The 576,716-nt window shown below is 44.1% G+C and overlaps 1 protein-coding gene and 2 long non-coding RNA genes across 3 annotated transcripts; 1 reads left to right on the plus strand and 2 right to left on the minus strand.

The window, feature by feature from the left end:
* Positions 1 to 77,247: 77,247 nt before the first annotated feature.
* CNBD1 (cyclic nucleotide binding domain containing 1) lies at positions 77,248 to 373,016 on the minus strand. The gene is made up of 9 exons (XM_059723910.1): positions 372,959 to 373,016; positions 264,693 to 264,841; positions 225,626 to 225,760; positions 213,261 to 213,393; positions 168,771 to 168,880; positions 138,346 to 138,496; positions 106,972 to 107,039; positions 79,737 to 79,796; positions 77,248 to 77,619 (listed from the first exon to the last, which is right to left on the minus strand). The coding sequence occupies exons 2-9, from the start codon at positions 264,768 to 264,770 to the stop codon at positions 77,497 to 77,499; spliced, it is 858 nt and encodes a 285-aa protein (XP_059579893.1). The 5' UTR covers positions 264,771 to 264,841; positions 372,959 to 373,016; the 3' UTR covers positions 77,248 to 77,496.
* Positions 145,671 to 153,475, plus strand: LOC109282980 (uncharacterized). The gene is made up of 3 exons (XR_009460683.1): positions 145,671 to 145,797; positions 147,929 to 148,009; positions 153,273 to 153,475. It is a non-coding gene; the product is annotated as an uncharacterized LOC109282980 (long non-coding RNA).
* A 92,921-nt stretch (positions 373,017 to 465,937) lies between the features above and the next one.
* On the minus strand, positions 465,938 to 475,279 carry LOC109282923 (uncharacterized). The gene is made up of 3 exons (XR_002089958.1): positions 475,183 to 475,279; positions 470,222 to 470,297; positions 465,938 to 466,411 (listed from the first exon to the last, which is right to left on the minus strand). It is a non-coding gene; the product is annotated as an uncharacterized LOC109282923 (long non-coding RNA).
* Between the last annotated feature and the right edge of the window lie 101,437 nt (positions 475,280 to 576,716).

Consider the following 576,716-nt stretch of genomic DNA (forward strand, 5'->3'; position numbering starts at 1 on the left):
AGCACTGCCAGGCACAAACTGTAATGGCAACACTACTGCACAGTAGCAACTAAAAATAGCTGTGAGGTGATGGGGCTGCACACTAACACTGGCTTACTTGCTTAAGCAAGTACTAAATGATGGCGCAGGAACAACTGCTGCATGTGTAGGCTTGCCCTCTAGGCTGGTACCTGTATATTTAATTATTGTGCATACTTTCTTTTCAAATGTCCTGATATTTTTCTCTCTGAACAAAATATTTCCTTATGACTTTGGTGCAGCCTGATTAGCTTCATAACTGTTGCCCACAAATGGTCAATAAGGACTTGAGAGTCAAAGGGAAAAAAAAAAAAGACTATCTTTTTTTGTCAGTTCAAACTTCCATCTCCACTTCTACCACAGTGGCACTTCTGTAGTCTGAACTAGTGAAACAAGTTTAAAACACATGAAGAATCTCTCTCAAAAAATATCACATTCAATATTTTATCTTCATCATTATCATCATAAAGATCTCTGTAAACTCAATACATTATAAAATGCAAATAGATTATAACTCAACCTGTATGCTTACACAGGAGAGTAAGAGATGTAATGTATATATTTACTCCAGTAAGAGGAAAGGTCATACCATGATGAAGCATCTACTACCCCATCCTCTGGTTGGACAATTAAGAGCAAAGAATGGGTGAAGCATTGGTTGCATTTCTTCCTCTTAAAATGTGATGGCATACTATATGACATTCATTACACCAAGCAGAGGACTGGCTTAGTTTATATCCCTAACAGTATAAGATGAAACCAGAAGACAGTGTGGAACAGTGTAGTGACATGCTGCACATATGGTATTTGCAAAGAAGCCTCAAACTTAGTTAATAAAAGTTGCAAACAAAAATACTGCATGTGCTGATTAATCCAGGAGAGTGAACAGAGAAGACTATATTGGAGATCCCTAGTCCCAACTGACCCATATGTAACAATATGAGATGTACCTGAAATAGTCTTATACATTCATCCAAAAAATCTTGTAGAGACAGTCTGGTATAATCCCCTAGAGCAGGGGTATCAAACTCACCCTGCACTCCAGGCCACTCAGATGTGGACTGCAGGGCTCCTTGTATGCCAGATCCAGATTGGGGCACAGAGCATTAGCTACCACAGTGGCAGCAGGGCAAGTGTCTGTAGGCCAGCTGAGCACTTGCTGTAGTGAAGTTGTGCAAGTGGCAGCTGGTCAAGCAGCCACTGGGCAACCAAGGGCTCTGGCACACAGCCCTTTCTTGGCCGCCAACACTGATAGCCATGTCTGCCAGGGCCCCATGGTCCTGGATTCTACAGCAGGCCATGCCCAACACTAGCCTTACACTCAAATTTCCTGGGCTACCTGCTTTGCAGACTGGATCTAGCCAGTGGGCTGTGTTTGACACCCACCAAGTCACTAAATCCCACCAGAACTAACTGCATTGTTTCTTTCTTCTTCAGATTATTCTGTAGGATAGATTGCTGATTATTTTTGCTATGATGGCTAATTTTGAGACAGCAGGGCTAGGGACAGAAGTTACACATAAACTGGTTTAAGTGATGAGAAATAGGTTTAAACCTGTAACAGAACAGATGCTCATTGCACATAAACCAGTTTCAAAATGGCTGAAATTGGATGAAGCTGAATGGCTGAAACTGATAAACCTGGTTGAATCAGGTATCAGACTTAACTGATTCGGGTCAAATTGGTTTACTTCCTGGTTCAAGTTAAATCAGTCTTCCAACATCCCAGCATGTTTCCCAGCCCTGGGCTGGGCTGGGCTGGGCTGGACTGTGCTGTCTGCTCCAGAGAGCAAGGCTAGCTCTACCCCTCTGCTCACTAGCTGGAGCAGTGAGGGTTGGCTGACAAGGGGGAAGAGGACAAGCCCAGCTGGGGATACAGCCCAGTCTAGGGGTGGGGGAAGGGGGAACATGACTGCCCCTGCCCCTCTCAGGCAAACTCTGGCTGGGGTCTGGGGCCAGGAATGGGGGTTAAACACCCTTTCCCCCACTCAAACTTACTGCTGGCTGCATCTGTGGACTACAAATCCCAGAGGCATTTCAAAGAAGGAACAGGAAGTAATGAGCAACCCTGCAGGAGTCCTGCTGCTATAATTCTGGACTGCAAATCCCAGAGACCTCAGGGGCAGCAGGAAGTGGAGGTAAACACATAGCTAGAAAGCTGTGCTCTAGGGCCTGGCTTTTGGGTTGAGTCACTGCAGGCATATGGCTGCAATTCCTGAATCAAAGGTAAATGTCTATTCAATTCTGTTTCAATTTAATCTGTGCAGTTTAGACTAACTTGCAAAGATTGAATTGATTCAGCCTTGGGCTTTTTGACTGTCTGTACTTAGAGCAGGTGTTTGTACAAGTATATCTCACAGCAGGAATATTTTCCACTCTCTTGTGATCTGAACTTCCTTTAGGATTCTCAAGCATAAAGCAGGGCAGGGGGCACTTTAGAGAGTAACTTTTTTAGAAAGACTTCTCAGTGCAATTCCAATCAGTGAGAAGTCTACGAATAAGGACTCCATGCAAGAACCGAGTCTCTTAGTACAACTGGTGGGTTAAGGGCAAAATCCAAGTTCCCCAGAATTTACTTTAAATTTTTACTGCAAAGGCACCTCCTGAGGGAATAAATTAAGTCTGGAACTTCTGCACACTTAACTCATCCCAATCCCCATGTGGCTGGGAAAACAGCTCCCCCTGCATCGGGGCTCAGCCAAGCAGCAGCAGACCTCCTGCTGCCTGAGAGCAAATCACTCCCATTCAGTATCTACATGAGCACTACAGTGCATTATCTAATGTACCATTTATCTAGTACCTATATGTGCTGGTATTAGCAAACAGTGTATTAGACTGATTTAATACACAGTAAGTCCTGTGCACATGTAGACAAAGGAGAATTAGATGAGTCTAATGCACAGTAAAGCATTTTGTGTAGACAAGCCCACAGTCAGAGAGGGCACGCAGCCATGGGAGGGAGGGGGATCATAACCACATCTTAAATGTTGCTTTCTGCATGTTATCTCCAGAAGCCAATATTTTCTTCCTCACTTGGTAACCAAGACCCCTTTTCAAACCTCTATTTGTCATTTTGACTGCTGTCAGTTCCTCCTTTCTGGCTACCTTAATAGCTATATCACCACAACTCCTCACAAGCCATGTAAAATGCAACTATGCATCTTACTTGTGGATCCAGCCCACATTAATCCCCACTATTGATTCTACTTCTTTGCCACATCAAGTTCAACCTATTATTTGTCTTTCCTTTAAAGGACCTGGTCAGCCCTAGTCTCCTACCTCTTTGCTTTGGCAGGGGCATAGGGTCTCAAAATCCCATCTGTCTGTGGATTACTAAATGAAGAGAAGGAAACGGTGTTTTCAGGGTGGATGTTGTTTAAAGAAATCCCATGAATGTTTGGTTTTAAAATCAAGAAGACACTTCCTCCAGAAATGGTATTTCACAATCTGTTTGATTTCAACATTCTTGTTTGCCATAAAAGCAATAATTCATTCACATAAATTACCTAACTTTCACTTGTCATGAATAGTAAAATAATACTGCATTGAAGAATGTGCTGTATATCAAAGGAATTACTCCCGTGTACAACTACAATGCTCTCAGGCCTACTGAGTGGCTACTAAAATCTTGAGCTGAAAAGAGGAGATGTATTTTGCTCATGTTGATGTGCTCTGTAAAAAGATATTATTCTTAACTATGCTTGCAAAATTCAGGACTCCAATTTTCCAAACAGACACAGCATGAATCAATGTTTCAGCCTTAAACACTTTGTGAAAATCTTTTACAAATGCCATTATTGTCTTAAGATCTCACGCAGTAACCTAATAGTGAGACACTACACTACTTCTGCTCATTCGTTTGAACCAATATTAAAAGGCTCTACTAAACAAATTTACGTTGAATACAAGGCAGTCCATTTGTGTACCTACAACATGCAGATGCCAGCTTCCTAACCAAACTACCGGTAAATTTGGGGTTGATTTTTAATCTAATTTTTCTCACTGAAGAACTGAAATCTTTTTAAAATAATGGCTTCAGATTCTAAACAGAATAGGAGAGGGATGTACATTTACTTTGAAGAATGTATGCCTTTATGAAAGGTGTTACAGGGACTATCACTTGTACTTGAACATTTGAATGAATTATGTTTATGATTTTGTACATTCTGGAAAACAGTGATAATATAAAATTATCAGCCAGAGAGATATCAGAGTAATGACGCATGAGCCAGCTTCTTTTTATTTCAAACCAGTTTTATGGTATTTGTTCATAATGAACACCATAGATCCATATACTATGAAATGATCAAACAAAGCAGACATTTTTATTTGTAATATAAAATAATATCTGGACTGGAGTTTTTGTTATCTGAGAGTCTTCTGTTAAATGGAGAAATATGCTTCTGTCAAATTATATATAAATTCCTCCAAAGCTTGGCAAACTGATTATGAAAGCAAGACTGAGTAAATTGTGCTTGATATGCATCCTCTCCAGACATCATACTATGCACAGAGCTGTCTTGGAAATCCAGAGGCTGTGTGGTTGCAAACTGATGGAAGGATCAAACACTACTGTTACAGCACAGTTTTGTCAAGATTAAGCCAACCTTTTACCTTTCTACGCAAAACAGGACAACAAATGCTGGTCTAGATTTTCAGATATTTAGCCATAGCTCAAATGAAGACATAGTACAGAATTACTCCACTCCCTGGGGGGTGGGAAGGGGCTGAAGATACTCTGCCGCATGGACAATTGAAGGAATATAAATACAAATTCAAGTTCAAACAACATTCATGATCCTTTATACGATTATCTAAGAGCCATGAGCATGCATGATGCATCACAAAACTATAAAATATATGTCCTGCAAAGTGTTTTCAACTTAAATGTCCACATTTTGCTGGAATTCTGCAGTATTCTCTTTTGTAGTCAGACCCACTAAAAGCAACCTGCATTGTTTTTGACATCTTTGACATATTAGACACAAATATATATTTTATATCAAACTGTACATTTTCATGAACATAATGGGCAAAGATTTAAAAAGGAATAGTACGACTCTCACCCACACAGTATGCTGGGCCAGATTTTGCTAGCCTGACTGTGTAAGTAATCCCATTAATTTCAGTTGGGCTAATCGTGGAGCAAGGATCTGGAGAATATGATCCTTGATGACTCTTCCATCTAGCAAAGCTCAGGCAGGTGATACAGTGCTCTATTCTCCAAGTTGTATGCCCCATATTTTCTTTCATGAAGTCTCCTACACCTGCCATTCTTTCAACTTTTCCTCTAAATAATCCTTTCTTGAAAATTATAAATACTATGTTACAAACAAATCAGAAATCTTCAAATATACTTCTATTCTTAACCGATGCAACCAATACAATTTGAGATGGGTAAGACTGGCAACATTTGATCATTATGTTTACCATTACTCACATTAGTTTAGTGCTCCTCCCCTCCCTGCTGCTCAGCCGTGCTGATAGGTGGGTGGTTCCCAGCTGCAACTCTTTCCTGCACATGGCAGAGGCCCTGCTACACTAACCCCTCCCTTGAACCAGCATGGGGTGGGGGGCACGCAGGGACTTCCGCTTCCTCCCCTCCTGCTGCCTGGCCCCTCTGACAGTCAGGCAGCTTCCCCATGCAGCTCTTCCCTGCAATGATCAGTGGAACCAGGCAGTGGTGGAGCAGGGAGAGGAGAATCAGAGGTCCCCACTGCATAAGCCAGGTCCTGACCCAGCCCCAGGCCAGCACAGTTGGGGGATGGCTGCCCCCCTACCTGGATGCCACTGACAACCAGCCACTGGTGGTGTGTGGGACCAGGCAGGGAGAGAGGTCATCCTGGCCAGGCAGCATAGCCCTGGCTATTGGGAGGCATGTAAAAATGCCCCACCCCCCAGTGCAGGCAACCTGTGTGCCCCTCCCTCCCCACAAGGACGAATATGTATACTGTTCACTCCCAACCTAATCTAGGATGCTTTGAGTAAAGCGTGAAACATTCTGCCTTGGGCTTTTTGTATGTCTATTCTTATCCTATGCATTCAGCATGCAGTGGCAGCCATCATCAGAGGTGCACATTAAAAAAAATACAACTGAGAATGGTATCTAGATTCAGATTCATGACTTGATGTTTTTTAATTGCATTTTTATAAGGTTGTGGACCACCAAATACATTGAAATAGGTCTAGTGATTATTATAATACCTCATTCAGATAATCTGCATATTATATTATGCAAAAGGATCATATGACTTCTCCCTCCCCACCCTCCACACACATACACACACACAATGCAGCATGTAGAGGATAGTGGTAAGATAAATAAATTCAGTGCTAAAAGCTGTTAATCCACTCTGTAAATATCTTATTATAATCAAAGATTTGCAGAAGGTCCTAAAAATGTGAGATGCCCAGCTCCCATTGATTCAAAGAGATTTAGGGGTCATACTGGATTTAGGTGACTGCAAATCCATGTGTGTGTCTCATAAGGTCAGTTTCTACATATTTCATAGTGATATTTAAATTTGAACCCCCAAATCATAAGCAAATCTAACATGTTGATTGTCTTGAATTCAAAATCTACTGAATCCAGGGTTTCACACTAAGTATCACCACAACTGAATCAGATGAGGTCTACACAATTTTCACTATACATGGCCCAATTTTGGATGGGTTGGAAACCTGAAAGCCAGTATGTTTTTTCCTAGATCTACCATGAAGGGTTAGCCCTGGTTACAGCAATGTGACCTACATGCACAGGAAGGCAAGCAACTGGATGGGGAGCTTTTCAAATTTAAATTTTCTTCCTTCACTAAATACCAAAATGCAGACCGAGATTCTTCATTCAATTCTTATATACAAATCTACAAGCAGCTAAAGGCAAATGAGAATATTTACACTATGAGTAAATGGGAGAAGTTACTTTTAAAGCAGTTGAGCTTTAGGAGGTTTTGAGGATTGAGTTTACTCCACATTGGGCACTTCTACAAGTGCATATTAATGCACAACAATAAACTCCAATGCATATTGCACTTCAGTTTATTGCTCCCAGGTGCCACATTTACATGTGCACCTGGGACTGTAGCATGTTGAGCTGAGTCAGCAGCCCTGGCTGGCAGGGGGGAAGGAGGGGAAGGTCAGGAGGGTCAGCCTGGGGCTACTCCAATCTGCTGTGGAGGGGCTGGCTGGGGCACAAAGGTGCTCCACTGTGGGGCTAGCCAGCAGATAGCCCCTGCACTGAGGCACCTTCATGCTGTTAGTGTCTACATGTGCATTGCTGAATGTGAAAAAACTCCATAGCATGATAATACTTGTATTTACAAGTACTAACCTTCTGTGGGGTTTATTAGTTCCCTGTGGCTTAATAAGGCTACATGTGTAGACATCAAGACGTGTACTTTAGAGTTAATTAGGCAATTCCACAGTAAACAACTCATGTAGGTGCACTTATTGAATGCAAACTTCAGAAAGATCAGTTTATTCATCCTTAGTTTATAGTACCGTTCTCTTACATTTTGTTTTGGTTCCACTCCTTCCCCAGCCCCCATGAACAATCTGTCTTCTCAGCAGATGTTAATGCAAATCAGTTTTATTTTATAACAGATCTAATTTTTTTCTGTTAACTTGCAGGGTTACTTGGGACAATGGTTCATCCCTCTCCCCCCCCCCTTTTTTTAATCTATTAAAAATATTAAAGATTCTATTAAAATATGATTTGGTATCAATTATATTTTAATTATGTACATATATTTCTTTAGAACCCATTGCCTCCACAGAATCCAAGTGCTTTATGGTTTTGAATTATATTTACTACTACATGTGTTCAGGGGTGAATCCAGGATTTCCCAAAGGGGGGTGTAGAAGCAGCAACTCACCCACCCCCTGCTCCCAGCCTCTTTGACCCCCACTAATGTGTGAAGACTATGCCATGGGAGTATGTGAGGACTTAACAAGGACACTCAACAAGGAGTTGAGTCCCTAAAGCAGATGAAAATCCCACATCCCTTCCCCAACCTGCTCAGAGCCACTTCCCCACCTCTTCTTTTCTCAACCCTCCCCTATTCCCCGGCCTGCAGCTGCTGCTTTGTCCCCTGATTTGGGGCAGAAAAGCTCTAGAGCCAGCTGGACTGAGCCAGGACCAAGCTCAGCTGGGAAGGGGGCAGCAACAACGGGGTGGTGAAAAAGTAGTTCCCCTCACCCTGCCCAGTCCTGGAGCAGGTATGGGGAAGAGTAACACCAGTCCATCCCTGTTGCCATTGTCTTCATATGGGTAGGCAGAAACAGCTCTGGTGTTTCCCCGCCCTCCCAAGAACAGGAGGAAAAGGCAGGTCTGGGAGGGAGGTGAAGGGTTGAGGAGGAGGCATGCCTTTGGGCTGGGAGGGTAAGGGAAAAATGATTTTCATCTGTTCTAGGGACTTTAAAAAGTCCCTGGAGGCTCTTGTGGTGTAGCCCTGTCCAAAAGGGAGGTGCAGCTACACTACACTTCCTCTGGATCTTCCCCTGCATGTGTGTTGAGTGTCTGTTTGCAAGCTGTAAAGGTGATTGGCTGTAGAATACTGAATTTGTGCATGGAAATCTGGAGTTCTAAATAAACTTCAAGTGACATATTTCCCTTAATATATCTTAACATTACAACTTTGTGGAAGAAACTTTACCAGCCAAGGACACATCAACCATATTTTATCCATTTTCATATTTAAGTGCTTGCGATAGCTTAAATTTGAAAAAGTAATCTAAATTAAGTAATATATTCATCTTATTTGTAATAGCTATATTAAGTGTGTAATTGAATGAAGACAGACAAGGTTCTTTGGGTAAATATGATATCTTTTATTAGACCAGCTAAATAGTTGGAAAAATTGTTCTTTGCAAGCTTTCAGGTACAAACACCCTTTTTCAGGCATAGGGAGAGTCTGCTGTTGTTTTATGTTCTCCTGGATGGAATAGAAGCCAACATGCAAAATGTAGGTCTGTGAAAATGAAAATGGGTGGCAGTGAGTCTCTGGGAGATAATAAGTGTGAGACAGGTGGGTGAGGGGGGAGGGGGGGAAATGTTGATCTGGTGATAGAATGTAGCTGGTAAAATGTAGAGAGGTTACCTGGGGTTACTGGATGGCAGGCAGGTTATAATATACCATAAATTCAATGTCTATATTGAATCCATGATTTTTGGTATCCAGTAGATTTATGAAGTAAAGTTCATAAGCTCATGTAAGTTCCCTTTGAGTATTAGAACTGAGAGATTGGAGAGAGAATGGTTGTCTTGTGAGAAGTGTGCACGCACAAATAATTGGGTATTTTTGTCTTTGATAGATTTTCAGTGTTCATTCATTCTGGTATGCAGTTGTTGTTTGGTTTCTCCTATATATTTTCCATCAGGCATTTAGTGCACTGGATGAGATACATTACATTTCTGGAGATGCAGCTATAAGATCCAGGAATGGTGATGGTTCTGTTGTGGGGTGTAGTTATTGTGGGAGTGGTGGAGATACATTGGCAGGTTTTACACCTCTTGTCCCAGCGTGGTCTGGATCCATTCGGTGTGCTTTGAGCCATAAGAAGCTTGCTTCTGGTAATGAGATTGGTGAGGTTTATTGTTTGTTTAAAACCTAGGATGAGTGGTTCTGGGAAGATCTCTTTAAGATTTGGGTCTTATTCTAGTATGGGTTGCAATTGTTTGAGGATTTTCCTTATAGGTTCCTGGGAAGGAACCTATAACTAATGGTATGCAATTCATCAGGATTTTATTTTTGTAGTATAGTAGTTCTTCATGTGGTATCCAGGTGGCTCTTTCAAATGTACAATCTCTCTCTCTGGAGGAGTGTCCTTGTTGAGTGAAAGCTCCTTTGAGATTTACAAGGTGACAATCACAGGGGTTCTCCTCAGTGCAAATTTGGTAGTATCGAGGGCTTGTCTTTTTTGGGTACTTCTATATGTTAACGGACAACATATGTTACCAGTTTCAGGATGTGTGATAATTTAGAAAATTCATTTGTAGGTCAGTCATGCTTTGGACTGTCCCACCCACTTTGTGTCTCCTCCATGACTAGTTCTAAAATTCTAAGCCTTGATGTAGTTTCACACCCCAAAAGCTGTGAATGTTTCACACACAGTTTGAAAACAAATCTGATCTGCTAGAAAAACATTGTTCCTCTATTCTGTAAATGGTACCCCACATTGTATTTCAGAGCTTCAGAACAAGAGAAATTTAATTTTGGCCATTCATCAGGCCTTTGAACCTACAAGTTAGCAAAACTAGAACTGTTCAGTTTGGTATAAAGTTTTATTAAAAGCTAATTTGGAATGATGCAAGTAGAACTGGATATGAAATCAGTCCTTAGAATCAGTTATTTAGAGAAGTAACAGCAACATGAGATGTAATATCTTCACTGCATGCTCTCAATAAAATCTTCACTACATGTTCTTTTCCCCTCTCTCAGTGGGTATGAACATATATAAATAACCTGCTTTGATGGCCTGCAATATAGAGCAGCAACCAACTCTACAGGAGTGGGTGCACCCCCTGCTCCCAGCTCAGGTTCAAACATGTTAACCGGTGTTCTGTGGTAGGGGTTCAGTGTCTTCTACTTTCCATTAAATATTCATTGGAAGAGAGACTGGAATGTCTCCTTCCCTCCTACAGGTGTGGAATCAAATGTCTAAGGCTTGGGATAGAAGTTATACATAAACCAGTTTAAGTGATCAGAAACCGGTTATAATCTGTAACAGACCAGAAGCTTAGTGCACTTAAACCACTTTCAAAGTGACTGAAACTGGTTTAAGATAAACCTTATTGAATGTAGTATCAGACTTAACTGATTTAGGTCAAACCAGTTATAGAACATCTGTCTCAAAACTCTCCCCAGTTCAAGATAGTGAACAGTCCTCCAGCATCCCAGGATGTTTTTCAGCCCTGGGTTGGGCTATGCTGTCTGCTCCAGCAGAGCAGGGTTGGCCGCGTCTCTCTGCTCCCTAGCCAGAGTGGCTGGCTGAGAAGTGGGTGGGGGTGAGAGCGCCCAAGTCTTGATGCCAGTCTGGGTCTGTGTGGTGGGGAAGGAGCCTTACAAGCTTTCCCCACCTTGCTCCCCACTCAAGCGGCTCAAGCAGGGGGGAGAGGGGATGGGTAGGGCATGGCCAGGCACAATTGGGACCAGCAGGCTGAGGCATGGTGGGAGGGGGGTTTAAACCCCTTCCCTGGCTGCACAGGACCCCAGCTGTGATCTGCCTGGGGGGGGGAAGCCTGTCATGCTTCTGCCCCCCCCCACAAGGAGGGGAAGAGGGCAGCCCCTGCCAGGGTTTTCTCCCTCATTCCTCAGTGAAGTGGAGAGTGGAGGGTGTGGCCACGCTCTAGCCCAGGGCTCACATGCTGGCCACATGGGACTGCAAACCAGGTCTGCCTGGGGAGGGAGCAGGCCTTGCCAGGCTTCTGACCCCATTCTTCTTACTAAAGGGTGGGGAGAGCAGCTCCTGCCATGGTTTTGCCCCCCACTTTTCACTGGAGGGGCAGCATGGCTATGCATACTGAGACAGGAGAGGGGGATTTAAAACCCTTCCCTGGCCTGCATAGGACCCCAGCCTGGGTCTTTGGTGAGGGGTGGGGGCAGTAGCCTGGCAGTGGCTGCCCCCTCCCCCCCCAGCAGGGAACAGGGAGACAAAAGCCTGGCAGAGGCTGCCTCACCTCCCCAACAGGTAAACCCCAGCTGGGGTCCCCTGAGAGCCAGAGATGGGTTTTAAACCGCACCCCTCCAGCACATTGGCTTGGTCTGGGAGTGGGGGATAATCCTGGCAGGGGTGCCCCCCCATCTAGTCACCCCAGGTTGGGGTCCCATGCAATCCAGGGAGAGGATTTTAAAGCCCCCCTCCCCTTGGCCTCAGCCTGCTGGCTGCAGGCTGAGGCCTGGCCATGAGCTCTCCACTCGAGTAGGGAGCAGGGGAAAGCCTTGGAGGGCTTCTTTCCTAGGTTCTGTCTCTTCCCTTTGGCAGTGGCTACCTGGTACCTGGTAACTAGCCTGGCAGTGGCTAGCTTCTGGCCTGAGCCACACTGCAGACATGGGGCTACATTTCTGGAATCAAAAGTGAATGTCTGTTCACTTGCTTCTCAGTTCAATCTATGCATTTATACTAACCTGAAGAGATTTAATCAACCCAGCCTCTGGGTTTTTGACTATCTGTACTTAGCATAAGAGAAAGGGATGTGACACATTTTAACTTCTCCCCCTCTCTGGCTCAATTGATATTTATATAAAAGTCCCATCATAAACCACCTCTTAGCTTGGAAATAATTTAGTCACATGGGAGGACAGGTTCAAGTCCTCTCTGGCAGAAAACTGATTTGAATCTGGGACTTGCACACCCCCAGATGAATGCTCTTACCAATAAATCTATTGAGTCAATATGCGATACCTGCTCTGGTGCTTTGAGAGAGGCCCAATTTAGTGGGCAAGCTATTAAAATGCCTAGAAGATGAGATAGGTAGGAGCTTATGAATCCTGCCAGGGATTAGGTGTGACCAAGGCACCTAACTTCTTCAGCATTATCAAGACTTAGGCAGGTCTTCACATGCCCAAAAGCAGAAATTTAGGCGCCTTAATGAACTTCACCGGTAAAGACTTAGGCAGATAGCCCATAATGTGGTTGGGTAACAGCTGGTACATAAATTCATTTGTAAATTTAAGCCAGGATCACAGAAGTCTTCTTCCAACACTCACAGTGGCTGAATAGCCAACTGGCAGCTACTCCAGGATGGTCCAATTTCTAATTAAAAGGAGTCAAGGAGGTTGAACCAATGAGAGATGGGGAAGGAGAAGTAATGTATAATGCATTACTAAGGGAATTTTCAAAGTAAATAGTTTGCTACGTAAATAGTTTGTATAGTTATTTATCTATTTGCAAACCTTGAACCCAGTTAAAATTTAAACAATTTTAGAAGGCTTAATTACTAAAATGGTTGAAGCCTGAACAGCAGTATCGTACATTAAACTTAACGGGTTCTTATTCAATAGTATAATCATATTAGTAAACTCATTAAAAAAAACAAAGCGCATATTCTGGAGTTTAAACTCATAGACTGCATACACACATACAGGCATGTGAGGTATGTGATGCCACAGACTGAATGCATTGCCCGCACAGAGTGGCTAATTTGCAGCACAGGGGCAAAACATTTGTTACCGCGATTTCCTGGTAGCCAAAAAAACCCACAAAAGCCTGAGCAAAAAAGCAGTGCAAAGCATGCAAATATAGCATGCGCCAGGAAAAGCATGGAAACAGGAAAGCAGGCTCCCCTATCTCTGCATGCTGCAGAGCCCATGCTGAGGCACACTGCATCTCAGGCAGTGCCCTCCCACAGCACATGGAGCTTGGCCAGGAGCTGGGAGGAGCTGGGCACGGGCCGTTTGCCCACAGCAGGACAATGCTGCAACAAAGCACATATGCAGGTGTATGCACTGTGACACAAAGTAGCAGCACAAATTTGTGCCACTACTCTTTGTGCCGTTGCAAGTGCAAGCCCCTGCTCATCTGGATGCAGCCATAATGGCTGAAGTTTCATATTCATAAAGGATAGTCATTTTACATATAAAACAATAATTCCTCAAAATTGAGTTTATCAAAAAATTGACAGAACATTCATCAATTATAAAAAGCTGTTTCTTCCAAAGTTCAAATACGCTCCCCCTCCCCCCGCCCCCACACACAATATGAAAATTATTACTATTGAGATGCAAAAATGAGATTTGAAATATTTCAACTTTATCAAAGTGGTTTGACTAACCTGAAATTTTGCAACAATTCTATTGTGCAAAAAAATTAAAGTTCAATGTGTAAATGTCAATAAATTCACAAATTTCACAGTTTCACCACACAGCTCTACTCAAACTGGGACTAGAATTGATATGTAGTCTGTTTCCTCAAAGTAGATATTGGTAGTTCTTAGTCACCAAATGTCATCCATTTTTTTTAGACTTAGAAAACCATACAGCTAGGAAACAGGGGCAAGTTTTGAAACAGGGACAAGTTCTGGTCTTTTGACTGGTAATCCTGGAGACTGTTTTCAAAGGAAATAAAATATTAGATTAAATATACAAAAATTAAGATAACAGTTTTATAGACAACAGACTACATTTCTAAGCATTTCATGATCACAATATACATTTAAGTTTCAGCACAGAACATCGTAACAGGCTCTAGCAATCCACTCTGTGACTGATGCCTCCTGGGAGTCAGACCAGCCTGCTCACACTCCCCCAGTCCCCTTTTCACCTCCTATCACTTGCCTGCCATGATTTTATCTTTATGTTTTTTTAAATTGGAGAAGCTGTACTCAGACACTGGGGTAGCTTTTTCCTCAGTGTCTTTTCTTGGATGCAATCATTTGGACTTCTCTGCCCCAATCTCTATGGGGTGGTCTTCTCCTTTAAGAAACCATAATTGAGCCTTAGGGGCAATAATCGTGACCTCCAGCTGCCCCCATAGTCATACCCAGGCCTTGCAGACGTTCACTATTATTGTCCTCAGGAGGCACCTTGCCTCAATACGCAGTCTGGTATTACAAACCCTTATCGGGGTTTTGGTCCTTCTCAGGCTTCCACCCCTCTTTCCAGTTAGGTTCCTTTCAGCTGAGGCTCCCAACACTGGGTCCTGGCTTATGAGAATCAACCCTCTCAGCTTCGGGGTCTCTGACCCTCGTTTTGCCCCTCTGGATTTATGGCCCCTGGCCCTCTCAGCCCTGACAGGATGCTAAGCTTAGGTGCACCCCACAGGTGCCACTATGCCCTCTGCAATCTCCTTTTACAGCCGTACCCAGTCCACTGGTAACAAAGCTTAAACAAACAAACCAAAAAACGCCCAAAGCACTGCAACTAAAGACCATCCCCACCCTGGATCATACTTCCTTGAAAAGCTACAAGTCCTTTCACTTGCAGTTCCTAGGACAGCTCCAGCAACAGTCAATCCCTCTCCAGCAGCCATTCAGCTCAGGAGCTCTTTTCCCTTCTTCCTTCACGGCCAGACTACACTCCAGCTTTAGGGCAAGCCTATTATCCTGAGTCCGGACCCTTCTGGCCTGTCTGGCCTAAGCACAGGGGCCACTCATTAGGCCTTGCCTGGCCAGTTACCTTACTCTGAGCCACAAAAGTCCTTTCCATAAAGGGTCATTGCTGGTTCTGCAGGCCTCTCCCAGTAACAGGGTGACAGTTCCCTGTTATAAATAAACGTGATTTTAGAAAGTATCAATATATGCTTCTTTTTTTTTTTTAAACTCTGTGTCCTAAGTAGAAATGAGACTGGGATTTTTTTTCTCTGCTTTGAGAATGTAGAGAAACTACAACAACATTTTGGTTAAAGGTTATCAAATACTCTCTCTCTCCCTATAGATTTCTTGGATGGTTTTGGTAAATGCAGCTCAGATGTTTAGTATTTTAAATAGATTTAGAAGTTATACTAAGTAGACATGAAAGAAAACTTAGAAGAGTAGCATTTTCAGTGGCAAGAAACTGTAAAATGAGACACTGAACAAAAGACACTATCTACAACGTCAGGTTAGATTAAGGGAACAAGTACATGTATTCCACTGGAATGTGTGGCATAACATAGAGGTCATCGACATATGATCAAAAACAGCCAGCACCCAAGTTTAAATTTTCATTGGATATGTTTATTTTTAAATGTTTTATAAACTTACGATCCTTATTCTTTTTTACATGCTATTATCATCATCATCATTAATAGCAAAAACAGCAGTGGACCAACAAGAATAATGATAATATAGCACTTAGAAGCCCTAAATCATGGATGTGGACTGAAGAAGGCTGAATACGTAGGACCAGCCATTTTCAAAATACTGTTGTCACATTCTTTGCCCAAGTTATTTTGCTTACCTGATTATTTGGACATCACTTGTGTTTTCAACTAACAGAATTGATATGTGTGGGTAAACACCAATTTGTATTCAGAAGTGATCATGTATAACATAATGCTCCAAATATTGTCCCCTCCATTTACTATCCCAATGGCATTCAACCTAGAGGATACTTTGAAACTTGCCTGTGACCAAAGGTTGGTGGATTACCTAAAAAGCAGGCCAAGTAGGCATGATGACTCAAGGCTAGGCTACACTTAAACTGCACCAATGCACTATGGATAACCAGTTTTGCCTTTATTGATTACTTACAAAATGCCTGCTGAAGGTGTCATTTACACTAGCAACAAGCACAGGGTAACTCATATTGATTCAGCAATCGGAATACACTATTACTGGTAAAAGCACCATGGCACCTGTATAAATGTACCTAAACTAATCTTTTTGCTGGAATAGAAATGTCATCATTTAAAAACATATTGCTTCTACAAGATTCTTAGTTAGACAAATGTTTGTGAATGTAACCTAGCTTTAGACACAACTGAATTACAGTTCAGCTCCCATCTCTTCCCTGGATCCTGGGGCTAGGAATTTGCTGCAGGTAAAACCTACATATTGTTGATAGTTCATCCATACTGCCAAATGACCAGGAGAGTGGAGCCCTCCTCTCCCTGCACAGTCAAGATGTGCATGGTGTTGTTATAGGCAAAATTAAGTTGGTCTACTTATTCTAAATTCATGTGGATCCAAAGTATGGACAGCCCTAGCAAGGATCTGGAGGGGATTTTTGGTTTCTGTTCCTTTTCCTTTTACTGAGGTATGTCACAGGGCATAGCTTTAGACTAATCAAGGCAAAATTATGCTCCAAACTGTAGAATGAAGTACACTGCTATTAGACATCAATCCACACCCTATCTATTAGTTGAGTCAGGACTACTCATGCTTAAAATTCATCATGTGTGTTTCCAAAATGCCTACTTTGTCATGTACTTAAGGCAGAAGATTAGCAAGTGCTAAATGAAGAATGACATCCACTTTGGAAAAGCTAAAAGGAGGTAGAAAGCATTCCTCTCCCAGAGGGTTCAGTAAGGAAAACAGTTGATTTTGAGCATTGAGTGCCATTTACGAAAACCAAAACCAGACTAGTCAGGATTTGTAAAACAAAACAAAAATAAACCCAACAGCTGTGTTAAGCTGCTCAATACTGAAAAAAGACTCAACTTAAAAGCTTCTAGATGAGCCTCATTCAGCACTGAAGACATTTATAGAATGAAACACAGATCTCAATTGGCCTATTTCTGCCTATACTGCTGCTTCCTCAGTACATCCTTGGCTTGTATATGGTCTTTGGTGAGGTGGTGCAGTAAGAAAATATTTTCCCTCCTCCTTCTAAATAGAAATCTATTTTCTAAATATAAGTTCTTTATATCTGCTACATGTATTTCAGAATTTCCATGTCTTCTCTCATCTTCTTAGGTCTTACTCTGTATCCCTTTCCTTGATTATTATATTGATAGCTGAGCTAATAAAATTGCACATTCTGTTTCCCAATTGTGAAGCTCCATATCATCAGGTAAAAATGGCCCTATTGCTATTCCAGTGAAGCACCTGACTATATCCAGGCAGTTAAATTTAAGGGGTCTTCTGGCCTGAGCTGCCTCCCTGGAAATTTCCAAATGGATATTTCCTGGATGGAATACACTTACCATATTTACTTAAATATAAGATGACCCCTCAATAATTAGATTCTGTCCCTGGAAAATTTATAAAGTTGTCATAATCTTCCAGGAATAGAATCTAATTATTGGAGGTTTGTCTTGAATTTGTCCCCCTCCTATAGTTACAGCAGGGAAAGGTGGGGGTCAGGTAGACCCCTTGAACTTTGCCCCTGCCCATTTTTTTCCCTCTGGAGTCCCGCCCCCACCACCTTACTGTCAGACACTACTCTCTCTGAACACATGGAAGTGAGGGGCAAATTTGAAAACAGTGACTCTGAAATAAACATGCCTAAGCAATTTGTATATAGACAAATTACTATGGGCATCCAAAAATTCAGTTCATCCAGAATTGATGCATTTTTATCTTTTTTGAAACTGTTACAAGGTTTAGCACAGGTACACTATAAACATGTATACTGTCATGGGTAACTTTTGAGCAGGTGACAGCCAGCTGTGTCTGGTCTTGCCAGCAGAGCTGACCACTTTTACTTCTGCTGCTGGCTTTGGCTAAGAATCCCCTGTTCCAGGCCCTTGCCTCTGTTGTAGCAGAGCTAGTAGATAATACCATGAGGCCACCCTGGGCTTGTAAGATATGCAAAATAAGCAAACAAAGTTAAACAAATAAACTGCCACTTAGCTGTTTGCTGGCTTCAGTGCAGCTCTTCCTAGGTTTTACCTCCTGGTTGTCTCTTATCTTTCAAAGGCTTTGAAGAAAGCCTGTGGGGCTTGTGACCCCTGCTGGTCCATGTGGCCAGCTCTTCCTCATTCACCACACCTGGGTTAGCTCCCATGCTGGGAGGCTTACCCCCAGACCTGCATCCTCACCCCCAGACCTGCATCCTCAGCCTCTGGTGAGTCCTTCCAGGTCTGGGGTGGGTGTACGGAAGTGTTCCCAGGGTGTGCAACTGTTTAGGCTCCCCGACACCAATAACAACAGAGCCTGGCCCTGTTACAAAACATACTTTTAAGCAACACTTCTATATATATATATATATATATATATATATACATATATATATATACACACACATACGAGAGAGAGAGAGAGAGAGAGAGAGAGCGAGAGCATAAAAAATGTTCATGTTCCAAGCCAAATTAACTAAATTCCAAATCCATGAGTCATTCAAGAACCATATGTGGCCCTACTACCAGCAAACATCCTTCAATCCCACCTGGGGCTTCAGATGCTTCCAAATCATTTGGCAGGCATCCTACATGCAGGCCCAAGCCTGGAGGCTTGTGGTTCAGATGCCTCCGAGTTTTGCTTGCCCTCAGCTGTCTGGCCACAGGAGTCATCTCCCATTTTCATAAAGTGGGCAGAAAACCAAGATCTTCCCACTAGAAATGAAAAAGTGGGAAGTTACCTACACATTACCTTGGTCAAGGTACTACCCCCGCCAAGAAAGTGGTTTTCCCCTGCAAGTAGGAAAACCACCTTAATGGTCATATTTCCCCTGCCAAGAAGCAACACCTTTGACACCTGTGGCAAAGTGGGAACTCCCTGACCAGCCAAAGTGCTAGTCTCCCACCTGCCTCTGGGCACATCCCCCACCTCTCTCTCCTGCCATGCCTTGCTGCTAAATGATGAGGGTCTTAATTAGGTGGGAGGCTGCCCTTTGTATGCCCTCTCTCCTGGGCTTATGTATGCAGCTCCAACCACCTCTGTACTGTATCCCAAGCCTCGCAGATGTTTCTAACAGCTGTGTTCTGCTCTGGCCTGAGGCCAGCCCCAACTCAGCACAGTGTTAGGCCTCTTGTGTTCTGCGCTATTACGGGCCACACTCATACTACCTCCTCCTCACTGAGGCCTCTTTCACTCCACTGCCTCTCACATGGTGTCTCTCATACTGCCCCTTGCGGGGCGGCCACACTCATACCGTCCCTCCTTTTCCCCAGGGTCACACTCGCCCAAGAGGCTGCACACTTGCTGGCCAGGGATTGCAGGGAAACAAGCCAGAAGACCTTCTGGGTGAGGGTAGGGTATCTCCCACTGTCCTCATCTGAGTGAGCGCTGGGTGGTTTGCCAAACACTGGCCTGACTCTACGTCTGGTCTCTCACCAGACCACTCACCCAGCTGCTCTCAATCAAGGGGCTCCTGACTTGTCCCCTTGTTTCCCTGTGGCTCCTCCTCTGCCACCCCTCCCAATTGGCCTCAGGCCCACCTGCAGCCTCAGGCACCCAAAGGCTTATCTGGACCTAACTCGGCCCCTATGCTAGCAGCACCTACTCTCAAGCCCCCTGCTCACTGGGGACCCACTTCACACCCCTGCCTCACAGGGCCTCATCTCAGGCCCCCATGTTCACAGAGCCTCACTACTCCCACTCTCGACTCACCCCTCTCTCCAGGGCCTCACAACTGCCACTCTGGTGCAGGCCATTAGGTGCCCCTCTATACCCCGCTGTGCACCTCCACCTCCACTGAGGCACATACTCTGCCCCCTATGCTGGGGCCTGGGGTCAAACACCCCCTTCACCCCACAGGTTCAGATGCTATTCATCAGCATGCCTGGACCACCATTCTTGCTCTCCAGGGTTTTGTACCCCACACATGCTCAGGTGTCCCCACAGGCATGCCTGGCCCCACTATCCACTCTCCAGGGTCTTGCACCCCACACAGGCTCAGGTGCCACACTGGGGCATACCTAGCCCTCTACTGCCTCTGGTGATAAATAACCAACCGAAAGGTGGGGACTGGGGTTAAGACACCCCTCTTTGCCTTTCATTGGGGAGGTAACTGGCCTGGCATTTCCTGGGGGCTTTCATGCCCTAGGAGCCCTATCAGGCCACCCTTCCCCAGCAGGGTGCAATTACAAGTCATGCCCAGGACCAGGAACCTCCACGCCATCCCCATAAGCTGTTGCCCTTCTAGTTGTTGCCAGAGCAGCAGCTGCACTGGGAGATGTTCCTTCCATGGCATCAGGCAGAAAACTGCTGCCTACAGTTCTGCTGGCCTGGATCTAAAATGGTCACTCATCAGAGCTGGGGCAGCACCTGTCACCAGCTCTCAAAGTGGCAGACACCAGATGTAAAGGGGGAAGGTGGGTGGCAGAGCACAATGGTTCCTGGGAGACACTTTTCCCTGCTGCTCTGCAAGCAAGCCACCACAGAGCTTGTAATAGCCCCAGAGTGGAAAGCACCTCACTGGTGCTCTACCACACACCTTCCCTCTTATAAAAAATGGCTCTTCCCTAGCCAGCTGCAGTCCAAGTCACATAGGGAGCACCCCAACTGTAATGTGCCACACACCTACAAACTAGGCATGATATATAATATTTTTTTTAAGGAAATTTTTTTGTGTTTCAAGCCAGATCACCCAAATCAATTCCAAAACCATGAGCCATTCAAGAACCAGATGTGGCCCTACTACCTACAAACATCCACCACCGCCGCCCAGTGGTTCCATTGTTTCCAAATCATTTGGTAGGTATCCTACATGCAGGCCCAAGCCCGGAGGCTTGGGATTCAGATGTCCCGAGTTTTGCTTGCTCTCAGCCATATGACCACAGAAGGAAGGCAGGAAGAAGTCTCCCAGTTCCCTAAAGTGGGTGTAAAGCAAAGATCTTCCTATGCACGATATTAGTCCAAAGCCAAAAGGTTCATGATTTACCACATACTTGATTGACTGGGTGTCACCAAAGTCAACAACATTTCAGCTGTGGTGACCCCACAGCTCAGCACTGCTCAGTATGTGTATGGACTTCAGATACCCCCCACAAAGCATCCATGTGCTATTTAACCTCCCACTTATAAATGGAACTGGGGGTTCTTCTCACAAGTCCTGGGATCCTCCAAAAAATGTATATGCAGATAAGGCAAAGAGCAATGTGGCCCATCTCCACATCATGGAGGGAGGAGCCACCCTGATCTTCTGACAGGCTGACAGGGGGAACAACAGAAAGATTCTGGGTGTATTGTTTGGGCCTGATTTGGTGATTTTTGCCAGACATTTAAGGTTGGTGAAGAAACACAAATCACTGGAACGGTGAAAGAAAGGCACAGTTCAGCTGTGGGACTAAAGACAAAGTTGAAATGTATTCAGTGTAGTAGCTCACAATGACTTGAAAGAGTTGGCACTAAAGAGGACTGAGGGCAATAGGTAATACCATATATCTTATTCAGATGGGCTGCACTAAACTGTTGACCAATATTTCATAGAAATTAGGGCTGGAAGGGACCTCGGAAGATCATCAAGTCCAGCCCCCCACCCCAGGGGCAGGAAATCAGCTGGGGTCATAGGATCCAAGCAAGATAAGCATACAGTTTTCTCCTGAAGGTGTTCAAAGTAGGTGCTTGAACTACCTCTGATGGCAAGCTATTCCAGACCTTAGGGGCTCGGGCAGTAAAGAAATTCGTCCTTACGTCCAGCCTGAAACGGTTTTGCAGGAGTTTATAACCGTTTGACCTTGTTGTCCCTTGGGGTGCTCTGGTGAACAAATGTTCCCCCAGATCCTGGTGGACACCCCTTATAAACTTATAGGTGGCCATCAGATCTCCCCTGAGCCTGCACTTTTCCAGGCTGAAGAGTCCCATAGCTCTCAGCCTGTCATCACAAGGTCTGTTTTCCTGACGTCTGATCATGCACGTGGCTCTTCTCTGGACTCTCTCAAGCTTCTACACATCCTTTCTGAATTGTGGAGCCCAAAACTGGATGCAGTACTCCAGCTGCAGCCTCACCAAGGCCGAGTATACCAGGTGAATGACATCTTGGGAATTGCTTGAGAAGCATCTATGGATACAAACCAGTGTTTTGCTCACTTTACTAGCCACAGCATCACATTGAAGGCTCATGTTCATCTTGTGGTCAATCATGACCCCCAAGTCCCTTTCATGTGTAGTGCTAGCCAGCGTAGCATTGCCGAGCCTATAAAGATGCTGCAGGTTTTTCCTCCCAAGGTGGAGAACTTTGCATTTTTCAGTGTTAAACACCATCAGGTTCTCATCCGCCTATTTCCTGAGCCTGTTGAGGTCAACCTGGATTGCCCTCCTGTCTTCAGGTGCGGATGCTTTACCCCAGAGTTTGGTATCATCGGTGAACTTGGCCAGTCTGTTTCTGACTCCAACATCCACATCGTTAATGAAGATGTTGAACAATACAGGTCCAAGGACAGGGCCTTGGGGGACCCCACTGGTCACAGGGTACAATGACAATTGACTTCTGTCAACCACCACCCTCTGGGTCCGACCAAGGAGCCAATTCCCCAGCCAACAGATCATGGTGGACCCAAGGCCGCAGTTGGCCAGTTTTGCCAAGAGGTGATCATAGGATACCAGATTGCAGGCTTTTTTAAAGTCAAGATATACAACATCAATCTCATCTCCCTTGTCCAGGTGATAGGTCACCTGGTCATAAAAGGAAATAAGATTGGTCAAGCAAGTCCTACCCACAACAAACCCGTGCTGGCTATCCCTCAGGATGTTGCCATCAGCCAGTCCATTAAGAACGGCTTCTTTGATAATCTTTTCTAAGACCTTCCCCGGGATAGAGGTCAAGCTGATGGGCCTGTAGTTTGCCAGATCCACTTTCTTCCCTTTCTTGAAGATAGGCACCACATTGGCCTTCTTCTAATCTTCGGGCACTTCACCAGAGTGCCAGGAGTTCTCGAAGATCTGTGCCAGGGACTGAGCTATGATGCTAGCCAGCTCCTTGAGTACCTTGGGGTGCAGATTGTCCGGGCCAGCTGACTTGAAGGTGTCCAGCCTCTCAAGGTGTTCCTTCACAAGGTCAGCATTGATGGAGGGCAAGGAATCTCCCTCACTCAGGCCTCCCTGTCCCATGATGGGCCATCTGTTCTAGTCATGCTCATTGTTTGCTGCATTTAATCAGCATCATAGTTGGTTTCCATTGCTGAGCACACGCTACTTTTGGCAGCAGTTTAATGATAGACAAAGTATTTAATGAGGCTTCATTGTATGCAGATGTAAGACAAGAAGCATTTTTCCCCATGTTAATTAGGGGAGGAAGAACCTTGTCTTATATTTGAGTAAATATGATAATTATGGAATTTCCCCTGAAAGAAACATTAGACCCATATGAATTTGGGTAAACATTTCTGCACAATATGTTCAGAAAATTAGACATGATCAAGGCATTTCAAGGCAAACAAAGGATAGGAGAATATTAAAGTTGACAAGAATGTTTGATACTCAGTACTCATTTCTAAGGAATAGTGTAGTCTGAGGATTTTGATCAAAATGCAAATCCATATACCAAAACTGAATAAAGAAATCCATTTATTCCCCCATAATTTTACAAGGTGCTGTAGAATGCCAAGACATTCTTGAAACTTTACAGCACCACTCTGCCTTTCTCTGACTCACAGCTGTTCAAGTGAGCCATAGGGCCCTTTATCTCAGGTTTGCAGGTGGACTCTTAGGTGCTAGTCTGACCCTGTGAAAAGTAACTGCAGAAACCAGAAAAAGTGCTGCAGAATAATTTTAGCAAGCTATGAAGGAGCAAGATTTTAATAATTCATGAGATTTTAATTATATCTTTATCAGTTTTTCATTTAAACTTTCAATATAGCAGAACAGGAAGAGTAAGCTAAGATTTTATGCTCCAGTGTGCTATGGACTAAGTATTTGGAAATATATTTCATGCTTTGTTTGCCAAAATGACTTTGAGATTTTAGTTATAAACTGTATAAAGCTGTACCTATATTTAGACTTAAACACACACAATTTTTTTTTTTGGCTTTTCCAAAAAAAAAAAAAAAGGAAGAAAAGGGGGAAAAAAAAAAAGTAGTTCTTATCAAAATGTTTACTGTTCATAGATTATCCATCTAGTGAATAAAATTAAAAGCTGGTGAACTGCTTGGTTGCTATCATAAAACAGTTTAACAAAATCCATGCAAGTCCTAGATTTATTAATAAACAGCTGCAGAACCTAGGATATCTGTATGGATCCAGAGGGCCAGGCAGAGCATGAGGCCAGGAGGCTGGCTGGATCAGGAATCCAGGAGGTCAGGCTAGAGCCAGGTTGGGTATTCGGAGAGGTTAGGCAGAATGCGAGGTCAGGTATCCAAAAAATCTGTCAGTCAGTAGCAGTACAGTCGAAAGGTGCATCTGCTTAGGTACAAAGTTGTGCCTTGTTGCCCAGACACTTCCTCTTCCAGATGAGGGATTTATATGGGCAGGAGTTAGAGGTCTGCTAACCTTGGCTGGCCACTCGAGTGGCAGAAATTGACATGTGTCTTGGCCTAGATGGACTGTCCTGGCCACCTGTGTATGCTCCAGGGCTCCACTGGGCAGATGGCAGACTGGGATGAGTCACTGGGCTAGGCAGACCAAGGCATTGGGTTCAAGATCATAGCCTGATATTACTTCACTCCTTAATGACTCTTTTAGGGTAAACCAGTCCAGGATTTCCCAGGTAGTTCTTCTGCTAGTTGCATAACAATTTGGGGGCATGTATGTTTTTTACAGGTTCCTGTGTGTTCCTCTGGCCTGCATCCCTCCCAATCTGCTAGGTACTGTAGTTTTCCTTGCTGCCATCTTGAATCCATTGTCTCCTTTTGAATAGGTACATGTGACAGTGGATGGATTTTAAGTTTTAGAGGGGTAGAGGGAGTTGCAAGTCAAAGGTGATCAGAATTATTTGTCAGGTGACATGGAAGGGGCTGATGTACCTAAGATCCAATTTCTGTGAGAGCCAATGGGTTCAGAGGTGCTCTGTTAACAGCTCTATTCTCTGCCCTATCAAGTAAGCCAGTTTCTGCTGCTGACGTTGGTCCACATGTTGTTTATATGCTTCCTTTGCCTTTTCCAGATGGATTTTTAGTTCCATTGGGACTTCATGCATATTGTGCCAAGTCTGTAGCTGCAAGGTTATTGGAGGTTGCTGGAAGATGGGATGTAGCCTGGGGTAGAATCCATAATTGGCAAAGAAGGACATTTGCCCAGTCAAGGTATGAGGGGAATTGCTATAGGCAAATGTGGTGGGTGTTAGCAAGGGAGCCCAGTTGTCTATCTTAAAATTGAGGTACCACTGGATATACTGAACTAGGACCTGGTTAGTTCTCTCTGTTTGGCCATTTTTGTGGGTTGTATGCATATGAGACCTAGATGTGAATTCCCAGCAAACAAGGGACCTCACATCAGAATCAGGAAACAAACTGGGGCCTACAGTTGGAACTTATGTGGTCTAGGAGACATTGAAGTCAAACTACATGGTCCAAACATAATTGGCCTGTATCTTTAGCTGAGGGCAGACCTGTGCATGGGATAAAGTAGGACATTTTGGTCAAGTAGTATGTCACTGTCAAGATTCTGAAATATCCATTGGATTCAGGCATTTCTCCAATGAAGTCTAGGGAAATGGTGAACCAGGGTTGGGGGGGAAACGAGAAAAGGCTGGAAGAGCCCACACATTTTCTGTGTTGGTCTTTTAATGTGGGCACAAGGATCATAGGAATAAACAAAGACTGAGATTATTTCATGTAGGCAAGGCCACCAGAAGTATTGGGCAATCAATTGATAGGTCTTTTCTGTTCCCGAGTGGCCTGCTAACAGCAACTCACAGCTCTACATATGAAGTAAAGTCAGCCTGGCCAAACCCAGAGGTACATAAGTCCTATCTTGAGTGAATATGGCCCCCTTCCATACCTGACGGGACTGTCAAAAGAGAATCACCTGATCCTCAGGGGGTGATTTCTTTTAGTGTGGCAGCTTGAAGCAGGGTCAGTTTTATGTTTATGTATATTATAACTTAAAATTGTATATACTTAAGAACTTTGGGCTTGGGCTAACTCTATAGAGGAAAGAGGGATCTGCTTGAAATTCTGGCATCCCTCTCACAGCAACCCCTCCTGCCTAACCATCCTATTCAATTGAGAATAGGACACACCCTTGGGTGTACCTAGGTTGCATGTGTTTGAACACTCACTGGTCCTCCTTGCACCAGTAGAACTGGACATCTTTCATAATAGTGTAGCGATGGGACTTACTACCTGGGCAAAGTTTGCAATGAGTCTACAGTTTCATAGTTTGTAGAGTCGGAAGGGACCTGGGCAGATCATCAAGTCCGACCCCCTGCCAGGCAGGAAAGAGTACTGGGGTCAAACGACCCCAGCAAGGTGGTCATCTAGCCTCCTCTTAAAGAACCCCAGGGTAGGAGCCAGCACCACTTCGCTTGGAAGTTGGTTCCAGATCCTACCCGCCCTGACTGTGAAGTAGCGCCTGATGCCTAGTCTGAATCTACCCTCTGCCAGCTTGTGACCGTTATTTCTTGTCACTCCTGGGAGTGCTCAGGGGAACAGGGACTCTCCCAATACCTGCTGGTCCCCTCTGACTAGTTTGTAAATGGCCACTAGATCCCCCCTCAGCCTTCTCTTGTGGAGGCTGAAAAGGTTCAGGTCCCTTAGCCTCTCCTCGTAGGGCCTGCCCTGCTGCCCCCTGATCATGTGAGTGGCCCTCCTCTGGACCCTCTCCATGTTGTCCACATCCCTCCTGAAGTGCAGCACCTAGAACTGGACACAGTACTCCAACTGTGGCCTGACCAGTGTCGCATAGAGGGGGAGGATCACCTCCTTGGACCTGCTTGAGATGCATCTGTGGATGCATGACAAGGTGAGGTTGGCCTTCCTGACTGCATCCCCACACTGTTGGCCCATGTTCATTTTTGCATCATGTTACGCCTCAGCTCTGTATTCTTGGGCAACCCTGGCACAGGATGCAGTCTGTCTGACTCACAAAGGACTCCCCCCCCCCCTCCCCTCCTCTACCTAAACGAAACTGATTAAGATGCAGTGAGAGACGCACCTAAAACTCTCCAGATAAGGGTGATAAGAGTGAAACAACTGCCCTAGGTCTCATTTACATCCGAGATGGAACCAGATGACCATTCATTTACATGAGAGATGGAAAACAGAAAGCCTGAAGCAGAGACTGCAGTGAATTCTGGGACCAGAAAAGCAGGAGAGCGCTGCATGATGGGGGATCTGTGCTTCCAATGTTAATCAACCCATGTTCACACACACCCAGCTCAGCATTTATCAGACCAGTTCTAATCTGGATTTGCTAAGGACTTTTCTCCCCCCAGACACACACACACAGCTCTAAGTTTAATAGGCATCTCGGGCCGTACATTCCCCGGTCCCACTATGGGAGGCCTATTTAAACTTGATTGACTAAAACTCGGTTGCAGGGTTAGGGAATGCTGAGGCAAGAGACCGAGTCAGAGGGGGTATGGGCAACATTTGAACAATGGTTAAGGGTTCATCACAGCATCCAGCCTGCTGGAGCCCTAATCCCAGGTGCTGTCGTATCTTTCCCAAGACAACTGGTGGGAGTCCTCTCCACAAAAGGTTATGAGCACCCCAATAATTGCTTTAAGTCTGTTAAAAGACTATAGTAAAATCTGGAAAAGTCATGCTAAGCTGAGGCTTGTGCACAACAAGTAAAAATCCAAAATCCTGATACTGCAAGCTATCTATTGTTCCTGAAGAAACCATGAGATATCCCATCAGGATATCTGCCATCCATAGGAATCTCAAGCTGGCTCCCAAGTATTTGGGTTACTCCCTAATCTTAAGTGTTTCAGTTTCCTGAGATGGTCCAAACCAAATAACCCCTTGTCAATAGAAAAGACAATGATTTACACTACTGAGGGTGCTTCAAAGCAACTGAACTGAGGGTATAAAAATCTGTAAGTGTGTGCGCTTAAAAAAGGAGAAAAAAGAAAGAAGAAGAAGAAGCAGGAGGAAAGAGGGAGAAAGAAAGAAGAAGAAAACTCCTGTGCTGACACCATCCCCTGTTGTTCTTGGGACGCTGGAAGAACAGATCGTCTCTCTCTCTTCAAGGATTGTGCTACGGACTGTGCCTGTCAGCTTTGCAGCCTGGGTACCGTGGACTCGGTGAGATTCCCAGCGTTCTCTTTTCTTTCTAGGCATAAACTTCTGAACCTGAACTGTATCAGTTAAGCTTGAGCTAAGTTTCCGCAAATACTTAGTGAAACCAGGGTAGTATTGTCATTGTTTGTGTTTGTTTTTCTTTTGCATGTCTATTACTACTAGTACTATTATATATTTCATATGCTTAGCAATAAATAACTTTTATAGGCAAACTGGTAGTAATTGAGTATATTTTTCTTTCTCTGCTTCTTTTTCCTCCTGTGCTCTGCAGCAACGCTTCTTTTACCTATGCTAAAGATTCCGGTGAAGCCTAAATTATTGTGGGGTCTGCTCATCAAGAGGCCAAAGATTGGGACGTGCTGAGTTTGAAACACATAAGGGGATCAGCTTGTACAGGCTGATTGACCCAGTTTGACTCAGACGTGCCCTTATGAACTGAATGCTGGCCCATGAGGGTGTCAGCTGGACACCCAGCCGGATTCAGAGGGATTCTGTTTACCTGTGTGCTTGTGTCTGACTGCATTTTATTGTTGCTCTTATGAACTGATTCTTGGCATATGAGGGTGTCAGCCTGTCCATGCTGATCAGCCCGGCCAGGTCAGGCGTGTCACGTTAATTTGTGTGTATGACTGATTTGGTGACTGGAGGAACCCAGTCCCATTGAGATTGAGTCCTGCAAGATAGCTCCACTGGGGGTGAGGGCTTGCAGAAGGGAGAAATACAGCTCCATATAGTAACACAAGCAGCACATTGACAGAATCACCAAGACCCTAGAAACTATCCCTAATAAATGAGCACACCCCAAAGTAATGGGCAAATTTGGTAACAATCAGTAATGACTCCAAGATCCTCTTCTGTCTCAACACTGGCAAGAAGGGAGTTCCCCAGCCTGTAGGTGTGCTGCTGGTTCTTCCTCCCCAGCTGCAGTACCTTGCACTTGTCAGTGTTGAAACTCATCCTGTTCTCATCCGCCCACCCCTGTAATCTGTCTAGGTCTGATTGCAGCCTATTCCTCCCTTCTAGTGTGCCCACTTCCTCCCAACATCTTAGTGTCATCTGTGAATTTGAACAGGGTGCTTTTTACCCCCTCGTCCAAGTCGCTGATGAAGATGTTGAATAGCGCAGGCCCAAGGACCGAGCCCTGTGGAACCCCACTGCCCACATCCCTCCAGGTCAAAAAATGACCCATCCACCAACACTCTCTGTGTGCGGCCTTCCAGCCAGTTAGTGACCAATTTGACGGTGTAGGTGTCGACACCACAGTCCCCTAAATTTTTAATGAGAATGGGTTGAGAGACAGTGTCGAAGGCCTTCCTAAAGTCTAGAAAGACTATGTCCACTGCTACCCTTGCATCTAAGTATTTTATGACCTGGTCATAGAAGGCCACCAGGTTGGTCTGACAGTAAAGTTTGCAAACCCTAAGAATCTCTGGAGCTCTGACATTCCAGGGAGTCTTCCACTCACAGATGGCTTGACCCTTCCTGAGGTCCATTTTCAACCCTTCAGAAGACAGAACAAATCCAAGGAACTGTTACCGGTCAGCTCGGTGTTAATGAGGGAGCCCTGGCACCCAGCTTGCTGGACTTACAAAGGACCTTTTCTATCCTATCCCACACACACATCTAATCTAACCAGAACTGAGCAGAAGAAAAGTTTAATAGGCATCTCGGACAATACATTCCCTGGTCCCAATATGGGAAACCTATTTAAACTTGATTGGGTTAGGGGATGCTGAGGCAGGAGACCAAGTCAGAGGGAGTATGGGCAACATTTGAACAATGGTTAAGGGTTCATCACAACATCCAGCCTGTTGGAACCCTGACCACTATGCCTATGTGAGTAGGCAGCCATATGATCCAGCTTCAGATCTGGCTGTTTCGGATGACAGTGATTTGATCTGGAGCTCTGGACTGGGTTCCCACTTTGATCCAACCAAAGCAGCTCTGAAGCTTCAGAGCTGCCTTGGAGATCTGGCCATAGGGTATAATGGGGAATCAATGAAACATCTATAACTTTGTTGTTTTTTGTCTGATTTGGATTAAACTTGTAGGGGTGGTAGCCTCTGCTGAGAGCATGAAGCCTGCTAAGTTTCAAGATCAGGGCAGGGGTTCAGGGGGAACTGCACCCCAAATTCTTGAAAGCAAAACTCATGTCACGTGTATGTGTTACACCACGGGGGGTGGGGGGTGAAAACTGCAGGGGTAGTAGCCCCAGTAAGGCCACAAAGCCTGCCAAGTTTCAAAATAGGTGCAGGGGTTTGAGGGGGAACTGCACCTCAAGCTGCTGACAGGCAAAATTTGTGACAAATATGACCCTGTGTGTGTTAAGGCAGAGTGGGCAGAAAACTGCAGGGATTGTGGCCCCTGCTCAGGCCACAAAGCCTGCCAAGTTTCAAGGAGATAGGTGCAAGGCTTTGGGGGGGAACTGCACCTCAAGCTGCAGACAAGCAAAACTCGTGACATAGGTGACCCTGCGTGTTAAGGCGCACCAGGGTGAAAGGTGCAGGGGTAGTAGCCCCTGCTGTGGCCACGACACCTGCCAGCTGTTGAGGAGATCAGTACAGGGGTTCTGGGGCCCTGCAACTCTAGCTACTGACAGGCAAAACTCATGACATGGGTGCTTGTGCAACTGCCTCTGTCTTGGGTGGGGTGGGAGGGAGATGCTACTGCAGGCCTGGCTGCTAAGCTACTGTGTTACCAGTTACCAATCAATCATGATTCACTCAGGGACCAGCTCAAGACACAGTAGCTGGCTAATGTAGCCAGTTAATTAGCAATGATTAACACCTAAAAAACCACAGACTAAGGAGAGGAAATAATCAATACAGACAATCAACTGCCCCAAGACAGACACAGTCATTTGTACAAGCATCCATGTCATGAGTTTTGCCTGACAACTTGAAACTTGGCAGGCTTTGTGGCCTCACCAGGGGCTACCACCCCTGCATTCCCTCCCTCCCCCCGTAGTGTAAGACATACACGACATGAGTTTTGCTTTCAAGAATTTGGGGTACAGTTCCCCCTGAACCTGTGCACCAATCTTCTCAAAACTTGGCTGGCTTCATGCTCTCAGCAGAGGCTACCACCCTTTCATCCAAATCAGACAAAAAACAACAACGTTATAGATATTTCATTGATTCTGCATTATACCCTATGGCCCAATCTCTGAGTCAGCTCCAAAGCAGTGCTTCAGAGCTTCCAAACTTCAGAAAGCCTAACAAAGCTAGTGCTTTGATCTGGACATGCTGTTTTGGATGCCAAAGCATGGTCTGAAGCCTTGCACAGCTCTACTGACCACAAATGCTGTCATACTTTTCCCGGGATGACTGGTGGAAGTCCTCCCCACAAAGTTTACGAACACTCCAAGTAATCAATCCCCTTAAGTATGTTAAAAGACTACAGTGAGATCTGAACGTCATGCTAAGCTGAGGCTTATTCACAACAGGTAAAATACAAAATACTGATGCTGACTTCACATAGCTAGGCCATCTGAGAAGAAACAATGTGGTATCCCTTTCAGTATATCTTCTATATTCATAATAATTTCAAGCTGGCTCCTAGGTGTCTTGTTACTCCTTAAAACTTTGTTTTTCCTGGTTGTTAATCAGTTTTTTGAGATGTTCCAAACCAGATAACCCCTTGTCACTGAAAAAGGTAATTAAATTAAATTGAAACAGTTTATATAACAGGATTTTCCCTGTCAGTTACAGCTTGGGACCCTCTTGATTTACACAATTAAAAGAATGTTCTGAAGAGGCTGGACTAAGGGTATAAGAAAGCTGTAAAGCAACAAACAGTGTGCTTCAAGAGGGAGAAATCTCTCTGACACCATCCACTGTTGTTCTTGAGAAGCTAGGATAAACAGATTGTCTCTTTCCATTGCCTGTTTAACCTTCAACAATCGTGCTAGTAACTTTGCCTGTGAACAAAACACCCGAGTGCCTTGGAATAGAGAGTGAGAGCTAGAATCTCACCTTCTCCCTCTTTCTCTCTCCTTCTTTCTTTTTCTCTCTAGGGATAACTTTCTGAACTTGAATTTTATTAGTTAAGCTTGAGCTAGGTTTTCCCAAATACTCAATTAAACCAGGGTAATATTGTAATTGTTTTTGTTTGTTTTCCCTTGCATGTCTATTACTACTAGTATCACCATAAATTTCATATACTTGGCAATAAATAACTTTTATAATCAAACTGGTGGTAACCAGGTGAATTTTTCCTTCTCTACTTCCCCTTCCCCACTTGCTCTGCAGCAATGCTTCTTTTACCTAAGACAAAGATCCCTGTAAAGCACCAAAATACTGTGGGGTCCACTCATCAAGAAGCTACCACTCCTAGGACAGTTAGGGTGAAAGATTGGGATGTGCTGAGTTTGAGATACATAAGGGGATCAGTTTGTACAGGCTGATTGACCCAGTTTGGCTCAGACACACCCTAATGAACTGAATGCTGGCCCATGAGGGTGTCAGCTGGACACCCAGCCTGATTCAGAGGTATCCTGTTCACCTGTGTGCTTGTGTCTGACTGCATTTTATTGTTGCCCTGATGAACTGATTCTTGGCATATGAGGGTGTCAGCCCATACATGCTGATCAACCCAGCTGGGTCAGGAGTGTCACATTAATGTGTGAGTGCGTGTGTGCATGCATGTATTTGACTGATTTGGTGGCTGGAGGAACCCAGCCCCATTGAAGCTGAGTCCTGCAAGATAGCTCTGTTGGGGGTGAGGATTTGCAGAAGGGGGAGATACAGCTCCATATAGAAACACAAGTAACACAAGCAGCACATTGATAGAATTAAAAAGACTCTACAAACATATCCCTAATAAATGAGCACACCCCAAAGTGATAGGCAAATCTGATAACAGAACTCAGTTTTCATTGGTCACATGTGCATTTCTCTAATTTGTATACAGGACCTCCCCTAATGCAAGAGGTATATGATCCCACTAGGGGAAATGCCTTGCTGGACTTGATGTTAGCTACAGGGGATGACCTGGTGGGGAATCTGCAGGTACAAGGTAACCTAGTGGATAGTGCCCATCAATTAATTGAATTCACTATCCGGTGAAGGGTGCGTAAACTAACCAGGAGGGCTGAAATGCTAGACTTCAGAAAGGTTAACTTCAATGTGCTCAGCAGATTAGTTAGTGAGGCATTAAAGCTCAAGAGCATTGGCAAAATGAGGGTCCAGGAAGGGTGGTCATTCCTCAAGGGAGCCATCCTATGGGAGCAGAAGGAGACAATCCCATTAAGTGTAAAAGGGGGCAAAGGGGCCAGGAAGCCCTCTTGGCTGAACAGGGAAGTCCAGGAAAGCCTAAGGGCAAAGAAAGGTATACCGGCTGTGGAAATGGGGTAGCTACCAAGGAGGAGTATACCTCCCTGGCTCGCACTTGCAGAGAATCAGTTAGGAAGGCCAAAGGAGAATTAGAACTTAGGCTGGTGACAAAAATTAAGGACAACAAAAAGTCCTTCTTCAGGTACCTAGGGAGCAAAAGGAAGGCGCAGAGTAGCATAAGACCCCTACTGGACAAAGTAGCGCAATTGGTGACAGAGAGTGGGGACGAAGCTGAGCTCTTCAATGAGTTCTTTGCATCTGCATTCCTACACACAGACCAAGACAAATCTCCCAATTGGATTGTAGACAGACACAGGAGGGGCACTAGCCCACCAACTGTTAGCGCGGGCTTAGTGAAGGAGCAATTGGAGGGGCTGAATGTGTTCAGATCAGCAGGCCTGGATGAACTTTATCCAAGGGTGCTGAAAGAATTGGCCAGTGTCATAGCAGAGTCACTGGCATGGCTGTTTGAGCACTCATGGTGCTCCGGTCAGGTCCCATAGGACTGGAAAAGAGCCAATGAGGTCCCTATTTTCAGGAAGGGGAGGAGGGAGGAACCAGGAAACTATAGGCCAGTTATTCTCATCTCTATCCTTGGGAACTCTGGAAAAAATCATTAAGGATCACATTTGCGGGAGCCCAGCAAGGGAAATAATGCTGAAAGGAAATCAGCACGGAATTCATTGCAGGTAGATCCTGCCCGACTAACCTTGTTTCTTTTTATGACTAGGTCACAAAATGCTTAGATGCAAGAGTTGAGGTAGATGTCATCTACCAAGACTTTAAGAAGGCCTTTGATACAGTATCTCATTCCATTCTCATAAATAAATTAAAGATGTGGGCAATGGAGTCCCGCAAGGCTCAGTCCTCGGACTGGTGCTATTCAGTGTCTTCATCAGTGACTTGAACGAGGGAACGAAGAGCACCCTGTCTAAGTTTGCAGATGATACCAAACTATGGGGCAAAGTTAACACACCAGAGAGTAGGAAACAGATCCAGGTGGATCTGGATAGATTGGAAAAATGGGCAGAACAAAATAGGATGCAGTTCAACAAAGACAAGTGCAAAGTGCTGCACGTGGGGAAAAAGAACCACCAACACACTTACAGGCTGGAGGATGACCTTCTCAGCAGCACAGCAGCAGAAAGGGATCTTGGAGTCACAGTTGACTCCAAGATGAACATGAGTCATCACTGTGATGAAGTGATCAAAAAGGCTAACAGCACTTTATCCTGCATTAGCAGATGCATGACAAACTGGTCCAGGGAGGTGATGCTTCCCCTCTATGCAGCACTGGTTAGGCCGCAGTTGGAGTATTATGTCCAGTTTTGGGCACCACACTTTAAGAGAGATGCAGAGATTCTTGAAAGGGTTCAGAGAAGGGCCACTCATTTGGTCAGAGACCTGCAGGCAAGGGCCTACGAGGAGAGACTGAGGGAACCTAGATCTCTTCTGCCTTTGCAAGAGAAGGCTGAGAGGTGATCTTGTGGCTGCCTATAAAATTCATCAGGGGAAGGCAGCAAGGAATAGGAGATGCTCTATTTACTAGGGCACCCCCTGGTGTAACTAGGAACAATGGCCACAAATTGACAGAAAGCATATTTAGTTTGGACATTAGAAGAACTTCACAGTAAGGGTTGCCAGAATCTGGGCTGGGCTTCCAAGGGAGGTGGTGCAGCCAGTTTTATGTTATTTATATATGGTGATTTCATCATGGGGAAAATGTGGCTTTGTACCTAAACAAAGGTGATCCTTTTCAGCCATCTACTCTACATAATTGCAAGTCTTGGGCACATGTCCAGGAAGAACAAGTGGTCACTTTTCAGGTACTATCCCAAACTCAACAGTAATATCTGAACATGGAGATATTAAGGGCCCTGGCAGATGTTACACTAGCAATTTGATCAACTTCTTAATTGGGCCATCAATTGCAACATGCCATGTATTCAGTCTATTTTTGATCCAATAAAATGGCAAACCAGCCATAAAGATATTCTATAATTAATAAAATGCATCTGTCTTGGTGTGGTTTTAAATATGGCTGACAGATAATAGGCTCCTCCTGTGCAGAAGCCTTTAAAGCCTTGCAGTATAGCCTGTTGCCAGGTCCACAGTGCAGGCAGCTGAGGACCTGGGAGCTCCCCTATATCCAGATATATGCACCCCAGCATGCAAGCTTCTGTACCATGACGTGTGTAGCTGGGCATCAGATAGCTCCCCAGCCCTAGCAGCACAGGCATTCCAGGGTAGAAGTGGTGCATGCAGCAGGGGACTGGGGACTTCATGATTAGAGTCTGATTAATATTACTGTGGATCTCAAAAAACAGTGCATCTTTCCATTTCACGTCTGGCTTGGCAAGACATGCAACCCTGAGGATCCATAAAGTTCAGACCCAGTCATACCACTAAATTAACATCTGCTGGGGGCCTAAGGAATTAGGAAAATAGATAAAGCACAATCTTAAAAAAAAATATTCTAAAGATACATTTAGAAGGGTGTCATAGTGCAGGTTCCCGAAAATGACCATGATGGCCCTAGGGATTTGTGACAGTGCCAGCTCCACTCTGTGGGCACCTTCTAATCTTGTCTGCCACATCTTGTTGGTAAAAATCATAAAGAGGGAGACTTCTCACAAGTTTATGTACAGCCACATTCCTGTTGTACCCCACTAAACCCTGCAGGTTCTTGGATCCCTGGCCAGGTCCTGCTCCAAGTTGGTGCCTCATGGGACACCTTAAGCCTTATGGGCTAGATGCATGGCTCCAAAGCCTCCCCTTTACCACACTCCTTGACTCGTGGGTGGTATATGAATACTGTTCCCTCTGTTGGGGTCTCAGCCTTCTCGGCTCTGCCCCTGTTATGCAGCTAGGCCTTGTAGCCTAGACCCATTGTGTTAGGCCTGGCTTTAAGCCACTAGCTTTAATCAATCTCTTGTCACTGGGCTATCCAGCCCCTGTAGCTGAGCCCCTCTGGCACTGGGGCTGTATGCAATTGTGTGCTATGACACTGGCCAATTCTTTCAGCACCCTTGGATAAAGTTCATCCAGGCCTGCTGATTTGAACACATTCAGCCCTTCCAAGTGCCCCTTCACTAAGTCTGTGCTAACAGTTGGTGGGCTGGTGTCCCTCCTGTGTCTATCTACGATCCAATTGGGAAATTTGTCTTGGTCTGTGTCTAGGAATGCAGATGCAAAGAACTCATTGAAGAGCTCAGCTTTGCCCCCCACCCCTGTCACCAATTGCCCTAGTTTGTCCTGTAGGGGTCTTATGCTACGCTGACACCTTCCTTTTGCTCCCTATATATCTGAAGAAGGACTTTTTGTCTTCTTTAATTTTTGTCACCAGCCTAAGTTCTAATCCTGCTTTGGCCTTCCTAACGGATTCCCTGCAAGTGCAAAATGCCTCTCCCAACTCTGGACACTAATGAGGTCTCCACTTCACATTATAGCCACATCCCAAAACCACCAGTGAAACAACAACATAAATATAAGCCCCTGGGCTATAAAATAACAATAACAATGGCCCTTTAAGGGGTCCCTAAAGGCCCCCCAACAATAACAATAGTCCCTTTAAGAAGACAAATTTCTCCCCTAGTATTATATGCCTTCTAGCCCTGGGTACCTTATGAGCTCCTAGATCCTCATTAGTCTTGCAAGCAGCAGATCAGACAACCAAACATCTCTGGGTAGCTCTTTTGTGCAGGAGCTCCTCCTCCCTTCCCCCAGCAGCTGCCAGACAATGAATTCCTACCAACCCCAGCCCTGGGGCTTATATGTGCCCAGGGTCCTGCCTCTTTCTGGTCAGCTGACCATGTTCAGGTGCCAGCTAATTCCCTCATTAGCCTGCTGCCCAGGCAACCTGCAGCTGTGGAGCTCTGCCTATCTTGCAGAGCTCAATGGCTAGGCTGCTTCTGCCCTTAAAGGAGCAGGTATGCCTTAATGCCCTGCAACAAAGGGACAAGAAGTAGGTAAAGGCCTGTCTGCCTTGTTCTCTTATGTAGAAATATGTCTAATTTTTAGCTTATGAGTTGAAAGTCGCTTCCAAACAAAAGCAATTCAATTGTGGCATATTTTACCAGCTGTTTGGTTGCTGACAGAAGCAACAGGAGTTATTATCACTGCATCCTTAAAAACCTCTTTTCTTCTTTTAGAGTTGTCTCACTCCTGTTTCAGATGGTTCAGTCATCCAGCTGCAAGCTGTTGCAGTTCTGATGACTGCCCACACGTTAGCCAGAAACACAGCTTCTCTATTCCCACTTCTTCCTCGAAATGACATGCTAAGGAAAACATTGCAGACAATCAGGCACAATTTTTTTTGCAAGAATGGGAATTTTTATGATGTTTCCATTATCTTGTGGTTTTGGCTGGTACAAAAATACGACGCAATGAAAAGTGTCTCTCCCATGGTTTTTTAGCCAATGCAAGAGAGCAGCTAGCTGGAAACAAAAAAACAAATGAGTTTAACCAAACTTTTTCTAAGGCTGAAGTAAAAGTTTAAAAGCCTGGGCAAAGGATTGAGTTAGGTTTTTACTTTACTGCAATCATCTCACCTGTTCCTAATTTGTAATTTTCTAAAAGGTGAATTCAGGATCTCAAGTTAGATGGACAGGGGAAGATAGGGTTTGTTTCCAATATTTTAGTTAAAATGTATGTCTACACATTTGGTTCCTGATGTTAGATATTAATTAATGTGCATATGTGCATGTTTGTGATTCTATGTATTTACTTTATCAGTCATATCCAGGGGCCACCCTCTAAACAGTGAGCTCATTTTGAAATTGATCCTACTGTGACCACTCTTAATATTTTCAGTTGTTTGAAACAAAAGATTGGGGGAGGGCGGTGCTTCCACTCTGACCTTAAATGGGCTAATTTTCTTCCTGTAATGTTTTGAGGGCAATAAGCAACACAAGGGGAAACTATATGTATGTCTTGACCAAGTTCATTCCCTTTTAAGCCATTACCTTGAAAGCAACTCTTTATGAAATGCCCTTATGACATTTCATAAAGACAATTGAGAAGAATGTGTATTTTGTTGTAAAGATCACTGTCTGAGTTTTTTGAAATTGTGGTTTCTAAATTCACTCAACAAGAAAACATTAGTTCAGTTATAATACAAATTGGAACTTCACATTAATAATGGCCACCAGTGTTTATTTTGTCTAGTTTGTTGAAAGTCTGTATCTAATTAAGCCAACTTTAATTAATGTAACCTTTCAACTGAATGTATGAAGTATGAGACACCATTTTGTATTGCTTACAAATCAAGACCTTTCTAAAACAAATTAATATACTTATTTGTATATAGTCACTAAATTAAAAAGCCTTATTAAACAAAGAATTCATCTAGGCCTTTAAATGCCCAAGCTCATATAAAAACTGTTTGAGTGGAGTTTATACTAAGAAAGATTTGGATTGTTGCTTTGTTTTAATTTAGGTGGAATTTCACTTTCAATTTACAGCCCTGAAGTTTAAAAATCTGCTTTCACCATTTGATTCAGCATTACTAATTCTCACAATTTATGTTATTTTTCTTGAAGTCCCAACTTCTGCTATCTCATTAAGTGAGACTCATCTTACTTTTCTATTTATTATTACTTTGTAAAGTTTCTAGCTTTTCTGGTTTTGGAAAACAGCCTAAAATGTGATGCACACCTTAATGTCTTCAAGAAGCAAGGAAAGTAAAAGTTATTAGTTCATTTTTTAAAAACTTTCATGATTAAGAGTCAATCTCATGATTTCGGGGTCCGACTCAAGATTTTTGAATGTTCAGGACTGGCGACATCTTTGATGTCAGTGCTCAGCAGCCATCAAAAAGGCAAACAAAATGTTAGGGATTATTGAAAAAGGAATTGTAAACAAAATGGAAAGTATTATTATGCCCCTTTACAAATCCATGGTGCATCTCTGCTACATTAGGGGAGTATACCAAAGTCTTGGTGAACAACTGTTCACCAGAGCACCCTTGGGGAAAACCATGAGTAATGGCCACAAAGTCCTGGAAGACTGTTTCAGACTCAGCATTAGGAAAAACTTCTTCACAGTCAGGTTGTACAGACTGTGGAATAAGCTCCCTCCAGAGATCTTCTCTACCCTGGAGATCTTCAAGAGAAGGCTAGACAGTCATCCTGCTGGGGTCACCTGACCCTAGTTGTCTTTCCTGCTTGGTGCAGGGGGCTGGACCCAATCATCTTCTGAGCAGGGGTGATATGTAAGGGGTGCATGTGGGTGTATGTGCACCCCCTGGGTGTGGCAGTGCACCCCCTGCAAAAAGGCACCACCCACACTGTCAGTGGCACCTGCGGGTGGTTGCTGCTCACCACCACCGTCTGTGGGTGGTCCCTGATTGCCCCTGGCTGCTGCCCCTAATGCCGGCTGCACCTGTGGGTGGTCACCAACCCATGGTCGGCACTCGCCAACCCTGCCCCCCTACCTACTGCTGGCAGTGCCGATGGCATCTGCAGGAGGTCTCTGCTCACCACCGCCAGGCTGGTGCTGCCACTGGCACAACCATGCCCCCCCAGCCACTGGGGGCATGCACTGTTCATACTCCTGAGGTCCCTTCCAGCCCCTTACAATCTATGGATGCACACCTTGAATACTGTCCCCAGTCTGGTCCCCACACCTCAAGGGATATAGAAGAACTAGAAAAGGTGTGGGGTAAAGGCAACAAGGACAGTTAGCCGTATGAAGAAGCTTCCACATGAAGAGAGACTAAAGAGGCTAGGCCTATTCAGTTTAGAAAAGAGGTGCTTGAGGGAGACATGATAAGGGATTACAAAACATTAAATGGTAAAGAGAAAGCAAATTGAGATGTATTATTTCCTTTCAAAATACACCAAGTAAGGGTAACAAAATGAAACTAGAAGGTAGTAAGTTTAAAACTAACAAAAGGAAGTTATTTTTGACAGTGTGTAATTAAAGTGTGGCACTCATTGGCACCAGTTCTTGTGGAAGCCAGTTTTACCAGATTCAAAAATGAATTGGATACATTCTTGCAAAAAAGGAGCAACAGTAGCTATTGAGCATGGGAATTAGGGCATAGACCAGGGGCAGGCAATTATTTCAGATGGAGGGCCACTTACTGAGTTTTGGCAAGTCATTGAAGGCAGCATGATAGGCAGCCAGGAGCACATAAATATTAGTTTTCTAAATTTTTTAGGAGCCCCGCAGGCCAGATAGAATGGTCTGGTGGGCTGCATCTGGCCTGTGGGCCACATTTTGCCCACCCCTGGCATAGAGTAAGGTACCTACTCATCCCTGATTAAGCAGGACAGTCCCAGAATGGGAACATCAAGTCCCAGTCCCAGGCTACATAACTCTGGGACAGCATTTGTCCTGGATTTGCAGTATCATGCAGGAATCAAAAAATAGCTGGTTTCCCCTTACAGGCTGGCAGCAGGATACAGAGGGTGCCACATGCATGTGCATGCCCACACATACATGTGGCTGAGAATGCAGCTGCGCAGCATGGAGAGCAGTTTTCTGCAGGTAAGACAATGTGGGGGAAGGAAATGTAGGGGGCAGATTGAGGTCCCCCCATAGTGAAGGAGAAAGTGAGGCGGAGCGGGGGTGGGGAGTGCTGCCCAGCCAGGGCAATGCATGGGACCCAGGTCCAAGGCGGGGAGTGGGAGGGAGCCATGGGTGGCTCATCCAGGGGATATGGGGGGCAGCTCCCCACTGCTGCATGCACCCCCCAGGGAGGCATGTGGGGGCATGTGACCCCCCTAGATTTGTATGTGGCGGGGGGTAGATGCAGGCTGCCCACTGTGGGCTTGGGGCTCCCCACCCTACTGCCTTTTCCTTGGGAACCCCACACCAGCTGCACACCCCCTGCCCATCTGACAGCAGGAGTGGCGGTGGCATTCAGTTGTGCCTCCCATTGCTACCAGAAGGGCAGGGGTTGCATGGCCAGCGTGGGGCTCCCAAGGGAAAGGCAGCAGGGCAGGGAGCCCCAAGCCCACAGTGGGCAGCCCGCATCTCCCCCTGTTCCACTCAGCTCTGCTCTGTTCCAGCTGTGCCACTGGCTGGGGGAGGGCAGGGAGGAAAATAAGTGGGTATGTGTCTCACCTTTCCATTTTGAAAAGGTGGTCACCCTAGCAGAGCCTTTGAATCAGAACCTCCTAAACCTTAACTGCTGGAGGCTGCAAGTGAGAAGAACAGTTGAAAAAAACCCTGGTCATACCCAGTTCACTCTCCCTTTCAGCATCCACTCATTGCCACTATGTGGCACAGGACACTGGGCAGAATGGACCTATAGTCTAACCCACTAAATGGCATCTTTTTATGTAGAAGAAAAAATCCCACAGCCTTATTAATACATTAAATTGGGAAAATCATCCATCAGCCACTCAACATTTCTGATCCAGTGGATAAGAATTTTGTATAAGAAAAAAAATCCCCGTCATTTAATATTTGAAGCATGTGAGTTTAAGCTAAAAGTAAATGAAATGAAGATTAAGAAGAAATTATCAGTCAGGAAAGTACATGATGTTAAAAACCCAATGAAATTGCAATTTAGTATGAGTCACTAAGTTCCATTCCTGATCTGGATCCAAATCCAGATTTCCCCAGAGTACAGTAGGGTCATCAGATCTAAGTTCTAGTCTGGGCTCCTTCTCTCATATACTGGTAATGTAGTTCGACCAACTGCAGTGGACAGTGGGAGAATGAGGAAAGAATAAATAGGATTTATAAAAAAACCCTCTTAACAGAAATGACAAAGATAATTAAGAGACCCTTCTCCTCCACTGCCTTGGGCTTTCAAAAAAAACTGAAGGCACTAAAAATTAAACAATCATTTATAGTCAGGAAAAGGAACTGGATGACTCATTATTTTTTCTCCAGGTTCTATGATACTATAAAGAAAATAATAACTTTAGGACTGATTTTTTTGTAAATAAAACACCCACAAAGATTGCAGTTTGTTGTTTTATGAGTATTAAATGTAAAATTTAGATCAAGTGTTAAAGTTAAAAGAAACTTATGATCACATCCTCTCACAATCACTATCTCCAGCCATCTGCAGCAGACCACTAACAGCAACTCTGCATTACTGCAGTAACTGGAAATAGGTCAATTTAGCTATTATTAATAAAAAATAAATAAAACCATGCCAACTGTACTCTTGAACCCCTGGGTGAATCACCAGAACATGTAGGAGAATTAGAACGAAAATCTGGATGGCCCTTTTCAGTAAGTGAATTTTAAGATGGAGTGTCTAGCCTGAATTTAGGAGATCTAGAAGATAGCTCCATTTCTGGTGGCACAGCACTGGCCTCACCACCACCCTATCCCTCCTCCATCCCCTTTGTCATGACAGTGTTCCATCTCTATTGTCATTCTTGATGGGGTAACTTTCTAATAAACAGGAAGAGATGCTCAGACATTGTCAAATCCTGACAAAATCCACTATGCTGGACAAACTCCACAACATCCCTGTTAAGTTTCATTCATGTGAAACTCTTATTTTGAACTCTTCCGTAGGTAGTCCTAGTATTTGGAATAACGTGTCTACTGAAAAGATTAATAAGAGGTAACAGTGCATGGTTTTCATGGGATAAGAAAACATTTTGTGTGTTCCTTCAAAGAAATGTTGACCCCTGCCTTCTCAACTCATCTCCAGATCATGAAATGTGTCAAATTATTTTAGGAATTATATCTAAAAGTTACTTATAGCTTTTGCTGACTTCATAGGATGAAGAAGTAAGTGAAGGTGCTGCCAAAACCTGCCACTGAGTTCTTTTAAACATAACCAAAGTTCATCTCTCCCTTTTATATTCTTGCTGATGAGACATTTGTTTTTCTGAATTTCCCATTTTGGCTTACTCAGATGCCATATTCCTTGATTCCACTTCAGTCCTAGATTGTCACTTCAAATTTAGTCTTTCCTTTTTAAATATTTGTTCGTATTATTATTATTAATTTATACTTCCGGAGCAGCTAGAGAAGCACGTTTCATTGTACTGTCACAGAAGAAATAGCTCCTGCTTCACAGACCTAGATATTAAGATGGGAGATAACAAGAAAATTTAACCAATGTAGAAAGTAGGAGATTATTATTTTTCCTCCTTCCTTGAATCTTTCCATTGGTTTTTATTCTTTTACATGCAGCTTAAGCTTTTCCTTACTTTGAAGCCACAATTGTAACACTACCTCTCCTCCTTCCCTCTTTCAAAGAAAACATCCCCTCCCACACATAATTTATAGACTTAGCTTTGGCATTTTTTGCTTGATCTTTCCCTTTGTCTCATTCACATTTTTCAGTGGGGCTCTCATGCTGTATCATGCATGTATAGCTTTGGCTTTTAAAAACTTTTCAATAAGGTATTACAAAGAGTTTAACATAAGAGCTAAAATATGTAAATCCTAAATGGAGGTGTTAATGAAAGCTTGCAGTCAGTGTCAAATCATCAGTAAACAAGCCCAAATATTTGATATGCCCTCAAACAGCCAGTAGCCTTTAGATAAAAATTGTTTAAACAGTAAACATCTTTGTGTTCTGTATCCACACTTACCTATTTTTGCTGCTGTTACATTTATTTAGTGCAATAGTTCTCCATGTTGTACCCCTGGACAGAGGCATTATCCCACTGATTTTACAAAAATTATTTCTCAGTCCCTCAAAATGTCTGTTGGTCTCTGCATATCCCTTGGATTTCCCCACACCCCCAGTTTGGAGCAGAGTGAGAACCATTCTTCTGTCTAAAATTTCAACAACAGACGAGGGATTCTCAGATCCAACAGCAACTACAGTCCCAAAGCCATTAATCAACTGTCTTTTGGGTTTTCAGGAGGGCTGGGAATAAGAAATTTGTAACCAACTGGTACAGGTATTGGAAGAATCCTTACACCAAACACTTTCTGCATTTCCATTCACTGAGTCCACACAACTCTTTTCAACTCCCATATTTATGCCTTTTCTACCTTAAACCTCAGGGCTCAGCACTCTGATGGTAGGCATGTGAAAGCTGCAAGACTACTTGTCCTCAATGGAAAGCCGATACAGCTTCAGAACCAGCTATTGGACATGCTTATTACGTCCCACACCTTATTCCTGGGCTTTTCTGAGATCCTTAAACCAAATTTAATCTGCTCTACTTTTTGCATATGTGCACAGGCAGGGACAGAATTCATCCTAATTCCACATCTCCTCTTCAGTGTTTCTGTCCCTTTTTTATCTTAAGACAAATGCTGCAATATAAACACGAGTTACATAAAAACAGTATGTTTCCTACTAATAGGAAGCACAGCTTTCTTGCAGGTCTGTCCAACTTCTCTGAAACTTGAATCTTTCACAAGCCCCACTAACAAAGCACATTGTTGAAAGGGAGTCATGTGTACTGATTGGCCAACTCATACTTTTTGTTTTTTGCCCAGGGTTCAATCAGTGAGGTTGAAGCAAAAGCAGGATTTTTTATATCATTATGCAAATGTCAAAAAGGAGCCCTACTTTCAGCCAGGATTTCTAGAACCAGTAATATGACAAATAGTTTTATAATCTGGGGACCACATTATAGTTGATGGAGACTAGGTGTGCTACCAAATCTAGCAACTGCTTCATACTATCCATCATCTGTATTGTTTCAACTTTTATTTGAGTTGTACAGCAATATACATAGTCTTCTGTGCAACAATAGAATATAATCTGCCCCAAAATGGCAAGCTCCTTAAGTCACATAAACAAAGTTCCATTCCATCAATTCAGTCTACGGACACTTTGAAAGCCCTTTTGAAAAGAGAGCCCAGAACTATCTATTTAAAGATCTTTGGCCAGCTTCTCTGATGTGGCATCTGCTGCCCCATTGACTAATTCTGGCAGTTGATTTGGCTTATTGGGTCAAGTATAAGGACATCCTTATGCCATGCCCCTTGACATTTCTAACATGGTTGGAATGAAAAGTTATGGTACCTGAACTTCTCTAAAGTTACAGTGAGGGACCAGTCTCATAGTCTGTAGTCCTAGGATCTGGGGAGTGCAGAGGTATTTTTTGCATGCTCCTCCAAGGTATACATGAAAATGTTCATATCCCAAGAACCTGTGTGTGGCAGGACTGAGCCCCAGGGGCAGCCATGACACCCCCAGTAGCTGTGTGGCTTCTGCCTGGCTTGGTCTCTAATGTAGCTGTCCCTTGATTGCTCTCCTGCCATGCCTTGTTCTTACTGAAGATTAGATAAGAGTGGCTGCCCATGGCCCTTAAAGTGAGCCTTAGTTTGTGTAAGTCGCCACTGGGTCCCACCTGGACTCCACAAGTCTCAATTCAGCACTCGAGCTCAATAGGCCCTTATGGCCTGTCAATGCCTCTGCAGGGCACCTGTAGCCTTAAGGGCTCATTGAGTGGCTCCATCCACCTCTACATCATGCTCCATGCCTCACAGGTGTTATTGTATCGTCATTCGCCTTGTGGGGTCTCGGCCTTATTGGCTTCCTTCCCCAATTCTCTCACTGGGCCTTTTAGCCCCAGCTCACGGTACCAGACCTGGCTTCTAGGCTCTGCCTCCCTGCCTGTCAGTCTCTAACCCTATCAGTCTATGGCAGTGGCCCCTCTTGGACCCTTGGCTCCTCCTGGGTCCTGGCCCCACTTCTGAGCCAGTCAAGATCTCCAGACTCCACAGCTCTGGCTGTCCCCACCTCTGTGGCCCCTCCTGCACCTTTGTGGGCCCTGGCCCTATCCTGGGGCAATTGGGATCACCAGGCTCCCTGGCCTTGGCAGTCTCTGGTTATGGCCCCTCTTCTGGGCTCATGGTCCCTCAGGCCTCACACTCAGCAGAATTCATCCTAATTCCACATCTCCTGCCCCAGCAGAGCTCAAAGCTAAAACACCAGGACAGTTTAATAAAAAGCACTTTTCCTCTCTCGCAGACACCCAAACTGTCTCTGGGTTTAACATAAAATGAAAGCCACCTGCCTACATAAACAAGCCTTTCACTCTTCCCAGGTAACTTTCGCCTGTTCCCAGGCCTTAGGAACCAAAGGAGAGTCACTTAGGAACCAAAGGAGCTCTGCTGCTCCTTTTTCCATGGCGCTCAGTGCTGGACTGCCTGACTGGCTCAGACACCAGGCTTATATGGCTCAAGTCCAGCCCTCTTCTGGTCAAGTGAATCCCTAATCAGCCTCCCTTGCCACCTGTGAGCTGCCTCTCAGGTTCCTTGTCCTCTTAAGAGGACAGGTGCACCAGTTGCTCTGTTACTCACACTATGGTTCTATGATCAACTGATGTCATTGGCTGAACACACATTTGAATCTGTGAAAGAGTCCTACAGAAAATATTGTTTAGAACAGTGATTCTCAAGCAGGGTGCCGAGGCACAGCCAGATCCTCTGAAGGGTCCTCAAGGTGTGAGGAGATAAACAAATAAACTAAGCACATAAACACAGGCTCAGGCTTGTCCCTGCCTGAACAATCCCCTTCTCCACCACCCAGCCCTTCTGCAAGGAGATAAGCACTGTAATATATACATTAGTTTTTCAAATGGATGCCACTCAATTCACACAAGTTATGGAGGGATGCCTCGAGTCCACAAAGGTTGAGAACCACTGGTTTAGAACCATCCTATATAATCTAATATAGACATAACTCCTTTATACAAATCTAAAGCATAGTATAACATCTGAGATTATATATATATAGATTATATATAATTCTATCATTTCTACTATATTCTGTAGGTTCAGAGTAATTTCTTATTTCAGTCCTATTAATTAAATCCCAAAGGTGATTTCCATAAAGCCTGTGTGGAGGGGAAGGAGTCATTTCCAAATGGAAAGAAAAATAAGCATAGGCACTGAACCATCTTCAGCAAGCACATCTGAAAGTATTTATTAGGAGGAAATGAGAAGTAAGTGAAAGTGTATCATTTGATGCAATTCACTAAGCTAGTTCTATAGGATTGTCCTTCTCTAGCAATTTGATGTCGGAAAGCACATAATCACTAAAAGGTTATGGCAGTAGTAGCAGCACATCTGTTCTACATGTGTTTCAATTGCACTATTGGAGGGAAAACAAAAAGCTTAGTCCCAGTTTAAATCATAGCTTTTGAAAGTCAATTCTATTGTGGATAGGCATAATAACTTAGAGTTGAACTATCCCTCAGGATAATGTGGCTCAAAAGGGTAAGATCACTGTGGGAACATGTTCTGCAAAGATTTGAATCTATGTATCACCTTTTTGGGTGTTTTGCTTCTCTACATCACAATCCCCCACCCCTATCCAATAAAAGAGCATTCTGTTTCATCTCATATACTTAGTCCCTGCCCTAAAATCTTAAAATCTGTACTTTTTTGTTCTGGAATGAAATGGTCAATTTTTCCAAGTGTCCATTATTTCTTAGCATATTTCTTAGCCTTTTACGGAAAATATTTCCTTTTCCTGGATCATCTCTGTGTATTTATATGAATGCTGACTAGCATGCATGCTAGGACTTGTAAGCACTGTTGTGATACATGAGTTATGATTCTGCCCCATATATTAATTATTTCATTTTACACAACAAAATGGTTGTTACCCAGCCATGCGGCTCCCAATTTTTGCACTTGTGCACATTTTGCAATTCTATTTCATGGGCATGGTGGATGTGTAGAGAGCTACTAAGCGTGTGCAATACGCTGAGCTCTGGCCAGATGTGTATGCAGCTCCTGTACATGTATTACCCTGTGTGAGCATAAGTCATGAAACTGCATATAGCACATCATGTCTAGCTGGTGGTAAATGCCAGAGAAGGAAGAAGACAACCTGGCTATGGCTTAGCACATTAACTTTTTGATTAGGTCCAGGGTTTTCAACCTTCTTTAACAAGCGTGCCCTTTCTGTCCCAAAGTTGCACCTCATGTACCCCTTTATATTTTTTCTTGTTTTTAAGTGGGGGTGACATAGATTGAGACTCTGTTGTCAGGGAGAAAGTGGGGCAGGGCAGGGAGAGGTGCTGCTCAGCCAGGGTGGAGTGTGGTGTTGGATGAAGCCATGACCAGCTCATCCAGGGGACACAGGAAGGGGCTGGTAGCTCCCACCACTGCCTGCACACTGGGAGGAAATGGGGAGTTGCCCCCAGATCTATGCACAGGGTGAAGGCAGGTAGTTGCTGTGGTGGGGAGAGGCAGATTGAGGCCCCATCAGTGAGGAAGGGAGTGGGGCTGGGCAGGCCCAGCCAGAGTGGGGTGCAGGACTGAGGCATGTGGTAGGGAGCAGCTCCCACCACTGTGTGCACCCTGGGAGGACATTTGCACCCCAGGAGGTATGTGCCCCGAGATCTGCATGCAGAGGGGGCAAGCTGCCACTGCAGGCTGGGGCACTGGACTCTTCCCAGCGGAGGCTGGGCCAGACTGCACTTGGGGTGGGTGGCAGTGGCGATGGGAGGTGTGTTGGGGGAGCTACGGTGAATTTTGGGGTGGCTTCAGCCTCCCCTGCCATAGTCCCACTCCCATGGGCCCCTGCAGTGAGGGAGGGCTGGGGCTGGAGCAGGGGCAGGCACTGCCTTGCCTGGGCGGAGCATCAGACAGATCCGCATGCAGCTCATCCGGGGGATGTTGGGGGGGTGGTGGCTCCCACCACTGCACGCACCCCAGGAGGGCATGGGCAGCACATGCCTCTGTATCTGCGTGAGGCAGGGTGGGCTAGGGATGGGGCTGTGCTGGGCTCTTACTGGCAGGGGCTGGGCCAGGCTGCACTTGGGGTGGGTGGCAGTGGTGCTGGGAGGGGGCTATAGCAGGGGCTGCAACCACCCTAGAATTCACCGTAGCCCCCGCACTAGACCTCCTTCCAGCTCAGCCCAGCCCAGCCCCCACTGGGAACACCCTGGCACTGCCCTGGTCCCAGCTCACATCCTGCCCCACCACGGGCACAGATCCAGGGTCATGCACCCTCCATGCCCTTCTGAAGCTGCCCCCCCTTTACCCTCCCCCAATGAGCTGCTTGCAGCTGTGTCCTGTGCTTTGCTATGGCTGGGCAACACCTGGCCCTGTTCCATCCCAGGCCCCAGCCCCACTCCCTTCCTCATAGCAGGGATCTACAGGAGCAAGGCTATGAGAAGGGCCTGCAGCAATCCCAACATTTGTCCCCACAACCCCCCTTCCAGCACCACTGCTGCCCACCCAGATCACAGCCTGGCCCAGCCCTCAGCAGGAAAAGCCTGGTGTGGCCCCAGCAGCAGCCCACCCCATGTGCAGAAACAGGGGTACATTCCCCCCATGCCCTCCCAGGGTGTGCGTAGTTGCAAGAGCCACCCCCATGTGCACCTCAGTCCCACACCCTGCCCCAGGCCCAGCCCCACTTTCTCCCCACACAACAAACTTACCTGTTGGACCTGTCTATTCTCCATATGGCCATGCTGTGCTCTTGGATGCCCACGTGCTGCACTGCAGCTGCATGCACACAGAGGCCTATGTACCCTCTATGACCCTTTTAAGTATCCCTAGGGGTACGCATACCCCCGGTTGACAACCACTGGGTTAGGTCATTTCCCAAAGAAGCAGGAAATTAAGGTTCTAGGACCACCCCCCTACCCACCCCCCCCCACAAGTGGATTGAATCTACGTGTCTGACCAACACGTCAATCATGTCTGAAAGAAGTGTTTGAAGCAGACGTGGACAATTGAAGCTGCCATCTTTGGCAAAACAAAATCAGGTCTGTTAGTAGCCAATAAGCTTAGTTGATCTAGTGTACATAAAGGAGCAACATGGTGAAGTAACTTAAAGACAAGCTAGTGCATCTGATGTGATAGAAGAAAGGGAGACCATGAATAAATGCAAAAATGGGCAAAAATATGATCAGGAAGATTATCCTAGCAGTAATCTTCTCAGTCTCTCAAATGAGTTAAAGATGTCTCTGGTCTCATGGCTAGAGGAAAGGAATTGACTGTAAATGAAGCATGGCATACTAAGGATCAGAATGAGAGGCTAAGCAATGCAGAAAACATTGACTTATGTAACTAGATATAGCAAGCCTTGTAATCTACCCTTCATGTATAGGTTGAGAATGATGGCAGAATGAAAGATGATAGCATCAAAGGTGGCAAAATCAGGTAAGGGGCTGGATTGGATGACCTCTGAAGGTCCCTTCCAGCCCTACTTCTCTATGATTCTATGACATTTATAAATATGTTTAAGGGACCTAGAAAGATGACAGTGTTATCTGTTGTCACCAGCTTAGTTTTAGCCATGTGGACCTTATGTCAGAAAACTGAAAATAGTAGCTTTGTAATTCTGAAGAGTTATGTACAATAGCATAATGGTAAAAATAGATTAACCTGTTTTAGAAAACCCAAGATCAAAATTCAAACAGGATATCTCAGATGTCCATAGTTAGACAGGGCAGACTTGACAAACCACCAATCCTTCTCATCAAAACAGACATGAATAATGCTGAGGCTTTTGTCCCACTCAGAAGTGATTCACGGAGAAGTTTTAAAATAATGCTTCTTGATTTTGTCTAATATGTAAACTACTACTCTTGAACACAAAAAAGAAACAGAAAGTACATGGTGCATACTATAAAAGACAGTGGTGTAGCAAAACACTTTCCAAAATAAAAGCATATGTAATAGCATGGCTTAACATGCATTAATTTAACTGAGAATTGAATTATTACATAAACTGAATTATTTTCCCTTCTTTCCATAGTTTTGTATTTACTATGACAAATAATGAAGTCAACTTTTAAAATGCAAGTTGAAACAAAGAAAGCTTTCCTTAATAATCATTCTGATCTCTAAGATATATTACAGAAGAGAGATCAGACAAGATATCATGACCAGTTTATTAGAACACAAATATTGGGTTATTGAGATTGCACAGAATGAAAAGAAAAGAAAAACAGTACTGAAGCAAAGAGACAAGACAGCTATGGAAGGCTGATGTAGGCATTAGTTAGGGGCTGGGGGGGGGTTGTTTTGTTGTTTGCTCTGAGTTTTTTTTAATGTATTAAGAGATTTCTGATGTATTTACTCCACTATGTCCCATGCAATCAGTTATAATAAAAGGTACTTTAGACCTCTGTGATCTGTTTCTGAGAAAGTGGAGATGCGGTCACTGCAAAGTAGCCTTTTTCTGCTCTACAGATAGTTCTATATGTCTGTCTAACAGTATTGATAAGAGTCTGTTCACAGAGAAGAAAGAAATATCACAAAGATGAATAGGCTTTTATTATCTAAGTATGTCCCCCACAGAGTTCCAGGAAATTACGAATGGTTATTTTTTTTCATCCAGAGATAATATGTACTTTCACTCACTATAACTTTTATTTTAGATTAAAGAGAAAAACAAAAACAAAATAGAACAACTTGTGCTCCATGTGACCCTCTCACTGAGTAATAGCCTCCATCTTAAGTAACCTCCTAGCATCTTCATTTCCATCAAATTGAAAATCTACTCATAGCCCCTGTCTAAGGCACAATTGGTGGTTAAGCACCTAACTCTTACTGAAAAAAAGGCTTTATCCCCATACAGTTGCATAGTCCTTATGAACATATAATAATGGCAGCAGAAAATGAAGGACGTTATTTTGTGTCCTGACACTTACAGAGAAGGTATAGGAACAAAATAATAGTATAGGAACAAACACGAATGATAACAGTGTACTCTAGGTCTGAAGAGATTAGTACAGTTATTACTAGCTCGGCCAGAGAAGTGATAGCCTATTTTTGCTTCACCTGGTAGAGCTGCTGACAATAATCCACAAGAGACTGGGTTCAGACCTCAGGTGAGGTTATGCGCAGAACACTCAAGGAATTTAATGGAAGCCTTTGCAATGTGAAAGATAAGCACATGGTTGCTTATGAGTTTCTCTGGGTCAGACCCTGCAGAGGCAGGCTAGAAGAAGCCAGCACAAGAAGGAGGAGGACTCTATTATAAACTGAACAGGTATCTGCTTGAGTTTCTGGCTCATAACTTTGTCATGCCTTTGCCACCACCTCAGGCAAGAAAATAATAGCTTTTCCCAGCATACATGCAAAAATATCCTGGCAAGTTCCTCACTCCACACACCCTGTTTTGCAAGATGTCATAATTAAATCCAATTATTACTTGTGCAGTTAACACCACCAGACTAATTGATGACCATTTATGGCAAAGAAGATTAATTTAGAGCCTATTTACTCTTCTTCATTTAAATGGTTGTGGTAAATAATTGCCCACTGAAGGCATAATTAAAACATCACAGGAAACCAACAGCATTTTGAAATACAGAGCTTTACCATAACCTTATCATAGTGGTGAAAAATATGTTTTTCTTTTCAGTATTTCCTTTTCCCTTTCTTGTTCCTTATAAAATATTTGCACTAAATTGGATTTTTTCCCCCCAAGAACCAAACTTCCTCCCCTTTTCTGGCTCATTCATCAAAGTCACGCTCCAATGCTTACTACATAATTCCTTCTACACTGATGTATTCAGACTTATTGCTAATTTTTCCGCCAGTTAAAAATGGCTTAGATACCTTTTTTTAAAGCACTGCAGTTTTGTTTAACTCTATGACTTTAACGCTACTAAAAGTCAGACCACTAAGCCTTCAGACAATTATTTGAAATCCTAGTTGTCTTTGACTGGCATTTTTAGTTCAAGGCAAAGAGGTTTTAACATAATGGACAAGGCATGGAGATATCTCAATAGCTGGCAGGGTACTATTTACTGAATTTGATGGTATTATAAGGTCCCAAAGGTTCCTAGCTGAAAAACACACCAGAAAGGAAATAGGTCATTATTACTACCTGGTCGTGTGTATTAGGAGTGTGCGAAATAGGCTGTATTCAATTTGCATTTGATTGGCCCGAATCGGGGACAGTGATTCTATTTGTTGATTCGGTTCACTGTCCCAATTTGATTCGGCCGAATCTGAATCTGAAGATTCAATGCTGAATCAACGCTGATTCTGGCCTGGGGCTGTTCCTGCCTCCCTACACTGAGGGAAATACAGATAAGGAGGAGGGGGGGAGGGAGGCAAAGGAGGACCGTGGTTGATTGCCCCAGTCCTCAGGGCCAGCCAGGATGGCTCCTGTGGTCCCGGTGCTGTAGCCAGGAACCATGTGGTGCTGGCAGGTGGGTGCAGGGGAGCAGGGAAATGGCTGTGCCAGGCAGGGGAAGGGTCAGTGAGTGGGTATGCCAAGTGCAGCAACAGTGGGGTGGGAATGCAGGGCCTGCATGGGTGCACTGGGACCAGTGCTGGCAGGGCCCAAAGTGGGGCAGCAGGAGTATGGGGCCAGGCTGGCAGGGGTTCTATGGAGCAGGGCTGGGTTCCTCCTCTCCCTGCTTAAGCAGCACAGCTCAGACCCCATGTTCCTGCCACCTCACTCTGGTCCCTGCTAGCGGTGGTCCTGGAGCACCCATGCAGGCCCCATGCTCCTGCCCAGATGCTGCTGTGCTCCACATGCCCTCTTACTACCCCTTCCCCCTGACTGCCACAGCTGTTTCCCCACTTGCCGCCCGCCCACTGCACTCCAGTATCACATAGATGATTCATCGATGTTAGGGTCAGAAGGGACCTCAATACATCATCAAGTCCGACCCCCTGCATAGGCAGGAAAGAGTGCTGGGTCTAGATGACCCCAGCTAGGTGCATATCCAACCTCCTCTTGAAGACCCCCAGGGTAGGGGAGAGCACCACCTCCTTTGGGAGCCCGTTCCAGACCCTGGCCACTCTAACTGTGAAGAAGTTCTTCCTAATGTCCAATCTAAATCTGCTCTCTGCTAGCTTGTGGCCATTATTTCTTGTAACCCCCGGGGGCGCCTTGGTGAATAAAACCTCACCAATTCCCTTCTGTGCCCCCATGATGAACTTATAGGCAGCCACAAGGTCGCCTCTCAACCTTCTCTTGCGGAGGCTGAAAAGGTCCAGGTTCTCTAGTCTCTCCTCGTAGGGCTTGGTTTGCAAGCCCTTAGCCATACGAATGGCCCTTCTCTGGACCCTCTCCAGGTTATCCGCATCCCTCTTGAAGTGCGGTGCCCAGAATTGCACGCAGTACTCCAACTGCGGTCTGACCAGCGCCCGATAGAGGGGAAGTATCACCTCTTTGGATCTATTCGTCATGCATCTGCTGATGCATGATAAAGTGCCATTAGCTTTTCTGATGGCTTCGTCACACTGCTGACTCATGTTCATCTTGGAGTCCACTAGGACTCCAAGGTCCCTTTCCACTTCCGTGCCACCCAGCACATCATTTCCTAGGCAGTAGGTGTGCTGGACATTTTTCCTCCCTAGGTGCAGCACTTTACATTTCTCCTTGTTGAACTGCACTCTGTTGTTTTCTGCCCACTTGTCCAACCTGTCCAGGTCTGCTTGCAGCTGTTCTCTGACCTCCGCCGTGTCCACTTCTCCCCATAGCTTTGTGTCATCCACAAACTTGGACAGAGTACACTTCACTCCCCCGTCCAAGTCGCTGATGAAGACATTAAAGAGTATCGGTCCAAGGTCTGAGCCCTGCGGGACCCCACTGCCCACACCCTTCACCACACACGTGGTTTCCAGCTGCAGCACTGGGACCACAGAAGCAGCTGAGACATGGTGCCAGAGCACTGTGGGGGGGGGGGGTTGGTGGGCAGGGAAGTGGCAGGAGAAGGGCAGCAGTGGCAGACGAGGGGCAAGTGGCAGCAAGCGGGAGCATGGGGCCTGTGCCAGTGCCCCAGGGCCAGGAGTGGCAGGAATGCAGAGCCCATGCTTGCAGGAGCACTGGCGGGGGCTCTGCCTGCCATGGGGAGGGGGGAGGGACAGGTTCTGGGTGAACTCTCCCCGTTCATGCAAGCCATAACCCTCCCCAGCTGCCCTTGCCCCACACATTCACAGCCCCCGACAAAACCCATATCCACCCACATCCACCCACCCCACACACACACCCCACACCTATCCACCCCCCACAAATCTTATGCACACACACCCTCCCCTACAACCCTCATATCCACAAACATATCCACCTTCCACCCACACTCCCCACAACATACAAGAGTAAAATTTCATTTTGAGCTATTATACTATCACCTCTACATACACTACACAAACACATGTAAATCAGGACAAAACTATTTTTTAAATAAAATTAATGAATGTTGTAGTACATTTGATTTTTAGACTATAATTTGGTACTTTTCTGGTTCAGAGATGGTGAAACCCCTTGCTGAAAGGAGTTATTCTGGGGGGCAAGGGGAGGAACTTCTGGTAACAAAGGTCAGGGGTCAGGGGGAGGAAATTCCAGTCCCAATATGGTGAACAGGGGGTGGAGCACCTGTCAAGGGGTGGGGCTATGCACATGGCCATCAATGGCTTGCCAAAACTCAGTAAGCAGCCCTCCACCCAAAATAACTGCCTGCCCCTGGTCGAAAGACATAGGTAGGCCAGGTTCTCTGGGTAAATGTGATATCTTTTATTAGACCAACTGAGTAGTTGGAAAAAAGTTCTTTGCAAGCTTTCAGGCACAATTACCCTTCCTTCAGGCATAGGGAGTAGGGTTCTGTGAAACGGGTCATATTCGATTCAGATTTGGTTTTGGCTCACACCAGGGGGCAGTGATTCAATTAGTTGATTCGGATCACTGTCCCGATTCGATTCAGCTGAATTCGAATCTGAGCGCTGAGATGCTGGGGTGGATGGAGCGTCCCACAGGAGCATAGGGCCCCCTCACCCCCGCATGCTTGGTGGTGGACCTGGATGTGGACTGGAAGTACTTCCTGTGCATTTCTGGGCATGCACCCCCCAACCTTGTTAATTGGCTGCAGGGGGACCCGGGTCCCCCCCCAGACCCAGAAGGCACTAGTTGCCAAGCCAGGGGGCCTGTAACATCATTAAGTCCAGTCCCCTACCATGGTCAGGAGGTTATTGGACTCAAATGAGCTTAACAAGGTGCTTGTCCAGCCTCCTCTTGAACACCTCCAAGGGTGGCAACTGCACCACCTCTGCTGGGAGTGTATTCCAGATTCTAGATGCCTTATGGAAAAGAAGTTTTTCTTTATGTCCAGCCTAATTTTTTCCTCAATTAGCTTGTGCCTATTGGTCCTTGTCCTGCCAAGGGGTGCCCTTCTGAAGAGTTGCTCACTCAGACCTTGGTGTTCATCCCTGACATATTTGTAGGTGGCTATCAAGTCACCTCTCAGTATTCCCTTGCTCAGGCTGAACAAATGCAATTCCTGCAGTCTCTCCTCTTAGGGCCTATCCTCCAGGGCCCTAATCGTATGGGTGGCCCTCCTCTGTACCCATTTGATTTTGTCCACATCCTTCTATGTGGTGTCTAAAACTGGACACAGTACTCTAGCTGTGGCCTCACCAATGCCAAATAGAGGGGGAGGAGAATCTCTCTGGATCTGTTTGCAATACGTCGGCTGATGCATGCCAGAGTTCTATTTACTCTGCTGGCGACTTCATCACATTGTTGGCTCATATTCGTCTTCTGCTCAATTGTCACCCTCAGTTCCCTTTCAGATGAAGTGTCAGGCAGTGAACTACCACCCACAGTATAGAAAGTTCTTCATATATATGTATATGTACATGTATATGTATAATGTCAATGTATAATGGGATCCTCTCAAAATACCTTCACAAATTTCAACTGCATGGATAAGTACTCAGTAGATACTCCCTATGCCTGAAGAAGTGTGATTGTGCCCAAAAGCTTGCAAAGAACTTTTTTCCAACTACTCAGCTGGTCATAACAGTAGGAGTATCCCAGTACTACTGTATATGAATAACCACCTTTTTGGGTCATTGAGGACAAACTTGAACTTCCATGTCTTACTATAAACATTAGTATTAAAATGGAGCATTCAAGAAGATCTGTACTTGCAAGGGGGAATTAAGTTACAATGCAGTTGAGATTAGTGAAGGTATTTTGATAGAATGCCATTATAATATAGTTTAATCCAAAATATGCACTGACAACATGACAAAGTTACTTCATGTGAACCACTGTTGAAGTCAATTACAGTTGATTCCACTATACAAAAGCAGAGAAAGGGAAAGAGGACCACCACTGCCTAAACTGGTTATCTTTGTTGTAGTACAAGCTCCCAACAACAAAGATCACACCACCTAACGGAACCTTTATACCTAGTGAGAGTGTATGATCCTCCCTTTGGCCTTTGGTATTCTGGGAAATGTAGTTCAGAAGTCATGCAGCTGTATAACATTCATTTGTAATTGCATAGATATAGTGTACTTTAAGAATTGCTTTTGTTCATTTAAGTAGGTAGAAGAATTACTCATATGTGTTGCAACCCAACAAGTATATGTTTTGTTTTGAGGATAAATTAATTATTTTTGTTTTCATTAAGGAGAAACTCAGAAGGATTTTGCACAGAAAATGATCAAACATATAAGTTAATTAATAAAATTAATATAATATAAGCCAAGTTGGGGAAAATACTGCAAAAGCCTGGTCATGGTTGTTTTCTTTGGGTTCTAACATTTATGCTTATTTATGATTCAGCTGATACATTGGTAACATGTAGGGAGTGCACATGAGTGCATGTGCATCCCCTGAGATTCACCTTGCACCCCCTGAGAGAAGCACCACTGATGCTTTGCTACTTGCCACCCCCCTCACCACCAACACTGCTGCGGCCACCTGCGGGCGATCACCAATCACTGATGGCCACCACTGACACTGCTGGCAGTGTCTGTGGGTGGTTGCCAACTGCTTGTCAGTGCTTGCCACGCCCCCCCGCTGCCAAGACCTCTGTAGCCACCTGCAGGAACTCCCTGCTTGCCATTGCCATGCCCCTGTTGATGACGCCACTGCCACTGCCACTGCCAGCCTCCGGGGGCAGACGTCATTCATCAGCTGATACAAAATTAATTAACTTGATGTGTGGTAATTTGTTCTATCATCAAATTTGCCTACATCTCCTTTTAAATCATCTTGAATAAGAAGACATTATTTACACAAGTCTTCAATGGTTATTCAATAACATAGTCTCTTAATGTTGATTATTACACACAGGCACACACACACGTATTTAACAGCTGGAATAAATCAAATTTACCTATACATTATACTCTTCCCTTCCTTCCTGCATCCTACATAAATAAAATCAAACAACAGACAACAAAATGTGGATATTCTGTTGGAAAAGCTGAACTCCATCACAAACTCTATAACGATATGGCTACTGAGTTTTTGTACCATTGACTTCTACTGACTGAAATCAGACAGAACTGATTAATACTGTTTACAGCTAATGGATATTTCTTTTCTTCAGTTCAAATGGTATGAGTTTAGAATAGGTCATGATAGTAGATGATTATCACTCAGCCTAATAGAGTTGCATTTGTAGAACACTTTCCTAATTTTTTAACCATAATTAAATAACAGAAATTCTATAAGTATATATACAATTTACTTCCCTATTGCACTGTTTTCTACAATTAGTATCGAACAAGAGAAATTTTCTTAAAACAAAATTCATCCTCAGTAATTTGACTATTAGCTGAAAATTCACTACTCGCTGAAAGCAGTATTTGCAATCTTTCTTGGCTACATAAAGGCTTTTATCTAAAAAGTTTTAAAACAATTAATTTTGTGGAGGAAACATGGGGTAGTTTTCCTGGACAATCCAAAATGTCACCTCAGTCAATCATTAAACATTTCCTGGAGATTCTGTGGAAATATTGTCTAGTGCCACTGTAAACTCTGTGCCACTGCAAATATCAACACATTATATTATAATATTAAATATTATAATATTTTATTATATTAATTATGAACACGTATTAGTATGATATGACTACATTGATTTCAAAATTAATTATTCAAGCCATGCCATTTGTTATAACAAGGGTGCAAAATCTAAAAATAAACTTTTAACTCAATGCTGTTCTGTTTCATTGATTTGGGATGCAATGGTGAAATATTGATGTAAAGGTCAAGTAGGCTGCAGGGACATGAGAAAGAGGAGGGCCAGAGAGGAAGAGCATGAAGTCATCAAAGTGAATGATAACCAAAGCTTGAATATCCAGTTCACTTGAAGGAACAGTGAAAGGAGCTTTTTTATGCTGTAAAGAAAGAAGCATTTGAGGTTAGCCTGGCAGAGAAAAGAGGGGGGAATTAAAAAATGACCCAAATAGTGAAGATGATTGTATCACTGTCATCAACAGAACAAGATAGAGTTTGATTAAAACGAAGAAGTAGGGGGATGTAGGAATAGGTACTGGAAATTCAGAAAGCGATGTGAATCTATGCAAGAAATGGACATGTCAATGGTGGAAAGGGAGACTGGAGATTTATCAACAACATGCATGTGCATACATCAGAAAGTGTTCTTACAACCCCCAGAACTACCATTATTTCCATCAAAGACTCCTTGTAAGGGAAGATTACCAAATGGGTTTTCATAAGAGAAACTGATTTCTTGCATTAGCTATCTGAATAAAAGAGAGAGATGTGAGAGAGTGGAGAAATAAACTATTTATACCTTCAAAGGGATCTGTCAGTCTTATATACCAGGACATGCCACTTAGACTGCTTAAAAGAGCTAATTGCAGTGCAGCAATTCAGTTCCATTAGAAAAAATCCTCAAGGTAAATTCTTCACTTTGGTACAGGCTAGAAGCTCGTTAAGTTGATGTATGACTAAACTTGGATCCAGTACCCTGTAAAATGTTTAAGTATACCTTTCATCAGAGGCTGCTCCTGCTGCTGTGGAATGCCCAGGGGAGTTATGGTGGAATTAAGGCAAGAGCTCACCTTGATAGTTAAATATTTGCAACAGATTACTTGGTGATCTTTTAAACAGAAGCAATTCCTATGTGTGGGGATCATACCCCTTCACACACAACCAGCCTTAGGATTTAGAAGTAAACCAATGACACCCTCTAGGGGGTCCTTTTCATTTAACTGTTTATTCTGCACAACGCTAAGGTTGAAGAAGGCTAACTCCAAGCAAGAATCACACCTTTGTTGCATCAGAAATGGAGCTCAGTTCATGATGGATAACTCCAGCTTTTTATATGCTTTGCAAGGGATAGTCTAGAAAGTATCTACCCATTTGCATATTTGTATGACTTCAGCTTACAATTCTCCTTCTTTACTTTTATGCAGAATGATTAGTGAAATGTGAAAGACTGCCAAGGAGATTCATAGGGAAGGCATCTACATCAGCACATGATGGAGCGAATCACAGAAAAACTTATCACAGCAAGCTCTGTACTGCACAGACTGTTTTATGTCCCTAATGCATAGGCCAGACAGTCTTGACTTATCACAGTATCCTTTCTATTCAGCCCCAGTTCAAAAGAAGAACAGTTATGGCCATATGCCCACTGACCTGCAACTCCCTGGTTAAAGCCTGAAGACAGAAAAGCAACAGAGGCAGTCTAGAGCTGGGAATATTAGGGCCAGAGCCTATGAAAACTAGGGTCAGGGGGCCCACAGCCCAAGAGGGGTGGGACTGAGACCAGGGGCCCACAACCATAGAGGGGCAAAGCCAGGGCCAGGGGTACATAGCCTGAGAGGGGAAAGACAGAAGCTGGAGCACGGAAACCAGGTCCGGTGCAGTGGACCTAAACTTAGAGGGGGCCCGGCGAGATAAAAGATGCAGAGGCCAGGAAGGCAGGAGCCTCAGCAAGGGTATGGAGGCATGAAGTGATAATTGATAATAGCTGTGAAGCTTGGGTATGGCTGTAGAGGTAGAAGGAGGCCAACAAATAGACCTTAGGGCTAGGGACAGACATTCAAAAAGCCTGAGCCTGAATTGATTCAATCTTTGCAAGTTATTCTAACCTGACTAGGCTAAACTGGTTTGAAAGTGGACAGACATTCTCTCTAGACTGAGGAAATTCAGGCACATGCCTGCAGTGGCTCAGGCTCAATGCCAGGCGGCACTAGAGCAGCCCTCTCTTTCCTTCTGCGGGAGCTGAGTTGAGGGGGGTGTGGCCAGTTCCTGCCAGGACTCTTTTATTAGGGATGTCTGCCTTCACAGTCCCAGGCTTTTCCCCGCTAGCTGCTCAAGGGGTGGGAGTATTGCCAGCCACCAGCCCCCGGCTAGCACTCTGAGGCAAAGGGGGTTTGCAGTGGATGCATCTGTTGATAATACAGACCTTTTCAGTCTCCTTCCCTGCTTCATCATACTGTCTGCAGCAACTGATGAGCGAGCAAGCCAGTGCATGTGTGTGTGTGGGGGGGGGGGTGGGGGGGTGATAACAGTCTTTATCACCTGATTAGCAAAACAATAGCCTCTCTACACATTATTTCAAACTTCTTAAACAGTTTATGGGCTGACCTGCTGATCAGCTCCAAAAGCCCTGAGGTCACTTTTCTGTCTGCCTATCCCAGTGAAATTGGAGAGAAACACACAAACAGACACTTCTCGGCATTAGCTAGCATACCACATGCTGGGTACGGTCCATGCTGTGGCAGGGAGGAGGAAGAGATCTCTGCTTAAGCACCACTTGGGAGAGGGGCATAGGGAAGCCAGCAGATCCTGCTGTGCTTACAAGTCTGTGCCGAGCTCCAGCCAGGGAACAGAGGGGAGGGGCCAGCTCTGTTGTGGAGAGAGCATGCCGGGATACTGGGGGCATCTGGTTTAATTTAAACCAGCAAGGGATCTGGGACAAACACTGCATAAAATAGTTTGAGCCAAATCAGTTAAGTCTGATACTACCTTCAACCAGGTTTATCTCAAACTAGTTTCAACCATTTTGAAACCAGTTTATGTGCACTGCACATCTGTTCTGTTACAGGTTTAAACCACTTTCTGATCACTTAAACCGGTTTATGTGTAATGTCTGTTCTTAGCCATAGACACTGCTCAGTGTCTAAATACTGTGCTGCAGGGAGTTGCTTAATGGTATGTCTTACCTGAATGAGAACTCCAGCCTTGCAGCACCAAAGCGATTGCTCACTAACCATTTGTAATGCTACCTGCAGTGTACCACAGCACAACTGCCAGCTGCATAAAGCAGCTCTCATTTTGATGTGGCAGTGATGGAGGAGTGCGGTAAGTTCATTCAACTTCAAACACTTCATTTTTTACATCTGAAAGTTCTGCAGCCACCACACTTCTCTCCTTTCACCTGCTATTTATTTCATATGTCCAGAAATAATGCTCCGCTATGTGAAGCTGGTCATTGAGTGCCTGCAGCACCTACTAATTTTAATTAACTGATCACTTCACATATTGCTGTGGTAGTTCCTCAGCCTCTAGAGCTAGAAAAGAATCAGTTGCCATGACTTCAAAACAGGCAGGTGAATTCTTCTGACTGACTTAACATTCACATTTCTGCTGATAAGAAGTCTTGGATTGACAGAAGTTAAGAGAAAGGACACATTAGGATGTAATGAAGTATCTGTGGAAATTAAATTAAAGCAATATGAAAAGAGAAAATTAAAACAGAATGGTGGGAACTTGATCTTCTGCAGTTTCCTAAAAGAAGTGCTAGTATCCTACATCTATCCTAGTAGGTTGTGCTAGAGATGCTGTCACTAGACAGTTTGGGATACCTATGAATAGTGTATTATATCTCTGGCCAATATAACCTGTAGCTGTGAGGTTGAAAGATGCCAGCAAAGTCATTCATGTGAACATATACTCTAGCAAAACTGCAATGCTGGAACTGTGTACTGACAAAAATGCTACCAGTAAAACTTTTAGCATAGGTATTGTCTCAGTGCTTTAAAGAAAATGTAGGTTCCATTTCCAAATTTAGAACTAAAATCCATTTGTAAGCACTTACACATTTTAACTAATCTAACAGAAGTGAAGAGGACAACACTTCCATGCAGCTGAGACAGGATATGCTTACAAGAACAGTCAATATAAAAACATAATAAATCAGTAATACAGCAGGGTCACAGTTGGATGCACTTGATTTAATAGAACAGAATTTTGTCAACCACTCATTTTGAATTTAGAGATGTTATTACTTTGTGTTAATATTGAGTCAGCTTTCCCCATATGCTGTCTTCCTGTCCAAAAGGCATTGAGGGAAATAAACTAGATGAAAAAAACCCCCCAAAGCCACAAAGTCTATTTATTCTACCCTACCCAGTTTGTGGAAAATGAAGAACAGAAATCTATCAGTATCTGGGCTTCCAAACATGTGACAGACACACTCTGTTTGAATCTTCCTCTCCAGCCCCAAAACCAGGACAGAATACCACTACCAAGATTCTCCTTTTCACCCCTGGGAACCTCAGAATTCAGTGGACTTACAGGGTATGGTTCCCTGGTAAACTGGAACTGGTAGCAATGAAGAAACGATATTCCCTCACAAAGGTTGGGAGTGGGCTTGAGTTTATAATGGCTAGCACAAGAAGGAAATAACCCTTTTTTCCTCCACCTTTTAAACCTCATCATGCAAGAGTAGAAGGGTTCCAGGAAGGGTATTAGGAACACATTAATGGGATAGAATTCTAATAGTAGCCCTTCACCCGGTACAAAGGAACAGTAACCTGCACTGGGCTGGATATTTTCCAATTGTGTTATTTAATAAAGATGTGGCTGAGTTAAACCACATTCCTGGTGTCTTGTCTTTCTTTCTGCAGTGTTTGGGACAATAGCCAAGTGACTGTGACCGCCAACCTATTCCTGCCCTTCTGAATTAGAACTTCTACACTGTGGGGTACTTTTTAGAGGGAAGTCATGGTAACTTCATTGTCTGGGTTACTTAAAATTAATCAAGATAAGATAGACAAGAATACAGGTCAGTCGCAGCCATCCCCACCACCACCCCACGCTGCACCACTGCCGCCGGCCACACAGCTCTAAGCACAGCTCCGTGGTGGCAGCGGGAGGTTTTAGAGGCAGAGGCAGTCACAGCTGGCATGGTAATTTTGACTATACCTTTCGCCTTACGCGCTGACTTTAGGACCTAACCCCCGCGTAAGATGCGACTCCACTGTATATAGTAGGATCCAATCCTTGACTGACTTAGGGTTTCTCAAGAAAATGTTTAATTACGGGAAAATAAGTTAAGGTCAAGAACTGTCTTCCTTGGGAATCTGAACTATATTTCTACCAGTTTATACCTCCTCCTATACAGGTTTATGGACATACTAGGATCCCACTAATAATATTTTCAGCGAATTCTTTGCTAATCAAAAAGGAAATGCACTCTCCCATAAAGCTGTTGCAGCACCTATTTGTTTAAAAGATCATATGATCTGTTTGTGTTTGTACTATGAAAAAGGATGGGACAATTTTTTCAAAACTGAGAATGAAGAAAAAAGACTTGTTCATTCCATCTTCCAGCTAGGCATAATATTCAAATGACTGCATGGAATGTCCCATATATTATATGATTATTACATTTTTCCTTTGAAAATAGGCCATTTGAATACAAACAAAAGAAGCAAAGCCATTGGATAAAGAGTTATAGATGAATCACTTGGGTGGATAACAATGCAGTTATCTACATTCTCAGAAAACCTGAAACAGAACTTTGTGGAAAAAATTGGTAATAAAATTGGGTTTCAATTTTGATCAAAAATAAGCACCTGGACCCTAAAAAACCCCACAAAAAGCAAACAAAAAAATCAATCAATGGGCATGTCTCGTCACCTTGCCTATGTAGTATTGGGGCTACTCATCCTCCATGGCTTGCTGTTCAATGGAGTTTACCTTTGGAGGTGATGTTCAATAGTTCGCCTGTGGCCTCAGGCGACTCTGCTGGTGCATCTTCTGTGGGGCTCCTCCTCCTCTACGCCCCACCCTTTTCCACTCTGGTGTTTTGGATCAGCCTGGATGATGCTTCTGATGTGGTGATGGGGTTCTCCCCTCTTGCACTGATGCCTGGGACCAGGGACAGCTTCAGGAGGCCTAGCTGTGACCCTGTAGACTTGTGAAAACTATAACAAAATAAGAATTCAACCCCAACTAGCTTGGGTGTGGCAGCGGGCAGGGCAACAATGCCTCCTCACCAAGTGCTTTCTTTCAGTGTCTGGGGCTGGGTGGCGCACCATGCAATCATCTCCCACAGACTCCCCACTCAAGAATGCCTCTCTTCTTGGCCTGCTTCTGGGACTGTGTTCTGCCTGACCAGGTGTTAGTGTTGCAGGGTGATCCCTCTGTGCTTGCAATCTGTTATGGTTCTGCAAGTCCCCTGCTGGGGCACTCTAGTTCTGTGCATAGTCGATGGGGTATGAGCAGCCAGTAGGGTCCTGTGCCAGCTCCTTTTTCAGAGGCTTCAGTTATGACCACTGTGGCACCCTCTCCCAGCCCCAACTGACCTGCATGCTCCTGTGATGATTCTCATGGGTACCGTGCAGCATTATGGGGTCATAGCCACACAACCCACCAGCTGCCACAATCCAGCTGGCATCAATGTCTGTGTCCGAGTGTGCCTGGGCGATCTGGGCTTCATCCCCTTCTCCGGAGATTTTGGCCCCAGGAAGAGTTACCAGCTCCCTGCTGGCAGAGGGATCTGCCTCTGGGTGCTCCCTTGGCATCCCGCTGGTACCTTGAGCCTGGACCATTCATCCCAGCTTGCTAGACTAGGATGGTTGCACAAGGTCACTTCAGGCTTCTTTTAAGCCCAGAGCCTATTGGCACTGGGCCAACCAGTAGAGTACTTTCTGGCCACGTGGTGCTGGCCGGCTCACCCCTAGCCTGGCCATGAGGATGTCCATGTTGAGGTAAATGGGACAGGGACCTGCCACAATGTTGTTAATGCATTAACCTGTGAACCACATATCAAGGACCTTATGTCTCGCCATGTAGTTTATAAACCCTGTTTCTCTGGGAGAAGGTGGTTAACTCTAACAAGTATTTCAGTTTTCTAATAATATCAGTTAATAATTCATCACAAGAACTTTCCTTCTAAAGTAACGGTTACCTCAAATTAAATTCCAAACACTATGACATCCCATTGTACCATCTCCTGTTGTTTCTTAACAAATAAAATAAATGAGATATCAGAGATATTAGCTGCCCACACCCTGTGAAAATTTTTTACCACTGGCCTGCAGTTATCTCTGTTTTTCAAGAAACAGATCATTTTTTCCTTCAGTGACGATGTTTAACCTTTTTTTCTCCCTCAGCAATAGGTTTTAAAATAAGCAATTAGAAAACACAATGTTTTCTTCAGGTTGATGTATTATATACTAAGGCACAACTGACCTTCAAGGCATCAGAGATCAAGGAACAGCCATTGTTTTTAAAATTGTTCTTCCTAAAGCCTTGGAATAAATTGAAGTGCCATAAAGGACATATGACTAGCTACCTTGGCATACTAAGATGATGATGATCCTAAGTGGGTGTATTAACTGCAAGTAGATATTTTATGTTATCTTCATAATTAATTTGGATTTCAGGGCCAATATAGGTACTTAATTTGACACATTTTATTAAGCTACCTTGTTCATATGGTTTATAAAGTATGTGAATATAAGGAATGGTTTTCCTTTTCACCACCCTCTTGAAGTGTGGCCACTTTAAAAAATGAAGAAAATACATAGATGTTAGGAGTAATAGATTTTATATATTTCATAAACATTAGGGCTGGAAGGGACCTCAGAAGATCATCGAGTCCAGCCCCCTACCCAAAGGGCAGGAAGTCAGCTGGGGTCATAGGACCCCAGCAAGATAAGCATCCAAATTTCCTTTGAAGGTGTTCAACGTGGGTGCTTGAACCACCTCCGATGGCAGGCTATTCCAGACCTTGGGGGCTCGGACAGTAAAGAAATTCTTCCTTATGTCCAGCTTGAAATGGTTTTGCTGGAGTTTATAACTGTTGGACCTTGTCATCCCTTGGAGTGCTCTGGTGAACAATCATTCCCCCAGATCCTGGTGAACACCCCTGATAAACTTATAGGTGGCCATCAGATTGCCCCTAAGCTTGCACTTTTCCAGGCTAAAGAGCCCCATAGCTCTCAGCCTGTCATCATAAGGTCTGTTTTCCTGACTTCTGATCATTCACGTGGCTCTTCTCTGGACTCTCTCAAGCTTCTCCACATCCTTTTTGAATTGTCGAGCCCAAAACTGGATGCAATACTCCAGCTGCGCCCTCACCAAGGCCAAGTACAATGGAAGAATGACGTTTCGGGATTTACTTGAGAAGCATCTATGGATGCAAGCCAGCATTTTGCTCACTTTACTAGCTGCAGCATTACATTGAAGGCTTATGTTCATCTTGTGGTCAATGATGACCCCCAAGTCCTTTTCATACGTAGTGCTAGCCAGCATGGCACTGCCAAGCCTATAAGGATGCTGCAGGTTTTTCCTCCCAAGGTGGAGAACCTTGCATTTTTTGGTATTAAACACCATTGGGTTCTCATTCACTCATTTCATGAGCCTGCCAAGGTCAGCCTGGATCACCCTCCTGTCCTCAGGTATGGATGCTTTACCCCAGAGTTTTGTATCATCAGCGAACTTGGCCAGTCTGTTTCTGACTCCAATGTCCACATCATTAATGAAGATGTTGAACAATACAGGTCGAAGGGCAGAGCCTTGGGGGACCCCACTGGTCACAGGACACCATGACAATTGACTTCCGTCAACCACCACCCTGTGGGTTTGACCATGGAGCCAATTCCCCAGCCAGTGGATTGTGGTGGACCCAAGGCTGCAGTTGGCCGGTTTTGCCAAGAAGTGATCATGGGATAACTTTAAAAAAGACTTCAATCTGGTAAAATATATGACATCAATCTCTTCCCACTTGTCCAGGTGATAGGTCACCTGGTCGTAAAAGGAAATGAGATTTGTCAAGCAAGATCTACCCACAAGAAACCCATGTTGGGTATCCCTCAGGATGTTGCTATCAGCTAGTCTGTTAAGGATGGCCTCCTTGATAATCTTTTCCAAGACCTTGCCCAGGATAGAGGTCAGGCTGATGGGTCTGTAGTTTGCCGGATCAACTTTCCTCCCTTTCTTAAAGATAGGCACCACATTGGCCTTCTTCCAATCTTCAGGCACTTCACCGGAGCGCCAGGAGTTCTTGAAGATCCATGCCAGGGGCTGAGCTATGATTCTAGCCAGCTCTCTGAGTACACTGGGGTGTAGATTGTCAGGGCCGGCTGACTTGAAGGTGTCCAGCCTCTCAAGGTGTTCCTTCACAAGGTCAGTATTAATGGAGGGCAGGGAATCTCCCTTACCTGGGCCTCCCTGTCCCGTAATGGGCATGGGTGTCCCATGGGACTGATGAAAGACTGATGCAAAGTACCCATTTAATAGGTTGGCTTTTTCCTGGGTGTCAGTTGTCAGTTGTCCCATCTGGTTTAGCAGGGGTCCAATGTTGCCCTTGCTTTTCCTCCAGCTCCCCACATATCTGAAAAAGGACTTTTTTATTGTCCTTGGTACTTGTAGCTAGCTGGAGTTCCATTGCAGCCTTGGCTTTCCTGGTTTGCTCCCTGCAGGACTGGACCAGTGCGGAATATTCCTCCTTGGAGGTGGATCCCATCCTCCATCCTTTGTAGGCCTTTCTTTTTAGCTGCACAAAGTCTGCTAGTTCCCTGAAGAGCCAAGGGGGCTGCTGTGCCCTTTTGCTGTCTTTCCTCTGAGACGGAATAGCCTGAGCTTCTGCATTGAGGATTGCTCCCTTGGAGGTTATGAGAAAAAAATATAAAAAACTGTTGGATAACTATGCTCAAACATACTCATCATAAACCAAAATTCAATAGATAACATAACTATAGGATATGTAATACAGCTTTGAATCTGGGAATATAAAATCAGGAAATCTGACACAAACTCCTACACCTGCAGCTCAAGTCAATGCTACTTTGCTTACAGTGTTACAAGCAATCTGAAGAACAGTTGCAACATTTCAATGCTCTGGTTTTAGTGTCTACCCAACTCATTGCCTGATAGTCCCAAGTCACTGGGAATGTGATAGCAGTTGTTTAGTCTTCCATGCTTTAAGCCATGTTTCAAGGAATCTGTGCAGAGAGAGACAATATATCTTATTTTCTCTTATGCTCCAATTTGGGCACATATATGGCCTTGATAGTTTAATGTTAAGGTTCACAAGCCCTCCAGCCTGGTTATCCTGTAAGTTATGACCTTAAAAGGAAGTAAAACTAAATATTTGTCCTAGCTGCATTCTATATTAAGAACAAGGGTTCATTGGTCTTCTATTTTTTCTGTTAGAAACTGATTTCCCTCCCCACAGGCCATGAGTCAACCTTGCTTCCCCAGCATGAGAGAAGCAGAAAAGATTAGTCAGAGGTATCACACCTATATTTTCTGATATTAAAGGAGTTTCCCCCCTTCAAACTAATTTCTGCAACCTGGTTTTCTTACAGGTAAATATGTAATTCATTGACCTCTTCTGGAAGGCCATAAAGAACAATACATGGACTTCTCCACATTTACCAATTTGGAATCATCTGGTATTTATAAAAATGTACAATAAAACTCATCCTGGGAGGAAGAACTTTGTAGGAAGTGGGCATTAGTGCCAACTATTGACATACTTTCTACAAAATGGAACTCCTGCCGTGTCTGATTACTTTAGAAGTTGCACTGTGTTCATTTCAGAAAAATGTGATATAAACTATTTAAGAAAATGTATTTCAAACCATTTCAGTTGTTTATAATGATGTTTAAACCAAACAATTGTATTTGTGCCATTGTGACCATGAAGCAATTAGGATGTCTTATGCAGCATTATTAAGTCATGAAAATTTTCTGATCTAAAATTTTGAGTTAGATTGTATTTTACTTCTGTGAGCTTGCAAATCCCCAGGGAAACTATCTTATACCTTTTGAAGATAAGGTAGGAACTGAAACATCTGCAGCCTAAATTAATGATCATGACACATTATCTTTTTTATGGATTTCTTTTTCTGAAAGCAGATATATTTTGCAAAACATTTTCTCCCCTCTAATCAATAGCTAACAGAAAAGATCTGTTCTCAAGCCTACTGCTATATTTATATAACCTACTGCTATGGATCAGCTGGCATCTGGATAAGATCAGGGATAAAATTCAAAGCTACACTGCAAACTGAGAAACACACTGAGACTGAGGCTCTGTTTTTAATGCATTTAATAAAAATAATAATAAGTGGTGTGTAAAGGATCTAATGAAGACCATATTTTATGACCAAGACCTAAAATTAAGGGCACAAAAAACTAGCCATTCAATAGATACCATGAAATTCGTCCCTTTAATGTGACTCTTTTGATATCACCATTTCATGATATCCCTGTTTTACATGTAAATCATTTTTTATAATAAAAGTAAGGAGTCATCAAATGTGGTAAAGTGCAAATAACTTACTGATTGATATGACTGATGTCCTTTGAGTTAATAGAAAAGATAGTGATGTAAAATCCATCATTTTGCAAACAAGACTACATGCCATCAGTAATTACATATTATAAAAGACTGTTTACCAAATACCTATGATGTATTTTTTCTTCCTTTATTTCAGAGTGGGAAGTTAATTTTTTAATCAGCGTAGATTAGGTTTTAATCTGCATAGATTTTAGACATGTCATTTATGTTTAGATTACTATTTGATAGAACAACATTGCTTTATTTCTAGAGCTTTTGCTTTTTTAACTGTAGTCCAGACACATCAGTTTGTGTGATGTGTCTGTTACATGTTGCAATAAGTAAGACTGCTATAATATTTTATATGATATTTTTAAGGAAAATATATTTTTGACTTTTGGGAGGAATCATAAAATATTTTTCTGTTTTAAATAAATTCTGTTTATTGAATTTATTATTCAGAGTAGGCATAAAACAAGCTGTTGACTTGAAACCAGAAGCTATAGAGTTAAAGTTTCAACAGGCTCCAGAATGATATCACATTTGATCATTTTCTTCATGAGGTAAAGCTGTGAAGGTGGAAATTGTGCATTCAAAATCAAAATGCTGTGCTTATATCAGAAACAGTGTTGTCACTTTAAGAGACGAGTTTTTAAATGATTTTTGCATAGATTTGCATGTGTTCACACAGATAATAGAGTGCATAAAACCTGCATTTTTGAGCCAAAGATGAATAATACTGTGCAAAGCCTGAAGCTCTTATTCAGGCAGAACTTCCATTACTTAAATGGAATAAATGTCCATACAAAGCCTTATTTTGAGAAGTTGCTTTCAGTTGTGTCTACAGTTTTGCAGCTGCATTTAATTATGGACTCAGTTCCTAGAATTGGGATATTTAATAATCTTTTTTTTTTTCCAGGAGAAATGAGATAGATATCTAAGCAGCATGAACTGCACTTTCGATTAAGTTCAAGTGTAAATTTGCAAGCAGGAGACAGTTTACAAGCAGAGGACTAATTGGGAGAATCTTTTAAAATTGGAACCACTGATAAAAACCTAAAATACTAACCAATTCTTTACCCAAGCAAAATGCTTTCAGGTAATGTAACCACCTGCTGCCATTGATTCCAAACAAAGTCTCTGGGGGCCAAGCCCACGTTAAATTTTTTCCCAAAACAATCTGAATCAGGCAAAGCGCCATGCTTAATATGTTTATCCTAGATTGCCTCATATACCATCTTACTTTTTCAACTAAAAGCTAATTTTAAAGGCCTAAGAATACTCGCTTACTGTAAATAATGCTGAATGGTCAACTAAAAATACCATTCAGCCTATAACGTAACTCACTATGAGTTAGATTCTTATACAGATACACAAGACAGTGATGCCATTCACTCTGGCCTCCACTGTACAGGGACTTATTATAACCCCACTGAGAACTGCAGCCTAGGCAGGTAACTACAAGAGTCCCCTTCTCCAAGGATTTCAGATCTACAAGTCTAGTCCACAGACCCTCACAGCCACTGGAAGAATCCTGGCCAACTCAACCAGAATTCCTTCTGGGGGCCACAGCAGTAATATTGCCTTTCTATATTAGTCTACATATTAGGTTTCATTCACTCTTGTGAGTATACACCAAGTGACAATTGTTTAGGAGAAGGTATATTATTGCACCATTTCTGGTAGTATTTAAGAGTCATACACTAATTGTGATAGTCCAGACATTATGTGAGAGACAAGGATTTCTTAGGGTGATATATGTAATTGAACCAACTATGTAGTTGGGATAAAGATAGACAAGCTTTCGAATGCAAGACATTGTTTGTCAGCTATCTGATCACAGGAAGCCAGGCACAGCTGTAGTCATAGATGCCAGACAAGAGGCACTTACCTGTCTAGCATCCCAATGCTCTCAGCATACTGAAATACTACAGAGGCAGAAATGTTAACTTTAAATTACTAATAAGGATAATAGAGATTCAAATACACAGGAAGTAATCAAATTCCAGTTTTTGATTGCAGCTATAATATAAAACCATGGAGAATGTTCACTAATACTGCAGGATCTTCATGCTCTGCTCAATACTGTACATATTTTTTTTTTGGCATAAAAAAATCCACACGACTTTATTATTTATACAGTCATGAGAAAAGGGTTATGAAATGGCCTATTTTTGAGAGAAACAGAAGGATAAAAATTAACATTTTGGAGGACTACACGGTGCATAGGCACTGACTTTTCTTTTTGCTGGGGGGGGCCTAAGATGATTCAAAGATTGTTAGGGACTGGAAGGGACCTCGTAGATCATCAGGTCCAGTCCCCCTGCACTAGGCAGGAAGAGACAACTTGGGTCAACTGACCCCAGCAAGGTGACTGTCCAGTCTCCTTTTGAAGATTTCCAGAGTAGGTGATTGCACCACCACTGGAGGAAGTTCATTCCATAGTCTGGACACCCTGACTATGAAGGAGTTTTTCCCGGAATTAAGTCTGAAGCCACCTTCCAGGAGTTTGCTCCTGGGCTTCCCCAAGAGTGCCCTGGCGAACAGCTGTTCACCGAGTTCCTGATGTACTCCCCTGATATAGCGGTAAGACACTACCAAGTCCCCTCTCAGCCTTCTCTTCTTGAGGCTGAAGAGGCCCAAGTCTCTCAGCCTCTCTTCATATGGCTTGTCTTGCAAGTCCCTGATCATACAGGTGGCTTTTCTCTGGACCCTCTCTAGTTTTTCCATGTCCTTGTTGAAGTGTGGCACCCAGAACTGGATACAGTACTCCAGCTGCATTCTCACCAGTGTGGAGTACAGTGGGAGTATCGCTTTCCTAGTTTTTCATGAGATGCAACACTTAATGCATGCCAGCATGTTGTTTGCCCTGCTGGCCACAGCATCACACTGACATCTCATGTTCATGCAATGGTCAATCACTACCCCTAGGTCCCTTTCAGCTGTGGTGCAAGCCAAATTGTTGCCACCGAGCCTGTAGGTATGTTGGGAATTGTTTGCCCCCAGATGGACCATCTTACACTTCTAAGTGTTGAACTTCATCTGGTTCCGATCTGCCCAACTCTCCAGCCTGTCCAGGTCTGCCTGTATCTGCACCCTATCTTCTGGCATGACCACGCTCCCCCATAATTTGGTGTTGTCCACAAACTCAGCCAGCAATCTTTTCTCCCCCACATCCAAATCATTGATAAAGATGTTGAAAAACACCAGTCCAAGCATGGGCCCCTGAGGGACACCACTGGCCACTTCTCGCCAGAATGACACAGATCCATTCATGAAAACGATTTGGGTCCTACCATGCAACCAGTTTTCCACACACTGAACTGTTGAACAGTTAAGCTCACAATCTTCCAATTTTTCCACAGGGATATCATGGGATACTAGTTCAAAAGCCTTTTGGAAGTCCAGGTATATAATGTCAACCTTCTCTCCCGTGTCCAGGTGGCAAGAGACCTGTTCATAGAAGGAGATGAGATTGGTAAGACAAGACCTACCCATGACAAAGACATGCTGGCTGTCATTCAGAATCTTACCCTCAATCAGAGTACCTCATATAGATTCTTTAATGAGTTTTTCCAGGATTTTTCCTGGGATGGAGATTAGGCTGAATGGCCTATAATTGCCTGGGTCCTTCCTCTTGCCCTTCTTGAAGATGGGCATAATGTTGGCCCTCTTCCAATCCTTAGGAATCTTTCCACATGATGGACATGTGGAAAGTTTTCCGCGTTTCAGGTAACATCACTCTTCCCAAGGGGGGCCAGGGCCCTTGGGCCCCCATGTACTCAGCACCTCTGACAGTGGAATTCTATTACTCTATGTAAGTTTCAATTCTATTACTATGTAGGTTTCAATTCTATTACCTTGAACCGTGGATGCTTAACATGAGCATGTAGACTGAGCATGCTTGGTTGTTTATGCACTGGTTGGGCATGTACCCAGCCCCCCCCCCCACCCAATTTTGGATACATAAGTGTGTATAAGTTATGAAAACAAAGCTGGACAAAAATCTATGACTGGGGGGGGGGGGCGGGGGGAGAAGGGGAAGGAGGAGGATGCCAGCTTCAAAACGAACATTAGAGAGGGAAGCTCCTCTTCCACTTTTCCAGGTTTTATGGGTGTACATGCCCAGCCAATGCATAGCTTACTGAGCATGCTCAACTTATGTATTCATGTGCTTATGGGTCTTAGTTCCAAGAATATCACTTATGTGTCTGAAAAGCTGTCATTTATGTACACAAAGTGAAATAGCATTCCACCCCACACATGGGGGGTGTCTATTGGTATTTGCAGGGCTGGCAAAAGGCTAAGTTGAGTCTCAGCTAAATGCTTCATACTTCACTTCTCCTCCATCAACTATGTTGAAGGTTATAGCTCTCATTTTCCTACTTTGGAGAAAGTCAGCATACCTCAATGGACTTCACACTAGGGTAAGAAGTTTCTTTTTAAATCACTGCCTGTGCATCAGTACTATGAAGTGACATATTCATCTTCAGATACTGAATGCACACACTGCATTCTGGGTTACTCCTCCTAGGATGTATGTTCCAGTATGTGACTGAATGCACGGGTCTACTATCAGGAGGGTCAAAAGAATGGGACATGGAAATCTAAAAAGGGCAGAAGAATAGGAGGCAGAAGAACGCCAGAGGAGACTTGTGGATGTTCAAGAATTTTATACCTCAGATGGTATGCAAGAATGTGTGACACCCAGGCCCCTGACAGACATTGCACTAAAGGTACAACTGGATCTGATGCAGGATCCCAACAACTGCACTTCCTGCCATGCTACACATTCGTGGCCAGAGGCATGGTTGTGGGATCCTGGATCAGGTCCCATTGTGCCATATTGTTTGTGCAATAGGGATGCTGGGATTGTCCTTCACCAGCAAGTAGCAAGCCTGGCTCCCAGAGTTATGTGAAGAAACAAAACCACTTCCACCTGTGCTGCCTGCAAAAGAAACTGAACATCAAGTGATAGGACAAGATTCCAGACACTGAGGTGCTCGGAAGATCAGCTCTCCCCAGTATTCACACCCTACTGAAACTGGTGCAGCTAAGATGGGCTGGCCATCTTTTAAGAATGCCTGACACTCACCTACCAAAGAAAATCTTCTACAGTGAACTGTCAAATGGAGTACACTTTCACAGCACACCAAAGAAGTGGTACAAGGAAAACCTAAAGATGTCCCTAAAGAGTTTTGGCATTGACCTGGAGTCATGAAAGTAAATCACTCGTGACCATCCATCCTGGAGGTCATCAGTCCAGAGCAAAGCATTGGCCTTCGAGCAATGGCATGCAGCAGAGGCAGAGAAGAAGCGTGTGGCTAGGAAAACGAGGACCTCTCATGTCCAGTCCTCATTGCTCTCCTGCTCCTGTTGCAGCAGATTGTTCAGGGCAAAGATTGGGCTTATATTTCACCTGCATAACCAAGTGACCTAGCCTCCTCCCCCTCCTCTCTCTTCTTTCTCCCTCTTTTTTTCTTTCCTCCTTTCTCCCCCCTCCCCACTGGATGCAGCCATCTTTGCTTGAAAAGGATGAACAACAGTTAAAAACTTGGACCCTTGGGCCTTTGGACCCCCTTGGTCCCTTAAAAAGTCCCTTCCTGGACTCTCAGGCCCCTGGTCTTATACACTGCCCTTTCTCTGGGCTCCTGGTCCTACACATCACCCATTCTCTGTGCTCCTGGGCCCCTGGTCCTACTTGCAGCTCTTCTCTGGCTCAGGGACCCTCTGGTCTAACTGAGCCCTTCCCTGGGCACCAGGACCCTCTGTGGGCTCAAAATAAAACAAAAAGCCACTTGCCTGTAAAACTCAGTCCTTCTATGCCCAGGGGCCTTGCCTCTGCTTCCAGGCCTGCAGAGTTGTTTATATAAGTTCCTCTCACATCAAGAGCCCTGTTGACTAGAACTCCACACCTTGTGGCCACCAGGAAGACACTACCTGATTGGCTCAGGCTCTGGGCTTGTAATGCTTCAGCCTGAGCCTCCTTCTAGTCAGGTGTGCCTTTCATTAGCCCCCTGTACCACACCTGCAAGCAGCCTCATAGGCTGCTAGCTCCCTTAAAGCAGCAGGCACACCCCAGTGCCCTGCTAAAGTGGGCAGGTCACTACTTAACATTAATCAATTGATGACATCTTAAGTGTAATATCTGTCAGGGGTCTCAGGCTCCAAACACCACAATTCTGTACTGCTACATGCAAATAAGATTTATTATACAGAGAACCTATCCTTCTTCTATACTAGTGTTTAAGAAAGTAAAACTCAGTTAATTAAAACACTTTACAAGGAAGCCAGAAACCTATTATTCCTGGAGTTTTTAATAATATGTTAAAATTAACTAAATGCCAAGAAAAAAATACACTTATTCATGTTTGTTTTTATTTCTTCCATCAAAAATGGGTCATAGCACAGGAAACAGGAGGGATAAGGGGAGGAAAGTTTGCCAAGTAGAAATAATTAACAGATGTATGTTGGTCTACAGGAAGAAATTGAGTAGGCGAGAGACTTAACCTGGGAGGGCTGTTGTGACAGCAAAGAGAAACAAAAGTAATGAAATGATTGTTGGCTTGCACTGAAGTCCCAAGCCTCTTACAGACCGACGTCACTTAACAGCATTTGTTCTGTCTCTTCCCACACCCTGCCTTAGCTGGATGACTCAATTCATGTGTCCATTTCCCCAAACCAGGAACAATTCCATTGTGAAACAATATATCTTGCACCACCATGTTCTGAAAAGAGAAAGAAAAACTTAAAGAAAATGAAAATATTACTGTGCTCAAGCTTTAACAAAGGAAAGGCCATTTAATATATAGCCTAAACAGAGCGACACATGACCTGCATTATGCTCATTTTATTCCACTAGTTTCAATGAATCAGAAGACAGAAGTACATTTATTTATACTAGCATGATGGAAGTACATTTATTTACACTAGTGTGAAGTGAGAGAAAGCCCACTGAATGGATGGGAATGAGATATAGTTATATACAACCAGTGCACTGAAGCAGAGAATCACTGTATGAATGCAGGGAGAATTTACCCCTAAAACTTTAAGTCTGTATTAGAGATAGGATCAAAACACAAAGACTGGGAAGGTTTATCCTGAAGGCTTTCATTTTGCCAGATGTGGAGCCAATGGCTAGTGCTGAAATTCAGGTTTGAAATTAACCTTACAAATCTGGAGAATTTGGAACTTGTTTTTTGGTTTTTTCCTGTTTATGAAAAATTATCAAACAGATTGTTTCTATTTAACAAACACGCACTAAGTTATTTCCATGTGGGACAGAGGCAAGGATATATTTTGCTAAACATATTGAAGTTAATTTTCTGTTACAGTACCTGTGTTTAATCAGAATGTTAAATAATTCATCTGGCACTGCAAGCTCATTCTTCGTAGAAGTGAAACTCTGGAATTTGATGCATAACAGACTGTGCCACATTTTTTTCTGAATTTTATGGCAGGCCACACATTTTCTGCCAGTGCAATAGTTCTATCTATATATACATCTACCAATCATCTGTATTTCTACAGCACCAATTACAACCAGCACTATTTAACATGTGTCACAGGGAAGGCTTTGTAGAATTGATTGATAACATGAAGATAAGAGCTAGTACAGTTTTTTTTAGCACAAAAATATATAATTTCAATATCTCAGAAAAAATCCTTACAAATACCAGCAGGACATCTATTAAATTCTAACACAGTCTTGATAACATAGGGACATCTGGTCACTTAAGAACCGAGCAGTGATAACACCTGCTAACAGATTAAACACATTAGGTAGTTGGTGCATTTTTGGTAAAATTTTGCACGCTATTGAAAATGCATTTATGTTCTCTCATGTAGCTACAGCTTCTATCAAAAACCACAAAGTTTTATGAATAGTTCTGTGTGGGGGGGAAGGGGGGAGCATGGTGGTGATATGAATAGGTTTGACCCTTATGTGCAAAGAGGAGAACAGTAAGACATAGGCACTATGCTGTTTGAAAGACTGCATTTTGGCAGCCATAGACCACAACAGGAAATCAGCACCTATGTAAATTCCAGTGACTAAGATTATCATATAAACAAAATGGAAACTTCTATACAACTTGGGCATCTATACACGTGCTCCGAGGAGGGATGGGTGGGGGGCTTTAATTTGAGTGGCTCTCAGAGCCACTCTAATTAAAATTCCTGCAGCTTCATGTGTATTCAGCATCCCATAATTCAAAATGGCAGCAGGGGTGCTTTAACTAAAGCTCATTCAATGAGCTTTAGTTAAAGCGCCCCCACCACCATTTTGAAATGTGGGGACACTGAATACACATGATGTGAAGGCTGTTGAAGCACACTAATTAGCAGGCTCCAGCAGACTTGAAGAAAACTCATTTAATTGTTTTGGCTCCAACACATGCTAATTAGCACATGGAGCAGAAATCCAGCATATGTTTAGGTACCCCTTATTTCCACAGCTACTTAAACCATCTTTGCACATTCATACTTATTTATACGAACAATGGGTTTGAATACTTTCAACAATGGGTACTTTGTATTGTACCGATTGTTTGGGTTTTCAGTTACTATGAGTGTTTTTTAATGCAAATGGGTTTCTTGATTTCTTTTAATCTGAAGGATATTGTCATCAAATTATGTTCAACATAGCTCAATTTTTGGTTTAAACCTCCTTGGTTTGATAGAAATTATGAAAACATATCTTTTTGCCTCTAGACTTGAAATTCCCCATTAAAAAACCTAATATTTTATTCACTCAAAGCTTTATTAAACTCCTTTTTACACAGGGTTTTTCACAAACATGGTAAGATGTTATGTAAGTGCTCCCTATTATTATATACAGTCATACCTTGACAACCTGCCATTCTTTGTGTCTTTCTTTGTTTATATATTCAAAGTTGATCTCATCCTAAATGGAAACAGAATAATTCTGATTATTTTTTTTCATTTTTTTTAGAGTCTTTGTGGCCTAATTTCAGTAACTGCCACATTTTATAATCCCATTAAGACTATATTATTAATTTTATGAGAGTCAAGTGTTTTTTGTGATATTTTTTATAGGAACACCTGGATAGTCAGGAGAGAAGTTTGACAAGCTTATGGACACAAAACTTTAATTTGTGTATTAATTAATTAATTAATTAATTAATTAATTCTTACATCTACAGCATTCTTACATCATACATCACTGCAAACAACAGGCAATGCAATATCAGTTAGAGATATGTTACTGTTGAGTAACTGTTCTCTAATAAGAATGCTTCTCTCACAGGGAGGTCACATTCAAAGCCAGACAAATGTTGATCCTATAACTTCACTTCATTAAAAAATAATTGTAAATGCTATTGACAATACACAGAATCAAGTCCAAATAACTATATTTCCACTTCTAATACAGCAAAATCTACTGGGACTAGAACCATAAAATCTCCTTTGCACACATCAACATAAAAATAATCTATTATGTCTACAGTTAAGCCAAATGTGAGCCTGACAGACTTTGGGCAACTCAGACAAAATCTGTACGTGAACACATGCATGTGTATATGCATGCATGCATATAAGCACACACATCCTGTAAAGGTGGCTTTGGTCCAAAGTCTTGAAAGATACAAATAATGAGTCTGATTGGAATGAACATAAACTGGCAACATCATTATTTGTTGGTTCACCAAAAATTTGACCAAGAACCTCAAGTCTATGTACATGATTTAATGGGATGGGATTAATGGGCTAAACTGATGGAGTCGTATGGCCTGCAAGTTTTTATGGAGGGGTCAGGATAGTAACATCATAATAGGACAGACCTAGAAATGATTTCTGCTGCACATACTGTTCACATAAATGATTGTCAGTGGATGCATTTATACATGCACTTTACTGAGGAGTTTACTACTTAGCTCTGCTGTAAATTGTCACCATCTACACATGCAACAGTATTAGGCCACAGTAAATTATTTAATTCCACTGCAGGAAATTACTGTTGGGGACAATACTACCTTATAGCGGAGTACTTAACTCTACCAAAATTCATGTGTAGATGATGACAGGGGCTGGCTGGGGCATGAGGGTCCTAAAGTGCATGGGCAGCCTACTGCCTAGCCCCACACTTTAGCACTCTCATGCCCCAGCCAGCCTCTCCACCAGCCGACAATGCTACCCAGAGCCCAGGGTTGATCCTGCAGACCCTCTGCCAGCCCAGGGTTGCTCTGCTCTGGCTCAAATTGCTGCATTCCTGGGCGCATGTGTAGATGCTGCACCCAAGAGCTGCTTACTCCAGCACAAACTGCACAGGAATTTATCACTTTGCCTTTATAGCATGTGTAGATGCACCCAGTGTCATTAATCCAGGTGGCTGGTGGTTTATTTGAGTAGCTGGTCCCATGATGTGGACAAAAATAGAGACAAAAATGTTTTTTTAAAGCTGTCAGGGCCTGAAAAGTGAGACACGTCTGGCCTGTAGGCAGACATTTGGTTATGTTTATTAATAAAAGCTGCGATCTTGCTATTCATGCCTACAAACAGAAAGTAGCCCATGATTATGCCAGTGAGAGCCAATGCTGGAAAGAGGAGTGAAATAAACCCCCTGGTGGGTCCGGTCTTACAGATAATTAAATGTTTTGCTACCCTGGCAAAAATTGCTGAAAACAACCTGCTCCACACTACAGAACCTCGAATGTATGAACAGTTCTATACAGAAAAACAAAGCTCATGCTTGAAACTTTGGTCTCAAGGAAATTGACAATCTTCACAGGACAAATCAGGCAGAAGGCAAGGCAGAGTTGTATCCTATAGCCTAACTAATTCAGAGGTATATACACTTTTGTAAGCAACAGCTTAGTTTGGCAGATACTATCAAAATTAGTCTATAAAAGGTGCAACTCTGCCCTGCCTTCTGACTTCAGACTAAGACAACTACAGAATGAGTACCCTGGAGTTCTTGGAACGACCCATTTTCTCTTCTAGATTTATTCTTTTGTAATACATTGTTGTGTGTAAATATTCAGAAGTAATTTGCATGAAGGATTTTGCTGAAAAGTGTTGGGCTCTGAAATGATAATAGAACCCTGACACTGAGCTTAGCCATCTATTCACACTCGCCATTCATGAAGGTCTTCAACAAGAATCTACTCGAGTTGATGAAATGGCTTTAGATTACACCTTAAGTTTACATTTCAAGATTTTAAAAACCTATTTGGGATGCAGTTCTAACCTTTATTAAAATGGAAATTATAGTCCTTAGTATAAAATTATCATCAGTGCCTGCTAATCACAAGGTACAGAAAGACAGTGTTTCTGCCCTTGAATTCCCAAGATCCACAGGGGCAGATCTGACTGTGGGTGAGATTAAGTTTTCCATGTATGTTGCTACCTAAATGAAAACAGTCCATGATTAATCACTGCTACTTTTCCTCTGGCATTAATTAAAAATATAATGGGGAGAAATTTGAGGGAAATATTCATAAAGGAAAAATATTAATTTCAGGTAAAAATCCTGTTAAGCAAAAAGGGAAAGAGTACTTGGATCAATTAAATATCTCAAATAGTAAATCACCAAAGCTCCTAAGGGGTCAGCCAGAGAAAATTAAAGTGCCACCAGCAGTCATTTTAAACAATTTATGAAAAGCAGGTAAGGTGTCTGCAGATAGGAAAGAAGTTAGTATAGAGTCAGTCATTAAGATGCATGCAAGGGTTGACTCAGATAATTCCAAAGTGTTTATGGCAGTGTAAGAATGACGTTGTAGCCAAATGCACCAAGTGCCCTCATGGCAACTATAAGTATAGTAGTCAACCACCGATCCTCTGGATCATGGTGTATGCATAATAGGTCTAGTCAGGTGCTTGATATATTTGTTTGTACAGAGTCTCAAGACTGTCACACCAAGACATTTGATGCATACACCTAGGCAAGAGTATGGAGTGCAGCTTACGCAAGACCTACCATTCCCCCTTTAGACCACTGAGATCAAATCCAAAGGCTAAACTGAGTCCAGATGTTCATTGCCTCAATGGCTTTAGCTTCTGCTGGACAGCAACAGGTAAGAACTGCTGCTGACTGTCTAATACCTCAGCAAGGGCACATTTCTGTCAGGGTGATATCCTTAAGCCTTTCTCCAACCAAGGAGTACCCAGAAGTCAGTGACAGCTAGGGTTTTTAGTTGCCCTATACTCATTTTACTCTGGAGGTTGCAACATTATGGTATTTTATAGAAGCTACCTTGCCATGAGTAGGCCCACAATGTTGCCATATTAGGACATATGATAATTTCAGTTTCATAGATGTCAGGGGCTGGAAGGGACCTTACAGATCACCCCATCCATCCCCCCTGCACTTGGGAAGGAAAGACTGCTAGGGTCAGATGAGCCCAGCAAGGTGGGTGTCAAGATGCTTTCTGAAGGTAACCAGGGTGGGTGACTGTACCACCTCTGGGAGGGTGGGACCACTAGAATTTGCACTGAAAGTGCACTGCACAGTGGCTCCTTTAATCTTGCAGTTTTCCCTGTGCACCACCCCCATCACTGATCAGCAGAGGGGCCCCAGCAGTCCCGCTGCTTGCTGTCTGGGATCATGGTGCGTGTCAGAAATCATAGCTTGGAAGTGAAAACTGCTATTTTAAATATGCCACAGTTTTTGCTTCCTGTCCAGGCAGCAGCAAGCAATGGGGCCACCACCAATCAGCAACAGAAGGCAAAAATCATGCAATACTTAAAATCATGGTTTTTGACTCTCTGCCAATCAGGGGCAGGAGGGGGGCAGATGGGGGAAACTGCAAGATTAAAGGAGCCACCATGAAGCACACTTCCAGTGCAAACTCCAGCGGTCCTTACATATAAAACTTCATGAAAGACCAACCAATTTCATGAGATAGATCCCTAAACCCAAAAGTGTATGATCTAAGAATTTGATATGCAAGTATGGACTGTGATACTTGTACAGGAGTCTGGAATCCACCTGTTGGCTGGAACAATGCATACACTGACAGCACAAAGACAAGAAATTGTGAAGGGGTGTCACATGTTTTGTTTATCATCAGATATTCCTTACTTTGATCCCCTATTGTTCTTATAGTTAATAGCCTATGCCTATCTTAGCTTATACACTATATTTCATTCCATTCCATTCCATGATCCCTCACATTCTTCCCTTGCTCATCAACTGTTTTAACCCTTGTTTATATTCAGTCACTACTTCACCCGTTTTTCTTCCTCCCAGTTGCCTTGGTCTGTCTTATTACCCTGCAACCCCCAACTACTGACACGTTATATCCACTGTCCCAAGACTCCCTACTTCCCTCCCTTCTATTGTAGCTTTGCCCGTGACCTAAACAGAAGCAGCACTAGGCTCCTCATTCCCATGTAGATCTTTCATCTTTTCCTTCTCCTGTTTGCTTCAATTTTAGATGAGGTTTCCTGACTTTTTACCTATAGGGAGTAGGATAATATAAATCATGTTACTAATTATGAATTGTATCACCTAGGAAATTATCAATGTTTTGCTGAACTTGTGTTATGAGAAAAAGTGAATGCCAAATGACATTATTTCATTTGAAAAACCAGCAACAAGATTTCCATAATCTTTATATTCAATAAATCATGCCAGATTAACCAGAGACCTAATTTTTTTAAAATCAGTGAATGCAGTTTACGGTTCATCATTAGACTAAAATACCAGGATAAGGATCTTTAGATTTAACGCTCTTTGGGGAAAGGAATTTATTTACACTGTATTTTTAGTTTTGCTGCAAGGAACCACGTCTCTCCACATATCTATCAAATCATAAAGGTTTATTCTTCAGATAAATCTACTCATAGACAGAAGGATGACTGACTGCAGGTTGAGAACTTATCCTCCAATTAACAATCAAGGGTTAACAAAATTTTTTATAGTTATTTGGTCCAAGGCAACTGCAGACAGTTCCACTATTTCTTTCCTTCCTTATATCTATTTGAAAAAGTTAAGTGACACAAAGCCCTATCCTGGCTCTCTTACCACCTTTTGTTACATCTTTTTTCAATTTGACAATGCTCTTTGTGTCTCTATGCTTATACATTATGTAGTGTAACATCGATTTAATCCTAACTAGAGCTCATAGGTGCTACTGTAATCATAACAACAATAACAATAATAAAAACAAGAAAAGAAAGAAATTCAAGAAGTTTAAAATACAGTTCTCCTGTCAGATGATCACTTTCAACTCCCATTAATTTAATTAGGGAGTTGAAACTGAGCTTCCCAGATTGGAATTAGTCCATTAAATTTTAGTCAGATATTCCTAAACATAAATGACATCAACGTTAATATGATCTACATTTTCCTAGAAAACCTTTCAGCCCAACACATACATTTCCAAGGCGTATCAAAAGAAAACCTATTATATTTTATCTTAGCCTAATTGTGTCAGCCTGGATCCGTTAATATATTTAACCAAGTCAAACTATTTCATGATGTTCACTTATGCCACATTCTTGATAATCAATGTCCAGTCTCCAGAGTGAAAATAAAATGATTTACATTGCACAGATCCCTAATCAGAGAGATCCCTGTTGGCTCCACATATGCATATTATAGCTTTCAAAGTCAATTGTAATGTTTATATGCTGAACTGGGTCCAAGTCTAAGGGAGGGTAACATACAAAGATTTCAGTGTTTTACTAAATTGGTCCACCTCTTTAAGAAGATCCACAATCAAAACTATGGAAAACAGATCAGAAAATCCATGCATTTGAGAGAATGGTGGAATTCCAAAAGTTTGTAATATATCTGAGGATGCTGCTGCCAGCCCATCAATCTCTTATCATAAAATTTGGAAACACAATATGAATCTGAGGGTAATTTAGCCCTATGAATGTTAACAGTTGACATTTTTCTTTTCCCTTTATGTGATGTTGAGGAAAAGATATTTCTACTCTGTGGTGCAAACAAAAGCATGACCACTGAGAAATAAATAAATAGGTAAGTAAGTATTCATGAGATGTTCAGCTTAATAAAATTGACCCCATAGGATGGTGAAATGTGAAGATTTATGCCATGTTTCTCAACTCATCATACCATACTCCACTTTTAGGGAGAATGTTCCATACTGTCATTAGGAAAGACCAACACCACCATACAGCTAACACTCGCTTAAAAAATCTAACAGGTTCATTCCTGTTACGTTAGTATAATAACAACAACAACAACACTTAAGCATGCTCTAAGCTCAGTGGCACTATGTCCTGACTGACTCAGGAGCCACCTAAACCAGAAAAACAACATACATCACCAACCTGTGTGAACTATGACAGAACACACTCCATTTCAATGTAAAGAACCCCCCAGAGTACATTAGTTGACATTGGCAGTTTGTGTTCCAGCTGTTGCAATATTCATGACTGCAGGAAAGACATAGCCAATATATGCAGTCAAAGAAAAAAAAATAAAAACCTTTGCTAATATTTTACACAAGAAACACAGGTAATGATTTGAAGAGTCACTTGAAGCTCAGAAGCCATGATCTGAGTATCGCAGTTCTAGCTCCATCTAGTTAAATTACAATGGAATTAAAATCTCCACGTACAGCATTCTTCACTCTATGAAATTCGTACTATACTTATGTTTGCAGAAGAGGACAACAGTCTATAAACCCATTGCTTACATCTTCATATTATTTAAAAGAACAGTTTCTAATGTTCAATTATTATATAGCAGCAACCACAACATGAATACAATAAAACAATTCAGTACTCTTATAAAACACAACCTTTGGTCCATAGAGGTATTCAACACAAAAGCCTTGCATGGCTTAATTTGCTATGGTACAACTTTGGGCAGTAAACAAACTTCAATGTGGAGTATGTTGATCAAGAAAATAAGTAACATAGATATTCTTTTCTGGCTTCTGTGCAAAGGATAGCTTTCTGTATATGTTCATATAATAAATTACACTTACAAGGCCCATTCCATTTCCCATTCTCTTTCAGTAAAAACTGATTTTTAAAAACATTTCAACATGCTGTTGTATAAAATGTATTTATACTCTGTGAGAGTCAAAATTTGTCTTGCACATTTTCTTGTACCTTTCTGAAGAGGACAAATACTTGACTGACTTGGTGCGTCTACTTCCAATGGTTTGTGGGATATAACTGGACTGCTGCATTTAGAGTTTGCTTTATAGATCTATAAGCAACTTTACAACAAATGATATCCAAGGCTTTTCTTCTAGGCCAGCAGTTTGGAAACAGTCTTTCAAATTCAATTAAAATGTTTTATTTCCCTACTGGCCTGAGGATAATAAAGGGAAGAACATCTGTACTTAATATTTCTCCCCTTTAGAAATCCTTCAGATTACATGCAAGCAAACTGAGGTCTATTGTCAGTGACTAATTACTTCAGATTTCATTTACAATTGAAGGTTGTTGACAGGAATATGATTATTGTTTTGAAAGTAAACAGGGAGGCTAAGAATAATTCAGGTCATCCACAGAAATAGTAAATATAAAAACACAGCAGCTTTTAGATGCTGCTGCTTCAAAAGTCAGTGATACAATACTTTTGTTATTAAGAATCAGGCAAGCAAATTTGCTAAGATGTGTGTTACAACTATTTTGATAAGCACAGAGTACAGTAGAAGCCCTGTTATCAGGCACGAGGGGGAAATGGGGGGTGCTGGGTATCAAAAAATTCTGGTTACCTGAGGCTGGCTGTTTTCGGTTGGGGGGTGGGGGCAGTGGCTAGACAGAGAGTGGTGGCAGTGCAGGATGGCCGTTTCAGCCTGATGCAGTGCGGTGGCAGTGCAGGGTGGTGGGTGGCAGTGGCGCTCCCCTGCATCCTGCTGGCCAGCCAGAATTCCGGTTAGTAGAGTATTCCAGTTAGTAAAATGTCAGATAACAGGGCTTTTACTGTACTTGGTTAAAGCCTGTTGAAATCAGTGAAAAGCGTTCATTGATTTCCTTGGTCTTTGGCTTGCTGTCCTGGTTGCCGCCCTCAGTTATGCTCCTGCAGTAAATTCTTGACCACCAGTGCAGCCTTGATTTGTCTTGAATCAAACTACAATGAGTTTCATGAACAAAGTAAGCTAATCTGAGCTGGAGCTTAAAAGAACAATAAGAGAAGTGTCCCAATTCTGACCTCACACAAACTGGATTTACACGTATATTCATTGACTTATATTAATGATGAGCCGTATCTGATTTGTACAAGTCAAATTATTGCCTTTCATGGTCCATCCTGGAAGAACGGTGATGAAATATTGCAATTCTCTTGTGGAGGTCTCTACACAAGCCACTGGGCACCAGTCTTAGTCAGTTTTGCAACTCAGCCACCAGGCATTATTTTGGCTGCAGCTTAATCCAAGGCCCCTGATACAGGTCTAGAAGACCCTATAACAAAATCTATCAGAAATCAACAACAGTTGCATTAAATAAAGTGCCATTTACTATAGTGAGGTTACATGCCCAGACAAGAAAATTAAAGAAAAAAACAAAACAGTTGTCTTATTAAAGTAGCTTTGGGAAAAAACCTGTTTCAAACTAGGCTTAGTTTAATATTAAAATGCAGCTCTCAAAATTTTCTTCATGGTATGCCAGGGTCTTTCAGTACACGAGGAATTTATCTATACTGCCCTTTCACTGGCATCTCCCTCTGGAAAGTATTTGGTGAGGAAACAGACAGAAAGCATGAAGCAAAACCAAACAGAGGCCTCCATGGGTTATGGAGCTTGACATATCCTGGCTATTTTTGTATAATACATGAGGATTTGTACTCTTCAAATCAAAGATAGTGAATAACTTGCTTTCTCATGTCTCCAGTAAAACTTCCTCAGCAGCAGTTATGTATCACTGTCAATCACAGCTTCCTTATAAAGCTCATTTTGATCCATAGCTGAACAAAAAAAAATGCTTTCTTCAAGGTAACATCAATTGATGGCAACTGTTTTGAAGGATCTTAGTATTCTTTCTACACTACTGCTGTATAGTTCTTAGGAACAGCTTTCCCTATACACAAAAGCAAACCCACATTTCTGCTGCATGGGCTATGACTATTTAGGGACTCTGTCTCTGCATAACTTATGAATTCTTGTTAATGTTATCAAGTAATTATGAGATTGTTTTATTTTTAATTAATTTATGTGAATATGTATCAAACATTGAAGACAAGGGCTGTATTATATCCCTCCAGACTACAGCCAATAGTCAGCTATTAAATTTTAATAGTTCTACATTCAGATGGAATACCTTGGGAACAAGGGTTAACTGAAGCCCAGAAGCACCAGTTTCTCTTACTTATCTGCAGGGAGTTAGGAGAAGAAAGGGCAGCTAGAAAGCTGAAAATTACCAAAGTAAAACAAAGAAACCAAAGATGAGTGAGCGGATATATCTATAGACTCACAGAGCATATGCAGACACACAAGAACTTGGAGAAGGGAGGCGTCGTCTTTGGACAGAAGGGAAAACATGGACAAGGTTTTGTAAATGGGGTTGGCAAGGTTGGTGGCAGGATCAGCCAAAGTCAGGAAAGTAATTTGAGCAGAAAAATTCAATGGTTCAGAAAATAAACCATCAGCTGACAGAGGAGAACTCTAGTTAATCGTTAAATGACACTGAAAGGCCCAAAGAACTCTTCTGAAAGTAGTAAGGAAACTGAGGGAAATGCATGTAGGATTTATTATTTTTACTTATAGCTGTGCATTTCTCAGATAACTGAGTGAAGAGCAATATTGTTTCAAAGTCTTTTGCAAAGTTTGATTGTTTGTTATGGATAAAACCTACCACATACCCCTGAAGGGTTCAATTGTACAGTGGAATTCAAGTACATGAGCAAGGGCTGTGGGAAGCTGGAAGGGGACTGCAGTAGTTCAATAGCCAAACTGTGCGTCAAACACTAGGGACCAGATTCTATTCCACCTGTTAGGTATTTGAGTAGACTTCAGTGGCTTGTTGCAAAACAATTCCATTGTTTGAGTCCCTAAAATTAATGCTTTTGTAACACACTGCCTTTTTAATTTTAAGATGAAGTAATGATTAAAAAATAGTGAGGAAGACTCATTCACTCATCTTTTGCATTAACAGTTTTTCAGGGAATCAGAAAGGGTGAAATAGGATCACTCTTGGGCACCTAAGTCTCCTGAGGTGCCAAATAGGTAGAAAAGGATCTGAACATGCAGGGCATGCCTCAAGGCCCAAGGTCAGAAATTCTGCTTACCTCTGTCTCCCTAGCAAGCAAAAAGAACACATGGGATCCAGTGTTTAAACTGAATCACAGGAATCTGGAGGGGCCAACATGGGGCAACTGAACAAATCAGTGACAGGGCAACTTCACAGTTTTACTTCATACACACATGCTGTTCAGTGCATCACACAATTACTGCAAGGTAAGTTGGGGTGCAAACTTACAGTATATTACCTACTTCAAAGTAACTGCTTGTGTGCATGCTTTTATCTTGCAGTAGATATAAAATAGCTTCTCAATGAAAATGGGGTAAGTTACCTCATATACTATAGGGAGAGAACATGCTTATGGGTAGGGACCTACCTAAATCAAGGTGAGACAAAGGGTTTTTCATGGCCCGCCAGCAGTGCAGAGCTAATTTTACAGGCATTTGCAGCAGCTGCACCCCTCAGTGCTGATTGGCAGAGAGGTCCCACCCTAAGTGCTGATTTGTGGAGCGATCAAGTGGGGAGAAGGGGCATGTGTTCAGCCACCATCTTGAAGGCTGGCTGCCCTTTGTGCCACCCCACTCCTTGGGACTGATTGGTGGAGAGGCCCTGGCAGGGGGAGGTGTGATGAAGGGACAGCTGCCATCTTGTCTGCTGCCCTTTGTGCTGTCCTGCCAGCTGGCACCTTCCCTTTCCAGCAGTGAGGACCACAGGGCAGCCAGCTTTTTATTTTTATTAAGCATTTTGTTGATTTTGCAGAAAATCCTAGATTTCAAAGTTTCTGCAAGATCCGTGAAACTGTAAATTAAGTAGGTCCCTATTCATGAGCTGTTACTGCAGAGCAGCCAATGGTGTCAGTATATATTCTAGCTTCCCTTGTGATGATGACTTCTTTACATGACCATAACTTTAGTTGAAACTGGCTTAAAAGAAAAGGGTTATTCTGTGAAGGTGAGAAAGAAACTTGTCTACTAATTCATTGTAAGCTTACAGTAGTAAACAGATCCTTCCAGGAATGGGAGTCATACTGTTACAATACAGATCTCCACAAGTATATTACCACTGCCAAGAGTCATTAATGCAGTAAGTCATCCAGGTTGTAGCCGTATTGGTGTAGAAGAAAAAGCACTCAGAGCTCATGATAGAGGTGATATCTTTTATTAGACCAACTAGATTTTTGCAAAAAAAAAAAAAAAAAAAAAAAAAAAAAAAAAAAAAAATCAGTGCAATAAAGGCAACTAAACACAGAGACCGATTTCCACAAGCAGGTTACCATGCAGTGCTTAAGATATGAGTTCTGTACACCGAAAACACTAGCGGTAAGCATATTCAGTCAGAGTCAATACATCAAAATTAATATTTATTCAATGGAGTGTACAAATATCCATATGGCAAAGCAATTAATATGAATAAGTTGAGGTAAGTTACAATTATCTTCTTTAGGACGGTGACTTAATATTCCTGGTTTCTTAAATCAAAACTGGCTAAGGCAGAAATTCAAAAGAATGCCACAAAAAAAATCACTATTAACCACATTTGACCATTATGACTAGGTACAGATACTAGGTACTGTGTTTAAGTGTGCAGAAAGAACTTTAAAGGTGCCAAAAATGGTGGATCCCACTCTAAGTTAACCCTGGATAGATATGGTATCAGACTAAAGTGCTTTATGTTAAAGCACGTAAATGAATGTCTGTACGGCATTCCATCCTGAGTTAAGGTAGATCACATTCCCCCGGCATCCCAGGGGCCCCTCACCAGGTGATTTTCTAGCCTCAGCCAGTGCTCACTTGCTCCAGGTGATAACTGGCCCAGCCCCACCCCTGGGCTGTCACAGGGAGGAGACAGAAAAGACTCTGTCTCCTCCCTGCCTGGCTGGATGGGGGGCATGCCCCCCACCCCTGCTATGAGGGCCCCCTGAAGCTTGATGGCTAAGGTCAAGGAGTGGAGAGACCATGTCTGTGGAGTAGGAGGGCTCCATTCACCCCTTGCTGTAGTTCCCGGTACAGCAAAAGCTGGAGGGGCAGCCCCCTGCTGCAGCTTCTGGCTTCAGTTGCCAGGAGGCTGCGGCAAGGTGGAGAGGGGAGGTGGGTGAATGGAAATTGCCTGCCACATGGACCCAACCCAGCCTCACTCCAGCCAAGCCAGCAAGCTGTGGTGGGGCTCTTGCAGCATAGTGGGGTTCCATTCATCCACCCCCACTGCCCCAGCCTCCTTCCAGAAGCTACAGCATGGGGCTGCCCAGTTTGACTTTTAGCTGTCGGGTACTGTGGCCAGGGGTGAATGGGGCCCTCCCTGCCTCGCAACCTGGCTCAGCCCTCCCACCTCCAAACCAGTAAGCTTGGGGGGGTTCCATTCACCTGCCTCAACTGCAGCTGACAGCTGGTGGGGGAGGGGGACAGGGATGAAGAGAGGGGATGGTTCAGCAGCCTCCTGGGAGGAATGTAGGAATGCCCCCCACCTGCTGGCCTTTGCCAGTGCAGGCCACTTCTGTGCCCCCTCCAAAGGGTGAATGTCTGTTATGTTCACTCCTGCACTCATTTAGAGTGCTTTGAGTAAAACACTGTACTTAGAATGCTTCTGCCTCAGGTTTTTTGAATGTCTGTACTTAGCCTAATGATTAGGAAACGGTACAAGTACCTTAGAACTAGCAGTCTTACTGTAGGGAAGTGTTTCCCAAAGTGTGGTGCATGCCTTGCTGGCAGGGGGCAAAATGTTGTTAGCAGTGGCATGGGCAAATCACGGAAGAATTTGGTGGTACTCTCCTACTTCAGCTGATGCTACTGCCCATTCACACAGCATCAACTGCCCTCAGCAAGGAGAATCAGCGGCAAATGGCAGCAAGGGGAATCAGCAGCTGTGGCTGAAGCAGAGGCATGTGACAACTGCTGATTTTACTACAGGGAGGCATAAATTCACAAGGTTTGGGAAATCTGTAATGGTCATATTTTAGTGAAATCATTAGGACTACTCGCAGAGTAAGATACTGCTCAACATAATACTGGCATGATTTAGACGTATAAATAAATCCAAAGGAAAAAAATGGCTGTAATACTCTTACACATGTTGAGCAGTACCTTACTCTTACTCACAGAACAGTATTTAATTAAATTAATGAGAAGACTTTTAGAACAAGGAGCTATAGGTATTAGAAACTGGCTTGAAATAAAATGTTACATGGATATAGCAAACTGTTATATGGGTACAGCAACATTTTCTTAACGTCAAAGGTAAAACACCACTCAGGCAACCCAAATAATTATTTATCATTTGCTGTTGTACAATTGAACATGAAAAGCTCCTGAGAATATGAACTATAGTATCTGTCTACTCTACAGATTTCATATGCATTTCAGTTGGTAGTTGAGACCAAGAAAATAATGCTACAAGCTCATGAAAATAACTTAAAGATGTATGAAAAAAATTAGAAATTATTCTTTGCTTTAAATTTGTGACTGAAAATACAGTGTGAATGACTTGGCCATTTTTCACAATTGGTTCCCAGCTGTGCAACTGCCTTAGATTTATAAATTAGACCATTTTTGGCAGATCAATGGCCATTTACATTTGGAAAACAGTAGTCTCCATCAAAACAGGCCAGGTTGTGGGAAAGTAATTATTCTTAATGTGGAAGGGAACAAGAAATGGAATCACTAAAAGAAAGGAGCATTAATGAATTCATTTTCCACAGTTTCACAGATGAAGGGGAAAAAATAACTTGGCTTAGCATAGGACCATAATAACCAGTTGTATATATCGTGAGACAGATTTGATCTTAGTCCCTCTGAGTTGAAATTACTACATTGTCCTTATTGAAAGGAAAAAAAGGAAGGGTGGGGGGAGAGGTCAGGAGGGAGTTCAGCCCCTAATCCCTGGAAATAATATAATATTCGTACCACTGTTGCCTCAAGAGTTTTGAAAGATTTGCTTTGAAATCACTGTCATATGGGAACAGTAAATGTTTACTAATTTCCTGCTAAAGTAGTACTTTATATTTCTTCCAAGTCCTTTTCACTGAAAAGTTGAATCCTACTTAGCACTAAGTGCTTTTATTTTTCTCCCAAAATTAACATTAGAGGACTGCAAAATCTTGCTTCTAGTAGCTATGAAAATTAACAGGGTACATTTGAAACTAATAACATTTATTTTATAGCTGTACAAAAGCTATGTTGAAAAATATTCATGTTTCCACATAAAATAGTAAAAGTACCAGATCAAATTATACAACTGCAACTTTGTTTAATTGATAACCAAAAAACTAAAAGTTGTGTGTCAAATATCTAAGGCTTTTTAATAATTGATGCCAAAATACCAACACAGTGATATTTGTCCTCATTTTTAAAGCTGAGGTGCCAATTTTTGGAGTTGAGGGGATGCTTTAATGGAGCTTAGCTCTGAACACAGGCCAGTTCCAACCCACTGGAGTTTCAGTCACTGCTTCCCTGCCACAGTGCCATTTCTGTGGTTCCTCTCTGCCTCCTGGGCACTATGTGCTTGAAACCTCCAGCTGCTGAAACATCACAGAAGCCTACTTCTGCCAAAACACTGCAGAAACCCTAGATCCGCCAGCTGGATAAAATGGCTGTGTGGGGCAGATCTGGCCTGTGCGCCATAGGCCACTGACCCCTTTAATGGAAATGGATTTATAAGGGCAAACTCCTACAACCATATGGAGTCCCACTAACTTTAATGGGACACTTTGTAGGAGTAAGCTCTGCCCATGCTGATTTATTGCCAGGTTAGTTAGGTGCTGGAAAGTAACTTTCATTTTCTTGGACAAAACAGTGCAAGGCTGATCACAGGCTTTTCTATAGACTTTACCTAGTCTAAAAAGGGAATGGAAGATGAAAACCAAGATGGAAAATATAGGATCTTTGCTGCATCACTCTCTGTGTAGATCTTAGAGAACCTTTGGCAGTCATTGAATAGTAAAACCTGATAAATTCCAGAATAAATGGGGGGAGGGGGTGTGACTGGAAAAAGTCTGAGTTAACCAAAAAGTCCTCAAACTACATTTTTACTACAAAATATAAAGTTAAATCAAAACAACAGATAAATGTCAGATCTCATAAAGCAAGTCTGGTTTAAAGAGCTTTTTTTCCCCCTTTTATCTGAATGTTGTAATGATTTACTACAGCCCCCCAAAACAAACAAACAAACAAACAAACAAACAAACAACAATCCAATGCACGTTACTGATTAGAAACACAGACAGGACTATTTTACACTCCATTTAAATGGGGGCTTTATGAGAGATTCTCCCATAAAACTTTTAAGATGTCCACCTCTGCAGACCACTAAATCCTAATTTTATTGAGCAGCATTTGTAAAGAAGAGATGCACTGGCTATATTTTCAGGTCAACATTGTCACAGCATTTTAGTGTACCAACGCTCAGTGATCATCACATAAATACAGTAAATTAAAAGTTATTAATGTGTTGATGTATTAATAACATTGTATTAATGTTATTAAAATGTATTCATTAATGTACTTTGAGATATGAAGGAAAGCCAGTTTGCTACCTTTGGAGGGTAAATATATATAGCAGAGAAGGGTCTAGCTGGTGCTGGATTTCAGAAGGTGGCTCAGTGGAATTAGGGAGCTAAAAAGATGTGTTCTCATTCTTGTGAGCCAGCATATGTTTTCATATCATATCCAGCTGCAGTTGTTTAAAATGGAAAACAATCACTTTCAGTTAGCACAGCCTGAAGCAAGATGGCAACATTATTACCATTACCACTGTAGTATGTGTGTAGGAGTATGAATGTTTGTGAACCACTCATCCCTCCTTTTTTCAGTTTGTTTTTATTCAGCTAATAGAGAGAAATTGTCCCTTCAAGTAAAAAAGTGTTTCCTACTGGGCAAAAATCCTCCTGGCCCTATTTTTGAAAGCAGGAAAAAGAACTGACATAGAATCATCATTGCCAGTCTACACCTGTTATGTACCCCTTCCCTGCCCCCGATTATGGGTGTATTCTGAAGGGTGCAATCACATCACTTTTATGCCAACAGAATGATAGAAAGGAGATGCTTTACAAGACAGTGTTGGCTTATCTCCAAATTAATGCATAGATAATTATAGATTATATTATTCAAATACTTTTTACATATAGGTGTATGCATTGTTTAAATAATTTTAGTAATAGTTAAAAAAAATTAGTATGTTTTAAATAATTTGAAAACAATGTTTCTACAAGTTTCAGACCAGAGAAGAGCTGAAACATCTGCATGCATGCATTTTGGTGTATATTTACATTTGTCATAAGATTTCCATCCCTGAAATCTTTTTTGCATTTTCATTTAAGTAGAGTATAACACAATAATGTGGAAAAGAATTCACCCAACTGTACAGATCAGTCAATCAAGCTGTCAATCAAGTATCTTTCATGAGGTCTGAATTCACACATGTAAAAGAAAGTTCTCCTGACAGGAAGCCAAAGAAAATAATCTTTAGCTAGAGCCTATCTATAGTTGTGAGAAGCTTTCATACCTTCTATTACTATTAGGGAAGAGTTATATTATTTCCATTTCAAAACATCTAAACTTTGAAGCCACATTCTTCCCTGCAGCATGTACAGTATTTCTCAGGCAGCCTTGTACGTCACAACAAAATCAAGTCGTCAAACTCATATTTTACAGCATCTTATGAATATTGAATAGTATTATGGCATATAGGATAATAAGAAGGATTTTCACATGCCAAATAGTATAGTTTATTGTTATGCATTCTCAAAACATATTACTTCCCTCAAGAGCAATTAGCACTGCTTATACGTACTCCTGAATATCTTTTTATCTGATAAAATATTGAAGTAATGCAAGGCTAAGTATTTATTATCTTCCAGAAGGTTGTTGTTGGAAAAAAAAAAGCCAAGTTTCATTAAGGCTAGGGACAGACATTACCCATAAACCGGTTTAAGTGATCAGAAACTGGTTTAAAACTGTAATAGAACAGATGTTCAGTGCACATAAACCAGTTTGAAAATGGCTGAAACTGGTTTGAGATAAACCTGGTTGAATGTAGTATCAGACTGAACTGATTTGGCTCAAACCAGTTTATGCAATGTCTGTCCCAGATCCCTTGCTGGTTTAAGATGGATCAGATTCCCCCACCATCCCAGCATGCTCTCTGGGCTGGGCAGGGCTCTCTGCTCCACAGCAGGACTGGCCGCTCCCCTCTGCTCCCTGACTGGAGCCTGGCACAGACTTGCAGGCACAGAGAATCTGCCTGGCTTCTCCATGCTAAGCCGGGATTATTCCCCCCCTCCCCTCTGCTTTACACAGACACCTCAGCATTAGCTAGCAGACCATGTGCTGGCTACAGTCTGTGCTGTGGAAGAAGACATAGATAGACAGGTTTTTTGGAACTAACCAACAGGAAGTTTAATGTCCTTCCTTGGAAGAGCGGTTTAAGAAGAGCTCCATTAGTTAAAGGAGAAAGGCTCTGTTTTCTTAAGCTGATAAACACCGAGTTAAGGGTGATAAACATTCCCTGCTGGGCTGCTTGCAGGGGGGGGGGGGGGGCATATTAAGAGCATCCTGCCAGGGCCTGGCTACACCCCCCTCAGCTCTGACCTGTGGAAGCAAAGGGAGGGCTGTTCTAGCACCCCTGCAACTTCTAGCCTGAGCCACTCCAGGCATGTGCTGACATTTCTGGGATGTCTGTCTTGGTTACAAACTGACTTAGCCTAGCCAGGTTAGACTAACCTGCAAAGACTGAATCAATACAGGCTCAGGCTTTTTGAATGTCTGTCCCTAGGCTAAGAAAAGATGAAAGAAAAAATCTGAAATCTTGGATTGTAAGATCTATATTATTCTAAGCACCAAATGATTTACTACGTGGTACTTTCACTGAAAAAACATTGACGTATGTTGCAAGAAGTATGCTGCTTTGGAGACCCAAGGTTGGACTGTACCATTGCTCTAGCCCAGTGATTCTCAGCTAGGATGCCAGGGAACCCGTGGGTGCTGTGAAATCCTTTGAAGGGTGCCACAAACATGAGGAGATAAGCAATTAAGCACAAGTTTAGTCTTAGTCCCCATCTGGCTGTTCCCTGTCTCCACTGCCCAGCCCTTCTGCAAGAAGGTAAGCACTGTAATAAATTTCTTTTTTTTTTTTTTAAATGAATTGCTGTTCAATTTACAAAAGTTTTGGAAAGGTGCCTTGAAACTATTGAAGGATCCTTTGAGTCTAAAAAGGTTGGAGATCACTGCTCTAGCCTGAGATGGTATTATTTAAACAAAAGAATTTCTTTGAACAATGTAATAGAATTGGCTTAATTAGGGCACACCCTAATAAAAGTTTGTGATTAAAATAGCAACTTGGTTAAGAGGCTTTGTTTTTCAAAAAACAAAACTTAACTGAAACTCTTGTTGACACTTGCTCTTTGCACATTTCCAACCTGCACTGCAGATATAGAGCAGAACAATTATGCATAGGAAAAAGGGAATTAAAAGGTAAATGGGGCAGAACAAGGAAGAAGCAAAGCTCAGAGAAAAGGTCCATCAAAGAGCAAGTCCTCATCAAGATGCTACTTGGATCATTTATCTCGACCATCAGGCAGTTTCAACAAGTCTAAGTATTGTTAATAGACAGAATTTGGGTGCCATCTGTATTTGGAAAATCAAATTGCCTCATAAGGATTTATTTTTAAAGCAGAAATCCTACTCCTCATCCAGCATCAGGTACCTTGTGTACTCTGCCAATCTTACTCATGCTTCATAGTACCATACTGTACAAGCAGTCCCAGCAATTTCAGCAAGGCTATTCACAGAGAAACATTCATGCAGTGAGTGATAGTGTGTTGGCAGTAATAAATAAGTATTGCTTATTCAACCAAAGGAATCCACAGAAAGCAAAATTTCCACCTAAATTTAAATGGGGTCACTCCTGGGAAGCATTCAAATTAATCAGATAACCAAATTATGTATGTCCCAATTAAAAGGAGAGTACTTCATTTTTTTAGCTGAAAACTGTAGATTTATTTGTTCCCATCAAGACATTATATATGTAATAGTAATTATCATCCACCATCCTTGGTCAAAGTATCATCTAAGTATAGATAAGCTGACAGTATAGGGGGACAACTTGTTTTTTGCCCAGTGGAAAGCTAGTATTCCTGTTTATCAAAGTAAAACCCATCCTTCCTCTTCCTTAGCATGTCATACAGTATATATCAACCTATGTGCCTCCACATATACAACGATTGAGTATTCTCAATAAAAACTTCACCCTGCATTTCAAAAATAAAGCCAAATGCCTAAATGCCTCGACTAAAACATGAGAGAGAGTGAGAAAGATTAGTATGGAAAAATATATGGGCCTACTTCAGCTGCAGTCTAGCTTAATTGATTCCAGAGAAGAACATGGCATACATTTCTCTTTGATCAGTTTGAATTATGGATTTTTTGCTTAATATTGTTTATACAGAGGTAGGGCTGATGATATTTTATTCCTTTATCTTCACAGAAGCAACAGGGCAATGGTTTTGGTTTTGTAAAACCTGGTGAATCATTGTGGTAGAAATGTGTTCAGAAATGAGAATGCAAGTAGTAGGTTTACCTGGGGTCATTTGCTGTTTGGGTTAAGTGTTAATAAAGTTTTTTTTTTTAAGTCTGTTGCATAAGTGTCTTATTTTTACTCTTTCCAATGGTTTAAAATTTACCATTTATGCCTTCTGTGCATGCATACAGACAAGTATACAACATATGCCAATATCTTCTACCCTCCTACCCTATGGTTTAAATATAAACTGTTTTAAATGCATTTTGACACAATTAACTATTTGTTCTTAACAATATATGCAGGAGGGAGTGAGGGTAGCATTATCATTATCCTTTACAAAGGAGAAAACTGAGGCAGAAATAGAGTGACTTTCTCAAGGCCCCACAGAATTCAGACTATAGCCTAGATCTTTCTACTTTCAAGAGCTTTGTCCAATAATCCACACTCCCTTCTTTCCCTTTCTACTCTCTGCAGATTATCTTCAACTCTGTTATAATCCCCACCATTTTCTTAATAATTTGAAAAAAAATGTTTCTACAGGTTTCTGACCAGGGAAGAACTGAAATATCTGGATTAAGAACAACAGTATTGTTCAGTGTTGGCAATGCAGTCATCAAAATATTATCAAATAGACTGCTGTAATAATTCCAGGCTTTTAAATGAAAAACAAAGATGTGTTATTCTTTTCCCACAGTGAGTTTGCATCATCTACAGTAATATGAAACATCAGGGAAAATGTGGGCCAGATGGCAGGATTGCACTTACAGTTCATAGGATAGTCTGATTTTAATACAAATCATCTAATGTTACATATTGAAGGTTCAGGTTTTGCTAAGAAATTATATTTTTCAGAGACAACAGTATTGGAAAGCATTGCTACAGTGTAAAGAAGACACACTCAAGTAACTCTGGCCAAGAAGGTCTTGAGATGGTCTTCTCCAAAGCCCATCACTTATTAAAGAGTGCTGTTTGAATCATCGAAGTGATGCTTTTTCCTCTCCTCCCTTGCCACCTCAGCACTTTGGGCCCCAGCTTTGGGGAGAGAAAGAGTGGAAAACACTCCCTTCCTGTGGGAGCTGACTTCTCAGCACTCCTAGCCCTGCTGCTCAGAGACAGCCAAGTTCTACAAGTCTTATTTATGTTGCATAGTACCTGACTTTATGAGAGGTCTCAATTAAGTAAATGGGCTACTTGTGGAGTAAAGCATTATTCAGTTTTAGAAAGATTTCCAGAATCTGGCCTGAAGTGATTAAAAAGTGAAAAATACATACTACCAGCCTGACCACCTGTGGCAAGTGGGGGTCCCTGACCAGCCAGAGTGCTAGTTTCCCCACCTGCCTCTGGGCACACTGCCCACCTGTCTTTCCTGCCACACCTTGTTGGTACTTAATTGAGGTGTTAATTAAGGCAGGAGGCTGCCCATTCTTGCTCTGATGCCAGGGGCGCTATCTGCAGCTCCGTTCCTCTCCTACGTTGTGGCCCAAGCCTCGCAGATAGCATCCAGATGACACAATGCTCCCGGGCTACAGCTGGACCAAGCTTAGGCCTCATTGTCAGGCCTCAGATGCACACACATTCATACCGCCCTCCTCTCACTAGGGCCTCACATACTCCACCCCCTCTCACTGGGTCTCTTTCATGCCTCGACAACTTGTACTGCCTTGCTCCCTCTTGGAGCGGGCTCCTTAGGCCATAGGCTTTAGCTAGCTCATACCTTGGGTGGCAGACAAACCATCTTTTGGGCCTCTCCCACAACCCTCATTGGGGTAGTGGTCAGCCAATTACCTGACTGGGTCTAAGCTTGCCCTGGCCCCTTCCCGGGGCAACTTTGTACACTCAGAAAATACTGGGCTCCCAGCCCGCTGGTTTTCCCCCTCACTGGGGCTCCTCATGTCTGCCCCCCTCACTGGGGCCACAGGGCTTCCCTCCCCAATGGGCTCAAGTGGCTATAGCCATGCCTGGCCCCAACTACCTCTCCTCATGGTCTTCTACCCCAATGGGCTCAGGTGGCCACAGCCATGCCTGGCTCTAACTACCTCCAATATTAGATGACCCATCCGAAGGGGAGAGCTGGGGTTAAGGCACCCCTACCCACCTTCCACCGGGGTAGTAACTGGCCTGGCATTTCCTGGGGTCTCCCACACCACAGAGCCCTACCAGGCCACCCTTTCCCATCAGGGTGCAATTTTAGGTCATGCTCAGGACCAGGAGCCTCCAAACCATCCCCTACAGCTCCTGCCCTTACCTCCAGGATGCTGCATGCAGCCTTGCATCCAGGTAATCTTTCTACCTGCCTCAGCAGTGAATTGCTCTGTTTATATAGGTGGCCAGAGATCTAAAATGGCTGCCACAATCAAGCACCTGCTGGTTGCTCCTCCAAAGCAGGCTCCCCTCAGAGCCTGTGAAAGCCCTCAGGTGGCAAGCACCCCCAAAGGTGCTCCGCCACACCACCTTTTACTGACATTTGGTGAGAACCTATTCAAAGGAATAGTCCCAGTGAAGTCAACTAGAATAGTGATGTGAGGAATGCCGTGTTTATATGGCATCCCTCCTACCCCCAGGTCCATGGCCAATGAATAAGCCCTGCCCACTCACTCCTCCTGTACACATGAAAGACTGACAATTAGACAGAGGGGAAGGCTGCAGAGTGGATCCAGCTGTATTGAAGCAGATCTGAGCACCCCCAGCACTGTTCTCAACCTCTCCCAAAATAGAGAGTCTGAGAATAACTCTGGGGACATACTGTGATGCCTACTTGATCTAATTGTGGGTCTCTGAGGTAACAAGTAGCAGCAAATGTATGAGCCTTATCTTGTCAGTGTTGGACCCCCAAGCCTGATGGGAACCATGTTGACATACCTTAAATGCTCACCAATATAAAGATTGAATAATGCAAGACCTTTGTTGCATCATCAGTTTCACCCATGGATTTAAAGCCTTTTGTAAAGAAAAATATGCAGACTGAGTTTTTTAGGCTAAGTCTTAACTATGGTGAGGGACATTACTGCATTGCTCCAGTATAAGCACTCATACAGACTTTGTAACTGACTCTCAATTCCTTTTCTGTTTCCTTTTTGCTTATATTACAAATGCCTCATATTATAACATTTGTGTAATTACCATTAAATTTATTATAAACATTTTTTTATCTAAACAATGACTATTTTGGGGCGTCATTTTAGATATATTTTTTTTAAATATAAGACCTGAGCAAGGGCACTTGATGCCAAAAGCTTATCCAACTATATAGCCAGTCCAATAAGACAAAAATGCTTACATCTTATACGCTTCCTGGACCATCCCAGCTACAACAACACTCTGATCCTCTTAAAATGTGTATTCATTTTCCTCTAATGTTGTTTACTATCTCTATGGGAAATGGGAATTTCAGAGCAATGAGGGAAAAGGTCTTCAAGTTCATTGCCTAAGTGTATTTACGTTTTATGACTATTGGTCCAGAAAAGTAATTAGGCATGTGCTTTACTTTAGAAACCACTCCAGTGCCCAAAGTTAAGCACATGCTGAAGGGCTTTGCTGAATCTGGATGCAAGTCAATACTTCTGATGCCAGTTGCATATGTGACAACAAGAAAAACAGAACCTGTTTCATGGGAACTCATTCTCCCTCTGTACGCTCAGAGATAACTTAAAACTATTGTATTTCTTATGTTTATAGAAGAAAGATTTGTTGCTATGCATACTAATGGGTAACCAGTCTGAGCTTCCAATCGTTTTTCCGGTTAATCATCTGTTGACTCTTCAGCTAAATGTTTTCTCACCCTCACCTTTTCATTTGACCTGCTGCCTTAGCTCAGCGTTTCTAATTATTGACAGACTCTTTCACTTGGCTTGCTCTTCATCTATCCCTGCTTTTTCTCTTGATCTGTTACACTGAATTCACCCTCTGACTATCCCTTGGGTTCTCTAAGCATCACCCATCAGCTCTTCATGCTCTATCACAAATCTTTTACTGAGTTCCAGTCCACTCCTACCCTCTCTTTACTTTCACTAATATGGAAGAAACAGTTGTTCATTCTCTCTATGCTTCCTTCTCTTCCACTTTGCACTTTTCTGCACCTCTCCCCATTAACAGTCTGCTCTGCCAACCTCCAGCCCTGGCCTACACCCAAAATCTACTTCCCCTTTTCCTGCTCTCACACAAGTAGCTGATTTTTTTACTGTAAACAATAAAAGGACTTATTATGCAGGAGAAAAGAATTAGTCAAGAAAAACTAACAATCAGTTTGGAGACAGGAAAAAACTACAAATAACTTACCCTCTCATATGACTTCCACGTAGTCCTTCAGAGACCTGCCAGTATTTTCAGAGATCAGCCTGCCTGCTGATCCTGCCAGCCCTGGCTGCTGGAAACCTGGACTTTTCCCCAGCCTGGGATAATCCAAAGATGCTGGCCACCTCACAGATATCCCTTAAAATACCTCTAAGCCATTCCCCCACCCATCTTACCCTTCATCAACATTGTTCTGATAACTCACCAGTCGCAGAATCCTCCATAAATGTCTTGCTTTCTGGTTAATGGGCCATTTCTTTCAGATGCCTTTGCTATTTTGTGTTTGTTTTTCCCATTACCAGCAGACAATAACTTGGGCACCTATTCCACTAGTGGCTCCTAGTTTGTGTTTGGGAGTGACAATTATCCTTGCCCTAGAACACAGTGGCAAGTGATACTTGGTAGTTTCACTTAGTACCTTTTCCTTAAGTATACATCCCTCTGCTCCTTTGACTAAACCACGTCCAAAATCCTAATGATATATACAAACCGCATAACATAACCCATACAGTAATAAAAGGACACAGCATAACATGGGCTTTTTCAATGAGACCATACACACCATTTCAATACAATACAAGAAAATCTGCATGAAACCCCCTTCCCTCCATAATATTTGGTGGGGCTCATGACACCTTCTTTCCTTTTGCTTCCACTTTTATTTGTACATAGGATGACACTTATTTCTTCCAAGATAAAATGGATAAAATACAGCATGACCTTCTTCCTCCCATGGGCTAGCTACATTTTCCCTTTCCTTCAGTCACCAGCACATGTGTTTCCTGTCCTCCAATAACACTCCTCTCATTGCAGTGGCCCCACACCATCTTCTCATTTTCCTCACACTTACTCTCATCCACATTCCTACTCTTCTCTCAATACAAATATGCTACACTCTCCTAAAAACATAAATATGCTATATTCTATCCCATCTAAAAAATCTAAAAAACCTTAACTCCACTTGCCTCTGTAAGTACAATCCTATCTTGCTTTTCCCTTTCTCTTCTAAGCTCTTTGGACTTGCTCGGTATGAGCATATCTACACATCTCCATATTGTGACATTGCTACAGTGCCATGCTTTAGTACTTTCTTTTGGAAGTACTTCCTTTTGGAAGTCCTAAAGCATGGCACAGTATGGGTGGGCACAGCATTCTGTTTTCAATTTTGTTTCGATTCAAAACAGCCGTTCCATTCTGTTGAAACAGTTTCGCCATTTCGACCCTGTTTCAACATTTCGCCCATAGGATATAACGGGGAAGGACAAAACAGGTTATAACTTTGTCTTTTCAGGCCTGATGTGGATGAAACACACAGAATGGTAGCCACTTCTGAGGGCATGAAGCCTGCCAAGTTTCAAGGAGATAGGTGCAGGGGTTCAGGGAAACTGCACCCCAAAATCTTGAAAGCAAAACTCATGTCACGTGTACATGTTAAGCCACAGTACAGTCACAACTGCAGGCATGCTAGCCCCTGTAGAGACCACAAAGCCTGCCAGGTTTCAAGAAGATAGGTGCAGGAGTTTGGCAGAAACTGTACCTCAAGCTGCAGAAAAGCAAAACTCATGACATGGGTGACACTGTATGTGTTAAGGCATAGCAGGGTGAAAGCTGCAGGCTTGCTAGCCCCTGCTGAGGCCACAAAGCCTGCCAGCTGTCAAGGAGATAGGTGCAGGGGGAGTCTGGGTTCTGGGGCCCTGCACCTCTAGCTGCTGACAGGTAAAACTCGTGTCATGGGTGCTTGTCGGACTGTGTCTATCCTGAGGCAGAGGGGGGTGAAAACTGCAGGCCTGCTAGGCCCTGCTGTGGCCACAAAGCCTGCCAGCTGTTAAGGAGGTAGGTGCAGGGGGGTTCTGGGGCCCTGCACCCCTAGCTGCTGACAGATAAACTCGTGACATGGGTGCTTGTGCAACCACTGTAGCTTAACACATACACGTGACATGAGTTTTGCTTTCAAGACTTTGGGGTGCAGGTTCCCCGAACCCCCTGCACCTATCTCCTTGAAACTTGGCAGGCTTCATTCCCTTAGAAGGGGATACCATTCCTGCAAGTTTCATCCAAATCAGACCAGAAATTACAATGTTATAGGCTGTTCTAACCTTCCCCATTATAGTCTACGGGCGAAACGTCAAAACAGCATCAAAACGGTGAAATGTTTTGACTTGCCTCATTTTGTTTCAAGGTTGTTTTGATGATATCTGTTTTGTTTCAATTTTGCTGTTTCAACCTTGAAATGAGCTGAAACCATGTCGAAACAAAACTGGTGGCAAAATTTCGCACAGCCCTAATTGCTACATCACCATAAGGTGCCGTACAGCAACATAGCACATCACTTTGTCCCCATAGGGCATATGTAGATGTGCCCCATAACTGCTACGTGGAGGGCCTCTCCTCCACGTCCATCTTAGTCTACAACTAGGTCAAATTTTTCAGATTAATTCATCTTCAAAATACGGTATCAGGTTGACCCAAACTGAAAGGCACAAATGAGACTTGAACCCACCTTTAATCTTGTTCTCCAGGCAATGTCTCCATTGTCATAATTAGTGAGAGGTGGAACAGGTAATGAACTCCCTTATATGCAACTTGTGTAGCCCCATATGATAAAGCTGGAGAAAATGGACTGTATATTGCTTGATTGACTCAGAATAATATGTTTTAAAAGGATTCAGTGAAGCTTTTAAAACAGGCCTCATCTGACAATGTTTACGCATCACAGAAGAAGTGAAATTGAGTATCTTTGTTGTGACTGGTATGTGACAGCTTTGAGAATTTATTGTAAATTCTTGTGCTGTCACAATATATAGCTGCAAGCAATTCCAACATATATTAGTAGGTGGAGGAATTGGCACAGTAGCTTTAACTCACTTTCTGCTTCAGTTTGTGCTATTTTTTCCAGACAAATGTAAGAATATTGATTTCTATAGTCATTTTTATAATATTATTGTACTTTGTATTCCTAGTTAACTGTTGTTATGCCATGAGACATGGAGAAAAATAACAATTTCTGTCATCACAACCTTGTTCAGGTCTCATTTCCTTTTGAACAGCTAAAAGCAGACCCTCTGTTGGTATAAACTGTCAGAGCTCCATTGAGTGCAGGTGGGGATTCATCCATTGATTTCTAAATCCATTCACCCTGGGCTTTTACTTACTTGAGTTATGCTACCAAATGTTGGCTCAGCTGTCTGAAGGAAAAGCATTTGAGTCACCGTATCTAAACCTAAAAAACAAACAAACAAAAAATGTAAAATTACTCAAAATTGTAAAAAATATTAAGGATAACAAACTACAAATAATAGTGAAAAGCAATCAGACTGACCTAATTACTTATTTAGATACAGCAAGAAAGTTTAACCCAGTATGCAGAGACAATGTTTTCTCTCCAAATCTTTCCCATTTTTTGTTCAGCAATGCCACGAACATTTGTGAAGGAGTAACTTTGCACTCATGTAAACATTGATACATGTTAAAGAATCAAAGCAATGATTTATTGAAAGAAAGACCAGTTAATTCATGTTGTACATTTGAACAGACCCATTAATTATTTACCAGTCAGTTAAAGTAGTCCATCTAAAATAAGTCACCAGCAAAGATTGCTTCATTATTTGGCAGCTGGAGCCATTCAGCCTAAATATAATCCCAGGCTTTATGTTTACTGGGGAGTATGCTATAAGTATCTCCTGTTCCTGCCCATACCAACTGTATCTCAGGGGATGTTCTACATACAAATATTTTGTAGTACAAACCCATGTTCACCACCAAATGCCATCAAATCTGACCATATTTACTCATAACTTGGATATGACACCATCCTATGATACCTTAAAGTAAATACCCAAGAGAAAATTATTATAAGGGCACAATATTTTACTATGCATAGGTATCATGCTATTATAGCAGATATTATATAGCAGAATATTATAGATACTCAAGGTTGGGAGCTTGTTTGTATTCAGCAATGACTATGTTAGGTGCTCTAAAATCTATGGGCTAGACTCAGATTGTTTTGAAATTTGCTGTTGCTTTTTTGAGTACCATGCCAATAAAAAATACTATGTTTTGCTTACAGTTACATAATACATTGAATTTTCAAAACACTTTAAAACATAGAATATATTTTAATGACAGTAGGGGCTAAGTTATACCTTTAAGGACAAAGCAAATTTGTCAAGGGGGTATATTACTTCCATATCTCAGAGGCACTGTTATGCAAGGGAAGAAGGCATTGTGACTTAAATCCTGTAGAAGAAGTGTAACATGATGAAAAGTCTTTGCTCTCCCCAGTGTGAGATGTATGTGTATGCAGTCTAGACAACAAGCCAGTACTATGTCTGTTTCAGTCTGGAAGAAAAACTGAAAGAAATAAACTTTTTCTCTTTGATTATTTAGAATAATGCTTGTTTTTGAACTGTTGAAAATATTGATTATGTCATTACATGCATAAAAGCGCATGCATACACCCACCCACGGACACAAACACAGAAGAAAAGTCAAGTAATGAGATAAAAAGGCATGAGGAAGACAAGAGGCCAAGTTACGTCCTCAGATGCAATGCTACTGAAAGTTGGAGCTGGCCTAAGGTCACTTCCTCATGATATCTCACTCTAAATCATGCTAATAGCTCTAAGTGAATTTAAAAATGATGTGTACCTAGTACTTTCTACTGACCCATTGAATAAATACAATGTCAGTGATGATCTTTGGCAAAGCTACTTACACACCTGGACAATCATTTCTGCCATTGTCAACAAATGTCACTATGAAGACTAGGATACACTGTCTGGTTTGCACTTCTGACATGCAGAAAAAACAGTGATCGTGACAAAAGTTGGCCAGTTTATGATACATAAATTGAGAAATAAGTCCAGTACATGCTCAGTGTTTCTCTTTAGGGTGTCTGCCTATGGACCTCAGTGGTGGTTTGATAACCAGGTATATACCATAATCAATCTTATTTCTCTGAGGGAGGGACTTTAAAGTATAGCTAGCTCAAGAAAGTAGAAGTCACATGGTCTTTCACCCTTTGTTCTTGCATACAAGTTTTTCCCTGTAACTTACTGTTTCATTCTACGTGTATCAACTTGAGATCAATAGGATTGACAGTCTTTTCTGAAGCTCTAACACTGCTCTAAAGCAGTCATTAAGAAGTGCTTGAGCTTGCACAGCAGACTGGCAATTTTGAAGCAAATGCTATATCTGGAGAATCAGAGAAAACTGGTTAACCTTACAGGGCTCCCTTCACTTCATGGTATATCATTTTCTTATCTAGGGTTCTTCCTCTGTTTAAAAAATGGAGCCTGAACATATTCTCTCCTTTAGCTATAGCTTTTGACAGGATGGCTTGTTTTCCTCACTAAATGATGAATGAAAATTATTAGCAAGTACTTTGTTTTCCCCTCCTGATCCCTGACACATGGAACAGCAGTCCTATGAGTTAGAATTCTACTTGCTGGCTAGAGATAATATGAAGATGTGTTAAAAAAAGGACTACTAAGGTACTGCAGCTAAGGCTTATGTCAAGAGTGGACTGACCTGAGTTATATTTACTAATTTTAAAGCAAAAGCTTGTGTGTGCAGTTGACTGAGCCCTTAGACCAGTGGTTTTGAACCTTTTTAGCCTCAAGGCACCTTTCCATAACTTTTCAACTTAGGGGAGCTAGCACATGGTCTGCCAGGGGGATGGGGAGGAAGGCAGCAGTGGCAGTGTCAGTCTCCAGAGGAGCAGCTGCAGGTACCACTGAGCCGCTGGGACAAGTGCAGGGTCTGTACTATGGGAGGAGAGTTTTTACCTCTTCTCACAGGGGCTGATTGGTGCAGCACCCTTGTGGCACCTCAGGGTGCTGTAGCACCCCAGTTGCGAATCACTGCCATAGAATGGGAAAAAATCCAGGAGGAACTAGGAACAACTTCAAACTTCAACTTCTCTTCAAACTGCCTGATGCACTCTGTCAAATTGGATTACACAAATTAAAGAACAGCACAATAATCAGAAACTAAACGTTAATTTCAACATCCACATATAATTTCCCATCTGGGAAAAAGAAAGGACAAAAGAGTTATGTCAGGCAGATGTTAGCCACAGTGATAACCGCAAAAATGTAAGGTCCTTAGACATGACAGAGCTAAGACAGTAAAATGTATTTTTTATTTTGTTTTGTTCCTTTTTTTTTTCTCTACCAATCACTAAAGATAGCTAAAAATCCCAAGAAAAAATGGGTAGAATGTGTATACTTTTATTTTCTCCATCTATGTATTCGTTTTTCAATGGAAATCTAGGACTGAAAACAGAATTTTCTTAAGTTTTCAAAGGCCAGCACCTAACAAATTTTATAAAACCTAAACAGAAAAAACAAACAAGCAAAAGAAAAGCTTGTAGTTCTTTTTTTTTTTTTCAAGAATCTTTAACAATTTGATCTATAGGAACATTTAAAAATAACTTTTGGTTTGAAACCATTTTTTTTTTAACACTGAATAGGTGTTTTGAACAAAAAACCCCAAAACAATTCTACTCATTAACGATTTCAATAGAACTCTGGCTCAGTGGAAGCACAGGTCCTATTATTGGTCCCTTTATATTCAATAGGAAAAACACAAAATAAAATAAAAAATTAGGGAAAACAAAATTGGGAGAGGATTATTATTCTGTATTGATAACTGGATATATAGATATGATATTCAAACACAGTTTGGTGTACTGACGAGACTGCATATTATCCTAAAAAGGGGAAAACAGTTCATGAGAATGGAATGGATCCACTCAAAACTATCTGCAAATAATTAGAATTTATTGCAGATATTCTACAGCGAGAAGAGTAAGAATAAGGAGTTACTGAGAGCATAAATAAGATCAACAGCAGCTATTGCTTTATAAAAGAACGTATAAAGTACTTCACATGATCACTTGATATAATGCATCTATTTTGGCATCTAAGACAAAGTTGCTTGATTTTCAAAGACAGAAGTAAATCAAGCTGTTTCAAAATATATGGAACTATTCCCCAACATACTTCCAAGCACATTTCATTACATTCCTGTGTACTGATCCTATAATTCAAGGGTGTACAACATATTGCCTGTGGGCTGGACCATGTCAGTTGGCACATACACTGATAAAAGGACCAGGAATTCAGAGGTGGGGCAAGAGGGGGTGAGGCCTGTCAGCAAAATTGAGGGCATGGAGCCCTGATCACTGTGTGTCAGTGGTGGGGAGAAAATAATGGCTGTGGTAAACCCTGCCACCAATGCTTGCCCTGCTGCTTCTGGTCATCCCGCTGACTGCCCCACCAGTGCTGCACTTTGGCCCACTGCTTGCCCTGCACTGCATCCATATCCAGCCAACAAGGAGTCCTGCAGTCTAAATCCAGCCTGGGAGACAGGTGGAGTTTGACACCCCTGCTGTAGTTGTATCTATTGACTTTACTATATTCTTTAAGGTTGGTGATGTTATTATTCACATTTCTGTACAATCAATTTATCACGTGGATACAACCACTGAACATTTGATATACATACCATGATAAATTGCACATCTATGAGATAAGTGAATTCATTATGAACATCTTACTTTCTCACTTCCTCTTTGCTGACTGATCCATCACTAAGAGGTTATTAGAGCTTTATACCAGAGGGAATGGAACTACATCACCTTCCCACAGCACTCTTAAGCCTTGGGGTCCAGTGGTACAGACCATTACTTTTGTGAGTAGCCTGACTCACTAAAAATAGTTACATGCAAGGACTACTTGTGTAAGGATTAACCACAAAAGGCATTGCAGATATAGTCCTATCACTTATTTTGTAGATGGTGTTTTATAGAACAAGGATACAAAGGAAGGAAAAAAGGGGAAAAGGAAAAACATTTGTTTTACTCTAGCAAAAACAGAAAAGATCAAAAACAAATGAAATTTTTCCATTAAAATTTTCATTTTATGAAGATAAATGTCTTCATGTATATTTTAGGAGACAATGCATTTTTAATCAATAAAATTTTAAAAAAATAGAAGAAAAGGTAATTTTCCACAGAATTTTCAACAAAAAAATGTTATCTACCCCTAATATTATTAGGTTAATTGACAAATAATCCATACCAAGCATGTCCAACTGGTGGCCTGTGATCTGCACATGGTCTGCAAGTGATTAATCTGTGGCCTCCAGATGTTGCTCCCTCTATCATTCTGGCTGCAAGAACAGACAGGGGCTCCAGAATCCCCCTCTAAGTCAGTGCAGCACACAATTCAATAAACAGAGGGTTAGCCTGGGGCCACGTGGGTGCATAGTGCAGTGGCAGTGGAGGATGCCCACAGAGATGTATGGCGGGAGCCCCTTTCAAGGTTGTCAAAACAAGAATTTTTTTACTGACAGTCTGCAAACTCTTTACTGACAAACTTCTTTTTTACTGGCATGTTTTACTGACATTTTATATAATGTACCCTGCAATGTAAATGTAACCCTTCTGCAAGGTCCTATGGCTTCTTACCCTAGCCTGCATTTAGCACTTGTCAATTTCCTTGTTAATGCAAATGCATTCTTTTAAATTTGCTATCTATAGTCTGCTAAAACATACACATTCTGCCTACTTTTGATTCACCTGCACTTGTAAAATGATCACTATTCTTTTCTCAGCTGCCATTTCTAATACATGACACTGACATGAGTGATGATGAGTTGACAAATAAAATCTTATTTTACTTTTAAATGATGTTACATCATGCTGCTCCCACACCAAGGACTTCCCACTCACCCCCACATCCTGATACCTGATATTACACCCTGCATTCAGCTGCTCCCACCCCAGGATACTTGCCAACCTTCCCCTTACCTGCTTCACTTCTCCCCATGGAGCCCACCTGTCCCCACTTCTCCTTTCCAGTTCCTCAGCTCTGTTGCTCCATCTGAGACACAGTGCCCCTCTCTCTATCCCATATGGTGACACACATTGCCCAGGGCTGTATGACCCTGCCTACCCTCAAAGCAAGCAGCCATTATAAGCAGGCAATTGCCAACAGGATGCAGCAGCAGTGCATAGCTTGGAGATGAGGGGATTATGGAAGATCTCATGCAGGGTGCCAAGCTGTGCTCCCAATCAGAAACAAGGTGCCTCTGCTCTGCTGTGCTCTATCTATCAACACTTGCATACAGGCTAATTCCAGAGCCTGTCAAGTTCTTGACAGATTGTCAGTCAAGTTCACAGTTTCCTAGTTTTTTTTTATAGAAAATTCTTATTTTTACAGACTTTACAGATAAGCAGGATAGCAGTTTTAGCCTTTTTTATTTACAGACTGTCCATAAATACAAATAGTTGGCAACCTGGGGCCATGGCTTGCCCCAGTGCATAGAATCATAGAAGTAGGGTCAGAAGGGACCTTGTAGATCTTCAAGTCTGACCCCCTGCCTGGGCAGGAGGAAAACTGGGCTCAAGTGACCCCAGCCAGGTAGGCATCGAGCCGCTTCTTAAAGACCCCCAGGGTAGGAGCCAGCACCACTTCCCTTGGAAGTTGGTTCCAGATCCTAGCCGCCCTAGCTGTGAAGTAGTTCCTACAGATGTCTAATCTAAATCTACTCTCCAGCAACTTGTGGCCGTTATTCCTTGTTATCCCAGGGGGCGCTAGGGGAAACAAGGTCTCCCCCAACCCCTTCTGGTGAGTTTATAGACAGTCACCAGGTCTCCCCTCAGCCTTCTCTTGTAAAGGCTGAACAGGTTCAGGTCCCGTAGCCTCTCATTGTAGGGTCTGCTTTGCTGTCCCTGGATCATGTGGGTGGCCCTCCTCTGGACCCTCTCAATGTTGTCCACATCCCTCTTGAAGTGGGGTGCCCAGAACTGGACACAGTACTCCAGCTGTGGCCTGACCAGGTGTCGCGTAGAGGGGGAGGATCACCTCCTTGGCCTTACTCGAGATGCACCTGTGGATACACGATAGGGTCCAGTTAGCCCTGCCGACCGTGACCTCGCATTGTCGGCCCATGTTCATCTTGGAGTCGATGATGACTCCAAGATCCCTTTCTGCCTCCGTGCTCTCAAGAAGGGAGTTTCCCATCTTATAAGTGTGCTGCTGGTTACTACTGCCCAAGTGCAGCACCCTGCACTTGTCCATATTGAAACGCATCCTGTTTTTGTTAGCCCACCCTTGCAACCTATCCAGGTCTTTCTGCAGTCTTTCCTCCCTACTAGCATGCCCACCTCACCCCAAATTTTGGTATCATCAGCAAATTTGAACAGGTTGCTTTTCACCTCATCGTCCAAATCGCTGATAAAGAAATTGAACGGGGCGGACCCAAGGACCGAGCCCTGGGGGACTCCGCTGCCTATTTCCCCCCAGGTCGAATATGACCTGTCCTCCACCACCCTCTGAGTGCGACCCTTCAACCAATTAGCAATCCATCTGACCGTGTAGGCATCGATGCCACAGTCGCGTAGTTTTTTAATGAGGATGGGGTGGGAGACAGTGTCAAAGGCCTTGCTGAAATCCAGAAAGACTACATCCATGGTGACACCTGCATCCAATGCATTCCATATGGTATGTGGGCCTCACTGGTGTTGCCCACCAGGTGTGCAGCCCCTTATCCATTTGGAAGTTGGACAGCCCTGTTCTATAACAATATTGAGACAGTGGATGAAACTCTGTCCCTATCAAGGTTAACAAAAAAAAATGTCATTAACTTTAGATAATATAAGATTTCATCTACCTATTGTCATTTGAAAGTACAACAGGCTAGAGGAAAATTTTGCTTTGGATCTTTGGATTTTCAAGTTTTGAGATTGTGCGCCATTCTGTACTAATTTTTGCAGAGTGAAAAAATTGCTGTAAACATTCACATCATTTTTTAAAGCATTTCACAGGCCTCATTCTGTGAAGGCAAAAATTCCTGTTCAGAATACTTCTGAATTACACAGAAGTTTTACAATCTTGAATATATTTGCTAGTATTTCTAGTTTTAATTTAGACTCACATGCAATGTACTTTCCATAAAGCTGCAGCAAACACAATATAGTAATTTTTAAAATTTTATACAGAAAATTACAGGAAAACTCAACTCAGAAGAAAAAGTAAACTTGGAGAAAGTTTAAAACTCTGTAAGTACACATAGCTCAATTCATTTATAATTTTGATATTGAAGTGGTACCTCCATTTAATAGTCCCAGTTCATTTTCTAGTAGATGATACTGTATGAACATATAACCCAATAGATGCAAAGAATGAACAGACAACAGCAAGTGAATTATTCCTTTCAGAAAAGTCAGTCCTTGTGAGCTATTTTGAACAGATTTACTGATAACCTTGTCTATAAATGCTTCTAGGTCACTTTCTATTAACTCTTGTTGGACATTTATCAGACACAGTTCACTGAAGCTAATTTCTATTATTGATTTGCCCTGCTATGCTTTTAATCTTTTCATTGTACTAAACTCCCCTCATCTCTATGTATGCTAACCAGCATATCCAACTCCATTTCAATGACTTTCCTGACAGTGAAGTAAATCTACCATAGATAGAAAGTACATTGTGAAAGCATGTCAGAAGAATGTGACAATCTTACTTCTACTGAGTTGCCCAATATTTTCTCTCACTCCTGTCTGTATAGCATCTTAAGTATGAAACTGAAATGGAGTTAATTAGCAAAATGTTTTTCCAGTTTTATCTGCTGCAAACACATGCTGAATTCTTTATTAAAATACTTTATTTTTAAGGAAAACCTAATAATATTAATGGATTTTTACCAAGACACACAGATAGACATATAGTAGGTTGACTTAAAAGTTCATTCCATTCTAGAGTTGTTGCCAGTTCTTGAGTTATTGTCCATTTTAAAAAAAATAGGGGACACAATTGAAAATGGGAATGCACTTTTGAAGTTGACTGACTAGATTTCCAGTGGATCACAGATTCAATGAGCCAGAAATTTGAGGCAGTTGTGAAAAAGCAAATGCAATGTTCAATTGCATTAAACAGGAGTATTGGCATGGGAGATAACAGTGGCACTCTGCTCAGTGTTAGTTAGGCCTCATCTACAGTAGGGTGCGCAGTTCTGAGCTCCACATTTGAAGAAAGATGTTGCAGAGTTAGAGATGGTCCAGAGATGGTCCAAAAATATAAAGGGGCTGAAAGGCAAGACATATGAGGAAAGGATGAAAGAACTAGGTATGCTTAGTTTTTAGAAGGGGTAACTAAGTCTGGGAGGCAAGGAGGGACATAATAGCAGTCTTCAAATATCTGAAAGGTTGCCATAAAGAAGTGGTAGAACAACTTTTCTCCCTTGCTACACAAGACAGGACTCAAAGCCAAGACTTCAAATTGCAGCAGTGTAGATTTATATTAGAAAATCATCCTTAATATTGGAATAGGGAAGCTGTACAATCTACTTCACTGGAGGTTTTCAAGAATCATAGAAAGTTAGGGTAGGAAGGGACCTCAGGAGGTCTAGTCCAACTACCTGCTCAAAGCAGAACCATCCCCAATTAGATCATCCCAGCCAAAGCTTTGTCTAGCCAGGTTTGAAAGCCTCCAAAGATGGAGCTTCGACCACCCCTCTGGGTAACCTGTTCCAGTATTTTACTACCTTCCTAGTGAGAAAATTCTTCCCAATACCTAACCTAAACTTCCCTTGCTGCAACTTCAGACCATTGCTCCTTGTTCTGTCATCTGCCGCTATTGAGAACAGTCTAGCTCCATCCTCTTTTGAACCCTGCTTCAGGTAGTTGACAGCTCCTATTAAATCCCCTATCAGTCTTCTCTTCTTTAGAATGAATAAGCCCAGTTTCCTCAGTCTCTCCTCATAAGACAGTGGGGCTTTGGCTTCTTCAGCCATGGGATGTTGTTCGTTCCAAGAAGAAGGATTGCTGGGAAGAGATAGGATCCACCTGACGAAGAGAGGGAAGGGTGTCTTTGTGGGCAGGCTTGCCAACCTAATGATGAGGGCTTTAAACTTGGTTCACCGGGGGATGGAGATCAAAACCCTGAGGTAAGTGGGGAAGTGGGAGAACTGGAAGAACAGCAAGCAGGAGGGGGCAGCAGGGGAGCTGCTCTCATGCTTCCTGAGAAATCAGGGCAATCACAAGCCCTGGTTCTCATGGGGATTTCAATGTCTCTGACATCTGCTGGGAGGACAACACAGCAGTGCTCAGGCAATCCAGGAAATTTTTGGAGAGTGTTGGGGACAACTTCCTGGTGCAAGTGCTGGGGCAGCCAACTAGGAGCCATGCTCTTATTGACTTGCTGCTCACAAACAGGGAAGAACTCCTGGGGAATGTAGTAGTGGATGTTAACTTGGGCAGCAGTGACCATGAGATGATAAGAGTTCAGGATCCTGAGGAAAGGAAGGATGAAGAGCAGCAGAGTAAGGACCCTGGGTTTCAGAAAAGCAAACATTCACACACTTAAGGAACTCATGGGCAGGATCCCCAGAAAGCCAGTCCTAGAGGGAAAGGAGATCTGGCTGTATTTCTAAGAAGCCTTACTGAGAGTGTGAGGCCAAATGCTCCCCATGTTCAGGAAGACTAGCAAGAATGGCAGAAGACCAACTTGGCTTAGCAGGGAACTCTTCAGTAAAATAAATCACAAAAAGGAAGCCTATAAGAAGTGGAAACTTGAACTAATAACTAGGGAAGAATATAAGAGCATTGTCTGGCCATGCAAGGATGAAGGCAGGAAGGCCAAAGCACAATTGGACTTGCAGCTAGCACAGGATGTGAAAGGGAACAAGAATGGTTTCTACAAGTACGTCGGTAGCAAGAGGATCAGGGAAAGTGTGGGTCCCTGACTGAATGGGGGAGGCACCCTTGTGACAGAGGATGCAGAAAAGGCTGAAGTGCCCAATGGCTATTTCACCTCAGTCTTCACAGGCAAGTTCAGCTCCCAGACTACTGCACCAGGCAGCACAGTCTGGGGAGGAGGTAAGTGGCCCTCAGCGGTGAAAGAACAGGTTAGGAACTACTTAAAAAATCTGTGTGTGTGCAAGTCCATGGGGCCAGATGGGATGCACCAGAGGGTGCTGAGGGAGTTGGCTGTTGTTATTGCAGAGCCACTGACTATCATCTTTGAAAACTCATGCAGATTGGCAGAGTTCCTGGGTGATTGGAAAAGGGCAAACATAGTGCCCATTTTTCAGAAAGGGAAAAAGAAGGAGCCAGGGAACTACAGAACAGCCAGACTCACCTCAGTCCCTGGAAAAATCATGGAGCAGATCCTCACAGAATCCATTTTGAAGCACTTGGAGAAGAAAAAGGTGATTACGAACAGTCAGCATGGATTCACCAGGGGCAAGTCATGCCTGACCAACCTGATATCCTTTTATAACAAGGGGACTGGCTCTATGGGTGTGGGAAGACCACTGTATGTGGTGTACCTTGATTTTAGCAAGTCTTTTGATACGGTCTCCCACAGCATTCTCACAGGCAAGCTAATGATGAATGGACTGTAAGGTGGATTGAAAACTGGGCTCAGAGAGTAGTAATCAATGGCTTGATGTCTAGTTTGTAGCCAGTACCAAGTGGAGCGCCCCAGAGGTCAGTCCTGGGGCCAGTTTTGTTCAATGTCTTCATCAATGACCTGGAAGATGGCACAGAGTGCACTCTCAGTAAGTTGCAGGGGTTTAGGTTGTAGCCGTGTTGGTCTAAGGACATAGGCAGACAAGGTTCCTTGGGTGAATTTGATATCTTTTATTAGACCAACCCAAATAGTTGGAGAATAGTTATTAAGCAAGCTTTTGGGTTCAAAAACCCTTCGTCAGGCTAAGGAAGTTTCAGCAGTTGGTGTGTGCTCTTCCTGGATGGAATGAAAAGTAAGTTTGCAGACGACAACAAGCTGGGGGGAGTAGTAGATATGCTGGAGAGCAGAGCTAGGATTCAGAGTGACTAGACAAATTGGAGGATTGGGCCAAAAGAAATCTTATGAGATTCAACAAAGACAAGTGAAACGTCCTGCATTTAGGACAGAACAATCCCATGTACCAGTACAGGCTGGAGGCTGACTGGCTGGGCAGCAGCTCTGTAGAAAGGGACCTTGGAGTTACAGTGGACAATAAGCTGAATATGAGCCAGCAGTGTGCCCTTGTTGCTAAGAAGGCTAACAACATACTGGGCTGCATTGGTAGGTGTGTTGCCAGTAGGTGTGTCCCCTCCATTCAGCACCGGTGAGGCTACATGTGCATTACTGTGTTCAGTTCTGGGGCCCCCACTACGGAAAGAATGTGGACAAATTGTAGAGAGTCCAGCAGAGGACAACAAATATGGTGAGAGGGCTGGAGGACATGACATATGAGGAAAGCCTGAGGGAACTAGGCTTATTCATTTTAAAGAAGAGAAGACTGATAGGGGATTTAATAGCAGCTGTCAACTACCTGAAGCAGTGTTCAAAAGAGGATGGAGCTAGACTGTTCTCAATAGCGGCAGATGACAGAACAAGGAGCAATGGTCTCAAGTTGCAGCAAGGGAAGTTTAGGTTAGATACTGGGAAGAATTTTCTCACTAGGAAGGTAGTAAAACACTGAAACAGGTTACCCAGAGAGGTGGTGGAAGCTCCATCCTTGGAGGCTTTCAAACCCCGGCTAGACAAAGCTTTGGCTGGGATGATCTAATTGGAGATGGTTCTACTTTGAGCAGGGAGCTGGACTAGATGACTTCCTGAGGTCCCTTCCAACCCTAACTTTCTATGATTCTATAAAGCATTTAGCACCCTTTGCTGCTGACAGCTTCACTATGAACTGAAGATGCTCAGGATGTCTTTTTGCAATGGTGCTCCATCTCTGGCCTGTTATTTTGCCTGTATGGCTCCCAATGGGTCTGGAAACTTGGTGGAAGAGGAGCAGTGGCAGTGTTAATTTCTGCAGCTTTCATAACTCTGGCAATTAATGCTTTCACTGCTCCCCTGTTGCCATTTTTCTACACCCATGGGGAGCTCTACAGGACAGATGACATGGCCCTGAGCACTGGATACCACCGTTGTGCTGACCCCACTCTAGATTAGGCCCATAGACTGACTCCATCTGCAGGATCTAGACCTCGTATTGGCCCTGTGCCACTCATTCAGCCCCAGTTCTGGAAGGCTGAGCACCACTGTATTACTGCATACTCAGTCCCTTAATGGATCAGGCCCACCATTTGTAGTTGACTGTAGAAGCAGCTTACTAGCATATTCAATGAACTGAAAAATTCACCCTGTATCTGGGTACTTGTCATGGATTTGATGCATATTTTAATAAAATTGTGATGCAAGTTAATCAAATTATGTATCCATAGTTAGGTCATTGTGGACACATATGGCTGTTTTTTGTATACTATAGCTAACCATCACTTACTCTCATGATTTTTTCCCCTTTGTTATTTTATGCCCTGAAGCACTGGCTCAGTCGGTCAACTGTTTCAATCATTACTGATGCCAGAGGATACAAAATAGCAAAGAAAAGAAATGACTGGATCATCATTCAGGGAGGGCTGGCTGCACTTTTCAATACGCTAATACTAGCATCACCAGCTGCATCCTGTCAAAGATTCTATCAGCCAAGCAATCTGCCTCACTTTGAAAATATGATGTGTGAATTCAAGAAAAAAGAAAAGAAAATCTCAAAAGCAGGACATTTCTTGGAAGAATCTGCTTTGGTGTACTGGTAGGGATGTGTGCCCCACCCTATAAAGAGATTGTAAATGATGCATATCCATTGGTGGGAGCTTCATATCAGGGAGTTCTGTATGAAATCATCTATTTTTCCAAAATGAAGATTTTTTCCTACTAGCGTGTCACTAATCTTTTTTTTCCTCTCCTCGATGACCAACTTACATTCACCAATTTTGTGGGCTCTGCTGCACAGCACAAATAGGCATTACTGATTAGTAGTGGGGAAAGGAAAATTCACATTAAAGAAGAAACACTGTGTTGTTTTCTGGCATCACTAAAAAGATTTTGACTGTGTTATTGTGTGATGTCTGCAGAATATATTTGATTGATCAATAGCCAATTGTCAGAAAGCCCTTAGGCAGAAACAACATGCAAAAGACTCTCCAGCCAGGACAAGAGGCCAATAGCTACATGTAAGGTAATGGAGGAAAGGGGTGCACTTGAAGAAGGATTAGACAAATCATGGAGATTTTTTAAAATAGCTCTGTTTTAAGCTTTCTAACACATTCATCATGTTTTGGTAGGTTGCTCTTGGTGGTAGAGGAATAGATTACAATTTAAAAGTATGACAATAATTTAATGAAAGGGGGCATTTTCAAGACTTGGAAATATTTTGAAGGCAAAGAAGTGTAGTTGGCTTGATGCTTCCACTTGTGTTTGAATTGTGAAATATTTCAGGATTTTAAAACCAGTGATGACTACAAGTATAGACCTGCTTCATAAAACCCTCACTTCATTGAGGAGTCATTATAAATAATCACCAATAAAATGGATTCTCTCAGATAAAACTCAGACATGGGGATTTGAATCACTGATCTAGAAAACACTTTAACTGAGCATGGCATCATTCTGTCTTCTTGGATCAATTATATTAAAGTGCTGCTGCTTCAGCACACAGTGGAGGACATGGAAAATGAGGACAAAGTGAGAAACCTTACCTAAAAAGGATCAAATTGGATGATTTAATATTTTTCCTACTGTAAGAAGTGGTTATAGAAAATGGAAGCTCTGTCCTTTCTGAATATTCATAGTCATACCACTTACTTGAATGATACAAATATATATTTTACCATTTTCAAGATCTCAAACTTGTTTCCTCCTTTGTATTAGGATAAATAATTCTAAATTTTCACAATGCAGAAACAATCCAACTTGGATCAACTGAAACATTGGCTTCAAAGATTTTCAAAGACTTGTTTTTATGTTTTACTCCCTCTCACTTTTATTTTATTTTTACATATTTACTATATGAAACTTCATTTTCTATATTAAATCTCAAAACAAAAACTAGGCAACTAATAATACAGAATTCCACCCACTGATGAGCTTTTCCATAACAAATTAATTTATATTTCTGTATAACTCTCCAAGAAGAATCAAAATGGTTGCACTGGCATAATATTCTGAGTAGAGCTGCTTGGAATATTTTAATCCTTTTTTATGACAAAATGCTGTTTTCATCCAAGTGCATGAACTGTTACTGCACCAACTTTCCAAAGCATTGATGGAAGTTTGAAAATCAATCTAAGATGTTAAAAATAGACACTGCAAATGGAATAATTAGACAATTTAATAAGGATGGGGCAGAGGTATAATAAAGCAGCTGGGCACCTGGGACAGCAGGAGGCATGGAAATAATGGAGACTTTCAGCTGCTGCCCTGCCACTGGCACAACTGTGCAGTAGCAGTGGGGCAGTTGCCTCAGTCACCTCACCCTAGTTGCATTAAAATGGGGGAAATGGTGAAATACAGAACAAAAGAAACTGAATTGGGTATCTGAGCAGAAGGAGACCAGACATGAAAAAGATCTAGGATCTAGGACAGCACTGGGAATGGTATGAACTCTGGTCCTGATCCAAAGCCCACTGCAATCAGTGGAAAGACTCCCATCAAATTCAATGGACTTTGGATGAAACCCTCAGTGCAGATGCTTTAAGATATGCAGGATTGAGTCAGGATTTCTATGAACCTTATTCTGCATGCTAGCGAAGCTTGCTTCTCCTTTGCCTTTCTAAGTAGCTACAAATTTCTCCCTGCTGTGAGCAGCATCAGTTGGAAATGGCCAAAGGTAAAAGTCACAATATCAATGAAACCATCTTCTCTGCTTTTCTGTGCAGAAGTGAACAAAATGAAGTAATGAAGATCTAGAGCTAGTGGTTCAGAAAAGCAACTCAGTATAACTGGGGACAAAAGCACTAAATTTAAACAACCTAGCAATAATAATTCAGATGCATTGTTTTAAAGAAGATTAGCCAGAGAACTTACTGAATGCTATTTTTGAAAATTTATGGTGAACTGATGATTAGAATGAGGTGGGGAAAGAGAAGCGGAAAGTGTAGAGCATATGGACTTTACCCTTGGAAATAAGCACTACATCAGCAATCAATTTTTGGCAATTGCACTGGTACTGACCGCACTGTAGCTCTTACTCTTGACAAGGGCAAAGCAAGGTCAGCACACATTCTGTTAACTGAGGTTACCTTGCATTAGTTCAGTACAAAGATTTATGACAACTGAAGGCTAAAATTCTAATATGGTGATCACTCTAACTCTGAGCGGAGGGGCAAGGTCCTCTAGCCAGGAACCTCCAGCTTTGTTCCTAGCAAAAGCACTGGTACACCCCAGTCGAAGTCCCCAGCCTTGGCTGTACCCAACACCCAATGCCTCTGGAAAGGCTTAATAACACCCTGACACACACAGCAGAAAAGTGCATGTGTGTGTGTGGGGGGGGGGGGGGATGAAAGACTGATAATTAGCAAGCAATATATTAAAGTTAATTCCCTCCTAAAATAATGGGTGAAATGGATAAACATGTGATAGCACTTGAAATAAAACTGAACAGCATGGACTATGAATGAAAAAAATATTGTGCCAGACCTGCACACTGAAATAATCTGGGAGATTTCTCCCAGGTTTGTTCCCCTGGTAGAAAAACTTACCTAGAGTTGCATGTACAGACATTTGATTCCTGAGACTCTGAAGAGTGGACAGCTTGCAGTGCTGACACTGTGCAACCAGGGTAGGGCCCTTGTAGACACATCTGCTCTGCAGGTTCCCTTAGTCTTCCTGGCACCAGATGCCAGTATGACCTGATAGGCTAACCCAAACTGCCCACTGTTAGCCCATCTTTCCCTGCAGCTCAATGTGTGTGTTCTGCTCCCGGCTGGAGCAGCAAAATCCAACAAATGACACTCTGTCTCCCCAAGAGGTGGGGAAAGGGGAGTTATGGAGGTGACGCTGGAAGACTATATTCTCTTCTGAGAGAAGCCAGAGCATGTACAGATATTTGTTGTGTCAGGAGAGAATTTCCTGGGAGTGATTTAACCTTTGTTGTTCCCAGGTTATTTTTCTTTTGGAGAAGCCATTTTTACTTTGGCATAAAAAGTGTGATCATCTATACTCTTGTGGTTTCTTCTGGGAGATCAGAGACTCTCCCAGGAGAAACTGAATGTTTGTACAAGGCCTTGATTTCATTGTATTGATATACACAATTGATGGACAAACCCATCATACTATGAAAAATGCACAATAAAAGGTCATAAAAAGCTGTTCTCTATTATACATTGTATAGATGGAGTTTAAAATTAATTCAAATACATTATTTCCTTGCTAAATTTTACCTGAAAAACGTCAAATTCCATCTTTTTGCCACAAATTAAGTTATACAGATCTAATAAATGGAATTGAAAAGTGCTGATTTAAAAAATGTCTCCTAGCTGTCTGCCTATAAAACTGTGAGGGACTTTGGGTATTTACAGGTCTGAAGGTTACTCATACTCCTTAGGAAAAATGTAAACCATTTCTTAATTTTCCAGCTATTGCCTAAGGTCACATAAGTTTCAGTTATAAGCAGCAAACTTCCTCAATTTGTCACTGGATAAGGCAGCAATGCTAAATCAAGTGTTGTGTTCCTGCAGAGCTACTGAGAATGGAAAGCTTCTCATTAGTGGGAATATGTAAGATAATCTTTCCCATTAAGTGCATAATTCTAAAATAACATTCAAATAGCCTGAAATGTACAAAACGTGCATTTCTTCATCCCTATGTCTTGTATCTTTTATAGCTCTACTAACACAGTACATACATGTGCTGTGGAGAACCACAGCACTACGCTACCTTACAACAGCCTTTAGTCAATATCATTAGACTCTCTTTGGAGTCTTGCAATGCCTCTAACAGTGTATTAATAAAGAATCTCTATAAGCCTTTTGTAGCACCCAATGATTTCATAAGATTCCCTATTATTATAGTAGCTATTTAATCAGATTCTGCCTTGTTAGAGAATTTCTTTAGCAACCATCACCCAGGTAATAAGGGTAAAATTTACCTCTAGTGACATAAGTTTATACAAAGCCAAGACTCCACATAAATGATGCAGAAAGGCAGCAGTTTTTTCTATTCTGACTCATAGACTGAAGTAGGTGCCACAAAAGGAGTGCTTCAGTCCCTCTCATTAACCAAGACCTCCACCTTTTACTTATCAAACCTTCCATATTCTTCTTCCACAAAACCCTACTGTTCAGGCTTTATGCACTTCACCTGATGTACAGCAATATTAATCTACAATATTAACTCTGGAAATCTATTCCATGCCATTATTGTGTAACAAATACAAGCTCTAAACAGTTAATTTCACAATACGAACAGGAAAATAGTAAAGGACAAAAATTCAAACCTTTAGAATTATGCCGTGTATATTTTACACACTGACATCTAAGAATATTGCATATTGATTGTATGTTTGAGTTAAACTGTGTTTTGTGTGTGTTCCAAGGTTATATGGGGAAACAAAGAAAACCAATGTTATTATGGGAAGAACAACAGTCTAATAAAACTGAGGCCACTTATTAACAAGGGCTGCAGTGTTTTCTAAAGGCCTAATACATGAAAATCAATTTAGCAAAATAACAAAAGCATAACTTATTCAATGTTATCACATACATTAAATCAAGGTCTTCCAGCATCCCATCTGTTAGCAGAGGCAGAACAGACATTTTTGTTCTTGCTGAGTTAAAATTTGTTGATTACATACTGGAGAAAAACAAATTACTTTTGACTTAAAAATTGGTAAATCAGTTTATTTCAAAGGAAATAATAGTCCCTTCTTATTACACGTGATTCTCACCATCTTCTACAAGAAAGCTGTAAGTAAATACAATGGGTCATTTCTCTCTGCAGAATAAATAAGAATTATTTTTTATTTTAAGAGTTGGTAATTTTGTTTATTATAAAGAAATGGCAAGTCATTAATTTCATTTATCACAGTTGGGAGAAGATAAGACCCATATATAAACATAATGCATTAGCATTCTATTATAATGAATGTTTCTCATAATATACCTTTATTATTTTAAATCAGGTCTTTTTATCTTCTCCCCAAGTCATAATAACAATACAGTGAAATATAATCATACAATTTCTAAGTTCTGGAGCATGTAAATTAGTATGAGGTAAGGTTTCCTGTTTACTACTTCACTGAGACCATTCATGATAATTAGATCAATTGAACTGATTGTAAACTTATCACACACTCCTCTGTAAATGACATGTGAGAACAGAAAAAAAGCTAGGTTACTCTTGATTTAAAGAAAAAATATTCTTTTTATTTGATGGAATAAAGATAGGCAGGGCTAAATTTTGCTCTACATATTCCTAGGAGCAAATAATAAAAGCAATGTGTATATATTTATAAGTATGTATACCCTCCTATAAATATGTCTGTATGAATCAGATTCCACATCATAAAAAATAGGAAATATCCATGTTCCTCAGCATATACAATCATCTAAACTAATAAGTATCACTTCTCTGAAAACAAGACAACTTATTAAGGAAGCAGAATCAAATCAGCGTGCATAACTTACTTTTCAGTTCAGAAGTTAGAAAAACCCATTCAGAGTGAGCCATAGGTTTTTTTTTTTCAGTTTTACCTTACCCCAACTCCAGCATTTGATTTTGCTCAACATGAAACACTTCAGGAGACCTGATACAATGTGTTTCGTTTTTGCAAAAGGAAAATTCATGCAACTCTCTAGATTCATGAAACTCTCCAAGAAAGTTGTCATCCTGTTTTTATTCAACAGTCCAGTGACTACAGATAACAGAATCAGTCCCTTCCTCTGTCTGAGGAAACATAAACTTATATTTCCCATATCCCAGGAAGTGTCCTAACCAACAGGTAATTGGGTGTTCTGGGGCAAAGGCAGAGGACACTTTCAATCTCTCTTGTTGACATTGTTCCACTTTGTATAATTACATGTAGCAGAGTCTGGACCCAGGGTATCCCACTCAAAAAAAAAAAAAATCACTCAATTGCTCCTATTTGAACTATTTAAATATTTAATGTCAGTTGGAGCATTTCCAAAAAAGGAATTGGGTAAAACACATCTCAGAAAGTCCTACAGGACACTATTCTGAAAGATGCTAGTTCTAAATCATGCAGAAAGTAGTTTTGAACTTACATCTCCCACCATGACATGAATCTAGTTTCACCACCACCACCCTCCTTTCCACAAATAAACCTACACTTTAATTAAAAGTAAACTGTGTCTATAAATCATTGATTAACATCATATTATTTAATACATTTTTACAGGAAAAAATTAACAAAACACACATAGGTAAATGGAAAGAGGATAAAATGCAGTAAAGGTTTATCAAAGGGAGTTTGTGTCAGACTAATCTTATATCTTTCATAAAATAACTGAGTTTGTAGACCATGAAATAGTGATAGTTCTAATCTGTGTTGACCTTGGTAAAGTGTCAGATATAGGGCATACGGAAATTGCTGTTTATGCTACAGAAGATTGAAACTAGAAGAACAACTATAAAGTGGCTAAGAAATGGGCTAAAGGGTTATGCAAAAAAGGGGAAAAATCCATCTAAAGTTGGAGTTCTTGCTCCCTTAACCAGCTTTTTTTGAGAACAGCCTTATTGGATATGTCTACACATGCACATCTAATGTGCCTTAGCCCAATTTAAGGTGCATTAATGGTGCACATGTGCACCCTCAATGCACCTTAAACATAGTGATTTTAAGCTATTTAAGCCTCAATGTGATAGCTCATAAAGCAGGAATCAAATTTATGCGCAAATAGCTAAGTCGCATTAGCGAACATGTAGATGTGCTAATGCGCATTAGTGTGGTGTGCATCCATTGACTTGGGACTAACTTGAGTCCCAAGTCAGTCCACACACCCACATTAATGTGCCTTAGTGCGTATACATGTAGACATGCAACTAAAGTGCCTTAATATGCATTAGGCTAATACTCATTAAGTTTAGGCGTGCATGAAAGCATGTGTAGACATGCTCATTAAATATTTCGTTTATGTAACGGGTACATAAAGTAGGAATGTGCTAATGAAATATAGTGACAACAAAAAGCTGGGAGGCATTGTTAGCATAGAGAATCAGAATTATAACGAAGAGACAGGATCACTGTAAGAGCTAGAATAATAGAAGCTGGATGACATTTAATGTTACAAAATGCAAAGGTATGTATCTTGAGTCTATTAACAAAATTTTCTTTTATAAGCTGGGAGTTCATCATTTGGAAAAGACAGAGGCAGAAAAAAACCCACAGATGTATTAATCCTAAACAACTGCCAAAGTGAGGCAGCCCACAAACTGGAGAATGCATACAGCAAATTATTTGTAGTGGAGATGGGGAAATATTATGTTGTTATAAAAGGCACTAGCGAAATTTTATCTTAAACACTGTGTACAGTGATCAAAAAAGCTGAATTCAAACTGAAACAGATACAGAAAAGTGCTGTTAGGATGATGAGGGGAATGTGGAGTCTGTCTTATATGAGACCAAACTTCCAGAACTTGGCTTGTTTAATCCAGTAAAAAAAAGCTTCGAGGGAGAACAACTGTTCTCTTCAAAGGGATATATGTCAGAAGGGAGAACAGTTATTTAAGATAAAGGACACAGTTGTCACAAACACAAAGGGTTATCAACTGGTTGAAAGCTATTGATTCAAGTTAGATCACTGTCCTCCAGAATCTCAACCTGCTTTGCCCCCCTATCCCTCCCTTGCAGAAGGTGCACTAGCACTCGGCCTGCACTCAGCTACTCCAGCTGAGTGCCCAGCAGGCCCTGCCTCCAGGCTGTCCCAGTGCTGAGTCAACACAGCCCTTCTATCTGGCCCCACCTCCAGTCTTAAGCCTACAGTCAGCTGCAGGTAGACAGAGGAAGAAGTAAGGAGTCTGTGTCCCTTCCATGAGCCCCAGGACCTGGGCATGGGAGTCCCTAGGCCATGCCCCCACACTCCCACCACTCCGTGAAGCATGTAATGACATATACAGAGACCCCAACACTGAGCATCGGAGAAACCCCATGCTCAGGTATAGCCCTACAGACCCCAACCCTGGTACCTGCACACCCAAGCAGGACCCCCATGCCCCTACACTCAAGCACAGCACCATGAACCCCGATTATGACACCCATACACCACACCACACCTCAGAGGCCAAACCCAGGTACCCTGGGTGCCTGACAATGTGCTGGAGGCTGTTGCGATGCACTGTAATTACAACGTGTCAGAGCAGACTTGTGAAGTGTGCTAATTAGCATGCTCCAACTGTTGGCTTAGAAATGGTATTTAAAGGTTTGCTTTTTGGGAATTGGCTTATAGGTATAGATATCTGTATTATAATGGTTCAAGATAGATAGCAGGGGTTAATTGATTTCTAAGAAGCTTGGGTCTTGCACACAAAGTTTCTCACAGCCCTGGAAGCAGACAGGCTGTCTAACATAAGGTCAATGTATGGACACAGCCTGAAAATGGAAAGGGCATCCCATAACACAAGATCACAGACTTCAAGACAGACAGGGTGTATAACACAACAAGGACACATAGTCTAAAAAACAGTCTGGGAACTGGGAGCATATACCATACTGTCCCATAACACGAGATATGTGGCACCAACTAACAAAGCCCCATATCACGGGGGCCTAACTCCCAGTTTTGGGGGAACAGACCGAATTAGAAGGCCCAGAAGGCTACATGGACATGTGACCACAGAGAGACAACCAACCAGTGATAGCCATGGATCAAGAGTCATCAGGCATCATAAAGGGGGAAGGAGAATACATAAACAGACTTGAGACTAACAAAGGGTCCCTCCCTTTGTCCCGTCCCTCCTTCTCCTCCCTGAGAGGGAGTCCCCAGCCCTGTTCCCTGGGAAGGGTCCCCAAGACCATCATAGACAGAGGGCACACACCAGTAGCCCATCTCATTCACCCCAGAGGAGGCAGGGGCAGGTCTCAGCATCCTACCTCCAGACTGCTGACATCTGACACCTAAGAAAGAGAGCCGCAGAGTGAAGACTATGTCCTGATCAAATGTATTTTGACTCTGATGACAGCCCTAGGATTTGGTAGATATACAGAATTGCTTGATTGTTTGTATTGCTTCTTTTCTATCATCACTGTGTATCAATAAATTTGCCTATTATCTAATGGAAAGGTCATGGTCAGTCAGAGGGACTAAGTTCTGACATAGGCAACATTTAATAAGTTTTATTAAAACAAAAAAAAGTTTGGCAACTGCAAAATTGCAAACTCAGGCAAGTCTTTTCCTCATGCCACATTCTCCCATATCAGGGAGTGTGCCCCTTGGCGGGGGGAGGGGGGGGAAATAGGAAGTGGTGTCCAGGCAGCCAGGGTTGTGGGTGGCAGCATCTGGGATGTGGGGCCAGAAAAGCCTGGGGCAGAAGATGGTTGCTCAGTGCCAGGGTGCAAGCACTCAGGAACTCAGTGTCCTGCAGCCCAACCCATCTGGGGAGTCCTCCCAGTCCCCATGGGCCACGACTGGTTAGCTAGGTCTTTGCAGACCTGGACTCCCTGCTGGTCCATGGGGCCAGTGCTCCCAGGACCACTGGGGTGCTCGCTCTCCCCAGCCTCCCTGCTCCATGCATGTTTGGTGCACCATCCTGGTCTGCGCACTGCCTCTCCTCTGCACAGGCTTTGCAGAAGACCTCCCCCCGGTCTTTCAGATGTTATGGAGGCTATGTGCAGCAATGTTGAGGCATATCAGGTTCTCTTCCTCTACCCTGAGGTGCTTGCTGAGAGCCTGCCAGCATGCTTTGAAGTGGTCAAAGGCACATTCCACAGTCATGTGGCATTTGCTCAGGCAGCAGTTGAAGTGTTCCTTTTAGTGGTCCAGCTGCCCCATGTAGGGCTTTGTGAGCCAGGGAAAGAGGGAGTAATCCAGGTCCCTGATGATAAGGAGAGGGATGAGAATGGTGCTGATGACAAAACTGGGGACTCCTGGAGCATAGCACCTGTTCACCATCAGCTGGGGGAGGGGAGAATGTGAAAGATACAGGCATCATGGGCACTGCCTGCCCAGCCAGCAAAGATGTGGGTAAAGTGGCCCTGATGGTCAGTGTCATCCAGCAGGATAAAGGAGGAGTCCTTGTGGCTGATAAATGCCCAGGCACCTTGGGGCATGCAGAGGAAGAGGATGTGGTTGCCATCACATTTGGGGAAGCTCATGTGGCAGAAGCCACCAACCACTTCCTGTGGGTTGATGAGGCAGATGAAGTAATTGGCTAGGACATTCTGGAAGACTAGACACACCTCCTGGACAGGTTCTCTGGCTGTGGACCTGCCCAGGCTGCACAGGTTGGTTATATAGCAGAAACTGGTGGGGTAGCCACTTCAAAATAGCAATGGCTACCCACTTCGCAAGAGTGAGGAGGCACTGAATACTGATGTCCTGGTGTGCAATGAGAGGAGCCACTTGGGCAATGATGTTCATGAAGGTGACACAGCACATGAAGAAGTTTTGGACCCACTGTTTGTCATCCCAAGTGTCCAGGATGATCTGTTCCCACCAGTCACTGCAGGACCAGAATCATCACAAGATGTTTTGGAGGTGATACCAGACCACCCCAGCAACCATGGTGTCCTAGGTGGTCTTGTCCTCAACAGGTATGTGGAAGTTAGTGGCTCAATCTGGCTTCAAAACTCCAAACATTTCAAAACTTTTGAAACATTTTGACTGCCTTTGTTTTGTTTTAAGGTTGTTTCAAAGCCTTTTGTTTCAGTTTGATTTCACTGTTTCAAGCTCAAGATGAGTCAAAACAGCATTGAAATGAAAAAGCCAGCAAAATTTTGCACAACCCTACTGGTTAGGTCAAAATGTGTTTGAGCTGTGGTTGTAAACAATTAACCTGGCCAAATCTTGGCGAACACACTGAGTCTGTGGTCATTCTTTAGGACAAGACTGGTGTTGGACTTTCCTGGCTGCAACTTTTGCCAGCACCACAGTCCCTGAGATTTCAACACTTATAACATATCAGTAACACCCGGCACAAGGATAACAGCAAGGACAACAGAAGGTGGTAACTGACAACCTCCAAACTAGAGATGCTGCTTGAAAACAAAGGTAACATACTGCATAGTGAGGAAAAAAAATGGATGATAGTAAGGGAAGAGCAACAAATCAAAGGATTATGAAAATAAACAAATCATCAAAATGGAGTAGCCACTTTATAACTTTAGAAGCATACCCACATGTGATCATGCGTGCCCAAATAGATAGGGTTCCTAGCAAAATCAGTGGCATAACTACATGTGTGTACAATTGCAAAATTTGTACCTAACACCTAAAGATGAAGCAAGGCAAAATATATTAGACCTAATTCTCCTCCCATGTATACAGAATAAATCAGAATTAACTCCATTGTTATTGGGTATCTAAACTGCACATGAAGGAAAAAATTAGACCCAATTTTTGAAATATTTATTTAATGAGTAGCCTGTAATAGTGGTGCTCAATCTCCTGCCCATGAGCCAGATCTGACCCATGGAGCTGTGTGGGGCTCTCCCCGGGTCTGGAAATTTGCTGACACAGGAGTGGTGGCAGTGTTAATTACCTCTCTTGAGCTGCCAGATCTGTGAATTTGTGAGAATCTTCATGGGACCAGATAATGCAGCTTTTCATGATACACTGCACTAGAACCTGGGATCAAGACAATGTGTAGCCAGATCCAGTGCACAGGGTCAGGCTGCTGTACAGCTGGATCTGAGATTGGGCCAGCATGTGACCAGATCCAGTGCATGGGGTCACACCTGAAGATTGACCCCACACATTGACCCTGTTCAGGATCTAGCCTGCATTGCAATCCCGTGCCAAGTGGTTCAACCCACAGGACCAGAAATTTTGACACCACTGGCCTGTAATATTTACTACTTTGGTGAAAATGAGGGGTTTTGGAGATTTTTTGGATCATATAGTCCAAGATTGGAGTATTGCCCTTACCATCATCCTCTTCAAATAACTTCCCTTTTCAGATTTAGAGACCCATCAATGTCATTGTTTCTCTCCTTAATCTTAATTTTATTCCAAAATGCCTATAATATTTGAGTTGGCAGAATTGAGTGGCTCCATGTTTTTTGTTTTTCATGTAAGAATGTACAGAATTCTCACAATAAGAGCATGATTTCACTTGTTCTGAAACCTGAAGTAGGTCTTCAGTTTTGCAAGATCTTCAGTACTGTATTACTTTACACTGGCCTTCTTCACACTGGGAGGTCTCACACTAAGTACAGTAAATCAAATTGAGGTAGCAGCCTAGGGCACCACCTTTTCCCAAGGGTATACTGAGGTATAAATTCAAGACATATTTCCTCTTTCTTTCTATAGGTTTCAACACTTGAAATAGACTCAGAAAGATATTCTGATTATCTCCAAAGCTATATTTATAGCATTATAAAGTAATCCATATAAAACTCAGTCATTTTTATATATTATTTGTATGGGAATAGTGACTTAATTAAGCATCAGGACATGTGTTGGATACTGAACAAGATAGCTCCAGTATCAAGGAGCTTGCATACAAAGTATCAGGAAACACACACACAGACAAGAAGTGAGATAATTTTGATTAATATAGTAATCAACACTCACAATAACTTACAGTTTAGCAATAAACAATCAGTACATTTTTAAAGAGGAAAAAATGCTCTTCATTATTAGGGACTCACTAGGTATTAGGACAGGGGTGGACAATTATTTCAGCTGGAGGGCTGCTTAATGACTTTTGATGAGCTGTTGAGGGCCACAAGGGTGCCCAGCCCCTGATCACCATCTTGGGATCAGAAACCCCACCCCCTAACCCCTGACCTTTGCCACCAGAAGTCCCTCTATCCCCTAACCCCCAGAAGTACTCCTTTTGGAAGGGAGGTTTGCCATCTTGGAAACAAGGAAAAAAAAAAAAAAAAAAGTATATTGAGGTGGAGCACAGGGTGCTCCTGCCACTTTAAGGGCCTGGAGCTGGCAGCGTCCAGGTGCCTGATTAGGGCAGCCATTTTGAGGCCTATATAAACCAGGCAGTTTGGCTGCAGGAGGTCAGGCAGTAACATTGCCTGGTCTTAGGGCTGCAGTGAATGCCTGGAGGTAAGGGGGAGCTGCAAGGGGTTGGCAGGAGGCTCCTGGTCCTGGGCATGACCTGAAACTGCACCCTGCTGGGAGTGGGTGGTCTGGTGGGGCTCTCAGTGGCGTGGGAGCCCCCAGGAAATGCCAGGCCAGTGATCACCCCGGTGAAAGGCGGGTCGGGGCGCCTTAACCCCTAGCTCCCACCACCACCGGGTGGGTGACCCTAGTGTTTACTGGAGGGCCGAAAGGGCCCGTGTGATGAGGGCCGAGAGGGCCCGTGGGTGTGAGGGGCCCAGAGAGGGCAGACCCCGAGAGTGGGAGTGATGGGGGCGAGGTGCCGCGGTTGCTCCTAGGAGGAAGGGAGTAGTGGCACGGTGAGGCCCGAGGAGTAGAGAGTGGCTAGAAAGACCCAGCCCGAAGGGGAGAGTCCCCTCGACTGGCCCATGCTGGGGCCAGGACCAGTGAGGGTCAAAAGGGCCGGGGGCCCACCGCAAGGGACGCCCAAGAGCCGGGGGCCTGGGGTCCCGACTGGCCTTGAGGTGGGCCAGGGCTAGGTAGCCGAAGGTTCCGGGGGAACCACACCCGAGAGGGGAACAAGGCTTCGGGGGGGCGAGGTAGCCCAGATGACGGCGGAGTGGCTGCCTGAGTAGAGAAGACCATAGTGGGGTCTTGCATAGAAGATTCTGGGGCCCAGTGTGGGGCCGGTGAGATGTTGAACACCATGATGCCATCTGCGAGGCTTGGGCTGCGGTATTAGGGGAGGTCGGAGCCGCAGAGCGCCCCTGGGCATCGGGGCAGTCGAAGGGCAGCCTCTCGCTTAATTAACATCCTAATTGAACTTATTATCATCAAAGGCGTGGCGGGCGAGATGAGCGGGCGGTTGCCCAGAGACAGGTGGGCGGGCCATGAAGAGCTCGGCCCTGAGTAGGCCTGCTGTCACGGTGACAGGCGGGCGGGCCACAGAGCTCGGCCCCGGGAGGCCCCCCTGCCACATATATACTAAAAATCAAACATCTACTATAACATATTTTAATTTTATTTAAAAAAAATATTTTGACCTGATTTATGTGTTTGCATAGTGTATATAGAGGTGATTGCATAATAGCTCAAAATATAGTCTTACTCTTATATATTGTGTATGGGCTGTGTGGGATTTGTGGGGTAGTGCAGTTTGTGAAAGGGTGTGGGGGGTCTGGGATTTGTGGGGGGGGGGGTCTGGGACCCCCACCACATACAAAGGTTGCATAGCCCCTGCTGCCAGGGGCAACAGCAGCAGCAGCAGGAGGCAGGCCCTCAGGGTGCTCCTGGCTAGCAGCAGGTAGACCCTGCTGCAACATTTAGCTGAAGCTGAATTCTGGGAGACGCATGTGGTGGCATGGAGCCAGCCTGGCCTGGCCCACTGGTGCACACCTTCAAACCAGACTAGGTTGGCTCCATGCCAGCACAAGGTGCCCATGGCATTGCAGGTGGGAACTGTATGCCATCAGGACAGGCTGGGTCCGTGCCTCCATGTGGGGCTTCCATCACTTCAGTGGGGAGGCAAACGTGAAGGCATGGACACAACCTGGCCTGATGGCATGCAGACCATGAGCTGTGGGGAGTCGCATACCATCAGGCCAGGCCAGCTCCATGCCTCCACGTGTGGCTCCCCGTTGGAGTGCTGGAAGCCCCATATGGAGGCATGAAGCCAGCCTGGCTTGGTCCAGCCCAGCCCAATGGTCTATGGCTTCTGCTTGCAATGCCAGGAGCCCCATGTGCTGGCATGAAGCCAACCTAGTCTGGCCCAAAAGCATGCACCAGCAGGCCAGGCCAGGTAGGCTCTGTGCCCCACATGCAGCTTCTGGGATTCAGCTGGAGCCATGCATCACTGGGGAGGCTCTGCCTGCAGTGGGATAGGAATGCCCCAAGGGCCCACTCCCTGCTACTCTGCCACCAGTGGTGGCAGCTGTGCACCATGGCAGGAGAGCCCACTCCCACTCACAAACCCCACACCTACTCCCCCTCCTGCAGGCATGAGCTCACTTCTGTATTCACCAGCTGTCCTCATGGCCATCGCACTCAGTGGCTCCACATGGGACTCCCAAATGAAGTGCCCAGTCCAGTGGCACATGACCAGTCCAAAGGTGTGCAATCTCTGAAAGCCTGCCTCCCACCAGCTTTCAGAGGGGCAGCCACAGACGAGTAATAATAGTTTTTTGGAGGGGCCCCAAGGGCCAGATAGAATGACCTGATGGCCTGGCTCTGACCCATGTGCCATACTTTGCCTGCCCCTGTATTAGTGTCTGGTCATTGTAATAGAGCATATTTGGCCATTTTCCTTTTGTTTTAGTTGTACAATATCAGCCAAATGAACAATCAGACCCCATTTTCATCAATTAAAGGAAACCATATTTTTAGCGTGTTGTAGAAGAAATAACAAAGTAAGATAATATTTTTCCCCATTCAAGTACCTTGTAACTAATTATGAGCACTATGACAGAAACTTTGTAAGGAATAGTCTAAAATGAGCTTAATGTGGATTGAAATTTGAAATCTGGACAGCACGAAAATCTTTGTATAGCCTATTTGGAATTGAAATCAGCCAGATGGTGAAGACTTTAATATATGCTTGGAAGAAGCACTTTCATGTGTGAAATGTTCATTTTATATGAAACAATCCAATGTGTATTTGTCTTGCATCAGTTATCATAATCATCAGGGTGAAAATAACTGTATCATATCAAGTGTTATCAATGCAAGACCAAAGGAAAGAAAACACTGAAAACTGCATGGAATTCAACTACCCTTTCCCTTGTGAGCTGACTGCTTTGCATCCACTGTAATATTCTATATTTTACCATATTTCCATAAACCCTTTATAATCAATGGTAACATAAGTGATTTTGTAGCCATACTAGTCCAGAAATTATGAGAGAGAATTAGGCGAGATTTCAAATACAAGCTATCTCAAATATGTAGTTGGTCCAATAAAAGATATCACCCTAAGAATTCCTTGCTTTTACCATCTATCAAATATGGTAAGATTAGGATGTTAGATGATTTCACAAATCCTGAAAGAATTTAAGGTTGTTATTTCTGGTGAACAGAAATAATATGTGAATTGTACCAAAGCCTGATTCAGCAACATTCGCTGCCAGTGCTGCTAACTATGTCCAGAGTGATGGTACAAGGTCTTTTCACCATCTTATTCCATTCAAACCCCAAAAAGTAAAGGTTCAATGGCACAGGTATTTTACTGGTCTAGCAAATACCACTTTGTATAGAAGTCCATATAAAATTATTGGGAGCATTTGGAGGATGAAAGCCTAAATATCTCTGGGTTATTGGTCCATCTCCAATGTCTCTTTCTAGTCTTATGACTATGTAAGAGAAGAGGGAGGGCCTGAGAAAGTCAAGGAATAAGCTCCTTTCCTCTTTTCTAAACTGTGCTTCCAGGATCCTATCTGATTTCTCTTCCATCTGTTTCCTACTGCCCTTTCATCCTAAAATGGAAGACCTTTATTACCCACCTATTTATTAACTTGTCTTGTTGGGATCTCTATATTAGCTTTGTGGATCAGTATACAGAGGTCTCAGACAGAAAATAATGGACAAATTAGTTCTTCAGATGCAGCTAACGGGCTAATTTGTAACAGATTACATAAAAAAAAAAGACTACAGCCTAGGAAAAAAGATGTGGCACCTTGAGATAGGGAAATATTGGATGATGCCACTGGGAGCAATGCCCCTAAACAGGGAAGAGTAGAAGCACCAGGGAACCGTGAAGAGCAGACCATAGCTACCTCCTACAAGTTTCTTGGGCTGGAGCCAAGACGAGAGCATGGGCTTTGGTTCCCTTCTACCTTCCATGAAAGATTGAAAATGTCCCTTTTAATTTAAATGCCACAAATCAAGGAGCCCCCAGATTGGGGAAAGTTAAACTATTGTGTGTAATGCTCATCAGACTTGAGTTTTATGTAAATATTCTCTTCTTTGAGAAAAAGACCTTAATGATCTGAAGGAAAGTGTAGTAGTAACAAAATTACACCCCACAATCCATGCCATACATATGAAACTTCAGACTAGGCATACATATGAAACTTCAGACTAGGCAAAAGAAGAATATTTCAGGCATATTCACTATAAATATCCACCAATAAATAAGTCAACCTGACACACAAAGTAAGGGGAATATCAAAAGTTCTCTAAAACTGAAATAAGGGGCAGCAAAGGAGTAAGTGGAGAAAGGATACCAATTTTGGATTCATCAGCCAATTTTCTGAAGTGCAACATTATGGGCAGAACAAGAGAAACATGGTAATATTTACCAAGAGGTAGAGACCTAGAGACATTCAACGGGTTTTGATCAAGTATATTGTTGTCAGCCTCCAGAAAATCTCAGAGATGAAAAGGATGAGGCAAAAACTAGATTAACTGGTGTGGTTCAAGTTTGGATGCTTTATAACTGGACCTAAATGTATTCAAATTACCACTCAATGATAGTCTTTGACTATGCCAAGACAATAAAAAAAAAAAAAATACTTACCTAGTATAACATTAGCGTCAATGGTCCCCAGTTTGACAGCTGTTGCAGTTATGATTGTACATGTGAAAGGGGCCTGAAGAAGAATGCTTACTTCTCCAAAGGATTGCATCTTGTGAAGCTGACCCACTAGAACTTGCCTTTTTCGTTTTACCTAGATGGAAAATAGAAATATGTTCTGGGATAACATAATGGTACAACAATGCTGGGTAACATAATGGTACAACACGTAATACATTTACATTAGAAAATGCTCAAAACTATGTATAGGCTATAGTTCAATTCACCGAAATAGCTGCTTAAAGTAGAAGTTTATGACAGTTTGTTTGCTGCGGCAAAACAGTTTAATGATATCTTGTATGGACAGTTTAGCTCAGCTATTTCAAGGGATGTGGTATTTTCCAATATTTCTTCTGGAGGGCTTTGGCTTCTTCAACCATTGGATGTTGTTCCAAGAAGAAGGATTGCTGGGAAGAGATGGGATCCACCTCATGAAGAGAGGGAAGGGTGTCTTTGCAGGCAGGCTTGCTAACCTAGTGTGGAGGGCTTTAAACTTGGTTCACCGGGGGATGGAGATCAAAACCCTGAGGTAAGTGGGGAAGTGGGAGACCTGGAAGAACAGCAAGCAGGAGAGGGAAACAGGGGAGCTGCTCTCATGCTTTCTGAGAAATCAGGGCAATCACAAGCCCTGGTTCTCATGGGGATTTCAATGTCTCTGACATCTGCTGGGAGGACAACACAGCAGTGCTCAGGCAATCCAGGAAGTTTTTGGAGAGAGTGTTGGGGACAACTTCCTGGTGCAAGTGCTGGAGCAGCCAACTAGGAGCCATGCTCTTATTGACTTGCTGCCCACAAACAGAGAAGAACTGGTGAGGAAAGTAGTAGTGGATGGTAACTTAGGCAGCAGTGGCCACAAGATGATAAGAGTTCAGGATCCTGAGGAAAGGAAGGATGAAAAGCACCAGAGTAAGGACCCTGGACTTCAGAAAAGCAGACTTTGACACATTCAGGGAACTCATGGGTAGGATCCCCTGGAAAGCCAGTCTGAGGGCAGGAGGAGTCCAGGAGAGCTGGCTGTACTTTAAAGAAGCCTTACTGAGAGTACAGAAACAAATCATCCCAATATACAGGAAGACTGTCAAGTATAGAAGAAGACCAACTTGGCTTAGCAAGGAACTCTTTAGTAAAATAAATCACAAAACGGAAGCTTATAAGAAGTGGAAACTTGGACTAATGACTAAGGAAGTATATAAGAGCATCATTTGGGCATGCAGGGAAAAAATCAGGAAGGCCAAAGGGCAATTGGAGTTGCAGCTAGCAAGGGAGGTGAAGGGGAACAAGAAGGGTTTCTACAAGTATATCGGTAGCAAAAGGAGGATCAAGGAAAGCATGGGTCCCTTACTGAATGGGGGAGGCAACCTTGTGTCAGAGGATGCAGAAAAGGCTGATGTACTCAAAGCCTATTTTGCCTCAGTCTTCACAGGCAAGGTCAGCTCCCAGACTACTGCACCAGACAGCAGTTTGGGGAGGATGTGAGCAGCAAACAGTGGCAAAACAACAGGTTAGGGACTATTTAGATAAGCTCAACATACACAAGTCCACAGGGCCAGATGGGATACACCTGAGGGTGATGAGGGAGTTGGCTAATGGGATTGCAGAGCTGCTGGCCATCATTTTTAAAAATTCATGGAAATCGGGAGAGGTCCTGGATGATTGCTAAAGGAAAAACATAGTGTCCATATTTAAGAAAAGAAAGAAGGAGGATCCAGGGAAATACAGACCAAGGGCAAATGCCAGACCTACCCGATCTCCTTCTATGATGAGATGACTGGCTCTGTGGATGCAGGGAGACCAGTGGATGTGGTATATTGCAGTTTTAGTAAAGCATTAGATATGGTCTCCCACAACATTCTCACAGTCAAGCTAAAGAAGTATGGGCTAAAGGAATGAACTGTAAGGTAAACAGAAAACAGGCTGGAGCATCGGGCTCAGAGGGTAATATTCAATGGTTCGATGTCTAGTTGGCAGCTGGTATCAAGTGAAGTGCCCCAGGGCGTGGTCCTGGGATCGGTTTTGTTCAATGTCTTCATCAACAACCTGAAAGATGGCATAGAGTACACCTTCAGTAAGTTTGCAGATGTGAGCCAGCAGTGTGCCCTTGGAGCCAAGAAGGCTAACAGCATACTCTGCTGCGTTGGCAGGTGTATTGCCAGGTCAAGGGAAGTGATTATTCCCCTCTATTCAGCACTTGTGAGGCCACATCTGCAGTAGTGTGTTCAGTTCTGGACCCCCCACTACAGAAAGAATGTGGACAAATTGTAGAGTCCATCAGAGGGCAACAAAAATGCTTCGGGGGCTGGAGGACATGACTTATGAGGAAAGGCTGCGGGAACTGGGCTTATTTAGTCTAGAAAAGAGAAGACAGAGAGGGGATTTAATAGCAGCCTTCAGCTACCTAACAGAACAAGGAGCATTGGTCTCAAGTTGCAGTAAGGGAACTTTAGGTTAATATTAGTGTAACAGGAGGGCGGTCAGGGTCGCTGTGCTCTCCCCTGTCGCCTCCTTTACCGTGCCAAGCTGCCAACTAGAATCCTCCAATTCTCGCACGCCATGACTTTGATCTCACATATATATTTTGTAGGGAGGCTACCTTTCGTCCTCTTGGCTGTGGTTCTCCTGTTATCAATAGTTCCTTTCCTGTATTGAGGTTCTGTGCACCCCAGCCTTATGGGCTATGCGTGGCTCCAACCATCCCTGTACCACACCCCAAGCCTCGCAGATGTGACTGATATTGTTCTGTCTCTCTCTATGCCCTCTCTGGTGCTCGGGATCTCCGCTGCCCCATCTCTCTCTCTCTCTGCACCCTCTCTAGCGCTCAGGCTCTCTGCCGCCCCATCTCTATCTCTCTCTGCGCCCTCTCCGGCGCTCGGGCTCTCCGCCGCCCCGTCTCTCTCTCTCTCTCTCTCTCTGCGCCCTCTCCGGCGCTCGGGCTCTCCACGGCCCTGTCTCTCTCTCTCCATGTCTTCTCCGGTGCTTGACAATCACTGCCCTCTCACTGGGGCTTCTCGCGCCCCCCTCTCACTGGGGCTTCCTAAGTGCCCCCTTTCTGGGGCTGGAGTCAGTGTACCCCGCATGCTGCACCCTCACTGGCGCTGGGGTCCCCACACTGCTGTGAGTCCCCTATGAGGCCTCCTCCATCCCCTCTTAGCCTCACCCCAGACCACCGGTTACAAACAGCTAATGAAACACAAGCCCCTGGGCTACAACGCAAACTTCAGCCGTCTGGCTATAACATTAATCCAGCCACCCCTAGGGTGCTCCATCCTTTACCACTCTCCAGCGGCTGAGGCACTCGGGGATCTTCCCTCTCCTCGCTCAGGCAGAGCTCCTTCCCCTTTGTCTGTCAGCAGGGCACTGTTTCCTGGCCTTCTGCCTGTGGTTGATATAGGAGCCAGGCCCTGCCCCTTCTTGTCAGCTGGCTAGGCAAGTGTGGGTCATTAGTTCCCTCTAGTTGCCTCAGCAACCGGCACCTGAGGAGTTATCCTGGCTCTCCAAGTAGCAGGCATCTTAGTGCCCTGCTACACACCTCCCCCCTTAAGATTCTAACTCACCAGGCCGGGTCTTGGTTCTTATCTGCTGCACATCTTCTTTCTCAGTCCTCTCAAGTCCAGGCTCTTGTTCTTTGACCCGTTCAGCACACAGAGGCAGAGGTTTTAAGGCACCTCCTACCCGTCTTTTACCCAAGGCACACCATGTGGGATTTTATGGGATGTGCCCCACCGCGGGCAGTCCCCCCACACTAGCCAACCTTGGTAGGTTATGCTCCCTGTTGGTCGAACTTCGGCCTGACTCTCGGTGGTTTTTCTCCCTCTTGCCTCTGGCCCATCTATATTCCATCCCTGTAAACCCTGGTCTCTTCCCTAGGGTGAGTTGTGGGGTTTCTTATCTCCTTATGCCTTTCTGGAGATCCTGAAGCTTCCCCCAGATCTCCCACTGCCTCCTCAATGCCTTTTGGATATCTTCTTCTTTCCAGAACTCTACCTTACCCCGGGCAGTGGACCTTCCTCCCGGTCCCTTATACACCTTCACATATGCTAAGCTCTCAACTTTCTTTTCAATGAGGCTTCTTAACATCCACCACCTGACCTGCCTAGGGAGGCCATTTACATAAATCTGAGGTTTCTTCTCAGATTTTGATCCCCCTTTGGGTAGTAGTTCCCTCCTCCTTGTCTGTTGCCATTTGGCCCCTTTCTTTGCTGGGCTCAACTGGTTCCCTTTTTACGGGGTCCATCTTTGACCCATATTGCCCCAGGCCTAGGGCTGCCTGTGTATAGTCCTGGCAAATTAAGCAGGAGGCCTCCCTCCTTGGGGTCCTCTGTTCTCCCTTCCCTGCTGTCCCTGCCTCTACCAGGTCTACTTCCCTTGGCTGCCCCCAACTTGGTGCTGTACTGTTTCCCTTGGCTCGTAGTCGGAACAGTTCCTTCAACTGATGTTTTAGCTGGCTCATCTCCTTTGCATGGTGACTCTGCCATTGTTCCCATCTCCAGTTTCAACATTCTAGAAGCACCGGCAGGGCCTCCTTTTGTAGGGTCACTGGCTCTTTCTCTACAGCTCCCTCCTCCCTGGTACTTCCCCAGGCTGTCCTAGCTCAGCCTCCTCCCTAAGTTCTTCTGGGTCTAGGTCTCTGGGGAACTTCCCTGGCTCCACACGCTTCAGGTTCTTATACCGGGTGGTTTGTAGCTGAGCCTCTACTTCCTTCAGGGCCTTTTTCAATACTTCCATCTCTTGGTATTGTTCCTGGTGTTCCAACTTAGCGGTCATCACATACTCTGTTAATCAAGTTCCCAGTGCCTCCAAACTTTCCCGCACTGTGTCTGTGATCTCTCCAGTTTGTGGTTCCTGTCCTGCTCCTACGAGATTTGTTACCTGTCTTTTTTTTGTCTGACCTCTCCACCTCCTTCAGGTCTTGGATCTTTATAGCCATCTGATCATTTGCTTCATGCAATCTTTTTCCCTCAGTCTCCCTACCCTGGATTTCTTGCTTCATCATTTGCACTTCCTGCTGTAACTGTTCATTTTCTTCCCTTATCCCCTGTTCCTTAGCTAGGCTATCTTCTAGAAGGGTTTTAAGGGACTGTACCTGTTGCCCAAGTTTATCTTTTTCCCCCTCCACACTCCTTAACTGGGTCTGTAATTGGTCATTCTCACTCTCCTTGGTTTTTAGCTCCCTTTCCAGGGACAGCCTTTGCTTATCCAACATCTCATAATTCACTCTAAAATTTTTCATCTGTTCCATCTCTCGCATGAGTACCTTGTCTGTCTCTTTGGCCTGGGTATGGCTTTTGACCAGCTTGTCCTGCAATTCCTGTGCAAGATCTTCTGCATGCATACTTTTCTGTTGCCAGCTTTCCAGCTCCCCCTGCAATCTCCTATCCTGTCCTCCTGGCTATGGACTTCCTTTTGGAGGACTCCTATTAGGCCTCTGGCTACTTCTAATTTCCATAGCACCTCCTTTTGTTCTTCTGCTTGTTTGCTGCTGGCTTCCAGATACCTTGTCCCCCCGATATTATTTCCTCCTGCAGTCTTTTCAATTTCTCCTCCCTCTCCCAGCTCCTCTGAGCCTCCTGGGAAATGAGCCGTTCAATTGCCTGCGTCTTTTCTGCTTCTATCGCCACTAAGAGCCTGATTTCTTTTGATCCTCCCTCTTTCTTTCCAGACTGTACCTCTAGCTCTAATGCAGCAACCTGCACCTCTGCTCTCTCTTTTTGGGCTTTTGCTATTCCTAGCTCCCACTCCAACCAGGTCATCTTCTCCTCCATCTCATCCATCCTTAGTTGCCAGTTGAACTTTTCCTGTCTCTGGTCTCCCATGCTTCCTACATTTCTGGGTTGGGGCCTCAGTCTTACTCTGTGAGACTCTTGAAATGGGCTTCCTCCTTCCACCCCGTCTCATGAACTGTGGCCTCCCTACCTTTCTATAAATCCTCTTGGTTCTATTCTCACCCACAGGTTCGTTTTCCTTCCTTCTTTGCGCATGGCCAAGCCTTCCCGACCCATGCATCACTGTATCAGGAGGGCAGGCAGGGTTGCCATGGTTTCCCCTGCCACCTCCTTTACCATGCCAAGTTGCCAACTAGCACCCTCCAATTCTCACCCACCATGACTTTTGATCTCACAAATATATTTTATAGGGAGGCTACCTTTCGTCCTCTTGGCCATGGTTCTCCTGTTATCAATAGTTCCTTTCCTGTATTGGGGTTCTGTGCACCCCAGCCTTATGGACTATGCATGGCTCCAACCACCCCTGTACCATGCCCCAAGCCTCACAAATGTGACTGACGTTGTTCTGTCTCTCTCTATGCCCTCTCTGGTGCTCGGGCTCTCCGCCACCCCGTCTCTCTCTCTCTGTACCCTTTCTGGCGCTCAGGCTCTCTGCCGCCCCATCTTTCTCTCTCTGCACCCTCTCTGGTGCTTGGGCTCTCCGCCGCCCTATCTCTCTCTCTCTCTCTCTCTCTCTCTGTGTGCCCTCTCTGGTGCTCGGACTCTCCACCACCCCGTCTCTCTTTCTCTACACCCTCTCTGGCATTCAGGCTCTCTACAGCCCTCTCTCTCTCTCTCTAGCGCTCGGGCTCTCCACCGCCTGGTCTCTCTCTCTGTGCCTTCTCTGGTGCTCAGGCTCTCCACCGCCCGGTCTCTCTCTCTCTGTGCCCTCTCCGGTGCTTGGGCTCTCCGCAGCCCCATCTCTCTCTCTCTGTGCCCTCTCTGGTGCTCGGGCTCTCTGCCGCCCTGTCTCTCTCTCTCTCTCTCTGTACCCTCTCTGTGTCCTCAGAGATGAGGAAGATATCGTGTCTGTGGTTCAACAAAAATAACTCTCTGCACAACTATTATGTCTGTCTTAGAGAAATAACATCTTATAAATATTTAGTTCCCTCTCTATTTGAGAACTCTCAATTTCTTGGTTGCTTACCCTGTTCTCCTCCAGATGGGTCCCAAGCAAATAGCAATCCTAGGTCACCTTGTATTTACTACTGATATCAAAATTGTGGGGTTCTCTTCTCTTTGTTAGTTTTCATCCACTCTCATTCCTTTCTCTTAATTTTAAGTCTCTGGGATGTTACTCAATGTCTTCAGGTATCAGACTCACCAACTCAAAGTCCTCCTTTGTTAACTCACTTCAGCTTCCCAGGTAAGTCTCTCTCCAGGACCCTTCTTATATTCCCTTTTCTCTTTCTTGTAGTTTCTCCCTGTTTCTTCTGGGTTGCTTTCTTCTCTTTTTCCAGCTAAATCTAGGTTACTTCCCCTTTAAATCCTTCCAGCCCTCTGCTGTCCGTCTCACAGCCAGCACTCTCTCCCCTCTCCCTTCCCAGGTGCTGCTCTCTCTGTTTGTTTTCCTCCTGGTCTCTCTCTCCCCAATCTGGGTAGCCCCACCGCTTTTCTCCTGGGACTGGTTGCTAAGGTCAGTTTTTTCTTCTTTCTTTCACCCTCCGAAGTTCTGTGATGGGGCAGACTTGGTGCCCTGTCACAGGTAGTAAAACACCGGAATAGGTTACCCAGAGCGGTTGTTTGGAGGTTTTAAAGACCCAGTTAGAGGTCTTTTGGGAGGTTTTTAAAACCTGGCTAGAGAAAGCTTTGGCTGGGATGATGTAGTTGGGGATGTTCCTGAGCAGGGGGCTGGACTAGCTTACCTCCTGAGGTCCTTTCCAACCCTAATTTTCTATGACTCTAAGAGCAAGAAGAGTTTAGGGGATTCTGTTATGCACACAGAACAACTGCAATGTTAACATGTAGCATGACAACTAAGTGGTAGTTCTTGGCCTTATCTTCATATGGGATCCTATTTTTAATTGGTCATTACCATTAGTGAATGTGACCTGTGCACTCCCACTGAGTCACAAGTATTAAAGTAAGCATTTTCCCAGTTTCTGTAACATTACCGAGTAGCATCACTAGATAATTAATCATTAGTGTAAAAATAGAAGCAAGAAAGATTGAAGTAGAGAAAGGACACATTTACATTTTTAAAAAGGGCAAGGCAAAGTGAATCCTACATCTGGAATACCTGTTCCCAATCTAGTGTAGAATTAACCTTTTAAGATTTGGGCTAAGTGCACCAATGTAAAGTTCCACCCAGGTATACTTCATATATAGCTTTTAGTTCAAGACAAAAGGAAAAACTCTGCAAGGTGCTGTAGAAGCCTAATCTGTGTTGCTTCCCTGGGATTGGCTGCTCAGCTGTTCACTTTAGATCTAATTACCATTTATATCACTGTGAAAAACCAAAGTATGCTAAGCTGGTGAAAATGTGTTGACTGTCTGGGCACAGTTAAGGCTACAATAGCTCTAGCAAAACTTGGGACACTGCCTAGCTACCTCTTTGAGCAACAGGAGAAATTTCCAAACACAATACAGTGGAATAATATAGGTTTTCCCTTCATCCATAGTTTCCTTATAGACAGACATAACAACTCTAGAGATGTCAATAGAAAGTAATATACAATAAAAGCTCTGTTATCCAGCATCCCCCAGGAATGGGGGATGCCAGATAACATATGCCAGTTAATTGAGTGACCTGAGCCGCTGCCCCTCCCTCCGCATTGCTGCCCCTCCTGCGGGCCCTGTGGGCCCCACTGGACAGGGAGGCGGGCCCTGTACAGCTCCACACAGTCTGTTATGCCCCCAGGCCATGAGGGCTCAGCAGCACAAACTGCTTTGCCCCAGGCCATTGGGGCTTGGAGAAACTGGAAGTGCCAGTATGCACTTTTGGTTTCACTTTATCATACAAGCCAGCAAGCCAGTTAATTGCGCATGCCAGCTTGTAAGATGCTGGTTAACAGAACTTTAACTGTAAACTGTTATGACAGTAGTTTAGCTTACTTCTATCACTACAAGTTCATACAAATGAACAATTACAGTAAACAGGTGATGTGAGCTCCTGAGTCGCAGCTCCTTCTCCCCTTTTTAAATCAGTTAATACGTATGTTTGGCCTTATCCTCAGAGCTAGAATCTGATGGTCAGGAATCTGATGATGACACTTTTTGTGTTGCTGTTACAAAAATATGATTTGTTGAAAGCAAAATGCTTTGTAGAAATTTTTTTGACAGATTTATGCTCCAAGAGAACTCATCTAATTAATCACATAAGTCATTAGATAAATAAAATTTAATTTTATTGTGCTCCCTACATGAGCGTGCTTCCCATGAGTGTTAACAACCACCGTGATCTGTGGCACTCCTACATTTTATCCCTCCCCTTTCTTAGCTCTTGCCTTGCTTAGTAAGGGTTCTTCTCCCTGACCTGACCTTCCCTCTGCTTGTTCCTGTGTCTTTCACCTGTGTCAGGCGTCCACTCACTGCAATCCTGCACTCTTTGGACCCTGCAGCTAAGTAACTTTTTCCTCACCTCTTCTTCTCTTGATCCCTTGCTGTGGGTTTCTTCACCTGAGCAATCAGTTGTTGGAGTGAGGCTTCCAGTGGCCACGTCTCCAGTCTCTTCTTGTTGATCCTCCCAGTCAGTGGTCGCAGTAGGCATCACATCCTCTGTGTAAGAGAGGTCAACCCATGGCTCCAGAGTTGGTGCTTTTGTGCAGGTTTTGGCTTCCTGGACCACGATCCACACTTCTGTGCAAGGAACTTCCTGGGACATAATAGGCTTCATCTCTTCACAAAAGGTAAGAGTCTCCTCTCTTACAGGTCTGCTGATCTCCTATGTTGGGCTTTAAACAAGGTTCAACAGGGGATAAGGAGGCAGGAGATGGAGTGAATCTAGGACCTACAATCTATGAGACATGCAACAGAACATCCCATGTAAGTACTCAGGGGCCCATTGGGCATCAGAATGGGGGGACACCAAAGGCACCATTTGGAGGGCTTAAGTGCCTCTATACTAATGCTAGGACTATGGGGAACAAGCAGGAGAAACTCGCACTCCTGCTTAAAATCAATAACTTTGATTTAGTCATGCTAACAGAAACCTGGTAGGACCCTACCCATGACTGGGCAGTATGCATTGAGGGCTATAGGTTGTACAGGAGGGACAGAGTAGGGAGGAAAAGAGGAGGGGGGGTGTTGCTCTCTAGGTTAAGGAGCATTATACATCTACCCTAACCAAAATGGGATCAGAGGAGGAGAAAGTTGAGGGTTAGGATTGTGGGTTAGGATACATGGAGGTCAGGGGGAAAGGGACTTGGTGGTGCAGGTCTGCTACAAACCACCACATCAAGAGGAAGAGCTAGACTTGGAATTCTTGAGGCAGCTCTCAGAGAACATGCAGTCTAGGGGCATGGTTGTCATGGGGGACCTAAACTACCTTGATATCTGCTGGGAGAAGCAGTCAGCCAAATCCAACCATTCATGTAGGTTCTTAACCTGTGTACAGGAACTTCACCTAATGCAGGAGGTATACTGTCCCACTAGGGGGAATGCCTTACTCGATTTGGCATTGGCTATGGGGGATGACCTGGTAGGGGAGCTGCAGATTCATGGGCACCTTGGGGACAGTGACCATCAATCAATTGAATTCACCATAGGGCGTAGGGTGGGAAAGATAAATAGTAGGGTAGAAGTGCTTGACTTTAGGAAGGCTAACTTTAGTGTGCTCAGGAGTTTAGTCAATGACGCACTGCAGGACAGGAGTATTGGCAAGATGGTAGTCCAGAAAGAGTGATCATTGGAAGTGATCCATCAGGCACAGAGGGAGATGATCCCATTGTGAGGAACAGGGGGGAAAGGGCCCATAAAACCTCTGTGCCTAACAAGAGAAATCCAGGGAGAGCCTAAGGGCAAAAAAAGAGGCATATAGGCAGTGGAAGCAGAGGTAAGCTACCAAGGAGGAGTATACCTACTTGGCCTGCACTTGCAGGGAGGCAGTTAGAAAGGCCAAAGCAACTATAGAGCTGAGGCTGGCAACAGAAATTAAAGACATCAAAAAGTCTTATTTTTAGTTATGTAGGGAGTAAAAAGAAAGTGCAGGGCAGCATAGGACCCCTACTGAACAAGCAGGAGCAATTAATGGCAGACAGGGGGGCAAGGCTGAGCTCTTCAATGAGTTTTTTGCCTAAGTGTTCCTGAACAAGGGTCATGACAAATCTCCTAGTAGGTTCTGAGGTGCTGAAGGAATTGATCAGTGTCACAGCAGAACCACTGGTGCAGCTGTTTGAGTGCTCGTGGCACTCGGGTCAGGTCCTGGAGGACTGGAAAAGAGTCAATGTTGTCCCTATTTTCAAGAAGGGGAGGAAGGAGGATCTGAGTAATTATAGGCCAGTTAATCTCACCTCTATCCTTGGAAAAGTCTTTGAAAAAATTATTAAGAATCATATTTGTGTGGGTCCAGTAGGAAAAATAATGCAGCAGGGCACCCAGCATGGATTCATAGCAGGTAGATCATGCCTGGCTAATCTGGTTTCTTTTTATGACCAGGTCACAAAATGCTTAGATGCAGAAGTAGAGGTGGATGTCGTTTACTTGGATTTTAGGAAGGCCTTTGATACGATATTTCATCCCATTCTGATAAACAAAATAAGAGGCTATGACTTAGATGATTACACAGTCTGGTGGGTGGCAAATTGTCTTGGGGGTTGCACCCACAGAGTGGTGGTGAATGGGCCGGTATCAACTTGAAAGGATTTGGGCAGTGGGGTCCTGCAGGGCTTGGTCCTTGGACCTGTGCTCTTCAATGTCTTCATCAGTGGGTGTGAAGTGTACTCTGTCCAAGTTTGCAGATGATACTAAATTGTGGGGCAAAGTGAACACACCAGGTTGACTCCGGACTAATTGGAATCTAATTAGCACTATATTAAAACAGAGGCTTTACTGTCTGGTCAATGAAAGGGTGGTAATTTACCCCTCAGGCCACTTACAACCCAACCTCCTGTATCTGATCACCAATAGATTGGATCAGAGAATGAATTGAGAAATTAATTGACTAATTAATCAATCACTCCACGGACCCACAGATGCTATATCTTACGAATAAGATGTTTTTTTTTAATACAGGAAAATCACTTATAAACAATAACACCAGGGAAACACACAACATGAGGAGGTTATTCCAGAGGGTGGAGGGGGGTGAACTTTATTTAAACAGGACTGAGGCCAGAACCTCCCTGAGCTGTTCCAATCCACTAAGGATTAGATTAGGAGAGAAGGGTGATACTTACTCACAAGGATAGGGAGGCTGCTACACTCATGCCAAGCACACCCAGTGGGGAAATAATGGGGAGCCAACCTCTTCCTATCCCAGTCCCTGGGAATGTTCCAGTGGTGGTGGAGGCCTCCTCAGTCCATGGCGACCGGACTGGAACTCTATGCTCCTGATCCACAATCAGACATGTCACAAACCAAGGGTGTGATTTTTTTGTTTGTGTGCGCTTCGGCAATGCTAAATTATTTTCCCACCGTTTGTAGCTTTCTTTGCAGGGTGCATTTCTTCGTTGCAGCACAGAAATGCACGTTGCAAGGAGTTCCCGCCATTTGTATTCAAAGTCGTGCCCCACTATTGGTCAGTTCTAAATTATTCCTACGTGGCAGCTAGCGATTGGCTTGCTAGCTGTATAAAAGGCTTGAGTGGTTTTCGCCCAAGTTGGAGGACTCCACGAACACCAGGAGGAGGAGACTTCACGTCTCGTGAAGATCTCTAAGCGCTGCAGAGCCTATTGGACCCAGCGTAAATATCAAGAAGGCAATAGGGGTCTGATCAGCCTCTAGCCTCTCCCCGTCACTGAGCGCAATCCTCAACGTACCCTTTCCCTGCATGCACAAGTTCCACGGAGCCTAACAAACTTCGTGTGAGTGAATCCAGAGCTCTGTCTGAGTCCTTACACTAGGACTTAAGCAAAGTTTTCCTGGAAGTTTTCCAGCCTACACTGCGACCATCTACGGTGTAAGTAAGCAATCTTAAATCAACCATTACGCGTCCGTGCCTAATTCTAGCGTGCCGCCTGCCTTCCCCGACCCGGCGTGTCCAGGCTGCTGGCCACAGCCCGCCACGCGAAAAAAAGGGCCGGCCCGAACATGGCAATGAAGATGGGAGCAGGGGAAAGCACGCTGGAGCTAGAATTAGTTAAGAACTGCCCTTGGCGCAGTGGAAAACGCCAAGTAAAAAACCTTATTGAACTGGAGGCGCATATCGCTTACCACCAGGCGGGCAGAACGGGTGAAAGATTTATCAGCAGACGTCTTTCGCTGAAGGGAGAAGAGGGAGCTTCCGAAGACGGAGCCCTGAAAGAGAGGGAAGTGTATCTGCACCCCGCAGCATTCAGGTGTATAGTAGGTGATGAGCGGGTCCTGTTCAGGCCCCTCGACACTGTGTCCCTCACCAGAGTCAACCCGGCGGGTGAAGTAAACCCGACCCTCACCCGGGAGTGTGCCCGTTGCCTAAGATGTGCTCGGGAGAGTGAAGAACCGGTGCCGATCGACCGGTTCGCCCCCTTTATGCTGGCTTCTAGATTAAGGGGTTGCGAGCTTCCATCCGAGCTCTGCGAAGATCTGGAGACGGAGGAACGCGTCGCGGATGAGAGGGTGGCCCCACAATATGACAAGGGGGGAGTGTTAACTGCAACTTTTCATACTGTAACCAATCTAATGCATAAGAATTTAAGTTTGAAAGCCCAGCTGCGTATGGCTGTTCAAGCTGTCAAAGAAGTGGCTGTGAAAGAGAATTCTGAAATGCCACGACAAGATGGCGCCGAGCAAGAGGGAGACCGCGTGGAAGAACCGGAAGAGAAGGGTGGAGCTTCGGAGGAACCCGCGATAGTTCGGTCAGCGACTCCGCCCACTGACACAGCGTCGTTTTCGGCAACCCCGCCCACCGATGCAGCATCGCTTTCGGAGACCACACCTTCTTGCCGATGAAAGGGAGAATCGAGCGGAGGAGTGCATCCGCCCCTCCTGCCTGGAGCAATAACAGCAGCAATGACTCCCGCAGCAGTAGTTCAGCCTGTAACAACAATTAACTGAGTTGCTACTGCCTACTATGCTTGCACCAGAACTGAACTACAGGATTTGTGCAGAGAATCAAGAATCCAACCTGAAGAAACTCTAGCTGTATGGTTGGGATGTTTAGTCATGGAACTTGGATCCGACCTGCTAAACCAGGAAGAAGCAAGCTTCTTGGTCAGACAAGCTTCGTGGAGTAGAGGACATGTCACTGACATCAACATGATAGCGGTTAATGTTCACTGGCCTATTCCACTGCCAGCGCTTGTTGCAGGACTGATCAGTCAAAGCCCACATATGGCATGACGGACGGCCAGAACATACCGGCGCAGAACATCTCATGCTAGCAATCATCGGAGTCTCGTACTGTGCCTGGAACCCCAGAGCATGTGCGCTGGGACTGACATCACTCCAGTGAATAAGACCGTGGCCTCACCGTCATCTAGGAGATTCTGGAACTGTTCCAGTGACCGTTCACAGCATAGATAGTTGTCTTGAGGTTTATGGGTGAAAGAACATCGTCGTCCTCCGGATTCTGCTCAACCCGATGGTAAACCAGCCTGTGAGTAACCTCCTTCATCAGTTGTCACGACTGCGTATCCTAATGGAGCCAAGATTATCTGGTGATCGGGAACGTCGACACCCGACCGAGATTCAAGGCACAAGACACCGTGAATCTGACCTTCCATCATTGCCACAGAGAACACCAGAGGAGCGATACATGTTTGGATTTCTCCTACAGCGTTCTGGACTCAATAAGCGGCAACTTCGGATTTTAGGGGACGCAGGCCAATGGCAGCTGGCCTATGAGTTAGTTTTTCATTATCTAGAAGAGCTAGACAATGGCTCCTCAACGATTTCATCTAGTTGTGTGTGCAAGAGAGGGTAGTTTAAAGTAGCAAACACCTGTATTATATGTTTTAGAAATGATAGTGTAGTTCCATGGAAACTATAAATATTTTGTTATACGTTAACTTATTTTTTGAGTTTTGTTTACAGATCTGGAATTCAGAGTGTGTGGTGAAGAGAAGCCCCAAGAAGGATAACATCATCGGAAGAAATGAGGGCCTGATGCGCGACTTCGCCATGACGCCCACTGAAGCCCTGATCGTGCAGTTTTTTGTTATGAATCTGATTATGTGTATTTGTGTTGGTTATTATTTGGTTCGATCCCTTGAAGACAAACTTCTTATGTTGGTGGATTTTGTGTTTACCCGTTTTGTTCAGCGACCCATGATAAGAGCTCTTGATTACTTGAGTGACGAGCGTGTAGCATAATTTAGCTATGCCTTCAGCAAGGGGGGATGTCACAACCCAAGGGTGTGATTTTTTTTGTTTGTGTGTGCTTCTGCAATGCTAAATTATTTTCCCACCGTTTGTAGCTTTCTTTGCAGGGTGCATTTCTTCGTTGCAGCACAGAAATGCACGTTGCAAGGAGTTCCCGCCATTTGTATTCAAAGTTGTGCCCCACTATTGGTCAGTTCTAAATTATTCCTACGTGGCAGCTAGCGATTGGCTTGCTAGCTGTATAAAAGGCTTGAGTGGTTTCCGCCCAAGTTGGAGGACTCCACGAACACCAGGAGGAGGAGGAGACTTCACATCTCGTGAAGATCTCTAAGCGCTGCAGAGCCTATTGGACCCAGCGTAAATATCAAGAAGGCAATAGGGGTCTGATCAGCCTCTAGCCTCTCCCCGTCGCCGAGCGCAATCCTTGACGTACCCTTTCCATGCGCGCACAAGTTCCACAGAGCCTAACAAACTTCGTGTGAGTGAATCCAGAGCTCTGTCCGAGTCCTTACACTGGGACTTGAGCGAAGTATTCCTGTAAGTTTTCCAGCCTGCACCGCGACCATCTACGGTGTAAGTAAGCAATCTTAAATCAACCATTACGCGTCCGTGCCTAATTCTAGCGTGCCGCCTGCCTTCCCCGACCCGGCATGTCCGGGCTGCTGGCCACAGCCCGCCACGCGAAAAAAAGGGCCTTCGACTGCTCCCGGCCTGCACAAGACACATATCACATTCATGGACACTCTCTTACCCTATTAGAGCTAGCTCACTCTCTCTCTCACTCAATCCTGGTTCACATATATATTCATTCAGTCCCAAACACACCCAGCTGGAGACGCACCCAACTCTGCCCACAGATACCCTTATATATCATTATTACACACGGCAATCTTTACCTATACCACATGGCACCATTCTTGCACATGACACTCTATTTCAGGTGGGGTCTCAGGTGATGACCTAATCCTTTGAAGAACAGGTCACCCAAAGGTCGGTGCATGACCTACTTTGCAGCATCACTATGAAGTATGCAGACCATGACACAGGTCTCAGCTTTGCTACTACAACTGGAGGGTAGAGAACGATTGCAGGCAGACCTGAACAGGTTGGAAAAGTGGGCAGAGCACAATAGGATGCAGTTCAACAAGGACAAATGTGGACTGCTGCACCTAGGGCATAAAAATATCCAGCACACCTACTGGATGGGGAATGACCCTCTCAGTAGCACAGAAGTGGATAGGGATCTTGGAGTCATAGTCGACTCCAAGATAAACATGAGCTGTCAGTGTGACAAAATCATCAGCACAGCTAGCTACACTTTATTATGCATTAGCAGATGCATGACAAATAGAACCAAGGAGGTGAAATTTCCCCTCTATGCAGCATTGGTCAGACTGCAGTTGGAGTACTACGTTCAGTTTTGGGCACCGTACTTTAAGAAGGATGTGGATAACCTTGAGAGGGTCCAGAGGAGGGCCACTCGTATGGTTATGGGTTTACAGGCCAAGCCATAAGAGGAGAGGCTAAGGGACCTGGATCTCTTCAGCCTCCACAAGAGAAGGCTGAGAGGGGATCTTGTGGCCACCTACAAATTCACTGGTGGGGCACAGCAAGGAACCAGAGATGCTATGTTCACCAGGGTGCTTCTTGGGGTAACAAGGAACAATGGTCACTAACTGACAGATAGCAGATCTGGGCTGGATATCAGGAAGAACTTCTTCACAGTAAGGGTGACCAGAATTTGGAATGGGCTTCCAAAGGAGGTCTTTAAGAGGAGGCTGGATAGGCACCTGGCTGCGGTCATCTGACCCCAGCACTCTTTCCTGCACCGGGCAGGAACGATCTGTTGAGCTCCCATTCAACCCTAGCATTTTTGAGTCTATGAATCTAAGTGCCCCAAGGACAACACCCCCTTCACACGCCTCCGCTTTTATCCTCTGGCTTGCCAGTTAACTCTTCCCTGGTGTGCAGATCCCCATAGCAGTGACCAATGTTTTAATTACTCTTGCCCTTGTCCTGACCTAACTCTTTGCCAAGGGCTACCCCCTCTAGTACAAGGTTGTCTTTCATCCTGCTACACTTACCATGGGAAATTCATTTCTTGTCTCAATGGTCCTTCAGAATTTGTGTCTTTTGAGAGCTGTATTCATGACTGAAAGTAATATAGCACTCCTCATAAGTAACATCCTGCTCTTCCCAACCATCCTTATCATACATGCTCAGTTGTTTTCAGGAAAGCAAAATGCTTGAGACAAATACTTCTCTCTACAGTAAGCTGTGATACCATCCTTTTAGGCAACTGTGACGTCTTGTGCCCTTCTGGCAGCCTGGCCTGTTGGGGTGTGGCCCCTCCCCTCAACTCTCCTGCCACGACTTTGATGTTAAACTTACTGTGAGAAGGGTCTTCAGTGGAGATCTTTCCTGGGGGGCACTTCCGATGGACGGCGGTACTTATGATTGTAGGGCACGATGTTCCACGGGGCTCCGCCTCCCCTACACCCTGTCCACTCGCCAACCAGTTGGAGACGTGTTGATGATGGTCTCTGGCCCTGTAGGATGGCCGAGGGCCTGTGTACCTGGGTCCAGTTGCTCTTCCTCCTCTCTTGGGGTTCATTTTATTTCAAAGAAAATATTCCCCAGAATAGGAGGGGGCTGCAGGGCTGCCTCCCTTATCCCTGCTCCCTCTAGGGGTCTCAGATACCTCTTCCCTCCTACTGTGTGCAGGGAGTTCCCCTGCCTCCTCGGTCTCAGCTTCTTCCAGGGGCTGTGGGGGTGCCCCTGCTCTGCCTCCTGCAGGAGGCTTAAAGCTCTCCCTGGTGCTGCCTGCGAGAGCCACACAGGCTGGGTTGCTTCCTCCCCAAGCCGGAGCCCACCTAACAACCTGTCGGCCTGCTCTCTCTCTCTCCAACTCTTCCCCTGCCCCAGATCCGGCAGGGCTTTAAAATTTTCCCACAGTGGCCAGTATGGCCGCTGGGATTAGCTCAGCTGTTTCCAGTGCCAGAAACAGCTGATTAAACAGCCGGCGTAATGCTGGTTGGCGTGGTTCCTGCTCTGGCTGCCCTGCGGGAGGTAAGTTAGTTCTACTGGGGGCCTAATCCCAAGGTATGGGGCCCACAGGGTTCACTCTCTCCCCTTCAAGAGCCTGTGGTGGTGCCTCACCACCACAAACCTCCCCCCTTAAGTTGCCTCATGGCGTCTGGTTTCCTCGTGCAATGTCTTGTACCACGTGATGTTCCTCCCCATGGATGTGACCTGATCCTTCTTCCGGCTTGTCCGGGCCTTCCCATCTGGACAAAAAATCAGCCATGAAGTTATCTTTGCCCGGACGGTGTACCACAGTGAACTTGAATGGCTGCAATGCCAAGGCCCAGTGGGTGATCTGGGCGTTCGTGCTTTGTTTCTGCGTCAACCATTGTAGTGGGATGTGATCCATCACTACCATAAATTCCCTCCCCATTAGGTAGTGCTTAAAGTATTCTATAGACCAGCTTATTGGCAGACACTCCCTCTCAACCATGGCATACCTGGTCTCTGCACGGCTGAGTTTTTGGCTGGCGAACGCGATCGGGTGCTCTTCTTGCCTGCATTTCGGAAATAATACTGCTCCCAGGGATCGGCCTGATGCATCTCTTTGTAAAACGAAAGGGGCATTAAAGTTAGGGGTGTGTACAATAACATCGTGGTGCATTGCCTCTTTCAAGTCTTGGAAGCTCTTCCGCATCTCTGGTGTCCATTTCAACGGAGCTACGGACACCCCAGCCAATGCGTCCATGAGTGTTGTGGAGAGAGTTGCGAAATAAGGTATGAACCGTCTATAATAATTGATGAGCCCCAAGAAGGAACGCAGCTGTTTGCGGGTTCGCATTTCCTGAAATTGCCTTATGGCTTCAATCTTATCGGTAAGGGGGCAAATTGTACCTCGGCCTACTCGAAATCCCAGGTATGCCGTTTCTCTTCCTGCTAGCTTACATTTCTTGGGGTTAGCGGTCAGCCCCATGGTTCGGAGTTCTCCCAGGACAGCTCCCAGGGCTTTAAGGTGTTGTTGCCAACTGGGGGAAAATATAATGGTATCATCAATGTATGCTGCCGCATATGCCTCATGTGGTGCCAACAAGTTATCCATCAACCTTTGGAATGTCGTGGCAGCGCCGTTGAGGCCAAAGGGCATCTGTGTGAACTCAAATAAGCCCCACGGGGTTCCAAAGGCTGTTTTGGCACAATCCATGGCACGCATAGGGATCTGCCAATACCCCTTTGCTAAATCAAGCATAGATATATACTGTGCTTTGCCAATCTTCTCAATGAGGTGAGTGACATGTGGCATCAGGAAGGCATCAAAGGTCGTCAGGGCATTAAGCTTCCTATAGTCTATATATACGCTCAGTGACCCATCCGGCTTGACCATGGGCACAATGGGACTCTGCCAAGGACTATGGGACAGTTGTATAATCCCCTGTTCCTGCATCTTCGTGATCTCCCGCCTTATTTCCTGTTGCCAACATTGGGGTATCGGCCTCCCCCTTTCCCTAACCAGGGCCCCCTGAGGTGTTCTGATCTCATGTTCCATTCCCATTACCCATCCCAAGGCTTCTTGGAACACCTCCCAGAAATCTTCTATCAAGGCTAATAGTTCCTGTGGTTGTTGGCCATCCAGCTCCTTGCCTATTTGCACCAACCCCTCCTCTGGTGATCTCCCCAACCCGGGGCAGAGCAGTCCCAGGTCCTCCCCCATATCCTCTTCTTGTGCCATCCAGCCCTGTGGGGTCTTCCACCCCTTAAGCAGGTTCATGTGGTAAATCTGGTGCTCTCGGCAGTGACCCGGTTTGAGCAATTCGTGATCTACTGGCCCCACTTGTCTAACAACTGTAAACGGGCCCTGCCATATTGCAAGCTGTTTTCTTGAGGAGGATGGAAGTGATACCAAAACCCTGTCTCCCGGCTGGAAGGTTTGCGTTCTTGCCTTTTCATTACAGTGCATTTCCTGCTGCTCTTGGGCTCTCCTCAGATTTCAACTGGTGATCTGTTGGGCCTTGGTGATTTGGTCTTGCAATTATTTGCGGTACCTTTCTGCCGATATTCCCAATCCCATCAGCCGCTCACATTCTTCCCTGATGACCTGTAGCAGCCCTCTAGGACTGTGGCCGTACACCAACTGAAATGGAGAGTACTGTGTCAATTCTTGAGGGGCGTCCCTCAGGGCAAACAACAAGGGCGTAAAGATGGTATCCCACCTCTGGGGGTTTTCCTGAGAGCAACATCTGAGCAGACGCTTGATGGTTCCATTTAATCTTTCCACAAGACCATTGGTCTGGGGATGATAGACCGAGGTCTTTAACTGGGTGATGCCAAGGGTTTTACATAAGCCTTTCATCACCCCAGACATAAAGTTCATCCCCTGGTCCGTGAGTATTTCCCGTGGTATGCCCACCCATGCTATCCATTTGAGCAACTCTTCCACCACTCGCATAGCTCTTATAGATCTCAGGGGAACTGCTTCCGGGAACTGGGTGGCATAATCCACCATTACCAAAATATACTGATATCCATTATGGGACCTTGGGAGGGGGCCCACTATATCCAGTGCAACTCGGGGGAACAGTGTCTCTATTATTGGCATGGGATTCAGAGGTGCCCTTGGGGGTCTCCACTCTTGCGCCCTCTGGCAATCTGGGCATGCAGCCCCCCCACCTTTCCACGTCCTCTTGGAGACGTGGCCAAAAGAATTCTTGGGCCAGTCTAGCCCAGGTCTTAGTGCATCCCAAATGGCCCTCCATGGGTGAGTCAAAGCCAATCTCCACACTGCACAGCAAAGTGAGGACGGGACCACTAACTGCCTCCCTTTTGTGGTGCCTTCCTCACCCCATTGGACCCAATATAATAACCCCCCAATTACTTCAAAGCCAGGATGACTCCATGATGATCCTTCCCCGGGGTCTGTGTCCAATAGCCACTGGAGTTCTGGGTCTTCATTTTGGGCCCGATGGAATTGGGCCGCGCTCACCAGCTGCTCCAGGTTGATGCTGCCTGACGCTATTTCGTTTGGATGGGCCGAGCCCTCGCCGGCCCATCCCTCTCCCCTGCTGAGCCATTTCCTTTCTTCTTCCATCACTCTCACTCATTCGAGGACTGTGTAGAATGGTCCCATTCTCACCCTGGGATCATCTCACAAGCCAGGGTCAGGGCTAGTCCGACTCTCAGCTCCCCGCAAAACTCCATCACTCGGAATGGCACATAACTTATGATTGTAGGGCGTGATGTTCCATGGGGCTCCACCTCCCCTACACCCTGTCCACTTGCCAACCAGTTGGAGACGTGTTGATGATGGTCTCTGGCCTTGTAGGATGGCCGAGGGCCTGTCTACCTGGGTCCAGTCGCTCTTCCTCCCCTCTCGGGGTTCATTTTATTTCAAAGAAAATATACCCCAAAATAGGAGGGGGCTGCAGGGCTGCCTCCCTTATCCCTGCCCCCTCTAGGGGTCTCAGATGCCTCTTCCCTCCTACTGTGTGCAGGGAGCTCCCCTACCTCCTCGGTCTCAGCTTCTTCCAGGGGCTGTGGGGGTGCCCTTGCTTTGCCTCCTGCAGGAGACTTAAAGCTCTCCCTGGTGCTGCCTGCAAGAGCCACGCAGGCTGGGTCGCTTCCTCACCGCGCCGGAGCCCGCCTAACAAACTGCCAGCCTGCTCTCTCCCTCTTCCCCCACCCCAGATCCAGCAGGGCTTTTAAACTTTCCCACAGCGGCTGGTATGGCTGCTGGGATTGGCTCAAATGTTTCCCGCACTGGAAACAGCTGATTAAACAGCCAGTGTAATGCCGGTTGGCATGGCTCCTGCTCTGACTGCCCTGCGGGAGGTAAATTAGCTCTACTGGGGGCCTGCTTCCGGGGTATGGGGCCTGCAGGGTTCACTCACTCCCCTTAGAGAGCCTGTGGCAGTGCCTTGCTGCCACAGCAACGTATATGCTTCCTTCTAAATAATGCTTCCTTAATATGAGATCCACTTGGTTAAGTTTGGTAAACCAGATGTTTCATGGATATACAGTCAAGAGGGAGAGCTGCATTGGGGGTGACCAGCTACCGAATGGTACCTCTTTGGAAAAATGCCTTTTTGTGCCACTTACTGTTGCTGCTGTAGGTCCTGGTCTTATTCATTTTGTGAAGAAGAACAAAATGTTATTCTCTCACCCAGATTATTTTACTTATTTTACTTCTCATGAAAAGTGTACATGACTATAGAAAAGCAAGAACATGAAGGTAGGAGTCGGTTGAAAGGATTGAATATGGAAATATGGGGCCATACAGTAAACTGGGAAGGAGCAGAGAACCAATACAGTAGAAGAAAATCTCTAATGATAGAGATAAGGAGAGTATACATGCAGTATCACCTGAGCAGCCAGAGAGAAATGTATTTCTCAGTGTGCTACAAGAGGAGACCCAGCTCCAGAAAAATCCTTAAGACAACTAAAAAGGTAATTAAAAACTGTGTACTGGCAGTCCTCGACTTACAGCGTTTCAGTTTATGGTGATTTGCATTTGTAGCACTCTGCCATTTACACCCCTGTCATTAATCACAGTGCTGGATCCTTGCACTTACGGCAGGCAATGAGCTGGGCATGGAGCATGGTGGAGGCACCAGGGCTGGTGTGGGACACTTATGTGGGTAAGCTCAGGCAGTGGCTCCTACTCAAGGCCATGTGCTCCCAGAGGCGAGATGGGGAAGGGGCTGCGGTTGGGGGCTGGCACCAGAGAACTGCTCCACTTCCCAGCCCCGACACCATGTGCCTCCTTGCTCCCAGAGGCATGGTGATGTGGGAATGGGAGCTGGGGGCTGGTGCTGGCTCTGCCAGCTCCAGGGAACTACTCCACACCCCTGCATCACCTGGGTAGCAGAGCAGTTTCCTGGAACTCGTGGAGCCTGTAGAGCAAGTCCCCAGAGCTGGAAAAGGCCATGCCAGCCCCCAGCTCCTGTCCCCACCTCACCATGCCTCTGGGTGTGAGGAGGCACATGGTGTTGGGGCTAGGAAGCAGAGCAGTTCCCCAGAGACAGTGGAGCCCATGGAGCAGTTCCCTGGAGCTAGCAGAGCCCATGCCAACCCCCAACCCCAGCCCCTGCATAAGGACTGAGGAGCTTACCTTTGGTAAGTGTCCCACTCCAGCCCTGGTGCCTCCCTTCCAGTTTTATCAATCATGTCAAATGGCCTTCTGATTAAATAAAATTTTATGTGGTTAGTTACTGCATTGCACTTTAGAAAGCTTTGTACTGTACAGTGTATATCATGTATTAGTGTATATCATATATAGCTGAATAATAGTTGATTTAAATATGATGTTTATGGTCATTTCTATAAAATCTTGGCCATCGGGCCCTTGGTCAGGAATATAAATCCTATTATAACATTGTTTCAATGGGAAGATCAGATTCGACTTGCATCGTTTCAACTTACAGCGCCTTTTCCAGGAACATAACCCGCTGTAAGTGCAAGGACTGCCTGTATTATGTTTCATGGTTGTAGCTGTGTTGGCCTAAGAACATAGGCAGGACATAGACAATTTAGTTGGTCTAATAAAAGATATCACATCTTCCCAAAGAATCTTGTCTGCCTAAAAACTGTGTACGCACCTATCCCACATTGATTTTGAGATTGGAATCAGGCATCTTAAATACTTTTTCACAGATTCATAGATGTTAGCGTCAGAAGGGACATTAATAGATCATTGAGTCCGACCCCCTGCATAGGCAGGAAAGAGTGCTGGGTTCAGATGACCCCAGCTAGATGCATATATAACCTCCTTTTGAAGACCCCCAGGGTAGAGGAGAGCACCACCTCCCTTGGGAGCCCATTCCAGATTTTGGTCACTCTAACTGTGAAAAAGTTCTTTCTAATGTCCAGTCTAAATCTGCTCTCTGCTAGTTTATGGCCATTTCTTGTGACCCCCAGGGGTGACTTGGTGAGTAGAGCCTCACCAATTCCCTTCTGCACCCCCATGATAAATTTATAGGCAGCCAGAAGGTCACCTCTCAACCTTCTCTTGCAGAGGCTGAAAAGGTCCAGGTGCCCTAGTCTCTCCTCGTAGGGCTTGGCCTGCAAGCCCTTGACCATACGAGTGGCCCTTCCCTGGACCCTCTCCAGGTTATCCACATCCCTCTTGAAGTGTGGCGCCCAAAATTGCATGCAGTATTCCAATTGCGGTCTGACCAGTGCCCGATAGAGGGGAATTATCACCTCCTTGGTTATGTTTGTCATGCATCTGCTGATGCACGATAAAGTGCAGTTAGCTTTTCTGATGACTTCATCACACTGACAAATCATGTTCATCTTGGAGTCCACTAGGACTCTGAGATCCCTTTCCGCTTCCATGCTACCAAGCAGGTCATTTCCTAGGCAGTAGGTGTGCTGGACATTTTTCCTCCCTAGGTGCAGCACTTTGCATTTCTCCTTGTTAAATTGTATTCTATTGTATTCTGCCCATTTGTCCAACCTGTCTGGGTCTGCCTGTAGTTGTTCCCTGCCCTCCGGTGTGTCCAGTCCTCCCCACAGTTTTGTATCATCCACAAACTTGGACAGAGTGCACTTCACTCCCTCGTCCAAGTCACTGATGAAGACATTGAAGAGTATCGGTCCAAGGACCGAGCCCTGCAGGACCCCACTGCCCACATCCTCCCAGGTCGATACCGACCCATCCACCACCACTTTCTGGTTACGACCCTCTAGCCAATTTGCCACCCACCAGACTGTTTAATCATCCAAGTCACAGCCTCTTAACTTGTTCACCAGTATGGGTGGGATACCATATCAAAGGCCTTCCTGAAGTCTAAGTAAACGATATCTACCCCTACTCCTGCTTCCAGGTGTTTTGTAACCTGGTCATAAAAAGAGACTAGATTAGTCAGGCACAATCTACCTGCTACAAACCCGTGCTGGTTTCTCCTCAGCATAATTTTTCCTGCTGGGCTCTCACATATATGAGCCTTAATAATAATTTGAATGACTTTGCCAAGGATGGAGGTGAGACTGACTGGCCTATAGTTGCCTGAATCCTCCTTCCTCCCCTTCTTGAAAATAGGGACCACATTGGCCCTTTTCCAGTCCTCCAGGACCTGGCCTGTGCACCACGAGCGCTCAAATATTCTTGCCAGTGGCTGTGCAATGACATCAGCCAGTGCCTTTAGTACCCTCGGATGGAGCGCGTCTGGGCCTGCCCACTTAAACGCATCCAGTCCTTCCAAGTGACTCTGCAATATCTCAGGGTCAACGCTTGGTAGTCTGGCACCCTGCTGTTGCCTCTCTACAATCCCATTGTGAGACTTGTTTTGCCCGTCATTTAGGAACACTGAGGCAAAGAACTCATTGAGGAGTTCAGCCTTGTCCCCCCTGTCCATCACCAATTGCTTTTGCCCATTCAGTAGTGGTCCTATTCTGCCCTGAGCCTTCCTTTTACTCCCTATATAGCTGAAAAAACAATTTTTTGTTATCCTTAACTTGGGATGCCATCCTCAGCTCCATGGCAGCTTTGGCCTTTCTAACTGCCTCCCTACAACTGCAAGCTGAGGAGGTATAGTAATCTCTCCCTGTTTCCACTGCTTATATGCCCCCCTTTTTGCCCTTAGGCTGCTCTGGATTTCTCTGGTCAGCCAAGGAAGCCTCTTGGCCCCTTTCCCCCCACATCAGGATCATCTCCCTCTGTGCCTGAAGGATAGTTTCTTTAAGGCACAGCCACCCTTCCTGGGCTCCCACCTTGCTAAATCTCTTACTCTGCAGTGCATCATTGACTAAACGCCTGAGTTTACTGAAGTCAGCCTTCCTAAAGTCTAGCACTTCCATCCTACTAGTTACCTTACCCACTCTATGCCTTATGATGAATTCTATTATTTGGTGGTCACTGCCCCCAGGTGACTGCTGATCTGTAGGTTCCCTACCATGTCCTCCCCTGTTGCCAATACCAGGTCCAGTAAGGCATTCCCCCTAGTGGGACCATGTACCTCCTGCATCAGGTGGAGGTCCTGTACACAGAATAGGAACCTGCATGAATGGTGGGAATTTGCTGTCTGTGTCTCCCAACAGATGTCAGGGTAGTTTAGGTCCCCCATGGCTACTGCCTCCCTAGTCTTTATGGTCTCCAAGATCTGCCTCAGGAGTTCCAAATCTAGTTCTTTCCCTTGGTGTGGGGGTCTGTAGCAGACCCCTACCACCAAATCCATTTCCCCTTGACCTCCATGTATCCTAACCCACAATCCTTCTACTTTCTCCTCCTCCGATTCCATTTTGATAAGGGTCGATGTATAATGCTCCTTGACATAAAGCGCAACCTCTCCCCCTCTCTTCTCCACTCTATCCTTTCTGTACAGCTTATAGCCCTCAATGTGTAATGCCCAGTCATGGGTAGAGTCTCACCATGTTTTTGATAACCCCACTAAGTCATAAGTGTTTTCTGCAAGCAGGAGTGCTAATTCATCCTGCTTGCTCCCCATACTCCTAGCATTAGTGTATAGGCACTTGAGCCCTGTGACTGGCACTTTTGTCTTTGTGTAACTGAACCTGATTTTCTAGTTAAAATCATACATACACACTAACAGAGGAATAGCAGCGCATTAAAAAATCATGATTTAAAAACCAGGATTTGATTACTTTATGTCAGGGGTTTTCAACCTTTTTTAACAACTGTATCCCTTGTATATCAAAGTTTCAAATCATGTACCCCTTCATAGTTTTTTCTTGTTTTTAAGGTGGGGGAAGCAGATCAAGGCCCTGCAGTGAGGAAGGGAGTGGGGCAGAGGCAAGTGCTGCTCAGCTGGGACACGGAGGAGCATGTGACAGAGCTGTGAGTGGTTCATCCAGAGTGTGTGTGTGGCGGGGTGGGGGGGATGGCTTCTGCTCCTGCACATACCCTAGAAGGGCATATGGGAGATATGCCCCAGGATCTGCACAGGGTGGGGTGGGCTGCCGCTGTGAGGTGGAGGGGGGCAGATTGAGGCCCCAGTGGGGGGGAAGGAGCGGCTCTGGGATAGAGGCTGCCCAGCCAAGGTGGGGTGCAGGACTGAGCTGGGGGGGGGGCAGATCCCATCACTATACACACCCTGGGAAGGCATGGGAGGAGTGTGCCCCCAGATCTCCACACGGGGAGTGAGCAGGGTGCTGCTGTGGGCTGGGGCACTGGGCTGTTCCCAGTGGGTTATGGACAGGCTGCACTGGGGTGAGCAGTGCAACTGGGGGAACAGTTGGGGTGGCTGCAGCCCCTCCCCATAGCCCTGTTCCTGCAGGCCCCCATGGTGAGGGAGGAAGTGGGGCTGGGGCAGGGGCAGGGCAGAGCATAGAACAGAGGTGCAAGTGGCTTATCTGGGAGGCATGGGGGGTGGCATATCTCACTGCTGAATGCACCCCAGGAGGGTACTGGGGGCACGTGGCCCCAGATCTGCACACGGTGGGGTGGGGTGGGCTGCGGCTGCACTGGGCTGTTCCTGGTGGGGGCTGAGCCAGGCTCTGCTTGGGGCAGGTAGCACTGGGAGGAGGCTACGGGAGGTGCTGCAGCCACCCCAAAATTCACCACAGCCCCCCCCAATACCACACTCCCAGCACAGCCTGGCCCATCACCACCACTGGGAACAGCTTGGTGTTGCCATGGCCCCAGCCCATAGTGGCTCACAGCCTGCTGTGCCTCATGTGCAGATCTGTGGGCACATGTCCCCCCATCCCTTTCCAGGGTGTGTGCAGCGGTATTAGCCACCACCCACTGCACCCGACAGAGAAGCCACACACAGCTGTCCTGCACTCTGCCCCAGCTGGGCAGTGCCTGCCTCTGCTCTAGCCCCACTCCTTCCCTCACCACAGGGGCCTACAGGAGTGGGGCTATGGCAGGGCTGCAGCCACCCCAAAATTTGCCATAGCCCCCCAGCCCTACTCCCAGTGCTGCCACCACCTGGCCTGAGAACTGTCTAGCCCAGTCCCCCTGCACCAGGAAGAGCCCAGCAACCCTTCAGCCCCAGCCCCAGCCTGCCCTTTGTGCAGATCTGAGGGCATGTGCCTCCCATGCCCTCCCAGGGTGTTCCCAGCTGCAGGAGCCATCCCTCCCCACGTTGCTTAGTCCTGTGCCCTGTCCCAGCTGGACAGCCCCAGCCCCTCTCCCTCTCCCCACAACAAACTTACCTGCTGGACCTGACTGCTCTCCACATAGCTGGGCTATGCTCCTGGCTGCCCACGTGCTGTGCTGCAGCTGTGTGTACAAATGCATGCGGAGTTCCACATACCCACTATGACCCTTTTAAGTACTCCTAAGGGTACACATACCCCCAGTTGACAACCACTACTTTATGTCATCCTGTCAAGGCCAATCTTATTTTTGGAGATCTGATACATGGTTTTTTATCTTTCAGAGTTGATATTCTGAAACAGTAACTCAAGGTGCTTGTTCTATTTGGGTCATAATAGGCTGCAAGTGAGGAAAATATGAAGTATGAAATATTTTAATAGTAATCTTAAATATTTCCCATGTTCTGATTTAAGAAAACCAGGGAAAAGCAACATGTATGCAAAATTATTAATAACATATTAACATCAGACTACAACTTCTTCCTCAAACAATAATCATAATATTTTCTTTCAAAACTTCTTGCCATAGTGGGTAGACTCATCATAATTGGACCATAGAAAACAAAAAAGCTATATTAGTGTCTGCATTATCTTTCAGTGGTACCTAACATATTACTGTCTTAACATCGTAATGTTTAAAATCAACAGAAGCAAGATACTATCTTAGTGCTGTGTATCCATTTTAGCCAATTAAAAGGTTCTGAATGCAAGGTGCTGAAAAAACTGTAGGAGCCAGAACTGGGGCCAAAATCCAGGACCCCCTCCCTTCCACCGTAATGTCCATTTCACTAAGCCACTCTTTCTCAGGTTTACTTTCCCAGTCCTGGCCCCAGTGGGCCAGCTTCAAGGGGAGGGCTGCAGAGAATACTGGACCTCTTCCTTGACCTTGTGCTTAGAGCTTTTTTGGGGGAAGTGAAAGATGAAAGTTCAACCCCCACTCTAAGCAAGGGAAGCCTATCATCTAGCATGAACAATGCCTGCCTCCCGAGACTGGGGGGGGGGGCACAGCAAGTAACCACATGTGGCAGTGGCAGTGTTGGTGGTGGGGGCGTGGCAATGGTGAGTGGGGACTGCCCGCAGGCAGCCATGGTGACGTCAGTGGTGTGAGTGGGCCAAGCAAGGACCGATCCCAGGTGGCCGCAGTGGTGTCAATGGCGAGTGGGGACCACCTGCTACCACTGGCAGCTGCTTTGACAGCAAGGGGAGAGGTGGGGGTGACTGCCCGCAGAAGCTGGCAGTAGCTTCGGTGGCAGCCAATCTCAGGGAGGGCACATGGTCCCCTGTGTCCCCCCTACATGTCGCCTATGTTACCTAGGTCTCTCAGGACCTTCTACACATGCAGATAAAGGCACAATGGAAACTAATACACAATCCACACAATCATGCCTCCTGTCATACATATGTGGCAGGGCAGGAGGCATGATTATGTGGATTGCCCATTAGTTTCCTTTGCATCTTATTGTTGGTGTAAGAGGATCCCAATATTGGGCTCCTCCTGCACTGGCAAGAAACAAGCTCCCATGACTGGGAGTTGAGGGGCTCCCAGCTGTGGGGGCACCCCATGCACCCCTTAGCTGGGGGATCAGGGCGGCTGCGATCCCCAGGCCCAGAGGTTTCGTGATGACCATGGTACACCCCTACTGCACATGCAAATTAAAGCTGGGTAGCGACCAGCAATAATGTTAGCACGCATTTTTATGCCTAACTTTATAGCTGGTTGGAGGGTTTTTTCATATGATAAGTACTTTGTATGTGTAGCTGGTCTTAAGATAATTATGCAATTAACCAGCTAATTGCATGATGCCTCTAATGTGTAGAGGGGGCCTCATTCTCATGTGCCCTAACCACAAGACTACTGGGCTATAAAAGGCGTGAAGGTTTCCTATTTTTCCCCTTCAGACACTAGTTGTTGGGTTTTTGCAACTAAAGTTTTGAGACCCAGAGCTTACATAGCCAGTTGAGGCAGCCATACATACTTAGAAGGGAAGCACAGGGCCAGTGTACCTATACAAGTAAAGACAGAACCCAAAGTGTCCATACGTACTATAAATTGCAGTTATGTAGTTATATGTTCCTGTCAATAAAGTTAATAACAATTAAAATGCTTACTTTTCAAGATGTTAACGGACTCACCCTTTTCCCCAATGGTAGTTTCACAAGTGCTTCAACTTCTCTGTAAATATTACAGCATCCAGAACTAATAAATCCTATAAATGTACTTATTTCTCCTTTTTTTACTAGCACTGTAATGAGAAAAGCAACAGGAAGGATTGTAATATAAAGTTTTCTTAAATTAATATGATTTAAAAAACATTTAGAGAATTACATAAATGAATGTTATATATCTGTACTCTTGAAGTTAAGTGGTTCTTTATGATCATTAGGCCTTAAAAGTTACCACTTGCTAGTAGAGTTGCACCATCATACAGCCCCACACCATTCAGTAGGAATTTTTACAGGCAGAACAATGTACTTGCACATATTGTACATTACAGAACTAGAGCATTATTTAAAATGTTTATATATGGGATTCATGAGTAGATCCAGAATGTTGAAAAGAGGGGGATGCAGATGGTGAGGTGCATTATCACATATAAAACAACACACATTTTTCTCCAGTTGAAAATAAACTATAAGCTTTACTAATATGCTAAGTGCCTAGGACTGCATTATTTTTAAGATCAAAGCAAAAATATATATATATAACTTCATTGGAATGAGGTAAAAATAATCTTCAGGGCTATGGCATAAGAGCTTAATTACCAAGAGCAGCTAACAGACAGCACAGTTGCTTAATTGGTGGAACATTAAGACCATTAAAAAGAAGAGAGCGTCATTAACACCTGTGGAATGAAGAGTTTAGAAGGGATCAGGTAGATTATAATAGGCCATTAAATCGACTGACTCCCTCAGCACTGCCTGACTAGAAATGTTGCTGCTACTGCCAGCAGTTGATTTTCAAACTCTGGGTGGAACAGAAATTAAAAGAGGATACAAGTGTACCAGTGAACCCCACCTGGATCTTCCCCAGATGGAATTAATACAGACATAAGGCTATAGCAGTGATGCATGCGCGCGCGCACACACACACACGTACATACAAAAGATTTAGTAAAATTATATTTTCAGTTTCAGTTTTGAGGCTATGCTTGAAAAATGGAGGTAACCCATGCTTCCTCAGAAATGTTCATAACAAAAAAACCTACTATAGATTTCAGTATTGTATTTTCATGACTTAGAACTTTCATTCCTGAATGAAAAAATCTTTGAAATTCTGATATTTTTTTAAAATTTCCTGTATTAACATTGTCTACAACAATATGGTAGAAACTCAGAACTGACCATTCTAATTCCACAGATAAGCAAATGTATCTAAGTGTTGGCTACAAATGTCCAACTCGGGATCCTTAAAATTCTGGTTTATTAGGCAGATTGAAACACTGTAATGAAGTTAAATCATAAACCTTGGGGCTGGTTCCCACACACACACACACACACACACACACACACATGCACATGCACATGCACACACACAGTAGCGAGCTACAAGAGTCAGGTATATCTATCTCACAGGCACAGGAGTCTGCCATTGAGGCTTCTTTCAGTGTGGTGTTATCCTCTAGAAGTGGGTCGCCAGCTGGTCCTTTTGGCTGGACAGGTTGGGTGCTGGTCAAGTTGGAGATCAAGAGGGCGCCGCTGAGGGTCACTTTTCACTGCTTTTTATCTGTCCTTGGCAGACTTTGGCAACTCCCCAGTTTTCAGGTTTGCCCAAACCAGGGGTTGTTGACCCTCATGGGACTTGCCCCTCAGTGGTTACTGGATGGCATCTGTCAGCCCCAGGGGTTGTCCGCATGTACGTGCAGGTTTGGGAGTCTGTTGATGAATTTTGAATAGGGATCTGGGAGCAGTCAATCTGGAGATATTCAGCCCAAAAGTTGGTACCCGGCGTTGATTAACTCAGACCAGGGCTTCTAGCCCTTGAACAGTGATGTTTAGAGAATTCCCGGTTGCTACATTGTTTTCTATTGATTTCTTCTGTTGGTTGATCTGCGGTTTTCCTAGGTGTTAATTGTTGCCTGCTACTGTGTTACACATTCAATCACTGATTCACTCGCTCTTTCAGGGGCCTGCCTGATACAGGGAAGCAGTAGTTTGATTCCTGCCCTTGTTAGCATTGTTACAATGTATAACTTACTTCTGAAACTAAACACATATAGTTGAAAGGTGAGGAGTATAAAATATAAGCTACAAGAGTAATGCCATGGCACACAAATAGATAAAAATACCAAAATACAAGGGGAGATACAAAATACACACATACAAACTTTAAAACAGCTTTCCTTATCTTATACTGAGAAAAAGAGGAAGGAAGAAAAGGTAGAAGAAAAGAAACATATCCAAAGAGGGGAAAGCAAATGCAGGCAAGAGGAAAAGGGGACTTTCTGCTACATAAGAAGAATGGGTCAGATCCTCAACTGGCATAAACTGGTATGGTTCTATTGAAGTCAATGCCAATTTATGCCCACTGGGGATTTGATTCAATGAGTTAGAAACCTTGCTTATGCTAATAAAGTGGGAATGTTTTCTTTCTTTCTTTCTTTTGTTCTTTCTTTCTTTATTGTCTCTTTCCCTTTCACTGGTAAAGAATTTTGCTATAATTGTTCACAAATCAAACAGCCATATTTTTGCCCTTGGAAGAATACATTATAAATAAATTCAATTTGTTGCAATAATTTTTTCTGAATTTTTTAAAACAATTGACAATGACATCAACACTATAATATTTATTAGTGCAATACTAATGAAACTATGGCAAAGAAGCTACCTCAAGGCACCAGACTGAACAGCTGTGCAAAAGAGAAGTACTCTGGCATCACTGTTCTGGGACAAATCCTACACTGGTATAAGGTGGAAGAGCTCCAATGAAGCTGAACTAATTTACACCAGCTGGAGCCCTCACTTTCATTCAACAATCACATTTTCCCATGGCTGGAAGAAATAAAAACAACAAAATCAGATATATTGTTTCAAAATGTATGACTGGTATGCTTCTGCTGCTTGGTGATGCAAAGCAGATGTAAACCTAACACAAAATGCCAGTTTAGCTAGGTTTATGATTGCTCTGTCCAGGCAGTGTGCCTAAGCGTGCTGGTAAATGTGCCCAAAGACTTCAATAATATTAAAAAAAGAAACAGTGTCCTTATTTTCCAATGGATTCATGCTCAGAAGACCAAAATGTTTAGCCATTCATATAATGGGATTTCCAAAAGCATTGAGCATAGTCCTAACTGTTATGACTAATGGGAATAGGAGTTTTATGAAAACCTTCAGGAAGAGGCCATTGTAGCATTCTTCTGAAAATCCGACCAGTAATCTCCACTGGGGATTTGAAAGGTAGTCTGGCAAACAGACCGAGAAAACAACTCAACTGAATGAAAAATATCATTGCAAATATAAAGAAATAATTTTGAGACTCCTACAGCCAGTAGAAAAATGTTATCTCCTAACCATCAAGAGAACCACCAAAAAAACAGAGGCAGTGGGAAAAAATATGAAAAGAGACAGTCGGGAAAATGTGTCCATCAAGAAACAGAAGAGCTAGGTTTATGAAATGTCATAATGCACATAATGCAAATTAAAAGAAAACAATATAAAGCATGTAACACCAAACATGTAAAAATACTGAGCCAAACTTGTATTTCTTAAGTGAGCCAAAAAAACAATGTTTGATCACAGATCTCAGCTTAGAGAAAGACAGCTGTTAAGTATCCAAATCTCACTTAAGAACTGTTTGAAATGAGAATCTACACATATCTAGCTACAAAGTTTGCTAATTTCTGAAGAGCCCAAGTGGATTTCTCAGATGTGGGAATCATAAATATCAACCAACCAACCAACACTTGAACAACTGGCTGGAACAATACCCAATGGCCTGATCTATGAGTGAAAAGTTGAATTCACTTAAGCAGAAGAGTCTGACTTTACTGCAACATCTGAGATAAATTACATAAAAAGTAAAGACCAAGCAGTCCTGCTGACTTATTAAAAGCAAACATGAGCAGAAATACTTTAACATTTCAACTCCAATTTTAGTTACTGTAAAGACAATTAATAAGCATCTTTATTGCCTATTAAATCTTTCTCAAATCAGAAATTATTTAAATATTAGAATCAATTAAATTTTTTACTTCTCTGTGTTAAGTGCCTTAAGTTAGGGGTATCCAGTTTATTTGACCCCTCTGGCAGCAGGGTGGCAGCTTGTCAGCATGGCTCCAGAGCCACTATGTTGGCATGGCTCCAAACCCAGGGGCTGAACGCCATTGCTGCTTACCCTCCGTTTTCCCTTGCTGCTGAGTTTAGTTGCCAAGAGCAACTGCAGATGCCAAACTGGGATTGGGTAAAGGGGTAGGAAGGAGCAAGTGGAGATAGCATTCGAAGTTTTCACCCCTGGGTTCTGGAGGAATGTCAATGTAGTGTCAATGCCGACAAGCCTGACTGGCTGCCAGTTTCACATCCCTGTCTTAATCACGGTACACCTGAAAGGCAGGCTCCCAAAATCTCAACTAATAAATCCAAATTTAACCTGATATTCTTTCTTGGATTTTGTCCAATTTGAAATAGAATAAGACTACAATCTTGGATGATGTTTTCTAAAACATATGAGAATAGGTTTGCTAACAACTAGATATGCCAGGAAAAAAGTATGTATTTTTCAGTAAATGCTAGAAACAATTGTGTTGATTTGTGAATACAAACCCATTTACTCATCTCTAATTAAATACTATTTGTTGTATTTATATATATATGTTCACATTAACAGTCACCTAGCAAATAACACATTTTCAGCTGTAGATCTTCATGATATAATTTTATACGTCACCATCTGCCTAGGCATTTAGCCAGGCTGTAATCAAAGATAGATTCTGAGCTGATTCTTAAAGGATTTTATTTGAGCTGCATATTTGCATATACACAATACATCATTATCTACCTCTGACTTCATGAAGGGTTTCCCGCAACAAGAAAAGAAAGGCTGTCCCTTGTCTGTCTGTTGGCAGGCCCATAAAGGGGTTCTTTACCCCTATCTACTATGGGCCTATGCTTATTGATATTTCCATCCAACATAGTACAAAGATGAGCTGTGGAGCAGTGCTGATGATAGAAGGGATCAAGACTGGTGGCAGGGGAAGTCAAGCATACATGAAACTACCAGCCAAAACCCCATATATAGGAGGACATGGCAGCAACAAAGGCTACCTCAGATCTGACATGTCAATAGCAGTAAGTGGCGTTGCTTCATTGCAGCACTGTGGTTAGTGTAGAGGATTCTATGCCCCCTTTCATAAACTCATTAAAAGCCGGGAGCAAGTTACTAGGGCAACACAGGGAACAATATATACTGCTAAATTTACAAAATAGGATGTGTTGAGGCTACAAAAGAAAATGTGATTTCTACACTGATTGTGTAGAAAATATGATTTCTACATTGATCACTCCATTAATTTATCTAATCTTTTAATAAAACTCCACCTAATTTACTAAAATCCATATCTTCCTCAATTTAGTTCCTTCTGTAAAGGTGCACTTGATATAGTCCCTCTGTATAGTAAGTAAGCCTTCTGATATTTCATTCATGTCTTATTTAATTTGTGCTATACTAAAATGAACAGCTGCTCTTACATCATTGCAGCATTATGAAAAATCAAGTTTATTACCCTGTAAGCTCACATGTGATGATCTTCACATTTTGTAGAAGGCCACCATAAGGCATAAGCACCAGTTAAACCTCTTAAACTCATAAAAAGGGGTGGCATTCATCTATGGTACACAATAAACATAAAGAAAGCATATTCCCTGCCATGAAAATGATGTTTACATCCAAGATACACAGAAATAGGGTAGTTTTCTTGCTATCACGTTTGCTATTCCAGTCTCAGGAGACATTATGGGAAAGGGACAGAGGATAAATGAGATAGGCATGTCAGAACTTTGGACTCATTTAAAAACAGAAAAACCAGAAAAGATGAGGAAATGCCACTCTTTGTTAATGAGTAAACTAATTAGAATTAATTCATTCCTAAGTGTAAAAACAAGACTTAGATGGTAGGAACAAAAAAATTCTAGTAAATAATATTTTATGTTTGGGACAGTGCAGGAAGAATTGTGAAGGTAATAGGTAAAATACATAAGTAATTATAAGAGCCACAAGACAGCTAATTCTTTATAAACTTGACATCCCTTTAGTCTTAAACTTGCAAAAATGTTTGCTGGAAATAATTCAAGTTCATTAAAATCAATGGAATTCTAATTAACCCTTGGCAGTGTATCTATGGGTGGGTGGAATGGGCACCAGCCCCAGGCACTGATGCAGAAGGGGACAGAATGGAGGCCCCCTGGGGATTATGCACTATAGCAGCTACAACAGCAGGAGGCATCAGGGGTAGACAGACCATGCCACAACAGGTATGACACACACAATCTCCGCTCTGCCACTTGGCAACCTCTCCCCGCTCACTGGCAGGGTTTTGCCTAGGGCACCAAACTTATTAATTATGACCAGTAAACACTTCACAGTAACACTGGGATATTATTTTTCCCCCTAAAAATAGTCTGCTTTACAGAGAACCTGAGTGAAACAATGCAGCTGTATTTTCACTCTCATCTTATTAAGTATAGGATTCCTCTCAGCACTCAGTAGTGGAGTTCTGCTAGGTTTGGTATAGGACTCTGAGCTCCTAGAAACACATAAACAATAGGTTTATAGGATATAGGCTGGAAGGGAACAAGGTCATTTAGTCCTGCCCCCTGCTCCAGGCAGGATCATCCCTCATTAAGCCACCCCAGCCAAGTGCCTATCTAACCTTCTCTTGAAAATTTCCAGATAGGAATTCCACAACTTCTCTAGGTAGCCTGTTCCAAGGCTTGACCACACTCACAGTCAGAAAATTCCCTTTACTCTCCAACCTAAATTTCTTCTGCTGCAGTTTGTGGCCATTACTCCTTGTCTTGTACCCTGCAGCCACTGATAGGATAGTACATCAGGTATTTGAAAACTGTTATCAAATCCTTCTCAGCCTGTTTTTCTCTCCCCTCTAGTTCTTTCATTCTTTCTTCATAAATCATTAACCCTAGACTTTTAATCATTTTCTGTCACTCTCCTTTGGACACTTTTTTAATCTGACCACATCTTTCTTGATTTATGGAGCCCACGCCTGGACTTGATACTCTAGGTGAGGCCTCACCAGTACCAAATAGAACAAAAGAATCATTCCCCTTTATTTGCCAGAGCCAGTGCTGTTGACTGTTTTTTCTCTTTTCTTTTCTTTCTTTCTTTCTTGGGTGGCCCTGCCATCGGCCACGGGCCCGTCCGCTGGCCTTCATCTCCGGCTGTCGGCCTATGCGGACGACGTCACCGTCTTCCTCGCCACCCAGGAAGACGTGCGGGCTCTGGCAGATTGCCAGCGGGCCTACGAGCGCGCCTCCTCCGCCCGCATCAACTGGGGCAAGAGTGACACTCTGCTGCTTGGCGCATGGACTGGCAGGCCTCCTCCGGACTTGCCGGGGGGGCCTCGCCTGGCGCCGTGAGGGTCTCAAGGTCTTGGGCGTGTTCCTGGGGCCGATGACCTTCATGGCGCGCAACTGGGACGGCCTCGAGGAAGGAGTGGAGGCCCGCCTACAGCGGTGGCGCTGGCGCCTGCCCAGCCTTTCCTACCAGGGGCGCATCCTCGTCATCAATAACCTGGTGGTGGCGACCCTGTGGCACCGCTGCGCGGTGCTGGACCCTCCGCCGGAGCTACTGGAGAGACTGCAGCGGCTCCTGGTAGATTTCCTGTGGGATGGATGCCACTGGCTCCCACGAGCTGCCCTCTACCTGCCCACCGGCGAGGGGGGCCAGGGCCTGATCGATCTGGCCAGCAGGGTGGCCGCCTATCGGCTGCAGGCCCTCCAGCAGCTCCTGTACACCGAAGGCCACCTCCCATGGCGACAGCTGGCATGCCGATTCCTGTGGCGAGTGGGGGGCCTCAGCTTTGACTGGGAGCTGTTTCAACTGGACCTCACCTTCCTGAACGGGGCGGTCCTTCCCCCGTTCTACCGCAGCATGGTGCGGGCCTGGCGGGCGGCCTTCCATCTCTGTCCCCAGGCCAGGCACCTGCGGTTCCCGCACTTCCTTCGAGAGCCCTTGGTCCATAACCCGGCCCTGCACCGGGTCGTGCCGAGCCTGGCCTCCGCCAGCCTCACGGCAGCTCTTGTCGGGGCGCGCTCCCCCAGCCTGGAGCACCTCTTGGACCCTGCTCAGTCGGACTGGCTGTCACCCGAGGCCCTGGCTGCCCGGCTGCCGATGCGCTCCGTCCGCACCGCGGGGCGGCTTCTGCGGGCCATTAGGGCCGCCCTCCCGACGAAGGCAGCGACCGCCCTGGAAGTCCATCTCCAGACTCGCCGGCCCCTCCCCGCCACGGACGCCACAGAACACGCCTTCCCACCACTACTCGTCATCCCAGCGGTACCCGGTGAGCTGGCCGAGCGGCCCAACACGCTGCTCAGGCTCCCGGTGCCCCCCAGCAGCAATATGGGCTGCCCTTTTGGCACCCTGCCCCGCAAGGGCCTCTACATGTGGGTGGTGCGCACCTGGCATGCCCAGGTGCTGGCCGGCCGCCCTGACACCGCGTGGTGGCGGCGCCTGGCGCGGCCCGGGACCCCGGCGTGGCGCACGCTGTATAAGGTGCCCATCGCCAAGAAGACCGGCGACCTGCAGTGGCGGCTCGTGCACGGCATCCTGGCCACCGGCACCTTTGTGCATCACCTGGACCCAGCGGCCTCGGCGGCCTGCCCCTTCTGCCTGGGGGTGCTGGACGAGGACATCTTCTACGCGTTCCTCGAGTGCCCCTGGCTGCAGCCTCTCTTTGCCGCCCTGGGCGCACTGCTTCGGGTGCTGGGCCGGGACTTCTCCGAAGATGCCTACGTCCACTCCTTTCCGTACCGGGCAGCCGAGCGGGCCACGGTCAGCCTGGCCAACTTCCTGCTGGGCCAGGCCAAGGTGGCCACCCTGAAGAGCTGGCGAAACCTGCTCACCGGCACCGGGATGGTCGACGCCCTGCAGCTCTTCCGCCTGCTGATGCGGGCCCGCCTCTCACTCGAGTTTGAGCACACTGTCCTCCGGCGGACGGTGCCCGCCTTCGAGGAGCGCTGGGCCCTCGAGGGGGTGCTGTGCCGGGTCGAGGCGGGACACCTGATCCTCGTACTGTGATGCCACCGGCTGCTCAAGACGCAGAGACGCGTCAAGCAGGCCGAGGCCCTGGACTTTTGCTCATGCGGGTTGACCCCGGAGGCCTCCATGGGTGTCCCTGCTGGCAGAACTGTAAATACTGTAAATAGTCCTTATGTTCGTTGTGTTGGTTTTTTTTGTCTAGAGTGTACGGGCAGGCCTTGCAGGCCATGAGCCCAGGCCTTGTCCATGAGGCCCAGAGCTTCGGGCGTACTTGTACATGCTCTTTACTGGCTCCGAGTTATCACCCTCCCAGGAATAAAGGTCTCTTAAAAGTCTTAAAAGTCAAAGTCTTTCTTTTTTTCTTTCTTTCTTGCAACAAGACCATGCTACTGGTTCATGTTCAGTTTATAGTCCACTACAGTCCCAAGGTCCTTCTCTGCAGTACTGCAGCCTTACCAATCATTTCCCTGTCTGTATTTGTGCATGTGCTCTGTTTGATTCATACTGATGCATATTGAAATGTTCTGGTTAAACACTTTGGGTTATGAGAATAATATCTACACATGTATCAGGATACATGTGGGTGTGTACTTTGCACTGTATGGATCAAAGGGTGTAATTCTGTTATTCTTTGCAATCATTGTAGAGCCAATATATTTATAATATCTTCAAATGATATTTCTGTAAAATATATGAACTATGCAGAATACCTAATAAGGTTGTGTAGTATAAAGGTTTTTAATTAATTTTCTTTTGGGAGGGCCTGTGTACCTCACTCAGAACTTCCCAATCTAGAGTATGACAGCCATTACAAACATGCAACTGAGATCTAATATCACACTGCAACAAGATGCTTCAACATGTACTGTTCCACCCATGCAGGTTAATTCTCAGGCTGGACCCCAACATCTTGGTTGTCCAAGAAGGCTGAACCGGGGTCACAGAGGAGAAACACCTGGTAGAGCACTATGATGCCCACAACGGGACTCTATTGGTTCAAACAGCTTCCGGGAAAAACAAAATGTGAGGCCAGGCTCTCACATCCCCTGGAGATGGGAACAGACATCTCTGAGTCAGAAAGGACTGAAAAGATCCACACGGAGAGTGAGAATTAGGCCCTTGCACCAAAGATGTGAAGATAATCAAACTTCACCTTCTACACACACACCTTCATAGAATCATAGAAAACTGGGGTTGGAAGGGACCTCAGGAGGTCATCTAGTCCAACCCCCTGCTCAAAGCAGGATCAGCCCCAACTAGATCAACCCAGCCAAGGTTTTGCCTAGCCAAGTCTTAAAAGCCTCCAAGGATGGAGATTCCACAACTTCTCAAGGTAACCTTTTCCAGTGCTTTACTACCCTCCTAGTGAGCAGGTTTTTCCTAATATCTAATTTAAACATCCCTTGCTGCAACTTTAGACCACTGCTCCTTGTTCTTTCATTTGATGCCACTCAGAACCATCTAGCTCCATCCTCTTTGGAACCACCCCTCAGGTAGTTGAAGACTGCTATTAAATCCCTTCTCAGTCTTCTCTTCTCTAGACTAAATAAGCCCAGTTCCCTCAGCTTCTCCTCAGAAGTCATGTGCCCCAGCTCCCAAACCAATTTCATAGCCCTCCACTGAACTCTCTCCAATTTGTGTGCATCCTTTCTGTAGTGGGAAGGCCAGAAATGAACATAGTACTCCAGATGTGCCCTCAACATTGCTAAATGGAGGGAAATAATTACTTCCCTTGATTTGCTGGCAACACTCCTATCAATGCAGCCCAGTATGCTGTTAGCCTTCTTGGCAACAAAGGCACGCTGTTGGCTCATATTCAGGTTATTGTCCACTGTAACCCCCAGGTCCTTTTCTGCAGAGCTGCTGCCCAGCTAGTCAACCCCCAGCCTGTACCTGGTGCATAGGATTCTTCTGTCCTACGTGCAGGACTTTGCACTTGCCCTTATTGAACCTCAAGAGATTTCTTTTGGTACAATCCTCCAATTTGTCTAGGTCTCCCTGAATCTTAACCCTACACTCCATTGTATCTAGTACTGCCCCCAGCTTGGTATCATCTGCAGACTAGCTGAGGGTGTACTCCATGTCATCTTCCAGGTCATTGATAAATATATTGAACAAAACTGGCCCCAACTAATCCTTGGGGCACTCCATTTGATTCCAGCTGCCAACTAGAAATCAAGCCATTGACTGCTACCTTCTGAGCCTGATGATCCAACCAGTTTTCTATCCACCTTACAGTCCATTCATCCAACCTGTACTTCCTTAGCTTGCCTGAGAGAATGTTCATAGATTTCACAGATTTCATAGACATTAGGGCTGGAAGGGACTTCAGGAGATCATCGAGTCCAGCCCTTTGCCCCAGGAGCAGGAAGTCAGTTGGGGTCATAAGATCCCAGAAAAAAAAACATCCAGGTTTCTCTTGAAGGCATTCAAAGTAGATGCTTGAACCACTTCCAGCGGCAGGCCATTCCAGACCTTGGGGGCTCAGACAGTAAAGAAGTTCTTCCTTATGTCCAGCCTGAAATGGTCTTGCAAGAGTTTATAACTGTTCAACCTCGTAATCCCTTGGGGCGCTCTGGTGAACAAACGTTCCCTCAGGTCCTGGTGAACACCCCTTATAAACTTATAGGTGGCCATCAGGTCGCCCCTGAGCCTGAGCTTTTCCAGGCTGAAAAGTCCCATGGCTCTCAGCCTCTTGTCATAAGGTCTGTTTTTCTGACCTCTGATCATGCACGTGGCTCTCCTCTGGACTCTCTCAAGCTTCTCCACATCCTTTTTGAATTGTGGAGCCCCAAACTGGACGCAGTACTCCAGCTGCAACCTCACCAAGCCCGAGTACAATGGCGGAATGACGTTCTGGGATTTGCTTGAGAAGTATCTATGGATGTGAGCCAATGTTTTGCTCATTTTACTGGCTGCAGCATCACAGTGCCGGCTCATGTTCATCTTGGGGTCAATCCTGACCCCCAAGTTGCTCTTATCCGTAGTGCTAGTCAACGTAGCAGTGCCGAGCCTATAGACATGCTGCAGGTTTTTCCCCCCAAGGTGGAAAACCTTGCATTTTTCGGTATTAAACACCATCAGGTTCTCATCCACCCATTTACTGAGCCTGTCAAGGTCAGCCTGGATTACCCCCCTGTCCTCAGGTGTGGATGCTTTACCCCAAAGTTTGGTATCATCGACGAACTTGGTCAGTCCACTTCTGACTCCAACATCCACATCATTAATGAAGAGGTTGAACAAAATAGCTCCAAGGACAGAGCCTTGAGTGACCCCGCTGGTCACAGGGCACCATGATGATTGACTTCCAGCAACCACCACCCTCTGGGTCCAACCCCAGAGCCAATTCTCCAGCCAGTGGATCATGGTGGACCCAAGGCTGCAGTTGGCCAGTTTTGCCAAAAGGTGATCATGGGATACCAGATCAAAGGCTTTTTTAAAGTCAAGATATATGACATCTTCCCCCTTGTCCAGGTGATAGGTCACCTGGTCGTAAAAGGAAATGAGATTGGTCAAGCATGACCTACCCACAACAAACCCATGCTGGCTGTCCCTCAGGGTGTTGCCATTGGCCAGTCCATTAAGGATGGCCTCCTTGATGATTTTTTCTAAGACCTTCCCCAGGATAGAGGTCAGACTGATGGGCCTATAGTTTGCCGGATCCACTTTCCTCCCTTTCTTGAAGATAGGCACCACATTGGCCTTCTTCCAATCATCGGGCACTTCACCAGAGTGCCAGGAGCTCATGAAGATTCGTGCCAGGGGCTGAGCTATGATGCTAGGCAGCTCCTTGAGTACTCTGGGGTGTAAACTGTCAGGGCCAGCTGACTTGAAGGTATCCAGCCTCTCAAGCTGTTCCTTCACAAGGTCAGCATTGATGGAGGGCAAGGGACCACCCTTGCTTAGGTGTCCCTGTCCTGTAATGGGCAGGGGCGTCCCATGGGACTTGTGAAAAACTGACACAAATTACCCATTTAGCAAGTAGGCTTTTTCCTGGGCATCGGTCATCAGTTCTCCCTTTTGGTTTAGCAGGAGTGCAATGTTGCCCTTGCTTTTCCTCCAGCTCCCCACATATCTAAAAAAGTACTTTTTATTGTCCTTGATACTTGTGGCCAGTTGGAGTTCCTTTGCAGCCTTGGCTTTCCTGGTTTGCTCCCTGCAGGTCTGGATCAGTGCAGAGTATTCCTCCTTGGAGGTGGATCCCATCCTCCATCCTTTATAGGTCTGTCTTTTTAGACACAGGAGGACTGCCAGTTCCCTGGAGAGCAAAGGGGGCTGCTGTGTCCTCTTGCTGCCTTTCCTCCGAGATGGAATAGCCTTAGCTTGTGCATCTAGATTCATAGATTCATAGATGTTAGGGTCAGAAGGGGCCTCAATAGATCATTGAGTCTGACCCCCTGCATAGGCAGGAAAGAGTGCTGGGTTCAGATGACCCCAGCCAGATGCAGGTGTAGATGCAGGATCTAGGATCACTCCCTTGAGGAGCGACCAGTCTTCCTGGACTCCCCTCCCTTTGGGGTTGTGGTTCCTTAGGGCCTCACCAACAAGTCTCATGAGCTTGTCAAAGTCAGCCCTCCTGAAATCGAGGACCTCTGTACTGCTGGCTGACTTGACAGCTTTTCGGCAGATGGTGAAGGTGATCAGCTCATGGTCGCTGTCACCCAGCTTCCCTTTGATTGTTAGGTCGCTGATTAGGTCGTCCCCGGTTGCTAGCACCAGGCCAAGCAGTGCTTTGCCTCTTGTTGGACCACAGACATATTGTTAAAGATCATATCAAAAGCCTTGCTAAAGTCAAGGTGTACCACATCCACTGGTCTCCCCACATCCACAGAGCCAGTCATCTTAGAAGGCAATTGGGTTGGTCAGGCAGGCCTTGCCCTTGGTGAATCCATGTGGACTGTTCCCAATCACCTTCTCCTCCTCCAAGCGCTTAGAAATGGATTTCTTGAGGACCTGCTTCATGATTTTTCCAATGACTGAGATGAGACTGAACAGTCTGTAGTTCTCTGGATCCTCCTTTTCCCCTTTCTTAAATATGGGCATTATATTTGCCCTTTTCCAATTGCCTGGGACTTCTCCCAATTGCCATAAGTTTTCAAAGATGATGGCCAGTGGCTCTGCAATCACATTGACCAACTCCCTTAACACCCTCGGCTGCATCCGATCTGGCCCCATAGACTTGTATATGTCCATCTTTTCTAAATAGTCCTTAAGTACTACATTCCCCACCAATTCTTCCCTGCTTGTGAGCAGTAGGTCAAGAAGACCATGGCCCCTAGTTGGCCACTCCAGCACTTGCACCAAGAAGTTGTCCCCAGCACTCTCCAAAAACTTCCTGGATTGCCTGTGCATTTCTGTATTTTCCTCCCAGAAGATGTCAGGGTCATTGAATTTCCCCATGATAACCAGGGCCTGTGATCAGGAAACTTCTGCTAGGTATTTGAAGAAAGCCTCATCCACCACATCCTCTTGGTCTGGTGGTCTATAGCAGACCCCCACCACAACATAACCCATGTTTTTCCCCACTCTGACCCTGAACCAGAGACTTTCAACAGACCTATCTCCAGTTTTATACTGAGAAATCATATGGTTCATTTACATAAAGTGCAACTCCTCCTCCTCTTGTTCCCTGCCTGATTTTCCTGAATAGTTTGTACCCATCCATGACAGTGCTCCAATCATGTGAACTATCCCACCTAGTCTCTGTTATTCCAATCACACCATAGTTCTGTGACTGTGCAAGGATTTCCACTTGTTCCTGATTGATTTTCAAGCTTTGTGCATTCATGTGCAGGCACCTAAGGTCACTAGCCAATTACCCTGATTTCTCAGGAAGAACGAGAATACCTCCCCTGATCCCCACTCCTGCTTTCTGCTTCTTCCACATCATCCACTTCCCCACTTAACACAGGGCTTCTGTCTCCATCCCCCAGCAAACCTAGTTTAAAGTCCTCCTCGCTAGGTTAGCAAGCCTGTCTGTGAAGATGCTCTTCCCTCTCTTCAACAGGTGGATCCCATCTCTTCCTAGTAATCCTTCTTGGAACATCATCCCATGGCCAAAGAAGCTAAAGCCCTGCTGGTAACACCACCTATCCAGCCAGGCATTGAAAATGAATTGTGTTTATTTGTGTATATGGATATACACAGTTATAACCTCATAAAAAATACATATTCAAGTAATATTGCCATGGACAAATGTTCCTATAATAACTAATGCATTTTAAACTGGGAAAAGTAAAGTAAGATACTCAAAGAAGGGAAAAATAGCAACCAGGAACAAATAAATAATGACCGTTGACATTCTTCACTGCCATTTGTTTGTTATAATTTACAGAACTGTTGGGCTTGCTGAAACCTGTTCAATCGTTTGATGCAGTTGTAGGAATCTCAAAACAGATTCACATTATAAATTATATTGGCTGGTCAACAACTTTTTTACATTTGATCAACTGGTTGAGAGAAAGTCATATAGTCCTTTGACCAAATCAGAATAACTTCAGGAAAGTGTTTCTGATGTGTCAGCATATTAAGTTAAAAAACAAACAAACAAAGATATATGAGATATGAATATATGGGAGGCACCTCTACATGTACAGTATATGTGAGGCACTTCTAAAAAAAGATCAATATATGTGAGATGCATCTACACCTGCAATTAATGCACATGAATAAACTCTGGAGCTTATTGCTCTGGATTTTATTGCTCCCAGGGGCACTGTTTGAATGTGCGCCCAGGAGCAATAAGGTCTATAGTTTATTCACGCACAGAACTTTGAGCTAGGTCAGAACAGCCCCAGTTGGCAGGGATCCAGGGGGCCATCCTGCCATCCCAGGGCTGCTCCGACTTGTCTCAATGTGCTGTGGTGGGGTTGGCTGGGGCATGAGGGTGTGCCAGTGTGGGTCTAACCACCAGTAGGCCCGCCCACACACACAAGCACTTTCAGGCCCCAGTCAGCCATATGAGCATCTACATGTGTGTTGCTGCACAGTAAAGAATGCCATCACAGGATAATACTAATATTTACAAGTACAATCCTGAGGCAGAGTAAATTAGTTTACTCCAGCCTAATAGGGGTGCATGTATAGGTGCCTGACATTTACTGTGCAGCTGTGCGTGCAGCTGTGCATGACATTTACTGTGCAGTCAACTGCAGTAAATGTCTCGTGGTGATGTGCCCACTGAAACTTAATTCCAGCTTTTAGGGACTACTGGATTGCTTTTGTTTTTAGCCTTTTTAGATCTGCCAGCTACAAAAAAGAGACTAAAACTATAAAGTATCTGTGGGACCCAAAGGAGGCAAGTCTTGAGAGAACAAAAGCACTTACCTCCCAACAGGAGCATGAATTTTAGGTCTGCCTGACTCAGAATGGTCTCCTTGGCATCAGCTGACCCTGTGAATGGTCATGTTAGCATAACCTGACATATCTTCCTAGATCTTTCACATTTTGAGTTGAAAGGTCTGATCTTCTTCCCAAGAAAGAATTTTAGGAAAGTGAAAGGAAAAATGGTCTGGGGATTTTTAATAGTCAATTGATTTTCAGAAGGGGAGGGGGAGGAGATTAGAGAATGCTCTACCCATTATAAAGGTCACTGCCACATTTTGTGAACAGCTCTAGTGCTGAAGTGCTAGAAAGCTAAAATTTGGCAGGCAGGCAGTACTTTGTGAGTGCCTTTTAGTTGTGCTACTGAGCAATCTTTATTTGATTGAGGAGGAATTTTTCAATTATAACCACCATGTGCAAAGTAATTTTTTAAACAAAATCATCATTTATTTTTAATGTCAAAATCAAGAATTTTTAAACTAAATCCCATATACAGCAGGAGATTAAACATGAGAAATATCAGGCTAATGGCTTTACAAGAAATGGGACAGGGAAGTGGCTTTAGGACTGTTTTTGGCTCTTAAATCTCTCTCTCACTCTTTTATTACTCTTTCTTTCTCCTGTACTGTCAAAGGAGGAAATAACATCAATTAATATTTTAAGATGTGCACATATTTGAAAAATGATCTGTGTTAAAAAAGAGAAGTTTCTAATACTAGAGAGGTTTACATGAGCAAATCTATGGTAAAACCATCTGCAAATATGAGAGGTCTGACACCAGATTCCCATTCAAACACAATGCACATACATACAGAGCACAGAGGTAGTAAATCCCAGGAAAAAGATCAGTTGGGCTTTTTTAGGCTTTTTTCCCCCAAAAATTGCCTCCATTAGTCAGGTTACAGACAGCTAGGATGGTCTCAAATGTTTCACCCTTCTCCCAAGCAAAAACTGTTACCAAGCCAAGATGAATACAGCACTGCATATACAGATAGCCCAAGGTTTTTGAGAGGAATTAACATGATGATTCTAACTGAAAACTTAGCTAACCATTATATATAAGAAGTCTGTTTCCATTGGAGAAAGGGAGGATCAGCAGTTTCTAGTTAAATTAAATTTAATTCTCAACTGAGTTGATCCATGTGGAAGTGGTGTCCCGATGCCTATTCTGGTTTCATTCGAAAGTAGTCTAAAGTAATGCCCATATATGGAATATGGTTAGTATGGTAACACTTTCAATTATAGCTTAATCATACTATTATAATATAATAGAGCTATAATTATATCTCTATTAATTTCTTTGTTATTTATTTTAAAATATGAAGAACTCATTTGGTTTTAATATAAATGCAATGAGTTTAGGATTTGCATTGTAATTCATCTTTAATTAAATGGAACATTATTTTGCTGCCAACACTGATGATGTAATACCAAATTAAATTAATGTGCTCAGGGAGATCACGGATGCTGGAACACAGGGACGGCCTGTCCAAGGCTATAGAACAGCCATTGTCTACCAATTGACACTTAAAAATAACCAGGTTTCCTGCTCATGTCTATTTGTTCTCTGCTCTGCTGACAGACATTGCTAGAAAATGGCTCATATTTACTCATACCAGGGGCACCTATACATGCAATTTACTGTGGAGTTGACTAATTAGCTCTTCAGTAAAGCATCACCATCTACAAGTGAGCCATTATTAGGCCACAGTGAACTAATAAACTTCACTATAGGATAGTACTGCCCGACAAAAGTACTACCCTACAGTGTAATTATTTAGTGACCACAACATACATGTAGACATTGAACAAGGCTGACTGGGGCATGAGGGTGCTACAGTGTGGTGCTGCCTGCCAGCTAGCCTATAGCACCTTTGTGCTTCAGCCAGGCTTGCTGCATCACATTGAGCTGGGGTGGAGTGGCTCCAAGCCGGCAAGCTGACCCCCTAGGATCCTCTGCCAGCCAGGGCTATGCCACCCCAGCTCAACATGCTGCAGTCTCAGGTGCACATGTAAATGCTGCACTTGGGAGCAATAAACTCCACTGCTAACTGTGCCAGACTTTATTCAGGCAAGCTAATTGCATGTGTGAATGCACCCACCCAGTTTTTGCTGATCTCCAGCAGATCATGGACTGACTGATAGAAAGTAAATTCAACTACTCCAGTGATAGGCAGTACAATGATTAAGTTTGTGGATGACACCAAGATGTGGGGAAATGTGAGCACATCTGAGGGCAGGGCAAGTATCCAGGATGACCCTGACAGGCTCATCCTATGGGCAGTATACAATCAGATGAGGTTCAATAGGGATAAGTGCCAGATCCTTCCTCTGGGTAGGAAGAACCTTCCTCATAATTATATGATGGGTGGTGGCCCACTGGCTGGCACTGCATCTGAAAGGGACCTGGGGGTGACAATCAACCAAAGGATGAATATGAGTCATCAGTGTAATGAAGTTGCCAACAAGGCAAATAGAACTCTGGCGTGCATCAGCCGATGTGTTGCTAATAGATCCAGAGAGGTGCTCCCCCTGCTCTATTTGGCATTGGTGAGGCCACACTGGAGTACTGTGTCCAGTTCTGGGCACCTCACATCAAGAAGGATATAGATAAGCTCAAAGGAGTACAGAGAAGGGCCACCCACATGATCAGGGGCCTGGAGGATAGGACCTATGAGGAGAGACTCCAAGAACTGGTCCTGTTCGGTCTGAGTAAGAGAAGACCGAAAGGTGACTTGATAGCCACCTACAAGTATGTCAGGGGCGAACACCAAGATCTAGGGGAGCAGCTCTTCAGAAAGGCACCCCTCAGGTGGATGAGGTCTAATGGGCACAAGCTAGTTGAGGAAAAAATTAGGCTAGACATAAGGAAAAACTTATTTTCCATAAGGGTAACTAGAATCTGGAACACACTCCCAACAGAAGTGGTGTATTCGCCATCCGTGTAGGTGTTCAAGAGGAGGCTGGACGAGCACCTTGTGGAGTTCGTTTGAACCCAATTACCTTCTGCCCATGGCAGGGGACCAGACTCAATTGTATTATGGGTCCCTTCTGGTCCTTCTATTCTATGATTCTAGGCATTCTTGCAATACCCACAATAGACAAAAAGCTCTTGTATTACTCAGGCACTGGGCATCTGCAGAAACAGTGAATACAAATATTATGTCTAGCACAACCATAGTTTTTTTTTTTCAGAAAGAATCAGAATGTGTAAAATTACTTAGTGTTCTAAAATCTGACTATTCATAGATCCAAAATCCAAGGAAAACCTCCCATTAATATTGTTTGGATCCACTCATAATGGGAGCACTTTTTGAAGAGTTCCAAAAGATTCACTTCACAACTAGTATTCTCTGGAGTGCAAAGTACATGTTCATTACTATGCTGAGAAATTTTACATTAAACTCTCTGTAATAATCAAAAGAGATTATGCATCTACTGTGTTATACATGAGACGCATTTACACATGGCCCTACAGTGACATAACAATGCACTACGTCGCTGTATGGGGTGCTATGGTGATGTAGCGATCACGTGTCTACACATGATCGCCAGCTATATTGCCATAGTGGCACGCTCCCTGGATATAGTGCACTGCGCACTATACCCATCTACAAATTTAATCATGCACAGTGCACATGGCTCAGTAGCCACCCATACTGTGCCATGCTTTAATACTTCCAAAAGGAAGTACTTCCAAAAGGAAGTAGCAAAGTACTATTGAAGTACTAAAGTACAGTGACGTGTAGACATGCCCATTGAATACTAAAATTACACCCCCAAATGTTTATGATATTTCTGTTTCGAGGCATATGTGTTCAATTCTTACTGACTTCAGTTGGAAACATATGCAGATGTCCAAGGGCATAAGTTGCCCCATTTTCTTTATTAGACTAATCAATTGCAGTATGTTTATATAGGTTTTTGGTCACACGAACAGTAATCACAAGACTTTAGTATCATGGCAAAGTACACAATGGGCATATCTACACAGGACATTTTACTGTGCAGCAGACTAATTTGCTGTGGAGTAAAGTGTCAATGTATACATGTGTGCAGCAATTAGGGTTTACTTCACTGCAAGGCAGTCCCAACAGATACAAGTAGTATCCAGCAGCTTAAACACATGTAGACGGTGACATCAGAATTAGTTTACTCTGGCTCAAATTGAGCCGAATTATATCCAGTCACATTAACTGCATATGTAGATGCACCCCGTGTATGGTAAATAAAGGCTTCATAAATGAAATCTTATGCTATACAACATGTAAAAAACCCATTAATTGCAGTTTTCAAATAAGTAATTCCCCTGGTTAATATTATTTTTATTTATTATATTATCTCTTGCCACTATGAGCTCTGGAATCACTTTGCCTTTAAAGTTAAAGCCAGCCTCTCCTCTCTCCTGTATTTTCTCACGTATAACATGTCACCATATAAAACACACACCTTGTTTTTGGATGGCAGAATGTAGAAAACAAGATTTTTCAAGAATTGTGACTGACTGTGTGACATAAACTAAGTTTTCTGGGAAACACAAAGCATCTAAGAATTGTGGCATCTAAAATTGTGTGGAACTATCTGGTGTCACAGACTTTCTTGTAGGAAGCTACACTTCCTGGATACTCTCTGTTCATAAGAGGACTTATTTTATCTCACATGAGGTTAGGTCATAGACCCTGGCAACAGGCCATAGAAAGACTGTTACTTCTTTACTGTAATTCTTTATATAATTTCTTGTAAATAAAGTGTTGTGTTCACATCACAAAGCCATCAAGATACTACCAACGGCTCACTTTCTACTTCAGGCACAAGCAACAGTGCTGTCAATAGCTATGGCTGTGAAAAAGTTAACACAAGACTCCACCCCTTTGGTTCTGAGCAGACAGAAGCAGCAGTCATTTTATCAGCTGCATGATATACACAGTGTCTCCAGCGGCATGTCTATATATGCCCCTATGGCACCATTGTTACTATGCCATCATTTAGTACTTCCCTTTGGAAGTACTAAATAATGGCACAGTAGCAGCCCGTACTGAGCCATGCTGGCGGTGCACAGTTATTTTTAGCTGCTACATGGCAATGTACGATACTGAGGGAGTGTGTTGTTACAGAGATGTAGCGTCATGTGTAGATGCGTCCCAGGAGTGTTCCTCTCTTTATCCTACCCCGCAACCAGTTTCGCACCCAGAAGTGGGTACGAAACTGGTTGCAGGGTAGGATACAGAGTCCAAATGAATGGATCGGTGTCATCCTGGTGAGATTTGGGCAGCGGCATACCCCAGGGGTTGGCACTTGGCCCAGTGCTGTTCAATATCTTCATCAATGATCTGGATGAGAGGGTGAAAAGCCATTGGCAAAATTCAAAGACGATACCAAGATATGGGGTTGTGCGGACACAACCTCAGATAGGCTACAGATACAAGCAGATCTAGACAGGCTGGTATGTTGGGCAGAACGGGACCAGATGAGATTCAAGGTAGAGAAATGCAAAGTGCTGCATCTGGGAAGGAAGAACCCCCAGCACACCTACAGGCTGGGCCTCGCTAACCTAACCAGCACTACAAATGAAAGGGATCTGGGGTGTAACAATAGACCACAGAATGAATATGAGCCGGCAATAAATATGAGCTGCTAGAGCCAATAAAACTCTGGCATGCATCAACTGATGCATCTCCAGTAAATCCAGAGAAGTGATTCTTCCACTTTACCCAACATTGGTGTGACCACAGCTGGAGTACTGCATCCAGTTCTGGGTGCTGCACTTCAACAAGGACATACTAAAGCTTGAGAGGGTCCAGAAAAAGGCCATTCATATGATCAGAGACTTGCATGGCAAGCCATACGAAGAGGCTGAGGGATCTCAGACTCTTCAGCTTAAAGAAAAGAAGGCTGAGAGGGGACCTGATTGCGGCTTACTGCTATATCAGAGACATACAGCCAGGGCTCAGTGAACAACTGTTCACCAGGGCACCCTGGGAGAAAACTAGAAACAATGGCCACAGCTCCTGGAAGATAGTTTCAGGCTGAACATTAGGAAAAACTTCTTTACAACTAGGGTGTCCATACTATGGAACAAGCTCCCCGTAGAGGTGGTGCAATCATCTACCCTAGAGGTCTTAAAGAGAAGACTGGATGGTCACCTGACTGGGGTTATCTGGCCCCAGATGTCTTTCCTGCTCATGCAGGGGCTGGACTCGATGATACTTTGGTGTCCCTTCCAGCCCTATGATTCTATGTTCTTCTAAGGAAGAAAACAGCTCCACCACATAAAACACAGACCCCAATTTTTGAGGGGTGGCTGATTTTTTTAAAAGAGTGTGTACTTTATGTGAGAACATACAAGGTATTTCATGGTACTGTATGTACCTCATTATAGTTCAGACCTGCCCCAAATATTATTATTAATAATAGCATGTGTTATGGTAGTCACTAAAGATGCCAATAATGGATCCACTGTGTTAGGCACTGTTCTAAAACAGAATAGCAGATGACATTCCCCCCCCCCCCCCCACACACTTCCTAGAGGCAAGGATTTTTGGGGTGATATCTTTTATTGGACCAGCTGCATGGTTGGGATAAAGATAGACAAGAATGCAAGGCATTCTTTAACAGATCTGTGAAGGAAAGCATGCACAACCAATTTTGAACAAGTAAGAAGAAATGCTGATGAAAGTCTTTCATTATCATTAATTATAATCTTCACTGCCCTATAGGAAAACTGATTATATACTATAAAGCCTCTTGTTATCTGAAAGCTTGGACAACTTTCAAGCCTCCTCTCTATTTATTTATCCTGCCCAACACAATGACTAGCCATCTGTGTTTACATATAGTTCAGAGATGTCCTGAACTCCAGCATAGTATAGTATTGAAGAGTTAAGTGAAAATGCTGTATTATACTACATGGTACGTTTTCATTATCAACAATGTCCTTTCACAGATGGATAAACAGAAACAATCAGGTAAGAGAACAAAGAGTCATATGATGTATTCTCTCAATTATCATATTCTAATCAGACTAGATGACTGAATTTTATTTGCTCTTTTGGGTAATCAAATATGTGCTTAATTTTCCAACAAATTATGCATTCCATTCATGAAAAAGGCATCCTTTTGTCACAGCCTTAAACTGTGAATATTGTACTAGCAATAGACTTACATTGGAATTTGATATTTTACAATATGTTAACTAATATGAACAGAATTAACTCACAGCTAGCAGGAAGTTATATATTTTTAAATAAAAACACTTTCTTTTAACAAAAAAACAAGCTGATCCAAAGCCCATGTGAAATTAAATTCTTGTCTTTTCACTCATTTAAATAGACTTTAGACCACAATGAAAGATACGTAAATATTATTTAGACAGAGGACATTATAGCTTTACTAAAATTCTTTACTCCAATGCTTGCTATTATAGTACACTGTTATTTGAAACACAGAATGCACTTTTGAGTTCAGTACAACCATCAGAAGGCTGCACAGAACATGTACAAGTGTTCAGCAAGTGCTCTGCATTTACCTTTGTGACTGTTAGGGATAGCTATTGCTATTTCTCTCAGGCAATAGATTTAGGACTTGACCCAATTTCTAGTAACATGAATAGAAGTCCAGCTAGCTTACACCGGGCACTAACCCATGCAACTAATTCTCAAGATCAAGTGGAAGAGTTTTGTTCTGAAGATTGGAAGGCATTCAAATTCTTATTGAAGGAAACAATATATTGATTTTACAACAAATCACAAGACTTTTGCTTTCCCATAAAAAGTGGCTTTTAATTGAAAAAGGACACAAAGTTACCCCCCAAAATTCTGCATTTATATCCTCTTGCAGGATGACTAAGTCACTGTTTGTTTTTTAATTCCTTTGTTATTAACATGCCCATTGGTAATACTGAAAACCTATCCCTTTCCTAAACCAGTGCATAAGTCTTCTACATCAATAACTAGTTTCAAATAGACTGCAAACATTTTCCAGCTTCTTTCCAAAATAATCTTTTACCCTGTCAGAAACTCTAGAATAGGATTATTAAAGAGGAATATTCAAAGGTTAATAGATGTTTTCTCAGAATTAAATTGTTTTTGAAAATTTTCAGTCAATGTATTTATATCAGCAATATTATGCAGAAATTTTTTTTCAAATGCCTGTGAACTGGCACATAATATAGTGTAGCTGGTTTTTAAAATACCGTTTCAGCAGCACCTTCTGTACAGCTTCCAAATGAGCACTTAACTCTCTAGGGTTTTGCAGGGTTTTGCATTCCTATGGAATACTAATCTTATGGAACAGCATGAATGAAGGCATTGCTATTGTAAGATGACTTACTCCCTCCAAGGGGGTGGGGAGAAATCTGGAAGAGGAAAATACTATGTATGTACTATTTCCTTACCTATCCTGTTTGACATAAGTTGAAACATTAAGTACATACAGCAACAAGGTATCAAAAGGATGACTTCTGTTCCACCAAAATATTATCCTTTTAAAGTGACTTTTCATTTAGCTGATATTTGCTTAGGAGAGCCCAGCAGTTTTCTGGTTTGAAGCACAGGAAACGGATTCTTGGAACAGGCATATTTTATTAAATCTGGTTACATTTGACACATCATCCCTTTGTGTAATAAACACTTAATTTTTTATTAACCTATTTATTCCCCATGGCTGTATTCTGATTCTGCAGTATCTTTGTATTATTATTTTGTACATAAACATACCATTAACTGTACAGTATAGACTTAGGCCTATTTATGATTTTGGACACCTCTGTTCTTAATATCTGAGGTGAGACACCTAAAGGTGCCTCATTTTCAATATATATGGATACAGGGGTGACCAAGTTGCAGCCAAGGTAGCCTGTGTGTGTGGCATGGAGCAGATTGGGGAGAGAACAGGCAGCACAACAGCAGATAGGTAAGGGAGCAGAAAGCAGAGTATCAGAGCAGGCAGGGAGAACAGAACAGGGATTGCATCTACATGTGCCAATATGTGGAATTTTAGCCCAATTTAAGGAGAATTAAGAGCATGTATCTACATGTATGCACCCTTAATGTGCCTTAAAAACAGTGATTTTAGGCTATTCACACCTAAATTTGATACCTGCAAAAGCAGGTGTCAAATTTAAGTGCGAATAGCTAAAGCACATGAATGCACATGTAGACACACTAAAGGCACATTAACGTAGCGTATGGACTGACTTGGGACTAACATTATAAGGGGTGTTCACCAGGACCTGGGGTTACGTTTTTTCCCTAGAGCGCCCCAAGGGATGACAAGGTCAAACAGTTATAAACTCCTGCAAGACCATTTCAGGCTGGACATAAGGAATAACTTCTTTACTGTCCGAGCCCCCAAGGTCTGGAATGGCCTGCCGCTGGAGGTGGTTCAAGCACCTACTTTGAATGCCTTCAAGAGAAACCTGGGTGTTTTTCTTGCTGGGATCCTATGACCCCAGCTGACATCCTGCCCCTGGGGCAGGGAGTTGGACTCGATGATCTTCTGAGGTCCCTTCCAGCCCTAATGTCTATGAAATCTATGAACTCTATGCATTTTAACATGTGCACATGTAGACGCAAGCCTAAATCGCCTTAATGAGTATAAAGGTAATGCACATGAAATTTAGGAGTGCCTAAATGCATGTGTAGACACACCCAGGAAGCAGAAAACAAAGCAGCAGTTAGATCTGGGCGCACAAGGTAGGGAGCAGAAAGTGAACTAACAGATCAGGTTAAGAGAAAGGATTGCAGTGGTATTTGGGGTGAGTGCAGAGTTAATTTGTGGTATGGCTGCCAAAAAAGTTGTCCCCCACTATATTGAGATTTATAGCATCTGACAACTGGTACCAAAAAAACCCAACCACTCCCCCCACCCCTCAATCACTAATCCCTTTTGAAAATTAAACCCTGATTTTCAAAAGCACCAAGTTGAAACTCATAGGAGATAGTATTCCCACTCGCAGAAAGTATGAGGTTTAAGAAGACCTCCCAGTCTCAAATCAGGATGAACAACAGACAGGAAAAGCTCATGAACTAACTATTAGAAGGGAGAACAGAGCAAGTGTCTGAGGCAAACCAGATATTTTATTTCTATAACTAAAATGCTTCATTTGATTATTTTTAATGTTCTCAATAATATTAGCCAAAATTCATTCTGCTTTTCTGTTGGAATGTATTTTTGTCAATATTTGTCAAAATTAATGCTTCTGGCAAAAAAGATTGTGTTTTCATAAATTACCAGTTTTTGTTAACATTAAAAAAACAAAAAACCTACCAGATCCAGTGCTGGGAACCCACAATTCCCAGTGAAGCCTCAAACATAGGAACGTACCAGGCACATCTGAAAATTGTTTCGTTTTGTGTCTCAATGGGAAACACTGAGCCAAAAAAAAATTTCCATTCTCATGCCAAAGAAAGTCAAACACCTTGGCTACTGGAAATACTAGCAGCAATACTAGCAGCTTCTTAGTTTCATTTCTTCCTATGATGCTGTATTTTGATGATGCTGAATAATGCTTTGCACTTCATTTAACTTAAAACTTCTCCCTGGTTTCTAGCAGAGTTAAAACAAGAGAATTTTTCACATGTGCTATAAATGCACCAACAAAAGCAACTCATTCATATTAGTAATACACCTTAGTAAGACTATGTCATATGGTTCTCACAAAAAGATATAGACAGCATTCCTATAGTCTGTAAGAAGAATACTATCAGCAAATATCTTGCAAGCGAAGCAGTGTTTGTAAGGGAATAGGTCACAAGACTTACAGATTCACGCAAACAGATGTAACACATAGTCTGCTATCAGAGATCTCCTGTCTACTCTCAATAACACTGGCATGACTTGAATTTAATCTATATTTCTGGTTTTGGACACATCTGTCTTTCCCAGAAGAAACATTCTGGACTGAAACTTCTTTAGCCTACGAATTTGTTTCTGTTTCTCTTTTTTACATCATCCTAACCACTCCTGCAGTATTTAATGAAAAAAAATCATAGATAAATGGGGCTAGAAGAGGCCCTGAGACACCTTGGACCATCTAATCTAATACCATGCTCAAGGCAACATCACCTCTATCTAAAACATGCCAGAAAATATTTAAATTAGAATAGTGTTTTCTATGGCTTTATTTTGGGTCAGAGGCAGTCTAATTACAGTTCCTGCCCATGGATGAATAGGCAAAAGTAACTTCTGACATAAGCCTTGCACAGCTAGGCTTTGTCCCCTGTTATTTTTTTACCATTGTGGCTTTAAGTCACAGCAAGGAGCCTGGATCTGGAAACTAACCATGAAACCTGAGCTTGCTCTGTGTAAGAACTTCTGGATTTCTGTTCTAGCATCTGTTTCTGTTTTATTCCTACCAGCATTAGCATCACCAGTATAAATGCACAACAAATATACCATTTCATACATTCCATCCAGGAAGAGCACACACCAACTGCTGAAACTTCCTTAGCCTGACGAAAGATTTTTGAACCCGAAAGCTTGCTTAATAAATATTCTCCAACTATTTGGGTTGGTCTAATAAAAGATATCAAATTCACCCAAGGAACCTTGTCTGCCCATTTCATACAGGCACCCCAGATCCTCAAAGGAGCATCTAAATTCTAGGCCTCTGGACACCTAAAAGATACAAGGCACAAAGTGACTGAGAATAAGAGAGAGCTGGGTTGCATATCATGGCTCAAAGTGTACAACTTAATCTTAGAACTGGTTGGAAAATTTGTGCCAAAACAAAATTTAATAAAAAATTGCCAGTTCATCAAGCCCTAAGGGTTCATTCAAAACATCTTGGGTTCAACAAATTTTACCAAATTCAAAGCAGGGGTCCAGAGCAAACATAATTTTAATTTTGCTGATGACAGCAGAAACAGGAAAAGCCTAGTTTTATTTTTAGATTACAGGCTGAGCTTGCAGTTTAGGTATTTAAGAGTAAGCTGTTTTTGACTTGGAAATGGAGCAAATTTAATAACAAAAATTAATCCTGAAACAAGTCTCAAATTTGATTTGTATTTTGCTGTTCAAGAAAACATGAAATAACTGCAAAACGCAAGTTTCTATAAGACATGATAGCATTCACTTAGTGTATTTTCATATGCAGTGAAAGAATAACTTAGGGTAAAAAAATGTGGCATTTCAAAGGCATGGCAACTTATCACTATTACCAGCAATATTAAAGAGAATTTGGAGAAAAAAGTTTATTAGTGATCACTTATATGTTGATCTTAACATTAAAATGAGCTTCTCATTGCTGTTATATATTTATAAATTATAAGAATTATGAATTGCTTGCTTGAAAACAGGGGAAATTAGAGCAGGTATGACAGGTGCATACATCAATGAGGCAGGAACAGGGCCATCCTTTGGGGAGGGGGCAAATCGGGGTGATTGCCCCAGGTCCCACACTTTGGGGGACCCAAGGAGCTGGGCGGAATGGCCACAGTGACTCCGTGCTGTGCTGCCAGCTTCACATCTGGCTGTTCAGCGCTCCCTGCCGCCGAATCCACCACCAGCTACTTCAAGTCACATGGGGACAGGGCCCCACACAGGCTGATTTGTTCTTGGTTCCACACCCTGCTCAAGTCCTCTCGGGACAGGAACCATTTATCACTGTTAATGCAGCCACATTTTTCTCCCTGAATTGGTTGCAAATCTAACAATGAAGTGTATGTTCAATTAAGGGCCCAAATCAGGTGTCTGTTTGAGAACCGGGAAGCCACTATCATTAGTTATATTTTTTAATATAATTCTGTTTCACTGCATGCGCAGTTTTACACTGTCTATAACTACCTGCATAGTTTGTGCTCTGGATGAAAACTGCCTCTGTGCAGAGGGGCTAGCATAAAGCCTAAGTATCACTTAAAAAACACTTAAGCATTTAAATTATGTATAAACTGTGAGCTAGTCCTAAGCACAGAGGCAAATGTTAGCCTCTCTAAACCCCTGGTTCATACATATGTTAGTGATTTCAAAGGAGTCAATGAGAAGACTGCTACCATACTTGCATATTAAAATAATGAGGTGGCACTGCAGTTACTGTAAGACTAAGAGCAACAGCCTCTGAAAAGAAGTTAAGAACTTATATAAAAGTTTGCAGCTAAGGTGCCTTGGGCTGGTGGAAGAGGAAGTTTGAATTTCTTCCACACAGGTGCCAACTACTCTGGATGATTCAAGACCATGATGATACAATGTCAAGCCCACTGTACACTTGACCTGAAGCAGGTATGGAATACAAGATAACTGGTGTTTCCAATTTACTTATGGTGATCTAGGAAGAAAATCTAATGAAAGAATGAAAATTAAAATGATACCTCTTAAGGGAAAAAATGAGAGCTACTGTTAAAATTAATTTTCATTTTCATTAAACTTTCAATTAATCAGTCCCAAAGTGAACAGAGTTAAACATTATGTAAAATGAATAACTAGTCAGAAGTACAGATCTCACTGATTTCTGAAAAGTCTACATTTTTTTGTTTTGTTTTGGGGGGGTGGGATAGGGGGAAAGAAAGGGGGAACCAACAGGTCAGTACAGCATCTGTAAACAGTAAGGGCACATCCAGACTAGCGTGGCCATGAGGTATGTGGTGCCGCAAACATGTCTGCAGTGATAAATATCGCACAGTCAGGTGTTCTCTATGCTGCAAGGATGCACTACCCATGCATGAGCTGCTCGGTGGGGAGGGGTCCTGAGAGTTTTTTTGGCCCCTGGATATCCAGGGGTCAAAAAAACCCACGGAAACCCCCCCCCCCCAAACCAGAGCAGTACTCAAAGGCAGTGCACACTGCTGAAAAGCAGAGCTGGGCTGCCCCCAAGTAAGGCCAGCCCAATGCTGGCTCCAGCCTCCCCTACTGCCCCCCAGGGTAAGTTGCCACGTGCCAAAGCACACGTGGCATGGGAGTTCCCTGGGGACAAGTAGCTGCGGTGCAAGGCTACTTGTCCCTGGGGAACAAAATGTCCACACTGTCTGGACTCATTCTAAGAATCCATTTGTTGCACTGTTATTTTTGGAAGACAACATTAAACAGATTTATAAGGCCTTTAACAAAAGCTACATTAGATTGTTGGCTACAAAGGACCAACTCACAGGATCATCATAAAATTCTATTTTTTTGGAAAGATGCAAAAGTCAGACCATAAACCTTGGTGCTGATCCCCTCAAACACACACATTCACACACACACACACACACACACACACACACACTCACAGTAGCTAGCTATGAACACTAAGCATTGGTGTCAAGATATACCTATCCCCAAGAGCTGGAGTCCGTTGTCGATGGCCAGTCGAGGCTTCTTTCAGCACAATGTTGCTTCAGAAGGGGGTCGCCGGCTGGTCCTTCTGGCTGGACAGGAGGGGTGCTGGTCAGGTCAAAGAGCGCACCATTGGGGGGTCATTCTTCACTGCCTTTTATCCCTTTCTGGCAGACTTTGGTTACTCTCCAATTCTCAGGCTTAACCAGTCCAGAGGTTGTTGACCTCAAGGGATGTCCCTCTTGGTAGCTGCTGGATGGCAGCTGTCAGCCCCAGGGGTCACAGCCACAGGTACATACCGTCTTGGGAGTCCATTGATGAATTTTGATTGATTCACTGCCATGATGAATAGAGCTCTGGAAGTGGTTGATCCGGGAGTATTTCATCCCCAATGGTCTGTTTCCAGCATTGATTAGTTCAAACTGGGGCTTCCGTACCTTTAACAGTGAAGTTTCAGGGAGTTCCTGGCTCTGTATTGATTCTTTCCTCTCCTTAGTCTGTGGTATATAGGTGTTAATTGCTGCTCATTAGCTTGCTTATCCAGACTAGCTACTGTGTTACACAATCAATCATGATTCATTCAGGGACCCGCTCCATACAGAGATTCCTGTCCTTGCTAGCATTGTTACATGGTACAACTTACTTTTAAACTTAAAGTATATTTGTAAAAGTATCTACAAGCTCTATTTTCACTCTGGACTGAGACCTTTCTTGCACTTATTTGCTTTTCATGGTAATCACATTGTTCATGTTATTACATTAATTCATTAAAAACCATCCCTATTCTCCACCTTCTTTCTTGAAATTAGTTTAAAATTATTAAATCAATGTAAATGAATGTAGCCACAAACTTTTGTGAAGAAGAGGGCTCTATACCGATAGATGATGGCATAATGAGATGCGGTGGCTGGAAATAAGAGTAAGACAAATTTATGCTGAAAATAACTTGCATATTTTTAAAAGTGAGGGTAATCAACTACTGTAACAAATATACTCAGATCTAGATCAGATGTAAGATGTCTTTCTAAAAGATGTGCTTTAATTTAAACACAGGGCTAGATGCAGGAATACTGGGAGAAATGGTAGCTTCATTTTACATAGGAGGGCAGATTAGGTGATCACAATGTTCCCCATCTATGAAAGGTAAAAAACTACCATTTGTTACAAAGTTCCTGTTTAATACTTTCCTAGATGTTTCTATCAAGAAAGGTAAATTACAGAAATTACCCTAGGGTGAGTCTTTTGTTTATTCACAAAACTAACTGCCTGGGCTTTGATCTTGCAAATGATAAATCTGTACCAGAGAGAGAGAGAGACTGTTGTGAACTGAGAGAGTCAAATCCATCCCTGGGGTTTAGAATTCTCTAACATAACTGCTACAGCTCTCCATTCCACTCACTTCTCTTGGACAAACAGGAAAGGAAACGGTGGTTTTAAAAAAAAGAAGATAGGAAACATCCACAGAGGTTGATTCATGTTTTTCATCAAAAACTCCAGACAAAAATTCTTTAACCAGCACTAACTGGAGACCAAATTCAGCAATAACATAAATATTGGATTATTAATTTTAGTTTGGAAAGGGATGAGCCTGCCTCAGGCAGGGGTTTGGGTCAGATGAACTCTGGAGGTCCTTTCCAGCCCTACTTCTCTATGACTTCCTGATTCCAAGTCACCTACTGCATTCAGATAGTTAGAATAGAGATGAAAGTAGTAAAACAGTATGTCTTTTACCTTTCTGGTATTGCAGTAAATGGGTGCAACTGCAATTAAAGTCTATGGGAGTTTTGGTCGGTAAAAACAAGCAAGTACATTGGGGGAGAAGGGGAGAAGAGATGGGTAGCAGGGGCAACTGGCCCTATGCTGTCATTTGCTCAGGACCACCAAACACCCCTCTCCCTCCACAGGATGCACAGTTCCATGACCAGACACTTATCCCCAAAGGCTGCCTTCCATGTGGAAGGGCTCCTTAAACATTTTGCTCCATTTTACAAAAAACCGGAGTAAGGCCCCTGTTACAGACCTCAGAAAGTAACCTTGTTTGGTCCTATTGCTTATTAGGATTGACCCTTGTTATTTTAAGGTCTTAGGGAAAATTTTGCTGCCACATTTTGCCACACAGGGTGGAGTGGTAGAGTGGGCAAAGGTGAGATCTCAAGCCCTGGTCTAGACCTCTGCCCCAGTCACTTCAGCTGTAAATGACACCTATTCATTTGTCACGAACTGTTAAAGGGTGTTAAATATGATATGAGCTGCTGCACTCCCATGTGTCACTGGATATAGTCTGTTGTGCCCTAACTAACTTAGCCCAGCAAGTGCTTAGACTCAAGATGGATACTTGACCTTCAAACAATTAAATCACTTGACCCCACACAATTAAATTAAAAGTTCCACATTGGATAGCTATCCAGATTGTCCATGGAATAGGACTGGACCTGTTTCATCTACATTGTATTATTTCTAAATAAATTGCGGTATTACTGAGATCTCATCTATGCAGCCAGGAATGTAGTTGACTTGAAACTAATGAGACCATAATCTGAATTTCCTTTGTAAGAAACCAAAAATAAATTTAACAGCTATAGGTAGGAAATTCTTATCTGTTTATACAAAAATTTACACACAATCCCTGCATGCTCCAATGTATTGCACATTATGCTCATCATAAGATAATAGTCAAATAAAACAAAACAAGTTAAAATCACTGAGCACAATCTTAATGAAAACATTATATTTTGATGACAGTTATATGATAAAAATGTGGCCAAAGTAAATCATTCTAATTTTTGTGATATGTTGGTGATATAACTTGCATTCCATGTAGTACATATTCCAGTGATTTCTTCTAAAAAAGGTGCATGGAGGTGATGTATTCCATAATCTATTATATAAAGAGGTGATTTACTAGATTATCAAAGAAAGAGAGGGTGTTAAAAGAAAGCTCAAAGCATAAAAAATGGACAGAAAAGCAGGGAAGAATTGTAATTGCTGAAATAATCTTTAAATTTTGTTACAAAGAGAGGCATCTGGTAATATGATCACCCAGATTGCAAACATGATCAAGAGGACACAGAAGAAAAAGCACCTGCCAATTCTAATGCCTATTTCCAAAAGTGATTTAATGTTAAAATTAAAAGAACCAGAATAATATTGTGAACAAAGAGTTTATTGGCACCCTAATCATTTAGGCTTCTTGGACATGCCATGAGTTTAATTTGGTTTAGTTCTCCCTAAATTGAAAAGATGGGGTTTTAAAAATGCTTCAATTTAGGGAGAATTAAATCGAACTAAGCCACCATGGCGTGTACACAAGGGTGTGGGCCCAATCCTTACCTGCTTCTTTGTGGCAGGGTAGGAGCAGGGGACAAGCTGCCAGTGAGCCGAGCAGTTCCTGAGCTGTGTAGGAATACCCCAGAAGGCACCTGCCTGCTGGCACCCAGCTAAGGCAGTCCCAGAGGGTGCTGCAGCCATGGAGGGAAGCACCAGCACTCCGGCAGCTGTGGAGGGAAGCACTGGGCCCCTGCACAGCTCAGGCAGGCAGGCAGGCTCCGGGGAGAAGGAAAAAAAAGAGATCAGGCTCGCCACTTTTTTTTTTTTCTTTCTTCAGTGGAGCCTGCCTGCACGGGCTGCTGCCAGGTCCCACAGCCCCTGAGCTGCACAGGGCCTGCCAGGCCCTAAGCATGTTGGCTTCCAGTGCCCCATGCACTGTTGCACTTAGTTAAGCAGCAAACTAAGACACCTTAGAGGTTTTTTATCTTGCTATATACCAAAGTCATTTAAAGCAGAATACACCACCGAGCATTGCTGTTTGCACAGTTGATGGCAACACCATTAAAGTGCAATACGCCATCAAATGTGCAAGTGGACTCCAAGATGAACATGAGTCATCAGTGTGACGAAGACATCAGAAAAGCTAATGGCACTTTATCGTGCATCAGCAGATGCATGACGAACAGAACCAAGGAAGTGATAATTCCCCTCTATTGGGCGCTGGTAAGACCGCAGTTGAAATACTGCATGCAATTTTGGGCGCCGCACTTCAAGAGGGATGTGGAGAACCTGGAGAGGGTCCAGAGAAGGGCCACTAGTATGGTTAAGGGCTTGCAGTCCAAGCCCTATGAGGAGAGACTAGGGCACCTGGACCTCTTCAGCCTCCGCAAGAGAAGGTTGAGAGGCGAACTTGTGGCTGCCTATAAGTTCATCATGGGGGCACAGAAGGGAATTGGTGAGGTTTTATTCACCAAGGCGCCCCCGGGGGTTACAAGAAATAATGGCCACAAGCTAGCAGAGAGCAGATTTAGACTGGACATTAGGAAGAACTTCTTCACAGTTAGAGTGGCCAAAGTCTGGAATGGGCTCCCAAGGGAGGTGGTGCTCTCCCCTGCCCTGGGGGTCTTCAAGAGGAGGTTAGATAGGCATCTAGCTGGGGTCATCTAAACCCAGCACTCTTTCCTGCCTATGCAGGGTGTCAGACTCGATGATCTATTGAGGTCCCTTCCGACCCTAACATCTATGAATCTATGTACTTAATAGTCTGGATAATATTAGATTTCAGGCCAGAGAAACGCCTCCATTTTCCATGTAAGATATGAATGGGGCCAAAAACAAACATCTCTCTTACTCAGTTATAGGAGCCATTCAAAATAGGACTTGGATTCCTAAGTCCAAAATTTAAATACTCTAAATCCACTCACAGCTGCCACCTAATTCTGGAAGCAAATAACATTCATAGACACCTAAGCCAGTTTTCAATAGTAAAGTTCCTCTGGCACCTGAATCTCTAGTTCTGAGCATGTCCACAACCACCTAGCCATGGATTCCCAAACAGCCAGAAAGTCAGTTCACATTTGAGGCTGTCAGTTCTAACATTCTTCAGTCTATTTCACCACAGGCATTTGATCTAGTTGGATTTCTCAAAACATACCAAATGGATGGAGCTCTTCCTAAAATACAGCTATTACAAGAGGCATCTACCAAATGGGGCACCATCCAAAATGTAGTGATAGTTACCTTCCTTCAAAACACAGCTGGAAAAGAAAGTTATACTACTGGCGGTAAGTGCAGATTTGCCCCTATCCTAAGTAAGACAGACAGGAGGAGTGCAGTACTCAGGAGTTGCTGAGGAGAAAAATAGACATCGCAGCTTTGAGAAGCCCTTAACTGAAATAAAGGCCAGCCACTATACTTTCTATAAAACGGGGGGGGGGGGGAGGGGGGTCAGCATGAAATAGCTTTCCTGGATGAAGAAAAAGTATACGAGAAGAAGGCTCAGTGACAAATACTGCTTGGCATGCGGCAACCACCACAGAAACAATCACAAACATATGCTGTTGTCACAAACATGTATCATAGGACAAAGAGCAGATTATTTCACAGCGGTAATAGGTAGGGCTGTGTGAAGCTTTGGTCCCTGATTTGATTTGTCAGAGATCTGGCCCATTTTGGTGGCTGAATCTCTGAATCTGAATTGAACCAGGGGACCCTTTAATCTCTCTGAATCAAATCTGAACCTCCAAATCAATTCAGAGAGTTTTGGAAAGATTCAGCAATTCAGATATAGACACAGCTTTAAATGTTGTTTCTACATATCTCCAGGTACCAGGTACCAGGTACCAGGAGAATGCTGCAATGATGGGGCAGATGAAGAATCCCACAAGAGCACAGGGGGTTCCCTAGCGTGCTTGGCAGCAGACCCAGAAGTGGACCAGAAGCACTTCCAGTCCACTTCTGGGTCCATTGGGGAGCATGCTGCCCCCCCCACACACATTCCGTGGCTCAGCAGCTGGTGCCTCTTAGGTCTGAGGGGACAACCAGGGTCCCCCCATGGCCAATCACTGAGCTGGGGGGCACTGGGCTCCCCCAGCATGCTCAATGATGGACTCAGAAGTGAACCAGAAGTACTTCCGATCCATTTCCGGGTTCACCGCCAAGCATGCAGCCCCCTCCCCCCCCCCCCGCACTCCTGTCAATTGCTCCATCCACCCCATCATCGCAGCATTTGCGAGCCATGCCTGGTACCTTGAGATATGTAGAAAAAACATTTAAAGCTGTCCATGGATGAATCAGTGATTCTTTGAATCGTCATCAAATCTTCAGATTCAACGAATCAAATCAAATGATTACAACCCATACTAGAAAGAGACCCTAGGTCTTAAAAACATCTTCCCAGAACCACCCATCCTAGCCTTCAAACAAGCACTGAACCTCGCCAACCTCATCACCAGAAGCAAACTTCCTCAAGCCCAGAACACACCGAAAGGATCCAGAACATGCCATGACAAGAAATGCAAAACCTGCCCCCACATCTCCACCACCCCCACTATTACTACACCCCACAACAGAGCCATCGGCATCCCCAGATCTTACAGCTGCACCTCCAGAAACGTAATATATCTCATCCAATGCAAAAAATGTCCTGATGGAAAATACGTAGGAGAGACCAAACAACAACTGTGCACCAGAATGAATGCACACTCGAAATCTATCAAAGACGGGAATACCCAGTTACCTGTGGGGGCACATTTCTCACAAGAAAACCACTCTCTCTCCAACCTCTCATTCATGATCCTCAAAGGAAACTTACAAAACACCTCCCAGAGATGAGCCTATGAACTCCATTTCATCAACCTCCTGGATACTAGAGATCATGGACTAAATATAAACAGTGGATTTATGACACATTATAACCTGCCTGACATCTGACTCCCCAGGTATCTCTCCACTATTCATCCCCCTTCTCTCTCTTCCACCCCTCCCTCGCCTGTCTGTCACCCATTGATTCCTCAATCTACATTTTCACTGACTACCTGTCTTGTATGCATACCAGCCCACCCGCTGGCTTCTTTACTTTTCATTCCATCCAGGAAGAGCATACACCAACTGCTGAAACTTTCTTAGCCTGACAAAGGGTTTTGAACCCAAAAGCTTGCTTAATAATTGTTTTCCAACTATTTACGTTGGTCTAATAAAAGATATCAGATTCACCCAAAGAACCTTGTCTGCCTATGTCCTTAGACCAACACAGCTACAACCTACACCCCTGTGTAGACACACCTAGTTTAGTTTTCTCCACTAGATAAAAAGCTATTTTATATCCACTATTTTTCTTCATAAAGGTACCAATATGCTCTAACTTTCTACTCCACTCTGATATTAAATTGTTCTCTGATATGGAATGTGGTGGGGGAAAGATGACCTTGTCAAGAAGCACAGTTTTAATAGTTATTTCTCAGGCTGCTGGCTCCAAATTTGAAATCATAAAAAAAAAAGGCTTTTTTCTTTTTCTTCCTGTTTTGCCCAAATATTGATGATAAGTGCCATAACTGACAGGAACACTTCATGAAAGCCTTCCTAGTGACTACCTCAGTGTGAAAAATTTGAGACAATTGTAAAATTGTCTATAGAGGAAAGGAAATAAGTAAAACAAAGTACAGAATGAAAATCAGAAAATGCAAACAAACAAATAATAAAACAAGGATAAGCCTATTCTTTTCACACCAAAAGAATCATTAGAAATACTCCAAGATAAGTCAATCACACCCTTTACATTGAGATCTGGTGCAACTATCATGAAGCATCCCACAGGAGCGTGGGGGGCTCCTCAGCACACTCGGCAGCAGACCCAGAAGTGGACCAGATGCACTTCCAGTCCACTTCTGGGTCCACAGGAGAGTGTACTGCCCCCCCCCCCCCGCACCCTTCATCTCAGTGACTGGTGCCTCCCAGGTCTGGGGGCAGGGCACCCGGGGTCTCTTTGCAGGTGATCGGGTGAGGGGACACACCCATACACACACTACAAGAGTAAGACTTTATTTTGAGCTATTATGAAATCACCTCTATATAAAAGCAGGACAAAAATATTTCTTGGAATAAAATTTAAATGTTACAGTAAATGTTTGATTTCTGGTATACGATTTGTTATTTTTCGGTTCAAAGATGCTGCCACCCTCCCCAGTACTTCCAGGCAGTAAATAGATGATTGGTGCCATTAAAACAGATTACTTTGGGAAAACTCAGGGTTTAGCTTATAGTAAAGACAGAAAATATTCAATTTTTATCAACAGATTATTATTTGTTTACAGCCAGTTACAACAATAGTCATAACTTGTGCTTTATTAAATCTCTCTCCTTTTTTGGCTTCTAAGCAAATATACAGATACCCTTATACTTGGATAGCCAAAGGAAGTTTACCAGGTTTAAGACTCACTAATAATACCTTCTTTTTCTTTAAGGAGGTAAGCATTCTCTCTCTAGTTTTAATTTAATTGTAGTCATGAGGAACTGTGAAGTCTTCTTTGCCTTATGGGACTGAGTTATTTCCTTTCAAGAATGGTAGAAATGTAAATGATGGTTAATATATGCAAAACATGCACATTTTTCTCTGCTATCCATAGAGTTACTCAACTATGAAATGTGCTGAACTGGCCCAAACTGCCAAAAAATATGTATTCACTGAAACCTGTTCAAAAGGCTGGAAACCTATCCCTGGAGTAATGAATTCCACATTTACTAGAAAACCATTTTCATTAAGAAACTTATTACTGTCAATCCTTTGAGTGGTGACTTAAACTTCATTTCAGCCAAGGGATTATTTCACATCAGAAATAATCTCCACCTCTGACCTATTTGAATTAAAATGCTCAGAACTTTAAAACTGTTGCCAAATATATTTTACCACTCATTGCCTGTAGTCTAGATCTTAATGAGCATTTAAAAAAAGATGCAGAGAAAGACATAGAGAGAGGTTTGAAATGTTTTGTATGTTGGAATGAATAAGATATCCCTGTTTTTATTGTATTATTTATTGTGTTAGTTAACATATAGTTGGTAATGATAGAACAAGAGATCATAAATTTTAACAAAAGAACAGGAGGACAAGGATAATGATGAGCTTTCAATTTTGCACATGTATTCTTGGCTTCTGCTTATCATTAATGTTAGTTATTTGGAGACAGATTTTCAAGAAAGCAGATACAACAACTCCTGTATTGAATAAGTAGTCATGTTTTCAGCACCCAGTAATTCTCTCTCAAAACTCAATGGGAATTCTGAGAGAGGATCATTTTAGAAAAATCAACCCTTCTTTGCTTATGGCAGCACCTTCATCTTTTCACCATAAGGATCTCACAGTCCAAGAGGCAAGCAACATGTAAAGAGGAGTTAAGGAAAAAGGGAAAAGAAATAGAGACTTTATACAAGTTAATTAGATGAACTAGACATCATGACAAAATAAGTCTTTTTGAGGGACTTAAACATGGACAGGTTAGGAAAGGGGACTCAGGGGCCAAGTACGGACAGTCAAAAAGCCCAAGGCTGAATTGATTCAATTGTTGCAGGTTAGTCTAAGCCATATACACTGAACTGATCAAGTGAACAGACATTTACTTTTGATTCCAGAAATGCAGACACACACCAGCAGTGGCCCAGGGCAGAAGCCAGAGCACCCCTCTCTGCTCAGCTGAAGCAGACAGCTTGGGACAAGTCTAGTGCACCCACTCTGTGAGGCACGGGGTTTGCAGGGGAGGTGCAAAGCATCCTGGGATGCTGGGGGACCGTGAGTTAACTTGAATCTGAAAGGGATCTGTGACAGAAGTTCAACAAACTGATTTAAGCTAGATTAGTTAAGTCTGATACTACATCTATCCAGGTTTATCTTAACTGTTTTTTGGCCACTTTGAAAACAGTTTATGTGCACTAAATATCTGTTGTATAACAGCTCTGAACTGGTTTCTGACCACTTATACTGGTTTGTGTGTAATTTCTTTCTCTAGCTAGGAAGGCAGTAATTCAAGCAAAAGGCTGTTTGGAAAAGTATAGTGTTATGCTGACAAAGATGCATGAGAATGGAAACACCTGCAGAGTGGAGGTGAAATGGTCAACAAAAACCTCAAAGAACGAGCATACAACATCACTATCGTAAAGCAGCATTAATGATGGGACAACCAAGGAGGGGCAAAATTACCAACAGAAAATTGTAAATTCCTTAATGTTCGTCTTGATGCCTCTGGAAACTAGCCAAGATCGTGTTTTATGAGAAATTATATACTATATCATTATATTTCAATTTGCCAGCTTTCTGTGATAGGAGACAATGGATTCTTGCCCAGTGAATGCACAGAGTGTTGTGCCATCTACTTCAAAGGGGCAATAATGTCCTCCAATGACTTAAAATTTCACATTTTTCAAAAGCCATTTACCTACTTAGCACTACTAAATTAACAGTCATTATGCAGAATTTATGCTAATTCAGGCCAATTAAAAAACAGTCATTAAAAGACACTATCTTTAAGTTAAATTAGTTATCTGGGAGTTTTCTAATAAGGAGCCATCCCAATTAAGAACAGTATACTGCCATAATATTTCATTTTTAGTACCTTTCATCCCAAAGCACATTATCAGTTAGAGTAAAATCCCAGCAGGCCTTTTTGCAAGTGGACAACAGCCAACTGTCAAACTGCAAGTGCTCCCACAACTTATACGATGACATTCTGATGAAATTTTATACCACTACATCCAAAGTTAACAAACAGGTACAACCCTAAATCTACTAAAACAATGATGAAGAGCTCATTGAGATCTGGGGGCCATTCAAGATGCTTGTCTGAAGGAGTAAAACACCTTCAATCTAAAGAGCAAAATAGTCTCTCTGCCTTGAAGATGAAAAGGAGAGATGAAATTTAGGTTTAGATACAAGCTAATTTGAAGGGAAACAAATATTTTACACCTGTCATTTAAACTAAGGTGTGTGTGTATTCTGATTTAAACTCATTAGACATCTCCTCCAGTTGAGCCGAAATCTGTTCTGGCTGTACTCTATGTATGTTTTTGCTGGATTTTTAAACCATATTCTCTTGCTGGGAAAAATGCTTGTGCCAAATATTTTGTCTTTTCCAATCTTTCTCATCATATATATATCCTGGGAGTCTCCCATCAGGCTCAATGGAAGTCAGTAAATGTGAGGGGATAGCTGTCAAGAAACCTAGTCATATCTGACACTGACTTACTGTGCTCACTTAATTGCTTTGTGCCCCTATAAAATGGAATAATAATGGCAGCCATCTTTCTAGGGACTTGATTAGTTACACGGAATATGTTTTAAATAGAATATAAAACAAAATCCAAATATCTTTATTGTTTAATCATTCTAATTAAACATCTTGTTAACCAAGAATCCACACAAATGGGAAGCATTCCATTTCTGTTGTTTTTAGAAGTATATTGTCTCATTTTCATGTCATAAGAGGAATTAAATAAACCCAACTGTAATAGAGAGAGTTAATGGTTGCAGCCTGTACAATGAAACCACTGCAGGTGTAAGGCTTAATTGAGAGGCAGATGCACAAAGACAGCAGGTAGTAGATGAAAATTAGGTTAGTAAGAGAACAGAGCAGGTGAAAGCAGAATCTGATAACCCAAATAAAAACAAACATATTTAAAATGTGCTGGTCTGTGCTCAAGTCTTTGTTAATTAGAATATTTAATTTGCATTTTACCTAGTTGGACCACATATTTCAATACAATGGTGGCACTCCCAGAAATGTACACACTCATCCACATTCTTGCAGAAAACTATATTTGCATATGAAAGCTGGGCAATTTTCCATTTGTATGTGAAATTATGTTTTTCATGAATAAGTTGGGGATTTTGTTCTTACTAGAGGTGCAAAACCAATTTTAAAAGCACACCTGTTGTGCTTACAGCACGATGCATGACCCATTGCTTATGTGCTCTTAATATTAATCATCTAAAAGCAAAGGTCAAGTGTTGTAATCAAGTGCAATTCCTTTGCAATAGCTTATTTTACAGTGTACATTTTAACAGGAAACAAAAATACCAAGGTTTATGGGAATATCTCCAATTAACAAGACGGACAGTGTAAGGATGAAAATATTGTGGGGACATCATTCTTAGCACAAAGAGGTCAAATTTTGCACTGAGCTCAAATGACAGCCTTCAGGCAACACTTCAAATAATGTTAAAAAGTTCTAGAGGGAATCAGTATTGTTCCCCTTTGGCTGGAAGACGTGCTCTGACATAGGCCTATTAGAATGATAGGAGGGGACAATAAAATCACACATAAATTAAGGAAGATGAGTCTAATTTTATTTCCACAATTCTCCTTAAATTCCCATATTATGGTGGACATGTCTGAGCAGCCCTTTCCTGGTCCTATGATTCCATATATATATATTTAAGTATGCAGCTTCAGTGAATTGAAAAGCTGTTTACAGTGAACAGACTATGAATACCAGGATCTACCTGACCTCTAAGGGTAAGTACAAACTACCTAGGCTTAGGTTGATCTAAGTGCCGATATGTATAAATGGCCTAAGAGGTGAACCGAGTTAGATCAGGAATAGGTTAACCCAATCTAATGAATGTCTGTACATGTTCAAAGTTTAGCCTTGGGGTTGGGAAAGCCTAGAAACCCACCCCAGAACTGGGGCTGCACTTTTCCTACTGCATCCAACTTTGACTAGGTTATTTTTAGCCCATTACCCCTCTACCTCCAGATGGACAACGCTTCTTCTGCAGACCCACATTCCCCTCCAGCACCACTTGGACCCAAAACCCCCTTCCCCCTCAAACCAACTAGGCCCCCCAATCTTGCCTGCCCCCCCACACAACATACTTAGATTGCTTTCCTAGTGCAGCTCCTGACACCAGTGAATGTCTCAACAAGCAGGACCCAATTTTTAATCATGCAGCTTAAAGTAAGCCAGGTGATTTTAGATCAGGCCCTGTGAATGTAAAAATGTAACCTGAAAGTATTAATTTTAGAACACAGTATTATTATTTCCTGTCTTAAGATTTCATTTTCCGGAATAATGAAGCTGCAAATTGCTGACCAAATTAAAAACAGAGTTCCATCACACAGTTTAATTTATTTACATCTTCAGTGAAGGTACAATCCTTGGAGGCTTTTTTACTGTATTGTTACAGCTAAAAGTCACTAAGGACAAAAAGAAGTAGCCTCAACATGTCATACATCTACCCAACAGATAACTGCAGACTAAGTCATTTTTATGCAACACTATACACAACACACTGATTTTTGGCAAATTACCAATACCATCCTTTGCAGAGTATTACTGCTGTGCCATATAAATTCAATAAGATTTTAAATACAAGCAAAAGACATCTCTTTGCTCAAGATGTCCACTATGACCAAAGACAGTAATATATATATACCTACATGAATTAAAAATTATTTATTCATATATTTCTATTCATGCATATTCATACATCCATACACAATTGCATGTTGAAGAAAATATTTTTAAGAAGATGAGTCAAAAATGGTTATATAAAATCAAATGAAAAAAGATACTTTATGAGAAGATAGTGCATATAATATATGGAATTAATCTGACACTTTTTAACCACCCTGTATCATCTAATTCTAGTAAATCTCAATGCACATGCTGGAGTTGCATTTGATAAATCATACTTGGCAATACTCAATGCCATGAGTGAGATAAACACTTTTAGCAACTAGTTAATCAAACACTCATGTAAAGTCACTGTCTTTTTATTTCAATGCAGATTATAGATACAATTCACTCCAGTAAACTGGCTGATTACAAGCTATATCATGCAGTCTCTATATAAACTGACTAAATGTTGAAGCCTCTAAATTCTGCTTATGCATGCTTCTTTAAAGAAGTTTAATAAGAAAAATAACTCTAAAACAATTTAAGGAAACAAACACTTACAGGAATCCTCCTTAATATCTAATCTATTACTAAATGCATTTGTGCTAAAAAAAAGCTCCAAAAGAGGCGGAGGTGGGTCTTCGCTTTTTAAATCTACAATACAACAGAATAAAAATAGAATTAAACCAACCAACCATGGCCTGCAAGATATTGCTTCCATTGCAAATGTGGTGTTAACTGGGATATATATAGCATCGGCCACTTGCAATAATAGCTACAACCATGAATTAAGTCTTCTTTGGCAAGTTGTCCACGCTTAGCTATTTCCTGAAAGAGAGTTACATGTTCAACATTAAAGTAAACATTTTGAAAATGAAACAAAAAGAATCAAAATAAAAGGAAAAAAATGAAAACAGTATTTGCTTATTTAAATGCTGTAGAATCAAACCAATTAGAGAAGCATGATGTTTATTTTTAAGAAGTTTTTCTTTGTGAGAACAGAGCCAATTTGCTAACCATTTCTGATAAGGCTGGTACTTTACTATAAAGTACTATAAATCCTGAGAAATGGAGATTAGAAGTTTGTTTTCTTAATTATAAACTGCTTTAAAAATGATGAAACAATTTTCTTTTATGGGGGGCAGGGGCAGGGGGGACTCCTTAATTTGACATCCTGTTTCTCCTTGCAAAAATCATACTCAAAAGTCAATCTTGTCATTCGCAACACAGCGGCTCTGGTCCTTTTAAGTATAAAGCTGCTGCTTAGCAAATCAAAAACAGCTGCCTTCAGAAGCAAAAGAATGATGCTTTAAAGGGAGTGTTTGCACTTACAATTAAGTTTAATAAGGCTTGGGTCACACTGACAGAATACACTTGTACACTATACAATATTAGCCACACTTCACTGAAGTGGCTTAACACCTATCCTGTAAATTTGACTTTTTGCTATTTGCAATACATTAGAGTATCACATCGGTTATTAGCCAAGACTTCATCCAGTGTCTGAGAAATTATATCACCCTTATAGGAAGGAGAGAAATACACAGTGATATTACAGAATATATATGTTGGTTTGTATAATGGTACAATATAACATTTATCATTGCAAAATCTCCATTAATTGCTGTTTTACTTTTCAGCACATAATGTTTTTTTTTTGTCAGCAAAGAACTACATAGCAATTATGGGTATATGATGGGTAGGAAGTGAGTGCAGCCAAATGTAAATTTCTCATAAAAGTCATGATCCTGGGCACGTCTACACTAGATGTTTACTATGGAGTAGATTAATTAGCTTCAGAGTAAAATCTCATGGAATAAAAGCCCTATTAGGCCACAGGGAACTAAAAACTCTGCAGGGAGTTAGTATTTGTGAATACAAGTGTTTTTTTTGGTTTGGGGGGGTTGTTTGTTTTTTTAACAATTACGATTCTACTGTGGAGTAAAAAAACCAAAAAAAAAATAAAAATAAAAAACCTCTGCAGCAGTGCACTTGTGGAGGCTGACACAGCTGGCTGGGGAGTTAGGGTAATTCAGTGCAGGGGTGCCTGCCAGCTAGCCTGACACTGGAGCACCCTCATTCCCTAGCCAGCCCCTCCTCAACATGTTGAGCTGGGTCAGAGCAGCCCCAGGCTGGCAGGTTGACCCTCCAGGGTCTCCAACCCAGAGATCCCTGCTGCAGAACATGTTTAAATGGTGCACCTGGAATCAATAAACTCTAGCATGATCTGTGCCAGTTTACTGCTGCGTGCTAATAGCATGTGGAGATATACCCCCTGACCATGATAGAAAAAAGGCATCCCACTCTCTGTACCTTCTCTGGCTCCAGAAGGTCTGGTAGTAGGCACACATAAAAGCAGCAACTGAAGTTTACTGATGATAGCAGGACATGTCACTATTTTTTACCACAGGCACACACATGGAATGCCAAAAAAACCCTCCTGTTCTCAGCAGCAAATGTTTCCCCCCTGCAAAAGTGAACTTCAGCCACTGCTGCTGCACAGGACTGCATGTCTCGAAGTGCTCTTCACTTGTTGACACACACACAGTCACTGCTTACTGTTGGGTTTAGGAAGACTGGGGGGCTGGGAGGATGAGGCACCCCATGCTCCATTCTGGCATCCTCCATCCCCCTTTTAAGCAGCATCTGGGACTCATGCCCTGCTCACCCACCTATCCCTGTGCCACTTACTAGCAATTGGAGGCATCTAATCAGTCTCAAAGCCCAAATATCACCATTTGTTTATTAATGAAAAATAACAATCAACAGGGAACAAACTATGCTTCTCTAGTCTCTGAATGTTAAGAGACCAGAATCAACCTCAACCTGAAGAGTCTAAACAAACAAGGAAGGAAATTTAAGTTCAACATAAAAACACTTGAAACGTATCAGCAACTCATGGCTAGAGTTGAATTCCTGAATTTATCTGATTGTGCAGAACCCTATCTGAAAAGGTATAACAGTAGCTAGGCACCTGAGCAGCAGTGATGCACGGGGCAGCAGTGAGTTCTGGCTGCCAGTGCAGATGGAGTGGTACTTGTTATTTTTCTCTACCTCCCCACCCAATGAATTTGATAATGCCACCCTAGTTACATTACTGCCCACCTGCACCACCTTCATTGGAGTTTACAGAAAATTTCCTAGGATCTCTTTGCAGACACAAACATACTCAGAACAGGGCTCTAAAGGGCCTAACTTCACTGTAGAAAATTTTGGAAGGACTGTATTTGAAGTCTATCACAAATGACTCCATCTGTACATGAGAGAATAAAATATAAGCAGTCCTTGACTTAAGGCATTTTGATTACAATGAATGGCACTTAAAATGTTTATAAACTGACACTCGTTTCGACTTTCTGATGTTGGTTTCAACTTTATGATGCTTGACCTGACACGACGCCACACCAGTGAACAAGTTCGCTGAGTCACCCATCTCTCAGAAGAACATCTGTCCAAACTTCCTCGGACACTTTTTTCAAGAAAGCAGACAAGACTCCAGAAAAACCTGCAGCCAAGTTTCCTGAGAAGACTCCAACCAAGAACCCTTCAAAAAGTCCAGCAAAGACACCTCAAAGAAATCCAATGATTGCTATTTACCTCAAAGAAATCCAATGATTGCTATTTACAATATAAATACATTAATGTAGCTGTATTACTCATCTATAATTCACTGAGTACAAAATTATGGATTATTTTTGGTGAAAATAGGGTATTGGGCCTTGGTTCAGGAACCAATCCCCCACTTATAATGTTGTTCCCTATGGGAAAATTGGCTCCAAGTTACGTTTTGACTTAAGGCGTGTTTACCCGGGGGCCTTCCCACCCACCTGTTCCTGGGCTAACCAGCCACCTCTCCCACCCGCCACACCTTGATGATACAAATCATGCCGTTAATTAGGCAGGAGGCTCTCCATTTTCTGCCCTGATGACAGGGGGTGCTATCTGCAGCTCCAAAACCTTCCCTACACCACAGCTCATGCCTCACAGATGGCATCTAAGTTCTTGACACCTCTAGTCCCACACTGGGCCCCATAACCCTCTAGTCTGGACCCCAACTGGATCCCTCCTATTAGACATCCTACTCCACCCTCATTCTGGGCTGCCAAGCTCCCTGCATTCTTCCTCCTCTTGTAGTATGAACTGAACTAATGTAGCACACAGTATGACCTAGTCAACTGCAAGAACACAGTGTGACCTAGATTCTACTCACGACTGGGCAGTAGGCATTAAGGGATACAGATTGTATAGATGCGACAGAGTGGGGAAAGAAGGTGGGGGAGTAGCTCTCTATGTTAAGAAGCAGTACACATGTTCCATCATCGAGGTAGAGGTAGAGAAGGGGAATACCGAGGCATTGTGGATCAGGATTCAGAGGGGGCCGGGGGAAAAGGATTTGGTAGTGGGGGTCTACTACAGACCTCCTCACCAGAATGATGAGCTAGATGAGGTATTCTCCAGGCAGCTCTCAGATGCCATACAGGCAAGGGAGGCAGTGGTCATGGGGGATCTAAATTACCTGGACATCTGCTGGGAGGAATAGACAGCCAAAACAAGCCACTCATGGAGGTTCTTACACTGTGTCCAGGACCTCCACCTAACCCAGGAGGTGTCCAGTCCCACCAGGGGGAGTACCTTGCTAGACCTGGTCTTAGCAACAGGGGATGATCTCGTGAGGAACCTGCGAGTACACAGTAACCTGGGAGATAGTGACCATTACTTGGTAGAGTTCACTATCCAGCAAAGGGTGAGGAAAATATCCAGTGAGGCTAAAGTGTTAGACTTTAGAAGGGCCAACTTTATTAAACTTAGAAGCCTAGTTAGTGAGGTGGCAGAACTCAAGAGCATCGAGCAAATGGGGGTCCAGGAGGGTTGGAGGTTTCTCAAGGGAGTGATCCTTGGGGCACAAAAGGACTCTATCCCCTTACACAGGAAAGGGGCTAGGGGGATAAAAAAAAGCCCCCTTGGCTGAACAAGGAACTCCAGGAAAGACTGGGGGCAAAGAAAGATTTATAGGCAGTGGAAGCAGGGAGCAGCCACCAAGGAAGCATACACCTCCCTGGCATGCTATTGCAGGGAATCAGTTAGGCAGGCCAAGGCAGGACTGGAGCTTAGGCTGGCTACAACAATCAACAACAATAAAAATTCCTTCTACAGATACATAGCAAGCAAAAGGAAAGTGCAGAGTAACATAGGGCCCCTGCAGGACAAATCAGGACAGCTGGTGGTTGACGCAGGGAAAAAGGCGGAGCTCTTCAATGACTTCTTTGCTTCAGTATTCCTAAGTACTGACCAAGACAATTCCCTCACCTTGAGCATAGACAGATGCCCAAAAGGCACCATACCACCAAAGGTTAGTGCTAACTTAGTTAAGGAGCACTTGGAATGGCTGGATGGATACAAGTCAACCGGCCCAGATGACCTCCATCCACAGGTGCTGAAGGAATTAGCCAGTGTCATAGCTGAGCCACTGGTATGGCTGTTTGAGCACTCATGGTGCTTCGGCCAGATCGTTGAGGACTAGAAAAGGGCCAACGTGGTGCCCATGTTTAAGAAGGGGAGAAGGGATGAGCTGGGTAACTTTAGGCCAGTCAGTCTTACCTCTATCCCTGGGAAAATACTGGAAAAAATAATCAAAGAGCACATTTGTGAAGGCCTGGCAGGGGAAATGATGCTGAAACAAAACCAGCATGGGTTTGTCACAGGTAGATCCTGCCTGACAAACCTTATAGCCTTTTATGATCAGGTCACACACTGCCTTGACATAGGAGCTGAGGCTGATGTCATCTACCTGGATTTTCACATCCTATTCTCATAGGAAAGCTAGCAGGCTGTGGAGTAGACACCTACACAGTCAAGTGGGTGCCAACTGGCTTAGGGACCGCACCCAGAGAGTGGTGGTGGACGGGTCATTCTCAGCCTAGAATGAGGTGGGCAGTGGGGTCCTGCAGGGTTTGGTCCTTGGACTGGTGTTATTTAATATCTTCATCAGTGATTTGGGCGAGGGTGTGGAGAGCACCCTCTCCAAGTTCACAGATGATACAAATGATACCAAGTTATGGGGTAAAGTTAACACACCAGAGGGTAGGGAGCAGATACAGGCCAACCTGGACAGGTTGAATCAATGGGCGGAATGGAATAGGATACAGTTCAACGGAGATAAATGTAAGGTACTCGACCTAGGAAGGAGGAATCCCCAGCACACCTATAGGTTGGGGGATGACCTCTTCAGCAGCTCAGAGGCTGAGAGAGATCTTGGAGTCATAGTTGACTCCAAGATGAACATGAGCCAGCAGTGTAATGAGGCCATCAATTACACCTTGTTGTGTTTAGCAGATGCATAATCAACAGATCAAGGGAGGTGATGCTCTCCCTCTATGAGGCATTGGTCAGGCTGCAATTGTAATACTGTGTCTAGTTTCGGGTGCTGCACTTCAAGAGGGACATGGAGAATCTGGAGAGGGTTCAGAGGAGGGCCACTCACATGATTAGTGACCTCTGTGAAAGACCCTAAAAGGGGAGGTTGAGAGATCTGGATCTCTTTATCCTTCACAAGAGATGTCTGAGGGAAGACCTTGTGGCTGCCTATAAGTTTATCAAGGGAGGACAACAGGGAATTGGTGATGCACTGTTTACCAGAGCACCCCAGGCAGTAACTAGAAATAATGGGTGCAAACTAGTGGAAAGTAGATTCAGGTTAGACATTAGGAAGACATTTTTTACAGTAAGGGTGGTCAGAATCTGGAATGGGCTTCCAAGAGAGCTGGTGCTATCCCCTAACTTAGAGGTCTTCAAGAGGAGGCTTGATAGTCACCTGGCTGGGGTCATCTGACTTCGGTCCTCTTTCCTGCCAGGGGCAGGGGGTCAGACACAATAATCCATTGTGGTCCCTTCCAACCCTACAGTCTATGATCTATGTAGCTAATGTTAACATAGAGTGTAATAATAGTAAAGTTTAACCATGTTAGTCTTGTCCTGTAAGCAACTTAAAAAATCCATTTTGTATCCTTCTGCTTGACATAAGTGAATAAACTCTGCATAGCCTTTATGTCTGAATGTGTGTAAAAGGATGAATGGTGAGAGAATGGCATAGAGACAGGAAAAGAAGATTTAACTGTTTATGTAAGAATCAAGGTGCCAGATGTGTAAATTACCAGCCAGTAACTAACAAATGGCTGAAGAAACCCCTTAAAGCTCTAGGGCACAAAGGAGATAACAGAAGAAGAAATGCTGCCATGTAGGCAGCAAAAACACTCCAAGACTAAGATAAGCTGAAGACAAAAAAAGAACAACCACAAAAACAGAAGCTGGGTATGGAAAAACCCAAAGCACTGAAACAAAGGATGACAATTCCTATAAAAGAACACTTTGAAAATGCCAAGTTGGGCGAGTCTCTTTCTCTACTGTTGTTTCATCAGAGCACAGATGCATCTGTTCACCCCACTCCAGCTGTTATCTTCAAATCTGCTATCTTCAAATCATCATCATCTACTCAATAAGCCCAGGTTGGCCACCCTGGGCTGATAGCGAGCAACTATTGCTGATAACTATATCTGGTATGTGTGTGGATGAAATGGTTGTTTTATGTATGTGTATGCCTGTGTGCAATGATGTGTATGATGATTTGTGTGTGTTTGTATGAATGGTGTGTCCGAACCTCTCTGTCTAACTCATGTAATCAATAAACGAGGCACCTTGCCTTATCCCCCTTTATAAAGTCTCACTCATGATTTGAGCAATTGGCAATTTGTGTAACACTCTCAGGTGTGGCCTCTCTGGGATCTTTGGCCACACAGACCCTGGCCTCACCTTCAAGGCCAGTCAGAACCCCAGGCCCTTGGCTCTGAGCATCCCTCTCAGTAGGCCCCTTGCCCTTTTGATCCTTCTGGTCCTGGCCCCAGCATTTACCAGTTGAGGGTGTCTCAAGTCAGGCTTCTGATCATCTAGCCCACACTCGCTAACACAGGTCCACCTTCTCAGGCCCTACTATGTGGAAGCTGGGTTATTAAGGTGTACTAACCCACCTTTCACCAGGGTAGTAGCTGGCCTGGCATTTCCTGGGGGCTCCCACACCACTAAAAGCCCCACTAGGCCACCCATTCCTGGCAGGGTACAGTTTTAGGTCATGCCCAGGACCAAGAGCCTCCAAACCATCCCCATAAGCTCTTGTCCTTACCTCATAGCTGTTCCTGAGCCTCAGCTCCATCAGCTGATGTCTCTCTCACAGCTGCCAGCAGCAAACTGCTGCTTCACCCTATATATATATATATATATATATATATATATATATATATATATATATATATATCCAGGGTCTCAAAATGGCCACCTTACTCAAGCACCTGGCTGCTGCCTGCTCCAGCCCTTAAAGTGGAAGACACCAACAGTGTCCTGCCACAACACAGTTTTCAGGAAACGATTGTGTAGTAAATCTGAGGACTGCCTGTACACAGCTGCTGCTTGCTTGCGGACATCCTCATTTGAGCAAGCTGAAGTCTAAAGATAGAGGTAAGGAAAATGACCTGATCTTTCATCCTACTCCAGTGTACTTTTGTCATCCTTATGGAAAAACTACAACTGAGGCTGTTATCTCAGAATTCACCTGGCTTGGGAAGATCCTTACACAAAGTACATTGTCATCTCAGTGCCACATGCATCATAGTAACTAGAAGACGTGGTATATTAGGGCAAGTCAAATGGAAAGAGTAGCCAGAGTTCTCCTATATTTGACTGATCCTTGATTGCCAATAGAGGCCAGCAATACTGCTTCAACTATAACTTAGGGCTGTATGCAAGGCACTTTAAGTTTTTCTGTGGTTCAAATAAAACTCAGAATCTGGGAGGTGGAAGTGAAAAGATGGAGTATAAGGGTGTCATAAAGCTGCCTTTATCCCACCCTTACCTTTTTTCACTGAGAATTAGGGTCACACTATTTAAAGTTTAATACTGTTATTTCTACAACTTCTCTCTATCAGAAAAAATACCAAAACAGTTTATTCTAATTCACACTATCCAACAAGTGTAAACTGGGGGATGTCACAATAAAAGGCAAAATGCACAAAGCATTTATATCAGATGAGACTCTACACACTAATCAAACAGGCATGTAGCCAGTGCTTCTTAATAGATGAAGTGTTATGAAATTTTTTTGGAATGCAAGTTTCATGTGGGGTAATGTGAGATGAGGTAATATGTAACAGATTTCAAACACAATCCTTCCAAATTTTTCTACTGTATCCATCTCCACTGCATTGAACACTAAAGACCACAGACCCTCCAAATGCCATCTTATCTCCAATGTAAAGGTGAGCCAGAGATCATTTCATATAACTCCCAGTCAAAGAACTGTCCAAAGATCTTTCCCATAGATGTCAGTCACATGATCCTATGACACTAAACAGATGTAATGAACACAGGAGGTGAGTCCAGGTATAAATTTCCTGGACCATTTTGCTTGTGATGAACAATGTCATAGCAATGGTTAATTAGGTATCCATTGGACCAATCAGGTTGATAATAAATGGTCCCATTTCCTTGGGAAGCAAGGGGAGGATTTCCAACAGGATAAGTCCTAGTGAGAGGACATATCCCATCTACCTCTTAAGGAGATCTTTCTGCCTGATCTCATTGGTGAGAATCATGAAGAGCATTGTCAAAATGGTGCTCAATTCTTTGCTGGTTGCACAGTCTTCTCAGTTAGCCTATCTAACTATGCAGAGTGGGGTGTACATGGGATGCTTGAATTGAGAGTTTTCCATATGAACCATTTCTGACAGTAAGGTTACTGTCTATCCTCCACTCGTCTAGAACCCATGGTGAACAAACTGAGCTTTCAACGCATTGCAGCATTATTACTTCCTGTGTTATGTGATATCTCAGTCTGCAAAAAAATGTGAGTAGTGCCCACTAATAAAAGGTATTTTTTTCTGTTTAATGGAAATACTTCAAAGGCTATCTTTACTCTTTTGGGATTCTGTGGATGTTTTTAATCCTCCTTTCCTTTATTTTGAGATTCTTTAATTGGAAGGTATTATTGTCAATTTATGAGAGGCAAGGATTGTGATCTTTTATTCCAGAGGTTTTCAACCTTCCTTCTGGTGGGTACACTTTCCAGATGCAGAGCAGGGGGCAGCAGGTGTGCTGACAGACACCAGGAGGGATGATGACAGCCAGCCAGATGTGGAGCTAGCATGTGCCTGCCAACACTCTCTATACACTCCATGTCACCATCAGGCGCCGCTTTCCCACGCCTAAGTATCCCAGCTTCTCCACACCACCGGCTTTGCATCCAGCCAGCCATCAGCACCACAGGGAGCACACACATGGCAGTGACCCCCATCTACACACTCAGCACCGCCACCATGTGCCAGGGGGGAGGGGATGCTGACAGCCAGCTGCATGCAAAGTCGGTGGTGCAGAGAAGTGGGGATACTTGAATGCAGGAAAGTGGTGCCTAGTGGTGGCACAAAGTGATGGATGGTGGCAGCAGCCCTGCCCTGTGCCACTTTCCTGCACCCAAGTATCCCTGCTTCTCTGCGCTACCAGCTTTGCGTGCTGGCAGTGGCATGGAGTGATGGATGGTGGTGGCGGTCCCACCTCCTGTGCTGTCACTTCCCAAGTACCCGTGCTTTTCCGTGCCACCACTGAGTAACCCCTGGAACCTTCCCAAGTACCTGCAGGGGTATGTGTACCCCTGGTTGACAACCCATTTTAAAAGATCAGCTGTATAATTGGGAGATTTGTTCAGCAAGCTATCAGGCATCAGGTGCCCTATCTTGGGTCTAAGGAAGAGGCAGATACAGGTTAAGCTTAATATCTGAGGAAACCCACCCTGCAAATGCAAATGGTCCACTCAGAGGGCTGTGAACTAGATGTGAAGAGGTATTATAAGAAGTAATTCTAAGGCAAAATTTATCTTCAATAGCAATAATCATGGTCAAAACAGACATAATTACATTTTGCAGTTGTTAAACTTCTCAGATGACCTGCTGGATTAAACTTAAAGTGTTGACTTCATGCTTCATGACTTCTACTATATTAGTATTTGCTATGGAGCTGCTGTATTTTCAGCAGTCTTAGAGGCAGTTACTGAAGCTGCTAGGAAGCTCAGTTACATTTTTTCCTCCCAGAAGGGAAGGCATTTTTTTTCCTATGGCCTTTTCTCCTAAGTCTGCAGAGTAGAGAATGATACCTCTTCCATCCACAGCGGAGCTACCAACTGTCAGTAAATTTACTCACTGTCAGTAAAAAAAAAAAAAATTAAACCAAGCTAGAAAAGGCTGTCTGTAAAGTCTGTAAAAAATACTTTAGCTATCAGTAAAAACAATAAGCAACTGCAGCTTGACCGAAGATCTGACAAACAGAGCACAGCAGCATCACCTGGTGTCCAAACAAGAATTTAGCACCCTGCAGGGAGTGTTCTCTCTTCCACATGCTGCTGGTGCTGCTGCTGCATCCCAGGCTGCCTGTAATGCTGCTGGGTTGCAGGTAAGCATCTTTGGGGGTCCATGTCAGGAGGGGAGAAGGGGGTGGGCTGGTGCAGGTTACAGTATAATGCAGGTTGTAGTCAGGGGGCATCAGGGTATGGGGGTGAGTAGGGGACCCCTGGAGGGACAGAGGGCAGCACAGTGTAAAACCATCACTGCAGTCAAGCAGAGTTGTCAACCCAAGAAAATTATTTTTAGTGCAAACTTTTAACTGACAACCAAACTTTTAAACTTATTTTTTACTATAGTTAACCCCTAAATTTGAACCTGTGCGGGCCGGGGGTGAGCCGGGCCTGTCTTTGCGCACGCGGGCTGTGGCCAGCAGCCCGGGCACGCGGGGCCGGAGGAGACCGGGGGCGAGCTAGAATTAGTCACGGACGCTTAGTGGTTAATTTAAGATTATTTTACTTACACCAAAGATGGTCGTGGTGCAGGCAGGAAAACTTGCTTGAGTTACAGTTACAGATAGAAAAGAAGAGAGGCAGACTAGAGTTCCTTCCCGTGAACACTCTTCACGCCCATCCGGTTGGAGGCTCTAAACCGCGAGCCCGTCGCGCCAGCCGAAGAAAGTACTCGAAACAAAGAGCTCTGAATAGACTCACACAAAGTTTGCTAGGCTCTGTGGATCCTTTTGCGCGCAGGGAAGAGGGATACGTTGAGCATTGCGCTCGGTGACGGGGAGAGGCTAGAGGCTGATCAGACCCCTGTTGCCTGCTTGAAATACGCTGGGTCCGATAGGCTCCGCAGCATTTAGAGATCTTCACACAGCATGAAGATCCCTCCTCCTGGTGTTCGTGGAGTCCTCCAACTTGGGCGGAAACCACTCAAGCCTCTTATACGGCTAGCAAGCCAATCACTAGCCGCCACGTGGGAATAATTTAGAACTGGCCAATAGTGGGACACAAATTTGCATGCGAGTGGCGGGAACTCCTTTGCACCGTGCATTTCTCTTTTTGCAACCAAGAAATGCACCTTGCAAAGAAAGCTACTGGTGGCGGGAATTCTTTTGCACCGGGGTTCTCCTCTGCAGCAGAAAACTCCACCGTGCAAAGAAGCTGCAATTTAGCGGGAACAATTTAGCAGTGCCGAAGCACTCACAAACAAAAATCACACCCTTGGGTTGTGACAGAACCCAGCCATTCTAACTGGGGCCTGGCAGCAGGGCAGGGTTTGGAAGAAGAGTTATATTTACATTAGTTAAAATATATATCATTAAAAACATGTCAGTAAAAAAAAGTTTGGCTGTCAGTAAAAAGCTTGCAGATTGTCAATAAAAGAAAATTCTTGAGTTGGCAAGAAAAGAAAAATTATAAGCAGGTCCCTTCTAACATTGCATGTGAGACAGTGTGTGTGTGTGTCGGCTCCCAAATACTGTTCAGCTCATATAACATATAGTTGAGCTTTATACTGAAAACACTCAATAATCAGGGGAAATGCGGAAACACTCAAAAATATATTTATGTTAAAGTATTCACAATTAATCAAATTGTTAAACAAAAACAGGTCATTGTACAACACAGAAAAATAGACTATTAAACTATTGCCTAAGAAGATTTCTCAGTTATATTTTAATTTACCTCTTTTACTCTCAGGTAATCGGTGCAAGAAATTTTAAGAATTTCACAGTCTTCTTCTGTAATGACAGACATCAGCATGTGCTGCATTTTTGGTGAGAGTGATTCCAAAGTCCCAAAACAGCTTCCACTAACAAGCTACAATAAAGAAATAAATAAAAATATATCATAATGTATCAGACTTGATTGTCCCTCTTTATCAGGAAAGCATGGTGGCAACAAAATTTTAAAATTAAGTTTTATATATCAGTTTCTTTTGAATACTATATATTTTACTTTCTGAAAGCCCAGCCAAATTATACTCACTGGCAATGGCTGATATTTTATGCATTAATCATGCAATCATGTGGTAATTAGGGATGGTGATAATATACCAGAATACTATGGTAATGAAGTTCAATTTGATGCAAAGTTTTTGTAAACAACCGTTATGCAGGATCCTCCTTGTAAAAAATGAGTATTATTCCCAGAACCAATAATTTTGTCTTATGAATGTGTCTTTGCTTTAAAGAAGTCAGCTTTTGGGAGAATGCCCATGACAGGTGGGTTCATCAGACAGATTTGAGATAATGGGCCAGATCCTCAAGTGACATAATCTGCATAGCTTTGCCACTTCATACCAGCTGAGGATACTTCTTGCTGCATGCATGATGTAGCTGAACTGAGATAACATGTGCCATCACATTTTAAGTAATAAAATACCAATTGCAACGTATATCTAATGAAGTTATTTGGTGTGCTCATATGTACTTTGTAATTAGCAGATGAGCAAATATTCAAAACAACATAGAAGGAAAGTCATGACACTAGGTCAATTCAAATTATTACCTGGATAATACTTGCCATTAACACAACTCTGTATTCTCAGGGTGAGAATACCTAAATGGTGTTTTAGGCAGACAAGGTCCTCTGGGTAAATGTGATATATTTTATTAGACCAACTAAATAGTTGGAAAGACTGTTCTTTCCAAGCTTCTGGGTACAAACACCATGTGCCTGAAGAAGGGTGTTTGTACCCAAAAGCTTGCAAAGAACAATTTTCCAACTAATTAGTTGATCTAATAAAAGATATCACAGTTACCTAAAGGACCTTCTCTGCCTATGTCCTTAGACCAACACCACTATAACTAACAACCCAAATGGTGTTTTGAAATGACTGAAAAGGGAAATATATAACTTGAATACATAACCAGCACCTGATTCTATGCCATCAAGTCTTCATTTTACTGAAATGAAGAGTGCTCAGAACTTTGGAGAAGCTCAACACCAGCAAGCAGAGGGGTGTGTCCAGACAAGCCCGCACATGCTTCTTGCAATGACTCAAACCCCTTTGAGACACTGCAAGAGACACTGCAGGAATGAGAAAATGTTCCCTCTGCTGCAACTTTGTAGCGCGGGGGGAAAATTAGACCCCTGGATATCCAGGGATCAAAAAAACCTGCACAGAAAAAAAGCAGGACTGTGCCCTGAGGCAACTGTGGCTGGGTCCTCCATAGAGATGCTCTCACTGCCAGAGCATCTCTATGGTGAGCCCTCACCCTGGTGCTGAAGAACACTGTGGGGCCTCTGTGAACAGTGTGCCAGCAGCAGGGAGCTCCACTGCCGGTAAGTAAGGGGTCAGAAGGCTAGAGGAGGGGGGAGGGGACCATGGGGGGACCCCCATCGGCCCCACCCACTCCCCCAGCCCCCTGAGCCCCCACAATCCCTTCCCTACCTGGCCCATTCCCCCCCCTCCAGCTCCTGAGCACCCCCGATCCCTGCTCCCCTGATCCTAGCATTGGGAAAAACAAAACAAACCACGCCCTGGCAGTTACTGGCAAGCAGATGCTCATTCAGGTCTGGCAGGTGCACAGCAGGTCCCAGCCAGGCAGCAGCCCCCACTGCCAGTCTGCTGCAGTGGGTAAAGGGTGCAGGGAACTCTCAGGGCTGCTTCAGCAGTCCAGCTGGCACAAGGGGTAGTGATCCCAGGTACCAATTGGCTGGGCCCCAGAAGCTCCTGAGAGTGAGTAGCCCTGACCTACTTGCCAGGGCAGCTTTTTTTACTGATGGGGCCAGAACAGGGCAGCTTTTTATACTACTGGAGAAAGCACAGGTGCTGGCCCTGGGCTCTAGCTTCCCCTGGCTGCAGATCCAGGAGGAGCCAGGCAGGGTTATTTGGCCCCTAGTGGCACAATTTGCTGCACAACAAAGTGCATATCTGAGCACGTGCACTGAGGCAAAAAGCCCCAGCTCAGATTTGCACTGTTTCTATTTGAGCTGCTGCAAGTGCACATGCTTGCCTGTGTGGACATGCCCAAGGAGTTTTCACCTACCTTTGCTAGTTAAGTCAGAAAATGTATTTTTCCTTGTCAAGGCAACCTGTCCTTGATAATTCTTTCTAAACCCTTGGAAAGCTTCACTTTTGCGAACAACAGTTATAACATGGCAACATAGTACGGATAACGTTTCTTTACATATTCCCACAATAGTCTTTAAGTGGCACTTTTTGAAGTGTTAATTAAAGGGGCTAGTAGGTCAAATATTCAAGATTCCAGCAAACTGCAAGTATCTATACTATAGTATAGGTAGAATAAATTGCTCCAAGAGCTGTACTATTCACAAAAAGATTGTTGTTTTCTTTATAGTCAACAATAATGCTTCTGTAGTAACTGATACTCCAATATATTTTTCACTGCTAGTTCCTCACTTTCTATGTAATGTTCACACTAAACTACAACAACTGAATTCACTTTTAACTATAGGTATATTAAAACTGGCTGCCTTAGGTTCAAAAGTATGTGAATAAAGTTAGTTGCATAGCCGTTTTTGGAGTTCATTAACCAATTTCCTCTCTTTACCTACTCAAAAAAAGAATCAGAAAAAAATGGTTCAGGTCAAACCAAAGCAAACTTTTTGGCAAAAATGAAGAAAAAAAAAGAAAAATTATTTGGGTCAGTCTCAAATATTCTATTTGACATGAAGTTAATCTTGTCTTCCTTTTTCCCAGGATTTTCTTTTACCTTTTTAAAACATTTTTTAATTTTTAATGAAAGGAACTTTTTGAAGATAAAACCAATATTTAAGACAACATTTAAATGAAGTTTAAAAAAATATAGATTCATGTTTTTTGGTGAATTTACTATTTGTCAAAAAGTGCTGCTAAAATCTAGGCACTGGGACGCTCAGCCATACAGAGAGAATACTTAGAAACAAATTCAGAGCTTTTATTTATGCATAAATATGAACTGTCTTTGACATGTCTACATCCTCTTTTATACTTAGCACCCCCAAATAGCAAAGCACTACTACTCCTAAAAAAGCATATTTCAAACTGGCACATTTATCTGTCTTGAAATAGGTGCATTTTAAAAAAGGTGGGACATTGCTAATTCATGTAGTAAATGGTCATGGTTCACATTCTCTTTGCCAAATTTCTGATGTAAAAGCAAGACTCACATTGATTTCTAATAGTTTTAAACCAGGCACTAATGAACTAGAATAGGACCTAACTATACTGCTGGCAGTGAGGAATGGAAAGGTACAAATGTTAGCTTTGTGTGAGTGTGAGAAGAGAAAATTAACTTAGAATTCTACCTCTAGCCACTTACAGCAACCAATTTTTTCTAAGAATGATGAACCTGTGAAACAGACAGGAAAAGATCTAAACCAGGGGATGGCAATTATTTTGGGAAGAGGGCTGCTTACCGATTTTTGGCAAGCTGTCAAGGGCCACATGGGTAGCCCCACCCCTTGACAGGTGCCCTACCCCCTGGTCACCATCTTGGGACCGGAAGTCCCATCCCTTAACCCCTAACCTTTGCCACCAGAAGTCCCACCCCTTGCCCCCAGAAATACTCCTTTCAGCAAGGAGTTTTGCCAACTCAGAACCAGAAAAATACCAAATTATATTCTAAAAATCAAACATCTACAATATTAATTAATTTGATTTCAAAAAATATTTTGTCCTGATGTACATGCACTAGTCTAGTGTACATAGAGGGGACTGCACAATAGCTTAAAATGAAGTCTTACTCTTGTATACTGTGGGGGCTGCGGGTGTGGAGGGATAGGTATAGGTTTACAGGGGGCTGTGGGTGTGTGGGTATACAAGGTGGGGGAGGGTGTGTGGGGGGAACTTTGTGGGGGGGTTGATAGATGTGGGGGTGGGGTGAGGGAGCATGTGGGTGTGTGTTTGGTTATATGGGGTGTGGGTAGGTATGGGGTTTGTGGGGGCTGTGTGGGGGGGTGTTTGGGGTGTGTGAGGGGCGGGGGTCTGTGTATATGGCACTGTGGGGAGGTGCATGCATATGGTGGGGTGTGCTTGTGGGACTCGCCCTATGAACACACACACACACACACACACACACACACACACACACACAGTGCCTTCCTCATTACATACACATATAAACACACACACATACACACATGCACGCACACACACTCCTTCCCTTATTGCTCGCTCTGTCTCTCTCTCCCCCTCCCTCATTGCACGGACACACACACAGGCACACCCTCCCGCTCCTGGCCCCATGGAATCAGTGAAGCCCTGGGCTCCCATCATCTTTGACAGGCAGCCAGAAGCAGATAAATATTAATTTGCTAAACTTTTTAGGTGCCCTGTGGGCCAGATAGAATGGCCTGGAGGGCTGGATCCAGCCTGCGGGCTGTATTTTGCCCACCCCTGATCTAAATACTACCTAACCTTCCCAATTTGTGCACATCTTTTACTTCTCCCTAAATTGTTTCTGCATATCTTTATAAGACATCAACTCCCTTAATGCTTCTCTTGGTTATAGCAGTTCATTTTGATCAAATCAAGAAGGAACAAGACCACATGACTTATGTAGCTAATCAGACTTAAACAAAAGAGCATTAAGTGCAGGACAATTATCATCATACAACACATTCAAAGTATAAAATACTCCCAAAATAATTCAATTGTGAAATCACTATCTATTAACAAGCACAAACAAAAATGTGGAAAAATTAACAGAAGAAAAAAATAGTTGGAAATAAGTAACACAGTTCTAGCAGCCTTATTTTTTTTTTAATTATAGTTCCCCAAAACTGAACTATTTAATAAAGTGTATCATTGCACTGAAAAGTCCCAAGGAAAAATTTCAATATTTAAAAAAAAAATAATTTCATTTTGGAAATATGTCAAAAATTGGTTCAGAATTTTGAAAAATGATTTTGAATGATATTTTATTCTATACATTTTCATTTATTTTTATTGTTGTATTATTTTATACTACACAGCACTGTTCATTACAGCGACTGTCAGTTATTAAAATCTTTCTTAATTGAATCAGTTACACATTAGCATCAAAGTCCCAAAACCAAATGCGAAAAGCTGTTTATTAGAACCAAAATCTTAAGCCATGATTTATATGCATTAGCCTTTGTCCACTGGCTATTAAAATCAGCGAGTAAATTAAAATGAGGTACCAAAGCTGTACCATGTTTCTTAATGGTACTAAAAACATGGTTTTTACTTTTCTCTCCTTGTATTGCTGAAGCTTATTAGAATTAGCAGTCATTCAAACCAAAAGTGCTCTGCCTGATATGATTCTAATAACTGGTACACAAAGGAGTGCATGAGCTAATGTAAAAAAGATAAACAAGGAAAATGCTTGAAATGTAAATAATAAAATTAAGGAATTCAAAAGAGATTTTTAAAATTAAAACATTTAAAAAATGTAAAAACTGTTCAAAACTGTTTTTATAATTATTATTTTATATGAAATTTAAAAATATTTTCCTTCCGAAATGGAAACAAAACACATTTCAAAATTTCTTGCAAATCTTTTAATGCAAAGTGTTGACAAACTCTGATTTTTATTTTATAGAACTTCTACTCCTCATTCTTCCAAAAATACACTTCAGTACTGAAAACACTGAGGGCCATCTACATGTTCAGGTAAAGGTGCAATGGGATCTAATGCACAATCCACACTATCGTGCTTCCTGCCATGCCTCATGTGCAAGAGGCATGATTGTGGGATCATGCATTAGATTCCATGGTGCCTTATTGATGGTGCAGGGGGGACCCGATCACAGGCTCCACCTGCACTAGCAAGAAGCAAGCTCCTGAGGTTGGGAGCTCCCTTAGCTGAGAGGAACCTGCTGCAATCTCCCAGCCATGGGGCTCTCTGTGGCTTGGAAATCAAAGGAACTGTGATCTCCCAGCCCTGGGGATTATGTAGAGCCCCATGCACCTGGGAGATGACAGCAGCCGTGGTCTCCCAGCCCCAGGGGTGTCTCCCAATGGCAGGGGCCACCACACACCCTCACAAGTGGGAAATCATAGTAGCTGCAATCTCCCAGCTGCCAGGGTGCTTCATGTACCCCTGATTGCAGCCGTGCCCTGCAGCTGCCAGGACCCAGAGTTCTGCAGCTGTGGACACTGTGTCCCAGCAGCTGCAGGGTGCTGCCAGGATCTAGAGCAGGGGCGGGCAATTATTTCGGGCGGAGAGCCACTTACCCAGTTTTGGCAGGCTGTGGAGGGCTGCATGGGTAGCCCCACCCCTTGACAGGTGCCCCACCCCCTGGTCGTCATCATGGGACCAATGTCTCAATGTCTTGGGACCCATGTCCCAGGGCCAGCACCAGTGGGGCCCAAACTGGGGTGCAGTCTGGCAGGGGTCTGTGGAGCTGGGCTGGGCTTCACCAGCAGGGAGAGGAGGGAGCCCCTGCCGGCTGGGACCCCGCACTCCTGCCACCCTGCTCTGGGCCCCACTGGCACTGGCCCCAGGGCACTGGTGCAGGTCCCGTGCTCCCACTGGCTCCCTGCCCACTCACACCCAGTGCCACCCAGCCCTGCAGTACAGGCAGGGGGCAGCACAGCCCCGACCCCCTGCTTGCCAGCAGGGAAGAAGCTGGTGCTGAATGCAGGGAAAAGAGGCCCCTCACCCACCCCATGGCCGGCGCTCCCTGCTGCAGCCACTCACAGCCTACACAGGGCTGTCTGGAGCAGGCACAGGCAGCCCCAACCAGGCTGCAAGTGGCTTCAGCATGAGACATGGGCCACACAGGGAGCTAGGGGCCACTCTTCCCTGTGCTCAGTACCAGCTTGGAACCCAGCCCCACTGCCAGCCTGGCAGTGGGACCGGGTTACAAGGTGGTGCTGAGTGCGGGGGAGGGGGGGAGCAGCCCCTTGCCTGCCCCATGCTCAGCGCCCCGCACTGCAGCCGCTCACAGCCAGCCTGGGACTGCCTGTGCCTGCTCCAGACAGCCCCACATGGCCTGCGAGCACCTGCAGCAGGGAGTGCAGGCCATGAGGCAGGTGAGGAGCTGCTTTTCTCTGCACAGGGAACAAGCCCAGGGAAAAGCTGAGCACGGGGGGGGGGGGGGGGGGGGGGGGAAGTGGCCCCTCCCCCACCCCATGGCCAGCACTCCCTGCTGCAGCCACTTGCAGCCCGCAGGGCTGTCCAGAGCTGGCACAGGCAGCCCCACATGGGTTGTGAGTAGCTGCAGCACGAGGCACTGGCCACGGGGCAGGGAAGAGATTAACAAAAGGTTTATTCAACATCTGAAATGCTAAGTTAACCTTCCAACCATGGCTAAATAGTGACCCGAGAAAGGTTTGTAAACATCCAGGTATTGATCTGTATCATAAGCTAAACATCTAATTTATTATTTACTGCTGCGGTTTTGGCAACTTCCTAGCATTTTAAAATTTATTTCCTGATGTAATGGTTTGGGTGATTCATACTTTACCTATAAGTTCAACACGGAAGTGAATATAAGTGAAATCTAAGGGCATATCCAGGATTTTGTTAAGAGTTTCCAGGCACAGTGACTGTTACTGCAGGGGTGGCTGTTGTGCGGCTGCTGCTCTGCAGCCTGTGTAACTATTTCAGCTGCTCAACCCACCAAGTGAAGCCAGCTGAGCCCCAGCCTCTTCTTCCTGACTGGTTCTGGGGCTGCTTTTAAGCACTTCTGCTGCAGCAGCACCTGGGCCCAGCTGTGAAACATACTGGCTTCAATCCTTGGGGAGTTCCTGATTCTGGGTGCCTATACACAAGCAGCAAGGCTGCCCTAAAGCGCTGGAATTACAGCGCACTGGAGCAGACTCGATTAATCGAGAGATGGGGCCCAGAGGGAGGCTTTACCAGAATCAGAGGTTAGCAAGCATATGAAAGTCAAACCAGTGTCCAAAGTCTGAATGGGTGAGTATATAGTCAGAGGGATAAATCGCGTCTGCTGGAACATGGTAATTACTGTGCTCCAGCAGACTGCAGAGATGAGCTTTAGTTAAAGTGCCCCCACCACCATTTTGAAGTGTACAGACACTGGCAGATGAGATGCTTTGGGCACCTGATTAAAGTGCCTCTCCCCCCACTCCCAGAGCACATGTTATAAATGCCCTGTGTGACTTGCATGGTTCCTGCCTTAGTACCTCTGACTATATACCCAACCCTTCAGACTTTGGACACCGGTTTGTCTTTCATACACTTCCTAACCTCTGATACTGATAAACCCTCTGGCTCACTGTTTGAACTCCATTTTGACCTCAGCTTGTTTCCTTACACTGACTCCAGTAAACCTTCTGGCTTGGTGTTTTGAACTTTAGTTTGACCTCGGTTTGCTCCCTGAACCCTCATCCTGGTTAGTCCCCTGGCTTAGTGTTTCTGATCCCCAGGCTTGTAACTCATATCTGCCCTCTGTTGCTTCAAACCATGGCTTACCTCTACCATGACCTAGTCCACTGCTGGCTCTACCTATTAGGCATGATGCCCCTGTGGACTATGACAGATGTAACCCCACTTCCAGCTTCCAAATCCTACCCCTCAAGCAAAAGGCCCTTCTGGCCCCACCCATACTCCAGGGCACCAGTTACTTTAAGGTATCCCCAACCACTTTTTGTCCCCGATTGCTGCTCCCATGGCATCAACTGAGAGATGGGGGTGTCTGTGCCACTGCAACCCTCTAGATCTGTTCCTGGTTAAATCTTTGTAAAGTATTGAGTGTCTTCTCTCAGAGATATATAAGCACTTGCAACACCTAACTTCTAGGCAACCTACTGCGTAGTGGAACCCTATAAATAGCCAGACCCTTAATAAGACATTGAAATAAATAGAAAAAGCACATGGACGTGGAACTAGGAAGCACACTTCCTAGCCCCTTTCTATCACAGGTAGCCATGTCATACCATCTCTTCCATAAATTTATCCAGCACTATCTTAAACTGGTTAAGCTTTTTGCACCCAGTACTCTGATCTGAACAGCTGTTCTGGAACCTCATTCCTTTGAGAAACTGCCTTCTGATTTAAAACCTAAAATGTATTCAAGGCCAGTTTATACCCATCTGATCTTGTGCCAGAATTATCCTCTAATTTAAACAGTTCCTCTCCCTTCCCCAATGTTTCCACCTCTGATATACCTATAGAGAACACTCATAACCCTTTTCAGCTTTCCTTTTGCTAGAGTAAATAAGCTAAGCTCTTTTAGTTTCCTCTTATAAATTTATTCTCTTCTCATAAGGTACATGCCCAAAGAAAGGATATTCTAAAATCATTTGTACAAGAAGCCACCTAAAATAGTTAGGAATGAAATGCAAAAGAAAAGGATGAGACTAAGGCACCTGAACAGATGACTTGGTGTAATAGGGAGTCAGAGGCTCTCATTACTTTATAGGGAAAGTGCAGCAGCCTAAGCTGGCTGTGGGAAGCTACATGCAGTGTAATAAGCAGCCCAGGAGCAGGCCTCCAGGTACCATAGTAACAAGTGCAGGCAGCTGGGGTAAGCTGCAGTGGAGGAAAGCAAGAAAGCCATCAGGGCTAAATGGAAACCCCTGCATGTGGTTGGACAGCCACCTGACAGGAAGGGGTAGGGCTTTGGAGGCACATGAGGCATTTTTACATGTGTTCTGGGATGCTGTGCCAGCACTTTAATTAGTCAGTCACACTAATTAAAAGCACCCATGTGTCACATGTATCAGCATACCTGTGCATCCCCACACTAAAAAAACGGTGGCAGGGCACTTTGAACTAAAGCTCATCAAAAGTGTTTTATTTCAAAGAACCCCACCGACATCTTTTCAGTGTGGGGATGCAGGGAGATGCTGATACACATGATGTGAAAGACTGCCAGAGAGCATCAATTTCTGTGCTCCAGCAGACAATTAGGTCTGCTCTAACATGCTGGATTGCTAGCGCATTGGAGTAGGCTCCATGCACATCTGTAGGAGCCCATGAGTTCCATGCCTGAGCGCAGGCAGGCAGTCTGACCGTACTTGTGGCAGGGAGAGGAGCTGCTATACCTGTAGCCAATAGACTGGCAGGCACATGAGCTGTTCCACAGAGCTGCCAGAAGGGAGCCAAGAGGAACTTAGGTCCTGTAGTGAGGCAATGATCCTGAGCTGGGTAGGTTTTTAGTTGCAAAACAATCACTTGTACTTACACTGTGGACATGAAATCAGAGTACTAGATTGTGGCTACAGGGCAGGATGGAGACCAAATGGGTGCCTGAGAGGCACCCCACATAAACCCCTGTAGGGGTCAGGGACCAGGAATGGCACAAGAACATCCTGGCCTGTGTATGGTATGCAAGAAGCCTCATCTGAGCCAGGGACCCCAAGGGGCTGACAAGCCTCAGAAGGGTGAAATCAAGGCCAGGGACCCAGAGCCAGAGAAGGACAAGGTGAGGCTGCAGCCCAGAAGCCAACATCTGGGGCAGTGGACCTAGGCTGAGGGGGAACACTCAGAGAAAGGGGGCTGAAATCAAGAAAGCTCCAAGAAAGATTTGAGGGCCAAGGGGGCCCTCCAAAGTGATCAAGTACCATCTGTGAGGCATGGGTGTGGCTACAGAGGAGGACAGAGGCTACAAATAGCCCCTAGGACAACTAGTCCCTGAGGCCAGGAGGGCCCCCATTTCATGCTTGAGGGGCAGAACTGGGGTCAGCTGGATATAGGAGGGATCTGCTGACTAAAGCAAGCTAGGGCTCACTCTGGGACCCTTTGGCAACCTTTCTTTAACACTAATTGTGTCAACACCCCAGGGTGTTGAGGGAATTGGCAGGGGTTATTGCAGGGCCCCTGGCATGGCCTTCCGAGCACTTGTGGTGCTCTGGCCAGGTGTCGGGTGACTGGAAGGGGGCTAATGTGGCCCTATCCTTAAAAAGGGGAAGAGGGAGGATCCGGGCAACTAAAGGCCTATTAGCCTTACTCCAATCCTGGGGAAACTCTTTGAGAAGATTATCAAGGAGCACATCTGTGATGGGCCAGCAGCAGGGAAGTTCCTCAAGGGCAACCAGCATGGTTTCATTAGAGGCAGGTCCTGTCACACCAACCTGATTGCTTTCTACGATCAGGTCACAAAAATCACTGGATGCAGGTGTCACAGTGGATGTAGTCTTTCTGGACTTCAGGAAGGCCTTTGACACTGTCTCCCACCTCATTCTCATTAAAAAGCTAGGGGACTGTGGCATTGATGCCTACACAGTCAGATGGATTGCAAATTGGCTGAGGGGTCATACTCAGAGAGTGGTGGTGGACAAGTAATTTTTGACCTGGAGGGAAGTGGGCAGTGGGGTCCCCCAGGGCTCAGTCCTTGGGCCCGCACTGTTCAATTTCTTTATTAGTGACTTGGACGATGGGGCGAAGAGCAGCCTGTTTAAATTCGCAGAAAACACCAAGATTTGGGGTGAGGTGGGCATGCTGGAAGGGAAGGACAGATTACAGCAGGACCTGGACGGGTTACAGGGGTGGGCAAATGAAAATAGGATGGGATTCAATACTGACAAGTGCATCACAAGCAGGGCCAAGGAGGTGATCCTCCCCCCTGTGCAACACTGGTCAGGCCGCAGCTGGAGTACTGCATCCAGTTCTGGGCACTGCACTTCAGGAGGGATGTGGACAACATTGAGAGGGTCCAAAGGAGGGCCACTTGCATGATCCAGGGACAACAGGGCAGACCCTATGAGAAGAGGCTACAGGACCTTAACCTGTTCAGCATTCACAAGAGAAGGCTGAGGGGGGACCTGGTGGCCGTCTATAAACTTACTAGGGGGGACCAGTGGGGTTGAGGAGAGACCTTGTTCCCCCTAACACCTCCCAGAGTAACAAGGAATAACGGCCATAAGTTGCTAGAGAGTAGGTTTAGACTAGACATTAGAAGGCACTACTTCACAGTCAGGATGGCTAGGATCTGGAACCAACTTCCAAGGGAAGTGGTGATGGCTCCTACCCTGGGGGTCTTTAAGAGGAAGCTTGACGTTTACCTGGATGGGGTCATTTGAGCCCAGTTTTCTCTCCTGCCCATGGCAGGGGGTCCAATTAGAAGATCTACAAAGTTCCTTCCGATCCTACATCTATGAATCTAAGGCATGACACAGAGAAAAAGAGAGGGTACCCCAAAGAGACTAAGTGGGGCAGGAGCCATATGGCTACCAAGTGGCATCACAGCTGCTCCTGGGGCCGAGTCTGTCACACTTGGCAAGAGATGGGCATCTATCTTCATGCAGCATACCCAGCCATGAACTAGTTTTCTGGAGTAAAGCACCTGAATCTGGTTATACTCTCCATTACAAATAACAGAGTGAGAGCCCACCAAAGTCTGTGATGGTAATAAAATGAAACAGCTCTAAAAGACAAGGTTGAGACACACACACCTCATAATGGCCAAAATAGTTAAATCATGCAGCTAGCTACAGGAGACTTTGATTCAAGTCCATGCTCCAAAACAGGCAGGGCAGAGAGTACAACTTTAGTCCCCCATATCCCAAGTTAGAACTTGAAGTTATTGGTTATGGCAGGACAGATACATACATAAATGCACATGCACACACATGTGCACAAACACACACTCTTTCTCTCTTCTGTCCTTTGTGCAAACTGTCTTCATTGTAGGTATAGTCTGAGCTTACCTACAGAATCAGACCCCACTAGCAAGATGGGCAGGACATAGATTGACTAAGGAACAGCTGAATAAGACTTTAGGAAAGCTGATCTCAATGCACTCAGGTGATTAGTCAAGGAAGCACTGCAGAGGAGGAGTTTTGAAGGGATGGGAGCCCAAGAAGGGTGGCTGTGCCTAAAGGAAATGATCCTTCGGGCACAAAGCAAGACGATCCCTGAGCGAGGCAAAAAAGGGCAAGGGGCCAGGAGGCTTCCATGGCTGACCAGAGAAATCCAGGGCAGCCTAAGGGCCAAAAGGGGAGCACATAAAAAGTGGAAACAGGGTGAGATCACTAAAGATGAATATACCTCCTCTGCTCGTGCTTGTAGGGAGGCAGTTAGGTGGGCCAAAGCTACCATGGAGCTGAGGATGGCAACCCAAGTAAAAGACAACAAGAAATTGTTTTTTAGATATATTGGGAGTAAAAGGAAGGCCCAGGGAGGAATAGGACCACTGCTAAATGGGAAGAAACAATTGGTGACAGATAGGGGGGACAAGGCTGAACTCCTCAACGAGTTCTTTGCCTCAGTGTTCCTAAGTGAGGGGCACGACAAGTCTCTCACTGGGGTTGTAGAGAGGCAGCAGCAAGGCACCAGACCTCCATACATAGATCCTGAGGTGGTGCAGAGTCATTTCGAAGAACTGGATGCCTTTAAATCGGCAGGCCCGGATGGGCTCCATCCGAGGGTGCTGAAGGCACTGGCCGACATCATTGCAGAGCCACTGGCAGGAATATTTGAATGCTCGTGGCGCACGGGCCAAGTCCCGGAGGACTGGAAAAGGGCTAACGTGGTCCCCATTTTCAAAAAGGGGAGGAAGGAGGACCCGGGCAACTATAGGCCAGTCAGTCTCACCTCCATCCTTGGTAAAGTCTTTGAAAAAATTATCAAGGCTCACATTTGTGAGAGCCCGGCAGAGCAAATTATGCTGAGGGGAAACCAGCACGGGTTTGTGGCGGGCAGATCGTGCCTGACCAATCTAGTCTCTTTCTATGACCAGGTTACGAAACGCCTGGACACAGGAGGAGGGGTGGATGTCGTATACTTAGACTTCAGGAAGGCCTTCGATACGGTATTCCACCCCATACTGGTGAACAAGTTAAGAGGCTGTGACGTGGATGACTACACAGTCTGGTGGGTGGCGAATTGGCTAGAGGGTCACACCCAGAGAGTCGTGGTGGATGGGTCAGTCTCGACCTGGAAGGGTGTGGGCAGTGGGGTCCCGCAGGGCTCGGTCCTTGGATGTCTTTAATGTCTTCATCAGTGACTTGGACAAGGGAGTGAAATGTACTCTGTCCAAGTTTGCAGATGACACAAAGCTATGGGGAGATGTAGACATGCCGGAGGGCAGGGAACAGCTGCAAGCAGATCTGGACAGGCTGGACAAGTGGGCAGAAAACAACAGAATGCAGTTCAACAAGGAGAAATGCAAAGTGCTGCACCTAGGGAGGAAAAATGTCCAGCACACCTACAGCCTAGGAAATGACCTGCTGGGTGGCACAGAGGTGGAAAGGGATCTTGGAGTCCTAGTGGACTCCAAGATGAACATGAGTTGGCAGTGTGACGAAGCTATCAAAAAAGCCAATGGCACTTTATCGTGCATCAGCAGATGCATGACGAATAGGTCCAAGGAGGTGATACTTCCCCTCTATCGGGCGCTGGTCAGACCGCAGCTGGAGTACTGCGTGCAATTCTGGGCACCACACTTCAAGAAGGATGCGGATAACCTGGAGAGGGTCCAGAGAAGGGCAACTCGTATGGTCAAGGGCCTGCAGACCAAGCCCTACGAGGAGAGACTAGAGAAACTGGACCTTTTCAGCCTCCGCAAGAGAAGGTTGAGAGGCGACCTTGTGGCTGCCTATAAGTTCATCACGGGGGCACAGAAGGGAATTGGTGAGGATTTATTCACCAAGGCACCCCTGGGGGTTACAAGAAACAATGGCCACAAGCTAGCAGAGAGCAGATTTAGATTGGACATTAGGAAGAACTTCTTCACAGTTAGAATGGCCAAGGTCTGGAACGGGCTCCCAAGGGAGGTGGTGCTCTCCCCTACCCTGGGGGTCTTCAAGAGGAGGTTAGATGAGTATCTAGCTGGGGTCATCTAGACCCAGCACTCTTTCCTGCCTATGCAGGGGGTCGGACTCGATGATCTCTTGAGGTCCCTTCCGACCCTAACATCTATGAATCTATGAATCTAAGTCAGTTGTGACCCATTTATCTGGCTCTACAGGCTGGATGAGTTGCACGGGCATTGGTCCATGGGATGGATCTGAAGCATGGAGCCATGTTATCTGGCCCACAGAGCTGGCATTTGGCATTGGCAGCATTAAGTGCTGCAACTTCTGGATCCGTGGTAGCTGTCACCATCACCGTCACCATCTGCCACAAAATTTATGACCCTGTGGGCCAAATGACAATGCTCCATGTTTTGGATCAGTCCTGTGTGGCCTTTCATAGGTCTAGAAATTTGGTGGTAGTGGTAATAACTGGTGATGAGCGGTAGTAACTGGCACAACTCTGGGAGCCACAGCAATTGACACTGCAATAATTCACTACATTGTCAAATTTCCAGACCCATATGGAGCCCCAGGGGCCAGATGATATGGTGCCATGTGCTGTATCTTCATCACCCTTCGAATAAGCAGATCTTCTAATCTGGGCAGGCATTTAGCAGTCAGGGTTAAGTTTTGGGGTAAGGCTTGGGGAGCTATTTTATCTATTTTATCTGTTTTTGTGACACCATGTTTCATTGCAAGTCTGCATAGAAGACAAATATATTAATACATACATACACATATGCATATGTAAAAATGGCATGCTTTCACTTCATAGCCACTGAGCTGCCACACAGGTGGACTCCACTCTCTGTAGGTGTTTCAGGTAATGACAGTTCTATAGCAGTTTCTCCATGGCATTGTGCTAGGGGAGCTTGTGGAAAAGAATACTGTTGGTAGGAAATGAGAACAGTGTGTCCTTTATTTTAATGATGTCAACAATGAAAGCAGAGGTGTGACTGACACACACACACACAGACAAACCAAAGTTAATTTTAATTTTGCTGCAGGGAAGCCAAGGGGGTACAAGCTGCAGGATGGACTGTACAAGCTCACCCTAGCCACTTATTCAATGTGGCCAAACCAAGGTGAAGTCCATGGTGCCATTGCTATTGCTACCAAACTAGCTAAATTAGAAGTTAGCTGAAGCAAGCATACACATACTGCAGTCACATTTCGCTGCTGCAAAGCACTGATAATCCTATACAACCTTCTGGCAAAAAAAAGTCATGCATAAAAGACACTCAGCAAGTGAATTTATTCAGGGTTTCTGCATGCATCAGGATTTAGCAACAAGATCATTCTAGTTTTTATTCATCTGAGAAGCTAGAATTATGGCTTAATTAACAGGCAAGTTATCTTTATATAAATATGGAAATTAGCGCAAACCAAATGGAGGAAAAATTAGCTGCTGTACGTAAAGAGCAGTGTTTACACCATGACAACAGTGAACAAACTTTTTTTTTTTAATGGATCACAGAATGCATAAAACATTATGCTAAAAATACATCTAAGAAGGACAGCACTTTGGAGTAATGAACTGGAAGCACACTTTCACCTCAGCAGAGAATCAAGATTTCTGATATAAAAAATAAAGGTTAGTGAAACTGACCCCTTCCCATTCTACTCCTCTGCTAGATACAAAGGTAAAGGTTTTGTAGTACTCCAGATTTTAAAAACCAAACTTGAATTTTCAAAAATAAACAATATGTTGATTAAATGTTCATGTTACATGATATTGCACTACAGTCTGTAGAATACCATACACAAACATTTCAGCCAAACACAATGCAATGAAAACTCATGATGAAATATGATCAAAACTATCTTTGAAAACCTGTGATGATAGGGAGAGGTCCCAGATGATTGGAAAAGGTCAAACATAGTTCCCTTCTTTAAGAAAGGAAAGGAGGAGGATCCAGAGGACTATAGACCAATCAGCCTCATCAAAAGCCCTGGAAAAAAACCATGGAGCAGGTCCTCAAGGAATCCATTTTTATGCACTTGGAGAGAAGAAAATGATTAGGAAGACTCTGTATGGATTCACCGAGAGGAAGTCATGCCTGACCAACATGACTGCCTTCTATGACAAGCTGACTGGCTCTGTGGATGTGGGGAGAGCAGTGATCATGATATAACTTGATTCAAGCAAGGTTTTGATATGTTCTCCCCCAACAACATTCTCAAGAGGAAGCTAAGGAAGTACGGGTTGAATGAATGAACTGTAAGGTGAATAGAAACTGGCTGGCTCATCAGGTGCATAGGATAGTAATCAATAGCTTGATGGCTTGATGTCTGGTTGGCGTCTGGTATCAAGTAGAGTGCCTCAGGGGTCGGTCTTGGGGCTGGTTTTGTTCAACATCTTCACCAACAACCTGGAAAATGGGATGGAATGCATCCTGAGCAAGTGTGTGGATGACATCAAGCTGTGGAGGAATAGTAGATATGCTGAAGGGTAGGCCTAAGATTCAGATAGACCTCAACAAATTGGAAGATTGGACCAAAAAAATCTCAGGAGGCTCAATAAAGACAAATGAAAAGTCCTTCACTTAGGATGGAATAATCGCATGTACCACTACAAGCTGGGGACCAACTGGGTAAGCAGCAGCTCTGCAGAAAAGGACCTGAGGGCTACAGTGGACAACAAGATGAATCTGAGCCAAATATTCCCTTGTTGCCAAGAAGACTAATGACATGCTGCATTAGTAGGACTGTTACCAGCAAATCAAAGGAAGTGATTCTTCCCTTCTATTCAGCACTGGTGAGGGCACTCCTGGAGTACTGTGTTCAGTTTGGGTCCCCACTATAGAAACGACATGGGCAAGTTGGAGAGTGCAGCAGAGGGCAATGAAAATGGTTAGGGGGCTGGGGAACGTGACTTATGAGGAGAAGATGAGTGAAATCTGCAGAAGAGAAGACTGAGGCGGGATTTGGTAGCAGCCTTCACCTACCTGAAGTGTGGTTCCAAAGAAGATGGAGCTAGGCTGTTCTCAGTAATGGCCAATAACAGAAAAAGGATTAATAGATTCATAGATTTATGTCATATATCTTGACTTCAAAAAAGCCTTCGATCTGGTTTCCCATGATCACCTCTTGGAGAAACTGGCCAATTGTCGCCTTGGGTACTCCACGATCCACTGGCTGGATAATTGGCTCCGTGGTCAGAGCCAGAGGGTAGTAATTGATGGAAGTCACTCATCATGGTGTCCTGTGAAAAGTGGGGTCCCCCAAGGCTCTGTCCTTGGACCCATACTGTTCAACATCTTCATTAATGATGTGGACACTGGAGTCAGAAGCGGACTGGCCAAGTTCGCTGATGACACCAAACTTTGGGGCAAAGCATCCACACCAGAAGTCAGGCGGGTGATCCAGGCTGACCTGGACAGGCTCAGCAAGTGGGTGGACGAGAATCTGATGGTGTTCAACGCCGATAAATGCAAGGTTCTCCACCTTGGGAAGAAAAACCCACAGCATCCTTATAGGCTCGGCAGTGCTATGCTGGCTAGCACTATGGAAGAAAGAGACTTGGGGTTCATCATTGACCACAAGATGAACATGAGCCTGCAGTGCGATGCTGTGGCTAGTAAAGCGACCAAAATGCTGGCTTGCATCCATAGATGCTTTTCAAGCAAATCCCGAGACGTCATTCTCCCCCTGTACTCAGCCTTAGTGAGGCCGCAGCTGGAGTACTGTGTCCAGTTTTGAGCTCCACAATTCAAAAAGAATGTGGAGAAGCTTGAGAGAGTCCAGAGAAGAGCCACGTGCATGATCAAAGGTCAGGGAAGCAGACCCTACGATGGCAGGCTGAGAGCCATGGGGCTCTTTAGCCTGGAAAAGCGCAGGCTCAGGCGTAATCTGATGGCCACCTATAAGTTCATCAGGGGTGACCACCAGTATCTGGGGGAACGTTTGTTCACCAGAGCGCCCCAAGGGATGATGACTAGGTCGAACGCTCATAAACTACTACAGGACCATTTCAGGCTGGACATAAGGAAGAATTTCTTTACTGTCCGAGCCCCCAAGGTCTGGAACAGCCTGCCACCAGAGGTGGTTCAAGCACCTACATTGAACACCTTCACGAGCAAATTGGATGCTTATCTTGCTGGGATCCTATGACCCCAGCTGACTTCCTGCCCTTTGGGCAGGGGGCTGGATTCGATGATCTTCCGAGGTCCCTTCCAGCCCTAATGTCTATGAAATCTATGAGATAGTAAGGCTGGAAGGGACCTCAGAAGATCATTGGGCCAGCCCCCTGCACCAGGCAGGAAAGACAGCTGGGGTCAGGTGACTGAAGCAAGATGACTATCCAAGCTTCTCCTGAAGATTTCCAGGGTAGGTGATTGCACCACCTCTGGAGGGAGCTTATTCCACAGTCTGGACACTCTAACTGTGAAGAAGTTTTTCCTAATGTTGAGCCTGAAATGGTCTTCCAGGAGTTTGTAGACATTACACCTGGTTTTCACCAAGGGCAACCTGGTGAACAGTTGTTCACCGAACCCCTGATGTACTCCCCTGGCATAGAGGTAAACTGCTACCAAGTCACCTCTTAGCTTTCTCTTTTTCAGACTGAGGAGTCCCAGTTCCCTCAGCCTTTCCTTGTGTGGCTTGCCATGGAAGCCTCTAATCATATGGGTTGCCCTTCTCTGGACTCTCTCAAGTTGTACCAGCTCCTTGTCAAAGTGTGGCACCCAGAACTGGATACAGTACTCCAGTTGGGGTCTTACCAGTGCCAAGTAGAGTGAGAGAAGCACCTCCTTAGTCTTGCTGGAGATGCTGCAATTGATGCATGCCAAAGTGTTATTTGCCCTGCTGGCTGGAGTCACATTGCTGGTTCATATTCATCCTGTGGTTTATTATTACCCTCAGGTCTCTTTCATTCATAGTGCTGGCCAGGTTGGTGTTGCCAAGCCTGTAGGTGTGCAGGGGATTGTTCATCCTCTATTGGAGCACTTTACATGTATCGTCATTGAATTTCATCTGCTTCTGACTCAGCCTGGTTCTGACTTGCTAGCCTGTCTAGATATGTCTGTATCTGCAGCCTATCTTCAAGCATGGCCATGTAACTTGGTGTCATCTGTGAACTAGGCCAGTGAGCTCTTCAGAATCCTACCTTCTGCAAGCCTATTGCACATAGACTCCTTAATGATTTTTTTCAGGATTTTCCCTGGGATAGAAGTTAGGTTAATTGGTCTATAGTTATCCGGGTCCTCCCTTCTCCCCTTCTTGAAGATGGGCACAACATTGGCCCTCTTCCAGTCCTCATGGACTTCTCTGGAGCACCACGAGTTTTGGAACAGTTTTGCCAGGGGCTCCACGATGAGGTCGGCCAGCTCTTTCAGCACCCTTGGATAGAGTTCATCTGGTCCTGCTGGCTTATATATGTCTAATTTCTTTAACTGATCACACACCAGTTCTACAGCAACAGTAGGGAGGCAGTCCTTTCTGCCCTGCTCATCCTGTACCCTATCCGGCATGATTTTCCCTGTGGCCCGGTAAAACACCGAGGCAAAGTAGTCATTCAAGAGTTCAGTTTTCTCCTGAGTATCAGTAACCAGATGTCCTGAGTTGTTGAACAGTGGCCCCACACTCCCATTTGCTTTCCTTTAGTTCCCTATGTACCTAAAGAAGAACTTTTTTTTTTCCTTGATTACCATTGCTAATCAAAGTTCAGTTGCCACCTTAGCCTTCTAATTTGTTCCCTCCAAGTGTGGGACATTGTTGTATAGTCCTCCTTGGGGCCTGTCCCCAGCTTCCATTGTTTGTACACCTCTTTCTTCTCTCTAGGGAGGACCATGATTTCCCTGTTTAGCCAGGGGAATGGACTTCTGCTGCCCTTTCTCTTTTTGCTGCATGGGAATGGACTTACTTTGTGCTTCAAGAATCATGTCCTTAAGGAGCAACCACTTTTCATTCACATCTTTTGCCTTTGGTCCCTGTCCCACAGCACTTGCCCTACTAGTGACCGGAGCTTGTTGAAATTTGCATTTTTGAATTCCAAGACTTCAACCCTGCCTTGTGATGGACAGTGAGCATGATGGTTTCATGGTCACTGTTGCTCAGGCTATTTTTAAGTCAGTCACCAGGTTGTCTCCTTTGGCCAGGACCAAGCCTAGGAGAACATTACCTCTAGTAGGTCTGTGCACCTCCTGAGCCAGGAAGAGCTCTCCGATGCAGGTCAGGGAGGGACGCGACTGGTCTGACTTGGCCAAGCACTCCTCCCAAGAGATGTATGGATAATTGAAGTCACCCATGACGACCATTTCTCATGCATGCACAACCTCTGTCAGTTCTCAGGTGAACTCCAGATTGAGTTCCTCCCCCTGATTTGGTTGGTAGTATACACCTACAGTTAGGTCTCTTTCTCCATGCCCCCTCCCCCCTCACTCCCCCCACAGCTTGACGCAGAGGGTTTCAAGCCACTCTTTTTTGGAGCTGATGTAGGCCTCCAGAGAGATGTATTGCTCCTTTACATAGAGAGCTAAACTTCCACATTTCTTCCCTACCCAGTCCCTTCTATGCACGACATAGCCCTCTGTGGCTATGCTCAAATCATGTGAGGAATCCCACCAGGTAGGTCTATGTAATCCCTACTAGGTCATACTGTCCATTGGAAAGCAGTAGGGCTAGCTCATCTGGCTTATTCCCCATGCTCCTGGCATTGGTGTCCTGGCACCTGGCCTTGGTGCTCCTGGCACCTGAGTCCTCCTGTTCAGACCCTCAGCTTCCTGTCATGCTGAAGGAGGGTTATCCCCTGAGCTCTCTCAGGAGTGGCTCTCCTAGTGTCCCTATCTACAGAACTTTCTTGTATGTTGGTCCCCAGGAAAGCTTTAGTCGGTGTTCCCCTGTACCCCAGTGAACTTAGTTTAAAGCCCTTAGTTTAAAGAACCAATAGTCTCAAGTTGCAGCAAGGGAAGTTTAGGTTAGCTATTAGGAGAAACACTTTCACTAGAAGGGTAGTAAAGCACTGGAACAGGCTACCGAAAGAAGTTGTGGAATCTATATTAATGGACGTTTTTAAGACCTGGCTAGACAAAGGCTTGGCTGGGATGATATAGTTGGGGATGGTCTTGGTTTGAACAGGGGTTTAGACTAGATGACCTCCTGAGATCCCTGCCAACCCTAATTTTCTATGACTCTATGATCCTGGTTCTAGAGACAGAATCCACCTGACAAAGAGGAGAGGTGTCCAGGAGAGCTGGCTGTACTTTAAAGAAACCTTACTGAGAGTGCAGGAACAGATGATCCCGATGTGAGGGAAGACTAGCGAGTATGGCAGAAGAACAGCTTGGCTTAGCAGGGAACTCTTCAATAAGCTAAGGGAGTATGGGTTGGATGAATGGACTATAAGGTACATAGAAAACTTGCTTGATCACAGGTTTCAGATAGCAGTAGTCAATGGCTTGATGTCTAGTTGGCACCCGTATCAAGTGGAGTGCCCCTAGGGTCAGTCCTGGGGGTGGTTTTGTCCAATATCTTCATAAATGACCCAGAAGATGGGATGGAGTGCATGCTCAGCAAGTTTGTAGATGACACCAAGCTGGAGGCAGTAGTAGATCTATTGGAGAGTTGGGTTAGGATTCAAAGAGACCTAGACAAATTGGAGGATTGGACTAAAAGAAACAACATGAGGTTCAGCAAGGACAAGTGCAAAGTCCCATGCATCAATACAGCCTGGGGGCTAACTTGCTGGGCAGCAGCTCTGCATAAAAAGGACCTGGAGGTTACGGTAGACACTCAGCTGAATATGAGCCAGCAGCGTGTTCTTGTGGCCAAGAAGATTAATGGCATCCTGGGCTGCATTGGTAGGATTGTTGCTAGCAAATGAAGGGAAGTGATTATTCCCCTCTACAGGCAACCCCCACTTAACATGGTTCGGTTTACTGCAGTTTCACTATAGTGCTCATTTAAAAACATACCTGGTTTTACTTAGCATGCAGAGTGTTTTGTTATAACACTAAGCGTGAGGCTGGATAGAAGCAGCAGTGGCAGTAGCAGAAAGTGAAGAGGTGAGTGACAGCCAGTGGGGGCCCAGGGTGGGGCAGCAGAAGAGTGGGGTTTGCTCCTGCACATGGTGCTAGAACTGGAAGGGAGTAGTGGTGGCAGTGGGGGGGGGGGGAAGAGGGGAGGCGGTGGGTAGCATGACTGCAGAGTCGAGGCTGGTGCCCAGGGCCAGAGCTAACAGGGCCCAGGGTGGGGCAGCAGGAGCATGGCAGGAAGCTGTGGCTGGTGGGCAGGTGGGGAAGTGTGACAGTGGCAGCAAAAAGGGGCAGGTGGGTAGGGGACGTGAGCATGGGGACCGGGCTGGTAGGACACGTGCATCGTCTCCGGCCCTAGGCTGCAGCAAGGCCAGGCCTGCCGAGCCCTGCCCCGGGGCTGCAACCCCCCCCCACCCCCGAACTCACAGTAGCGTACTCACCCACAGGACATGGACACTGTCCTAAGCCTGCAGCAATCCAGCAGCGGCAGATAGTCCCAGTGTTGGGTGCCCTGGAAGGAGCCCCCACTGGGTGGAGCTGGGCACTGGCAGGCAGGTGGCTCCACTGCTCCTCCCATGCCAGGCAGAGCCCCACTATTGTGCAGAACCAATTATATTTATTTATGTAAAATCCTATGGGGAAATGGGTTTCACTTAATGTTGTTTCACTTAGCACTCAGTTATTCTGGAACCAGTTAAGAACACTGAGCAGGGGTTGCCTGTATTTAGCACTGGTGAGACCACATCTAGAGTACTGTGTTCAGTTTTGGGCCCCTCACTACAGAAAGGATGTGGCCAAATTGGACAGCCCAGCGGAGGGTGACGTAAATGCTGAGGGGGCTGGGGCACATGACTTCTGTGGAGAAGCTGAGGGAACTGGGCTTATTTAGTCTCCTGAAGAGAAGACTGAGAGGGGATTTAATAGCAGCATGAAAGGTGGTTCCAAAGAAGATGGAGCTAGACTGTTCTCAGATGACAGAACAAGGAGCAATGGTCTCAAGTTGCAGCAAGGGAGGTTTAGGTTAGGTATTATGAAAAAAAAACACCCTAGAAAAAGCACTGGAACAGGTTACCTAGACATGTGGTGGAATCTGCATCCTTGGAGGTTTTTAAGACCTGGCTAGACAAAGCCTTAGCTGGGATGATCTAGTTGGGCCTGGTCCTGCTTTGAGCAGGGGGTTGGACTGGATGACCTCCTGAGGTCCTTCCGAACAAACTTTTCTATGATTCTATCACATTTCAGACAAGGCTGTCACTGGCTCCAGGAAGAGCAGGATCAGCTACTGTCTTCTGTTATTCCTCAAGCCTTCTGTTTTCTTCTTTCTCTCCTATTTATCTAAATAGTGTCACTAAAACAGGCTGCTACTGGTGCAATGTGTTTAGGGGTTTTGAGTTATTTTTGTTTTGGTTTGGGGTGGTTTTTTTGTCAGTTTATTTTACAGTATTGGTCTCAAAACTCCCAGCCAAAAACAATGGATACCCATTGTTCCATGGCAGTATTATCTTCCTAACAAGAAGTAATTATGAGAAGGAAAGAGTTGTCATACTTGTTATCAAATACACTCATTTATTATTAAAAAACCCATCAAACAGTAATCAAATACAAAATCTCAAATATAATAATCTAACATCTGCTGCAAAGTAATTTGATTCCAAGTGCTTGAAGAAAATGAAATTTGCCTTATTTATCAGAAAAAACTTAATAAATTTGATGATGGTTTTCTTTAACAGACACCAACTGCTACTTCTAATTTATTGTATATTTAATACTCTGACTTGTCTACCAACAATTATATAAAAACTGGCTTGCTTTTTATATTTTATAATAATTCTAAAATACAGTATAAAAGAAGAAATGATTAAACAAGACTATTATTCTGTTATGAATTTTCTTAAAATAATAGCAAAAAGAAAGGTTTCTTATTTATATGAGCAAGAGGGTTGAGAAGAAATAGATGTAACAAAATGACCAGGAATTCTGTCCCTTGTTTTGAGTCTGCTTTTCCTAAAATAGCAGTGAAAATGATATAATGTTTATCAATAAAGTGCTCCCCTCTTTTATTTTTATAGCTTTATTAAAGGAACATTAGTACACAGATTTAATACATACCAATAAAAATGTCCCATTTTTATGAGTTTTGTAATGAAGCTGAAGTAAACAGACAAAATGTACACCAACAATTTCACTCCCTTTTAAAAATGTATTTTTGAAGCAGGAGTAAATATGCTAAGTGTTTATTTCCAAAGTCAGTCACATCAGTACTGGGTAATCCAAAAATTCTAAAGGGTTATTCTAGATACTTAGTGATGCATGCTTACATTTTTAAGGTTACAGTGGAGTCCCATAAGACCCACTTCAGCAAACTATGCATACTAGATATTGATAATTGTTAAGTTATTTGTTGAAGGGATAGCAAAAGAGCCCACTCTGTCTCCCCATGCCAATCTGGGCTATAGAGACAGATCTACCCTTGTGATCACCGCACTTTGCTACTACAAGAAGGATATGACTAATATAACCGAAGGGTTACAGATCCCCCAACCCCATCATGATACTCCTTCCCTTGGCTGCCTCCACTTCCCCACTCTTTCCCCTCCCCCTTCATCTATAGCACTGCCACAGTAAACTCCAATCCAGACAGACACATTCTGTTGTCACAGCGCCTCTGCACAAGCAGGGAAGAGTGGAGATTTTTTTTCCCAAAATGCTCAATAATATACTGACCACGCCTATCTTCATTTGGTGAAAAGAAATATTTCCTTTTTTCAAGAAATGGAGATAAAGGGATCGGTCTCTCCAAATACAGTCTACTAGCAAATATGTAAATATTTTATAATATTCAGAATGCAGAAAAATTGGTAATCTTTTTAAATTATCAGAGTTTATCCTAAGACAGAACCACTTATAAATTTAATGCTTTAAGATCTGCTTCCCTCAAGTTAATGGATTTATTGTCATATTTTATTGTTCTATTGCCTGTGGCTAACAGATTTACAGTGCTTCCTGGAAATGTTTTTCCTCTCCTTTCTACCAAATGTGGCTTTATCTTATAGCATGCACATTTAGGCACTATGTAGCTGGTGAGTGTGTCCCATCATTTAATTAATGTGCATCATAAATCACAAAAAACATAGAAGGGTTGTTTTTTTTTTTAACATAGCAGTGTTACTGGATTACACATTCACAAATACCAAGAAGGTTTGAAATCAATTATTCATTCTACTAGATTTGCTGCTTTCATTTTCTCTCCCTCTCTCTTTCTCTCCAAAACTCACTGAACAAAATGTACCCCATATTCTGCAGATAACTAAATGTGCTCTACGAGGCTTACTTAAGAATCCAACCCCCAGTCCAGACAGTGATAACACTCTGTTCCTCAAAAGTTGCTATTCCAGATTGCAGAAGCTCCTCTGAAACACTTATATAGACTTCCTGGGTACTGAAATCCTGTGGCTATCTGAGGCTTATCCACTGTGGCTAGTGGATAGCTATTCAATCAATGGAGGCCACATCAGATGGTACTAATCGTACCTCCATAGTGCATAGTACAAAGACAAAAGGCCTCACTTATAACTGTTCCACCCTCGGCAAAAGGCTACCTAGTAGATTTTATGCACAGCAGCTTGTCTGAATCCTTCAAGCTAGGTTGAATTTTTCCCTGTAACATGAAAGGAGTGTTTCAATTCCTCAGTGGGTACAAAAATTCTACTACAGCATTGGGCTCAATGCCACAACACAGATGGAGCTGCAGATTACTGTTTGCCTTGGCTAGTATATTAAAATTATGTCCTCAATAGCCTCTCATTCACTTTTGTTTTATTCAAGTTGATGATAAGGCTATAATGTGTTGCTGAAATTACAAATGTGTCCATGATATATCTGTGAATGACTAGTGCTGTGTGTGTGTAGTCATTGGAAAGAAGAAATTAAAGATTGGATTCCTCAATAATTTTACCCAAAGAGCTCAAAAGATATACAAAGCGTATTCTATACTGTGTGGTACATTACAATATGTAACACAGATGCATGCCATCAATTCTTTGTAGCACTGTGGCATTGGGGCTTTTTGGCATCATTGGTTAACACTGCAGGAAAGAACAAGATAAAGGTCTTTCCTTGCTTGACACTAAAACAACTACTGACTACTGAAAAATATAAACCACAAACCATTCAGTAATAAGCTTCCCTATGTGACTTTATGAACTTGAAATGTAAGCACTGATATAGATGCCGAATTACATTTAAAACAAGTTACAATCCATACTGTAATTTTAAAAACTCACAGTTGAAAGTGAACTTCAATATCATGAGTTAAGAAAAAGAAATCCAAAACATAACTTGTACATTATAACCTATGTCTGTTTTATCATAAACTCTTTTACCCCAAAATGAAATGGTACAGAGGCATATAGGGAGAAGATCAAATATATTTAAATATTGGAAGAATGACTTTACTCCTCACACGCAACTTGCTGCATTGGAACACTAGGGAAAGCTTTTTGATACTATTTTAAAATTGAAGCATATGAATGATTACTAAATTTTGAGGCTTAAATAGGCACAATGCTGATACAATCAGCATTTCCTTATTAGCTGGCTGTTTGTAGATAAAAAACCATAAAAATGTGGAGCTCTCTTGTTTGTGATTTTGACTTTGCTACACAATAGGACCTATTATCAATCAATGTACTTGTTTAGAATCTGTCATAAGACAAAAGCAACTGAAAGTGATTATGTCTCACAGTTCTGTGGCTTTTGTGTAGTCAAAGAAAGACTTTGATATTGTTGGATATATTCAGTTTTATTATACTATATTTGCCTATTTACATTTCATTTTTTCATTTTTTTTTCTAATCACATTCTCTTTATTGATGATGTTTTGTTTGCTCTTTTGTGTCCCATCCTTTCTTTTTATGGAAGTGCCCAGTCCACTGAAGTGTTGAGTGCCCTTAACTGCCAAAGGTGTAAGAATGTAACTCCCATGAAATAGGCAGGCAAGGTTCTTTGGGTTGATATGATACTTTTATTAGACCAACTATGTCCTTAGACCAACATGGCTACAACCAACCACTCTACTTTCATGAAGTGTGTCAAGTTAGCTGGATTTAAGGCACTTAGCAGCACAGAGAATCAAATTCTAAACAAGCAGCAAAGTAATATGCTAAGTTTGTGATTTTACACCCATATGTATATGAGATTATGATACAGAGCTCCCATTTCTCTGAAGGATAACGAAGCTGGGAAGGCATGATCTCTTATTCAAATATGAATAGCAGTAAAGGGAATGCCGAAAGTCACTAGGCAAAGGAATTGTTTCCTAAATAAACATTCTCATGAAAAATATAAGAGTCCCCCTTTAAAGATCTGTAAGATTTTCTATTACAAACATCTATTTTCAGAACATTATAACCTCAGAAGAATTTACCTCTGGCTGAAACACAACAAATGAAGTACTCTATATTGCCAACTAAGGGACCCCCTCTTTTTGCTGCAAGGAAAATCCCAAAACATCCTGCTTCACACAAGAGGTGTGTGAAGAAACTAAAGTTCTCCAGTTTTGGGCTTAGCATCTTGGTCCTATTGGTTTTTTCAAATGTAGATGTTGTATGTTGGAAGTCAAAATAGATCAATATAACCAGCAGAACTGTACATTCATGCAATGTGCTACCCTGAGGCAGGAGTTCACAAACACTACTGTGTCTAGAATTTCCTAGTGGCTGCCTGTAGACAAGGCCCTGCATCTCATGGGGAACAGACAGAAGTTGAATTTGTCATGTGACTGGCCCCCTGAAAGCACTCCACAGCAGTGTCATGACACACATGTGCAGCTGCAGAGCACTTTTAAAGTGGCCAATCATGCAACAAATTAACTCTCATTGAATGAGAGATCAAACAAAGGCGCTCTCCTTTAGAAAGCTTTAGGGAACTTGTGTTCCCAAGGAATAATTTGTCGTGCAATTAGAGCTGGACTGATGAAGCCCAGCCCGACCCCCATGGCTGCCAGCAGGAAGGGAAGGGGAGTGAGCTGCTGGCTGGGGTTTGCTCAGCCTGAGTTGGAGGAGGGAAGAGTAGATTGGAGCCCCCCCAGGCTACCCTCCCTCCAGCTGAGGCCAGGCAAACCCTAGCTGACAGCTTGCTCCTGCTTCCCCTCCCACCTCCCTTCCTGCTGACAGCCATGAAGTTGGTAGGTGGGGTGGGACTGGGAGAGAGAGGTGGTTCCTGGGCAGCAAACAGGTTCCTCAGGCTCCTGCAGGAAAACTCATTCCCCTGCCTCTGACCCAACAGGCCAACATCTGTTGGGTCGGGGGTGTGCTTTAACTCCTGACACTTTATGTAAAGCATCACAAGTTAGAGCAGGGGCCTGTATGTGTGTCAGTACCCTCAGAGACATGTAAGAGCCATATGCCTCCCCAGGCAGAACAGGTTCTCTCTTCTGGGACAAGACACATTTTTCTGTCATGTGGCCATTTAGGCCTAGATGGCTAACAGACTGAATAGGCTCTGAGCTCATGGTTCTGCATGGAGACTAACACAAGGGCACCCCGACTTGGTTTGGAGTCTGCTGGTACGTTAATATAAACATAATGAATTACCTGGTTAAACAATGTTTTGGTTCTGACCAAAGCTTGGACAGTCAGCTTTGTTCCATCTCACTCTTTAAATATATGTAAACTTACTTCTCACAGATAATTGAGCCCCCAGAAATTCACAGAGAAACATTTCTGAATATTAACAAAACCTCTATCTGATCCATAGGCCAGATCTAGCCTGCAGTACCATGTCATACAGGCCATGGGCATCCCCACAGGTCCAGAAATTTGGAAGTGCGGGGGGTGGTAGCATCATTCCCTTACTGCCCAATTTCTGGACCCATGGAGTGCCCCAGGACTTGCTCATTGGATTGGGCATGTGATCCCAGTGCGTAGGGCTGAGCGCAGACAGCATTAGGCTCCTGGGCCCAGCCCTAGTGTGAGAGGATTGGAGAAGATAGCACCAGGCCCCTGAGGCTCAATCCTGGGGCGTGTGGGAGTAGGAAGGAGTGGCTCCAGGCCCCCAGAGCCCAGTTCCAGCATGCAGGTTTGGGAGAGGGCAGTGCCAGGATCCAGGGCCTGATACAGCCCACATGCCAGCCCCGCACCACTGATCTGGCCTGCAGGGCCAAAAGCTTGAGTACCACTGCTCTATATGAAAGGTGTCTGCTTCTGGTTAAAGAGCAGGACTGACAGGTGGGGACCCCAATGTCCTATTCCTAATTTTACCACAAATTTCTGCATGACCTTGGTCAAATCATTCAGGTTCAAATTTTCAACTAAAAAAAAAATGGGATCAAAGATCCAAATAACCCAACAACCCATCATGGCCACATGGTTAATACCAATTTCTGTAGCCAACACCACATGAAAAGTGTGATGTGGATTTCAACCCAGCAAGTAACCTGGGTGATTCATTCTGGGTGCCAACGTTTAGAAACTTATTTACAGAAGTGCTGAACACTTACCTCTCTGAAGTCCATCTGGGTAGTGGGTACTCAGAGCCTCTAAAAATCAGGCTATGCAGTGTCCCAGTTTGGAAACTGAGAATACAACACAATCCAGTCAAAACTCAGTGTCTCAGTTTCTCTATCTGTGAAATGGCAACCTTTCTTAACCCACAGCAATGTGTTGAGGCTAATTTAATTAAATCACAAAGACAATTCAAGTTCCTAAACTGAAAAGTGCCAGAAAAGGACAAATTATTATTACAAAATGGTTTAATATCCATTGTTAAAATATTAGGGCCAAGTTTTATATTGAAAATGTGGAAATAATATCACCTCTGCATTTAGGAATACTGCATGAATGACACACTGTAGCTGGCTGCATTTCTTATGAATAAAATTATAGCTATGAAAATCATCCATCAACATTTTTCAATCTGATAGAGATAGAGAAATTCAATTAATACCTTTAAAAACCACAGACAGGCATTAAGTCTAGATCAAAAGGTTCGCAAGGGGAGATAAGACTTTTTACACCTGTCATAAATATGTGATGCCCTACTTTAAAAGTATGTAGCTTGAGAGCATAAATCTGCAGCAAGGAAAGGCCAATGTGGTCCCTATTTTCAAGAAGGGGAGGAAGGAGGATCCAGGCAACTATAGGCCAGTCAGTCTCACCTCCATCCTTGGCAAAGTCTTTGAAAAGATTATTAAGGCTCATATATGCGAGAGCCCAGCAGGAAAAATTATGCTGAGGGGAAGCCAGCACGGGCTCATAGCAGGTAGATCATGCCTGACTAATCTAGTCTCTTTTTACGACCAGGTTACAAAACACCTGGATGCAGGAGTAGGGGTAGACACCTTTTACTTAGACTTCAGGAAGGCCTTCAATACGGTATCCCACCCCATACTGGTGAACAAATTAAGAGGCTGTGACTTGGATGATTATGCAGTCTGGTGGGTGGCAAATTGGCTAGAGGGTCATACCCAGAGAGTGGTGGTGGATGGTTCGGTGTCGACCTGGAAGGGCGTGGGCAGTGGGGTCCCGCAGGGGTCGGTCCTTGGACTGATACTCTTCATTGTCTTCATCAGTGACTTGGACAAGGGAGTGAAGTGTACTCTGTCCAAGTTTGCAGATGATACAAAACTGTGGGGAGAAGTGGACACATCGGAGGGCAGGGAACAAGTACAGGCAGACCTGGACAGGTTGGACAAATTGGGCAGAAAACAATAGAATACAATTTAATAAGAAGAAATGCAAAGTGCTGCACCTAGGGAGGAAAAATGTCCAGCACACCTACTGCCTAGGAAATGACCTGCTCGGCAGCACAGAAGCGGAAAGGGATCTTGGAGTCCTAGTGGACTCCAAGATGAACATGAGTCGTCAGTGTGATGAAGTTATCAGAAGAACTAACTGCACTTTATCATGCATCAGCAGAACCAAGGAGATGATACTTCCCCTCTATCGGGCACTGGTCAGACCGCAGTAGGAACACTGCGTCCAGTTTTGGGAGCCACACTTCAGGATAACCTGGAGAGGGTCCAGAGAAGGGCCAGTCGTATGGTTAAGGGCTTGCAGGCCAAGCCCTATGAGGAGAGACTGGGGCACCTGGACCTCTTCAGCCTCCACAAGAGAAGGTTGAGAGGTGACCTTGTGGCTGCCTATAAATTCATCATGGGGTGCAGAAGGGAATTGGTGAGGCTCTGCCCTGGGTGTCACAAGATTAATGGCCAGAAGCTAGCAGAGAACAGATTTAGACTGAACATTAGGAAGAACTTCTTCACAGTCAGAGTGGCCAAAATATAGAATCGGCTCCCAAGGGAGGTGGTGCTCTCCCCTACCCTGGGGGTCTTCAAGAGGAGGTTAGATGGGCACCTGGCTGGGTCATCTGAACCCAGCACTCTTTCCTGCTTATGCAGGGGGTCGGACTCGACGATCTATTGAGGTCTCTTCTGACCCTAACATCTATGAATCTATGAAAGCAAAAACTAGATAAAAGCCCTTGCACGACACAATTAAAATAGTTCTCTAAAATAGTTTAACAAAGTAAAGTAGCTGTCAAAAACAGTGACTCTATTAGAGGCCTGAAAACCCAATCAATTTTATACAGAAATAAATTGAGTTTCCAAGCCATAAATCTAATAGTTTAACTTATGAATAAGGGAATTTTAAAACAATTGGTCTCTCTCCTGATGTTCAACTCCTTGAGAGTAGTAGTTCCTTTATTCAAAAGTCAAACTGCCAAGCTAAAAATTTAGGGTTCTAAATATCACTTTCTTCTTGATAATTTACTTCTGGTTGGCAGTACACTGAAAATGGAAAGCCCTTTGTGACCAAACAGAATAAAAGCAAACATGCCTAGCATGGTCAGCGGTAAGCTAGCACGCTGTCCCATCATCCACATCATACATTTGGTTCAGAGTTGCATTAGAAAGCTATATATATTTTCTACTTCATCTGGCAATAGCCTTAGAGTTCTAGTTAGCAGAGTGTGGCATACCAGAGGGTTGCTGCATAAAATAAACTTCCTAGAGGACCAACAATCCTCCTTTTTTAAATACTTAAGTGTAGTGTACATTTGTTGGATTGGACAAGTGGCGTATTTCTAATATTGCATTAACAGTGACATAAACAAAGACTATGTCTGTCATCAACTAACACATTAAAATAGAGCTTTTCCTGCAGTTATGAGTAAACAGTTAGCACAACTCTAGCCATCTGTAAGAAAAATCCAATATAGTGGGGACCAGATAAAGGAAAATCAATCCCGTCTCCATGCCATTCTGTTCAAGGTCAGTTGTTTTATTCTAGTGGGGTAGCATGAAGAAGTCTGAATGATACCTTTCGATGAAGCCCTAACTATTGATCCTAAAAGCACCTGAAATTCATTCACCGTGTGTTTTGATTTTCTTTAGTGTATGTGGTTTTGGCATGTTGTTTCAGCCATCTTAAGGTGATGTCATCACCAGTGTGAAGAGGTTGAAGGCCACCAGGTAGCATAGTAAATGGACATGAGTCAACAGTGTGGGACATGTTTTGATGAGACAAAGAGATGTGAAAGACAACACTTAAAATGCTTGAAAGGTAAACTTAACAGCATTAATTCCAGCAGGTTCATGTAAGCTAACCATAAGGCCCCCTACATGTGCAGGGAAAGGCACAATGAGATCTAATGTGTAATCCCACAATTGCACTTCCTGCTATGCACATGGTGTGACAGGAAGTGTGATTGTGTAGATCACACATTAGCTCCCATCATGCCTTATCTCTAGTACAGGAAAAGCCTAGGATCATGATCGCAGGCTCCCTCTGCACTGGCTCCTGCAGCTATGAGCTCTGCAGTTGATGCAGCTCAGCCGAGCTTCCACCAGGGGCAGGGTGGAAATGCTGCCTGCACTGAGAGCATAGTCAGCTGCAGAGCTTGCAGCAGAGAGAACGCTGCCCCTTCTGTGAGTCTCCTGTGGTGTGGGGGTCACTGGGGTAGCAGGAGGATGGCAGGCAGCCCCAATTGTGGTGGGGCTTGCAATGGCAGCAGCAGAAAGAACACTGATGCTACTGCGAGCTTCCTGAGCTGTGGGATCATAAAGCTGTCTAATCATTGGCCCGCCTACTTGTCTTAGGGCTAACGACCCACCTACCTCATCTGCCACACCTTGATGATAGCAATTGAAAGATGATAATAAGGCAGGAGGCTGTCCATTTACTTGACCGGATGCCAGGGGCCTATATACATTAATCCAACCTTCCCTATACCATGTCCCATGCCTCACAGATGGCATCCATGGTCTAACACCAGGCCTACAACTTGTTTGGCCTAACACTCAGCCTATAAGCCCATGCCCTCACACTGGGACCTGCACTCCAGAGTCTCACGTGGGACTCTCACACCCCACTGGAGCTCATAATCTCTGTGCCCACACACTGGGCTCTCATTCAATCAGTTGGGGCTCCTAGGCCCTACCTACTCAGGACTCCAAGCCCCTACCCTCTTGGGCACCATGCCCAACTCAGGACCCCCTCAGTCCCTTCATGCCCCCGCACTGGGGCCTCATCCCCGGCCCTACACTGGGCCTTACACAAATCCCCTTATCCCCTTGCCTGAGGAACCCCACATCTAGCTCCCTTGGCTTAGGGCCTCACTCCTCTGAAGCCTCACACCTGGCTCCTTAATGCAACCTCAGAGCTCACAGTGAGCCTGGGAACTGCCTCAAGTCCCTTCCTGACCTGGGCCCTGCCTCAGGACTCACTGTGAGCCTGGGTTCCTGCTTTGTTCTTCAAGGTGTGCTCTCCTAGCCTTTCCTCTACATGGGGTCACCCACAAGGCAACTGGGGCTGAGGCTTTTTCTCAGTGCCCCATACTCACCGTTCACTAGGGAGGCACAGTGTGGCATTTCCCGAGGACAGCCCCACCACCAGCAGTCCCACCACACCATCCTCCCCAACACCCTGTGCTCTGTTACATGGGGCTCACAGCAGGGGGCAGTGTTTCCCCACACTGCCCTCCCTGCAAGCCCTGCATCTCAGGAGGGTCACAGTGGGGGAAGAGTTCTTCCCACTGCTGTTGTTGTGAGCCTCACATTGATGTGGGCTGTGGGGCTCACAGCAAGGACAGCACAGTGGAATGTTGCCTCCACTGAAAACCCCACAGGCAAGGAGGCTTATGCTGGGGCAGCGTTCTCCCCACTGCAAGCCCCACAGCTGACAAGGCTGCCACCACAGTGAGCTTTATCAACTGCAGGGGTGGCAGCTGGTGGTGCTCCCCTGTGGCTAGGAGCCCCCCACTTGATGGGGCTCCCAGCCACAGGGCCTGGCTACATGTTTAATTAATGGCATGATATGAACAAGCTACCAAGTTATCACACATCTTTTGTGGAATAACTTTGTAGTTTATTGCTTGTTTTATCATGCCATTAATAGACTGAACGTGTGTCAGGGTCACAACTTCAGATGTGATTACCTGGTTAATTCACCTTAAGTGTAACATGTAGAGGGGACCTAAGTGATTGTAAGTGACAATGTCACCATGTCAAATTAAACAACTTCCCCAAACCTCCAAATGTCAATCAGAATTATTCAGCCTAGGCAACAAACAAGAAAAGAGATTCTAATTTTCATGTTATTTCATAAATAATTTTCACATTATTTCCAAACTTATAACTACTGTATAACTAACTCTCTGCTTGCCTCCCATGCTCATGCATTTTACTGTACTGTATAAACACCAAACCATTCAATCTTAAAAGGCCTATTATCTTTTCCTATTATAAATCTCGAGATCTGATCATTTTATTACATTCTAGCTCTAACCTGCATATAAACATATTATAAAGCTGGCATTTGGCCTTGTCAAGTGTTCGCCCAGGAAGCATATTCTTTCCTATACCAAATTTGCGTAAGGCCAGTTAGTTTCTAAATTAGTACAAATCTGAAGTTAAGCTTTCATGTGTAATTGCATGGGTTATATAATAAAGGTGTGTGAAGCAGCACCATTTTGTTTTAACTTCCGTTTCGCCATTTCAAAGGGACAGTGTTTCGTTTCATTGTTTCATTTTGTTTTGTTTCAAAGCATTGTTCCATTTCATTTTGTTGAAACTATTTCACTGTTTCAATGCATTTCGATGTTTCATGCATAGGCTATAATGAGGAATCATGAAAATGCCTATACCTTCATCATTTCTTGCCTGATTCAGATGCAAATTGCAGGGATGGCAGCCTGTTCTGAGGGCATGATGCCTGCCAAGTTTCAAGGAGATAGATGCAGGGGGTTGAAATTGCACCTCAAACAGCTGAAAGCAAAACTCATATTATCACTTGCCAGCAGTGGCAGCCTGCTGTCATCCTGTGCACAGATCTGGGGGCCTGCACCCCCAGGAGGCCTGTGGGTCTGTGTCAGACTCCTCCTGGACGTGCGGGCCACCGGATCTACATGTGGGTTGACAGGAGGCTGTTGCTGCCACCAGGGACCAGCAATGGGCAGAACCCATGCCCAGCGCCGGGAAGACTGCTGCTGTCGCTGGCCCCAGGCAACAGCGGCAAACTCCTGTCATCCTGTGCACAGATCTGGGGGCCCGCACCCCCCAGGAGGCCTGCACTCAGTGGCAGTGCTAGGAGGGCAGGTGGGGGGCGGGCTACAGTGAATTTTAGGGTGGCAGTAACCCCCTTCCATCACTGTGGCCTGCCCTGAACACCAGGGAGAGCCCAGTGCCACCAAGGCTGCACTCGGAGCCAGGCCTGCACTTGGAGTGGCTCCGCCACTGGCTCTCCAGCTGCCTTCCACCACCAGGCTGAGCAGCCCTGGCTCTCCCTCACCTCCTGCCACCAGGCTGCACTCCAAGTGGCTCCACAAGCCCCACAGAGCCAAGCCTGGTGGCAGGAGGCAGGGGAGAGCCACTGGCCAGGGCTGTGCTGCGAACGGCTCCACCACTGGTTCTACCACCGCCAGGCTGAGCTGTGTAGGGAAGACCCCGGCACAGCTCCCCAGGCCACTGCCCTTCTTTTGCAGCTAGTGCTGGTGCCCCCCTAGGAAGAGCTGGGGGAAGTGATCAGAGACCTGGGGGAAAGATCGGGGAGCTGGGGAATCCAACTGGGAACTGGGGGAATATTCAGGGACCCAATTCCCCAGCTCTCTAATTGCTTCTGTGCCCTGGGTTTCTGCAGGCTGCCACTACAGTTTTAGCAGCAGCCTGCTGAAACCCTGCATGCAAATCGGGGGCCTGCGCCCCCCCTGGGAAGAGCTGGGGAAATGAACAGAGAGCTGGTGGAAGCGATCAGAGAGCTGGGGAATCAAACAGAGAGCTAGATGTCAATATCAGAGAGCAGTCCTTCCCCCCTCTTTCCCCTCCCTCTTCTTAGTTTCTGTTTAGATGCAGCAAGCCTAGCTTCAAAACTTGAAACATTTTGAAACTTTTAAAATGTTTCAAGTGCTCTTGTTTCATTTTGAAGCTGTTTCAAAGCCTTTTGTTTCATTTTGATTTCACTGTTTCGAGCTTAACACACATAGAAACAGCTTTGAAACAAAACACTCGTCAAAATTTCACAGAGCCCTATTATATCATTAAATAAAAATTAACACCATTAAAATGTGGAATTGTACAAAAATTCAGGATAATATTTTCTAAAGTCTCTAAGCCCTATTGAAAAACAGTGGAATTCAGACACCCAAGTTTCTTAAGTGACTTTAGATAAAACATACTTAATGTATTATCTGGAAGACTAAACTGCTTCTCTACTTGAAGGAAAAAAATACGGTATAAACCTTTTATCTTAAAAGTACAACTGAATTAAAAAGTAAGACCATGCTACATGACACACAAACAAAGGACAAGTATGCTTACAACCTGTTATCTAACAAACAGCTTGAATTCTTATCTCTTCATGGGGATAAGAAAATTACATATTTTTCAAACAAAGTAGTGATCAGGACACAGTATTGAAGTATTTGGGGCCTGACTTTCAGTTGTAATATCTAGCTCCTTATAAATGACCTTTCAGTCATAGATCTCAAAGAACATTACGAGGGGCGGTTATTTTTCCCCCATAGCATATATAGGGAAATTGAGGCAGGAATGGGAAGTGGCGTTCTCAACGTCATTTAGGTGAGTAATAAAGATAGGAAAAAAAAAATCAAGGTTTAGTGCTTTATCAAGCCTGACCATACTGCCTTCATTGGACATGAGGGGACCTGAGGCAGCAACATTCATGAGATCAATGCTCCCAGTGAATAAAGATTATTTAGCTCACTTCCCCAAGTCCAGTTGGTTTAAACCACTCAAAGGAGATCTGTCCTACTGGCATCTGCTACCACTGTCAATTTTGGAAGATGTGACCAGCAGTTCTTGCAGATTTGAGCCTTACCTATCTAAAAAAAACCCCTTTGTTTGAAGTAGAAAACAATATGATCATGTTTCAGCTAAGTTCAAATAAGTGAAGGCTTATATTAAGAATCACAGGCTATATTTGCTCTTTATGTATTTATGTATGTGTGTATGTATTACTACTATTATTAGTGGTATTAGTATTACCAGTAGTAGAATTAACATTATTGTAACGGCTTGGCACTTTACAATTAGAAACACCATTCCCTACACACAAACAACAGAGCTTAAAATCTAAGTCGGTGATGCCCACCCATCTGGCTCCACAGGCCAGATGAGTGGCATGGGGTTAGTCTGCAGGCCGTCAGTCCATAAGTGTGACACCCTGTCCTCAGATCCAGTTTGATCTGTGGGGGCACCAATCAGCCCACTCCAACCCTACATACAAATTTAGCTGTGCATTGGCCCAATCTGACCCCACGTGCACAGATCCATCTGTGTACTGGAGCAATTTAGCATGCAGAATCTTGTCACCTGGCATGCATGACTCCCCACAGGTCCATAAATTTGGCAGCAGGGGAGAGGCAATTAATGCTGCTACATGCCCCCGCCACCAAATGCCCAAACAAGTTTGGAGCCCCCATGGGTCATATGACATAGTCCATGGGCCAGAGGTTGAGCGTCCTTGGTCTAAGTGAAGCTAATCATACTAAGGAGCGCTGACAAAACTGTCTCCTTAGTTAATATAAATATTTGCTAGTTTTCTGAAGTACCTGTCTTCTTGTACTGAACAGGCCAATAACAAAACTTGCTTGGATTTCTTTATGCTATTCTTTACTTTAATATAATACCTTGATCAAAGCTTACCAATGTCCGAGCTGATAAACCAAATGGAATAATAGAAGATGGCTCTACAGACAAAGAATCACAATCTTCTCCCAGCATTCTCTTGTAAAATTTTGTTCGGGGTTTAGCAGAGCCTTTTAAGATTACATAGAAGCCTTGATTTCCAACAACTGAAATAAAAAAGCAACAAAAATAATTTAATTTTTCAGTTCTTGGCTCACTTCATTTCAACTTGATCTATTTTATTATTTGCAATTAGAAATATATTTCTATAAGTTACAAACAAAAGTGTACAAAAAATACATTCAAACCTAAAAAAGGTATCTATATCTATAACCTCAGTGTGTGTTTGCAGAAAAACTAATAATATCATTATATTTAAGTGAAGATGGCCCTCAGAGGAAAAGGTGAAAAATCCTGCACAGTGTGTTTGAAATATTTACCACTTTATAAATATGCTTTTTTGAAGGCGCAACTATTTTCAATATAATTCATTTTAGTTTGTAAAGTTAGGAGATGCATCATAGAATCATAGAAAATTAGGTTTGGAAGAGACCTCAGGAGGTCATCTAGTTCAACCTCCTGCTCAAAGCAGGACCTTCCCATTCATCATTCCAGCCAGGGCTTTGTCAAAGTGGGCCAGAAAAATATCCAAAGATGGAAATTCCACAGCCTCTTTAGATAACCCACCCCAGTGTTTCACCACCCTCCTAGTGAGTTTTTCCTAATATCTAATCTAAACTTCCCTTGCTGTAACTTGAAACCATGGCTCCTTGTTCTGTCATCTGTCACCACTGAGAACAGTCTAGCTCCATGCACTTTGAAACCACCCTTCAGGTTGTTAAGGGCTACTATTAAATCCCCCCTCAGTCTTCTCTTCTGCAGACTAAATAAGCCCAGTTCACTCAGCCTCTCCTCAGAAATCATGTGCCTCAGCCCCCTAACCATTTTCATTGCCCTCTGCTGGACTCTCTCCAACTTGTTCACATCCTTTCTGTAGTAGAGGGCCCAAAATTGGACACAGTACTCCAGATGTGGCCTCACCAGAGCAGAATAAAGATGAATAATTACTTCCCTTGATCTGCTCACAATGCTCCTGCTAATGCAGCCCAGTATGCCATTAGCCTTCTTCACAACAAGGGCACACTGTTGGCTCATGTTCAGCTTACTGTCCACTGCAACCCCCAGGTCTGTGAAATAATGTGAAAATTTTCTGCAAGAGCTGCTGCTTAGCCAGTTGGTCCCAAGCCATAGCAGTGCATGGGATTCTTCCATACTAAGTGCAGAACTTTGCACTTGTCCTTTTTAAACCTCATAAGAGGTTATAGCTTATGTAGCTGCGATGCTAGTAACTCACAACTAGCAAAGAAAAACTAACCCATCTGTTCTTTACGAAACACCATGATCTCCTGTCCTTCAGATAAAGAACAGCTATTTCCTTTAACCAGCCTGCAAAGGCTAATAATCTTATATCAATCAGGTAGAACACAGTAGGAATATTGATTTGTAAAGCTAGAGATCATTCTATAGATATAAACATAATAAAAAAAAAGAAAAGATAGCCTGTTTTGCTTAAGGCTGTAAGATAAGCATATATTGCAATGGCAGATATAATAGCTCCCTATACAATATAAGACCAACAGCTTTTGGGGCTCAAATGTTTGAACATTTCCCACTTTACGAACACATATTTTTGAAGACAGAATTATTTTCAGTGTAGTTTATTTAAGTTTATGAATATAGAAGGTACAGCTCTCAAATTTCTGAAAATACAGGCGCAAAATTAGCATGCTTTGAACAACTAAACAATCATAATTTGATCTAAGATCAATAACTGGATTCCTGTTGGGTCAAAGCATATAAATCTAAGACAGACATCTAAATCTCATATATGGGAACTCCAATCAGTACTGAGATGACTAATTATTCATTTTAAATGTTAATATGCCAGTGAAAGACTAAATGCAAATATTTACAAAAAATATGAAGTACAAAGCAAGTATCACTTGCTCGAGGATTTTTACAGTCTTTCTGGTTGTGACATTTCACCCTATGCTTCACTCTATGTTTTTACTTCAGTCCCTCATAGATCCACACAAGTCATTTTTTGACAGCTCAAGTAAAAGCTGAAACACTCTTTTGACTATCTTCACTGTCTGTTCATAGATTTTCAAGCCAAAGTAGCAAAAAAATCATGTCTGTCACCAGAAATCTAATTTGGTAGAGACTCTGCATTAATATCCTTGTTGTGTTCAAGAAGTAGTATTCTTACCTGTCTCATTCTGCAAAAATTGATAAATCTTTCATTCTCTTTCAGTATGAACCTTGCTTACTCTTATCCAGAGGGACAGCAGCTCTCTTACAGGTAGTTTTTATTTCAAGAAAATAAAAGGCAGGTTTAGTGGCAGATGTGTCTAGTAGTTCAGAGTTGAATAAGCTCTTCCATCAGCAGCAAGAGCTTTTCTTGGCCCAGTCTGCCAACCTCACAGGTATGGTTGCCAATATAAATGGACAAATCTTCATCTACCAACATCTCTTTCTCTAGCACTCTGTTAGCATGCTCTGGAGGCTGTAACTATGTTTGACTTGCTTTACTTTGTAATGTCAATTCAAAAAGAACCTGGAGGATGTAGCAACATGAAGGAAAAAGAAAGCCTTTGGGAGAAAAAGTGACTACTACAAATCCTGAAGCAAAATAATATAGCTTTTAAAAAATCAAAAATCTATAATCATCACATGTAAAAGAAAGAAATTCCCATCTTCTGTAGCTGTTATGAATTCTTCCAGAAAAGTGGTTTCTTGAGCCTCAGCTTGGTCTCTCTGAATGCACCCTGAAGACAGCCCAGACACAGTGGGGGAGGAGAGCGAGCCTTGGCCCTGGGACCCTGTCCATTCAGTCTAACAACCATCCCTGGTTATCCATGACCCTCCCTCAGGGAGCTACCTTCCAGCTCAGCTCTTGAAAGAGGGACTTTACCTCTTCAAAGGGAAAAGAAGTGCATCCCGAGTTCTGAGCAGCAAAGTAGACAGCTCCACTTTCAATAAAGGTCTTTACTGAGAAAAATGTCAGATAGCAAGATGACCTTATTCCCTCCAAAGGGATAAGCTGTCCCTCTATCCCTAATTCAGTCCACACAGTCCTGATCACCCCAAAGTGGCTTTCCTGTTTCCTTTCCAGATTTTGCAGCCCTAAGACAGAACCCTCCTATTCAGGCTGCTCTTTCCATTATCTGAAGTCTACCTCCCTCTGATGGCTAGCAGATGGTATTTAGAGACTTGCATTTGGGAAATGGCTTCTAGGTAAAGTAGATATGCGTTAGAATAATGGTCCAGGGGGATGGCAAGGGTTAATTTGTTTCTAAAAGCCTATTTAATGACAAAGTTTCCTTTGAGGCCCACTGTGTCTGACACAGGTAAGCAACGAGCAGACACACAGGCTGGGAAATTGAAGACAGGTACCACATGCTCCATAATAGAGAGAAAGGACTCTGCAGGTCACAACGCCAAACTGCAGAGCCCTTGGGATTTCTAGTTTTTGTAGATGGACCAAATTAAAAGAAATCGGAAATAACCACATTAAGATGCGTGCATGTGATGGGTTTGTGAAACAAAAGAATATGCTGACAGGACAGAACATAGACAGTATGTCAGTCACAGAGAAACCAATCAACAAAACCCAGAAATGAAGAGTCATCAGAGAGGAAAAAATAATACATAAAAAAAAAAAGGAATTTCAAAACAGCAAAGGGTCCCTGAGAGAGGAACCTGAGGCCACCATGGCCAGAGGGTACACCACCAGCCTCTCTCACCCACCCCACTGGTGAGGTGGGCCTCAGCCTTCTACCTCCAGACTGCTGACATCCGACATTCACCTCAGGGTGAAACTTGATACTAGCCAGATATACTTTGACTCTCTGACAGCTCTATATTTGCATTACTCTTATCTGCTATCACTGTGTATCAATAAAATTATCCTATTATCGAATGGAGAGACTGTGGTCAGTCCAAGGGTTTTGGGTCCACCTGAAGCAAGGTATCTGGGTCATAAATCCAGTGCCAACACCTCTATCTTAGGCCTCCTGAGTGTCACCTACAAAGAATATTTACCAAGCACACCTGAAGCATCAACAAGGCTATTCGAGTCTTTGTTGGTGGGTACATCTTCTGCAGGGTTGCCAACTGTCCATAAATTTATAGACAGCCCATAAAAAACAGGCTAAAAAAGCCTGTCTGTGAAGCCTATAAGAAGTGGAGTCATCCATAAAAAACTAAACAGTGAGCTTATTTGAAGATCTGTTGTCACCACTGGCATGAAGCTAGGTTCAAATATTGATGAACAGACTGAGCAGAGAAGTGCCCCCTGGTTTCTAATGGGAGTGCAGCTCAGCACCTTGCAGATGTCTGTCAGCCCCTTCCCTCCTCCTTCTGCATGTGCCACTGCTGTACATCCTAGCCATCCCCTGGCTGTAACAGCTGCTCAGCACTCACCAGAAAGTTGTTCAGGGTATCCCAGTCCTGGCCTCAGTTGGACAGAGGTGAAGGATCGGGATGGAGCTTCAGAGCTGGGGAGAGAGGGGTAGAGGGAGATGGGTAGGGCTTGTAGGGGTCAGATTAGAAGGTGAGCAGGGGGGAGGTAGAAGTTACAGTGCAGTTGGGGGTGTCAAGTGTGGTTGAGTAGGAGACCCCCAGGGTAGGGGCAGCACAGTGTAAAACCACTGCTACAAGTAAGCAGAGTTACCAGCCTCTCAAAAATATTTCTGACAATCTGCAATCTTTTTACTAACAACCCAATATTTTTATTATGGTTAATATTAAGCCCCTACATTTGAACCCAGATCATCTAACTGCCTGCAGCAGCTGACAACAGAAGGGTTACCTTTACACTATGTAAAACATGTATTAGTGAAAGTATGCATCAGTAAGAGAGTTTGGTTGTCAGTAAAAAAGTTTCATATTGTCAGTAAAAAAATCTATCACACAGGCCAGGCAACTCTTGTTTCAGGTCTCTTAACCTCTTCAATTCCCCCTGTACAAGTTAGTCAGGTAAACTGAGGAATGCAGAATTATTACAACATGAAAACATTTAAAGCAGAAATGTTACAATAAAACTATCACAGTAGTTGATGATATTCTATAAAACAGCTCATCTGGATATATCGTTTAGCCATTTGCTTTGTGCTGATGGAAAACATAGTTCTGGTAGTGAAGGTTGCTATGTGGACGCCAAACTTCATGATTTGTAACTAGGGAATCTGACCAGGCCTGGCTGGTTATAGAAATCACAGTTAAAGCTGTTGTATGGATTAGACCCAGCAATTCCCATTGTCAAGAAGTGTGCTTTGTTATGAATCCTAAAACTTTCTTAGCCAGTTCTTTCCATTACATTACTTTATTCTCTTGTACCAAATCACTCTACTTTGCTATTTAAACTCTTTAAACACTTTCAGGTGGTTTTGTTTATTTAATTTTTCCTCACAAATGAAGACTACCAGGCTCTTCACCTTTTCTCTTCACAGCACACAACTATGTGACCATATATAGATGCAATTTTATATGCAATAAAATGATCATTACTACCTCATATATTTCTTTTGATATTATTTCTTTTTCAATGTCCCACCCAGAGGTACTAGGACTTGAGGTCCCTTCCAACCCCATTTTTCTAGGAATTTATGATGACTTCAAATACTTGATGCATAGACTGGAGGAATTGCTTTTGCAAAGCAAAAACTAAAATGTGAATAATAATATTTCTTTCTGCTACCCCAGAATTACCTAATCTGACAATCAGAAACTTGTGATTAGTATTTTCTTTTGTCCAACAGAAGTTATGGGATGTTGATGCTCTCCTTATTATCCGAGAGTACTCCTCTCCCCATTATGTGGTGAATTGCAGAGTGCTTCCCCTAATATCTTATTTTTTCTCACTGAGGCCCCTGTCACATGTTACACTTAAGACATGATTAACCAGCTAATCACAGCTTAAGCCGTTACATAGCCACACATTAATGCATTTAATGGTGTGATAAAGAAAGGACTAACCCACAGTTATTACACAAAAGATGTGCAACAACTTTATTCCTGGTTCCTATCACACCATTAATTGAGCCAGATGATTCAGGCTCCTAGCCTCAGGGGCCCACTGGAGTCAAGGGCTCTGATGGCCTCCAAGGCTAGGAGCTGAGATCCACTGCCACTCCCAGCCACTAAGGCTGTATATGACCAATATACCCCCTCAGCTGGGAGCACGGGCAGACTCAGCTGAAGTCAAGGGCCCTGTCAGCTGATATGGGCTCCTGCTGCAGGAGCTTGCTACTTGCCAGTGCAAGGGGATCCTGGTATCAGGATTCTGAACTCCCCCTGCACCAGCAATATAGCATTTATGGGATATGATGCTTGATCCATTATGCTTCTTGCCATGTACCTGTGGCATGACAGGAAGCCCATTTGTGGGGATGACGCATCTGATCTCATTGTGCTTTTAGTTGCACATTTGCCACCATCCTAACTGTCATTTCCCAAATGGCTGATTTATCACCCCAAATTTTGTGTGCGTCTATACCCAGAACTGCTCCTAACAGGTCCTCTCCCACTTTTATAGTGTCCCCTTTAGTGTAGGTCTATAAGAGAACAGAGGACCATCTATTCCTCCAAATTCCAGCTCAGGAACCTGGCATAAAGGAATCAGTTTTGCATATCAGACCTTCACTACCTCCCTAGGCTCTTCATACCTCATGCACTTCTTCAAGATACCTTCTTTTCTCCATTCCCCAAGTTTCTCTTCCTCAAGGCAATCTTTCCAACATAGAATTCTCCTTTTCAGAGGCCAATGTTATCAGTTATCTCTCTGAGGATAGTCTTTTAGGTTCCCTTTTGCAAACAGTGAATGTCCTCTCCAACCTCAACAACTGATCAGGCCCTCTGATAGACCACTATCTGTAGTCAATTCCTAGTCTATCAGGCACCTCACATCCAACAAGAGCAGACAGCTGGCTACTCATGCATTTTTCTTCTATTAAATTCAGTACCCTTCAGATGTGGGTGAGTCTACTTGATCAGAATTTGGCAGTTCCAGGGCTCCTGGCCTTAATGGGGAAGGTCGCTTAGCTACAGCTACAAAAATCAGTACACTAAAACAGAAGTTTTTGATCCTATTGTAAGTTTATTAGAATTCACATGTCTCTTGAGGCTTTCGCCAGATCCTAATTAAGTCAATGAAATGAAGATTTGCTTAAATTTACCAGTCATTAATGCATTACCAAATCCTTGATATAACTCAGAAATATCACAGCATTAGTGCTTTCAAAAGACACCTGGAAAGCAACATACTGTAGAAACCATTGTAACAAAATATGTTAGTGGATAAGGCAGAAAAAGATATTCATTTTGTTGAACTGTTCTCTGAAAGATAATCTTTGTAGATTAAAAGCATACTTGATGTGTACTATTTTATCAGGTCTGTTTTCCTTAATATAAAATCAATGTTGTGTTTATTTTTAGGTTATATCATCAGATTAGTTTGAAAATGCTTCTTAGCCTGGTTCAAACAACTGGAAAAGATTGAACATTGATGCAAAGCAGCTTTGTCTTTGAGGCACAACGTGATCGTCTGAGTCATTAAGATTAGCTTTTATCTCATACACAGATTGGTGATCGGCAATTTTAGCCACTGTTTTACACCAGATTATGATTCTGAATTAAATCATTATGATACCAATGTAGAGTTCAATCTAATGTAACATGGAATTCCAAGTGACCAAGATATGTACACTAGTTCACAGTATAAGTCCTTGCTTCTTTCAAATAAGTATAATGAATTAAGATACCAATTTTCATTACTTTCATTTGAGTCACAAGACTTGACTTCAACTTTGTCCTTTTCATTATCTCTGCATCATTATGCAAATGTAGTTCCTGCCTGTTCAAATCTTAGTTCAGTCTGCCTGTTAATTATACAGTAATGCTGTAATGCAAGCTCCTCAGTTTTGACTTTCATGTTCTGATTTCCATATTCACTTTTTTAAATACATTATTTCAGAAGTTTAAAAGTCATCAGGATGGTTCCCAGAGGAGTAAATAGATCTCTGGCATTAAACTGAGGCTGGAGCTATACGTAAATGAGTTCCTCACTAATTGTTCAGCACCTAGCACAAAAGGGTCCTGATCTGGGGCACAGTAGGGTTCATGATTTGGCACGATGGTTCTACAAATATTGAATAGCAACAACATCTAGTCTTTCATATACTAGATAAAGTTACAAAAAGGATATTGCCTTTTATTAGCTGCAACTCTTCTTTGTTAGAGGTTGAAGTTAAATGTCACAAGTGCCAAAAGAGTTAGCTCATTTAGAAATAGCATATTTTAATACATACCACAACTTCATTTTTAAAGACTCAAACAAAGCATTTATTAGCTAGTTGCCTCTAATTTTCCTAGCATTCCTCCCCCTCAAAAGGACTTGCCAATCTTTTAATTAAATTTCCTTTTCCCACCCATGTTTCATAAAATAAGTGCAATCCATTCCATATCTGTAACGAGATTAAATTTTACATTATGAATTATCAGGCCAATGCCACAGAGAGGATATATAACATTAAGCGCCATTGCACTGGTGATAGATAACTGCAAGAGACTTGCTCTCATAATGTATTTTACAGCAAGACTTTCCCCTCTCTAGAATACATCATAAGAGCAATGGCTCCTTGTGTTATTCATCACTAGGGCAATGGTGCTTGGTGTTATCCATCATATAGGCAATGGCACTTAGAGCTATACATCATCAAAGTGATAGTACTCTGATAATGTACAATACAAAAGCGCTTTTCTTGATAATATAGGTGCAGCCCATGGTTTGCCTAATTTATAGGAAGCTATTAAGGTTGGGTTTTTTTAGATAAATTGCATATCTGCATTAAAAATAAAAACAGCAATGTTTAATCCGTAGGAGTTGAATACTATATTATTCAAAACCCACCAAAAAGACACTCAGTTTGTATTTCTGTTGCTTGAAGACTAGTAGATGATCTCTACAAAAGTTAGTTTGGTTCTATTATAATTATAAGAATTGAAACGGTGTCACAGTACATGTGAGCAATGGAAAAGTATCAAGTGGAGCCCAAACATTTAAAGTCACTATCTAAAAATCTGGCTAGCGTTTCTTATTCTGCCACTGAGCACTGTTCAGAAGCTTGCAAGTACTCCTAGAAGGACATTTCTTTGTGTAGGACAATAAGGGCCCTTGTAATTTTCCTAAAATTCACTGTAAAATAAATACTATTCTTTCTAGAATTTATATATTTGGCAATTTCACTTTTCGCCTCCAAAAATATGATCTGATCTGCCCTTGGCAGTACCTCCACATGTTATTGATGGACAAGAATGACTCTTTTGAATGACTGTTTCTAGATGCATATCCCTAACAGACTGCAACATATGCAGAAGATAAAGAACATATCTATTTCAGCACCTGGAAAAACAACCTATTTGTATTTTAGAAGCAGATAAGAAAACCATTTGACTAAGATATTGCTACCTGTGCTGCCTTTTGCCCAGTATTCCTTGAGGGTACACATGCTGAGTTCTTTCAATTCTGCATCAGAAAGCTGAGCACTTATGTCAGGAATGAGCTTCATCATCTCATACACTATCTTAGTTTCTTTGCTAGATCTTAGAATCGGGCTGTAAAAGAGTTCATATAGGTCAGAATGTAAAGCATTTAGGAGTTTAGACCTTAATAACTCAATTAGCTATTTAATAACAATCAATTTGCAATTCTTTCTTATATTGTTTGTTTATGAGTATGTTTGAAAATAGGACATTTCTTCTACCATCCACAATATATTGGCTATCATTGCATTAAGTAGAATACTGTTTTACAGTTAATAGCATAGCGCTTCATAAAGGAAGCACTAGCTACTATTTAATTAAGCTTCTCTATGCTGTGAATTTATGCCCGTGCACTGTAACATTTATGTCATCATAAAACATTCTGAGATCTTGTCAGAAACATATGTGCAGTTATTTATGCATTTTCAAAATGTAATATTAATTCACTTACCTTTTAACTGCATGAGGTTACAAAAGAATTACAACGTATTTATTTAGTGTAGTAATTAAAGTTTCTATAAATTAAAGGGTATTAACACAGGTCCATCAAATCTAAAGTATAAATCATGTATCCATCCTACAGTATTGACTTAGTTGTAAACATATTCATTATCTGCTCTGCCATCTTTAGCCTTCCTTAACACAGTCAACTAAAAGAATTTCAGAATGATATTGAGTGCGGTGAAACAGCACGCATTCCTATCTTGGCATGTTTTCAATTTCTATGCAAATTATAGTTACTCTTAAGAAACAAGTGAAAAAAAATAACTTTTAGTTTCACGTAGGCACCCTCAAAAATAAATAATATAAAAAAGCACAATAGTATTTCACCTTTTATTTTAGTTTTACCCAAGGGGACTCTGTTTGGTGGGACAAGGTTGTGTACTACACAGAAAGGAATCAAGGGGTTAAGAACATAAAATGCTATGATGTATCAAGGGTTTTGGGTTGTAGCCGTGTTGGTCTAAGGACATAGGCAGACAGGGTTCCTTGGGTGAATTTGATATCTTTTATTAGACCAACCCAAATGGTTGGAGAATAGTTATTTAAGCAAGCTTCCAGGTTCAAAAACCCTTCGTCAGGCTAAGGAAGCTTCAGCAGTTGGTGTGTGCTCTTCCTGGATGTATCAAGGGGTTCATTCAAAACATACTGAAATAAATGGGATTAATCAAATAGCTAAATCTGTAGTGGAGGACAGTGCATTGGGATATTCGACACGAGAGGATCTTTATTTTCAGTAATATGTCATTTCATGCTGCCAGATATTCAACCAGTCTATAGACTTGTGAACTAATATTTGGCTATGAGTCTTGTTATGCTGGGCAACAGAAAATAGGTAGGTTTTATGCTCTCTACTTCTGATTAATACCCCATTGCTCATTAAAATGCTTCCCCTTATCTGCTCCTTTTTAATCTGTGTAAATAGCACCTAACAGTTCTTTGCACTTTTCTGCTCTTAAAAAAGTAGCCTTTGTACTATAACATAAGGTAAATAACATAAGGGGAAAGCCTTATTCTAATTATGCTAAGATCAAAGAGGCATGTCAGTTTATGGAAAAAAATATGGAAAAAAAATCTCCAAATCCTCTTTAATTCATCAAAATATTAATCATAGTTTCTCATATCTGCAGCCCTAAAATATTTGTCCATCCAAAAGAGATTATAAAGCAAATCTTGCACTTAGGTTCACTCTTAAGAAGGTAAATAGGTTTTATCTTTTCCATCTCTCTCTTCAGTGACAAAACTATTAGACATACAAAAGATTTATAAATTCAGATATGGCAGATTTTTTATTTCTTTGGACCATGACATATAATTTGAATTCAGGTCTCAGTTTCCAATAAAGTGAAGCCCCTAGATTGACAAGTGTTTTTTTTTTATATAAGCAAAAATGATATAATCAGTCACAAATTTTCCTTTTTCACTCTCACTTCATTCTTCATCACAGGATCTGATTCAGACTCTTCAGAAGTGCCAAATGTCCTGTCTTCTCTGTTAACTTCCATTCTGGTATCTTTCATTCAGCCTTTGCCTATGTTCTTATATTCTCTATCTTTGTACACAGTTGGACTCCTAACAGAAGGTACTACATTGGCAAATGAAGATTAAGCAATTGTACATTTAAGAAGTCTCCAAGTATTCCTGGATAAGAGCAGCCTGTAGTTCTAATTTTTAACTGCACCCCATGAACCAATACTATGTGTAGAATTTGGTCCTCTTCCCAGAACAACTTTGAAACACTTCCTCTGATTGCTTTTTGGTCTAAATCTGCAAAGAAACAATTGGTGGTTCTCAATAATGGATCTATCACAGATCCTTTTGAGGTTAAGACAGGAGTTCAGCAAGACTACATCATTGTTCCAAACTTCTTCTCAATATTCCTTATCATGATGCTATATCTGACTGCCAACAAGCTTCCAGCTGGAGTGGAGGTAAACTATCAAATAGATGGTAAGCTGTTTAATCTCAACCAAGCTCGAGCCAAAACGAAGACCCCCCTGACCTAAATCATAGAGCTCCAGTATGCTGACGATGCTGTAGCCTATGTTCACTCAGATGCAGACCTTTAGGCAGCCATTGACATTTTTTCTGAGACATACAAGAAAATGGAACTGATGTTTAACATTCAGAAGTAGTCCCCAGTTCTGGTAATTCAGATTCACATTGAGGCTCTGGAGAACATTGAGTATTTCCCAAACCTTGGAATCATCTCTCACAGAAGACTGACATCAATAAAGAAATCAAAGATCACTTCAAGTGTGCAAGTTCAGCCTTCGGACACCTGAGGAAACGGGTATTCAAAGATCATGACATCAGATCCAAAACGAAGCTCATTGTAGAAGAACCTTCAAATCCAGTGAGAAGATAGACATGCCAACATTAGCATCCTCTCACAAGTGAGCATCAAGACAATGAGCATCCAACATCAACTTTGCTGGGCCAGCCATGTCATCCAGATGTGTGACTCCAGACTCTGTTTTATTCTCCCAGCTCAGTCAAGGTGTTCAATCAAGAGTAGGACAGAGAAAGCACTTCAAGGATGCCCTCAAGACCAACTTGAAAAAATGCAACATCAACATCAGCTTGTGGGAGACTATTAGAGCTGTGTGAAATGTCAGTAGCCATTTCATCTCATTTCAGATTTGGACATTTTGACAGTCGAAATACCAAATCCAAAACAAAGCACAGGGCTCTGAAACAGCTCTAAAATGAAACAGGCCATCTGAAATGTTTTGGAAATTTTCCAAAATTATTCGGATGTTTCCAAAACTTTTTGGAGTTGTTTCGGAGGCAGGCTTGCAGGGAAAGGTGGGGGTGGGGAGCGGAAGGAGGACTGCTCTGATATTGACATCTGTAGCTGGCCAGTGACAATGATCTGTCCCTGAGGTCTCTTCCAATCCCAGTGCTCTGCAGGAGGGACAGAGAAGCAGCATAAAAGGCTGTGTTTGTGAACTGAGTCTGCCATTTTGCAGCTGTGTCTGTCTCAGAAGGAGAAGCAGAGACTGAGAGCACTGCAGCATCATTCTGAATCTGTAAGCTCGCAGCTTAGTAGTGCCTTGCTACCAAATTGTAGCCATTTGACAATCCTTTCTTATTTATTTAACCTTGCCTACCCTTCCCCAAAAATCCTGTTATTTGTTCTTATTTTTTTCCCCCCAAAACAAAAAGAAAGTAGTGCTTTGCCTGGAAAGCACTCAATACACATACATTTCATTTTATTACACACACACACACACACACACACACACACACACACACACACACACACTTGTTTCCAGCACACGAACTATGAATCATGCTGGAAAGGCAGGTGCCAGGTCTTCTGGCCAGAGAGGGAGAAGGAGAGGGAGTAGAGGTAGAGCTGCAAGTCCCCCACCCCCAAACTTAGATGCAGCCTCTTCCCTAGCACTAGCAGGCATGTGGCTTCTTCTGGTGCAAGTGGTAGCAAGGAGGTGGGACCAGTGCCTGTGTCTGCACCCCCTCCAATAACACCAGCCATAATAATAACCCCCAGTATCACCAGCATAACAAGTAGCACCAGCATGTCATTGACAGTCTCCTGCACCCCCATTTCAGTTCTCAGACTGAGCCTTCCAGTGCCAGAGGAGGAGCTGGATCTGGAAGCAGGGGACCTGAGCACCCTAGCAAAAGAAATTCTGGGGGTTGAGGGGGATCCTGAGTTTGTGCTCCATATCCCTCAATGTTCCCCTAGAGCCAGGTCTCCTTCCCCAGAAGGCACTTCAGAGGAGGTTGACATTGAGGTTGTGAAGGCAAGTGGCTCAGCTTAGTCCACTTCTCTTGTTCTTGTGCCTCTGCCTGCTAAGGAGGGGGATCAGGCAGGATCCACACCCGCACCCCAGAAGCAAGGGGGTAGTGTGGTGTGGAATCATTTAGAAGTGGCAGATGATCCCAAGTATGCTATCTGCCTGCACTGCCAATGTAAGACCAGCTGCAGCAAGGAAAAGAAACACTACAGCACCACGGGCATGCTGATGCATCTCCGCAGGCACCACCCCCTTACCCTTGCTCCTCCTCAGCTTGGCACCAGTGAGAGCATACCCAAAATGAAGTCCCCCTCTCACTCCAAAGTCCCTGTCCCCAAGAAGCAGAGGCAGGCCACCCTGAAACAGCAGGACAAAAATGGACAAAAAGGGGGGTGCGTTGCAAAGGCGATCAAGATTGCCCAGAGCATCACGGAGATGCTTGCTCTGGATGGACAACCTTTCTTCCTAGTTGAGCGGCCAGGGTTCAGGTGGCTCATGGTGCTCATGGCCTCACCCTACCAAGTGCCCGCATGCACCAGCTTCAGCAGGACGGTGGTGCCCTCCCTGCATGAGGCATGCAGGGGGTACTCGAGGGAGAAGCTAGCCATGGCAGGTCCACAGGTGGCCTTGTACTTCACCTCGGACATTTGGAGCAGCCAGGGTGGAGATAATGCCTACCTCTCCCTCGCAGGTCACTGGTGCCATCAGTTAGGCTGTCAATGGGCTATCCTTCAAGCTGAGGTGATGGATGAGTCCCACACAGCAACAGAGATCATGCAGACCATGAACCACATGGTGCAGGAGTGGCTCATTGGGCAGGGCGAGCTCACCCATGGGTTCATGGTCACCAACAATGGGGTGAACATAGTCAAGGCGGTCCATGATGCCAATTTTGTTGGCATCTGCTGTGTGGCAGGCACACAAGTTCCACCTCATAATCAGGGATGCCTTGGAGGGGAACAGGGCTGCTGGTGACAGCGCCAGCACCACCAGCCAGCTCACTTAAAAATGCAGGAAGGTGGTGGGCTACTTCCACCAGAGCATCAAGTGGGGCAAGATGCTACGGGACAAACAGGCAAAGCTGAGCATCCTGCAGCACAAAACTCATCCAGGATGTGGAGACTCAGTGGAACTCCACATATCTGATGCTCAAGAGGCTGGTGGGGTAACAGAAGGCCATCCATGAGATGGCCTTACTCAGGGAGATTGGGATCAGTGGCCCCCTGTGGTGGCCAGAACCAGAGGGGTTACTATCATGAGCAATAAATATATGCTCTTGGAGACATCCAGGCAATTGTCTAGCAGTTAAGATTAGCTAATGCAAAACTTGCAAGTTTGCAACTGCAAGTGGAATTTGGCTGTCACAATTTAACCAAAGTGTTGAATCTAACTGTTTGCACTGATCATGGGACTGTCTGGGCCCCAAAAATAAGCAAAACTACAAGATTAGCTGATCTAACAGGTTTTTTAAAGGTCAGCCATAACAAGATCTGACCACCTAATATAATTAGCACATTCCAAGGAATCCAAGGAATAAGAAACTATGGGGTTGAGCTTGGGCAGAGTAATGCCAATTTCAAACCTCAAAGTAATGTGGTGTAATCTGCTTATTGGGTGAACCCGAGTTCAGGTGGTAACCATTCATGATAATTTTTAATACCTTTTAATTCCATAGGGTGACAGCTATAGGGCAAGATTGTGAGTGGCTCTAAAGCCAACAGATTAGCATAAGATAAGGCATAAAGGAACATGCATGTCAAGTAACCAGTTTGAAGGATGGGACAGAAGGACCATTGCTGTACCAAGCCTGGACCCTGGACTCCCAGTGTGAGGGAGGACTGGATCCTGACCAAGGGATCTTCCCAGTAACTACTCGGACAGCGTTGATCAGGGACGCCTGACTTCACTGGAACAAGTTGGCATGCACCTGGCATAGAGGGACTGCTGATAAGTTGCCAACCCCATGTGGGAACTCTTTGTCATTTTGTCTATCTGTTGTTATTATTTACTATTAGCTCTTCATTATTGTACTATTTGTTTGTCGTATTAACCTTTCTGTTAACTGTTGTATGCTAAGCTATAAGTAAATTTGCCTTTACTTCACTCCTGATTCACCTCCTCGATCCCAAACCCAGCATGCTAATGGCTGATACACTCACAGCACCTAGCCGGCCTGTGACATCCCCCTTAACAGAGCTGAGTGGGATACCATCTCCCAAATCTTGTTTGTCCTCAAGCCGTTCCTTAAGGCCACCAAGACTGTCAGTGCTGGTGATGCCCTACTTAGCCAGATGATCCCCATAGTCAAGGAGCTTGAGAACCAAATGGAGAAGTTCCAGAGGATCAGTGTTCCTGGCTAGGGCAAGCCGCTTTCACCAGAGGTGCAGGCACTGGTGAAGCAGCTGAAGGAGGGCATCAAAAAATGCCTGGATCTGTTGCGGTCCAGTACAGTCCATGTGCTGGAGGGCATGTGCAACCTGAGGATGAAGGGAAGCATGTGCACTGGCAGCACCAAAACCCTCAATCACTGGACGGAGGTGCTAGTGAACAGTCAGAGAGGCAGGCGGGCAGAGGCAAAGGGATGTGGAAGAGAAAGAGCCACTTTCTCATGCCAGCAATCCCAGCACCAGCACCAGCACCAGCCAGTCTCCTCCATGCCAGCTGCTGCCAATGTGGGCCAAAGACAAGGCTTCCATGGTGGGGTCCAGACACACCAGACCCCAGCTTTGGGCAGGTAGTGCCAAAGCTTTGGTGGCTACCTATCTTGCTGAGGATATGGAGCCACTGCACTGTGACCCCTTGGCCTACTGGGCAAGCCACAGCCAGATGTGGCAGGATCTGGCCATGGTTGCCTGGGAACACTTGTCCTGTCCACTGACCAGTGTTCCGAGTCAGAGGGTGTTCAGCATTGCTGGGGATGTTGCGACACCCCACAGCAACTCCTTGGATCCTGGTTTAGTGGAGCAGCTGGTGTTCCTGAAGGTGAACCTCCCGCTGCTGGGGTTCCCAAAGCTCCACCTGCAGATGGAGTGAGTGCCATCCTCCTCACTCTGTCCACACCTATTTCTTTTTTTTTTTTCCTTTTACCATTTAATGTCTCACTTTCAGAGCTAGACACAGCACTCACTGCATCACCAGCAGCAAGGGAAGAACATGTCCCTGCTGAGCTCCCATACCAGGATGAACTTGGAGGTATGGGCTGGGGCTATGGGGAAGTAGGTAGCCCCAGGTCCTGGGTATGTCTACTAAAACTGCACTCTGCCAGGGTTGGGAGGCCTGGTGGGACTGCCAGTGGCACAGCAGCCCCAGGAAATGCCAGGACTGAGGATCTCCCTGGTGAAAGGCAGGTAGGACGCACCATAACTTCCAGCCACCATGTGCATGCAGAGTCCTGGAACTCCCCCTGGTGGTGAAAGGGACCCATTGCAGGGCCCCAGGAAGTAGCAGTAGTTTGCTGCCATTAGCAGCAAATCTGCTCCCTCTTCCCTGTACGTGTAGATGCCTGCCCAGAAGAGTTTACTCAAGTAGTTTACTCGCAAGTAAACTGCTCCTGCATCAAACGCACGTGTAGACATGCCCAAAGGTATTTGAGCAAGGGTGAACTGAAAACCAGTAAAAGGAAAGCATCCTCCCCTTTCCCATACCTAAAGAGACTGTAGGCACATCTACACAATACGCTACAGCACAGTAGCAATGAGCTACAGCACAACAGCTCATTGCTACAGTGCCACAGTGTCACTGAGCACAAACCATAATGGTGTTGCTAGTGCCCAGTAGTAATGAGCTATTGTACTGCACAGTAGCATCTAAAATAATCATATGGGGACAGTACTGCTCATTGAAGCTGAAGAGAGCAGACAGAAACATAGCTTTAAACCACCATTTTTTTGCTCCTTAATCTAAGAGCTGCCCAAAATTTTACCTCTGATGAAGAGATACCAAAAGGCCCTCACCTCTAGCATGGCTCTGCAACAGCCCGTTTCTCTGTGCTGCCAATTTCAAGGAGCCTTGCTTGCGACTAAAAATATTGTCCATTATCTTGAAAGTGTTCTAATAGCCTAAATAGATGGAATTGCCTCAGCTTTACCCACTCCCCTTTACTATTTCTCTTGGATACCAAACAGTTTTTATGCTCTTAAACAATGACTACTATTATGGCAGCTACTTATATGTGGGTGCAATTACCTGTCTTCTGTGAACAACTCAAATACAGCTTTTAAAAATGTAATCTATTATACATTTTCAGTTGAGCTCAGCCATGCAGCAACAGTATTTTACTCAAGTATTAAGCCCTGAAAGAGTTAACAATAGGACACAGGGGGAAAAATTAGACTACATGCAGCCAGAATCCAAGTCAGTCACAGTGAACATTTGAGTAAAACATGCCTACCCCGGTCTTTTAAGCCACAAACTGAATCTAAGCAATAACATCTTTACTTTCCAACTCATAGTGCCATCAGGTTGTAAGTTGCCTGGTAGAATAATTTGGGAAGCTGCTTTAAATATTTAGAGATACAAAAATAATATAAGATGGCAACTTTAAAGAGGAACTATTAATTGGATACTAGTTGCACATCTAGGGTCACATTTAAGTTGTTTGAAGGACAAATTGGAAGATTTAAAAGCTATAGTATCCATCTATGTCTCTTGTGAGTCTAGGAGAATTGTACTTCTATTTCCAGATACTGCAATAGTAGAAAAAACAGGAATAGTCTAAAATCAGTGTTCAGCTATTGTTCTAGGCTCCATATGTGTGGATAAGCCCACGCCATGCACAGTTCTCTTCCTGTCTAACTACCAGGAAATTATTCATGTTTATAAAATGCCCAGCGCTTGCAACCACTTAAGTTAACACTATTGTGCAGTTGTCTGGCCTACATAAAACAAATTGGTGACCTTATCCCTGTCCTGAATGAACAGAGCAAGTAACTTAAGACTTAACAAAACAATGATTAAAGCAAGCCCTTTTGATACAATTTATACCAACATTCTTAAAGTTTTTCATAAAGATCTTTCCAAAATCATCATACTAATTCATAATAGTAATACTAATTAGAACACTGGAGAACACTGGTTATGGTAAAGATATAAACAGACATACAAGTAGGAATAAATAAGCAAAAATGCAATAGGAATAAATAAGACTTGAATTTCATACTCTTCCTAACACTAAGGTCCATCCTTGCTCTATGAGCAGCCCTATTAATTTGCTACTGAGCAACCCACAGAATGAAAAGAAGTTAATACCGGGGTGATCAAAGGATTGTCAGATTAATTGAACAGTAATTTGAAAGATGACATGAATAAGCAAGGTAGATATAGCTGCTGCTTATGCAAAATTATTTTGGTTGGTTGGTAAAAGCTACAAGCTGTATGTAGGTTTGTGAGAAATCTATAAAATGGGCCAGATAAACAATGGTAAGGTAAATTAATTTAGACTACTCAGACACACTGATGGATTCTCAATAGTGGAAAATTCTCCAGAAAGAGATCTAAGCAACTTAAATAAGAGCATAATAAACAAATCTGATGAAATGCACAGCATCAGTTATAAACTGAATGGGATTCTGGATACAAAGAATTATAAAAAGACCCACACACAAGCTCACACAAAAAGCTCAGACAAACATATAGGGCGTATGGCTTAGGGCTATCTTCACGTCATATTGTGAAATAATTTAATGAACTGTGCTAAGAATAAATGCAAAACTTCTTTCCTATAGTCACATATGGATTTATACATGTGTTTTGCAAATAAAATTAAAATATTTAAGAAATATTGAGCCAGTATTTTCCATGCAGCCCAAATGGTAGCAACTAGACAATCTCAGGTAAACAACAAGGTATTCTGAAGGGATTTGAATACTACAAATATTCAAATCTGATCAGATCAGTTGTTTCATTTATTGTTATAAACGAGGAAAACTCAATGCTCAATAACCTTCCTGCTTGGACATCTCCTTCTGAGTTGTAATGGCTACTAGGCTGGGGGTGCAAATCAAATCTAAGTAAGGGTGTCGTTGCACAGTAATTTTGGGTGGCTCCTGGAGCCCTTAACACCTGGACTGTCCATACGTTAACATCTGAAACAAGCTTTAAGCATGCAGTATGCAGCTCAAAGTTACACCACTCCAGAGTAGAATTATCTCTGATCTGTGCTACCCAGCTCATGTTACGCTAAGGTCTAGCCTCTCTAGGCTACACCTTAGTCCCTCCCCATCTGCCCTCCTCTGCCACTGGTGTGAATCGGGCTCACTGCTCCCCACACCCTCCCCAGCACCCCAGATCCCCAGTCACTACCTCCTCTGCCCCCTGCTTATTTGTGACTGCCTGTGCTGTAGACAGGGAAGCAGAGCTGGTCGTGTGGGGGCAGTGTGGTTAGCTGCCCAGAGTGCCTTGGCCGGGGGGGTGCTGGCAGCACAGTGCAACTCCGCAGGCAGGGCAGTGTGGTGCAGCTCTGGTATTACTATTCAGGTAGCTAAGGGAGCTGATTGTTAACACCTGTGAAGTAAAAAAACAATGGTAATTGATTAGCCATTAACTCTCTTAGCTGCCTGAATAGTAATACATACTAGAGCTGCACCATTCAGGGCAGGGGGACAGCTGCTCAAAGGTGGCAACAGCAGGAATGGGGCCAGAGCTGGCACGCTCATTTAGTTTTCACAGGCTGTGACCCACGCAAGCATTTGCAAGTGTGCGCCAAAGTGTGCCAGTGTGCAAGTGCAAGCATATGCTGGGATGCTAATTTTAATTTTCACCAGTTATGAAACTTGGAAGGAAACAATATGTTATAAGTACCTAAGAAGAGGCTGTCAGCGGTGCAGAACAGGAAACAAAAGCTCAGTTAATGCAATGAAAAAAGATGCAGATGCAATGAAAACATACTTGAAATCTGTTAACAACCACCCATGCAGTAGTAGGGAGACAGTCACAGAAGAGACATCAGATGAAAAATGCAGATGATCCACAATTCAACTTCTAAGAATCATCACAAGAGAAACAAAGAGACCCAAATGAAACAGAAATTCTTCATCCCGACCAGAATAATGATGATGCCACTAGTGACAGAGATTAAATGATTCCCCTTACAAACATTGGGAATGACATTTCTGATCCTGCTTTATGACTCAATTTAGTGCCCAGAATTCAAGATCTGCTAGCAGCCAACAGTCCACCAAAAGTAAAGGACATGGATTTTCCTCTATATGAGCAAAATCACCGTTTTTTCATGATGTTTTTATACAGAAATCTTGAAAATGGTGAAGTGAAACAGTGCCAGCTGTTTTACTCAGAGTCCACTGACAAGGTTTCTATTTCTGGTGCAAGCTCTTCAACTTGAATCCACAATCATCTGTTTGGGGCTTTCTATATATGACACGACTCCCAGATGAAGAAACTTTGAAGAAGCACTGTAGGGACCTTCATTGTGTCGACATATGGAGAGAGCTCTTCCATTAATGGCATTGACCTCTGCAAAGAACTTAGCTATCTCCGAAGTCTACTTCCAACAGACTGTAGTGCTCCTCAAGAAGTTCTACAATTTATTTACAACAGTGAACTTCATGACAACTTCCCAAACACATGGATAGCACTCAGGATCTTGCTAACCATGCCCATAATTGTGGTGAGCAGCAAACATTGCTTCTCGAAGTTGAAGCTCATAAAAATATATTTGTGAATGACCATGGGACAAGTTATATTTGTTGGCCTGTCGAAAATGCTGTGGCTCAAAATAAAGACCTGTCATAAGCAATGAGGGGAAGGAGTACAAAAACTGGTATGACCATAACCTGGAAGAAAAAGGAAGATAAGGCTTGCTAAGGTTATTCCTCTCCACCTCAGCATCATTGGGACCAAAACTGTGCATAGGAGACCATTTACTCTGGGGTCACTAGGCCCATCTGACTACCCGACTCTGTCACTGACAAGAACTTGAAGAAGAAAGGAGCTGCTGGGAGAAGCAGAGCTGGAAATTTTGCTGGTAGGAGAAAAGAAACCATGGCAAGGATGTTCCAAAACTGAGGATATTATCAGCGCCCCATTGTATATTTTACTGTTTTCCCTCTTGGTACTCTTCTTTTTCTGCAATTTGGCTGTTTACTGCATCCCTTCTGCCAGCTCAGTCACACTTTCTTCACTTTAACTGTACCTATTTGATCTCCATGCTCTTTTTTCAAAGACTACCAGAGACCCTCCCCACATTGGCTCTCTGCTCAGTCACAACGCTCCTTCCAAATCATCCAGACATTAAAGAACCACATTTGTGACCTTGCCATGCTTTCTGCTGCTCATTCTGCCTTTTTTTTTTTTAATCTCTCCTCTCAAGAATGGAGAGGTCTTCAGAGTAGGGACCATCTCCCAGGGTATACTATATACTGCATATAGTAGCACAAATTATCATATCCTTTTAATCTGACTAGTGTGAAGCAACACAGATTTCAGCACAAGCTAACAACACAAATTCATAAGCAGGGATCTTAAATGGCTTATAAAGCCAGGGCTGAAATCCATACTGCTTATCTTAAGTGTTGGTATTTCCCATGCCACTTAGATTAAAGGAAGTATGGATTAGGCCTGTGCGAAGCAGCAAGTATTCAATTCAGATTTGGATTCGGGCAATTTGGAGGGGCAGTGAATTGTTTCAGTGATCCGAATCACTGTCCTGATTCGATATGGCCGATTCAGATTCGGAGATTCGGTGCTGATTTGGACATTTGGCCATAGACTATAATGTGGAATCACTAAAATATCTATAACTTTGTCATTTTTTTGAGATTTGGATGAAAACAGCAGGGATGGTAGACCTGCCACCTCCCAAGTTTCAAGGAGATAGGTGCTGGGGCTTCTGTGAAAGCGCACCTTAAACTGTTGAAAGCAAAACTCATGTCACTTGCATGTGTTAACTGGGTTTCTGGTTATAGCCGTGTTGGTCTAAGGAACAGGCAGGCAATAAGGCTGTGTGAAGCTTTGGTCCCCGATTTGATTTAGCAGAGATTTTGCACAATTCAGTGGCTGAATCTCTGAATCCAAATTGAATTAGGAGACCCTTTAATCTCTCTGAATTGAATCAGAACCCTCCAAATCAATTCAGAGAGATTCAGAAAGATTCAGCGATTTGGACATAGACACAGTTTAAATTTTTTTTCTACATACCTGAAAGTACCAGGTGGCTTGTGAATACTGTGATGGTGTGACCGATGGAGCGTCCCACAGGAGCTTGGGAGACTCAGCAGCACATTCGGCAGCAGACCTGGAAGTGGACCAGAAGCACTTCTGGTCCACTTCCGGGTCTGTTGGGGACCATGCAGTGGGGGGGCCTGCCTGCACCGGCTTGGCACTGGTGCCTCCTGGGTCTGGGGGAACATGCGGGGCCCCCCTGCAGCCAATTGCTGATCCAGAGGCAGCACGGGGGGGCCCTCTGCATGCTTGGCAGTGGACCCAGAAGTACTTCAGGTCCACTTCCAGGTTTGCCACTGAGCACGCCCTCCCTTACCCCCACCCCCGTGGGATCTATCTGCCCCAGCATCGCAGCATTCATGAGCCACACCTGGTACCTTGAGGTATGTAGAAAAAACATTTAAAGTTGTTCTATGGCCAAATTGCTGATTCTCTGAATCGGCATCAAAACTTCAGATTTGGATTCAGCCAAATTGAATCGGGGACAGTGATCCAAATCAATGAATTGTAACACTGTCCGCAATCTGAGCCAAATTTGAATTGAATACAACCCATTTCACACACCCCTAGCAGGCAAGGTTCTTTGAGTAGATGTGATATCTTTTATTAGACCAACTGAATAGTTGGAGAAATATATCTTGGAAAGCTTTCAGGTTTAAAAACCCTTCATCAGGCTGAGGAAGCATCTGCAGTTGGTGTGTGTGCTCTTCTTGGATGGAATGAATAGTAAAGAAGCCAGAGGCTGGCATATAATGCAGGCAAGAAAGCTAGTCAGTGAAAATGTAAATTGAGGCATCAGGATATGAGAGATAGGCTGGGAGCAGGGGAAGGTAGAGGGGGGATGTAGCAGCCAGATAAAAGTGGAGAGGTACCTGGGGAGTCAGATGTCAGGCAGGTTATAGTGTGTCATAAATCCAATGTCTATAATTGAGTCCACGAGTTTTTGAATCTAGGAGGTTGATGAAGTGAAGTTCAAAGGCTCGTTTGTGAAAAGTGTTTTGTAAATTCTCTTTGAGGATCAGGACTGAGAGATTGGAGAGAGTGTGGTTTCCTTGTGAGAAATGTGCCCCCATAGGTAATTGGGTGTTCTTGTCTTTAATAGATTTCTGGTGCTCATACATTCCAGTGTGCAGTTGTTGTTTGGTCTCTCTTACATATTTTTGAGCAGGGCATTTGATGCACTGGATGAGATATATAACGTTTCTGACCGTACTGCCGTAAGACCCAGCAATGGTGATGGTTCTGTTGTGCCACTGATCCCAATCTCCCCGACAAAGGACAGCTCATAGATAGTCTTCTGTTGCTCCACCAACCTTTCAAGTACCAGCTATGTGGAGTTCCACTAAGTCTCAACATCCTGCATGATTTTGTGCTGCGGGATGCTCAGCTCTGCCTGTTTGCCCTGAAGCATCTTGTCCCTCTTGATGCTCCAGTGGAAGTAGCCCACCACCTTCCTGCCTTTTGAAATAAGTTGACTGGTAGTGGGAGTGATGGCACCACTGCTGGGAGCCCTGTCCCTCTCCAAGATGTCCCTGACTATAAGGTGGAACTTGTGTGCCACGCAGCAGATACTGACAAAGATGGCATCATGCATGGCATTGAATATATTGGCCCCATTGTCGGTGACCATGAGCCCATGGGTGAGCTCACCCTGCCCAAAGAGCCACCTCTGCACCATGTGGTTCATGGCCCCCATAATCTCCCATGCTGTGTGGGACCCATCCATCACCTCTGCTTGAAGGAGAACCCACCAACGTCCTGACTGATCGCTCAAGTGCCCTGTGACGGAGAGGTAGGCATGATCTCCACCCCAGCTGATCTAGATGCCCGAGGTGAAGTGCAAAACTCCCTGCAGCCCTGCCTTGTGCAGCTCCTCCTTCAAGTGCTCCCTCATACAGGGAGGGCACCAGCATCCTGCCAAAGGTGGTGCATGCTGGCACTTGATAGAATGAGGCCACGAGTGCCATGAGCCACCTGAACCCTGGACACTCAAAGGAGAAGGGCTGGCCATCCAAAGCAAGCATCTCCCCAGTGCTCCAGGTGATCTCGCTCACCGTGGGAATGCACCCCCCTTTGTCTCCACCTTTCCCCCACTGGTCCATTGTGGTGCGCCTCTGCTTCTTGAGGACAAGGACACTGGAGCAAGAGAAGGACTAGCTTTTGGGCATGCTCTCACTGTTTCCAGGCTGAGGAGGAACAAGGGCAAGGGGGTGCTGCTTCCTGAGATGCAGCAATATTGCCATGGTGGTGAAGTGTTTCACCTCCTTGCCCCAGCTGATCTGCTTTTGGCAGTGCTGGCAGGTAGCATGCCTGGGATCATCTGCCACCTCAAAATGATCCCACACTACACTAACCAACCCACTTCTGGGTTGAGGGTGGGGATCCTGCCTTATCCCCCTCCTCACTAGGCAGAGGCACAACAATAGGAGGAGCTGAGCCACCTGCCCCCACAACCTCCTCTGAAGTGCCTTCCAGAAGAGACCTGTATCTAGGGGAACTTCGACGGATGTGGAGCAGAAACTCAGATCTCCTTACCCTGAATTTCCTTAGCTATGGCACTCCTCTCTGGTGCTTCCAGAGCCAGCTCCTCCTCTGGCACTGGACGGCTCACACTGGGAGCTGAAATTGGGGTGGAGACTGTCATGCTGGTGCTGGTGGTTATTATTGGTGTTAGTGGAGGTGGTGCAGGTGCAGACACTGCTCCCACCACCTTGGTCCCACTAGCAACAGAAGATTCATCATTGCTAGGAAAGAGGGTGCATCTATGTTTGGGGGGCAAGGGGGCATACAGCTCTCCTCCTACCCCTTGCCCTCTCTCCCTCCCCTGCCAGAAGACCTGGTGCCTGCCTTTCCAGCACCCTTCATAATGTTTGGTGTGCTGCAAAATATATGTGTGCATGTAATATATGTTGTGCTTTCCTGCACAGTGATGACACCCTGTCAGGGAAAACACAGAAGAAGAGAGACTAGCTAGCTACCAAGAGACTAGATAACAAGCCAGAGACTCTCAGACACTGCCGTTCCAAGAGAGAGACAGCTCACAAAAGGCACAGATAACTTCACACACCACCTTATATGTCGTTTCTACATCCCTCCCCCAGAGCACTGTAATTAGAAGGGAACTCAGGGAAAAATCAGTCACTGGCCAGCTACAGATGTCAATATCAGAGCAGCAATACCACTTCCCCCTCCCCCTTCTCAGTTTCTGTTTCCTGCAAGCCTGCCTTCCAAATCTCTGAATCTTTCCGAATCAATTCAGAGGCTTCTGAATCAATTCCAACCTTTTAATGGGTCTTCTGATTCGATTCAGATTCAGAGATTCAGCCACCAAATCAGGTCGAATCTCCTCTAAATCAAATTGGCTACGAAGCTTTGCACAGCCTTAGTATGGATACATATACCCATGATATAATCACCTCTCTTGCTGTGTAGTGGACGTACCCAGTTACACAAGGCACTCTTCAAAGAGAGGGTTCCAATCTTTGTTAGAATCCCTATGCACTGCTCTAACACCAACTATTCCGTAATACCAATAATGGTTATCCTCCATCTTTGTTCCTCCCCTACCCCCACATCATCACTGGGCTCCACATCCCAGCAAAGCTGCTTGAGTCTGATGAATGCTGGGTCTAGGAAGAGTTACCTCACATTGCTACTCCCAACATCACCTTGACATAATGCAAAATCCTTCCCCTCCTCTTGCATACAATCACTGTTGTATTTCACTTTGTGCTGTCTCCTGAGCTGAGTAATTACTCCCAAGATCCAAGTGGTGTTCTCCTGTACAGCTAAACAAATTACTCTCTCCGTCTTCACCAGCAAAATATTACTATTTGCACTACAAAAGTATTCAGAGATAAGGGATCCAAGAGGGCATCCCTTTATGTTGCCCCTGTATTCACACAAACATAATTTAGATCTAAATAGATACAGGAGAAGCTGATCCTATTTGGAACACAAGTTATCCCTGTATTACTGATGAAGAGCAGAGGAGACTAAATAATTTTCCCACAACCATTTAGTAAGACTGCAGTTAATATCTTCAGTGAACATACGATACATTTTTGTTTTACTTTGTATAAAGAAGAAATATGACTAAGGATGCAGCTTAACTTTAAAAACCTAGATCTGCACAACAGTCCTTGAAGCATAAACTGAGTACAAGACATGAAAATGCCCCATAGCTGTGCTCCCCAGAAACCAAGAAAAAATATTTCCAGTGTTGTAATCTTGGACCAAGATTTAATCCCAATGGGTGCATCTACATGTAAAATTGAGGTGAAGCAATAAACTCTGGTGCAGTTCATACCAGAGTCATGTGCTCCTGGGAGCAGCATCTACACAGGGGTTTAGGACCACAGGACTTTGAGCTGAGCTGGAGAATCCCTGGCCTGGCAGTGGGTATGGGGGGTCAGCCCCAGGCTCTGGGTGATGGTGTTCGGTGGTGAAAGGGCTGGCTGGGGTATGAGGGTGCTACAGTGTGGGGCTAGGCAACAGGTAGCCCAGCCCCAGCACTTTAGCATACTCATGCCCCAGCCAGCCCCTGTCACCGTCTACATGTACTTTGCAGCACAGTTAAGTACTCCCCAACAGTACTATCTTATGGTGGAGTTAATTAATTTACTGTATACTATTACCAGTACATGCGTAGATGGTGACACTTTACTGCAGAGCTAATTAGTCAACTCCACAGTAAAGTGCACATATAGATGCACCCAATGTCCAGTTGATCATGTGTTGTATTTAGAGGATTGTGTTACTTGACACTTTCAGTCAGCTGCTATTTTCAGTCCTGAAATAACCTTAAAGGCTCAAAAGTTAAAGCCTTAATAGGAGACCCACAACAGGTAGCTATATTGTTCAATCATACCAACCTCTTGTTTTACCAATCTCATTTTCTTTTATGATCAGGTAACTTGCCACCTGAATGAGAGAGAGAAGGTTGACATTGTATACCTTGACTTCCAGAAAGCTTTTGATCTGGTATCCCATGATGTTCTCATGAGCAAATTGGAGGATTGTGGGCTAAACTGCAACACAGTTAGGTGGGTAGGAAGCTGGCTGCAGGGTACGACCCAGAGAGTTCTAATGAATTGATCTGTGTCATCTTGGCAAGAAGTGGCCAGCCATGTCCCGCAGGAATTGGTGCTTGCTCCAGTACTATTCAAAGTCTTCGTCAATGATTTGGATGTGGGGGTGAAAAGCTCACTGGCCAAGTTCACGGATGATACCAAGTTATGAAGAAGCGTGATCACACTTGACGATAGGATGTAAATACAGATGGACCTAGACAAGCTGGCAAGTTGGGCAGATCAGAACCAGCTGAAGTTCAACATCAAGAAATGTAAGTGCTCCACCTGGGAACAAACAATCCCTTGCACACCTACAGGCTTGGCAGTGCCAATCTGACCAGCACTACAAATGAAAGGGACCTGGAGGCAATAATAGACTACAGTATAAACATGAGCTGTGAGAACATAGCTAGCAGGGCTAATAATACCCTGGCATGCATCAATCGATGCATCTCCAGCAAAACCAAGGAATTGATCCTTCCACTGTACTTGGCATTGGTGAGACTGCAGCTGGAGTACTGTGGCCAATTCTGGACACCACTCTTTAACAAGGAAGTGGTAAAGCTTGAGAGAATCCAGAGAAGGGCCACCTGTATGATCAGAGACTTGCACGCCAAGCCAAGAGGAAAGACTGAGGGGCTTGGGCCTCTTCAGCCTAAAAAAGAGAAGGCTGAGAGGGGACTTGGTAGCAGCTTACCACTACAACAGGGGCATATATCAAGGGCACCCTTGGGGAACACTAGGAGTAATGGTCACAAACTCATTGAAGACCGTTTCAGGCTCAACTTTCGGAAAAACTTCTTCACAGCTAGGGTGTCCAAACTGTGGAATAAACTCCCTCCAGAGGTGGTGCAATCACCTACTCTGGAAATCTTCAAGAGGAGACTGGACGGTCACCTTGCTGGGGTCACCTGACCTGCAGTTGTCTTTCCTGCTTGGTGCAGGGGGCTGGACCTGATGATCTTCCAAGGTCCCTTCCAGCCCTACTATCTATGAATCTATATTTTACATGCACTGACTACCCTTTTTATTAAATATTTAAAAGTTGCTGCTTCTTCTTCTACCCCCATCTCTCTCTAGTCAGTTCCTTTTAATTCCTACATTCATTTACTTCATCTTTTTGCTTTTACTAAGCCTGGCAATAAAACAAAATCCTGCCAGTCACCCTCCAGTGACAAAAGTCAGGACTTCTACATACTTCATCGGTGATATTCAGGTTCTTGTTGAGAGGAGTCTTTGTTTTCAGTGACATTTGTTGCAGGTCTTGAATTGCCAGCAACAACACTTATCATCAGTGTCAGATGTTATATCACCATCTCTACACAGAGTTTTCTTCTGCATAATAAGTCTCCATGTTTACCTTCAAGAATGTCAATCATTCTATATTCAGACTTGCTTGTCAATTAGCAACCTCACTGCCAGCTGCAGTGAAAGAAAGTTTAAATACTTGACAGCAGTTATTACAGATTAGATTTTTTTTTACTCTTCAAAGCTGGCAAGCAAGTGGATCTTCAGTATTGGAAGTTATTTATGTAACCCTCAAACAATCCAAAATAAATTACTGCTACCCTTTTTTGACTTTTGGGTGAGCGGCCATCATCATTCCAACTCCCCACCAATTAGAAAGCTGGGGGTTCTTTGAACTTCCTCCATCACCTCCTTCTCCACAAATACCAACACAATTGAGTTTTCATTTCATTTCTTTTGGGGGGTACTGTACTAACCCTTACAGCATGTAAATAGTCAAATTCCATTTTGCAAGATCTCTCTTTTCATCTGCATTTCTCAGACTTTTATCTCAGTGACTACAGACACATGGAATCACCAAACATATACATGACTGTGATATCTACATTTTGTGAAAGACTATGTACACACACACACACACACACACACACACACTCCCCAGTATGTGTTTAATTTTTCATACCTTTCCCCAGACATCCTTCTCTCCTTTTTAGGCTGTGCTATGTTTTATTCACATTTCTGAGATCTCTCTGGGATTGTTACTGCTGTTGTTGATTTGAACTTATGACCTGCTGCTTCAGGGAACCTACAGCTATTCAACTGTGCCAAATATAAAAATATAAAAGCGTAGGTACAAACACTTTTTGAACTTGAATATAACGTCTGCCTGTTTAGGCTCTCTCCATATAGAGAGATTTTGGCAACTTGTTTCCTTGCTTTCAATAGTTTTTAAGCTCTTTTTAATCTCACTACTAGTTCCAGAGTTCTCTCTTATCTGTTTCCTGCTCAACCATTAATATTCTTTGAAACAACAGTTTTAAAAATTGTAACTGCAGTATTTAAATATTAATACTGCTGACTACTTTCCTCTATTTTTAGAAATGTAACAACAATCCAAGCAGGTAATTCTGCTAGCCCCATGTTTATGTAGATATTAAACTGATATGACCCATGAGTCAATGAAGGATTGAAAAAAGGTCTTAGTCAAATATTTAAACCAATAAATAACAAAAGAAATAAACTCAGATATCAACAGCTCTGAACTTTGAAGATACCCAAATCTAGAACTAAAATTTGCAGTTTGGAAACCATCTATTCATTTAATCTCCTTTCGTGTAATGTAGTCGGGATATGTGACCAGTACTGTAGCATGACAACATGATTCAAATAGTAAGGCACTGAAGGGCGAGTCAAAAAGACATCAGTTCTCTTAGTGGCTCTTCCGCTGACTTCTGTGACACTTATAAGTTTGAAGTCTTTTTGGGGTATCAGTGTCCCACAATCCTTGCTCATGTAAAGAACTATAGAAGAAAAGATAGGAAATGCCTCCATAATATCTACCTCCATGGAAGAGTTTTGCCAGCCCTGATGACATTGGCAATTTGCCATCAGTAAAAGATGATACATCAACAGTTATTGGCATATATATCTTGTAATACTTTGAGTGAATTGCTGTAGTTTAATCCACCAATTTAGAGTCTTTAGCCTTTTTAGGGTATGTCTACACTGATAAATAGGATTGACCTTGAGGTAGCTAACAATTGGTCTTAACTTTCAGCTTAGACTTAATCTAACTTGAAAATTTCTCCAGTGACTGGGAGGAATGATTTTACAGTTCCTGCCTGACACACTTATTTTTGACATCATAAATCATAGAAACATCACAGGATCACATAATTATAAGATATATACCTAAAATATGCTATCCTGCTTCCAAAGTCAGTCAGTACAAGCCACAGGCTAAACTGGTACTTATAGGATATAGACTGTAGGATTGTACACCAGCAAGCATTTTAGTTGGCACTGACAGAGCTTGACTATTTCCTGCACTGAAAGTCAATCATAGCTGTTTATAATCCAATTTCAGTAAACAACCACTGGAGTGAGTCAAGTCAAATGATATGTTCCAGTTCACCTCCCTGAGGCCTTAGGAAAGCACAGGTTTCAAAAGGTAAGGGGTCACATCAGATAAAGAATAAATGCCATTTGACTTCTCTGCATTCTTGTAATCAAGGCTATGCACAGTTCTGTTCTGCCAGCAGATGCATGGCAGGGCATAGGATGTGTCTCAGGAAACTAACAGCTCAGTACTCTTACCCATTCCTCTCCTATTCTCTGTATAGCATAGCTGATTTGCCATTATATGTGAGAATACCATCTGCACATCAGAAAATGAACTTTACTACTAAGAATACTAGCATTCGCCAGAAGATGGAAGATTGCCTGCTTGGTCTCTGAAAATCCTAGAGTAAAGAAAGGAAGGTGGTAGCTGACCCCAACTCTTTTTGACATGATGACTGAAGGCCACTCCACTGCCCTCCCTCCAAGGAAGAAATGGGGTGCAAGAGAATGTATAGAGAAGTAAGAATTTCTGAACCTTTGTCTGAAAGAAACTCTCTCTCCTTTGAACTCTCCTTGGCATACACCCAAAATGCCAAGCAGAACTGAGCCCAAATGTTATAAGAACTAATAAATAAGTGACCCGATGTTTGCATACTAATCTCACATTCCTTTCATCCTTAAATCATGCAGTTATCTCTACTAAGTCCCTCAGAACAGCATGACTATTCTGGCAAGTCCCTCTTTCACATACTAAAAAGGTCATTTGGGTTAAGCAGGGAGACAGAAACCTTTAGAAGACCTGCCCAGTATTTTGTTCCATCTGTCACTAAGACATCAGGTTGCTAAGTGTCCAGGAAAACCACTTTGAAATGACTGCCTAACTGCTGAATTACTTCACTGAAAAACAATTACAGGTACGTAATTTTCTTTCCATGAAATATAGTAATGAGTTTTACTGCCTTAACCTTTCAGCATTTTATCTTTTGACTAGCAAGTGCACCTTTTTTCTCAAATTAGTGAGACCATCAACAGGAAAAGGAATAAAATAGCTAACCAGTCAAATATAAAATGTGAAAAGGTGAAAGCCGAATGCCACACCACTATATTTCTAAGACTATAATAGACATTAATAACGCGAGACATCATTCTTGTGACAAAGGTTGTGGACACTAAGTTCATGTAGTTCTCTCACTTGTACCATGTATTTTATTTACAAGAAATGTCTTTGCCATTACTGCTTTCTTCAGGGTTTTTGCCAGGGTAAAAACCCTTATGAAGGCAGAAGTGTTGAAACTTTAGTGGAATACAGTTTCCAGTAAATAAATTGCTTAGGAGAAGCAAGAAAATTATTGAAGACATGACTTTTCTAATGCATCCCTTGAAAGTTATAGGTTATTCAAAAAGTAGGGCTTTCTTAAAGAAGAAGAAAAAACTCTGCATCTGTTATTTACATCCTGTGTAAATATAAAAGGCTGTATAATATATGGGAAATCTCACATGGAATAAGCCTGCAATGTGCCTGAATCAACTTAATGTCATTTACACATAAAGACCATAACATTGCAGAAGATTAATAACTTTCTCTTACAACAATGACAGTAAGAAGTGGGAATAAGTACAAAGTTGGCATATATTGCAAGCTCAAGACTGTAAAACTGACCTTTAAAAATCCTTAAACTGTTTGTTGTCAGTTTGATGGCAGACTTGTGAATCTCTCAGTAAGAAAATCCTAATATCATAATGTATATGTCTACAAAAACTAAACAACATCTTCTTAAGGTTCAGCTGTTTAAAAAAAAAAAAAAATCAGTCAGATTAGGGATCCAGTCATAAGATGGAGAAATCAAATAGTTTCTGAGTAAACAAGTAGAAATAGCTTTGAATGAAAATTTGTGCAATTCTTTAAAAGATTTCTGAAATGTCTAGATGGCAAAAAGGGAAAGGATTTGGGCTCTCGCATGACTCACACATGAGCTCAACCAGAAAATGACTGACTGAGACTTAACAGGTTTTAATGCAAGATAGTTGGCATGGATGCAAGGATGTGCATTTGGAAAAGCACCCTTCAAATTTAGAAGACATCTCTATGCATTTAAAGAAAAATAAAAATGCCTGTCATCATTCAAATGTGTGCGAGGGTTACTGCATAGCCCTGTATCTCTGATTAAAGAGGTATAAATTGCAAGAATAAATTGAACCTAGTAAAGAAAGCATAAATACTTGAATAAGGTAGAAAACAGTCTGAGATGGCTAATTCACATGATAACTCTTTGATACCTAATTGTGGGGACATTATTTCTTAGGATTAAGGCAAAAGTGGGAAATTATTTGGGCTAGAAGACCACTTAATGAGTTGTGGTGAGCTGTTGTGGGCCAGGAGGGGAAGGGAGAGCCAGTTGATCCTATCCAGCCTGCTGGCCACCACTAGGAGCCTGAGGAAGAAGGGCTGCACTCCATGTCACCCTGCTCTGCTGCAGCCAGGGCCATGCCGCACAGTGCACAGACTCCTCCAACCCTCGCCCCACCATGCAACTCCACCCTGCCCAGCTTCCTGTTAGTGATGCACAGTTCTGGCACCATGGCCACTGGTAGCCAGGCCTGCATGGGACAGGGAGAAATACAGCACACAGAGTAGCCATCCTGCTCCACCTATTGCCATGAGCACCCACCTGTTGTCATGAGCCACTGCTTCTGCATCACACCAGGAAAGTTGAGGGCGGCTTGCCCAGGCCAAGCCCCCCCTTCCAGCTGACACAGACTCACTTCTTAGTGGTTTCACGGCAGCAGCAGCTCATTGCAGTGAGAGGGAGGGCAGTTACTTGGCATGCTGCATCACACCCCATCTTGTGTGGGCCCAACTGCTGGCAGCTGCAGCACCAGGACTATGCAGCCACTGCACCAACAGGCAGTCAGGTGTGGGGTGATGGACATGGCAGAATGGGAGGGGAGAGGAGTTTGCATGCTCTGCAGCCTGGTTCAGCCCTAGCCGCAGAAGAGCAGAGCAGTGCAGGCCGCAGCCCTCCTTTAGGCTCTCAGCAGCAGCCAGCAGGACTGATAGGATCAACTGGTGGGCCAGATATAGCCCACTGGCCATATTTTGCCCACCCTGGATTAAGGGAAGAAAGAGACTGTCCCAGGAGAGAACGGGGGGAAGGACCCCGAACAAAAAGGGAAAGTCATGGGGAACAGAATAAACAGGAAGGAGAGGAAATAAACATAAAAGTTAAAACAAGAAAAAACACTCACCCACAGCAGGAGCTGTGGCACAGCGGGACCGGGGAGAGAAGCCCGTGCGGCTCATTAGTCACATCTTTATCCAGCTGAGGCCGGCTGATGACGTCTCCAGCAATCACTGGCCAGAGAGAATAAAAATGGCTGATGGCAGAGGAAACAGGGAAGGGACAGTGGACCTGAGGAGGGCACAGCCATGGGACCCATTCCGGGAATCCCTCAGGGAGCACCGGACGAGAAGCCAGAGGAGGTTCCTGACGCTGATCCTGGTGGCGGCAGCAGGGAATGGCTTGACAGTGCGGGAGATGAGCCAGAAGCAGCCCCTGCAATCAGCAAAGGCAGCAGCAACAGAGGAAGTAGAGAAGGGGACGTGAAGACCCACACCATAGCAGGTGGGAGCATTGGGACTAGTTGGGAGGAGGAGGAATTTTCTCCATTGGAAGAGTCCCAGCAGAAACAGCAGGAAGGGCTGCGAAGAAGCAGGGCACCTACCCTGAATACAGAAAGTAGCCAGCCGTACTCAGAGGAACCATGAGGCACCCGGAGCAGGATGCTCCAGAAGGGAGAGAAGGGGGGCAGCACCAGGCCCCGGGAAGGAGAGGAAAAGAGGGGGAAAGACAACCCGAGCAGGAGGCCATGGGTACACGGCCCCAAGTAGGGGTCATCCCCTAGATAGGCTATAAGGAACTAGGCACCCGGTACCCTGATGTAAGGGACCAGAGGAGAGGGCTACCCAGATTCCCAGCGATATGGTAAAAGTGTTATTTTGTGTTTTTCTTTGTGTTTCCCCATGTGAAGGGGTTGAGAGACAGGAGTGGCCAATACGAATAGAATAATTGGTGCAGAGCCTATAGGGCATCACGTTGGGATCCAGTCCATATAGAAGTAGTCCTCTCTAGGGCAAGAATAGGTTTTACGATCGGGATCTCCAAACACAAACAACCCAGGATGGAGTAAGCGAATCGGCCTCAAGAGCTGATACCCAGGATGGGAAGGGACTCGAGAGGCCCCATAGCTGTATGAGAAGGGGAGCGTGGCCAAAAAGACTGAGTGACCCACCAAGGTGGCATAAGGTCAGGGTGTAGGGGTAGCGGAGCCCCGCAAGTAACCGTCAGGCAGACCGCATGCCACAGAAGGAGCCCGGGTAGTCAGCCCTCCACTAAGAAACACTCAAAGTCATGGCAGGTGAGATAGGGGAAGACTACTCAAGGAGTGAACATCTACTCGGCAATTTACGGGAGCCTGTAAGGTATACACCACACATTGCTCAAACCAAAACTGCATGTGACTGGGTGTTTGAGACCCAGCGGTCACAGAGACATTTTCATAAGAATAAAGAAAAACTTGGAAAATAAAGGGATCATTCTGCAGGACTAAAATGTAATTTGAGTATTTTATGTTAAACTGACTTTTAAAAAAGATCTACAGAAGTTAACCGTTATTCAGAAACTTCCATTTAGAAATCCAGAGCACAAGACAGAAAAGCTTGTTTGTTGGCAGTATCATAACCTGCCAAACTGTACAACACAGAAGATACAAGCAAATTGGTGCAATTCACTTGTAATCAAAGACTTTATTTGCACGTGTGCTCTGGGGATGGAGGTGCTGGTGCTTTAGTTAGAGTGGCTGCAGTTCCTCCGTCAATGTCCCTGTGCTTGACAATGGCAATGGGGGCACTTGAACTAAAGTTTGGTCACTGAGCTTTAGTTCAAGCACTCCCACCACCATTTTTAAGCATGGAGACACTGATATACAAGATACAAGAAGCTACTGGATTGCGGCAATTGCCACACTACAGGAGGCCCAATTAATTGAGTCTCCTCTAATACACTGGAATTCCAGGGCATTGGTAGATCTTCAGCACTCATGTATAGGTGCCCTATGTGCCCATTAATCTCATTTATGCTCTCTACCAGGTACAGGGCCTTTGCATGACAGTGTTCTTTGCCCTAAAGTTGTAACACCCACGATATGAAACATATATGCCCAGGGAGGTTTCTCAGAGTATCCAGAGTAAATTTAATTATTTCTTCAAGATACCGTAATGCCATTTGTTGCTGTACTTTGTGCCTGCTGTACCTGAATCAGTCTTATATGCCCCATTTCAGATGTCACCAGCAATCCCAAGAGTTATACGCAAGGATCAAAGGCAGCATGGAAAAATTGGTATAGTATTAGCACAGTCTATGAGGTTGATTTTGATCCCAGTTACACCAAGGTAATTCTGGAGTAACTCTATTAGCTCTAGCTAACTACTCTGGAATTACTAAATGAGATCAGAATCAAGCCCAGCATTTAAATATAATTTGACATGCTTCCTAGAGCACTGGTTTTCAATCTGTGGTCTGCAAACCCCTGGGAATCCACAAACTATGTCTAAGGGGTCTGTGAAAGATGACTATGATCAATCAACTGTATGTGAGTACACATGCTCACAATTCAAAAGGGTCCTCACCTCCATTTTAAATTTCCAAAGAGTTCCACACCTCCATTTGAAATTTGTTAGGAGTCCACAAATGAAAAATGTTTGAAAACTACTTTTCTAGAGCTGTACCCTGAATGCACAACTTCCCCCTTACTATGTGAATTGTGTATTTCACACTTCCAGTGAATCCCACCCAATTTTGCTGAAGTGTCTTTGTACAGTTCTGGGTGTCTGCAGAAATACAGTGAAATGGATAGAAAGGGCATTGGCTATATACAGGCATTAATTTGTGCCAGGAGAAACGCCTTCCGCCTAGAACATAAAGAGCATTCAGACTTTCCTAAAATAGAAAAACAGGTCTTTTGAAAGAAAGTTCTACCATTCTCAACTAGGAAGTGTTAAAAGGCTGTATGCTTCTCTCAGATATGGAGGGCACCCTGTTTCTCACAGTCCTCTAGCTTCCCTCCCTCCAAAGGAGAGGGAGAGATGGAGAGCACTGAATCCCTGACAGCCAGCCCATGGGAGAGCTGTCACCAGCCCTGGGAGTACCTTGCTGCCTATTGCACCATTCACCTAATTGGTGGGATAAGGAGGGTGGGGAGGGAATCCCACTTGGAGCCCAAGGAGGGTTCCTGCCATGGGAGAAGAGCCCCTACTGATGCACTCCTCTGGTTCATACCAGAGGAATGCAGTGAGGGGAGGCTGATGTGCTCAGGTCTGGAGCACTTCTGGATATTCACAAGGGTTCTAGACATGGGAGAATGTCCCTGGCCCCCCTTCTCCTCCATCCCTCTCTTCTCACACAACTTCTAAATGCTGCCCTTGCAGCCCAGCTAGGAAGTGGGGGCAGGGATTGAAAAGCATGTGGAACTGGAAACTGGGACAGGGAAGCTATCCCCATGCACAAGTCCCAGCCCTGACAATCGTTCCCTTGCTGCCTCTCCTGCTCAGCTGAGCAGCTGCTGCAAGGATTGCAAAACTATGACTGCCAGGAACTGGGGCTGAAGAATTTATCCCTTCCCCAGTTTCTGAGACCAGGGCTTTAAATGCTGCATGTACCACTGAAGTGGGCAACTTAAAAGCTGGGGAGCGAGGACCTGGGGTTGTGAAGGTTGTCCCTATCCCCGTTTCCCTGTCTGCAACTTTAAATCATGCTGCGTGTAGCCCAGATGGCAGGGCTGCCTATTGACAGCCTGCCCTCTTCCCACTGTCATGTAATTGGCTACCCTAAGGACACAGTTGCCCCAGAAAGCAGCCCTCCCCTGGCTGGGGAGCTCACCTGTGTAGCTCTACATCCTGGTGGCTGGAATGCATGTATGCTCCTGGGCTATTCTGTTACCAGTAGAAATGAATGCCCATTCATTGCCCCACATTAAACCTCAGATAAATCAATCTGAAAAGATGATGCAGTCTGTAGCTGTATTCTTTTTGCAGAGCCCTTCTCAGGAATTTCTGGGGGCAGTCAAGGAAATTTGGGACCACGCTCAAATGGTGGGGCTGCTCCAGCTCAAATGGGACCATACTTTCTGGGAACTGGAAAGCCCCTGTTAGGAGCTGATGTAAAAATAATGTGGAAGCATCGGACTTTGAAGCAAATTGTCCCAATATCTGCCAGGTTTAAGACAAATCTTGATGATTCTTCTGCAAATTGTATTCCTCCCCCCAAGGGGGAAGAGGAAATTTCTCGTGGGGAAAGTTCTTTACAGAAGCTTTCAGCAGGAGCGGATGATCTGAACCCGTTTCATCTAACTTCTCCAGAGTGTGTAAATGAAAAATTCCAAGTGCCTTCTAACAATGTGCATTGATTGATTTTTTTTTTTTTTTTTTTTAAATTAAACCACCTCAACAAAACATTGCAGACCCTGAAAACAGAAGATATTTCCAGCTTTCATTCTGAGCTCAATGTGAACCAAATTGTTTACTGAGATGTAAAAGAACCTGACTGAGTATATTTTCCTTCCCCCCCCCCCCGTTTCAGCTCCTCCAGGCTTCAGCCAAAAACAAAATTGCAGCATTTGATAAGAACAAAAAAACTACTTCCACAATATTGCAGAACCAGTCAAAACCAGGAAATATTTGAAAAAAAAACAACAGCCTACCCTTGGACCATTTCTAGCCAGAGTTCCAAACTGGAGAGTTTTGGATATGGCTGAATGGGCTTTATAACCTCTTAAGGTTCACTCATGACTAACAATAACTTCTATATATATTTAGCATTTTAGGTGCACCATCAGTATAGTCTATTTATTGCTTTTATTAGTGCTATATTTCTCTGGCAGATGACACCGTATGACAGTTGCATGCCATTCCATTTTCAAAAAGATTTAAGGATTAAAAGTGTAGTAAAAACAAAATTCTGTTCCTGTAAGTAGGACCATTCTCAGTTCCCAGCAACTTGAATAGAATTTGAGGATGTTCAGTAGCTATGAGGAAGCACTGAGAAACTCAGAGCATGAAGTAGCAAAAATAATTGTATAAAATGACACATCATATCAGTGAAATTAAAAACCAACAATGATCAGCAATAACACACGTCAGGTTTTGACATGTGAGTTCAAGTATTCTTTTAATTGAGTGAATTAAAATGTATACGTGGGGTTTATCAGCTTTCATGTTTTAACTCTGCTACTTTACTCATTTAGGATCTTGCCTGCCATAATTAGAATTATCACTAATTCTAAATCTAATACATGGCTTTCAAAGCATAACCTGATGACAATACAGATTGGGGCCAGTAGGTAAAATGAGAGAAGTCAGCAATTTGCAAGATGGAAATTACACTTCTAGCTCAAATAGTGTAACTTTGATACCTTTAAGCAAAGTTATTTTAGTATTTTTAAAGTGCTTTTCATTCAAATTCATTTTTTCTGAAACCCCAGGTAAATGAAATGCTTGTCTAACATTTATTAATGAAAAGACAGTGGCCAAAATACACTTTAAAAGTTGTGGGTTCTAAAATAACCAATTGCCAGGGTTTGAGCAGGTGCTTGTTTGAAGTGGGGTTGAATGTGCCAATGTAACTGCATCAGTGCAAATCCCTGAAATGGATGCACTGCATCAGAATAAAAAGTTATTTAAACTAGAGTAACCCCTGCAAGGTACAAGTCACTTTTTACACTGGGTCAGTACATTCACCCAAACTGGGGTTTGCTCCTGGCCAACTACAGCAGCACAAAACAGAACCCCATAAAAAAGCCTTTAGTAATATGTTCCCTGAGAAAAGACAGAGAGTGTGATAGTTACCCTAAGTGGTATCTTATCTTGCTTCTGTTCCATGCGTAACTCTCCAGAACATTATATAAAGATTGTCTTACTACCTGGAATTAATTAAGCACCTTACTACCTGCATAAATGGGTACAACTACAAGCATGAGAAGAAATGTAGGACTGAACCCCAATTCATAATAAACATTTTTTTAAACCATATTACATCTATTCCCTCCCCCCATTCCTAATTTTTTTTAACAGGTGTCATAGCAAGCTGCTCCCATTCTACCCTCTGCCCCAGACATCTTTATAACCCACATTGCCCTTCAGTGTTAGAAAACCTCAAGACTGAGTAGATGCCTTTAAGCCATGGGTAGTCCTCTCTCAAACAACCCAGTGTCCCAAACTCTTGCAAGAACATGAAATCAGATCAAAGTCTATATGGCAGCCATCCAACTACAAAAAGTATTTCTTTATTTCAATCCTTGTAAGTCCTTTCCAGTTTCAAAAATGATATAAAATAATAACAATTAAAAATTAGCATTTCCTGCTGAGCAGATTTACTGAGTCCATTTTGTGGAATTGCCACCGTTAAAGAATTTTCCATGGGGAAACTCTATGACAAGGCTATAAAATGCTTGGAGAGATTTATGGGAAATTAAATTACAAAAGAATCAGCAAAAACTGAGGGATCAAAGTTAACTTTATGCCTAATAACAGACAAAGAGGAAAGGAATGTAACATGCTTCACATCCTTGAGTGTTCTACTGCTTAAAAGACAAAAAGGGAGATTTCTAGAAGGTAAAAAATTGGACTTCATCTTAAAGTGTGGAGTTAGGCATTTAGCCTTGCTCTATGCTTTTGCATGCTTCCCTTTAAATGCAACCCACAACTATTCTATTTTTCATGGCAAAATACATAATGTCATGAAACTACAATGTGAGTTGCCAACATTTTTAAGTCAATGATGATTTCAGTTGTGAATTTAGGAATTCTTAAATGGGCATCTAAGAAAATTGGCCAAAATATCAGGTAAACAGGGCATTATTTTTGAATTTCAGAATATTCAAAAAAGGTAAACTAAAAACATATATCTTAAAGACCCTAAGATTAAGACCTGAGGGACCCTAAGATCAAAGCCCCATTTGGATAGGCTCTGTACAAACACATGGGCTAGGGACACAAATTACACATAAAGTGGTTTAAGTCATCAGAAACCAGTTTAAACATGTAACATAATAGAATTTCAGTGCACATAAACCAGTTTCAAAATGGCCTGAAACTGGCCAAGATATCTTGAAACTGGTTCAAGATAAACTTGGTTGAATGGAGCATCAGACTTAACTGATTTGGGTCAAACCAGTTTATGAAAATTCTGTCCCAGACTCCTTCCTTGTTAAAGTTAAATCACAGTCCCCCAGCATCCCAGCATGCTTTCTAGCCCTGGGCTGGCTATGTTGTCTGCTTTAGCAGAGAAGAGCTGGGGTGGGGGGGAGGGTGTGGAAGACAGCACTGTCCCCTTTGCCCCTGGAAAACCCTGGTTAGGGTCTGGGGCCAGGGAGGGGGGGGGTTAAACTTCCCTTCCCCTGTGTACAGAGTTGCCCTGACCTGCTAAAAACGTAAAGCTGGCTGCAACTGAGGACTACAAATCTCAGAGGCACCTGGAAGCAGAAAGAGGAAGTGATGAACACCCTGCAGTGTCCTGCTTTTGTGATTGTGGACTGCAAATCTGAGAGAGAGAAGGGGCAGCAGGAAGAGGAAGCAAAGACACAGCCTATGCTAGCTATATACCAGAGAGCTGTGCTTTAGCGCCCCTCATGCTTCTGGCCTGAGCCACTGCAGGCATATGGCTGCATTTCCTGAATCAAAAGTGACTATCTGTCTGGTTGTTTCTCAGTTTAATCTCTTCAGTTTAGACTAACTTGCAAAAACTGAATCAATTCAGCCTCAGGCTTGTTGACTGTCTGTACTTGTTTCTTGGTTAAGACCAGACTTTTTCACCAGAGCTAATGGCCACAAGCTAGCAGAGAGCAGATTTAGATTGGACATTAGGAAGAACTTCTCCACAGTTAGAATGGCCAAGGTCTGGAATGGGCTCCCAAGGGAGGTGGTGCTCTCCCCTACCCTGGGGGTCTTCAAGAGGAGGTTAGATGAGTATCTAGCTGGGGTCATCTAGACCCAGCACTCTTTCCTGCCTATGCAGGGGGTCGGACTCGATGATCTATTGAGGTCCCTTCCGACTCTAACATCTATGAATCTATGAATTAAATTGTTTGTCATTGAAATAGGCCAGACAGACAAAGGGGGTCAGCACAGTGAGTTTAAGTGACTTTTTCAAAGGTAAAATGCAGGTGATGACACAACCAGAAAGAACACAGATCTCCTGATTCCCAGGACCAAACGCTATCAACTAGAGCATGCTTATGTTTGTGTTTCTAAAGGACTCCATTTTTTTCTCTAAAATTCCTGTATCTTAAAACTATGATTTCTGGTTTCCATGAGAAGTAAAGTATCTAATTCCTTAGCTGTTTTGAAAATTCAGGGTGCAATAATTTTAACTCCTGTGTCTAGTTGCTTTATACAAAAAAAAAAAAAAAGTTTCAAGAGAATGCTCAAAATAGGTAGATAAAAAAAGAGATCTGCTTATAATTGCTCACCCTTTTATGAACTATAATTATTACTACTGCATGCCAATATAATGGCTCAAAAAAAATCTACATTCCATTATTAAGTGATTACACAGACATTCTGTCAGCAAAGGTACCATTATTTTAAATATAAATTGATGAACAAGGATCAATTTACAAAGATACTGTAGTAAAGCTGATATCTCGCCATATATTCATGAATAGGTTTCAGTCTGACCTTATACACAAGAGTATCTGAGTTAACGTAAATGTTCTTGGCATATAAAATACTTCCCACTTTTTACATATACAATCCTCAGATCTCAAACTTCTCTTTTCATGTTTTAACCTCAGTTTTGTGTATAATTATAAAGGAATGGTTTAATAAAATCTGGTAGATCCGCCTGGCCATAAACATTCTAATTCAAGTTGACATCTACTTTTCTAGTGACAGGATTTTGCTGGGAGAATTCACCATATTTACTTGTATATCAATATCACACACCTTTTTCCCCAGGAAACAGGCCCCAAAATTAGGGTGCATGTCTTAAGAAAGGAAGCTGACTTTCTGCCCATATTAGTAACACCCAACTTTGGTTCTACCCAGCAGCAGCAGTGGCATTTCTATTCAGGCAGTTGAGGGCATTTGTTCACTTAATATTCTTCACTCCACAGATTATAATGATCATATCTCCTTTTTAATGGTTTTGATGTTGCACTAATCAAGCTAACCTTTCTCTGGGCAATTTTCCTGTCTGTTAACTGCTCCCAGTCTCCTCCTGTTTTTAGCTCTTTTTGAAATTGTATATCTACCTGTAGAGGCCAGTTTTCAGCAGCACCGTTTAGTTAATCAGAAAAGGGAGAGTGGCAAAATGAAGATTACGGTCTGTTCCTGCTCTATGTAGCACTAACTCTGGAGAAATCTTTTTTGCTTCATTCAGTCTTCCCAGATGCAAGGTTTATGTTTTACTGGGGGCAAGCAGTATGCAAGAAAACATGAAAATAGTGAAAAGCCTAGTTGGAGTACTAACCTTTACCAGAAATAGTAATATTTCACTGACTCTTGCATTTTATCTTTGCTCTCAGAGTTTCCACCTGAATTATTGCCTTTTATAGTTTGTCCTAAAAGATAGGTAGCATTTCTCAATTCCTACTTTATCAAGTATCAATGGATGGTGGCAAATTGAAGTCCCTATCACATGATAGGTGATTCTTACCTTGCTTTTAAATACTGCATAGACAAACACACACAAATGGTTTGTGTTAGACTGAAGGTTCTCCAAATAGGAAAATTGGTCATTCGAATTTTGCAGAGGGTCTCTTGCACGTAATCCATTCTTTCCAACATCACCATTATTATTAATGTTAAAACATTCTAGTTTTGATTATGTATACAGTACTGTCACTCCTATCTGTGATCTCTGTTCTTGCTCAATGGCTTATCTCTATCTTGCATTTAATAAAACTCCAGAAAACTGATAAACAACAGTTGGCTAGCTTATGTTCCACAGACAGCATGGGCAGGAGAAGAGCCCAGAATCCACAGCCCCCAGGACAATACTCGTGTCACCCAGTCTACACTTCCTCCAGCACACTGTCCTTCTGCCTCTATATATCTTCTGATCTTGACTGGAAATTTGGGCAACTTAAAAAGAGGAGAGCTGAAGGGTACACTGGGTAATACCTAGTCCACAGACTCGTGCTTCCTCACTTTCATAGAAGTGAGAGGTGCACTTTAAACCCCCTCTGGTTGAGAGAGGAATAGGAACTCAAGTTTCTTGCTCCCTGTATAAGTGCCCTAACCACAACGTTCTTGGCTTAAAGGCTCCTAGCTCAAGCTTCCTCCTCCTTTAATATCAAACAATTGCTAGTTGTAATTCTTCTCTGACTACTTCTTCAAGAATGTACACATTTTTATAAAACTGTAAAATGAAAATATGATCATTTTATAAAATAATTGTATTCAAGCCAGAGAGGAGCTTCCTGAGCATGCTCAACAGGGCAAGTGCACATATGCAAGTGGAAACAGAACCTAAAAAATCCATAAAGTCCCAAAATAAGACACACACAGCTATGCCTGGAAATGTAAGTAGCACCAAGGTGCATCAAGGTGAAAGAGGATTTGACGCTCTCATTGTTTCTCCTTTAATAGAAAATAAATAGAAATAAAGTCTATTTTATCTTATTTCCCTATCTCCTTTTTCTGTGATCTCCCATTTTATTAATGAAAGAATTTGGGCTGTATCTACTTGTTATGTCTATGACCAAGATAAGCTCCAAAAAAGCAAATGAGAGAAGTTTGAATTGGAAGGCTTCACTGTGTCAGCTGGCAACTATCTGCAGGAGCCACCCACAGAAGGGGCTATACGGCAGGTGAGTGAGTTTCAAGGACTCACTTTACCAGCAGAACACCTGAAGTGTATAAAAGGACTAGGGGCACTTCTACATTTAATGGCAGTTTAATCCTCAGGTTTTTATTCTATGCCTCCTAATTTGAAATGGTGGGTTTTTAATTGAAATCCACTGTTTCAATATAGGGGCTTCTGCCACTGTTATGGCTAGCGGCCCAATTCTTTTTTTTTTTTTTTCCAGCGGATTCCAGGGGATCAGCTCCCAGCAAACCAAGCAGTCCCTGAGCTTAGGGGGTCCCTAGTCCTTCCCTCTGCAGTGCTCGATGGGTGGGCTGCTAGCAGGCTGGGTGCTGTCCCAAGCTCAGAGGCAGCACCTGGCCAGATCCAACTCTTCCCCGAGTCTGCCAGGGTTTCCAGCACCCCATTCACTGTCTCTGCCACATTCCCGCTGCATGGGACTGCCTGGGGATGAACTGGCTTTCCCTTGGGGTAGTGCAGGCAGGCAGCAAGAGGGTGGCTGGGTGTGCTGGCAACTGGAGAAGGCAGTGGGGACACTGCACAGGGTGCTGGAAGCCTGCCAAGCCTGAGCTTCCCCAAGCCCACACAAGCTTCCAGTGCCCTGTGCATTATCCTCGCTGCAATTTGAAATGTTGCAAACTAAACTACATGGAGATGCAGTTTAGTTGACAACATTGTAAACTCATGTGAAACACCAGACCTCACGCACGGGTATTGTATAATGCTATTAAGCCACATAAAGATAATTTTTGTCACGTGTACATGGTGATGATCGTCACATGTACAAGCACCCTAGATGTCATTTTTTGTCTTTTTTTTTCCCCTTATTCTCTACTCTGTAAACCTTAAAAATTAGGATGGTATCCTCCAGCAAGCCAAACTGACTAGTCTACAAATAGTGATAAAAGACTGTGTGCCCGTTCCCATCTCCTCTCTTCCTGATAAAGGTTAAATTAGAAAACAACATCATGACAATTTTCTTAAAGAACTGTTCATCTGGTAGTGAACAAGCACACACAGAACTTGGAGTCTGGCAGAAAAAAAAAAAAAAAAAATCAGACTGTGCCAGCAGAAGCAGCCTGATTAAGTAATGTGTTATTTATTTGGATAATGGCTTAGTACTCTAACATAATCCACAGACACTGGAGACCATAATGCAGCAGGAAAAAAGGAATGGGTGGAGTATCTACATTATTATGTGCATATGAAATATAGAGGAAGATTTTCACAAGTTAGAAAAAATTGTATGAATCATGAGTAGCAGAATAAAACAAAGCTATGTGTGGGTTACATCAGGTCATCTAACAAGTGAGACTATGTTTGTTACTATATTCCTACACTGAGTTCTATTAAAAAAAAAATGTTAGTTGTTGAAGCTCAGTGCAAATTGGTGCTACTAATCACTGAGGTATGTCAGCCATGCATCACAGCTTGTATATCTGTATATTTGTGATCTATCACATGTATAACTAATATGATGCCATCTAACATCATCTGTTATCAGTTTTTACAGGCTTACTTTTTATCCAAGTTGTTAACACTGAACTCTCAATTATGCAAATGGAGATGTTACTCCTCTTAGAATTCAGCACAGGGAAAAGTTACTTACTGGTGGCAGGCAGCTGTAAGTAGGGTATTCACTTATGGCCCAATGCTACCCCACCACTAGTACAAAATAGACAGACGTGTTAATTAACTGGAAACCACAAGAATACATTAATACCAACAGATAACAACAAAATGATATACAAGAAATATGTTACAATGGAAAATTGTAGAGAGAGAAAAAAAAAAGAGAAAGACAGAAAACAGACCCTGGGTCTATCTGCCCACAGCAATGTTGCAACTTGCACACGTGTGCGCACGCACGCGCATGCGCGCACACACACACACACAAACAGCTTCTGTCACAGGCCCTCAGGCATTGTGCTATCAGTAACATATGTGAACATTTCCCCCTCTCTAGGGTACTCCTCCTCCTTTGTAGAGAGAAAGGATGATAACTTGACTGTATACCACGTGCTGGCCAACCGGTACTGGTATCCGACAGTTGCTAGAACCCAAGTGATTACTGGAGAGCCTCGCCGTACCCAGATCACACATAACCAAGCTTTCTACAGACGCTACCCACTTGTACCTTACCAAACACACCCTTACACACACAGTTCCGCACAAACTCACAGAACTGAACTCAAACTCGCACATCGCAGAGCCCCACGCATGTGATCACAGTCACACAGTTCCAATCTCACACACTCTAGAGCTGAGCTCAGGCCTTTTTATGCCCCTAAATCATACCACATATTCCAATCACATCTCTGGGGCACACGCCACTCATCTTCTCAGCCAACTGATGCATTCATCAATCATCTCTTTGAAATAAATTTATCACTTCTATACTCTGGGCCAATCATTATCCATTTTACCTCAGGAGATGTTGGTCACTTTTCTGGGGCCAAAAGTCTTGTCACTAAGCTTTCACTGCACATTCTTAATATATGTAAATAGGTCAGTACTTCCTAAGAGGTGGAAAGTTCACTTGCTCTCAAACCTTCAGAGCCTTTTATTTGCTGTGCATGTACAGTCTTACTCGAACTTGTTAAACTACTATGAACCTTTCGAATAGGCCAGGGGATGCAAGATTGTGAGGCTTACAAAGTCTCATAAGTACATTATCAAAGCAATATTTACATAATAACTAAATTATCCAAATATCAGAAATCACTTTACTAATGAATTAAATTCATTCATTAGTAAACAAATGGAGGTCTGGCCAAATGCTCTTGGACACTAAATCTAGAGAAAATTAACAAATAGGAATTTTGCAACTTCTAATCACTATTTTCATTACTAAATAAAGCTGCGTGGGAAAATTTTGTAGAGTGGCATCCAGTAAGGGCATTGTCTTCTTTGTATTTTGGTAGTTCCCACAATGTCCTAAGAACTGTCCATACATGACTATGACACACTTAACTCATGGAGGAGGAAGCTCTTGAAGAATGGGCTACCCAATCATTCTTTTTGGAAAGAAACTGTGCCTTTTGTGTATCCAGACAGTAAAAAGGAGAAAGGGCCTTAACCTGCTGGACTCACTCACTGCATATGGGTAGCAGGGTTGATGGCTGATCAATTTGTAAGGTGGGGAGACATCGAAGAGAGCATTTTATGGCCAGATTCTCCCTCTCTCCATTGTGTGAAGTAGCACTTTACCTTCCATGGAGTGAGTGTAAGGGTCTCAGTTATTAATGATAAGTAACAACTTCCAGGTAGACAGCAAATGTACTAATTTTCATGAATATAGGAGCACGCAATTTAACAGTATCAAAAGTATACAAATATACGATTGAATAATAAAAAAGTAGAAATACCAATAACTATATTGCAAAGGCTGTGAGAAGTGTAAACTTACTGTACAGGACAGTATCAAGGAAAAAAAAAAAAAAGAAATAATCAGTACAATACATAGGAATTTTAATCCACCCCACTAGTGAAATGTAAGAATGCCGCACTGTAATGATTAAAACATGCAAGTCTTTGGTATGAAAGAAAATTGTATTTTGAGTTACACATGTGTACCATTTAATAAAGAAACAGCTTTAATATAGTGCAGAGTTGGAGTATGCCAACTATACTTCAACAAGTATATGAACTGGGATGACATCACTTGGCTATCCACAATAAAGTGTAAGTGAGCCAAAAAAAAATGTAAATTGAGATAATGAATGCTGCCTTAGGAGATATAGCCTGCATCCAAGGCAAAAGAATTTTGAGGTGCCTCTACATATACTGGCAATTAATTTTTTACTATAGCAAGATACCATGTAAGATGTGGCCTATAAAATGCTGTCTTCTAATGCAGTGCTTCTTAAACCATCTGATGTGGTGGACCGGCAATTTTTTTTCCAGTGGGCCAGGGACCAGTGCCCAGTTCAGCCAGTGGCAGCAACTGCATGCAACAGTGCTACACAAATGTGCGACTGGCTGTTTCTTTCTCTTTCCTCACCTTGCACGACGTGACGTCACCTGGAGTGTTGGAATGTATGAACTGTGGCGCTATGACATATCAATCTTATGCTTCTGAAAATATATTTCTTTCTTTCCTGGCAACTTGTTGCGGACCAGCGACTGGTGGCTCACAGACCGGCACCGGTCCATGGACCACCACTTTGAGAAGCACTGTTCTAACATTCTATTTTTTTCCATAATATACATCATGAAACAGACAGAAAAAAATAATCCAAGGTCAAGTCCCAGGCATTAGAGAGCACCTGTAATTTCCACTGCTTTATAAGAGCACAATACCTCTCAGGATTAGGCCCAGTGAGTATACAATACATTTTCAGGAATGTGGCATGAAAAGAGTTGAGGTTTAAGTAGGATGGGTTCACTCTGTCTTACATGCATGTAATTTCCATTGACTTTATTGCAGATTGCACGTAAGGAAGAAAAACAAAAGCCCTGAAATCATGACATTTCCTCTGACATCCAGTTCACTGCTTGCAGCTGCAGCTATTAAAATGCCTTGTTGCTAGGTGGGGGAACTGGAAATAACCTATTTGCTACAGGCAAATGGCTGCTTCAGGATGGCAGTGGAAATTAGCATGATTTATTCGAATCTGACAGAGTTACACTGTTGTAAGGTTCTGCTCGTGTTTTAACATCAGTATTAAAACTGATTACACTGCTATAAATATACTGTTCACCCAGGCGCAAAGTTCAATCTGTATGTTATATAGTGAGTACTATAATTGCCTGTGATTGTGTGCCTTGTGTTTTGTACAATAAAGGCAGTTGCACGGCTGCTTTCTGATCTCACTGGCACAAACAAACCACTGCAATGCACAAAACTTACTGTATTACAAAAAGTTCTTAGTGTGAGATTGTGGCTATAGGGACAGTACCGAGCGGGGGTGAGACAAAAGCTGTACCCCTCAGGAGCAGTCCTTCAATACAATTCTTTCTCTATTTCCTTCTGCTGTTCATACGGGGAGAATGGGTAGCAATTTGATACTAGCCGGCACTGGCAGAAAGTTATGACACCACCATTCTGGCACAGCTGTGAGGTTCAGCAAAGCCAAGACCTCGACCATTGGCTGTCACTTCTCACTCTGCTACCAGAGGGAGTAGGCAGTCATGAGAGAAAGAAGACACTGCTGGACTCAGGAACTGGGGCTTATGTAGGATTCTTATCACATTGTAAAAACATTTCATGCAATCACAACCCAGCCCTAGTAAATAGCCACATTTATCACAGACACTTTTTTTTCAGTTCATAAATTTTCATTTTATAAATCTCATTATTTGAAGGGTTTATGAACTCCCTGATTCGCTCCATAGGTATATACATAGGAATAAAATGTTATCCTCTGTGATTTAATCAGACTATCTGAGACCTGTATTCATTGCAATGATAATTTCCATTTTTTTTTTTCCCCAGAGCATCAAGAAAAACACCCTAATCTTACTTTATATGGTCAATTAAATCTCACTAGGGATTAGCTCCTCTTGATTGCTGAGGCATGGAGGTGACCTACTCAACTCATAAATCAATCTTCCAAATTGCACTGGATAATATCAAGCAAATTCTTCCAACATGGTTTGGAAGTAAGACAGAAAGTTACTATCAGCTACATTTTGGGTCCTGCTGAACCTGATTCATTAACTTTAAGGTCATCCTTTGACACCAACACCACCAGATTTCAAAGGGAGAAATGATCTGCATTAAGTGATTTAATGTAAGGAAATACAAGAGGAACCCGATAGTTCCTAAGAGGAAAAAACATAAGATTAACAGGTAAGAGCCAAACTGTGAATGAAAGGATGAGTAAAATGTTTAAATAAAAGGTAAAATAGAATAAAGAAATAGGAGCAAGAGGAAGGAATAAAAAAAACATAAGAAAAATTATACCACAGGTAACAAGAACACATAAGAAAAACTGATTTCCAGATTAATTATACATACGCATTATCACGGCAAAATGATCCTATAGAAAATATGAGTTTGATTAAAAGTTAACTTAGGTCAATAGAAAAATTCCATGGACTCCAGAGCAAAGAATTCTCAGTAAAATTTTTGTTGGCGAGTTTTAGTTTTTCAACTGCCTGTGAATCTTCTTATCAGCAGCCCAGGTATTGTATATGGATTGACCTGCACTCATAGCAGAAATAAGCAGAGGAATAGAATTCAGAATGCATTAGAAAGGTACTGATAGTATATCAGTGAGACATTGAGCTGTAGCAGAGGAATACATACTCTAATATCCCAGCCTCTTGCTGCTATATAAGTAGCAATAATGGCTTTAAGGCTGCTGGCAGTCATTAATTTAGTTGTGCGATTGGGATTTGAGAAATGTTATTGCAAATCATGTATTCCACCATGCTAGATGTGCGTGACAGGATGCAGTGTTTTGGGGATCCACAACAACTTACATTGAGCAGATCCTAATACATCTGCCAGGGAATGCAGCTGACTGCATGCTTTTCCCTGGACAGTCTGGGTTCTGGCCCCCTCCCAGGTCTCACCTCAAAACCTTCAAGTCCAAAAAAAGAAAGCACAGGAAAAAAAAAAATCACAGTGCACTGGACACACTGCTCTGCAGCCTCCTTGCTTCTCCTCACAGCCACTCAGGTCCACCAGGTGTTACTATTAACATGAGAAGAAACAGAAAAAAACAAGAGCAAGCAGGCTTGTACTGTTTGAGCTCTCAAAACAGCCTGTGATCCTTGGGGTACCCCACTTCCCAGGCCCCTCTGGTGTTACCAGAAACAGCCCCAGGTCTCCTCCAGGATGAACATAAAACCACTCTCAATTATTTGTATCCCCTTCCCATGGGCTTCTAAGGGCCCCCCCACAAAAACAAAAAAGAGAAGAGAAGAAAAACCGATATCCTCAGAACTTCCTGGGCACTTGCTCCTTCATTATGGATCAACAAAAGTCCCTCCTCCCAAGCAGCAGCTCTCCCGGCCGGAGGGGTTTCCACCCTTGTTTCCCTGCAGGGCTCTGTCTCCACTGCTGTGGCCAGTCCCCTTTCCTCTGGCCTGGGGATGGTTTATAGCTCAGTCAGCCATGCCCACCTGGACAGATGACTGGACTTCCTGCTCCCTGGGTGCAGATGTGATCAATCCCTTGCTCTTCTTTCCCTGCTGGATCCTGCAGCTGGCTGACTGTGAACTGAGCTTTGTAAGTGTGAGCCCCTGGCCCAGGGCCTGGCTTCTTCCCACTGGGATCTCTGCTCACCCTCTCTACTACAAGCTGCTTGTCCTGTCCTGTCCATCTGGGGCTTCCCTTGACAGGCAAGGTCTGCACCACCCCGTCCATCTGTCCACATCAAGGTATCAGGACTGGTTTGTAAATCCCATGCCAACAGCTGGGTCTTTCCTGACAGTAGGTAATTGTTGCCTTCTCTGGGCTCCAAAGTTTCAGGCTTTCAAGGCACCCTGCTGCCTTTCCTTCTCTGGACCCCTCTTCTCCATAACAGGGCTAGATCCCCTGTTACATGCTCCTTGAAATGGCATATGTGTAGACTGCTGTACATGGGCTAGGGAGTAGGCAGCTTCCATCCAGTCAGCTGCGCACACTGTGGTGTGGAAGTTGCCCGCACTGCTGATATGCCACCCAGTGTGGGTGCATGCCAACATTGGCTGCATCCACTCTGGTAAAGGTTCACAGAAGGGGCAGTCATTCCATCATCTGACTCCACATCTGACCAAGTGAGTTCTGCTCTCAAAAGCTTGTGTTGTGTTATATGTCTACTTTGGTTAGTCTATAAAGTGCAAATCTGCCCTGTCATTCCATCAGCCAGAGAATTTCAGAGTACAGTTGTGCTCTGGCCTTAACCTCTTTCCATTGGCAATATCCTTTAGGTTATGGGGGCATCTTGATATGTGCTCTGGGGTGGGGGTGGGGTGCTTTAATTAGAGTGGCTCTGAGACCCGCTAATTAAATCACCCACAGTGTATTCAACATCCTGTGCTTCAAAATGGTGGCAGGGGCACTTTAACTAAAACTCACTGAACAAGATTTAGTTAAAGTGCCCCCACTGCCATTTTGAAGCACTGGGATGCTGAATACATGAGACGTGGAGGTTGCTGGAGCACATTAATTAGCACACTCCAACAGAATTGATTAACTGACACTGCTCTGACACGCTGTAATTACAGCACATCAGAGTAGCATCCCCGCATGCCTACAGGCATGCTGGATGAACAAGGGCTATGTGAGGAGAAGGCTTTGGCTACTGCAGAAATTCTATATAATATCAGATTTGCCCTACACTGGATCATGCTATCAGTTCCTTTACACTGAAGATGTGCCCATTATTTTAACAAGTAATTGCAACAATTTGAAAGACCTGTCAGCTCTGAAGTTCAGCTACAGCACAAACCAGGGATAAGGCATAATGGGCATTTATACACATTCTTTTTTTCCCCAGAGACACACCAGGGATCCACCACTTCAGAGCCAACTTGATTAATCAAGTTTACTCTGTACAGAAGCTGAGGTGAACTGCAGTGCTCCATGTGCAGTTGTATAAGCAGTGAAATGTGTGTCAGCCTACAGAAAATGGTGGTGGAGGTGCGCTTTTGAACAAAGCGCCTCTAAGGTGTTTTAGTTCAGAAGTGTGCCACCATTATTTTCTCAACACTGATGTGCATTTCGCCACTTACGATCAGAATTGATGATCCTGCAGGTCCCCTCCGGTCCTTTGATTCTATGAGTCTATGATTTCGCCACTTATACAACTGTATGCGTCGCAGCGCTGGGTGCTCGTAAAAGCGCCCAGTGCTGTGACACATACGTGTAAAAATGCCCAGCATATTTACTTGAAATTCCATTCACTTTATCCCCTTAAACATCTAATCATGACTGCAATCTTATCACAAAAATAGGCACAACTCTATTTCACTTTTACACCCGGGTCTTCAGCCCAACTGCTTTAACAATCAACTTCTTCACAAGGTATGTTCTGGTAAGCCTGAAAATTTCTCTTCTAACAGGTTTAATCTGTAAGGAATCCAAAACATAAGATATTTCATGTCTGCATGCCTTCCTGCATGGTATCTGCCAGAATAAACATCACAGATAGGTCACAGAACCTGGACACACAACACATTTACACTGATATAAATTAGGTTGGTGTTTTACATCACTGGAAATTACACAATGATCCAGCATCCAGTTATCTTGGGGTAGTAGCCACAGTAAGTGCTGTTACACTGTCCTGCCACTAGCTGGCAAGGAAGCAGGCAACAAACCTATTTTATTTGACCAAATTGCTATCCTGGGATAAGCTGCAGACAATGTAACCTATTCTGGTGCATTTTTACTGTTTTTCTTTCCCTTGATAATGCTCATCAGATCAGTAAGTTATATCAGTATAGGGCTCAGTCATAAAATCATAGAAAATTAGGTTTGGCTGGGACCTCAGGAGGCCATCTAGTCCAATCTCCTACTCAAAGCAGGACCAGCCCCAACTGGATCATCCCAATGAAGATTTTGTCTAGCCGGATCTTAGAAACCTCCAAAGATGGAGATTCTACCACCTCTCTGGATATGTTGCTCCAGTGCATTACTACCCACCTTAGTGAGGAAGTTCTTCCTAATATCCAACCTAAATTTCTCTTGCTGCAAACTGAGACCATTGTTCCTTATTCTGTTATCTGTCACCACCAGGAAGAGTCCAGCTTCATCTTTGGAGCAACCTTTCAGGTACTTTAAAACTGCTAATTAAATTCCCTCTTAGTCTTCTCTTCTCTAGACTAAATAAGTCCATTTCCCTCAGCCTTTCCTCAGAAGTCATGTGCCACAGCCCCCTAACCATTTTCATTGCCCTCCACTGGACTCTCTTCAATTTGTTCACATCCTTTCTGTAGTTGGGGGCCAAAACTGGACACAGTACTCCAGATGTGGCCTTACTAGTGCCAAATAGAACAGAAGAATCACTTCCCTTGATCTGCTGGCAACGCTTCTGCCAATGCAGGTCAGTGTGCCATTAGCCTTCTTGGCAACAAGAATACCCTGATGACTCATATCCAGCTTATTGTCCCCTGTAACCCCCAGGTCCTTTTCTGCAGAGCTGCTGCTTAGCCACTTGGTCTTCAGCCTATAGCAGTGTATGGGATTGTTCCATCCTAAGTGCAACTCTTTGCACTTGTCCTTATTGAACCTCATGACATTTCTTTTGGTCTAATCCTCCAGTTTGTCGAGGTCTCACTGAATCTTAGCCCTACCCTCCAACACATTTACTACTCTGCCCAGCTTGGTGTCACTTGCAAACTTTGAGGGTACACTCTATCCCATATTCCAGTTCATTGATAAAGATGTTAAACAAAAACAGCCCCAGGACTGACTCCTGGGGCACTCCACTGGATACCAGCTGCCAAATAGATGTTGAGCCATTGACTACTACCCTCTGAGCCCAACGTTCCACCCAGTTTTCTATCCATCTTACAGTCCATTCATCCAACCTGTACTTCCTTAGCTTGCTTGCGAGAACGTTGTGGGAAACCATATCAAAAGCCTTCCTAAAGTCAAGGTATATCGCATCCACTGCTCTCCCTGAATCCGCAGAGCCACTCACTCATCTCATCATAGAAGGCAATCAGGTTGGTCAGGCATGACTGGCCCTTGGTGAATCCATGCTGTCTGTTCCTAATCACCTTATTCTCCTCCAAGTGCTTAGAAATGGATTCCTTGAGGACCTCCTCCATGGTTTTTCCAGGAACTGAGTTGAGGCTGACCAGTCTGTAGTGCCCTGCATCTTCCTTCTTACCTTTCTTAAAGATGGAAACTATATTTGCCTTTTTCCAATCATCCAGGACCTCTCCCAATCACCTTCATTTTTCAAAGATGATGGCCAGTGGCTCTGCAATCATATCAGCCAAGTCACAGGTAAATCAATTCCTTTTTTACAACTGTAAGCTGTAGGCATAATGTGTTTAGGCCCCCAAAATGGGACTTGCACTGTAGAAAGGTCAGAAGCCAGTTGTGGAAACCAGTTTCACAGTATTCATAAGCATGTCAAAAGCCAATAATTGCAAAGCTGTATTAGGGATTTGAGGCCCAATTCCCAGTTAACTCTTGAGGTAGCTTTGAAAAATCTCATTCTTCAAAAAATAATTCTTTTTGGCCCCCAGCCCCCAGGAAACATAAGAAATTCTTAGTTTCTTACTCTTTTTTCCTGATGGTGCCATTAATCTTTTGCACTTCTGTTTTTCCCTTAGATTCATGGATGTTAGGGTCGGAAGGGACCTCAATAGATCATCGAGTCTGACCCCCTGCATAGGCAGGAAAGAGTGCTGGGTCTAGATGACCCCAGCTAGATGCTTATCTAACCTCATCTTGAAGACCCTCAGGGTCGGGGAGAGCACCACCTCCCTTGGGAGCCCATTCCAGACCTTGGCCACTCGAACTGTGAAGAAGTTCTTCACAATGTCCAATCTAAATCTGCTCTCTGCTAGCTTGTGGCCATTATTTCTTGTAACCCCTGGGGGCACCTTGGTGAATAAATACTCACCAATTCCCTTCTGTGCCCCCGTGATGAACTTATAGGCAGCCACAAGGTCGCCTCTCAACCTTCTCTTGCGGAGGCTGAAAAGGTCCAGGTTCTCTAGTCTCTCCTCGTAGGGCTTGGTCTGCAGGCCCTTAACCATACGAGTGGTCCTTCTCTGGACCCTCTCCAGGTTATCCGCATCCCTCTTGAAGTGCGGTGCCCAGAATTGCATGCAGTACTCCAACTGCGGTCTGACCAGCGCCCGATAGAGGGGAAGTATCACCTCCTTGGATCTATTTGTCATGCATCTGCTGATGCACAATAAAGTGCCATTGGCTTTTCTGATGGCTTTGTCACACTGCTGACTCATGTTCATCTTGGAGTCCACTAGGACTCCAAGATTTCTTTCCACTTCCGTGCCACCCAGCAGGTCATTCCCTAGGCTGTAGGTGTGCTGGACATTTTTCCTCCCTAGGTGCAGCACTTTGCATTTCTCCTTGTTGAACTGCATTCTGTTGTTTTCTGCCCACTTGTCCAACCTTTCCAGGTCTGCTTGCAGCTGTTCCCTGCCCTCCGGCGTGTCCATTTCACTCCCTCGTCCAAGTCGCTGATGAAGACATTAAAGAGTATCGGTCCTTGTTAAACAGGATTATATGCCTTATAACAATAGTAAAACTGAGTACTTAAGTAGTATTTTTTCTGTGGATACAAAGTCTTTCAAAATGACCATTTTAGAAATAGGAAAGTAGAACCTAAAAATTAAGTGATATTTCTCAAGATCACAAATGTTGCCTCGGTTTCCATTCTGCTGTGGTGTTCCAACTACTGTACTATAGTGCAACATATGGCTATCTGATCACTTCTAAAAGTCTTTAAAAGTGTTATCCAAAAATATTGATTTTCCTGAAGTTCTTTTCCTGTTCTTTAAGTCTTAACCTCTCCCACACAACTTCAGTAATGCAGTGCTCCTCAAACTAATAAGGGATTACTCTAGATTACATCTATCTGGATTTCAGTAAAACACTTGATTCAGTGCTACATAGTAAGATGGAAAACCTAGGGATTAGTGGAGGAACTGTAAGGTGGATAAAGAATCTGCTAAAGGGGAGACAGCAGCTGATAAAATTGAAGATAAAATTATCAGGCCAAAGAAGAACATCAGGATATAAAGAAAGAACTAAACAGAAGTTTAACAGAAATGGGATGAAATTGAAGGTCATGTATTTGGGGAATAAAGAAAAGAATCTCATCTAAAAATTGGAACTCATAAGCTGCTCCTTGGCCAGGGGACGCTATGTGTGTCTCCAAACCCCTGCTACAACACAGCCCATGCCTTGCAGATGGCATCCTGATTATGATTGCTCCCAGGTTTGAGACCAGAGCAAACTCAGTCCATAGTTGGGCTGCATTCATTCTCACATTTGCTCCATCCTCCCTCTCACAAGAAGCCTCTTGCACTCCGCCCCCCTCTCACAGGGGCCTCTGGCCTATTACTGCCTATTACTGGGCCACACTCGACCACCCCTGCTTCTCTTGAGCAGCCCCTCTTGGGCCATTAGGCTTCTCTACTTGAACGTTGGCCCTACCATACAGTCCTTCAGTTCCTGCAAGCTCCCCTACTCTACATGGCCTAGCTTTGTGCCAAACCCTGGGCTGATTCTGCCCTAAGCCCCTCACCGGGCAACTGCTCTCATGCTCACACTTCTGGGGCTGGCCCATGTACTGTCCTTCAGGCTGCTTTCACAGCCCTACTCAGTATACTCAGCCCCTTATTACACCCTACTCTGAATGGGGCATCACACGACGCTCCACAAGCTACCCCCTCTGGTGCCTTTGGGATCTCACATCCCTGCTGGGCTCAGGTTTCTAACTACTAAGGTACCTGGTCCCCTTGCTCTCCCTGCTCGCACTATTAACCCACCAGATGGTGGGGGCCCCTACCCACCTTCCACCAAGGAGGTTCACAGTCCTGGCACTTCTTGGGGGCTCCCGTGCCACAAGGAGCCCCACCAGGCCTCCCTAAACTGGCAGAGTGCAGTTGTAGGTCATGCCCAGGACCAGGAGCCTCCAAGCCATCCCCCTAGCTCCTGCCCATACCTCCAGGATGTTCCATGCCGCAAGGGAGCTGGATGGTGCTGTGCCCTTGGCTGCAAGCAGCCAACTGCTAGCCCTACCTGACTGGCCTATGTTTGAAAATGGCCACCCTCATCAGGCACCTGCTGGCTGCCTGCCTCAGCCCTTAAAGTTGCAAGCACCCAAAAGTGCACTGTCACAGTGCGTCTGCAGGGGGAGATGCCTAGTCAGAGGAGAAAAGTCAGGAGACTAAGAATAACCTGGTTCAAGTTCAGAGAAGTGGGATTATCATAGCCCTGGGGGGGATGGCCTTGCCTAGATGGGATTAACCCCTTCCTGACCTTAGTTAGCACATTTCCTGAGGTGCACTAACTTTGATTTGACACTATTTTTTGGCCAAATTGAACCTCCTGAATGCCTGTACCGTTGGACATTTAGATCAACTAAGCCATGGTTAGGTTGATCTAAATGTAATGCCTATATGTACCCTAGGTACCCATTTACAGCCGAGTTGACTGGTAAAGCCATTTGGTGTGAGTGTAGAATAAAGCTTAAATTCACGCCTTTGGAGTCATAGTAAGATGACAGCTGCTTTGCCATCATACCCATTCCAATGGGTATAGTGTGGTCAAAGAAATCTGTTTTTGTTTGAACATGAAAAATGTATGAAAGAGATAACTTGATGTGGTGGCTGTGATACTCTGGGACATTGGAGACCACTTCCAGACTGGTGTTCCTAAAATGATTGGTAAAACCAGTTCATTACACCCTGTCTAATCAGTAATGACCAATTAGCTATGAAGAAGCATACGTGAAATGGTAAGGTAAATAAAGATTAGCAAATATTTCCGAAGAAAAAATCTATCATTATAAGTGGAGCAATTCAATAACTATAAAAGGTTTGAACTTTCTCTTTAACCCAACAGACAGATTTCCTGTATCTTTCTATAGTCATGCCTCACAAAATTTTAAACAAAACCAAAGCCTTCAGTTAGAGTTCCATCCCTTATTAGTGAAGAATGGGACCCAGAAAACATTTCCCGCACAGGAACCTCTGAAAAGCAAAGGTTTTTTCTCACTTTATTCACACAATTTAGCACTGGCTAAGTGTATGTCTGAGTAAGATCCAGTATCATTTAGTTGAATCTCATTTAAATGACTAAAAGATAGCAGGCAGCACAGATGCTGACAGTTCAGCTCTTGTTGAAAGAGACATCAGGTAGGTGTCTCAGTTACACAAGGAAAAAAAAAAAAAAGTGGGCCTCTATAACTAGACCAGTTCCCTTCACATTACAATTTCAAATTTAAGGAAGTTAGGAAGCAATTTAAAATGAATTGAATTTGAAGTTATTGTTCAGGAACAGTTTGGGAAAATAAAATTGATGATGAAATTTCTAGACTATTAACACCATCAGATGTGGCAGCTGCTGACTAGCTGCTGGAGAGAGTAGGTGTGTAGGAGTGTAGTGAGATTATTTTGTAGCCTAGACAGTTATTAATGAAACCTGCTACCTACTTTCAAATCAGTGTGTTTTATTTCTCCTCTACAGTATTTTGTTTGGGTCTTCTATTGCGGTAAATTATCTACTGTCAATTATCAATTCAACAGTACCAATAAGTATTTACTGTTAACTACTGTTAAATGTCAATTCAATATATATTCTATAATACTTTTATACATAAATGGGGTTACAACTGAATTGATATTTAACAGTAGTTAACAGTAAATAGCTATATATAGTGTCATGTGTTCCAATAATAGAACTCTATTCTACTGTACATGTCCAAACATTTGCATTCTTTCTTTTGGTATGCAGGTTCAAAAGATTAGGAACCTGCTTGTGCCTGTCCCCTAACTTGTATCCTAAAATACTAAGGCTGGGTAGAGACATTCAGGGAGGTTAGATAAAGTTAAAAAGGGCCACCCAATCTAAGGTAAATCAGGATGGGGCTGTTGGGGTGGTGGGGATTGGGGAGATTGGGTGCAGCAAACAGGCTTGAGTGGGAAATTGCAGGGATTGGGGTAGCAGGTGGTGCCCATGGGAGGATTGGGAAGCCTAGCAGGGTCTGCGGGGGGAGGGGAGGGGGAGATTGGGGAACTAGAGGGGCAGGCAGGGTCTGCAGGGGAATCAGAGGGCAGGAGACATCTACAGGAGGGATCAGGGGAGCAAGCAGGATCCATAGGAGGAACTGGAGGGATCAGGGAGCAGGTGGGGTCCTTGGAGGATTGGGGGGGTCTGGGAGGGGTTGGTGGGATGAGGAGGACTCACAGGGTCTGCAGGAAGTCTTAGGTGGATGAGGGGGTTCTCTTTCCCCCTCCCAACCAGGAGCACTTTTTAGCTTCCTGCCCCCTCCCCCCTGGCAAACTCATGTCCCCCATCACTCCCGCTCCTCTCCCCCACCAAGACTTACTTCCTCAGCTCTCAGCACTGGCAAAAGTTAGTAAAACCAGCACCAGGAGAACTTTGCAGGATGGAAGGTTTAGTGGGCTTGAGGGATGGTGGGGTGGCTGGTCCATTGCGGAGGGTGGTTGTCTGTCTAGGAGTGGGGCAAAGGGCAGGGAGCTAAAAATAGCCAGGAAGGTGGGTAGGAAAAGTGCAGCCCCAGAGCTGGGAACTGTACAGAAGTTCAGGAAAGTTAGATCCATCTACAACTGGCCAACCTGATCAAAGTTACACTACCTCAGAGAAAGAGTTAACTTAGACCATATTGGCCATTTTTAGACTGATCTAACCTTCCTGGAACTTCCATACAGTTTGCACTTAGATCAAACTAGCTAGGGATGTAAGTGCAAGGTTTGCACTTGGGCAAACTAAGTTAGATTGGGTGGCCATTTTTAACATGATCTAACCTCCTCAAACATCTGTCTGTACCCCAAATGTAAGGGGCTGGGGGTGGAGGACATAAAACTTTGTATCACTGGCCAGATCTTGTATCTTTAGCTGTCCCTCCCAGATTGTTTGCTGACAGAAGAACACATGGGCTGCAGAAAACAGTTGTACATGGTCACCAGAATGGAAGTGTTCATTGCAACCTTCCCAAGGCCTGAAGTCAGCCTGCTCCCCCTCCCCCATTTTTTTTTAAGAGGGAGATCCTGAAGAGCTCAGGGAGACTCTGGACCACAGTCACTTATTGAGGGTATTTTTGCTGAGGCCTGAAAATCTCTCTCTAAGAAGATAGCTAAAGCTGTCTTACATAGATAGATATGATCTACTGGAGAAGATCCAACATGGTTTTGGAATGAGAAATTCTGCTTTACAAATCAGCTGGAGTTCCTTGAGGGTGTTAACAAGCACATGAACAAGGGGATTCATTTAAAAAATGGTGGTGCCATGGGATTAGATAGAAGTTTCTTTTGTTGATTGAGAGCTGGTTAAAAAATAGGTAACAAAAGGTCGAGCTAAGGATGGAGGGAGGTCAAAACTGAGTGCTGTTTTGTTCAACATTTTCATCAATGTCCTGGACATTTCCCACCGTCTACCCAACATTAATTCTCTCCTCATAGCTAATGTTTTCTATACTACTTAATAGCCATAAAACTGTGTTTAAAATACTTTAAGAACCCTTTGAATGCACACTTGCGTTTGCATGATAAATCGTATATTGTTTTTAGCTCTGAAAGTATCTGAATAATGAAGAAAACTTCTGGAAAACAAATAATTAAAAACTTAATCAGTTCATTAGCCAAATATATTCACTGAAGATGCTACAGAGACAAATTAAGAAGGCTTCCACTGTATCTAGAAGTTGTCTCTTCAAATCAGCTAATGATAAGCAAAATTAGATTCCCTCTGTGCATGGTTTGCAGTCAAATGCATTTAGCTATAAAACAGTTATCAAAGAAAGTTGCCCATTAGTTAAAAATTCACAAATACTTCAGAAAGTGATACTTCCAGCTTCATTAATTTCCACCCAACAATTTCACGTTCTCCAAAGAGTGTGGGTGACACCTATACTATCATCAGTCAGTGTCCTTTCTGCTTTGTAATTGAAATAAATGGCTACCAGGTAAACATTTAAGAGAAACTAATATTCTCTAAAGAAAGAGCATTAGAAACCAAGCAATCTGGAAATGAATCTCATTTTCACGTCTACCTATGTCTCTCCATGGTATAAATGTCACATACGTTTCCCAAATGCTGTCTGGGAGCTAAAAAATAATATATATCTCCCCAAATGTATTTCTTTTATATGAATGTATGCATCCAGACATTCTAAGATCATTCAGATTCACTTACTGGTTACCACTTAGTCAACTGATCATCCCTTGTTATACCATGCAGTGACAGCATAAGCCAAATGAACTATCTATCTTGACTTCTCTGAGTTTAATAACAGCACTGTCTCCTAATCTAATGAGTAATTTCCATTTTAAATCTTTAAGGCAAGAATAAATTATAGGAGGAACATTGTAAAAAGCCTCTCTCAAAGGATCAAATGTGAGACACAAGAATGTCTTAGGGTGATATCTTTTATTGGACCAACTATGTAGTTGGGATAAAGTTAGACAAGCTTTCAAATGCAAGACATTCTTCACCAGGTCCTTCATCAAAGGGTCAAAAAAATCTGTTTAAAGCTGTCTTAACACTGTGAAAACTAGATATCAGAATGCTATGTCTAGTTGTTTCTCATATCCTAGCTATAAGCCCTGCCACACTTTCAAATTAAACCTGGATAGAAACCAGCCATAAATCTGTTACACATTTTCAAGCACTAACATTGTAGCTGGTTGGATCATTTATAGCTGGGTGGACTTTTTATGGTGTGATAGTTACTTTGCATGTGTGGCCAGTCTAAATTTATTGTGTGATTAACAGTTAATTGTAGAATATGTGTAACATGTGGCAGGGGCCTATGAAACAGCCAACTAAAACCAAGTTTATGAAAGTATTTAATTCAACACTGTCTAAACATAAGGATTTGAACCTTGGGTAGCCTTTATAGATGGGTAAAGCACATGTAAAGTGTGACCACTAGGGTAAGCACAATTTCTAATTTGGCAATATTTTACACCTGTACCCATTTTTACAGTTGTTCATTTTCAGTTCACCATAAACAGCTGCCACTTCTTCAAAGCCAGATGTCAAACTGCTGTAATCTTTCTGTCACCTCCAGAGTAGACTACTCAATGTTCCCTATGGGTGCATCTACATGAGATGTTACATTGCTGTAGCAATGTGCTATGACAACGTAGTGTCAGCAGGCAAAAACCATGATACCACAGATATATCACTGTAGCAACGTGTCTCTCACTATAGCGCATCGCTACAGCGACTTAGTGGCTAAAAATAACCATGCGCTGCCAGCACAGCACAGTAATGACAGCACTGTAGGGCACATGTAGACATGCTCTATATGTTAAGCTGAGCACAACTGCCACAAAAATAATGTATTTTTTAAAAACACGCAGTAGTATGCAAAGGCAACAAAGGCCAACATTAGTATATCACACCTGTACACTAGTCTAATTAAGTTATTGCTCAGTTTAAAACAGAATTATAATTCCTCTCTAGCTCTACTAAAATACTAATAGGCAGAGAGAAAGCTCTCACAGATAAAGTCACCATATGGGATTCAGGACTTTGCAAGACAAGCATTGCAATTAGAAAAAAACAAGGTTAGGTCTGCAGATATTGAGAACAGCTTGTTCTTCATAGCAGGCCCATAAATGACTGAAAATCCTTGCCAGAAGAAATCTGATGAAATCTCAAACTGAATGTGCTTAGGTCTAAAACTTCACACCCTTTTGAACAGCTCCTCAAGAAACTGCATCCATAAGTAGCACCAGCATCAAATATAAACTCATATATACTCAAGAGGAACCATGACAAATGAAACTATTGTTGGTAGACACTTTGAATTTCATCACTATTCTGTCCCTGCAGAATACTAGTCTTCAAAATGTCATAAAAAGTATCCACTCAACAAATAATGCATATAAATAGGAAAGCTGTTGATATTTACAACAAAACAACCACTCCATAACTAGGCAATATAATTAAATAAAAGCCCAGCTGTCCTGCCTATATTCTACTCAGAAAATAGCCATACAAGCAGAAATTAGACTAGTGTACAGATTTTGTAAATGGAACTAAAATTTCTAGAAAATAAGAGAAATAATTAAGTTAGACAAAGATATGTAAAGAAGAGAAAATTAAAATATACAACATCAATATGGACATTAATATGAAAAGTTTATACTATTAAGAACACGTCTTTTCAAAGCAGATCAACATATAACAGCAAAATATCTCAATGAGGACTCCATCAACACAAATTACAAATAACCAATCCGTAAAGCACTGTTAACACAAGGAAGCAGAAACATGTTCACCAAATAAAAGTTGGGAGAATGTTCTTAAATCACCAGAGAGCATTGCTTCTCTAAGTGAGATACACATCCAGCTGACAAGACTTCCTTATGAAAAAAAAAAAAAAATTATAGTAAAATTGCAAACAAGAAAGTGAATTGATTGATAAGTTTCTTTAACCCTCTGTGGTTGAGATGGAAGTTTAATTTCAGATATACCAAATATCATACCAGGAATTTTCTTAAAGCTTTTATGTAGTATAACCTAGCAGTAATTAGCCCCAATTATGCTTTATAGCCAAGTTCTAACATGCAAATCTCATAATTTGAGTCCTTCGGTAAACTCCTACAGTACTCTACATTGTACATTGCAGGGGCAAACTCAATGCTGCATACTTCCCCATCCTGGAGCTCACCAAAAGAGCAATTTCACTTTACTGTAATTAAAGAGCACTGATAGCTATTAAGCATGGGAGTTAGGGATACAGCCTCTGAATCAGAACTTCCTAGACCTTAAATGCTGAAGACTGCAAGTGAGAGAGGAACAGTGGAAAAAACCCTGATCATACACAGTTCCCTCTCCATTTCAGCATCCACTCTCTGCCACTGTGTGACATAGGATACTGGACAAGAAGGACCTGTGATCTGACCCAGTAAAAAGTAGTTCTTATATATTCATATGTAAGATCAATTGTAGAGCTATTCTCATTTATGACACTTTCTTAGCCTGTTGCACTGACTGAGAAATTCCAAAATTACAGGTGATTCAGCTATGCTCACTATAACAGAGACTGAAGAACAATGGAGCTAGGTCATGCTGGTTGTATGCCAACTAAGGATTTCTCCACACTTATGGAAACCTAAGCTTTACCTTTGAGATGCTTGTATGACCAGAGCCACACAAAAGGGCCTCAGATTAAACCAGGAACTACTTTGAACTTCTTATATTTGCAGAAGAAGACAACAAAGTCAGCTATGCTTTTTAATGTCATGGGAGGTCAGTCAAATGATAATTGCCTCTAATTAGTGCTCTTGAAAGATGTAATGTGCTTTACTTGGAGCTGGAAAGGCAATCAAAAGAAATTCTTTCATGCCTTTAAAAAATTACGAAAAGAAGTGTTAAAAAATGTCATACCTGAAGACCCTACTGCTTAGTATAAGAAAGGTCAAAGACATCAGCATAAATATTAAAGGACTATTGGAAAATAAAAATTTGATCCCTATAGCCAAATGAGACTGGTAAATATTGATTGGTATGACTAATAGTGTAATGACCCTGACATTCCACCTAGAGTTCAGCTGGATATAGTCTAGCAAACTTTACCCCTGCAACTCAGAGCTGGTTTTTAACATTCATTAAGCTTCTTTTCTTCTAGCAGCAAGTCAATTTTCTCCTCTGCAAACCTGCTTACATACCATTTCAGAATTCCTCAAAGTTTTGGTCTCATGTGTGATTGCAGATACCAGTGAGAAAAGATAACCAGTAGCTGTGCATTTTTAATAGTGCTTACAAGGTCCAGAGGCCCCAAGGATGCAACCAATCACAGCAGACTGCTCTCCTCACCGCCAAGTTCCAGGCAAGATGAACTGATTCAAAAACAAGGCCACTTTAAAAATCACTCTTTTCCATAAGAGAAACATTAAACTTAATTTACATACCTAACTTTTTATGTATGCACTTCAGTTTCTTAAACAAAAGTTAATTATTGCTAGCTGGCAGCCATAGCCAAAATACCTTTCTTTTTGTAGAGTGCCGACTGCATCCTTACTATTCTAATACTGCTATTTGGTCAAGGAAACCAAGAACAGCAAAGCTACTAGACTTGACGGCATACCTGCTGAAATCTTCAAGGCTGGTAAGGAACTACTAATGAGACTCCATAAATGTATACTTTGAATTTGGCACAATGAGGAGATCTTTGGGGACCTGAGGAATACCAACATCATGATTGTCTTCAAAAAGGAGATAAGTCTGCATGCAAGAGCTATCAAGGTATTGTCTTCCTTTCCAAAGCAGTGACAAATTTTACCTGCATCCTCATGAACTGTTTTTTTACCTCTTCATGAGGAAGTCCTGCTGGAATTTCAAACTATTATGTGGGGCAATTGACATAATCTTTGTTGCCAAGTCCAAGAAAAGTGTTGGGAAAAACCATCAGGACCTGTATGTGGCCTTCATTGCTCTCACTAAGGTCTTTGACTCCATCAATTGAAAAGCCTTGTGGAAAGTACTGGCCAGATTTGGGTGGTCTGATAAATACATCAAGGTCCTGAGGCTTCTCCATGATGATATGACTGTGACTGTTCTTTGTTGTGATTTGGAGACTAATCTATTTTTTATCCAAACTGGGGTCAAACAAGGATCTGTCTGTACCCCAATTCTATTCTCCCTTTTTTTGCCTGTCATCCTGGTTCTCCCTTCTGGAATCAACATTGAATATCAAATGGATCAAAAACTATTCAATATAGGACATTTTCACTCAAAGACCAAAGTATTAAAAACAACCATCTTTTGACTTTCAATATGCTGATGACTGCACCAGCCTTGTGCACACTGAGGAAAATCTCTAGACCATACTGGATCTCTTCACCGAAGCCTACTGAACTTTGGACCTCTTTCTTAAGATCAGAAAACTTAAGGTGGTCTATCAACTTGCTCCAGGCCATGAATGTGTCCCCCTCCCCCCAAACACACAGCCACACCTCAAATTATCATTGAGGGAAAGACTCTGGAAGTGATTGAGCACTTCCCATAACTCGGTAGCCATTTTTCTCAGAAAGCAAACACTGATGAAGAGATCCAGCATGTGACTGAGTGCACAAGCGCTTCCTTCAGCAAACAGCTTCAGCATGTTTTTATTGATCATGATCTCCAGAAAAAACACCAAGATCCAGATCTAGAATACAGTCATCATCCTCACTTTCCTATATGGATGTGAAACAAAGGTAACATACCATTGCCATCAAGAACCTGGAGAGGTATCATCAGTAATGCATCTGAAGCAAATGAGAAGATCGCTTCATAAACACCAGCATCCTTGCTGAAGTCAGTGTTATCAGCATTGAGTCAGTGATCCTCAAGCACCAGCTTTGCTGGATTGAACACTGCAAAACTGCTCAAGTCTCAACTCCAAAAAAATGTTTTCTACTCCTGGCTTAGTTGCAGCCTGAGGGTTCACAGCAGCCAGAGGAAACATTATAAGGACACAAAGGTAAGAAAATGGATGCTGACATTAAGAACTAGGAGGAGCTGCCTGCTAACTCACTCCATGGTACTGCAACCTCAACCAAATAGCAGCCTACTTCATGGTATAGTGTCTTGCCCTTGAAGGAGAGAAGAGAGAGCAGAGGAAGGAAAAGGAACAAAACCCTAAAGCCTGCTCTCCCCTGTGGAAAAATCTGCAACTTCTGAGGACAGATCTGTGGCTCAAGGATTAGACTTGTAAGTCAGCTCAAGACCCATCAATGAACTGTGGTAGAGATAATCCTCAAATTGAGGGATTGCTGCCGCTGCCGACAATTTGATAACAATATGATTTGTTGAAGAAATGACTAGGCTTAATGAATGTGTTTCCTAAGTCTTTTTGTGTGGTTTAGTCAAAAGAAAAAAAAAAAGGATGATTGATTATATTCAATTTACTAGACATTAAATTATTATACAAAATACAGAACACAAGTAATATTTACTAAAAATCAAATAAATATTTCTACTGAGAACCAGGGGCACAGACAGGACTCCAGAACACTTGAGTTTTATTCTCACATTGGCCAATGTATTAATTTAATGGCTTAGTTTAATGGTTTAAACATCTGGATGGCATACATATTCAATCCTAATTATTTTCATTTCTCAGCCATTACAGACAAAATTGGTACCCTTACAGACTAAAAAACTAAAGGATATGTAATGGCTGGGGAACACTGTGACATAGCAAATTGAATACAGAAGAACCTTGCCTGCCAAAGTGGAGTGAGACAGACAAAATGTCTTTTTTCCCCAACTTTTTGATCCAAACACCCTTTATCTGGCTGAGAAGAATTCAAAGATTGTAAAAGTTCTCCTAGGTAGAAAAGAATCTGCATATCACAGAACAACTCTCTCACAAAAGGACTATGAGGAACCCAGGGGGGGGGGAAAAAAAAAAAAAACCCAAAAACTTCCACTCTCCTACCTCCCCTTTGTAAAGGAGAACTTTTACAGTTTTTGAATTCTCCTCAGCCTGATGAAGGGTGCTTGGACCTGAAAGCTTGCAAAGATAGATTTTTTTGTGCCCACTTTAATTGATCTAATAAAAGATATCCCCTCTGGCCCAAGAGTTTTCATAGACATTAGGGCTGGAAGGGACCTCAGAAGATCATTGAGTCCAGCCCCCTGCCCAAAGGGCAGGAAGTCAGCTGGGGTCATAGGATCCCAGCAAGATAAGCATCCAGTTTCATCTTGAAGGTGTTCAATGAAGTCGCTTGAACCACCTCCGGTGGCAGGCTGTTCCAGACCTTGGGGGCTCGGACAGTAAAGAAATTCTTCCTTATGTCCAGCCTGAAACAGTCTTGTAGTAGTTTATGACCGTTCAACCTAGTTGTCATTCCTAGGGGCGCTCTGGTGAACAAACGTTCCCCCAGATACTGGTGGTCACCCCTGATAAACTTATAGGTGGCCATCAGATCACCCCTGAGCCTGCGCTTTTCCAGGCTAAAGAGCCCCATGGCTCTCAGCCTGTCATCGTAGGGTCTGCTTCCCTGACCTCTGATCATGCGCGTGGCTCTTCTCTGGACTCTCTCAAGCTTCTCCACATCCTTTTTGAATTGTGGAGCCCAAAACTAGACGCAGTACTCCAGCTGCAGCCTCACCAAGGCCGAGTACAAGGGGAGAATGACGTCCCGCGATTTGCTTGAGAAGCATCTATGGATGCAAGCCAGCATTTTGGTCGCTTTATTAGCCGCAGCATTGCATTACAGGCTCATGTTCATCTTGTGGTCAATGATGACCCCCAAGTCTCTTTCTTCCGTAGTGCTAGCCAGCGTGGCACTGCCGAGCCTATAAGGACGCTGTGGGTTTTTCTTCCCAAGGTGGAGAACCTTGCATTTATCGGCGTTGAACACCATCAGATTCTCGTCCACCCACTTGCTGAGCCTGCCCAGGTCAGCCTGGATCATCCGCCTGACTTCTGGTGTGGATGCTTTGCCCCAAAGTTTGGTGTCATCGGCGAACTTGGCCAGTCCGCTTCTGACTCCAGTGTCCACATCATTAATGAAGATGTTGAACAATATAGGTCCAAGGACAGAGCCTTGGGGGACCCCACTGGTCAAAGGACACCATGATGAGTGACTTCCATCAATTACTACCCTCTGGGTCCGACCACGGAGCCAATTTTCCAGCCAGTGGATCGTGGCTTTCCTGGTGTGCTCCCTGCAGGACCGGACCAGTGCAGAATAATCCTCCTTGGAGGTGACTCCCATCCTCCATCCTTTGTAGGCCTTTCTTTTTAGCCTCAGGAGGTCTGCTAGGTCCCTGGAGAGCCTGTTCTGTTTGTCCCTGTTTCTTAGACTAATATGGCTACACCATATATTCCTGAAAAGTGGAGTGAGTGATTTGAATACAAAAGTTAAGAATAGAGGAAGGAGAGGAACTGGGGAGGGGACAGGGTGACAGTGCTAGGAGAAACAAACAAGCAAAGAACCCATAGCAACAAAACGGATCACAAAATAATCAAAGTAATGAGATAAGAATCGGTAGTCTTTGTTAAAGCCATACTTAACACCACCTGTCTGTGGGTCATTATTTGTTCCACAATTTCCCATTCAAATGGTTTTTAAAAATGTTGCTGTCTGAGAACAGCTATCTTGAAGTCAGCAATTGAGTAATCAGGGAGATTAAAATGTCCTGCCACCACCCTTTGTATCTTTCTGGAGCTGATGTCAGATTTGTGTTCTTTTATTTTTTTGCATAGAGATCGCCCCATCCATCCAATGTAGACAGCAGATGGGCACTATAAGTGGATGATGGCATATATGACATTGGTAGAGTCACAGGTGAATGAACCTCAGATGTTGTACTCCTTGTTATTTGGTCCAGTGATGATGTGGTCTGTATTGATGTGGGGTCACAGCAGGCATTTGGGTCTATTGCAATAAATGGTGCCTTAGGAATGACGATAGTTACTTAATTAGTTGCTTAAGAGATGTTGTTTGAGGTTGGGGGACTTTCTACAAGCCAAAACAGGTTTGTCCCCCATGTCTACCTTAAGACAGTGATTCTTTTCCATGAGGGGTTGAAGGTCATTAATGACATGTCTAGGGTGTTCAAGCTGGGGGCTATAAGTGACAACTAGAGGAATACTGTTGTTCTTATCCCAGGGTTGGTATTATAACAGGTCAGAGTGAGGGCTGGGTCTGGCTTTGTTAAACTGTGTGGCTACACTTTTGGGATTGTAATGTACTGTAATTGTAGGAATCCTTGCTACAGCTGTTTAAAGTGTTCATCCCAGTCAGTGGGATCATAGCAGCTATGGTGGTAGTATAAAGCTGGGCTGAGAGTGTGGCTGACTAGGTTGATGACATTTAATATGGATAGTAAGGTTGCTGCTGGAGCACAAAACTTCAGAAAGTTTTGCTTTCTCGTTCTTTAAAGAGTAAAGCTATATGCAATAGTCTTAATGGCTGGATGCAGAGATCTCCTCATCATAAATAGCTGTTATGTCCTGGTGGTTCTGTATGCTGTTACAATAGTTCTGTAAAGGCCCCTCTATCCATGCAGGTAAAAGTGCAATGGGATTTAATGCATGATGTAGATAATAATGTTTCCTGCCATCCCACATGTGCATGATAGGAAGTGCAATTGTGGGGCTGCGCATTAGATCCCATCGCATTCCTGGGCTCCCCCTGCACCATTTGTAATGGCTGCAAGCCCCCCAGCTAGGGTGGCGATCATAGAGGACATACCAGTTTTCTGCTACTCTTTCCTCTATTGATACGAAAGCCAATGCCTTTATGTCCTCATAAAGGTGTCCAGTTTCATATCAATAGAGGACAACTGGACTGTCCTCTATGATGGCCACCCTATCCCCAGAAGATGGGGCTCACAGTGGCAGTGTTCTCCCTGCTGCCCCACTTCGAGCCCTGCACCTGACAAGGCCTGCAGGGATGCAGTGTTCTCTCCATTTCTCCCAATCTGAACTCCACAGCTGACAAGACTGGCAGTGGCAACAGCGTTCGTCTCACTGCCTCTGCTTTGAGACTTGCAGCTTATGAGGCTCACAGGGAGCAAGGGAGGAGCAGCATTCTCCCCACTGTGAGCACCACAGTTGATAAGGCTCACAGCAGGGCAGCAGGTCGAGAACACACTACCTGCTGCCAGCCCTGAAGTTGAAGTTGACAAGGCAGTAGCGTTCCAGATGTTGCCACCTGGTGGCTGTGAGGCCCAGCTGATGGGCTCACAGCCACAAAATAATTACACGTTTTGTGGAATAGCTTTGTAGCTTATTGCTTGTTCTATCACGCTATTAATTGGTTGAACATGTAGCTGGGTCACAACATAAGGTGTGATTAACTGCTTACTCAAGCTTTAAGTGTAGCATGTAGATGGGGCCTAAGTATGGGGCTGAGCTGTTCCTGTTTGTTCAGCAATTCCATTTTTGGTAAAGTGTTTGAAATGTTCTGGTGTTGTTCCAATATGGAACAGAAAAAGTTTTCCAAATCTTGAAATGCAACTGTTGTCCTCCAGTTAGATCTAGCTGCACAATGCAACATTTAAAAGAACACACTATCCCTCTGTTTTCAGGTTTCCCCTCAGATATATGGAGAATCTAGGTCCCAATTCACACTGATACACAACCCTTAAGGAATAATCCTGGCACTGGAGCAGGTGAAAGGGAAACGTGATATTCTAAGCTGTGTCTGAAACAATGTGGCACTATTTCTATTTGGGTCTTGGACATCTATGCACAAGAGATGCCAATTTTTCTGATTCCCTGGGGCCTCACAGAAAGAACAGTGAAAGCCAAGCCAACCCTCTCCACCTTCACACACCCTCCACTCTGGAATAAAGAGAAAAATCAGCTATTATTGTCCAATTAAGATTATATGTTAAGAATAAATTTAGCCAAAACATTTGTATTAATGAGAGACTTGACTAAAAAGAAGTGTTTATATTTAAGATTCAAAGTATTACACCAAGTAACATCTAAATTGCATTTATGTTAGATGCATTTATGACAGCAGGAGAATGGATTAGTTTACTGTTTTCAAGTAATACTGTATTAAGGATTTGTACAAGCAGCTCAATTAAACCCACTTATAATTTCTATTTCAAGCAAATGTGGCAAACTTACCGATACAGCTCGGCACACCCGGGCTCAGAAAATCTTCATTGTGGCTGGTGGAGCAAATCCACCAATCATGTAACACTGGGAAGGGACTTGCTCTGCCCCTGCCCAGGGGGAGGGGAGGAGGGGGAAAAAGGAGAACCCCGGTCCTGGTTGTTGTTTGCTCTTTGCGGATCCCACAAAACTCTGGGGTGGAGCCTTCAGAGTGAATAAAAGTTGCTGAATGCCCAGCACGTGGCAGACATGTTGAGGGACAGAGAAGAAGACAGGCAAAGAAAAGCTGGTGTGAGCTGGCCAGCAGGCAGAACCAGGACCCTGAAGAGCCTGAAGATGCCTCTTCACAAGTGGGAGCAGTGAGCAGCTGCATCCCCAGCTTCACTGTGGGGAACATGGTGTCAGTGCATGGCTTGGTGCACAGAGCCCAGACCCTGGGACCAGACCTCTGAGGTGGCTCAGGTCTGCAACTTCTGGTGTGAGGCTAGGGACTCGGTGCATGGGCCAGTGTATGGAGCCCAGACCCAGAGAGCTGCACGAGGCAGCTCAGGTCTACAACCCCTGGCATGAGGCCAAGGACCTTGTGCATGGGAGCTGCATGAGGCAGCTTGGGTCTGCAACCCCAGCATGCAGCTGGGACCTCAGTGCACACAGCAATACACGAAGCTTGAGACTCTGGGAGCAGCTTGAGGTAGGTCAAGTCTGCAATCTGTGGCAAGCATCCAGGGAACACGGTGCAGGTAGCGCTGCATGGAGCTAGACCCTGGGAGCCACTTGGGGCAGCTCAGGTCTGCAGCCACTGGCACGAGGCCAGTGGCTCGGTGCAGGTGACACTGCATGGAGGGTCCAGGAGTGGACTGAGCCCCAGAGCTGCACGAGGCAGCGCGGGCCTCCAACCCCCTGCGGAAGGCAAAGCCCTCAGTGCACGCGACAGTGCACAGGGCCACCTGCAGGCGGCAGCCCAAGGGGAGCCAGTGGCCTGGGAGGCCACGCATGTGAGGAGCAACTTGGCCTAGGGGATGAGAACCACTCATCCAGGCCCTGGAGTCACGAGTTGTTGGGGAAAGGATTTCCACAAGGGTGGGGAGCTACCCTGGCTGTGAGGCAGTTTATCTTCAGGGAAGCTTGAGCTAACCGGTTGTTGAGGTGCCTTATATTTGGTGGGGAAGTGCTTCATATTTTGTGACACTGCGCCTTATATTTTGTGGACATTTTAACTTTTTATACCAGTAGTTTAATAGTTTTAAGAATAAAATTCTTAAGGGACCAACCCCCTGCATCAGGGAACCACTTCCCTGATGGTTATATATACCTACCTTGTATATTTGTGTTTTGACTGTTGTTTAATTGTATTTACACATGCTCAACTGTACTTACCTGTTGTTTGCCTATTTTAAATCAACTGATTATCAACACATTGCTTGGGGGTGCCTGAAGGGGTGTAATCTTTCAGCCTTCATCTGCCGGACCATAGTATTATATATATATATTACAAATATACAATTATCTTATGTTTATTAATATCAATTCCCTTTAATTTTTGTAAACATTAATAAACTGTATATAGTTAAGCATCTCTTGTCCTGGCCTGACTCTATAGGGAGTAGAGGGATCTGGGTCTGCATACTGCAGATCCCTTTCACTGCTTGCCACCCATCCCTTTTATCTAGAGAGGGGAGCACAATACTTGGGTGCACCCGGGTTATACAAATACAAGCTTTTTCCTGGTTCCATATCATCATTTCCTGTTTCCTAAACTACTTTGTATTTCCATTTGAAGAAAATGGTAAACATTAACAAGACACATCCTTTACTATCTCTTAACCCAATGCATCATTGATCCAGAATGTCATTATATTCTTAAAGCCTTAATCCTTATGCCTACAAAGGAAGTCTCTTCTGCAATGGATGCTTTCATATCCTCTTCCTTCCAAATGTCAAATTTAACATTTAACACCCTCAATTCACAACACTTTCACATAAATTCAAAGGTTAATGTCTTGAAACACCATAGATTCAAATAATCAAAAGCCAAGTACAGGGCTAATTAGGGTTACACATCAATATATAAAAAGAAATTTGATAGGGGTGGCACTGTCAAAAGTGTATAATGGACAGGGCTTTGGCTAAACTAAATAAACTAGAAACTGCTTATATTGAGTTCAGTCAGAACTGTTCTGATTTTGTGCTCTATGTCAGAGCTTGACAAACATTTTCTAGTTGCATATCCCCTTCCAGATTTACCAGCTACCAGCATACATTTTATATTTTAATTCCTTAAATGCAAATTATTATTATAATGAAAATTAAATCCACCTTTACACAATTTCTCCCATGTACCCCCCAGAAATGTCTTGTCTACCCCCAGGGGAATGTGTACCACAGTTTGGGAACCCCTGCTCCATTTTTCTTGGGGATTTTAAACGTCTATTGTCGAGGCTGAGGTATCTTGTAGTATTCATTTGTTGTTTTGATTTGATTTTTGTAGTTGTCGTTGCTGTTGTTTCCTGCCAAAAATGTTTTTCAATTAAAACTTGGGGGGGGGGGGGGGGAGGGGGTGCAAATTAAAACTCGGGGGAAAGTGTCCTCTTTCCTGAAAAGGATGTTAGTTTCTTAAATAGACTCTAATGCCCTCAGTGTATTATAAGAACCAATATTTTTCTTTAAAGATAGTAAAAGATGATTATGCTTCCAAAAGAACCATGGTATAATTCTAGATACTCTTAAGCAAATAAGTTACAGTGTTGATTGATTTAAAATGCCCTTTTTTTTTTTTCTCTTGTTGAACTGAGACTAATCAATGGAAGAACATCTACGCTCATTTTTTTTCCTACAGAAACAGATAAAATTCTGACTTTCAGAGGCTAGAATGATGCAACTGGCTTTTGTTTACTATTGCAAATTAACAATTACTTGATTAAAGTTGTGGAGTCAGGTTACCAAGTTATGACAATTTCTGTCTCATTTGTGACTGGCAATGATTAAATCATAAGAAGATCCAATAATTATGATGACGATAAGCTTCCCTGTACTATTTTCATCAGTATATATAAAGAACTTTTGAGATAGGAAGTGTTTTTAATTTTTAACCAAAAATAAATAAGTGAGGCAGAGAAAGGCAAAATGATATGCCCAGGCTCATCCAGCAGGTCTAGGAATACAAACTGGATCCCCCGAGTCCCAGTCCAGTGTTCTAGAAACTAGTCCACACTGAATTAGAACCTGAACTATGAGCAGACATCCCTCTTGCCCTGGGAGAAAATGTTCTCCAAGAACAAAGTGTGATCATTCATATGTCCATGTCAGGTCAGAAGGATGATGCATGTACACACTACTCCTGGGACTTTACTGTTCCAGGACAAACACAGGCACAAATGGTCCCAGGACAAATTCAATATCTGTTCCTAGCTCAAAAGACAAGAGGACAGTAGAAAATGAGGAAGTGCTGTTAATGGTGCTATGATGGTTAGATATGTATGTATGGCTCCTGGAAATGAAGGATCCAGATGAAAGAAAGCACTTGAGCAAGTAATTTTCTTACTCTCTTTAGAACCAGGGTCCAAATTATGAGGGAGTTTGGGGGGGGTCTAAGCCCCCCGATAAGAGACAAGAGCCCCCTGTAAAGTTTGAAAATCATAACCTAGCGGGGGTCTCCAATTTTATTAGGGCATTGTGATGGGCAGTCCAATTTTTTTTGCAGACCTCGCCAAGAGTCAAAGTGTAATGTGAACCCTGTTTAGGACAGTGGGAATCCATAGCTCTCCTGTCTGATTTGAAGGCAAGTAAGTTTATTCAGAAATGAAAGATTCTCAAAATGTCACAAAAGGAAATTGTGACCTTTAGGATCTTCTTTCAGGAAACGAATGAAAGGTATACACAATGTGGAAGTATTGTTTGTCCTTTATCTGTGGATGGCAGAGGAGAGACATCCAGGCTAGACAGCTTTCCAATATTTCCTGGCAGTTTAACTCTATCAATGTTGAATGGGTTTATCACATAGGAAGCAGTATATCCCGCTAAAATAGCCTCCAAAGGTTTTAAAGAGGTAGATGAGGTTTGTACCATTTCCTTATCTGGTGGAAATCTTGCATAGAGAATAGTATCAGCTTTTTTAAATAGCTGTACAAGAAAAAAAGGGTTATAAATGTTGTTATTCTGATATCTTGAATTTCCTACAGCTCCTTCAACTAAATATTCACATTACTGTAGGTTGTATCTGATGGCCACTAAACTCAATGGATAGAAAGCCACTGATGTCATTGGGATTTGAATCAAGCTTCTTCTGTAAAAAAAAAATCTCAGAAATCAAGGAAGATGGACTGGCTACTCTTCGTGAGCAGAGAGGAGCAGTTAGCTAAGCTAACCTGAAGTCAAACAGAAGGTAATGTAGATCTGCGCTTTATAGGCTAAAATTAAAAGTATGTAGTATAAGCTTTCATATGCTGGAGCTCACTTCATCAGATGCTATGACAGGACATGCACAAAGCAGTGCATAGCATGGAAAGGGTAATTTGAGTACAAAAAATAGGAAGGGAGGGAAAGAGGAGGGAGAGGGAAAGGAGGTAAGGGACAATGCTGGGGGAGGCACATAAGTAAAGAATCAATAGGAACAAAGGGGTCACAATCTGATCCAGGTAAGGGGATTAACCATGTTTAAACCCTACTTAACACAATGCAGTCTGTGGATGACTTCTTCTCCACAATTCCCCTTTCAAATAATTTTTTTAAGGTTTACTACCTAAGAAAATCTACCCTGTGTTCAGCTATGGAAGTTAAAATATTCAGTCACAGGACTTTGCACCTTTATGGAGCTGATTTCTGATCAGTGTTCATTAATTCTTTTATGTATGTAGTGCCCCATTTGTCCAATATAGACACAGAGGGGAACTGTAAGCAGCTGACAGCATATAGGTAGGGCCTAATTTAAATCACGGTTTCTCATTTTTTGTAAAAATCATGACATTAAGTGATTTTCATGAAAAATGTGATTTGCAAAGAAAATGGCCACTTAGGGAGTTGCCCAGCAAACAGCTATATCCATTTCATTTCATTGCAATACTGCAATCATCAAGAGGGAAGGAGAATACAAAATCAGAGACTTGAGAGTAACAAAGGGTCCCTCCCTTTTTCTTGTCTGTCCCTCCCTGTTCCTTCTCATCCCGCCTTCTCTTTCTCCCTGTCCCTCCCTGTTCCTTTGTTCCTTCTCATCCCTCTCTGTCCCTCCTTCTCCTCCCCAAGAGGGGTCCCTGTCCCTCCTCTTCTTTGAGAATGGTCCTATAACACTTGTATAACTAACATTTGTATATACAGCCAAGACTAAGATACCAACACATTGCCAACTTGTGGGATTTTATCACATCTCTCATAATAATGATATGCATAAGGCCCCACCTCCTGTGCACAAGTGATAAGAATATAAGAAGTGCCATTTTGGGTCAGACCAACGGTGGTCCATCTAGCCCAGTATTTTGTCTCCAATTGTGGCAGGAGTCGATCCTTTAGAGGAGCAGCATATGAGCAGGGTCTATCTAGAGTGTTTTATCCCCTGCCACATACTCCAAAGCATCCACTATCAGTGGTTTAGAGAAACATCCCTAACTGTTCTGTTTAACAACTGTTAATGGAACTATCGTCTACGAATTTGTCTTACTCTATTCTAAACCTGGCTATACTATCTGTCTGTACAACTTCCTGTGGTAATGAGTTCCACAAGTTAAATATGTGCTTCAAAGAAAAGCACTTTTACTGTGCAAAAAAGTACTTTTTTTTTTTATGAGATTACATGAATACATAAGAATCTCAATTTAATTTTAGGTAATAACAACGTTTCTAGTCTTTGTTGTTACAAAGAAAAACTTGAAGATCTTATCCAAGTGAATCCACAAGATTTAGAAACCAGAAGATAAAAATAACGCAAAAGACTACATGTAAAATTCATTATTTTATAACCAGTCTTTTCAGTTTTGATTGTTTGGGATTGGCCAAATTCTTAGTCTCACTTCTTTTGCAACCTCAGTGTAAGACACATTATAAGATCATTATATTATTAGTAGTTTGGCACATAACTAAATTTGAAGCAGTGATCCCATTTTTGGAGCAGAAGTAAGGAAGCTATCTTATCTGAGTAATCACATTCACTATGTATTATCTTTTCCATATGTTCATGGATAAGAAAAAACATTAAGTCATTTGTGAAAAGACTTTTTAATCCTTTTGCCTTTCTGCTTTCTGTTGTATTAATTTTTTTTTTTTATCTTCCAATATGCCAGAGCTTATTACTTAATTTCATATTCTAATTATACCATTAACTTGCCTCTGATGTGGTTCAGTCCCCTGAAAATTTTACATTGTATTCTTAGGACTGATGTATAATACAGGAATCGGTAATGTTTCTCTTGCCAATATTCGTTCGGAATTAATGAAAGATTTTAAAAGGTACAAACGCTAGATGTTTAGGCAATACGAAGATTAAGGATTAATTTCACAATTACTTTAAAAAATTCTATTTATATACAAAGATTTACCATGTGAAAATCAAATAAAAAACAGGGCTGCTCCTACTGTGAGATAAGTAGATGGTGACATAATCATTACTCATGTTCCCAAATTCATAATCCAATAATACACACCTCTTTGCAACACGTGTTTTAGATGTTGCTGGCCAAAACTGTAATTGCAATAGCATTTAATTTTAAAGCTTTAAATGAATAAGCTATCTGCAAAGACACATTCAAACATAGGGGATAGGTGCTGATGTGCAATAATTCCTTGCCTTTCAAGCTCTGATGGTTTTGTTTCAAATTTGACTTTAGTTATTACAAAAGAAAAGAAGTTAGTATCATAGGCCATGTGTAGATGAAATGAAGGGCATGTATGCACAACACTTTGAAGTGGGTTAAATGCTTTTGCACCACTTGAATGGTGTTGGTGTTTGCACATGTCGGCAGTGTATTGTGCAGTAATTCCAGCTGCTGCAGCAAATTCGGCAGCATAATGCTCCTTAAATTACTTGGGGTACAGCAAACTAAAACTCCTTCAAGGAGTTTTAGTTTGCTACCCTACAGTTGCAGAGCGAACCACTGGGCTCCGTGTAGCTCAGGGTCTCTGCAGGAAGCCCATGCAGGCAGCCTAGCAGCAGCCTGGGAAGGCCAGCTCTGCCCAAGAAAAGCAGTAAACCTGATCTTTTTTTTTTCTCCTAGAACCTGCCTGAGCTGTGCGGGGGCCTGGTGCTTCCCTCCACAGCTGCAGTGCCCCCCGGGACCGCCCAAGCTGGGTGCCTGCGGGCAGGTGCCACCTGGGTTGCGGCCACCACTGTCATGGAGGGAAGCACCAGGCCATCGCCCCCCCCAGTCTCCCCAACAGCCCAGGGACTGCTCCACCTGCCAGCAGCTCACCCTCCCTTCCCCACTGCCAGAGAGGCAAGTAAGTTCGGGTGTGTGCACAGCAAGGGGGTTTAAAGGCCCCTAAATTGTAGCAGTGTTTTTAAAAACTTACCGCTTCAATTTAGAGCCCCCATTTCATCTACACACACCCATAAATACTAAAAATCATAATGTGCTTTAATACAACTACCTATCTCTGCAGATGAGTATTTCAAGTCTTAACCACAAGGCTGGAGCACAAATGTAGGAGTGGGTCTTTGTATGCAAAGTGAATACTGTTTACTGAACCACATTTGACTTTAGAAGTATCCTTTGCTTTTTGGTGTCCAAATACAATAATGAGGGGTGCTATGCAAAAGAGGTAAAGGCAGTAAAATCCACTCAAATTCGCCATCAGTAAATTTCATCTCTACCCCTCCAACAACAACAAAACTCCTAAATACAGAAGGTACTACATCACAGCAAGCCTTTTGAAGGGTAAATCAGTCAGTCAATAATAACCATAACAAACTGTATATCTTGGGACACAATGCTTAGTTATGCTTTTAGCTAGAATAAAGTGCTTCTGCATGCACACCATCACTGATAAGCTAGCTGACTGACTGGCAATGGAACCCCATCCTGTCAATTCTCCTCCTGCAGACATTGTTCTCTTGCCTGTATTTTAGTGTGTGAACCTTGGCAGCAAATACAAGGAAAAGAGATACCTCAGGTCCCTCATTTGCTGTAACTATCCCATTCCACAGATAGGGCCACAATGTGGCCCACAGATAACACAGAAAACTGTAAGCATAATGTACTATGCAACACTGCAAAGCTTATTTTTTAAATCTTGCACTTATTCAGATCTCAGTGGTTGTAAACAGTGATTATAAAACAATTTCTATGACAGCTCCTGTTTTAACGTGCTAACATTTTTTTGTGTGGTTGGAACATCTATTTATGAATATCTTATTTATAATTTGTATTATATTTCTAAACTTTTTATGTAATTTCCATTTGACTATCTTCATCTAATCAGTTAAAGAAAGCAACATAGGTACACCTAAATAATGTGTAGCTATGTACTCTACTGATGGAGGGTGGGCTCCATGTATTCTAAAAGCTACCAAAGGAATTTCCTCCTCTTGTTTTAGAGCTTTATTCCAGAATCTAAGCCTTCTTAAAAAATGTTTCTAGTCCCTCTGAAGGAAAAAAATATTTCCTTCCCTATTAAGAAAAAAAAAAAAAAAAAAAGACAAACTAAATATAAATTAATGCATCTTTTTGGTTGTCTACATTATAATATTCTGCCTGAGTTTCATAGTGTTACTATCATGAATTCAACTAACCTCCCTAGTGTAGGATGGGGTTCCAAGGTGACAGACAAAATATCATTATTTAACTCTGCTCACAGTATGCCTACAACTCACTGCACTTATGACGTCAAAGGGCATTGTCCCCTTGTCTTGGTCTCCCATTTCTAGAAACACCGGAAAATATAAGGTGAACATGTCAAGTCTAAACAAGGACTCTAAATTTGAGACAGCCTGAAACAAATAGCTCTGATAGAAGTATAAACAACCCTGCTTATGTAAATAGTGTACCAATTTAACAAAATTAAAATAGGACAATTTATTTCACTGTTGATTATTTTAACAGGGCTGCCAGCTAAAGCATTTAATCATATCCCTCAAGCATATCCATTTCCAATAGGCAACTAATGTCCCAACTATCCTACCTTGTAACAAAACCTCCAGCTTCCCCTGTGACAACAAAAACAATGCAGTTAGGTGGTATCAGTGGGCCTATCGCATATTGAAAAGTATGGATTAGTGGGCACATCTACACATGCATATAAGCATGATTAAATTTAATGCACATTGAGCTAATGGCAGGTGTCTACATGTGCAGGGACTTGTCACTAAAGTTAGTGCCAAGTCCCTGCAGCCCTGCCATGTGCCCCTGTGGCCACTAGGGGGAGCTCCACCTTCTGGTCACATGGCTGCCAGCATTTGGCAGCTATCTTGGAAATACAGATCCCTGGCCAGCTCCTTCCCTGCCCAGGAGCTGCATGCCCAGCACACGGCAGCACACAGCAGCTCCCTCCTTGCCCACCCTGCCTCCGCATATCAGGGCTGCTCCAGTCCCTGCCCCTGCACTTACCCTTGTCAGTGCCCAGCACCTCGCTGTTCCACCCTGGCCCCTGCCAGTGACTGCCCGTGTCCCATGCTCCTGCTGGCCATGATGCTGGCCTTGCTGGCCCCAGCAGCCCCCCCATCCTGGCCCCAGGACAGCTGTGCACCCACCAGTGAGGACCAGGGAACTGGCTGCAGGGAGCCCTGCCTGACCCCCTCCTCCTGCACTCCCTGCTCCAGCCTACCTGCCTTGCCATCCACACACCCCTATGCCCTGCCCACTCCCAGCACCACTCTCAGGACACACACATGGTTGAATTGAAGAAACTTTCTTACCTTCACAACACACACCCCCATCCCTCCCACCTCCCCCACCAACCAACAGCGCCGTTCTACTACCTTTCCCACCCACCAACATTAAAAAACCTGCTTACAAGTGGAAAACCATTTACATATGGAAAATTTATAATATTTTGGGTCTTCAAGCCCAGATTGGGGAGCCATGGGGGTAGAGGGAAGGACTAGGGGGAAGAGCCCTGGGGCAGGTGACTAGCACCCCAGCCTCTGGATGCTTTCTGGGGCTGGGCTCAGGTCCAGCCCTTAATGGCAGGGTAGACCTGGTACTATAGTTAGTGCCAGGTTGCATCTACATGTGCATTAACTAATCATGACTAAATTTGATGCCTGTATTTTCAGGTATCAAATTAAGTCACAATTAGCCTAAGTTTATGGACAGTAAGGGCATCCACACAGACGCATACCCGTAATATGCATTACATTAGGCTAATGTGCATTAATGCATCTCCTGTAGATGCACCCTCAGTGTACTAAAATAAGGCTTTGTGGCATTCTGATCCATTCATAACCCTTTCCTGGACCTCAAGATTTAGACCAAAAAACAATATTATAGTATAAAGATGGCCTACATATTCTCCTTAAAATCCTCTCAGTGTTTTTCTATATTGTGAAATTCTTGTGAACTATGTCTGAATGCTGATCATCCAGGATCCAATGCCTCAGACCTATTGTCAGTTGGAAAACAAATGATCCAGTTATAATGCCTTGGAATATAACAGTCATGGGGTCATCAACTTTCAAAGATGGAGATTTATTATTACCTATCAGGACTTGTCAGCTATATCTTTGGAGCAAAAGCTTGTAACTTTTTGTTGCTGTCTTGTATTTTTTAAATTAAATATATAGGGAGATATGGTGACTGCATTCCATAACAGAAAAAAAAGACTTAATGAGCACATATGAGCAACAGATGTAGATATGTTTAATATTCCAACTCTAAACAAATGAGCTCATCTGATAGCCTCCTCATATAAGGCTATGGAGCTATGATTTAATTTTCCCCTGAAAGCATATTCAACCCCAAACAATGCAAGGCTCTGATCATGCCAAAAATCTGCCATGCCACACTGGAAGAAATGTAAAATCTCTCACAAGATAATGTGCTTTTATTACGCCCTAATTGTAGACATCGATTCAAAAGAAATACCATTTTACAGTGAAGTCCAGCTATAAATGGAAAGACAGTAAATAAATAGTTTCTATTTGTGCTTTCCATTTTATCCCAAAAGGTTCCACGCACCTTTGCAAACAGTGGCCCTGGTCCTGCAATCAGATCCAAGATGATGGAGTGTCAGACCTACCAAGACCCCTTCACTAATTTAATTGGGATTGGCAATTTGTCCAAGGGTTCATCCATGTGGACCTAACTGCACTGCCATGTCTAACACATGCACTCACTTCAGTCACTGCTGTCATTAGCACTGTTGAACAAGAATTATAGCGTTGGAACAGGGATATATTTGAGCAGTATTAAACAATATTATAGTGATGCTACAAGGTGGGTGCATCTACACGTGCACATTTATTGTGAAGTAACTGAAATTACTGTGCAGTACAGGCACACCTCTACACATGCATGCTCGTACTGTGCAGTAAATATGGTGACTTACACCAACTTGACCATAAATTTATACCTGCATCAACTCCACAGTAAAGTGCACATGTAGATGGACCCGGTACTAAAAAACTAATTCCACACAGTCACCTTGGCTGGTAGACCAGTAGCATTATACATAAAAATCCCTCTGAGCCAAATTATTTACTACAGCAAATGACTAAGATTTGAGTAAGAGCTCCATTCTCAGTTCACTGCATTTTGCTGTTATACTACAGTATTGATTCTGCATTAATATGAATTCAAGTCCTATTTTGTTGTTATAATCTTGCAGCCTCTCCCCAATCAACAAATGACTGACTTAGCAGAACTACCATGGACTTTATAAACAGGAAAAAACAAACAAACAAACCTTGGACACCCCTGATTATCTCATTTCCTCTGCTGTAAAACTAAACTGTGTATCAGTACACACCACAAGATGCAATATCTAGAGATATCACTATTGATGCTCTAGCTAGGTTACTTCTAGTATAGTCCTGTTTATAACTAAGCAGTAAAAATTCAGGTTCAAAGTTTCCCAAAAAAATTTTCCTCCACAATATTATTTAAAAGAAGTCAAAAGTGCTAACAAAAATCCCTTTTAATATGGAATTACAGTTACTAACATGCATGTAAATAAAAACTCTAAAAGTACAGGATAAACTGGAATTAGGTTTTTTCAGAAACCACTTTTTTTCCTTCACATATAATATTTCAATGAATAGATTCATAACTAAAAAAATAAAAATTCAAGTAAAATACTTCATTTTAGCTACAACATATATGAATATAACTTAACTACATATGAAAATATATTTGTATGCCTACTGTATATTCAGGCTAGTTCTGAAGAACTCTACATCCTTAATAATTCCATTCTTAAAATCTCTCTCATGTTTGTTTCTACATATATAGAGATATAATGTGCAAAACAGAATTGCACCCTAATGGTTATTACACATTAAAAAAAAAAACTGTTAAAATACTGTAGTATGGCTGCAAGGTCAAGCACCCAAAAAATAGAAAATGCCACAAATAAAGCTTCCTGTGCAACCTTAGTTCAGGCCTATGTCCATATGTATTATGATGTATTGTTACTTAAATGCTACATTATTTTTTCCATAGGACCTCTGCCTCATTCAGTGCACATGAAAGATGAAATTCAAAGGGGTATTGCATAGAATAACGGGTTAGAAAAGCCATCAAGGGTCTTTTAATCCAACTCCTCTCATAGAGATGTAAGGATCACTTTTCCTAAGCCAAATGAAATCTACTGAGCTCTTCTTGAAAACATCCACTAAAAAGATTCTAGAACTTCACAAGATACATTGTTCCATTTACCTACTGCTCTTACAGTTAGCAAGTTTTTCTTTAGATTTTATCTAAATCCACTTTGTTGTAGTTTAAACCCATTGCCTCCTGTGGCAAGGGAGAACAGTTTTTTGGTCTTCTTTATGACTGTTTTCAAACATTTAAAAGATTAGCACATCTGCCTTTTGTCCACTTTTCAACTTTTCTTCAAATTGCTTTCATTCCAACCCTCGCCTCCCTTCATCTTTCATATAATGCATTGTGCAAAACTGAATACAGTAATTCAGTAAGACCTAACCAGATCTAAGCAGTGTTGGCAAATGTGCATTAAACGGTGTCTCTTGCAAACAATATTTCAATTAATGCAACCAAAACTGCATTTGTGTTTTTGAGGGGATAGATTTACGTTGCTGTGTTGTGTAGTTTATGATCCATAACCCCCAGATTTTTTTACGACTGTGCTAGTGCCTAGTCAAATATCCGCCATTTTATATTTGGACTTTTAATTTTTCTTTCCTACCACCTTACATCTGTGTTTATTGGATTTTGTTTTTTTTCCATTTATTGCCAAGTTTCCCAGTTCATCAAGATCCCTTTTAAGTTCATCTTGGCTTCCAAAGGGATTGCAAACCCTCTGAATGTTGTGTGGTCTGAACTTTCTAACCCTATTTGGGACTCCCCACCTGTCAGATATTGACTCATCCAGTTCATCCTCTTGTTTCTCATATTTCTTGTATGTACAAGTGTAGAAGGTATTTTGTTGAGCAACCTACTTATTTCTCCTCTCGCATCTTTTTAAACAGCTTCCCATCTATTCTCCAGAAGTTAGCCTCTTCTTCCTGGCCCTCATCCCTTGAGCCTAATTGTTCAACACCTAGTGAATTTTCCATGTTGATCCCACAAGACCTTTATCCACCTACCCAACATCTTGAGGCCATGTCTATACCACCTGCTGGTCAAGTTCAGGGCTGCTACTGAGAAACAAGCCCCACCCCCTTGCTTCCACTCCTTACATACCTGAGCCTGACAAGTATCTTCTTGGCAGTTTGGAAGAGTACCTGGCTTAGACAGGTTCTGAGAGTACCCGTCACAGCACTACTCTCAGGTTTCCCAGGTTCTTCAGGGAGGTGATATGGCCATAGTCTGCTCTTCTATCCTCAGGTCATTTGTGGTAGTATCACTGGTGCCCACATGAATGAAAGGAGAAGTAGTGCCTGGAAGGCCTTGTGAATCTCTGCAATCTCTCTGATGCATCCTGTATTCATGCCCTGGATAAGCAACACGTTATCCCTAGCACCCCCCCCCCCGGATAACAAGGAATAACGGCCACAAGTTGTTGGAGAGTAGGTTTAGATTAGACATCCGTAAGAACTGCTTCACAGTTAGGGCGGCTAGGATCTGGAACCAGCTTCCTAGGGAAGTGGTACTGGCTCCTACCCTGGGGGTCTTTAAGAAGCGGCTTGATGCCTACCTGACTGGGGTCATTTGAGCCCAGTTTTCCTCCTGCCCAGGCAGGGGGTCAGACCTGAAGATCTACAAGGTCCCTTCTGACCCTACTTCTATGATTCTATGTCTTGCAATTCCAAGTTCAGATGGCCTATGGGCAATTCTGTTCTCTTCAAGAGGAAGCCTCATGCATAACCCCTTTATCTTCTGTTCATTTCCCATATGCCTTCTGGTTAATGTGTTTGCCTCAGATGATTCAAATGATGGAATTCGTCAGAAGCAATCTCAGCAATGGAACCTATTCAACTGTGAGACCACTATCCAGACTGTGAACTGAATATATAATTATTTTCTCCATGGGTTTTTTTTCCATTTTCAATTTGCTGAAGTAGAGTATTTAAAAATATGGCTAAAATTGTCCTCAGAACACTACTCCTGACAGACACACCTATGTACTCCATTTCTCAACAATATTTGCAGGCTCACAGCTACAGAATGTCTAAAGTGACATTCTGCCTGGATGGCTAAGAGATTTTTTATGATGCTGCCAACGCAATAGTACACAATTTGAACATGATCTGTCAATATTATAACCCTATATCTGTAATATGTTTAGAGTTGATGGCAAAAAAAAACAGGAGAAAAGATGTGTACTATTTCTGCACTCCCACATTATTTTTAAGTGATTTTTATTTTAAAGTATCCATTCAAGTTATAGTTATAAAGGCGGCTAGGCCTATTATCTGTCATAACCCAATGATTTTTAGTGCCTCGGCACATTGGAATTTTCCCGCCACATGGAGCTTTCTTTGCACGGTGGATTTCTCAGCTGCAGAGAGAAATCCCCAGTGCAAAGAGTTCCCGCCACACTTATGCAAATTCGTACCCCATTATTGGCTGATTCTAAATTATTCCTACGTGGTGGCTAGCAATTGGCTCACTAGCCATATAAAAGGTTAGAGCAGTTTCCACCCAAGTTGGAGGACTCCACAACCATCTCATGGGGAACTCTGAGCGCGCTGTGGAGCCTAGCAAACTCCACGTGTCTCAGAGGAGGACAGAGAGGCCTGATCAGCTCTTAGCCACTCCCCATCATAGCGTAAATTTGACGTATCCCCCGTATGAAGCGCTCGTGGAGTCGTATATCGACGACTCATCTAGGTTAGGTGCGGTTCGGAAGAGATCTCATTTGTGTTTGTTTGTGTGGAACTGCAACTCAAGCAAGTTTCCTCCCTGCACTGTGACCATCGACAGTGTAAGTAAAGCTTTCTTTATAAAACCAATACGCTTCTGTGCCTAACTCTACTCCGTCATGGAAAAACCCCACCTGACAGTCCGTGCTACTGGCCATAGCCTCAGACCGACCCTCGGTTCCGACATTATCCACTTTCTTTTCCTCTTTATACCTAATGCTTTCCCTTCCATTCTCTGCAGCTACCTTAGAAACGGAAGTGCCATGATGTAATTGAAGAGGAGGTATGTGGAATTAGATTAATTGAAATGTTTACAGTAAACAACTAGCCAAGCAAAACAACACACAAGCATTTAAGAATATACCAAAACCTGGTAATTGAGGAGCAATTGCCCCTCACAAAAACACAAGGTGGTGAGTGAAGTACTTTTTCTTACACAAAAGCACACTGAAAGGACATGAGGTTTTCCTCTACTTCGCAAATGGGTCACTGCCTGGCTTTTAGCACGTAAGCTGCAATCTGCAGCCCTAAATTCATTCTTCACCCTGAAATACTGGTAAAATGCGAAATAACAAGGAACAAAAAAGATTCCAAAGTTCAAGCAACTGCATTGTCCTGAAAGATGGACTATTTCCCACAAATAATCACTTATAATTTCATTAACAGTAGTAGAGAAATGTTTACAGAGCACTAATTAATTGATTTCTTCTGAATCTCCAAAATCTTATCAGCAAGATAAGAAGGAAGCCCCACCCATTCTCTGTTTCCTCCTGCCTCTGCAGCAAGGTGAACAGAGGCAGGTATGTGGAAAGGACTCAGAATTTGGAAAACAGTTGGTTACAAATTTTCCAGATGTGTCGCTTTCAGCTATTTTAATACTAAGTGCAAAAGCTAAACTAATAAAATTTATTTCCACTTTGAATTGGTCTAAAATGGAAATTGGGTGCTGGGTGGCAGGCATTTGCTAAACCTGAATCTGGGTATTGGGGATTAGACAGAGATGTGTGCATAGTCTAAGGAACCTTAAAAAAAATAGGGAAGAGGGTTAAGAAAAATGAACAGACAGAAAATACAAGCAAAAAAGTACAAAACAAATATTATAACACTTTAGCCATTATTTTCTTATTTTACCAAACTAATCCTTTTAAGTCTCTGTTCAAACAAAATTTGATTTTTTTTGTTCTCTCTCACCAAAACAAATTTAAAACCTGAACAACTGCACATCAAACAGAACAGAAAGTTCCACTGGATCCCAAGTAAAAATGGACACAAAATATGGTAATTAAAACTAATGGAAGGATGAGATCAGTTCAAAGAGGATGGGGATGAGGAAGATGAAGAGGGTGTTTGTCTTCCCTTCAAGCAGAAAAGCGAATTTAACTTTGGTCTCCCACATCCTGGGTTAGTGGCCTATTTACTGGGCATTTGGATAAAAGAGGGTCAGCACTTCATCCTTTCATAGTTTTACCAATTTAACCTAAAACACACACAACCTGAATTCACTGAAATTTCAGCCAGCTTTAATTTTAACCTCAAGTGTTTTAATAAGGCTGTGTAGAGCATAAAGAATTGTAGAATTGCCTCCTTGTGTTTTAAGGGGCACTTCTAAAGTACTGCAAGCACATCCAAAAGCACAATTCATTATTCGGAAAGTTTTAAAACATAACGTGTTATTTAATAGTGTGTGTGTGTGTGTGTGTGTGTGTATATATATATATATATATATATATATATATATATATATATATATATATATATATATATATATATATATATATATAAGAGAGAGAGAGAGAGAGAGAGATTCATAGTTAAATGCAACTTGTGCTGTTTGCTATTGCTAAAAAACAGCAGACAGAGGATTTTTTATTTTGATGTTTTTACAATAACTACAATTCATAAAAATCAGGCACAATTTTGTAACTGACAAAGCTAGGCAATGTTATGGTTAGTAGCTAAAGGCAAAACAGAGTTTGCTTAATGTACCAATAAAACTGATAAGCAGATGGTAATGTGCGTTTCCTGGAGTCCTACTGCTTTTAGAAAACATTATGAATATTTTCTTATTTTACTGTTCATGAGTTAATAAATTGCAGCCCTCTCAATCACTTTTTTTTTCTTTCCAAGAGCATAAAAGAATTACAAAAGTTTAATTTGCATTGCACCTCTTATAGGGTAAAAATGTACTTTTCCAAGGGGTCCCCTATGGGATCTCATTTGTGAATGGTTCATGACATCTAACACCAGACTGCTTTCATGTTTAATTAGTGTACCAGCTTAAAACATTTTTCTTTTCCAAATATTTATCTTAATATTAGAATAGATGGCCCCTTTTGAAAATATATGTTCTGCAATATTTGTATGATAGCTATTAATATGGAGAAGTTGGGATGGCCATCTTACCCTGGAACATCTTTTCCAATGGCATAACTATGTGGTTGAGAGCCCAGGGCAACTGCCATACATGGGCAGTGGCATGGTTATGTGGTGACAATGACAGTCAGGTGGGTTATTTTTCTTTACCCCCCCCACCCACCACTCCAAGGCTGCATTTGTGGGGCAGCTCCCTGGTCACCCCACCCTAGTTACAGCACTGTTCTTTTTTGCAAAATATTTTATCTATTAAGTAATTGTTACAAATTTGAAAATATCAAAAGAATAATGTATCTCTGAAAACTGTACCAGGATGAAATATAAAACAGAGGTCTTTGTTCAGGCCAGTTTTATATAAAGAGAGTTACATGAATTCTTTTTTCACTGCTAATAAAAATGGCCAACTGAAGGAAATGGAACCTGAAATAATGAAACAAATGTGAATCGGCCTCACATTTCCAATGAAAATATGAATTTAATGCTTACATTTTCTTTTCTCATGAAACCACCCAGACACTCTGCAAGGAATATATTTAATTAAATCTATAAGCTATTATTCTTTTATTGCATGGTGTTCAGCACCAAAATAATTTTTTTTTAAATCTTGAAAATAAGATTTCTACATTTGAAAAAGTATAATTTAATACATGCACCACAAACTAGACTTTGCTAACAATACTGTGAATATTATGCACACATCTAATATAAGTAAGCATTTTTTTAAAAAGACACACAAAGGCAACGTTATATCTTCACAAAACATTTTGTAGCCACCAATGGGTAACAGTGGCCATGCGTCTCCAGCCGTGGGCTGCTCTGGCCCCGAGTCATGGGTACTGCTACCCACAACTCAGGCTACCCAGGCACCATCCTCCTTCCCCTCTCTCTCTCCTTCCCCACCCCCTGGGGAGCACACAAAGGTGAAGGGGACTGTGATGCAAGGAAGAGACTCACCTCAGTTTTAAAATGTTGCAGTTGCAAAACTTTTCCTGAGTTTAATAATTTTGGGGGAGGGACCAAGCTGAGATATAGGCGGTGTTCAACAAGTTTAACACAAAACAGTAAACCTTTGGTAGAGGCTGAGGGGGTTTGAGAGTGGGGAGGCAGAACCTGGAAGGGGAGTTGGGGTCAGGGGGAATGCCACAGGGCCCGAGCTAAACAAACATGAAACCTTGGAGAGGAAGCACAGGGTAGGGCACTTTTGTCATGGCATTCTGCTTTCAGGGGTCCAGAGTCAAGACCAAGGACTTTTTTGTGCAGGAGCTGGACTGCTGTGTGATCCCAGACCCAATGTTTGTCTATGGGAACTGCAGACCAGGAGGCATCGCCACAATGGGCACCAGAGACTGCTGGCCCTCTTACATGGGATCCCTGGCCCCTCAGCCCCTGTCTCCCGCTTCAAGGACCACAGACCCACAGCCCCCGCCAATGCCTGGGGTTCTTGTCAGGTAGCTGGCCCAAGCTGCCTCTCTCTGTCAAGGCTGCTTTGCTACCCTGAAATGGGCCCTAGGCCAGGAGTGGGGCCACAGAGAGCAGAAGATCTCCCCACTAGGCCTCCCAATGGGGGGGGGGGGGGAGGGGAGCATAAAGCTGCAACTGTCGAGCTCTGCTGCCAAAAGGTGCCTCAGTAACTTCCTGACCCAGTGAGAAGGCTGTACTCTCCTGCCCCTTCTAAGCTCTCCTGTGCCCCTTTGAGACTGGCCTGGACCCACTTGGGGGTCTACATCTACAGGGTGACCAGCAGCAGTCCAGGACCATTTGCATTAACGCCCTATCCTGATGCTGCAACTCTCTCAGTTCTATTGTGAGATAAGGTGTCTCCAAACAGCAGGTGGTTATCTGGAATCCCCAGTCATGCAACTTGGCCAGAATCTAAGCACTGCCCACCTCCCAGCCTGTCCATTTTCACCAGCCAAATTCATTCCCCGAGTCGATCTTGCAGGTCCTGGTGACAGGAGACCATGGTACATGGCCTGAGCTCAGAGGCTGAGACCAGAGCTTCTAACGTCTCCTCTTCATTTCACCATTTCTTCATATACACATCTTTCATTTGTTCAGCAAGTGTTCAGTCACCCAACCTGGACTCACCATGCCAGCCACAATGAGCTGGCATGCCATGCAAAGATGCAGAGCTTGCAGACAATGGGGAAGGGTTACTTAGCTTGCAGGATCAGGAGGAAATAGGGGGGCAGGCCAGGGCTGGGATGGGCCAACAATTGAGGGAGTGGGGTTGGGAGTTGCCCTGAAGCGTTGATACAGCCTAATGCCATGAGAATTGGAATCAGCCAGTGCCCATTGGACGTTACCCGTGGATTGGATCAGGAGGGGAAGGGGGAAAAGCGCTGTTGGGCTGCTTGCCAGCCTGTCCAGGTATGCAACAATAGAGTGACCCTGGTAGCAAGACCTGACCGACTGAGATAATGGTTCCCATATAGGAATCCTTTCATCACGTGTCCCTTTCAAGGAGTGGCGAGGAGGAGGGGAGGTCTGTGGGTTTTTTGACAAGAGGGGAATTTGTTCTCATTCCTGCAGCAGCTGTCAGACATAACTGTACAGTATCTCCTGTCCCTGACCTGGTGGTGGTCTCTGAAAAAACTGCTGTTTACTAGGGTTGTGCGAAATTTCACCAGCTGATTCATTTCAATGCTGTTCCGATTCATTTCGAGCTCAAAACAGCAAAATCAAAATGAAACAGAGGGCTTCAAAACAGCCTCAAAACAAAACGAGGCCAGTCCAAACATTGCAAAAGTTTTGAAACATTTTGAGTTTTGAAGAAGCAGCCAGGTGGTAGGAGGCAGGGGAGAGCCAGGGCTGCGCACCGAGCAGCTCCATGTGGCCCCATGTGGCTCAACCCAGTGGGAAGCACAGGCCTGGCTCTCCCTGCCTCCTGCTGGTGGCCTGTGCTCCCTGGGGCTGGCAGAGCTGGTTGGAGTGCAGCACCAGCTCTGCCTGCCTCCCACCACTGGGCTGCGCTCCAATCGGCTCCATCAGCCTGAAGGAGCACAGCCTGGTGGCAGGAGGCAGGCAGAGCTGGGGCTGCATTCCACCTCCCACCACCGGGTGAGTTCCACAGGGCTGCTGGGTGCTGAGCCCAGTGGAGGGAGGTAGAACACAGCCCTGGGGCTGTGCCCCACCTCCCTCCACCAGGCTGCAAGCCACTAGGAACAAGCCTGGCTCCACTGGGCTGGGTTCCCAGCGTCTTGCAACCCAGTGGAGGGAGGCGGGAAACAGCCCAGGGGCTGCATTCTGCCCGCCTCCACTGGGCTCACTTCCCAGGCACTTGCAGCCTTGTGGAAGGAGGTGGGGCCTGCCTCCACCAGGCTTGGTTCCCAGCATCTTGCAGCCTGGTGGAGGAAAGCAGAGTGCAGCCTGTGGGCTGTGCTTCGCCTGCCTCTACTGGGCTCAGTTCCCAGAGTCTTGCAGCCTGGTGGAGGGAGGTAGGATGCAGCCCCAGGGCTGTGCTTCACCCACCTCCACCGGTCTCATTTCCCAGCCACTTGCAGCCCCATGGATCTGAGCCCAGTGGGGAGTAGCAGAGCACAGGCCCCGATCTGCCTGTGATCAGAGGAGGCTACTCCTCTTCCAGTTTCGTGCTTCCCCATTATAGCCAGGGCAAAATGTCAAAACATTGAAACTGTGACAAAACAAAACAGAACAGTGCTTTCAAAATTAAACTAAACTCGAAATGAAACACTGTTCCATCAAAACAGAAGTCGGATCAAAATGGTGCTGTTTCACACAGAACTAGTATGCACCTTTAGTTTAAACAAGACACTGGCTGAATCAGGACATACTTCCGAGTGCATACTTCTACTGCATCAGATGCATCTCAAATAACTTTGGAGAATGCAAGATGGATAGAGTAGACTAAATTTACTACACATTAGCTTAATGTGCATTAATTAATTTTTTGGCAGGTGTCCACATGTGCAGAGAACCAGCTTTAAATTTAATGCCAGGTCCCTCCAGCCCTGCCACGTCCACCTGTAACCACCAGGGTGGTGCTCCAGCTTCTGACCACATGGCTGCCAGCACTTGGCAGCCATCTTTAAAACAGAGCTCTGCACTGTGCAGTCTGGGCAGACACTTCCTCTGTGAGAGAAGCAGCATGGCACAGGCGCACACAGCATATGGCTGCTCTGTTACTGCCTTAGATGCATCTCTCAGCCATGGCTGCCCCAGACCCTGGCCCCCACGAACAAGGTCCCCAGATCCTCCTGGCCTCCTTGGTCATCCTGCTGGCCCACCACCATCATCCCACCCCTCACTGGGGACCCAGCCAACCCGCTACTCCTGTGTCTCATGAGGCCCTACACGAGGGCCATATTAACTGGTGCCTCAGATGAACCTGTGCTCTCATAGAGCATGTATTCAGCCACCTCAAAGGCCACTGGGAGTCCCTCACAGCCCTCCTTGAGGTGGCCAAGAGAAAACTCTTCTGGGTCATCATTGCAGTGTGTGCGCTGCACAATGTTTGCAAGGCCCAGGGAGAGGCTTTTAGGGAGGCCTGGGCAGAGAAGGCATGCTCGGCAGAGGCGGCCCACTGAAGGAAACACGAGCAGCAGCACCAGCAACTGGTTCCCTGCAGTGAGGCCCCAGGTGGTCTGCGCACCTGCCAGCAGGGGCCAGGGCACCGGGTGAGGGAGGCCCTGGTCGGCCACCTCTTACAGCACTCACCCTTCTAGCCCACTCCCAGCACCATTCTCAGAACACACACATCATTGAAACAAAAAGCTTTATTCCCCTCACAACCCCTACCTCTGTCCCTCCCCCCTCAATACATAAAGCCTTCTTGCCCCTCTTTCCCCAACACATAAAGCCCCTCCACCCCCCCCACACCCACCAATAAAAAACCCTCTTCCCAAAGTGAAAACTATATACATTATCAGTCTCTGACTCCTGCCTGAAGTTGGGGACCGTGCAGTGGGGGTGCCTAGGGTCTGGGGGGCTGCAACAACCATGGTGGTTGATGGACTCATCCCCAGGTGATGGAAGCCAGTGCTGCTCTGGGGTGGGCAGCTTGCCCCTGGGTGTCTGAGGGCAGTGCCAGTGTCCCCCTGCAGTGCTGTGACTGACACCTCCAGGTCTTCAGGCACGTGGCCTTGGGGCAAGCAACAAGGCTGGGCCCAGGCAGGTGGCAAAGGAGCCAGGGTATGGGCCAACATATGAAGGTTTTTGTCTGTGGCCTCCACTGTCCAGCGGTCCATGGCAATCTGCTCACACAGAACCCACAGGTGCTCCCACTCCAGGGCCAGGACCTCAGCCTAGAACACCTCCTCTGGGGCAAGGGCCAGCCCAGTGCTACATTTCCTGCTTCTCAACCAGTTCCACCAGCTGCTGAAGCAGGCAGATCCAAGTGCACACCTGCTACTGGTGCAGCCACCACATGCAGTGGGCTCTGGTGCTGGGTTGTAGCAAGGTGGAGGCTGCATCCTTCTCAGGGCAGGACAGGCCAGGCTGCTGGCAGCACCTGCTGCTGCAACCCCAGAACCTGCTGTCTGCCCCCCCCCCCCTCGCTGCAGGCCAACCCCTTTGATGTGGTGCTGCCCAGCCCACAGTGGCCAGACTCGGGGCATGTAGGGATCCTGGACAACTGGGACAGAGGGCTGGCCATACCCCTGCCCTCCCCATTAGGGGCCACTCTGAGGAGGTGCCCCAGAGCCACGCCTCCGCTCATGCTGCCACTGTGCCCCGAGCATGCTGCTGCTGCATGTGCCCTGGTGGTGCACAATGAGATGTTTGTGTAGGCTGATAGGTGCCTGAGCCACTATGCCCTGATGATGATGATGATGATGATGATGATGATGATATTCCTGATGCCCCAGGCACACCTGCACTCCTGGTTCAGGACCCTGAGCTATGGCCCATGGCCACCCAGCTGCAGGGAAATGAGCTGCTCAATAAAGTTTTTAACTATGTCCCACCTCTTTCTATGCTTTGGGGGAGAACCTGGGGCCAGGGGCTGGGGGGGAGGGGTTAGGAGGGCCCTCTTCCAGGTGCAGGACTTACCACATACCTGGAGCTGGCAAGGCTGAAGGCTTGGTGCAGGCTTACCCATTGGTGATGGTGACTGGTGTGCAGCAGGCTGGCACCCGGCCAAAGCACCGCCCCCCCCCCCCAGGGAGGAGCTGAAGCTGCTGACAGCCGGCAGTGGAAGGGTTGGCTGCTCATCATGGTGGGATATGAGGCTACAGAGCTATCAAGGCAGCCACTGGTCTGAGCTCCCCGAGCTGCTGGTGGCTGGTCACCACTGTAGAGGTGTGGCCTAGATCCTGGGACACTATAATCCAGGTCAGCTGCCACATAAAGGTCATGGTCTTGTGGGCATGACCAGACTGACAATTGTGGTCTGACACAGCCATCCACTGTCTGTACAAGGCTTTGACCTTTATGCGGCACTGCCATGCCAACCGGTAGTGCCCTCACTCCTGCATGCCATCTGACAGGGCTTCATAAATGTGGGTGTTTGAAGACCCACCCCACACAAGTTGCCTCTGGACCTTCACATCACCCCAGTTGGGGGCCTGGGTGGAGGACATGGACATGTGCATGCAGGTGGGGCTGGGCCTCAGCAGAGAGGATGATGAGGACATTGTGTCCCATGCTGGGTCTCTAGGCCTCAACATGGCTGGCCCTAAACAGTGCTCAGGAGCGCTCAGCAGAGGGGCACAGCCAGGAACTGGAAGCTGTACAAGAGGCAAATGTACCACAGCACTTGCAAATACAGGAGACACTTTGGGGGTGAGCAGCAGTGGGGACCAGGTGCTGGCCCTGCTACCACAGACAGCCAGGCAGTGGCTCTGGGGATCACAGCTAAGCAGGGGGTGCAGCAGGCTACAGAGATTTGCAACACTCACCTGTGCCCAAGCAGCAGCTCTGGCTAGAGGACAGGACTAGCAGAGGCTGTCTCAGTCCTGCCCAAGGGGCATACAGAGCTTGTAGTGTTCTGGGTCAGATAACAGGCTCTCTCAGGCTCCCTTGGTGTGTGCCCCAGGACACAAAATGGCTGAAGGCTTTTATAGCCTGCAGCTAGGGGCTGCTAGAGAGCAGCCCAGCCCCAGGGCAGGAAAAGCTCCCAACCAGGAGCCGTAGGGTTGGGCTCAGGGTGGCCCCCCAGTGGCTAGGCAGACTAACTAAAGTTAGTGCCGGGTTGTGTCTACATGTGCATTACTGCACTTTAAGTACTCATGCCTCAATTTGATACCTGCATTTGCAGGTATCAGGTTTAGTCACAATTAGCCATTCTTACTGCTCAGTAAGGGTGCACATGTGAAGACACGCACCCATACTGTGTAGTAAATAAGGCTGAGGTGCAGTAAAGCATCTCAGGCAGACACACCTTGTATGTACCAAAAACAAGAAACTCAGTTCACTTTTTAGTTACCTTCCCCCCCCCCCAAAAAAAATTCAGATGGAGTAAGATAGTGGAGTGCTATTAATATTTCAGACGATTTTGCTTCCTAATTTACACCTACATGCTTAACTGGCTTGTTCGTATTTTCTTTACAGGTGTATAGAGCTCAGCAACTTCACCTGATAAGCCTTAGTTGGCTTCATTCACCCCAAATGTGCCATCTTCTCTCTCCACCATCCCCCAAACTGTAGAATTTTTGCATACTTGTAACTGCTCTTAACAATTACCCAGCCCAGGAAATTTATCTAATGTAATGCAGAGAGACAAAATAAGGACAGGCTAGATGCTGTTTTTGTTTTTGTTTGTTTTTTTTTTTAATTTAGTGGTTGCTCGAAGATGGAAACACTAATTTAAAACTAGCAAGACCATTGGATATTACTATTAATATAGCCAGGAAAAGTAACAATTGAACAATGTTTGTTTTATTAGCTACCAATGTGAGAGCTTGACAGAAAAACCTAGCTGCCTTCTGTATCTATCTATGGGACTCCTGGCAACGTACCTCAGACTCTGTAATGGACTGTCTGAAACAGCTTTCTATCAAGTTCACGTAATTCTAAATCATTACCTGAGTGACCAGAATTATTACAAAATTGGCTTCAAGGCATGAGAACAGAGAAACACTTTCTGCTTCTTTATGGGCCATTGAATGGATCTAAGGTTTCTGGGACTGTGTGTCTGTGATCCAGACTCCTGGGTTTCTGGTCTTGCATCCTATATCGAGCACAGGTAGTGTAAGTAATTCTCATAACCTACATTATACACATGCATTCAGTTTCCCCAGACAAGTCAGAAAGCAGTGATGGTACATATTAGTATGCATAGGTGTGCTGATGTAGATTTTGGGCATATTTAAGGACATTTTTTACATTCATTAGGGAATTTGCTCATTTCCAGAAATCAATGCAGATCAGGGGTGGGCAAAATACAGCCCATGGCCCAGATGAAGCCCACCAGCCTATTCTATCTGGCCCACAGGGTCTCTAAAAATTATTTTTCTAAAATTTGTATCTGCCCCTGGCTGCCTGTCAAAGGTGACAGGCAAAAAGCAGCAGCAGGAGCCAGCAGAAGCCTCTGGCTGAGGAACAAGGCTGACCCAGCTCCACCCTGCCCCCTACCCCCTTTCTGCCCTCAATCCTGCCTCTGCGGCTTCTGGCCTTGTGACCCTGAAGCAGTTTCCCCCCCTCCATCCATCCGAGTGGAAAGTAAGATAAGATTGGAAAGGGGGGCGGGGGGAAACCAGAGAACAGCCAGCAGCTGGGAGCCCCATTGTGCTTCCCAGGCCAGGCTGGAGCCAGAGAGGGAAACAGCGGGGGGAGGGGGAGAGAGAGGGAAGCAGCTGAAGCAATGTGGCCACGAGGAGCAGCAGGGGCTGTAGGGAGTGGCGCAGGAAGTGGCAGCAGCACAGCAAGTAGTGGGGGCCGTGGGGAGCAGCACAGGAATTGGAGGCAGCTGAGGGAAGTGGTGGAAGATGTAGTGAGTGGAGGGAGCTACAAGGAGCAGTGTGGGAAGCAGCAGGGCACATGGGGAGCAGTCAGGTGTCACAGAAAGCAGCACAGCAAGTGATGGGGGCCATGGGAGCCACAGGGAATGCTTCTGCTGGCTGGTGCTGACCTGGCCGGCCTCCTCCCATCCCCAGCCAGCTTCAGCTGCATGCTGCTTTTCCTGGTCGGTGCCAGCCTGGCTGGGCGGGGCAGCATGTGGCTGAAGCTGGCTTCCCACGTGCTGCTGGGGATGCCTGGCTAGGTCAGCACTTGCCAGCAGAAGCGGCCGTGAAGCCTTCTGCCTTTTGGGACCAGCTGGCACAGGTAAAGGGAAAGTGCAGCAGCATACGGGGAAGCCACTGCTTGATAGGGGACAGGATGGGCTGGCCGGGCTGCACCAGGGAGGGAAAGCTGTAGCTGAGCTCCCTGCAGCTGTGCTGTGTGCTCCTTTAAGACTGAACAATATGCTCAAGAATAGAGCATGAACAATCTGGGCTCCAACGTAAATTTGGAGCAGGTAAAAATCTTTGTAAAAATACTGTCCAGTGTTTGGATTGTGTTTGCTTCCGTTTCTCTTTGTGCAGGATTGGGGGTTCAACTTGTTAAAGATGTGTTACTAACAAGTTATTAATTCAATAAATCTTCTTGAAGGTTATTCTCAAAAATGCCCAGATTTTGTTGCTTAGGTTAGTTTCCACTCTGGCTGATATCTTTTCCACATTTGATCTGTCGACTTGCATTATGCTTCTTGCTTCTACTCACTTCTCAATGAATGAAAAAGTGTTTATTTTAGTCACGTGTTTGGTATTATTTCATTCTTGCTTTTATATTGTTTTTATTTTGGATTTTAAACCACATTTCCAGACCCATTTCATTGTCACTTCCTGCAACTTCATTGGTGTTAAAGATCATGCAACATCACTTCCTGATGTGATACCACTTCCTGTGAGGTCTTCGAATATGGCTCGCTGGCCCACTGGGTGATAAAAAGTTAGTGATTTGGCCCCACACTCAAAAAGGTTGGACACCCCTGATCGAGAGTGACCCCCAGGTAGGCTGGTGTCTTCTCAAAAGGTAACTCTTTTCCCTCCACGACAACTCTTATCTTAGCATTTGCAGCATGATTGCTCAGGTAGAAAAGTGTTGAGATGATCTTCTGTATATTCAGCTTCAATCATCACTGTTTTAAGTAGGAAGCTAGGAGTTCCATGTCATGGTTCAGTTTGGCCTCTATTGATGGTATGTTATTACGGGTAGCAGCAAGTGCCATGTCATCTGCATACATGTATTTGGTCAGTGGGATGCTTACTAAGTCTGCCATGTAGATGTTAAATAGGGTGGGAGTTAGGACAGAGCCTTATGATACTCCATTCCTGAGTCTTGTGACAGCTTGTCTTTCTGCATGATGTAATCAAATAAAAGATTGATTTGAGATCATCTTCATGCAGAAGTTAATTAGACTTCTCTCTGGTAGTGTAGTAAGTAGCTTATAACCAAGGCCTGGGGGCCAGACCATGTCATAGGCTGCTGTTAGGTCAACTAGAACCACTCCAACCTTTTCTTGATTGATTCTTGAAGGCTCTCTCAATATCAGTTGTAAGAGCTGCCACATGGTCAAGGGTTGATCAGTTTCTTATGAAACCTGTTTGCTCACGCAGCAATTGTTGGTTAAAAATTGGTGATCCAGTTCAGGATAAGCCGCTCTAGGAGTTTATAGACCACTGATACAAGTGATATGGGTCTGTAGCTCTTTGGCTCTGTCAGGCCTTTCCCCAGCTTCTGTACTGCAGTGATATTGGCCTTGTGCCAGATTTTTGGTATCTTGCAATAATGCATGCATGTTGACAGAAAGCTGCATAGCCAGTCTTGGGCTATAGGCCCAAGTTTGGTGAGGTGTTCAGGAAAAATATGGCCAGGCCCAGCAGCTTTGACTGTTTTAACACAAGATAGTGCTGTCTTCATCTCTTCTTCAGTGAAAGGAGCTGTCAGGTTTTGATTTGTAGTTGATTTTAGGATGGGTGTGGTTTTCTGCTTGGAGACCTTATCAAAACAAGTTTTGACAATATACCACACTGTTCTAGAACATGAGATAAGGGACTTTGCTGCATTGGCCAGATAATAATGCCCAGCTGCAGAGCCCTTGGGATTTCCAGTTTTGGGGAACAGACCAAATTAAGAGAAGACTGGTAAAGCCCAAATTAGGATGTGTGCATGTGATGGGTTTGCAAAACAAATGAACATAGTGGCAGGATAGAACATGGACAGTATAACTACCACATGGAGACCAATCAGCGATGCCCAAAGATGAAGCGTTATCAGGAAGAGAAATAGGATACAAAAGGAGGGATTTCAGACCAGCAAAAGGGAACCAGGGTCAGCATCAGAGGACATACTACCAGCCCATCTCACCCACCTCATTGGGGGAGGATGGGCCTCAGCCAACATCCAGGCTGCTGACATCTGATATTCAAGAGAGAACTTCAGAGTGAAGCTCACATACTGGCTAGATGTACCTTGACCCTGAACTCTGGTACTGGTAGATATAGAACTATTTGCACTATTCTTATCTGCTATCACTGTGTATTAATAGCATTCACCTGTTATCAAATGGAAAGGTTGTAGTCAGTCTGAGGGTTTGGGTCCACTCTGAATAAGGTACTTGGATCGTAAATCCAGTGCCAACATGTTACACTGATTTGCATGGTAGGTACAAACATATGGCAATAAATTAATAAAATGAAAAAACAAATATTAGACAAGATCTACTGGATTAGACAAGATCTATTGGACCTTTGTGGAATTTAATGTTGCTGTTTATTCCCCAGTTCCCCCATTAGCAAAGAAGAAAAAAGTCTGCTCCAAATCTCTCCACACTCTGGAGACAGATGTTGCTAGAGTAGCATGGGCACAGGTTGCTACAGCTAAGGAACAAAGGTGCTGCATACTGGTTGTAGCAATAGCGTCCCCCCCCCCGGAAGTCATTTCTATGTAGGAGCAGCCCTGAACACACAGCTCAGCCACAGAAGCTGGGCAGCCCTACATCATGTAGTATGTGGGGTGGGGGAGCAGAATTGCAACTCCACCCTGGTATTTTTGCCACGGAAGGTGCAGCTCCACTCCCTATCCTTCCTAGGTATGCTACTAGGAAAAAACAGGGCACCATGGGAAGTCCCTGGAGAGCATGGTGCTGTGCCTGCATAGCAAAGACTCCCAGAGGGAGTGACTTCTGGTCTCCCTCTAAATTGCCACCTAGAACATGTTCCACACTCACCTCCCCCTAGTTATGCTACTGAAATGATGTACAATGAAGACCTTACTTCCACTAGCTCTACTGAATTAAACTACATTGTGACATTGAACCATATCTCATAGTAGAGCATCTGTTAATCCATGAGATTAATGGAGTGAATCTGGGATTAATAACAGAGTATTTTTATCAGCCATAGGAATGATGCAACATGTCTGTAGTTTATCTTTGGTCATGAGGAATAACTGTATAAAGGGCCCAAATCATCACCTGAGAAAAATCTTTGCCTTGAGGGAGAAAGTTTTAGGAATTACATATAAAAAAAAAAACAAACCCCAAAATGAAGACAAAACAATTTTAAAATGCAAAGGATGTAATTTAATAGCCTCATGCCATGTGTTATTGAAATGTAGGTTAGAGCTTGAAATGCATGGATTTAGGACACATTTTCAAATAGGAAAACTAAAGCTATGTTCACAACAGTGTTGTCAGGCATCTACGTAGAAGTGAGCACCTTGGAAATCATGGTAATCACATGCCAAACAACTTCTTATTAGGACAGGGAAATGAGGTTATGCTCTGAGACTATACTTGAGGAATGGAAGAGACATGGTGGAGCAGAGCTAGGCATACCCCCCACAGGCATAACAGAGCAGTCCTTACCTTCCTTATGTTAGTACAGGATCAGGGAGCTAAAACCAGTTCTCTATGGCCCCCTTCTACCTTAAATGTGTAGAAGCTGTGTGGGGGCACTATGGGGATTTGAGACTTAATTTTAAATGTCTACCTCCAAAAGTGAGGCATAACCATAGAGAAAGAGAAGCAGCTGAGGAAAAGCCTGATGACACCAAGCTGGGAGACACTGCAAGCACTTTGGGTGACAGGATAATAATTCAAATGATCTTGATAAACTGGAAAAAAACTCCAAAATCAGAAAGCTGACTTTAAAACAAACAAACAAACAAACCATAATATTACACTGAAGGAGGAGAAATCAAATACACAAATATGAAGTGAAGAATAACTGGCTTGGCAGCAGGTTAAAAGAAGACGGATTATAGTGAATCAAAAACCAAATATGGTCAACAGTTTGATGCTACTGAAAAAAGGCAAATCCTGTTCTGAGATAGATGGATTAACAAGAAGTTGTATTTAATACTGTGGAGGTAATTATTTGTAATTACTCAGCACCAGCAAGGCCTCAGGTGGAATGCAGAGTTCAATTTTGAGCAATACACTTTGAGAAAGACGTAGACAAATCGGAGAAAGTTCAGGAGAAAACAATAAGAATTATTAGAAAATATAATGTATGGAGGAAAGATTGAAGGAATTGGGTTTGTTTAGCCTAGAAAAAAAGATGACTTGAGGGGGTTGGACATAGTGTTATTGCAGAAGGCAAAAGTTGGTAGACAGATCATGGTAAATAATTGTTCTCCATTTCAACTTAGAGTAGGAAAAGAAAAGGTTGGTTTACTTTACAGCAAAGATTTAACTTAAATCTATCAGGAACACATTTCTCAGTATTTGGATAATAAAATAATTGAACAGTCTAACTAGAGGTGTTGTAAAATCCATTCATAAAAGGACTTATGAATAAGTCAAACAAACATCTGTCAAGTATAATTGGTCCTGCCTCAATGCAGGGAGTTGAACTGGGTGTTTCTGGGTATTCCTTCTAACCATACTTTTCTAGGGTTATACAACAGGACACCATACTGTAGAAAATGCACAGGAACACACATGCTAAAACCAGTCATACTTAGTGACAATAAAAACAGGTTTAAACATAGTAATAGTTGTTAAAGAAAATAAATTTTGAATACTTCACTAAGAACACAATTCACTTTAGTTGAGAGGGCAAGCACATGACTATACACTATTTATGTCTCTCTTAAACCCAGTGTAAAAAGGTGCATGGCTCAGGGGCAGAAGCCCAGCTGCAAGAGGTAGAAGATAATAGCCTGTCTACCTAAAAGCACTGGGCCAGCTGGTATAGATGACCGGCTGGCCCTGGAGAAAGTTAACAATTCCCAAAGAAATGATGCCAGGAAGGAGGAAAGTTGAGAAGAAATACAACAGTACAGTACTATGGTGAAGCTCTTGCCCTGGATAGGAGAGGCATGGGGGGATTTTGTTATTCTCTTTAGTTTGAGGTGAGAAAGAGGGAAGGCCGATTCCTGGGCTGAGGTCGAGGAGGAACAACCTGCTGCACCTGCCATATTACAGCTCATATGTTGCAAAGGTGTTATGGTATTTTTCCCCCCAGTGATAAATTTCACCTTGAGTGGATTTCAGCCCCATTCTCAAGCCATAGGATCTCAGAAATTCAAAGATCAATATCAAGATTAAAAATGACCCTTTTCTTTAACAATGGTTAACTTCACTGTTTACAAATGTCCCTTTTGCTTATATTCTTAAGTAGACCTTGTACCAGAAAGTCAGTAAAAGATAACTGCCTAGGTCTTAATTATGTTTATGCTATTGTAGGGGATAATTCTAAGAAGGTGACTACTGGTATGTGACAAAGAATAATGACTTTTTGTGGCTTAAACTTTTACTTGACTGGATTTAAAGTAAAAAAGTAGCAAGTTTGAAGGAGGAAGCCAAACAACTAAAAAAAATTATATCAAACAGATTTGCTTTGATTTTTCTAAGGAATGTAATATACCAAGTAACATTAACAAAACATGTTCAGTAATTAATACAGTAGTTATGAATTGTAATTTCCTGTATAATTAAAACTGTTTGTTATTCATGAAAAGCAAGAAAAAGATGGTTAAAATGTTAATTTGATTCTTGAACTAAAATTTGACTAACAAAATTTACTTTTTGATTAGTGTATTTGCATAAATAAGTAGTTATAAGAGTCTTAATGACATGGAATTTGTGAATGTGTCAAAGCACAAATCAGTATTTTGACATGTGACAATCAATTAAATGAATAGAAAATGTTCAGTCATAAAATTACTATTATCATACTATTAGAAAAAATACTATTTCTAGACACATGAAATGCAAGTGAAGAGGGCCAATACAGAAGTCTCAGAGAAGCTGGGGATACAAGATGGATAGGTAAAAAATGCTATTTCTACTGATCAAGTAGATAGCTGCTGGGCAGATAATCTGCATTCTTGGTTAGACTTGGACTATGGTAATGAATTGGGTCCCCTCATGCCTTTGCCCTTGCTTGTACCTAAATTCAGCAAGCCACTTCAGCAAATGCATAACTTTATGCACATACACCCACTCACCTCCACCCCCCCACCCTGCCCTGCAACCCATGTTTCAACATATATGGAATTAAAGGTCCTGGAAGTGATTTGGTAAGGTTCCTAAACACTGAATTTTAAGTGTCTGTGTAGCTCCATTGACTGCAATATTTGTATGGAAAATCCCATTATATTTAGACTTATGTCCATGGAGTGGAAGAAAGGAAAATGTTATCCTTAACAAATCAAGCTGAAATTAATTGTTAAATGTAATTTTTTTTCATAGCATCTCTAAAATAGAATTACATCTTGTTTATAGAAGAAACATGCAGCATGTTTCCCATGGAAACAAGGGTTTTCCATTTGGTAAAATATTTGAAAATGTAAAACAAACAAAAATATTCATTACTTGCTATTACAGAAACAAAAGACAATATAACATACATGCATAAATCCATAGTTTTTCAGAGAAAACAGGGAAAAATATGTCCTGGATCCTAACATTCTCCAGCTGTCAAAGAGACCTTCAAATAAGTTCAAATAATGAAGACAGAGTTTTAGATACCCATGAATTTGTCAAGGTGCTTAAAATACTCATACTGTATTTTGTTAGGTCTTATAACTGATAGAATTTGTCAAAGTCCTATTTTAGGTAAGGAAGGTTCCTAGCTTCCATATGTAAATAGCCATGTGGCCATCATCCAAAGGCACTAGTGACTGACAATTTCATATGCTACAGTGTAGTCACAAATCCACAAAAACCTCACAACAATAATGAATAAAAGTCACATAGATCAATGGCATGTAACAAAACAGCACTGGTTACTTTCCTACCTGTCTATCTATACTAAATAAAAATCAGAAATCCATGTTGCCTTAAATATAATAAAAGGATAAAGTGTTGCTAAATTGCTTTAAAATGAGTGGGAGTAGATAAGTGGAGTTTATTCTAATGTTTAAGAGAAGTCTGAGAAAGTAGCTTTGGGCATCTGTTCATCCAATCTCACGTGCATCTTCAAATCATTCTACCTTGTCCACTTCCCTTTTTTTATTATGCATGTGGAGCCATGCTGTTAAAGATGTATCTGGTTTGCAGACAGAGCAATTTCATTCCTGATTACATTGCTAAGGTATCAATGGGGGGGGGGGGGGGGGGGAAAAAAAGAGAGAAATACTCTACTTGCATTATATACATTCATAGGCTTAGAAGGGATCTTGAAGATCATCTACTACAAACCACATCACACCTGCTGGATTCACCCTTTCCATACTAGTCCAGACTATGACAAGTCCAGACTACGATGTCAATGGAATATAAATATATGGGAGGCTGCCTTTTACGCCCTCTCAGCCACGTCTTGCCAGTTACTTGGACCCTGTGGTTTTCCAGACTCTGTCTCTGTCTCCCAGGGGCCTTCTCAGCAATGCTGCCCTCCTCTGGGGCTGGGGTCTGTGCACCCCGAATGCTGCACCCTCACCGGTGCTGGGGTCCCCACGCCACTGTGAGTCCCCTATGAGGCCTCCTCCAACCCCTAACAGCCTCACCCAAACCACCGGTGACAAACAGCAACACAAACAAAAGCCCCTTGGCTATAACATAAACTTAAAACTGCTGGGCTAAAACCAGATTGCTCAAACATCTCAGGGCTGCACCATCCTTTACCCAGCTTGGGCTGTACCTGCATCAGGCTTCTCCTCGCATCTTTTGTTCAGGGAGAGCTCCTTCCTCTCTGGCTGCTGGCCAAGAACTACCTCTAGCCTCAGCCCCTAGGGTTTATAAGGGAGCCAGGCCCTGCCCCTTTCAATCAGCTGACTGCCAGCAGGTGCGATCTCTTGATCCCTCCAGTTGCCCCAGCAACCAACAGCTGGGCTCCTTATTCACTGCTAGGGCTCTTTCCCAAGCAGTTTCCCCTCTTTAGGAGCAGGGCACCTCAGTGCTCTGTGACACAAGAGAGAACAATACTATCAAACTCCTCTTTCTCCAAATTAAAAATCCCTAGCTGTCTCAACCTTTTCCCATATGGCTTATGTTCCAAAGCCTTTGCCATCCTCATTTACCTCTGAACCCTCTCTACCTTCTCTTCTACTACTCATATTGTGGTGGTCCAATCTTGACATAGTACTCCAGCTGATGCCTAACTGGAACCAAGCTGAGTGGTGTCATCACCTCTGATACCTGGCATACTGCCCTTTTATTAATACAACTGAAAATTGTGCTTGCTTCTCCTGGCATAGCTTCATATTGCTGGTTCCTATGAAGCACAAGATCTGTAAGAACCCCCAAATCCATCTTAGCAAGTGTTACTACTACTACCAGTTATCCCCATTCTGTATTTGTGCTTTTCTTCTTTTTTGTAGCACCTTACATTTGGCATTGCTCACTTTCATTTATTTTCCAGTTCTTCAATTTATCAAGTTCCCTTTAGATTTCATTCCATCTTCTAAAGTGTTTATAATCTCTCCTAGTTTTGTGTCATCAGCAGATCTGATCATTACACTCTATCCCTGCATCCTCAGATTTCAAAAAAATTACTGCAGAGCCCCAATTTTGATTCCTGCCAGCCTGACATTGATCCATTAATAGTTACTGGTTGCTTGTGATTATTCAGCTGATTATGTATCCACCTAATAATAATTCTGATCTAGGTCACGTTTCTTCACTTAATTATGACAATAGCATGTGAGTATGTCTCAAAAGCCTTGTAAAAATCTAGATATTACACTTGACTGAGTCTTCAGGAGGCTGAGAAGTCAACCACAATCCCATCGTCCCCCAAATTACTCCATCAAAGAAAGAAATCAAGTTGGTTTAGCAAGACGTATTCAGAATAAATACACAAAGGCTGCTTTTTCTCACAGATACGTGATTCGCCCAAGCAACTTCTCCAGTACTGAAGTCAGACTGACCACCCTGCAATTCCCCAGGTCCTCCTTTTTCCCTTCTAAATATTTCCAGTATTGAATATTCAAAGACATAGATTTATGTCAAAAGTAATATTCTTTTTAAAAATTCTGACAAGAACAGAAGCTGAAGGAGCCATGGTCTTGTGTATGTTTCCCAAACTAACATTTAATTTCTCTTGAGGCCAAAATATATGTATTTCTCATAGGTTAGATAATTATTATCTCTACAAAATTTATCAATTTAGAAAATGCTGATTTTTAGAGATCAGCTAAGCAGACATAAGAGGAGGATTTTATTGCTGAGGAGGTGTCTGTTGTTATTTGTAAACTAGTGACTAATATATTGGTAGATTTTATATTGATTGGTATTATATACTTTGGCTGAGATACCGCTGAATCTGGGGTACTCAAAATGATAACATAACTGAAGAGCAATTCTTTGTGTAAATTACTAGAAAAAGATTTGATTCCTAAGCTGCTGTTTGCTGATGACACTGCACTGATAGCCCACACAAAGGAATGACCTTCAAAGCCTCATCTGTCACTTCGCTCACGCCTACGAGAGTGTGGTCAAACAGTCAGCATCAAGAAGACCAATGTCATGGGCCAGAATGCTGATTCAACACCAGTAATCACACAGGTGAAAACATACTGGATGTTGTAAGTAAATTTACATACATTGGCTCCATTGTTAGCAACAACCTGTCATTTGAAGCTGAACTGAATACCCGTCTTGGCAAAGCATCAGGTATCATGAGGGTTCTAACTACAAACACCTACTCTTGTTGCTGTGTGGAACAAAAAACCAAACCAACTGTTAAGACAAATGTCAAAATATATCATGCTTGCGTCTTCAACATCCTTTTGTATGGCAGCGAATCCGGGACCACATACTCTTTTCAAGAAAAGCACCTAAACAGCTTCCACCTAAGTTGCCTTCACCATGTTCTAGGAATTTCTTTGAGGGACAAAGTTGTCCATGCTGAGGTGCTGGACTGTTCCAATATTCTAAGCATCTGTTCTCTTATCAGTGAGTGCCAACTTTGATGGTCACATGCAGAGAATGGACGATGGCCCAAGGATCTCCTCTATGAAGAACACTACAGGAAGAAGACCATTTGAGTGTCCTGATCTCTGGTTCAAAGATGTTTGCAAGAGAGATATGAAGGCACTGAACATTGAACCAAATGACGGGGAGAAGACTGCTGAGGATCAAAGTGCTTGGAAACAGTCTAATAAGCATGGAATTAAGACTTTTGAGGAAAAGAGAGGCCAAAACGCAGAGGAAAGAAAAAAATCTCAGGAAAAACCCCACACTACAATCAGGACTGTTAGATACAAACTTCATATGTGATAAGTGAGGAATGGACTGTTATCCAAGAATTATGCTCTACAACCAAACTTGCAGATATTCAAAGAGTAGCTGCTTCACTCAACACAATCTGCTGTCTCGTGAGACAGACAGATAGATGCCTACCTTATAAAAAGGGATTTCTCCATCTTTGAGAAAGCTATGTATTTCAAGACCAAAATAAATATATGAATGTAAATTATTTAATAAATAATATTGTAACCCAAAGAAAATGCAGAGAAATTCATAAAGGAAGGAAAATCTTCATTCCTTGGTTGGTAAATTATTGAATCTTAAAATCATGAAAGAGTTTAAGGTGGCAATTTCTCTACCTTCTTGGATCATCAAATATAAATATCTGTAATAATGCATCTTGTTTGAAGCCGTCAGCTTTAACACCAGACAACAGCTCTAATTACTATACAATTCTATACAATTAAGAGTTCTTTCACTCTGCTTAGATGGTGTTTTCATAATACTTTTCTGTTGTCTTGTGAAGAGTGTAACCCCAAACCACAAAGAACTTGTCAAATCCCAATCCTAGATATGCTATGTGGTTTGTGGATTTCATTTACTCTAATGACATTATTATGTTTCTAAGATAATTGTGTGCAAGTGTCAGATATAATACCAAGATGTTAGTCAGCTGTCCTTTGCTGCAATCAGTCCCCCTGCTTATTCAAGCCCAAACTACGCTATGAACAATAATTTCTTTTGGCTATTATCCAAGCCATTCTTCTTGCATTGTTTAGCCTCCAATTAGTGCTAATTGAAAAAAATAGACAAATTGTTTATTCTATTGCTGGAACAAACAACACTATATCTAGTGAGTTCTAAACTTATGTAATTTTATTATTCTTTTATCCTTATTGGGGGGTTATAATTATAAAAACCCTGCTAATAGACATATTTCAAATTCAAATGAGTGATGTGAATGAGATCTGAGCTTAATTTCTTACTTGAATTAAAAATTGAAAAATGGTACTCAGGGAGACATTTATAAAGATAAACACGTGCATAAAGATTAGCCAGCACAAGTGTACACCAGATTATTCGACCATTTCCTTTCTTATTCTTTCCAGACTATTATATACTATCTTGTGTGAAATCTGTAGCTACATTTAATAATTTATGTTCCAAACACAAGAGCCTCACAAAGTTGGAGCAAAATTATAGAAACTGGTCAGCCATTAGAAACAAAAGTTTTTTGCAAGATTGTAGTTTCACTATAATAAAGATGTACATTTATGTTGAAAATTTTCACAGAAAACTTTAACACAAACTGGCCACAGGGAGGCAAGTCTAAGCCAAGAAAGCAAGGTAAATCTTGCATTCCTTGCATGCCCTAAAATTGCACTGAAGGAAAAGAGTAGCACCCTTCTCCAAGAGCTAAACTAGTGGTTCTCAGTCTGTTCAGACTTGAGACACCTCCATAACTTTTGTGAATGAAACAGCACCCCATTTAAAAAAAAAATATTATTATAGCGCTTACCTGCTTGAAGAAGAGCTGGGAAAGAGGAGTAACCAGCAGGAAGAGCCTGCACTGTAGTGAGTGAGGGGAGGGGGTGCAGCTGTAAGGGAAAAGCCTACACTTATTTCCTCACTGGGGCCTGTGCTTAATCTTGCTTATCTCCTTTCTCCCAGTGGCACCCTTCAAAGACTGTCACAGAACCAAGGTGCCACAGCATCTGGGTTGAGAACCACTGAGCTAAACCCTCATCTTGACCTCTCCAGTCTGTGTTCATCTCACAGAATCAGGACAGTAATAGTGCAAACGGGTTAACTGAAAAACAAGAAAAAAATTTAAAGCCTGGCACCAGGTCCAAAATCAGGAAACTGAGGATGCTTTTTCTGGAAAAGCCCCATCAAGTAAAATAAAGATTAAACCTCTATGTTGCTGAATATCTACAATAATTCTACAAATATTGGCTCACACTTTCAGAGGAGACTATGCTAATTTTAAATGCCTCAATTCTTTAAGTGCCCAATTTAAAAAATCTAAAAGAGTCCTGATCTCCACAGGGTGGTGGTTCAGGCCTTCTCTGAAAAGCAAGCCCTTTTAAGATGTCTGAAGCTGAGTCATCCAAATATCACTGCCTCCATATGCTACTGGTAGCAGGAGCACAGGGGGGCACATGCCTCCCGCCCCCCGAGATTGGCCACCAACAGCTTCTGCGGGTGGTTGCTGCTCACCACCCTGCCGCTGGCACTGCCACCCACAAACTGTGCCCCCGCAGTCTCAGGAAGCACCAGTCTCCCATGACTGGTTCTATCAAGACATTTTGGCCTTAGATCGGATGTCATTTTGACTTTAGATTGGCTGACATAAGGAAAATTTCTTTATAGTTTGAGTGTCTAGGGTCTGGAACAGACTCCCCCCAGAGATGATACAATCACCTACCCTGGAGATCTTCAAAAAATGACTGGGTGTGCACCTTGCTGGGGTCATCTGACCCCAGCAGTCTTTCCTGTCCAAGTGCAGGGGGGCTGTACCTGCTGATCTCGTGAGGTCCCTCCAGCCCATAACATCTATGAATATATGAAATATTACTAATTATTTAGATGGCAAAAACATGTTAAAAAATAGTGTCAGGTAATGTACAGACAGACGCATCCCTGTACCCAAAATGCTGATGAATGGATTTTATGAATCAATGAAAATTCTAACCAAAGGCAGGAAATGTGGATCAAGATAAACATGAAATCATGTGCTTCTTATTTCATAACCTGGTGGTTTCAAATAAAAAAAATGTTTTTCTTTCAACTTCCCATTTTCTTTCAAAATGGGGTTCCTTTCTCTACTTAAGTGTAATAAATCAATGTGTTTGGGCAGAAAGGGACAACAGTTGAGTCAGACCATTTTGTATTTGTCAGGCCATTTGTTTAAATGGTCCAACCCAAATACTGGAATGTTTACTGTAGCTGGCAGCTCCTTTTATTAAACGGTCTGATAAAAACTAGAGATAGGCCTGAAACAAATACTAGATCTGAACAACCCAAAGTTTGGAAAAGCCCAAGGTTTATAATTCTAGCTAAGCTCTTTTGAAACAAGAACCCCGTTGGTCTTCAGTTTGATCTTATAATCAAAGGGAAATGACAACGAGGTGAACCAGACTTTTCCTTCCAATACATTTGAAAGTGCTCACTAAGTGAATGAAAATGGACCAGTCAGAATGGAAATAAACACTACAAATGTGAATTAAAATTGTTAATTAAAGTCATGTCACAATCGTGACACACAAACAAGGCAGAAAGAATTACAGTGCATGTTTCAGGGGGGCTTTTACTTGATGCACCTGGGTAAGTTAGATAAAAGAGTGCCTGGAGGTAATGTTAGGTAAAGTTTGCCATTTCAGCACCATTAATTTGTATTTTTAACTGGAGTAAAATTAACAGGTTCCGGACCTTACTCAGAAATGAGCTGGCACACAACCATAGTCTGAATGACTGTAGGAATAATTTGCAGAATTACTAATTGAAGCACATGGAAAAAAAAGATGGAAGGAATCTCCGCCCCACAAGGGACAAGAAAATAGAGACTAAAATGGCTTATTTACAGATAGCAAAATATCATTGAATCATGAGCAAATTAGAAAGGAAAGCTCAGAAGAATAGGGTGGCTGATTCCAGTCCTCTTTTTTTAGCAAAATAGTTCACAAGAACACACAACACCCAATTAAAAGGAAACCTACCATGTGCCAGAGGAAGAAAGGGGGAACAACAAGGGTACCAGCAGTACCTCACCATCATAACAGTTGGGGCAAGGATGCATCAAGAAGCCAAGACCTTGAAATATCTGAACTACAGATGTTACATTGCTTCTTAAATAAATAAAAGGAAATCCAAAACTATTGAGAAAAATAAAGGCCATACTTCTCTAAAAATAATTAGCCCTGAAGGGAAAAATAAGAGAACAAAACAGACAGACAAGAGCATGTTATAACATTCATGCATGCTATCTGTATACATGGACTTGTGGTAAGAATCCACGCAGTCACAGCTGCACCAGTGAATGTGCCTGTGGGAAACACTGTGTGTCAAGGGAAAAATGGTAAAGTGGGCAAGGAGAAGACTGTATATCCTGAGAAAGACAGGAAAAGAAAGACTTTAATAGATTTCATAGACATTAGGGCTGGAAGGGACCTCAGAAGATCATTGAGTCCAGCCCCCTACCCCAGGGGCAGGAAGTCAGCTGGGGTCATAGGATCCCAGCAAGATAAATATCCAAATGTCTCTTGAAGCCGTTCAATGTAGGTGCTTGAACCACCTCCGGCAGCAGTCTATTCTAAACCTTGGGGACTCGGACAGTGAAGAAGTTCTTCCTTATGATTAGCCTGAAAAGGTCACGGAGGAGTTTGTGACTGTTTGACCTTGTCATCCCCTAGAGCACTCTGGTAAAAAGACATTCCTCCAGAACCTGGTGAGCACCCTGATAAATGTATAGGTAGCCACCAGATCACCTGAGCCTACGCTTTTCCAGGCTAAAGAGTCCCATGGCTCTCAGCCTCTCTTCATAAGGTCTGTTTTCCTGACCTCTGATCATGTGCGTGGCTCTCCTATGGACTCTCTCAAGCTTCTCCACGCCCTTTTTGAATTGTGGAGCAAAACTGGACGCAGTACTCCAGCTGCGATCTCACCAAGGCTGAGTACAATGGGAGAATGACATCCCGGGATTTGCTTGAGAAGCATCTATGGATACAAGCCAGTGTTTTGCTTGCTTTACTAGCTGCAACATCACACTGAAGTCTCCTGTTCATCTTGTGGTCAATTATGACCCACAAGTCCCTTTCATCCGAAATGCTAGCCACTGCCGAGCCAATAAGCATGCTGCGGGTTTTTCCTCCCAAGGTGGAGAACCTTGCAGTTTTAGGTGTTAAATACCATCAGGTTCTCATCTGCCCATTTCTTGAGCCTGTCAAGGTCAACCTGGATTGCACTCCTGTCCTCAGGTGTGAACACTTTACCCGAAAGTTTGGTGTCGTCAGCAAACTTGGCCAGTCTGCTTCTGACTCCAATGTCCACATCATTAATGAAGATGTTGAACAATATAGGCCCAAGGACAAAGCCTTGAGGAAAGGGAAGGAATAAGAAACATTTGATTGTTGGTGAAATGGAAGAGTGGTTCTTACTGGGGGAAAAAAGGAAGAAAGAGAGAGAAATATTAGGCTGAGAGGTAGAGGAAGTGAGTTTCCTGAGGGTGGAGGGGGGAAAAATTGAGGAACATGATTCTGGAGTGATGGAAGAGGAAGGCAGGAGGGTCTGGACAGAGCAGGATTCCTAGAAAAAGGAAATGAGAGAGACTGGAGAAGGGTTGGAAGTATGAAGTCTTGAGCTCTATGGAGCTGAACATGTAAGGACATATGAACATGTGTTCATATGTCCTGGTTTGGCCCAGATTTCATGGGCCATCCCGGCATCCCAGGTGGTTGATGAAAATGGAAACAAGAGTTTCAGGTTGGCATTACTCCAGCTGCACTGCCCAGCTGGCTAGGCACTACTCCACCTGCCTGGGGCAGGGATTGGCCAGGGTGGAACAGGAAGAGAGCTCTGCATAAGTGCAGGTTACTCGCGTGTCCACGTGTATGTATGCATGCATGAAAAGGTGCATGTATGCGTGTGTGGCGCCCTGGGCAAACTTATATTTTGGCACCCTTTGGCACTGTCCTAAGCAGTGGCTGAAGGCAGGGGGCAGGCTGGGGTGGGCACCACTCCTCCTGCCTGGTGAGGAGATCAGCACGGGTGGGGGCACGGGGAATGGGGAAGCAATGGGCAGTATCCCAGATTTCCTTAGAAGTAATATTGTCACCCTATGAATATGGGACACACTTGGTGTTGGTTCCTTGAATTAAAGATAGAAAGGAGGAAGAAAAAGAAAAAAGCATGGCTGGAAAGAAAACCTGACCAAACCCGAATGCTCATTATGGGCAACTGTTTTCCCATTAGCAAAAACTTCAGCTTATATCAAATGTTAATGTACCACCTCCTAATTGGTCATTGTCTGATAGAGACAAGAGGTAATGCAGCTGGCTCAGACTCAGTCCAGGCAAGACTGAAGTGATACTGGGGCAGAGAGACTAGTTTGAAAGAAATCTTTTTTTCCATAATAACTGTATCCACAGCAGCTGTTTACCATTAGTTCATTAAATCTGTCTGCAGCATTGGGGCCTTGACATTCTACATTACACAAGGAGACAAATAAACCACAGTGGCAGAAAAACGTGTTCACTTCCACCTGGCCAGAAGATTGCAGGCAATTTTTTTCAGATGTTGATTTGACACCCACTGATCATAACCTAGGTAAAGAATGATACTGTGTACTTACAAGGATCAGTCCTGGGTATAAAGGTCCCAGGGATGTAACAGACTCATTGTGATATGTGCATGCACTGCAAGACCTAGTATCTTGCAACAGATCCCTTCTAGCAACATGGACTTTGAATTGAGCTTGTGTGTTTTCTGATGAACAGCTACACCAACAGTAAAACAAAAAAACAAAAACAAAAAACAAAAAAACCCTAAAGATAAAACTAAACCAATATTACTTATAAAGGTTTATGCTATATTTTCAATAAGTCAACCATGCTGGTGAGTGTCTACAACAGGGCTGGTGAACCTACAGCGTGCATGCCACAAGTGGCATCGGCAGTCTCTGTGTGTGTAGCATGAGGCAGATCAGGCTGGAGACAGGCAGCACAGTGAAAGATACAGCAGGGAGCAGAAAACAGAGTAGCAGAGCAGGTGGAGAGTATAGGGGTAGGGAGCAGAAAACAGAGCAAAGCAGCAGATCAAGTAAGGAGCACAGGGTAGGGACCAGAAAGCAGAGCAGCTGATCAGGCAGGGGAAGGGGACCAGAGTGGCACTCAGGAAGAGTGTAGGGTTCATTAGTGGCACGCCTGCCAAAAATGTTGGCTCTCACTAGTCAAAAACAGACAGTAACTGATCAGCAAAATAAAAATTAATGCCTAAAATGGCTGAGCTATTAATAATATTTTTAAACTTTAACTGAAAAAGAAAGTATTCAACAAATCTAAAAGAGCAACAGTTAATAACAGGGAAAAGGTCTCATGAGAGTGCGAGTAAACTGTGTATTGCTAACACTAGTTTCTAGTTTTCTGTTGTGTTTGTTTCTGAACACCAAACAATAAAAATGACAGATGGCAAGGGCATGTGATCTCTAAACAGAAGTTAGCTTAGGCACAACAGTGCCATCATATGTCCAAAGTTCATGCATTTCAAAGTGGTATTTGAGTAACACACTGCGAATTTGAGAGTACACAGAATAAAATGAAATGCTGCTTTCAAACTGCAAAACTACACAGGATGACCACCCTTACTAGGTTTCATGCAATTAAATGTTGTGTATTGGATAACAGTAACAGTTTTGCCTAGTTAGTAATAAAAAGCTAGATCTTATTAAGAAAAATAATTCAGAGGAGGCTTAAAACTCGAGCTGAGTGTGCATGGAAAACCCAAATGAGCATGCCCATCTGATGGAAAATCCTAAAATAAGACACAGGGCACAGAAATGTGTGTGTGTGTTAGCACATACATGCTAAGTATGTTCAAACCTCTTATTAGAGTTAGGAATAAGTTGCATAATTCATAACTGGATATATGTCCTGATTTTTAACACTCCCAGTATTGAAGGACTGGTTTGTCCCTTTCCTAAGGAAGGTACTTCAGGCATAGGCCCTTTGTATTCAGAGGGGAAAAATATCCTAAATTTTACAGCAAGAAACAAAGGATTAGGAGGGGTCTCTAGAGCCAAAAACATAACTAGTGTCCTGGGCAAAACCTGCTGGAAAGCAGGGAGAGAGTAGGTGGAAGAGAAAGGGAAGGGATGTGCCACTGACCACTGAAGAGGAGGGTGTACTGGGAGCAGGGCAGGGGAAATTTACTTGGAACTCAAAAAAGTTCCTGGCTCCCACTGCCATAGCACACTCTTCATGCCCCAATTGTTGCTACTACAGCACCACCACAGTGTCTGTGTCCCTGGATGCTGCTGCTGCTAGGGCACAGGCTCTTTTGGGAGTGGGAAAGGAGCTGTCATTTTGGCATCTCCATTAATATGCTGCTTGGGGATGATGCTCCACTTGCCCACATTACCCTACTGTCTTGAGACATCATGTTCAGTTCCCTTAATTCACAAGAATTCATTTATTCAAAGAGTCCTCAAATTCTCTCTCCAACAGTTTATGCACAAATCAACAGTGGGGTCCCCCAGGGCTCAGCCCTCGGACCCACACTGTTCAACATCTTCATCAGTGACTTGGACGGGGGGGGGGGGTAAAAACACCCTGTTCAAATTTGATGACAACACTAAGATGTGGGGGGATGTGGGCACGCTAGATGGGAGGAATAGGCTGCAATCAGACCTAGACAGGTTACAGGGGTGGGCGGATGAGAACAGGATGGGTTTTAACACTGACAAGTGCAAGGTACTGCACCTGGGCAGGAGGAACTAGCAGCAAACCTACAGGCTGGGGAACTCCCTTCTCGTCAGTACAGAGGCAGAAAAGGATCTTGGAGTCATTATTGATGCCAAAATGAACATGGGCCGACAGTGTGGGGACGTGGTCAGGAAGGCTAACTGTACCTTGTCATGCATCCACAGATGCATCTCGAGCAGGTCCAAGGAGGTGTTCCTCCCCCTCTATGCGGCACTGGTCAGGCCACAGTTGAAGTACTGTATCCAGTTCTGGGCGCCGCACTTCAGGAGGGATGTGGACAATTTGGAGCAGGTCCAGAGGAGGGCCACTCACATGATCAGGGGCCAGCAGGACAGGCCCTACAAGGAGAGGCTAAGGGACCTGAACCTGTTCACAAGAGAAGGCTGAGGGGGATCTAGTGGCCTGTTACAAACTAGTCAGAGGGGACCAGCAGGCACTGGGGGAGTCCCTCTGCCCCCGAGTACTACCAGGAGTGACCAGAAATAATGGTCACAAGTTGGCAGAGGGTAGGTTCAGACTAGACATCAGGAGGCGCTACTTCACAGTCAGGGCGGCTAGGATCTGGAACCAACTTCCAAGCGAAGAGGTGCTGGCTCCTACCCTGGGGGTCTTTAAGAAGAGGTTAGATGAACACCTTGCTGGGATCATTTGACCCCAGTACTTTTTCCTGCCATGGCAGGGGTTGGACTTGATGATCCGCTCAGGTCCCTTCTGACCCTACCAACTATGAAACTATTAATTAAATGTGAACATGAATATTATTGATTCCTTTGCTTTAAGGTTGTTCCTACTTTAGGGAAACTTTGTAGTAATAAATAGCTAACTGCTTCATAAAAGCTAGAGGGTCTTGATCTGGCTTATTGACTGGCTGGACTTCTTGGCATTTCAGAAAGCAAAGAAGGTAGTTTGCAATTTTGGGATAAGCATATTCATTAGATGTTTCTACTTAACTATTCAGATGTGAAATAATAAAAGTTTTATATGGTCACCTTTAGGTTTCAAAGTTAACAGGTCATAGAAGATAATAGTTCTATTTATATCTTTCTGACCTATAGCTTATGGTGGTCTGCAAATTCAAGGGCTAGGGACAGAAATTACACATAAACCGGTGTAAGTGATGAGACACTAGTTAAAATCTGTAACACAACAGGAATAGGTACAGACAGTCAAAAAGCCTGAGGCTGATTTGATTCAGTCTTTGCAGGTTAGTTTAAACTGCACAGATTAATTTGAAACAGAAGTAAATAGACATTTACCTTTGATACAGGAAATGCAGACACATGTCTGCAGTAGCTCAGGCCAGTAGCTGGGGGGCACTAAAGCATGGTTCTCTGGCTGTGTTCACTTCCTCTTCCTGTTACCCCCAAAGTCTCTGGGATTTGCAGTCTAGAATTACAGCAGCAGGACTCTGCAGGGTTGCTCATCACTTCTTCCTTTTTCTAGGTGCCTCTGGGATTTGTAGTGCAGTTTCAGCCAGCAGTAAATTTGAGTGGGGGAAGGGGTGTTTAATCCCCCTCCCTGGCCCCAGACCTCAGGCAGGGCTTGTTGGGGGGGGCAGCCCCCCCCATAAACTGTGCTGGATCCCCAGCTTGGCTTGCCCCAACCCTTGTCAGCCAAACCCCATTGCTCTAGCTAGGGAGCAGAGAGGTGGGGCCAGCCCTGCTCTCTGGAGCAGACGGTACACAGCCCAGGGCTGAGAAGCATGCTGCAGGACTGTGATTTAACATGAACCAGGACGGGGTCAGTAGTTTCATAAGCTGGTTTGATGCAAATCAGTTAAGTCTGATACTATGTTCAACCGGTTTATCTTAAACCAGTTGCAGACATTTTGAAACTGGTTTATGTGCACTGAGCTTCTCTTCTGTTAGGCTAGGGACAGACATTCAAAAAGCCTGAGCCTGAATTGATTCAGTCTTTTCAGGTTAGTCTAACCTGGCTAGTCTAAATCAGTTTTGTAACCAGACAGACATCCCAAAAATGCAGGCACATGCCTGCAATGGCTCAGGCTAGATAGGAGCAGAGGGAGGATAGAGCAACACTTTCTTCCTTTCACAGCACTGAGCTGAGGGTGTAAGGAGTGACCTAGAAACCACTATGCAAAGACCAAGCGAAAGGGAATGTTATGTGACGAATGTCCATCTGCAATGATAAGGAGGAGACAGTCTTAGATAAAGGAGGTTTGAAAACAAAAGCAGAATCAGAGTACTGGGTCAAAGAACTCATAAAAATACTAAAAATCACGCCCCTAGGTGGGGAAAAAGTATGCTAATGAAACATACATGTATGTAAATGAGATACATGGCTAAAACACAGGTATAGAGACATGCTCAGTAAAGAACTCCTTGCGTCACTCCTTTATAACCAATTAGCAAACAAGGATACTTATGAAGGTTCAAGACTCCTGTATAAAAGATGCTTAGAAATAGCGATCTGGGTGCTTGTTACGTGAAATTATTCCACTCGCACCTTTTATTGCTAGCAATAAACCTTCTTTATACTTTCACCCCCGGTATCTTTATTGGCCTTTGCATACCGGGCACGATCCTAGACTTGAGCTGGGGCTCAACAAGGGGGAAGGGGTGGGGACAGACCCGGGTAGGACACTCTGATTAACCCAGGAGGGAATTGATAACAGTGTTTATCACCCCTTAGTGTTTATCACCACATAAACAAAACAACAGAGGGACATTACCAGCTACCTGCTGATTCTGCCTGTAGATTCTACCTGTTGTTTCAGCACAGACCATAGCCAGCATGTTGTCTGCTAACAAATCTACAGACACCTCCTCAGCAAGGCAGAGGGGTGGGGGGAATTCCTGCTTAGCAGGGAGTGGTGAGGGGGAGGGGGGGAATAAGACTGCAAGTCTCTGGAGCTGCAGCCAGGGAGCAGAAGGGCCAGCTGTGCTGTGGAGCAGAGAGTCCCACCCAGCCCAGAGAACATGCCAGAATGCTGGGCGAGTCTGATTTATCTTAAATCAGCAAGGGGTCTTGGACAGACATTGCATAAACAAATTTGAGCCAAATCAGTTAAGTCTGATATTACATTCAACCAGGTTTATCTCAAACTGGTTTCAGCCATTTTCAAACTAGTTTATGCGCACTGAACATCTGTTCTGTTACAGGTTTAAACCAGTTTCTGATCACTTAAACTGTTTGTATGTAACTTCTGTTCCTAGCAGAAGTTCAGTGCACATATACTGCTTTCAAAATAGCCCAAACCAGTTTAAGATAAACCTGGATGGATGTAGTATCAGATTTAACTGATTTAGGTTGAATCAGTTTATTGCACTTTTGTCCCAGATCCTCTGCACATTAAGTTAACTCATAGTCCCCCAGCCCCTCAGAATACTTTGTACCTCCTCCACAACCCCCCCACCCCTCCCTTGCAGTATGGGCAGTCTAGCCTTGGCCCAAGCTTTCTGCTCTCTAATAAGAATTCCAAAGCAAATTTTCCAGCTGCAGATGCACAGTAGCTGTAAAGTATATATTCACATCTGGATTATTAGGCTCTCAAATTTTTGTCAATGTTCAGATGTGGCACTTTATTTCCCATCCTTCTATGTTTAGTATTAATCTTTAATTAAAATAATAATTGTGTTATATTTTAAATATCATGTGAAGTAAAGAATGCCAAATTAAAAAGTAATACAAAGCCACAAAGACATTAGTGGCAATAGTATTGGGCCCTCCATTACAATGAATGTCCAACTGAGCCCATATTCCCCAAAGCATGCACAGAGGTAGGACATGCCCCTTATTTACCTAGTAATTTCTTATAATTTGGTAATAGCCTATTCTCCCAAAACACAATTTCAAAACTTGATTTTTGTACAGAACTGTGAAGAGAAATAGGGGGAGGGAGAAATTCTTACCTTGTATAAATAGGTTACTTTCAATAAAGTAGATGGAATTACTCTGATTTGCCAGATAAGCACATCACATACAATATTTAATTTGCATACAAGCTCAGAAAATTCATGCTACATATATTTTTGAATAAGCTGCGAGGAAGTCCTACTCCAGAATGGATTTTTCCTCTGTATGAAATAATTCTCTATAGCATAAATACTGCTTCCAGTGCCATCTTGCAGTCAGTGCAGCAGAAGACAAAGAGATGTGCTAATTATAACGCTGTATGTACTGCAGGGAATGAAATGCAACAAATGCAATATAGCAGCTGAAAAACAAAGGGCTCAAATCAGCCTTTAAAAGAAACATGAAATAAATGTCACTAAGAAGAGCATGTTGTTTGCCGACTGCTGTACTAAAAGGAACATCAGAAAGGACTACTCTTTTGAAGTTTACTTATGGTTTCCAAGGTATCCTGTGCATAACCATCAGACTGGCCATTATCAACATCCCTTCTACCAAAATAAACAAGCAATCAGAGAAACATAATAAAGTAAATTAGCATTTTTGATTAGTTTGGCAATAAATTAGTGGTGTATCTTGGAGCCATTAGCATGTGAAGTCAATAAAAATCTGCCCAAAGTATCAGAAGCTACAAAGATGAAGAAAACAAAATTTTAAAAAATTGACAAAAAGAAAAACATTATATTAGTTCTGTGAGCCATTTCATCTCTAAAGGATCCCTCTTCCATAATAGCATGTATTTTATATTGCACAGGTTGTCAATGGGGGGTACTTGGAAAGGAGCTAGGGGGTACGCACAGGCAGGTGAGGATGCAGCACTGACACTCACCACCCTGCATCACCACCTCCCAGGAGCAGGGCTGGGGGGGCAGGGGAGCAGCTCCCCTCTGCGGGCCGCTGCCACCATCCACCACCCTACACTGCCACGTGCAAGCCCCCGCCATTCACCACATCCACTTCAGCCCCCCCACCCCTCACCAGAAGTGGTACACTCCTTAAAAAAGGTTGAAAACCCCTGCTATACTGCAAAGAGATAAGGAGTTTAGATATACAGTATCTTCCACCCAGGTGTTTGGTTTTGTGTTTGTTAGATGGACAGATGCTTTTAAAGGGATATAAAGATGATTCACAATAGTTTTTGAAGAGCAAGTGAGCAATTATTCTAATGGTACTAATCTTTCTCTCCAGCTGGCTTCAACTGCTTGGACCAGAGTTACTGCTCTCCCTTGTTCTACTATATATAGAAAATGTTTCACAGCTTAATAACTTGGCCAATTAAATTTAAAACAATTCAAAAGGACCTAGTTATCATTATGGAATAATGGACTGTAAAATGACAATGTCTTGAAGGAAAACAGTATCTGAAACTGCTAAATTTATTTTTCCTACCCTAGTCTTAAAAATCCTATTTTTTCCATGTGTGTGTCTCAACTCTGAAGACTATTTTATAAAATAAACAATGAGTTATCAGAAAGGGGCACATGGGCAGGCTAGAATGTCATTTGTTTTTAACCAAGAGAATATGGTCATATAATGAATTAATTTTGGTTCATTTGGAAGTCTCCTCTCAATAATGCTTAAGTCTTCTATGTTAGTTACAGGAGTCTTTGAAAGAAGCCATGAAATAAACCAAGGTCATCCTAAAGCCATGCATGATCAGCCATGCTAATCACTAACATTCTCGCCTCTTTGAATTAAAGTGAGTCTGTTACATAGTGAGTTGATTTACCAATATTTTCAAATACTCTGCAGAGATCAGCCAATTCTGTATGATCCAAGTCAACTGATAAAAAAGGCATTGAGGTTATGATTTTTAGAAACTCAAGAACAAAACTAAAAATACTGCAGAACTCTCCATACTTATTACTTTGACAAATGTGGAATCTAAGTATCCACTTCAATTGACAGAGTGCAATTTTAAGGGCTGAAAGATCACGGCAAACTGAATGGATGCTCTGGGGGAAGAGCTTTGATTAAGAAATATCATATTAGTGAGGGTCAATGTGGGTACTTGAGCAACAGAAATTTCATCACTCTTTTCTGAATGGGTTACACAAGTACTTGAATAAGTAACTCATCTCCCTTTAGAAATCAACATGTCATAATTGGGAAAGTTGTATGTTCCACATTTATTATAGAATGTTTAACTCGGTTAAGGAGCAACTTACTCAAGGTACCATATTACAGGTTTTTATTTATTTATACACACACACACACACAGTACGATATACAGTATATCTATATATAGATATAGAAGATAGATAGATACAAACTGTATATATAGAGATAAACTGTAGACAGACAGACAGATAGTATATATACAAAGACATACCCAGTTTATCCATCTATATCTGTCTATGTAGACTATGTATATAGACAGTTACTCTATGTATAGTTTATACATGTGTTGTAATCTACCAGTGCTGTATAAAGGAAAAGAAACTGGTGATTTTTGATAAATTAACACTGGTATCCCCAGCTGTCATGATTTTCTCCCTCAACCCAACACCCCTAACCCCAACACCTGCACCAGAAGATTTGCACTGATTTCCACAGAGAAGTCAGAAAAAAAGGAATGCCTATAAATATAACAGTTTTTTGCCTTTTCTTAGTTTTGGTTTTGACTCTGTGTTTATACAGAGAAAGCTATTGGCATATAGTCTCCTTTTTGTTGTTTCCCTTTTCATTGCATTTGTGCTTTGGGTAAAAGGGTGGGGGGTTATGTATTTTGCATATCTGCATATCCTTCTAACATTGCCTTCAGATTTTGAAAAGGGATGGTGTCTCATGATTTGGAGAACTGCAGTACAACATAAAGACTACTGATCTGTAAAGGACTATTTATGTATCCTATGGGAATGGGGGTGACTACTGTCTAGAAAGTGGGAATGACTGATTTTCGGATTTCAGTCTTCAGTAATCTGTTGTTCTGAGTTATTAGCAGAGATCTGGGCTTTTCAGTTCCCATAGAAAAACATGGATTTTCCAGTTTAAAGGAGCATATCATAGATTTTCCCCTTTAAAGGAGAAAAACCTGGGAAACCACAGGTTTCCCCTTGCAAGCTGGCAGTGGGACACAAGATTGCTGCCTGGCCACACTGGCATGGAGCAGGGTCCACCTCTGCAGTCCAGCAGGAGGGACCACCGCAGGAGTGCAGAGCAGGATGGGGAGCCTCAGTGCTGCTGCCACTCAGAGCTCCATGTCACTATGGCCACCTGCCTGCCTAGCACCAGTGGTGGGGAAGGGACAACTCTGTGCTGCTACCACCATCAGGAGCCCTGTGCCAGCTGTGCCACCATGGCTGTCAAGGCAACACGGTGGTAGCAGCGTGTCATTGGGCCCCCCCTGCTGCTACTGGGTGGCCAGGGGGCATCTCACCTTGGCAGCTATGGTAGTGCAGTGCTTCTGGTGGCAGTGATGGCAGCTGCAGCACCAAGGCTCCCCGCCCTGCTTCACCTTCCCATGCAGGTTCCTGCCCACTGGGTCAATAGAGCAGAAGGGACACCAGTCCGGCCAGTCTGCAGCCCTGTGCCCTGGTGTAGGCACAGAAATCTGGGGGGACACATGCCCCCCCCATTCCCCAACCAATGCATCACCTATGACCTATGCTCACCCACCCCCTGCCTCACATACTGGGGGGCTGGGACCTGGGAGCGGAAGGGAATGGGTCAGAAGGGATACTAGCAAGGCTGGAGGGGGAGGAGAACTCCAGGTTAGGAGTGAGGGGCACCAGCAGGGCTGGCAGGGGGAGGGGACTGTGAGCTGGGAGTGAGGGGCAACAGTAGGGCCAGGGGGCTGCAGGTTGGGAATAAAGGGCACCGGCAGGGCTGGCAGGAGTGGGGGACTGTGGGTCAGGATTAAGGGCAACGGCATGGGTAAGGACAGGGCACCAGCCTCTTAGGGCTGTTCAGTGCCACAAAGCAGCAGGGGGGACAGCCAAAACTGGACCCATGTCCTGATGAGTGAAGTGGGCAGGGGGAGCTCTGATTTATCATGATTAAAAAAAAAAAATTAACACTAAAATATATACCTTTTAAAAATGATTTTATTATAATGATTGAGGCACTGGTAGGCTTCCAAACTGCTTTAAAATTGTAAATACATCAATAAAACATTGTGTTCAACTGATACCTTATATATAGTGGTATTTCATTTTAATCACGGAAAAATATTGATTTGGGGTTTTTTAAATCAGAGAATTTGGGAAATTTTTATTCTTTTACAGTGAAAATCAAGATCCCTAGCCTTGTAAAAAATAACAGTTCAAAGATGCATAAAGTACACACACGCTCTTTTTTGTGCTCACAATGAGCATTTCTAATTAACCTTGTTTTCCATTCTCTTTTCCAGATCACTGAAGTACAAAACACTACTCCTCCATCAGCTAATAGAAGTGCTTAAAAATGCTGGTTTAGAACTAGACATGTAGGTTACTCAAAGTGCTGATCTAGGAGAATTCAAGGTTCGGGGCTAGAGTTGGTTGGTAAACAGTTTAACAGAACAGTTTTTTTGTCAGAGAATGCAGTCAATATATTCAGGGTGAAACATCTCCTTTTTCTCTTTCAAATTGACATTTCATTCCAATGTTTTATTTGTACTATACTATGTAATTAAAAAATAAGAAGTGCTATCAAAATAAAGTTACTGTTGAGGTCTGGGGTAGTCAACCTTCCAGCCCTATGGGCTGAATGAGTGATGCAAGCCCATCTGCAGGCTGGATCCCACAGGTGGAGTTAGTTTGTAGGCCAAATCCATGGTGTCAGTACACTAGGTTGGTCCGCAGGTGCAATCCAGTACATTGGCTCAGCCTTGTGTGCTGATCCAGCCTCAGAGTAACCCCCACACCCCAGATCTGGCCACAGACCACCCCTGCATTATCTGGGAGCAATTAATGCCACAACTACTCCCCTACCACCAAATTTCCAAACTCATGGAAAGCCCAATGGGCCAAATTCAACCTGCAGACCAGAAGTTCAGCATGAGTAGTTTAGATCAGCCATTCTCAACCCCTTTACACTCAAAGCATCCTTTGGAAAATGCCAGCTCTTAGCTTTCACTTAATTTTTTACTACAGAAAAATAATAGAGCAATTCTTCTGTTGCAAGGAATTCATAGATTCATAGATGTAGGGTCAGAAGGGACCTAAGTAGATCAAGTCTGACCCCCTGCCCTGGGAAGGAGAGAATACTGGGCTCATATGACCCCAGCTAGGTAATTATCAAGCCTCCTCTTAAAGACCCCCAAAATTCAGAAAGACCACATCAGGTCAGAATGTTTTTAACACTATGGATTCCCATTTGAAATCTCTGAGCTTATCTTGTGCGTTATGTGCATTTGCACACCTCACAGTATTAATATTGTATGGTACCCTTAGAAGGACCACACAGCAACCCAGTGTCACATGACCCTGGTTGAGAATCACTGCTTTAGATAAATCAATGTTAACTGCTCTGAAACACTTTTTTTTAGTAATTTCCTCCATAGAGAATTTTTTAATTTGGGTGTTTCATCCCAGACTGTAATAAAATCAGATTTTGAAATATTGAATCTTCAGTGAAATGGAATTTCAGCTCAGAATATACCCTGAGCAAATTTTCTGTTTTCCTGGAGTTGCAGAGATCACCATTCTTACTTCTAATGATAAAATATCCTTGTAACCAAAAGCAATTATTTAACCTTTTTTAAATTTTTAATGTAGCTTTGTCCATCTTTTTTTGAAATTTCGCATATGGAAACAAGGCAAAAAATTAACATCAGGTGACCATATATATATATACACACACACACACACACACACACACACACACACATATATGTAAGGCAAGTTGTACTCTTTGGCTAAGTACAGAAGTTCAAAATACCCCTGGCGGAAGCACTCTGTTGCACTTTACTTAAAATGCTATAAGTTAGAGAGGGAATGAATCGAACATGTTTGCCATTTGGTGGGGGGAGGCTCAGTGCCTGCCTGTACTGGCCAATGTCAGCAAGTGGGGGCATTCCTGCACATTTCCCAGGAGGCTGCTGAAGTGGCCCCTCACCCAAGCCCCTGTCACCTGGGGCTGCAAGGGAAGAGGCAGGGGAAAGAAGCCACCCTACCATCAGCCCCCCACCCCCCTTCCCCACACACACACAGCTTGATGGCTGGGTTCTCAGGGAGGACCTGACTAGGTCTGCATGGCAGAAGAGCTCCCTTTCTTCCCAGCTCCAGTTCCCAGTGTGGTAAAAAGTTAAGCCAGGCAGCCCTTTACTGCAGTTCCTTGCTGCAAGTATCAAAAGAATGGGGTGGAGGGGGAAGGAAGCCCCACTGCCACATGGACTCCCCCCTAGATCCCAGCCAGCAAGTCATGGGAGGGACCTCATGGTGAGGGGGCTCCCTCCCTCCCTCTCCCCCACCCCCCAGCCTCCTGACAATGGCAGCCAGAAGCTTCCCAACCCAGCTTTTTGCCATGCCAGGAAGCAGGCCCAGCAGAGGAAACAGATTCTCCTTGCCACATGGACCCAGCCCACTGCCTGCCAAGACCCAAGCCCACAAGCTTGGGGGGGGGGCGGATCCATGCGGCCAAGATGCTCCATTTTCCCCACCCCCCAACCTCCCCACACCTGCAGAGTGAAGAGACAGGGCCTTTTCTGTCTCCTCTATGAAAGCCCAGAGGCAGGGCTGGGCTAGGGTTCATGTTAGCTACAAATGTCCAACTCGGGATCCTTAAAATTCTGGCTTATTAGGCAGATTGAAACACTGTAATGAAGTCAAATCATAACCTTGGGGCTGGCCCCCTCACACACACACACACACACACACACAGAGTAGTGAGCTACAAATGTTTGGGGGGGGGGCACCAGAGTCAGGTATACCTATCCCACAAGCACTGGAGTCTGCCATCGATGTCCAGTCAAGGCTTCTTCCAGCGTGGTGTTATCCTCCAGAAGGGGGTCACCAGCTGGTTCTTCTGGCTGGACAGGTCAGGTGCTGGTCAAGTTGGAGATCAAGACGGTACCCCTGAGGGTCACTTTTCACTGCTTTTTATCTGTCCTTGGCAGACTTTGGCGATTCCCCAGTTTTCAGGTTTGCCCAATCCAGGGGTAGTTGACCCTCATGGGACTTCCCCCTTGGTGGCTACTGGATGGCATCTGTCAGCCCCAGGAGTCGTCCGCATGTACGTGCAGGTTTGGAAGTCCATTGATGAATTTTGATTAATTTACCACTGTCATGAATAGGGCTCTGGGAGAGGTCAATCTGGAGATATTCAGCCCCAAAAGTTGGTCCCCGGCATTGATTAACTCAGACTGGGGCTTCTAGCCCTTGAACAGTGAACTTTAGAGAATTCCCAGTTGCTACATTGTCTCCTATTGATTTCTTCCGTTGGTTGATCTGCGGTTTCTGTAGGTGTTAATTGCCGCTTGTTACTGTGTTAAGCATTCAATCACGGATTCACTCGCTCTTTCAGGGGCCCGCCTGATACAGGGAAGCGGTGGTTTGATTCCTGCCCTTGTTAACATTGTTACAGTATATAACTTAGTTCTAAAGCTAAAACACATTTAGTTAAAAGGTGAAGAGTATAAAATATAAACTACAAGAGTAATGCCATGGCACACAAATAGATAAAAATACCAAAATACAAGGGGAGATACAAAATACACACATACAAACTTTAAAACACAATTCTTTATCTTATAGTGAAAGAAAGAGGAAGGAAAAAAAGGTAGAAGGGGAGAAACATATCCAAAGAGGGGAAAGCAAATGCAGGCTAGAGGAAAAGGGGGCTTTCTGCTACATTTGCACAGAGCAGACAAGCACGAGCTGCAGCTAGCAAGCTGCTCAGCAAGGGGCCCCTAGGATGGCAGCTGAATGAGATCTACATTGCAGTATGATGGATATGATACAGACATTCCAAAAAAAAAACGCTCTAACCTAAAGCGCTTTAGTCTAATACCATATCCATCGAGGATTAACTTGGGATCTGCCATTTTTAAAGTGCTTATGCATTGTGAACATCTGTTCTGTTTCTGCATGTTTAACATGCATTAAGTGTAACCTCTGTACCTGGCCTTAAACTTGTCATTAGATAGATAGATAAATATGCATACAAGCACATATATGTATGATATATATACACACATAAACATACACACACACACACACACATACAGAAAGTTTAAGAGTACAGCTTGCCTTCCTAACCAAACTCAAGTGCTCTAGTGCTTACAAAACCAATATCACAAATACAAACTTTTACTATAAGCACCCAAATACCATGATATATGTCCATTAGCAAACAGGTTATTAATATGTCCCAGAAACAAAGATCAGGAGGCCCTCTCAGTACTTGTACATAATAGCTGAAAGGGTGGATATAGGAGACCAGGGCTTCATTTTACAATAATTTACTGGAAAAAAACCTCCCAAAACAACTTTTTAAAAAGAAGTATTAATTTAGACACTTCAAATATTGCTTAGTCCTATAGATATCTAGCACTTCAATGCAACTATTACTAAATTTGATTTTAAGTGAGGTGGTGTATTAGTTTAGCAATGGGAGTAAATTAAAAGGAATATGGCTCCTGGGGACTATGAATGAACAGTCATAAAATGATGTTTTAAAAGAGCAAAAACCTGACATGTCAGTTTTCCTAAACTTTGATGCACATTCATTTGTCATAACTCAGAAAATATTAATTCTGGTTTCAACATCAAGAAACAAAGCTCTTTAAAACAAGCAATGTCTATTTTATGACGTCTTATATTTCAAGTCAGTATATGATGTGTTAGAACCAGGGTAGCTATTACAGTCAATAAAATATAGGGGAGGAGCTGGACCGGGAATTTTTGGGCCAGCTTGCAGAGGCGCTTAAGGCAAGGGATGTAGTTGTCATGATCTAAATTTCTCGGACATCTGCTGGGAGGAGCAGTCAGCTAGGTCGGATTGTTCTAGGAGTTTCCCGGCCGAGATACAGGATCTCCACTTAACCCAGGAGGTGCACAGTCCCACCAGAGGAAATGCTCTGTTGGACCTGGTCCTGGCCACAGGCAGTGATCTGGTAAGGGGGCTCCAGGTCCTTGACCACCTGGGTGATAGTGATCATCGCTTGCTGGAATTCATCATCCAGCGCAGGGAGACAAGGGCATGCAGCAAGGCAGTAGCCCTAGACTTCAAGAGGGCTAACTTCAACGAGTTGAGGAGATTGGTGGGAGAGGCGCTGGGGTTCTCGAGGGCAGGGGAACTCAGTGCCCAAGATGAGTGGTCGTTCCTTAAGGAGATGATACTCAGGGCCCAAGGGGTGGTGATCCCAACAAGAAGCAAGGGTCGCAAGAGTGCCTAAAAGTCCCCCTGGCTCACCAAGGACATCCAGGAATGCCTGCTTGCCAAAAAGGCAGCATACACCCAGTGGGGGGGGGGTGCTATCTCCAAAGAGGACTTACCTCCACTGCTCGGGCCTGTAGGGGGGCTGTTAGAAAAGCTAAGGCAGACATAGAGCTAGGACTGGCATCCAAGATCAAAGATAATAAAAAGTCCTTTTTCAAATATATAGGGAGGATGAAGAAGGCACCGGGAAACGTGGGGCCCCTGCAAGATACGCTGGGCAACCTGGTGCGCCAGAGGAGACAGCAGACCTCTTTAACAAATTCTTCACCTCTGTTTTCTTGTGCAGGGACCGGGACTCCCCCACCATGATTTAAGATGGACTCTAGGGGAACACCTCCAGACCTAAGGTTGCAGAGGACTGGGTTAGAGTGCTACTGGAAGGGCTGGACGTGTTCAAATCAGCAGATCCAGATGCTCTCCACCCCAGAGTGTTGAGGGAGCTAGCAGGGGTTATTGCAGGGCCCTTGGCACGGCTTTAGGAGTGCTCGTGGTGCTCGGGCCAGGTGCCAGATGATTGGAAGATAGCCAAAGTGGTCCCCATCTTTAAAAAAGGGAGGAGGGAGGACCTGGGCAACTATAGGCCCATCAGTCTTACCTCAATCTTGGGGAAACTCTTTGAGAAGATCATCAAGGAGCACATCTGTGATGGGCCGGGATCGGGGATGATACTCAATGGCAACCAGCACGGTTTCATTAGGGGCAGGTCATCTCAGACCAACCTGATTGCCTTTTATGATCAGGTCACAAAAGCATTGGATGCAGGTGTCGCCGTGGATGTAGTCTTTCTGGATTTTAGCAAGGCCTTTAACACTGTCGACCACCCCATCCTCATTAAAAAACTAGGCGACTGTGGCATTGATGCCTACACAATCAGATGGATTGCAAATTGGCTGAAGGGTCGTACTCAGAGGGTGGTGGTGGACGGGTCATATTCGACCTGGGGGGAAGTGGGCAGCGGAGTCCCCCAGGGCTCGGTCCTTGGGCCCTCACTGTTCAATTTCTTTATCAGTGATTTGGACAATGGGGTGAAAAAAAACCTGTTTAAATTTGCTGATGATACCAAAATTTGGGGTGAGGTGGGCATGCTAGTAGGGAGGGAAAGACTGCAGCAAGACCTGGATAGGTTGCAGGGGTGGGCTAAAAAAAACAGGATGCGTTTCAATACTGACAAGTGCAGGGTGCTGCACTTGGGCAGTAGTAACCAGCAGCACACTTATAAGATGGGAAACTCCCTTCTTGAGAGCACGGAGGCAGAAAGGGATCTTGAAGTCATCATTGACTCCAAGATGAACATGAGCCGACAATGCGAGGTCATGGTCGGCAGGGCTAACCGGACCTTATTGTGCATCCACAGGTGCATCTCAAGTAGGTCCAAGGAGGTGATCCTCCCCCTCTACGCAACACTGGTCAGTCCACTTCTGGAGTACTGTGTCCAGTTCTGGGCACCCCACTTCAGGAGGGATGTGGACAACATTGAGAGGGTCCAGAGGAGGGCCACCCGCATGATCTGGGGACAGCAGGGCAGACCCTGCAATGAAAGGCTACGGAACCTGAACCTGTTTAGCCTTCACAAGAGAAAGCTGAGGGGGGACCTGGTGACTGTCTATAAACTCACTAGGGGGGACCAGAAGTGTTTGGGGGAGACCTTGTTTCCCCTAGCGCCCCCCAGAGTAACAAGGAATAACGGCCACAAGTTGTTGGGGAGTAGGTTTAGATTAGACATCCATAAGAACTACTTCACAGTTAGGGTGGCTAGGATCTGGAACCAACTTTCAAGGCAAGTGGTGTTGGCTCCTACCCTGGGGGTCTTTAAGAAGCGGTTTGATGCCTACCTGACTGGGGTCATTTGAGCCCAGTTTTCCTCCTGCCCAGGCAGGAGGTCGGACTTGAAGATCTACAAGGTCCCTTCCGAGCCTACTTCTATGATTCTATGAAATCATGCCAATGAGGCTTGATGAAATGAATTATTAAAGAATACCTACTTTGAATGTTTATTAGAATCAAGATTAAACACACATAAAATAACTGAACCTGAGCATTTTACTCATGTTTACATAAAACATCTTTACATACAATTGATTAATTGGGTTATGCTTCAAAGGAAGGGTGGAAATTAAGGGCTGGATCATCATCCCACTGAAATCAAAGGGGTCTTCTTCAATAGAAGCAAAATCAAGCTCAGTCTATATCATGTCTAGAAATAGGGAAAGCCCCTTTTACCACAGTTAATATGCAGTATGTATGTGCAGTCTCGTATATCAACAGCATCCTTTCAGGTCTTTTCCTGAGTTCCCGTCTCAACCAAATTCCCTACTGGCTTCACTAGGTATTTTGGTTGCCCACAGACCATTGGGTACATGCTAAACTGCCCAAGTTTATACTAAATTAAGGATGTACTCTGGAACACATTAAAATTGTGTCTTTTTCTCACCTCCTAAAGTCTGGTATATACTAGGTTTGTGAGTGCCCTAGATTAGTGGGGGATCAACCTTTTTGGCAGGCATGCCCCAAATTAGCCCTACATACTCCTCAAGTGCCACTATAGACCCCTCTTCTGCCCAGTTAGCGGCTCTGCTTTCTACTCTGCCCAACCTGTTACTCTGCTTTCTGCTTCCTGCCCCATCTGATGCTAGGCTGCCTGTCCCCTCCCTGATCTGCCACATGCTATAAACCAAGTCTGCCCATGCCACTTGTGGAATACATGTTGCAAGTTGGCCGCCCCTCATGTAGATACTTCCTGCCTATCTAAATCCTAATGGATCATCCCAGTTGCCAGGGGTATCCAAAGCATTCTTTTGTACTAATCCCATACTATCCCCATATTGGTCTTACATAAGGCAAATCCTGATGAAGCTGGTGAGGTGGCTTTCTATCAAGAATAGGACATCTTAATCAGAAAATTGAGAAGAGCAGAGCCTGGTCAAAATTTCTAACTTAGATTTCTTTGGGACCATAAAATAAAGCGGTCTGATTTTCAGAGGTGCTGAGCATTTCCATCTCCCAGTGAAGTCAGTAACAGCTGAAGGTACTCAGAACCTCTAAAACAATCAAATCTGAGATACTGTTTCTGTGAAGTAGTTAAGCACATCCCTACCTTAAGTACACCAGCACTCCTATGTCAACAGGACCATGAACATGATTGATCACAGTACCTTGAGGCCTAAAAGTGAGATTCCTAAAACTAAAGACTACTTTTGGAAATGTGGCATTTAAAAAAAAAAAAAAGCTAAAAATAATTAATCTCTGGGCCTTGTTAAACATTGCACTTAGAGTTGCTCAAATGCTGATTGGTTTTAGAATTAGCTTGAGTTCTGAAGCAGTCATAACTTAAGGTTAAAAACCTTCTCTTGAGTGCCCCCTGCCTGCACAGCTGTGATTTGCCACTTCAAACCTGGCAAGCAGGGGCCTGACTAGGAGCTCCAGCTGTGAATTGCCATTACAGGGCAGGTAAGCCAGGAGAAGTTTCTATCCCTGCTCTAGGTGGGGGGGGGTGAGAGATGATTGTTGGGGTAGGGGGGTGGGAACATGATACTGGAAGGTGAAGAGTTAATGGGATGGGGATGGGTAATGAAATCTGAGATGGAAAGGACATGGAGGTGGGGGATGGGTAGTAAAATGAAGCCAGCCAGCCACGGAAGGATAAAATAAAAAGGGAAAAAAAAGAAAAATAAATTAAGAGGAAGTAAATTAAAGAAGGTCTCATGTTTTAATAAATTGGGATTTGGAACTGGGATGTGAAGGGAAGCTAGTCATGCTTCCCAGAGTGGTTGGGAGGTGGAAGTGGTGATGTAAGGCACTTCTGAGGGAACTACTGCCCCCGTCCATGTCCTGGGAAGGAACCTCCAGCTCATTGGGACCCAATCTGGCCCTCTACTTCAGCAGGTCCCAACATCTTGGTTCTGGTGGCACACTTACCGGGCCTCTCCCATCCCGCCCACAGCACACCAGATGAATGCAGAGCAGAGGGGGTGGGGGCAGGGGTGGTGAGTGGCTGGGCACAGAATGGGATATGGGAGGGTGAGCAGCCAGGCGGGGGGGGGGGGGCGGTGTGGTGCAGCTGAACACAGCACACAGATGCAAATCACTGGCTGGAGTCATGCCCCTCGTCTGTCTGTGTGTCAGCGGGTGGGGGGGCATGGCTCCAGCCAGCAGGGGGCATGGCTCCAGCTCAGAATTCCATGGCACACCTGGACGTGCCTTGCGGCACACTGGTTGGGAAACACTGCTCCACCTTGTTCCCCCAACACCCTCCTAGACCCCACTTTTGGACTTGTGTGTGTCCTGTGACCTGGCTAGCTGGCAAGTGGTCTGCAGGCTGTTTGCATGAGGTTGCACCCCAGGAGTGAGAAGATCACACCCCTGGAGGCAGGAAGGGGAGTTGGCCTGGTGCCACGTCTACCCCCTGGGCAATATAGTTCAGGGAGTGGAAAGCTTGTTCATGCAGAACAGAAGGGTGGGAGAAAAGATACTGCATCCTGGGATGCTAGAGGACTTCAACTTGGGTGGCTCATCTGGCATAACTTTAAGTCTCCTAAAGTGTGCTTAAAACTAGTATCAGGTGTTAATGAGCTCCAGGAGCCACCTAAAATTAATGTGTAACAAGGGCCTCCAGACTAACTGGTTCAGAGTTACCCATCCAGGGAACTATAGACCAGCCAGCCTTACCTCTATCCCTGGGAAAATCCTTGAAAAAATTATCAAGGAACACATCTGTGGAAGCCCGCTGGCTAATGTGATGCAGAGGCGTAACCAACATGGGTTTATAGCAGGCAGGTCCTGGCTGACTAACCTAGTTTCTTTTTATAACAAGGCCACCAAATGTTTAGATGCAGGAGTCAAGGTGGATGTTATCTATCTGGACTTCAAGAAGGCCTTTGACACGGTATCCCATACCATCCTTATAAATAAGCTGAGGAGATTTGCCTTGGATGACTATACGGTACGCTGGGTAGCAAACTGACTCAAGGGTTGCACTCAGAGAGTGGTGGTGGATGGGTCGGTTTCAACCTGGAAAGATGTGTGCAGTGGAGTCCCAGCCCCAGAACTGAGCCCTGAGGTGCCGTTCAACATCTTCATCAGTGATCTGGATGAAGGGGTGGGAAGCACCCTGTCCAAATTCGCGGATGACAAAAAATATGGGGTGAAGCTAATACCCTGGAGAGAAGGAACCAGATCCAAGCTGACCTTGACAGGTTGGGGAAGTGGGCAGAGAGCAACAGGATACAATTCAATAAGGACAAGTGCAAGGTGCTACATCTAGAGAGAAAGAATTGCCATCATACCTATAAGTTGTGGGGTGACCTTCTCAGCACCACTGAGGCAGACAGAGATCTTGGAGTCATTGTTGACTCCAGGATGAACATGAGTCATCAATGTGATGAAGTAGTCAGCAGAGCCAATTGCACCTTGTCGTGTATCCATAGGTGCTTCACAAATAGGTCCAGGGAGGTGATTCTCCCTCTCTACACAGCAGTGGTCAGGCCACAGCTGGAGTACTGTGTCCAGTTCTGGGTGCCACAGTTCAAGTGAGATGCGGACAGCCTGGAGAGGATCCAAAGAAGACCCACTCATCTGATTGGAAGCCTGCAGGGAAGGCCCTATGAGGAAAGCCTAAGGGACCTTAACCTCTTTAGCCTCTCCAAGAGAAGGCTGAGAGGGGACCTTGTGGTGGCACACAAATTCATAAGGGGAGAACAACATGAAGTAGGCGACAATCTGTTTACCAGGGCACCCCCTGGAACAACAAGGAACAATGGCCATAAGCTACTGGAAAGTAGGTTTAGACTGGACATTAGAAAAAAGTTCTTTGCGGTCTGGGTTGCCAGGATCTGGAATGGGCTTCCAAGGGAGGTGGTGCTCGCCCCATCCTTGGGGGTTTTCAAAAGGAGACTGGACAGGCACCTGGCTGGGATCACATGATCCCAGGTTTGGTGACCCTTTCCTTACCTGCCAGGGGCAGGGGGTCGGACTAGATGGCCCTGAGGTCCCTTCCGACCGTAGAATCTATGAATCTATCAAAGCAGATGGACTGGAGTTACTTTTTGCCTTCTAAACAATGCAATTGAAAATGCACTCCACATTCCATTTGAATATTAGAGTCTTTTATTGGACTTGGCTAATTGCCAGGAGATGCACAGCTTTTGTTGTTATTTTGAGGTGACTTTAATGTAAGATATACGGCTTGTGCAGCTTTTATATGGGTCCCATTATCTTTTGTGCAACTAGTGGGGTTGTAAGTAGGAGAAGCTGAAACTGACAAGATAAGGGCCTTTCCAAAGATATCAATGAGGAGTGTTTTGCCATAACATTTTCCAGCTTGTTTTTTACTAGGTTGGCCAGAAATCAAAAGGGTCTGTAACTGAGAGTTAGGAACAGCATTAATGTAGAGGGCACTGACAAATGCAAAAAGGATTAGCTTAGTCAAGGCAACTGTTGTTCAAGAGACAGAGGCTTTGTTTAATTTCACTTCCCTTATCTGCCAATTCAACTGAACCACTTTTTAGAAAACTGCAACATATGTACATTCACCAAAGAAAGCCAGAAGCAGGAATATAAACAGTAAAATTAATCAATACCACATAGAAGATCAAAGAAAGAAAACATCTAGAGTCAAATCCTGAGTTTCTTATTTAGTCTTTTGCTAGAAAAAAAAACCTTTCACCTAGTCATGGCCACTTCTTCCTATAGAACTCCCCAAAATGAGAGTTTTGGCATAAGGAATATGTACAATTTTTTAAAAGAAAACATTGTCCCAAGTTAGGCAACTCAATCTATTTTGGAAGCATGGTATTAAAAAAGTTGCACACTGACTTAATTTTGTTCCCAGTAGGAGTTTATGAGCAGAGTCAGGCTGCTACTGAATAGTTTTAAAAAAATCTCATTTTGCAAACTTCAGTAGCACTGCTCACTTAAAATTTGGCATGTGCTTATGTAATTCACTGACAAGAACTCCAGCAGCCCAGATAGAAAATAGAATTACACTGTGAAATAGAATAAAAACAAAAGCACATTTTTTAAGTTTAAAAAAATTAAATAAATCTTTACAACAAGCACCAGCTTGTTTTGGACTAAAATGGAAAATGGGTAAACATTTAAGTGGATCACTTACATTGATCTCCATACTGCCACAGCTAGACCGCTGCTGATACTTGAGCTAATTAATTCAAAGGTAGGCAGTGACGCCTACCATAGGTACACCCACAGCTTTATTTGTCATATGTTGCACTGAGTATTCAGAAATAAAAGAATCCCACGTTAATGTGATGTTTGGGCATACAGAGTAGACAGTTGCATAATATCATGGCCAAAATTAGAAAACTAAATGTTTAAGTGACCAAGTATCCTAATTGAGGACCACATGCACTGCCACTGCTGTCCTCCAGCTTCATGTGGTGCCAGGCTCAGCTGGGAACAGTGGCAGCAACAGTGGCAGTGGGTTGGGTTTCCCTTTCCAGAGTCTATTCCCAATGGGGGCACCCCAGGGTGGGGCGAGAAGGGAGCTAGTGCAGGAAGGAGGAATCTACCTGTCACTGCTGCAGTCCCCAGCCTGAGCCTGGCACACTGTGTAGCTGCTTCCTGCAGCCACCCCTCTGTCCATCAAGTCCCATGAGGTGAAGAGGAGTAGTTTTGGGGCTTCCCCTGTTCCTGGCTCAGCCAGGGACAGTGGTGCCAGGAGGAAGGCCCCTCTTTCCTGGACCTGCTCCCACATTTTGCCTTCCACAGTCCTGGGGATTCCATGGTCTGAGTGCGGTACGCTGCATCTCTCTTTACCAAACCCTAGATTCACTCATGGTATAGCCTGAACCAATCTAATGAATAAAGTCAGCCGTGGAGAAATTTAACCTGATTATATCAATAAAAGAAGCAGGATATCCTTAACAATTCAGTGCCTAATCCTATTCCCACTGCATACAATAGCAAAACACATCACATTGACTTCAATATGACCAGAATGTATCAACTGTGGTTAATGGGGGGGTATTTGGAAATTGTCACAGCATGCTGGTGTTGCAGGGCACCTCGGTGCTCCTGCTCCTAGAGAGGAGAAACTGCCAGGGAGAGAGCGAGCGAGCCCTGGCACGACATAACAAGCCCAGCTGAAGGTTTCCAGGGTAACGAGCGCAGCTGTGGGTTGCCGGAGCAACTAAGGGGAGCCAGCTGCCGGTAGGAGGCAGGGCCTGGCCCTTATAAAGCCCAGGGCTAAGGCTAGGTTGACAGTTCTCTGCCAGCAGCCAGGAGCTTTGGGAGTGAGGATGCAGAGAGGAGCCTAGTAGCAAGTACCACTGTCATATAGAGCAATGTTGTTATAGCCAGAGGGCATGTGTTTAAGTTATAGCCAGGAGGCTTGTGGTTATGTTTGGCTCTGTTGTTACACTGGAGGTTTGGGTGAGGCTGTAGGGGTTGGAGGAGGCCTCCTAGGGACCCCAGAGGTATGGGGGCCCCAGTGCCTAAGTGAGGGCACAGTACTTTAAGGGGGAACCTGAGTGGTATGGGGACCCTGGCGCCAGTGAAGGTGCGGCGCCAGTGAAGGCGCAACCAGGGGGTTGCGGGCGGGGAACGTAGATCCCAGCCCCAGAGAAGGGCAGCTTTAAGATGCCCCAGTGCGGGCACGACGAGCCCCAGGAAGGGGGCGGTGGTATTAGGAAGCCCAGGACGGGCGCAGCAAGCCCTAGAGAGGGGGCAACATTATTAGGAGGCCCAGTGCAGGCATGGTGAGCCTCTGGAAAATGGCTAGTGCTGCGGCAAACCCCGGAGCAGGGTAGAGTGCTGCGGTTGCCCCGGTGAGAGGGGGTAGCAGCGCGGTGTGCCCTGAGAGAAGGGGAGAGCAGCACGGTGGGCCTGAGAGTCAGGGGGCATTACCAAGAAGCCCAGCATGGGCATAGCGGGCCCCAGGCGGGGGGGGGCACTATTGCGAAGGCCCCAGAGAGGGGCAACATTACAAGGGGGCCCCGAGTGGGGGCTCGACGAGAGTCCCAGTGAGGGGCTGTATATTGGAGAGAGCCCGGGAAGCGGGCTTGTTGACACGCCAACGTCTATTACATCTGTGAGGCTTGGGACATGGTATTAGGGGCTGGTAGGAGCCATGCGTAGCCCATAAGGCTAGGGTGCCTGGGGAGCACCCGTCATACCAGGAGACCACAGGAGTCCGGAAGGACCGCGGGGACAGAGGTCCCGAGTAGCCGTGCCCAGGAAGTCATAGGCAGCCTCCCAACTATACATAAACATCAAAGACATGGCGGGCGAGAATTTGAGGGTGCCCTTGGGCCGACTTGGCACGGTGAGGGGGCCATAAGGAGATCGCGGCTCTCCTGAAGGACCCCGCCATGACAGCTGGGAAAAATAGATGTGAGATACACAAGTCAAAGAATGTCCTAAACAAAACATGTTAGAGAGATTGCAATAAAAAGTGTGAGGTCCTGTTTTTCATTATGCCACTGTTAGGTACTGTGCTTTAATCAATAAAATGAGCTGAATTTGGAGACCTGACTTATTTTACAGCCATATTTCTTGTCCTTAGGTGATTCCTGGGTGAAAATATTTTAACACACAGGAAAATTTACTGGAAAATGGAATTCCAGGAAACTAAAATTATTTGAAAATTCAGATCTAATTTGACAAATTTTGGCTGAAAAAATAGGGGGATTTAAATAATGTCACCTTCTGCATTAAATGTTTTTGCTTGATCTGGCCACAGAAAACAGTCTACAGCTGTAACCAAACACAAGCGCACAGCTGCAGACAGTTTCAAAAATGGTCGATTGGGTGAAAAGCATGAGGCATCAGATAAAAATGTTTCAAAATGTAACATCTTCTGTAACTTGCCTCTGTGGAGCTCCCAGCCTGTCACTGTTTTCAGAATGGGAGTGGGGAAAAGGAGTGGAGGGAGTTCAGTCTGGAGGTTTTTCAGCTTTCCCCGCCCCCCCCCAGAGGATGGGGTGGGTGTATTGGAGCCCCCCTGTAGTGGGGGGCTCCAATTCACCCACCCCACAATTAAGCACCAGCTGACGAGCCCCAAGAATGAGCTTCCTCTGCTGCCTTTCCTGCCTCATTTTAAAAACAGCGAGCACTAGTAGAGAGCTGTGGCAGTTGCTCTGGGACCCAGCCCACAGCTAGACTCTCCTCCCCTGGGAACCAATGGTGAACTTCTGTTTGGTCTGGAGCAGTGTTGCAACTCAGAACATGGCAGAAATCCATCTGAGTTGCAGCTGGGAGCTGCACTTCTGTCTGCACCCTCAGGGATGGACAAACTATACCTCATAGTAAATGCTTCCAATCAACAAACTTATGTCAGCATCCCTATACAGCATCCCTATATATCAAATCCTGACCCCAAATGGCAAAACTTCCTTGGACTTCAGTGGGCCAGGAGTTTACTCTGTGCCTTATACCAACATTAATGGCTCTGTCCTCAGGCACTCCTTCCTCACTTTGCCCTTCATAGTCTAGCTTTCCATACAATTAGCCCCTAACTTGGAATGTGCATAAATTTAAATGAAACTGGGGTGTTGTTTTTTTTTTTCTTCTCCTTATTGGCACTTTCAAGGTTAATTATTTGATGAAAACTTTTTTAAACACTTTCAGTTCAGTTTAAGTGGTCCAGACTATGAACGCAGACAGGGCCTTCCTCCTGAACCAGTTTGCTGCTGATAAATGGGCTGTGTTTCCCCCCCCAACCTCCCCTGTTCCCACCGGCCCAACAAGACACAGCCCTGTTTGCCTTGCATCTAATTCCTATCCTCATTTGGCAAGCCCAAATCTAAAGATCATATTAAAAAACTATAAATCTAATATAATCCCTAGAATCACAGTCTGATCCATAGTAGGAACACACATGTGCATGGACTCCAACAGAGCAATACTGCAGCTCCCCCACTGGCACAGAAACAGTTTGGCAGACAGTGATGGCAGCAGCAGCAGCATCTGACATTTCTGGAAGGCAGATTGATTAACATTTTAAAATTAAAGAGTGCATCATGATTAGCAAGCATGAAAATAACAATAATTTGGTTATTTAAATCAGCAATAATATGAAAAGGATTATGACATTTTAGAATTATCAGAATACTTAAATACAGTGATTCACTGATATTAGTTTTAAGGACTTGCTTGATAGGTCATAAACTAAACGTACAGGGTCAATGTTATCCTAGATGGAATTCTAGCGACTTAGCAGAGTGAGGTCAATCTAAATGTTCAATTGTGCAGGCATTCACAGGGTTTAAAATAGCCCAAAAAGGACACACTTATTTAGATTGAGAATGGGTTAACCCAATTTAGGAAGGGGTTAACGCAACCTCGGGAATGCCTGCATGTATTTGCAGCACAACCCTGGGCTGCACTGTTCCTAACCAACCCCCTTCCCTATCTCCTACCCTGATGAGGCTATTTTTAGCCCCCCAACCCTCCCCCAGACTGGGCAACTGTGGACCCCCTACAGATCCACCAAACCCCCCTGGACCCACCAGACTCCCCCATGAATCTAGAAGCCCCCATGGACCCACCAGCCTTATCCCCACCTCAATTTACCTACCATGGGCTGCCCATTCTGCTCCCAGCAGCAACCAATAGCTGCATGCACTGACCCCAGTCTAGGTTTAGGTGTCTTCAAGTAAGATGCTTAAGCCTAGACCAAGTACAGCAAGCATTTGTTCGCATCCTTGGTGGCCACTGGATCAGCTTGCCAATTAATAAAGTTAAGCATGTTTCTTAGTGGAAAGACTTGGTAGGACCAGTCTTATATTTTTCAGCTTCTCAGCCATCCAATACTTCAGTAAAAGCACACTATAGGTGTGGCTTGGGTTGAAAAACATACAATATTCAAACAAATATTCAGCTTATCTATTATTATCTACATAACAACAGTGTGCTGAGCTGTGAAGCTCAGTTGTCCTACAGAACTTTCAATCTAAATAGACAAAATATTTGTGCCCCCACAAAAGGGGGACAGAAATTTGTTTAAAGTATTGTTGATGGTCATTATATTTTGGCACAGTTTATTGGTAAATCTTAATTCTGTTATAATTTTCCCCATAGATTAAGGCCATTATTTGGAATATCATCTCTTCCTAACCCTTATTTAAATATCAAAAGGCAAAAAGACTGATTCTGCTCATAACACTTACATCTTCTTGAGTATCCCTATTAACATATCCATTTTCCCTTTGAACTCAGGAGATTCACACCAGATCTTTTTGGGACTTCTGATCTTTTTAAGATAGACACTAATATTGTGAGAATTTTCATCCACTGCTTCACTGAAAAGTACCCTAAAAACAGAGGAAAGACAGTTTCATCAGACCACTACATTACGTGACAAATGGACTTAGGATAATTACATTTCTACCTAAAGGTACTGGATGCTATGGCAGGACACGAGAGACCTTAAGAAAGAGATTTTTCTTCCTTGCCAACCAGCAGAGTTTTGTGACTGTTCAAGATGTTTAGGTGAAGATTAATAAAGTAAGAATGAAGGTAACATAGTTACAGAGCTTGGATCTTCTCCCCCAACCCACTCCCCACCCTTTCACTTTTTGGTCTCCCTGTGAAAGCTCAATATTTCAAGTGACAAACTTTATATCTTCACTTGTCACAGGATGCAAATCTGTAGTTTTCCCTTTTCAACACACAGCTTTTTGCTGCTGCTCCCCAGTTCACAACCATATTTACTCAGAGACCCCTCTGAACTTAGCCTCTACAGATTTCAATTTGGGAACTATGGCCAATAGAGAAATGCAGTAACTCTGAACATCTTCGAATAATGCATTCATTTTATCCATATGAACGTAACAGTCATAAGAAAGGAATGTGGTCTCAGGCACCACATTTACACATGTGCCTGGGACCACAGCACATTGAGCCAGGTCAGAGGAGCCCCAACTGGCAGAGGACCCAGGGGCCAGCCTGGCAACCCAGGGCTGCTCCAACCCAGCTCAATATGCTGTGGAGAAGCTGGCTGGGGCACAAGGGTGCTCCAGTGCAGGACTAGATGGCAGGAAGCCCCTGCACTGAAGCACCTTTATGCCCCAGCCAGTCCCATCAGCAACTATACATGCATTGCAGTGTATTAAATAATGCTGCTACAGGATAGTACTTATGTTTACAAGTACTAATATACAGTAGTGTTTATTAATTTACTGCAGCCTAATAGAGCTACATGTGTAGACAGTGAATGCATCTACTTGATCAGCAGACTGTACAATAATTGGCATTACTACACAGTACCATACTGGCACATTTTTTTTCAGATGCTACTGTGCAGTAGCAATGAGTTACAGCACAGTAGCATTGCATCAGGCAGTAGCATCGTGTCATTGTTTGTTGCTGCTGTGCAGTAGCATCTCATGTAGATATGCCCCCTGAAACTTTACTGAGGAGCTAATTAGGCACCTGCACTAAACATCTCATGTAGACGAACCCAGTATTTCCCTTAAAGATTAGGCAGGCCCAACTTAACTGATTTCCCCCACCTGTGGGGACTGGGATTTCCCTTTCCCTAAAGGTAAAGTTGCACACATTACACTTAAACCATCCTATATCTGTGGAACGTTAAGTGGCGTTAAAGTTAGAGCATTCTGTGAGCAGTCACATTAAGGGTTAATGCTGTTTATTTCCTGCATAGGTCGGACTTGCCACTAGAGGGGTGGTGAGCAGGGGGTGTGGCTAGGAGCCAGGATACCTAAGGCTTTTTAACGTGTAAGCGCTGCACCATTGCGTGCTTTGAAAAATGCCTGGCGTTGCGGCACATGCATTTGCGCAGGTGGCAAAACGTGCATCAGCGCAAAGAAAATGGCAGTGGTGCACTTTTGAACTAAAACACCTCAGAGGTGCTTCAGTTCAAAAGTACACCACCACCATTTTCTGTGCACTGATGTGCATTCATCACTTATTCAACTGCACATGGCGCAGCGCAGTGTGCATCAGCTCATGTACAGAGCAGACTCAATTAATCTCCGGCACACTGTGAGACAAAAAGGTACATGTATAAATGCCCCTAGGCTCTATTCCTGCTCATGGGGAGAAAAGGAGGGGAGAGCTGGGAGCTGTGCATCCTGGGCTGCTGGAGGAATGCAACTTGCTTGTTTTTATTTCCATTGAGCAGAGTGAAGTTCCCCCAACACAAACTAGGTAACACAACCCAGAGTTAACCCTTGCCTGAAGTGGGGCAACTTTGAGACATTCACAGAGCGCTTAGCACAAGTTAGTGAGCTTTAATGTGCAGACACTCGCATTCTAGCTGCCTTTAGTATAGTCTAAGTATAACATATAACTTCACCATAAGTACCAGGGTGTGTCTTTTCTCTTTAGCAATTTCATCTAGTAAACCCACCAGCAAGTGAGAATAAACCATTAAAAAGAACAATCCAGTCATCATTTTTAAAGTATTAATAAATAACTGGCTATCTGAAGCCACTACACTCCTTCTGAGGAGATGCAAGATGTGCCCTCTCTAACCCCCAAGTGTGAACCATCTAGCAAACGATATAAGAACAATCAAATGAAAAAATATTAAAATATAGCTAAAAAAGATATGTATCCCTTCCTTAATGGGATAGATTTTGCAAGGAATTGTAGTGTACTGAAACAGTCCTAAAAAGAAGCAATGAAAAGCTAAGTAATACATGAAGTAAGAATGATAAAGAACAGTAGATACAGTGTCAGTAAACCAGGGATAACTAGCTAAAGTCAAGAGCTGGAAAAAGGAGATAATGTCCATATAGCAAACCCTTCAGAGGAGAAAAGAACTTTCAAATTAAGATATTATAAATATATAAACATTGTATTTATACATTGTGAACATAATATATTAAAATTAGGAGATAAATACCAAAAATAAAATCTGTTCATTCACTGCATCTTTCTGTCACTAATGTATCATTTTATTCAAATCTAAGATGGTCCTGAATTTAAGATGACCCTTCCACACAAGGAAAAATTTTTATTTGGTATTATTTTTTAAAACAGATCTACCGATAAAACCTATAGCGATACCTGTAAGACATAATTTCAACATGAGCTTTAATTCAATTCAAACATTAATTTAACTTTATCTATATTAGGTTCTATCCAGAATGTGGCGAGTGCTACTCCTTCTTGGATCCTACAACTTAGGACTAGTCATGTTCACATTCAGCCTCACTCTCACACTCTTCAATTCAGTCTCTTCACTGTTCTCATCTTCTCCCTCATCTATCCACAAATCAGTATCTTCAGTTCCATCCATGGCATTAGATATACAGTACTTCTTGAAGCCTTTAATAATGGATTCTAAAGATAACCTGCCCCAGGAAGTCAGAATCTACTGGCAAAACAGTGATATGGTTTGCTTCTTAATCTTCCCACCGGGTAGAAGCACATAGTTTCTGCCAACAGCCAGTTTGACTACTGATACTGTAAATGGTCCTTAAAGGGCTAATTTACTATGGGCTCCTATACAGATGCAGCTCCAATGTGCTGGAAATCCAATGTGTGAGAGCAGACTCAATTAATGAAGTCTGCTGGAGTGCGAAATTAAAGCATTCCAGCAGACTCTAGTGTCATGTGTATCAGTGTCCCCAAGCTGAAAAATGGTGGCGGGGCCCTTTGAACTAAAGCTCTTCCAATGAGCTTTAGTTCAAAGGGCCCCGCCACCATTTTTCAGTGCAGAGCCGCTGATAAACATGACACTCAGGCACTTTTAATTAGCACAGCTCGCTAATTAATGTGCCCTCCCCCCCACACACACACACTGCCCAGAGCACTTGTAAAAATGCCCTATGACATCCAGTACTTGGAGTTGAGATGTTATACCAGCAGGTATGACTACAAGATCAGAATTCCTTGACTGAATTTTGGGTTTCACATCTGATGTTAAATGCCCTCTGAATTAATCCAACACTAATATTTTTAGCAGTACTCCAGGTCTCCATTTCCACACAACGTCTAACCTGTCATTCATCAGTTCATGTGACATCCATCCTTGTTCCAGGCTCCTAACCACTGTTCCTGGTGATAACTTTTCTTTTGGAAGAGTTTTGCATTTCAAAATCACAAAGGGTGGCAATTTTCTCCCATCTGCCACTACTGCTAACATCGCTGCAATTCACAACATTTCATTTCCTGTATTTTTCATAATTATGGATTGTGCCTTTCTCATGAATGGTGACATTACTCAGAATGCCAAAATAGACTGGAGTCTCAACAGCTTTACCTATCTGGCCCAGTAGGAAACCATGAGTTCTGCACAGCCCAACAATGTACCGCTGGAATTCAACAAGTTTTTCGCTGCAGTCTGATGATAATCTTTGTGCAAGTAATGTCCTTCAACTCAGAGCTAAGCCACTAAGTTGCATTATTTGGATACAATGCCCACTATTTGCTTTGAATTTTTGGAGGGGAATGTTCAATTCCTTTGCTATTTCTATTGCTTTGAGTTGAAGCACTTTGCAGGTGACTGGCATTCCTTCCTTTCTCTTTTGTTCAATACATTTGAGAACTTGCTTATCAATTTCAGGAAAGCAACTTTTGTTTGGACACCCGAAAGTTTTCTGTGTGGACTTAATTAAAAGGAAAACTCGAGAATGTTGTCTCCCTTGATGCACATTAGCTTCAGTAACATTATACTTCCTTCTCGCCTCAAATTATTTGTTTTTTTCACCATCATTTATAACCTTCATTTTAAAGTTTGTTTCATAGCTGCCTCATTCTTTTGGTATCTTCACATTTGTACCACGACTTCCTCTATTTTCTACATGGTCTGTCATGGAGGTTTCCCTACCACCGCTCACCCAACAGAATTTACTATGAGATTCTATGGCTTTAAACTTTGGCCAGTCATTGGGTAATCAGGCCCTGTAATTTGCCGCTTTCCTTGCTACTCTGCCAGCTGCTTCCCTGCCACCTGCCCCTCCACTGGATGCCTGGCTGCTATCAGTGCCTTGCTGTAAACTGGTCCCTTCACCACTGCTAACTGGAGCCTTGCTGTGTGCTATACCCCTCACTGGCATGCTCATGCTAGCTCTGTCATTACTGCTTCTGGGTCCCTTGTCACACGCTGGATCCCTCATCAGCATGCACATTCTGGATCCCTTGTTACTGCTGCCAGGTCCATCACCGCTGGATACCTCACCTCATGCTGGGTCCCCTGCTGGCACTGCTGGGAGCCTTGCCATGTGCTGGATCCCTTGCTGCCACTGCTAAGAGGGTCAGTGAATGCTGGATCTCTCCTTACCACTGCCTGAAACCTCGCCACTCATTGGGCCCCCCGCCACATGCTGGGTCCCTTGTCACTGCAGTCAGGTCCCTCCTTACAGCATCCAGGGTGCCTGGCTGGCCTCTGGGGGTCCCTCCTCCCTGCATGATGGCCAATGCCTACAGGGTCTCTCCCTGCTATGCGCCTGGGCAACCCCTCCCCAGAGCATGCTGGGTGCCTGGTGATCGCATCGCTCCCAGCTACTGCTTGGAGGGCAGGTGCTGAGGCAACTCAGCATGTACTGGCCAGGCCCCTTGCACACAGCTCAAAATGACCTAGGCAGGCACCATCCCTGTAGTGGAGGGGTTTCTGGCCTGTGCATGCTGAGTCACTCTGAGCTCCTGCCCCAGCAGTATGTGTCTGAACAACCTGGCACCCAGCAAGGGACATGGCCAGGCTGCCAGTATCTGACAAGTGGCTCTGGCATCCACCATTGGGGCAGCAGCTCAAAGAGACTTAGCATGTGCTGGCCAGAAATCCCACATGCTGTGGGGATGGTGCTTGGCTGGTGCTGGCTGGGCCATTTCAACTTGCATGTGGGGTTTCTGGCCAGTGGATGCCGAAGTACGTCAGCACATACTGGCAGGCAGCAGTTTGAAGTGACCCTGCACTGGCCAGCCAGGAACCCTGCACACTGAAGGGAGTCCAGGTGCCCTCTGTTGGCTGGCCATGGGCTGGCTGCCTAGCCACGTTACCTCCTCACTAGCCTTTCTGTCCCATGTGCATTTTCTGATTTCAGGCAATCATAACATGAGGCTTAAATTTTCCCCATGTTAAATGCAGTGGGGGGGGACACGGGACACAACACCTTGTCATATAATCAAGTAAATATAGTACTTGATAGGTGACTAGTACGAAAAAGCAACATCAATTTGGGATAAATATATAAAACCCCTCCATCTCTGTAGTGACACAGAATGGGACAATAATTGCTCAACCCATTTTGCACTATTATAGAATCACAGAAAGTTAGCTAGCAAGAGACATGAAATTAGAAAATTAGAGTTGGAAGGGACCTCAGGAGGTCATCTAGTCCAACCCCCTGCTCAGAGCAGGACCATCCCCAGCTAGATCATTCCAGCCAAAGCTTTGTCTAGCCAGGCTTCTAAAACATGTAAGGATTCATAGATTAATAGATGTTAAGGTCAGAAGGGACCTTAGTAGGTCATCGAGTCCGACAGGGCAGGAAAGAGCACTGGAGTCAGATGACCCCAGCTAGGTGCTTGTCCAGTCTCCTCTTGAAGACCCCCAAGGTACAGGAGAGCACCACCTCCCTTGGAAGTCCATTCCAGATTCTGGGAACCCTTACTGTGAAGTTCTTTCTAATGTCCAACCTAAATCTGCTCTCCATCAATTAATGGCCATTGTTCCTAGTTACTCCAGGGGGTGTCCTAGTAAATAAAGCATCTCTTATTCCCTGCTGCCCTCCCCTGATGAATTTATAGAGAGCCACAACATCACCTCTCAGCCTTCTCTTGTGAAGGCTGAAGAGATCTAGGTCCCTCTGTCTCTTCTCGTAGGGCCTTGTCTGCAGGCCTCTGACCATATGAGTGGCCCTCCTCTGAACCCTCTCGCGATTCTCCGAATCCCTCTTGAAGTGTGGTGCCCAAAACTGGACACAGTACTCCAACTGTAGCCGGACCAGTGCCACACAGAGGGGAACCATCACCTCCCTGGACCTGTTTGTCATGCATCTGCTAATGCATGATGAAGTGCGGTTAGCTTTGTTGATCACTTTGTCACATTGACAACTCATGTTCATCTTGGAATCAACTATGACTCCAAGATTCCTTTCCGCTGCTGTGCTGCTGAGAAGGTCATCCCCCTGCCTGTAAGTGTGTTGGTGGATCTTTTTGCCCAGGTGCAGCACTTTGCACTTGTCTTTGTTGAACTGCATCTTATTTCATTCTGCCCATTTTTCCAACCTCTCCTGATCTGCCTGGATCCATTGGAGATTCTATACCTCTCTAGGTAACTCGTTCCAGTGCTTCACCACTGTCCTAGAGAGAGTTTTTCCTAATACCCAACTTAAACTTCCCTTGCTTCAACTTGAAACCATTTCTCCTTGTTCTGTCATCTGCCACCACTGACCACAGTCTAGCTCCATCCTCTTTCAAACCACTCATCAGGTAGTTAAAGGCTGCTATCAAATCCCCTCTCAGTCTTCTATCCTGCAGACTAAATAAACCCAGTACCCTCAGCCTCTCCTCAGAAGTCATGTGCCCCAGCCCCTGAACCATCTTCATTGCTTGTCACTGGACTCCAGCTTGTCCACATCCTTTCCATAGTGGTTTGGAGGTGAAGCGGGGTGGGAGGGAAGGGAGCAAAACTGGACACAGTACTCCAGATGTGGTCTCACTAGTGCAGAATAATGGGGAATAATTACCTTCCCCACTATTCTGACAACACTCGTACTAATGCAGCCCAGTATGTCATTAGCCTTCTTGGCAACAAGGGCATATTGCTGACTCATACACAGCTTACTGTCCACTGTAAACCCCATGTCATTTTCTGCAGAGCTGCTGCTTAGCCAATCAGTCCCCAGGCTGTTGCTGTGCTTGGGATTCTTCCATCCTAACTGCAGGACTTTGCACTTGTCCTTGGTGAACCTCATGAGATTTCTTTTGGCCCAATCCTCCAATTTGTCTAGGTCACTCTTAATCCTAGTCCTACCCTCTAGTGCATCTACTATACCCCCAGCTTGGTGTCATCTGCAACTAGACTGAGCTGTTGCTTATTACCGACAATCCAATCAGCTTTCTATCCACCTTACAGTCCATTCATCCAACCCAGCTTGCAAGAATGCTGTGGGAGATGGTATCAAAGGCCAGGTATATTATGTCCACTGCTTTCCCCACATCCATAGAGCCAGCTTCTCATCATAGAAGGCAATCAGGTCTGTCAGGTATGACTTGCCCTTGATGAATCCATGCTGACTGTTCCTAATCACCTTTTTCTCCTCCGAGTGCTTAGAAATGGATTCTTTGAGGACCTGCTCCATGATCTTTCCAGGGACTAAGGTGAAGCTGACTGGTCTGTAGTTCCCTGGATCTTCCTTCTTCCCTTTTTTAAAGATGGGCACTATATTTGCCCTTTTCCAATCATCTGGGACCTCCCACAATCACCACAAGTTTTCAGAGATAATGGCCAGCAGCTCTGCAATCACATCAGCCAACACCCTCAGCACCCTCGGATACATTGCATCTGGCCCTATGAACTTGTACACATCCAGCTTCCCTAAATAGTCCCTAACCTGTTCTTTCACCACTGAGGGCTGCTCACCTTCTCCCCAAACTGTGCTGCCCGGATCTTGCCTGTGAAGACCAAGGTAAAAAAGTCACTGATTACTTCAGCCTTTTCCTCATCATCTGTCACTAAGTTGCCTCCCCCATTCAGTAAGGGACCACACTTTCTCTGACTTTCCTCTTGTTGCTAACATACTGGTAGAAACCCTTCTTGTTACTCTTCATGTCTCTTGCTAGCTGAAACACTATTTACAATGGAAGCAGTTATAACAACTCATAGGTTTTGTCTGTTTGGAATAGAAAGTAACTGATAAAGCATTCAGTACAATAAAGCATTAAATTAAAAATGTTATGGTGTTTTTATTTCAGTATGGTGTTGGTTGAAATTTAGTTGTTGGATAATTAAAATCAATTAGTTAAAAATCCTTCTTAAAATGTTATTTAGTTATTTCCTTGTTAATATTCCCATCAGATCTCTGGGAGTAAAAGACACATCTATTTAAATTTTCCATACCTGCAATTATTTACATTGCTGCTTTGCTCCCTTAATTTGAGTCCTGGGGTAGATTCAATGACAGATGGGAGGGCATCTACACATGCGCTTTATTGTGGACTTGACTTATTAGTTCCCTAGTAAAGTATCACCATCTATACATGTGGTACTATTAGGCCAGAGTAAACTAATTAATGCCTCCATAAGATAGCACTGCCTGATACAAGTACTAGTATTTATTCCACCACAATGCATTTGCAGACAGTGATTGGTGCTGGCTGGGACATGTGGGGCTGCCTGCCACCTAGCTTTGCACTGGAGCACCTCATGCCCCAGCCTACCTCTCTGCAGCACAGTGAGCTGGGGCAGAGCAGCTCCACACTGGTAGGCCGACCTCCCATATTCCTTGCTAGCCAGGGCTGTGCCACCCTAGCTCAACATGCTGTGGTTCTAGGTGCATGTGTAAACACTGCCCCCGGGTGCAACAAACTCTGGTGTGAATGGCGCTGGAGCTTATTTAGCTGTGCTAATTTCATGTGTAGATGAGCCCAGGGACATATATATTTACGTCTTCTTTACCCCACAGCCTGGTCCTTTACTTTAAAGGCAGGTTTATGATGATCCAAGGGTAGCTTTAAAATGTGCCACAAGCTTCCAAGAAACTCTTGCATAGACATCACTGATGTAATGTATTAGAGCTCACTAGAAAGAGTCCGGCAAACGTCTTTTTCTTTGGAGTTTGCTGCTTCATAGAACCAAAACATTTCACAGGACTGTATTGATTTCAGCGGCATTCTCTGAAAATAAGCATCCAACAGACACTCCTTTTTTTTTTTTTGGCAGCTGTCCTGGCTGGTAGAAGACCATCCGAGAGCACTGTCACCAAGGCTTTTCACAATCCCTGATTCTAGGTTTCATGGGGGCTCCAGCTCCAGCTCCTGGTTCTTTATATAGACAGCAGAAGAGTTGAGGCACACAAGGTTTCCAGCATTCCCAGTTCCAGGGTAGCCAGTCAACTAGACTACCCCAGAGGCAGGACTGCACAACTGATAACACAGGGAGAACAAATGCACTCCAGTTGTAAAGTTCAGATCTGAATCCAAATTTTCTAGTATTTCTGAAGGCATGGCTCCTGAGTCATGCCATTACAGGAGTCGTGAAGTTTGAAGTCATGAAGTTTGGCTTCTGTGTTCAGAATTTGACAGCTTAGGGAGTTTTGTTCATTCAGCTGAGGTAGCCTTGTTTATCCCTGAGGTGTGGTCTTATTCACAGCTGTGCAAATTGAGCATAAATTCCCAAGAACAGATCAGAGCCTATTGTACCCAGTTAGCACACAAAGTTTACAGAGATTAGAGAATCAGGCCCATCCTTCCTACTCACTAGTGTTTATTCAAACAATTCCTCAGTTCTTTCCTTTCATGGTCATAATTTTCTCATCTGGGTGGAGGATAGCTACATGCCATTTATGTCCAAAAAACATGTGGAAAACCTGACATGTTCAAAAACAGAAAGATCCCCATTCATTCAACTTTGCATCCAAATACTGGCACTGAATATGCAAATCAAAGTGCAACTTGTGCTACTTCAGCTTGCAATCTATTATTGCTATTTAATATCTATAGTGTCATAATGCTCAAAGATCTGTCTCATCCACTACTTTCCATGCTGTCTATACCCTAGAAGAGTTTATTGTGTAAAACCTGCCCAAAATGTGAGGGGAGGCCCATAATATAAAAGCATATTTAAAATGGGAGTATATTTTCTATTTTCAGGTACAATTTACTATGCAACGTGATCACAGATAGTACTTGAAAACAAGCTGTTTCACACGTTAACTTGTTTTATTGCTTTGCTGAAGAACAGCCGAAATTACATAATTCTTAAAGGTCTCCCTTTTGCCCAAAGTAATCTTTCAACTGTTCCCTTAAACCAATATATAATTTCCAAGTTACTTGCAAAGAAAAGCAAGTTGATCAGCATCTTCTGAACTAAGAGCACCATAATTGTACTTTTATGTAATAGAATTTAAAAAAGAGGAAGTATTTGAAAACCAGTCTCCTCACTCACTCACTAGAAACCATAAGTTACAGCAACAGACACAGTTGGGGAGTGTTAAAAATCAGATCTCGTAATTAAATTCAGAGAGTAATAAGAAAGGAAATTATTTAAAACAATAAGGTACAGGTAAGGAAAGAAGCACCTCTCTGTAATAGCTCGGTGTGGATTAAAAAGATGAAGCATCTGTAAATCAGAATGCAAGACAATAAAACAAAAGGGTAACCACAGCTGAATGTTATTAGAGTATCTGATCTAGCATGCATTTATTGTTCTACTTTTCAGTTTTTCCTATGCGTTGATTAAGAGAGTGTGACACTTGAAAACCAGACAGTTTATTTTTTCCCTTTAGTTAGCCCAATGCTTACATATTCTTGTCATATTTTTTCTTCCCTCTCTGCTGGGCTGACATTATTATTTTTGCATCATATTTTAAGCTAAGGATTAAATAAAAAGAAGCACTCGTTAACAAAAAAGATCAATCATACACCAATATGCTAATATTTGATGTTTTTTCTTCCTTGTCCTGCTCTGTGTGTCAAATCTAAAAGAGATCTTAAGGTGTACATGAGTTTTATGTCTATGTCTTCTGAAATGGAATCCCAAATCTAGAGTTAGGCTCCCTATGCAGTGCATGTGGAAAGTTAGCTGCCTCAGAAGGTTGATTCAAAGTCTCACACACTGAGAAGAGAGCTGCCTAGAAGAAACATTAAGTACAGGGTTATATCTGAAATCTTGCCTCCTCACTCAAGATTGATTTCTGGTTCACATCTACAAGGGATCCAGAAACTGGAACCCACTCCTGAAGACAGGCACCAAAAAGTATTCTTAGAAAGAGATGAGCATGGCTTACTCTTCCTAAAATAATGGTGATGATGCCAGTGCCTACCTTGTGTATCAAAGTTTAGTGATTAAAGGAAATGGGATTCCTGGACACAACTCAGCCTCTGAAGATTCAAATCCATTTCTCCCAGAGACCCTTCTAACCCCCAGGCTATTGGCTAGGATGGCTGGGAGCACCCTCTATGCCTTCTGTTGAAAGAAGTCAACTGGCCAACCAAAAATGCAAAAGTCATGGGGCTAGGAGAACAATAGCAAGAGGAAACCTGATTCTGTAACCTCATGGTTAGTAGAAGTGGCTGACAGAAGGCAGTCCTGGTTCCAGTCTCTACTCTCATGATTATTTCTAGTTCTTATTCAATGACTGTTTAATGTAAAATAATCCAGGGACTACAGTTCAGAACCCAGGTCAACCCATCCCATTTGTGGTACTGCCCTAACTCCTAGGAGAGAGTTAGGCTTCTTATTGCTCACTGCCTCAAACAATGAAGACTTGGTCTTTGGCTCATACAAATAGTAGATACTAATATCATTGTATTTATATGTGCTTTTAGTGGTTTAGATATTCTGGACATCAAAAATAATGGAAAGTGTGTGACCCAAACACAAAAGAACAGAATCACAGAGAAGTAGGGCTGGAAGGCATCAACCCCTTGCCTGAGGCAGGATCACCACTATCCAAGCCATCCGTTACAATACATAATCTAAACTCTACATAAAACAACCATCACCCCTGACACAACACAGACCTACCAATCTAACTTGCCACAGGGAAAGCAGAGGAACACAGCAGCCAACATCCTGCTTCTATTAAATGTTATCAATATGGCTAGGTATAGACAGTCAAAAAGCCCAAGGCTGAATCAATTCAGTCTTTGTAAGTTAGCCTAAACTGCACAGATTAAATTGAAACAGAAGTGAAAACACATTTACCTTTGATATAGGTTTCCTCGCTTTATGTCGTACAGCCGTTCTTGGAAAACGGCACATAACCTGAATTTGCATAAAGGGAACCCACTTTACAATGTAACAAATAGGGATACATTCCAAGACCTCAACTGTACTGACCCCCAGACCCATTTCTACCACTTTTACAAGACAATTTTGGTATTTACTGACAGCAGACAGTACACCCAAGCACAGGGCACTATCATAATGGGGATGGCAACTACAGAAACACGTCACAGACAACGAGCAAGGAGCACAGAGCCACACAGGAAACTATAGTTTGGTGTGCATCACTCCCACAATGCACCACACAAAGCAGCTGGCTGTGGGCTATCGCCACACTGATCGCATAAGAATGGAATTACCTCACATATAATGAATTTTTGGCATAAAAAGGGTCATCGTGTAAGAGCGAATTCACAGATACAGAACCTGCATAAAGCGAGGGAAACCTGTACAGGAAATGCAGCCACATGCCTGCAATGCCTCTGGCCAGAACCCAGAGGCCATTAGAGCATGGCTTTCTGGCTGTGTATTCACTTCTTCTTCCTGCTACCCCTGAGGTCTCTGGGATTTGCAGTCCAGAATTACAGGAGCAGAACTCTGCAGGGTTGCACATCACTTCCTCTTCCTGCTTCCAGGTGTTTCTGGGATTTGTAGTCCACAGTTGCAGCCAGCAGTAAGTTTGAGTGGGGGGAGGGGTATCTAACCCCATCCCTGGCCCAAGACCCCAGCCAGGGTTTGTCAGGGGAGGGCAGTCGTCCCCTCCCCCCCCCCCCAGATTGGGCTGCAGCCTCAGCTGAGCTTGCCCCCCCACCCCTTTGTCAGCCAGATCCAGCTAGGAAGCAGAGGGGGTGGGGGACAGCCTTACTCTTTGGAGCAGACAGCACAGCACAACCCAGGGCTGGAAAGCATGCTGGGGGACTGTGATTCAGCATGAACCAGGAAGGGGACTGAGACAGAAGTTTCATAAACCGGTTTGACCCAAATCAGGTAAGTTTGATACTACATTCAGCCAGGTTTATCTTAAATCAGTTTCAGCCACTTTGAAAGTGGTTTGTGTGCACTGAATTTCTGTTTTGTTACAGCAGCATGTAGACAAAGCCACCTGACAAGTGGCTATCCAAACGCTTCTTGAACACCTCCAGTGATGGAGAGTTCACAACTTTCCTAGGTACTCTGTTCTACTGCCTCACTATTCTAACAGTGAAGAAGTTTTTTTTCTAGATATCCAATATAAACTTACTTTGCTGAAACTTCAAGCCATTGGCCCACATCCTCCTCTCTTCAGCAAGAGAGAAAAGGTACTTTTCCTCTTATGGCAGCCCTTTAAATACTTGAAGAGCTGTTACCATGTCCCCTCTTCAGCACCTTTTCTACAAGCTGAACATGCCTAGCTCCTTCAGATTCTCCTCCTTGCTTTCCATGCCCTTTATCCTCTTTGTTGCCTGCCTCTGCACCATCTCTAAGTTCTTCACACCCTTTTTAAAGTGTGGAGCCCAAAATTGTACACAGTACTACAGATGAGGCAGGCCTAAACAGTGTTAAGTAAAGAGGCACCATCACCTCCCATATCTTAAAGAGTTTAAAAATCTTTACTGTCATGTCTTTGATCTGGGAAAAAACACAGTGATAAGACAGAAAGTCTGCTTCTATACAAACAGCTGCACCGGGCTCCAGAGCCCAGTCACCAGCTCTGTGTCGGGAGCAGGGGAGAGACCGGGGCTACACTGCCTCAAGTCCCTCCCCCACCGCCTGCTGCAAGGCACGGGTACATGCATCGGTAGAGCTGATGCTGGGGCTCCAGAGCCTGGCACAGCTGTTTGGAGCCTCCCGGCTGCAGCTGGCCCCGGCTCTGGGTAGCTGCTGCCAGCTAGGAGCCCTGGTTGCTCCCAGCAGGCAGCTGGCATTCTGCAAGCCCTGCTGGGAGCAGCCCGGGCTCCAGCAGCTACCTAGAGCCAGGGTAGCTGATGACAGCCACAGAGCCTGGGCTGGAGGGTAAGGGGCAGCAGGGCTGGGGGGCAGGGGCTTTGGGTGGGGGGCAAGGGGTAGCAGGGCTGGGGGGCAGGGGCACAAGTAGGGCATCCTGCCATGTACCCCCTCCCCTCATTTTGTGTTTCTGGCATGGCGGCACTCCGGCACCTTCCAAGTTAGGCACTGTGGTGTTTTTCGGCACTCTAGCCAAAATCTGTTGCCTACCCCTGAGATAAAACATTATATTTTGGATTCACAGATCCCATATTTAAAAATACCATTGATTTCTGCCTCCTGCCTGAGGGAGACAGACACAAACAGTCTACTAGCAACAGAGATTTCTGACATGGTGGTCAAGTGTGTGGAGCAGGGCCTGAATCAAAACCCCAAGGAGAGTTTGCTGCAATTAAAGTAAGGTGCAGGAGCAGCTGGAAACTGAGAGTTCTGGGCCAGTCCTTGTGAGCAGTCAGTTCCAGGAGGGTGAAACTGGAGCTTCACATGTGGTCAAAGATATGCATTTCAGGATGTTGTTGTTGTGTCTGCCATTATGAAGCATTTTTTACTATCTGCTGATCAGCTCCAGCATGCACAACACCTATGTTGTCCCTTATTCACAAAGCACACATCAACACTGTCTTCAGACCAAGGTAGGGAGCACCACAGTGAAGCACAGCATACACTTTCTTTGTTCACTACACCCTGAAACAGATGCAGCACTGAGAACACATCAGCAAGCTCACTGTCTTGCATGTGCTTATTGGAGTGTACCCAGCACAGCTTTAAGGCAAATACATTATACAGCAGATGTGCCATGCTTCCCTGAGGTTCTTCCAAGCACAGTCTGGAGGCAGTATATTCAAACCCAAGAGTTTACTCAAAGCATCCCTGACAGATAACAACAACCAGAGGCCACAAGGAGAGCACACAGCTATTGGTAGCAGGGAAAGATCAGAATACAGGAAAGGAGAATAACATGAAGAAAGTCTGAACATTAACAGTGAACACACATAACACAATATCCTTCACACAAGCAAACCCCCTTGCTTGCCTATCTTTCTCAATAGCATTACACTTGAGGGTAATTAAATACAGTTGATCCATAAGGTATGAAAAAGTGGAGGTAAGTGTAGGGAGGTAACTAAGGACAAGTCAGCAAGTGCCAGCCTCAGGATTTGGAAACTAGCACTTTGCAGACAACAAATAAACTATTAGCACTGGAGAGTGAGCATGTCAGAAATGTTCATCTCTCGCTCTCTGCATGCCTCTTCCAGTGATAATTAATTATAAGACAATTACAGACATGTTATACACTTAATAAGAATGGCAATGTGGTGAGCATGCCCTAGGCTGTATGTTCTCCAGAGTAGCAACTCATTTGAACTGTACTGGCAAAATGGGCCCCTGACTGGGGTGGCACTGCCACAGTGCAAATAACTATCATCATTAGGATAATAGGATCATAGGAAAGTAGGGCTGAAAGGGACCTCATAAGGTTATCTAGTTCAGCCTCCTGCTCAAGGCAAAATCAACTGCTCCCAGGCACAGTGTTTACACAACCACCCAGGACTGCAGCACTTTCAGCTGGGGCAGAGCAGACTCAGGTTGGCAGGGGAAATGAGGGAAGCTGCAGGGAGCAGTGTCAGGCAGCAGAGGGGCTGGCTGGGGCATGAGGGTGCTACAGTGAGGGATTAGGAAGCAGAGAGCCCAGCATTTTAGCAATCTCATGCCCCAACCAGCCCCTGGCACTGTCTACACATGCACTGTCTACACGTGCACTCCAATGCACTTAACGAGCGCATCCAGACGAACACGCATGTGCTCTCCTTTGAGGTGGGGCAACAGGCATGTGCGGAAATGAAAAAATGCTCCCCGCCCTGCAAGTTTGCAGTGCAGAAAGAAAATTAGACCCCCCAGGGTCTAAAAAACTCGAAGTTTAAAAAACTGGAGGCTGGTCATCCATGGAGACACTCTGGCTGCTAAAGCATCTGTATGGTTGGCCTTTGCCTTGGTGCTGAAACACGCGGCTGGCCAGACCGCATGTTTCAGCACCAGGGCTCCAGTGCCAGTAAGTAAGGGGTCGGGGAAGGCTGAAGGAGGGGGGAGGGGAAAATAGGGGGGACCCCCAATGGTCCTGCCCACTCTCCCAGTCCCCCTGACCCCTGCCCTGGCTGGCCCCTCCTCCCACCAGCCCCCCAACCCCTGCCGCAGCCAGCCCTTCCCAGCACCAGCCCCACCCAAAGCCCCCGACCCCTGCCCTGGCAGGCCCCAACCCCACAAGCCCCTCCAAGGCCCCCAACCCCTGCTGCGGCCAGCCCCTCCCCCCGCCATCCCCATCCCCCCAAGCCCCCCAGATCCCTGCCCCCCCCACCCCATATTTAAAAAAACAAACAAAAAATGCCTGGCACTTACTGGCAGCTGGAGCTGCCCTCTGGCTGACTGGGGCCCCACCCTCACAGTGCGAGGCAGGGTGACAGCCCCGGCCTGGGCCCTCTTGCCCCTCCACTGTCCTGTGCTGCCTGGGGGGTCTCTGCTAGGAGGCCATGGAGCCCACCCACCCCTGCTTCTAAGGTAAGCAGAGGTTTTTGTTTTCCTTTTGTTTTCTGTTCTTTTTCTGAGGGTTTTTTTTAAGTGATGGTGCCTGGGGTTGTGGGGGTAGCCTTAGGGGTCTGGGGGTGCAAGTTGGGGGGTGAGGCTGGGTAGGGCAGCCATTGGGGAGGCTGCAGCAGCTGGTGGGGGATGGGGCCAGGTGGGGCAGCAATCAGGGGGCTGGGGTGGGGCATGTGAGCCTTGCGTGGGATAGTGGTAGCCCCTTCGGGGGCCATTTGGCCCCCATTGGGGGGCTGTACCCCTTGTGTGGGGGCCAAACCCCCTGTTGGGGGACTGAACCCCCATTGGGGGGGCCAAACCCCTTGGGTGAGGGATGAACCCCCTGTTGGGGGGGCTGTAGACCTTCTGTGGGGACTGAACCCTTGTTGGGAGGGGGCAAACCCTTTGTGTGGGTGACAAACCCCCTGTTAGGGGGCCAAACCCCTTGTGTGGGTGCCATCGCCCTGTAGGAGGGCAGAAAATATGTATTCATGAATTCATGAAAGATGTATTTAGAGTTCCCTTTATTATTATGATGAGACTTGCTTTAATATTGTAAGATATATGAATAAACCATTGTCCAACTGATCACTCTCTCTGTCTCACTCTCTCTCTTTATAGTAGTCTTTTGTTTTACTTGTGGAGGAACATGGATTGGGGGGGTATTTTAGAGAGTGATTTGGGGATTTTTTTTATCAGGGATTTTTCAGTTTTCCAATAGGGAACACCAGAATTCCTGCTAGGGAGGCCAGAGGCAGGACCCTGCCTGCTCAGAGCTGGCACCTTGGACCCAGCTGGCTCTGGCTGACCTCCTGGCCAAATGGAGCCAGGAGGACATGCATTGACAGTTCAAATCAGTCCACCACCCTCAGAACATCTTCCAGGCGATAGTTGCCCAAATGGTCGGGCAGAGGGCACACATGGCAGTAGTGCCGCACAGAGGCCAACCCTGCAACCACAGTCCACTGCAGCTGGCCCAGAGGAACAGATGCCTCTATTGGCTGTGCAGTCCCCATCCGGGTCTGGCAGGTATGTGGCAGGTCACAGTCAGGCAGCAGCCCCCACTGCCAGACTGCTGTAGAGGGTGCAGGGAACTCTCAGGGCTGCTGCAGCAGTCCAGCTGGCACAAGGGGTAGTGTCCCCAGGTACCAATTGACTGGGCCCCAGAAGCTCCTGAGAGCTAGTAGCTCTGAGCTACTTGCCAGGGCGACTTTTTATACTGCTGAGGCCAGGACAGGGCAGCTTTTTATACTGCTGGGGACAGCACAGGCGCTGGCCCTGGGCTCTAGCTCCCCCTGGCTACAGATCCTAAATACCTATATATTTTCACATTTGATTTTGAGTTTTTTATAATGGAAAATCAAAACTCTCCCTGGCCCCTTCACTCACTAGGACACAGGTCCAACTGTGGCTATCCCTCACCTCCCCCTGGCTGCTTTACAGTGTTGAGCAGCTCTGATATGCCAGTGCCCTGCTCCTACCCATGCTGTTGCCTCAACTCCCCACCCACAGTCCCCCACCCCCACCAGCCCTGCTGGTGCCCTCACTCCAGACCCACAGTCCACCAGCCCCCAGTCCTGTTGGTGCCCCTCATTCCCAACCTGCTGCCCCCCTCCCCCAGACTCCAGCCCCGCAGTGTGTGAGGAAGGAGGTGGGTGCATGGGAAAGTGGGGCTGTGGACATAGGTGATGAATGAGGGGCACAGTCAATGTTTGGGGGGGAGAGCATAGGCAATGTGGGGGGGCACAGGTTACTCATCAGGGTGGTGTAGAGGCACAGGTGATGTGTCGGGGGGCCAGGCTAGACATGCAATACATTACAGGGGCAGGGGAAGCATGTGCCCCTTCAGATTAAAGCACCCACTACAAGACACAGGGCTGCAGCCTGGCCAGACCAGCTCTGGGCAGAAACTGCCTCCATGGCCCAGCAGGCAGGACCCAGTGCAGGAGGGAGCAAAGCACCACCATGGCTGCCAAGGTGAGGCACCCCCTGCCCACCTGGCAGCAGTGGGGGACACAACTCTGCACCACCGTCACTGTGCCTCACCTTGGTGGCCATGGCGGCATGGTGCTCCCTCCCATGCTGTGTCCCACCCACTAGGCCACAGAGGCAGCTCCTGCCAGGCTGCAGCCCCACACCCCACTATGGTTGCAGAAATCTGGGGGGACATGTGCCTCCCTGCCCCCCTGACTATCACCTATACCCCCCACCCCCATACACTCACATGGATACAGCTGTGGGAGCTGCTCTCCACCATACTGCCTGGATGCCACAAGCATGTATGCATGCGCACATGCACGTGGTACTCCCTGCCCCTTGCATCCTGCTCCCCCCACACTAAGCAGCCCATTGCAGACTGGAACTCTACCAGCCTGCAAGGAAAAACCCATGGTTTCCCAGGTTTTTCTCCTTTAAAGCAGAAAATCCGTGTTTTTCTGCATTTTTCCATGGCAAACAGAAAACCCAGATCCCTGCTAATTAGTCAACAGTAAAATGCACGTGTAGATGTACCCACCAATTTCATCTTATTACCTCTGGTTCTTGTATTGTGAGAGATGATAAATAATAAATCCCTATTTACTTTCTCCTCACCATTTAGTAATTTGCAAACCCTTATCATGCACCCCTCAAGCACCTCTTTTCTAAACTGAATAGACCTATCCTGTTTAGGCTCTCCTCAGATGGAAGCCCCTGCATACCACTAACCACCTTTGTTGCCCTTCTCTGTAACTTCTCCTATATCCTTTCTGAGATGTGGGAACCAGAACTGGGCACGGTATTCAAGGTGTGGATGTACCATGGATTTATAAAGAGCCATAATGGTACTTTCTGTTTTGTTTACAATTCCTTTCTTAGTAATCCCTAACATTTTCTTTGCTTTTTTGATGGCTACTGATGTTATTAGCAAACTGTCCACAATGACTCCCAGTGTAGGTATAGTATAGGGGTTTTTTTGTCCAGGTGCATCACTTTACACTTATCTACATTGAATTGCATATGCCACTTAGTTGCCCATTCATTCAATTATGCTAGATCCTTCTGTAGTTCTTCATAGTCCACCTTGGTTTTTACCATTTTCTATAATAGTCATCCACAAATTTGGCCGCCTTGCTACTCCTTTTTCAAGATAATTTATGAATATATTAAACAGCACCAGTCCTAACACAGATCCCTGGGGGACCCCTCTGTTTATTTTTTTCTGTCTGGAAAACTGACGGTTTATACTCGCTCTGCTTTCTATTTTGGAGCCAATTTCTAATCTACAAGTGGACACTCTCTGTAATTCCATGCCTACCTAATTTAGTTAAGAGCCTTTGATAGGGGACCTTGTCAAAGGCTATTTGAAAGTTCATCCTAATCAACTGGATCACCCCATCCACCTGCTTATTGACACCCTCAAAAAACTCTCATAGGTTGGTGAGGCATGATTTCCCTTTGACAAAACCAAACTGATTCCTTTTTAATAAATCATATTCATTCATGTGCTGAATAATTCTTTTTTTTTATTGATTCTACTAGTTTTCCAGGAACAAAAGTTAGGCTCACTGGTCTGTAGTATGCTATGTTCCCTCTAGATCCTTTTTTAAATATGGGAGTCACATTGGCAACCCTCCAGGCCTCTTATACTGAGGCTGCTTTTAGTGATAGGTTGCATGCTACAGTTAGGAGTTCAGCAATTTCCCAACTTAGAAACTGGGTTCCTTCTAAATTCCTTTAGAACCCTAGAGTGAAGGCCACCAGGTCCTGGTGATTTGCAACTGTTTAATTTATCAGTTTCCTCCACAAATTAATTTACTGAAATGTCAGTTTGGGTCAGCTCCACTGACTTGCCCCTAGAGAGCTGGGGATCCAGTGATGGAATTTCCCTAATATCTTCCACGGTGAAGACAGATGTAAAGAATGCATTTAGTTTCTCAGCAATGGCCCTGTCATCATTTAGTGCTTTTTTTAAACCCTGATTATCCAAAGGCCCAAATGACCCCCTGGCAGGTCTTTGGCTTCTAATATACTTAAAGAAAATTTTATTGTTACCTTACGTGTCTCTAGCAAGTTTCTCCTTAAATTGTCTCTTAGCTTGTCTTAGTACAACTTCGCATTTGATTTGCCAGTATTTATGCTCTTTTTCTTCCTCATTAGGATTTGACTTCCACTTTTTGTAAGAAGCCCACTTGCTGCCTACTCCCAAGTATCCATTGAGCCATTGATGACTACTCATTGAGCATGATGATCCAGGAGTGGATCCAGAGGTACAGTGGCATGGCTGCACTCCCGTATTGGACTGGACCACACCTTGGGAACCTGAAGACTTTTATAAGTCTGCAAAGCAGGTGAGAATCCCCTTTCACCCTCCCCTCCATGCTCAATGTCCCCTTCCTTCCCCTGCATGCTGCTGCTACTTTCCCTGTTGTCCCAGGGTGAGGGAAGCTTCAGAGTTCCTCCTGCCTGCACCAGGCAGGCTGAACAGGGGCTGCTGGGCTCAGCTGGTCCAGCAACAGCAGCTGTTCCTAATGATCACCTTGTTCTCTCAGTGCTTTACAGAAGATTCCTTATGGACCTGCTCCATGATCCTTGTAAGTACTGAGGTCAGACTGACCAGCCTGTAATTCCCTGGGTCCTCCTTCTTCCCATTCAAGACTCCATTGAAAGGAAAAGAAAGCTGTAATTCTGCGTATATGTTAAGGATGATTCTGCAGCTGCCATCTCACAGAATGAGCATTTAATTTATGGGCCTGTGTTTAACAGTAGGTCTTTTCTGCATTTATGCTTTGCTTGCAAGGACTTGTGCATGTGTGATATCTCATATGAGTGATGAAGGAAGCAGCACTTATTCGTGATGGCAGGGATCTATATCCCAGTTTTTAGGTCTAAGATTTTGCTATCTATCATGCAACCCTATTATTGCCTATATGCAGAGCACAGATTTCCACTAAGAGTGTAGAAATGCATCACTGCAATAGACATTCAGCTGGCAGAGATTACAGGAGAGGAATTACTCCTGGCCACTGAAATATGAATGAAAATTATGGGGCTCAAAGGCAAGATCAAAGAAATACCTAAACAGAGACCTTATCTACACACACAACTGACATTAGCTTGTTGTAGTTTGGGTTAAGCCTGATCCTGTTCTATTTAAACTAGACCAAAATAAGCATCAGTTTAAGATTACACTTTAAGTTAAACCTATAAGCCTTGAACTATACTACAATTCTGGCAGACATATATCTGGTTTCAATTTTTTGAAAGCAGGACTTAACCTTCAAAAGATTAGAAAACACTGCAGAGTTATTTTTTACTGCTTTTATTTTTATTAGACCAGACTTAAATATAAAATACAGGTTTCCCTCACTTTATGCGGGTTCTGTATGTGCAAATTCACTCTTACATGATGACCCTTTTTATACTAATTCATTATATGCGAGGTAAATTCACTCTTATGTGATCCATGTGGTGGAAGCCCAGTCAGCTGCTTTGTGAGGTGCACTGTGGGAGTGATGTGCACCAAAATATAGTCTCCTGCATGGATATGTGCTCCTTGCTCGTTGTCTGCGACACATTTTTTTGTAGTTGCCATCCCCATTATGATAGTGCCCTGTGCTTGTGTGTACTGCTAGTACTGCAGGTGAGTACCAAAGCTGTCTTGTAAAGGTGGTAGAAATGGGTCTGGGGTCAGTACAGTCAAGGTCTTGGAATGTATCCCTATTTGTTACATTGTAAAGTGGGTTCCCTTTATGTGAATTCAAGTTATGCACTGTTTTCCAGGAAAGCATGTACAGCATAAAGCGAAGGAAATCTGTAATACAAATCCTCATTTGAAAGAAAGGACAGCTACAGTTCTAGTTAGAGCAGTGGTTCTCAGCCTTTTTAGACTCTAAGCATCCCTCATAAGACTCAAGGCACCCTTTGGAAAATGCTCGCTCTCAGTATTCATTTGTTTTTTATTGCAGAAATATAATAGAGCAATTCTTCTGTTGCATATAACTCAGAAAAATCACAACAGGTCAGAATGTTTTTAACACTTTGGATTCTTATTTGAAATTTCTGGGTTTATCTTGTGAATCAAGTTTGCACCCCTAACAGTGATAACATTGTATGACATCCTTGAAAGGATCTCAAAGCACCCCAGTTGAGAATCACTGGCTTAGAAACGTATGTGATACCAAAGTCAGGTTTTTCAGGAGAAGCAAAGTCCTAGTATTTCAAAATTTAAAAAGAAGCCTAAAAACGTTGTTCTTTAATAAACCTTGAGGCTATGTATCATACAGTTTTGTATCCTACCCTTGGAAGAAAAAGCCCTACTTTTATCAAGGTGTTCTTTCTCCATAGGAAACTTTGTAACAGTAGTGAAACATAATGGGCACATCCATGTGCCTGTTACACCATCTCAAAGCAATTTGAGATGCTGCAGAAGGCACTCTGGGAACGGAAAAATGTTGCAGCACGGACTCTAAATTTGACACCAGGAAATCCAGAAAAAAAAAAAACTTGTGGAAAAAGCACGGCAAGGCACGGTCACGAACATGTCCTGAGGCAACTGGAGGCAGGGTCCTCCAGAGAGATGCTCCAGAGTGTCTCTATGGTGCTCCTCCTTCCCTAGTACGCTCTCTTAGCATAGGAGGCAAACAGGAGCACAGCAAGGCTGTGGTGTGACCCAGTCCTGGCCGCTGTCCCTGGTAAGTAGAGATGTGGGGGTGGTGCGGGGGATGCTTGGGGATCGCAAGGTTCACAGCCCCCCAACAGCAGCAGTGGCCATTGGGCGCTCAGGGCCACTGCTGGCTGAGCCCTCCTGCAGCATGGTGCGGTGTGGCGCGGCTTCAGCTGCCTGGCACCCAGCACTGCCTGTGCAGCATGTCATGGGCCTGGCTCAGCCTGGGGCCATGTGCCTTCGGGCAGCACCAGGATGCTTGGGCTGTCACCCAGGGGCCTGGTATGTGCTGGCTGCATGGAGGCAGGACCTGGCCTGGTGCAACACAGCCCCTGCAAGCAATGCCAGGCCTTCAGGTGACAGCCTGAGTGACCTGGTGCTGCCTGAAGGCGCACAGCCCTGGACTGGGTTGGACCAGGCTCCTGACATGCAACAAAAGGCAGCGCCAGGTGCCAGGTGGCCAGAGACGCACTGCACCACAGGGTGTTCTGCCACAGTGGCCCTGAGTGCCCGACGGCCACTGTTGCTGCAGGGGGGGAGGGGGCTGTGTGCCAGGTGGAGGGGGCTGCATCCCGTGGGGGGCAGGGGACACACCTCTCCTGAGCAGCACTCCCCACCCTCACAGAGCCCCTCCACAATCTACCCATAAACCCCACCCACATCCCCAATCTACCCCAACAAACCCCTCACTCACATACCCAGCCCCATACCCCCCGCAACCTCACCCCCACAAAGCCTATACCCACCCCCCAAACTATATTACAGCCCTGCCCTGTGCCCACACCAGTGCTGGGACATGCACCCCAGCTTGTGGGGCTCCTGGTCCCAGGAACCCCTTGGGGGGTGTAATGAGCTCATGGGAGGGGTGAAGGTGACAGCAGGGGTATGTGTGTGTGTGAGAGAGAGAGAGAGAGAGAGATGGGGGTCAGGGTGGGGAGCGCTCTGGATAGGAGAGGCTGCCAGGGCCAGGCTTAGAACCCCCATCCCCCTAAAGCAGCCTGTGCAGGGGGAGGCTGGCCTAGAAGGGAAGGGTCTTGACCAGCCCAGTCCCTGAGCCCCAGTTGAGGGCTTCCCAGGAACAGCATGGGGAATCACTGGGGCCTGGGCATGGGCGCAAGGAGCAGAACAGGAATGGCAGGTGCTGCTCAGAGCCACAGAGCAGTGGGTGGGACAGCTGCAGCTGGAGTCATGTCCTGGTGCTAGGCCAGAACCGCTGCTGGGAGGGAGCTAGTGGGAGTAGGCAGGGGCTGCAGGTCTGGAGTAAGGGGACTGAGAGGGGCTGTGGGTTGAGAGTGAGGGGCAAGGGCAGGGGCAGGGCACCGGCATATCAGAGCTGCTCAGTGCTCTACATCCTGGTGAGCAAGGTGACAAAGGCAGCTCTGATTTTTCTATTTTAAAAAAAACAAAAGCAAATGCCAAAGTGTATAGATATCTAGAATTTTTATTATGATGATAGTGGCACTGCTAGGCTTCCAATTGCTTTAAAATTGTAAATATATCAATAAAACATTGCCCAATGTCGGGACCCAGGGCGGCCGGCCAGCAGCTCTCTCTGACTCCCACCCGGGCAGATAAGGGTCCGGGGCCTTAGAAGGCCGTCAGGCAGGTACTTGTGACGCTTGGAGTGGAATTAATTAGGCGGACGCTTATTGGTTGTAAAGCAAGATTATTTATTCACGCCGTCAAGGTGGTAAAAGACGGAGGTTAAAGATATTTGGTTAGTTATAGCTTAAGGTTCATAGGTCATAGGTCGGTCTGTATAAGAGTTCGTCGGTCGGGCAGATAAATGGAGAAAAAAGTCGGGCCGGCAGGTCGTTGATTTACATCTGATAAGGTCGAGACAGGGGAGACTGACAAGTGATCAATTAGTCAGTTATTCTCACGCATACGTTCAGAGGTTTTTTAGGTGTGTGTGCGGAGGTCTCCCACTTCACGGAAGTGAAGACGGGTTTTATTTGTGTATTAGCCAATTGTTTTTTGTCACGTCATAAAATTAATTAGAATCGCCAATTATTTAGCGGTCTTTGTTAGGGTGTTATCATAGGGACACTCCCGGACACTCCCCTGTCATTCCGACCAATTATAATGATTTATGTATAGCAGAGAAGGCTAAGTTCTATTTTATGTTGGTGTCGCAGTTATAAATTTTTTTTTGACATGCGCAGCAAAAAAGCAGTTACTATCATTATTGTTAACCCTTAGTTAACCTAGTGTAGAAAAAAACTGTTTTGAATGGTTTTATTTGTTTGTGACATGGGCACTACTTAATTTGGTTGTGACACCCAACTGGTCAATCAATCTCCACATATATAGTAGCATTTCATTTTCATTGTGGAAGAACACAGATTTTGGGGTATTTTAAAGAGTGAATTTGATTTTTTTTTATCAGAGAATTTGCAATTTTTAAACAGGAAAGACCAAGATTCCTGCTAGTGAGGCAAGTGGCAGGACCCAGGCAGAGGAGCCTGCCCTGGGCTGGCACTGGGGACTCAGCTGGAGGTCAAATGAGGGGGCTGACCTCCTGACCATTTGGGGCCAGGAATACATGCAGGCCACCATAACTGAGCACATCTTCCAGGTGATAGCTGCCCAGATAGCAGGGCTGGGGCACACATGGCAGCAGTGCCGCATGAAGGCCAACTGTGCAGCCATAGCCCAATGGCAGCTGGCCTAGAGATGCAGGAGGCTCTGCTACAGTCCCCATGCTAGAGCACAGGCAGCTAGGCAGTCGCTGCCCAGGTCTGGCAGGCATGCATCTGTGGTAAAAATACAGTTATAATTTAGAATCCATGATTTTGCAATTACGCTTGGGCAGCAACTGTGTGGTAATGATGTCTCATGATCCCTTGTGCAAGCTGCACAAGGCCTAATGACTGGGTTGTGGGCTGTTTCTTTTTTTTTCCTCTCTTCACTCACTCTGCATTTTGCAACCATCCTTATCACTTGCTCTGCATTTTGCAACCATACTTATCTAATGCCCTAAAGTTACACCAAGATACAAGGTTACTAAAAGACATTAACTTTGCCGCAGTTCTCCTTTTCCTCTGCGCGTGCGACAGAGCTTTTTGCCGCAGTTCTGCTTTTGGACTACGCATGCACTAAGCCTGATAAGAAGTACTAACCAATAGCAAGTTAAGCTCAACCTACAAGGCAAGACGTAACTACAAGGAAATTGTAATGCTGCCAATAAGTGCCTGACACACTGAAACTCTATGTTTATGTAAGCTATAAATATGTGACCCCGGGGCAAGGTCGGGGTCGACTTAGCTTTGGGCAACTAGCCCCTCTGTCGATCTGTTTGCGCAAACAATAAACTTGGCAAGGACCCAGCCTGAGTGTGTGTGTGACTCTCTCCACGAGGTAGAATTGGGCCAGCCTCCTGGGGCACGAAACTAGCCGTTTGTGCAACAATTTGGCGAGCCAGCCAGGAGATGCTCTGGGACCACTCTGGGGCCGGACGACAAGAACGGCGAAGGGGTCCATGAGGTGGCCACCAGACTGCTTTTTGAGTCTGTCACGGTCCCTGGGTACGTGAGTCGGGGCACCCGGAAGGTTAAAGGCTCTCCTTTGAATGAGTCACCCAGGCTGAGTGGGTCCGAAGAGACGGCGCCAGGGGTTCGGCAGAGTGAGTATTCATTTTCCTTGTGTCACTTAAATGGTCCTTCAGGGTACTTGGGAATTTTGAAAAGTTCAGCTATTGGCTTTGACGTTCAGCATATAGGTCTGGACATTTGGCCCAGGGACTTTGTTCATGGAAAACATGAGCCGCTGACCAGGTCTGGGACTAAGGCTGAGTCTAGCCGCCCCAATTCTGCCTGACAAGGTTGCATCGAACGCAAGGGGACTCAGCTGGAACCCCGTGACCCAGTGGATGTTAGACCTGCAAAACTTCCTTTAGAGACATGAGCTGCTGACCAAGTCTAAGACTAAGGCTGAGTCTAGCTGCCCCGATTCTGCCTGATAAGGTAGCGTTGAATGCAAGGGGGCTCAGCTGGAACCTCATGACTCAGCGGACAGGACTCTGAGTGAGTGTGTATACTGGTTGACACAATGGGTTCAGGTAGCTCCCGAGAAGAAAACTCTGCAACACCATTAGGATGCATGCTAAGGAATTTTAGTAAATTTAAGGGAGATTACAGAGTAGAGATGACAAAGGATGACTTGATTAAGTTTTGTCAGTTAGAGTGGACAACGTTTGAAGTAGGATGGCCTGAGGTCAGTTCTTTTGATGTAAAATTAGCTAATGCAGTGTCAAAAGTGATAACAAAAGCCGGTCATTGGGATCAGTACCCGTATATAGATTGCTGGATAAACGGTATAATGAACCCCGTTCCCCCATGGGTTCGGAAGTGTAAAGGAAAAATGTGTAAAATATTGCTGGCAAAAGACCCTGGGAAAAAGCCCTGAGTCCTTCCTAATTCTGGTAGTGAGGGAGATCTGGCTCAGGGATTAAGGTGTAGGAATAGAGCACAGTCATCGGCTAGCACAGGTACCCAGCACCAAGGATCATTATCATCAGACCAGGATAGCCCCAACCTTTTGGGAGAGGACAGCTCAGAGGGTTCCCCGGCGTCATCCCAAGCAGTCTCCAACACCCCGGGAGGAAAGGAGGAGGGAAGCTCGAAAACTCTCCTAGCATCAGCCCCTGCCCCTCCTCCTTCTTATGAGCTAAAAGAAAAAGACAACTCCCAGGATTCTAACCCGGATCCTGATCCAGATTATCCTTGGCCAACGGGCTACTGGCCCCTGCCATGGTGTCGCCAATACTGGGATGGATGCACACTGATGCCACCCCCATCACCATTCAGACCCATTCGTAAAACCCGCAATCAGCACCCCCGATACCAATGTCTGATGAGACAAGTGGCAGTTCAAGGAGAGGAACCTACCTTTGTCTATGTGCCCTTCCACACATCAGACTTATTTAATTGGAAGAATCAAAACCCGTCTTTTAGAGAGGACCCTGAGAAAATGCAGAGCTTGTTCCGGTCAATAGGGCAAACCCATTGTCCCACTTGGGCTGATGTTCAGATGATGTTACAGACCCTTTTGACCTCTGAAGAAAGGTGATTGGTACAAGGAGCGGCAGATAGAATAGCCAAGGAACGCACAGGGCGGGGAGAAGAGATACGAGATGTATGTCCCATTGAGAGTCCCGATTGAGACAACAATTCGCCGGAGGGAAGAGAGCAAAACAGTAGGTACTTAGGAATTATAGTGGAAGCTCTGGGCAAAGCAGTATCACGAGTAACTAACCTCTCTAAATTATACGAAGTCCGTCAGGGAAAGGATGAATCACCCTCGAGTTTTCTAGAGCGGTTGTATGATGCCTTTAAGAAATTCAGTAATTTAGACCCTGAGGCCTCAGAGAATCATCTCATGGTGAACATGCTGTTTATTGGACAAGCAGCCCCAGATATAAGGAAGAAGTTGCAAAAGGCTGAAGGGGGACCAGGGAAGCCTCTTTCGGAACTCGTGGAAATTGCGTATAAAGTTAATGGAAACCGGGAACAGGTAGCGGAAAGGAAAGAGGAAAAGCGTGGGCAGAAGCAGATGGCAATGTTGGTGGCTGCCTTAGGCAGGGGTGCAAATATCGGCAGGGGATGGAAGGAGCAACCTGAGGGGGGGCAGAAGAAAAGAAAAGGTCGACCAAAGCCTGATGAATGTGCATATTGCCGGGAGAAAGGACATTGGAAAAGGGACTGTCCTAAGTTGAAGGACAAAAAGAGAGAAACCCAGCCAGGGGACCGCCAAATGTGGGCGGAATCCTCAGGGGAAGATTCTAGCTGAAGGGGACCGGGGTCCAAGGCCACCGCCCTGTGGGTAAATGCCCGAAAGGATCCCATGGTACAGATAAGGGTTGGTGGCAGAGACTATGAGGCTTTGGTGGATACCGGAGCCACCTTTTCCATGATTCCCGTGAAACCCCCTTTAGCTAAAGAAAGCAGAAAGCATGTGATTGTAGAAGGGATAGAAGGAAGACGAACTAGATTGCCTGTGTGTAAGCCCCTCCTCATGAAGATTGGGAATAATATATTGGAACATGCTTTTGTAGTGTCACCTGCCTGTCCAGTGGCCCTATTGGGGCGGGATTTGCTAACAAAACTGCAAGCTGAAATTTTCTTCCGTGAGGATCAAATTGTAATAAGGCTGCCAGTAAAACAGGGCTCAAATTACCAAATGGCTCTTCAGGCAGCCAAGACAGGATCAGAAACCAAAGGGGTTGAGATTTTAGAGAATGTTGATCCATGTGTATGGGCAGATGGAACCCCTGCCCGGGCAAAACACGTAGCTCCAGTCAAGATTCCCCTGAAAGGAGGAGAGGGTCCTGTATGTGTAAGACAATACCCTCTGAAGAAATCCACCCGGATAGGCTTGAAACCGCTGATTGAAAAATTCAAGCGGTATGGGTGGTTAATAGAGGGATCATCCCCCTTTAACACCCCGATCCTGGGTGTGCCCAAAACAGATGGCGTTTCCTTCCGATTAGTACAAGATTTGAAAGCAATCAACAAAAAGGTCTTAGTGGATCATCCGATGGTCCCAAATCCTCACACTATTTTGACCCAAGTCCCAGCTGATGCCAACTTATTTTCCGTGCTAGTTTTAAAAGATGCTTTCTTCTCTATCCCGCTACATGAAGATAGTCAGAAATTGTTTGCCTTTGAATGGGAAGACCCGGACACATATCATAAGACTCAGTTATTATGGACAGTATTGCCCCAGGGATTTGTCTCATCCCCCCATATCTTTGGGACGGCATTGCAGAAAGACATGGAGCACTGGAAAGAGAGACACCCTGAGGTGGCCCTGTTGCAATATGTTGATGATCTGTTGATAGCAAGCCCTGATGTACAGACAGGAAAAAGAGCGACAGAATCTTTGCTGAATACCCTGGGAAAGAAAGGATATAAGGTGTCACGGGAAAAGGCTCAGATTTGTCAAACAAAAGTTACCTTTTTGGGATATGAGATTGAGAAGGGAGTTCGGGCTTTGAGTAAAGATCGGATCCAAGCAATACAGGATATGCCCGCCTCCAAAAGCCCCAAAGAATTGAGAGCTTTCCTGGGCCTAACCGGGTTTTGTAGACTATGGATCCTTGATTATGGGGGAAAAGCTAAACCCCTATATGAGTCCCTCACAAAGGAGGGCCTCGCTAATTGGAAATGGACTAAGGAAAATCAGTATGTCTTTGAATTATTGAAAGCTGCCCTCTTACAACCACCGGCGCTGATTATTCCAAATGGGCGCAGCCCTCCGGTTACCAAAAGAGGTGGCCGTGGTACACATAAAAGCCCATGGCAAGGCTACAGATGAACGCCAGAAAAGGGGAAATGCAAAGGCTGACGTGGCAGCCAAAGAGGCAGCACAAACGGGAGGAGAGGCAGTGTTTCAGGGCTCGGCCCATGAAGTGTCTTCTTACTTAGAAGATTGCAAAGTAAAGTATGGTCCAGGGTCAGATAAGCTAGCCACCGAGCTCAAGGCCAGTAAGAATTCACAGAGATGGTGGATCATACCAGGAGGAAAGGTGTTAATACCTCGAGGCCTATTGGGAGAAATACTCCATCGACTGCACGCCTCCACTCACATGGGAGGCGCTGCAATGGGAGACTTGTTGACTCATCAAATGGTGGCCCCAGGCCTTTATTTAGACGCCCAGAGGGTAGTCTCTCAGTGCCCGACCTGCCAGAAGGTGAATCCAAAATCTGCCAGACCACCAGCCCCCATGGGAGGGAGGCCATGGGCCCAGTACCGTGGACAAGCTTGGCAGATTGACTTCGCTGAACTTCCTAGGTCCGGTCGATACCATTACCTGCTAGTACTAGTTGACCAATTAACTGGATGGGTGGAAGCGTACCCCACGAGAACGGCTACCGCATCCACAGTGGCACGGGTGCTACTCCATGAAATAATACCCAGATTTCTATTTCCTGAGTCTATTGAGTCAGATCAAGGCAGTCATTTCATGGGGAAAATAGTACAGGAAGTGTCCAAAGCTCTAGATATCAAATGGAAGCTCCATGCCCCATGGAGACCCCAGAGTTCAGGGCAGGTGGAGCACATGAATAGAACACTGAAGGCTATGTTAACAAAAATCTGTATTGAAGCTCATTTGAAATGGCCACAGGCACTCCCACTGGCTTTAACTCGTATTCGTAGCACACCACGTAGAGGGATTAAATTGTCACCTTTTGAATTGATGTTTGGTATGCCTCCCAGAGTCTTACCAGCAGGATGGAGAGAGCCGGTTACTGTGGAATTGGGCACATCTGAAATCTGGAAACATGTTATTGCCTTGTAGTCTGTTTTGTCTTCCCTACACAGGTTTGCTGCATCCTTCCAGAGCCTCCTGCTTGATGCACCAATCCACAACTTCAAACCGGGTGACCAAGTCTTGGTACAGAAGTGGAAGAAAGATCCTCTTGCTGAAAAGTGGGAAGGACCCTACCAGGTGCTGCTGACTACACACACAGCTGTCCGCTTATCAAACAGCGATAAGTGGACCCACTGTTCAAGGGTAAAACCTTTTCATCCGGAGGACACCAACTCCCAGGATATGATCACTCCGGAAGCTGATAACACCCGGGAACAAAAAGCCGACAAGTGGGCAAGTGAACCAATGGGAGAGCTGAAGTTATGCTTGCACAATTGTGGACTCTAATATATTTTTTTGGGCTCTTGCCCTTTTTAGGTATCTCAAGACACATCTCTAGCCCCACGTCTGGTTGTTGTACATGTACTGATAATACTTATGCTGGGACTTTTCCCATGAGTAACTACCAAGGTACCAAGTATTATATGGTCAAGGCCCACCTACATCCCAATTCCTCCTGCTGCCCTTATTGGCAAGTTACACTAGAATATAATGATACTACTGGTAGGAGGTCCCCGAATGGTAAACCCGGTATACGCACTACCTGTTTGAGCTTGCCTCCGGGCGATCGGGAGGGACTCTGGTCCACAATCCTCAAAGATTAGCCTTCAGCTCTCCAACCCTCCACCCCTCCAGATCCATGGGTGGGAAATTCCTGGGTAGCCTTTCTCAAGGACTCTGCCCGGGCATTAACCAATCATAGTTGCCTTTTGTGTGCACTTACCCCTGTTTCTAGTGATGAGGAAGTCCCTTTCCTGCCTATTCCCCTCAATAGGACAGGTATAATCTCGGATTGGGGCTTTAATCGTAATTTTAATTTCTCTCTACGATACACTGGTTCTGGGAGACTTATGGTGGCAAAAATTAGAGGCTTTATTTGTATTTCCCAACAGGGAGGAGGATTTAAGGTAGGGCAGTCAAGGTGCCAGGAAACATGGATTTCTAAGGAGGTCGCCCCCTGAGAGGGCGCCTGGACATGTGCAAATGCCTCATATGACACGTTCGAACACTGTGGCTGCCTATTGGGTAAGTAGCAAATTTCAGTTTGGGGCCACAATTGCACCCATAATCAAAACGGTACCATGGTGAGAGAAAACTCCATGAAAAGAGGTTCACTAACTTTAACTTTAATGTTCTCTCGTTCTACTATCACAAGTAAAACCTGTGGGCTATGGTGGATTTGTGGGCGATAGGCATATAGACAGCTTCCCCCCAGTTGGGCTGGCACTTGTTATCTAGGAGCTTTGATTCCTGGTGTTTGGATAACCCAGCCCACACCTCCTGGTATTCGGACAACACAACCTGGGACTTATTGCGCCAAACGCAGCACTGATAGTTCCTTTGAGAAAATAGCCGCAGGAGGGGGTCAACGATGGGGTACTGATGAGTGGCCAGAGGAGAGGATCATTCAATACTATGGTCCAGCAACTTGGGAACCAAACGTGGTTGGGAGGGAGCCCACCTATCTAACAAACCGCATTATCAGACTCCAGGCCGTAGTAGAGATAGTCACTAACAAAACTGCTGCGGACCTGCGTCTAATCGGAAACCAGCTCACCCAGCTACGTACTACGGTACTGCAGAACCGCTTGGCTCTTGACTATTTACTTGCCAGTGAAGGAGGGGTGTGTAAGAAGTTAAATTTGTCTAACTGTTGCGTTGAAATCAATGATAATGGTGAGTTGATAAAAACCCTAGCGGATGATATGGAAAAAGTAGCACATGTCCCAGTCCAAACATGGAATGGGTGGAATTTTGATTGGTTTATATCCTGGCTTTCTCAGCCTGGCTGGCTAAGAGGTGCAATAATGGCCTTTTGTCTATTAATGTCAACACTTTGTTTGCTTCCTTGTATGATACCTTGTATCATGACCCTACTGAGACGAACTGTTCGGTCAGTCGTCAACCGCGAGATGCTTGTACATTATCAAAAATTGGCCATTGCTGACACTTATTAAAAATAGAGTTAGAAAGCATCTTGAGGGGGGAATTGTGGTAAAAATACGGTTATAATTTAGACTCCATGATTTTGCAATTACGCTTGGGCAGCAACTGTGTGATAAAGATGTCTCATGATCCCTTGTGCAACCTGCACAAGGCCTAACAACTGGGTTGTGGGCTGTTTCTTTTTTTTTCCTCTCTTCGCTCACTCTGCATTTTGCAACCATCCTTATCACTTGCTCTGCATTTTGCAACCATACTTATCTAATGCCCTAAAGTTACACCAAGATACAAGGTTACTAAAAGACACTAACTTTGCCGCAGTTCTCCTTTTCTTCTGCGCATGCGACAAGACTTTTTGCCGCAGTTCTCCTTTTCCTCTGCGCATGTGACAGAGCTTTTTGCCGCAGTTCTGCTTTTGGACTATGCATGCACTAAGCCTGATAAGAAGTACTAACCAATAGCAAGTTAAGCTCAACCTACAAGGCAAGACGTAACTACAAGGAAATTGTAATGCTGCCAATAAGTGCCTGACACACTGAAACTCTATGTTTATGTAAGCTATAAATATGTGACCCCGGGGCAAGGCCGGGGTCGACTTAGCTTTGGGCAACTAGCCCCTCTGTCGATCCGTTTGCACAAACAATAAACTTGGCAAGGACCCAGCCTGAGTGTGTGTGTGACTCTCTCCACGAGGTAGAATTGGGCCAGCCTCCTGGGGCACGAAACTAGCCGTTTGTGCAACACATCCATGGGGCTGCAGGTTCAAGGGGCTGGATGCTGTCACAGATGGCAGCAGGTCACATCCAGGCAGCAGCACCCACTGCCAGACTGCTGCAGTGGGTGGAGGGTGCCGAATCCACTTTAGTTCAGGGCTGCTGCAGCAGTCCAACTGGCAGAGTGGGCTAGTGCCCCCAGATACCAACTGGCTGGGCCTGAAAAGCTCCTGAGAGCAAGTATCCCTGAGCTGCTTGCCAGAGCTTTTTATAGCTTTTTATACTGCTACAGCCAGCACAGGTGGAGAGGAGAGGAGCTGGGCATGGTCAGTTTGCCCCAAGTGGCACAACTTGCCCCACACCAAAGTGCATATTCAGGCACCTATGCTGAGGCAAAAATCTCTGGCATAAATTTGTGCTGCTCTTATCTGAGCTGCTGGAAGCGCACGTGCCTGCATGTGTGGATGCACCCAGTGGGTCTGAAGATGCAAAACAAGTTGCCTCTCACCCTTTTGCCACTAAGAAAAAGTCAAAACAGCCAGTTTCCAAAATCCACTCTCTAGCATATCAGCTACATTAAAAACTGAAGAATCTTGGCTTTATTGCTTAACAAATCCTCAAATCCTCAACCTCAAATCAATAACAAATTCTCCTTTGGGGAAATAAACCTGCTTCACTTTGAAAAACTGTTTCAATCTCCTCTGTCCCACCGCCTGCCCCACTTCTCTACCTGCCAACTAGGATGGAGGAACTCTTTACCCCTTGGCTTCTTGTTACTGTTACTTCTACATCTCAAAGGCTTGCCTCCAAGCCCCAAGTCTGAACAGCTTATCAGAGCATTGTCTAATTGCCATATTTGTCTCTGGGGTCCAATCTCTACAGAAAAATTTGGCTTTATTAAGCAGAGCTTATTTTTGGCAAGTTGAGTTTCCTGAGGGTTATTAATTTAATGTGTGTATACCCTTCAGAGAAAATTAAAAGAAAGGGGAATTTCATGTGGATAGAAAGGGAGAGGCTGCAGATAAAAAACAATCCTGAATCAGGCAATAAACTCAATCTTATGCGCCTCTTCTGTCTTGCCTCATGTGCTACCATTTAACGTGTGTGTATAATCTTATTAGCTGACTGCTGTCATCCTTAGTTCACTTGCAAACTAAACTATGCTGGATATAGAGCAATTTTTTAATGGACAATTCAAAATATATTTTTAAAAATAGTTTTCAGTGCATCAGCAAGAACGAAAGCTTCTGCTGAAAAAATATTTTTCTTCCATTTGAAGATTGGACAAAACCACCACTTTGCTGATCTGTAGTTTTTCTTTTAAGAAAAAACCCTGAGTGCTGTAATTTATTGAAAGCCTCCCTAAAAGCAAGGAGATTGACTTTCTGTCTATGACTGCCAAGGAGTCCTGTCACTGTAAACGCTAGGATAGATTAAATTTTAAATAATAAATTCCTATCAAAAAGGCCATTCTGTCATGCAGTCATCATCTTCTAAGACATTTCTGTTTGCTAAAGAATATTGACTGAGGTGATTTCTGGTAAATACATAATAAAGCGTGATTGCCTTTGGAAGTTGAAACTGAAAACAATCTACAGTGCTAGGTTCCTTTAATAGCTGCTAATAAGTTATATTTTAAGACATAAAATGTTAAAGTACATTGAGTTTATAAATTTTACTAGCAGGAGCCAAAATATTTAAATTTAAGATAACTACTCTCTCTTTAAATCTATGTTTCAGAAGCCTAATAGTACAGTATTTACACACCCTATTGAAAAGCTGTTAGGAGGGACTAATGATTTGACTTTAAAGTTACAAGCTTCAATTTCGATAGAAATCCTAAATGTACCAAGCAAAACTAAATTCTCTTCTCCCATTTTTGGTCAATTTCATACAGTAAAGAGAGTCCATAAACTCAGGCTTCTGTAATGGGCCTTTTAAACGGTTGTATTGGGATTTATCACTGAAATAGGAAAAAACTCTAAAGCAATGGAGATGAAAAATATACTGTAAAGCTAGCATCTGTGGATCATTTTAAATCTTCAGGCTCAGTCCCATAGTGCATCATTCACAACACCCCTAGAAAAGGAGGGGAGAGGGGAAGTCGTATTGTTTCTGATATTTGTGTTTGTTCCTAAGGCCAATGATTGAAAATAGGAAAGCAAGCCATGCTCCTCCTTTTCATTGCTGATTGTGCTGTATCCAAGAGCTTAACTGCCAGCCATAGAAATTTTCTGTGTCTACCCTCAAATCCAAAAGACTACAGCCAGCTGCCAACCCTTTACTTTTAATCCAATTAGCATACCAGGCATATATAAGTTAAGGAACTTTGTTTGATTCACCTGTTGAGAATGCCAAACAGAGGCCTTTATTGCCGAGGCCATAAATCCCAAAGGCAGAAAAGTACTTGCAGACCATAGTAATGTGCCCAAGATCCAGAGGGGTGGGTTTTACTGGTGCATTTACTTTGAGCTGTCTTTTAAACATTCTGGATGTCATTCTCAAGCACCAGTTCAAGCCTGTACATTCCACTTCACAAACAACCTCCTAGACCTTGGCATTTCAACACTAAGCATGGCAATATTGAAGTCTCCTTCATAGTTAAGATCTTAGATTACTGTGGTGATGGACATCAGTAGAAAACCCTGAGATAAACACTGGTGTCTCACCACCAAAAAAGGTCAAAGGTCTTCTAACCTAGAGCCAATGTGCCTTTAGGACTAGTGTATGTGAGGTACACTTGTACTGTTGGCTACAGAAAATAAAGGAAGTGATGTGACTAGCATCATGTCTGACTGCCTTTGATAGCCTGGCCCAAATGATCAGATGCACACTCATAGCTGGGTAAACTGAGAGCAGCCTTTGGCACAAGTCCAGTGTGGGGCTTAAATTCCCACCTCCAGAACTGTAACAAGGCCTCATGTAAAACCCAGCAGCAGCTCTGTGTAAAAGTATCCCACCAACTTCATTCAGAGACATTCTGACATCCCATTTTGGGCCCTACCCTTCACTCTCAGGCTCTTGAAATACCTGCCATCTTCATTTAGGTACAGAACGAATGTTTTAAGATATTAGGCTTAATTGCAGCTGTTATTGTTCATTAAGGCAGTCTTGTCAAATGAGCTAAGGTACACACGTGTATTTACAGTAGTGAATTTATACACTATGGAGATATCCTGATCTCTGCCAAGTACATAAGTCAGAATACAGTAGTGCATTCACATGGTGACTAGTGGGCCTGTCTACAATAATGCCTCCACGCTGAGCCTGGGAGCTGTGCAGAGAAGTATACTCCACCCATTTGCTCCCACTCCATGAGTGCCGGATTCCAGATATTAGGCAATGTAGCTATGTTAGATCAATGCTGAGCACATCAATAAGCACACCCAAGGCAGAGAATCTGAGCGTGGCTCTGGGCATATGCTCAGCGCCACCCTAAAGTAGCTATAATTTCTCCTTTCCAGGATTTGGTGCATGTGGAGTGGGAATGAGCAAGTGGGGTAGGTGCTGTGGCAGTGCTCCCAGACTCAGAACAGATGCAGCATCGACAAGCCCCATATCTCCAAATAGGGTTTAAAAAAATAAAGATGCTGCAAAACACATTAACATAAAACGAAGAGGAGCTTTGTCCAAAATAAGCAGTTCTAAATTATCGTGTATAAACAGGATGGAGCCGCACATAAATGGAAGCTTGCTTTCTAGGTCTGAGACTCCCAGAAGACAAGAACAGCTCTCAAAGTCATGTGCTGCAGTATGGTAGCAGCAGCTTCTAAATATGAAGCTTTATTCAGCATCACTGCAGGGCTCTTTTCTATAATCTAGCTAGTACACTATTTGCTTAGTAACATAAATTAATCACTACACAGCACTCTGCAAGTAAACAGAAGTTATCTACAGGTAAGGCAGAAGTTATCAGGCCACCTTCTGTCTTCAAATACACAAATGTTACTTCCACCAATGTCAGTAGGAGTCACACACACTACCATATACCTGGGGTGTCAAACCAACCTCAGGCTGGGTCTGGATATGTCAGACACAGGAGTGGAGCAAGCAGTGGTGGCTGCTGAAGGAATTCTCTGTGCCCCAGAATGCAACAGCAGGCCACACCCCCACTCTTCCCACCCACAAATTCCTGGCCCCTCTAGGAGCCCTAAGCTAAATGACACAGAATCTGGCCCATAGGCTGTATGTTTGACACTTCTGCTCCATCCAAACAACATGAAACTGATAATTAAAAGCACTACAGGGTCAAAACTTTTGCATGCATCTGGCCTGCAGAATGAAGATTTTACATTTTTGAAGGAAAACCTATGCCAAAATATTTGAACAATTATTTGCAAGTTTGGATTCTGCATGCTATCAGTGGTAATGAAGACACAGCTCTTTTAATAAAGGCAGGCATTGGGCAGTATGGGGTTTTTTATTTCTTTCTCCTAGGAGCAAATATCCCCAAATTATTCTCATTCCAGTAGTTTAAAAAAAAATCTCTGAAGATAACCTAGCAAGATTCAATATAATGGATTACTTAGAAGTGTAACTAATGATATCTGGCTTCAAAAGTTTTCATGTCTCTCAGCTAAATAGGAGAATCACATATGAAATCAAGTAGATTCATAGCCCTCCTTGGAGGTCTATAGGTATATAAATCAACAAATGATTTGATCTATGACCTAAAATGTAGTTCTTCCAACTGTGGCAGTATAATACTTATATTCTGCATTTTAACTTCTGTTTTACAGAACACAGCATTTGAAAGAGGACCTAAGAGAATATAAATTATATAAAATGTGAGCAGAAACTAAAGAAAATGTGTGTCATGCTACATGCTAACAAAGGGAAATGCTCCTACAAAACGTGAGCCTTTCTGTTTAATTTTCAGTTAATTTTCACAGAAGAATTATCAACCTCTCGTCATGGGGTGGGGGTGGGAGGGTGTTCCAGAGAAGCCTTCACAAAAGATTCTGTATTACAGAAACCAAATAAAATATCTGATTTTATGACCAGGGTCAGAAAGGTTCATCAGATTTCATATTTATAATTAAGGATGAAAATCTTGAGAACAAACCCTGTTACAAAGAGCAATCTTTACAGAAGTTACTTTGAACTTGAAATATGGAATAATTATTTGTGGGCACATGCAGGCTTTTACCAGGAATAATGTTCAAACATTTTTAAAGTTCTGGAAGTTTTACATTTAACATCAGAACTAAATGAACTGTTAGAATTTGCCTACTGTGACTTATATTTCTTTTCAAATAGGCAACCTGCATACAAACAATGAGCTAGATAAGTGATATCTGACCTTTTTGCCCAGCAGGCCAGATTTCATAGATTTCATAGATATTAGGGCTGGAAGGGACCTCAGAAGATCATTGAGTCCAGCCCCCTGACCCAGGGGCAGGAAGTCAGCAGGGGTCATAGGATCCCAGCAAGATAAACATCCAAATGTCTCTTGAAGGCGTTCAAAGTAGGTGCTGGAACCACCTCCGGCAGCAGCCTATTCCAAACCTTGGGGACTCGGACAGTGAAGAAGTTCTTCCTTATGATTAGCCTGAAAAGGTCACGGAGGAGTTTGTGACCGTTTGACCGTTTGTCATCCCCTAGGGCGCTCTGGTGAACAGACGTTCCTCCAGATCCTGGTGAGCACCCAGATAAACTTATAGGTAGCCACCAGATCACCCCTGAGCCTGCGCTTTTCCAGGCTGAAGAGTCCCATGGCTCTCAGCCTCTCTTCATAAGGTCTGTTTTCCTGACCTCTGATCATGCATGTGGCTCTCCTCTGCACTCTCTCAAGATTCTCCATATCCTTTTTGAATTGTGGAGCCCAAAACCGGACACAGTACTCCAGCTGCGGCCTCACCAAGGCCGAGTACAACGGGAGAATGATGTTCTGGGATTTGCTTGAGAAGCATCTATGGATGCAAGCCAGTGTTTTGCTTGCTTTACTAGCAGCAGCATCACACTGAAGGCTCATGTTCATCTTGTGGTGATGAACCCCACAAGACCCTTTCATCCATGGTGCTAGTCAGGTCAATCATGACCCCCAAGTCCCTTTCGTCCATAGTGATAGCCAGCGTAGCACTGCAGAGCCTATAAGCATGCTGCAGGTTTCTCTTCCCAAGGTGGAGAACCTTGCATTTTTTGGTGTTAAACACCATCAGGTTCTTGTCTGCCCATTTCCTGAGCCTGTCAAGGTCAGCCTGGATCACCCTCCTGTCCTCAGATGTGAACACTTTACCCCAGAGTTTGGTGTCATTGACAAAGTTGGCCAGTCTGCCAATGTCCACATCATTAATGAAGACGTTGAATAGTATAGGCCGAAGGACAGAGCCTTGAGGGATCCCACTGGTCACAATGCATCACAACGATTGACTTCCATCAACCACCACCCTCTGGGTCCTACCACAGAGCCAATTCCTGAGCAGATCATGGTGAGGCCAAGGCTGTGGTTAGACAGTTTTGCCAAGATGTGATCATGAGATACTGGATAGAAGGCTGGGCAGAGGCTGATCTGTTCTTGGGCAAGATCCAGCTGATGGTCCCAATGTGGCCCCCAGAGTACATGAGTGCATGTAGCCCCAGCCAACTGAGATGGCGGGGGGGGGGCGGGGGGAGGGCGATCAGGGGGCACTGAGGAACAGGACGTTGCTCTTGGGCCAGTTAACATGAGCTGAGGAAGCGCGCTTATAAGCACTCTGACAGTCCACCAGTGACTGGACAACATCCTGGGTGCTGAGGAGAATGGTCACATTGTCTGCATACACCATCAGCCTAACCAGTGGGCTGCCACCCAAATCAGAGGTCAAATAGAAGAACGAGGCTGGTCAGGTGCCATCACAGCACAAGAAGCAGGGGCTTAATGGCCAGAGTGTACAGCATTCCTGAGAGGGGGCATCCCTGGTGGAGGCCCTTGTGAGCCAGGAATGGAGCACAGATCACGCCGTTCACTTTTAAAAGATTAGAGACATCTCTATACGCTACCCGGAGGGTGGAGGTGAAGGCCGGTCTGAAGCCAAAGGCCTCTAGGGTTTGAAAAAGGTAGTTGTGGCTAACCCTATAAAACCCTTTCTCCTGGTCCAAGGAGATGAGCCCAATATTCAGTCCAAAGAGGTCCATGGCTGTCACCAAGTCACGAAGCAGAAACAGATTGTCCTGGATGGTTCTGCTCGGCGAGCAGTAGCTCTGTTCAGGACCAGTGACTGAGGCTATGATACTACGCAGTCAATTGGCTAAGGGTTTGGCCAGAATCTTGTAGTCAGCACACAGAAAGTATACTTGCTGCCAGTTATTAATGCAGTTGAGGTCCCCTGTCTTTGGTAGCATGGTAAGAACCACCCAGCAACAGCTGACAGGCAGGATCTTATCAGTGAGGCTCTCATGAAACACATGCTAGAAGCAGGGGCCAAGAAGGGGCCAGAAGGCCTTATAAAACTCGATGGGTAACCTGTCAAGCCCTGGGGCTTTGCCCATGGTGAGGCTCCCCACCAAATTGTGAGTTCCTCCAAGGACAGCTCTTGCTCAAGTTCATCAGCCGCCACTGGGCACAGCTTGGGGAGGCTGTCTTGTAAATGCTTAGTGGACTCCGTGCAGAGAGGATCAACTGTAAACAGGTCCTGATAGAAGGCTACAGCATGACAGCAGATCTCAACAGGATCCATGAGTATCTGGCTGACCAGAGTCTTGAGATGGTCAAGGATTTTCTGCAGGGCCCATCGCTTTTCCAAGTTTAAAAAGAACTAGGTCTCAGCATCAGCCTCTGCCAGCTCTTAGCAGTGGGCACAAATCCTCGTGCCTCTGGCTGCACCCTCCCCCAGCTCCCACAGGTGCTAGTTCTGAAGCTTAAGGCTCTCAAGTAGTCCTGTGTCTCTGTCAGCATCATGTAGGTCCACCTCGAGCTTTGCTACATCTTCCTCCAAACCCCGGTCATGGTGGTGGAGCTCACTCATTGCCAGCTGTTTGTATTGCTGGCTGAAAGCTCTGATCTGTACCTTCCCCACATCCCACCATTGCTTCCAGGAAGAAAAGGTGGTTCTTGCAGTCTCTCATGTCTGCCAGAAATAGGCAAAGCATTCACAGAAGTGAGCATCTTGAAGCAAGTTGGTGTTAAAACACCAGTAGGGTGCCTGGAGATGCACTCTGCCAAGGAGACTCAGCTTGTAGCAAATAAGACTGTGATCTGAGAGTCTGGATAGAATAATGCAGCTGCCATACAGGACTGGCAGGCAATGCTTGGTGACGTACAAGCGGTTAAGGTGTGCCATGGCAATCCCACCAACGGTTGCCTTTATCCAAGTGCACTGCCTTGCATCAGCTTGGAAATGGTGCCAGATGTCAACAAGGTCCCCTGCCTCTAAAGCTGTCCGCAGCCACCAGGCTGAGGACAGATGGGGTTCTGGTCTGTTCCAGTCATGCTGTTCATCAACCATGTAATTAAAGTCCCCGCCCAGGAGGAGAAAAGTGTCACTGTCAGCTGCACTCCTCAAAAAGTCAGACAGAGTCTCAAAGAAGGCTGTCAGTTCTTGCCCAGCAGTGGGCGCATAGATGTTAATTAGGAGGAGGCAATGTTGTGCTAATGTGATACAAGCAGTTAGCAGGCGGCCAGAGATAACCTCTTGGGTTACAGCTGAGTCAGATATCAGCTCCGGCAACAAGAGGATTGCGAGAGAGGTGCCATGGCTGAGGAACCTATGACCCTTCCAGGCAGCATGGCAGTTGTCTTGACTAGCTGCATCAGTATGGGTTTCTTGCAGAAAGGTGACGTCTAGCTTTTTCTGGCACGGGAAAGCAAAAAGTGCCATCCGCTTCCCGGGGTCTCTGCAGCTGTTGGCACTGAGTGAACCAAAGGTTGTGGTAGCCATTCATGAAGGGTGCAGAAAGGGGGACAGGCAAAGCCAAGGGAACAGAGAGAAACAGTACAGAGGAGCAAGCATGCATATCAGGGAAAAAAACAGGCCTACAGCATGTCAGCCAGCGCTGCTCACAAATGCCCAACATTGCCCACAAGCTTGCTTAGGCAAAAAATATAAACGCTTCAACCCCTCAGTGAAGTGCAGCACCGCTGCTGCAGCCTTAACAGACATCACAGATGTATCAGGTTCTGGGAACCGTTTATGTATATGCTATGCAACCCTCAGGTGGTGCTTGGTCTGGTCAAGAAACTCAGTAAGGCTTTCAACAGAGTAACTGACACAGAGAGGTTCCACAAAAGCAGGAACAGGCTCCGCCTCTGGGGTGGGGACACTCCCTATTGAGGGGGGGCACCTTAGCTAAATTGGAGGACACCACCTCCTGAGGCAGGACTTCCGTTAACTCATCCTTAGAGGCAGAATCAAAATCCGGCCGCGAGAAGGAGGAGCTGTACATGCAAGGCACTGAGAACCACTGGGCCCCAGGAGGAGCACTTGTCCCCTCACCAGGATTCTCAGCATCATGCCCTGTGGGAGCAGCGTTCTCCGAGGGAGCCTGTGGGGGAAACATCAGTCCCTGATCTTTTGGGTGGGGAGTTCTCGTGGGATGGGCACTCTCACTCCCGGAGTCACTTGTAGCTCCCAGAGGGTCCAACCTCCTTATCAACTTCATCATCCTCAAGGAGCTGAATGGTGGGGAGAGGGTTGTCAGACTTCACCACCACTTTCTCTGCCCCCAGGTCACCCACGAGCACTACAGGGCCTGGGGGGGATGCCAAGGAGGCAGGCAGAGAGAGGGGGGCCTACTCACTAACCTCAGCTCCCCTTGAAGTGGTGGGGAGGTCTTGAGGGGGTAACAAGGCCTTTTTAGAAGATGCTTTTTTTCTGGGACTTGCCCTTTGTTACCTCTCAGCTCCATGTTCTTGGGGAACCCTGGCACAGGACACAGCCTGTCTGACTCACAAAAAATTTCCCTCCCCTCCCCTACCTAAACAAAACTGATTAAGATGCAGTGGGAGACATACCTAAAGCCCTCCAGATAAGGGAGCAACTGCCCTAGGTCTCATTTACATACAAGATGGAACCAGATGACCATTCATTTACATGGGAGATGGAGAACAGAAAGCCCGAAGCAAAGACTGCAGTGAATTCTGGTATCAGAGAAGCAGGGGAGCACTGCATGATGGGAATCTGTGCTCCAAATGCTAATCAACCCACATTTACACACACCCAGCTCAGCATTTATCAGACCAGTTGTAATCTGGATTTACAAAGGACCTTTCCCTCCCCGCAAACACACACACACACACACACACACCTCTAAGCAGAAGCAAAAGTTTAATAGGCATCTCAGGCCATACATTCCCCGGTCCCACTATGGGAGGCCTATTTAAACTTGATTGACTAAAACTTGGTTGCCAAGTTAGGGAATGCTGAGGCAAAGAGACCAAGTCAGAGGGGGTATGGGTAACATTTGAACAATAGTAAAGCGTTCATCACAGCATCCAGCCCATTGGATCCCTGACCACAAGTGTTGTCATACTTTTCCTGGGATGATTGGTGGAAGTCCTCCCCACAAAAGGTTATAAACAATCCAATAATTGCCTTAAGTCTGTTAAAAGACTGTAGTAAGATCTGGAAAAGTCATGCTAAGCTGAGGCTTGTTCACAATAAGTAAAAATCCAAAACCCTGATGCTGCAAGCTATCTATTGTTTCTGAAGAAACAATGAGGTATCCCATCCAAGTATATCTGCTATCTATAGGAATTTCAAGCGGGCTCCTAAGTGTCTGGTTACTCCTTAACCTCATGTTTTTCCTGGTTATCAATCAGTTTCTTGAGTTGTTCCAAACCAGATAATTCCTTGTCAATAGAAAAGACATTTATTTACACTATTAAGAATGCTTTGAAGAAGCTGAACTGAGGGTATAAAAATCCATAAAAAAAACCAAAAACCCAGTAATGGGTGTGTGCACTTCAAGAGGAGAAGTCTCTCTGACACCATCCACTGTTGTTCTTGAGAAGCTGGAAGAAACAGATCATCTCCCTTCAAGGATTGTGCTAAGAACTCTACCTGTCAGCATTGAAACCTAAGTGCCTTGGACTGGTGAGATTCCAGCTCTCACTCTCTCTCTTTTCTCTTTAGGCATAAATTTCTGAACCTGAAGTGTATTAGTTAATAAGCTTGAGCTAAGTTTCCCCAAATACTTAGTGAAACCAGGGTCGTATTGTAATTGTTTGTGTTTGTTTTTCCTTTGCATGTCTATTACTACTAGTACCATTATATAGTTCATATACTTAGCAATAAACAACTTTTATAGTCAAACTGGTAGTAACTGGGTACATTTTTCCTTCTCTACTTCTCCTTCCCCACTTACTCTGCAGCAATGCTTCTTTTACCTAAGCAAAAGATCCCTGTGAAGCCCAAAAATACTGTGGGGTCTGCTCATCAAGAGGCTAAAGATTGGGATGTGCTGAGTTTGAAACACATAAGGGGATCAGGTTGTACAGGCTGATTGACCCAGTTTGGCTCAGACGTGCCCTAATGAACTGAATGCCAGCCCATGAGGGTGTCAGCTGGACACCCAACCAGATTCAGCGGTCTTCTGTTTAACTGTGTGCTTGTGTCTGACTGCAGTTTATTGTTGCTCTGATGAACTGATTCTTGGCATACGAGGGTGTCAGCCTGTCCATGCTGATCAACCCAGCTGGGTCAGGCGTGTCACGTTAATCTGCGTGTATTTGTGTGAGTATGACTGATTTGGTGACTAGAGGAACCCAGCCCCATTGAAACTGAGTCCTGCAAGATAGCTCCTTTGGGGGTGAGGACTTGCAGAAGGGAGATATACAGCTCTGTACAGAAACACAAGTACACAAGCAGCACACTGATAAAATTACAAAGACCCTAGAAACATACCCCTAATAAATGAGCACACCCCAAGGTGGTGGGCAAATCTGGTAACACCTTCCCAGCAGGAGGGGCCAAATCCTCCCCTGAGTGGGGGGAGGAAAACTGGGGACTGGGTCCACCACCACAGAGCTAGCTGACTCTGATGAAACAGGGAGTGACTGGAAGGAAAGCCCTTCCCCACCACCCGCCAGGGCTGGTGCACCACAGGTGGATAAGCGACCACTGGGCGCAGCCGCAGGAGCCTCCTCCATGGCTGGCTTCTTCTTTGGGCACTGGGTAGCCAGGTGGGACCTGCTACCACAGCAAAAACATGAGGTGTCCCCAGTGGAGAGGTAGACCTTGTAACGCTGCCCATTAAATAGGAAGGACATGGACTGGGGCACATCCTAACCCTCCCCATTGAGAATCATAAACAGCTGCCTTTTAAAGGATAGGACATGCCAGAGCTCAGTGACCTTGCTGCCAAGCAGCAGTCTACGGACTGGCCCTGTAACCATGTTATAAGTGTGCAGGTAGTTAGTGAGGTTGTTGTCTGAGAAAAATGGAGGCATGCACATTTGAGACTATCAGATGAACAGCTGGTGTGTCTATGGGTATTACAAGGCAAAAAACACAGACACATCTGCTACCACAACCTCATGCACTAAAGCAGGGGAACTGAGGAAGATAATGAGGACTGAACTCACCTGGGCAGTATGAAGGACATGGCTGCAGCCTATGAGCACTCCCACAGCAGCGGCACACTCCTTCACTCCAATGGAAGGAGGGCATGAAGCCTGAGACCAAAGCTCCGGTCCAGAGGGGCTGAAACCCCAGCAGTGGGCTGCTGGGAGCTGCCTTCAGCCATTCCAGCAAAAAAAAGTTAACTCTGCAAGGAACTAGAAGGGTGGGGGGTGGCCAGCAGCAGGGAACAAAGAAGCTGAAAACAAACAAATCCCAGGGGAGAGGAGAAAGATAAGAAATGTGGTAGGGAAGGGAAGGGAAAACAATAAGCAACAGAGCAGCTGCAGGGAGAGGGAGGGAAAACAAAATACAACCTGAGGGAGGGGGAGAGGGTGACTGCAGGAGAAAGGGTTTAAAAAAGGTGAAAATAGGTAGGAAAAAGTAATGAAAAGTGGGGGAGGTATGGTAGGAAAGGGTTCAGACTGTCTGGAGGAGGGAAAACAAAGCAAGAGAGGGAGAAAGGCTCACAAAACAGGGAGAAACTCTCGGAGCTCTAAACAAACACACCTGTTGATGGCCATTAAGAAAGAAGGGAAGAAAGAAAAGCAGCTACTCTGGTAATCCTTTTCCACAAACATACAGCCATCCTGGTAACCAATGTGTAACCAATATTTTTTGATAGGTTGGACAAATATACTTCTTACTAATGAACAGATGTTTCTGCTCATGCAGAAAATTAATTTACCACTAGCTACTAATCTTGTTTCCTACAGCTGCTCTGTGGTATGCAGTGGTGAAGCTTCACCTGATAATATCTTATACTTTTCTCTCTCAGTCTTTTCCTCAAGCCTAAAACAAGGAAGGCCCAGAAAGATATGAATTACCTTTTAGGGGGTGCTGTAGGAATTCCTGGCAATAACCATTTTTCTTGGTAGAATATTTTAGGATAAAGTTTCATAAACTGTTGATGAGCTTCTTTAGTGGTATATGGGTTGTTCCTGTAGAAATTATGAAAAGAAAAAAAAACATTCTCTGGAAATTATAATCTCTAGGTAAATTTGTATTATAGGGATCCAGGCCCACTTCTCTTGAAAAAAAAAATAATTTACCTAGAGGTTTTTTAAGATAAACACCAAAGAGGTGACTAAAAACTCTACACGCAAACTGTCAAAGGTTTCAAGGGGAATAGGTTCAGGAATTTAAGTCATATTTCCTGTAATACTAAAAAACTAATGGAACTAGAGGGCAAATTCTGTCTTCAAAATGACCCAGGGGATACACAAACCTGAATTTTTCTTGCTGTGTTCAATTTAGGTAATATCACATTTATAATAGCTATTAAAAGAACAGATTATAGCATGGCATCTCTGGAGATAAGCTTACTAAAAACAAGGACTAATATAAAAGTTACTCAAAGACACTGAGGAATCAGGGAACAAAAATGCATCACTTCCCTTTAGGCACCTAAATTAAATAAATGGCAAGAAAACTGTTCCACTCCCAACAGTAGCCACTGAAAACAGAGGAAGCTGCTGGCTGCTTAGCGCTCTGACAATCTGACTCAAAGTGAGCTTCAGAAAAGGAGGCTGGAAGATCATTCTGCTACCTTAGGTGCACTGAATGAATGATTTGATTCATGGTCCTGTGGAAGTAACTAGAACTAAAACATATGGTGAAGAATTCTATAAAAAATGACCCCTAACAAAAATCATTTATCAATTCAAAGAACTGGTCCTAAAAAGCTTGGTCCTAAAAAGCTTAAGAACAATTCTGGCAATTCTTGAGGGTCCTCTTTGGCACATTATCTTTTATCTATAAGATATCCATTGGACATTGTCAAAAATCAACAGGTGCAAACTTATGGACTTTGGTCACATTACACATAGAAACTGAAATACTTTTCAGATGAGAATTATGAAAGAAATTGTAGCAGCAGATGACTTGAGAGGGGATGAATAGATGGTGTGCAACAAATCCCTAGAAGGTCAGTGCTGAGTTCTTGAAGGTAGCAATGAATCAAAAAAGTTTCCAAGAATTCTGCTATATCACAAGCAATCAAACATCAATATATGGATTTACAACTACATAGTCATGGGCATCTCTCTTGTAAATCACATTTATAACAGGTACTCAACACAAGGGAGTCTAACAGAATATATCACTAATGGTTAAATTGTGGCCTATGCAAATCAATCGCAGCTATTGATTTTAATGGAGACTAGATTTCATCTAGATTTATTAAATCCTTACTAGTTTGGGAAGTATGATTGGACTGACCCCCCAAAAGCAAACTTGAAAATTTCTCTCTCTTTATCTGTATCCTACCAAACATATGTTCTCTTTTGGGCTCATTAGACATGGTAATTTTTATAGTCTGTATTTAAAATGTTTTTACCTAAAGAGTCAAAAGAATGTAAATTTCTCCCTTCCACATTAGAAAAGGCAGCAGGTGTGGTTTGATATGCATTTAATTAATTTTACAAACAGCTAAACATATCCATAACCAAATTTTCTCCTTTAATTATGTGCTATCCTTAAGAAAATTGCCCTACAATTATTCAGAAATGCATTTCTGAGATGTCCTGAATTAAAAGGTTATTGCCATCAATAAATTATTCAGACCCTCTAGCTCAAAATTCATTCTGCCTTACCATTCTTTTTCTAAATAATTGTGCTTTAGGATATCTGTCTTCAGCTGCATGTTCACTGACATCTTTATGAACTAATGCATTTACATTTCAAGTTATGTTCCTGATTTTGGAGAAAACAGACCAAATTCAGCATTTAGGTAAGACTGCTAAAAATCAGTGTCTCTGCAACAATTTTAAACTCTGGCTTGAATCTGGTACACAATCTTATGTCATTGTTACAAGCATACAGTGAGGTAATCTTAAGTTGCGAAACATAATTATAGAGATTTTTTAAATTTCTTTGTTTTACAAACAATTGAAATTTAAAGCCTTATTTTTTAATCAACGCTTCATCCTACATGGGAAGAAAAATTAAATCCTTTTGAAAAGCCCTTTCCCATAGGATTCCCATAAGAGCTGCAGTAGCTCCACATCTGTATGAGGGACTCCCCAGACAAAACATGCAGAAAGTGGACACACTGAAGCCAACATTAACATCAGGGACTGGAGGAGAGGAGGGGTGGAGAAGCTGTGATGCCACATGACAATATTTTGAGAAGGCAGGTAATGGTGAGAAAGTTCACTTTAATGCTGGCCTAAGGTAGACTTCAGTTTTACCTATTACCATATAGTTATGTATTAGCAGGAAGCTGAAACTGAGGCTTCTGGAACAATTACAATTGTCCCATGAGCAATGTTTTAATTACACAATAAATTGTAACATGTTGCATGTTCAATCAATTTATCACCTAATAACAAGCTTCAAAAATGGACATCGTCTCAGAGTTGTTACTTGTAAAATGCAGAATATCATCTTTGCAGTTCATTCCTATAGTGCTTTAAATTGAATGACTAGCATGTTGCACACAGGGAGACAGTGCCTTGGCAGGTCCCCCAGAATCCTAAGGTGGAGTGCTCCTTTCTCCTCCCTCCCATTTCTGCAAAAAGACTCTTTGCAATTCATGATTAACTCTGCTGCCCCATCGTGCAAGCAGCAGGAGATACTATGACTCGTTGCCCCTCCTCTCTTCTCCAACCAGCCTTCAAGGCTGTCTCTTCAAGAAGCCATTTAACACCTCACTGTGAAAGCCAGAATATAAACTAACACTCAAGTGACATGCTTTACTTTTCTGACAGGAGGAGAGAATTTGTTCAGAAATCTGCTGGCAGAACAAGCTCATACACAGAAGCACTTCATAAGGTCCCTAGAGAGTTTGAGCCCTGCTGCTTCATGGTTGTACATAAAGTCTAACTAAAGTTAGGCTACAGTTTGACTTTATCCCAACCATGCAGTTGATACAACAAAAGATATCACTCACAAATATCCCTGCCTCTCACAATGAGGTGAGACATATGAAGGAACATGGGATTGCTTTGGGAAGGATAATATGCACATAGTACAAAAATAGTGCTCATGCGTCATCTTATACCAAGGGTGGGTAAAATATGGCCCTTGGATTGGACTGGACCTGCCAACTGATTGGATACAGCCCATGGGCAGGCACCCACCAATGGATTGTATCCAGCCTGCAGCAGCCCCCGTGGTACTCCGCATGAAGCCAAGCCCCACAGGGAGCCATCACCGCCCTTCTGCCCATACCTGCCAACGGCCCCAGCCCTGGCTAGCTCGCACAGCTTGCCAACAGGGCTGCTGCCAGCCTGACTGCAGCCACCTGGGTAGTGCTTAGCTCCCCCTACCTCCAGTAGTTCCTCCTCCTCCTCCAGCCGCTGCTGTGCCGCTCTGGGCAGCAGGTAGTACAGGGAAGCAGCGGGGGTTGTGTAAACGTGCACGACACCACATATCCAGCCAGGCTACAGGGAAGTGGCAGCCGGGTAGTTCCTGACCCAATGCATGGGGTTCCAGCTCCCAGCTACCTTCTACCCACTCCACCCACCCAGCACAATGAGCAGCCATCTGCAGGCAGCGAGTGGGTGGAAGGCAGCCAGTGATGGCTTAGAAAGTGTATGTAAAGTTTTGTTTTTTGGGAACTGGCATATATATATATATATATATATATATATATATATATATATATATATATATATATATATATATACACACACATACACACACACACACATATATACACACACCAATTAGAATGGCTATTAGAATGGCATATATATATGCCAATTAGAATGGCTATTAGAATGGCTCAGGATGGACATCAGGAGTTAACTGATTTCTAAGAGTCTGGGTCACACAGTTTCACACAGCTTTGACTGTCTAGCACAACAAGTACAACAAGGACACATAGTCTGTACCATATTGTCCCGTAACACAAGATAAGGTGGCACCAGCTAACAAGGCCCCAGAGCAGGAAGGCCTGAGTCCCGGTTTTGGAGGAACAGACCAAATTAGGAGAAGGCTCGGAAAGACGAAATGTTTATGTGTGCATGTGATAAGCTACATGAACATATGACAACCAACCAGTGATTGCCACAGATGAAGAGTCATCAGGAGAGAAGGAGAATACAAAAGCAGAGACTTGAAAATAACGAAGGGTCCCTCCTGGTTCCTTCCCCTCCCTCCCCTTCCTTCCTCATCATCCCTCTTCCCAATCCCTCCTGGGTCCCCAAGGCCACCATGCACAAAGGGTACAACACCAGCCCATCTCATCCACCCCACTGTGTGGGTGGGGTGAAGGAAGGGAGGGGGGACTCGGCACCCCTTTTCCAGGCTACTGACGTGCTGACTTCTGACACCTAAGAGAGCCTCAGAAAGAAGACTGCATCCTGGCCAGATGTACTTTGGCTCTGATGACAGCCCTAGGATTTATAGATGTATAGAATTGCTTAATTATTTGTATTGTTTCTTTTCTATTATCACTGTATCAATAAATTTGCCTCTTATCGAATGGAAAGGTTGTGGTTGGTCTGAGGTCCTAAATCTAGAGCCAACAGCCAGGAGTTAGAGCTGGAGCTGGAGCCCCATGCACCAGAGCAGGAGCCACCAGTCTGCAGTATCACATGCCCCCCTGGATGGGCATGTGATACTGGGCATGCACCCCTACAGCTTCTGCCCCTCCCTGCACTACCTGCTGCCCAGAGCAGAGCAGCAGGGGCAGGAGGAGGAGAAGGAGCCAGTGGAGGTAGGAAAGCCAAGCAATGCCCAGGTAGCTGAGGCCAGGGCCATCAGCAGGTGTGAGCACAGTGCGGGCTGCCTTGGGCAGGAGTGGGCAGGGCTTGGCCCCATGCAAAGCACTGTGGGGCAGCCACAGGCCTGAACTGCGCTGCCCAGGCAAGCTCTATTGCACACTCTCCTTGCCCCTCCCCTCTTCTTCCCGCCACCCTGTCAGCTCCTGGGACCTAGCACATGGGTAGCCCCGTACACACGTGCCCCCCTTCCCCCCACACACACAATATTCAAAAGTAAGACCTTTTTTGAGCTGTTATTCAATCATCTCTATATACACTACTCAAAAACAAAGCAGGACAATTTTTTTAATAGAATTTAAATATGTTACAGTAGATGTTTGATTTTTAGCATATGATTGTTTTTTATCTATAATTTGTTAAGATAATATCTTCTGAAAGATTGTGTGTCACCCTTGACAGCTCACCAAAACTCATTAAGCCAAAATAACTGTCCACCCCTGCTTTGCATCATCTATATTCAGTTTCCTCAGAGTTTGAGAGAACTCACTACAGACTACTTGATTTAGTTGGGCAGGTTACAAATTATTAGCCTTGTCTTTGCATAAATTCACATGTAAATATGCCTTCACCATGCAGCTTCATAATGATACAATCTAGAGGATGATCTATGTGAGAGAAAATGTCACTTTTTGCCAATTAACTCTGTTTTTCTGCTAGATTGCATAATTTAGACATTCGTTTGCAAAACTAGGCCAGATAGAGGTTCAGGTGTCAAGTTCAATTCCTGGCTCTAACCTCTTGTTTGTCCCATCAACAGGTCCTGGCAATGAAGGAGAATAAAAGAAATTGACTCCCCCCCCCTCCCATAATTGGAAATGAGATCATTGAGACAGTTGCAAAAACAGCCCTGATATCTTGCCAAGAGTTTCTGTTTTGTCTGCAGCCAAACTCTTAGCGGCTGGAAGACGATTATTTGAGAGGATCATCCTGAAATCCCTCAGAAATTGCTTCTGCACTCTTAGAGGGAAAAGGCATGACCATATTACATTGGCTAAAGTCCTAAAATTGGACTGTTTTAGATTTACAATTAGTTAAAGTAGCATATTTGTCCAAACTTTTAAATATGGTGACAAATTTAAAACTTGCACTGAGAATCTCACTTTCCTTTCTCGGTTGTCTCTCTATACATGCTTCATCTAAGGGTTTTCAGTAGTTTTTGTTGTGAATGGTTGGTATTCATAAATTAGGCTCTGTGCTCTTCATTTAAGTTTTAGAAACTTAAGGGCCTTTACATAACCAGGTAGCTGAAACACTAGAAATACAACGTAAAATACAGTACTGCTTAAGTAGAACCAAGTGGACTCAAGAAGTTCCCCTGGAGGCACAGAGACTAGGACTCTATATCAGAATGTAAAAATTGACATACTAGGTCAGACCAAAACTCTATTTAGCCCAGGACCCTATCTCCAACAGTGGACATTAGCAGATAGAGGAGTGTAAGATAAGCAGGTGTAGAGTGATCTATCCTCTAACATACCTACTCAATCACCATGAGTTGGTTAGACCTCTAGTTGGTGTGTTTAATAGCTACCAATGGACATATCCTCCATATATTGTCTAATCTCTTTTTTAAATCTGGTTATACTGTTTGCCTATTGGCTTTCACAAGATATTGTGGCAATGAATTCCACATGTTAGTTATGAGTTACTGGTATATAAAAAGCACTTCCTTATTCATGCAAAATACAGAAGATACAGGCAGCAGTAAAAACAACTGGATTGACAGAAACTTTCCAAGTCCTTAGGCCCTCCCTGTTCATTACTTGGTTGCATATAACTGAAAGATCATGTAGGAGAGTCCCATGGGAACTGCTGTATGTTGATGACCTAGTCTTCATAGTGGAGACAGTGGAGACAGTGGAGAAATTTCATGGGCAAGATGGTAGGAAAATCTTGCATATGGAACAGAGGGAAAGGACAAGTACTGACAATGACCTTTCAAAAGGCAGAAGTGAGGATGAATAGCAGGAATGTGAAGGAGAGTGTTGCAGTTACAAACAGCTGGGGTTACCATCTTACACAAATAGAAGAATTCAAGTATCTCACTATCACAATAAACATTGAAGGGGAAAAGGCTGTCAGAGAATGAGTAAGTGTTGTGTGGAAAAAACAGAGAGAAATATCTAGGATAAACCATGATTAAAATAAAGAAGCCGCCAAATGGACTAAACATCAACTTGTACAAGATAATGTTAACACCAACTCTATTACATACATCTAAATATAGTTATGTCTATCCAGGTTCAAGAGAAGATAGAAGTCTAGCAACACTAGAAAAAACCATGGGTTTTATGGGTCAAAAATAGTATTCTTCAAGAATCCTAAATTAATCCTTGAAGAAGTATATCCTATGGGAGGTCAGCTGCTCTTCCATGCAACCATGGAAACAAACTTTCTCTTTTCTTAGGTATCCTAACAAATGGTTAGCTATCAGCCTCATACTAACAATCAGTTTAAGCCTGCATCAATCTGGGCACTATCATTTGTTCTAACATGTTCTTAATCTACACAGACATAAGAAAATTCTCTAAACTATGGTAATCAAAACTAGTCTCATTTACATAGGGACTTCAGAATGTGATCAGGCTGAATGCCATGTTTATCTAATTCTTCTGTTGTTGTTTTAATTTGCATGCTGCCTTTTGTAAGGACTGAGAAAGAACCGCTATCCAATTCAGTCAACTCTAGAAATTCCAATCAAATTGACAATCCCTATGCTTGCTGCCTGAGGGGGGAAACGCTGTCAGAACATAAAACAGCAAGCTGTACCCCTTTTAAAGAAGAGCTTTACATCAATCCTGCTCAAAACTGTCTGTTTTGATTGATCTTAAAATGTCTAGCCCTTTCATTCCTAGCTGTTTTTTTTCCTGATGATCTATACAGTATATTTGTAACAAATCACAAAGCACATAAAACAAAATGTCTCATTCTTATCTGAGTGCCTGCCTTTACTAAAGGGTATAATTTATAATTGGCCTGTTTATTTTAAGATAAAAATGCCAAACAAATAATATAGCATAACCTACTAGCAGCAGTACAGGGAGGTAAAAATATTAACCCCTTCTATTTATCACCTCTATTTAAACTATAAAAGACATGTTCTCAGCTAAAGACACTCATTATGGTGAAATCCCAGCCCTTCTGAAAAATGGGAGTCATTTAGCCTGAAATTTCTCCTTAGAAAAATCCTTTTCTAACGTAGAGCAAAACTCTGCCCCTAAAGTCTTTACAGATCAAATCTTCCTCTTGGTGCTCTTTCACCTAGTGAAGAACAAATAGTCTGGTTCTTAAAAAATTCTAAAGTTATAAATCATATTTTTTTCCTTTGATACATATCTCAAATATTGCAACCCAACCACAGTGATGGTATTCTCACTAAGAATTATACATTTATTAAGTTTATTAGATGTAAATCAGAATTTTACAAAAGTGTTGGCACAGTTTTACTACATCTTCAACTGAAATACATGATACAGGACAAATAGACTGACAGTACAATTCAAGAGCCAAGGATTTTTTGAGTGTTATCATTTATTGGGCCAACTGCATGGCTGGGATAAAATTAGATACACTTTCATATGCAAGGTAGTCTTCATCAAGACCAGTTTGCATATACATGATGTGCAGGATTTATAATTAGTAAAGCTAGAAAAATGTACAAAAAATGTTGCTTGTGTTGTCCCAACATCATTTGCAAATTTGTCCTAAAGAGCTTAAAGAGTTCTAAAGAGCTTAAAATCTATAAGTATGTTTAGAGGTAGCTTTACATTGTGTAGTGTAAGTGACCCAGTTTAGGTACCATAAGAACTGCCATTCACTGGGCCAGACAATAGATCCATCTTGTCCAGTATCCTGTGTAACACGGTGGCAGAGCCTGGATGCTGAAAGAGAAAGTGAATGGGGTGTGACCCAGATTTTTCCCTAGTTCCTCTCCCACTTGCCAACTCGAATGCGTAAGGTCTAGGAAGTTTCAATTTGGAGGCTGTACCTTAATTCCCATGATCAATATAGCCACTGATGCAATGTTCCTCTTTCTTCAATCTCTTTTTGCGTCTGGTCAAGCCAGGGGTGGGCAATTATTTTGACTGGAGGGCCATTTATGAGTTTTGGGGACCTGTTGAGGACCACATCCATCTCCCTCTCTCCTCTCCTCTCTCTTCTCCTCTCCTCATCTCTCTCTTCTCTCTCCTTTCACCTCCCTCCCTTCAGCACCTGGCCAGATCCCCCTCCCCTCTCCATCTCCCTCCCTCCGAAAACTGGCTAGAGCTATAGTTCACCAGAAGCCCTGAAGCTCAGATGTGGACACAGATAAGGACTTCCACCACAGCACGTGGGCACTGCAATCAAATGCAAGCACAGCCAGCAGGTTCCAGGGCCACAACGTGGAACCTGCCGGGGTGTCACAGCTGACACCACTGCTGCGGCCCACCCAGCTGCATAGCTGCAGCTCCTGCCTGGGTCCATGGCTGATGTTACCAACAGGTTCTGGGTCAGGGCTCCAGGCAATAGCTTCCTCTGCACTGAGAGAGCAGCTTGGATGATGCTGGCACTGCAGTAGCTTCCTCTGCACTGCAGCAGAAGCCATGCCCAGGTCCAGAACTGATGCTACTGCCTGCCCGCTGCGGTGGAAGTCCTACCTGGGTCCACAACTGATGCCACCACATCAAGGGCTGATGCTGCTTGGCAGAAGCAGTCCTGCCCACCCACCCAGCACCATGAGGCAGCCAGAGCTGCCAGCCACCCATGGACCAGATCCAATGAGTTGCTGCTGTTAAAGGAGGCATATCCAGCCTGCAGGCCATATTTTGCCCACCCCTAAGTTAAGGTGATTGTCCAACATCCTGTGGTAATGAGTTCCACATTTCAATTACACCATGTGTGAAAAAGAATTTCCTTTTTTTAGTTTTAAACTTACCTACCTACTAGTTTTACTTTATGACTCATAGTTCTTTTATTGTGAGACAGTAAATAATTAATCCCAATTTACTTTCTCCTCGCCATTTAGTAGTTTGTAAACCCTTATCATGTCCCCCATCAAGCAACTCTTTTCTAAACTGAATAAGCCTATCTTCTTTAGTCTCTCCTCATAAGGAAGCCCTTCCATACCACTAACCATCCTTGTTGCCCTTTTCTGTAACCTCTCAAATTATCTTACATCTTTTCTGAGGCGTGGGGACCAGAACAAGGCACAGTATTCAAAGAGTGAATGTACCATGGTTTAATAAAGGGGCATAATGATACTTTCTGTTTTGTTTACAATTCCTTTCTTAGTAATCCCTTTTCTTTGTCTTTTTGATGGCTGCTGAGCATAGGGCTGATGCTTTTAGCAAACAATCCACTCCCAGATCTTTTTCCTGTGTGGTAACAGCTAATGTAGAGCCCATCATAGCGTAGGTATAGTATAGATAATTTTTGCCCAAGTACACACTTTACACTTATCTACATTGAATTTCATCTGCTATAGAAAATTAGGGTTGGAAGGGACCTCAAGAGGCTGTCTAGAAGGCCTGTGTGAAGCAGCTAGTATTCGCTTTGGATTTGGCCGATTTGGGGGACAGTGATGCAATTCTGTGATTCGAATCACTTTCCCGAATTGATTCAGCTGTATCTGATTTGGAGATTCAGCCACTGCCGAATCGGCTGAATCTTTGAATCAAACATCCTCCACCCACTCTCCCAGATCCCGCCATGGATGCCTCGTGCAGCCCCAGCATCCCAGCTCTTTAAAAAAAAAAAAAAAAACCCACACTCAACGGCTTTTGCCAAGTGAGGCGGGGGGGCAATCCTTGCTGCCCCGCACTGCCCCACGCTGCATGGTGGGCTCTGCCACAAGCCCCCAGAAGCCCCAATGGCTGCTGCAGCAGCCAGTGAGTGCAGGGCTTTTTTTTTTTTTTTTTTTTAAGAACCAGGAGCTGGGGCCAGGCGGAGCAGCTATCAACGAGGCTAGGAGAGCGGGTAGGGGGTGGTGGCTCATGGCAAAATCCCCACACAGTGTGGGGCAGTGGGGGGCAGCAGGGATTGCCCCCCACCTCCTGGCAGGAGCCCATGAGTGCAGGGCTTTTTTCTGTCTTTTTTTATTTAACAACCAGGAGCTGGGGCTGGGCTGGGCAGGGCAGCCATGGGTGGGGGGCCACGAGAATTGACAGGAGTTGGAGGGGTGCTCAGGGAAGCTGAAGGAGCAGGCAGGGGGTGGGGCCTCGCGGGGGTCCCCTCATGGTCCCCTCTCCCCTCCTGCAGCCCCCCGCCCCCTACTTACCAGCACGTAGCCCGGGTCCAGCTCCCTGTGGTGGCAAATGGGGATTGCCCAAATCTCCAAAGCTCTCCAAATCTTTTTGGAATTGATTTGAACCTTCTTATTGGTCTCCTGATTCTATTTGGATTCAGAGATTCAGCCGCCGAATCGGGCTAAATCTCCTCTGAACTGAATCAGCCCCCAAAGCTGTGCACAGCCCTACTGTCTAGTTCAACCCCCTATTCAAAGCAAGACCAACACAACTTATCCCAGCCAAGGCTTTGTCTAGGTGGGTCTTAAAAATTTCCAAGGATGGAGATTCCACAACCACTCTGGGTAACCTGTTCTAGGGTTTTACTACCCTCTTAGTGAGAAAATTCTTCCTAATATCTAGCCTAAACTTGCTTTGCTGCAACTTGAGACCATCGCTCCTTGTTCTGTCATCTGCCACCACTGAGAACAGTTTAGCTCCATCTTGGATAATGGATGCTCCATTATGCAGCAGTATCCTGGATAATGATTACTCCATTATGTGGTATCAGTCTAGCTTCATCCTCTTTGGAACCCTTCAGGTAGTTGAAAGTTGCTATTTAAATCCCCTTTCAGTCTTCTCTTCTCTAGACTAAATAAACTTAGTTCCCACAGCCTCTCCTCATAAGTCATGTGCCCCAAAACCCTAATTATTTTTACTGCCCTCTGCTGGACTCTCTCCAAGTTGTCCACAAGTGTCCTGTAGTGGACCAAAACTGGACACAGTACTCCAGATGTGGTCTCGCTTCACCAGGTAAGTCATGCTCATCCATGTGCCAAATTTGTTTTTTAGTTCCTAGTGGTTATGGGCCACAAATTGCTCCTAAAGGGCCAGATGGGTTCAGATAGTGGCTATCAAATTGTCCAAGGAAACTTAAAGAGAACCTGCCTCTGTACAGGGTATTGAATTAGGTGATCCTTGAAGCTCTTCCAGCCCTATGATTCTATGAAAACTAGAAAGAGCACATTTATAAAAGTAGAGGGGGGGAAAGTAGTATACTTCTCAACTGTCCCTTCTATTCGAAAGCATTTTTCATAAGGCAAAAGACACATGACCCCTCTTAACTTCCCCTCCATTTTTTATAAAGCAGATGCTATTCACTATAGCAATAAACCTAGTGAAGATGTGTAATAGCAAGCTATTGATTTCCCACATAACTAAAGTACATTGAGGGCACTGCACACCTTTTAGTATTTTACTGTTCTCATATAATACACTTTGCTTGCCCACAATTGCTCTGGTTCTGTAGTGTTTACAGGGTAAAAAGGAATATAAGCTTATGTTTGTCACTAAAGAATGAATATAGTATTCAGAACACAAAAGAGGAAGAATTTCAGACCATGACAACACTTTGAAAAACAGTGTAGTACTATCTTTCCCTCAATAAATCTGAAAACAAACAAATGTGTATTTATTTATTATAGTTACCTATTTTGTAGCCCATTGATACTGCATAATGCCTCCAAATGATCATAGTTCACCTTCTGAGAAGATTTTTTCTTGTCTATAGAGAATAAATAAAAGCATATGAATTACATCTTTCAAATTACTTCAAGCTATAAAAGATGTTCAAAAATATTGTGAAGTCTCTACAGGTTATTTCAGGTGCAGCTCACTTTCAGCTGAAAGGGAATTGCCCTTGGGAAGAGCTGCAGGGGCTGAAGGCATCAGTCTAACCAGGAAATACAGGCAAGTATTCTATGGACAGCTCTGTGATTCCTCCTCAGTCTATACCTGTATTCCCCTTGCTCCAGTCCCAAATCTCTTGAACAGAAACTGCCAGGCATGTCAAGTGTAGCCTAACCATATAGCATTTCTCTGATGTGCATTGATGGCATCCAAAATGAATCTATCATATTTATTTGTGGTGTAAACTGGACTTGTGCCCATGAGGAAAATGGCCGGTATACTTGCTCTGTAAATCTTTCCAAAACAAAGAAAAAATATTTATATGTCTATGAAGAGATTGCATAGAAGCATCCTTTCAAACAACAAACTGCAGATTCCAATATTGCCACACACATAACATTAGGACTTGGAATTGTACATTCTTATGTATGCAATAGCCTGATTAGGATAAACTACTATGACATCCATGGCATACTACAACATCCTAAAAATTAGGAATGTAAATATCATTTTAAAAATTTAAAATTAGGAATGTAATATCGTTTTAAAAATATTTGTTCAACCTCCTCTCATTATATCAGTTAACCGCTTAACCGATAACACAGCAGCTCAGACAGCTGCTGATAGGAGCCAGAGCCCTTTGACTGGGGGGCAGAGGGGTAGGGAGTTGAGCCCAGCCAGACAACACAACCCATGCAAAGCTCTAAGGTGAGAGGGAGGGAGCACCTGCGAACAAGCAGCTAATTGCTTAATTAACAAATCATTAGGCTGTTATCTGTTTTCCTGTTAGACTACCCCTCCTCTTCACTTCTCTCTCCCTCCCTGCCCTTCTGCCTTTCAATGCCTGCTGTTGGGCACCACATGGATTCCCTTCCCCCTTTCCCTGCCAGACTGGCCCCAGCCCAAGCTAAAGGATAACCAGTAGGTTAACTGTTACCACTGCACTTATTGGTTAAATGGCTAATTGTTTAACCTTTCACATCCCTACTAAAAATTGTGTGATTTGGGTTTTAAAATGGGACATTCCAGGGACTGAGCTATTTAATAAACTCAGCTGGCTGGAAAACAATGGGTTTTAGCCCTCGTCCTTATTACAAAGTGCTGCTGATGAAGCTATGTGAACAAAGGGGGTGAAAAATTACATCCTGGCACCATAATAGCTGAACAAGTAACACTCCCAGAGTGGACACAGCCCCACTGGCAGAAGACAGCCTGTGTTGGCAAATCTGTCACTTGGAAGGATTCCTACTGCTCCTAGAGGTTCATCCAGACTAAGGGGCCAGGCCATCTGAACTTTGTCACTGTAGTTAAAGAGCAGTAGCCCCTCTACAGAGTAGACATAAGTAGAAACCCAAGAGAGAGAAAGACAAATAGGACAGCACAACAGCTCCTGCTCTCCATTGGGTTTAATCCACCCTTCAGCAGGAAGAAGTTGATAATGACACCTTGCTGCACCAATTTTAATAAAACCAGCCTTTTGGCATCTCTTTGGCCAGGGAGACAGGACATAGGACATAAGCACTATTTTTCCAGGTGTCAGGGCTTCCAGAAATAACAGTAAGGGTAAGGTGCTCAGCAAAGACAGATAGTGAAAATTAGGACCTCTGGTGTGAAGGGCAACACTCCTATTGACTGCATTGGGTTAGGATTTCACCCAGGTTGTTTAAATTCTCGATAGTTTAAAGGAGGAGCTGTTCTCAGAATGATTTATTAAAGTTCTTCTTCGACAGTCAGGACAGATTTTCATAGGCCACTGAACCCAAAATGTGTAAGCCTTGCAGCAAGAGGCTTTAAAGAGAGCATGATTGCTATTCCCTAATCCCAGGTGCTAGCATTCAATTGCAAGTTCCATTTACCCAGTAGTGTGAGAACTGCACAGATCCTATTAGAATACTTACACTTCAGCAAGTGTTAGGAAAGATACTGACCCGCACATTTCTAAACCACAGCCATCTGCTTTACAAAGGTACAGAATAAAAATCTGACATCCCCAGATTAATAGCAGTTATTTCACATTTCTGATGATGAAAATTTTGACTTCATACACACTAAATCTTGGTGGGAGGAGAGAACTCTCTACAAATTAATCAGCAATGACAGATGTCACCATCTAATTATAGCACTGAGATGTGCAAAAAACTATAATGAAAACTGATTACTATCCACATAATTTCTACAATTTTAATTTTAATAAATCACTTAAATGACTGATTACACAATTAGTCCGATTTTGCCTATATCATCCCTAGCACAAAACCCTATGGCAATATAATTATGCTTTATATACCAGTGATATTAGTTTGCTTATTCTATGGAATTATTTTCCTACTGCACTTTCTAAAAAGGAAAATGTATATTTAGGTCTTATTTTCACATAAAGGCATAATAAATCACATAGCCAAAACCACCTATCATTATGTGATACTGCCAGTGATACAGGTATAAGTCAGTCTGATATTCTCTTCTTTTATACAAAGGTAACTTAGAGGTAACTTACAGCAGAGTCAAACCCTGTGCTCTAACTTACCTCTTCTCAAGAGCCTAAAAAACCCAATGAACCCTGCCGAATGCCTTGAGAGTCACTTGGAGTAAGAGTGAATTTCAGAGCTTAGGGTCCCTTACAAAGGAAGTGATCAACTGAGTAACAAATAGCCATGGTATCTCCAGATAAAATGGCTTATGGGAAAGGAGTGAAAGTATGGTGATATGTAAATGAGTGGAATAGAAGTATTTAGAGAGATACAAGGCTCTAGAGGATATGTGCAGATGTGGAGGCAGTTTCTTCCACATCAAAGACTATTCATGGAGAGCAGGCTTCCCCTCTGAAAGGTTGAAATGGAGAAAACATATCTGCACATGCAATGTGCACACATATAAAGCTGAATTTTGAACCTGAAATGATCATGCCCCAGGTGAAAGATGGTGGCTCAGAAATCAGGAGGCAGAGCAAGAGGGAGGGAGGACAAAAGGACAGATGATCTTAATTTTGGGACTTGAATCATGCACTTTCAAAGCTTTGGATTTGCAAACATCAACAGTGTTGTCCATACATGATGTCCAATATGTGCAACTCAGATATGTGCTCAAGCCCATAGCCAAAGAGCCATCTACCTAGCCCCACATATATACAAGCTTTGTGTAAACATACCAGGTATCCATGCAAAGATGTATAATCCAAGCATACGCAAACAGAGCAAAGCAACTGTCTGTCCCCAGCTTTGAAAGGCTGGCTCATAAAGTTTTAGCACTTGACACAGCGTTTAGTTTACCACAACGAGCTTTGCACATGGATGGACATAAGTCTTAACAATAATACTTCTGTGTCCTTCAGCGTTACACTCAATTTGTAAAGCTCCATTCCAATGCCCCATACTGCGACTACAATAACAATTTCCTCAGCTCAGGGACTAAATAATGGAGGACGGTATGCTACAGGGACCAGATAGGAGTGGGGAAGGGGAAAGAGCTGCAAACGGTTTAAAGAAAAGGGTTTTGAAAACATGAAAATCTAAATTGGCACAGATGTTTAATTGCCTTGAGTGTCCCTGGGTATGTAGCATGTGCCTAATGAAGTAGTGCTAGCATAGCCTTTGGATGTAGGCAGCACATTCAGCTGCCCCTGACTCATCACTGAAAATAATTGGGCCACACTAAATAGTAGAGGATGAGTGCCAAGAATTGCAGTATCTGTGTGCATGTGTTATTGAAAGTGTAAATATCTTGATCATTTCAATTGTAAAAGAAAGGTCCAAATCCATTTCCTATTAAAGGCTAACAAATAGCAATAATTCATTTCTCATTTTTAAACAAGTTTAAAATAACTCTTTTTTGCCTACTGCGCAGAGGTAATATTTCCTATTCCTATCCCTAATTTTTGCCAACCATTATTTAATTCATTTTCATTCCAGTAAATTAGTTTTATTTCTAATCCATTGTAGCAACTGTGTGTGACAGATGGAAAACTATCAGTATTAGAGCTTAGACTCTTTACTGTTCAGAGCTTTTTACAAGGCTTCCAAACAAGAATAGATCTGATAATTGTCCCGTTCATAGTTGATGAAAATTGCTGCTCTTATCTGAATTTCATGTGCCAATCATTTAAGAACAGAGAGAAAGATTAACTAACCTGGGGTGAAATACTGCCCCCATTCCTGTTTTAAGTCAGTGGGGAGCTTTTCCAGAGTTTTCTGTGTCAAGAAAAATCAGATAGGTTTACCCACTAAGAAATGCAGCAAACTCACAGCTCCCACCAAAGTCAAAGTGAACATGCAGGTGCTCTAAAATGCTTCATTTGTTCCCCATTTCTAAAAGATGTTTTCTCATCCTCTTTTGTTAGCAACAGATCTCTGGACTAAGATTCCTGACAAAGTAACAGAAGTCATTTGGCTTGTTGTACCAGAGTACAGTCCTCAGTGACCCTAGGGCATTCCAAGGATCACTGGTAATATGAGCTGCCATAGTTAATGCCCAACGTGATAGTCCTGTACATTTGGAGGAACAATTGTAGAAGAGGCATTTGGCTAATAAAATGTTCACATGCATTTAAACATGCATGTTTTGTTTTGTTTTTAAATAAGAGACTCAGCACCCAGCTAGGTCATCCCAGCAACATTTTTCTAAAAACAAGGTCTTCCTGTCCCTCAACCAGCATGTAAAAAAATTAAATTAAACCAACAAATAGCCACAAAACTAGCAAGTGCCCAGAAGTACTCCCATGGCAATAACATCCAAGCAGCTACTGCAAAAGGTGACACACTCACAAGGGTTTGTTTGGCTTGGCACTGAAGTAGAAGCAACTAGAGGTGGCAGCATGATCTCTCCTGAGATTGCCCTGCTGGAATCCTGGCTCCTCCCGTGTTCTAGTAGCTCCCTACCTCACCCATCCTTCAGATGATGTCACAGGAGTAGCCAGCCTGAACCTCCAAAGTCATAAAAATTCTAGTGTGTCAGCATTCACTCCAACAACTTACGGTTGCTTAGTGTGGCTTTCTATCTCTCCCTAGGCTGCTAGACTGAACAGACACTAGTTCACTATAGCCCTCATGCCAGCAGACCCAGTTATTTTAGCTCAGGCACTAGCAGCTCATGATTTTATGGAGTGGCCTCAGATCTGGTATCTTCTACAAAGCAACCCACTCAAGGACAATGTAGTTTCCACCTCCTCACAGTATTTCCAAACTTATCATTTGTAACAGAGATTAAAATCAATAGATTTAAACAAATGATACATTTGGATTTCTTGTTCACAGTGGGTTTTGAATCTTTAGGGTCACAACTGAAGTTTCATTCTGCAACACTGGAGAGTTTTCTTTTTAAATTAAAGCTGAGCTTACATTAATCTAGCCTCTTGAACTGAAGTTTAAGGAGACCAAGCAAGTATCATAAGACTCAATAATATCATAACGTTTGGCAACAATGCCTCTTCCCACTGATACATGGGTCACTGCCTGGGCTACTGATCAGTTGGTGTTCCAGTTGACTCATTTGCTCATTAAGGAAGAAAATTTTGCACACATCTGTTAAACCTCCCAGGTTCCCAAGGATACACCATATTTTTGGCAACTTCTCTATATCAGCTGAGTAATGCCTGACTCCAAGCAGTTGCATAGTGAGCCCCAAAATGGGGCTGCATGCAAGTCAAAGATAATGAGGCTTAAAGTTGGAAAGGCACCAAGGATAGAGGGTATAGCTGCCAGAGTGCATCCTGCTGGCTGGAGTGGGTCAGTGCATTTAGTAAAAAAACAAGCAGCAGTAGGTAAAGGAGCATGGTTGTTTCATCACTATTGGCAACACATTTCTGAAAGAAATTGCTCCTTGGCAATTTACAAAAAAATACAGTGTAAGCCATACAAACCCATATGACAAAACAACAGCTACCTAGGAAATTCAACCAACTTGTTGTTAGTTTAAAAAACAAAATGATCTAGAAGCAGTTTCAGGTAATCTACATATTCCCACGGCCCTTATCAATTTTTGTGGCATTCTAGCCATACTTTCTTTGAAAATCTCTCTCTCCCCTCTTTCTGCTTCAAAGATTTAGACAAATAATAAGGAAAACTGACCATAAAAGAGTATTAAAAGGGAGTATACAGAAAGTGCTATGGAATGCATAAACAAACCTGGGAGAATTCTTTTTCCTAAACTCGAAATAATAATAATAATCATATTGTTACTTATAAAAATAGCAAATAGCAAAGAATGTTATTTTAAAGTAGACAAATTAACACAATGCTATTAATACTATTTTAAATCATATTAAACAATGTAATAAAAGTAGACAATTAACTTTTTCAAATGTTATTTCCATTGTACATTTCTTTCAGGCACAAAAGTTTTATATTCAGCTTAGTACAAAATTAATACCCCAATTCAGCACTCAATCCTTACTCAGCAAGCAATTAAGTACTTGCTTTAAACACTTACTTGCCTTACTGAGAAGGCACCCTAAATTACCTTTTAATATTATAAAATTTCTGTTTTTTTGGATTGCATGCATTGCACTCTCCAATAGTATAATCAGTCCAACAGACCAAATTTATTCCTGGTGCAACTCTGCTAAGTTATTGAAATTGCACAACAGACAAATTTGATCATAAGTATATTAGGGAGGATAGAAAATTGTTCCCTAAGGAAACTGCTCAAAAACTCAAATTTAAGACATAAAAGAGAAAGAAGAGCAGAATTGCTGGGCTAAATGAATTTTAAAGGGTTCTTTATTATTAAGTTGTTCAAAAAACCTGACATTTTGCCTTTGTAGGAGATTAAAAAATCCTCTCATAAAGAAGAGTTCATGAAGGACAACGAAAAAGTTATAATGGCCGTTCCATATTTAAATCTTCAAAAGACTCAAAGCCTCTTTTTGGTTCACTGTCCTATCTGTTGGAACTGTTTTTAGATTTTAATTGTGTGTGTATTCTTATGAAGAGGAAGACCATTGTCAGTACAAATTAGACCTTTGAATTTGTTATTTCCATTCTATGCTGGTGATCAAATTCTGCCAGGTTGTTTTTGTGGCACAGATTTCTCAGAAAACCTAGGCTGGAGTATATATACATTCTAAATATAAAAGATATTTCAGAGAGAGGGCAAACACACAATATTATCCTCTTCAGTGGCGGGGTGAAAAGCATCAACCACAAATGTTAAAAAAATAGGTTAACACATTTAAAAAGAAGGTTTGCAGATTCCTTCTCACTAATCTGGTCTTAGTTAGAAGATGCTTCAGAATTAAATTAAAATCACTTCCCCTTATCGACAGACTGTTGATAAAAAAATCAGTGTAATGGTTTAAATTGTTTTTCCTTATCAACACATTGAGCATAGAACATATGTTCAGTATACAATTTGAACTCTAGGGAAAGAACTGAAGAGGGTCTGTTCCTCATCATACAAATATGCAAGAATCTGGGAGCAAATAAAGGTAGCATGACTCTGTAGCTTGAAGACAGCATTTGTCACGGAGGGGGCAGTCCTGGGTTCTAATCACTGCTACCACATGTATCATATTAGGTGCTCATTGTTTGAAACTAGCCCGGTACCAAGGTTCAGAACCCAAGTGAACATATGGAAAAGATTTACATCCATGATAGAATCAAGCCTAGATACCTTAAAGTAAGGACAATTCCCAGTTCCCTCAGACAAAAGATTTAGAGGCTGAAAAAAAGTGTGGTATATTCCACTGTGCAGTTTTCTGAATTCTTCTGTTGGCCAGGGTTAAACTAAACAAGACCATCAGCATCTGAGAGAATGATAAAAATCAAATCCCCAATTTAGATAATTAACCCATTCCATGAATGGATGACTTAATGGCAATGTTAGGTGAAAGTAAAAAATGTACTAAGGTGGACATGTTGCAGAGGTATCTGTAGATGAATTAGGAAGAGCATAATTTTCCACTATGAATATGCGAGGCACCTTGGTTTTTAAATTATACTTGGGTATTATTTGAAAGGAGGACCAAGAAGCTTGCAAATACCATATGTAAGCTTAGCAGTGCCCTTATGTTTTGACCCATTTGATAGAAAAAGCCTGATATACATGGTTTTTTGGATTTTATTAAAAAAATATAATGAGCAAGCAAAATATACACTTAAGCAAGAATATTACTGACTAGTTTATTTACTGTATTGATTTGGTGAATGTATTGATTTAGTGATTCAATCTTAATTGTGACCTTAACTTGACATTGTATAATATCTTTAAAGTAGCTTAGTAAATTTATAGTAATCAAATCAAATGATAAGTGACACTAGAAGGATATATTTTTACTCACCTTATCCTAGGAGAATTTAAAGAAGAGCCAGGTTTCATTCAATCTAAGACCTCAGACAGCATTTGAGCCAATATAGTGTCTTGACCTAGCTGGTAAAGGACATGTGTGTCAGTTCTAGTCTTAAACCTTCCCCAAGCTAAATCACCCAAGCAAGCAATAATCGGGTCTTGGCTCATTTTAGGGAAGTATAATAATCCAAGTTACCATAGTAACTGCTCTTGAACACTTTCTCCTTTAATCCCACTGTTGTCACAAGTTGTTGAGTGCTTTTCTGTCCCTTTTCTGACCTTTACACAACACAGACTCTTTCCACATCTTGAACACAGAGGTTTGGTTCAATCACACACAGTAGCAGCTTTTAAATGACACCACCATTTAACCAAAAGCATTGACTGAGTAATTCACTAACAGGCTGGCACTCTTTTTTTAGGAAATTAATACAAGTGCCTCCCCTCCTCCCCCCTCCTTCCTCCATACCTCTGGCCACCATTAGTCATAAGAAAACTATTTTTTTTTAGTTGTATTGTAATGAAGAGATGCACAGTGAACTTCAGCTACTTCATGTCTCAGGATTTTTAACAAGGGTTGTAGCTTCAAATGTACAACAGGAGAACCACTTTTCTGTTGCATGGACTTTGCTTTTATAAAACTTTCCCTCCTCCAATCCTAATTTGCTCAGCTTCAGGGACAACTTTCAAGGTTTCAGGACCAATTAGATGAATGCAAGTATATGAGAAAGACAACATTGCTCCCTGAAAAGAGATGGTCATATTTAGGCCTTATGTCATGGTGAAGAGGTCTATCACAAATTTGAAAGAGCAGTGAAGTTACTGCAGATCAGATGTTGATGGGTACTCATATGTTGGCAGTGCTTACTATGCCTCCATTACAGGCATAGGTGATGCTGAACATGTGTCAACAGCAAAGAGTGTCCTTCCAAGACTGGAGGGAGTGAGCCTTCACTTCAAACAAAGTAAATGCTTTCTGTAGACTAGACATGGTGTGCCTGGACTACAGGATGAGCAAAAAGGGGGTTCATCCTGTGCAGACAAGGCTATTTCAAATGAACAGGCTGCACCCCTACAGTACACTACATGTACTTAACAATGTTAGATTACCACAGGTTTCTCCCAAATATTTCAGCCCATTTAGAACCTTTGGGTGCCTTTAGACATGCAGGGAGGCTGCTCCAATGCACTGTAATTACAGCACGTCAGAGCAGTCTTGATTAATCGAGTCTGCTGAAGTGTGCTAATTAATATGCTCCAGCAGCCTCAGTGTCTCATGTATTCATCATCCCCTCACTTCAAAATACCAGCAGGGGTGCTTTAACTAAAGCTCATTGGATGAGCTTTAATTAAAGCGTCCCTGCCACCATTTTGAAACACAGGATGCTGAATACACAAGCTGCTGCAGGTGCTTTAACTAGAATGGCTCCCAAGAGCTGCTCTAATTAAAGTGCTCCCCACCCCACTCCTGGACCGCGTGTAAAGACGGCCTTTAAGTCCATTTAGAACCTTTCTCCTAAGAGCCTTTCCCCTTCCTCTGTTGGTGCCAGATAGAGAGCTGTCTAGGAATCTAAAGTGCTTTCGGATCAAACTCTACATTTAACCAAACACGTGGAACATTGTTTCTATTTGATATTTGTCACTTTCCATACAAAAGGAGATTGCAGAAAAATGTCATTACGTGACACATGGGTCAGATGTACCTTAAACTAAGTGGAGGAAAAAAGAATGGAGGGAATGCAAGCGGTCATAGATTTTTAAAAGTGAGCTATAGCACCATTTCTTGTCAAAGCTGTTTAATTTTCTCCCATAGTGCTGCATGTCACAATTTAACAAAGAACAAGACAACAGTTAGAAATCATAGAAGAAAGAAAGGTGTTAGGCAGTGAATTTTTGGAAGAAGAGCTAAATTTATGATTCAGAACCCTTTTTTCCTGATTTTGTGTGTCAAATGAAGACAGCAGAGAAGAATGATGAATGTGGATGGCTGCAAATACATGAAGAAAAGCTGTCTAAGCTTTATTTTAAGAATAAAATTGAAAAGTTCCAGGGAAAAAAGACCTTAAATTACATCTGTTCTGTTATGGTTTGGGGGGGGATGAGAATGGGTTGAAAAAAAATATTATGCAGGTTTTTTATACACTAGATGATAATACATCATAAAAATCTTATGCAGCTGTTTCCTAGAGATATTACATATAAAACTTCTGTTTAGTGCAACTAATAAACAACTTTTTAAATTAAGAGCTTAAAAGAACGATAAGAGGTGGATTTTGATCTCAGCACATTTGTAATAAAATATATATTTGTTGACAAATGACTTGGTGTAAATGGAGATATAGAGAAAGATAAATTTGTTATTGTGTAACAATCAACATATTGCACCTTCAGTATATTAAAGATTGTATCAATATTCATACATATGAATATTTTTCAGGCTAAGTATTAATAGTACAGTAAAAGTTCTGTTATCCGGTATCTGACAAGCCGGCATACTCTACTAACCGGCATGCCGGCTTGTAAGATAAAGTGAAAACGGAAGTGCACACCGTGGCACTTCCAGTTTCTCCGAGCCCCCATTGCTCGGGGCAAAGCAGCCTGCACTGCCAAGCCCCCACGGCCCAGGGGCACAACAGGCTGTGCAGGGCTGTGCAGGACCGGCCTCCCTGTCCTACGGGGCCTGCAGGGAGGGGCGGGAGTAGTGGCAATGCTGCGGGAGGGGTGGAGGGATGCCCCAGACGTGGCATGAGAAGCAGCAGCCAGGCCACTCAATTAACTGGCATATTTTGTTATCCGGCATCCCCCGTTCACAGGGGATGCCGGATAACAGAGCTTTTACTGTATTAAACTTCAAAAACTCAAACAAAGCTGATAAAATCAGTCAAACCATTAAAATGGGCCACTTTTTAAATGAACATTTCATTTCCAAATTCCTGTAATATATTAAAGCAGACCTATCTTTTCTAGTGAAAATTTTGATTTTTTTTCTTAAAAGACTTAAGGGTAAGTCCTCTTTTAAAAACACTTTGTCATCCTTACCTTAAGCAAACTGAAACTAGAACTTCTATAATATAGCCAAAGTTGCCTTAGCATTTACCCCATGTGATTTTTCATTGGCTGGGGTAGTAAAAGCATCTCTCTTGTTTTTTATAAAGCATGTTGACATTTTCATATAAAACCTAAATATAGTAGTTTTGCAGTTAATGTCCTTAGCTACCCAATAAACTTGACAAATATTTATTGTATTACCCAGGCATTGCACTCCCATTTCTATAAGAAGCAGATGTTTCAGTAGAAGTCGTGTGCACAACGTGGATCAGGGATATATTTGGTAGCCACGTTGGTCTGAGACAAAAAGAAATGCAAAACTCTAGAACTCTTGGTTCAGAGATGATACCTTTTATTAGACCAATTAAGAAATCTCAAAAACAATCATCTTTCTTTGCAAGCTTTCAGGCACACGTGCCCTTCTTCAGGCTGAGGGAAAATTAAAGATGGTAACAGTCTGTGTAGGTAGAAAATAAACTTAATTTTGCACAGAACAAGCTGAAGGTAGATGTCTGTTCCTTTGGGTTCGTGAGAGTTTCTTTGTGTGAGTTTCTTTCAGCTTCTTCTGTGCAAAATGAAGTTCATTTTCTACCTACACAGACTGTTACCATCTTTAATTTTCCCTGAGCCTGAAGAAGGGCGTGTGTGCCTGAAAGCTTGCAAAGAAAGATTTTTTTTTTTTTGCGATTTCTTAGTTGGTCTTGTAAAAGGTATCATTTCTGAACCAATGTGGATAAAGCATTAACTAGAACTCCAGAAAGTATGCAACTTTGGCTGAGCCATTTTACTTTTAAGTTCTCCAGTTTCCTCAGCTGTATAACAACACTGTGTTCAAAAGAGCTATGTAAGAGGATTGGCATTTCTGTTACTTGGTTATCTCTAGCAGGGACAGAAGCTAAGATCCAGTAAAAGGAAGATGAACATTTTTTGGATTCTGTCCAGCTAAAATGGATTATCTAATAGGTATTTTCATGCTCCCCCAGCATAGTTATAATGCTAGCTCTGAAACAACAATTACAATACCAGTTTCCTCCACGAATCAAAATTTAAGCATAGAAATAAAACATACTACAAATAAGCGTCTCTTGCTTTAGAGCTCAGATAGCACTTAGCCAAAAAATAATCTAATCCCCTTTTCTGTTCATCTCACATTAGTCTTCCATTTTATGAACACATAGTTTTAATAGGTCATCTATACTTGCTGTGTAATATAGTCCATTGTTGTTACATCAGGTCAAAAGCAATTAAATAATCCATGCTGTTCTGTGCTGTAGTAGGATGTTCAAGACAAAATAGTGCTGGGCAAGCCCCCAAAATTTAATACCAGCTTCACTACTGAATCTAACTTGTGCACTCAGCTGTTTTTATGCTTTCTCAAAGGATTCAGTCATCACCTGTTTTCATCACAATTACATTAATCAGTATTTTTTAATATTTTATTTAGCTTAGATGAGATAAAGCAAATGCAATTTCATAGTAAATGAAAATTCATAAATGTGACAGATCCCATTTGATGTAAAATGACACAGGCTACTGAAGATTTTAAACACTCTATGGTTTTACATAGCACTTTTCTAAAGTTATCAGAAGCCCTTACAAAATATCAGATTGAATAGTAGGAGTGTTTAGACTGTGAAGGGAAAGACCAACCATTTCTTAGTAAAGCAAAAAAGCCTTGGGCATTACAACCAGATTTCTGTCCGATGATGTAGCCAAGAGAAGCAGTCCCAAATCTATGAACAAAGCCAGAAAGTCAAGACAGCAAAGAAGGAGCAGCTTTGAATTCTTATTAGAAAGACAGCAACCTGACAACCCACAAGTCTCCCAATGGAAAAGTTTAGTGTCAGTAGTGGCTGTAAGGTCAGGTCCTAAAGTTAAGTTATGCACCAGCATAATAGTTGCAACCCACTGAATTCAGTGCACATACTTATACCAGAATGGAATTCAGTCCTGAAAGTTCTACTTAGTAAGCCATATTGCCCCTTGACAAATAAACCAGTAACTGAGGAATTGGCCAATAAGAGCTACATGTCACAAAATGAGTAGCTCACTCTAAAATGTTACGACAAAAATCAAACTTGAATACAATTGCACCAGGAATTATGCACACTGCATCTGCTTCTTTGCTAAGTTGGTCTCTGCACAATGAACACAAAAGTATATTGAAATTAAATCAGAAGGGTAGTATTTTATACCCACTCTACACTCTTGTAAATTACTACATAGGTACAAGGCAGTGGAGGAGAAGGCCTGATAGGTTGAGAAAGATCTTACAGTTTAGTCCAGGGGTGGGCAATTATTTTGGGCAGAGGGCCATTTACCGAATTTTGGCAAGCTGTCAAGGGCCACATGGGTAGCCCCACCTCTTGACAGGTGTCCCACCCCCTGGTCACCATCTTGGGACTGGAAGTCCCACTCCTTACCCCCAACCTTTGCCACCAGAAGTCGTTCCCTTGCCCCTGGAAATACTTCTTTTAGCAAGGGGTTTTGCCATCTCAGAACCAGAAAAATACCAAACTCTATTCTAAAAAATCAAACATCTACAACATTCATTCATTTGAATTCAAAAAATATTTTTGTCCTGATTTACATGTGCATGTAGTATACACAGAGGTGATTGCACAATAACTTAAAATGAAATCTTACTCTTGTATACTGTGGAGGGTATGGGGGTATAGGCTTGTGGGGGGCTGTGGGTGTGTGGGGTGAGGCAGCATGTGGGGGGTGTGGATATGTGGGGTATGGGTGGGTTTTGTAGGGGGCTGTGTGTGAGGGGAAGGTGAATGGGGTGTGTGAGGGGGTATAGGGGTGGGAGTCTTTGTGCACAGCAGTGTGGGGGGTGCATGTATATGGTGGGGTGTGCTTGTGGGACACCACCCTATGAACACACACACACAAACTGCACTTCCCTCACTACACACTCTCTCTCTCTCTCTCTTTCCTTCCCTCATTGCTCTCTGTCTTTCTCTCCCCCTCCCTCATTGCATGGACAGACACACATACACACACACACACACACACACACACACACACACACCCTCCTGCTCCTGGCCCTGGGGTACCAGCAGAACCCTGTGCTCCCATGGTCCAGCGATGCAGCCCAGGACCATGTTGTGCTGGACCAGGTGGGCAGGAAAGCAGTGAAAGCCAGGGCATGCAGAGGCTTCTGGTTGGGGAATGCAGGGGTGGGAGAGGCCTGGGGGGTGGGGCTGGACTGGCCTTGCTCCTGAGTCCTGCTGGCTTCCCCTGGGTCCTACTGCCCCTGTCTCTGGTCATCTTTGACAGGCAGCCAGGAGCAGATAAATATTAATTTTCTAAACTTTTTTAGGTGCCCCGTTGGCCAGACAGAATGGCCTGGCAGGCTGAATCTGGCCCGCAGGCTATATTTTGCCTGCCCCTGGTTTAGTCTGAAGTGTGTGCTTTATTTCATGAGTTCCTAGTTTGTTACAATAGATTGCCTGTACCAACAGGTACTTTTACATGAACATTTAAATATGTTACCTGTTTCTAATAGTCTTTGCCTATTGCTTATTCTTTTATCTTTTCTCCATGCCACTGTCAAAGGCAGGCCTATTTACTATGACAACAAGTAGTGAAAGAGAACTCTAAGTCTCCCTTATTCAGGGAAGCCACTGAAAGCATAACAGTTGATTATTAAGGACAAGAAAAAAGTGGGGATGGGAGTGATGGTCACAGATTAAAACAAAGGTTTGGAGTGGGGATACCATGAAGAAAACACTGGACAGTGCCCACCACTCCTCAAACATGTGCAAGGAGCCAATGGATGCCTTCCAGTGAAACTCTGACCAGAGACATGTGGAGGAGTGACAGGAAAATTGGCCTGCTGTCAAAGGCAGGCCTCTTTGTTACATAAATGATCTGTGGGCTTAGGTCCACTCTAAAAGTATAGGCCTCTCTCTGTTGCTAGAGGAAGGGCACTCAATGCATGGTAGCTGATTACTGGGGTCAAAGAATAAGAAACAGAAGGCCTTTGATACGGTATCCCACCCCATACTGGTGAACAAGTTAAGAGGCTGTGACTTGGATGACTATACAGTCCGGTGGGTGGCGAATTGGCTAGAGGGTCGCACCCAGAGAGTCATGGTGGATGGGTCGGTTTCAACATGGAAGGGTGTGGGCTGTGGGGTCCCGCAGGGCTCGGTCCTTGGACCGATACTCTTTAATGTCTTCATCAGCGACTTGGACGAGGGAGTGAAATGTATTCTGTCCAAGTTTGCAGATGACACAAAACTGTGGGGAGAAGTGGACACGCGGGAGGGCAGGGAACAGCTGCAGGCAGACCTGGACAGGTTGGACAAGTGGGCAGAAAACAACAGAATGCAGTTCAACAAGGAGAAATGCAAAGTGCTGCACCTAGGGAGGAAAAATGTCCAGCACACCTAAAGCCTAGGGAATGACCTGCTGGGTGGCACAGAAGTGGAAAAGGATCTTGAAGTCCTAGTGGACTCCAAGATGAACATGAGTCGGCAGTGTGACGAAGCCATCAGAAAAGCCAATGGCACTTTATTGTGCATCAGCAGATGCATGACGAATAGATCCAAGGAGATGATACTTCCCCTCTATCGGGCGCTGGTCAGACCGCAGTTGGAGTACTGCATGCAATTCTGGGCGCCGCACATCAAGACGGATGCGGATAACCTGGAGAGAGTCCAGAGAAGGGCCACTCGTATGGTTAAGGGCTTGCAGGCCAAGCCCTACGAGGAGAGACTAGAGAACCTGGACCTTTTCAGCCTCTGCAAGAGAAGGTTGAGAGGCGACCTTGTGGCTGCCTATAAGTTCATCACGGGGGCACAGAAGGGAATTGGTGAGGTTTTATTCACCAAGGCGCCCCTGGGGGTTACAAGAATAATGGCCACAAGCTAGCAGAGAGCAGATTTAGACTGGACATTAGGAGGAACTTCTTCACAGTTCGAGTGGCCAAGGTCTGGAACGGGCTCCCAAGGGAGGTGGTGCTCTCCCCTACCCTGGGGGTCTTCAAGAGGAGGTTAGATAAGCATGTAGCTGGGGTCATCTAGACCCGGCACTCTTTCCTGCCTATGCAGGGGGTCGGACTCGATGATCTATTGAGGTCCTGTGGAGCCTGCTCCTCGCTTCGCCTGGCCTATCGGGGTGTTGCCCCTCCCCTCAACTCGCCTGCCACGACTTGGATGTACTCAATTACCTTCAGAGGGGTCTACAGTGGAGATCTTTATCCTGGGTGGGGCTTCCCGATAGACGGTGTTACTCACGGTTATCGGACGCGGTGATCCACGGGGCTTCGCCTCCCCTACACCCCGTCCACACGCCAACCGCTGGGCGATGCGTTCCAGATGTTGCCAGGCCCAGTATGATGGCCTCTGATCGGTTCCCCGGTTCCCAGTCATCCTCCCTCCTGCTGGGAGGGGTTCCTCCTTTCTCCTCTCTTACAGATAATACTCCTCCGAATCAGGGGGAGCTGGTGGGTGCTCCCCCTGGTTCCAGCCCCCTTCTGGGGCCTCCGCTGTCTCCCCTTTCCTCCCGTCTGCAGAGCGCTCCCCTGCCTCCTGTGCGTCTGCCGCTTCAGGATGCAGAGAGAGTGCCTCAGCTTGCACTCTCTGACTGCCTTTCGCTTTGCTGTTTGCAAAAGGCTTCCAGCTCTTGCCTAAGCTGCCTGCTTGAGACCCACAGGCGGGGTCCTCTCCGCTCCGTGTGAGAGCCTGTAGCACGGGCAGCACACCCGTACTCTCTCTCCCTGGCTCTCCTCCCCTCCCTGTCCTGCCGGCGTTTTTAAACCTTCCCGCAGCGGCCGCTCCGGCCACTGGGATTGGCTCAGCTGTTCACCGCGCGGGGAACAGCTGTTGCCAGTGCCGGCGTAATGGCGGCTCGCGTGGCTCCAGCCGCGGATGCTGCTCTTCCTCCCGCTGCTCCTCAGCCAGTATGTATGCCCTTCTGGGGGCTTGCTCTCGGGGTCTGGGGTCTGTGGGTCCCCTCTTCTCTCCCTCACTAGCCTGTGGGGGCGCTTCGCCGCCACAGACCTCCCCCCTTAAGTTGCCTTGTGGCGGCTGATTTTCTCTCTTGACGGCATGTGTCACCTGCGGCTCCTCGCTATGGATGTGGCCCGTACCTTCCTCTGCATCATCTGCGCCTCCCCACCTGGACAAGAAGTCAGCCACAAAGTTATCTCGGCCCGGATGGTGTATCACCGTGAATTTGAATGGCTGTAAAGCCAAAGCCCAGCGGGTGATCCTAGTGTTCATGCTCTGTTTCTGTGTTAACCACTGTAGTGGTGCGTGGTCTGTTACTACCACGAATTCCCTCCCCATCAGGTAGTACTTAAAGTATTCTATTGCCCAGCGTATTGCCAGGCACTCCCTCTTGATGGTGGTATACCTGGTTTCTGCATGACTGAGTTTCCTGCTGGCAAAGGCAATTGGGCGCTCCTCCTGCCCGTGTTTCTGCAGTAACACTGCTCCCAGCGCCCGTCCTGATGCATCCGTCTGTAAAACGAAAGGGGCGTTAAAGTTAGGCGTGTGCACGACAACGTCATGGCGCATTGCTTCTTTCAAATTCTGGAAGCTCTTTCGCATCCCCGGTGTCCATTTCAGTGGCGTCACAGATTTCCCAGCTAACGTGTCTGTAAGTGGTGTGGCGAGCGTTGCGAAGCAGGGTATAAATCACCGATAATAGTTAACGAGTCCCAAGAAGGAACGCAGTTGTTTGCGGGTTCTCGGTTCCTGGAACTGCCTTATAGCCTCAATCTTATCTGTGAGTGGCCGAACTGTCCCTCGGCCTACTCGAAATCCTAGGTATGCTGTTTCTTTCCCCGCCAGTTTACATTTCTTCGGGTTGGCGGTCAGCCCTGCTGCTCGGAGTTCCCCCAGGACTGCTCTGAGGTCTTGGAGGTGTTGTCGCCAGCTGGCAGAAAATATAATGATGTCATCAATGTATGCCGCCGCGTATGCTGAGTGGGGTGCCAATAGGTTGTCCATCAACCTCTGAAACGTCGCAGCTGCTCCGTTGAGGCCGAAGGGCATCCGCGTGAATTCGAATAGGCCCCATGGGGTCCCGAAGGCTGTTTTGGCACAATCCGTGGGTCGCATCGGGATCTGCCAATATCCCTTTGCCAAATCAAGCGTGGTTATATACTGTGCTTCCCCGATTTTCTCAACGAGGTGAGTGACATGGGGCAACGGAAAGGCATCAAACGTAGTCAGGGCATTGAGCTTCCTGTAGTCTATACATATGCGCAATGACCCATCTGGTTTGACAACGGGGACTATGGGGCTCCGCCATGGACTGCGGGACGGTCGTATAATCCCTTGTTCTTGCATTCTCATGATCTCTTGCCGTATTTCCTGTTGCCACCGCTGAGGTATCGGCCTCCATCTCTCCCTCACCAGTGCTCCCTGAGGGGTCCTGATTTCATGTTCTACTCCCGTTACTCGTCCCGGGATCTCTTGGAACACTGCCCTAAATTCCTCTATCAAAGCTAGTAATTCTTGCTGTTGGTGATGGCCCAACTCCTTACCCATCTGTACTGACCCCTCCTTCCCGGGTCTCCCTAACCCGGGACACAGCGGTCCCAGGTCCTCCTTTGTATCCTCGTCTAGGGCCAACCAGCCCTGAGGAGTTTTCCACTCCTTGAGCAGATTCACGTGGTAAATCTGTCGTTCCCGGTGGTGACCTGGTTTAAGCAATTCGTAATCCACGGGCCCTACTTGTCTCACCACGGTAAATGGCCCCTGCCACATAGCCAGCTCTTTGCTGGAGGAGGTTGGCAGCGATACCAAAACTTTGTCCCCCGACTGGAACGTCCGTGTTTTCGCCTTCTGATTGTAACACCTTTCCTGTATGCCTTGGGCGTCCCTCAGGTTTTGCCTGGCGATCCGTTGGGCCATGGAGATTCGGTCTTGTAGCTCCTCCCGGTACCTCTCTGCCGACACCCCTAAGCCTATTGGCTTCTCCCATTCTTCCCTTACGATTTGTAGCAGTCCCCGAGGGCTATGGCCATACACCAACTGAAATGGGGAGTACTGGGTTGACTCTTGCGGCGCGTCCCTTATGGCAAACAACAAGGGTGTCAAGATAGTATCCCACCTCTGTGGGTCTTCCTGGGCACACCACCTGAGCATCCGCTTGATGGTCCCATTTAACCTTTCTACCAAACCGTTAGTTTGGGGATGGTAGACCGAGGTCTTTAGCTGGGTGATGCCGAGGGTTTTACATAAAGCTTTCATTACCCCAGACATAAAGTTTGTTCCCTGGTCTGTGAGTATCTCCCGAGGTATGCCCACCCGTGCTATCCACTTAAGAAGTTCTTCCGCTACTCGAGTGGCAGTTATGGACCTTAGGGGCACGGCATCTGGGAAACGGGTAGCATAATCTACCATCACCAGGATATATTGGTATCCGTTATGAGACCTGGGGAGGGGTCCTACTATATCCAGGGTGACCCACGAGAACGGTGTCTCTACTATTGGCATGGGCTTCAGGGGTGCCCTTGGGGGCTTCCATTCCTGGGCCCTCTGACACTCTGGGCACGCGGCCCCCCACCTTTCCACATCCTCTTGGAGACGAGGCCAAAAGAATTCTTGGGCCAGCCTCGCCTGGGTCTTGTTACGTCCCAGATGGCCACCCAGGGGTGAGTCATGGGCCAGTCTCCACACCACTTGGCGAAGTGAGGTCGGGACTACTAATTGTCTCCCCCGTATGGTACCCTCCTCACCCCGTTGGACCCGATATAATAGCCCCCCTGTTACCTCGAAGCCGGGATGCCCCTGTGAGGGTCCTTCCCCGGGGTCGGCGTCCCACATCCGCTGCAGTTCCGGGTCCTCATGTTGTGCCCTACGAAATTGGGCCGCACTCACGAACTGTTCTAGGTTGATGTCGCCTGTCATTGTTTCGTTGCAATGGGCTGGGCCCTCGCCGGCCCATCCGTCGCCCCTCTTGATCCGGTTCCTCGCTTCCTGTGTAGCCCTCACTCGCTCAAGGGCTGTATAGAATGGGCCCCATTCTCGGCCTAGTATCATCTCACATGCCAGGGTCGGGGCAATTCCAACTCGTAGCTCTCCGCTAAACTCCATCACCCTAAGCGGGACATAGCAAGTCTGGAACCGCATCTCCCCCCCTAGTATGCAGGTCATCGTCAGAGGCCCCTCACTCTTCCGTTCCCTCTGCAGAATGAGGTCTGCCCGAAGTAGGGAGTGGGAACACCCTGTGTCCAATGTGGCCTTAACCACCCTGTCTCCAACCCATGCGGTTACTACGGGCCGGTTCCATCCCTCGTTCTGGGTTGCCGACCCGAAACTGCAATCCATGGGTTCCCCTCTCTCCGCCTCTTTGCCTCTATCCCGGGAGGGTGGATATCCTGTAGGGGTGCGACTCAGCTCGCTCAGGCCTTCCCCACATTCACGGGAGATGTGTCCGGTTTGCCCACAGCGGTAACACACCACCCCTTTCGGTGGCCCTCATCTGGAGACCGTTCGCCTTTCCCCTTCGCTTGTGGGTCCCTCTTTCGTGCCTCGGGAGCTTCGTCCGTATCCCCATTCCCTTTCTGAATTCGCAAAGGCCTCCGCCAAGCGAAGTGCCTCTTTGCTAGTTTGCGGCTGGTGTCTGCATACCTACCTCTGGGCATCCTCTTCCAAATCCCATAGGAATTGATCTAACAGGATCTGGTCCATCACGCCCGCCCGGTCGAACTTGCCGGCTGGCAACCATTTGTTGAGTGAGTCCCTTAAAGCTTGCAACAACCCCCGGGGTCGCCTGGCCTCCTTGGACTTTCAGGCTCTAAAGGCCTGACGATGACTTTCTGGTGAAATCTCAAGCCTGTAGAGGATTGCTGCTTTCACTGTCTCGTAATCACGAGCTTCGTCCCTTGATAGCTCTCGGTAGGCCGCTTGGGCCTGATCTATCACCAGCGCCCCCTGGTGGTGGCTCCACTGACCACGGTCCAACCCTGTCTGGATGGCTGTCCTCTCGAATGCCTCGATATAAGCTTCTGGGTCATCCTCCCTAGTCATCCGGGGCATTTTAAATAAAGCAGCATTTCGCTGTATCCACTCCTGCTGTCCTGAGCCCTGTTGTTGCTGCACTGCCAGCACCTGCCCTATGGCCTGGATAGCCTGCGTAAGCAGCTCCGTGGGCGCGAGGGCTGGCTGCTGCATCGCTATCGGGTCCCGGGTCGGGACACTGTCCCTTTACCACCGTACGAGAATGACGCCGTTTCCCGGCCAACGCACCACTGTGGAGCCTGCGCCGCGCTCCGCCTGGCCTATCGGGGTGTTGCCCCTCCCCTCAACTCGCCTGCCACAACTTGGATGTACTCAATTACCTTCAGAGGGGTCTACAGTGGAGATCTTTATCCTGGGTGGGGCCTCCCGATAGACGGTGTTACTCACGGTTATCGGATGCGGTGATCCACGGGGCTCCGCCTCCCCTACACCCCATCCACACGCCAACCGCTGGGCGATGCATTCCAGATGTTGCCAGGCCCAGTATGATGGCCTCTGATCGGTTCCCCGGTTCCCAGTCATCCTCCCTCCTGCTGGGAGGGGTTCCTCCTTTCTCCTCTCTTACAGATAATACTCCTCCGAATCAGGGGGAGCTGGTGGGTGCTCCCCCTGGTTCCAGCTGCCTCCTGGGGCCTCCGCTATCTCCCCTTTCCTCCCATCCACAGAGCGCTCCCCTGCCTCCTGTGCGTCTGCTGCTTCAGGATGCAGAGAGAGTGCCTCAGCTTGCACTCTCTGACTGCCTTTCGCTTTGCTGTTTGCAAAAGGCTTCCAGCTCTTGCCTAAGCTGCCTGCTTGAGACCTGCAGGCGGGGTCCTCTCCGCTCCGTGCGAGAGCCTGTAGCACGGGCAGCACACCCGTACTCTCTCTCCCTGGCTCTCCTCCCCTCCCTGTCCTGCCGGCGTTTTTAAACCTTCCCACAGCGGCCGCTCCGGCCACTGGGATTGGCTCAGCTGTTCCCCGTGCGGGGAACAGCTGTTGCCAGTGCCGGCGTAATGGCAGCTCGCGTGGCTCCAGCTGCGGATGCTGCTCTTCCTCCCGCTGCTCCTCAGCCGGTACGTATGCCCTTCTGGGGGCTTGCTCTCGGGGTCTGGGGTCTGTGGGTCCCCTCTTCTCTCCCTCACTAGCCTGTGGGGGCGCTTTGCCGCCACAGGTCCCTTCCGACCCTAACATCTATGAATCTATGAAACAGGTGAAAAAAGCAGGGAGCCAAAGCTGCCTCCTGGAGTCATGGTGGGGAAAGGTAGAGTTTAGGGGATGCTAGACCCTACTTACCTGGGGTGAGGCTTCCTGTGAGAAAGCAGGACAAAGAGGTGACAAAACCCTCCCACGATTTCCTGGAGGGGTGTGTGTACTGGCCAGGGTGACAGTCTGAGCCAGAAGCCTAGTTCCCACAGCCATCTGTTTCAGGGGATGCAGATCAGGGGAAGTGAGGTGTATTGCAGAGATGCCAGTGAGGGAGCAATGGCCTGCAGTGTGACACCTGGAGCAAGAACAGAGGGACCCAAGCCAGGGAAGACCTGCCAATGGCTCCAGTGAGAGGGGAAAGAGGTGGCTATTCCTCTCAAGGCATCACCCAGGCTGCTGTGTACAGCAGTGTACACACATATTCACTCTTGTGTAAAAGTTATTGATTAGAATTGTAAATAAGTATAGGCAAGCCTATAAGTCTATAACAAGTAGGTCCAAGGAGGTGATCCTCCCCCTCTATGTGACACTGGTCAGGCCACAGTTGGAGTACTGTGTCCAGTTCTGGGCGCTGCACTTCAGGAGGAAGGTGGACAATTTGGAGCAGGTCCAGAGGAGGGCCACTCACATGGTCAGGGGCCAGCAGGGCAGGCCCTACAAGGAGAGGCTAAGGGACCTGAACCTGTTCAGCCTCCACAAGAGAAGGCTGAGGGGGGATCTAGTGGCCATTTACAAACTAGTCAGAGGGTACCAGCAGGCATTGGGGGAGTCCCTGTTCCCCCAAGCACTCCCAGGAGTGACTAGAAATAACGGTCACAAGCTGGCAGAGGGTAGATTCAGACTAGACATCAGGAGGCACTACTTCACTGTCAGGGCGGCTAGGGTCTGGAACCAACTTTCAGGAGAAGTGGTGCTGGCTCCTACCCTGGGGGTCTTTAAGAGGAGGCTAGATGAACACCTTGCCGGGGTCATTTGACCCCAGTACTCTTTCCTGCCATGACAGGGGGTCAGACTTGATGATCTGCTCAGGTCCCTTCTGACCCTACCAGCTATGAAACTATGAAACTATATGTAAATTAGCGTAAGTCATGTCAAGTTTCCATTTTGTTTGTCTAGTCTCCATCTTGTGTCCCCTGCCCAGGCATGCCCTATTGTAACTCTGTTGTAACCGTGTGACTCTAACTTGGTTCCTGAATGAATAGGGATGAATGAAGGTGCTTGAGAGACAATGGCAGTAGGTCTAAAAATAGCTGCCTATGAATGACCGAACCATCAACTCCACAACCCAACCATCACCCTGAATTGACCCTCCCTGGCTCAAGATTTGAAAGACAAAGACTGCTGCAGATCCCACCCAAGCCACCATTACAGACACCTGAAACTGCATGTCCTGACCTGGAATGCACATGCTCAGTGCACCAGGGGCTGGCCCTTGCCTGGGCAGGACCCCTGCCACTGGAGTCACAGAAGGTCTGCCCCTATAAAAGAGGGCACTGAAGACAGACCCAGAGGAGACGCCATCTTCACCTGGACCAGACCTGCTCCACGTCACGCTGCCTATCAACCCAGAGGCCCTACCGGCGACCCCCCCTCTGGACAACACCTGCTAGACAAAGATCCCGACTGGTCATCAAGGACCTCTTTCCATCCTAGGTAGGTAGCTATCACCCCCACCCTCTCTTCAGCCAAGGACTTGGACTCTGTTTCTCTTCCCTACCTGGACTCCAATCCTTCATCTGATTCTCTTTCTCCTGCTACCATTGTGAGTGCTTGTGTGTGTGTGTGTGTGTGTGTGTGTGTGTGTGTGTGTGTGTGTGTGTGTGTGTGTGTACACCAATAACTTCATGGGGCTCTGCAGTGTGTTGTATGTTTAATAAACCTGTTATTTTGAAACCCGAGTTAGGTTTTTGTCTGTTTCCTGACTGTTTCCCCCTTACCACCACTTATCTGCCCCTGATTTCCCAGCTGTCTGCCTCAGTTTCCAGCCCCAAGCTCCCAGTTGTCTGCCTCAGTTTCCAGCCCCAAGCTCCCAGCTGTCTGCCTCTCCCTTTCCTGGCTGTCCCCTCTTTGCCACCGGGCTTTTCCCCTTGTACAAGTGACGAGTAACCCTGGGGCCACTTGACCTTAAGTAACTCCAGCTTCCCCTCCAGTCTGCCGGTTCTAATCCTGGCCCCAGCAACATTAACTCCTGACACTTTCACTATCTCATTTTAGCCCCCATCCATCTCCCTCCTTCCCCTCTTTCTGGAGATCTTTGACCCTTGATTCCCCCTCCCATAGTCACCAAGCACCCTAGGTATCCCAAGTACCCTAAGCACACCCCACACCACCCAAGTTAGGAACTCACTTGTGTGTATGTGTAGGTGGGTGGTTTGTGTGTGAACTGGTGAATATACACATATGTCATCATGTGTATGATATACGAATTAGTGATCCCTGTATGTGTACTGAGTGTGTGGGTATTGACAACTGATTGCTGTCTAATTTTCAGTGTGTATAGTGTGTATGAGCTTGAATTGGTAATAGGTGTGTATGTGCCTAGGCTGGTAATTTTGGATGTGTGTGTTTGCCTGAGTTGGTAGTGTGTGGGTGTATGCACCTAGTGTGTGTGTATTCACCTAATTGATTTGAGTGTGTGCATGTGCAATTGTACTTCATGCCCTTCTGCCTAACAGCACAATATTGAGATCCTGAGCATTGGCCTGACCCCACAGGGCAACACTTGCTATGTACCAAAGTCATTTAAAGCAGAATATGTTGCTGAGCATGCAAACAGCAATTCCATTAAAGCAGAATATGCTGCCGAAGGTGCAAACAGCAATGCCATTAAACCAGTATAAAAGAACATTTAAGCCACTTTAAAGGTCAATTTGTGGCATGTAAAAATGTCCATAAGTACCAGGATTTCACCACAGCTTTCATAATAATAATGTGGCTGCTGATTGCCAATATTTCTGTGGGTTAAACAATCATACCTTACATTAAAATGAAACTGATGATTACCTTTAAGAATGTTCAGTGGGGTTCTGTACAACTGCTAGATTAAAAATTTATAGTATTCATCTTTAAAGACATGACGAGATGGTTCCTTGTGCTGATCCTGATAAGAGTAGGCACTTTGGCATAAAAAAAGATACACAAAGGACATGTCTATACTGCTTCTGTTGTGCTCCCAAGAAAAAGAGGCGATGGCACCTACTCCTGCTGTGCATATGCCAAAGCAAAAAACAAGTCAGTGAAGCTGTCCTGACACCCTTTGATGCCACTCTTAAGCAGTAGTGTAACAGGAGAGTGGGGGAGTGACCAGATCACCAGCCCTGGGTACTGGCTCTTGGGTGAATGCAAAATAGCTGCAGATGCTGTGGTTGCTCCCCAGTGCTCTCACATGCCCAGTTATGCCTCCTCCCTTGAGGGCAGCATCTGGGGGCACACTTTGAGTTTCTCTGCCCCATTTACACATTTGTCAAAGTAGGAGCTGGGCTTGCTTTTTGGGAGTGCTTTAGAAGCAGGAAAGGCATCCTCAGGCAGGCACTGCATGTACAAACTATTTTAATTTGCTTTCATCTTTAGGAATGATAGATTCCTACAAACACAGTAAACAGGATGAACTTCCCCCAGAAGCATAGGATTCCTCAGAACTGAGGACTTCAAACCTCATTTAAGTCATTCACACATTTTGAACTGAATATGACCATAGCTAGCTGTTTTGCATGGGGGATGAAGGGAGTATAAAATGTCCCCTAACTCTCCCATTCATATTAGGCACATCTCACGTGGAAGAGAGAGAAGAACCTCTACATGGTTGCTGCTTGTTTTGGACAATCTAGATTGCCCTTCACTGAAGAAAACTGGGAAAGGAATTTTAAATAAGCTATTTTTCTTTTACCATTCTATACCATGACAAAGAGCTAAACATGCATATTATGCTCAGCAAGTGCAAAATTGACAGGGCCTACATTTCTTGTCGGGTGAGGAGATTGCAGAGCAGCTACCCAGAATTTAATTATTATAAAATGATAAAAAAATAATTTGTCAGTCCCAATACCAGTCTTCAGGAAAAATTAGCTAGGATGAAATAAATGGACAACTAAGTTTGAAAGGAAAATGTAAATGTCTCCAGGCTGTTCACTCAAAAGAGGTTGCAGGCTTGCATTTGGCAAAAGTTAAATGTAAAATAAGTTCTATCAAATTTCCTCACCTGCAAGTACAGAATTATGAAGTCAGCTCAGCTTAACTCCTGTAGTTCCTCAACGGCATAACAAATTAAGCAAGTCTTTAGGAAATAAATCCTTTTAAAGATCAGGGGTGTGCAAAAATAGCAGCAGCTGTACTGCTGGTACAGATGCCACTGAGCCGCTGGCAGCACCACCCCTGACACTACCTCATGGGCAGTTGCCAGCCAAAGTGGTGGAGCATCCAGTTATACCTTTGGGAACTCCTGTGCTTGTGCAGAAACCCACTGATTTCAATAGGGCTCCATTCCGATATAATACACAAGTCAAAGCTCATAAGCCTTCAAATTGTTTGCATCTCATTCTTAAGCAACAGAAACAGATAAGTAAATTTCACCCGTGTTTGCATTTTTTTCCCCCCAAATCTACTTTGCTTGCTGATGCTGATTGTGCTTGTGGTCAATATTATAGTATGAACTCACTGTACTACAGGATGTAGGTCTATGTGCCACAAACAATAATCAGAAATACACTTCTGTTCATATTACACTTTCTAAAGCATTCCCAGTTCTGTTTCTTTGTTTTGAGTTTTGTAATACTAATATAGTCTCACACTGTATTGCTTATTAAAATCTGTACATCATTTTGGAAGGTTTTAATTTATCAGAAAAGGGACAGATTATGAGCTAAAAGAAGGGAGAATCTTTTGTTTCTTTTAAAAAATGTAACATATTGTAGGAAAATATATTATAGCATGTTTCTTACTGAAAGAAGAAAAAGCACACTTTCTAAAGTTTACCCAACATGCTATATGCATATGGGACATTGTTTTGGGAATGATAATACAAAAATCAGTTTCTCTCAATGAGTCTCCGTCTACACTTAGAAGTTGTACTGCTGCAGCTATTTTCATTAGTGGTGTGGTATTTTATCAAAAATGTACTGTGGTAAATAGTGTGGCCAAAGGTATACCAGTATAACTGCGATGACTTGCATAGTTATTCTCCTTTCCATATAGAAATATCTAGCACCTTTATGTCAATATACAGTAACTGCATACACACATTTGTAGATAGAAAGTATTAGACCTCTATCTCCACCAATACAACTTTCTTATGAAGATTAGCCTTGACCTGGTGTTGACAGTCATGCTGCACCAGTGTCTTTCTTCTAAAATGTTGCTCCAAAAAATTAGGGAAGTAGGAATTCAGGAAGAAATCACTCCAGTGAGAAAAACTATCTAATAGCCTCTACTAGCATGAGCAGAACCAGCAATGGAACTGAAAGTCCATGGTACTACTCCATAAGAGTAGGAAATGAATTCAAAGTGATTAAAAGAAACTCTCACTTTAGTCACACATGAGCCCTCCAGGCCCAACTCCTTACACTCAGATCAGGGTGCTTCCTTCCTTTGGGCAGTGGCTAATGTTTCAAATGTAGTCTTGCAAGACTCTTCGGCCCAAACCCAGCTCAAACTTTCCACCTGCTGTGGCCCTCATGCTGCTGTAAAGCAACAGCATGTACCCTGCTAAGGCTCTCATTTTCCCTTCTCCAGTAGTACCCTTGGTCCCATAAAAAGGGGCAGCAGGAAATACAGGTAGTGTTTCTTATCTCCTGCCTAATCAGACTTCTAGTACAAAGGATAGAAGGACTAACATTTCCTGTCTTCTCAGTCTAGCCAATTAGACACCAATGGAAGGGCCAACATTCACAGCACCCCCACTGAATGTTTAACCCTGAAGAACGGTGAACCCAGGTCAACTCCATCTATGCCAGTGATTCTTAAGTGCCTTAAGATCTTTTCCAAGTTGCCACATAATGTTAGCACTGTTAGGTGTAAAAATGCAATTCACAAGATAAACCTAGAGATTTCAAGTAGAAATCCATAGTGTCAAAATATTCTGACCTATTGAGGTCTTTTTGAGTTTGCTGCAATGGAAGAATTGCTCTATTACTTTTCTGTAGGTAAAAAACAAGTGAAAACTAAGAGCTGACATTTTCCAGGGGGTGCCTTGAGTTTAATGAGGGGTAGCTCAAGTCTATCAAAGGCTGCCTTGAGCCTGAAAATGTTGAGAACCACTGGTCTATACCCTAAAATAGATATAACATAGCTGTCTTATTCTGTCATGACCCAACAGACATGCCCAAGAAGTAACAGAGTATCTGAAAGCTGTTATCCTTTATGTGAACCAGTAGAAGAAGGGGATGACACATAGAACTTGCCAAAGGATTTCATGGATACTTGTTTTCATGTATGCACAAAGGCACCAAGTCAGCTACAAAAATAAATAAAAGGTACAATCAAGAAAAGGGGTAGGGGTGAAGGGAAGAAGTTATTCAGCTGTCACCATCCTACTCAATAAGTCCATTGCTACTAGCAAGAAAAGGTAGCACCTTAAGGGCTAGCTGGTTCAAAGATGAATGAATCTTCATGGACAACAACCTACTTTGTCAGATATCTGATGAAGTAGGTCTTTGCCCATGAAAGCTCATGACTTTCTAAACTGGTTAGTTTCCAAGGGTGCTTATAAATGAGCTGCGAGGCTGCTCTAACACTGTAATTACTCGACTTGATTAATCAAGCATGCTAGAGCATGGTAATTACCACACTCCAACAGACTCCAGCCCCTTGTGCATCAGCATCCCCGAACTTAAAAGTGGCAGCAGGGACGATTTAACTAAAGCTCCTCAAACAATCTTTAGTTAAAGCACCCCTGTCCCTGCCCCTGTTTGTAAGTGAGAGATGCTGATACACAAGACACTCCAGGCATTTTGCTTAGAGCGGCTCTGAGGTCCACTCTAATTGAAGCGCCCCTTCCTGGAGCACATGTATAAATGCTCTATGGTGGCATCCTGCCCTGACTTCAGACTAACACAACTAAGCACCTCTCTGATAGCAAATCAAAACAATAAATTGAATTTTAAGCCTACCTTTCCTCAAGGATGAGTAGGTAGGCAGCAATATGTGCTCTTGTCAATTCCTATGCCCACAACAGCCTTCCCTCATTAAAAAAAAAACCCTAAAGAGATACACCCAACTGAATTGGGCTCTCCCTGCTTACTAACACTCTCCAAACCTATTGCAGCTGTAGCAGGGCAGGGCTGATTCGGTCCCCAGAAGCTTACTAATCCTTTCTTGGTCAATGTAATCTTAGTCACACTTTCTTCAAGATAGCAGATGTCAGCACTGCCCACCCCTAGCAGAAAAAAATTCTGCATTCCAGTATGTCCTTTTTCATGGACCTTCAACGTGGCTGCTAAACAGATTTTCACAGGAACATTAAAAAGCATATCCCTGACACCATGCCACTACCCCAAACCAGGAGCCTTTATCAAAAGAAAGGTAACTAAAGTGAATTTTAGCATTGCAAAACATTGCTCTCAGAAATAGCTGCCAAGGTGATGGTTCTTACCTTGGAGTGCCTGATCCATTTTGGCCAAAACTTTAAAAAAAGAAAAGATATATATACCCAGTGTGAGAAAATTGAAAGTTTGACAAACTTATAAGCAACTGAAAATGGTGTGTTAAAATTGAAGGTTTCAACTATCCTTAATAACAGGCAGAGCTGCCTGCTCTACTTACAATGATGATATTAAAAACCATATAGAATAAATCCCAAAGACTGATCAAATATGGGCCAAGTCATCATGGAAAGTTGCTAAACTATCAGATAAGATTAAAATCTCTACACTGAAAATTGATGGATGTTCACTAACTCACCTGTGATTTATCCTCTATTTCCATTTAACTTTCCCTTTCTTTCATTCCTATTTTAGCTCTTTTGCCTGATATTATGCATTCAGTTTTCATTTACCTATTTTTAAAATGTATTTTCAATTGTCAGTATGTTAATATATAAAAAATACAATCTCCCAAGTGCTTTGGAGGGAAACTGATATAAATGAATGCAATGCAGAGAGACTGTAAAAAGCAGTTCCAAGGAAATACAAGTGGGTGGATTGGATCCACCTGAGAAACAAAACTCCATTTCCTGTAGATAATTCCTCAAAAGGTCAGTGTTGTTGCTGAGCTTGTTACATTTCCCACATCTACTCCTCCACACCATGGCAGGGATTCCCTAAGCAGTTATTGGCTGGAAAGCCTTGTAGTGTAGTCGTAGTGGGCTGCACTGTCAAGGAGCCAGACCTTCTGTGGTTGTTATAGCTTCTACACACATGGCCCCATGACCCCAGAAGTTCACAAAGTACCTGCAGCCTGACCTTCATTTTCTTCATGGGTGGCTCCTATCTTTTCCAATGGAAAGCTGCCAAAGAAACTCCCAAGTGAGAACCCTCGAGGTTCTTGTTCTTGCCTGGGGTTGGATCACTGTAATTGAGTTCAGAATCTGCCCTTAGTTTCATTTTTAATAACCAAGCCATTTGTAAGCATGTGTACTGACATCATTATGCAATGGGTTGAGGGAGTTTTGGAACTGACCTAAACATCAAATATATTTTACATATACATATATTCTATTAGCCAGAAATCTAGCTATCAGAGGAACTTTAGCTTGAAGACAGTTCTGCAGAGCTTCAGACAACAGCTTTGTTTTGTTATACCCTACAGTCGTTACGTTGATGTGTTGCGTGTGTATATAACATATATACACACACAGTGCAAAATGTATAACATTTTATACATTTTGCACTGGTTCCTGCTAATTATAGGATCAGCTTATGGTTGCAAGGAGAGAAAGGATATGGGGAGAGGGACAAAATACTGATACCTGAAGTACTTTAAAAGGCACTTGATCCAAAAGGCACATGTACAAAAAAGGCGCATTTCTTTTTAACACCCGCTAACTGTTTCAGGCTTCCCCTGAGAGAAACAGGCTTTGTTCCCTTTAAATGTGATATGATAGTTGCTATTCTTGATGGCCCTCTACACTGACAGAATGTGTTCAGCAACTGCCACTTGGTTAACCTCTCCAGTTAAGGCACAGCAGCCTGTAATATTAAGAAGTACATATTTCTTTTCAATTTATTTGCCATCAGTTCATCAGAAGCGGGAGGCAAGTACTTATAATGCAATTACAGAGTCTTGCAGTGGTGTAAATGTGTGGACACGTTGGCAACATGGTGCCATGTTAACTTACTGCACTAAAACAAATACATCCCATTTTCCACTGCTATATTCCAATTATGAGGACTATTTTTTTTTATTTATTTATTTTTATTTATGACGGGCAATAAATATTCTTACCAATCAAGTTCCCTAAAGATGGCACATTTATGTAATATTCTTGCCCTGTGCACCGTAGTACCTGTTTGTACAAATGTGTCACGTTTTAAAGACTGACAATCATCTGAAGAGCCAACAAGACAGAATTAAATGATGAAAAATTATTTCTGATTCTTCTGAAAGGCATCTTTAAGGAATCAAATCTGTCTTAAATCATGTTAATGTAAATTACTGTAGTGAATGTTGCATCTCTGTCTCAGAGCATGTTAATGTAATTTACTGTAGTGAATATCACTTCTCCATCTGCTTAAGCAATCTGTTAAAATGTACTGGATTATTGTTTTCAAGAGACAGAGGTTTTTAATCTTTCAGGTTTTTTAAAATTTCTTCAGATGAAAACAACATCTAACATGTGACATTCACTGAAAATAAATGCAAGGTTTGATTAAATTAAAAAATGTGGCATGCAAATTAAAAATATGGCTGACAGAATTACATTTAACAGCTTGCTGTAAAATAGCACTTGGTAGAAAATGAAGGCCATATTTTCATCTGTTCAGCACCTATAAGTGAGGAAGGCTTTCAAAAGCATCCAATATATGATTGTGGAGGGACAAAGAAGAGGATACCAATTGTGTGATCTAGTATGATAAAAAGAAAACATCCTATATTCTTATAAATGGTATTTATACATTATATTCTTTAATTCACAGATGGCAAAAGCTTATTCAGAGCTATAAATAGCTCTGGATAATGTTCCTGGACAACGACCTGCACATCACAACGAGGGACATGCTCAGTTCGGATGGGCTTCACCTGTCCCCCAAAGGTAAGCGTGTGTTTTCTTCTAGGTTGGTGGATCTCCTCCAGCGGGTTTTAAACTAGGCTCACCAGGGGGAGGGGAAGATGAGGGCGGGGGAAGCTGTGGCCCACCAAACCATGTGGCACCCACAAGGACAGCCCAGCCTGAAGAAGGAGAACATTGGGAACCTGCAAGACGCGGGGCGGCCAGCACTATGGCACAGGTAAGAAATGAGAAGGTAAGAAATAAGGGGCCCCTTGGGACTCGGAGCGGGGGTGCAGCAAAGGCACCAGTCGCAGGGCTCAAGTGCCTATATACTAATGCTAGGAGCATGGGAAACAAGCAGGATGAACTAGAGCTCCTGCTTGCACAAAACACCTACGACTTAGTAGGGCTAATGGAAACCTGGTGGGATTCGTCCCACGACTGGGCAGTACATATTGAGGGTTATAGATTGTACAGAAAGGACAGGGTGGGGAAGAAAGGGGGAGGGGGTTGCGCTCTATGTCAATGAGCAATATACGGCAACCCTAATCAAGACGGAATCCAAGGATGAGGAAGTAGAAGGATTGTGGGTTAGGCGACATGGTGGGGCAAGGAGAAAGGGATTTGGTGGTAGGGGTCCGCTACAGACCCCCACATCAAGGGGAAGAAATAGATGCAGGGCTCCTGAGGCATCTTTCAGAGACCACAAAAGCTAAAGAGGCGGTAGTCATGGGGGACCTAAACTACCCAGACATCTACTGGGAGACACAGACGGCAAAGTCCCACCGCTCATGCAGGTTTCTAACCTGTGTACAGGACCTCCACCTGACACAGGAGGTACATGGTCCCACTAGGGGGATTGCCATACTGGATCTGGTATTGGCAACGGGGGATGACATGGTAGGGGACCTACAGATTGGTAGCCATCTGGGGGACAGTGATCACCTAATAATAGCATTCACCATAAGACGTCGAGTGGGTAAGGTAACTAGTAGGGTGAAAGTACTAGACTTTAGGAAAGCTGATTTAAATGAACTCAGGCGATTAGTCAAGGACGCACTGCAGAGTAGGAGTTTTGAAATGATGGGAGCCCAAGAAGGGTGGCTGTGCCTTAAGGAAACGATCCTTCGGGCACAAAGCGAGATGATCCCCGTGCAGGGTAAAAGAGGGAAAGGGGCCAGGAGGCTTCCCTGGCTGACCGCAGAAATCCAGGGCAGTCTAAGGCCCAAAAGGGGAGCACATAAAGAGATCACCAAAGACGAATATACCTCCTCTGCTCGTGCTTGTAGGGAGGCAGTTAGACAGGCCAAAGCTACCATGGAGCTGAGGATGGCATCCCAAGTAAAGGACAACAAGAAATTGTTTTTTAGATATATAGGGAGTAAAAGGAAGGCCCAGGGAGGAATAGGACCCCTGCTAAATGGGGAGAAACAATTGGTGACGGACAGGGGGGACAAGGCTGAACTCCTCAATGAGTTCTTTGCTTCAGTGTTCCTAAGTGAGGGGCAGGACAAGTCTCTCACTGGGATTGTAGAGAGGCAGCAGCAAGGCACCAGACTACCATGTGTAGACCCTGAGATGGTGCAGAGCACTTGGAGGAAGTGGATGCCTTTAAGTCGGCAGGCCCGGATGAGCTCCATCCGAGGGTGCTGAAGGCACTGGCCGACATCATTGCAGAGCCACTGTAGGGAATATTCGAATGCTCGTGGTGCACGGGCAAAGTCCCAGAGGACTGGAAAAGGGCCAGTGTGGTCCCCATTTTCAAGAAGGGGAGGAAGGAGGACCCGGGCAACTATAGGCCAGTCAGTCTCACCTCCATCCTTGGCAAAGTCTTTGAAAAAATTATCAAGGCTCACATATGCGAGAGCCCAGCAGGACAAATTATGCTGAGGGGAAACCAGCACGGGTTCGTGGCAGGCAGATCGTGCCTGATCAATCTAGTCTCTTTTTATGACCAGGTTATGAAATGCCTGGACACAGGAGGAGGGGTGGATGTCATATACTTACACTTCAGGAAGGCCTTCGATACGGTATCCCAACCCATACTGGTGAACAAGTTAAGAGGCTGTGACTTGGATGACTACACAGTCCGGTGGGTGGCGAATTGGCTGGAGGGTCGCACCCAGAGAGTCGTGGTGGATGGGTCGGCTTCGACCTGGAAGGGTGTGGGCAGTGGGGTCCCGCAGCGCTCGGTCCTTGGACCAATACTCTTTAATGTCTTCATCAGCGACTTAGATGAGGGAGTGAAATGTACTCTGTCCAAGTTTGCGGGTGACACAAAGCTATGGGGAGAAGTGGACACACGGGAGGGCAGGGAACAGCTGCAGGCAGACCTGGATAGGTTGGACAAGTGGGCAGAAAACAACAGAATGCAATTCAACAAGGAGAAATGCAAAGTGCTGCACCTAGGGAGGAAAAATGTCCAGCACACCTACAGCCTAGGGAATGACCTGCTGGGTGGCATGGAAGTAGAAAGGGATCTTGGGGTCCTAGTGGACTCCAAGATGAACATGAGTCGGCAGTGTGACGAAGCCATCAGAAAAGCTAATGGCACTTTATCATGCATCAGCAGATGCATGACGAATAGGTCCAAAGAGGTGATACTTCCCCTCTATCGGGCACTGGTCAGACTGCAGTTGGAATACTGCATGCAATTCTGGGCACCGCAATTCAAGAGAGATGTGGATAACCTGGAGAGGGTCCAAAGAATGGCCACTCATATGTTTAAGGGCCTGCAGACCAAGCCCTACGACGAGAGACTAGAGAACCTGGACCTTTTCAGCCTCCGCAAGAGAAGGTTGAGAGGCGACCTTGTGGCTGCCTATAAGTTCATCACTGGGGCACAGAAGGGAATTGGTGAGGTTTTATTCACCAAGGTGCCCCCGGGGGTTACAAGAAATAATGGCCACAAGCTAGCAGAGAGCAGATTTAGACTGGACATTAGGAGGAACTTCTTCACAGTTCGAGTGGCCAAGGCCTGGAACAGGCTCCCAAGGGAGGTGGTGCTCTCCCCTACCCTAGGGGTCTTCAAGAGGAGGTTAGATAACCATCTAGCTGGGGTCATCTAGACCCAGCACTCTTTCCTGCCGATGCAGGAGGTCGGACTCGATGATCTGTTGAGGTCCCTTCCAACCCTAACATCTATGAATCTATGAATCTATAATGACCTAACTTTAGAAAATGTATAAAGACAATTTTTAAAATGTCAAATTTAACATATATTATAAACTTTTAGGGTTAGGACTGGCTGTTGCATGTCCCTACAGTGCCTAGAACAATGGGGCAGTGGCCTCTAAGTACTATCCCCATACAGTTAATAGTAAACATAAAAAGATTTTTTCATGATTAATCTTAAGGGCTCTAAAGAGAACACTAATTAGAATAAATCATGTAATTGCATACAATATTCAGGATTGTCTTTTAGAGATTTTATTTGGATCCAAATAGCTTTCATTAGAAATGGACACTTGATACTTTATATAAAAACATATTTGGCTGATGACTTTTTTAAAAGATGTTCCAGTCTAACATGTTACTGTGTACTAGGAGTCTCAAATATGTAGATTATGGTTATAACAGGATAATAAAAAAGTTGGGCTGGAAGCGACCTCACCAGCTCATTTAATTCGGCCTCTTGCTCAAGGCAATGGCATCCCTGACTAAACTATCCCAGCCAAGAGTCCTGTCCAACCTGCTCTTGAAAATTTCCAAGGATGAAAATTTCCAAGGATGGACTACCTCTTTCTCTAGGTACTCAGTTCCAGTGCTTGACCACCTCCATGTTCAGAAAGTTCCTCCTAATCTCCAACCTAAATTTATTTTTCTGTAGTTTGAGGTCATTGCTCCTTGTCCTATGCCCACAGAGAGAAGTCCATCTCCATCCTCTCTATAAATTGCCCTTCATTTGTGTTGCTCTGTCCCAGACTCTTTTCAAGCTGTTCACATCCTTTTTGAAGTAAGAGGCCCAAAACAGGACATGGTACTCCAGGTCAGGCCTTACCAATGCTGGATAAAAGGGAAGAATCACTTCCCTTGATTCTTCAAATGACATTCCTGCTAATATAGCCCAGTATACTGTTGTGTTTTTTTTCCAACAACACTGTAAGCTTATATTCAGTTTATGGTCCAGTGTAACCTGCAAGTCCTTCTCTGCAATACTGCAGCCTAACCAGTCATTCCCCAGTCTACTTATGCATATGATTACTTCATCCCAAGGGCAGGACTTTGCACCTGTTGTTACTGAATTTCATCTGACTGACTGAGAACCATTTTCCAGTCTATCCAGGTTATTATAGATGCAAGTCTTGATCTCCAGAATGCCTGTAACTTCATTAAACTGGGTGTCATCTGCAAATTTGGTAAGTGTGCTCCCAATCCTTTCATCCAAATTATTAATGAAGATGTTGAACAATACCGGACAGGCCATTAGAATAGCATGCAATGAGATGCATTAGAATAGCACATTTATAAGACTAGGGATTTTTAGAGGGTATAATAGAACATAACTTGTTTTAACTATTGCTTCCTGAACTAAATAAAAACAATTTGTTTTTTATTTAGTTACTTCTCAAGTATAGTGCTCACCTCAGAAACAGAGCTGCAGCTTCAACAAGACTACAAGACAAGGATTCCCCCTGGAGTTGGAAGAAGACAGGAGATGTGCCACCCCCACAACTCTTTTTTCTCCCATACTCCTATGTGTGGGAGCTGTTGGTTCTTGCTTCTGCCTTCTCCTGTCTTTGTTTTCTCATACTACATCTAGACCTGGGCTCTGTGGCCTGTCCCAACTCACTGTGGCCATCTCCCACTGGGGACCAAGAGATTTGTTCCTATGTGATGGTAGCATTGTACAAGATGAAAAGACACCGCTATGTGCCTCTGAGAGGTAGCTATTGTTGCCTCCCTGTTTCCAACCAAATCTTAACCTACTTGCTTGATCTGTAAGGATATGAGGGGCTTGGGATGGTCCCTACTTTGTGGGCCTCGATGTGTTTTTCCTCCACAAAGTAAAACTCACAAACAGCTCTGCAGGTTTCTTCACTTTCCATCTGTCATGTAAGAGGTCTGGTTTACATATATCACAGCTTTGGCAAGTTATGGCAAGTATGAAATCAAGTATGAAATCAAGTTGGCACCTGGTATCAAGTGGAGTGCCCTAGGGGTCGGTCCCAGGGCCAGTTTTGTTCAATATCTTCATCAATGACCTGGAAGATGGCATAGAGAGTGCACCCTCAGCAAATTGCAAAAAAAATTCTTTATTTGGAAGCTTTGGGGCACACATGCCTTTCCTCAGGCATAGGAGAGTGCAAAGATTGTAAAATTTCTCCCAAGTACAACTATCTAGTTGGTCTAATAAAAGATATCACCTCTACCAAAAGTTCTGATTGCTTTTGCCTGTAAATCAACATGGCTGCAACCTGTACCCCTCAGCAAGTTTGCAGATGACACCAATCTGGGACGAGTAGTAGTAGATATGCTGGGCTAGGAGTCAGAATGACCTAGACAAACTGGAAGATTGAGACAAAAGAAATCTCATGAGGTTCAACAAGGACAAGTGTAAAGTTCTGCACTTAAGATGGAACAATCCCATGCACTAGTACAGGCTGGGGGCTAACTGGCTGGGCAGCAGCTCTGCAGAAAAGGACCTGAGGGTTACAGTGGACAATAAGCTGAATATGAGTTAACAGTGTGACCTTACTGACAAGAAGACTAATGGCATACTGGGCTGCATTGGTAGGAGTGTTGCCAGCAGGTCAAGGGAAGTGATTATTTCCCTCTATTCAGCATTGGTGAGACCACATCTGGGGTACTGTGTTCAGTTTTGGGCCGCCCACTACAGAAAGGATGTGGACAAATTGGAGAGAGTCCAGTGGAGGACAACAAAAATGGTGAGGGGGCACATGACTTCTGAGGAGAGATTGAGGGAACTAGGCTTATTTAGCATAGAGAAGAGAAGACTGAGAGGGCATTTAATAGCAGCCTTCAACTACCTGAACGGGGGTTCAAAAGAGGATGGAGCTAGACTTTTCTCAGTGGTGACATGACAGAACAAGGAGCAATGGTCTCAAGTTGCATCAAGGGAAGTTTAAGTTAGATATTAGGAAGAATTTTCTCACTCAGAAGGTACTAAAACACTGGAACAGGTTACCCAGAAAGGTTGTGGATTCTCCATCCTTGGAGGTTTTCAAGACCCAGCTAGACAAAACCTTGGCTGGGATGATCTAGTTGGGGATGGTCCTGCTTTGAGCATGGGGTTGGGATAGATGACTTCCTGAGGTCCCCTCAAACCCTAATTTTCTATGATTCTAAGTCCAAAAGGAACTAAAAACCCAGCTGTACAAGGCAAAGGAGGCATACAAATAAAATGCAGACCAACATCAGCAGCAGGAACCCGCTTATTCAGTTGGACAAAAAGTATGTCTTTCAACAGAACACCTCTACACCCACTGGCCCTTGTAGAAACTGGATCACAGGTATATTGGCCCCTTCCACATCACCTGATAAATTAATCCAGGCATCTTTGAACTGCAGCTCTTCCCCCACCCCAACACTGAAAGGACTACTTAGTCTTTCATATGTCCCTGTTCAAGCTGGACACACAAAACACGCTCCCTCACTGATTCCCAACCTCCTCCACCACCCATAATGGTGCAGGAAGAATACTTGGTCAAAGAGATCCTGGATCCGAGATGGAAATGAGGGAAATGACAGTACCTGGTAAACTGGGAGGGGTACAGACAAGAAGAACACACATGGGAGCCCACAGAAAATATTTGTGCCTTCATTTGGCACAGAAATTCCATGAGGACCACCCAGAAAAGCCTGAACCAGTGCCCCCAGGCAGGAGTCATTGGCAGAGGGTCAGGGAGGTAAGTAATGTCAGGCTGTGGCCTTAAACCTGGGGCCTCTGTCTGCCTAGCATAGCCACTTATCCTGGTCTACTACTTCTTCAGCAGAGGATTAGGGTGGACACCGGAGTGGCCAGACAGGGTCAGCTGACCCTTCATATCTTCTAATATTAACCCCTGACCCAGAAGAAGTGTCTGGGTAACAAGGCTCAACCTTGTACCTTGCTGCACCTTTGGCTACTGACTGATGGATTCCTTGAATAACTGACCTAGTAAGCCTCCTGACCTTGCTCTCTGTCTGACTACCCAGACACCTGACCCAGCTCTGGCCTGACCTCCTGGATCCCTGAATCAACTGGCTTCCTAACCTCACTCTCTGCCTCACCCTCCAGATACCTGTCCCAGCTCTGGTCTGACCTCCCAGATACCTCAGCCAGCCAGCCCTGTGACTGTGTGTCCTGCTTGACACTCTGGATCCTCTACTCAGCTCCCCAGACAGATCTCCTAGATTCTGACTTTCTGGCTTCTCCCAACTCTGAGGTGACCCCCAGACCTAGCTGCCTACAGCCCAGTGTGAGCTTCTAGCACAGTGGTTTTCAACCTTGTTGGAGTCAAGGCACTCCTCCATAACTTTTGTGAACAGAGTGGCACCCAATTCAAAAACTAATTCATACATTACACTGCTTACATCATTGCTGAGGGTCTCATTGGGGGGATGGGGTCTCATCCAAGCAAGGACAGACCTAAGCCTGTGCTTATCTGCTTAGTTTATCTGCTTATCCTAATATTATCCTGATAACTCACTTATCTCCTCATAGCTCACAGCACTGTTCAAAAGACCTGGTGACACCCCAGGGTGCCCCAGCACCCTAGTTGAGAATCACAGTTCTAGCATCACTTGTTTTCACTTTCCTTCTTCCAAGAAGAAAATAGCTGGGATTCTGGCTTCCAGTCAAGGTCCAAATGCAGGCCTGAAGGTCTACCAAAGGCTTGTTCTTCACATGTCCTTGTATTCACTGAGGCCATTGGTTTCACTTGGAATCTGCATTGAAATAAATAACTTCTTGGGTAATATGCCTACCCCTGTTTGGTAAACGTTTTTGACTTGAGCAGACTGCCAAACATTGGCATCCTATAAATTATTTCTGTCAGAAAAAGAATTTAATGACAGAGTCAGGTCTTTTTGCTACTGTATTGATGACTTACAAACCAAATGGTACAAAGACCTATTTTCCTGAACACAGGGGGTGCATCTACATGAAACACTTAATGTACAGTAGCCTAACAACACTGCGCAGTAGTGTGCTGAGTAAAAACCATGTTAATACGCTACTGTGCAGTTGTATTAGGTTACTGCGCAGTAAGCATCACTTAAAAATGTACATCAGCACTACTGTGCAGTATCTATAGTTACTGGGAATTTCGTTAGTACAGTAAGCAAGTACTAAACTAAATGCACAGTAACTACTACTCATTAATGAACAGGTAGATGTGCCCAGGAAGTATCACACAAAGGAATACAATTTCTTTTCTTACTGATATTCCCATTCCTTGTTCAGGCTGCATCTGGATTTCTAATTCTTCTCTGTGTTTCTCTTGAGTTTCTCCTGCTTCTCTCTCACACTCATAACCCTGTGCTAAAATGAGTCCCTTTCCCATATAACTGAAATTCTGGGTAGCTCATTATGTGCCTTAGTTCTAGGTAGCATTGTGTGTCTGTATTTGAGGTGAAAGCTATTGTTTTCTTAAAGCCACCTTACTGAAGGGAAGAAATAATGGCTACCAACTTTATTAACATTACTTAAAAGCAAAAATAACATCATGGTGTCTGCCTTTCTCTGTTTCTGAAAAGATTCTGATTCACTGTGATTTGAGAAAAGATCTGTCTTACCTACCAAAAAAAAAATGAACTGGTATAAAGTTTATTTTTTAATTGGAAATGCCAACAAGCCTTAACAATAGCAACTCTAGTGAGTCTCACTGCACAGATTGTTTCTTCAAATGCATTCTCTTTACAGTAGAAATGACACTGTTTCTGATTACCAGTCAGGAAATACTACGCCGTTAAACAGAGTGAAAAGCAACTTTCCCATATATCCTGTAAATATGCATTTAGGCAATCTCAGATGTGCATATACCATGTATTCAGAGACAATCAGAGTTATTCAGCTGTTATAACAACATAGGGCTATAAAGCACTATCAATTTTCCCACCAGACCTCTCAATTCAAAACATGGGAGAGCTCTGCTGGAAAATAATGGCATAAAATGGTTCACAGATGTGATTGTTTCTTTTTTATCCCAACTAAGGCCCTGATCCAACATAATACTTATTCACCTGATCAATTTAAGCATGCAAGTGGTCATATACAAGCCAGTAAGATGTTAAACATGTGTTTAGGTCCTTTGCTGGCTGGTGAACAAAGTTATCTGTGTACATGAAATTACTTTAACTCATCCATTTAGAAACAATTGTTAAAGTGTTCATAACTTGACTAGTGCCAAATAATCTGTATTAAAAAAGAAAACAGGACCTGACCCAGGGTTGAAGTACTGTTGTAGTCATGATGATCCAGGAAATACAGCTGGTACAAGAAAAGATACCTCAAAAAAACCCTTTGCAAGTGAAACAACACATTCCTACTTTATCTCTGTACAATAAATTCTGTGTACATTGTGACCCTTTTCTTTACCCATCCTAACCTCCGAGATTCTCAGGATGACTTATACGGTCACCCCATCCCCACTGCTCTATATGGCCATAAGAATCTGCCTACATACATTCTAAAATACGGCCTTACTTTTCCTTGCAGACTTGGTCTGAGACAGGAGCCAGGCCCTTCCAAACAATGACAAATTTGCATTTTAAATGGAGACACCTGTACCAAAAATAACACCTGACTGTTCAGGGAAGGACATTTCTCACAGTGGGGAAGTTTAGTGAGTTTCAGTATCTTTAGGATATTGGATTGGTAATCTTTGCTTCTTGGTCATAATTAGATCAGAAAAGATTCCCCAAGAATCTTACAGATAACATATGTAAATAGCTAGATAAGAAACCGTACTTAAGCTTTAACATAGGCGCAAGTGTTTGTCTCAAGTTTCCTGGGCATAAGCGGCATTTTGACATGTGCTCTAGAAGCAGAGGGTGGGGGGGACTTTAATTAGAGAGGCTCTCAGAGCACCCAGAGCATCTTGCGTATCAGCAACCCTGTGCTTCAAAATGTCAGCAGGGGCACTTTATCTAAAGCTCGTCAAACGAGCTTTAGTTAAAGCACCCCACCACCATTTTGAAGCACAGGGACACTGATACACAAGACATGGAGGCTGGCTGGAGTGCGGTAATTACCATGCTCTAGCAGACTTGATTAATCGAGTCTGCTCCAACGCACCACAACTACAGTGCATCAGAGCAGCCTCTCAGCTCATGTCTAGGCATCTGAGGTGCTTTAGTCCCTCTACCAGCAGGCTGAGTGTGATAGTCTGACAGAAGAATTTCCATAAGGCTCTGACAGGAAGGTCAGAGGCAGCAGCTGCTTTCTAACCTGTTGAGCTGAGAAATGGAAGCTGCATTCTTACAGCCTAGGGCTAAGATGCAGGGACAAGGTCAAGACATTGTTCTGATGTTTTCTCCTGTTTATTCTTGGATCTTTTCTGCTTCTCAACATATAGTTACTAATTTCTTATGATTGCTCTCGTTTTTATAAAAAATCCTTTTGTTGTTTTTTATAACATATTTAGCATCAGTGATGAGTGTGATTTCAGAGTGTTTGACCAGGCAGGCAAGGCCATTTCTAAGAAAGGGGGAAAACTATAATTTCTGAGTGCATGACCAGACAGAGTGCATCTCCTCTAGCTGGCAAAATCCCTTCTGCTAAAAGAGGTTTGGGGCTGAAGGGCACCCCAGGAACTTGTTTCAAAGGTATATCTGACCGAATCTGGAGTCAGTGTACGTCAAACCATCATTTTTCTTATTCTAGCTCTTTTGCATCCCAGTTTGTGCCACCAAACAATTATATGAAATGAGGCCCAGCTGAAAGGATATAATAAATACTGGATATTTTTAATAACCATTATCTTGCATTTTCATTTAATTCCAATTTAAAAATACAAAAGCTTCTACAACTTCCAGAGTAATGACAGAGTAGCCAGTTATTCGCTTTTATACAAAGAAAGAAGTAGAACTGTAATGGTTATTGAAAAACATGGAGCGAGGAAAAGAGGAAGAGAGGTATTTTCATTTAAAAGGAGCACTGGAATGTTAAACCACTAACGTAATCTCATTGTGTGGACATCCTTGGATGCTTCATAATGAACTCGATCAAAGGGCAGAAAGATGGAAAATTCTCTTTTCAACATTTATAAATGATTGCAAATCCTTTAAATTATCACCACTGCAAATTCATTTGGTGTTTTACAAACAGCGGGACAATTATCCTGAAGGTTTCACAATCTGAATAAGACAAAGCAGGACAGCTAAAAAAGAAAGAAAACACAAAGAATAATTAATGATGAGGAGGAATGAGGAAAGCCAGATAGGATAGAACGGAGTCAGTTAGCAGCCAGAAACTCAGAAAACAGAAAGACTCAATACTGAAAACTGATCCACGAATGAAGGAAAGTTCTTGCATTATTCCATAAAATGAAGGACTAAATAAAGTTCTATATTCAGGCTAGCCAACCCATGGCACATATGCCACAAATGGTGCACACAGCCACTTTGTATATAGCATGCAGCAGACCTGGCAGAAAGCAGAGAGCAGAGCAACAGATCAGACAGCAAGAACAGCAACACATAGGACAGGGAAGAAAAAGCAAAGCAACAGATTGGGCAGGGGAAAGGGAATGGAGTGGCACTCAGAGAGGAGCGAAGTCTTATTTTGTGGAATGCCTGCCAAAAAGGTTGACCCCCCCACTGCTGTATACGGCCATGAGAATCTGTCTACATAGATTCTAATATAAAATATGGCCTTACTCTTCCATTCTCCAAATATCTCAACAAGCAGCAATGAAAACTTGCCAGAGTGGTCTGGTAGAAGGGAAGAGAAGAAAAGGAAAAGATACTTTGGGAATGCACCTGAACTTACGAACTCCAGTTTGGCTTTGACATCACTGCTACCTATACTGCAGTTGTCTTTCACTGTCTGCTTGTATCATAACTATTAGTGTAAAGGAAGGGGACGTGGCACCTGGATGTATGCCCCTGAAGGGGAATGACATTAAGAAAAAATGAATAAACTTGTCTTACCAGACTGGAAGGTCTATTTATTTGTTAAAGTCTTTTTATCAGTTTCACCATCCCTCGTTCTTTTTATTTATCCCCATCACCATGCTATCTAGGCACTTCACATTCCTTAACAATTTATTCTTCCAACGCTTTGATGTGGTAGGGCTAATGTATTATCTCTATCACAGGTAGGGAACCAAGGCACAGAGAATTGAGATGATTGCTCAGCATCGCACAGGATGTTTGTGGTTGACCAGAAATTGAACCTGGATCTGTCACAGCTTGACTGGACAATTCATGCCTCCCTGCACAGCTAGGACACAAGGCCTCACCACGGAGGACAATGTAAGCATGAGTGCTTCTATGTGTGTATGTGTGCTTAGGCAGGAAGAAAGCAGAGGGCAAGACTCACCAGAAGACTCAGGGACTCCCTGGAATACACTAAGACCCAAAGGACTCACCAAAGAAGGTGAGGACACCTGTATAGGGATGCTTGTTATTTTTCTGTATATTTGCATATCACTTACACTTTCTCTGTAAGTAAGGTAGCAATGTTTAAAAAGTCCTTTACAAGGACTCAGCACTACTTGCTTACATGACCTAACATATTTATTACCAGTGATAAGTGTGATTCCAGAGCATTTAACCATGCAGACAGGCCTCTTCTAAGGACAGGGTTATCTATGATTTCTGAATGTATAACCAGATCAGGATGTATATCCTCTAGCTGGCAACCCTCTCCCCCCACCCCCTCCCCACTAATAGGCCCTCAAGAAGAATACCGCAAAACAGAAAAGCTTCTGTAAATCTACAAACATATGGCAGCTACAGGAGAGAATTTGGAGAGTCAGCATTTGTTTCTAGACATAAGCCATTAGACTCTGGAGTTGCCACCAACAAAAAGGATGCCAGTACGGGGAGGAAGAAGTGTCCTAATGTTATAGATTAATTTAGCAAAATTACTTTTTTATATTTAATTTCCAAACTTCTCCTTGGAAATTCTTCAACACTAGGATGCCCAACCAAATCTACTTCACCAATAATTGGTAAAACTTTCAGAAATACCTAAGTCTCATTTTCAAAAGTAGTTTAGGCCCATACAAACCTAAGTCCCACTGAAAGACAGCAAGACTTAGGCGCTTAAATCACTTTTGACAATGAGACTTAGGTTTCCAAGTTACTTAATCGGTTATGAAAATTATAACCAGTATCTACTGAACTATGCCATCATATTTAAATAAAAAACAGAGACATTTATCTTTCCCAAGTGCCTCTTCAGTCCCCCTATGCTTTCTACAATGAATTATAATTCAGTTTCAGTGCTTCAGAATCTTAAGACTTGATTTTAATTACCTTTAGATTACATCTTGCATAGCTCCGGGAATGTTAGCAATTTTAAGAGTAAGACTGCCAGAGGGAAAAAAATGATATACAAATGTAATAATATGATGACTTACAAAATGAGAAGGGTCCTTCGCTTAATTTGTTTTCTGTATTTGATTACATCTCTCTCTCTCTATGCAGGCTCTGCTTCTTTCCTCCCTGAATCTTCAAAATAATTTTGTTACTAAGAACACTTGCATTTAGTAAGTAATATGGGAAGGGAGGGGAATGTTTAATCTTTTTAATTTTAATAGAAAAGTTTCAATTATTGTGAAGATTACAGATTCACTCAATAGACACAGAACAAATATACATTGAGGCGGAACTAAGGTGAGAGTACATATCAGTAATTTAGAAAGTAATGTGGTGATTTTCCACAAACCAATTGTCATAAACCCAGAAAACTCACAATTAAAAATAAAAGTTGATAGGGAACTTTTCAGGGGAGTATTTTTGTGATGGAAAATGCTGGTTCCTCAGAACTAAAAAAATTCAAATTATGTCATCAGGTTTGTCAAGGTTTCTGAAGTCAAGGAGGGAATATCTGGTTGAAGTTAGAGAGAACCTGTTTTACCCAGGGCAATAGATCAGGTTGCAGGAGACCCAGGTTCAGGTTCTTGCTCTCCTGTTGGAAGCATTGGGAAGATGGCCTCTCTCATGCTTTTTTCAAAACTGACAAAATTTAAACATGTAAAGGTAGGGAAAGGCACAATTACACACCTAAACAATATTTAAGGTGTGGACAGAGTTTCATACACTTTTGAAGAGTTCAAAGGACAAGCCGTACAGATGCAAATGCCCAGTGAAACACCCCAGAAGCAGTTGATGTGCCCCAAAATACTACATGCTTAAATAGGGGACTATTTAAAAGCACTTCACTGCTCTACCGCTGCTTGGAGATGTAGAATGGAGAAGACTGTCAGCAGGCATTCCTCCACCCCTCTCCTGGAGCCCCCTGCCAACAGAGGTGGGGAATCAGAGGCCCTCATGCCCTCACTGTAAGACTCACCTTTTCCAAGTGCTGCCACCATGCAACCCCCCCATGCAGTGATCACCCTTACACATTTTTAGTATTTATGGTAATATTTTTTTTAGTTTGTCCTTTCAGTGTGTCACTTTTCCTTGTAGTGCATCATGCAAAAGTCACAGTTAGGATTAAGATATTATAGTGTTCATGACCCCAGATTAGATTAAACTGATTTTTATACACACATTAGATTACTTTTTCTCTTGTAGCATCACAAGAGAGAAATGTTAAGTTTGCCTATATGCCCTGAGTGAACAATTCCATATTCGACATGTTTGAATTTCTTGATTTAGGGAGTACAACATCCTTGCAGTGTATTTTTGCTAAATTGTGCAAAGTATGCTCTGAACCTTAACTGCCTAGTAACCTGTTCTTTTTAGCCATGATAGATGTTAAAATGAAGGCGCAACTAGGATTGACAGAATTTTACGTCACATCCCAAACATCGTGAGTCCCTGCCATGCTAGACAGGCATGGCAGGAGGTGCAATGGTTGGGATGCAACACAAAATTCCTCTGGTCCCAGTCACGCCATTGATGAGCTTCACCCAACCTGATTCTACAAATCACACAGCAGGCGTCTCTGCCCTGGACTCAGAGCTGCCTCCAGCCACATGCAGGTTCCAGAGCTGGGGCTGTCAAATCCAGGTGTGGCAATCAACTGATGGTTGAACCAGTCCCAACGGTCTTGGATCCAGTTTAATAACCCAGGTTGTTAGGGCCATGTCTGACAGTCCCACATGGGTTCAATGCCCGGGAATGTCAGGGAGGGTCTGATAATCAGCTGATTTTTGGCCCACTCTGAGACAACCCACACATGACTTCTAGAAGTCCCAGGGCACTAGGATCAGAAAGCTTCTCCCCCATCCCCAGGTCCCTGTGCCCTGGCACTTCTAAAAAGAATGGTTTCACCTTGGCTCCCTGTTATCCAGCATTTTTAAGTGCCATGAAGGGGCTGCAGGGCAAGGCAAGAAAGGCTGTTGGGGCCAGGGATTGCCAAGAAGGGAAGCCTGGGGAGCAGCGCCATAATTTTCTGTTTGTGCTAAGGATGCTGAGTAAGCTGCACTACAGTTCCTTAGGGGTAAAAGAGCACTCACAGAGCACTTCAGTACATGAAAGGGGTGTAGGTTATAGCCATGTTGGTCTAAGGACATAGGCAGACAAGATTCTTTGGGTAAATCCAGTATCTTTTATTAGACCAACTGCAGATGGTCTGGATGAAGTGGTAAAGCAGCCACAGACCAGTATGTATGCAAAAAAGTCAGTTAAAATCCAGGAAGAGCACAGACCATCTGCAGATGCTTCCTCAGCCTGATGAAGGGTGTTTGTGCCCAATTTTTCCAGCTACTTGAGCTGATCTAATACAAGTTATTGGATTCACCCAAAGAACCTTGTCAACATGTGAAATGAATTTGATCCAATAAACTCCAGCGCCATTTGCACTGGAGTTTATTGCTCCCAGATGCAGAGTTTACACAAGCACCCAGGACCACAGCATGTTGAGCTGGGGCCTGGGGATCAGCCTGCCTGCCCAGGGCTGCTCCAACCAGTCTCAATGTGCTACAGAGAGGCTGGCTGGAGCACAAGGGTGCTTTGGTGTGGGGCTAGCTTATGTTCTACAGCAGTGTTTATCAGTTTACTGCAGCCTAATAGTGCCACACATGTAGGGACTGATGTTTTACTGAGGGCCTAATTAGGCAATTCCACAGTAAACATCTTGTATAGCTGTGCCCACAATGTTGGTAATAGGACTAAACTTCAGGCCATAATCCTGCACCAAAGTCAAATAGGACCTTGTCATTGACTTCAAAATGCATCATTTTGTATTTACTTGTTTATAAATACAAATGAGTAAATTCTTTTAAACTGAAATAAAGCCGTTGAGCCATCTCAAAATAGCTTCACATTTGTTTAAACTATCTGCAAGATCAGAGAAATCTTAGCTCAGATTATTTGAACATACTGTTCCTCTTTCCTTGTGATGAAACATTTTTTTCATCTCAAAACCTAATTTTATAGCTTCTTGTCTGTCCTACATTCACAACCATCTCTACACTTCATTTTTTCCATGTTTTTTTTTCCTCTGACACTTCAAAGAGGAAAAGTAGAGCTTAGGCAGTAAATCAGACTCCAAGTTTTCCTTGGTTCATACAGTTCATTGGAAGAAAATTATATTGAATGAAGATTTTATAATTTCCATAGTTGCTGTCATAGGGAGATTTATATTCAAAATTATAGTAGTATTTTCAAGAAACCTGGATACACGCACAAACCCATCTATGCTTCCGCATTCGGCAGAAAGCTGTACCACGGTTTATTACACATGCCATTGTAATTCTTGAGTTACAACTTTTGTTTCTTTTTTTAAAAGCATGGGATTATGTTCACAGGTATCTAGATCTTAGTTTTAATTTGGGTCTACCAGAACTGCTTACATATTTTAATTATTCATAGATTCATAGATTCTATGAATCTATGAATCTATGATGTTTTAACCTATAGAAAGCCCATATGAAGGATTAAGTAATAGGGCAGACAAGGAGCTGATTTCTGACCTTTCTGAAGATATAAACACATACGGAAAGCAGTGAAGAGAAAGATCCATGTGTGATCAGCATGGTAGAATTTTCCAGGCATTCTGCCCAGTGATGGGAATGGATCCCACTTTGAAAGAGGCTGGTGATAAAATGCTTGTTCCAGGCCTATTGAAGTGGGGGGAGTTTTACTGTTGACTTCATTAGGAGCAGAGATACATATATATATAGAGAGTTCATTCTATTTCTGTGCAAGGGACCACAACAGAGACAATGACTTTTATGTTTCACTTAAAACTTCAATATAGGATGCAAGTAGGACACAAGTGGTACCTAGGCTTTATGCTGATTGCTTGTCTCTGGGGAGCCAGTGGGGGATGAGGAGGGAGTGGCTGGCTGCGTGAAACCCCCTTCTGTTTTCACTCTAATTTTTCAGTATAAGATGAACTCTTATGAGAGCATAGAGATTCACACAGTCAGATCTGGCAACCTTTTCATTATCTACTTGGATGGAGATATAGTATAAATCAAATCTGAACCTCATTCTCTCCACGAATAAATTTAGTATTTGAGTAGCTTCTCAAGAAACACATTATGCCTATTTTTCAGCTGAAGATACAAAAGAAGTGTACTAGTTGCCTAGACCCACATATAGTCTATGGACCACTGGAAATAGATCCCCAAAACTGGCAAAATGCACATCAGCGCTGAGAAAATGGTGGTGGTGTAATTTTGAACTAAAACGCTTCAAAGGTGTTTTAGTTCAAAAGTGCATCGCCACCATTTTCTGCATGCTGACACACATTTCAATGCTTATATAACTGCATGTGACACAGCAGTGTGTGTCAGCTCGCATGCAGAACAGACTCCATTAATCGAGTCTGCTCTGAGCTGTAGGATCTCCAGCGTGTTGCGGGACGAAAAGGTATGTGTATAAATGCCCTTAATGCTGAAGATTTGACTTTAGCGCCAAACATCACTGCTCCTATGACACTGACCCTCTTACCCTTTCTCTCATTGAGATCCTGTTATTTCACAATCTTATCTGCCACTTCTTAATCCCTTGGCAAGAAGAATAGCTATTTTGCCTCTGCATCTTTGGGTACCCAAGCACGCTAATAATTGCCTTAGGTAAATAGGATTTGCCATTAGCTAACTTCAGTATTTTCAAAATTCTAGTTTCTGAAGTATAAGGAAGCATAAGGAAAATCTTGCAGTTCCTGATAGCTATCAGCTTTTTGCCTTTAGATAAAATTGACAGGTTTTTCCATTTCACAGCTGTAGAAGCTTGAGTCTCCTCTCCTTTATGCCTGTTTAAGACTGATGTAACTCCACAGACTACACCAGAGCTACTCATAATATAGTCTGGTATAAGGGGAAGGATCAGGCATTAAATGGCTATATGGTGGTTTTCTTTTAAGCCACATCAAATCATAAGAAATTTAAAGTAGGTCAGCCTGATTCTCAAACTATCTGTCCATTTCAAAAGACAAACTGTTATTATTAAAGAAGGAAAATCATGAGAAATGTCCATCATAATTGTGTATCTTATGTAGACTGAGAAGGAAACTTATTCCAATATTGCTCATTTCTTCCATTTCCCTGCTTTTCTTACTCTATTTCAAGGCAAACCAAATGAACACTGAACAAAATCTGTTTTTTTCCTGGCTTGAGGTAGCAGCCATATAACCTCTTCAAATACTCAGCAGAAATTCTTCAGGGTTATAATAGATATTGCAGAAGGCGATCAAGGCAAAGTTGCAAAACAACTGGAGAGGATTATTCAAAATACATTAAAATGAAATATGAACTGGAACACTGGGATACAGTGTGCGTTAGATGCACTTCTTAGCCTCACTCAGCTGTCTGTCTTGTTTCCACATAGCTGAAATACAATTTTTTTAGGTGGAGCTTAGAGTGGTTTTGAGCTTAGAGACGCTGGGCCTGATCCAAAACCCATCAAAGTTAACAGGGAGGCAATGGGTTTCGGACGAGGCCCCCAAGAGTTGTTTCTCTCTCCAAAAAAATTTTCAAAAGGTTTTTAAAGAGTTACTATATGGATTGCAATAACCCTGTTTTATGCTGATGTAGGCAGTCTCCTTTGCAATTCCCATACTCAACTGTTTGGTTTTATCGATAAAAGCCTTCAAAAAGTTAAAGAAGCCTGTTGACCAAAACATGGTAAATATCATCGGGGGGGGGGGGGCACTGAAGGTGTGGGTAGCCTGTTAACTAGACTGAATCATATTTGCAGTTGCTCATCTGAATCACTTTTAAATAACAGGAACACTAAACAACAATATCCTGTGAATCTGGATGATCAGCTATTTGTCCTTCTCTGGTGGCTGAGGCCTCAGATGTTCTCAACCCCTAGTTCTGAGGAAGCTTGTCGACTGCAGACTAAATATTAATACACTGCGTTTTGTACCTTTAACCTTAAAATAAAGGGGAACAATTAACATATAGCAAACTCAATATTATTTTCTTTGACAAAGGAACAATTTGGGATTCATTTTAAGGGTGGAGAATGTAAAGTTTTGAAAATAACATCTGGTAATTTATACATTTTCTCTCTTTGGATATGCATCTGAGATAGATGGATACTCTCTTTATTTTTATATTTTTACCCTTTTTGTTTAAACTTGGACTCCTTTATACTTACATTGGCTATCCCTGAACCATTTATAAGCAAAAAAAAAGAAATATCTTTCCAAAAAATTAGCAAGGCTCATAGATTAAAGGGCTGGAGCATTTATCTGTAAAGAACCAAATGCAGAACTATTATTATTAATTTCACAGTGAGTGAAGCCTTTGGCAAAGAAACTACTATTGTTCTTTACTGGAAAATAGAACAGTATAGCATCTTGCAAATGTATGCTTGGAGAGCATAGAGCACTGGATAAAAACAGCTCTACCAGGATAAACCAGTAGTCTAGTATCGTTTCTGTCTGTCATCTGTGCTGTTTACACCACAAGAATGTACATACTTATTCCCATTATACCTCTAGTGCAGGAGTTATACTCATCTGGCCCCACAGACTGGATAATGGCAAAAGGCCAGCCCCATGGGTCAGATCAAGTCCAGACAACTTCCCCCACCCCATGCCAAATCCAGTGCCTGCAGCACTCACTCCAGCCAGTCCAAGGCTGTGCAGCATCTGGCACTCACTCTGCCTGGTTTGGGACAAGAGCTGTATGTGGTTCCCGCTTCAGCTGGTTCAGGGAAGATGCCCCGTACAGCACGGTCCAAGACTGGCCAGAGTTAGTGCTACATGTGGCATAGTCCCAAACAGATCAGAACAGGTACCAGATCCATCATGCTGGTGACCCACAGAGGCCACCCCACTTTGCATGCTGAATCCAGCACCCAGTTTGGCTGGTCCAAGACTGAACTGCATGCAACATCCACTCCAGGATCCTTGTTGCATACAGTGCTCTCCCCAGACCAGCTGGAGCAGGTACCACATGTAGCTCATGTCCCAGATAAGCCTAAGTGTGGGCCATGTGTGGCGCAGTATTGGGCTAGCTAGAGAGGGCTCTGTGGGTGCTGGATCTAACATGTGGGGGGCCTAGACTGGCTCTGTGCAGGGCCAGGACTAGGACCAGGGGCTGGGTGATGTGGCTCTATAGGCGCAATCTTTGTCATCCCTGATCTAGCAAATGAAGTTATATGATAGCATGAGGGCTTAGGAACCTTTCATCAAAATTTTGCCACCCAACTTAAAAGACTGGCATGAAAACAGCCCAGTAGTTTGAGTTTTCAACTGGCATGCAAGAAATCACAATTCAAACCAGGCACTTGCAACTTGGTCTCACATATCTCAGCCCTATAGGGAGTTTATAAACATGCTCCAGGAGGTGTGTATGTGTGTGTGTGGGGGGGGGGGGGAGGGGTGTTAATTAGAGTAGCTCGAGAGCCACTGTAATTAAAGCGCATAGAACATAATGTGTATCAGAGCCCCCACACTGAAAAATGGCAGTGGGGGTACTTTAACTAAAGCTCATAGAACACGCTTTAGTTAAAGCACCAGCACCGCCATTTTTCATCACAAGAACACTGATACACATGATGCTGGAGTCTGCTGGAGTGTGATAATTATTCGTGATTAATTGAGTCTGCTCCAATACGTTGCAATTACAGCATGCAAAAGCAGCCGCTCTGCACATGTATAGGCACCCGTAGAATCCATCTCTGTAAAGAGGATGGAGGTGGACTGTTCTTATTCATAGATTCATAGATGTTAGGGTCGGAAGGGACCTCAATAGATCATCAAGTCCGACCCCCTGCATAGGCAGGAAAGAGTGCTGGGTCTAGATGACCCCAGCTAGATGCATATCCAACCTCCTCTTGAAGACCCCCAGGGTAGGGGAGAGCACCACCTCCCTTGGGAGCCCGTTCCAGACCTTGGCCACTCGAACTGTGAAGAAGTTCTTCCTAATGTCCAATCTAAATCTGCTCTCTGCTAGCTTGTGGCCATTATTCCTTGTAACCCCCGGGGGCGCCTTGGTGAATAAAACCTCATCAATTCCCTTCTGTGTCCCCGTGATGAACTTGTAGGCAGTCACAAGGTCGCCTCTCAACCTTCTCTTGTGGAGGCTGAAAAGGTCCAGGTTCTCTAGTCTCTCCTCGTAGGGCTTGGTCTGTAGGCCCTTAACCATACGAGTGGCCCTTCTCTGGACCCTCTCCAGGTTATCCGCATCCCTCTTGAAGTGCGGTGCCCAGAATTGCACGCAGTACTCCAACTGCAGTCTGACCAGTGCCCGATAGAGGGGAAGTGTCACCTCTTTGGATCTATTCATCATGCATCTGCTGATGCACGATAAAGTGCCATTAGCTTTTCTGATGGCTTCGTCACACTGCAAACTCATGTTCATCTTGGAGTCCACTAGGACTCCAAGATCCCTTTCCACTTCCGTGCCACCCAGCAGGTCATTTCCTAGGCAGTAGGTATGCTGGACATTTTTCCTCCCTAGGTGCAGCACTTTGCATTTCTCCTTTTTGAATTGCATTCGGTTGTTTTCTGCCCACTTGTCCAACTTGTCCAGGTCTGCTTGCAGCTGCTCCCTGCCCTCCCGCGTGTCCAATTCTCCCCATAGTTATGTGTCATCCGCAAACTTGGACAGAGTACACTTCACTCCCTCGTCCAAGTCGCTGATGAAGACATTAAAGAGTATTGGTCCAAGGACCGAGCTCTGCGGGACCCCACTGCCCACACCCTTCCAGGTCGAAACCAACCCATCCACCACGACTCTCTGGGTGCGACCCTCCAGCCAATTCGCCACCCACCAGACTGTGTAGTCATCCAAGTCACAGCCTCTTAACTTGTTCACCAGTATGGGGTGGGATATCGTATCAAAGGCCTTCTTGAAGTCTAAGTATATGACATCCACCCCTACTCCTGTGTCCAGGCGTTTCGTAACCTGGTCATAAAAAGAGACTAGATTAGTCAGGCATGATCTGCCTGCTACAATCCCGTGCTGGTTTCCCCTTAGCATAATTTGTCCTGCCAGGCTCTCGCAAATGTGAGCCTTAATAATTTTTTCAAAAACTTTGCCAAGGATGGAGGTGAGACTGACTGGCCTATAGTTGCCTGGGTCCTCCTTCCTCCCCTTCTTGAAAATGGGGACCACATTGGCCCTTTTCCAGTCCTCCAGGACTCGGCCCGTGCACCACGAGCATTCAAATATTCCCGCCAGTGGCTCTGCAATGACGTTGGCCAGTGCCTTCAGTACCCTCGGATAAAGCACGTCCGGGCCTGCCGACTTAAAGGCATCCAGTTCCTCCAAGTGACTTTGCACCATCTCAAGGTCTACGCATAGTAATCTGGTGTCTTGCTGCTGCCTCTCTGCCAACCCAGTGAGAGCCTTGTCTTGCCCCTCTCTTAGGAACACTGAGGCAAAGAACTCGTTGAGGAGTTCAGCTTTGTCCCCCCTGTCCGCCACCAATTACTTCTGCCCATTTAGTAGGGGTCCTATTCCTCCCTGGGCCTTCCTTTTACTCCCTATATATCTAAAAAACAATTTCTTGTTATCCTTTACTTGGGATGCCATCCTCAGCTCCATGGTAGCTTTGGCCCGTCTAACTGCCTCCCTACAAGCACGAGCAGAGGAGGTATACTCCTCTTTGGTGATCTCTCCCTGTTTCCACTTTTTATGTGCCCCCCTTTTGGCCCATAGGCTGCCCTGGATTTCTCTGGTCAGCCAAGGAAGCCTGTCGGTATAGTTCTGTCGGTCTATAGGAGATAGGACAAGGAGACATTTCTTGATGTCTTAAATTATAGCAATGGGAAAATTAGGTTTGAGATTAGGAAAAACTCTCTCACTATGGCAAGGGACAGACATAACATATAAACCAGTTCAGTTGATCAGAAACTGGTTTAAACCTGTAACAGAACATAAGTTTAATGCACATAAACCAGTTTGAAAATGGCTGAAACCAGTTTGAGATAAACTTGGTTGAATGTAGTATCAGACTTAAATGATTTGGGGCAAACCAGTTTATGCAATGTCTATCCCAAACCCCTCACTGGTTTAAGTTAAACTAGACACCCCAAGCATGGGACTCTCTGCTCCACAGCAGAGCTGGCCCCTCCCCTCTGCTCCCTGGCTGCAGCTCCAGCAGAGACTGCAGGCTGCTCTCCCCTCTACCCCTCACTACTCCCTGCTAAGCAGAAATTCCCCCCTCCCCTTTGCCTTGCTAAGAGGTGTCTGTGTATTAACTAGCAGACCACATGCTGGCTATGGTCTAGCAAGCGGGCAAAGGCAGAATCAACAGGTAGCTCATAATTTCCCTGTGTTGTTTTCTTAATGGGGTGATAAACACTGTTATCAATTCCCTGCTGGGCTAATCAGAGCATCCTGCTGGGGCCTGGCCATGTCCCCCTCCCCCCCCCCCAGCTCAGTTCTGTAGAAGGGAAGGGAGGGCTGGTCTAGTGCCCCCCAGCTTCTAGCCTGAACCATTGCAGATATGTGCCTGCATGTCTGGGATGTCTGTCTGGTTACAAACTGACTTAGCCTAGCCAGGTTAGACTAATCTGCAAAGATTGAATCAATTCAGACTCAGGCTTTTTGAATGTCTGTCCCTAGCATATGAGAGTGGCCAAGCTGCCTAGAGAGACTGCAGAATCTCCATCCTTGGAAATTTTAAATCCCAAGTTAGACAGACACTCGAGTGGTACAGTTTAAACAGGGATGACCTGCCTAAAGTTAGCAAACTAAATCAGTGGTCAACAACCTTTAAGAACTGGCAAGCTAAAACAACCGATCTCTGGTCCAACATGGGGTGGGTGGCTTCAGCACTGCATCAGTGGCAGGGGGCTTTGCCTGCACCTGCTCCAGAGTGAAGCAGTTGAGAGCTGCACCTGCACAGCCACCACTTTCCCTACCCCTTTCCCTGACTCCCTAGCTATAGTACAGGTGTAGCTTCCAGCTGGCAGGGAGAGCTGGGAAAGTAGAAGCTGTGTCCTCACTGCTGCCACTTCTCTCTGCCCTGCACCTCCCAGCTGCAGTGTAGCTCCCTTCCAGCTAAAAGCTGTGCTTATACCACAGCCAGGGAATGGTACACTGGGGGAAGAAACAGCAGTGCATATGCAACATGCAGCTGCCTGGCCCTAACACAACTCCTTGATACTTTCTGCCACTGTGCAACACAGGATACTGGGGCAAAATGGATCTATGGTCTGACCCTGTAAATGGCAGTTCTTAGGTTCTTATGCTTGGCTCCAGCACAATTACAGGAACAAGCAAAGCCCTCTGTCTCTGCAAGTCAAATCCAGTGGTTCCATGGGCTGGACTCAGCTCATGGGCAGTATGTTGCCAATGCCTAGACTAGATGGCCTTCTAAGGACCCTTCCAGCCCTACTTTTCTAAGATTCTATCTCTGGCTAGCATCAGAAATTCCATCCTAAACCCAAGAAATCTTTTCCAATCAAAACTGGTAACAGCATTTCATGGAAAGATTAAGTTTTGATTGACAGACATTTTCTACTGGGGAAAAAAATCATGTGGAAAATTTTCCGCTAGCCCCAGTTTTCTAATACACATAGTTTATAATGATGTCTCTGAAGTAATGATCCAGGTATTTCAAAAAATATTGGCTAAAATACAGCATTACTTTCTGCCAAAAGGTCTTGAGTCCTCTTTTACCCCTTCCCAATTTCAAGCATAGTCCTGGACAGCTTGCTTACTCCAACCCAGTGGGTGTTCTGGCTGTTTTGATCTGACTGCCTTTGACTAAAAACTAAAGACCTGACTCTCCACATTTTACAAACTCTGTTCTATGTTATATGCTGATATAAACAGCAAGTAGAGAAAGCCATTTGCAGCTTAAGTTTAAGGGTTCTACAAAATTCAAGAACTAGGCTATGTATTCTCGAGCGCCATCTACTGGTAATTGATTAATTTATCATACACACATCAGCACCCTTTTAACTTTCCAACATTTTCTCCATTCCCTTAGAAGTTGGTATCACTGGGCCTGATGAAGCCAGTGGCAATTTCACAGAGGCTTCGTATTGCTGTCCTGACCTCTACACTAGTGGACATCCCAGGTCCTCTAATGGCCCACAACAATTCATTTATTTTTGTCCAATAGGTTTTACAGAGGAATCTAACTACATATGGCTGACATCTTCCCGCTCTCAAGGAGCTTCGACAGCGTGGAAAGGCTGTGGGGCAAGATACCCAAGAGGCAGGTCTATTTTCATTAGCATCTACCTCGGTACATTCACAAATACAGGCCATTCTCTCTTTACTAAAGAACCCATGCATCTTGTCCACATGCATTAGGAGATTTGCATATCCAACACAGACATAAATAAAACATCAAGATTACTGGGTACATCATCTTGGAAATTTCTGCCACACTGTATCAAAGAGCCCTAATTTCATTTGTATTTTATTTCTATTTTATTACAATTCTTTAATTATTATTTTATTAGAAATAGCCATTTCTAATAAAACACCTTATAATCACAGCCTGCTTTCAAGCGAGTTTCTTAGAGCAAATTCAGCTCACTGTGAAACAGAGTAGAGATCATTCATCATGCAGATTCAAGCTAAAAATTGGAAAGCAGGCACAGAATTGTTAATATGTACCATTTTAGATATGTAGTGTTTTGTGGGCATACACTGCACATAAATATTAACTAATATTATTTGTAGTCTATCTTATAGTATACTATTTAGAGGTTTATATGGCAGTGGCCTTGACAATAAATAAGAAAGATTTGCCAAGGACAGTCATAATGACGTGGTAGTTCTTTTCCATTTTAGCTACTGTGACTCTTTGTAAGGATTGAGGATAAGAATTCACCCACTCTTAAATAGGTTCTACTAGTGAGAACACCCATTAACCTCTTATGAACCTTTTATAAACTAAGGCATATTGAAAATGTTCTAAAACCAATGAGTGGTGGAAATAGGAAATGGATGCTGCAGAGGCATGAATCCTTTGGGATTTATTCTTTGAAACCATTCACCTTGCATGGTCTTGAAGACCAAGGCTCCATTCTTTTCCTACATAATAGGTACTATTTAAATGATTGATTGTGCAGTTGAAAATAGAATTTAGTATTTTTGAAATATGCTTTCGTTAGAAGCCCAATATATTTTAGTCTCTTTTGCTTATGACTTGGTAACTGCTCCACTAGTTTTCTTCAAATGAATGTGGGGATTTTTTTCCTCTAGTTTTAGCCAGTTTGCCTTGAAATGTTTTTAATTGAAAATGTTGTGCCTTAATTAACAAATAGCACATGTATGTAAGCTAATTTAGATACAGGTCCTCCTAGTTCCTATGACTCTTTCCTTTATATAAATAAAATTTTATAATGAAATCTCTTGAGAATTGTTATCAAAGTACTGGGAGAATTAGGTACCCACTAGAGCATAAGGATGTAAACTCTGGTCATAGGCAGAAAGAGTTCTTGATCCACAGATCCTAAGGGATTATTGAAAGACCATTAAAAAGAAAATCTTTAAATATTCAATGAAGTGAGACACGGGAAGCTGCAAAGAATGAAGTGAACTCTCAGTAGGAAACTGAAATCCAGTGCAGAGGCTGCCCATATGTTATGGACTACATCATTAAAAAAACATTGTTTTCATACCCACAGGGTATGATTAAGCAAGCAAAGCCTGAGTTAAAGGTGTCACTCAACTGAAACCACACTAAAAAAGAAAAGAATTGGGAGAATACTTAGTTAGATGTCTTCAAGAGCAAAGATTCTCCTACAGTATGCCTGTCAGCAAGTGCTGAGTTGATGTTAGAAACGTGCCTTACCTATTCTTCCCTTTGGAGGATTTTGAATTACATGAATCCAGTGAACCCGTAGCCATGCCTGCTCAAGTTTGTGCTAATATCTACTCTTGCTGGAGCATGTCCAGTCTCCTCTTGTGGAGTAGACTCCTCTTCAGAAATTTGCCTCTGTGAAACAGACATGGGTTATTTCATGGTTTTCAAGACTTGTGCACTAAAATGAAAATTTAACTTCTTTGACTTTCCTTCAAAGCTCTATGCAATTATCCCTCACTTAGATTTGGATGAAAGTGTTCTGCTGTACAGTGGCGTAACAAGTCAAGTTGGCACCTAAGGCAAACCCTGCAGGAAAGCAGGGTAGGAGAGGGGTGGCACAGGTCCTGAGAGTGAGGGAAGGCAGCAGCCTTACTCATGCAGTGAACAGCAATCTCAAATGCTGAATTAGGCTACCCTAGACACGTGCTTCAAATGTCTCCTACCCCTGCAGAGTCCACGCTCCAGCAGAGTTTCCATGCTGGGACTCCAAAATAGTCCCGGCTGAGCTGCTGCTATTGTGTGTGTTCTGCCCACCCTAGCTCTATTGCTCTTAAAACAACAGCAGCCAGAAACTTTTTAGACTTCCAAACATGGCAATGCTGCTGGGGTGTGGACTCCGCAGGGGTGCTAAGTAATTCTGGCACCCATCCTAACTTGACACTCAAGGTAGATGCCCTTCTCACACACCCCTAGTTAAGCTACTGCCATCATATCTACAGGATCAACCTCTTTGCCACAATTCATGATGTGTTGCTCATTTTCTTCTCCCAATCAAATCTGTGCACATTTTTCCATCTTTTCTTTATGAAATACTATCCCTATCTCAGTTTATCAAACGGTCATGTCTTCTCTGCAGTTCCTATTAAAGCTGCACTTTTTCTGAAAGAACCTCAACCAGCAAGCACATAAACAAACATTTCACTAAGTTTTCAGGAAAACATATACCCTTTCAGGTTTCTAGGCATAAAGAGTGCAAGACGCACTGATCTTCTAAAGTCTAATGCTTTTCAGCCCATCCTAAGTCTGTCCACTTTAAGGTACTATGTGTATTGCTGGCACTAAACAGATATCTTCACTTCCCAAACAGCACACCATGTTTTGCATGACTTGGACTGTAACCTGGACTCCAGGTTGCAGTATCACATAGATCTCTTGTACGTATGAACTTAATACCTTTGTCTGCTATATTACCTGTTTATACAATTTGATATTAGAAAGTAACAGGGCCTCAGGATCCTAAGGAAAGGAGGGATGGAGAGCAGCAGAGTAAGGATCCTGGACTTCAGAAAAGCAGACTTTGACTCATCCAGGAAACTGATGGGCAGGATCCCCTGGAAGCCAGTTAGAAGGGGGAAAGGAGGCCAGGAGGGCTGGTTGTACTTTAAAGAAACCTTACTGAGGATGTAGGAACAAAACATCCCGATGGACTGGAAGACTAGTAAGTGTGGCAGAAGACCAACTTGGCTTAGCAGGAAATTTTCAGTGAGCTAAAACACAAATGGAAGCTTACAGGAAGTGGAAGCTTGGACAAACAATGTGGGAGGAGTATAAAGTGTATCGGTTGGGCATACAGGAATGAAATCAGGAAGGCTAATGCATAACTGGAGTTGCAGCTAGCAAGGGATAAGAAAGGTAACAAGAAAGGTTTCTACTAGGGCTGTCAAAATATTTTTTAAAAATATGATCACAATTAGTTGCGTAATTTAAAAAAAATCAGTTGCAATTAATTGCAATTTTAATTGCACAACTAAAAACTAAAAAATTACACAAAATTATGCAGGCACTTTTGGTGTAGGGGTGTGTGTGTGGCAACAAATTTGTGAAGTTGTGGGGAGCTGTTGGGGTGAGGGTGGTTGAAGCCCAGGGGGTCCCAGCACACCCTGGCAGGATGCAGAGTACTGTGGGTCAGGAGTGAGGGCCAGGCCTGGGGGACTGTGGCTTGGGAGTAAGGGGCACAGACACAAGGCACAGCAGGTAAGTCTGTGGAGGGAGGGGGCGTGGGGAGTGAAGGGGCGAGGGAGCAGATGAAGGCTCCCACAGTGAGGGAGGGAGTGGGGCAGGTGCTGCAGTGAATGGGTCCCCAGGGCCAAGGTGGGTCATGGGATGGTGCCATGGGTGGCTCATCCAGGGGTGCTGTGGGGGCATGGCTCCCCATCACTGTGTACACCCCCAGGGGAGGCATGGGAGGCATGTGCTCCCCAAATTGCAGCACAAGAGGTCTACTGCCTGCCCGGAGCAAAGATTCGGGATGCGACGGGAATAATCCAGGCCAGGATTAAGCCCACCGATTACTACCCCATGGTTCTAGTCCATGTGGGTACTAATGATGTGGCCAAGAGAAGCCCCAATCACCTGATGACGGACTACCACACTCTGGGTGGCGTGCTGAGGGAGATCAGTGCACAGGTGGTATTCTCTTCTGTCCTACCAGTGAACGGACGTGGAAGACGACACGAGAACTGCATTAGAGAGACCAACTGGCGGCTTCGGCAATGGTGTCTCGAGGCAGGCTTTGGCTTCCTGGACAACGACCCACACATCACAACGAAGGACATGCTCAGTTGGGATGGGCTTCACCTGTCCCCCAAAGGTAAGCGTGTGTTCTCTTCTAGGTTGGTGGATCTCCTCCGGCGGGCTTTAAACTAGGCTCATCGGGGGGAGGGGAAGATGAGGGCGGGGGAAGCCATGGACCACCAAACCATGTGGCATCCACAAGGACAGCCCAGCCTGAAGAAGGAGAACAATTGGGAACCTGCAATCCGTGGGGCGGACAGCAATACAGCACAGGTAAGCAATAAGCAGGTAAGCAATAAGGGGCCCTTTGGGAATCAGAGCTGGGGGGCAAAAAAGGCACCAGTCACAGGGCTCGAGTGCCTATATACTAATGCTAGGACCATGGGGAGCAAGCAGGATGAACTAGCACTCGTGCTTGCAGAAAACACCTATGACTTAGTAGGGCTATCTGAAATCTGGTGGGATTCTTCCCATGACTGGGCGGTACATATTGAGGGTTATAAGCTGTACAGAAAGGACAGGGTGGGGAAGAAAGGGGGAGGGGTTGCGCTCTATGTCAATGAGCAATATACTTCGACCCTCATCAAGACAGAATCGAAGAAGGAGAAAGTAGAAGGATTGTGGGTTAGATTACATGGGGGGCAAGGAGATAGGGATTTGGTGGTAGGGGTCTGCTACAGACCCCCACATCAAGGGGAAGAACTAGATTCAGGGCTCTTGAGGCAGCTTTCAGAGACCATAAAAACTAAGGAGGCGGTAGTCATGGGGGACCTAAACTACCCTGACATCTGCTGGGAGACACAGACGGCAAAGTCCCACCATTCACGCATGTTCCTATCCTGCGTACAGGACCTCCACCTGATGCAGGAGGTACACGGTCCCACTAGGGGGAATGCCTTACTGGACCTGGTATTGGCAAAGGGGGATGACATGGTAGGGGACCTACAGATTGGTAGTCACCTGGGGAACAGTGATCACCAAATAATAGAATTCACCATAAGACGTCGAGTGGGTAAGGTAACTAGTAGGGTGAAAGTGCTACACTTTAGGAAAACTGATTTCAATGAACTCAGGTGATTAGTCAAGGACACACTGCAGAGTAGGAGTTTTGAAGAGATGAGAGCCTAGGAAGGGTGGCTGTGCCTTAAGGAAATGATCCTTTGGGCACAGAGGGAGACGATCCCAATGAGAGGAAAAAGAGGGAAAGGGGCCAGGAGGCTTCCTTGGCTAACCAGAGAAATCCAGGGCAGCCTGCGGACTAAAAGGGGAGCATATAAAAAGTGGAAACGGGGAGAGATTACCAAAGAGGAGTATACTTCCTCTGCTCGTGCTTGTAGGGAGGCAGTTAGACAGGCCAAAGCTACCATGGAGCTGAGGATGGCATCCCAAGTAAAGGATAACAAGAAATTGTTTTTTAGATATATAGGGAGTAAAAGGAAGGCCCAGGGAGGAATAGGACCCCTACTAAATGGGCAGAAGCAATTGGTGACAGACAGGGGGGGACAAGGCTGAACTCCTCAACAAGTTCTTTGCCTCAGTGTTCCTAAGTGAGGGGCAGGACAAGGCTCTCACTGGGATTGTAGAGAGGCAGCAGCAAGGCACCAGACTGCCATGTGTAGACCCTGAGATGGTGCAGAGTCACTTGGAGGAAGTGGATGCCTTTAAGTCGGCAGGCCTGGATGAGCTCCATCCGAGGGTGCTGAAGGCACTGGCCAACGTCATTGCACAGCCACTGGCGGTCATATTTGAACACTCATGGCGCATGGGCCAGGTCCCGGAGGACTGGAAAAGGGCCAATGTGGTCCCTATTTTCAAGAAGGGGAGGAAGGAGGGCCCAGGCAACTATAGGCCAGTCAGTCTCACCTCCATCCTTGGCAAAGTCTTTGAAAAAATTATCAAGGCTCACATATGCGAGAGCCCGGCAGGACAAATTATGCTGAGGGGAAACCAGCACGGGTTCATAGCAGGCAGATCATGCCTGACTAATCTAGTCTCTTTTTATAACCAGGTTACAAAATGCCTGGACACAGGAGTAGGGGTGGATGTCGTATACTTAGACTTCAGGAAGGCCTTCAATACGGTATCCCACCCCATACTGGTGAACAAGTTAAGAGGCTGTGACTTGGATGACTACACAGTCTGGTGGGTGGCGAATTGGCTAGAGTGTTGCACCCAGAGGGTCGTGGTGGATGGGTCGGTTTCAACCTGGAAGGGTGTGGGCAGTGGAGTCCTGCAGGGCTCGGTCCTTGGACCGATACTCTTTAATGTCTTCATCAGTGACTTGGACGAGGGAGTGAAGTGTACTCTGTCCAAGTTTGCAGATGACACAAAGCTATGGGGAGAAGTGGACACGCTGGAGGGCAGAGAACAACTGCAAGCAGACCTGGACAGGTTGGACAAGTGGGCAGAAAACAACAGAATGCAGTTCAACAAGGAGAAATGCAAAGTGCTGCACCTAGGGAGGAAAAATGTCCAGCATACCTACAGCCTAGGGAATGACCTGCTGGGTGGCATGGAAGTGGAAAGGGATCTTGGAGTCCTAGTGGACTCCAAGATGAACATGAGTCGGCAGTGTGACGAAGCCATCAGAAAAGCTAATGGCACTTTATCATGCATCAGCAGATGCATGATGAATAGATCCAAAGAGGTGATACTTCCCCTCTATCGGGCACTGGTCAGACTGCAGTTGGAGTACTGCGTGCAATTCTGGGCACCGCAATTCAAGAGGGATGTGGATAGCCTGGATAGGGTCCAGAGAAGGGCCACTCATATGGTTAAGGGCCTACAGGCCAAGCCCTACGAGGAGAGACTAGAGAACCTGGAACTTTTCAGCCTCCGCAAGAGAAGGTTGAGAGGCGACCTTGTGGCTGCCTACAAAGTTCATCACGGGGGCACAGAAGGGAATTGGTGAGATTTTATTCACCAAGGCGCCCCCGGGGGTTACAAGAAACAATGGACACAAGCTAGCAGAGAGCAGATTTAGATTGGACATTAGGAAGAACTTCTTCACAGTTAGAGTGGCCAAGGTCTGGAACGGGCTCCCAAGGGAGGTGGTGCTCTTCCCTACCCTGGGGGTCTTCAAGGGGAGGTTAGGTAACCATCTAGCTGGGGTCATCTAGACCCAGCACTCTTTCCTGCCTATGCAGGGGGTCGGACTCGATGATCTATTGAGGTCTCTTCCGACCCTAGCATCTATGAATCTATGAAATTCATCTGTGGAGCAGAGGCAGGCTGCCCATTGTGAGATGGGGCTCTGCACCCTGCTGCCTTTGCCCTAGGAGCCACATGATGCCATGTTTTGCCTCCCACGGCCAGGCAGGTATGGGAGGCACATCGCAGTCAGCATACGAATTCTGAGGCAAAGGCAGCAGGATGCAGAGCGCCAGTCCACAGCAGCCTGCCTCTGTCCTGAGCACAAATCTGGGGGGCATGTACCCCCATGCCTCCCCCAGGGGTGTGTGCAGTGATGGGGAGCCACGTTCCTGGATGAACCACCCATGACTCTGTCCCTTGATCTGCCCTGGTCCCAGGGCCCTATTCACTTCAGACCTTGCCCCACCTCTGCCCCACTTCCTCCCTCATCATGAAGACCTCGATCTGTCGCCCCACCCCTTGCCTCCTCCATGCCCCTTCCACCCCACAGACTTACCTGCAGGCCACTGCTCTACATGCCACAAGGCTGCATTCTTGGCTGCACGCATGCTCCAGCTGCTCTTGTGCATCTGTGTCTGTGAGCCCCGCCCCCCCATCCCCCCTCCCTGCAGCTGCCCAGACCCTGTGCCCGAGCTGCCCTATGGCTCCTCTACACTGCCACCACTGCCCTCCTGGGTGGCTCAGAAGTGGCAATGATGGTGGCAGAGCAGAGCCCAGGCATGGGCTCCAAAGCCATGTGCATGATTAATGTGTTAAAAAAAATAATGCAAGAATCAATTAACATGTCAACTGTGTACATCAACTACTATTAATTGACAGGCCTAGTTTCTACAAGTACATCTCCAACAACGGGAAAATCAGGGAAAGTGTGGGTCCCTTACTGAATCGGGGAGGCAACCTAATGAAGAAAAGGCTGAAGTACTCAATGCCTTCTTTACCTCAGTCTTCACAGGTTAAGTCAGCTCCCAGACTACTGCACCTGGCAGCACAGTTTGGGGAGAAGGTGAGCAGTCAGTGGCAAAAGAACAGGCTGTGTACTATTTACAAAAGCTAGACATGTACGAGTCCATGGGGCTGGATGCACTGCACCCGTGGGTGCTGAGGGAGTTGGCCAATACAATTGCAGAGCCACTGGCCATTATCTTTGAAACCTCGTGGCAATTGGGAGAGGTCCCGAATGATTGGAAAAGGGTGAATACAGTGCCCACCTTTAAGAAAGGGAAGAAGGACAATCTGGGGAACTACAGGTTGGTCAACCTTACCTCAGTCCCTGTAAAAGTCATAGAGCAGATCCTCAAGGAATCCATTTCTAAGACCTGGAGGAGAAGAAAGTGATTAGGAAAAGTCATCATGAATTCACCAACCTGACCAGCTTGATTGCCTACCATGAAGAGATGACTGGCTTTGAGGATGCAGGGAGAGCAGTGTATATGATATACCTTGACTCTAGCAAGACTTTTGATACGAACTCCCATAACATTCTCACAAGCAAGCTAAGGAAGTCCAGGTTGGATGAATGGACTGTAAGGTGGATAGAAAATTGGCTGGATCATTAGACTCAAAGGGTAGTAATTAATGGCTCAATGTCTAATTGGCAGCCAGCATTATGTGGAGTTCCCCAGGGGTCAGCCCTGAGGCCAGTTTTGCTCAATATCTTCATCAGCAATATTCTGGAAGATGGACCAGAGTGCACACTCAGCTAATTTGCAGATGACACCAAACTGAGGGGAGCAGTAGATACACTGGAGGGCAGGTCTAAGACCTAGATGTATTGGCGGATTCGTCCAAAAGAAATCTTATGAGGTTCAATAAGGACAAGTGCAAAGTTCTGCACTTAGGATGGAACAATCCTATGCACTGGTACAGGCTGGGGAGCAACTGGCTAAGCAGCAGCTCTGCAGAAAAGGGCCTGGGCATTACAATGGACAAGCTGAATATGAGCCAACAGTGTGCCCTTGTTGCAAAGAAGGCTAATAGCATATTAAGCTGCATCAGTAGGATTGTTGCCAACAGATCAAGAAAAGAGATTCTTCTGCTCTATTCGGCACTGGTGAGGCTACATCTGGAGTAGTGTCCAGTTTTGGGCCCCCCACTACAAGAAGGATGAAGCTTAATTCAAGAGAGTGCAGCGTAAGGAAACCAAAATTATTAGGGAGCTAGGCACATGGCCTCTGAGGAGAGGCTGGGCTTATTTAGTCTGGAGAAGGGAGGACTGAGGGGGGATTTAATACCAAGTTGCAGCAAGGGAAGTTCAGGATAGATATTAGGAACAACCTTCAAACTAGAAGAGTAGTAAACCACTAAAACAAGTTACTCAGAGAACTTGTGGAACCTCCATACTTGGAGCTTTTTAAGACCCAGCTGGACAAAGCCATAGCTGGAAAGATATAGTTGGGGATGGTCCTGCTTTGAGCTGGGCATTGGACTAGATGACCTCCTGAAGTACCATCCAACCCTAATTTTCTATGATTCTTTGGTGTGGTCATTGCCCCCTAGTGTTTGCTCCACAGAGAGACTTGTGAAGGATGCAAGTACTCCCAGGTAATCTTCTTTAATTCAAATCATAGAGGTTTCTATTATAACTGAAGGAATAGTTATCTAGTGCCTTCTTCCTATATGTACTGGGTTTATCTAGTAGTAGTTGTTCTGGGCACATCACTCAAGAACAACGATAAGGCATTTACTTCAGCCCTCCACCCTAACAGCTTTTCTTTTAAAAAGGCAAAGAAGAACTAAGTGAAAAAATGTTCTTTCAACACCATGCTCCACCTCTGGATTTCTTTGCACAGGTGTTCACAGCACAACTGTAGTGGTATCACTGTGGTTCCACTGCACTGGAGGGAAAAAAGCACAGAGGGCGCGTCCACACATGCAAGCACGTGTGCTTGCAGCAGCTCAAATAGAAGTGGTGTAAATTTGAGCTGGGGCTTTTTGCCTGAGTGCACATGCCCACACATGCACTTTGTTGTGGAGCAAATTGTGCCACTTGGGGCAAAATAACCCTGCCTGGCTCCTCCCGGATCTGCAGCCAGGGGGAGCTAGAGTCCAGGGCCAGCACCTGTGCTGCCCCAGCAGTATAAAAAGCTGCCCTGTCCTGGCCCCAGCAGTATAAAAAGCTTCCCTGTCAAGTAGCTCAGGGCTGCCTGCTCTCAGGAGCTTCTGGGTCCCAGCCAATTGGTACCTGCAGACACTACCCCTTGTGCCAGCTGGACTGCTGCAGCGGCCCTGAGAGTTCACTGCACCCTCTACCCACTGCACCAGTCTGGCAATGGGGGCTGCTGCCTGGCTGTGACCTGCTGTGCACCTGCCAGACCCAGACAGGGACTGTACAGCCAGTAGAGGCATCTGCCCCTCTGGGCCAGCTGCCAGTGGGCTATGGCTGCAGTGTTGGCCTCTGTGAGGCACTACTGCCATGTATGCCCCCTGCCCGGCCATCTGGGCAGCTATCACCCAGAAGATGTTCTGGGTGTGGTGGGCTGCTTTGAACTGTCAAAGCACGTCCTCCTGGCCCCATTTGGCCAAGCGGTCAGCCACAGCCAGCTGGGTCCAAGGTGCTAGCTCTGAGCAGGCAGGGTCCTGCCACTGGCCTCCCTAGCAGGAATTTTGGTGTTCCCTATTGGAAAACTGAAAAATCCCTGATAAAAAAAAAAATCCCAAAGTCACTCTGTAAAATACCCCAAAATCCATGTTCTTCCACAAGTAAAACAAAAGACCACTATAAAGAGAGAGACAGAGACAGTGATCAGTTGGGCAATGTTTTATTGATATATCTACAGTGTTAAAGTAATGTGGAAGCCTACCAGTGTCTCTATCATAATAATAAAGTGAACTCTAAATACATGTATTCATGAATTCATGAAACATGAATATATATTTTGCTGCCCTCCCACAGGGGCTATGGCCCCTACAAGGCCCACATGCCCCACCCCAGCCCCCCCAATTGCTGCCCCACCTGGCCCCATCCCCCACCAGCTGCTGCTGCCCCCCCAATGGCTGTCCCACCCAGCCCCACCCCCCTCTCCCCCCAGAGACCCCCCAATGGCTGCCCCACCTGACCCCAGGCACCATCAATTAAAAAAAAAAGGAAAACATGAAAAAAAAAGCCTCTACTTACCTTAGAAGTAGAGGCTGGGGGAGCTCTGGGGCCTCCTGGCAGAGTCCCACCCCCCAGGCAGCACAGAGCAGCGGAGGGAAGGAGGGCTTGGGCTGGGGCCACTGAGGCTGTCCCTCTGTCCCGCACTGTGCGGGCAGAGCCCCAGTGAGCCAGAGGCAGCTCCAACTGCTAGTAAGTGCCAGGGTTTTTTTCTGTTTTGTTTTGTTTTAAACTGTTGGGATGCTGGGAAAGGTGGAGCCAGGCAGGGCAGATGGTGGGAGGGGCTGGGCAGAAAAGGGATCAGTGGGGCTTGGGGGGCAGGTGGGGGTTGGGGATGGGCAGGGCAGGGCCAGCAGGGGTCCCCCCCCATACTCCACTCCCCCCTCCTCCAACCCTCCCGACCCCTTACTTATGGGCACTGGAGATCTGGTGCTGAAACAGCTGCTTCAGCACCAGGGCAAGGGGCTAACCACAAAGACACTAGCAGCCAGAGCATCTCTGTGTAGGACCCAGCCTCTGGTTGCCTCAGAAAAAAAGCCCCGCTTTTTTTAACTTAATTTTTTTAGACCCTTGGATATCCAGGGGTATAATTTTCTCCCTGCGCTGCAAGTTTGCAGCGCGGGGAACATTTTTTCATTCCTGCACGTGTCTCTTGCCCCATCTCAAAGAGGTTTGAGATGGGGCAAGAGGCACGCGTGTGCTTGTCTGGTTACACCCAGAAAGGCCAGACAGGAATCCTCTGTACAGCATGGAATGGCCCTTGGCTCTATCCCTGTGGGATTGGAGTGGAATGCAGCAGGTACAGATAATACAGCCCACAGCAACAGGCATATCTGATTGGTCTCCTTTTTCTGATGCAGTTTGTTAGAGGACATAATGGTCCATTCGTGAGACAATAGCCTTGAGAAACTTGGATTCAAGACCTTTTTCCTGTCACAGCCTTTGTGTTTGTAACCTTAGGCATCTCACTTAAAGCCAGACACAAAGTAGCTTTGTGAGCCCCAGGCAGGTGACCCAGATCAATAGAGTTAGGCACCCAGGCTTCCTGTACAGTGACTAGGGAGACCAAGATGCCTCCCAAAGATGAGTCTGAACATCAGCTTCTTCTCAAAGCTGAGGTCTCCGACTCCAGGACATAAGGGAGGTACTTCTATCACGTTGGGATCCAGGCTGCTCAGAGTGGAGGCAAGTGTCAGAACCGTGATGCCTAAATGAGAGCAGCAGTGACCTCTGTATAAATCACAGTACTCTTCAAAACAGTAGAAATCAGGCTCAATAATCTAATAGTGAAAATACTTGTGCCCCTAGGCGTTCTCAAATCTCTATTTCCTGTAGAAGTGTGGCAACCACCAGACTGTGGCTAGGCAACTTCTCCTGTTGAACCTGGCTAACTGGGAAGCCTAGAGTCCAAGATTCATGGGAAAGGAAGGAAAGCAAGCAAGAGAGAGCATAAACCTGTAGCTTTTTGGTAGTGGCATACTTCTAGGATGGGGAAGCATTATGATCTGGACAGTGACTTCTTTAATATAAAATGCATAAACAGTGTTGGTAAGAACTGGAAACAAGGATTCCTCTATCCCAGGGATGGGCAAAATACGGCCCACATGCCAGATATGGACCGCCAGGCACTTTCATCTGGCGGGCAAAGCCCACCAACTAACCGTACTGCATACCACCCTTCTGCCCACCAGGATGAGAGCGAGGTGCCCAACATATTGTGCCTTGCTCCCAACCTTGTGGGTGAAGGGCCTGGCCTTGCCAGCCCACAGCTTCCCACCAGAGCTGCTGCTGCCATTGCTGCAACCACTGGGGGACCTGCTTGGCTTCTTCAGCATCTCGCTCCTCGCTGCAATGGTCAGTCGTGTGCCACTGAGCACCAGCACCTACACAGGGCACAAGCACCCCAAGCACCTCCACCTGCTGCTGCACCATGGAGGGAGAGTGGGGGGTCCCCACACCTGCCCACCCTCCCTCAAACCCCACAAACACCACATACCCACACCCTGTCCCCACAACCCCCATATACACACCCCCAAGATACCCATTTCCCCCCACACACAGCCACACCCCCTCATAAACTTGCTCCATACCCACAGTCCCACACCCCACCATACATGCCCCCCCAAATCCCACCATACATGCACACACCCAACCACACTTCCCCATACAAGACTAAGAATTTATTTTGAGTTATTATGCAATCACCTCTGTATACAGTAGACAAACACAAATCATGGCAAAAATAATTTTTGTAATAAAATGAAAATATGTTACAGTAGATATTTGACTTTTAGTGTATGATGTGGGTTTTTTTCTGGTTCTAAGATGGCAACCCCTCCTCCCAAAAGGAATATTTTGGTAGGCAAGGGGAGGGACTTCCAATAGCAAAAGTCAGGGGTTAGGGTTGGGACTTCCAGTCTCAAGATGGCGACCAGGGGGTGGGACAACTGTCAAGGGGAGGGCCTACCCATGTGGCCATTGAAAACTCACCAAACCTTGTTAAGCAGCCTTCCACCTGAAATAATTGCCTGCCCCTGCCTGAGAGAGAGATACAGGGACTAGGAATATAGACAATTCCTGAACAACTTCTTAAATGGTTCTCTTGTATTTTACTTGTATAGAATACTTTAAGTTATTTCTCTTCCCTTAGCCTTCTTTGTCAAGGATATTGTCATGGACAAGGAACTTTCATTTCTTAAGAGTTAATTTGTTTTTGCTATTGTGATTCATTGCTGTTGGAGTGATAATGTAGTAAAAAATGGAAGACATTGACTTCAGCTGAGAAATGACACGCAGTATAAGCATTACTGTTCCAAAACAAAAAATGTTTTTCAAAATTTTCCATGAGATAACAGCAGTTCTTTAACTGTTACCGTTCAAAACATCTTTTTCATCCATATGTTGCCCACAGTACAACAATATTTTCAGTACAACAGAAGAGAAAGAAGACCTGTAAATCACACAAAGTTATTTCATTAGGATCCTAAAGAGCCATCTCTCCTCCTAAAGGCAAATGGAGTAGTCAGACACCAGTGATTTGCATTCCTCATGTTTCATTTCAAAAATAAATTAAAAAACATTCTCTCAAACCAAAATATTTCCTTGGGGTATTTCTGTCATAGCACACTGCCAAACAATTCTCTTATTTGAAGAATTTTTCTGACTGCCCAAAACACCCTGGAACAAATGTCAGTGGGTTCCAAAAGTAAGATATACTGCATTATTGAACACTTTTACTTGACTATGCAGCGTACCAGTACCTACTTATTCTCAAGGAAAATTCTTTCCCAAGCTATCACTCTCAAATTCATTGGGCAGATGTGTGAAAAAAGTAAATCACCATGAAAAGGAGAGCAAATAAAATACACAGCAGGATTAAAATACAATTAATAGGAACCAAAGAGTAGGAGTGAAAGTGAGCGATGATTTGAATCATGGTATTTATCAGAGAACAAAACATGCCAGCCTTTTGAAGTTATTGCATTTTTCTTAGTGGCATCTGGCTCCTTGGCAAACTCTGTAGGCAGCAAGGCAAGTAGCTGTAAAGTCACTGTAGTTTTGTGGCATGGTTAGATGATTGAAACCGATAGGGATGCACAAGCTTCTTTGTCTAGGTCTTCCTGAAGGCTACATTCATTTAGTGTTGTTTCTGTTACAGATCCAGTACAACAGGTTTGCCCTGCTTCAATTTACCTAGAAAATAAATCTTTCAAAAGACTGTATATTCAGTTTGAGCCACTCATCTCATTTATAAACAGTAGGTTATTATTTTCAGTTTAAGTGTTCAAAGTAACTGTGCAGGAATCTTGCTGAACAGATTTGCTGCTCCTGTATTTTCAGGATCATAGCTACACATTTTAATAAGAAACATATACTTTTTTTGGCTTTTACCCCTTTTAGGACTGAAGAACTATCACAATTGAGAGAAAATGACCTGGACTCCATTTCTTCAATTACATCATCATTACTTGATAGCTTCTAATCACCTCATACCTGTAACAAGTATTTAAATCATTTAAAATAATCTGGTAGCCTAGGTTTCCCTCTGCACAGAATTTGGATGCTAATATTTTCTTATATTGCTGATGATACTGAAGGAAAGATACTATGTTGAATAAGGCCAATTCATTGTATCCCTACGGCCTCTTTGCACTAGACAGGTAAACTGCTCAAAAAGAACAAAGGGAATTAATTTAACTGAGCAGTCCGCTGGCATAGTAGAAGTCACCAGAGAGTGTAGAACTGGCACGGCTAGGTTCTACTCCTCCTGCCTCATTGTATTTGGAATAGGGCTGGCCTCAAAAGAGATGGGGCTATTTTAGACACTAGGTAGTTTGGAAGTTATAGGAGAGTTGTGCATAGAAAGAATCTTGGAAGACTGATTCAGATTAAATTAAATGAAAGATTAAAAAACAGGCCTGTAATGAAAGAACAAACAGTTGCAAAGAACAAACTTGGAGATATTAAAAGTGAGTTAAGTCTCATGGACAGAGGAGTTTAAGGACTTCAATATGATGGAGGCATGGAATTTCTCCAAGATGCAAAAATTATATCTCAAGCATGGAAAAAGAAACATAGAGGAAGTACTCCAGACCCAATTAAATGAACAACCTCTTCATGCAAAATTATGCCAAACTAGCTCTGTGTTTGCTAATTATGGAACCAGAAGAAATGTAGCCACATTGCCATTATGTTGCCTGGGTTGAGCCTCTTAGAAGAACTAATTAATCTGAGGACACTACAGCACTAATGTGACAATATTATTCTAGTTCTGGAACTAGTGCATACAAGCTAGTTCACAGGTCTCTGCAAAGTGCTGTCTTGTGCCTTAAAGACATACCCTAAAAACAAACAAAGAGCCTACAAAGACTGAAAAACAAAAAGGACTGATGAGGAAAGAAAGCTGTATCTTAACATTCAGCAAATCTCAAAAGATAAACTGAGTTAGACGTTGCAAATAAAAGTAAAACAAATAGCACAAGATTCTTTAGCCATATAAATAAAAAGGCAACATGGGAAGAAGTGAGGTTGCAATCAAAATTAAAGATAATCTATTTATGGCCTCAAAGCTAAACAAATACTTTGCTTCAGTTTTCAATAAGGATTAATGATGTTGAATATGAGGCCAAAGCTAATGAGAATGAGGGTACGGCATTGTAAATAACCACATCTGAAGTGGAAGCAAGACTTAAAGTACTCAAATCAGCAAGAATGAACTCTGAATGAACCAGTGCATGTAATCATAGCTCTGGTAGCAAGGATTTTTAATGAACCACATCCAGAACAGCAACATAGGCTTGGGATATTTTTTAAAAATGCTAGTCTGACCTCAATAGCATACAAGAAACAAATTCCAAAAGGAAAAAATAAAGACATGGAGGACATGGACACAAATGCCATCCAAAGCTTGCCCTTGGAGTGGTACACCTTGAATCAAAGGCTTCTGTGAGTGATAAGGGAGTCTTTCCTATACAGAGAGATCTGTCCTGGGTAGCTGGTGAAGCCAAGGTTTCCTGCCTGCCAGTCTAGACCCTATCCCATCCAAAAGTTGGATGGAGGCTGATGGGCTGGAAGGAAGGCTCCCAACACTGTGACAAGGAGCAATAAACTGGCGTTGCCTTACTCCTAGTCTTCCTGGAGACAGGACCAAACAGGATTCCAGTGCATCTGGGATCAGCAGATGTAAGTGTATACCATCATAGATGAGGATTCTTGCACAGGCAACTTCTATCACCATCAGGAGGACCTGCAAAAGAACTGGAGAAGCCCCTGTGTGAATATATGGGAGGTCCTTAAATGCCTTAATCCAGCCATGGTTTTTACCTTAATGGACACAGAGAGGCCTAATGGCTTTATTCTTTTTAAACACAAGAACTATTTTATCCTATTGAATAATGGTTCATACAACTACATTCTCAACAAAATTCTGAAATATATCCTATCCTAGTGCTGCATTCATAGTGGCATATATACATTTAATAGGCTATATGCTGAAAGCCAGGCAAGAAATCATAACTCAAAACAAATTTTCCAGAATGGCATCAGAAGAAAGCTGGCTTATGTGCAGCTTTTATAATCCTAGAACAACCACAGTGTGAAAAAAGTATGTAAATCTTTTTTCTTTCATTAGAGAACTTAATTTTATTCGTAAACTGCTTAATCAGGAATCTAGTAATGTAGTTGATTAATGAGTTTATGAAAAAATAGTGTTTTATTACAAGCAGACAGGGCAGATATGCCGCATTTAGAGCCATAGCCACGCCAGCATTGCAACAGAAGGAAAATGGCTTCTTTCCAGCTCTTATAGCCCTGGATGAGTTTTTAAATACTAAATAAATCGTTTCTCCTACACTGGTAAAACTTTTATTGTTTCAGAATCAGACTTTAAACTGGGACAGTTTTCAAATAGGAAAAATGTATTACAGGAGGAAAAACATTTAAAATTGATGACTTTTGAAACCATTTCACCTTATTTCTATAGGCAGGCATGTTATGTACCAGCTGCCATTGAATTTTTTTTTTTTTCATCAGTTACCACACAGTAGTATTTGAGACATCCTACTATGTCCTACCTTTAGGAACTCTATATTAGCATATGCATATATAGTCAACAAATTACCATGAGCATATTAGAGTGTAAGTGTTGAATCTTAAGCCCCAGACCTGCAAAGACTGATAGGCCCATAGCATCTCCAACTATAATTATTTCAGTAAGTATAATGGAAAAAAATAGCTCTTTTCAAGACAACACCAATATAGCAAAGATAAATGACAACTTCACAACATTCTAACTGCTGAAGCCCCTTCATGCAAATACAATATAGTTGATGGCTACTACACATTGGATACAGCACTGCAGAACAGTTATTCCATGCAGCTTCCTTGTCTAGTCAGTCCCTCTCCAAATGCCCATCAAAAGCATGTTTGTGTATTAATGATGTACTTTGAAACAATAAGTTCCATGTACAACTTCCTTTCTCCATCCCCAATGTACTGATGCACATATCAGCTAAAGAGTGGTAGTCCTCAATTTTCTAATCTAAGAAGCCTGCATCATGAGTAGCTTGATGTGTTGATTAGAGATTTAAAAATACCATTACCCATGGCTACCAATGTCAAGAGTGTAACTGGGATGGAAGAGAGGGGAAGGTGGTGCCCAGGGTAGTTGCCCTTATCACTGACTTGGAGGGAGGGTGCAAAAAGGAGGTATGCGATTTCATCAAGTGTGCGATTTCATTTGCAAAAGGGAAGTCACTGCATCTACACTGTCCCAGGAACCTGGCCACACAGTCAAGCCCTTTTCATTCAGAGTGCTTCATTGAATTCTCCTGCCCTAAATAAGCAGCTCCCACAGGGGAGTTACTGAGTTAGATGATGAGCCTTCTGACAGGCATACATACACCTATTGTGAGATGTGTATCTCTGCACTGACACATCAGAGCCCTACAAGTGTGTAGAAGATAAATAGTATACCATGATGATAGTTAAGAACACACGGGGTGCATCTATATGTGCAATTAATACGAAGAAATAAACTCCATGCTCCCAGGCACCTGGGACAGCAGCACTCTGAGCTGGGGCGGGCCAGCCTCAGGCTGTCAGGGGCATGGGAGGTCACCCCTGGGCTCTGGGTGGCACTGGGGGCAGCCCCCACACTTTAGTTCCCTCATGCCAAAGCCAGTCCGTGTCACCATCTACATGTGTGTTTCAGTGCAGTTAGGTACTCTGCCATAAGATAGTAGTGTCCCCTTGAGAAGGAGCCAGAATGGAGCCAGGAGGGGGCCCACCCCACACCCTGAACCTTCCATGTTGCAGCTCTGGCTCCAACTCTGACAGCAGAGAGGGCAGAACAGCAGTGACCAATAACAGGTCTGGCAGCACCTGGGTGCTGGCAGCATAGCATGTAGGGGCAGCAGCCAGGAGAAACAAGGTGCTGAGCAGAAGCAGGGAGGTACTGGAGGGAGTAAACCCTCTTGCCTCCTTTTTTTGCCACAAAAGAGCGTGTTTAAAGGACTGCTTGACAAAAAGAAGGCAACATACCCACCCTCAGCAGCAAACCTCTGCCTACTGCTTGTGTACTGCCACCACTCAAGGTGCAGAACTGGTCAGTTTTGCCTCTGAATACTACTCTTGAGAGCTCTCTCAAGAGCCACTGCTGATTTTTGAGCTACATAATCAGTGCTAATGAGAGCAAGACAGAAGCCATGCACAGTAGTATCGACCCCACCACCACCACAGTGCTGAAGCACTGCCTGATACAATCAGGGCTCACTTGATATCTAGGTAGCCAGCTTTCCTAGTAGTAACTGGTGGGCTGGTGAGAGGGCTACTCACATATAGCTTGTACCTTGCATGGCTAGAGACAGACATTCAAAAAGCCTGAGTCTGAATTGATTCAATCTTTGCAGGACAGTCAAACCTGGCTTGGTTGAACTGGTTTACAAGCATACAGACATTCCTTCTGGACTGAAGAAATGCAGTCGCATGCCTGCAGTGGCTTAAGCTGGAAGCCAGGGGGTGCTAGAGCAGCCCTTCCTTCCCTTGCACCATGCTGAGCTGAGGTGAGGCATGGCCAGGCCCTGGCAGGACCTTTAATTAGGGAATGATGTGAAGCTCCACCCTGCCCCAGGCTTTTCCCCACTTGCTGCTCAAATGGAGAAGTGTTGCCAGGCCCCAGCCCCCAGCTAGCACTCTGAGGCGAAAGGGCATGTGTGCAGTGCCTGCATCTGTTGATCATAGTGAGAATCTCAAATCTCCCTCTCCCTGCAAATCTGAATGGGCCGCAGACTAGCAGAGAGCTGATAACACAGTGTATATCAGCCCATCAACAAAACAAGTTCCTCTCTTATTAGTTCAAGATCTTCTTAAACAGCTTTTTCCAAGGAAGGAACAGAGGGACATTACCAGCTGACCTGTTGATTAGCTCCAAAAAGCCCTAAGTGGACACTGTTCTGTCTGTCTGTCCTAGTGAAATGGGACACACACACACACACACACACACACACACACCTCTCAGCATTAGCTAGCATACTACATGCTTAGGATCAGCAGGACTGGGGTCTGTGCTGTGGGAGATGGGAGGGGGGGTGGGGGAATCTGTGCTTGAGCAGTGAGCTGCAAGGGGAGCAGCAACAGGGTGGGGGGGCAGTGGGAAGCCAGGCAGACCCTGCTGTGGCTGCAGTCTCTGCTGGAGCTGTGACTAAGGAGCAGAGGGGCAGGACCAGCCCTGTTGTCTGGAGCAGAGAGTACAGCACAGCAAAGCACAGCTCAGCCCAGGGCTGCAAAGCATCTGTGATGCTAGGGGACTCTGGTTTAACTTAAACTAAGGAGGGGTCTGGGACAGACATTGCATAAACTGGTTTGACCCAAATCAGTTAAGTCTGATACTACATTCAACCAGGTTTATCTTAAACCAGTTTCAGCAATTTTAGTGCACATAAACCAGTTTCAAACTTATGTTGTGTTACAGGTTTAAACCAGTTTCTGATCACTTAAACTAGTTTATTGTAGTTTCTGTCCCTAGCCCATATGATTTGCTATGCTCCAACACAGAAGAGGCCTGAACAGAAAGAAGTATTCAGCAACATCAAGAATATCCTTTGCTTAATTCACAGTTAGGATATTTTCAGCCTAAGAAAACTAACCATCATCTCAGCTGATTCATTCATTTAAGGGCTGGGAACTGCCTGCATCACAAACAAGACAAGAATGAGATGATTCTACACATTGCAAATGCTAGCTGAAATGGAGAGAAAATACATATAGATATGAAAAGAGTCTCTAGTGATTACCCAGGCATGTGAACACTTTTATGATTGTATCAGAGGCCTCACTGTACCTATCATAATCAACCACAAACCACTGGTACCCATCTTTGAATTGAAACTTCTTGACACCCTCTCACAATGTCTACAATGAACCAAGATTCATACAATGAGTTACTCCTTATGGATACTACCATACAACAGTAAGAACCTTATTGTGGGAGATGCTGCCAAGAAGCCCTGTGACCGAAACAGGAGACTTAGAGCTGGCTGAAGAAATGGCTGAGCACATACAACAGGTCATGACTTTATTACCAGTTACAAATCAGGAGTTGGCCAATACCTAGTCAACAAAGCAAGCTGACTAACCCTGTCATCAGCTCACCAGGTAGAGCCAGGAGTACTGACCATCTGTTTACCAAGTGAATTCTGATTGTATATCAGATCGGAAATACCAACATGAGATTGTACTGTAAAATGGATTGCTGATGAAGTAGTTTTGTCTAATATTCTCTGTGAGCATGCAGGTAGAAATACTTCACAAGCTATATGCCAGATATCTAGAGCCAGTCTTTGGTCAGGCCTTTCATCTTACCTGGAAGATATTATCCAGCACTGAACAATATCTGCAGTAGCAGAATAGCCAACATTAACCACTCATGCCACCAATCATTCCTGAACACCCTTAGAAACACATGTGAGCTGACCTGTTCCACCTGAGCGGTCACTGGTTTCTTATAGATTCATAGAAGCTAGGGTCGGAAGGGACCTCAACACATCCTCGAGTCCAACCCCCTGCCTAGGCAGGAAAGCTAGATGCCTATCCAGCCTTCTCTTGAAGACTTCCAAGGTAGGGGAGAGAACCACTTCTCTTGGAACCCCATTCCAAATTTTGGCCACCCTTACCATGGAGAAGATTTTCCTGATATCTAGTCTAAATCTACTCTCTGTCAGTTTGTGACCATTGTTCTTTGTTACCCCAAGAGGCGCCGTGGTGAACAGAGCATCTCTGATCCCTTGCTGTGTTCCCCTAATGAATTTGTAGGCAGCCACAAGATCACCTCTCAGCCTTCTCTTGTGGAGGCTGAAGTGGTCCATGTCCCTCAGTCTCTCCTCATAGGGCTTGTCCTGTAAGCCCCTAACCATACAAGTGGCCATCCTCTGGACCCACTCAAATCTATTAATATCCTTCTTGAAGTATGGCACCCAAAACTGGACACAGTACTCCAACTGCGGTCTGACCAATGCCGCATAGAGGGGAAGTATCACCTCCTTGGATCTATTTGCCATGCATCTGCTGGTGCATGATAAAGTGCAATTAGCACTTGATAAAGTGCAATTCTTCTCGTATCTGACTAGTATTCATACTGTTTCAAGCTAGCTAAGAATATTTTTCTTTAAATGCTTTCATTAAATGCAGCAAGACACAGCATCCGAGAAGAGATGTACATTGATCAGGAGTTTAATCAACCCAGCATTCACAAGGTACAGGAAAAAACTATGGCATTAGCTATGTCACTTCAAGTCCTCACTTTCCACAGAGCAATGGGTCCATCAAGGCTGTGGTGAGGAAAGTGACAGCCCCTTTAAGGAAAATGTCACACAAGGCATTACTGGTGTTCCAATCCTAGTAAATGTTCTATATCTCAAACCACAAATCCCCAGTACTTCTTCTCTTCAAGAAAGACCAAGTAATCAGCTGGCACAACAAAAGAAAAATTGTGACAGACATCAAAGGAGTAAAAGAATTTTGTAGACTCAAATAAGGTCAATCTGCCTCATCAAAATGTGCACTAATAGAAGAGTTGAGGAGATGCATCCCACTCTGACATTATACAAAAAAACAAGATAATTCTATACCCATTATCACAAGCAATGGAAGAGACAATGCAGAACATAACAAAAGACTCCAGTGGTGAGTCAACACTGGCCCTCTTCTCCATCTCTGAGCCTCTGTTCTTCCTGTGGCAGTTCAACCAACAACACCATTGTGCTTCTCCTATCTTGACTAAACCATAAGCAGCCGTTTAGTACAACCTGCCATGAGGCTGGCTCTCTAAAGGTGCATTTCATTTTTCCCTTTCAAATTGCATAATATGGCTTTAAAAGGGAAATATAAAGCAATCAAATCTATTGATGCATACGCTAGCTAATGTTTTCTAGGACTTGGTTTTCTAGTTATCATGTGAGGGGGAGAGTTTTTGAAGTGTGCCACATCAGCAGCAGCATCTTGTGCTGACTAAAGATTAAACAAAATCATTACCCTTTCTCTCGTGTGGGAGTTGCTGTTATGCTGTTCAGTCTCAAGGAAAGCAGCTCCCTGTGGAGCAGGCATTGCACCACGCTCCACATAGGGTTTAGTGCATGTGTTAGCAGAAACAAAGCATATGTTAAATTGCCAAAGGAAGAGGCCAGGGTGAAGGAGGAGGAGGAGAAAAACCATACTTGTCCATGAAAACAAGCTCACCTCCAAGCCCTACTGAAGCCTATGACAAAGCCCCTACTGACTTCAATATAACCTGGATTTCACTCTAGTTTCAAGGTTGGGAGCTTCAAAAAGAGAGTTGAAGAGGTCCTCTCTTCCTGCCCCTCAAGCATACACATGCCCCATAACACTCTATTCAGGTGATTGACTGCTTTCCAGGCATCTTCCTGGAAAGTGGGATATATGGGTTTGGAAAATCCTCAGTCAGAAAAGGCCATTGAACCTCAGTCTACTACATCGTACAAAAGTGCTTTAACCACCAGGTTACTGTGCAGTGCATAAGGTGCAAACCACCAACTTCTCTGGTCCCATTTTAAAAGACAGCATCAGCCAATGCAGCTTTTTATGAAAAAACAAATTATGCTGGTACTGCAATCATACACAAACGCCTCAGGAAACTCCAAAGCAGGAATATCAGTTTATAGATCCCAACTGGACTTAGGCCTGAACTATGTGCTAAGTTGCTCAGCTCTGTCAAGACAGGAACTTTTGAGTAAGCACAAAGGCAGCACTTTAAAGTGAAAAACTGCTGTACCTATAACATTTAGTTACCTGCAAGCTTAGGCAACAGCTGAGCAGGAATTTTGAGGATTATAACTTCAAACTTAGGTGCTTAAATTCTTCTGAAATATTTTTCTTTTGATCTAGCCTAGAGTGATAGGACAACCTTAGACAGAGTCACAACTAAAAAACCAAGTCTCCAGTTTCCAGTCTAATGTCCTATCCCTGTTAGTACTTTTGTTCCTTTGAGAACACTGAATTTCAGCTTTCCAGAATAGCTGCAGGTTACAATCTATTTTCTTCTTCCTATTTCTTGAGATAAAAGTGTTTTAACATTGTTGACACGAAAAGCCCTAACTTTGTCATCCCACCTTGAGCATTTTTTCCATGATAATTTGCTTTAAAAAGAGATTCAAAAGAACAGGCACCAGGGATTCATTACCCATAGTTCTCATTTTTATTCTTATTAGCAGTGCTTGACACATTTTGAGAGGTTCCTCCACTCTCAAATTGAGACACTTCAGTTCCCTCCTTATCAGAGCAGATACCTTTTTTACTTTAATATTTTTTTTAAATCATTTCTTTGAAATTCCCCACTTTCAACAACAAAAATTAAAAAGGTCATTTTTCAAAACTTGACATCAAAACCTGATTTTAATTTTTTATTGAAAAGTGAAAACTAAAAAAAAAAAGAAAATATCAGGCAAAGATCTCTCCATGCCTTACTGCCAGTCTCTGCCGATTACTCATTTTTCCTACTGAAAAAGTAGGAAAAAATACTTTATTTTTCCCTTCCAATTTGCTCACTTTTTTGCTTCACCTCTAATTCTTTTCAGTGAAAGCAGACAGAGCAGGGGATCCACATAACAAAACAAACCTTTAAGTCAATTTTTCTGTACAAAGGTAACATTTATTTCTTTTGATTTTTTTCTACAAAAAATGCTTTTCTTGTTTAACCAGCAATTACATCCTCACCTGTATTTAAGGGCTCTGGCCCATCTCATATTTGAACCTAAAGTTCCCCAAAGTTATGTTGTGTCAGGTCCCTCTCTGCTTTTACTTACAACTCAATTTCCCTTCTTCCACTACACTGCAATTTAAGAACAACCCTCTAGTTACTGACTTCAGCTTTCTCAAAGTGATTCAATTTCCTCCTTACCAGTATGTGATGCTGCATGATCTCTGCAACTCACCTACATGGATCAGGGAGCAAGATGAAATAAAACTGTAGCAGAAAGCAGGGATGGCTAATTAGGAAATTCAATTATAAGCCACTGGTGCCAGGATCACATGTCATTTCAGATAAAGAATTCAGTGACAGGATTCTAGCTGATAATAAGTCAGATGTAGAATAGGCCCTAAGAAAGAGTAAGATTTTATGTAGCTGGATAGGTCAAAGATTGTTATTGATTAGATTCAGCCTTGGGGAATTTATTAGGTGTATTGTGCTCAATATTACTATAAATGTTTATAACAAGATTTTAAGATTTTTAAAAGGGCACAGAGCAAGGAGTATTAAGTTTCTACCATTTTTCAAGGGTAGAATGAGGTGCAGAGAAGCTATCTCCACTGCCTTTTTTCCCAGAACTGTTAGCTACTTGGGCAGATTTATTTTATACAGCCTAGTCATTCAGTATTTGTGGCAGGGTAAATTTACACCTTACAGACTAACTAAATCTGAGATACTCACCCTTTCATAAATTAGCATCTTATTTCAACAGATGTTGAGAAGGTATACATCAGATGCTATTTAATACCTTGCGTCCTGCCTTCTGCCTGACTTGAGACTAACAGCTAACTATGGGAACATCTACACATACAATTAATCTGAAGCAATAAACTCTGGAGCTTACTGGTCCCAGGTGCACTGTTTGAATATGTGCCTGGGACTGCAGCACATTGAGCCAAGTCAGAACAGCCCCAGCTGACAGGGAGCCCTTGGGGGTCAGCCTGTCAACCCAGGGCTGCTCCCCCATAGCTCAACATGCTGCAGAGCAGATGGCTGGGACATCAGGGTACGCCAGTACAGGCTAGCTAGCAGACAGACCCAGCACTGAAGCACCCTCATGCCCCAGCCAGCTGGGGCAGCATCTACAAGCGCACTGCTGCAGAGTAAAAAACTCCACAGCAGGGTAGTACAGTACTTGCATTTACTTTAGAATAATTGATTTACTCCAGCCTGATGGGGCGCACACATAGACGCGCAATGTTTACTGCAGACCTAATTAGTCTCCTCAGCAGTAAACAACTCGTAAACGCACCCCACATCTCTCTACTCAGTATGTGTGCAGGGAAGATCTAATCAATTCCAATTATTAGAACAACATTTTCACCAACAGAACTTGTTCTCAAATAATTTCAGACTATCAGTTTTTGCATCCTGTTTTTTGGTTTACAGGTGCTAGGAAGAAATCACTCAACACAGTTCACTTTGAAATTCAGATTCATAGGTTTCATAGGTTTCATAGGCATTAGGGCTGGAAGGGACCTCGGAAGATCATCGAGTCCAGCCCCCCGCCCAAAGGGCAGGACGTCAGCTGGGGTCATAGGATCCCAGCAAGATAAGCATCCAGTTTCATCGTGAAGGTGTTCAATGAAGGCACTTGAACAACCTCCAGCGGCAGGCCATTCCAGACCTTGGGGGCTCAGACAGTAAAGAAATTCTTCCTTATGTCCAGCCTGAAACGATCTTGTAGTAGTTTGTGACCATTCGTCCTCGTCATCCCTTGGGGCGCTCTGGTGAAACGTTCCCCTAGATACTGGTGGTCACCCCTGATAAACGTGTAGGTGGCCATCAGATCACCCCTGAGCCTGCGCTTTTCCAGGCTAAAGAGCCCCAGGGCTCTCAGCCTGTCATCGTAGGGTCTGCTTCCCTGACCTCTGATCATGCGCGTGGCTCTTCTCTGGACTCTCTCAAGCTTCTCCACATCCTTTTTGAATTGTGGAGCCCAAAACTGGACGCAGTACTCCAGCTGCGGCCTCACTAAGGCCGAGTACAGGGGGAGAATGACGTCCCAGGATTTGCTTGAGAAGCATCTATGGATGCAAGCCAGCGTTTTGGTCGCTTTACTAGCCGCAGCATCGCATTGCAGGCTCATGTTCATCTTGTGGTCAATGATGACCCCCAAGTCTCTTTCTTCCATAGTGCTAACCAACATAGCACTGCCGAGCCTATAAGGATGCTGCGGGTTTTTTTTCCCAAGGTGGAGAACCTTGCATTTATCGGCGTTGAACACCATCAGATTCTCATCCGCCCATTTGCTGAGCCTGTCCAGGTCAGCCTGGATCATCCGCCTGTCTTCTGGTGTGGATGCTTTGCCCCAAAGTTTGGTGTCATCGGCAAACTTGGCCAGTCCGCTTCTGACTCGTGTCCACATCATTAATGAAGATGTTGAACAGTATGGGTCCAAGGACAGAGCTCTGGGGGACCCCACTGGTCACAGGACACCACGATGAGTGACTTCCATCAATTACTACCCTCTGGGTCCGACCCCGGAGCCAATTTTCCAGCCAGTGGATTGTGGGGGACCCAAGGCGACAATTGGCCAGTTTCTCCAAGAGACGATCATGGGACACCAGATCGAAGGCTTTTTTGAAGTCAAGATATATGACATCAATCTCATCTCCCTTGTCCAGGTGATAGGTCACCTGGTCGTAGAAGGAAATGAGATTGGTCAAGCAAGACCTACCCACAACAAACCCGTGCTGGCTATCCCTTAAGATGTTGGCATCGGCCAGTCCATTAAGGATGGCCTCCTTAATAAACTTTTCTAAGATCTTCCCCGGGATAGAAGTCAGGCTGATGGGCCTATAGTTAGCCGGATCCACTTTCCTCCCTTTCTTGAAGATAGGCACCACGTTAGCCTTCTTCCAGATTCAAGCCCATAAGACTCAAAATTTCCCACAGGAAGTTTCTATCTACATGTTCAAGCCATTCCCTCCTCCTTCCCAACTTGAACTGTCATCAAAAAAAGAACCCAGAAAGGAACAACAAAGGAGCTTTTTTAAAATCCTCAGTCCATATTCACCAGACTATCAGAGCTCACCAGGACATTTGCCTTTACAAGTCAGACTTACAACATGGGCTATTTTGAGTTCTTTTTCACTTTGCCTCAAATGTTTTACAAAATTCCAATGACTTAGAATCACAGAAAAAACTGGGTTGGAAGGGACCACATCTAGCTTAACCCTCTACTCAAAGCAGGAACATCCTTGTCTAAGCCAGCCCAGACAACTGTTTTACTAACCAGTTCTTAAGAGCTTCCAATGAGATAGATTCCACAGTCTCTGTGGGCTATCTGTTCCAACAATTAACCATTTTCATAGTGGGAAATTTCCCCCCAATATCCAAACTAAATTCCTTTATCTGTAATATAAGACAGTTGCCTCTTGTCTAATTTCCCTACAGACACAAACAACACTTGATCACCCTCCTCTTTACAGTATTCCATGTTTGTAGGGATGCAGTACTTTATGGTTGTCCTTATTGGATGTCACTGTTGTAGCCTGGGTATACCCAAGGGTATGTCCCGTCCCCAAATGGAAGGGATGAGGGGTCACGTGGTAGTGCTGTGAGAGGGATCTGGTCATCTCTGTATCAGTTCCCTCTATTCTCTATATAGCCAGGCCAGGACAAAATGACTTAACTATTTACAGATTTATTAACAGACATACATATATACACAAAATTATAGTTACAACCTTCCCTGATAAAAAATATGTACAATACAACTTTACATACAATGCTATCTTTAATAAGCAAAGGGAACAGTACAACCACCAGTGGCTTCAAACCCAATGCAGGGCAATAGTGAGTCCTGAAACAAATAAGCAAAAGCAAATACCAACAATCCACACCAGCCACAGGTGAGTAAATAAATCCTAGAACAGGTAAGTGCAGGTAAATACAACAATATCACAAAATAAACAACAGGTAACTATTTATAAATTATAAAACCCATCAACCAGAAATCATTAAATAAGAGATATATACAAATGCTTATGCTCATAAAATAGTGAGCTCATAACAATTCAAATATAACAAAATATAAGACACAGATTGACAAAATGTAAGGTGCTCTTACATCCCTTCAGAGTGCCAATGAGGAATGAAATACCTGGATTTCCTGTTCTTTGATGGGAGCCCTTGCTGCTATTCATCAGGGAGAGGTACAAGATCCCAGGTCCTCCTGCCTCTTGTGGGTTAGGTCAGGACCCTTGCCCTGCAGGGGCCCCTGTTGGCTCCCTTCCTGTGGGTTCCCTCCCCTGTGGGAAACCCCTTTTCCCCTCAACTCATGACTTCTGACATTGCAGGGATGTCTCTGGCTCCAGCTGAGGTGGCTCTCCACTGCCTGGGTTCTCTCTCCCCATGCAGCAACCCACTCGTGGCCCCGTGCACCAACTTGCGCACCGCAGGGCTCATCCTTCTGCTTGGATAGGTTGGAGGCCCAGGCCACTTTGTGCAGCACCGGGGCTTAATCAGCTCTTGGGTCCTCTTGCCTCACTCTGCCTGCGTCAGCTACCTGGCCACATGCCAGGGAATGAGGCTTGAACCACCGAAAGTGGTTCCCAGAGCCCTGACCCAATCTGGGAACCTCTGTACAGTGATCTCTGCACCACTCCGTGACCCCCTTGCAGAGGTTTCAGATATGGACTGCCTCGAGCAGCCCCTAGGGTCTGAGCCCTGTGCACCGCTTTGTGCACTGATGGGGCAGTGGTGTCAATCCCAGCGAGGGAGTCTTTGGGGCTCTTCTGGGCATTGCTCCACCTGCTAAGCAGCTCTTCTCTGCCCCTTCTTCCTGCTTCTCTGTCCCCCGACACATCTGCCGGGTGCTGGGCACTCAGCTCCTTTTATTCTCTTCAGAGGCTCCGCCCCCCCGAAATTCTGCTGTACCAGCAGAGTGCAGTCTCGAACCAGGTTCAAGACATTTTTTTTTTTTTTAATTCTCTCACCCCAAGCAGGGGCGAGGCAAAACCCCTCCCAACAGTTACCTGATTGGTGGATGGGCTCCACCAATCACAAAGAGGATTCTCCAAGCCCAAATGTGCCAGGCTGTATTGGTAAGCCTGCCACACTGTATTTAATTCAGACCGTATTTCAAAATCATCAAGTTCTGCTATCCTATCCAGTTCAGTGATATGATAAGTGTAGATCCAGCTGAAGAGGATTCTGCCCCAGGCCTCAGCTGGAAGTGATGGGGGACTAGCCTGAGTTATCCTCCAGGGCTACGAAAAGAGGACCCCATCCACTGAAGTACTAGAATGGGAGAAAAATAGTTGGCATGGACTAATCATCCAAATATCTTATGCAAGGGTGACCTAGGGTCAAATGCAGTTTGGTACACTGTAAGCTGCTACATATGCAATCTGGTACACTATAAGAGGAAAACATTAATTTGATCCATTGTAAGTGGATACCATAGCTTCACAAAGAAGGAAGAATTGGTGGGGAATGTAGAAGTGGAGGGCAACTTGGGCAGCAGTGACCATGAGATGATTGGGTTCAGGATTCTGAGGAAAGGAAGAAAGGAGAGCAACAGAGTAAAAACCCTGGACTTCAGAAAAGCAGACTTCAATACACTCAGGGAACTGATGGCTGGGATCCCCCTGGGAGGCCAGTCTGAGGGGGAAAGGAGTCCAGGAGAGCTGGCTGTACTTTAACGAACATTACCAAGGGCAGAGGTATTAACCATCCTGATGCACAGGAAGACTAGCAAATATGACAGAAGACCAGCCTGGCTTAGCAGGTAATTCCTAAGAAAGGATGCTCACAAGAAGTGGAAGCTTGGACAAATGACTAGGGAGGAGTATAAGACTACTGATCAGGCAAGCAGGAATGAAATCTGGAAGGTCAAAGTACAACTGGATTTGCACTAGCAAGGGACATGAAAGGTAACAAAGGTTTCTACAAGTATGTTAGCAATAAGAGAAAGATCTGAGAAATTGTGGGTCCCCTACTGAATGGGGGAGGCAACCTAGTGACAGAGAATGCAGAAAAGACTGAAGTACTCAATGCCTTTTCTACCTCAGCCTTCAGAGGCAAGGTCAGCTCCCAAGCTACTGCACCTGACAGCATAGTTTGGGGAGAAGGTGAGCAGTCAACTGTGGGAAAAGAACAGCTTATGGACTATTTAGAAAAACTGGATGTGTACACGTTCATGGGCCAGATGCTATACACCCATGGGTACTGGGGGGGGTTGGTCAATGCAAGTACAGAGCTGCTGGCCATTATCTTTGAAAACTTGTGACAATCCTAAATGACTGAAAAAGGGCAAATATAGTGCTCATCTTCAAGAAAGGGAAAAAGGAGGATCTGGGGAATTACAGACCTGTCAACATCACCTCAGTCCCTGGAAAAATCATGAAGTAGGTCCTCAAGGAATCCATTTTTAAGCACCTGGGGGAGAAGAAGGTCATTAGGAACAGTCAGCATGGATTCACCAAGGACAAGTCATGCCTGACAGACCTGATTGTCTTCTATGACAAGATGACTGGCTTTGTGGATGCAGGGAGAGCAGTGGACAAGATACACCTTCACCTTACCAATGCTTTTTTTTTTTTTTTAACCATCTCCCACAACATTCTCACAAGCAAGCTAAGGAAGTCTAGTTTGAATGAATGGACTGAAAGATGGATGGAAATCTGGCTTGATCATGAGCCAGTAATCAATGGCTTGATGTCTAGTTGGTAGCCAGTATCAAGTGGAATGCCCCAGGGGTCAGTGAGTCCTGAGGCCAGTTTTATCCAATAGCTTCATCAACAAGCTGGAAGATGCTGAGGGTACATGACATCTCAAGTTTGTGGATGACACCAAGCTGGGGGGAGTAGTAAATATGCTGGAGAGCAGGGCTAGGATTCACAGAGACCTAGACAAATTGGAGGATTGGAACAACAACAAAAAATCTCATGGTTCAATAAGGAAAAATGCAAAGTCCTGCACTTAAGACAGAACAATCCCATGTACCAGTATAGGCTGGGGACTGACTGGCTAAGCAGCAGCTCTGCAGAAAAGGACCTGGGGATTACAATGGACAGCAAGCTGAACATGAGCCAACAGCATGCCCTTGTTGTGAAAACAGCATACTGGGTTGCATTAGTAGGAATGTTGCCAGCAAGGGAAGTGATTCTTCAACTCTATTCAACACTGGTGAGGCCACATCTGGATTACTGTGTCCAGTTCTGAGCCCCCACTACAGAAAGGATGTGGACAAACTTTAGAGAACCCAGCAGAGGGCAACAATCATGGTTAGCGGGCTCGGGCATATGGCTTCTGAGGAGAGGCTGAGAAAACTGGGCTTATTAGTTTGGAGAAGAGAAGACTGAGGGCCTAGCAGCCTTTAACTAACTGACGGGTGGTTCCAAAGAGGATGGAGCTAGAATCTGTCCTCAGTGATGGCAAATGACAGAACAAGGAGCAATGGTCTCAAGTTGAGCAAGGGAAGTTTAAGTTAGGTATTAAGAAAATCTCTGTCACTCGAAGGATAGTAAAGCACTGGAACAAGCTACCCAGAAAGGTTGTGGAATCTCCATCCTTTAGAGGTTTTTAAGACCCAGCTAGACAAAGGGTTGGCTGGGAAGATATAACTGGGGATGGTCCTGCTCTGAAAAAGGGGTTAGACTAGATGACCTCCTGACATCCCTTGCAGCCCTAATTTTCTATGATCTGAATCAAAGTGTGCCACCTACATGAACTCAACTGGGAGCTCAGGTAGGTAGCCTTCTCCCATGCAGTCCAGTGCATAGTATAAGACAGCGATGCTCAACATCTCTGGCCCTGTGGACCAAATTAATAGTGCAGGACCAGTCCATGGGCCAAATCCCATGCACAGAGTTTTTCCATGGGCCTGATCCAATGCAGGGTTGGCACATAAGGTTGGTCTGTGGATATGATGCGGTGAGCAAATAAGACCCCACGCACCAGATCGAGCTGCATCACAACACTGTACACCAGATCCAGCCACAGTACAACCCTACACACCAGATCCAGCTGCAGTGTGACCTTATGACAGCACAATCTAGTGTGCTGGCCATGTCATGTGGACTGTTAGGCTCCCCACAGGTGCAAAAAATCAGCAGCGGGGGAATGATAGCAGTGTTAATTGCCCTGGCTCTAGGAGCAACTAACACTGCTACTGCTCCCCTCCTGCCAAATTTCTGGACCTCTGGGGAACTGCACAGGCTGGATGACATGACTCCATAAGCTAGACAGGAAAGGGAACACAACTAATATAGGTTTTTCAATATATGCCTTATCGCAGGGGCGGGCAATTATTTCAGGCAGAGGGCCGCTTATGCAGTTTTGGCAGGCTGTTAAGGGCCGCATGGGTAGCCCTGCCCCTTGACAGGTGCTCCTCCCCTTGACAGGTGCCCCACCCCCTGGTCACCATCTTGGGACCAATGTCCCAATGTCTTGGGACCAACGTCCCAGGGTCAGCACCGGTGGGGCCCAAAGTGGGACACAGGCTGGCAGGGGTCTGTTCAGCCAGGCTGGACTGCACCAGCAGGAAGAGGGGGGAGCTGTCCCGGCTCCATAGAGCCCCTGCTGGCTGGGACCCGGTACCCCTGCCACCCTGCTCTGGGCCCTGCCGGCACTGGACTTGGGACACTAGTGTGGGCCCCATGCTCCCACTGGCTCCTGCAACTACTCACTCCCAGTGCCTCCCAGCCCCGCGGTACAGGCTGGGGGCAGCACACAGCCCGGACCCCCTGCTCACCAGCAGGGAAGAAGCTGGAGTGGAGCATGGGGAAAAGTGGCCCCTCACCCACACCATGGCTGGTGCTCCCAGATGCAAGCACTCACAGCCTACACGGGGCTCTCTGGAGCAGGCACAGGCAGCCCCACGCAGGCTGCAAGCAGCTGCAGTGTGGGGCGCTGGCCATGGGGTGAACGAGGGGCCTTTTTTCCCCGCGCTTGGCGCCAGCTTGTAACCCAGCACCGCTGCCAGCCTGGGCTCCACACTGGCTCTGGGCTCACCCATGGGGGCTGTGCATAGCGGCAGCAGCTGCAGCCCCCCGCCCCGCATGCTGCACCGGGCACTGTTGGCTGCTGCCCCCCACCTGGAGCTCATGCACTGAGCAGCCCAGAGGCAGCGGTGGCAAACACAGCAAGTGGGGGGCCGCAGCTGCTGTCACCACACACAGCCCCGACGGGCAAGCCCGAGCCAGCGCAGGGCCCAGGCTGGCAGTGGGGGTGGGTTACAAGGTGGTGCTGAGTGCAGGGTGGGAAAAAGCAGCCCCTTCCTGCCTCGTGGCCAGCACCCCAAGCTGCAGCTGCTTGCAGCCCGCCTGGGGCTGCCTGGGCCTACTCTGGACAGCCCCACATGGGCTGCAAGTGGCTGCAGCATGGGGCACAGGCCACAAGGCAGGGGAGGGGCCACTTTTCTCTGCGCCGGGAAGGAGCCCGGGGAAAAGCTGAGTGTGGGGAGGGGGAAAAGCAGCCCCTCGCCCACCCCGTGGCCCGCACTCCCTGTTGCAGCCGCTCACAGCCTGCATGGGGCTGCCCAGAGCAGGCACAGGCAGCCCCATGCAGGCCGCAACTGGCTGCAGTGCAGGTCACCAGCCATGGGGCAGGGGAGGAGCCACTCCCCCCCACCTCGTGCTCAGCTTTTCCCCGGGCTCTTTCCCTGCCCAGGGTCCTCCCCTGCCCTTCCCCCCCACTTACCTGACGTTCCATCGCGGGGCAGCTGCATGGTCCCAGGCCAGAAGCCCCTGCTGGGGTTTCCGGCTGGGGGGGGCGAGGCTGGAGGAGCCCTGCTGTTGTTGGACCCCACTGGGCTTCCCCTAGGTCCTACTGCCCTTGGTTCCTGTCATTTTTTACAGGAACCAAGGGCAGATTAATATTAATTTTCTAAATTTTTTAGGGGCCCTGCAGGCCGGATAGAATGGCCACAAGGACCGGATCCAGCCTGCAGGCTGTATTTTGCCCACCCCTGTCTTATCACCTCTCCTTTGGAGGGATAGGAGCAAACAGACTACACTGGTGAATGGTACACAAAAAGGAAAAAGAGCCCTCTTGTACCCATGCTACTGTTTTTGATCATTTCACCAGAGCTACATTTTAGGTAGTGACACCCAAAAGATTATATTTGTAAAGGATAAGAAATGAAGGGACATAAAACTATACAGTGTTGTAAAAAAGAAGTGGGATCATGAGGAACAGCACAGAGTAAGTCCCCTTATCTCTTTCTCTCAGTGGCTTATCCTGGGAGCTATTTAGCTCTCTTCCCAGTAAGCTGCAGACCAATACTAGGTAGCAGCAACAAACAGCCTGCCATGTTGCACCAATCCAATGACCCATCTCTCTCTGACTCATCCTTCTCACATTCTGTTCTTCAAAAATATGCCAATATCACCATTAGCAGGCAGGAGTAGGGATGAGTTTTGCTACCACACTCACCATGTAACAAATTCCTAATCATACCATTGTGCACTGGGCCATCCTAAGGATCTGGGGGAGGTTCAAAGAGATGACTCCTTAGAGAACAGATCCAAAGTAAACTCATTCATTTTATATAAAAGCATGTGAAAGAGAGGGAGGGAATTTTAGCCCCCTCCCTGATCCTACAGAAGTGATTCCCATCTGTTTGTTGCAGTCAGCTCCAGCAATTGGCTTCTATCAGTTTACATGTAAGCCTGTTTTTGCAAGGAAAAAATACTAGAAAAGTCCTTTCTGACAAAAGAAAAGCTGACTTCGTGGACAGAAAGCACATCTGCACAGGTGGAATTTATGTCAGTTTTATAGGCTGATATAAATTACAACAGGATCCAGAGCAGATGGACAACTAACTATTCCAACAAAATAAGCACTATTAAAAAGGCTTACCAGTAGGTGCCAGGAACCTTCTTGCCTGTAGTAGGGGTGAAGTTACATGTTACACTTAGACCATACAAAAGCATCTACACATTAAAGCTCACTAACTAGTGTTAAATGTCCTCTGGAGGTACTGACACAAGTGACATTTTGTCCCGCAATTAACCACCAAAAGGGCACAGCTGTAGAGTGCTTTAAAGGGCCTGATGCAGTGACAATCTGAACTGTCATTACATAAGGGCTCAAATGAAGGTGCTCCAAAGCAAAGCACCTTCATTAACTTGTGTCAGCATGTGCTGGGAGCAGGGCTGGGCTGATGAAACCCAGCCCTGTTCCCAGCACTGTTTTCAAAATGGGAGTAGGGGAAGGGAGCAGATGGAGCTCGTTCTGGGGATTGCCCAGTCAGCAATGGAGAGTGCGGTGGGTGGATTGGAGTTGGGGAGGGGGCTCCACCTTGCAGGGACTCCAATCCCAGTCCCCCACTGGGCTGACTTCCCGTCCCCAGGAAAATTCAAAACAGTGTCAAAACAGCCTTCTGTTTCAATGGAATGGAACAGAACAGCTGTTTCGACTCGAAATGAAATTTGAGATGAAACACTGTTCCCTCAAACTGTTGAAACACAAGGCGAAATGGAACGGTGCTGTTTCGCACAGCCCTAGTATTTATCCTATCATTTCTGAAAGAACTGCATCTGTCTTTTCACTCACAAATACTCTTTGGCAGTACATGTGTTTGGACATGTTTATGATGGAGGGTGTGTCAGAGCTGTACCATCCCAGACAGCAGTGCATTGTCACTTGGTGTCAGAGTCTTCATCAGCACTGGGAGGGGGGTGGGTCATAAGTGCAATGGTGGTGCTGTGGTAACCAAGGAAGCTGGGGGGCACTCCATGCATCTCGAAGGGGGACAACAAGGAGGCCTCAGACAAGTGGGAGCAGAACACCTGTGGTAGATGTGTCAGAAACAGTGTCCTGGGGGCCATGTGTTCAGCCATCGTCCACAGGTATGAGGACTAGTGGGGGGCTCCTGCAAGGTCAGAGTAAAGGTCCTGGGTCACAACAACCATGCCACTGGAGCTTTCCCCCTGGTCCTGCATGCTGTGGTCTGTATACCTGATCATGCCCCCGAAGATGTCAAGAGAATTCAGATCCAGCTGTAGATGCACCTTTGCTCCTAGATCCTGCAATGATCTGGGGACCAGTGCCAGTGGCCCAGAGTTCTTGGGGACCACCGTCAGCAGCAGACCTTGGGTCCCTTGGCTCCTAGGGACCTGCTCCTGGGCATCCAGTTGTCTCATTATGCCAGGGGCTTCCTACACCTCCTCCTGTGGTGAGGTCCATGCCAGTGACTCTTTCTGGCCCCCAGTGGTGCCAAGTGAGTGCAGAGTGACAATCGAACAGTCCATGGTGAGGAAGTAGGACAGCTCTTCACAAAATGACATGCTGTGCCTCGTGCCCCCAGACTTTTGCTGGGTATCATTCACAAGCTTGTACTGAACCTTCATCCATTTCATCTTGGCCTGGCACTGTACCCAGGCCCTGTTGCAGCCCTGTGTTTGTATCTGTTGGAAAATGCACTTGAACACATCCCTATTGTGGTACCCTTTGTGGAACTGGTCCTGGGTCTCCTGCTTACCTCAATGGTGATGAGATCTCTCATTTTCCCATGGCCTCAGTTGTGTGACCAGGGTTGGGTACTGGAGGTGGATGGAACAGGTTCTTTCATGATCTGCAGTGGTGCCCATGGGTTCTGCTGATGTTCCAGCTGTGAGAAGGCAGATGGATAGATATATGGATGGATAGAAGGAACAGTGGATGCATGTCCTGGTGCATGACTCTCCCGCTTAATCCAGCTGGGTGCAGTCCTTGCTCCAGAGTGACTGGGGCTCCACTGACCGGGTCACCCCCATGACCTCAAATTTTCCAGGGGCTTCCAGCAGATGCTCTTATGATGCTGGCAATGCCCCATACCTCAGCCTGGAAATTTCTAGTGACTGCTATCTGCAACATCAAGGTAACTGGCCACACCCCACCTGCTCTTGAATTTTCTAGGGATGTCTGCCAGCTTGCCCCAGCTTGGATGTTCAGCATTCTCCTGCCTCCCCTGGCCCTAGTACTGTGGGACTCTAACTGCAGGCCAAAAAACCTTTGCAGCACCATAGGTGCATATGCCCCAGGTACCTGCTAGGAATACCTGAGCCTCAGAGGTCACGGAATCACCTCTGTGCAGGCCCAGTCCTGGTGTTCTTTGCCCCGCCATCCCGACTTACCAGCTCCTGCTTGGGTGGGTGAAGGATTTATGCCTGCATCCAGGTCACAGGGTACCTGGGTCTGGCCTCGGAGACATGGTGGGTGGGTGGGTGCCAGAGTTGGGACCCATACAGCACCATACCTAGACTCCTGGCAGCCCCAGGTAAACTTTTATCTCTGGCAAAGGAGGTCCCAATACTAATAGTAAAAACATTACCATTTGGGGGGCCCTTTTCTGTCCGTTCCCTGGGCAGCCACCCAGTTCGCCCATGCCTGTGTCTGGCCCTGCATCCACGGGGCTATGCCTGAGCACAGGGCCATGGGGGTCCTTGGCTGGGTGTGCAGGTGCCAAGATTGGGGTATGTGAGGCTGTGCCTGAGCATTGGGGTTCTCCTGGGCTCAGTATTGGGGTCTGCATGTACGTTGTGGAGTCCTTCATGACAGGCTGTTGGGAGTGCCAGGGCATGGCCCAGGACCCAGGGTTCTGGTGAAGAACATAGATACCTCACTACCCCCTTTTGCCTATTTATGGCTGACAGGTGACTGGAGGCAGGGCTGAGAAGAGGGGCTGTTCTTGCTCAGTGCTGGGACAGCCCTGGGGCAGGGCCTGCTGGGTACTCAGTCAGAATATCCAAGTACAGGCCAAGTGCTAGCACACCTTCCTGCGAGGGAGAGGAACCAGGGTCACTAAGCAGGCTGAGATGCCAGAGGAACCAGAATCAATAGGATAGAGTCCATTTGATTCTATCTGTGGAAAGATGTATTACTAACTGGAGCAGCACAATTCCACCGTGATGCAAGAATATGAAGTAATTATGCAGGGTAGAACAACAATACCTATATAAACAGGGGACTCAGATGGAAGAACAGTTCCTTTCTGGATCCCAGTCTCTTCAGGCATCATCTAGCTGCCGAGATGCTTTGACTGGCACAGTTCTGGGCCTGCACAAAAGCACAACTCCAGTAATTCGGGAAAACTTAAGATCGAAGAATAAATATCCCTGAACCATTGGGTTTTCTCATTCATGGACTTCTTATTATTTTATAAAAGTAAGTAATTTAGATTGAAGACTTGTATTTTGATCTGTGTGCATTAAAACATTACAACAGAAAATATATCTCTTTATAGAAAATAGTTGTAACCTTCCTCCTTCAGGCCTCTGCTTTTCCACATTCAGTCCCCTTCTGCATGTTTGTTAGGCTTCCACATTTCATTTAACTTTGTGGAAAACAATAAATATTAGATGGGGTGAAAGTTACATGGTCACATTTATAGCAACTAAAAAGCTATAGAAACCTTACAAATATTGCAGTCATTCAAATGCTGAATAGATTCAGGCTTCAAAAGGGAGGAAAAACTATTCTTTGAAATAAATGAAGGGGTATGTTCTGAGTTTTTTTAAGAGTAAAAATGGATATTGTAAAGTCATCAGTTCTTGAAATAATCTCTCTGACTGCAGATGATACATTATTAATGAACTTTGAATGTCCTCTGCCAGTATCTAAAGACAGCACCAAGCAGCTCCAAAAATCCTTAAACCTTTTAGGTTTCACTATAAATACAGCATATAGTAAACACTGGTCAGAGCCAACATAGCTAAGAAGCTAATTGGATACAGACTATCTGTCTTGCCTGCTGTACCGTTAATCTTCTTACTTAACAGCACATCATGATGTTCAATTAACTGAAGTGCTTTTAGTGTGTTCAGTAGATGATAAAAATAACTAAACTGCTCTAGTACATAAAAGAACACCAAATACTGGAGCAGGTTAATCACATCTTCGCAATCATTGGCATGCAGAAAACAGAAGATGAACCTGTAGTCCCATTTGTACCGGTGTTCAGGTTCAAGTTGGCCTGCTTACCATTTATTATGTTGTGGCATATAAGGTTTTTTTCTTTTCAAACATTTATTTCATTAGTCACAGCCTAACCCAATATAACATTCATTAGTCACAGATGTCAATAGTTATTAAACAGGTTCCCAAAGGCATTTTTCCTCCTAATATCTGTTACATTTCTTTCTCATGCATTTTAATTATAAATTAACAGCAGCAAAAATATTAGAACTGAAAGAGCTAAAACACTTTACTTCCCATCACCTTTGAAAAGGAAAACCATGTACTTCTGCAGAAATTCTTCATTGAGACGCATATTATTTCTTTCAATGAATGTACCACATTAATTGTATTATATTATATATGGTAAAGACCTACTGCAACAATAATCAAGGCACAATGTTAAATATCCTATCATTTTTTTTTTAATAATTTTTTTTTTTTCTGAGGTACTATTAGCTCTGCAAGCAGTTCACTTGTCAGGTGTAATTTGTATGCAACTGATTAAAGGATTCTTACAGTAGCCATTTTAATCTACTTAGAAAAGCCAAAACAGAATTTACTAATAATTTGCCCTTCTTGAAAATATGCTTTAGTCAAATACAAGTTGTGGATCTCGATACAGGGATAACTGGGTAAAATTTATGGGCCTGTGATACCAAGTCAGATAAGACCAGGGGTTGTCAACCAGGGGTATGTGTACCCCTGGGGGTATTTTGAAATGTCCCAGGGACTAGACGGGGGGGAGGGGCAGGCGGGCAGGGACAGAGTGCTGCCACCCTGTGCTGCTGCCTCACAGGAGCTGGGGTGGGGAGAAAGCAGGGCCGCACAGATGCTGTGCTGACGCTGCTTGCCATGCCCCTGCTTGGCATCCAGCCACTCACCACTCTCCACCCCACACCCCAGGGTACTTTTACTAAAAAGGGGGCCCCTGGGGGTACACATTAAAAAAGGTTGGACTATCCCCTGGACTAGATGACAGAATGCTCCCTTCTAGTACTAAACTGTACATACGTAGGTAAATAGGGACTGACCCAATGTAGTTCTATAGATGTCTGGTAAAGACTCTCTATAAAATTTAAGTGGGCTATTTCTGTAGAATGATAACCTTTTATATATTGAAGTCGTCCTACAAAATTTATAACATAGCTATCATTTTCTTTGAAAAATATCTGAAGTCCAGAAACTATTAGAGTTATCATAGTCTATCACTGGATGTTTTAAAAGCAGGCTGGTAAACACTTGGCTGTAATTGTTTAGACAGGGATGATCCTGCCTTGAACCAAGGGTTGGCTAGATGACCTGAGGTCCCTTAGAGTCTTATTTCCACTATGATTCTTTAACTATTGCCAGCAAAGACGTTTTACCAGACCGTACAGCTTGGGATTTCATTTGGAAATTTTCTCACTTTCTCCCATTCAACTGTAACATTCCCCTCTTTTTATCCAAAAGGCATTAATTTGTTCAACTGAACACAGAGTTAAGAGGACAGCTAACACTGTTGTGTCATTTGTACTTAGATAAGTGTACCGTGATTGCAGAGGAATGCATCTTGGAGAGCTCATATAATCTGTGTAGATGGTGCAGCATCAGGATTATTGGTCAATTAACCTCTTTCATTTTCCAGTTAGACTACTGATGTCTTTATGACTAAAATGTTGACCTAAATGCAAAGTTATAAATTAAATGTTAAATACCCAGGTTGTAATAGGCAATATAGGACATCACTTTTTTCCAGCCAGGAGATAATCATTCCTTTGCATTCATTCATTAGAAATTTAAAGTCTCTAGGCACAATTTTAACTATGGAACTAGAAGTAACTTACTGTATGACATAAAAGAAAAAAGTAGTAATAGTGACAAGAGCAGTCACTTGGACAGCCTGTCTGTATAGGGAATTACTTTAAGCCATTAATCAGAACTAAACCCTTATTAAATGTCTAATTGGCTTGAATAGCAATGTCAAGAAAAGCCAAATGCTGTACCTGTTGATGATAAGAGTTGAAGAGGTTTTGAAACAATCTTGTGGGCAAGATGCTTAATAAACTAAGATTAATATTCAATGCAGTGAAGCTGAAGCCAGAGGAGAAAGTGTTCAAAGAAGAAGAGGCACCTGAAGATCCACCAACCCAATCTCAATCATCCAGAGAGCAGGTAGAGTCTTTATTTTCCATGGGTCTATCATTGCTATATTAGCATTTGGTAATCATTAATTTAAGTAGGTGTAGTAATAGCCAGGGGCTAGACTTTCTCAGTACAAATAATGACTGATATTCAGTACAATAATGTTCTAAGTGACAATTGCCTTTTAGGTTTGTTCTTTATTTTTCCTTACATTTTCTTCACAATAACATTGATTGATTGCTAGCTGCTTTCAGGCCTGTCCTGAAGGATTACAAAGCTATATAAGGTGCTGGAAAGACTGAGTCGCTTAGTGTTTGTAGCTGTGATGGTTCAAGAAATATTTATGCAAGAGACAAAGATTTTTTAGGTGGCATTTTATACTGGACAAACTATATATAATTGGGAGAGATGTCAGGCAACCTTTTGAACACAAAAGGTACCTTCTTCGGGTACCTACCTCAGGAACCTCTGCTTTTATTAAGTTTAAATATCTGTTTACATCATGAACCCTACTGAGGTAACCCATTTCTTCCCATAAATTAAATGCTTAGCCAAGCATGCTGACCACTATCAAACTAAAACAGGCAAGTGTTACTCTGGAGGGCATAGACAGACAAAACAATTGAAACATTTCAAGAATGTCCTTGATTGGGAATCACTTCACAACTGTCCCAGGTCAGAGGTGTCCCCATGTACGGTGCCAAGGGTTCCCAGTAGAATCGTCACATTTTAGGCATTGCAATGTTGTCAAACCAACATCAGGGGTGTTAGCAAGTACCCAAACCCAGCATCTCTCACAGGGGGGAGTACCTGGAGTTGCCCCAGGATTCCCCAAGCAGGGGAGGAAAACCTCACCTGGCTGGATGCCAAGGAAGATGCCAATTGCCCAAAATTGCAATTTTTTACTCGCCCTTCTGACTAGAATGGTATTCAGTAAAGACCAACCTGGTTTAATAAAGACCATTCCTGACATCTGTGTAAGACCCTGACTAGAGGTGCACAGGAGTATGTAGGGAGGCACAACCTGGACTCCACTCCTGGCAATGGACCCCATTCATTGGCCCCAGGCTGATTTGGGCAGAGGCCAGGTTGGGGAGGGTGCCTATACCCCTGGTTCTGTGCTCTCATGGGTTGGGTGCTCCAGGAATACCCCAAGGACTCAACAGCTTTAACCGGACATTCCCTTGAAAGCCATTTGGTTCATTTCAGTTGCCAGCAATGAACGTCACTGAGAGAGGCCCCAGGCTGATTTGGGGTGGCAGGTGAGGTATGGGTCACACTATATTACAGCGTACTTTGGTTGGTTGTATTTACTATCAGCAACTATGGCTAATAGAATCTTATATTGTATACTGAGACTATGTTCATTTTTCTCACAGAGCTTGTTTGGTATTGTAGAATTTGAACTGTTATTTTTTAGCTGATTTGATCTCCAGAGAAGTGCTACTGAATTTTTAGTTGGCCTTACAAATGAAAGAACAGGTTTTTCTACATTATGATCTTTTCCCCCCACGCCCATGCCAGATATTGGTAACCTAGAGGTAGTCACTATACTACTTACAAACAGCATCTAAAAAGATTCTTCAGAATTATACTCCTTTGGGGAAAGTTTTCCACTGTAGGATTCCAGTTCTCTTTATTCCGACAATCCAGGTTGGAATACAGTTTCTCTAAGGACAGACCTGCCTTACAGTGGATTCATATAAAGAAAGAAGGGCCAGAGGGCAAAATCCAGACTCAGTCACAAATAAGGTACAGCTATAAAAAGGTCATAGAAACTGTAAAGTGCTCATGACCAAAAAACTTGGCACTAGGTAAAACACACATGCAAGAAGTATACACTAGACAAAAAAAGCATACACTTCTCTAGCTTTAGGCACATATTCACATACACCTTATTTATTCAAATAGAAGATGATCTTGATTATAAGTCAACCCCTCCAATAATTAGATAATATATATGGAAAATTCATAAATCTGTTATAATTTCACAGGTATAGAATCTATGTATTGGAGGTTTGCATTGAATTTGTCCCCCTCCTGCTGGAAAAGCAGGGAAAATAAGTCGCGGGAGCCAAGTAGCCCTTTACTTTCTGCTTCCCCCAACTTTTTCCCCTGGCAGGACCTTCCCCCCCACTCCTTACTGTCAGACCCTGCTCTCCCTGAGTATATGGATGTGAGAAGCAAATTTAAAAACAATAACCTTGAAATTAAGCATGGCTGTAGCAATCTGCATATACTACCATGCACTGAGTTTATCCAGAATTGATGCATATTACCATGTTTTGAAATTGGTGCAAATTTTAGTACAGGTACTCCAGAAACACACTTTTGAGCAGCACTTTGGTGCCTATTTATACTGATAATGGTCCAAAGCCAAAGGCTCATGATTTACCACATAGTTCATTGAGCTGGGCCCCACAGATTCAACAGCATTTCAAGTCATGGTGACCCCACAGCTCAGCGCTGCTCAGTATGTGTGTGTACTTGTAGCAAGCTTTGCGCTCCAGGGCACCACAATGCCCCCTGGTGACCATGCAACCCTTTTCCTGCTCCAGCTCTAGGGTGCAATCCCCTTCTCACTCACCTGCCACACCTCAATGTATTCGTTTGATCAAGAAGCTACCTAAGGGTCCTGGAGTGAACCCCAGTACTTCTAGTAACCAGCAGGTCCTTTCCAGACCCCACTGGTCTCAAGTCTTACCCCTCCATCTAAATGGGCCCTCCTGACCCACCAAACCCCCCACCCCGGCCACCTGTAGCCTTAGGGGTTATGACGTGGCTCCAACTGACCCTTGGCCCCATACCCATGCCTCACAGATATTACTGTGTAATCACTCCCTTGTTGGGGCCTCAGCCTTCTCGGCCTCCACCCCTCTTCTTTTGCTGGGCTTTCTAGCTCCAGTCCATTGTATCTGACCAAGTTTCTGGGTTCCAGCCTGTCTCTCTTACTTGGATCCTGGGCCCACTGGTCCTGGTGTCAGTTCTTCTTGGACACTCTTGACCCTGTCCTTACCCTGCTTTGGGCAACAAGCCTGCTCTGGCTCTGTCTGTCTGGGCTCCCTGGGCCCATCTCTGCCCTGCCCCAGACACTCTCCACCCAGCTTGGGTGCTAAGCCTACCATGTCCATGTCTCTCCGGGCTTCTGGCCCTTTCTCTGCCCTGCTCTGGGCTCCGAGCCTCCTCTGGCTCTCTTTGCCTGGGTCTCTTGGCCCTGCTCAGCTACTTCCTGAGCTAGGCTACCCTCCCCCGCTCTTGGCTGCCACCTGCTTTTGACCAAAGCCTATTCCATGTCCTGGGCCCCGAGTCCCTGGTGGGCTCAGGACACCCACATGCACTATTGGGACCTCCACCAAGCCCTGACAGTCCTAAACCCAAACCATCGGATTGAACTGTAACAAAGGAATAAGCACATTGACCTTAACCTAAGCAAAACCAGGGCCGAAGCCAAACATCAACAATAGCTTACCATCAGAGCAGCCATACCTAGCCATACATAACAGAGCAATGAGCGAGTATGATGGTTGTAACATGAGTTATGTGCAGAGCAAGAGTTAATTTGTGTGTTCCAACAGGAGGCCTTGAGTCTTATCATAAAGCCGGCGTTTAGCCAGACTGTTCCTTATTATGACACTGCTTTTCTACTGTAGGAAAAAAAAGCAGTTCACAGTTTAACCATTAGACCTTGTGCAGTTTGCACAAAGGATCATGAAACATTTTTACCACAATAGCAAGCCTTCAGTGCATTACTTGCATCCTTAAGGGATCCCAGGTGTCAGCAGAGCCCCTTCCTGCAGTCCGTGGCTAGGAGCTTCCCACTCCGTAGCTTGCTAAGCCAGCCTTCCTGACCTGGCTCAGGCCTGAGGCTTATACACTGCCTAGGCCAGGGGCGGGCAATTATTTCAGGCGGAGGACCGCTTATTGAGTTTTGGCAAGTCATCGAGGGCCACATGACAGGCAGCCAAGGCAGATAAATATTAATTTTCTAACATTTTTAGGGGCCCCACAGGCTGGATAGAATGGCCCGATGGGCTGCATCCAGCCCACAGTCTGCATTTTAACTGCCCCTGGCCTAGGCCCTGCCCCTTCCTGCCAGGTGAAGGCTGACTACCATGGCAGCTTGTGATTGCTGCTCCAACAACCACCCTGCTGCACAAGCTAGGCTCTGCCCTACTGGCCTATTTCCTTAACTGCGCGTTCCCTGGCAGCCAGCTCCACCCAGGCAGGGTGCTCCTAACTGGCCACAGGTGCACCCTTTCACTCTAATGGGCAGCTCCCTGCCTAGGCAAGAGTGTTTCTTTGCTGCCTTCCTTCTTGGAGCTAGCCCATATATAGCTGTCTGGGCTCTATCTCTTGCCATTTCTCTCACTAAAGTAACAGGAAGCTCCCTGTTACAATACTCCACGTAACCCCTCCCCCCCACAAAGGATCCCTGTGATAATTAGCCCTCACTCATGCTTGAAATTGAGTGTCTTTGTCACAAGTCCTGAGATGCTCCAAAAATGTATAAACAGATAAGGTGCAGGGCCACCTGTCCAGCTTCAACCTCACAGAGGGCAGGGCTACACTAATCATATGCACCAGGCTGAGAAAAGGTCTGACAAATTTTGGGTGAACGGTATGCAATGTCATAGTTCACCACGATTGGAAAAAGAGGCAGTGGGGAGGGGGACTGTGCTTAATGGGCACTGCCATATGTAGGCTGCACTGACCTGTTTTTGTGGTGGGCTCCCATCAGCATGTTTGTCCCTTCAGCATGTTTGCCCAATGCAGATGTGGCAGGTGTGCACTGTTATTAGGTATGTTGGTGCTTAGCTATGCTCTAGTCTATGTGCTAAAATCATTTTTAGTATCTGGACCTAAGATATTTACCCAAATTGAACTGCCCTAAACACTCTTACTCTCTCTCTAGTGAATACCTTCAAGTTACTATAATATACCTCCCACTATTTAGTTTATTTATAGACACCCATACCAAAACAGTGAAAATAAATGTCACAGATGTGCAGATGAAGGACAGAAAATGAAGATAAGTAATGCTTTTTTCACACATTGCTATGCCTAAACCTTACATTTTTTTTAAAATACATCTGAAGTACTTCTGTTCGTTTCCTTCAGGGGAGAAATAAAAATAAAGAGGAACAACAGAAAGCCATGGCTGATAATACCACACAACCAGAACCAGCACAACAAGGTCAGTAGTATTCTTTTTACCTAAACTCCAACAAACAAAAGGTCAAAAGTCCACCTGAATTTGCATGGACCACTAGGGTAGCATAGTTAAAGCACAGTAGTTTCTATAGCAAACAGCACCCAAAGGATCCAGCAGCCTTTAACTCCCTAGCCTGAATGACCAGATGCCCACTACAGAATGGTATTCTTTACTGATACTATCTTCTCTGGCTTCTCCTTCTACTTCACTGGCCTTTTAGGATGCGTCCATACATGCAAGCACGTGCGCTTGCAGCAGCTCAAATAGAAGTGGTGCAAATTTGAGCATGGGCTATTTTCCTCAGTGCACATGCCCACACATGCACTTTGGTGTGGGGCAAATTGTGCCACTTGGGGCAAAATAACCCTGCCTGGCTCCTCCCGGATCTGCAGCCAGAGGGAGCTAGAGCCTGGGGCTAGCACCTGTGCTGTCCCCAGCAGTATAAAAAGCTGCCCTGTCCTGGCCCCAGCAATATAAAAAGCTCCCCTGTCAAGTAGCTCAGGGCTACTCACTCTCAGGAGCTTCTGGGGCCCGGTCACTTGGTACCTGCAGACACTACCCCTTGTGCCAGCTGGACTGCTGCGGCAGCCCTGTGAGT

This window comes from Alligator mississippiensis, chromosome 3 (genome assembly GCF_030867095.1).
Source record: "Alligator mississippiensis isolate rAllMis1 chromosome 3, rAllMis1, whole genome shotgun sequence".
Lineage (NCBI taxonomy): Eukaryota > Metazoa > Chordata > Crocodylia > Alligatoridae > Alligator > Alligator mississippiensis.

Bases quoted from the DNA above. Each gene is read 5' to 3' on its own strand.
- CNBD1 (XM_059723910.1), bottom strand. From the start codon at position 264,770: ATGCTGGGAGAAGATTGTGATTCTTTGTCTGTAGAGCCATCTTCTATT. The intron at 225,761-264,692 runs GTAAGCTTTGAT...TCTTTATTGTAG, and splicing joins GTTTATCAGCTCGGACATTG to CTTGTTAGTGGAAGCTGTTT. The intron at 77,620-79,736 runs GTATGACTGTAT...TTCTCTTTTCAG, and splicing joins AAGAATGGCAGGTTGTCAAG to AACATGGTGGTGCAAGATAT.